The following is a 502,468-nucleotide window of genomic DNA, read 5'->3' as shown; positions in this document are numbered from 1 at the left end:
ATGATAAGACTCTTAATCCTGATGGTACTACTGTAGATTCCTTATTTTACGCAAGAACTTTATTCCACTATTCAACTGATTTGCATCGAATTGTGAGAATATAAAATTGCAAATGCCCAATTTTTATTACAGTTTCATTTAATTTATATCTGTCTGAAAAATAAAAGCGAGATTTTAAATATGCCTCTCACAATTTTACACAGATTTTAATTCCTCACATTTAATAAAGGATCTATACTGCTAACAGTATTGTTTGGATATTGCATATTAATCTGTTTATCAAAGCATTTAAAAATCTTGTTAATTTTGAATCTGCTAAATAATGAATTTCCCAATCAGTATTTTCATAAAATAAATATAAATGTTGTTTCCAGCACCAGTCCCACTAACTCGCTCTGCTGATTGCTGCGTTCTCTCCCTTTAATATCCAAATAAAGATCTTGTACTTCTGTATTCAGGTACCCCTTAGAGCCCAGAGGCATCCCATATACATGTATTCCAGTATAGACAGCAAAATGCTCAAAAAATCCCCAAGAAAACTACAAAAATATTTCTGTACAAAAATATCCAAAGATGAGTAAGACCTAAACCTGGAATATGATAATACATGTAATACAATGCATTAATAACAAACAACTTAAACAGAATATATTTAAATATTGTTTTGGTTTAAGTTTATTAAATTAATAAATTCATATGGCTGACAATACAATTGAAGTATTGTTTTTAATGTTAAATGTACTTATATATTTATATGGGTTAGGAGTGTAAATATTCATGAGGTACAAAATGTATGTACATGCATTTGCATATATGGGGTTAAATGTTCATCTGTGTGTGGCCATACCTGATGCAAATTTGCCTATCTTGATTCATTTAAAATGCATTACAAGGATACATAAACCTAAATTGCCCAAGGCATAAATTCAATGCTTTGGCATAAAAATCTTGTTAGCTTCATGATAATATCTAGTATCAAACTGAAAAATCACAATTTATGAATGAATCTTGTGGGTAATGAATTTTCCGACTCTGTTGGAAAACGAAATAGTTCTATCTCGTATCAAATTAGGTCAGTAAAGATAATAATCCTAAACCTAGAAAAAAAATCTATTATTTTTATGTTTCCTTTCTGCAAAAACATTTTTTTTTTCATTTTTAATGAATAAAAAATCAATCGCAAACATTTTCAATATTAACAATAAATCGGCATCTTCCATGCAGATAAACTTCTCCTAGTATCTGTTTAGGAGTGTCTTGTTGATCCAGACTTCAGATATTATTAGAAATAAGTCTTTGTGGATTATAAGATTCCATTTCATAGCAATGAAAATATTCTTGAGCATATAATCCACAAAAAATCTCAAGGGAGGAAAAATCTATAGAGCATAATCTAAGAATGCTCTTTGAACCTAGCTATACATGCTTTATTTTAAGAGCTTTTGTTATTTTTATAAATCCACCCAACAAGAGGAAAATACTTTAAATGTACATACACAACCATTAAGAAAAACATGCTATATAAAAAGAAGAATTTTCTTTTAAATGTATAAAAATTCATTGACCAGGTTTTGAGTCTAGAACTTTGAGCTTATATTTATGCTAAAAAAAATCTTGTTTAACAAAAAATAAAATAAAAATTCATTGACCAAGTTTTGAGTCTATAACACTGAGTTTATATTTACTCTCACAAAAATTTCTTGTTTAATTAAAAATCTAATCAATTTTTTTTCTAACAAAAGTTTTTCATCAAGGTATAAACATGTACACTGCTTCACAAATTTCAATTAATTAACTGGATCAAACAAAACTTCATAATATCAAAAAGTGCTCGCATAAAATTCTCCGTTATAAATGATTATATTATTGTAATTAGAATTTATGTTACACAATGGATGGACCAAATACACATTCATTACTCAGTTGATGACAATTTGGATATTAAAAATGATGGGTGTTTTTGAGGGGCAAACCCATGGAGTTGCAGAGAGGCAGACATAGGCTTTGTGGCTCCAATTTCCTAAAGGGCCACAAGAAATGATGTCTGGTACCACCATTTTGTAATAGTCACATGGTTGGGACATTGATGAAGATTTGTTGTGGGCACCATAAGGAATCATACTGTGTGATCTTTTTCTTTAAACCTATCAAAAACTTGGTGATGGTTAAGTCGAAACCTAGGAGAGACTACAATAGGGCAATTGTAACTCTTGGTGTACACTGACCAAGGCATAGAACCCTCACAGACCACTGTAGATTCATAATTAAATGTGAGGAATTAATTTCTGTGTAAAATCGCAGGAAGCACTCGTAGCAGATTTTAAAATCTTGCTTTTATTTTTCATACAGTTTTGAACTATAAGAAATAATAACAAAAAATTGTTGATTGCTATTTTATATTCTCACGATTTGATACATAACAGCGAAATCTCAGAATAAGTTCTGGTTTTTTTTAAAAATATTATTAGAATGCAATATATGTAAAAAGGATTTTTTTTAATTTACAAATTCTTAAGGAAGGAGTCTTTTCTGATTTTCGATTTGTCAAACGTAAATTTGATTAATTGTTCATTAAATCAAGATCAAAGGAAATTAAAATAGTATATTTTTCGTTCTTTTTTATTATCATACAACTTGGCATAGAAAAAGTAATCAATGTTTAGAATCTAACAAGGACTATATTTTTGGCGTAATATTGGCGTATGAAAATATCACATGTTTTGCAATTCAGAATTGCTGCAAATTAATGAGACGGTTTTAGCATTTTAAAAACAATAACATTAATTTTGGATTTTTTTTTACTAATGTGAAATAATGATATGATACTTGGGTTTCAGAATACTTTTAAAATATGATTTGCCTATCAAATTACATTTTTATAAGCTTTCTAAAGCACCCATTCTATATATTGAATTTTGTGAAAAAATCACTAAAATCAGTTTTTCTCTCTTATTAAATGGTCAATATATGAGCTTTTCTCTCAATTTATATCTTTATATAAAGTCCTCATTATTCATAAAATCAGAAATATTTTATTATTGGAAGCATAAAAAAAATAATCAAAATTTCTTCAAATTTTAAGAAAATTAGAGGAAATGCGGGCTAAGCAATATCAAATTTTAGTAAAAAATATTTATTCCAATTCAGTAGTATAAGCTGATAGACATTCTTAAATATTCTATCATATCACTCAAGAATAAAATCATCAAATCTTAAACAAATGTCTACAGAACTACAAAGAGCTACACTTATTTTCATCATCCATTACGTTGAAGAAAAAGGTAGTGACCTTGACCTGACCTTTATGTATAAACAAAAAGGTCAAATTTGATTAAACTGATAGAATCATTTGGTAATATGATCTGTTTGACTGTGTCAAAATTTCGTGAATTTCTTATTATAAGAAGTATGTTTGTTAACAAGAAGACTCCTTCCTTAAAACTGTTCATCAATAGCTTTTCTTTTCATGTCATCGATTTAGTGTCCTTTTCCGTCTTTTAAATGTTTTAAGACACATTTCATGTTCATCTATAAATCATAATGAATATAACAAAGACTTTATATCTTTAACAGTTTTATTTTTTTTTCAATATAGTCTTTGTGCTGTACATATATGTAAACAATTAATAACAAAAAATACTCTTGTCAATAAATGATACATGTTATTGTGACATACTTGTTTTTAAAATAAATGAAATAAATATATGCTTAATCTCTTTAAAACTTTTGTAAAATATTTTTTCTGTTCTTTCAAGTCCCCATGACAAGAAAGATAATTCAATCTTCACAAACAGCATTTGCATTCCATTCATGAATATTCAATAGCAGAAAGCAAATTTGAATTTACAAGCATATGGCTTCTTTAAATATTTTCATCTCTATTGAGGTGACCTACACTTTAAATTTACAATTTTTAATACAGTTCTACTCCTAGATCAACATAATGTCCAGAACACAAGGTTAACAGAGATCAATTGCAAATGAACAATTTCATCTATTTTTGTACCACCAAATCACCCATATTTTTCTAAGTAGCCCATTCTGCTATGTCTTAAAGTCTCTCAATCCTGATGCATCATACATACTTTGTATACTGGTACATGTAATAACTAGTGTCCTGGCAAGAAGCACTACCCACAGGGAGCCACTCCCACTTCACACCCACAGTTCCTGCCATTTCTCATCAATTCAATCCAGTAAGACAGAGTTTTTTGACATCATGGAAGCTCTACTACATGTATCTGATTTTCAGATTGTGCCCTTAAGCCATTCCAGGCTCAGTCTTGAGATTCAGGTCAGAAGTTTGAGACTATCATCTTTTAGTCCATACAAAACAATGTAATTGCATCTAAGGAAGAAAAATATTATTTTATATATCAGTTCATTAATAAATAAGATTCTGAAACAATTTTTAGGTGACAAGTACTCACTTTCTATTGAATTTGAGCTCAAATATCTGGTCACATATTTTGTTGATATACTTCTTACTGGTATGTCTCTTCTGCCTGGAGAAAGAATTCAGATTTTAAACTTATTACACTTACAAACAAGACAACTATATCATACACTTATAAGAAATAAAATTAACAAGTCATATTGACTATGTAAGCTTGCAATATTTAGTTGAAAACATTAAAATGAAGGTCGATTAGAAAATATCTTACAAGTCATATTGACTATGTAAACTTGCAATATTTAATTGAAAACATTAAAATGACGTCGATTAGAAAATATCTTACTTTTCAATGACTGCACTAATGCTGTCTTCATATTCCTTTTCAGTTCCATCTAACTGTCAACACAACAAAGTTATTCTTCATTAATTTCGTCAACCAAAAGGATTAAAGGGGCAAAAATAAAACAGGGGATAAACAATGTTTTTCAAAATGGCAGTACATGCTAGTTTACATGTACATGCCAACATCAAATACATTTCTTTTGTTATTTTTAAATACGATGCTTCCAAAAAAAAAGTTTTTCATTTTTGCGACTTTTTACCTCCAGGAATGCTACGACACATTTCAGTACTGGTGCACTTAATTCCACAGCAATGACATCAATTGACTTCTTTGGTAACCATGACAATGTGGAGCTCACTTTGGCTAGTATCTGAAACAGCATACAAGTTGTTTCTCTTAATTGCAAAATACTTCAAAGCATTACACTAACTCTGTACATAACAAAATGCCAATGTACCTGAGATTCATATCGGTATCTGGTTTTGGAGGCCAGCTTCCCGTTCTCTATCACAAAGTTGAAGTTGATGAGGATGTTATTGCTGTGGTTTGTGGAGTAGTTATCTGAGGGAGACACCACCCCCACGGTCTTAGAGGGAACTCCCTGGGCAGAGTCAGACTGCTCCCTGCAGGTAAAAACAACAGGTATGTTAAGTGATCTCACACAGCATCTACCTTTGCTGTGGGATTCTGTTGATTCTTTATTTTACACAGGCACTTAATTCCTGTTTTCCACTGATTTGTATCTAATTGTTAGTATAAAAAAACACTAGCACCTAATTTTTGCTTTGATTTCATGTTGTTCACATGTAATTCACTACTATTTTGAAATCTGCAAGAGTTGCTTCTTGCAAGTTTTTTTTTTTTATATTAATTCCTCACATTTTATAAGGAATCTACAGCAGATAAACTCAGAATTTTTGGTGAGATACTTTTCAATGATTGATACAACCACTCACTGTTTTGAGGAGGCCTGTAGTTTCTGCTGAAGGAAGTCCACCACCTGAGCATTGGTCGGAAGTTTCTTCTCCGTTATCCTGTCCTTCTCAATCATTCTCACCTGTAGAGAGAGATGATACAATTTTAGACACCAATCTTTATTGATTTCATTACAGGGTCATGTTTTTTGGAATCTTTTAAAATCAATAGCTGAACCTTTGCCCCTGTGTCCCCATCCTTCAGGATAACCATATATGGTATTCCATTACAGCGACAGAACTCCTGAATCTCTTCTTGAGTCTAAAAAGAAAACAGAAATAAGTAATGCAGCGAAACATGGTTGTGAATCATCTGCCATTTATTCACAATCAATTCAACTTCATGTCATCTGACTTTGTAAACTTATCAGTTTACCTGCATGGCCTCTAAGTATATATCAGCTCGGAGTCCTGCTACCCAGAGATCACGCAGAATTAACATTCTCTCCTTCAACATGGGCTTGTGTCCAATAGTACACACCAAGATGTCGTATGAACTCAAGGAATTCAGCTGTAAATAATCAGACAATGGTTGTTTAAAACATTTGTTTATAAGTATTTGACAGAGCTTCAGTTCTAATGGTAAAGTTTTTCCAGTTATAATTATTGTGCATCTCTGTATTTTCAACAGAAGCAGTACAAATTTTAAGAACAGAAGAACAATCTGGATATAAAAGATACCTCTTTATGTTCCAACATTGCTAACACAATCTTCTCAAACGCAATGCTGACCCCGACTCCATGTATGGAGGACTCCGTTGAAGGGTGTGCCAATGGAGAACGGAACTTCTCTATCTGTAAACAAAACAAAAATCCAGAAAACCATGTCACTGAACTCTCCTCATTAAATCAAGATTAATATGAAAGCAGTCTGTACCAGCTTGTCGTAGCAGCCCCCTGCTGCCAAGATGTCTGGGCTATGATGCTTTTTCTTGCTGTCCACCATCACCTGGAAGATCATCCCTGAATACTGAAGTGTGTTGAACACGAAGCCTAGGGATACAGTCACCTGAAACAAAAACACAGTAAAACTTATATAAGTTTCCCAGTCCACATAAAATGTACAATCTTTGTATCTTGCTCAAAAGAATAGCCTGCACCTGCAAACTCACTAGCATCATAAAAAATTTTTTGACCATGTTTTACGAAACCATGTGATTTTTGTACTTGGCAAAGTACCCTAATTTATACTTATAAATCTATATACTAGTAAATAGAGAATAATTTCATTTTCCATATAAAACAAGAGATAAAATAAAAGAATTATCCAATAATCTATAAGATAAATACCTTCAATTATGAGGATTGCACATGTACTTACAGGCAGTTTCAAACCTAAGGTGTCCAAATTACTGAGGATGACTTCCAACTCATGCAGACCTTGCTTGGCTTTTGATGCTGCCTAAAAACACAATAGTTGTGCATCAATATCACCCCCCATTGGTAACTCAACCAGCAATTCATGATTACTCCAAAGGCAGACATTTCCCCTACCTCTCCCCTGGTTTTTGTGATGCATCGTAAGTAGCTGGCCACTTTGCCATAGTTTCCCTCCATTTCTAAGATCCCCAGTAGGGAGGAGACAGATTGGTCAGTGAGCCCTAGGGAGGTCAAGGACTTGGAGATGGTCTTGTACTGACTGTCCAGCTTGACCCCCGACAAGATGTGAAGGACATCAGTGACCTTGTCCCCGGCCACACCACAGTGTTGTAGAATGGCATGGAGAATCAACATGTGGTTCATCTTTATGTAATAGTTTCTTTGCTGCAAGTTAAACACAATTTCTGAGATTTGATACACATCTTAAACTATGGTTTCATTTATTACTCAAAATATACAAGTAAAATGCATTGTTATACTACAAATGTATTACATTTGACTGTGTATTGCTTTTAGTGTTTTGAGCGAAAAGTGGCTTCTGCTAAATAAAGTACATTGCTAAAAGCCATGCATACATGTATAATAATGTATAAGAATGGGTGCATCCAGAAATATGTTTATTTAAATCCATGCTAACAGGTTATAAAAATGAATATCCACCAAATATAACATGTCTACAATATATTACCTGTAATACAGGAAATTCTGATATAATTTCTTGTACCAGTAGCACCACTTCAGCATCAGGGAATAAACTAAAAGGAATTCAAAGAGGTATACAATAAATGATTAAAGAATAGTTTTTCTATATTACATGTATTGACAAGAATAAAACATTTTTCTGACATTTTGACAAGGTTCTGACACATCCATAGGCCATTTGCAGTCTTTGTGTGAAGTAGGAATTTTTAGTGATTCTCCATTATAACTTTGCAAGGACAGACCAATGGGTGCTCAGAAGAATTCAGTTTTTTCTTTAAAAACCCAATTTTTTTTACTGGAGGTATTAAAGGAGAGAATTGGTTCAAGTATTGATATAATTAGCATTTATTTTACATACTGGGGTAAATTATATGATGTTGAAAAATAGGTAATATACCACATCGAAGGCGGCCTTGACCTTCGAACTCTGAACTAGTCTTTCATAAATCCTCTTGCTATAAGTACCGTACTCTGTGTATCTAATATGATTTTCCTACCTTAACCAATAAAGTATGTTTCTTGCGTAAAATGTTCCTCTAACAATGGGCATATAATTAGAACAAAATCTCTACAAAATCAAAGAACCAGGGTAGGTTAAAATCACGGTATAACAACCTAACTTTCATTCCTACCTGCCAAGATTGGGAGTAATAATGTCAAAGGCACACTCAGTGAGCTCCCTTGGATGCTGGCCGTACACCTTCTTCTCCCTGAACACTTTGTCAATGCAGAACCTCTTGACACTGCTACAGTTATGGCGGGCCACATAACGAACAAATGGTATCTGCACAAAAAAAAAGGTCAAAGGGCAAAAGCTTAAAATAATTGCAGCAAACAATAGGAACCCTATTAAAAACAAGTAAAAAACCTTAAACACCAAATTATTGGTACATGTACTATTAACAAGTATCAAAATTATATTAATTCCAAGTTCATATTTGTGTAAACTGGAATATGACTGATTTTTTACTTATTACAAAGATCTTTGTGTTGGTTTATATTACCCTGAGATCAAATGGGAGTGAGACTAAGTGACCGCAGTGATCAATGAAGCGAGTGTAGAGGTCAGTTTTGGCGTAGAGGTCACACTTGGGCATCAGAAGGGGTGTGATCAACCTGACCGCACCGTGGTGCTGGAAAATCTTGACCATCATCTCCTGAACCATCTCCTGAACCAGTGGGATCTTGGTGGTGAACTTACTCTGAATGTTACAAAAGCGGAACTGAATGGTCATCTTACAAATTATTTTCTGTCAATGAATCTTCATGGATTATTGGTACATGTATAATAAATATATTATTTCAATTTACAAATTTCTGGAAGTGAAGTTGATCCAAATAATTGACATTTCTTATATATGTCATCAAATATATGATACAACTATTTGATTTTTCATCATACAAGCATATTGGTTCCAAAATTATAATAATATTACTGAACACTGTATTACAAATACAATATTCAATTCAAATACCAGTAACTAAAATGAGATTAATAAGTGAAAACTCTTGATTAGAAATGGCAAGAAAGTTCCCCAAAGCCTCAGCAAAATTTGGCTTAATCTATACAAAGCCACTTTAAAACGAATCTTGTTTACAGATTAACATTTCTGAATATTCGCTTTTTATTCGAAAGAAAAAGCAACCACCTATTTGAATAATAACTTGAGGTATACTGTGAGCCAGCTCACAAATAACATCCCCCACTAAGAAAATATAATAACTCAAGTATTAGTGATGGATGCACCAGTTATCTTAAAGTGACTTGAACTTGCAAATAAGACCAAAGCTAAATATCAGGACATATTTACAGGTGACAAGCAATTTTTGAGTCAAATTTTGGCTTCTAATCATTTTCCATTACAAGATATGGCCTGGGCAGGAAATATGCATTTTTTAAATCAATGACCTTGAACTTGCACAACTGAATCTGGGTCAAGTTCATGACACATCCTACGTCAAAAGCAATCTTCATGTAAAGTACGAGTGGCCAACGTTTCTCCATAAGAAAGGTATATACAAGACACAAATTTCTTCATTTTTACCTTCCAATGACCTTGAACTTGCTCTAATGACCTTGGATCAAAATCATGACACACCCTCAGGTCATAAGCAATCTTTGTGTGAAGTAAGAACTTCTAATGTTTTTTCATGAGAAAGATATAGACTAGACACAAATATTGCACAGACGGACAGATAGACGGACAAGGCGATTCCTATTTCCCCCCCAAAAAAACTTTGTTTACCGGAGTAAAAAATTTTACAATGTATAAATTTTGACATCCCTATATTTTCATAAAAACCTGATTTAATTTTTTTACTTTAATCCTTTTAAATCTTAATTCCAAAGATGTTTCTATTATAATAGTTTGAAATTATCAGCACACACCTTGTATATTTCACTGTCAAACAAGAGGTCATCGGCAGCATTGACATTCTGTGAGAACAGCGCTGAGAGCATGCGTCTGTATGCCTTACTACGCGGGTCAGCGATGGTAGAGCGTAGAATCTCATCCAGTTCCTCCTCCTCCATCTGTGGAGGGGGTAAGTGCTCTGACAGTAACAGCTCTTTTGTAGAAGCTCTCTGAGTGGGGTCATGGTTCAAAAGCCATTTAATAATGTAAGTCTGCAAAAAACAGCCCAAAAACACCAATATTTAAAATAGTTAATTAACTGTCCGCCACTCGGTGGAAAAATAGGGATATTGTAGTAAATAGGATGTTTTTTAAAACTTTTAAAAAATTGGCTGTAAACTACCTGACTTTTGAGCTCATACTGGTCAAAGTCCTCAGGGAACCTGACCTCTGGCAGCCTCAGGTTTCCAAGGATCTTGACCCTCTCCATTCCTGTGGGGAGGGGTTTGTAGCACATCTCAAAGAAGATGATGCCCAGGCTGTACAGGTCCACTTTCTTAAACAAAGTATACAGAAACTCAGAGATTGGACAGAATCATACAGAAACTCAGAGAATGGACAGAATCATACAGAAACTCAGGGAATGGACAGAATCATGCAGAAACTCAGAGAATGGGCAGAATCATACAGAAACTCAGAGAATGGACAGAATCATACAGAAACTCAGAGAATGGACAGAATCTTACAGAAACTCAGAGAATGGACAGAATCATACAGAAACTCAGAGATTGGACAGAATCATACAGAAACTCAGAGAATGGACAGAATCATACAGAAACTCAGAGAATGGTCAGAATCATACAGAAACTCAGAGATTGGTCAGAATCATACAGAAACTCAGAGATTGGACAGAATCATACAGAAACTCAGAGAATGGACAGAATCATACAGAAACTCAGAGAATGGACAGAACCATACATTGAGAAAGATATAATGAAACTTAAAAGACAAATATCATGATTTTAACCTTTACTTTCAACTTAATACAGCTTATTGTCCTAATAAAAAAGTGCAAAACTATTTCTCTATTTAGTTTTTTTAATCATTACCAATATGTGTTCCAGTACACATATATCAAAGACAACATACATGGCTCTCCTATCTCTTCCCCTTTATTCTTATACTGATATGTACACTATTTTAATAGACCCTGTAATCATCTCAGAACTGACATACAATACAATCCTGACCTAACACCCCCCCCCCCTTTATACTGACCTGTGTGTACACTATTTTACTGGCCCCTGTCATCATCTCTGGGCTGACATACAGGGCGGTCCCCACTTTCCCTGTCAGACTCCCATCCCCCGTGTTCTCGGAGAAGGACTCCAGGTTGTCATCTGCTGCACTCAGCGTCAGCATCTTAACATCCAAGATGTTGCTCTGTAGATATTCAAATATGGTATTAAAAACACCCTATGCAACTCTGACACAAGACAAAACTCATTTGCATAGATTCAGAAAGTATATGTTGATTGTCAATCTTAAACAGACATTTCAATATATAATCCATGTTGATTCTTTTGATGTTTTTTTAAAAAATACAAATTAGTACATGTACCTTGCTTATGATGCTTGTGGTAGCCAGACCGAAGTCTCCAATTTTGACTTGGTCATTGGAGTCCAAAAATATGTTCACTGGCTTCAAATCTCTGTGAATCATTCCCTGTTAAAGTAAGAAAGGATTCAATACAAAATCCAAAATACAGTAAAACACGGTTATAGAGAACACGCCTATAATGAATTGACAATTACAGCGAAGTGATTTCCCATGACTTTATTTCATGTTGTTAACTTGACGGATATAATGATTTACGCTTATAACGAAGTAAAATTGGCCATCCCTGGGACTTCGTTATAAGCGTGTTTTACTGTACCTTAAAGATATCAGGGTGATGGCTGTTTAGAGTAATGATGTTAACTTTAACGTTTCTTTTTGTCATTTTAGTTAAATCTTGAAATCTTGAGAAAAAACACCTTCCTTTAGATATTTTTGAAAAATTATATATCCTTTCAAGAGGGTATAGTCCTATCATTTAAATAAACTTGACTTCTCAAGATGTAGAGATGATTTGTGAAAACTTTTGTCGAAATTTTGCTGGTAGCTCATATAAAGAAGTTGAAAATTTTTAAGTTTGTACAGACAGACAAATGGATGGACACCAAAAGAAGTTGATTAAAAAAGCTCACTCAATCATACACCTCTATACAACTTACCTGTTCATGTATGTGAACCAGACCCTCGATGATCTCCCTGAACAGCCTCCAGACACGGTTCATGTCCTGATAAAGACCGGCGTCTATACAGTTCCTGAGGGTGCTCTTCTCGCAGTACTCCATCTGTACACAAAAACAAGAGAATGGATGGATGTATTGATGAACTGACACACTGATGAAGGATTTAATAAGTTACTGACAAAATTTTGAAACCTTTCTTTATGAATTAATCACCATGCTGTTAAACCAATATATATTAAAAATAATAATGTATTAGGCACTTATGTTATTAAGGGACAGACATTACATTCATGCTGCTTCTGCATAAAGATGATGTCATTTCTTAAGTTCTATTACTGTAGATGTACATGTATTACATTTGACTGTGTATTCTTTTTAGCGTTTTTCTTTGATAGCCACTTCTGCCAAGTTAAAATTTGATAATTTTTATCACTGGTTTGACAAGGCACATTAAAAAGTATGCTAATTTATATCCACGATAACTATTTAATATATACAATGTATATAATACATGTATATATAATTTTCCGCTAAATATCGTACAAGCTAAATATAATATGTTTACAGCATGTTAAGTTCAGTTCACATTTTTAACTAATCCATTAATGTTAGAGAACTGACATTGCAAACAAAACTTTGTAATGTTTTTGTGCTGATTCCATTCTGGTCCATGCTATGGCCTACTGACCTGGATGTAGAGGTACTGGAGTTTAGGACTGACAGTGGACTCCTCCCATCTTTTGTCATTCTCTCCATCCACCTAAAGAGCAACAATGTGTTACACATAATCCACTTAAATCTTGGTTCATTTATCCCACAATATCAATGCACTGATGAAACAAAGATAGCTACAATGATAAAGTTAATGACTGAAACCCTGACCTGATCGGTGGAGGCGTCGTCATTGTCCAGACTGTGTACAAACACAACATCCTCAGACATATCTGTCAACCTGTAAAATACATTGTCCACACAGAATAACACAAACACTCTTACTTACAAGAAAAACTTACATGAAGAAAGTAAAAACTTACACGAAGGAAGTAAAAACTTACACGAAGGAAGTAAAAACTTACATGAAGGAAGTAAAAACTTACATGAAGGAAGTTCCGAACACATCGGCCTCGTCCTCCTCCTCGGAGTCCCAGCCTGGGTTGATGATGGCGGAGTAGGATTGGCTCCACTCCACCGAATCCTCCACTGTCTGTGGAGCCAGCCTCTCAATGTTGTCTGTTATATCCAGGGTGTTTGTCATCTTGTCCGGGGTTCTAGGGGTGGACTTTGGGGAGGAGCTGAGAGCACTTGAGCTCTCACTGTGGGCCGGGTCATCACTCAGCTCAATCCAGGAGTTAAAGTATCTAAGTAGACACAGACCAGATAGTAGCTCATAAAATTGACAATCTAACAAAGCATTCAATGATCAGTGAAAATAATATGGGATGCATTTTACATAAGAACATACAAAATATTGTTAATCTCTCCAATCATATTGAATAGTCCTGCTACAAAAGAGATAAAACCACCTTTTACTGTGGTATTTCAATACCTCCCAGTATTATCTAATGAAACATTCATTTAACTTAAACTGTAAAATGTTTCCCTCTGTGAATCTGGTGACCTGTGCCTGTTTTATCAATGGAATTACCTGACGACATTTTCATGGTTGAGCCTGGAGAGAAGCTTGACTTCTCTGGTGATCTTCTTGTTAAACTGTTTGCTCTTTGGATTGAGTGGAATTCTTTTGATGGCATAAAACCTTCTGTCTAGTTTATTTCTGACCTGTTATTAAATTCATTCCATATAAAACATTCATATAATATAATTAAATAAGTTTTTATTGGACGAATTAAACATAGAGCCTCTCTTACCTTTATGACATCCCCAAATCCTCCCTTGCCCAGGGACTTCAGAATCTCAAACTCGTTGGTGAGACGGGATTGTCCACTGGCCTCGTATGGAGTTATCACAGGCTGCTCCTCATCAGACGAATCCTCATCTGAAAGTAAAAGGACAAATGTTGATACACAATAATCTTAAGATTCACAAAGTAATAGAGCAAATAGTAAACACTCAATAGAAAATACAGTATAAAAGTTTGTGATACGACTGCTAGTATGATGAGTGACCTTGAGAGTTGACCTCCTGCTGAGTCTCCTGTTTTGTGATGGGCAGACTCAGAGAGATGCTAGACTTGATGAAGGTGTGATCCAGTAACTGGTGAACTGACCAGCGAGTCTTGTCATCCTTTATCAAGCACCTGTTAAAGGGAGAGGATCTTATACATGTATATCATTCGCCATCTTCATACAAACACAAAACAGAACAGTTGTCCACTTCATACAAAGAGCTGCCCACTTTAAATGCAACACCCAAAAGAACAATTGCCTACTTTATATCCAACACCCAATAGAACAGTTGCCCACATTATATATATCCAACACCCAATAACACTTGCTCACATTATATCCAACACACAATAGAACAGTTGCCCACATTATATATATCCAACACACAATAGAACAGTTGCCCACATTATATATATCTAACACACAATAGAACAGTTGCCCACATTATATATATCCAACACTCAATAGAACAGTTGCTCACATTATATCCAACACACAATAGAACAGTTGCCCACATTATATATATCCAACACCCAATAGAACAGTTGCCCACTTTATATCCAACACCCAATAGAACAATTGCGCACTTCATATAAAACATCTAACAGAACAATTGCCCACTTCATATAAAACACCCAATAGATCAAATGCCCACTTCATATAAAACACCCAATAGAACAATTGCCCACGTTATATATCCAACACCCAATAGAATAGTTGCCCACTTTTATCCAACATGAAATAAGAAGCATCACCAACTTGTGCAAGAAGTCCTGGAAAGATGATGGAAAATGAGTTGGAATTTCCAGATTTGATTCATCAACATCTTCTCCCATAGCAAGAGACAGCAGTACTAATCCCTGTATAAAAATAATTGGTTAAAAATCAAAAAATTATAATCATTCAGTCCTTGGTTAAAGATGAAACCTACAGATTGAGAATACATTTGGCTATGCATCAAAAGGTGGCATTAATGGGTAAAGAGTTAAAAACATACTACATCTATAAGGAGCGCATCTCAACAATTAAATCTGCAACACTATCAGCAAATGTGAATTAAACATGTTAATGTATTAGCTTTGTAAACAATCAAAAAGTATGTTATTTACATATGTATATTTTTTTGTGAGATAAATCTAGGTTGTTTTTTAATTTCTATTTTTTTTTTTTTTTTTTTGGGGGGGGGGGGGGGGGGTTGACATCTTGTCCATACCAGACTGTAGGAGTCGCCTTTCTTGGTGGCCTTGCCTTGGACTGGGCGGTTGTCATCAAAGTGGACCCCTGGTCTAGACTGCTCCAGATAGTAAAACAAATCAGCCAACCTATAGGAAGAGTAGGGACATTGTTAATGTTAAGGAATGGAACATGTACTGTAACATAAAGTGCTTATTCAAAGACTGTTACCTTCTTTCAATACTGTAGTCAGCCACCTTGATTTTGCCGGTGGCATCCAAAAATATACTGGAAGCCTACAAATGATCGATTTCTTACATGATTCTAAATATCAGAATTTGTCTCTCAGATAACAAATAATACTCATTGTTCATGTACATGTAAATATGTTCAAATGTGTTTTAAGTTTCTTTTTTAATCACAGCAACTTAACAAGATCATTGATAAGATATGATTTTAATCCAGTTCTTTCTAGTTCTACATGCCATGTTTTACCCATTACAAGTACCACTGACCCGCAGATTCTTATGCACCACATCTTTGTTGTGTAGATAAGCCAGTGCATTCAGAATTTCCTCTGTGTAGTGCTTGATATGTGCGACATGGACAGGTCTCTTTCTGCGAATATTGACAGACAGGCTGCTACCACTGCAGTACTCCATCAACAGCTGTAAAACAGTAATAAAACTAGATCATACTCGTTGCGAGCAACGAGTGGGTCTTCCGCCCGATTTTTGAGTAAATTAGATAAAATCCTTCATTTTTAAGACAAAATTGTTAATCAACTCAAAAAATTAAGGAAAAAAATTTTGGCACCCGAAGCTTGAACCTGGGTCGCCTGGGCACATGTCCACGACTCTAACGACTGAGCTACTTGGACTCTCGCTTCAGGTCTTTGATGCTTAATATCTTGGGAACACATTAATCGATTATAAAGTAAATTACATATTCTGAATCAGTAAAAGAGTCTCTATCAACCCGTTAGAAAAATATATAAAAAGCAAAAAGTTGAAAAAACCGATTTTTTATCTTTCCTTCCTGTGACGACCGGAAGTGACGGCGGACGTTTTTATGACCATGTTGCAACAGGTAAAATTGATGTCTATCCTCACTGAAAATTTCAGCCCTATATCTTTATTCGTTTTTTTTTTATCTCTAGCCGACAAAATTGACTTTTAAAAAATCGCAAACGGACGATAACTTCCGACCGGAAGTGGTTATCAAAAAATTGAAACGGCGGTACAAACTTCAGATGCCGACACATCAACCCTTAAAATTTGAAGAAAATCGAATGAGCCATCTTCGAGAAATCGCCTGCACAAAATTTGTAAGACAAAAAAAGAATAAAAATAATAATAAGAAAAGTGAAAAAGAAACAATAGAATAATAGTAGGGTCTTCCGCTGAAGACGGAAGACCCTAATAAAAGAGCTGTAAAAAAGCAATTGTCAGAAAGCTGTAGAACAGCAATCAACAGAAAGCTGTAGGGCCATTCTTAAAAATATGTTTGTTTGGAATTGCAGCCTGGAGGTCTCTAGACCCAGGAGGAGGGAGGGAGAGAATTTTTTTTTATCATTTTTCAAACTTGATACCCCCGCTCTGATGTGAATATGCAAAATAAGCAAAGTCGACATTCAACAAAAAGCTGGCAACTGATTGGTACAGATATATATCCCACAATATGGCATGCCTTAACAAACATTGTGTTAAAGTTTCAAGCATCTGCAATAAATAGCTGCTGAGAAATCTTTGAGGAAATTTTGTTTGAAAATTTTGGCTAAAAATAAACAAAGTCGTCATTTAACAGGAAGTTGACGTCTGATTGGTACAAAAATATATCCCACGATATGGCATGCCTATACAAATATTGTGTAAAAATTTCAAGCATCTGCGATAATTAGTTGCTGAGAAATCTTTGACGAAAATTTGTTTGAAAATTTTGGTTAAAATATAAGCAAAGTCATAATTTTAACAGGAAGTTGACGTCCGATTGGTACAAAAATATATCCCACGATATGGCATGCCTTAACAAACACTGTGAAAAAATTTTAAGCTCTCCTTCGGAGCGGGGGTATAATTAGTAAAAAGTAAAATCTCCATATTAAAAAGAGTTCTTTTTTTTTGCTAAAAAAATTTAATCAGCAGGGGTATTTCAATATGGCAGGAGGCAATTCCAAACAAACAATAACTTTATTTTAGCCTAACAAAGCAAACATTAGAAAGCTGTAAAATGCATGTAGCTATCATCAGACAACTGAAAAATAGCAATCACTAGAAAGTTGTTAAGAAGGAATCAGTAAAAGAGCTGCAAATTAACAATATTCAGAAAGCTGAAAATAGCAATCATCAAAAAGGTGGTAACAAATTACATAAAGACTGAAAACTAAACACATCAGCTGTAAAAATTGTTCATAGTACATGTATCAAATCATTGTACCTGGAACTCAAAGATTGATATGCATACCAATGGAAGACGGTAAAGGTCAATATCCACAAAGAGGGTGGGGAATGTCCCAACAGAATGATTGTAAGAAGATAACAATTAAATAATGCATATTTTAATGTAAATTTCCAAGCCAGCTTCTGGGCCTTTTACCTAAATTAACAGCGATTATGCCTGTTATCTACACTTTGACTTACATAGACAGTGATTTTGCCAGGATCTTGCTGGTATTTGATAGCCAGGTAATGGACAAGGTTTGGATGATGTAAGCGGATGAGGGATAACAGCTCTTGTTCAATACTGTTCACCTAGTTCAAAGTAAAATCAAAGAAATCAAACAGGTCAGCATGCATTTAATCACATGTTCATATCTACCAGAATTTTAGGATTCTTAAGGTTTTTCAAAATCCTTTTGTCCTACAAGTTTTATTAATGGCAATAATAAGTCCTACCTGTTTCAGACATGCTGTTCCCTCTTTGTCTTCATCTACATCATCCTTTCTGAGAATTTTCTTTCTGCCATAATGTCTCCACTTCAGGACCCACTCTGATATTGCGACAAGTTCACCGGAAGTTGTGTCGATTCCCACATACACAGTGCTACCAGAGGATCCATGACCTACGACGTCATTATATTTTTAAATGTTTAGACATTTCAACAGATTGTCATGAGTATACATTACATAAACTAAAACCAATCTCATTACCTGGAAACTAGTAGCTTAGTGCTCTATTAAAAAAACATGTACCATCATTTAGGAAAACAAGCAAACATGTCAAGACATCAAATTATGGCATAAAAAGCAGATAAAATTTCATTAAACTAAATCCCCTTTTTTCTTCTGCTAAAACATTAATTCAACCTCTGGTATAAGGCATTATTTCTATGACAAAACAACACCTAGAAATCTTATTTATAAAATCCATCAACTTTTTTCTTTATCTCTGCGTCATACCTAGACAGGTTCCCCTGTGAATGGTTCTCTCCCCACGCGTGTTAAATGCCAGGACGACGATGCCGCCGGTGTGGTTCTGACAGACGTGGTCCTCCAACGCTTCACGGCAAGGCGTACTGGTCCTCCTGAAAAAAATAACACCAAGCAAACATTAACAATTACCATATCAAAATTTGCATTGATAAAAAAAGGATTATTTTCAATCACAGAGGTCTGAAAGTTATTTTGGAAGCCGATATTCTAATTGCTGTGAACCTTTGTCTCCGTGTTTTGATCTCCTTTACTTCTGTGTTTGCGTGGACAATGAGGGGGGAGGGTGATACAGAGGTTCTGGGTCTCCGGACAATTCCTGGGGTTCCCACGGGAGAAATGTTTGGCACATATTCAGAGGACGGAGATGATGGCACAGAGATAGGTTCCTCTTCAACCTAAATATGATAATGAGATTTACATGTGTACTGGCCCTGGGGCCATAAAGCTTAAACCAGCTCGCTTTTGATCTCAGTCTTACTTTTACACAAGGAATATGAAGAGGAAAAGTGAGACTGAGATCAAGAATGAGCTGTTCTTCGTTTTATGGCCCCAGGGCCTAGTCATAAAGTATACAATTAAGCGAAAGGCAATAAATTATTAGGCAAACTATTCTGAAGGGAAAAAAATGGAAACCATATTTCATTGATTATATAGTGTGAGACAATCTAGTTGTCATTGAATAAGACACCTGTTTTGTTTCCTCTTTTCGTTTCTTGTTTTCTTCCTTTAATGCTTCTTTTCTTCTCTGAATTTCAATTTCTAGACTTTGTAGCTAAATTAAAAAAAGAATGTGCATTATTTTTCATTTCTTTGAATGATTTATTTTGGAGATTCTGGAAAGGAAAGTATTTTATTATCTATGCTATCATGTAAAAACTGTTTCCAAAATAGCTACTATTTTCATCACAGTATATTCTGCAATAATCAGTTTGTATGCTTGTATAGTCTTATTGTACAACTCCCTGCCCACACCTCTTTTTCCTCTTTCTTCTTTAGTCTCTCTAGTTCTTTTCTTTGCTCTTCCTCTTTTTGTTCCTCTTGTTTTCTCTTGTTCAACATCATCTCCTCGTAAAACGATTTGGCTGGCGGCTTGTTGTGTGCATGTAAATACTGCTGCACATGCTGGGCTATCTGTAGCAACATTTCCTGAAAAGTTTGAATAAAATGTCATGATTGTGCAAGTTTTTGAGTTACCTCACAAATCAATATCATCAAACCATTTTGATACATGTACTAAGTACAAACATAGTTATAAAGTCAGTGATTGGAGAAATTTTTGAGCCCCATACAAAAGTCACACTGAAGTGAAAACTACCAAGTAAATCAAATCCAGCATCCTCTAAGCCGAAGTGTGCATTCCTTTTGTATGTAATTGTGATAATTTATAGGTAGTTGCAGTTACATTTTGACATAATTATTCAAAAATATTTGAGATGACATGTAGGGACTCTCTACTGAATGTTTCATAATTTCTGTTAAAATTTACAGTCATCTTTTTATAAGTAAATTAATGTCTTCTATATGTTTTGGTGAATAAACAAATTAAAGATATTATATAAAAAAAAATGAATCAAAGGCATTTAGTACACCATGAGAAGAGAGTTCATAGTATGTGCATTTGATCCAACAATTTAACATTTTACTTAATCTACATTAGGTGCCTCTTTGAAATCAAACTAAAAGTTTAAATTGAATATTAAAAAAAATTCTTGATTATCATTAATTTTCAGCATGTCAGTAAAAATGGCTAGATATAGGACACATTACTTCACTTTACGTGTAACATACTTCTCCCTTGTATTCATTGGCGATGGAGTCCACTTCTGATTTAAGGCGGGAGAGCTGGGAGTTAGAAAGGCCTTTTGTATTTATGAAATTAAACTCAGGAATCCTGAAATCAGAGTGAATATTAATCAGTATATGTAAGTATGTCAAATTTTCATTACATGAAAATTTAACATTTTTGAAATTCTAAACTATTTACATAGGTGATTTATGACAATGATAGTAAAATTTGATGCCAAAACCGTAATTTTGAAATTAAATATATTTACATTTTTTAACTTCTTGCTTTGTCGGAAAATGTGATTTATACCTTAAAATTCCTATTTTATTGTAAGGGTAAAGTTCATATAAATGTAAGAGCCACTGTAACAGCCACAAGCGTGAACCTTGATTTTTGTTTGTGACGTTGCATTTCACAGCATTCAACATTTGTGAAGTCATAATAAAACCCGTCATTTTAACCTTTCAGTACCCTGTGTGTGACAGTGTTATAACTGCAGTAGCTTTCCACACACTTTACATGCAAAAAATATGTTGAATGTAAATATATATATTTGGATTTAACTTTCCCATTTTTGAGAATAATAAAAGAAAAATATTTGCAAATATGTTTGAATCTTACATGAATTAAAATAATTTCTAATACATCATCCAGTGATATCACAAGGATAGTATATTAATTCAAAATCAATTAAACAATTGCAAAGACATTCAGTTGAAAATCGGAGATAAATTCAATGTGAGGCATTATAGAATAGTAAGATTTAGGTAATACCACTATTAATCCTCAACAAAGCTTCTATTAAATCAGAAATTTGACAAATGTACGCTGGCCTTCACACATTTTATGTCATCCTCATATGAGGGGTCCTGAGTCCACTCCTGGCCACACATGGACTCAGGACCTCTAACAATGTGGGGATGATTTTTTGTACTTTCATTCGATTAATACTCACTCCAGTGGGTATCTGGCAGGGCACTTTACATGTAGATCCACTTGAACGTGGTTTTCTTCATGGTGTCCTATACTCTCTTGCGGTTTAATAGTAATTTGAATCTCAGGTGGTCGCTGAACCTGGTTTAAAATTTGAAGTTCAGATACCACCAAATCTTTTTTTTTAAGTGGTTATGTCAATATGATTAAAAGACCTTGGATTAATTAACCCCTTCACAGTAACTGCTGTACTGCTCTTTTGCAAGGCAAAATGACATAATTTGGTGAAATATGACGTCACGTTAATTGTTTCGTTTACGTTATCTAATTACCTACCTACTAAAAATTCGGCAAAGTATATCAATTTGCCCTGCAAGAGAGCAGTTCCGCAGTTTTCGTGCAGGGTCTCCTTGGCAATATGTAGGCTTTTTTTTTTAAATAAAATGTTTACAGTAGTTTACTTTTTAATTAAAATTTTTAATTTAAAGAAAGTAATACTTGTATGTAAATCATTCTATACACAAATTCATTGACACAGAACTGATAAAGTTATAATATACAAAACATGCCTTCCATGCATCCTTTTCCCTGAGGTCTACCACATCCCCCGTGTAAATGGCCTCCAGCGCTTGTAGCTCAAACTCCTGCCTCTCGGAGAGAGACTCTTCCGCCATACTGGCATCAATCACAGATGGTCATTTGAACTTTCGTGTCTTTAAACATGATTCAAAATAAAGTATCCGTTGCATCGTTGGCATTGCATTTGATGCTGCTCAGGATTGTTTTGAAAAATATTAAAATCCCGATCCCGATATTAAGTCAGTTCAGGCAATTTTTCGATCCCGATCTTAAATCCGATATCAAAAGCTTGAACATATTATTTTTACGTATTTTGGTTTTTGTAATAGAATGGGAATAGCAATAGTAATATTTAAATTTCATGTTGAATCATGAGTCACTTATATTTGTTACAAGAGGTCCATGGGCATTAACAGTCACCCGAGAATACTCATAGTTTGACAACCCGATATTATTACACATAAAAGAAAAGATATTTATATAGGTCCGGGTGGGAGATCAGACTGATTCAAGGTATTGTGTAGTACAACTTTTTTTAAAAGAAGTGGTTTCTATGGAAGTGGATGATGACCCAGTGGACTCTGTCCAATGTACCTGATATTTTAATCAATCCTTGCTATAGTAATTAAAAGCACTGGAATCACAAGAAACTGGTATATATCCAATATTCAAGGATTTCAGATATATAGAGTGAAAAAAAAACAGAAAGTCAGTTTTTCGGACTTCCACATTTCTTCAATAATGTATTTGAGGTATTGATGTTCTGGAGACTAAAGTCCATTTGTATGTAGTTGATCGTGAAGGATAGATAAAATGACATGTTTATGGGTAAAGGAGTATATGATAAACCACAAACTAAGGAAAACAAGCTAAATAGCAACATTTGATGTCCTTTGTATTTACACAAAACATCAATAAAGTTTTCACCTCTTTATGTCCCCAAATTCTTGCCAAATTCACATCTAATGTGCACCAACTTTCTTAATGTATTACTCAGATGTAAAATTATAACTATTAATATAAAAAAAAAACCAAAACTATAAAGCATGTTTTTTATTAATATATGTACAACAGTTTTAAACAAAAGACTCATTGGCAGTCAGCAGCATTGCATGTACTTGTAGATACATAAAGGCACTGCGTATTCTTGCAGTGTTTACACACAATCAGGATGATAATTCACATGTATGTGTGTACTATTAACCCCACTCCCACAATTAATTCATCTAAACAATAAACCACATATATTCATCCCATTGTGAAATCAGATATCAAAAAGAATAAAATATATTGAACACAAAACTGTTTAAACAAAAACAATGATTTAAATTCTAAATTCTTCTTTATTACTTTACATTTCTCTACATTTTTTCACATTGTGTAAGTCTTAAAACAAAATTCAGCAAAAACTGACAAAAAATAAAAACAAGAAATTATCATGATATAACCCTGATACTTTCAGACCTGAGTCCAAAGAAAATATTTTCATTCATGAGTATCTTCAATCACCCTGGCTTAGCACTATCTGTGATCACCTCCTCTGGTTCCCTCCCTTGAAGTAAAAGTCTATTCCTTTCTGTGGTCTATGAGAAGACCCACCTCTGGCACCTCCACTTCCCTGAACAAAAAAAAATCATCTCTAATTGCAATTTGAGGCATCTTTGCTAGCCAAGGTTTCAATTCAAAATCCTTGACTTACATTACAATACAAAAATAATTTGTCAAAGAATTAGGTTCTTACATCTCAGGCACTTGACCTTAAAACATCTTTTTTTATAGGTACAAATTTATGTAATAGTACAACGAATTATCTACCTATAAAAAATATTTTAAGAAATGTGCGTTACTAGTTACATTTTATTCAACCACACTTACAGAAGCTTTGCTGTAATGGCGGCTCCATTCTGGGGCTACATGGACAGGATTTGGATAAGTCTCCCCTAAGGTCACTCCTGCTTTCTCTAGAATGCCCCGACTAAGTGTCCACACAATATGTACAGAACCCCCATGGACATTCTTCAGCTCTGGGACCCATGTCCTTACATAGTCACCCTGCCATGAAATTGATGCTGTTTAAAAAGCTAAAATGTGATTTTTAGTACATTTGCATGTTTAGATTATGTGATATCAAGAAAACAATTGAAATTAGTCTTTTCAAACTACAGTCAAACTTCGTTATCTCGAACTAGATGGGACTGTTTAAAAAAACTTCGAGATATCTGAGTATTCGAGATATCGAGGGTAAAATACTTAAAAAATAAGTAGTTGGGACTTACAAATCACTTCGACATATCCCATGTATTTGAGACATCAGTGTTCGAGATATTGAACTTCAACTGTAGTTTATCAAATATTCAATGGAATTATCCCATTTAGTTGAAGAAATATACACTTATTGATAATAAAAATCTACATGTCTGGCTTTAGGGTTCCATGAAGGAAATTCTGACCTCACTATCATAATCAAATCCCTGTTTAACAACATTGAACTTCCTGTCTTCTCTAGGATCATTTCCAATTCCTGCACTGTATAGCCAGTTACCATAGTTACTGCACACATCATGATCCAACTGGAAATTATGAACTTTCCATTATATCAAACAGTAAAAAAAATAAATTTTTGAAAATCATCATAAATTTGAATCTTTAAAAGCTTCATTCATTACCAGCATGGATTCAAACCACTCTGCTCCTAAGCGCCAATCTAAGTGCAAGTCTTTTGCTAAGAAACTGGCAACATTCTGAGAAAGGAAGACAAAAGAGAAATTACTGCCATTAATCAAATAAATTCAAATTGTTTTTAAAAACAACTGCCAGTAACTGTACTTTTTCTGACAACTTATGGTATTCTAGAGTACCTACCTGCCTGCCCCTGTTGGACATGAATCCTGTGGCTGCTAGCTCCCTCATGTTGGCATCAACAAATGGCACACCTGTCTTTCCCTCTACAAACCACAAACTTGGAATGAAGTCAGCTTGTTATTTAGAGAAATATTCTGTTTTAAATAGATCATTATTTGTGAACCACTCACCTTTCCAGGCACGGAAAAGCTGTTTATCCTGCTTCCATCTGATATTTTTATTCTGGATACCTAAATATTTAAGTTTTTTGTTTTGGTCAATTCATTTGTAAGAAGTTTAAATGTTTGTAGTAATAACTGACAAAATATACTGTGGTAAAGATCTTGGAGATTCTTACCTCCTTCATAAAAAATCTGATTTCCATACTTCATTGCTACATATCTAAAATAGTCTCTCCAAATGAGTTCAAACAGAACCCAGTATGTGGAATTATTGGAAGTTCTCTCGTTCTCATAACGCTTTACTTCCCAGAAAATGTGACGAGGAGAAAGAGAGCCAAGTGCCAGCCTACAAATACAACAGAATCATTCAGGTGGTAAGAGATACCTCCATATTGTGACATACTTCTGAACGAAATAAACAATAAAATCAAGTATAACTTTACAATTGTTTTCTTTCCCAAAATTGTTACTGTACAGCATAATGCAATGGGTAACAGGGTTTACTATGAATCTGTAAGTTAAATCCTACTGGGGCTTTTATAATTTTTACCTTTCCAAAAAATTTTAAAATATATTTGTTGGTCAAACATTGTAAAATTTTATCATTTTAAAACTGTGATATATTTTGATCATACATGTCATCTACTATCCAAATTAATATCGACAGGTGTCCCATACCACCTTAAACTTTCTTACCTAGATTTTGATGTGAATCATTATATAGCTTAGGAGATAAGAAAATCACATATACTGTCAACTTTTTTATAAATAAAATTGACTTTCACTCCTACCAGACTGAAAACTTGGTAGAGTAGTCTGCCCCTAATAGACCATTCCGGGTTTCTTTATAAGTAGCAATGGCATCGGTTTCCCACAGGTAATGGTGAAGTCTATCTATGGCCACTGACTCCCCACCCAGAAAATCCACCACAGATCTGGGATCTGTCACTGGATCTGAAATCAAAGAAAGGAACATTCTGAAAAAAATTTCCTATTCTGTAAGAGACCTATATCACAGATATGAAAAGCATCATTATTTATATATTTCCCTTAGTTGTATTTATACACATGATTGCAATATACAGTACATGATGAACTACCCAAGTACAGTGTACATAAAAAAATCAATGTAAAAGAGTGTTTACCTTCCACTCCCAGGTCTTTATTTGTGGGGATCTCCCCCTCCTCTACTCCCTCCGGCAGAGGCCTGAAGGACTTGGGCATGTCCAGGCACTTTCTGACAGGTGCTTGCGATTCAACCCGTTTTCTGAACTGTGTGTACACATCAGGTGTTCTTAAAGCATTGAAAGAAAATGTACAACCATTGTGCTTATCAGATTTTAATATACTATTGTTTAAGTAAGAGAGATAGAAATGAATACAGATTGCCACTTACTGGGATGGAGAGAATGGGAGATCTTCACGGTGGTATAACGTGTGACCCCAGAACGTTTTGATGTTAACTCCACAATGTTTTTTGATGGATTTCTCTACATCCAGTTCCTCTTGAGTTACCTGCATATCATACTACTGTTACAGCTTATTTTATTAAGAAAACAAAAAACAAGTGTATGTAACAGAAATATATCACATACAACGTATTCAACCAACCAGCTCATTGTAGTTAAACTCTTTTTCTTTTGTTTTCAAATATTTTTTCTTCTTGTAATAATGCACATATGAAGCAGCATCACCATTTTATTCAGTGTAGTGTACACAGTCTATTTGTAATATCTACTTTCTGCTTCAACCGTTCATTAAAGGTTTGATAATACAGTGGGTTCAACTGAATTAGATAATGGTTTAACAGATATAATTTTGATTTTCTGATAAAATATTAGAACACCTGTTTACTACATAATATCCCTTGCCTATTTTTTTCTATTAGTTTGACAGGAAAAATTGCTTTCTTTTTTAAACTGACAGGATTTTATGTTATGTAGCAAAAATAATTCCCTGTCTCATAAACATATTGCTCTGTAGTGAACAATGATCAGAAAAGTTTGAAGAAGCAGTAAAAATTATTGTAGCAAAGAATCAGGACTGTTTGCATTGAAAATGCCCTTCTCCAAAATGAATTATTTTTAATTTTCAAATTCAAGTACACAAGTATCTACACACACCTCTTCATGGAACACGACTGAGTGAACTGAACTTTGACCTAACATGTCAATCATCTTCTTTAACTCCTCATGGGGTTTACCTTTCCTGACTGCAAGGCCACTGGAAAAAACCCACTGTCACTGGTCACTTATGTTAACAAAACAAAACCAATTGTGTAAAGCATTAGTGCTCATTCTTTTACAAGTATCAATCAGGCTGGAAATTAACAGCTTTAGCCTAACCTGCCCCTTATCTTGAGGTTCTTTCTTAAGTCCTGTATGCTCTCGAGTAGAAATTTTGTTCTGTGGGGTCCTGTCTTAGGAAACCCAAAGTGATAGGTTCCTCCAAAATGTCTGGGGTCAAATATGTACATAGGCAGTACGAAGTCAGCATTTCTGTTAGCCCACTGCAGCACCTGCAAATATAGACATAGAAAAATTAACTTTAATTTTTGAGATGTCAAAAATTACAGAAATGATTACAAAGAGACAATAGGAAGTTGCCCTTATTAAAATTTTGTAGAGATCGACAACGAATGACTTGTGCAACTCAACAGTGACTGTAATTCATGTTGCATGCTTGTCAGCCTTGATAGTACTGAATATGATGTTCGGTTTCTGTCGGTGTTGCTTTGAGCATGCTGAGTTCGACATTTATAGACTGTTTAAAATTAGATATAGTAAGTTGGCAAGTAGAAATTACAAAACAAGACAACAGGAGATACTTCCCTGCATCTGTAATTAAAATACCTCATTGTCATGAATTCGCAGATCATTTCTAAAAAGACAGATGATGGTCTTTCCTTTGGTACCCATTTTATTTGGTTACGCAATCATAATTTATGATCGTGCTCGATGTTCGTTTAAAGAACATCGAACCCGACTAGTATAACCCGAAAAAATCTAACGTCGGCTTTCGCGCGGACTCACGCTGTGTAAACTGTTTCATATACCAAAAGGGTGTGTTCTCCGAACGCCTACTCATCAATTAAAAATAATAATTGGTCAAGGCAATTATGGGGCCCTCTAAGGGAACACAGGTAGACTTTACCTGTATATACTTTAGGACACAGGTAGACTTTACATATACGTATATACTTTGGTTCACAGGTAGACGACATTGTCTTATTTTTAATTTAAAAAAATAAAAAGATGCAATAAATAGTGCTAATGGCTGCATGTACCTGAAATTATATTAAAAATACCATATTTTTTTTAAAAACCTAAATGTTTCAGTGAAATAAAATAATCATTAAATATTATTTAAAAAAATAAAAATAAAATATCTTTCTTCATTTTTAAATTTACATCTTAACAAAATAAAACATTATATCTTAAGGTATAAATTAAAATCAGAGATTTTAAATGATGATTATCTAAATTATGACTGAGATAAAATTATGATAAAAAATCACTTGCTTCAACAAATTTGTCCTAGCTGTGAATAAATGAACGACATAATCTTAAATATTTTTTAATAACAAAGTCATAAAACCATGTAATTGAACATCATTATGGTAAAAAAAATCACTGATATTTTTTACATATTTGTTTTGAAATCAATTACTGTAAAGATGTTGAACTGAACTCATCCAAGCTGTAAATAGATAGATCTTCTGGAGGTGCACTACATCTGGGTGTTCCGCCAGTATCTCAACAGAGAACGACATCCCCACAGGTTTTGGACAACAGCAACACACCCATGCAGCGGACCACACTGAAGTTGTCGCCAAACAAATTATGACAGCCATCTCCATAAGATGTACAGATGAAGTTAGGCCCATCCCCTCCATTTTCAGCGAAGAACCCAACAAACTCCGAGACAACGAATGGGGCGACACCAGCAGAGAGCTCATCGAGAGGCTGCTTTCAACACCGCCAGGTCATCACTCTACAGAGCCCGCAGGAAACAGACACCACCACTTCCAAAGACTACAGCAGACATCAGACTGGAGGGGAAATGGACAGAGACAGAGACGGGACAACCATTCCTTCTACTAGATAACATCTTCCAGAACAACACGATACTTGCGTTTGCGACAACATACAACCTTCAAGACCTTGCTGCCTCCGAGACCTTCTTCTGTGATGGAACCCTCTACACCTGCCCCAGCCTCATCGACCTTATGACCTACGCAGATTCAGCATCGGAACTTCTTCATTGACATAGTGACATTGAACGTGAAAGGACATTAAGACAGACTCAGTGCCCATATTAGTATCTGTGTAAATATTGTTTATATATATTGGTATAAATTATACTTTTTAAAACTTTTTGTCATTTTAAATTGTTATTTATGATTTAGACATCCATGTATTTATGAGTTTGTTATAAAACTGTTCTTTGTGTCAAAATAAAAAGAAAATTGTATATAAAATGTTATGCAATTTTAAAACATTGTTTTATTGAATTACATGTAGTGCTAATAAATTAAATAGATATATTAAAATTGATTCAATGTTTTCTTTTTATTTATGCAACAATTTAAATTATAAAGACATTAAAAATTTAACAAAAATGACAAACTGTTGTATTATTTTTCATTGAAGGAAACACAGGTAAAGTCTACCTGCGCCCCTTTAGAAGGCCCCATAATTGCCCAGTATAATTGAATAATGATAATTGGGCAGTAGGCGTTCGGAGAATCAGCCACCAAAAGATCCCGCTTATATAATAGTGCTATGTCGGGTTGACAGGACCCATCCAGTAGAGTCTTAACATCCTTAATATGTTACAAGTTATATAAGGATATTTTAAAGCAAAGTGTTTTTTTAATTAAGCCTAAGTGATGTGTCTTAAGTAAATATTTTGCGAAAATTGCGTTTAGCTTTTTTAAACGGATTTAATAGTATGCAAAGTATCTTAGAATCATAAAATCCTTCCAAAACTGTGTTTCAGAATAAAATTTTCTCTGCCAAAAAATACACTCGGCAAAGCTAGACGGGGATACAGAATACTTAGATTATACAGATAAAGAATGAATTGGCAATGGAAACATTATTTTATATATATAAACAAAAATTGAATTTTATCTCATGCGCAGTTATTAAAAAAAATTCGCAAGAAGACCTTGCAACACTCTAGCTAGGGCTAGAAAATACATGTATATTATAGAGCGACACGCAAAACGACAAAAGAAGTTTCCGTGAAGTTACTTGATGTTATAAACAGTTAATAAAATATTTCCATTTTTAGAAGGTTTTTGTTAATTTTTAATGATTATCTCATATTATTATATAGAATAGACACTTCAAAATTAGGTTTTAAATTCAACAACATTTTCTTCAAAAAATGCCAGCTGCATGTTTCATTTATTAGATTCCACTTTCGAAAAATGTTGAAAAGTATTTCTGGATGAAAGCGTTATCTCAATTTTAACTCTATCCATATGTATTTTGCAATGAACATTGTTTGTTGTTCATTTATTTAGGATTATTTATTGTGGACGAAATGCATTGTTTGTATTATTATTTTGCAAAGATGACCTTTTGTTCTGTATATTTTTTAAAAGAGTTATTCATTGTGTTTTGATACTTATAATTTATATTTTACTCTATACATGTGTTGTTTTGTTTTTTGTTTGTTTGTTTGTTTTTGGCTTGAGTGGGTTTTTTGTGTGTATTTTTTTTTTTTTTTTTGGTTTGTTTTTTGGCAAAAATGGGTATTATTAACCCTTTTCGCGCTCATATAAGTGTTTTAGTATTTTTCAAATTTTAAATGTACAAGAAGATAATGCATTGCGTAAACTGTTTACATAGACTATGACAAAAGGGGGAGACACTTGCAAATATAAGACAATAAACTATGAAAAAAGGGAAGGAAAAATATAGGACACCATTTACTTCCCTAGCTATTCTCGTTTATATCATTCAAAACACGCAAATAGCAGATTAGCTGGAAAAAATAGATTAACTCGCGGTTTGAATCGCATCCTTAATTAGTTTTATTTTAAAACGTTTATTATAATTATGTATCAAAGGAGGAGGCCATCCCATGGGCAAGCAGTTACCTGGGGCCCTGACCGGTATATATTATGGAAATCAAGACAAGGTCTTAACTCATCAATTCAATTTTTCAATTTATTCTCTCAAACCATTATCATACAATGGTACATGAGGTACAATAACATATTTACATTAAATTGTGATGTCAAGGGTCTAATAAATTATATATAAATTATAATACAACATAGTATTACATGTGTTAGTAAGCATAAGTAAGTAAGAGAAAAAAAAATAGTAATAATACAAAAAGTGGTAGAAAAAAAAAAATAGATCATCATATAAAAATTTAATACAATGTTTCATTGGTGTTCAATACGCGGAGAGTAATAATAATAATAAATGCTAATATAGTTTAGGCTGGACAGCAGAATTGCTCTTGGATATTCAATATAAAAGAGCTTAATTTTTTCAATGTTTTGATGTTCGTTGTCATCAGCAGTTCCCTAAATTTTAATGTACTTGGTTTTTGAAAATACTTGGTACATAGAAATTGCTTACGTAAAGTTAAAAAAAATTTACATTCAAGAATAAAATGGTATTCGTCCGCTAATTTACCACTATTACAGAGTGTGCAGCTTCTGTCATTTACAGGAATTCCATACCATCTACCGGTTTCAATCGGTAAACGGTGATTTGCTGTTCTGAATTTAATAAGTGGTTTCCAAAATTTTTTAGTAAGAATGCCTAAGTATTTTTCAAAACCAAACTTTTGTTTATAAATTTTATATATTTGACCTTTAGATGAATTATCTATATCTTTTGCCCATTTCTGAATGAACTGGTCCTGCAATCTTTGTTTGATGGCGGCAGAAATCCACTTATCATTAACTATTGCAGTACATAGTTCTGTCCAGATATTAGAGAACCCACATGAGTCTAAAATATGTCGTATAAAATCAGTCCATGGATTTACACAGTCATTATTATACATATATTGGTTTGCTAAATATTTGTAAACAGTAAACACAATCTTATTGTCTTGACCTTGGATCATTTTTGTCCAATAAGAAATCATTCGAGAATATACAGTTACGTATAAAGGATAACGACCTGATTCACCATAGACCATATACGATGGAGTACTACTTTTCATACATAGAATATATTTTAAAAATTTCAAATGGATTTTTTCAATAATATCTATATTCTCGTAACCCCAGATTTCACAAGCATAGAGCAAAACCGGCACTACTACTTTATCAAACAAATCAAACTGTTGTTCCATGGGTAGATTAAAAAGTCTTATTTTTCTTATAATACTATACATAGCTTTCTGTGCTTGCTCAACCAAGTGTTTTTTTGCTTTACAAAAAGATCCACTTCTGGAAAATACAGTACCCAAATATTTGAATTCACTCACAATTTCAACAACGTTATTATTATAATAAAAAATGTTTTTTGGCTTAGGGCCTTTTGAAAAAACTAATATCTTTATTTTTTCTACATTGACATTTAGTTTCCATTGGGAACAGTACACATGGAAATCATCTAGTGCTTTCTGGAGATCATCAGCGGTCTCAGACATAATAACCGTATCGTCTGCATAAAATAATAGGCAAAGTTTCAAGTATAACATCAACTCATCTTCAATGGAAGAACTAATACTTTGTAACCCAACAATATTTTTATCTAATAAAAAATCTTCTAAGTCATTAATATACAATGAAAATAAAAAAGGAGATAAATTTTCTCCTTGACGCACACCTATATTACAACAGAAAAAATCAGATGACATACCGTTCATACATATCTTAGATTTTATTCCTTTGTACATATTTCGTATAAAAGCATAACATTTCCCCCCTATTCCATTATCTAATAGTTTATACCATAGACCATTTCTCCAGACGGTAGTGTCGCGGTGTCACCTGTTACAGCTATTTAGCAATTACCCGGTAACTTATAACAAAGGATGAATGACATGCAATCACAAACCGGGTATAGCAAACATGCAGCTTATATAGAACTGTTGTACGTGCAATTAAAATTTTAAAATTAATCGTTGGAAATTTCTTGTACAAGAAATAAAATAGTTATGGTTGTGTGCTATGGCGAACGTCTTGTCCAGCTACCTGTTGAGCTTTTGCAAAAGACCCTATCCGTACATCAATCGTATACATGTGTAGGATTAAAATGCAGGGTATTTTCCCGTTATCATTTTGTCACATCAGCTGTTCTTGCATGTACTATATAGTATGTCTGTTTCACTGTTAATGTTAGCCATAACTCGGTTTGTTAAAAGTACTTACGAGATATTATACTGTACTTGTAAATAGGATATACAATGTACAATTTATCTTGAACTTATAACAATGAACGGTCCTTTTGAGTTATATTGGATTCTTAATGTTCTTAATTCAAAAGTAAACATAAAACTTTAGATTGAAATTTAATCAAACAACACTCTCTCACAGCTAACAAATGGCAATAGAAAACTTGAGATTTGTAATCCACAAAGATATTGATTCATTACGATGAATTATTACATAATCAATTTGTAATATTTCTGTGGTTAAGTTCTCTAATGGAATCGTGTCTTGTTTATTAAATTATTGTGCTTGAATGTTTCACATTTTCAAACCAAGGAAGCAATAAATTAGAAAGTACATTATATTGTATTACTAATCAACGAGAGTTGTTTTATAGCTTGATGACTTTAATTAAACTAGCGCCCGTCAATGTAAAGATTAGGAACAAGATATCTTGTAAGAATTAAAGCCACTCAAGATCTCTTGCAATAAAGACGCCAAAAATGCAGGAATGGTTTTAAGAGACCCTGCTGACAAAATTAGGAATATTTGCACGAAAACCTACTTAAAAAAGTAAGAACTGTTGCAAGAAATAAGAAAACTAAGGTCTGTTGACAGAAACAGGGCTGATAAATCCAAGGCCAGGACTAACAGAGCCACGAACTGTTGCAAGGAACAAGGCTGACAAAAGTAAAACTGCTGACAGAAACAGTGATATGTCATACTAAACAATACTGGAAAAATTAAGAAATTTTGCAAGAAACATGGCTGACAAAACTAAGGAATGTCTACAGCTATAGGATAGGGCTGGAAAAAAACCCCAAGATATGTTGCACAAGCCAAGACTGTCAAAACTAAGAACTGTTGCAAGAAACAAAGTTGAAAAACCAAAAAACTGTTTAAAGAAACAGGGCTGGCAATTCCTAGTGCTGTTGTACAAGACAAGACAGAAAAAATTGAGAACTTTTGAAACAAACAAGGCTGCCAAAATCCAAGAATTGTAGAAAGAGACCCTAGTGCAAGAAACAAAGGTGAATAAACTAGGAACTTTTGACAGAAATATGGCTGCTAAAATCCAACATCTGTTGCAAGAGACAGGGCTGACAAAATGCAAGAGCTATTCCACAAGCTCATTCAGTTTGAGCATTTTGATAACTAATAAGATTTTTTTTTTTACTAAAAACACAAAAGCAATCACATTTAGAAGGATTCTGATAACAACATTCACAGTAAGATTGTATTATCAATTTTTACTAGAGAGGTTCTTCTTAAATAATATACGTACTGATAATCAAAGTTTGGTGTTTTTGTTAAAACCTAAATATTGTAGTTTTCTCCCATCTTAGCAGCAATATTGTTGCCCTTCTTAAATTTTAACATTTTTAATCGAAAAGAATTGTAGTATTGCGACTAAAATACAGGGAAGAAGCTCATACTCTGGTTTTAAGTAAAGTGTTGCTAAATACATGTTTTAAGTAAAGGGGGTACTAACTACAGCTAATTTAGGTGCAATCTGTTTCACAAATTTGGAACTTACATTTACATATCCAGGGGTTTGGATGGCAGCCTGTTCTTGTATTTGACACTTTACTCCTGCTAGCATGGACATATAGTAATATTGTTTTTTGAATAAGGAAAATAAAGTTACCCGCAGATTGTTATACCACTGACAGAATGTACGCATGACTTTATCAACCCATGACTTACAACCAATCAGTCCTAGAGCATGTTGATAATGGCAAGGATGGCAGCCTGTTTTTGACTTGTATTTGACAATTTATTCCTGCTAGTGTGAACTTAAGTTGCACTATAAATTATTGTTTAAACGGTAAATGTAAGTTATTTCGGTTATTACAAAACTATAATTTATACGCAGATTGTTATACCACTGACAGAATGTACGCATGACTTTATCAATCAGTTACCAATCAATCAGTCCTGGAGCATGTTGATAATGGCGATGGCTTAATTCTTCCAAACGCCGGGAACACGCAACTCCGTTTCATCTGTAAATTAAGGTATCAACCGTTTGTTGTTCGAGCTTTGCTTTTATACATGTGGAGGGTATTGACAAAAAAGTCTCTATGGTCCTTGCATACCCAAAGGACAACGGAAGTCTCGTTATCAAAACAACCCCACCAATTATAAAGGCAAATGTGAGACAGGGAAACAAATATACATTTCTGTATGTACATAAGTCTGGATCATTTACCGATTGAGGCGTCCATTAGAGTATCACTTTGTCGTAATTAGAGAGAGTTTCTCCGCCGTCCGTGTACGGCGGGACCGCCGCCATTGATCGGAACCCCCGCGGGTACTGACGGTAACAATCTACATCACAGATCAGTCACTTCAATGTGCACTGGGTAATCAAACAAGACCAAGTTTGACGTTTATTGGACGGATTGCTTAAGTGATTATCTTCTCACGATAATCGTAAGATTCCATAGCTAACTCAGATGTATATAAAGTATATAGTTCCAAATGATTTATTGACTTATACTTATAAAAAGAAGACAATTCTGGCACGAGTCGGGATTACTTATATAGGTATATTAAACTAATAGGATAGAGCCATGTACTCATCTGAATTTTTTTTTAAATCTTATACACCATCTTCGACCTTCCGGTTTTTATTTAAGCTATTTATTTCAAATGTTTTAAACTTGAATCCTCTCCTATTCATTTTACGATTTTTGTTTTTGTATAGCACATAGCTTATTGTTTAAAAACAGCGGTATTAAGATATATTTTACCTCATACAAGCTTTCAAAGCTCTTAAGTTCTACATGAGCAAGTAAAAAAATTAAATATGTTTTACTGTATTTGTAAATGGAAATTGGCGAGTTAATTAAGAACTATGGTGATTTGTAATCTACTGTACACCATGTTGAGGTTTTTGAAAGTTGTAAACAGATTGAACATAAGTTGCTTCAGGGTTTTTAAAAACTTTATTCTAAAGAATCTGTAGGAGTGAATTGCATCGTGTCGTTTCTGAAATGTAACGTGTTATTGGTACATTTTATAAGATGCAAAGTCATGCTTCTTTGTGAAAATTTTTTTGAGGAATGTTGGAGTGATGTGATATAAAACAGTGTACGAAAAAAGCATGCAAATGCTTGATAAGAATGGACTTTTTAATAAGCTAATGATTTGTTTTGATTATTGAAAGGATGAAGAAAGATTTGTTTTATTGACAGATTTAAGAAGTGACTCCTATTAAAGTCTGTTTCAAATGTGATCGGTTAACGAAAAACTGTATTTGTCGGTTGCCCATGAATTATTTATAAATATTTATATATGCTATTGGTAGAGCACTATATTCTACCTCGTTCACCATTAATAGACGCGATTTTCTAATTTAGTTTAACATTAGATAATGGATAAAGGAAACATTTTCAAATCACAACTTCAGAAGCATTTGCGCTTATAACAAACACATTAGTGAATGATTTATGCATGAGGCGCGCCTTGGGTGTGCAAGGAGGACGTTTGCTAGATTAATAAACATATCTATTAATAATACACTCTTTGTTTCTGGAGAGCCGATTATTGAGTAAGTAGTGTTCCTCCCACAAGATGATCCCTTAAGTGTACATCACTGTTATTGTTATAACTACTGTTAGACAACCCTCGGGGTGTAAACATGACGGCCGATAGCTGCAGCATCAGATATCACAAGAAAACAGGGCTGTTTTAGTATTTTTCATCTACAGTTTTGATATCATTCTTATCTGAATCTTGCAATACTCTTTATCACCCAAAACCACTGTAACTTATTGTACCACATTGCCGTAAAATATACGATATATACTTTCTCAAAATATAACTGAGGTGATTTTCCTGTAGGTTAACAAACCACCGTGAAAGCGCCATTTCAATCAAATAATTCGTAGGCAAGTAACCACAGTACATTGATACAAAAGAACGTGAAGTCATTAACTCTTTAAAAATTAGAATTGCAGCGATACTGGATCTCAGGATTGTACGCCTTTTTTGTTGCTTTGAATAGAATCAATGCAAAACGATTTTGTTTCAGAAAGTTCAAGGGGATTACAGTTATTTTACTGCAACCCCTGCACAGGCAAACAACGCAACCTATTAGCAGAATTGCATAAGCCCAATTTTAAACTAAGGAATGTGGTAAATTTTTACAGGATCATTTACGATTCAGAAGTAAACATAAAATAAGAGAATCGTGATTCCTTTCTTCATAAGAAATATTTTTTGCAATAAATCCAGTCTTAATATTAAACTTGCTTAAGATTTATTGCAAGGCCAACTTTCCTTAAACGATATAAAACAGATTACAAACAGCGTATAAACGTCTACACGGATATAGGACCGCTCTCCCCGTCTGATTTATTACAAACTTAACTTCAGTAAAAAAAAAATTGACCTTGTTCCTACCCCAAGGAAACACGGATCCTTTTAACAGAATTTGTATATTATCATTTCCGTTTGTTTCTAAGTGTAAAAACCAACTTATTGCTTCACATTGTCTATTTGTTACAAGGTGTAGTAAAGCTACAATACTCATTGTCTATTTGTTACAAGGAGTAGTAAAACTACTCATTGCAGATTTGTTACTCGGCGTAGTAAACTAACTACACATTGTCTATTTGTTTCTAGGTGTAGTAAATCTACCATTGTCTATTTGTTTCTAGGTGTAGTAAAGCTAACTACATTGTACACATTATCTATTTGTATCTAGGTGTAGTAAAGCTACAAATTGTCTATTTGTATTTCGTTGTAGTAAAGCTACACATTATCTATTTGTTTCTAGGTGTAGTAAAGCTACCATTGTCTATTTGTATCTCGGTGTTGTAAAGCTAGTCATTATCTATTTGTTTCTAGGTGTAGTCATTGTCTATTTGTATCTCGGTGTAGTAAAGTTACACATTATCTATTTGTTTCTAGGTGTAGTAAAGCTACACATTGTCTATTTGTATCTCGTTGTAGTAAAGCTACACATTGTCTATTTGTATCTAGGTGTAATAAAGTTACACATTGTCTATTTGTATATCGGTGTAGTAAAACTACACATTGTCTATTTGTTTCTAGGTGTAGTAAAGCTACACATTGTCTATTTGTATCTCGTTGTAGTAAAGCTACACATTGTCTATTTGTATCTAGGTGTAATAAAGTTACACATTGTCTATTTGTATATCGGTGTAGTAAAACTACACATTGTCTATTTGTTTCTAGGTGTAGTAAAACTACACATTGTCTATTTGTATCTCGTTGTAGTAAAGCTACACATTGTCTATTTGTATCTAGGTGTAATAAAGTTACACATTGTCTATTTGTATATCGGTGTAGTAAATCTACACATTGTCTATTTGTTTCTAGGTGTAGTAAAGCTAACTACATTGTAAACATTGACTATTTGTTTCTAGGTGTAGTAAAGCTACACATTGTCTATTTGTATCTAGGTGTAATAAAGTTACACATTGTCTATTTGTATATCGGTGTAGTAAAACTACACATTGTCTATTTGTATCTCGTTGTAGTAAAGCTACACATTGTCTATTTGTATCTAGGTGTAATAAAGTTACACATTGTCTATTTGTATATCGGTGTAGTAAAACTACACATTGTCTATTTGTATCTCGTTGTAGTAAAGCTACACATTGTCTATTTGTATCTAGGTGTAATAAAGTTACACATTGTCTATTTGTATATCGGTGTAGTAAAACTACACATTGTCTATTTGTTTCTAGGTGTAGTAAAGCTACACATTGTCTATTTGTATCTCGTTGTAGTAAAGCTACACATTGTCTATTTGTATCTCGTTGTAGTAAAACTACACATTGTCTATTTGTATCTCGTTGTAGTAAAGCTACACATTGTCTATTTGTATCTCGTTGTAGTAAAGCTACACATTGTCTATTTGTATCTCGTTGTAGTAAAGCTACACATTGTCTATTTGTATCTCGTTGTAGTAAAACTACACATTGTCTATTTGTATCTAGGTGTAATAAAGTTACACATTGTCTATTTGTATATCGGTGTAGAAAAGCTACACATTATCTATTTGTATCTAGGTGTAGTAAAGCTACACATTGTCTATTTGTTTCTAGGTGTAGTAAATCTACCATTGTCTTTTTGTATCTCGGTGTTGTAAAGCTAGTCATTATCTATTTGTTTCTAGGTGTAGTCATTGTCTATTTGTATCTCGGTGTAGTCATTGTCTATTTGTATCTCAGTGTTGTTAAGCTAGTCATTATCTATTTGTTTCTAGGTGTAGTCATTGTCTATTTGTATCTCAGTGTTGTTAAGCTAGTCATTATCTATTTGTTTCTAGGTGTAGTCATTGTCTATTTGTATCTCGGTGTAGTAAAGTTAAATATTGTCAATTTGTTACTCGTTGGATAAAGCTACACACTGTCTATTTATATCTAAATGTAGTATATCTATATAACGTCTTTTTGTATCTCGGTGCAGTAAAGATACTCATTATCTATTTGTTACTATGTTTAGTAAAGCTACTTATTGACTATCCGCCTTTCGTTGTTGTGAAGCTTCATGTACATGAATACATCGTGCTATTTCGCTATCCGTATATCTACAAAAACTCGCTAAATGTACGTATTCTATTCAGCTGTTGATTTAAAAAAATTTCAGCAAATCGCTTTCATAAAAAGATATTAAGAAGATTACAGAATATCTTCAATATAAATTTCGTTTTACGTCTCAGTTCGAAATTTAATGGAAGGATTTTCTCCCAATACCATGAAAAAAATATAGATAAAACATGCAACCAGGAGAGAGTTAAGTGGAAATTGAATTATCGCCGTGTTTTGCAAGTGCAAAACCTTATCAGGCTGTGTAAATTCGCACACTTCGCAAAATTTTAAAATACGATTCTACTTTATCTGTATGTTTACGAGAAGGAAATGATTAATGCTGCAGTGACATAAGTCATCTACCTTGGCCGAATATCATTACATTCACCTTCTGAACATGCTGGTCAGTGGCACCAGCAGCTGAGGACACCAGACAATAATTGGCTTCACATTACATCGTGGTCATACCGTTTACCTGCTCTCGCCAGTGATTACAAAAATATGGCAATAATCGATATTTTTAATTGTTATTAGCTAAATTGGTGATAACAAACGTCTCAATTTCATTGGCTTAGATGACGAGGATGTCGGCTGCGCGAAGCTAATCGATTGTTTCTTGCAACGAAAATCTTTACTGTGGAATAGTGGATACTATTGGTATATAGTGAGATACAAGAGTGACTGGTGCGGAAACTATTCAAATAATCAGAAACTTCCCCTTTGATACGTTTTTATTTTTCGACAAATCTATCTCTTGTATGAGGATCTGGGAAAGCGCCAGGGAGTGAATAGATACTGCCAACAAGCTGTTAAGTGACGTGTATAATTGAAGAAATTTCTGTATAAAATCTCGTCTGGGCAGCGGGACAGAAAGATGCTTGACTGACGCTAACCTTTCTCCCCCAGAATGACCAACGATACCTGAGCATTGCCCAATGCAAGTAGCAGCAATCCCAGTGTTCTCTTGATGGCGATAGGGGTCCCGTACATGACGAGGTAGGTCCAATGTGTACGTTATAGCATTCGTATTCTTGTTTTAAGGGGGCTGGATGGTCATGGTCAATTTTGGACTATATTTTTCTCCTAAGACGAAGAGTTCTGTATATAGATTTAGCAAAAGTTTTAAATTTCAAACCGAAAATATATGGATTTTGTTTATAATTGATACTTAATAACGAAACAGATCAGATCTGAAATTTTAAGGAAGATCTTATGGTTAATTTTTTGACCACCCAGCCCCCTGAAATTACTACTGTTTATTTTATTTTATAAATCGCCATACTCACTGGTACTGTACTTATATGATGATAGATTTGACTCATTTTATGTCATCTTGACTTTCTGTAAACAACATACAATATACACCTGTATGGTTTGAAGCTTCACATAAGTTAGTGTTTATCCTGTAGAATCTGTAAACAGTTTTCAAAAATTAATATAGGTATTTTCTTCTGATTTTAATAATCAAGTTGAGCTGATTATTTTTGCTTCGATGAGCATACCACTGCACATCAAAAAAAGTTCTTTTTATCAACCATACACCAATAACAGAGCTATATTGCATAATGTTTCAAAGAGAAAGCATATCTCTTAACATGCAAGGTTCTATTTAATTTTATGCTAAATAAAAAATCAAACATCAACACAAACAGACACTGTTTCGTAAGTAGGCTTACATTGCACACATTTCCACAAAACTCGGTTTATTATGACAAACTGTTTACAGTGATGTAAACATATCATTTCTGAGCTTACACAAGATTGTGTATCTATGTAAGTAGGTCTAAGCCGGCCGCGTGTACTCTGCTGGACCTATTACGTTGGAGTGGATGTATGAGAGTTGTCTTGTAACCTTGCTGACCAGTCGATCAGTCGATAACTAACTCGCCCCGCTAATGAGATACACCGATATCACTAATTACAGGAAACACTCATAAACTATTGATCACGACTTTTCCCCATCTATATACTGGTACACACCAAACAGACTCTCTACAGTGGTATACATATCCAAACACCGAAGGATAATTTTTGTTTGCCCGGGGGTGGGGGGGGGGGGGGGGTTCCGAGGCTCATTTTCCTTAATTTTTTAATTCTTTTTAATTTTCTTGAACGTCCGGCCCCTCCGACCCCACCACCAAAATCCGAGCATGAATTAGATTTGAAAGTTTAATTTAGTCGGTGACACTTGACCTTTGACCTGTATGGCTAAATGAATTCCCGGTTTCCATCATTAAAACCTACATCAATCAATCAATCAATCAGTTACTAGAAATCTAACCCAATGTATGATTTGGATTTTATCAATCTAGTGACAAGAAGTGTATTCAATGTGAACTCATTTCATACGGTGTATTTGTGAACGGCTGTTACGTTGACCCTTTATGTAATTGTAAATTTCAGATAGTAAATATTTTAAATCCTTAATTCGACTCTTTTTTCCACCTAACAAAGAGTTAATAAACGTATATGAATTCTTGAATCGTTAAACTAAGACAAACTTGCCAAAGTAATCAAACAGTCTACCATATCTCACGGATAAAAGAGGAGTTTTAATGCCAATAATTAAGGTAATAAACCCCATCTCCCGGTCACTAGGTCGGACTGTCTCGGAAGCTATAGGTTGTAGTACACTTGGTCTGGAATATATCTGAAGATTCTACCAGACTTTGCTTTGATCGTTGAGGCGTTGCACCGCAGAGACCGTGTGAATGTGAATGTTTATCAATAAGATATTAATTTGGGAGATCGACAGACGCTTTCATCACCACATCGTCCTCCAATATCAATGTGATTGCGTGCACTCTGTGTAGAAAGTTATAATCACGGAAGTCCTCCGTCCATTTACCTGATTGCTTCGTACAGTCAAAATATAGATATCTATCGCAGGAAGCCAGCGTAAAAATAACAGATATACAGGTATGGACAACTGTGCGACAGGTGCACCACATGCAGTAAGGATGTACACAAAGAAAGGAAAGGGCGCCCTAAATATTATAATACAGCGGACATGTTTATCAGTTATGATCATCCGGCGTGCATAACTCATTTCTTCCGGGAAATTGTTTGACAATCTAAGAATCTGACCGGTATTTCTTGATTTGTGGTTTCTACATCAGACCCTATTCAGAATTCGGTGTTCGTTGTAAGAATTGTCCAAAGATAAAGCTCTGATATTACAATGTAGACATAGTGAACAGAACGAATGCTGAACCCCCCAGTTGTTAAATCACGATTATCTTCATCACTATCAAACAAAAATGTTCTGACGGAGAAAACCGATTCTTCCAGTTTAACAACCTTTATAAAAACCAGGAGATGTTTCAAGGAATCTGTATCACAATAATACGCGGTATATCCTCTGATCCCATCCAAAAGGCACTCCGCATCTGTTTGACCTAAATCGAAGTATCAATTGTTGTCATTATAAAAAGACGCAGACAGACGGACAAAGCTACTTACAATTGTATAGATACATGACTGCTTCAACGATGGAATTGAAATAGATCTGTACATGCAAGTCTTGCTCCAGTAAAAATGGCATTTAAATGTTATGGCGGACAGTCAAAACATACAAGTCAAGAAGTGAAAAGCTCCTTGAATTATCTAAACCTTGTTATTATCATTCCTAGAATTTGATATTTCCCTACAGATTATAACATGATTTCTCCGCCTCAGCTGTAAGACGCTCTCTGTATAAATAAATGTACAGTGTTTATAGACGGTTGATCGTTATTGTCGTAAACCCGACCCCTTCCCCCAGAGCAGTGGTATATGTTACATTTATACCATTACTGGTTCGCCTCCTGCTAGTGTACAGTTAGCCTGCAGCAATAAAGGTAAGCTAGATTCTTTTGTTAAAATCCCGCGCACCTGTATGCTTCTTAGACTTTGTGATAAGATAAAACAACCGTTTCCCAAGTTTAGAAAATGACGAGGATAATATCTATATTTCGGTCATTTCAGAAATTGTTTGAGCTCGATGGTTTTCATCAATGCACAACAGCAGTGGTCAAATGCCGTATATTAATCATAAAACACAGCTTACCTACGCATTCTTTATGTTAACAATTATTACGAGACGTTGAATTTATGTTACCTGTAATCAAACCATCGTATGTGTGTATAAACACACAATTAATGCAGACAACATAAATAATGCTTCAGGTAACCGAAGAATAAAAGGATATTTCATTAAAAAATTCCCCCCAAAAAATTGTAATACAATGTTGAGGCCAATTTGTTTATAACTTCATTGATTTCACTTGATTTCGTGGACGCTAGTACATATAGGAGCTGGAGATGTAGTATAGGATGTAAAATGGGGATAACTATGTTATTCCAACATTACTATGGAATTTGTTGCTTTTATGGTAGAATAGGAGCGGACTGAACATGTTTTAGATACCATGTACGTAACTTTGGTTTCATATTGCAGAAATTGCAAGCACATGTATTGAATTGTTTTCTGTATGACTTGCAGGGCAATGTAAAGAGCCTTGTAAAAAGACCCTGTAAATTCGATGTCCTCCAACCCTAAGTCCCCTTAGCCGTTCTGGGTTCGATTTCCTCCATGTAGTAATAGGCAGTAAAACTCTTGATTGTTCTCGTTCCCGGAATTTATCAACCGATTTCCTATATAATATGTACAGCGTTTAAGTACAAAACAAAAGGTTCGATTGAGAGTCGAGAAAAATCTACCAATTTTTTAAGACAAAAAAAAAATTCAATGTAGTTTCTTTGCAGGTGTTTTTTTTGTTGTTTTTTTTTTGGGGGGGGGGGGTCCTCACTGCAAACTTTTTATTTATATTTAGCAAATAGACTTCAAATGTACATGGTTTTAACGCTGGTCAATCGATATGGATTTTCAAAGCATGTTTAGATAAATGAATACACTGTGTACACAGTAGACAATGAATGTAGAATTAGTGTCATATTTCACGTATTCGTCAATCAAATCGATTACACAGTAAAATTATGTTAATTCATAAATATCTTTATACACTTAATATGCACAATATTATATCCGATGAAAAAGACTTCAATGTGTCATAATTTCCTAAAAATTATTTTTTAAAAATCCAAAGAGAATGTTCATTAGTCTGGCTACGTCGCTAACCTGAACTATAAAGTCGTTGAAACAGGAAACTAATTTTTGTAATTGTGAAGAAATATCACAACAGTCTAACTTTGAAAACTTTATTTTTACCCAACAAAATCTCTTGAATCCAGGAGCTTCCCGGGGGCTACGCCTCCTGGCCCCCGCCAGGGTTTTGCCCCCTGCCTAGTTCTGGCACCCCCTCTAAAAGCAAATCCTGGATCTGCCCCTGATTTAATTTCACCACGAAGTGAGTAAACCTCATAAACTAACATTGACCAGACTTACTACATTGTACTTTAAATCTTTAAATTTTACAATGCACCATGGCTACACCCCAACCCCCACCCCCCTTCCGAATTAGGGTTTTGACGATTGGCGACACAAATGGATTTTTCTTTTTAACCTTTTTTTTTTGGATTTACCCCCCCCCCCCCAACTTTGTATTTGCTTCCACCGCCATATTGCCTTGTGAATAATATCGTCGTGCCAGTTGAAATATAATACTACAAACATATCACGCTTTTTGTTTGCTAGTGTAAAAAACTTTTTTGTTTCGCATAACATCCGAGATCTCTACGTTTTTCTTCAGTCCCTGAAACGTTTTCGTTTTGAACGAATACGTAGGGAAAGCTGAACGAACGGTCAGCGAATACTGAACGAAAGGTGAGCGAATACTGAACGAATGATGTGTGAACGGCATGTGAACTGTCTGTAAACGGTGAACGCAATTTGGCGAGTAGTTAAACGAGTAGAACGCAAACGAGAGCGAAAAATTAACACTAAGTGATATGGACCAAAAAGAATACTCTTAGTTTAGATGATTTTCAATCGATATGTTTAGATGATTTTCAATCGATATTTGTCTAACCCTTTAGAACCATTGTTGTGACAAACAGCAATATGACGTAAGTCTGTCTATTTGTCTATTTCATCGTTGGCCACTCAGCCATGGCTCATTGAAATCAACAAGATTTGTCTGGCTTTCGATTTGATTTGAACATTTTTTATTGCATTATATATTACAATGGGATTGGGCACAAGTCATAAAAACTTAATTCTCCCTCTTCCTACATGTTGAACAACAAATATAATATTATTGCAAATACACTTCAGTTTGTACTTATACAATAATAAATTACACCAGTACGTAGATATTTGATAAATGTAGTAAGAAAGTTAACGTTATTTAACATTAGTGTTACATGTATGCAAGGATGAACGAGATAAATAGGCTAACTAAAAATAAGCAAAATGTTATCAACAAAAATACTCAGATTTGTGATTATTCAAATCTGCCAGTACCTTGAATATAAATTTGAACAATTGGAAAAAGGTATTCATTTTCATCCGCACTGAGTGAGTTGTCTCCCCAAAGTAAGGAACGAGAGTCCAGAATACGAATTTTGCCAAATCTAGGAAATGTATTAAAGAACTCTTCCCTAACAGTAGTATACTTAGGACAAGAGAAAAAAGAAGTGATCTGCGTCTTCAATATTTCCACATGAACAAAGAGAGCTTGATATAATATTGCATCTATAAATATCTCTGTTTAGCGCACAATTTTGACGGAGTCTTGTGTGTAAAATATTAGTCCGTCGTTTCCCATAACTGAAATAAGGTGGAGCTACTGTTAGAGATTTTGGAAATTTTGTTTTTAAATAAGAATAACGAACTCGAATCTCTGGTATCCAAAGGTAAGGGATTCCATTCATTGACCACAGTTGGAACAAATGATGATTTATAAATTTGCAGTCTATACACGGGTATATTGTAGTTCTGCGAGTTTCTCGTAAAATATGCAGATGCATTACATCGCATATCCTGTACAATATCTGACATATAGTCAGGAACTAAGTTATTGTGGATTTATACATTATATTTAACCTTTGAGTGTGGTTTCAAAATACAAGGATTCTCTAGAAGCAAAAATAGTTAGACCAGTAACCGCAAGAAATAGATAGTCGTCCTACGAAAGGTCCAAGTTTATGTTAAAATGATTCTATAAGAAAATTATTTCAGCACTGTATACTACTTGTTTTAAAGCTATACACGCTATAATTTGCGTCAATTTTGAATGACAGTGAAAACGCATGTGTTTGTCTACTTATAAAAGTTATCCTTAATCTGTAATTTACAAGGGTGAATTCCATCTCGATCGTTACAAAGATATAGATTTTTAATTGTTTATTTTCCTGCCAGGAAAATATACATTTTCATGAATATTGATGAAGGAAGAGCAAACCGACCTGATTGCGCATGTCCGCGGAGAACTAGGTGGTCGTTATTGTTTGCCTAATTAAATATCCAACTTGATTTTTTAATTGCTTAACAGTTGTTAAATTGAAATACATACATGTATAATGAGTAAAATACGCTTGTCATTCACGATACCCTTACTTATAGGATCTATAAATAGCACATAGGGGAAAAACACAGGTCTACGTCATTTTTTTAAAGGAAGTATTCATATCTACTCACAGGCTTGTATTTTTTTCTTTTGTTTGTACTCGTATATGGGACAAATTTATGCTTTACTGAAAATATCCTTTCCTTTGTGAAACTATCACAATTATGAAGATGTTGACCCTTCACCAGTTTTGTTATGATAGGCTAAATTTAGCTGTCGATATCACGTGATAGATTGATATTCACGAGGAGGCATTACTTTCCTGGCAGGAAAATAAATATTTGTTGATATACTTGTTACGTGATCGAATTGAGCATTATAATTAACAGAATAAAGGTAACTTTTATTAGTAATCAAACACATACATTTTCCCCTTTATTCAAAATTGACGCAAATTATAGCGTGTATAGCTTTAAGCACATAATAGGTATTATGTTTCTTAAGATGGAAAGCAATTTGAATATTTAAAATCTTCTCTTACAGGAAATGACTACATATGTCATATTCAGTATGGCTACCCTTTTCCTTGTGGACAGGGCATGCGCCGTGTCGGTTCGCTATAGTGTCATGCTTGATGCCGGGAGTTCTAGTACCAAACTCAGGGTGTATTCATGGCCGGAACGAAAATCCACTTCATCCACGCTACAAATAACAGAGACCTTTTCACAAAGAATAAAACCTTCATTGAGTTCATTTCAGGATAGTTTAGATTTACTTCCGAAGTATCTTCTCAATATAACCTCTATTGCCGAATCACAAGTGCCTTCCAGTAGTCATAACAAAACCCATATCTATCTTCTGGCAACTGCAGGTAAGTTATAATGCACAGATGTTCAAATTATCGTGGTCTTCCTAATATTACACTATAACTTTATCACATGATCAATTAATGAATAAGTTTAATTATCTATGATGACTAGGTCTCCGGTTTTTAAAAGAAGAAAAGGCCACTGCTTTGATGAACATGGTGCGAAATGTACTGTCAGACAAAAGGAACCACGGGTTTGTGTATAGTGAAAGGAGTGTCCGAATTCTCTCTGGCGAGGAGGAGGGTGTGTTCGCTTGGATTACTGCTAACTATCATAATGGATTTTTTTCTTCTCACCAGTAAGTCATCTTTAGTCTATGATGAAAAGCAGTTTGACAAGGGTTATGTGACGTTTTCATTTAAAAATCGGTTAAATGCATTTCATTTCATTTTCAGATCCTTATCAAAAGCAGTTGGCGTCCTAGAAATGGGAGGCGGATCCACGCAGATAACCTTTTTACCCGACGGGCCTCTCCTAGCTCATATGTTTACACTTCGAATCTCTGGAAGAATATATAATCTATATTCTCACAGTTATTTGAATTTTGGAAAAGATTACATGGAAAGGAGAGTAAAAGATTACCTCATACAACAGAACCCACAAGTTTACGACATCCTTAATCCCTGTTCTTTAAAGAGTAAGAGCTCACACTGGTAACATGTTACTAGTATTTGTTAAAGTTGTTGTGTTGTCCAACTGTTAAGAGGGCTCAATGGTTGTAACCATATTAAGTCTATATTTATCTCCTTGAGAAGAAAACTCTGTATAAAGATATAGGAAAATATTCAAATTTTACTTGAACGCTTATTTTTTTTTATTAAATAATAGGTATGGTATTTTAGGTCTTAAACTTATATTAATATGTAGAGCTGATGGGTAATTTTTTGACCATCAGCCTCCTTATCTGTCTCGGGGCTGATCTTTTTATAGTGTTGATTCATTGGAGAATTTTACTCGTATATTCTGTATGTTTCAGATGACAATTACAGTTACGAGTACGGGAACACCACTGTGATATTCCGGGGATCCAGTTCTCCCTCCGAGTGCCTTACGATCATATCAAACTTTCTAAGACTTTCTTACGACACGTGTTATCCCAAGCCATGTGCAATAGGCTCCATTTATCAGCCTTCCGTTGGGTCAGACATATTCTATGCCGTTGCTGTTTTTGCCTTCGTAGCATCTGATTTGAAAGCTACAGATTCTTCAGGGAGGCTTGATATTGACAAGCTGAATAAAACTGCACATATCTATTGCAGTAAGGTAAGGCAACATGGCATCTTTTTAATTTTGTATCAATCGATAACAAAATGAATGAAGATTTTAAACATTTTAATTTGCCATGATATCCTCTAGTACTTTTTACCTCTCTCTTTTCAATGAAGACTATAGATGATGCGGCATCTGTGTATAATGTTCCTCCAGAATTTGGCTCCAATACTTGTATGATGGCGCTGTACATTACAGAGTTGCTTACCTTTTCTTATGGATTTCCGGTGAACACAAAGAGGATTTATTCTTTTAAAGATATCAACGGAAAATCCTTGAGTAAGATTAAGCGGACATTTGTAATAATGAAAAAAAATCTGATTTATAACATAAATTGGTACATTTGTCGATCATTCCATCCTCTTGCTTCAGTTTGTAAAATTGCTCAATTCCCGGAATCGCGATTAAATTGTAACTACATGTTATATATGTATATATCTATGGACTTTCAGACTGGCCGTTTGGTGCGGTGGTGTACGAGGCTGAGCTCCTGGCTAGGGACTATCCGTGTCCTCCGTTTAACCAGATCAACGCTGGGACATCGCAACACCAACTTAGACTAACGTTATTGCAACTGCTCACTGTGTCTGTTCTTGTTTCAGTTTTGTGTTCGACAAAACATGTGTGAGCAATTTCTTCCTGCAGCTGTTTGACCCTGTTATGGGTTTCATTATATCTTTTTGCAACATTAGTTCATGCATATAAGTACATTTGTTTGTCACTATAGCATATATCGTACATATACTGTATTATGAAGTTGAATTTTGGAAATAAAATAACATTGATAAAATGGTTTAGTCCTTTAATATTGTCTCTAATATTGTTAATTTTACTGAAAAAAAATTGGACACAACCCACTTAATATACACACCTTGGAAGGATCGCGTATTGTCGATGAAATTGATAAAGAAGAGGCATTCGTCCCTTTTCTTAAGGATTTAATTATTTACATTATAGTCGGTATATTTCGTATAATTCAAAGGTAAAATTTCATAATTGTACATTTGTAAACATGTAGCTTCGTTTTAATTAATTTACAACATTCAGAGCTACGTGTCAATTTATTTTGACCAGCAATAACGTTATGTATTATTTTATCAACATGTAAACATAATGAATAAAGATAATATTTAATTAAATAATGAAATAAAGTGATTCAGTAAATATATACATGTATATTTGAGCCTTACTGTTCCATAAACAGGGTGATTTTTAAAACATAACTATGCTGAATAAATTATATTAACGAACCCGTAAGTGTCATCATTTATCAAATAGGACCCCTGTTACATAACTTTATAGTATAACTATATTAGTAGATTCATGCAGCTTCATCGGCACAGTTTCAGTTCGTCATATCGGTTTGACTTGAGGTAAACACAAAGTTTACAAAATAAAAGCTTTTTACATCGTTAACTTGTTTTAAAACCCAAACAGTAATTTCAAAATGAACAATATGAAAACGCGAGGTTTTTTTTATTGAGGGAGAACACGGAAGTTTGTTAGGAGTATCGAATGATGTTTCTAGTATTGTGACGTCATTGCCTTGCGAATGGCGTTTCTAACATTGTGACGTCATAAATAACTAAGTCGTCACAAATGCAATAACATGGCAGCATCTTCGAACGTTTTGAAAAATCATATTAATTTTGTTCACAACGACGAGATATGGTAGGTTTTCAAAATATTTTAAAAGTTGATTAATTGTTCATGGATTAGAAAGTCTGCAAAGGATCATTCCAGATACGATGCTTTTTTGATTATCGAACATTTTGTAGATACTAAAGTATATGACAATGATAATACATTGTCATAGAGAAATAACAGTTTTGGCTAGAAGGTTTTGATTCTAAGTTTGTTTTATGAAAAGTATGAAATACCTGGTATTTTAAAAAAGGGGGTTAAACATTCGTGTGGGGAACAAATCAAACTGAAAAGTTGAAGGTAAATATATTTACCCAAAAACATGGTTTAAAAAACACTTAGTGACTGAAAATATAATATCACCGAATGAAATGTAGTTATATTTTCAAAACAATATCCACCATGAACAAGATTTTTAGGGCTTGTTTTAAAACTACCATTGAAGAATCTGCGTGCTACAGCACCAAACCAATATATTTATTGGATTTTGTTTGTTTGCTTGTTGATTATCATTCATTACTGCAGCAGATTTTTAAAAAAGATTTTAATGATCAAAGAAAACCAATGATCAAAGAAAACGAATTACATCAAATCAATTACTTCTTGACATGTACCAATATTTAACCTAAATATGGAATATAGGTGGTTTCAGCATGCATATAAAGTATATTGAAACTCCCTTTGGGTAGACACTTTGATTTTGCAAAACAATTTTATTTTATCATAAATAGATTTTATTGAAAAAACCCTCTAATTTTGAATTTGTATTTTATCATTGAATTTACATTTACATTTGAGCCATTTTATTCCTCCATCTCCTTTACTGCCTGTACTATCCTCCATCATTTTATTCCTCCATCTCCTTTACTGCCTGTACTATCCTCCATCATTTTATTCCTCCATCTCCTTTACTGCCTGTACTATCGCAACCTTTCAGTGGATATTCCCTTTAATATTAAATATCAACTCGCATCGAAACATATTTTGGAGTGTGAAAATTTAATTAACACAAAGAAAAGACATGTTTTATGTGGTAACAAACCCTCAACCTAAAATACTGTAAACGTATTACATTTGGCTGTGTGTTCTATTTAGCGTTTTTGGCGGAATGCGGCTTCCGCTAAGTCAAGTACATCGCTAAATGCAATTCATATATGTATAAAAATAATCAGATTCAGGAATACGCTAATTCAAATTATCGCCAACTTGTTCAAAAATTACTTTACGCTAAATATTGTACTCGCCAAATACTAAACGTTTACAGCAATACATGTAGTTTTATTAGGTTACCTAGTAAGTCTGGTACTCTAACCACTGAGCCATTTCAATCACAACAAATATTGTGGGCATCTCTCCGAGTTTTTGTTGATTGAAAATGGTTCACTTTCCATTAGACCTTAAATATGAAGCAAAGGCCCATTCTATGTACATGTAACAAAAGTGGCGCTATTTGAAGTTTTTGGTACGTATATACCGGTTCAAATCATTTAACATATTTAAGGGTTACAAAATGATGTTACGTTAAATATACATTGTTTGGAGATTTATTTTTTTTTCGAGGGGGGGGGTATCATCTTAATAATAAGGGTCCCTGTTGTATTCGAACTCCAAACCTGTGGGTCATTAGACCAAAGTCTTACAGTACCTATTGCGCTACACCCAGTATTGGCAAAATGAACAATATCACAATTGGCTGAAATCCTCATGCTGTGACGTACTGTTATAAAAAATGTAACAGTCACGGGGTGTCGAGAACCCTTAATCGTAATGATTGATTGATAATATATCTGTTAAATTTACAATGCTGGCGAGCTATATTAGAATATCTACAAGGTATACTTGATTTTCTTACAATCAGATTGAGCTGGACAAACTACATATTGTTTATATATTCAACTGAAGTACGAGTACTCTTGTATATTTAAAGTTGTGAACATTGTTGCTGCAGAATTTGAACTCTGTGAACCAAACACTGATTTTACGGCGTTCTTTCCGCTAAATCCAATCTACCATTGGTTAATAGATTGATCAACCGCTTCGTCTGAAATCGTACATTTTGGTCAATATTTGCCTCGGCCTTTTGAATCACATCGAGACGTTCATTTTATATTACATGTATTGGTTTGTATACTGTTAAATTAATTGTCATAAAAAATTCGTATTGACAAGTCCCATACAACTGATTTCTGCACAACAGTTTTACGTAAGATTTGTTTCATTTTACCAGGAAAGACCACGTAAGGCATGAATCAATATCCCAAAGACGAATATGGCCTAAAAGATGGGGATATTTAGTACAAGAATATAAATTAGTAAGGGTTTTATTCTATACTTTTTATCAATGTAAAACATCAAGTGTATGTACATGTATAATCAACTTGCAACTTTATTTATTCTGCTCTTTATGTATGCACATTTATTATCATTAACAATACAAAAATTGACAATACGAACAGGTTTTAATCAAAACTTTATTCCATTGCAAAGAAGTATAAACAAATAATTCGGTAACTGTTTCAGTTGAGCTGGCAGCTGAAGCATCACCAGTACCAGCCCCCCACACAGAGCGGTTCAGTGACCAGGGGTCTCAAACTTCCCCCCATCCACCCGCCTCGCCCTAGGACTGGCTTCCCAATGACCTCCACCCAGCAGATCGGCTGGAGGTCGTCTAGGAAGGAGTGTCAGTTGGAGAAGTACGGACGCTATGGCCCTGGGCCTAGGTGTCGCGGCCGGTACGGAATTCTGAAGATGCTAAATTGGCCTCAAGAGGGATCCCCATGATTTATATGTTTAAATGTGTATGCAACCATTATACTGAAATGCTGTTTATATTTAATAGAAAATGATATCCCCCAAAAATGTAATCATCATATCTGTGCTCTTTAACAATAAATTTTGAATCAATAGACTTCTTTAATCAATCACAATCTGTTTATATCTTTAGCGTTCTTCTTCATCCTCTTCACTTTCCTCTTCACTCTCCTCATACATTGCAATTTGTCTCCGGTTAGCATTAACAACAGTTAACTCCCCCTCCTCATCTTCATCATCACTAGGGGGTAACATGTCTGCTGGAATTCCCTCATCTGGGTTGCTTTCCTTCACAGCAAACTCTGGTGGCCTACAACACATGAGAGGGATGTAGTGTTCTAGAGAGAATCTTTCAGTACCAATAAATCATCACTATAAGGGGAATCAAATTTGATAGTTGCATTAGATATTCACAAGGAAATATAGGAAATATCTTACCATTTGCCTTCCTCCTGGATATACTTGATTTGATCTTTATACAGTATGCTTATTATTTCTGCCTTCACCTTTTCACCTTCCTCAATAGGCTCAACAAGTACAAAATCACCTATATAATAAAAAATATCACAGCTTTAAGGTAGTCTAAATTGTAAGCAGGAATCAACGTAAACTCAAATATTTGTAAGAGTTATCTGCACGAAATTTATTGTCATCACATCTTTTATGGAAAGCTATCTTAATTGCAGTCGTTATATGAGTCTTTGTATCAAATAAAGATTAAAATATTTTAAAAACCTTAACAGGTTTAAATTTTTCTTACTGTTTAACAACCATACAGGAATAACTATCTTACATGTGGATAGTGATTGAGTACAATGTGCTACAACTACACTGTGTAGAAACGGACTAGGGTAACGCACTTTACACTAGTCCAAGATGGCGATAGGGAAGCATGCTTCAATTATTTTACAGTAAATTTACGCATTTGTCGGGGTAGTATGATGAAATATATAAACTAATTTACATGATTTGAAGTGTATAAACGTGACAATTGTAAAACTTTTGCAGAATCTTTCTTTATTATAGAAAAAAGCAGGGAAAAAAATATAACTATGATTAGGGTAAAGCAAGTTCATGACCAGAGTAAAGATTTTTAAAACTTTAAATTAGGGTTGTTTGGCATCTGTTTTTTTTTTCAAAATTCATTTCAAATATGGTATTCATGAGAATAATTATGTACAAAGACTACAGCTTACCTCTTTTGATCCAGACATTTTTTCTAAACCTTGTGGGCATACTAACAAGGAACCTTTCCTTCTTGGCAGTTTCCACTTCATGAAGGTTGTTTCCCCTGCCAGCAGTCACCTACAGAATAACACCTTCTGTTAGTCCATACAAAATTGATAGGTATTATTTACATTTTGCTTAATTGATACTAAGCCAATACTTACCCTAACAACTTGTTGATTTTCTGTTGGCAAAATGAATTCATCTAGGACTTCTTTGGTGACATGTTTTCTTTTTGTGGCTTTAGACATCTCAGCAGTTCATCTTAAATCATAAAATCATAAATGGAAATATCAAGAACATTGAAAGCGTCAAGCTGAACAAACTGGTGAAGCATTTTCAATTTTCATCAAGCAAGGCTTTATAAGGCAGTTCTGATCCAGATGTTAATGTAATATTAATGTTCAATGTAGGGTGGTGGTGATGGTTGTTGGGAGGGTAATGGGGGAATAAGTTGAATCTCATTCGTACAACTGAGATCTTGTGACAACTTGGGACAGAGTACAGGGGCTCGGTAGCAGAGTATAGTTACAAATGAATTGTTTTGTTAGTGTATGATAAAATTGCACAATTATATGTTTATATTTCACTTTGAATGTCAATCATCATAATTTACATATTTTTAACAGTGAACATTTGATAGCAGTTGTACAAATTGACTAGTTTTGGGTATGAAATTTATGAACAAACAAAATAAGACGTGGTAACTGATAAAGAGAACGTGTATGTAATCGACTAATCATCATGTGTACATTGCCCAAGGAAATTCGGAATAAAAACTGTAAAACACGTGTTATTGAACACTAACTGAGTCTAATATGAAATACAATTTATCCTAATGTGACCTACCTTCAGTAACGAAACTAGTAACTTTTAAATTCCGTTTTATCGTTATTAAATGATGAAATTTTGTTGAAACTTTGCTCTGGTAATACACAAGTGAATACCGAACCCGACTTTATTTAGCACTTACTCTAACCAGGGACCTATATACTATATATACGTCCCTGCTCTAACAATTTCATAATTATAATATAGCGATTTATAGGGAAGATTTTTTCCACTGAATTAAATGGGGTTCGAGCAACAATGGCTGTTATCTACAAAGATGTAAAAATTCACACTGCTTGTGTATCTGAAATTCAGAGCAACTTTTTCTCTATATATAAAGATCTAGATAATCTGTTCCTCCTTTGGAAGAACAGGTGTTTGCAATCTGACCATTCTCAGGCAAGCACTGGATCGTTCTCCAACAGACCATGGGATACAGACAGAACGCACACATAACACTGGACACCTCACAGGCCGGGATGAGACTGTTGATTCTGCTGGGGGCTATCGCAGCCGGAGTTTGGTCACAGGTACCTGCAGGTAAATCGGCTCTAGGGAGAGACCCACCAAACCCAAAGTTTTATGAGGAGAATCATATTTTAAATATTTACAAATCTTAACATATAATTATTGGGTTATTTTTCTTAAATCAAAGTCTCGATCGTAATTCTAGATAGTCTTAATTAAGCCAGATATAAATTTGTTTTTAATTAGATAAAATAAAAAAGAAGATTTAAAAAAGAAGAAAAAATTGAATTAATTCTATTAAATTTAATTCAAAGACAGAAACTCTCAAAATTTCCTGTTGTGTTAATTGGAGGTACGGAACTATAAACCATATGAAGATTGCGCAATAATAATTTCAGGAAGGTGAATACAATGTCAGTGACCCACTTTTATACAAATTACGTACAATGTACTTTAATATATGTTGACTACATTTCAAATTGTCATGTTAAATGATGATTAAAGAATAATTTCCAACGACATAAAACGAAGTTAAGTTATATATGAATATCACATTACTTCAAAAACCGACAAGTATGATATTATATAATCGTAGTTTGAGTGAAAGCCATGCCTAGTTGATTTCCTTGTGAGATTATCCATATGCTTGTATATAGAACCAGATTGGGCTGGTACAAACTTTATCATCGGCCAAAATGTGTCACACTTTGCTAGTTTTGAATTCGAAGATCAAGAATTTAACAGTTCTGTCGAATGTTCTCCGACGAAGGCTTGGCACCGTAATACAAATTCTGCACACACATAATAATACTATACGTTAGTCCCGACACAATAACTTAGAAATCGAACATTCAAGATCGATGACTGGTCTAATCAACGTCAATATACATTTAGTGAATAGGATTAACATGAACATTACTAGTAAAAGCCCCTCCCCTCAACCCATAAGCGTGACTCAACTCATAAAAAAACCAAATAGGTCAATCATATACATGTATGTATTCTAAATACAATTATATATATAGTTCTTTCCTGACGTAAGATTTAACTGAGACATGAAGCATTATTTACAGGATGCAGGTCCAAGCTGGACATCGTGTTCCTGCTGGACGCATCCTACAGCGAAGGGAGCGACAACTTCAAGAAACAGGTCCAATTCGTGGAGAACTTCGTCAACCAATTCAACGTCGGACCGGACGCCGCCCAGTTCAGCGTCATCACGTTTGCAACGTCAGTCCACAACGAGTTTTACCTGAACACCTACTCGACTGTATCAGGCGTGGTAAGCGGCATCCAGAAGATCTCGTACAGACCAGGGGCCACCTACACGGACAAGGCTCTCAGTTATGCGCAGACAGTCTCGTTCCAGCCCCAGCATGGGGGGAGACCGGACGCCGAGAAGATCGTCATTGTGTTGACCGACGGCCAGTCATCAAGCCATGCCAACACCCTGTATGTAAATTACCATTGCTAAAAACGCGGAATGAAAAAGAGGGTTTCGCCTCGATAGAGACACATCGATTATTTCATCATATTATATAAGGATTAATTAAAAAAAATATTAGAATTCATTTCGAATTCATTGTGCGTTTACTCGGTAGCAACTACCCCGGTAGTACATGTAATAGTTAAGAATCCCAATCAAACACCGTAGCAATGAACTTCATTAGTATAAATACCATTTTTTATACATCAGCACCCAGGCCCAGGCTTTGCATGCCTCCGGGGCGGAGGTCATTGCTGTTGGTATTGGTAACTCCGTGTCAAACTCTGAATTGGAGGCCATTGCTAGCGATTCAAACCACGTGTTTCAAGTGCAAGATTTCGATCTCCTAAATACTATCCAAAACCAACTCACTAACGCGGCTTGTCAGCAAGCAGCTTTACGTAAGTATCCCGTTATTAATACCTAACACTCTGCACATGCCTCCTCCTCCTCCTCCTCCTCCTCGTAATAGACTAAGTTAGTTACGACTTCAGTCATTTTGCTTATAAGAAACATGAGGTTTTTTAAATAGTTTTGCACCGGCTTATTATGTTAGTTTCCATGCAATATCAGACTGCCAGTCAGCGGTCGCAGACATCGTCTTTGCCGTGGACTCCTCCTCAAGCATCACATACACAGACTTCTCAAAACAGACCCTCTTCATTAAAAACCTCGTCAGACAGTACAACGTGGGATCAAACGAAACACAATTCAGCGTGGTGTCATTTGCCTCTAGAGTACATCCCGAATTCTCTCTGAACAAATACCCATCTAAAACTCAAGTCGTGGGTGCTCTTTCCAGCATCAGGCACCACCTGGGATCAACCCACACAGAGGACGCTTTGAATTACATCGCCAACAACAGTTTTTCTTCCTCCAACGGCGGACGGCCAGGCGTGGACCAGTGGGTGATCGTGCTGACCGATGGAGAGTCGACAACGCCCACAGAAACAGCCGCCGCCGCCGACAGACTCCACAAGATGGGGATTAAGGTGATATCTATTGGTATCGGGAAGGGAGCTAACCAGGCAGAGCTAGAGGCCATCGCCACGGACCCTCAGCACGTGTACCGTGTGGACGACTTTGACGCTTTACACTCCCTGATGATGAATATTGAGACCACCACATGTGGCTATAATGGTAAAGAAAAATAACGACAAAATATGCGACGGAATATACATATTGCTTTATTTGTGTCCATTAGATTTCAAATCACATACTCCAGGTTTCTAAAAATTCATTGCAGCTTGCCACGGCAACAAGGCGGACATCATGTTTTTGCTGGATTCCTCGGCCAGTGAGGGTGCTACCAATTTCCAACATCAGCTCGAATTTGTTCAGAACTTTACAGATAAATTTGACATTGGACCAGACGCAGTGCAGATCGGTCTAGCTACATTCTCCACCAAACCCCACGGCTATTTCTGGCTCAACACATATCAGAACAAGACGGACCTTGTGAACGCCACGGGTTACGTCCCCTACCTCCCGGGCAGTACCTTCACCGACCTGGGTCTGCAGTTTGCACTGGTAAGAAAGCTGGCTCATTGGTCTGGTTACAATAGATAAGCATAGTTATATCCACTAATATCTATTCAGAGGTATCGTACCTGCAACGCTCCACTCATGAATGAGTCATGTAACGAAGCGCAAAACGCCCTCTGGCGAGAGAAGATTTGATTATCCACTTAAAATACTAGTCTCCTGTTTGTTAATTATATAATTGGAAACTGGTAATCGTTTTTTTTTTATTTTCAGAATGAAAGTTTCACTACTGCACATGGCGCTCGAGACGCCAGTGTACCAAAGATATTGGTGGTGTTAACTGACGGCCAGTCCACGGACCCCCCTGCTACGGCTGTCATGGCTGACCAGTTACATCGCGCGGGCATCAAGGTCATCACCATAGGAATCGGTCAAAACGTGCACAAGTCAGAGCTGACGGTGATCGCCACGGACAGGAACCACGTGTTCACCGCCACCGACTTCAAATCGCTGTCCACCTTACAGACGGACCTACAGCTTGAGACATGTAGAAGTATGAGATTAAAAGTGTTTCATGTAAATTTTCTTTCATAATACATAGAAAGAATGTTGTAAATTAAATTTTTGATATAGTAAAAAAAAAGTTAATTCTTTTGCAGATGAGAAACCAAACACAGGTAAACTACATATATTCCCTGTTCTCGTTTTCTGACTTACTGTCAATTTCACGTATATCCAGTTACATGTGCATGATTTTACATTGAGCTGAAACGGTTACAAATATGATTAATGTTGGTTTCAGAATGTGGGGACAAGCCAGCAGACATTGTGTTCGTTCTGGATGCATCAGGTAGTGAAGGTGTGGAAAATTTTAAAAAAGAACTCAACTTCACCGCCGAATTCATCAAGGGGTTTCAAGTTGGACCACAACACGTTCAATTTGGTTTGGTAACCTTTTCTAATTACGGCCGAAGTGAGTTTTATTTCAACACATACAAAGACCTGCAGTCCATTTTACACAAGCTGGAGACGATCCAGTACTCTGGCGGCTCCACCCACACAGAATCCGGCCTGTCGAGTGCCAAGTTCCACTTCTACTCGCACCACGGCGCTAGACCCAACGCCCAGAAAATCGCTATTGTTCTAACGGACGGCCAATCCTACTCCACCTCAAGAACGATCCAAAAGGCCAACGACCTAAAGGGGATGGGTGTCAAGGTCATTTCAGTGGGCATTGGAAGTAGTGTGAGTCAGACCGAGCTGAATGGAATCGCCACGGACCTGCAACACGTGTTCAACGTCACCGACTTCAACGCCCTGAATTCAATCCAATACGAGATCAAAACAGCGGCCTGCGCTGGTAAGTATGGATGTATTTTACCGTTTTCACGAAATCTGCAATGTATCTTGATCCACTCGTGTGCCTTTGAAATAAATTGGAAATTCTTTCTTTGCAGTTCCTAACCCACCAGTCATTTCTCCAGGTATGTGCAAGTAGTTCGCAAAGTGTTCAGAGGGCATAAGAACGTCTTTTTCATTATATTCTATTTAAGAAGAATATGGAAATTTATACGAGTACATGTATATTAATGGCTTTTTGAAGTCTTTTGTAACACTATAGTCTTATCATAAAAAATACACTTGTAAATACTTGTATATCAATGATTTTAGTAAAGGTTCCTGGTTGCAGTTTCCCGTACAATTTAAAATGGAAATTTGGCTTCCTTTTTTATTGGCTCTAGAATGTGGAAGTGGACTGTCAGACATCGTTTTCCTCCTCGATTCCTCTGGTAGCGAGACCAGACTGAACTTTCAGAAGATGCTTACGTTTGTCCAGGACTTCACTAGACAGTTTGACATCGGACCCAACAACGCACAGATCGGAGTAGCCACGTTTTCTTCTGACGTTCATGAAAGAATTAAACTCAACAAATACAGGCGAGTAAATAATCTAATGCCATCTTATATATTCATTTATCTTGTGTTGACTTATTCTGTAACAATACACACTCTACCGTCGGTAGATTATTCCATCCATTTTTCTCCTCTTTCGTTCAGTGACAAGACCGCTCTGTTGGCAGCCATTTCTGGCATCCCCTACGACGCGGGAGCGACTTACACGGATGAGGGTCTGCAGTACGCCCGCACGTACGCCTTCCTGCCTTCGCACGGTGGACGAGCAAACGCCAGTCGGATCGTAGTAGTGATGACGGACGGACAGTCAATGAAGTACTGTTACACAGATTATCCAATCTCACCTAGCTTATGTGATGTTCAACAGTACATCATGAAAATTATCGTACCCTGATAAGAGTAGACATTTTAGAACATACACTAATTAAGTTCAAATTAAGCGAAAAAAATGGATACAAGGCGATTTGACTGATTGTTTTCAAAATGAAATGATAATTTCTTTAATAGTGACACGACATTATGTTCTCTTGTAATGTTACTGGAAAAGTATGACTGATTCATTTACAGTCACGCCAACACACAACGGGAAGCCACAGCCTTAAAATCACAACCGAACATGAAGGTGATAGCCATCGGGATCGGGTCAGGAGTGAACACCCAGGAGTTGAACAGCATCGCCAGTGATCCCCAGCACGTGTTCACCGTGGCCAACTTTGACGTTCTGAACAAGCTAAACTCGGAACTGACATTCACCTCTTGTCAAAGTAGGTCAAATGTAGTTGCTTTTTTGATACGGGCTAAAAAATACATCAATGTAATGACTACATATATTACTGTCTGCTGATATAGTGATGCTTGCTTTCTTAAATCATTTTGTAGAAATGTTGTCGAAATGCAAAGATGATCATTCTGACATTAATTTCTTTCAGCTTGCGGTTTTATCCAAACTGCCGATATAATATTCGCGGTGGATTCCTCGGGCAGTGAGGGCCCCGTTAATTTCCAGAAACAGCTGGACTTTGTTCAGACCTTCGTCAGGGACCTTCCCGTCGGCCCCAACAACGTTCAGTTCAGCGTGCTGTCCTTCGGTTCCACTGTACAGAACAACTTCTACCTGAACCAGTTCTCTGACAAGCGACCGATATTGGACGCCATTCAGCAGACGGACAACGTCGGGGGGTCCACACAGACAGGAGAGGCGCTACAGTACATCCGGGAACACAACATCCTGTCAGCCAACGGGGCGCGTTCCAATTCCTCTCTGTTCGTCATCGTTCTGACCGACGGAGCGTCCACCGACAAGGCTGCGACCTTGACACAGGCCAATCTGCTGAAGGCCACAGGAGCAACTGTTGTAGCTGTCGGAGTCGGATCTGGTGTGGACAAGGCCGAGCTGAACTCCATCGCCTCGGACCCTAACCATGTGTTCAACGCCCAGAACTTTGATGCTCTGCAGACATTGAAGGAAGATGTGAAGAAAGCGGCTTGTGATGGTAGGATTTTTATGAAGTACATACTTATCTAAATGATGCATTGGGTCTAACTCTTTTGAAATAATAGCTTAATTCAAATGTTAGAATAGTAGGGTCCAAGTTTTTGATAGAGAGACTTAACAAACATGTTTATGTCTCAGTTGTTATATCACTTATTATGCATTGTTGAATATAAAGCCATTTTTTAATTAAAGATTTACTCCTGTCCTGTATTAGAATACACGTGTCATTTCTCCTCTGTGTAGGTATCAACACGACCATGGTGGCTGTTCCCTCTACAACTCCCATTGTTCTAGGTCTGTTGTTCCAAAAACTACATCATCATGATTGTATATTGCTTCATCAGGCTCTCTCTCTCTCTCTCTCTCTCTCTCTCTCTCTCTCTCTCTCTCTCTCTCTCTCTCTCTCTCTCTCTCTCTCTCGTTTTATCGGTCTCTGACTCCTCTGTCTTGTTCTCACAGACACCACCACCACCACTGATGGGGAGATTTATGTCACGGACGCCGCAACCACCACAGAGGAGATCGGTGTTATTGGATAGATTGAGGGTTGTTAAAAAACGATTAACAATCTTTTTCTTCTTACAGAATTCGACCAAAGCAAATGACTTTAACTTCGAACAAATTGTTATCAACCGGCACTCTTCAGTCTATCAATTGTTCTTCGTTAATATTCTTTGAGCTGTTTCATCATTTATTTGTTGCATGATTTATTAAACTGTTCTTTAAATAATAACGATGTAATGCTATACAATATATTTATTTATAATTACTTATATGTATGTGTCAACGTCGCCTAAACAGTGTCTTATCATCAATATGACTACACAGGAATGTTAACACCCCCACCCCAACCAACCAAAAAACACCCCCAACAATCAACAACATCAAAATCCGCGGTCTGATAGTGTGTTAATGTAGAAAGAGCATTTATTTTCATGTATGGTGGTCACTTCTACGTCTTTTAATTGATACAAATTGAATTCTTAATATTCTATCAAAAGCTCTCCATCGACGTGCATGTATGCACGCCAATAGGAAACAATCCATTGATGAGTAGAAATCGTCTAGCAAATTCATATCAAATTAACCAGCTGGATGTATTCTGAGACTTACTTTGTATAAAATATGATAAATGAAGATTTAAATATGGGTTATAATTAGAAAAAAAAATGAGATTTTATTCTGCCAAACATCCACATGTACAAATTGTTAATTCTAAAGTTCATATAGAGTTAAGAAAGACTTAATCCATAATAAAATTTATCTGATAAAATGAAGAAATATATGTATATATGTATGAATATGTAATATGAAGAAAACCCGTGAGTTTAATGGTGTAACGTATGTACAGAAATCCCATTTTAATCACGCAATTGGTTAATATACAGTACTAGTATTTTTAACGACTCTTCTATATAATACAAGCTGTCATGATATCTATTTTGAAACTACATTTACATCGTCCCATTTTTTAAACTGATTAAACTGCAGGTCTTTAATTAACAAACCTTTAAAATTTTGTAATTTTATTGCTTTTTTAATATCACAACAATATTTTACCCTACGCCCCCTGGACCCCCACCAGGGCTGTATCCTGAACCCACTGGGATTCCCTGCCTACAATCTAATTAAAATAAGAATTTCCATCCGCTCCCCGATGTCTTGTTCCACGCAACATATCGAAAAGGGGCCTACGTACACCCTCTAACCATCAAATCCAGGATCCACACCTGAAAACATTTACGTGTTATGAATAAAACGGCGTACGAGTTAACTTGTTTCATTGTTTACATTTTCCTCGACATGTTGGTCAGGCGTCGTTGACAACACATCACTGTGACTATTATTTACCTGACCAGAAAAAGGCCAAAGACGGCATATTTGTACACATTTCAGGTAATCTAACAATGCTCTCAATTTTAAAAAGATCAATAGTCGTGACCGGAATATACATACATGTATATACAAGATGCTTAAATTTCAAGTGCTATTTAAATTTCATTATCTGTTTAGGTATTCTCTTTTGAGAAGTGGACAGGCATAGCCTACATCCAGCTACATAGCCTTTATAGCCTACATGGATGTAGGCTATGCCTGTCCACTTCTCAAAAGAGAATACTGTTTACGGAGTACGGAAAAATTATTAATACATAATAATAACATAATGCATCTGTTGCAAAAACAAATGCCTATGAGTGGATCAAACAATTTCAGAAACGGCTATATTAATTTTAAGACATTTAGTCTTGAATGCCCGCTATGAGGACCTAGTACATGTAGGTCCAGTTAAGACTCTGCACAGTACGGGCTCAGGAGGTGGTGAATTTTGTAAAATTTAGAAGGAATATGTATTGCTGGTGATGATCCAGAGTGCAAAGCTTTTGGAAGTTAATTAATTATAAGGGATGCTTCAAAGCTCTTTGAAGTGAAGGATAGAGCAAAGCCCCTGGAATAGAATGGTGGGGCAAAGCCCCTGTTAGTGAAGAATTGGACAAAGCCCTTGAAAATAAAGGATGGAACAAAGCGGGAATAGAGATACTAATTTTAATGTGTATTAAGATTTTTTAAAAAGTGAAACCTAACACACATGGACTCAGGGTGGAATTTCCTGAATGCTTCTAAACTAATGAGAATTTTATTTTTCACTATTTTTACGACAGAAGGGAAGGGAAAATAAAGAGATCCCAGTCTTCATAATTTTTATACCAATACTTTTACCTGATTAGTGAGGAAAACCAAAATTATCCCGTGATATCTGTAAATGCCTGATATTATGATTGAACAATCCAATTTAGCCGATATTGCAAGAGTAGGAAATCTTATGATTATTTGCTTTAACTACATTACCCACAACACACGAAATATGTTTTTTAAGGAATTATATAAATCAACATAGATTATCTTATTTTAACATGTCAGTTTTTCATTAACATATGTATACACATGTATCATATTGTTTGAAAAGTTAAGGATGCTCGATTTTTACGGATGAAAACAAGTGTAATCGTCTCGAGACCCGTTCAGCAAAGCGGAATCTCGCAAACGCTCGCCAGAACTTTCAATCTGTATGCTTTACTGAGCCTGCATTTGTAACCGTTTACGCTTTACAAATCATTTAATTTAATTAGCAAGGATATTGATTTCATACCATTTTGCAAAATTTCAACAGTGACTAACGTATGAGAATTCCAACACTATCCTGGACTCGAGTACTTGGCAAATTCCGACGATACGTTTACAGGATGAAGGCGCGGGGGGAGGCCATCAGACTCCAAGACTCCATCTCTGTAGTGACGTCATTCGGAGAGCACGTCGTGGAGTTGTGTTACGGGGACATTACCAAACTTCCGGTGGAGGAGAAAATGGACATCATCATGGTCTCGGCCTTCATTGGTAGGTCAATACCATAGATTACATTGGGAAGAGTCTGTCAATTGATTCGTGAAATCTGTACAGTGCTTTGAATAAATGTCAATATATCTTCGCCAAATTCAATGCAAACACAAACAATATTGCCAAGTCTTTGCAAAATGTAATACTTTGACATTATATCACAGAAATGTTGGTAAATGTTTATGTATAATACTACAACACTAACGTCAATCCAAATGGTTCACTGCGTAATGTACAACTACGATAATCCAAATATTACACTATGATACTGTAAAACCAACGTCAACCTAAATTTTAAAGTATAACTAAGACAACATAACACCAACGTCAATCCAAATGTAACACTATGACACTACAACAACATTATCAATCCAAATGTAGCACTATGACACTACAACAACATTATCAATCCAAATGTAACACTATGACACATCAACATTCAACAAATGTTTCACTATTACACTACAACACCAAAACCAATCCAAATGCCGCACTATAATACAACAACAGAGATGATAATCCAAATATTACACTATGATACTGTGAATTTTTCGGAGTAAAAAATAATGATGTGCCAATGAAAATATCTTGGATATTTTTCATATCATCGGTTTCAACTGTACATTGTTCATATTGATAAGTATTTTTATTAAATTAGTTCAAATCTGACGGAAACAATACTGGATACAGATTATAGTAAGACGGAACAACACCATTGTTAATCCAAATGTTACACTATTACAAAATAAAACGGTCAATTATAATGCACACTATGACACTACAGCATTAACATAAATCCAAAAGAAACGATATAAGACTACAATACAAACATCAATTAGGATGTAAAACTATGGCCATATATCAGCAATGTAAAACCAAATGTTACATTATGTCACTATAACACATACGTCAATCCAAATATTACACTATGACAATACAACACCAACACCAATAATAATGTAACATTATGTGACCATATCAACAACGTCAATCTAAAAGAAAATCCAAGTCACAATAACATCAATGTCAATCCAAATGTTACACCATGACACTGTAACACAATCCAAATGTTACTCTATGACACTGTAACACAATCCAAATGTAACACTATGTCACTATAACACCAACGTCGATCCAAATGTTACACTATGACACTGTTACACAATCCAAATGTTACACTATGACGCTGTAACACAATCCAAATGTTACTCTATGACACTGTTACACAATCCAAATGTAACACTATGTTACTATAACACCAACATAGATCCAAATGTTACACTATGACACTGTTACACAATCCAAATGTTACGCCATGACACTGTAACACAATCCAAATGATACTCTATGACACTGTAACACAATCCAAATGTAACACTATGTTACTATAACACCAACATAGATCCAAATGTTACACTATGACACTGTAACACAATCCAAATGTTACACTTTGACGATGTAACACAATCCAAATGTTATTCTATGATCTTTTTACACAATCCGAATGTAACACTATGTCACAATAACACCAACATAGATCCAAATTTTACACTATAACACTGTAACACAATCCAAATGTTACACCATGACACTGTAACACAATCCAAATATTACTCTATGACACTGTAACACAATCCAAATGTAACACTATGGCACTATAACACCAACGTAGATCCAAATGTTACACTATGACACTGTAACACAATCCAAATGTTACACTATGACACTGTAACACAATCCAAATATAACACTAGTAACTATAACACCAACGTCGATCCAAATATTACACTATGACACTGTAACACAATCCAAATGTTACACTATGACACTGTAACACAATCCAAATGTTGCACTATGACACTGTAACACAATCCAAATGTAACACTAGTCATTATAACACCAACGTCAATCGAAATGTTACACTACGGCACTGTAACACGAATGTCAGAGTATTATGACACGTGGATAAGAGACTACGAAAAAAGTATCACTATGATGCCGTTATACATATGCCAGTATTTTCTAACTTCTGTACCATGGTAATACATCATAACGTCAGTCTAAACCAAACGTTCACTAAATTTAACAATGTGATACTGTTACACTAACGTGATAAGAACCAAACAATCAATGTTTTCTGAATACATACTAGACAATTTAACAATAAAATGCTTTCTTTGGTGACTCATGAGGGTATGAAGGTTGTCACATTGCAGAAAAATACATCACGGCGTTAGTAGCTTTATTTTGTTATCGCTACCTTCATAGCCCGCATGAATCATCAAAGTAAGCATTTGCTTTTTGAATGTAAATATATATCGATAATTATGACTTATATGGTAGATTAATGTGCTCATTTATGTAATAATGATTAATTGCCGTTGTATTTGAATTAGAAACAATACAGTTTTCGTTTATATGTATTGTAGGTGATTATTCAAACGCCAGAGGGACTCTGATTGGGGCTCTTTTCGCTAATCTTGGCATCTCCACCCGGGAATTGTCAAAAGACAAGGACATGGACCTACGGACCCATTATTCCTGCTGGCTTTCTAAACCCTTACCACTGGATCTGCCATTTGGACGATTGCTCTGTTTCGAAAAGTTAGATATCATCGAAAAATTGATCTTATTGAAAAAATATATTCAATTTGGTGGTTTTTTTTGCATGCGTCTTTAAAATTCTGAAGAAACTATAATCTGCCCCAAGATATCGTTTCCGTCACTTTTTGACATTTTTTAACGAAAATACACATACCTGTCAAAGAAACTGGTTATATGGGAAACATTAAACGTCTGCATTGTGTGGATTGCTGATATCTTTTTTTTAATTCAATTTAATTTAACATCTGGGTACTTTCGTGTCGTTGGCAATGCAAAATTCCATTTTGAAAGAGGGGCGTTTTTAAAGAATAAATATACATGTATGACGTTTTCTTTTATTGAATAAACATTGTTTTAACTTTGAGGTATTTAAGAGTATCGAATTTTAAAGTGGCGTTATACCATGGGGCAGATAATAAGTACAGATATATCCATGTAAATTATACCTACCTTATTACCAAATGATTGCTATTGGTTTTTAAATAAGATATGTTCAGTCCCAGTTAAACGTAAAAAAATAATATAATGCTGGAATATATTTTAAAGATTCAACTATCTAAACTCATATATTGATATTGTGAGAAAAAAAATCCCTGAAAAATAACTTGAGCATTCTGAGAATTATGGCTCAGAGAGTGTACATTGATATGTTTACTGATGTAGAACAAGAGGTTGCAGCGACAACTCACTGGAACGACAGATCAGAGATATCTTTAAGGTCTTAGTTCCTCTCCTGAAAAACCAGAGTACAACAATTATAACTCCACTGCTGTCTACCGGAAACCAGGTAATCACACGTGATATCATGATAGGTGACTGACACTTATGCATCGTTGTAACTTTTTAGTATTCAGGTATGTTATATCAATGACTGAGGTGACAAAATAGAGGGACAAAATATACTTAGTAACCGATTCAATGCATTTCTAATGATCAATATAGATCACCTTCCTAAAGTAGGTGGTGCGGAAAATATTTGATGTCACATCTTTATTCTGATAGATGTAGTGAATTTTCTATGATGTGTCTATTTGGGGTTTTTTTTTTCATTTAAAGTACTCGGACGAAATCACAGTGCTGCAATCAATAGTTACTGGCGCCATAAGTTGGATCCAGGCAGGGCTTCCCCTGAAAAAGTTAAAGATAGTTCTATACGAAGACAACAACAAGGAGCTAAATAGTAAATTCGCCAAGTTAAAGCAAACACACCTGAAATCTCAGCGTAAGGTCAGTCTTTTTTCTACATCCCGTAAATTCACTACGAAAAATATGCATACGGTAAATATGAAGTAGAAAATTGGAAACTTAGTACTGCATCCTTGAACAGCTAGTGGACGTTTCGTGTAATTCACAAGGTTCGCAAACTCAATGCACAATTATAACTAATTTTCCTTTTAATGATAAAGATTTTTAAACGGCATCTAAATTTGAATAAAAACGCATAAAATTCTGCATTTATTGCGGAACAGCATCCAATTCTCCCAATATGAGTTATCTTTCTTATCAAACGAGCGTTCAACCTTGAATTAATGTTTTCACCCTGTAGAGGCAAGCTGTTAAAGAATATGACATATTTCTGATGCATCAACCAACTGACGCGACGATAGTTTCCTCACTGAAGCAGAATCTCCTTGCCAAGAACGATAAACTGTCCATTTATTACGACCCCTCCAAGTTTGACCAGAAAGGTGTCTGGCAGCAGGAAATATTTGATCTGATGATGGGCAGTAAAAGGTTAATAAAGAATATAGAACAATTTCTCTGATAGAGTCTAGCAATTTCTATGCCTTAATTCATGACTTGTGAATAGCGGATGTTCAGTTTTCTGCAGCGTTTCAGCTAAAATAGAAATTATTCTGATGCGATTAGGGTCAGGTTTATAATTGTATATATTCTAATCTGAATCTGTATTGATTGTGTTAATAAAATTGATTTGAAAATGAATCAGAAATTCATATCTAATCTTAAACTGAATCAGAAATTTACATTATATGATGACGCAATCATCTTTTAAAACGTTGTTTTAGAGAGCTTTAACTTAAACTTTTGGATCCATTATGACAGGATTGTTCCAGTGTTGACCCCTAACTTTGTCAAAAGTGACGAGTGTTTGGAAATGTTTAACATGGCCATTTGCTGCACACGGAGGAAGGGAAAAGATTTCCTGGTGCCCCTGTACTTTGAAACTATCCAGATTATACCGGTCAGCATCAGCTTGGTCCAGTTCCTGGACTGCAGGTTAGAGGTCATTTTCATATCTCGCTACCTACAAATGTATACTGTTGATTCCTAATAAAGACATGAAGAACTAATATCCGCGTAGAATCCTGAGAAGCACATCTCGTGGGTTTTAAAATATCGCTTTTATTTTTCAGACAAATGTAAACTAAATTCAACTATAGTAAAAATTTGGCGTTCGCGATTTTATGTTCTCGAGTCACGATTTGATGCAAAACGGTTAAAGAGCGGAATTAAATACTCGCGTAAAATAAGGCATCTACAGAAATTATCACGTACGGTTCTTGCCTCAGTGATATAGCAAACTAACAACTTACTATTGCATCATAAATCAAATTGGTTTCAGTACTATTGCAATCTTTTAGTTTTAAAGATGGCAGTTTGATGTGTACATACAAGTACGATATGTTATTAAATGAAGAAAACTATTTTAACACTCGGCAATCGAATACGTGATACTATAAATGCGCTACATGATTATTCTGTGGTGACTGTATTCTAGGGTCAGGAAGGAAGGAGACACTCCTGCTCTGAAGATGGAGTCGGTCTGTACTCGGCTGATGCTGACAGAGACAGAGGGTGGGGAAAGTAATGTCTCTCAAGCAGACGACAATGTCAACCATGACGTCTTCATTTCGTATGCTCACAAAGATCCCAAGCAAGCCCAACTTTTGTTGGACGAGTTTGAGAAGCAGTATCCTGATATGGAAGTGTTTTTTGACCGACAAGATTTAAAAGTCGGTATGTCCTGCAACTTCAAAGTTGGAATTTTAAAGATTTTTTTTTAACAATTTGGCACTAATACGCTCCGGTAATAATTTAATTCTTGTTGTAACGTGCTTTCTGATTGGCTAAAAAAAATATTTTATATCGTAAAAAGAATGTTGCCTACGTCATAGTAAGACTAACGTCAAAAACGTATCAATACGCCTGACATTGCGTTTGAATTTTGTACAATTTTTCGTCATTTTAAAGAAAGGTCATTTACGTCATTTTAAAGTCAAATGACTGTTTTTATCAACAATGAAGAGTACAAAAATTGAATTATAAGCAATGAATTCAATATTTATTAGTTTTATACGATATGAAATGGTTTGAAACGGTTTACGCTTTTTTTATAAACCGCCTCGCGGTTTATAAAGCGTTACTGCCCAAAACCATTTTATATCGTATAAAACAAATAAATATTGAGTTCATTCCTTAAATAAGACTAAATCAATATCACAAAAAAAAGATAACGAAAAGATGCATGTCTGCTTGTCTGTTAAGATATAGAAAAATAATCAAATTTTAAATTTAATGTACATGTATTTGGAATTTTTTCTTTGCTTAAAAATAGAAAATTATTTTATTGCAGTAAAAATCATACCAAAATTCTACGTTGGAGCTGGTTGGTAGTTCGTCGTTATATGGTTCATAAACATATATTTGCATATCCATTGTTCTTTCCCACTATAAGCCTATGCAGAGGAACTGCAATTATTTTTCTATAATCGCAATTGCTCTGTCTGTATACTATGACGTCATAAAGGATACATTAAAGTCTGAATGCAATACCTAAATGTCTAGGTCTAGGCTAATACAGGGTATTTGCGAGTGGTAAAATGCAAATATAAGTAATAAACAACGATTATTTAGCAAACATGGCATTATGAATAGGAATTGCTCTGCTGGCATATCTTCCATGATGCGCTAGCGCGCATCATGGAATATGCCAACAGAGCAATTGCTATTCATAACGCCATGTTCGCTAAATAACGTTGTTTATTTCCTAAATATATTTAAGGAATGAATTCAATAGTTATTTGTTTTAAACGATATAAAATGGTTTTGGGCTGTTTACGCTTTATAAACCGCGAGACGGTTTATAAAAAAGCGTAAACTGTTTCAAACCATTTTATATCGTTTAAAACTAATAAATATTGAATTCATTGCTTATAATTTAATTTTATTACTCTTCATTGTTGATAAAAACGGTCAATTGACTTTTAAAATGACGTAAATTTGTACAAAATTCAAACGTAACGTCAGGCGTATTGATACGTTTTTGACGTTAGTCTTACTATGACGTAGGCAACATTCTTTATACGATATAAAATAATTTTTAGCCAATCAGAAAGCGCGTTACAACCAGAATTAAATTATATAGGCCTACATGGTTCGGCGTAAGCGTCAGAAGAGAAGTACTAAATTGCACATTACAGAGATATTTTTTAGGCAGAATTAGTGTAAAATCTATAACGTCATCTTTTGAAATTTCTGTGACATAGGCGGTATGTGGCAGAAAGGCCTGTACTACTCTCTGGACACCGTCAAGTGTGTGGTGGCGCTAGTGTCGCCTAGTTACCTTTCGTCTGTGGTCTGTCAGGAAGAGTTCAACATCGCAATGTATCGCAGTCAAAACAAAGCAAGTATATCACATCAGCCCTGACAAATTAGAATTATATTGCTTACAGAAAATAGTCCAACATTGTTCAAGTTTACCGTGTAATTTGAATAAGTCTGATTGCTGACTGTTTACTGTTTAACGTCCTTTTGAGATTTTTCACTAATAATGAGATATCATTATTTAACGTTGAAGCTGTTTAGGTCAATCTTTGACTTCATTAGCTAAACCGAAAAAATTGTTAACCGTAAGGATTATGATTTGATGACTTTTTTACCCGTTTTAGGCCGATAATTTACTTTTGATTCCTGTGTGTATCGAGGACATTCCTTCTGTTCCATGCCTTTATGGTCAGCACAGGCTTGTAGACTTTAGAGGAAACCAGTATAGTGAATTGATTCCAAGTCTTGTTAAAGATGTTGCATCCTGGGTTAAAGCAAATAAAAGGCCAAAGTACTGCTCTAACACAGCATCAAAGGTGAGACTTTATTTTAAAAGAGTTATTTCTTTCCTTTCTATTTAACATTTCACCATTTCTGTTTACTTTTTGGATTGATTTTCAGGTCGCCCTGTTTGATTTTAAGAGAATGTCTGAAATCAGAAAAAAAGAGGTGTATGATTCATATAATATAAGAACAAACAGCGTGGAGAGGAAATCCTCTTTTTCTGTGCCCCCGCTGAACCAGTCTGAGAATCACGTGGTAGTTAGTGTCAGTCAGAACGACCTTTCCCTGGCCACTAGTTTGTTGTACCAGCTAGAAAAGAAAAGCCCGGATATTCAGACCAGTCTTATAGTTGACAGGACAGGCACTGACTTAAAGTGTTTGCAAACGTCTCAAAAAATTGTAGTGTTTTTATCGAATCAATATCTGGAATCGCCTCACCACTTGGAGGAACTCTTCATATCCATAATCCGCCAGAGAAACGAGCGGGGGAGGAAGGTTCTGTACTTGTGTCAGGCCTCCCAGCTCGCGGATAAACCTTCATTCGCACATTTACTACCCATTGATATCAATCTAGGGGACCCATTTTGGAACGGTATGTTCACAGAATCAACAAAAACTGTGAAACTGTCTTTAAGGGATCTGCAGGGGTCTTTTACATACAGATCACAAGATTTTGCAGCCATGACCAAACTAGCGGACGACATTTTGCTTGAAATTGCTGGGTATGTTTTGTACAATTTACTCATTTCAGTATATTTACATGTTTCTTGTTCTTGCCTGTTACAACACTACAAATCAGATTTGTTACGTTAACTTTGTCAAATACATTTCATAAATGACGAAAATGATGCACTGTGGGACACGAACGGGGTTTGCATAACTATAAAAATGAAAATAATGTAACAATGTCAGTAACTTAAGTGAACAATTGTTGAAATTATATAAATATAGTAATAAGGAATTATTCTGTTAACTTTATATGGTAATCAAATACATTCGGGGTTGATCAAATCTTTGATAATGTCCTTCGGGCTTTGATCACGCCCGATCGTATTTGACCACTTCATAATATTCAAAGAATGATTCGATCCTTATTCTTTATATTGAACTGTAAATATTGTAAATGTATACCATAACCGTATACATGTTTGATATTTGATTTGTCACCTCGGCCGTTCGTTTTATGATACAATGTGTAAAAAAAAGCCATTCCAATCTTTTTTTTCACTTGAAAACAAACATTTTTCCATTTTTTAACCTGATGATTTTTAATGATTGAATAATTTTTTCAAAGATTGTAAAACGTTCGAGATATGCTTCAATTTAGTACATTTTCTTCCAAATTAAAAGTGTGTCCATGATTTATCGACTGACGTTGCTCATCATCTCCTTAATCGATTTTTTTTTTCAAATTGCTCAATTACATAATTTTGATTCATTAATATTTGCGGGTATTACTTTTGATTTCGTAAAATTCACAATTTTAAGGTCACGCAAATTTGTTGTTAAAGTATTTTCTTTTTAAAATTATATCATATTTCCATTAACATTTAATTTTAATATTTATTTCGTGTTATGTTGGTTCGATACTTAAAACTACAAAAGTTTGTACAAAGAATTAACTCAAGTAAGACACAGATGTCGCTTTGTAGAATTAAGCCTGTTATAAATCAAATCCTATATTTCAGTTTTATTCGTTACAGTCTTACCCAAGCTAAACCATCACCAATCATTGTAAATGGAATTCAAGAGAATTCAGCAGTCCCGCTAGAACTAAGCCAGGTAATTATATTCACTTTAGATCAACGTTTACTTACCGGTATTTTAAAATCATATTTAATAAAGTCGGTACATACAGGGTGTCCCAGAGTAGCTGATACCATATATTCTTTAAATAACGTTTGATTAAATTTATTTAACAAAAGGTCAAACGCATTTTCTTAAATGTTTCTGATGTAAATTTTCACTTAGCAAATTTCACAGACATTCATAAGAAGATGGGTGGATAAGTCGTGTAAAATGCCCATACACGGTCGGACAAGCTACTGAAAAATTAAAATATCAATAAATCTGATATTTAAAAAAAAAAATAATCATTGAAACAAAATATATTTAACATATCATTGATTTGTAACCTATAAATATGTTCAATACTTGGAATATGTTGACTCAAACAGGCGTATACGTATCAAAACCTGCAAATAGTGTCATTTTTCAGAGCTTCAAGACAATTTCTTTCCTAGAGTGGGTGTGAGCTCCATATTTTTCTCATAGTCTAAATAAGGTCTAATGGAAAACAAACCGATTTCGGTCAACAAAAATGCGGAGAGATGACCCACTATACATTAAAAATATCATTTTGTATCCCAACAATTGAACGTTTTGAAAAAATAATACAAGTCCGTAAATTCGTGGCCAAAGTCACACTTAACATTTAAACAACATACTTTGTTGTGTCTGAAATGGCTCAGTGGTTAGAGCACCTGTCATAAACTAACCTTGTACATCGAGGGTTTTTATGTTATGGGTTCGATACCACCAAAATTTAAGGCAATATTTTTTTCTTGTCGTTTGTTAATTATATTAAAACCTGAATATAGTTAGAAATTGAGCTTTTGCAAACTTGTATTATAATATATTTGAATGAATTTAAATAGGAAAAAATAAATTCAAAATGGTACATGTATTTCACGACTGAACCAATGGGCATTTGCGCTATCTTATTCCCCCATTTTCTTTTTGACAAACTGAGCATTGTTTATAAAACCACAACAAAAATTAGAGTGTGTCTAGATGACGTCCTTTTTATCAATAACAATGTCAATTGGATGAGTAAAATTCCTCACAACATCCCATTTGTAATGATCTAATTTCCTCAAATCCTCTCACTATTTAAAGAATATGTTCCTTGTTGATTTTTTTTCCCCAGAGTATTTTTTTTTTCATTATTCGTGCAGCTATATCTGGAAACGGTGTTTGAAAATACAGGTTTAAAACGGAAGATGCCTGCTCTCTTGTTCGATCAATCTTGAATACAATTCAATTCAACCAAAGAAATGTGATGCAACTTTGTGACATCATAATTCAATGAAAAGCACGTTTTTCTTTAAACTTTTTTTGGAAAAGAAATTAACTATTTTACTTTTTATTTGAGTTAGAAGTTACAAGATTTGACCAAACATTTAATTTATATGAATTTCCAATGGTATCAGATAAGATAGGACACCCTGTATGTATGTATACTGATCAAGTCGTTAGTATATGTTCTGATTCTAATTTCATTTTAAAGTGTCTGGTAAAGATGACTGATACACCTCAGAGTTTTGATAATTCAAGACTTCCTCGGACGGCTGACGAGTCTAACGACCCAAACAAAGAACAAGCACCGGTTCCACTACAAAGCAGTGCGCGCCAGGAGGATGCAAAGCCAGACAGAGAACACGCGCCTGTTACCTCTCCAAACGATCCGCTCCCGGATGACACGAAATCCAAGGATCCTGACACAGCACCAAAGTTAACTACCTCTCCAAACGATCCGCCCCAGGAGGACACGAAATCCAAGGATCCTGACACGGCACCAGAGTTAACTACCTCTCCAAACGATCCGCCCCAGGAGGACACGAAATCCAAGGATCCTGACACGGCACCAGAGTTAACTACCTCTCCAAACAATCCGCCCCAGGAGTCGGAGTTTATACCCCCAGTGTCTGACCAAAGCCCATCTAAAGATGCTAGAACTCGCTCAGAAAAGAAATCCTCCTCCTGTAACATTCTTTGACGAAAGAATTCTGTCCGTTTTATTTTTCATCTAACTGCACACAATGGACACTTGTAGTTGTAGTTGTACCTGGCAACGGGTAACACAACGAATTGTTACATGCGCGTAAATTATGCACGTACGGTTCGCCGTGGAATTCACGTCATTACAATATAAAAGCTCTATAGTTTTCTTTAAAATTAAGAAATTCAGTATAATAAAATAAATAGTGCCTGTTTTGAAGGATAACAGTTGAATTGACACCCCTCGAAAACTATTGTCAACACCCGCTCCACGTCGGTTGACAATGGTTTTCTCGGGGTGTCAATTTCAACTGTTACCCTCCAAAACAGGCACTATTTATATAATGTTGTCAGGTTGTTTCGTGAAAATAAACATGTACACTTGTGGATAATGTATCTGAATTAAGATTCAAATTCTCAAAATTACTAGTGCAATAAAACGATTGCAATATGAACATATTCATAAATGTATTCATTTGTAGTCAAGTTAATTAAAAAAAGCAACATTATCACCACGTATAACACAACATGCGGGGTGTATGCTATGTTGTAAATTTTCTGTGAATAAAATCAATCGAATACAGAAATATTTGCGAAAACAGTGATGTTATACACATGGTGTATACAACGTGTTGTACAGGGGGTGTATAATCTAGAATGATACAAGACAATATAAAGAGCTACATTATCAATTTTCCATTGATATTACGCACTAGTCTCTGCAAGAAAAACCGATTGTATACACCCCTTGTACAACACGTTGTATACACCCCGTGTACAACATCACTTTTTCGCAAATATTTCTGTATTTGATTGATTTTATTCACAGAAAATTAATGTATAATCAAACACAAGTGGTATGTAATTGTTAGTAACAAAACAGTGATGATAAACGGAACCTTTGTCCAGATATTTGATCATTAACGAACGTCAGGGTCAAACTCACCCTGACTGTCGGAATTGTGTTGAAGTGTTTGAGAAAACTAGAACATGTACAATGGAATAAAACGTGTCTATATATTCCTTAATCCATGCTTTCTTTCGTAAGCATACTCTTTTTGGCAAAATAAGTCCTTTAGTTAATTAACTGGACAAATATCGTACCTTCGACACCGTTTTCTCGCTTCGGAAGCCTACACCCCGTGTACAGTATAGCATACACCCCGCATGTTGTGTTATACGTGGTGATTATGCAATTGTAACTTTTCGTCATATATCGGAGAAAAGGGTTCACTTTCGATCTTAACCTTTGTTTCCTCCTAAATTAAACTGAAATTTAAACAAATTAATCATGGTGAAGTTGGAAGATTTTTTTCTACTTCTACAATAAATTATTTTTAAAATCAACTATTCGTAAAAATTGTGTTTAGTTTTTCATTTAATATTGTATGTACAACTTACGGGCTTCAGCTTTTCTCTTATTATAGTGTTTTTCTGTGTATGGGGGTAAAACGAAAGGTTTCTTGTCCCTTTGAACTTTCAAATGGTGCTGGATTACAGTTTTAAAAAACAAGTTTAAGGAAGTTGAGAGCATTACCGTAAGTAGGATTCACCACGTCTGTTCCTCTCATTATTATGCCCATTTCATAACTTTTCAAAGATCCATCATTAGAGACTCATAATTGGCACATAAATGATGTGTCATGACCCTGACCCGAGTTCATTTGCACAAGGTCAAGATTACATATACTAGTAGTCAAATCATTTATTTTCTAAAACTCTGGCACTTTCACAAAGCTTCCTTGATTTTTTTCAGAGGCAATTTATTGTATACATCATTTTTCTCATCATTTCTCTCAAAACCACTATTCATTTCTATTTGTGAGGAAAAGAGTCCAATTTTGAACCTCAAATCATTAACTTTTTAACATAAGAGATTAAAACAAAAAGGTTGGTGTATACAAAGAGAATTTATTTCAACAAACATGTCTTTTACAAATGTTTATGAGAGAGTTACTTATAAAACTCGTGTTCAGTTTCATCCTTTTTAATATTGTTCTTGTAACCCTTTTCAAAGTCTTTGGCAAGCACTATATATCTGTTTTCTCTCACTGCTTGCATACCAGCCTGTAAAAGAAAGTATATTTCATTGACATTAAGGATATGACACTTTACAATTCTGTTTCTTATTAACAAATTAAAAATTCAAAAGTTTGCAAAGACAAGATATTTATAGAAAAAACAGATAAGTATGTTATAATATGATCTTTCAGGCATTCCTCTGTGCTTAGAGTTCCATATTTACTAAGTCTATGTCCCCACTCCTAATAAGAATAAACCTCTTTATGTCTCACCTCCTGACAAATGGCGTTGATATCGGCCCCACTGATTTTGTCTGGCCTGGCCACATAGTCCTCTAGGTCCACCTCCTCGCTCACGTTCATTTTACTGGTGATGGTGGAGAAGATGAGTCGTTTCTGTCGTCGATCAGGAATCGGAAACTCGATCTTCCTGTCAAGACGGCCCGGTCTCAGAAGAGCAGGATCCAAGGTGTCCGCTCGATTGGTGGCCATTATCACCTGTCGTCACAAAAACACAGTCTTAACTGCTAGGTTATTTCTTAATATGTATTTGCAAATTAAAAATCCTCCTTAAGAAGATGAGAAAAATTCTTACCTTAACATTGACAGTCTGATCAAACCCATCCATCTGGTTGAGTAGTTCTAATAAAATTCTCTGTACCTCTCTGTCAGCTGCATACATTAAATAAAAGGTTTATAGTTTAGTTATTTTGGCAATAAACAAATAATAAAACAAATCACATCTGTACATGTAGAAAGAACAGACTTCTATAAATCTTTCACACAATAGGAATAATATAGTACATGTATATCATTAAGGAAAATTAACAGATATAGGCCAAACATAGGCATTTTATAACCTTCAAATTCATTTAATCAAAACATTTTCAGATTGAATGAAAATTATCCTGCTTTTATTAGAAATGATATTAGCTTGAAACCAAAGGTGAATAGATATACATATCCCTATCATTTAAGGCAGAAACTAGATATCTGTGAACCAAAGCCCCTGCTCTGATGTGAACATACAAAATAAGCAGTTGACATTTTTTTTTAGCATTAGAAAATCAAAGTACTGAAGTACTGACGGGAGTTGATTTTATCAATTGTTATTTATTTTAAATTTAACGATATGTTATTTTGCGTGGCAAGTAAATTCCTATAAGTATTTGAATTACACACATTTTTATAATCTGAATCCTACAGGAATTTTGTGAGAACCCGATATCAATCATGATGTGTAATATTCAAATAATTATTCCATCAAACTACGAATTAGTAATCGAAATAGTTATGAGAAATTGTATGGATCCAAGCAAAATTGAACTCTACTCTCGTTCAACCAGACTCTCAGCTGTATCCGTTAATCTCCGACAAGCAAGAGAGAATCTCTGCTTGTCGGAAATTTACGGAGACAGCCAAGCGTCTGGTTGAACGAGACTATATTGAACTCTGGCGTAGGAATTCATAAAATGTACGACTTCAAAAAATATCTGAATTGTTCGTACGATTTAAAATCTGACTTTTTACAAGGTATCTACAAATGAGTTTTCTTTAAGAACAATACTTAAGAACTCATTACATCGAATTTATTGATTAGAACTAAATGTTGTCAGCGGTGTTGATTTGTGCTTAGGTCCAAACACTGTTTCACTTTCGGTTTGCCTGAGTAACTGCATAGGAGAGTTGATTAAAATCAACTCCCAATTAAGGCTAAATATTAACTAAGTCATCATTTAACAGGAATACGACTTCCTTTGTTTGGTAAAAAAAAGCCCACTATATGGCATACCTGAACAAAGAGTGTGTTAAAATTTCAACCGTTTGTGATGAATAGTTGCTGAGAAAAATGCTACACAGACACAAGTATAACAGTAATCCCCCTCTCCTTAAATATAAAATATCTGTCTCTAATGATATATATTTTTATACATGTTATTTGTTTCAAACTACAACATACAATGTCTATGCACTTACCTCCTGTTTGTGCATCAAATCGTTTAGTTGCTATAGCATCTATTTCATCTATAAATATAATTGCTGGGGCATTTTCTTTAGCCAGTCTGAACACATCTCTCACCATACGAGGTCCTTCGCCCAGGTACTTCTGGACAAATTCGGAACCAACAACTCTTATGAAGGCAGCTACCACAAAGACAAGTTTGAATTAGTTTTTCGATCAACAATAAGCGTTTTATACACTTTTTGCTTTAATAGAAATCACCATTCTACATGATTTTATCATTCATTACTACCATATATTATCACTTGAAATAGGAGTATGCATGCTTTGATGACCATTCAAAACATTTGTAGTTCAATTCTTTTGTTGTTTTGTAAACAATTATCACATTTTCAAAGTGAAACAACACAGATCTAGAAACAAGTCTTTCACTTTTCTATTTACCTGTTGTGTGATGAGCCACAGCTTTGGCTAACATAGTTTTACCACATCCAGGTGGGCCATACATAAGGACACCTCTGGGAGGGTCTATACCAATCTGTTTATATAAATCGAAGTGGGTCAGGGGCAGCTCCACTGCCTCCCTGACTTCTTGCTTCTGGATGTCCATCCCTCCTATGTCTGCGTACTGAACGTCAGGTTTCTCATCTACAAAACAGGAATGACATTGCAATTAGATGTACCCGTAGGTATCTCAGTTTTAGCTCAGTAAAAGTGAATGTAAAAGTAATAGGGATGGGACGATCCACCGATGCACCGGTGCATCGCGGTATTTATTTTGACGATATTTGGATCGATACATTTACCATTAATACAACGATACCATACCGAACTTTTTTTATTTTTCAAAAATATCCGAGCTTCATATATCGGCTATTTTTAGTCCGCGCGCCTAATATGAAAGTACAAAGATGGCGGAAAACCTCGTAAAGTTGTCAAAACTGTTAGGAAGCTAAATATGGAGTGTGGAAAACTTTTGGAGTACTTGTTTATGAAAAACTAGTGTACACGAGACTAAAGTAATTTTTAAATTGTGCAACGCTCATTATGAATATAACAAAATAACTTTGGACATGCGGTAATACATCGGCAGGTTGAATAAATTTTAAACTTTTATTCATGTTTTCATTTAATTGCAATGTATCGTGATATGTATCGTATCGCATCTCATGTATCGTGATATGTACCGAATCGGCTCAGCACAGTATCGTCCCAGCCCTAAAAAGTAAGCAACATAATACATACCAGCCTGCAACATTGTGATGCTGCTATCTGCCTCAGGGGGTAGGACATCCACCAAAGCATTGCTGTGCTTGTGGAGAGCTACACTGGCAGATGGCTTTAACAATTCTCGGTCAATAGTTGACAGAATTCTCACATAATAATTAGACCCTAAAAAACAAAATGTAGAATCAATAAATTCAGACAACAGTGGATTACTGTTGGATATATATACCGGTAAAGTCCAAGAAACAGTGGAAGATTTGTATACTCTGTGTATATCATATCTTGGTGCATACCAGTAGTGGAGCCAACAATTCCTGTGTTTTGGTCGACTGCTTCCAGGAACTGTCCGATGACCAGAGGGACACTCTGAATCCTCTTCACCTCTTCTTGAGCATGCAGGTACTCCTTCTTGAGATTTTTCTGTTCATCTTTAATATACTCCTCCTGAACTTCTAAAAATTCTAGCTGCCTCTGAAGTTTCTGAGGACAAAAAATAAATTAATAATTATTGTATCCAACTGTCATCAAATGAAGGACTTTACTTAAAGGCTGTTTCAATAGAAACAAAGGCCAAAATAAAATAAGTATTTGTTTGGAATTGCCTCCCGTCTCTTTGAAATAACTCCTGCTGATATATTTCATGAGCAAGAAATAAAGAAATTTTTTACATGGAGATTTTTATCTTTTACCAATTATTTATTTATTAAACTTCAGTTTGAAAATGAAAAAAAATTCTCCAAGACAGCAATTAAAAACAAATATTTTTGAAGGATGGCCCAATTTCTTAATTTATATTATCAGTCTAGACGGGACTCCCAAAACGGAGTTAACTCCCAAAACGGAGTCTTTGGCTCCATCATGCATTGCGGTAAAATGGCGTTTCTAATGTAAACAACGTGCGAGTTATGCCCCTTAGTTCTAAATAAATCGCTAAAATTGGCCAAAAAACACAACAAAAATTAATTCTAAACTTTCAAAAACATTTCTGAACGTTTATGTGTCATATTAATGTCATATGTTCATAACCGTTTACTTGTATTACCTAAGATTAATTTTTAAAATGAAAAATTCACCCATAACTTCGATACGCACAACTATAACTGTTTTGAAATAAATGTAACGCTTGGATATATGTTTATTTATCATTGTTTGTTAAAAATATAGTCTCTTTTTAATCTTTTTCATACTAAATCATTCAATGATCTTGAATAATTATGTATTTAACATGGTTTCCTAACACCGCAAATGCTGCGACCGATTATAATTGTTTTGATGATAATTATCAGTTCAATTTAAGGAGTTATTGAGTCTAGAGTGACAATTTGTTTCATTTTCTGGGCTTTCAAACAACCAATCCTATTTTTTAAATACCAAAAAGACGTTTTTTAATCATCGCTAGAGCAACCAGTTTTTGTTAGTAATCGAAGCTTTTTTCGTTTTCGCACTTATCAATTTGTATGTTTGGTGATTTTAAATTGTAACACAATACGAAAGAAGTAAAATTTAATGCAATTTACCTTTTATTAACGATTAAATTCCATGAAAAACACAAAAATATCACTTTTTAAGCATCGTCCAAACGTCCAACTTCGAAGAGAAATAACTTTCTTAAGTGCAAATAAACCCCTATTTCGTGCAAATACGATCGATAGTAAATTTTATCCTGGGTCTTTTAAAACCTGTTAGAAGTCTGCCAACACATGCAGCACTTTGCAAGACGATTTCTTGTTGACCCCATGTTTTCATCGAAAAATCGCCATATTTTGTACCAGTGCGCATGCGTAGACTCCCAAAACGGAGTCCAAAATGCTTGCAGAAATTCACTTCCGTTGACTCCGTTTTGGGAGTCCGTCTAGACTGATTATAGCTGTGTCTTACTTTATATTTGACATACAGATCCTCCATGTCTGAGCCAAGAGGGTCCAGGTGTGTGGCAGTCTGGGAAGTCCCAGGCCGGGACTCCAACACAACAGAATCCTCCTAAAGAAAACGTTCATGATATGTCAATGATAGAGATATGGTGTTGGGTCAACAACTTATATGTCGTCTTTAAATTGTTGAGCAAATTCGGGATAAACATGTCAGGAGGAGACTCCCCAGTCCCCAAACTCACCATCTCCCCAAACTTGTAACAAACATTTCATAACGTAAACATTTATCAGTGATATAATGTCATAACTTTTCACAAATATATCAACATCACATAATCATAGAATGACAAAGCCATTTTGATGTATCATTATACCTAATTTTTAACAACGTTTTGGGATTTTTAAGAAGTTTTAACACATCAGCAATCAATAGATATACAACATCCTTCTATATTAAACATGTTGTTTAGTCAATACTTCGTTTACAGTACAAACCGGCACCTTTTCTTGTGGTTGCAATCCTATCTCCTCCATTTTCTTTTTTCTTCACTTTGAATGCGAAACGGATACAATTGTATTTTTTTTAAATGATAGTTTTCTAAAACATCATATAGGGAATAATTTAAAAATTTTCATTAAACCCCTTAAACTTATCAAAACATATATCTCTGTTGGAAATTGATAAATAATGGATAATGGACATGTTATAATTTTCCAATTATATCCGAAATTATATATTTTACAAAACTGAATTCAAAAAATTACGTCACGTCCTGCCTACCACTTGTTTAAAAATGGTGGTCGTACATCGGGTTGAGCATAATAACTAAAATGGTACGTATGTCCTTTTGCGTTGAATTATCATGTTGCATATTCCATGAGAAACGTTCATTTGTTAAAATAACAATTTTAGGACTTCGAATTCTTTAATCACATTTAAGATCAAAGATTATTTACTGTAGCTGTTGTTTGTAAACAAGGAAAGGTAAGTAATCCGTGTATGTCTACCATAGGCATATATTTGATATTTTATTTAAAGATAAAATATAGCATCAAGCTTGTGTCGATCTTGATGGAGTTGATAAATGTGACAAGGACCCCAAGAAATAAAAAAAAAATCTGAGACTCACTGTCATCCATAAGAAACAAACTTTGAATTTTTATTATAGTATGTCCCAAGCTATTCCTGTTGCGCATTTGGACGATTTTTAATAAAAATACACATATGTGTGAAAAAAGTGAATTCAACAAAAAGGAAATTTTCCTAGATATCTTCATTGACACTGTTCGTTTTTCACCTACAAAAATTCACAGAAACGAAATTAGGAATGTTTACATCTTTTCTCCTTTCGGAAGTCACTCAGAATACCTCGCACAATTTTTCAACATTATCATCCAGGTACCTTCATCTACTTTGCAATGGAAAATTCCCATCGACTTTTTATTTTTAGCCATGTACTAGCTGAAATCTGACAAGCTAGAGTGCACATGGGCATTTCAAATATGAAATCTTAGGATTTTTTTAATAATATTAATTGAACATCGTTTGAACTGAGAAGCATTTGTGAATATGGAACAATTTAAGAAAAAGTGCGACATAAATAATAATCTTGGAACAGACTATAATAAGATTTCTGTGAAATTATCAACAAGGTTATGTTTATTTTTTACAAGAATGGAATTGTAAGTAAAACAATCCTATATGATATATTAAAATTTTTGAATTATATTGCAATATATAGCCCCATTTAAAGGAGTCTAAAACACTCAACTTTGCCTCTCCCCCAAATAATTCACCCAAAGCCTTTCAACCCATGATAGATTAAGCTTGCACTTTTTCCCTTCACTATTCTCAGAATATGATTCTTCTGACATAGAGCTTGTGGTGCTAGCAGACACTCTATGTCAACCACCAGCAGTCACTACAAGTTATCTCGCTCCAATTAAGTTAATGTAATATAATTATATCATTGCACAGGATATAGCAGTCATAATTGATTTTAAGAAGAAATGCAGTTTCTTCTTACATGATTTGCCTGCAAAATCAAATGTTTGGCAGAACTGCTTAAGTAACAAAAAATGTCTTCTATCTATCACACTAAAAGCATATATTACTGCAAACATTGTCCACAGACTAGATACATGTATGTTGTGTACACACACAAACATATGTCATAGAATATGCAATTATTGATGAGAATTTGTAAAAACTAATTTTATTTGAATAGAGTCAAACTTCAAGTCGAGCATCGACACCTGGGGGTTACCCAAAAATCCCTCCAATCATCACCAATGAATCTGATCGAGTCTTCCTTCTTGATCTGAATGATTACATTGAAGATGAAATTAGAAAAGTAAACAGTGAGGAGGCAGAACAGAGATACATTATATACAGGAATGCATTCAACAAGGTAAGAGTAAATGGGCAAAAAGTATTCAATAGTAAGGTAACACTCTAAGATGAAACACGGAGCATTTACCTGTATGCTGTCATTCTTTGTTCTAATGCAGATCAACATAATGGTATATACATTTAGAAATGTAAAACTTTTACAAGGATTTGTTTCCGTAATGCAGAAGACTGTTTCGATAGATCTTAAACAATGATTCCATTTATTCAAAAGTATAAATAACTTTATTATTAAAGAGACTTAGTACCTTTGCAGATAATTGAATATGTGACAGCATACAAACCACTGCTGACCGCCATCAAGAAGGAGTATGAATTCACCATTGATTCAATCAGAAAAGGGCAAAGAGAGGCAGATTATCTAAATGGCAAACTCAAAGCAATGGCATCTGAACCCTCTACCATCAGAAATTACAAAAAGAGGGCAGATGAACTAGAAGAGAGGTATATTTATGTACTATATTAACATTGTGATTTGAAAAAACCTTGTACCAGTAATAAGTTGTATTCAAGAGAAAAGAGCTCAGATATTTTATATTCCTGGAGGTACTTTCTACTTCACTTGGTGTTTTCTTGTCTCTTATTCTAATATGAAATTTGCATGAAGATTAATCTGATGAAAATATTAATTTGTTTATTGGGTGTATCCAGAGACAAAGGTATACAAATCTTTGATTTGATATTGTTTTAGGATTTCCATTATTGAAAAAGACAATGATAAGCTTCAGCAGCAGCTACAGGACCTCCGATCCAAGCGACAGCGAAGGGAGGAACTGGAGAGAGAGGTGGCTGAGCCCCCAAAGAGAGAGCTGAAGAAAGACAGGCGACTCATACCAGGTAGTGTCTTCTACAGAAATTAAGTCTTTTATTCAACCTTTTGGTGTCTGAAGAATATTTTATATTGTAATTGACTCATTGATATTTATTTTGCAGGATTATCATTGGAGGAAGCTACAGATCTGAATTTACTGTACAAAAATTTGGATATCTTAGACAGACAGTTGAAAGATTTAAACATTAGTTTTAGAACTAGATATGTTCCAAAAAGTCAGAAAGTGGATTTTAAAAATAAATTAGATACCAAGGTCAATACCAGAGACCAGTTGTTAAGACAGGGCTTGATCTACAGAGCCAAGCGGTACAGATTAAAGATAGCTGTAGAGGCTGCACAGGCTTACAACCGCTTCAAGCCGCCTCATCAGACAGTTGGAGATGCTGTGACGTTTGCCATTGCTCAGGCCACTGGACTGCAAGTTCAGGAAAAAGGTGTGTGTTCAATAATGAAATAAATATCAATTAATGATTGCTGTTGGTTGGAGACATGATTAAGATCTGTAAAGCTCAAAGGGCTTCTCAGAAGATTTTATCAACTACCAACCAAGTTTATATCTTTGTGAACATTTTTACACTGTTATTTATTTCATAAAAGTCAAAATATTTGGAATTCTAACATATAATTGGTTTTATATTCATAATATTGCAGTAGTCAAACCATAAGCTTGTGCAATAATCATTGTGACATCATATATGACCCCTTGACCAGCTATAAAATAGTCACACAAAAATGAACAATTTTGCTCTTCGGCAGATTCATAAAAGGAAACATGTTTGCAATTCAAAATTCAGCAAATTAATCAGCTTGTATATGCATTAATTTCATTAAAATTTTAATCATTTAACACAGATGCAGCTGGACAAGAACAGAATCAGGGTGAGGGAGAGAAGAGAGATGGCTCCCCTAGTGCGGTCGCTACAACCTCGTTTGAAGATGATGACCCAAATAAGGAGAAGGAGGCGGAGATGATGCTGGAGTACATTGAGAAGTTCAATGAGTTGTTCGAGGACGGGAAGTATGAGGAGGCCGCCATTCATGCCGCCAACAGTCCAAAAGGGATCCTCAGAACCTCGGCCACCCTGGCTAAGTTCAGAGGTCAGTAAAACCACACACAATATCTAGCTATATCTGTAGCAGTTTACAACAACATGCATACATATTATCACATCTCATTGGTTTATGCTTTTTAATGTGTTTTACAATAAAATATTTTAATTCATGTACTGGAAGGTCAAGTTGAAGTACTTACGGGTATACTGGTACCAATACTTGACATCAATGCTTAAATTGCATCTAACTTAAGTAGTGGTAGAGTCCATTTTATCTGAGTATTTGATAAAAGGCAAGTTTCAATAGTTTGTAAAGTTTCATCTCAAAAACCATTTCATATCTCTTCCTTTTAGGAATGAAATGTTCTCTATGCAGTAATAAGACATACATCATACTATGTTCATGTATCCTTATAATTTTACATGAAAAGATTTTTTCTGTATAGAGCATCAGTCAGATAATTACCTATCAACTGCACTAGTCATTTCTTCAAATGGTTCAAGATGACTTCGATTTAGAACTCGGAAAGATACCATGATCGGTATTTGTTGTATTCACAAATTGAATTTGATAAGACTATAAATTCTTTTTTAAATAAATCCTCCCTTCCAAATGAATTCATGAGAATATTTATTTGTTGCATGAACCAATTCAATTATTGCACTTCTAATTGAATTCATGAAAATGACAATTCAATATGTGTTCTCTGGAATTGCATCATTGTGCATATGAATTGTTTTTTTAAATTTAATGAAAGCAACAATAACTCAATGATATTCTAAAGTAAATGAAAATATATTCCATAATGAGTTAAGAAGTTTTATATATTTATTATTTGGAACTTCGTAGCTCTGGGTGCTTGATGAATAGAATCCCTCTATCAACAGTGTCGGTACAAGTCGCTCAGTATCAGGTCTTAAAAAACTCAAAGTTGATATATTTTGATAATATACAGTGTTTTAAATAAAACATTGAATAACACATAAGCTCAGAATCAAGGTATTACATTTTAATATATTTAGATGTATAAGATATTGGGGTTAATTCACAAATTGTCTGCGGAAATAGTTTAGGCAAATACAATTAGAAAAGCATTTTTAAAATCATTGTAATCGATATCTTAAGTTTCACTCTTAGGGAAGAGATTTTTAACAAAGCTTAAAAGCTCAAGTACGGGATTATTTCCTTCTAATATTCAATTATACACATGTATTTTAGTCAGATCATTTAATAACTTACTTTAAATTGGAGCTACACATTTTTTTACTGTTGATTTTTTTATATCAATCTTTTACAGTCTGAGTCAATGTATCTTCCTGATCGTTATCTGCAGGTTTTAAACACTGAGTGCCCTTTAAATGCAAACAATAGAATATTGAAACATGAGATTATGTTATTATGCAAGACCTCAAAACTGTGCTAGGTGACAACTACCCTGCTTGATCAGCCATTTTATTTGATTGCATGGATAAAATGCACCTTCTTGCAGTATTGATTCCTAGCTGCAGACAATAATGGATTATTTATGCGTAAGAGCTACGTCAATGTTCTTCCCGTTTTATTGTTTTCAGCCGAGAATGAAGGTAGGTTTTCACCCACGTTGTTTAATCCTCTCAACTTGTGTCGACCTGTGTTTTAATGCACAAGTTAACCTAGCCACTTTACTTTGTTACGGATTTGTCTTTACTACCTTAAAAAGGTAAGGTTATTTCAATAAAGTAACTCCAATTCAAAATATAGGATGCTTAAATGTATGTCACCATGCCATGGATGGCTTTGAACTATAAAGATATTGAAATGTTACGGTAGTTAGGAAGAGTTATATACATTAGACAGCAATGCCATTGGGGGCCTGAAATGAACCGGGTATAATAAATGCCTGTATAAGAGAATCCAACAATAAGGAACTTGTGAGGCACATTTTATGTCTTACTGTACAGTATTCTGATAACCTTAACATTGTAAACTACTGGGTATACATTGCTGGCTAACAACACAACAGTAAGAATCCCATTAAGCACGTAATATGAATCGAACACCCTACCACTGAGAACCTGTTAGGGGAGGTTATTTGTTTCTAACAACCCTATGAACTGAAACCCATTTTTGAATATTATTTTGAATGGGTTTTTTAAATGCAAGTGATGTTAGAGAGACATACACTGTATTACCGTATCCAACATGCATCAAATTATGTGGTTTTTGTTTACGTATTACAGTACTTTACTGGTTACCAAGTTGTAGCTACACTGCTAGACATGCACCTAATAGGTTAAAAAATGTTGGTTGCAAACACATTCGTTTCTTAATGATTCCCACTTTATGGCTTGTAGGATGCATATTTTTGCACCTAACAAGTTTCTTAGGATAGGGATATGCATCGTCGGATACCCATGGGTGATCGCGTCTTTTACTTATCATGATAAGTAAAAGGCGCGATCACCCGTGGGTATCCGACGATGAGGGATATGTCAAGTAAAGATATCTTAACCTTTCTGGTCCTAATGGTCGGCTTGTTAGATACGGTTCCATATCGTTTCACAATCATGGGGATTTTGAATAAACATAACTGTCTAGGTTCCCCAAAGATGGTTTGTTAAAAACGGATCATGGTGTCTATTTTGTCCCTAATGGTTGGGTTGTTATATGTATCTTTAGACTTCTTAACATGTTACCAAAATCAGGGTTCCGAAAGGTAGGGTTGTTAAATCGTAACTAGTTCCTGTTTGACGGGATGTAAGAAACAGACAGCATTGTAGTAGATGGTCAGTTTCCAAGTGCTAGAACTACATGTATTTATATAAATGAAAATGATTGGTTTAAAACGGTAGAGTTTCTAAATCTATATTGATATTTTTACCGAGATGTCCATGCAGTTCTAGCACTTGGAAACTGACCTACTACATTGCTCTCTGTTTCTTACAGATATCTATGATAACTCCACCTCCTCAAACTATTACGTAAACGTATTCATATCATATGAATATTACAGCCCTTCTATAGGAAACATATTTTACACAGTTATCTGTATCTTACACTCTTACAAATGGGACCTAAAAGTTAAAAACAAGCACAACCCTACCAAATGGTACTGCACTGTACTCGTTTAATATTACCCGTCATGCATCTATAAATACATGACGATACCCAATATTCACAAGTTCCAAACGTAAGGTTTGTTAAACACCGACAACGTGTAAGAGACAGCTAACACGTATTAAAGTTTCCTATTTATAGTAATCTTCCTTTTGGAACCTATTGGACAGTTATATGTTTTTAGAATTCTTACGATTGGGAACCCTTTTAAAATGTATCTAACAAGCCTGCCATTTAGAACCAGATATATCTGTATTCTCCATCCCTCAAAGGGGAAATCCTTACTTATTGTTAAATACGAAAAGGCATTGCTTACCTGTCAATCTTCTACAGTTATTTTCAGAGAAGAAATTCGCCATGATAATTTATATAAATCAAGGAATGATGTTTTTATCTCGATTTATTTGAATACTAAACCTCACCTTATATGTATGCACGATTACGTTGAGTTATGTCCATATTTACGAATTATTCTTCCATTTTGGTTTTTTTTTTCTTTTTCCACAATTACCTTAATATCGTTATCAATTAATATTAGCATTATTTTAAGAACAGAACTATAATTTCAAAAGTATATCAAAAGTACCAAGGTATTGAATTATCAGTAGATGTGCTCATCAGTACATGGATTTACTAAGTCAAAATAAAATGAAAGTTTAAAAATACATTTATTGAATGTATTTTAAATACTCTTGTTTCCTATTAAGGATTATCTGACAACAAATTCGTCTATGCTCATTTTTGTGAAATTCTATTATCAAAGGCAAAATCACTACCTGAATTTCTTCAATATTGGACCGGTAATCAATAGTTTCCCAGAGAAGATTCTTTTTCAGTGAATCAATAGCAATTTTGTTCAAAGAATTGTTGACTTTAATTTGCAAGATACCGTGTAACTGAACTTAACTTTGCGGTTGAGTTAATAAAAAATATATATTTGATAGTACTCGTAAAATCATTGGTTTAGAAATTGCATCAAATAAATAAATCTATTTTTCACCAACAGGAAAAAATTGCACGTTTATTTAGTTTTACGATAAGTAGAGTTTCTTTTTGATCTGTTGATTGTGTCTGTGTTCTTGTAGATGTGAAGGTGAGGCTGAGTCATCGATCCCCTCTGTTGGCGTTCTGTGATGCCATCATGGCCTCTGTAGGCGCCGTTGGGTGTAAGCCGGCCGGCGAGCTGTCCACTGAGTGTGTGGAGTGTGCCTTAAACGAAAACCGACTGGATCTACTGTCTCACTGGATATCTCAGGACAGGTAATCAGAAAATTACTATGACCAAGACAATGTAAAAATAAGTCTATAAAGTGAATACACAGGTAATCAGAAAACACCGAAATCCAAAACACTGTAAAAGAAATGTGTCTGAATATTGTAAACATACTGCCGGTTGTAAAACACGTCCACTACGCTGTTGGCCAAAATTTTTCAATGATAAAAGTATTTTTAAAACATTAAAATGAATTATAGTAAAAGAAGTCAACGTAAAACGGTTAAAGGTGATTTTTACTGCAGTAGTTCTGGGTTTGTTCCCTTCAGCCGTTGAGTGTTGTTTCTGTTTTTTTGACAGACTGATGCTGAGTAGACAGATCGGTGACCTGATCAGCGGACACTGTGGCTGTAAGGTGCCCTGTAAGTGTGGCTGCCAGGCGCTGGCCCAGAACGTCTACACCAAGCTCCACCTCCACCACCAAGCCATCATCTGTCTCCTCAAGCAGGGCAGGGTACACGCTGGAATCGAGTACGCCAAACACAAGTAAGACTGTGTATAACTACTAAGATATACAAACGTTTCTGTCCCTGTTGATGGTACATTTTATACAAAGAACATAAATAAGACGTATTGATCTTCGTATAATAAACTAAAATATTGTAAAACATGGTCTTTGATTCATTGTCATTGTGTTTGGTTGTAGGTCCCCGTTCACAAAGGAGATGTATGTGGAGGTGCTGAGAATGTGTCCCTCTCTACAACTGATGCATGCCCTGGTGGCAGCAGACGACCAAGGATCCAGACCGCTTCCTGTGGGAGTGGTCATACTGACTGTGCTAGAGAACAACAGCTTTGATCTGGTTCTACCGTTCATTCAGGAACTACAAAACAGAACGGCAGACGGTGAGAAAAAGTTTTGTGTGATTGAAGAAAAATGTTTATATTAAAAAAACAACATTTTAAAAGTTAATTTGATATTCACAGATGACCCAAATACGAGTCTGTTCCACGATGCTGTGTTGGATGACATGGAGACGAGTACAGATGAGTGGGACAGCCTGGTGAAGATTCTACAGGACCAGGGCTACGAGGAGACGGCTACCAATGTCCTCTCCACCATCACTGTCATGTCTGCCATGAAAACTGTCCTCTATAAGAGTCTAGCAGACGACAGACCAGACAGTGCTGCCACCCAGGGATGAGTGCATGGTGCTGCCACCTAGTGGTGAATAATACTGGTGCGTTGCTTCCAGAGTGAAGGACGGGATCTTGTGATCAACGGAGATATAAGACTGAAGAGCAATCCGTGTATTTCAATGTTGGCTGTGTATATTTGTTTAGAGAATAAATTTTATATTTGAAACAATGTACTCAAACTTTATTCTATCTATGCTTTGATCAAACTCCACATGTGCTAAAAAACGACAAACTGTTTTTTCCAAGTTGTTTAATGAAGAACAATGCACCCTGAGTGAACATTTTCAGATAGCGAAAATATATTAACACGAAAGTATGAGCAAGATAATAAGCTGTAAACTATGAACAAATCGCAAGTATTTCCTATTACATACTACCATTTTTCATTAACAAGCGTAATTATATACTTTGTTGAGCAGGATAATGCATTTCCCGTTTATGTCCTATTTAGACGGCGTATAATTTTGAGACACATAAAAGGGCATATTTAATGTACATGTACTTAACTTTGGGGATAATTACAAAACAGGTTTCGTAGTTAATGGAGCCTCATCAACACTGATCCTGTATATAATTAGCTTTTTTTGTTTATTGAATCCTCACAATGTGTTATACAAGTCACGTGCCTTTTCCGGAAGTCGATAAAGGATGAGGCGCGGAGGTTATTTGATGTGGAACTCGGGGTCATGTTTAAGTGTTTAGTTGCTCAGTTGATCGTTGTAAGACATAACTAGTGGTTGACTGACCTGACAGCACGTCATCCTGATCCAAAGACCGCCAAAACTACCAACAAGGAAAACGAGACCCATTGACAGTGCCGGGGATCAGTTTACGTGTGAAAAAAGGAAATATTTATTGATGGATAATAGTGTGACGGAGTGAAAGGAAAGTATACATGGGGATAAGTAGGAGGAAGTAACAGGCCAGTTCACATCAAAACATGGCTGAGGATCCCTCCGCCGCGGGGGACGTCGATAGTAGCCCCAAGAAGATTAAGGTGACGGCGGTGGGAGACAGTGGGGTGGGGAAGACCTGTATGCTGATGACGTTCGCCAACGACGAGTTCCCCACGGACGGGCGCATCCCCTCCCTGTACGAGGGTGGCACAATCAAAGGTAAAGTCCATCAGGCAGCGGGTCCAAATTTTAAAATGATTACTTTAGAGTTATGGCTAGTTAACACTAACTCTTTCATTCTATGGTGTAAGACGTTGTGGTGATGCATGCATATAACCGGAGAGATGTCACGTTTTCAATAGGTCACGATGTCCCTCCAGCTAGTCAATCGACGACAGGTGATGAAGTACGAGAATGTGCATTCTTAACAACTTAGTTCTAGTACTTAGCTGACAAAAAAGGTTAACAACGTGATCATGTGTTCATGATGTAAATCAGTCAACGCAAAATAATGGTTCAAGGATCAAAATTGGTTATACTCATTTCATGCACAGTTTTTGAATACACGCATATTTCTACATTCAGATTGTGTTTTGGACTTGCCCACATATCAAATTCATTTACAAGTACTCTGTGCTTGCTTATACTATAATGTTACATCGATATTATAAGATTTTAGAAACTCAACATCCGGACAAGCTGAATTCTAGAAAACACTGATAAACTATCTATGATCAAACTTAAGTGTTTTATATTGGGATTAATGATGGAAAGAGAAGGGGGATATTTTGTTTTACTTCAGTATTAGTGTAGTATGCAATATGTAGTTTTATTCATATAATAAAGGTCACTATTCGGGAAGACATCTGCTTTGTTAAAACTACCCACTCATCACATTAACGCCTCTTGACTTTTTTAACAGCCGGTAGAAACGACGCTTATGAGGTTCCGGTCACTATAGAGGTGTGTAACACCAACTACACTCTAGGACTGACGGACACTATAGGCGAGGTGAGTCAGGGAGGGGGGAAATATCACGTGAGTCAGGGAGGAAAACAACACGGGTTATCTAGACAGTTTGTTTTAGTGTGCAAACGGAAGTGAGTAGTCTCAAGATGGGCTTCCGTGTTGAAAATTGTGATCACTCCAGATAAAAGCCTTACTTTACAAGTTATTAACGTTAAATGCATTTACAGCTGTGTTTATGGTTGGCTGCTTTATGTTAATGGTTGGCTTACCCAAGTTACTGCTAAGTACGATGATAACTATTTAGTCAACGAGTAGAATCTGTGAAATCAAGTGAATAAGTCTGTCTGTGAAATCAAGTGAATAAGTCTGTCGTTGTAAGGTCAGGGCTCACGACAGTCCGGACCGCGTATGATAGGGTTTGTGATTATGTGAACCTCTTGTGAAAAATACTGGTTTTCCCAAACCATAATTTAAATCATAGAATCAACAGCTGCAGGTTTTTTTATCGAGACCTAAAATTGTGATATAGTTGTTTATTTTTAATAAAAAGTTGAAATCATTTTAGCCCATACGCCCACTCAAAGAAATCATAATTTTGAATATGTAAAGTTGGGTTTTTAAAAGTGTTTGTTGATATTTTTACACTCAATTGAATATATAGGGTCTAAAAAAGTACTCCTAATAGGCAAGTGTTGTTTCTACGTTCTAGCATGTAAGGCCAACTTTTTAAAGTTTAGCAAATACAAATGTTGAATTTTTTCTAGCAAGGACATAAATTCTAAAATACTATATGTACTAGTATATAGATCCCTGTTAAAACGGTTATATAATTATAATGTGAGGGTTGGTAATATATATCTTATAGACATATTGTTGAACATGGCTTTTGTCATGTATATCAGTGGGCGTGTTCGTTTAACTTTGTCTAGCGACGAAGGCTGAAACACTATATTTCATTTCCCCATAATTACATCAAGAATAAGTTGTTTACAACACGACTTTAGTTACAACGAAAACGTGGGATTGCTGTCTGCATTTGCGTGTGGAGGGTGTTCTAGTATCTTAAAAGTTATATATTTAGTGGATCGGTGGTTTCGTATTGCTTGCAGTCTTGCATTTGTTTGACCGGTACTGCAGTCCCATATCAAATCTGTACTAAACAGTTTTGTTTACATGTACTGAAATCTTGAACAGGATTGAACATTGCTGTTTTAAATGTCATCTCGTATTATGTTATCAGTATTGTATAGAATACAAAGAATAGTATTGTATAGTACTGTAGTTTTGTTAAAAGTTGTCTTAGCTGAATTCTAGCATTAGGTTGTCTAGTACTGTTGCATTATATTACAAGTAGGTTGTCTGGTACTGTAGTCGTGTATAAGGTTGTCTAGTACTGTTGTCTTATATTACAAGTAGGTTGTCTGGTACTGTTGTCGTGTATTAGGTTGTCTAGTACTGTTGTCTTATATTACAAGTAGGTTGTCTGGTACTGTAGTCGTGTTTTAGGTTGTCTTATACCGTTGTCTTATATTACAAGTAGGTTGTCTGGTACTGTAGTCGTCTATTAGGTTGTCTTGTACTGTTGTATTAGGTTGTCTTGTACTGTTGTCTTATATTACAAGTAGGTTGTCTGGTACTGTAGTCGTGTATTAGGTTGTCTTGTACTGTTGTATTAGGTTGTCTTGTACTGTTGTCTTATATAACAATAAGGTTGTCTGGTACTGTAGTCTTGTATTAGGTTGTCTTGTACTGTTGTATTAGGTTGTCTTGTACTGTTGTCTTATATTACTAGTAGGTTGTCTTGTACTGTAGTCGTGTATTAGGTTGTCTTGTACTGTTGTATTAGGTTGTCTTATACTGTTGTCTTATATTACAAGTAGGTTGTCTGGTACTGTAGTCGTGTATTAGGTTGTCTTGTACTGTTGTATTAGGTTGTCTAGTACTGTTGTCTTATATTACAAGTAGGTTGTATGGTACTATAGTCGTGTATTAGGTTGTCTTATACTGTTGTCTTATATTACAAGTAGGTTGTCAGGTACTGTAGTCGTGTTTTAGGTTGTCTTATACTGTTGTCTTATATTACAAGTAGGTTGTCTGGTACTGTAGTCGTGTATTAGGTTGTCTTTTACTGTTGTCTTATATTACAAGTAAGTTGTCTGGTACTGTTGTCGTGTATTAGGTTGTCTAGTACTGTTGTCTTATATTACTTGTAGGTTGTCTGGTACTGTAGTCGTGTATAAGGTTGTCTTGTACTGTTGTATTAGGTTGTCTTATACTGTTGTCTTATATTACTTGTAGGTTGTCTGGTACTGTAGTCTTGTATTAGGTTGTCTTGTACTGTTGTATTAGGTTGTCTTGTACTGTTGTCTTATATTACTAGTAGGTTGTCTGGTACTGTGGTTGTGTATAAGGTTGTCTTGTACTGTTGTCTTATATTACAAGTAGGTTGTCTGGTACTGTAGTCGTGTATTAGGTTGTCTTTTACTATTGTCTTATATTACAAGTAGGTTATCTGATACTGTAGTCGTGTATTTGGTTGTATGGTACTGTTGTTATGTATTAGGTTGTCTGGTACTATAGTACACGTACTATGTAAGGTTGTTTTGTAGTGTAGTCTTGTATTAGGTTGACAGGTACTGTAGTGTTGTGTCAGGTTGTCTTGTACTGTTGTCTTATATTAAGTTGCCTTGTACTGTAGTACTGTGTTATGTTGTCTAGTTCTGTGTTAGGTTGTCTTGTATTGTAGTGTTGTATTAGGTTGTCTAGTATTGTAGTACTTTGTTAGTTTGTGGGGTACTTAAGTTTTATTGGAGGTTTAAATACGTGTATAACACATTATGTTATTGGATGACTAACCTTTCTTTTGGTGATAATACTACATAACTATGCCGTCCGAGAACTAAGAAACAATATGCAGAACGCACTCGTCTTGGAACGTTTTTTTTAAATCTCAAATAACGTTTTTTAAGTGCAAATATGACTTGGAAAGCTGTATGTGGATGTACGGTGTAACTATTATAATAATTACTGTAGCTGTAAAAGGGTATATAAGCCAGTGTAAGTCTAACACGAATTTTAGTTTGGGGCGTGCCATGATTTTCTAAAGTGAAAAGTTGATAAAGTAAGAAATTGATCCCGATATTGATAAACATCCATGTGCATATTATCAAGCATCCAAACTCTCAAGATAGATTTATACGTAATTACACACTCAAATGTTGTTGTTTTTATTAAACCTTAACTCGTACATGCACTATATAGTTGTCGATGGTATGAAAACACTTAACCGTGTCTGTTATGGAGTTAACTTATCAAATACTTTATAGTGTTTAATTACAGGCACGGCCTTCTCTTCACATAGTCATGTAAACGGATAGCCGTATAAATGACTGTGTGAGAACTTTTCAACTAATTTTATTCTTTTCTCCGTTGAATGTCTTAATGTCCGTTTAAATTCTTCTACTCGTCTTTTTCCTTTTCTGTTTCTTCCATTTATTGGCTCCCTTTCTATCAGCCGTTTTCTTTTCTTCTTTTGTCATATAAAAATCCAGCTCTTCCATGTGTCGCTTCTTTAATACTTTGTAAGAATTTTCTGTCTTCAAGGTGTAATTTATTTTGCTTCTAATTTGCGATAGTATCCTTGTACTTTTTCATCTACATGTACTTTCTCTTTCATCTCTGGTAGCTAAATTGTACAAAAACTACGTATGGTTAACAATACAAGTAACTCCTTCAGTGATCCAGTACTATAGTAACTCCTTCAGTGATCCAGTACTATAGTAACTCCTTCGGTGATTCAGTACTATAGTAACTCCTTCAGTGATCCAGTACTATAGTAACTCCTTCGGTGATCCAGTACTATAGTAACTCCTTCAGTGATCCAGTACTATAGTAACTCCTTCAGTGATTCAGTACTATAGTAACTCCTTCGGTGATCCAGTACTATAGTAACTCCTTCGGTGATCCAGTACTATAGTAACTCCTTCGGTGATCCAGTACTATAGTAACTCCTTCAGTGATCCAGTACTATAGTAACTCCTTCAGTGATCCAGTACTATAGTAACTCCTTCAGTGATTCAGTACTATAGTAACTCCTTCAGTGATCCAGTACTATAGTAACTCCTTCAGTGATCCAGTACTATAGTAACTCCTTCAGTGATCGATGCAAATGTGTAAAATAACTCAACGAGATTGAAAGAAGTCAAGAAACGTTAGCGGGTTATATTATTCTTTTCTGCAATGATCGCTACCATTATAACCCGCATGAATCATCAAAGAAAGCATTTTATTGTTTATAATAACATCTTTCTTTAACAAATTAATAAATTGATTGAAAAAAGTAGGTAAAATTCACTAAAATACTGTTAACATTATAATCTGTCCCAAGTTATTGCTTCCATCGCTTTTTGATGATTTTTAATAAAATTACACATACCTGTGAAAGAAATACAGTTGAAATCGTTAAAAGGGAATATATCCAAGATATCTTCATTGAACAATTATCCCTTTCCACTCAGAAAAATTCACAGGAACGAAAACAGATTCCATATACGGAGATTTATAATGGGGAATGTTTACATATTTTCTCCATTCGGAATACACTCGGAATGCATCGTGCAATTCTTTAACGTTATCATCCGGGCTTATGAATGGCTGTTGCAATGCAAAATCTCCGCAGACTTTCAATTTCGGGATGTGTATTGAAACCTGAACCGGTAGAGGGGGCGTTTCAAAACAGATAATCTGGACATTTTTTATATTAGTGGATGAACTTAGTTTGAGAACAAAGGTATTTACTATTATTGAAATATCAAGCAAAAAGTGGTGGAAGCAAAAACTCGGGACAGAGTATAGTATGTTAGCTAAAAGAAACAGCCAAATCGTCTCCTGTGAAAATTTGAGCCTGACATCATCATGATTATTTCGTGCAGTCCGTGGTTTTTCTGTATTCGCAGTAGGTTTCGTGTAATCGATAAACAGGGCGTGCTGATTTCAGTCCTCTCAGTTTCTACAACTGTTTTAATAGAGCTATGAATACTCTATAGGCCTTCTTTTACGTTTCCGTAAGAAATAGAGAGAATCATATTCGGTAGATGTAAATACATATAATGGAATAAAGTTTATACATAAACAAACTGTCGTTCAGACTGCTCATGTTGAATAAATCAAAAGAATATCTTTAAGGTGGATCACTACACCGTGAAATATTTTCTCAAATCAGCAGAAAATTACTTTATTATGATATATATATCATGATGGATAAGAAGTATTTGTCTCATAGGCAAAAAATGTGCAATTTTGGATGAAAAATTACATTTTCAAAAATTTAATTCAATGAACATGAACAAAAGCCCCAGGTGGATTCAAACTCATGATCTGCGGTTCAGAAGCCCAATACTTTAACCACTGAGCTACGACGATATACAACCGAATTGAACGATATGAACAGTTTAACAATACATTTAAATCGCCATCTTGTGACGTAGTGTCTTAAAAAGTGTAAGTGTAGGTGTAGTGAGGTACCTTTCCTTTTAGAACTGGTTAAAATTGGATAAACGAATCTATTTGAAAAATAAAATTACTGAAATGATGTTATATTTGGTCAAAGGTTATAAAACGTAATGAAGGTCTAGGCTTACTTACCCAATACCCATACAGTTATCATGGATTTTGTGTTTTATATCCTCGGTGACTGTAGTTACGTATATATATTTGTTTGTACACATAAGACCATCTGTTGTTCCTGAAGTGAGACAGGCGCCACTTGATTGTGACTGTGTATTATGTATAGTTTTTCTCTTAAAACATTTAGAAAAGCTGTTTGCCTAAATCAAAATTTTAAAATTTAATGCGAACTATAGGATATCCCTGATCGATATTTGAAAAGTGAAAAACGGATAGGGGGGAGCGGACTGTTTAGTTTCTTTTTGTTGTTGGACTAAGTTACTGTCAGAGAAATAAGGATTGCCAAGAATAATTATTTATACCTTCCAATTAAATAAATGAAATTAATATGCTAGTGGCTATAAAACAAAATTGTTTTCGTCTTTTTATTCCTTTTCAACGGTATGCTGATGATATTTACCATTTTCTAAAATAACGAGTAGGTTTCATTCTTTTATCGTAGTTTGATTTCATCCATATTCGTGGACATCAATTTTTGTTTCATGCACAGGGATATGTGAATTTGTTTAAATTGATTTTTCCCTAAAAAAATCTATTGATTGACTGTTTCTCTCTGGCAATGAACATGCATTTTGTAAATTGACATAACAACGCAATTCACGAATATTCTAGTGTTCAGCGAATTATGATAAGACTCCCATTAATAAAGATAGATTCAGTTTAATTTGAGTATATAATTCCGATTTTTTCTTGATTTCTTAACTTTTCTTTTACAAATTCATTCAGATCAAATGCTCGCATTTACAATAATAACTTTGTCCAATTTCATTAAACTTATGACTTCGCTTATGACGGAAAATGTTCGTCATAAAATTTCAATGTCTTACATTTTACATGACAAGAGTATCTCTTCATCTTTTACAGGACGAGTACCGCAGGCTACGGGAGCTGTTCACCAGTGGCACGGATGTTTTTCTAGTGTGTTTTAGTGTCGCGGATCCGGAAACTCTGGAGAATGTTAAACGGAACTGGCTAACGGAAATACGGATACTCTCTCCCAAGGCCTCTTATATTTTGGTGGGAACCAAAACGGACATGCGAGAAAATACAGAGGTGATAAGCCGACTAAAAGAGACAAACAAGCGACCTATTTCCTCTCAGGACGGTGTTAAATTCGCCAATGCTAACGGTGCAAAGTCTTATGTAGAGTGCTCCGCTATGAATAAAGACGGATTGAAAGACGTGTTCGAACAATGTGTAATGGCAGCAACCAATCAACAACCGGCCAAGGTCAAGGACAAATATAAAGAGAAACACAGTGTTGGGCAGTGTGCTGTGTCCTAACCAATCAATGACCTTGACCTGTGTGTTGAAATACGGCGTGTTTGCAGCAACCAAAATGTTCAGCTGTTTTAGAAGAATATTCTGATCTGAAGAATCTGGCAATTGTTTGATGACGAGAAAATGAACGAAGTGTGAACATATCACCCTACACGATTTTATAAAAATAAGCATTAAGAACGGTATGTTCTTTGTATTGTTGATTTTACAATCGTTGTTTACTTAAATTTATTTTCTCAAAATAAATTATGTACAATATAGTCGTGTACTTAATTTAATTTGAGTTAACAACTCTACATTTTGTATATCATGTCACTTATGTTTGATTCATGTTACTAGTATATTTATCATTGTTTTTCACTGAATTCGTTAGCCATTTTAAACTCAAAGATATTGACCTTTTTAGGTCACATGAGTCACTCAGGTGATCTACAGTATCGCAGTTGGTCTTCTTCCGTCGATGTGTGTTTGTGCGGAATTTAAACTGTAAAATTTATAACCTCACCACGCCCGGGTTTACATGGCGGGACCAAATATGCAAAAAATGCCAATTTTTTAAAAAGACCTTCTCTATTCCCACACATGTGAAGAAAAACTGAATGCATGGTTATAATGTCAATGAAGCACCCCCCCCCCTCCCCCCTATTTTCATGAATAAATGTTTTTAAATATCAAATAATAGAAGTGGAAGTAACTGTCAGAGGATCTCAGATTTGGGTAAGGGTGTAAATTTCGAAATGAAGCTTAAAAGGCAAACATGAAACTCTGTGGTATGTCAATCTAAGGGCTTTGGTACTCAGGTGACCATCAAGGCCCGTGGGCCTCTTGTTCTAGTTTTATGCACTCAAGGTCGAGTATTGATTGTTTCTATATCTGCTTTTATTGTAGCAACATCTGCATAAAATATTGTACCATCCAGTAAATTTGCACAAAATAATATAAATACAATATGCATATTTGCATGAATTCTCATTCAACATGCACCATAATTGCATGGTTCTATAGAAGAATTACTTATGTAATATTGCTTCTACTGAAATAAATAATTTAATGAAATAAAGATATAAAGTGTTCGTTGTGTTTCTGTGCCTGCCAAATTGGTCAACGTCCAGAGTCCCATTATATCAGTCTGTACTCGTAACGTTGTACACTTGATATGTCCTAAACATTCGTTTACAGCGTTCCTATACAGGACTACAAGGCCATTACTGTCAGGCACCCTGTTGTGGTATATTAGATTTGACAAATCCATACAAAAGGCGATAGTTCTCCTGTAATGTATCTGTAAACCGTTCATCTAGAACCAAATGTAAAGAGTTCATAAAGCATTCCTCCAGATCCTGAAATAGACCAATCAAACACAACGTTAGCAATCTCGGCCCGACCCGAACACATGAGATTAGCAGTCATTTAAGCCAACAAAGAACACATTTGTCTTGTTAACAAAATCAATTTGATGTGAGGCGATGGTTAAAAGCAAATGTTGACTCTGGACTTAAGATACCGGTATCATGACTATGAAAAATAAAACGCAAATAAATCTCTATACAGCTAGGGGGGTCCCCTAAATGAACATGGTCGATATAAAACACTGAAACAACTGCAATTTTAGGCAATGTGTACATATCTAGTATTACAGTGCTATCATGTAAACCCCCGTGTCAGAAATTATTTATCTAGATACAATATTCAATGACAAGATTTAAGGTTATTCCAATTAGATGCTTGTATCATAAGCTAGTGTGTCCTTCATGTTCTGATAGTTCGTTTGTCCGGAAATTTTTAGCTAAAAGACTATAATAATGGTTGAATTTCAAATTAAAAATTAACAGTTTTGCATTCTTTTTAACACTTTGAAATAATGCATTATAATTCAGTGAAACATGTTCAATAATACGTGTAATCATATTATTGGATTCAAAAGATAATGTTGACTTTGATATTTATTTACGGTTCATTTTATTTACTTTTATACTGATGCAAACGTTCTGTTCAATGATGTTCGAATACAAACAAAAGGAAGAGTGTGTTTGAAGATAAAACTAAAACCGGTACCGTGATAAGCTGTAACGTGAGTTGTTTTCCGGTGTGTTCGATTTCGTCAAGTGCTGCATCAACGTTTTCCAGATTTTGAATAACCTCATCAAAGAGTCCAAAGATCTGCATGGCGTATGTCTCAAACTCCAAGCTCTCCCTGAGTTCTTCCTCTGTGTTGAGACTAGCTATCATGGGGTACTTCTCTCTGTATTCGGGGTGTTTCTCCAATAGTCTGTAGAATGATACAATATCTAATGACGTTGCTGTTTTTGAAAATATAAGGCTCAAACATCGTTAGTTTATCCATGTTTCTTTATTTTTACTGCCATTTCCAGCTGAGATAGAGTGTAATACATTCCAAACTCTACGAGTTTACGTCGTAAATAAATTGTTACAAAATACAGTGAACTGAAGTGAACGTGTTCTGAATTGACAGCAGAAACCCCATACAAAGCTGTATGAAAAGAAGCTCATTTAGAAAACAGCTTGAAATATGTGTAAGCAATTGATTTAATATTGACAATGTTATCTTTTTCTTTATAAAAAGCCAGCGGAGTTTAATGGGTATGCAATAACAGAAAAGCGGGTCCAGAAAGCAATAGTTATATTTCTTATCTATTCGATCGATTTTTATCTTCGCTTTGTTAAAAATAAATATATCAAAATTGACTAAAACAGTTCATTTTCAACTTTTTTTCACGTAATGACATAATATTGAGGTGAGAAAAGAGCAGAAAAATATAGTTTACAGTACAAATTAACCAATTTGTAGACATCAGGGTACAAACAGTGTTGGTTTTTTTTTCTTATAATTCCTTCTAATGATTTTTTAACAGATGATCCTATTCCAGAAAAATTTACATAAATCTGCAAGAACATTTGCAAAACGTTTATATATTACCAAAAATAACGATTGTTAGATACAGCGTATTTCATTTTATACTTAATCTTCACTCAAGAGCTCAACAACCTCCACCTGCCGAAACACATCCGACGACTAGTGTTATTACATGCACTATATAGTTGTAAAATACGTGCACTGCACGTGCAAAATATCTCTCAAGAATCATCAAATTCTATATTCAAAGCTGGGCCTATCTTCGAAACTTGTTATTCGAAGTTTTGATTAACAAGTATCGATTTGCAAAAAGAGATGTTTAAAAGAACCCGAAAAAGTTATCTCTAGGATAAGAGTACGTACATATATTTAATATAAATTGGTACTTTGTACTAAGAGAAGCAATGACAATCTTTACGACATCCATTTTGTAACAATGTCTCCCGTGGGATTTAAACTCGAGAAGGGTGTCCATATCTTACAAAACACACAATACCTAGTAATTACAATGCGGAATTAGATTTTAATTTACTTTATCCTCCAGGTCAAATGCTTTTGTAGAGGAGAACTTTAACAAACAATTTGTTAATACTAAATACAAGTACTTGAAACCCTGCTATTAATATATACTGGTATACATTCACAGTGTCACATTTACAACAGTCGAACTACAGACTCAAGTATATACATAGTAAAAAAAAATCCCTAGGTGTCTCTCAAAAATCTGTCAAATAAATCTCGATAACATGACACTTGTAACAACTTTATATATTTCTCTAAATCGAAAACCACATTGCAGAAATTGCAATACGTCCAATTACAGGGAAATCGGAATGACCCTTCAAAATATCACGATCATTGAACCCTATGGTCAAAATGTGGTTACATATAAAAATGCAAATTGATAAGCTCAACTGCCTAAAAATAATCGTCGATGAAGTGAAAGCCATTATTGGTACTTAAAATACGTAATTAAACATGTTATCTGAAACGCATAAGAAACTTAAACGTGAGTAAAATGATGAAGGGGGATTTAATTGTGACATGCCGCGGCACTTAGCCAACCCCCCCAAAGGTAGAATGGTTACCTGATAAGAGTTTCTTTGGCTGTGTCCTCCATCACCCGGGCCACCGATTTCCACCCATTACGAATATTAAAGATCTGTCGGTAGTTTGAGAACGGTAGGCGCGGATCCACAGTCTTGTTGGTGGATGAAGAGTCGGGTAACTGAGCCGACTTTTTGGATTTACTTTTCGAACGCTTCAATTTGGATTTCAGGTTCCCCATTGTAAATTGTTTTTTATGTGTATATCATTCCCCAGAACAGGTTCTCCAAGATCCGTGAACCCAAAGAGCAGTGACCTTTCCAAACGTATCAACCTAAAAGAGGCTTTTTCCGAGTACAAGTGCGAGAGAACGACGCCCCTTTAATGCAAGCATTCATTAATCTCAGGCAATAGGCAAATATAGTCGGTGATCCTCTGCCAAGTTCTCCGAATATCATTCAACATCAACTTTACCCTTTTGGAATTTCATCAATTCAGCGGGACATGCTTCTGTCACAAGTAGCCCTTTCCGTTTTCCCTTTTTGTGTCCTTTGCCGACTTCTGCGCCAAACACGATTTCAAATATCACTCATTAATCCGGTAATAAATTCTATTCAGCAAATCTACCTGGTTTAATCCTTTCAATATATATGCATTGTTACGGTTCGCTGTTAGCGGGACCTTTAACGGTGATAAATATCGCCAAACAATTGCAGGTTTACTTATGTTTGGAGATTTAAATTTCTTATATCAGAAGGCTCCGAACTTTTTTTACAACGGAAATACAAACATGAAATTAATGTTTTTGAATATTTCAAAACCAGTAAAATGTTACCGAATTCAAAGCGTTTACATATTTAAGAGGGAGATGGAAAAAAAATAAAAGAAACTTGTTGATCCTTGCCAAGAGGAGGGCAGGTGGGAGATGGAGCGCTTTCCCAGTGACGAATGAGATGTTTGCGTGTGACAGGGCTAACACCGTGCGCTCTTCACAAGGTGAACTATCTGCTTATCACGTGGCGGACTTCAACACTTGTCACTTCCTTATCAATCAACAGCTTAATTACTCGACCAATAGATTAACTCGGGTCATGTATTGATAAAACCAAGAATATTTATTCCAAATCACCGATGTTCTTCCGCACATCAAATAAAGAATGAACAATTGTATTAATCTGGAAACAATGAAGCACAGACTGAAATTTCAATTTTTGGAAAATATAATTTTAAAATAATGAATATTCAATGATTAGTGATAAAGTTATAGGACACCTCACTTTTTTTCCTGAGAAATGCCTTGTACATCGTTAAGAATAATATATACATGTACACCTGTCAAAAATGTCTTTTTTGGATAACACAGAGATACAAAACACAAATCACATTTAAAAAGACAACATAAATCATGTCTCATTATGAGTGTATGGAGACGTGAAACTGAGGACTGTCTATTTCTTCCTGCCTTAGGCTGGTCTCATATGTAAACCTGTGAGGCTGACAAACGGTCGGCGAAGGGCTGGACCAGCAGGCTTGTGGTGAAATTAAAAATCAGTCCAAAAGTTATGGAGATGGGTAGAGCCGGTAACGCCTTCCTGAAGATGGCCAAAAGTAGGAGAGTGAAACACAAACCCTGTAAACAGAATAACCATTGGTCAGTATTATAATTAGTGGTGGTGAAAGATGGTTATTTACAAAGTCCCTGTAAACAAAATACCATTGATAATTATCATAATAAAGTGATGGTGAAGAGGGCTAGTTACACAGTCCTTGTAAACAAAATAACAATAATAGTGACCAATCGCCCAAATGGCTACAACAGCCCATTTGGGATATGATAGCCCAGATGGGATATAAATTTGAAGTGCAAAAAATAGAAAATTTTTATTTTGCTAGAAATATGGTAAATTCGCATTAGAATAGATGAAATGTAACAAGTTTTGGTAAACAACTTTTTCTGTAACCATACTATTACGGAGATTGATCCCTCAATATATCCAAAACTTCTAGGGGATCAATCTTACAAATACAATAATGTATAGGCTTATAGGACAACTTGCTAACCAAAAGTTGTTGCATTTGATAAACATTAATGCAAATTTATATCAAAAATTACCAAATAATTTTTTTTCTTTTTTTGCACTTGAAATTTCTATCCCATTTGGGCTCTTATATCCCAAACGGGCTATTATATCCCATTTGGGCGAATGGTCCCAACCTGTTCAATCTGATTCAAATGCACTTTGATATGCTACATAAACCATATATCCAAGAATATCAGCCGATTTTAATCGGATTGCTTGTAATATTGTATACATTTACATAATGTAATAATTTAACAACAAAATTTGAATGATATACAAGTATCTCAATTGATAGATTTCAAAGGGCACAAGAATAGGAAATTAAAAAGCTGTGACACTGAGTGCCTTCACTTCCAACGCCCTGTAAATCCTTGTACACAATTGAGATGTACATCTGTCATTTTGAACAGCACTGAGAAATACAATGTACAATGTACTTGTAGAAAAGATACTTACTATAAGAATGGCCACGAAGCAGGCAAGTGTGGTGTTCCAGTCCCCATTGGAGGAGGCCTTACCCACGAGCACACCATAGAATATAAAGTCCCCCAGACCAAGCTTCACTCCCCCTGTGGAGAGAAAAATCAAGGTTAATTAGTACATAAACCTAAGTAATAGCTATGTGAAAGGACTGTATGTAAATAGGTGTAGATTTTGCCTCCAAAAGATATCTAAATTATTGGAAATTCCTATTACATTATTGTCTAACTAAATATTTCCTTCAATATCTTGTATCCACTTATCACTCAATTTAACTTTTGTGTCCATGACGTCACAAAAATGAGAGATTTCCTAAAATTCATCAAATGTATGTTAAATGAACTTTAATCACTAGAGCTTTTCAGCAATACACACATGAATTGGCTTTCCAAAAAATTACACTTTAAGGAATTTAAGTTGAACCAAGTCCATTTTCTAGTTCAAAAAAACTATGTAATACATATTCTTTCATATCTCTTATAACATCTCCATGAAATAAAATACCATTCCAATGGAAACACAGAGATGTCCTTTTACTTTCTACTCTATTTCAACCATTGGTTTTCTTGTGAAATATATGCAATATTAGGTCACAATTTAAACAATTGATCAGTGATATAGAAAAGAGAAATGGCGGCCATACTTTCTTCTTCCTCCTCCTCCTCTTCCTCTTCTCTGGTCGGGTTTCTTGGTGAATTTGTTCGCTGCCCATTCTCTGTATCTCCTAAAACTCTAGCCGCCCTCACAGCCTGAAATATCCACATTATTATAATGAAAAAAAATAATGAGCAAGCTCACATACTCCATGCTCCCACAGGTACTGTAACTTCACATAATGAATGGCAGGGTATGCATAAAAAGCACATCTATGCTTTTGTCTTTAACGGCGCTAAATTCTAAATTAAAAATGACCAAAGTTCCAGGAAAATAGGAGTTGGAATTTTCTTGTAATATGCTCATCTAGACATTGTGTTCAAGGTTCTACAGATTTTTACAAAATTCTGTGCAATGCTTTGAGAGTAGTTGTGCTTATTAAAAATGTTCATTACTATACTTAATAAATGGACAAAGTTCAAAAAGGTCAAATTTCTCACAAAAGTCACAGAATCAATAGTTTCCTGGTAATGTGTTCATCTATACATTGTGTCTTTAATAACAACAAAGTTTCATGAAATTCTATGCAGCAGTTCAAAAGAAGTTACGCTGACATAATAGGACTGACTAACAGATCAAAAACATTCTACCCTCGCACTATCGCATGGGGTACGATAACCACCTATATTACATACTTTGTAATAAATACAAAGTTTTTGCATACATGATAAAGCTTACTTTACAACACACATATCAACCTCCAGGGCTGATACGGATCCTGCAGGGCTGATATTGAAGAATTTGGATATGTTTCACACCTCTTACATCCCTATATACATGTACTTTGATACAGGCCCTTGCTATTTCTAAATATTCTGAAATAGACCCTAGCTGTCTTTATATAATTTGATACCAATCTTTGCCATCTCTAAATATTTGATATAGACCCTAACTTTCTTAATAAACTCTGATATAGACCCTAGCTGTCTTTACATATTTGATACAGACCCTAGCTATCTTAATATACTCTGATACAGACCCTAGCTGTTTCTTCGGTGCTCTGGGACAGCTGTCTGGTGGGCCGCTCCTCCAGGAATCCGCCGTCTAACTCCTCCTCCACCCGGTCCGGTTCAGCTGTAGCTGCCTCTGCTGGTTAAACAATGGCCACATTCAGTAAAGAAACAAAAAAATCATTCTTTGAGAATTATGAGGTTATCAAATACGGTTGACAGTGATCAAATCCAATAAAGTCCAAAGGGCTTTTTGATAGACTTGATCACGCCCGACCATATTTGATCACCTTATAATATGCAAAGAATGACTCCTTATTAATTATATTAATATAATTTTCAGCAATCGTACAATTAAATATCTACTCGTACATTATTATTGAACTACACATATAGATTTGTATGGCATAATAGCTTATGATCAGCGGAAAGGGGTGTGTAATAAAATTTATTACACACCCTTAGAGTTGATTACACAGGGGTAGGCAAATTTTTGGTTTATGTTGCACATGGCGGAAAAGGGTATATTTTCTCTAAGAATATAATATATGGTTATACTCTTGCTTGTTTAGTATTTAGCTGTTTTGGTATATTTCAATTCTGTGCAAATGAATTTATACAAAATAATGATCCCAACTAAATGTACATGTATTAGAAAATGGAAGGCTTGTCAGGTCTAGATTTACGTTTCTTTTTGGATTTCTTCTTCTTTTTCTTCTTTTTATCTGATCCATCATCTGCCATTCCAACAACAGACCAAATCATGGTGGCTGTAAAGGACAAAAACAACACAATGTAAAGGACAAATACAACACACTGTTATGGACAAATACAACACACTGTAAAGGACAAATACAACACAATGTAAAGGACAAATACAACACAATGTAAAGGACAAATACAACACAATGTAAAGGACAAAAACAACATACTGTAAAGGACAAATACAACACAATGTAAAGGACAAATACAACACAATGTAAAGGACAAAAACAACATACTGTAAAGGACAAATACAACACAATGTAAAGGACAAATACAACACAATGTAAAGGACAAAAACAACACAATGTAAAGGACAAATACAACACACTGTTATGGACAAATACAACACAATGTAAAGGACAAATACAACACAATGTAAAGGACAAATACAACACAATGTAAAGGACAAATACAACACAATGTAAAGGACAAAAACAACATACTGTAAAGGACAAATACAACACAATGTAAAGGACAAAAACAACATACTGTAAAGGACAAATACAACACACTGTAAAGGACAAATACAACACAATGTAAAGGACAAAAACAACATACTGTAAAGGACAAATACAACACACTGTAAAGGACAAATACAACACAATGTAAAGGACAAATACAACACAATGTAAAGGACAAATACAACACAATGTAAAGGACAAATACAACACACTGTTATGGACAAATACAACACAATGTAAAGGACAAATACAACACAATGTAAAGGACAAATACAACACAATGTAAAGGACAAAAACAACACAATGTAAAGGACAAAAACAACATACTGTAAAGGACAAATACAACACAATGTAAAGGACAAATACAACACACTGTTACAGACAAATACAACACACTGTAAAGGATGAATACAACATACTGTAAAGGACAAATACAAAACACTGTAAGAAGAAATACAACACACTGTTACGGACAAATACAACACACTGTAAAGGATGAATACAACACACTGTAAAGGATGAATACAACACACTGTTAAGGACAAATACAACACACTGTTACGGACAAATACAACACACTGTAAAGGAAGAATACAACACACTGTAAAGGATGAATACAACATGCTGTAAAGGACAAATACAATACACTGTAAAGGATGAATACAACATGCTGTAAAGGACAAATACAATACACTGTAGGAACAAATACAACACACTGTCATGGCTAAATACAACACACTGTAAAGGATGAATACAACACACTGTAAAGGACAAATACAATATACTGTAGGAACAAATACAACACCCTGTAAAGGATGAATACAACACACTGTTAAGGACAAATACAACACACTGTAAAGGACAAATACAACACACTGTTACTGACAAATACATCACACTGTAAAGGACAAATACATTTGTGTTGAATTTCTTATTCTATGAATCTATGGTAATACATGTATACTAAGCAGAATTTTATTCCTCTTTAAGGCTATTAATCTTACTTATATGACCGACATCCCATGCATGAAACAAATGTATTAAGGATGTATGACCCATCTACATATTGTGATGTACTTTCAATTGAAACTAATAATTATTTTTCGTTTCCAATCTGGATGTTAAACACTGTAGTGCAATAGGTGAAAAATTCATTGGTCTTAAAAGTCTTGAAACCTAAATCAGTTCAAATTTTTTTACTTTTATAAGAATTCTTAAACTGCATTTTATGATCAATTTAAGAATGGTTGATTGCGATTAGAAAATGATGTACTTTCATATCTCAAGTGTCTCATACTACCCTAAATTAATAAAAGTCCAAAATATGGCAATTTGAGCACTTACAAGAGTAAATAAGTGCGGGAAATATTGGTTCATTTCTCTCTTGGGCTGTTTCCACTAATATCCTCAGAGGTCCCTTTGGACAGAGCACAGCCACTAGATCTAGAAACAGAAGTTTTTTGGTAAAAGTATACATTCCAATTTTAAATGGCTATGCAATCAAAAGAATTAATCAAAATTTCTGTAGTTTATAAAAATTTGTAACCATGGGTAACAATAAAGAGGGATTTTGTTTTCAATGATCATAATCAAATTCACAATAACGAGTAAAGACTGGTACCATGTACACCTGTACTGGTATCTCTTTCTACTTAATCCATTCAACAATTCAATATTCATTTTATTTTTGATAATACATGTACATGTATTAGAGAGCAATTCCATGTAGCTAAAAAGTTTTCACATGAGACTGTAAGTCACCACATTAATCTTATGAACCTATAGAGTGCTTGCAATATTAAAATAATGATAGTAAATGAGACACATCCAAGACTTCAAGCAAGCAAAATATGGCGCATCTCATTCTCTTGTTTTTGAAACAAGGAGTTACAATCATTGAAATAAAATGGCCAATTATCTGAAATCTTAAAATATAAAGCCAGACAGTCAATTACTTGATCGATATCATTTGATTATGATAAAAGATGTGAATGAGTCCACCTACCCCAGATGACCATGACCCCCAGCACCACCCATGTTGTCCAGTCTGGTAAGTACTTGATGAAGACGAGGGCCATCAGGGCCGATATGACGATCAGGTAAGCCTGCTGAAGAAAGAGTGGTCCCTTCCAGTGAATACAAATCATCCCCACCACCCCAAAGTTCCACATCAGGAGAGCCACGGTTATGTAATCCATGGCCACATTGTAGGCTTGTAGCACCACCCTGGAAAGACAGTCACATCCTTGTTACTGTAGATTCCTAACTAAATGCAAGGAATTAACATCCGCGTAAAATCACAAGAAGTACCCTCGCGGATTTCAAAATCTTGTTTCTATTTTCTAAGAGTTGAAAAATTTAAGAAATATGGATAAAAGTTCCGCGTTCGCAATATTCTCGCAATTTGATACAAAACAGCGGGATTGCAGAATTAAGTACTAGCATAATATAAAGAATTTACAGTATATACAGGTACAGGCTAACAAAATCAATGCAGTTAAATTACTGCTGGAGTTAATATCTATTAAAACATGATATCATTTTAATAGAACTGTTCATGATAGATTTAAAACCTATGTAAAATAAATAATTAACTCAAAATCTTACCCCAAATAGATGTAGGAAAATAAGAACAATAACATTAGTGATGATGCAATCAGCCAGCCATGAATCACCTAAAAAATCAAGAAAACAAAATTTAAAGCTGAAAATAATGAAAATTTTACTTAATCTATGAATTGTACAATCATGGACTTTTATCCAGGTTTTTTGTTTAGGTTAATTCTCAATCCCAGATAAATGTATCAACTCATGCCTTTACTAGTAATGTTATACATTTTATCCTCAAATAGGCGATCAAATTAGAAATACAGTTATCCACCATCCAAAAATTCACCTGCAACAGCAAATTGACTTACGGTATCAAAGACCAAAGCCAATATTATTGTCTAAGGCTAAGATGATTTAGAGTTTGCTTAATTTGATTCATTTAAAAATACTTTCATGGATTTTTTCTTGATTTGAATCAATTTAATTAAAATTTGGACATATTTATCAAATTAAATAGTACCAGAAAAAAATACACATTTATAATGTTTAAAGCTAAATGTAATATATTAAATGCAAAATAGCTGCAGAGCTGATAATAAGTTGCATTTTTTTATTTGTTTATCAATCCTCCTTTCTTTTAATTTGCTGCAATCAAAATTTGAGCACTAAAATCAGCACAGGAATCATGGAACATTAAAATTTTAGGTTTCGGTATTCTGGGAAATGGGCTTTAATGCTGGAAAAATAAAAATTCCGTAGAACATCTCCGAATCCTACAGGTGTTAATTAATATTATGTTTTAATTTTTATGTTTGCCATTTAAATGTGCTTTAATAAGGAGAGTCTAATTAAAAAAGGAAATAAAAAAGGAGAACTCATAATTAAACATGCAACTATGATGTGTTTTAAAGCTCAAAAAATGTGCTGAAAGTGACTTTCAGTCTCTGTTATTGTGAGGGAGAGAGAAGAAGAGAAAGGGAGAGAATGAGAGATTGAGTTACCTTATAACACCTGAATTTATACAGTAACAGAAGGACAATAGTCATTACACAGATGACTCCCAACAGGATCAAAGCATTAGCCACCGACTGCCAGACTTTTGTGCCTGTATCAGCATCTGCTTTGTCTCCATCATGAAAAGGTGTGTACACTCTGTAAACAACAAATGTTTTAAAAATATGTTATCCTTTGATCTAGAAATCCTTTGCACAATTATTAAATAAAAAAATTTCATTTTCTTCTTAAAAATCTGTGACTCATTTTTTATACATGTATGTAATCTCTACCAACTTGACAAACAAGCCTGTCCTTATACATATCACTGAATAGAACACTTACAGATAGCCTCCTTTTTCTGTGTAGAATGTCACAGAGCTGATGGTGGCGACCACGACTGCCATACAGAGAGAGACGGGAACAAATAACATGATGACATGTTTAGCACCGTACAGCAGAGTATCATCCTCCTCCTCTTCCTCTGACCGAGCAGGCCGTCTCTGGGCCGACGTTCTGTTCCCTCTTGACTGTGTACTCACTTCTCTGTCATGGTTTTCTTCAGCCTGCAGTGTATAAAGTAATATAGAGAAATAGGGTAAACTCATTAATATAGATTGGCAATTAGAAGATAGATGATCATTTTCATAATCTATAATAAATCTTAATTCAGACTGAGCACGTGACCTTAAGTGTAATGAATTAACAGATAGGTAGATCCAATTGTGAAAAATTGTTTTAATGGTCTTATTTCTATCTACTAAAGGCATTTTTCTCATAATCAATAATTTATTCTATGTGTTGAAAATGCATGCAGCTATGTCAGTCTAGACTTAGAATATGTGTTAATCCTCTGCATGCAGGTTTATATTTATTTCTTTGATACTCTATTTACAGAGAAATCTTGTTAGAATTATATGTTTTAAATAATCATACCATGTCTCAAAATATCCTTGATTCACATTTTGCTTAATTACTAAATATCTTTAGCTACCTTAGGGTTCAAACAATGTTATTTAAAAAGTATGAAAAATTTCAAAGATTTCTCTGTTGAAGCGCCCCCTTTAGCTTATCATGTATCGATTCACTGCTAAAAAAAATGGGATGTTTAGGAGTTTTTTTGTATTGCAGCAGACCCGGATGACAACGTTGAAAATGACGCAAAGTATTCCGAGTGACTTCCGAATGGAGAAAAGATGTAAACATTCCACACTATAAAACTCCGTAAGAAATCTGTTTTCCTTCCTGTGTATTTTTCAGAGTGAAAAATGATAATGTGTCAATTATGATATCCTTTCATCGATTTCAATTGCACTTTCTTCACATGTATGTGTTTTGTTTTGTTTTTTATCAAAAATCGACAAAATGTGATGCATAAATATCTTGGGACAGATTATTATATATGCCAAAATGTTCTTGACCGAACAATGGCGAATGGACTCTGGTCGAATGGAAATTAAGGCAAAAGCATCAAGGGCAAGCGCATTTTACATACATTCTTTTTCAATTCAAACATACAATGCACAGATTTTTAAAAGAAATATTTTAACTTTTTTTCATTTTTGACGGTAGCCAAGGCTATTCATTTGTATAATTCTATTCATAGTGGCTTAAAATATCGACTTCTTCTGACTTAATGAAGTTAGGGAGGATCTACCATGACAAACGGTCTGTAGATTTTTAATTTTATAATACTCAATCAAATCAAGAATAACTATAACCTGCGCAGACTCTCGTGTTGCTCTGTCATTAGATCTTATATCTTCATACTGCCTCCGGTTGACATCGACATGAGTCTCCATTAGAGGTTTTGTTTCCGAGAGACTATCGGAGTCAGTAGAAGAACTAGCGTTCAAACTCATGCAAGATTCATCGAACTATATCTTGTCGTTGATGTCTTCCTTCTTTCTTTATAATGACTCATTCACGGTTACTTCCCCTTTTCGGCCAAAGTTTTAGACAAGACTTTCATCGACTTAGTCGTGTATCATTTCATGTTCTGATTCAAAATTTACAGTTTCCATTGTTTATGAATTAAGAAATTATAATTATCATACCGACACACGCCTGAAAACGTTACAAGACGGTTAGTAAAAAGACATAAAAATAATAACAAAGAATATTTGATCGGGCTCAACATTCTTATTTTTTTGTACGCATGCGCAAGTAAACAGACGAAAATGACAGAAGATGAGAAATTGGAGAAATTCACTTAAAATATTTTAAATGTCTAGTGTTCTGGACATGTTTAGAACACGCACCAAAGAAGGGGAACTAAAGAAATCCGTACTGAAAGTATCGGATCCAAAGAAAGATGCTTTAACGAGGTTTAAACACCTTCGAATTGTACTAGGTAATGTTGCACAAATTTTATATTGAAGTTAAGGTGTTGTCTATCACTTGCAGCAGGTAGAGGGGTAGATTAAAAACAAACAACCATAAAAGCATATAAACAGATAGTTATTTGAATTTATATTCAACCATAGAGACGAAAATTACATACTTCCCCCCTATGGATTCATTTACAGGTTTTAATTTAGAGATATATTTTATAGGTCATATTGAACCTATGTTTAGTTTTGTTAGTACATTTTATTAGCTCTGTGTAGAAATTTTGTCTGTGAAGCTGGGAACACTTGTCAGTTGCATAAACATTGCTGCTACATTTATTATTGCAACAACTACATCTTTTGAACCTAAAAATTTGAAAGTGAATAGCATTAAATTACATTTTGTCAACTAATAAAGATACATTAGCATTGATCATCATTTGCTGCAGTGGTGGGCACCAAGAGCTTTTAAATTGCTATTTTGAAATACTTGCTACAGTGAATGGACTGAGGATATTAATTGTTGTAACTGGTATGTTGCATTTAAATTTAAAGGGGATACTTAGAATAGGATCCTGCTGTCATTTCTTACTATGTTCATGTCATTTTGTTAGTGTGTATTCCATTTCATACTTATTCTTGAATACAGAATTTGATTGTGCAGGAGTATAATCATTAAAAGAAATCCACACCCTTTGAGGTTGTTTAATTATTAAAGGATCTTTCTATAATTATAATAACTTTATACAATAGTTTCCTTTAATTGTGTGAGTACTGTACATTGATTGAAACACTATTTGACATGGGAAACCAAGTTCACCATACAAATTGACAACATGTTTTAAGTTTTAAAACATTGCTTGCTTTCAAGTTCACATATGACACAGTGACATTTGACACTTCCACCTATTGATTACATGAATATGATGATAAAGTTAAAAAATTTGATACACCAACAAAGTAAAATCTGTGGGGATTTCGGTAGGGGGGGGGGGGTGATTTCTTTACAAATTCCAATGAAATTTTAAGCACTATATATTGAATGAACTGGACATTCAAATGAGACATGTTGATTTTTAAAAAAGAAATATTTATGAAATTTTTTTATCTGACTGAATATTGATAATCTTTTCTCTAAGTTGATGTTATAATATGGTTAAAAGTTTTTTGTTTTTTTCAAAAACTCCATTATCAGAGAGTTGGTAAATGGTCTCAAATATATATTTCTTACTGCTTACATTTATGCTTGTATGGTATGTAGTTCAGTTTAGTTTCTTTCACTTAGAGACCATATAATGGTTACCTTACACAAGGTACATGAACAAAAATAACATATATACAATATTGTTGTGAAGGTCAAATAAGTAAATCGGGTGAACAGACAATTTGATTAATGAAATAAACGCGATTTTTTTAATGTCGTATCGTTATTTGATGTTATAATTTCACATAATTTTTTAGTGTTAGGAGAAGAATGTTCAGTAATATGTAGGTAAAATCTGACTTCGTTAGTTACATAATGCCTTATACTGTGGAATCATTAGATTTCGTGGTGGCTCAATTTTCGTGGAATTCGTGGGTACCGCTCATCCACGAATTAATAGATTAGGCTATAAAGTCATATTCCTCTTACCGGTATATGTATACAAAAATACACGAAATTACGTCCCCACGAACCTGTAAAATTGAAGCAATCCACGAAAATTGGGCCCCACGAATTTTAATGATTCCACAGTATTTTAAAATAAAACAAAATTCATAGTAAATTTTGTCACAAATTACAATAATGTTCAATTATTTAAACACTACTCCATCTTCCTACTGTATAGGTATGTGACATTGTTTTGAAAAGTCCTTTATCAGACAATTATGTAATGACACTGTAAATCCTATTAAATATATATTTCTTATTGCTTACATCTATATATGTATTATGGATATTCTGTTTAAGGTTTGAAATTATTTTCAACAATTTCCCATCAGAAGGGAGACTAATGCATTTAGATGAGAATCAAACTGTAGATTTTATCATGTGTGATTTTTCAATGCTTTTGTTGTGAAAACAAACTTATAAACTAAAGTTTTTTATTTATTAAATGTTATGACTATCGGGGAGAGAATTACGAATGTAAAACTTGTTAGTTAGCTAGAGAATGAAATTATGCAAGCAAGTGATTGATTCATTTCAGTATATAGGTTTAATGCATAGGAATTGATTTCCTGTAAGGAAGGAAACTAATGACCTTGAGTTTGAACATGTACATTGAAGATCTGAGGGTGTTCACATTTATCATGTAATCACTCTTGAAGAAGTATATGTTTTATTTCTGTGGAAATAATTTGACACTTCTAAAGATGGGAATGAGAATACTTAAAGCTTTCTACAGAGCATGAAAGTGAAATTATAATTAAAACAGGTGATAGAGTGATTTTGGAATTATGAGTACATCTTGTCTTCCTATATACTTTTGCTTGTTTTTTATAAGGTTTTATTTTTCAATATACACTGACTTTTCAAAATAATTTTGTTATGTAGATTTGATTGGTTTTATTTTTTTTTTTAAGTGGGAATAAGGAACAAGGAAATCTATAATTAGTTTTGAATATCAAAATGGCTTAATTTAATTTCCACTCAGCTGAATACATATCCAGTTCTTAGGTCTGTGTTTCCTGAGACAGACAATGTTGGAATAAACACTTTGGCCTCCCTCTGAATCATTGAACTTATTTTATGGCTATTGGGATGTAGACTCCCCAGCCTAAGATTGATCTTATCAGGACACATTCACAGAATGTTGTACTTTGATCATGAGGATTACTTGAATACTTCCATTTCCTGTTAGGAAATAAACTCATATGTGGACAGATTTTATTATAGTGGATTTTTTTGTATGTTGAAATGAACAGGAATTATTCAGTATTAACACATTAATAACTCAATTTGTAACACAAAAAATGTGTATACATATGCATCTGAAAAAGTCAAATGTTTATATGCCTCTGAATAAGTCAAATGTTCTTTTAAATTACAATTTCAAACCAACCTCTGTCAAAAAATTTATGCATGATAATGCTTGAACAAAAGTGAGTCTAATACAGGTAAAGTTAAAGTTGTCGGAGGCAGAATTTACATGACATGTTTCAAAATAACCATATTGATTTTTTGTGCAGATATTTGAGTTTTTTAATCCATATATACTTGATTCCTTTTTTTTCTTTCAGATAACTACAGCAAACTTGAAGCCAAAGATTTCTTTGAAGCCAACTACTCACACATCTACTTCATATTTAATGACAACTTCTCGAACGTAGAAGCAGATCTAAAGCAAAGAGGTATAAATCTGTGTGTGTTTTTTTTAGTTTTGATATAGTCCCATGAATATTTGATAAATACATAAGTTAATGAATACAATGTAGCATTAGTTTTAATGACATTGTCAATAGAGTTTGTCTAGCTACAATATCTCTCTTGCTGCCAGCCAACAGATATCAATGGGTTTTGAGTAGATATCTGGTTTATAATTACCAGGATAGATAATCTTTCTAACTTATGTCCATCGGGGATAAGACATACCGGTATTGATTTAACTAGAATTTTTGTTGACATCCAATAGAGATGTGATGTACTGATGGGTAACAGAGCAGTGATATCTGTGGGTTATACATCTCTCCTTAGGATATCCATGGGTATTCAAGTAGATATCTTTTTCACTGATATCCAGAAGAATTGTGATATTTGTTGTTACTGACTAGATATCTTTCTCACTGACAGCTAACAGAGCTCACAGGGAGGACTTGGACGCGATCCTGTTTGTGTTTGAGGTGAGTTTTTATATCCATATTTATACAGTCTATGTAAGTTTATATACACATACACGTAGTATATACACACAGTGGCTGATGGTTTACAGATATTAATCACAGTCCATGGGTTAATTTATCTTGTGGTTACCACCTGCACTACATGTATATAAACGAGTCCATGAAAAAAATTCTGTTTTTAAAAACTTTTTGAAATGATTTGTTTATCAAACCTTACATCTAGTATAATTTATATACATGTATTGGTAAGTGTTGATGGTAGTTTTTTTTTTTTATAGATGTTTTGCATTGATGGATGTATATTTTAAAATGCACATTTTATTTCAGAAAATACTCACCTTATTACCTGAATTAATTCACAAGCGATGGATGTTTCACAGCATTGGTAAGATTCAATAAATAACTTGAGCAAAAAAACATGATATATTTACCGGTTAAATAAAAGAACATTACATGTAGATATACAAGTACATACTACATAGAGCAAGTACATATATATAAATTTAGATAATCATATCTTGAGCTTCTTTTTTTTTTATAGGGAGAATACTTAAAAAGTTGTTGCATCCTGGAAATGGATTAAAGGTGTGTAGCAAAATTAACTTCAACTGAAATGACAATAATCTTCAACTCATATGACAATTTTCATTAATACACCAATAAAATTTTTTATTTGTAACACAGATCAGAAAGGATGGTATTCGGCTGTTTCTACTGTGGTATCAGATACTGAATGAGAATGCCTCAGAGGAATGTCATGAAATCTTCCTTCAGCTGGTGCCCGGCCTGGGAAAGGGGATTCACCAGGAAGTCTTGTACGGAAAATCTCAATCTGGAGCTGAGAGTAAGGAGAGTAAGTAACTGAGTCAAAATAGAGGCATGTAAACACAGAAAAGGGGAAGTAAAATAATTTGTCTGCTTCCCATTATGTTTCTTCTGAAAGAATTATGAATGTATACTATTAATGAACTTCTAAAGTACTTGAGCTGCTTTAATTATTCTGTGAATGTTGTCCATTTCAGGTTGCAGTGGGATTATTATATCAGGGGACATAACTCCAATATTACCTGGGAGTGGAGAAAAACTACCTGACAATATAACGAAGCATTACTTTGATGCCTTGATTTACTATATGGTATCAGAGGTAGGGATCATTGATTTCTAAAAAAGGGACCCACAAACTATTTGTTATAAGATGATACTATTGGAATAAAGCTATACAAGTCTGATTAAAATGTCTGGATATAATTGTAGTTTATGTCTTTAAATCATTGCTGTTAACTAGAATTTGTATGTGAGAGAAGTACATATGTACTGTTTTTGTATTGCAGGTCATTAAAGTAGAATGGAAGAATAAGAGGATGAGAGAGACTTGCTTTGTGTTCCTATTTGATAATTTCAAGTCCTCTTATTTGATGTGGCTTCTGCCAACATTTGATAAGGCTGGCGATATATATAATCCTAGATTAGGTAAGTACATGTAACACAATGTTTTTATAGATTAAAGATTCAGAAAGTTCAGATGAGTATCTTAATTCCGCAGTCACACATTCACGGATCAACTCCACGGTTCTATTATGGAATATTTTCCACGGTTAACACCGGAAAATCTAATGATCGTTAATTGATACGGAGTTAGTATGGATGCACTACGGAATGGATACAAATTAATACATACGAAATACAACGGATTTATACGGAGTTAAAATGGATTTCTACGTTCTAAAATGGTTTAGTGATTTTTACTAAGGAAGTACCACTGTGGTTTCATCCATAGTGAAATTTTGAACATGTTCAAAAATGATCGCAGCTATACATGTATTGCTACATTTGGATACGATAACAGACAGAAAAGCCACGGGTCAATACATATCGCCACGAATGATGCCGTATCGCTTCCGTAGCTAATCCGACATTTAATCCGTTGTGTATGACTGGGTCATAATGAAAAAAACCATCTTGTATTCCTGTACTGTTTCTGGAATCAACCAAATCAATAAAACTTACAATTACATGTATGTATGAGAGTTAAATGAGTTAGAATGTTTTATAGAGCACAAATATTTGCAGTAAAAATATTTTATAGATTTACCTGAGTCTCGTCAAGTGTCTGAGTTGGAGAGCCATGACATGCCAGGGAACGTGTCGGACTGCCGCTACTCCTTCATCAAATGGCTGGCTCACTTTGTCTTCATCTCCAAGCAGCATGACAAAGCCATAGAAAAGTCAGTAACAGCCTCTGGCTGTGTACACATAGTTATACTTGTGTTCAATTTAGTTACAGTTCCTATTGATTGTTTCTAAGCATTAGTTACGGTATCTTTTAATCACCAAACTATTTTTAGCTCACCGAGACGAAGTCAGGGGGAGCTTATGCTATACCCTCGGCGTCGGCGTCGGCGTCGGCGTCCGGACCTGGTTAAAGTTTTTGTTGCATGTCCTGTATCTAAGCTATTACTTGTCCTATCTTCACCAAACTTGCATGGATGATGCATCTGGACCTACTTATGGACTTGAAAGACTAGGATGCTGAATCTGAGTCCTAAATTTCAGATGCTGGAGGAGGTTAAGGTTGTTGGACCAGGTTAAAGTTTTTGTTGCAGGTGCCCTTTGATAGCAATATCTAAGTTACTCAGGTCCGTACTTCACCAAACTTGCATGGATGGTGTGTCTTATGATACTGATGCACCAGACAGGCTTGAATGCTGAATCTGAGCTATAGGTTTCGGATGCTGGAGGAGGTTAAGGTTTTTGGAGCAGGTTAAAGTTTTTGTTGCAGGTGCCCTTTGATAGCAATATCTAAGTTACTGCAGGTCAGTACTTCACCAAACTTGCATGGATGGTGTGTCTTATGATACTGATGCACCAGACAGGCCTAATGCTGAATCTGAGCTATAGGTTTCGGATGCTGGAGGAGGTTAAGGTTTTTGGAGCAGGTTAAAGTTTTTGTTGCAGGTGCCCTTTGATAGCAATATCTAAGTTACTGCTGGTCCGTACTTCACCAAACTTGCATGGATGGTGTGTCTTATGATACTGATGCACCAGGCAGGCTTGGGTGCTGAATCTGAGCTATAGGTTACAGATGCTGAAAGAGGTTAAGGTTTTTAGAGCTGGTTAAAGTTTTTGTTGCAGGTGCCCTCTGATGATGATATCTTAGTTACTGCAGGTCCGTACTTCACCAAACTTGCATGGATGGTGTGTCTTATGATACTGATGCACCAGACAGGCTTGAATGCTGAATCTGAGCTATAGGTTTCGGATGCTGGAGGAGGTTAAGGTTTTTGGAGCAGGTTAAAGTTTTTGTTGCAGGTGCCCTTTGATAGCAATATCTAAGTTACTGCTGGTCCGTACTTCACCAAACTTGCATGGATGGTGCGTCTTATGATACTGATGCACCTGACAGGCTTGAATGCTGAATCTGAGCCATAGGTTTCAGATGCTGGATATGGTTAAGTTTTTTGGAACAGGTCACATGTTTAATAGATGATAGTACTATTTCAAACTTGCATAGTTGACTAAACTGTAATATGAATGAATCACAGAGGAAGCTTCAGATGCAGAGCTTGATCTCATTTATCAAGGATGCTAAAAAATATATCTTAGTTATTACAGGTCCTAACTTCACCAAACTTGAATGGATGGTGTGTCTTATGATACAGATGCACCTGACAGGCATGGATGCTGAATCTGAGCCATAGGTTGTGGATGCTGGAGCAGGTTAAGTTTTAATTGCTTGTGCCCTCTGATGATGATATCTTAGTTATTACTGGTCTGAACTTCACCAAACTTGCATGGAGATGGGTCTTATGTATACTGATGCACCTGACAGGCTTGAATGCTGAATCTGAGCCATAGGTTTCGGATGCTGGATGAAGTTTAGATTTTTTTGAACAGGTCACATGATTTATAGATAATAGCTTGCATAGTTGATTTAACTATATTATAAATGAAACGCAGAGGTTGCTTCAGATGCAGAGCCTGATCTCCATTATCAAGGATGCTAAAGAAATCTCCTACCTCACTTAAACCTGCTTGATAGAAAGATGAGGTTGTTGTTAAATGATATAACACGATTCCTATGATAAAGTATTGTATGATATGAAACACTTTTGTTTAATATGATACAATATAATATCATATGTTATATTGTAAAAAGTTATATGATATGATATTGTATCAATTTTTTGGATATTTTATGATTTGATAGTGTATCATGATATTGTTTTGTATAGTATTGTATATTATGATACAATATTATATTGTATCATATGATATTGTATAATATGATATTGGTTTCTGTAATTTACAATTATATCACGCTGAACTATATTATATGATATTGTAATATTATATATTATCGTATCATACGATATTGTTTAATATGATATTGGTTTATATGATATATTATTGTATCATATGATACAATATGTATGTATAATATTGTATTATATAATATTTTACTTTATCACATAATATTGTATCATTTGATATGATACAATGTTATATCAAATTATATTGTATCATATGATACAATATCATATTATGTATCAAATATTATACAATATCATACAATACAATATATCATACTATATTATACAATATAATATCATATGTTTCAATGTTATGATGTATTATGTAATATGATATTGTATCATTTAATACAATATTGTATTATATATAATAATGTTGTATTATGTGATCAAATACAATAAGGTTTAACACAATACAATGTCATTTCATATTTACAATATCGTCTTTGTTTATTACAGTATTTTATTGTATTATATGATATATATTGTAAGTATGATAGGATGCAATATTTAATTTTATATTATTATATTGATTAATATATGAACATATGATTATCATACAATTTTTTAACAGATGATATATGATTTTGTGTCAAAACAGAATCCATGAATACCCAAGATCAAAAAGTATGATTTTCATATAATATGATAAAGGTGGTCTCATAGGGGTGATGCCTCGTCTCGGTGAGCTTTGTAATCTGTGATTACCTATGTTTTTCCTTGATTTAATGTAACGGTAGATGTTTACTTGAAAAATGTATTAAGCTGAATGGACATTCAATTAAGAAATAAGGAATCATTCTTTGAGTATTATAAGGGGATCAAATACGCTCAGGGTGATCATATTCAATAAAGCCCAGAGGGCTTTATGATAGATTTAATCACGCCAGACTGTATATGATCATCTCATAATATTCAAAGAATGATTCCTTATTGCTTATATTTATATGATTTTCAGCAATTGAATGATTAAATATTAAAAAAGTCATTGATGAAATATATAGGACCATATATAACAGAATCAATTTGTGGTGTTTTTACAGAAAAAGACACCGGAATATGTATTAAATATTAAATCACATGAAATGAGGCATTCCTTTGTGTGTTTCAAACAGTCAAGTTCCGGAGACAGTGGGTTCTGAGGAGGACATAACAGAGACAGACCAGCCAATGGCGGCCGCAGCAGAGAACATGCCGGGGAGTAATGCCAGCACGCTGTCCACGGGCTCCCACCACTCAGAGCTCGACTCCATGACGTCCAGTCTCTGCTACGAGGAGTGGGTGGACGAGAACGACATCGTCCGCTCTGTGTTACTGACCAGTCGCGAGAACATCAACATCATCCATGAGTCCTTCAGACAGGTTGAATTAACTTAATAACATACTGTTACATACATTATCCACTAAATATTCTTTTCATTTAATTTGCTTGTCTGTCTTTCATTGTCTCTTTCTTTCTCTCTTGCACTCTTGCTCTGTGACTGTCTCCTTTTCATATTCAAACACATAAAAAACAACCCAGCATTGTTTGATAAATTAATATGTAATACTGTGTCTCTACTTTCAGGCATTTCTGTTTTCCTTGAATCAGTCCAAGTCCATCAAAACAGTGATCAGTGTTTATAAGGACTGGTTTCAGGTAATTAACTACAGCCATGGTTTGTATGGAGAATTACACAGGTAGAACTGAATGCTAGGGATGCATGTATGGGTAACTCACAGTCAAACATTAATATAGAATCTTGATGATAGTCTAACAACTTATGTTCTGTCCCAGGTTTCTGTTACTGTCACTTGTTCTTGATAATATAATGTTTCTTCTACATGTATTGCTTGATATTTCGACTTAGATAAATACCTTTGTATATAAACTACATTCATTGACTAGAATAAAGAAAGTTAAGGTATTGTATTTGAAACACTACCTCTATCACTTAAGATTCAAAGACACATCTTACATGTACCGGTAATGAATAGTGTATGAATTTTTTAGCGTTAACATGAATAAGACATATCCTACATAAAATGAATAGCGTTTGGAAATTTTGAATTGAAATCGACATGAAAATACCCAGCTGATAATGTGAAAAAATTTGTGCAAGTTATATAGAGCTCTTAAGATTAAAGAAATAAGAAATAAGGAATTTGTGTAATATATGTAGGCCTTATACTAAATACTGTAAAAAAAAAAAGAAAAAAAAGGAGAGGACACTTGTCTTAGAGGAAACCTTGGACTTTATTCCTCACATCTATTTTGAGTGTTCTCTGCTGTATGTAATATATTTATCATTCTATATTTATTTATCTAGAAAATTGATGATAAAAGTTACTAAAATAGAAATCTGGACAGAGCATAGTATTTTTTTGTTAATGAGTACTTTTTTTCAACCCTTAGTTTTCAATAGATAAATATTTCTTTTTATGTTTTATATATTTTACATTTGTATGCAGATTTCTTGTGCATTCATATTTTAATTACCTATTATTTGAAAAAAACTTTTTCCAGATATTTTTGGAAAAACACGTTGAACTTCACAGAATTATTTTGTTCCTGATGGCAAAACAAAGCATTGAGATTTTACTAATGATATTTAAACAGAGAAAAATATAACTAATGTTGGAGCTGAGGAATACGTGCAAACAATTGAGATGGTCATACATGATCCACCCTAGTACTTATATTTAAGTTATAAGCAGAAGACACAGTTATTAACCATTGTCTAGTTGCATGATGTATTGGAATGTATTACTTGGTGCATTGTAACATAGGTATATTGCATGGATGTTGCAAATTTAGAAGTTTGTTGAATGTTTCACAGTGAGATTGTAGGACACTAAGGTTACTAACAGTTTAGCGCCTCCATCCAATTTAATGCTCCTCTTGTGCATAAACTGAATGCTGTTTTTCCTTACATAGCATGCTGACCAAAAACCTATCTTCATGCAAGAACCGTCCGATATAGGCTTAGGTCATGCTCCAGATCACCATAGCAGCTTATCTGATATATTGGAAGAGGATTCGTCAGATGTATGTATAAGCAAGAATGTGTAGTGTCTCATATTCTATTACATATATATGTATTACACTTAAGTTTTAATGTATGTTCTTGTATAATGAGGTTTTACACCAAGTAGGTACATGTACATATATTATATAAGCCAGGTATAGAACTTGAAATCTTTCAATTTTTTCTCTCTTGATGGCATTGGTTTGAATCTTGTGAAATAACATATAGTAGTCATCAGAACCTTTGTACATGTAATACTTTTGATATAGATGTATATAGTAAAAAAAACATTTTGACAATCAGTACAGGGTAATAACTCAAGTTTGGAAAACTTAAAAGTTTCTTTTATGGGCCAATTCTTTGAGAGTTAATCAAAAATATTCATAAAATTAATTCAAGCCTTAAAAAGGTTTTTAAAAAATATTTTCTATTACCCAGTATGTTAATTAAAAAAGAGAGATTTTTAGGGAGTCTGGTTCTGTCAGGAGTTTATTGCTTGTTGTGAAGGAGTATGTATCCTTATCTTTACAAAATAACCTTCAACGCATGTACCGGTATCTATATCTTCACAAAACTAGCTAAGATTGACTGGGTATCCATAGATACATGTATCTGTATTTTTACAAAATAACCTGATAAGAATTTAAAGTATGCATTGCTGTCTATGATGTTACAAAATAACCAAAGATCAACAAGGAGTATGTATCTAAATGTACATCTATCTTACAAAATAGCCAAAGATCAGCTGTGAAAATATATCTACCTGGTATACCGTGGTATATTTACCAAAGAAGTTAAGATAGACTTGGAGTTTGTATCAATATTTTTACAAAATAAGCAAAGTTAAACTTGGAATGGTTATTGGTATACACAACAACAATTAATTTTCTAAAGAACAATTAAATTATCATTAGTTTTAATTTTGTCTTTGACCTCTTTCATTACATGAGAAATATGAATCCACAAGACTATTGTTTCTCCCAGGAATCTGCACCACAGACCAAAGACCTGTCCAAGTCTCTGCCGTCTTTGGATTCTATCAACAATTCTCGCATTAGGAATGCATCTTACCTGGGCGCCATTGGGGATCTAGCGGATGGGGGGAGGTTAAATGATGTCAGAGCAGGCATTCAGAAAGTCCTACAGGTCTTCATTGTAAACTCCGCCAATGTTTTCCTTCTGCAGACAGATGATGAAAGTGCCATGTCAGAGCAGGTACCCCAGATTGATGAGTTAATGAGCAAGTTTCCTGTATTAGGACTGGGTATTCATTGGAGCAAGAATCCATGTTGTAATCTCTCATTGCAGGTGGATTTATGTAAGAAGGTTATTAATATCTACAGATATCTAGTCATGAATATCAACATGGAACAGAAGACTTGGTAATTACTATTTGATGTTTCTGTATTTATGGAACATCAAACACTGTGATGGAATGAGATTAACTGTAGATTCCACAACTACATCTTATGGTTGAAACTTCAACAATCTAACACACATTATTGTTTTGAATATTAGGGAGAAAATGCTCCAGGTTTTGCTGTGTATTACAACAGGGGTACTAGGAGATGTTCCCATTTTCAACCGTAAACCAACGGATCTCCAGAAAAGATTAGCTACTCCAATATTTCAGGTACTTATACAAGTCAGAACAGCTTGCTTACAATTCTGTAGCTTATTGTTTTCTTGTAATGTGTTAGATCATATGTGAATAAATGCCCTACTGGTATTGTGATAATAAATCTTATGTATGTTTAATATACTACAGGTGTCTGATATAAGTTTAATATACTACAGGTATCTGATATAAGTTTGGAGCCAAAACTTAAAAATCAATGATATCTCCCCCCAACCTCAACATCTCTTTCTCCTGAACTTCTAAAATTGGCAAATCTGTTGTGAAATAAGCACTAGAGCTTCAACAGATGGCAAAATTGTCTGTTTATTATTGTAAAAATATAAATGCGACAAAAGGAGGACAGCTTGAATCAAATTTTCAATTTACCTCTCTTATGTACTCAGTGCTATTGATGGTTGATGAACACTGAAAAATAGAAGTTTTGTATACAATGTACAATTTGGTTTTATCAGTTCAAATGTTGTTTAAGGAATGCTTCCTTTGAACTGAGCCGAACCTATACTGACTTGGAGTAGCCTCAGTACTTGGATAAGTAGCACTAAGTACTGGCCGAGAGCCCAGACAATAGTTGAAACTTTATCAGACAGGAGCATATTGATTAATAGTGATTTGTATAAACTTAAAAATACCTAGTCAAGCACCCTGAAGTCTTTCAGTGGATTTTCTGGGAACATGTTGCTAGTCTCAAAAGTTTTAACTTTAACAGTAAATGGATAATCCATGAGTAGCTTTCTTGGTACAATGGAGATACTGGTAAGCCCCTTTACCTCACTAGATCATCATCATTATACATGGATAGAGTGTTTTTCAGTTGTCATTGACTTCTTTCTTATGTCTACAAATTATACTTACTGTATATACTTGTTATGTCCGTGGTGGTCCATGATTGTAAATTCCATGCTATTCTCTATTTCAGACGATCATTGTGACCTGGATCAGGGCCAATCTGTGTGTGTTTGTTAGTGGTCAGCTATGGGACCAGTTCCTTGGGGTGCTTTCCTCCCTGTCAGGCTGGCCAGAACTCATCAGACAGTGGGCCGTAAGTACATGGTCTTGCTATTTTAACAGTGAATGACTGTGTGTGGCAGTGGATGGTATCCTCTTTGTTTTAGCACCATCATCAGGTGGCTTTTGGACAATGAGTGATATGTATTTGTATTAGTACCATTAAGAGGCTCAATGGTCATGGCCATTTTTACAGTATACTTATCTCCTTAAGAGGAAGACCTCTGTATAAGAATATAGGAACATTACCAAATTTAAAAACTAAAATATTGGGAATATTTCTTTACTAAATTTTGGTTTATGGCCAAAAATTTCATGTCAAAGTTTAAGGCAGATATGTTGGTAAATTTGTTGAACACCAGCTTCTTACAGTGAACGTGTTTGTCAGCAAGGGGGAAGTACTCTCTAACAAGTAACGCTTTTATTGTTGTTTTCAGTGAATAATCAAAAATTTGTGATGGTAAAAGTTATTGTGTGATTTCCGATAGATATATTTAAACCAGTTCCTTGAGTAGCCATCTTTTGCAAACTGGGACAGTGAGTGATGAAATACCGCATTTGTCAGATCAACTGACTTCTAACATATTTTTCTTTATTGATTTTCTTAAATAGCTACAGACTAAGGAAGAATATCAATTTTCTTTTTCCTATGATTTTTGGTTCTATACAGATTTTTTGTTGTTCATACTGTATGCTGCATACATGTTTCAGCACTCATCCGTTTGTTTTTAAGTTACATTTGATTTATTCTGTATGTATGCTACATAATGTGATTAAACAAAGAAATGTTATGCGGGTTTTTATTTTGTTATTTGGAAATAATTACTATGTGACTTGGATACAGATGTAAAATATATTTCTTTCAACAGAACACAATGGACACACTGACTCGAGTGCTGGCTAAGCAAGTTTATGGACTGGATCTAACGGACCTACCGTTACAGCGGCTGACAGAGCAGAAAGAGAAGAGGCGCAGGGGAAAGAGTCAAGGTACACAACTCTTACAGGACTTACATGTACATGTGTTGTAGTCAACTCGAAAGAATTGTTTTCAGATGTTCTGATGAAATATCTGAATATAACAAATCCGTAGAATAATTGTTTTTAGAATTATGTCTTGTAAAGTTAGCGTAATAATTTGTTGATTAATTAATTAGAGATCCCTAGGAACAAAAGCAATGACAAGAGTTTTTCCCGGTCATGGAGCAAGAATGAGCCTCCCAATGACAAGGCCTTTACCAGCAATGCTGTTCCTTTTGAGAGGGGGAAATACAAGAGTGATGGTCAGTAAGACTCATACATACATAGATCAATAAACCCATTAATGTCTGTACAGGTGCATGGTTTTTGAATGATATGAACTGTGATTGTGCTGTAGGAGCTGGTGGCAGTAAGTCACGGCCTGACCTCAATAAGCAGCGGTCACTGAGTGGGGAGCCCTCACCTTCCCACTCCCGCCAGCCCTCCAATGCCTCGGACTCTGCCCTCTACATCAGGAGCAACAGTGACGGCAATCTGGCCGACCCTAAGGACCTGGTGGAGAGATTAAAAGGTACAGACCCTGTTCTGTCCATTTAGTCAGACAATTGTAACAATTTAATTTTATAATGCATGTTGAATGAGATGAGTTATGGCTGTTATAAAACAAAGTTTTACTTTTAACAAATTGCATGCAGTGCAATGCTCTTTGAAAATATGATAATCATAATGTATTGTGACATGATCCTGCCACCAGCAGAAGCTTTACAGAGTTATTTTATTCTTTGTTTAACTTATGTATACTTCTATTTGCATAGGCCATAATTTACATGTTCATTACCCATGGTACACTCATGATAAGGTCAAATCTTATGTATGTAAAACTCTATGCTGAATATTCAAGTAAATATGTTTATTAGATCAAATGTAGCTCACAACTCTCCTAGTGCTTTAGATTTACTGTAATACAAAACGAAGAAAAAATTATATCTTGAGTGAAAAAAATTGTTCTACTCCTGAATTTTGTGGAATTAAGATAAAATACAAAACTTTAGGAGAAATTATTTGTTAATGGACTTCGATACTTTTTCTCAGGTGTGACGTCAGAAGAGATGAGAGAGAAGCATGATAGCACGGTTATACCTGCATGTACAGTGTCAATCTCCAGCACTTCCGAAAACATAGGTACGCACTGCTTAAATCAATCTAACTCAGTCTTATATATGTACACAAAACAGGTACACACTGCTTAAATCAATCTAACTCAGTCTTATATATGTACACAAAACATAGGTACGCACTGCTTAAATCAATCTAACTCAGTCTTATACATGTACACAAAACATAGGTACGCACTGCTTAAATCAATCGAACTCAGTCTTATACATGTACACAAACCATAGGTACGCACTGCTTAAATTGATCTAACTCAGTCTTATATATGTACACAAAACATAGGTACGCACTGCTTAAATCAATCTAACTCAGTCTTATACATGTACACAAAACATAGGTACGCACTGCTTAAATCAATCTAACTCAGTCTTATACATGTACACAAAACATAGGTACGCACTGCTTAAATCAATCGAACTCAGTCTTATACATGTACACAAACCATAGGTACACACTGCTTAAATCTAACTTAGCAATAAAAATATGAAAATATACACAAAACATAGGTACGCACTGCTTAAAAAGATCTAACTCAGTCTTATACATGTACACAAAACATAGGCACACACTGCTTAAATTGATCTAACTCAGTCTTATATATGTACACAAAACATAGGTACACACTGCCTAAATCAATCTAACTCAGTCTTATATATGTACACAAAACAGGTACGCACTGCTTAAATAGATCTAACTCAGTCTTATACATGTACACCAAACATAGGTACACACTGCTTAAATCAATCTAACTCAGTCTTATATATGTACACAAAACATAGGTATGCACTGCTTAAATTGATCTAACTCAGTCTTATATATGTACACAAAACATGGGCACACACTGCTTAAATAGATCTAACTCAGTCTTATACATGTACACAAAACATAGGCACACACTGCTTAAATCAATCTAACTCAGTCTTATACATGGACACAAAACATAGGTATGCACTGCTTAAATTGATCTAACTCAGCAATAAAAATGTACAGAAAACATACGCATCATTACACCTGTGTAACTCAGAAATATACATGTACACATAACATAAGTACATAGAGCTACACCTCTTAAACAGAGCCATATACATTTACAAAAACATATGACATTTTATGTACACCTACGCCTCTCTAACTGAGTAATATAATGTTCAGAAAACATAGCTTCGCACATCTCCACCTCTCTAATTGAGCAATACACACATATACAAAACATAGGTACACAGAGCTACACCTCTAACTGTGTCTTATGTTTAGCTAAGCTTTTTGATGCATCTTGTATACTTGTGTACTGATGAAAAACATAAGTACAAACTGTGTACGAATGGCCTTTAATTTAATGCTGCATATTTGAATGTTCTTAACTTAAATACTTGTACCTGTATTTGTACCCAGATGAGAATGGTGTGGCATCATTTAGTTACTCCAGAGTAAATCTGTGTCCACCATGTAGACTTACAGTATTGCTGTTAGTATCAAGGTTTACAAACATCTGCAATAATTTGTGTAGGTTTATGTATTTAAAGTTTGTGGCTTGTATTTCTTTCTCACATTAAAAATTGACATATAATTTTGCTGATTAAACTAAAATCTCTCTTGTTATAAAATACAAATGATTTTGCCTGACCTGTTTGATCACTATAAAAGGTCAAAATTTGTGATTTCAAACTGTCATTTTGATGAAGATGTGAACAATTTGATTGAAATATGTGCATTATAAATGTGACAGGTTTGGGGGCAATTTATTTTAAACTTGTTCTATAATACATGTAATGTCACTGTTTCTCTCATGATTTATTTCTACTAGTCTCTAATGAATTATTCAAAAATAAAATAAAATGTGATACATGTCAAAATCTTGGACAACTCCCATGTAAACAAAAGCAACTTGCACGTTGATTAATTATCGAAACTTTTCAAAGTCCATCAATTTCAAGAGAAACTAATCATAGTAAACATGCAATCTGGCGTTACTTAACTGGGAAAAGCTATTTCAACCCGTATATTGCAGACTTTGTTTTTTTTTTTTGTAGAAATTGATCAAATGTCTTATTACTCTTTCATGATAAAGTACAAAACTCTGCAAAATATTTAAATGTAATTGAAGTGAATCGTTAAGTATAAATCTTGATGTATTATCTGAAATAAAGGGCACCAAGGTTAGGTCGCAATAAAAAAAAAAATGAGTTATCTCCCTGTAGCTGCAAACCTATATATACATGCATTAAATATATTATGCATATATATCTTTATATTTATGAACAGATTACCGCGGCATTAATATTTTGTACATTTACAACACTAACAGAGGATGTAATCATCTTCTGAATCATATCTCTTGTTGAATGATAAATGTTAAAGTTGGTCAGAAATATACAAGAACTTGCAATTGTTTTGTTGTTTGTCATGAGATTACAACAGTTATATTTATCAAAACAAAATGTGATTGTGTTCTACTTCACAGGCATACATGTATATAGTGTTTGATTCTGTTGATAGTGAACTTGATTTTCGTGTAATTAAGAATCGCTTATTATGAGGCCTTAAACTGTGTGCGTCCTTCCTTTGTGTTGTGCATTTCTGCCGTTTATGAGAATGGTATCAATCACAATGTAACCAGGGCTAATACCTACTAGTGTCCTCAGGGTCCATGGTTTTCTGCCAGTTGTCTCCCTTTGGTTCTCTACATCACTCATCTCTAACCATCACAGTTTTGTTAGAACCTCTGGTATTTGTTTGTTGACTTGCATAAATCTGCACTTGAACTACCTAAAGCTGCAGAAAAAAAGGAAAGAATTTTTTTATGAAAGTAGAAAAACAGGTGGGTTTTTTTGGGGGGGGGGGGGGGCATGGACAGGTACATACATGTATTTTATTTTGCATGATCCTGATGATCCTGCCATAGATGAATTTTTTTTATCCCCAGTGAGACAGAAGTCTGTGTGTTTACCAGTTATTATTCAGTAAAAAACAGTAAATCATCTCTCAAAAACATCGGTGTTAGACCAGTGGTGGCAGACTTCTGATCTCTTAGATTCTTTGTTGTTTAATGGTTAAGGAAAATTAGGCGAAGGCATTTGAAATTCACTGTTTTTATCAAATAATCCTTCATGCAAGCATCCTGTCCTGGTGACAGGTTTTCGAGCACATCACAACGACTTTTGCTCTTACATTACTTAGAAATACACAAATAAACCAGCTGTAGAAGGTGACTGCAGATAAAATTTAATGTTTGAATCAATGACATATACATCTACATGTACTAAAATAATCAGTGTATTTGATTCTTTTTCATAACAATTAAAACGTCATAATTGTTTGGTATCATAATTACATTCAAGTAAAGCAGTTGAGTCAATCCAATGATATTTGTCTGTGATGAAAATCCTGAAATTTTGTTGGTGGAGAAGAAAGCTGTATAGGGGATGTACATCATGCATTGTAAATAAAATAATTCCATTACATAAGACTTGCAGAGTTGTCGTTCCTTCAAGTGACGTCACAATGGATTTCTTGCACATTGATCCCACAGAATTTTTCGGCGTCAGTAAATTTCGACCCACAATGCAATTTATCAATGTCGGACGATCTCACTAGACTTGATTCCTTCTCGCGAGAATCAAAGTAAAACTTTTGAGAAACAGATAAATTGTGTAATTTCAAGAATATCATGCTTTTTAAGTAAACAAAACAGTATATTTCACTTAGTTTTTTTTTTTTTAGGTTTTTTTTCAAAAAGACAGACGACACTTGACCGACGTGAACTTTGACGTCACAATAAGGGGAAATTACTCTAAGTAGTTATTGTAAATCTGCTGAAATATAAATACCAAAATCTTCTCAAAATCTTGCAAAGCTAACGAATGGGGACATCTTTTTTTTTTTAAAATAGGAAACAGTTGTAAGTTGCTCTCATTTGGATGAATGCTCACAATATATTTACAGTAATTTATTTCCAGGAACGTTTTTTAAAAGGGGCGCGGCAGCATCATTCAAAGAATATTTACAAGCAAAATATGAAAAGAAATTCTCAAAATCAGGGAAATTCTAATCCGGGTGAGGAATGGTGAGTGCGTAGTATGCATTTAGCTCTTTAATTGCTCAATGGTATCTTTATTTTCACATTTATTACATCCTCCCGGGGGGGGGGGGGGGGGGGGGTCTAAAACCGTTTTTCTTATATGATCAGCTAATTTTTTTTATACGTAAATTATATTTTTTTTAAACGGGGGGGGGGGGGGGGTTGTGGACTCTATGAAAAGTCAATTTTTTATATGCAAGTTTAAGAAAAATGTCTGCTGCAAGAAAAGAGGAAATAAACTGCAATAAACATTATGTTAAAATCTTTATTATTCAACAACATTGTAAAAACTGAGATAAATTCTATTTAAATAAATAAACAATCTTATAAATTATGAATAATGAAAATTTACTAGAAAAAATAGGCATGTTTATATTTTATTTTGCATTCAAATTCATTTACTTTACGTTGATACTTTTATTTTTATTGATTTATCATAATTCATTATTTGATCACATGCTGCGCTCGCCCCAACGGTCATACTGTAAAACATATTACCTACAGACAGATATAGAATTCTTTTTCCCCTCCGTGACGTGACCGCCTCCATGCAGTGTTATTCTTTACAGTATACTTAGCGGTACTCTGCTTTGTCTCTAGAGGAACATAGGGCCTTACAGGCTATCTTATTCTGAGACTCTGGTAGAGACACTTGTTTATAGACTGAATGTTTTCAGTCAGTCAGCCAGTTTTGACTTCTTCCATGTTCAGACCCTTAAAGAAAGCTGTGTCTTAAATAGTTTAGTTTATTGATGTGTTGCCTTTCCTATTCCTGTGTCCTTTGTGTATTGTGGTCCACCATGTATGAGAATAGTATCAGTCTCTATGTACTGAATTGTGAAGGTTTACTGATTTCCTTATGGTCCATGTTTTTTTTCCAAAGATTTGAACTGGTGACCTTTTATCCACAAGTGAATTGTTGTAGACCGCTGTGTTGCTAGAATCATCCCAAGTATAGTAGATGTGTTATGGGGGTCATCTATGACAGACATATCCTGTACAAAGATGGGCTACTATATCACATAGAGATCTGTCTCTGTTATATATACTGAGGTTCTGGGTAGTGTCAATGACCATTAGAAGAGGGGCAGTGTAGTGTTTGACAGTTCATCATTTAGATGGTGGTTATCAAAGGTAACCCTTGCTACAGGTAGATTCTAGAGCAATTCTTTATGTGGTTGTTTATGATTATAAATAGAGACAGATGAATGAGGGTTTTTTATATTTGTTTGGTAGTACATGTGTATGTTAACTAAGACTTGTTTCATTTTGATTGCCAGATTTTCCCTGAGAAATAAAGAACTTTTTTTCAGTTTGATAAGATCTTTTTTTATCAGTCTTTTACAAATAATTTTTAGTGATTTCTCCCCCCTTTTTTTAACATTGAGTGTGTACATGTGTACATTTATTTGTGTGGACTGAGATGACAGGACGTCCTATCTGAAGCACTACAGAGATGTTATCCATGTTTATTTCAAATTCTTATGTAATGAGACAGGATGTAAGGTAATAAATATGATATATAGGTACTGATTTATAACTAATCATGACTGATGGTCAGTTACGTCGGGATCGGAAGGATGTGTACCACAACACTGTGTGTCAATCTATTTCTGATGTCAGTCCTCAATGAGCTCAATCAAGCAAGATCGATGATAAGTTTCTTCTTTTTGTAAATGTGAAGGACTTGAAGTGTGTTGGAATTGTCTTTTTGTGTGTACTTGTGTATTGGGAAATTAATAGCAGCCCACAGGATGTAATCTCTTTTCCCGTACAGTGAGGGGGCTACAGTGTAGAGGAAGTCCTACAGTACCAGCCAAATGACATGTCCAGCTGTCTCACGGCCTGTCACCTCTGTTGTTGGTCATTTTGTAAATGTGGGTCATTCATCTGATTGATTATCTATTGGCAGATAATTTGAATGAATTTCATTCAAGTGTTGGTAGCAATAAAGGGAATAATTTTAACAGTTGTAGATATAAGTAAAGATATTTATGAATTCTACAGTGTCATTTTTTATGGATAAATAAAGAAATTATATCTTACCAAATTTTTTTCAAAAATTACTTTTATTGTTTTGCTAATTAAGATAATTCTATTTAAATATCTTAAATTGGAAACTTAAATAAACAGGTCTGACATTTAAACCTGTTTTTCTTGACTGATTATTGATGTATGTAGGTAATTAAAAAAACCAACTTGTACATGTATCATCTTATCAAAATGCCAAAAAAAATTAGTGTCTCAACCAAACACCTTGGAGATTCGCTACTTCATGTTTTGAATGACTTTGTTTATATGCTGAAAAAACTCTTCTCTGCTGCATGCTTATTTTCACTGAAATAGATTCAAGTCTTAGACCTTGACCTTGAATTCTTCTTCTGTTAGGGCTTTTTGTGACATGCTAGGATTATATAACATTGCCATATATTTACATAAGTAGTAAAATCTGTTTCATGCTTCGGTGGTCTTCGAGATCTAGTAGAGTCGGCTAACACTTGGACTCTGTTCAAATGTATAACATGCCGAAAAAGGGGAGTTTGAATGCATTCATTTATTTCTGAAATTCATGTGCACAAAACCATGGAAAAGAGATAGGGCTTCTTTATCAACCACTGATATAGCATTACAAGATTTTGTATAGGTCCCTTGTATTGCCTCTGTATGTCCTAGACTAGTTATGTTTTAACAGAGACACTTTTATGCCACACTGTATTTAAAACATGTATGTATCACACTGTATATTAGTTATAACTTAGTAAGTAAATATCCTCTGTAGGCAGAATGTGGAAAAGAAAAGTGTTCAAAAGGCTGTATTCATTACGCTGTAGGGAACTTGTCATTTGTTTCTCAGTGGATGACCATTATACACCTGGACTCTCTATCACATGATTATGTTTATTGATTATTGATTTTAGATTCCCCTGCCCCGGAGGATCTGGAGGTGGCCAAGCTGAGCATGCGGGATCTCCAGAGTGATCCGGATGTAGACAGTATCAGTTTCGAGCACTCGGAGCAGGATACCTCCTACAGGTGTACAGGTGAGTCCAGTGTCTGGCCTAACTATACTTCAGAGATCTCCCTATTGTGCTTGGCATAGGTTTCTGTAAAATTGCGTCATTGTGACTTTTTCAGTTTAGTTAGGATAAGTTCTGCTAAAATACTTCTATACTCTGTCTCAAGATATCTTGGATTTACATTTTGCTTAAGGTACTTCACTACACCGAGACTTATACTTTTTAAGACACTACGTCACAAGATGGCGATTTAAATGTTTTGTTAAACTGTTTGTATCAATCGATTCAGATGTATATCGTCATAGCTCAGTGGTTAAAGTATCAGGCTTGTGAACCGCAGGTAATGAGTTCGAATCCACCTGGGGCTTTTGTTCATGTTTACTGAATGACATTTTTGAAAATATCATTTTTTATCTAAAATTGTACATTTTCTCGCCTCTTTGATATATATATAATTCTTATCCATCATTCTTTCTATCATAATCAAGTAAATTTCTGCTGATTTGAGAAACTATTTCAAGGTGTAGTGAGGTACCTTAAGTGCATGATATTTATTAATACCTCAGGATTCAAACGATGTTCATTCAAAAGTATGAAAAATTTCCAAGATTTCTCAGTCGAAACATCCCTGTTAGCTTATCAGGTTTCAATACAATGCTAAAAAATGCGATGCCTACAGGTATTTTGCATTGCAGTAATCCCGGATGATAACGTTGTAAAATTGCGCGATGTATTCTGAATGTATTCCGAATGGAGAAAAGATGTAAACATTCCCCATTATAAATCTCCGTAAGGAAACTTTTTTCGTTTCTGTGAATTTTTCCGAGTGAAAGATGATAATGTGTCGATGAAATTATCTTGGAAATTATCCCTTTCAACTATTTCAATTATGTGTGTTTTTATTAAAAAGCGTCCAAATGTGCTGCATAAATATCTTGGGACAGACTATAACAATTATCATCATAAAAGGTTTTTAAATAAAGAAATCAATTTAGTAAAAAAAATTTGTATAGGGTGATTTCACCATGCATCGGACACCTTTGGATTTTTCCCTTTGTTCACGCATCAAATATCGTCCAAATATAAATAAAACTTGTTTTAAAAGTTGCAGGTTTTCCCCTTGCTTAATTATTGAAGAAAAAATTGTGAAATTGTTAAAAATGTAGAAAATAAAGCAAATTAATGAAGCGTTGAACTATTTCACCATGGATCGGACAATATTTACCAAGCATCGGACAGCTATAGCATACAGTGGAGATTAAAAATAACAACATTTTCTGGTTTTAATGCAAAAATACAAAGGTTCGGAAATATTAATTTATTCAATTGCAATTCATATTTCTTTTAATGTAAGTCCTTAAATCTACATATAGGAATTTAGACTAGTGCTTCTGTTTAAAGGAATATTTATCATAAGGGGTTCTTTATCGTGCCAGCTCCTATAGGAACTTTGGATTAAAAAGGGTTTGTCCGTTAAACTCGATTTTTAAGTGGTTTGAGGAAAATGTTTGTATCAATTATTTTTTAAATTTATATTTTACTTCACATTTAAAGTATATCACAAGGAATGGGCACATAATATCCATATTATTAGAAAAAATCATGCAGTGAAAACTGTCCGATGCATGGTTAACTTTTGTCCGATCCATGGTGAAATGAACATATGGTGCAATAATGACCTTGACATTAATTGTTCAAATTTCTTGGACTTATTTTAATCAAATTTTGTTTCAAAACTTACTTCTTTCTAATTATTTTAGGCAGAGAGTGCATTTTCACTAATTCACAATCAAACGCACAACATTCAAATAATGCTTTAGTGTAAAATCTTCGTAACTAAATTTTCAACAATGGCGTATTTGATGTCATTTTACGATATCTATATTGCTATTTCTTTGACAATGTGACTGTCAAATTCTTAATAATGATAAAGTTCATCTGTTCTAATTCAGGAATATACGAAACAACACATGAGTGCATGCACATTTATTTGTATATTTATAAACAAAGTTGTCCGATCCAAGGTATGTGTCCGATGCATGGTTAAATCACCCTACATGTATTACAATTATGAATTCATTTCCATCTGTAACATTTAAATATGATTTTATCTGTACAAGGTGCTCTAGCTTTACTCAAAATGACATAATTCCAAGGATGATTATCTGTATCAATACAATGAAGTATTTCCTTCTCTGTGAAAAACTGTTGGGATTCTATGAATGATTTAAAGTGAAACACTAAATTTAAACAACACGTTACCTGGTTTTGTTGCCAAATAAATACGGCATTAAATATCCTGGTATCCCAGCAAACAATCTAGCAATAGATATAGCTAATTATGTTTTGAATGACATGGACTGGATAATGTGTGAGGTTTATCTACCCCCACAGATTCCCGCTCCCCCTCCCCCACCTCTATCCACTCTCGGAGCCCCTCCCCCATCAGTGAGCTGACTGTGCACCCCCAACAGAAGGACTGCCCCACCCCCGACAGGGACAGCCTCCACATAGAAATGGCAGCCACCACCACAGATGGTGGTATTGAAACCAAAGGTGAGAGGAAGCAGTCCTCAGGTAGAGCATGTGAATGAAATGACTTGATTTCTTGTGCTTTTCACAATTATCAATTCATTTTGGTTTAGGTTATGTTTAAAATTGTCAGGTTCTATATATAGGTTTCTTAAAGGTTGTAAAGTACTGGGAAATTCCTAGATAAGTTTCACTTCATTTCCTGATGTTAGTGCCATCTGTCTGTAAAGTTTCCATTGCATTAGTTCTGACTCTCTGACAGAGTGTATCAATGACATGAGGAGTGTGTTAGCGGGAGGGTCGGTTCAGGGCTGGCTACCAGACAACGCTGTCGTTCTGTGGAAGAGGATGCTGGGGATTCTGGGAGATGTGAACCAGATTACGGATCCAGAGAATCACGTCATGGTGTATGAAGAACTGAGCAAAATTCTGGATACTTTACACAAGGTAGGTTGCTCTGTGCATAAATCCAAGCTGCTTGCATATAAGTAAATATACTGGCAAGGAAATCAATGCAAGAATTAAATTATTTTTTGGGAGCTGATTTTTTTTTTATCACTCCTCTATGTTAACACTCATACTGCAAGTGGTGTGGACCTGTTCACTCGTTAGATTGATGAATCCACAACATAAGATAGTTCCTTGAAAACACAAGAAGATTGCTTCTGATATTCAATTTAAATATTGGCCAAACAATACTGCTACCCCAAAAAATCAACTTTTTTCAGTAGTTTCACTACTTTGATTGTTTATGGTGTATATTAAAGTACATGAAGATATCAAGATTCAACGTTTTTTAATGACCTGAAATTTTAATATAAATAGCCAGAACCCACTGCTCATTTAGAAGAGAATTTTTCAAAAGGCAGAAAGGTAGTTGAACAAACTGTATCATGCTGTTATTAAATATATTATAATATCTAGATCATCTTTACGTACACATTATTCATAAAACTTGTACATCTTAATCATAATGAAGTTTTACTCTTTCACAAACTTCAAATACAGAACTATATCAAAGACTCCATACCTATATCAAAATTAATGCATGTGTACATAACTTTTCTTAATATGAAGAACTTTGACAAATATGTTTAAATACATCCAGGTTTAAATGGATTTATAAACATTTAGCTTCATAGAATTATTCAATGGAATTTTGTTTTGAAATACAATTTTATTATAAATACAAGTGTTTTTAATAGACATTTTATTTGACAATGATGTGTGTAAGGCTGTAAGCATTTAATATGTTTATGTTTATGCCTCAGAATTTCATGCTTTCCTACACTTGCTGATAATAAGAACACATTTAAGGAAATGAATGGATTAATTTTGACATGTTTTGATTTCAGATTCGGAACAACCTGGGAGTGACTGAGGACAACACATTCTCTCCCCCTCCCCCAGACTTCATCCCCCCAACCACAATCTTCACACCGTGGGAATTTGAGGTAGTCAGAGTTTGTCAGTAGACATTTTTTAAACATCCTACTCATCTAATATGGAAATTTTTTTTATCATAGGGGTCAATTTTTGTTGGTAGTAGGGCTGGGACGATACTGTACTGAGCCGATTCGGTACATATCACGATACATGAGATGCGATACGATACATATCACGATACATTGCAATTGAATGAAAACATGAATAAAAGTTTAAAATTTATTCAACCTGCCGATGTATTACCGCATGTCCAAAGTTTTTTTGTTATATTCATAATGAGCGTTGCACAATTTACAAATTACTTTAGTCTCGTGTACACTAGTTTTTCATAAACAAGTACTCCAAAAGTTTTCCACACTCCAGATTTAGCTTCTTAACAGTTTTGACAACTTTACGAGGTTTTCCAATATATGAAGCTCGGATATTTTTGAAAAATAAAAAAGTTCGGTAAGGTATCGTTGTATTAATGGTAAATGTATCGATCCAAATATCGTCAAAATAAATACCGCGATGCACCGGTGCATCGGTGGATCGTCCCATCCCTAGTTGGTAGCCAAAATTTTCTTGGTTTGTGGGGATGTAATTTCATTGGTAGTGTAATAAGGATAATTTAAATAAATATTAAACAAATGATTGTGTATAGGTTTGTGGGGATGCAAGGGTTACCAACAAAAGCCATATGCATTGGTCCCCCCACCAACATTGATGATTGCACAGTAATATCTATTGAAATATCTATTGCACAGAAGACTTTTTTATTAGACAGTCACTGTATAGACATAACATGTGAATACAATATTGTCATGTTCTGTTTTTCAGTGTCTGAGTTTGCCTGATGACTATAAGAGAGGTAAACTACTGGCCTACCAGCTGCTGTGTCAGACTGTGGTGAAGCGGCACGACATCCTTCTGTCTACGGAACTACTGTCTCAGTTCTACATGTGTCTACACACGGGGATAGGGACCAGGGACCAGGTCAGTCATTGTAGGCTTAAAAGTAAAAACACAGTCAGTTTGATTTACCCTCAGTATATAACTGACAAGAGAGATTTCCTCAAAGCTCAAGTAGTGGGTTAATTACGGTACCTTCAGGTGCAGAGAGTTAGAAACTCTCAGTCATTAAAATGCTTTCAAATTCAGTGTAACAATGCCAGACTTAATGATCTCAATAACCACAGAATGTTATTAATTGCAGATATTTTGAATGGGAACCTTGTTAGTATGATGAAATATTTGGACTTTAAGCTGATTGAAATAAATACTTCCTTTGTCATGCTGCTAACAAGGAATATATTTACAATGAACCCTCAGTTTATTTTATGCTAATTTAACAGGAGATAATTAATGTCCTGGTGAAACACTGTGGTCCTCGATTCTTCTCCACGCCACTGCAGAGCTCAACACTGCTGCTCAAAAACTTCATTCAGGCTGTGGAAATAGTCCTCTCTTCCTCTGATCTCAGACAGGTACCCTTTCAGTCTTTTTATGATTGTAGTATAGTAAACAAGTACTCCTACAACTAGAGTCAGTTTTTTTTATGATTATAGTATATTAGTAATTACCTGCTACACCTGTGACTTTGATGATGTGTCACCTGCGGCTTTGTTTACAGACTCCGCGGTCCGAGGCCCTGTCTCTGATAGGAAGTCTGATGTGTTTCCCCAATCACTACCAGGACCTACAGGTCCTCAATGTGGGACAGTTGTCTGTGGAGTCCCTGTCCAGCAACACATTAAAGGTAGGTACCTACTCCAGTGACCGCGGCACCAGGTGGTACATGTAGTTCAAAGGCTCAAATATGATGACTCTGTGTTGTTTATTTACAGGAATGCATAATAAGCCAGTTGTTGAACAGTGCAAAGAAAGAGTCGGCTGAAACGGCAAGGTACTGATATAATGTATGAAATACTAATAAGATGATGAAGATGAAGATGAGTTATAGAAAGGAGATCCCTTGTTTCACTCTTTTATCCTGCATAACTAACAATATACACGTAATATAGATATGGAGCTCTTTCAATGTTTCAGGTGTATAGCTTTAAGCAGTATTGGTGTCTATTTATATGAGGAGCTGTGTCATCAGACACTCCACTCCAAGCTTCACGAGGCTGTGATTGTATTATTGGGAAATCTAAGGGTAGGTAGCTCTGTACATAGCAGAAGTACATGTGGTACTTTATTTTAAGATTCATTGGTAACATTAAATTATAGTATTCTGTTTTTTACTGACTAATCATTTGATATCATTTCTGTATAGTGCAAGCACAAAGTGGCTGCCAAGACGGCCACGGCGATCCTGTCCATGTTGTGTGATCATACCGATCAGTTGTTGAACTACCACGCAGCTCTCCCCAAGCATATTATAGAGGTTGTGACGGCCACCGTGTCTGTGTTGATCCCCCTCACAGGAATAGAGGTCTCCCAGGAGGAGAGGAAGGTAGGGGGACAGAGTCCTTGTACAATTGTACTAGATTGTGTGTGTGTGTACGTAGTAGAGTATAGGTATAAATGTCACTATGACTTTCAGCTGATTGTGGCCATGTTGTTCTGTGTTGTGGAGTGGTGTATGAAGATGCCTATTTCCCTCCTACTGGAGACCACCGATACAGACAGAAGTTGTGTTTTCAAGGTGTTTCAGGTTAGAATTCTGATTATGACATTATTCACATGTTTACAGTATTTGACATCAGAATGTAAATGAGGTTCTATAAGAAATTCATTATGTGATGGATGAAAGGTAAAAAACAATCATTTTTAAGAAAAGATCAACAAAATATTTCGAAGGAGACATCTATATCAAGGCTATCCACACAACTGATTTCCATGATCAACATACACCATTTATTGTGTAAAGATAATTCATATACATTGTATCAAAATTGAGCAAGCATTAGCTTTGCTGACTGTTTACAGGTGCTTGATGTGGCTGTGAAGGGACACAGCACAGAGTCATTGTCCCAGGCCCGGCAGCTCCTGGCCGGGATGATCCAGGACTTGGACTTTGCCCACTTGAGGGAGCTTCACAGCCCAGTGGGGGACTACAAGTCGGACAGGAAGTCCGGAGAAAGTGACTCCATACAGTGTGCTGCCAAACTGGTCAGTGTTGATAGAGGGGTGTGTCTTTGTGTTTATGGTATATTCTGTGTTTACTGTGTATGAAGGCTCTTTTGTCTACCTTTCAGTTGATCAACCACATGGTGAACCACATGTGTCACTTCCCGATGGGGTCGGGGGCGTCGCGCCTGTCCTCCTCCATACAGGAGCACCACGACATGGAGGAGCTGGAGGTCAATGACCTCAAACAGGAAATCTTCTACTCCTCCAACATCCAGGTTGAGAATATGTACAATGACAAGCAAAATTATATGCTGGTTACAGTATATAAATAGTGCCTGTTTGGGAGGGTAACAGTTGAAATTGACACCCCGAGAAAACCATTGTCAACCGACGCGAAGCGGAGGTTGACAATGGTTTTCGAGGGGTGTCAATTTCAACTGTTATCCTCCCAAACAGGCACTATTTATTTTGTTATACTGAATGTCTTTTTTAAAAATTTTAAGAAAATTTTACTGCTTTTATATAGGAATAACGTGAATTCTACAGCGAACCGTACGCGCATAATTTTCGCGCATGTAACATTTTTTAATGTTTCCCGTTGCCAAGTGCGTTGCTAACGCTGAGGGTAATAGTAAATATTATTAACTGCGTCTTAACCAATCAGATTTCAGTATTTAACATGAAAGTATAACAATATTGAATATTGCATTTATAGCTGATCCTTAAAGTTCAGAATTTACAGATGCTGATTTTTTTTTTATAGTTCTTTGTGCAGAATAAGAGAACTTTAGTTTCCTTCATTGAACTTCCAGCATTGGTAAGTACATTGTGTCTGACCATTATAGTCGGAATCTGAGCATTCTGTAGTTTGGGTTTGTTGATTACACCTGATATTTACCTGTACAGGTGGATTTACCTGGCGGGGGCGTGACTGCCGGCCTGACTACGGCCCGCACTGTGTGCAGGGTCTTACTGAGGGACCTGACTGGGAAGTACGCCTGGGAGTCCTCCATGTTGTATGCACCACCCTGGTGTCAGGAGGGATCCTCCGTCAAAAGTAAGACCCCACTGTAGATTCCAGCCTTTTTTGTTTAAGCAGTGACTACTAACCCCCCAAAAAGAGTAATTAGAAGCATATTGATTTGTTCTGTATTTCTGTCTTCAAATTTTCTTCCAAGTTTAAACAATGAAATGAAAAGAGAGATTTCATATATGATAACCAAGGCCTTTACAAGGTAGAGACTTTATGTTTTGTTACATTAAAGATAAATGTACTCAAAGGTCTCTAGTTAGTAAATCACTTATCAAGATTAAAGATAATATGCCAAGTTGAAGGCTACGTGTATGTTTTTGTTGTAGATGCCAAAGCTTTACTGGACCTGTCCAGTGGCAGTGAACTGGAACCACTCTTGTCTCACGATGAACACGATGCTCCATTAACGGATACAGAGAGGCCCAGTTCTATGATGCCTCTGTATAACTTATCACTGCCTCACCAGGACAACCTCAATGATGTGAGTTAATGGCTATAGATATCACACTACAGACACACACTGAATTAGTGTGGATGCAATCGTCGATAATGTAGTAAGATCAAATTGTCATGTATTACATATTTTATTTTTATGTACCATGTAGATGTTGCGGTATATTGGCCACACTAGCCCGGAGTGTCATTTGATCCCTGGGGAGCCCCTGAACCTGGAGGCGGGGACCCCTGAGGGGTTCAGCACAGAGAGTGAGGAGGCCATCAAGGGGATGGTGATACACCAGAAGGTCAATGAGCTTCAGTACTACAGCAAGCACAAGATGGATCAAGGGTCAGTACATAGCACTCTCACGTCTCCATTTAACAGCTATTGTTCTCTTAGAGAAAGCTTTTATGATAATCCTTTAATTCCAACAATTCAGATTTATTTAGCAGAATGCTTTTAATATAGCATATCTGAGCTTAAATTGATGTGAAATTTTTGACAAGGGCCTTGTTTTACATGTATGTTACATTGATAATTTGATATGAAGCATGTCAGTGTCACAGTTTTTACTAGCCTAATTGTAAAGCCTACCATAGACAGAATGATTAGAACTAGACAGAATTATTCAGTTGTTTTGCATGACTGACCTATTTTTTCCTTTTTGCCTTGGACTGACAGAAGTTTGGGATTCCAGAAGTAAGTGTGTGTTGTGTATTATACTCTGTAGGACCAGAGGTCTGTAGTCTTGTACACTGTCTTCTGTATCAGTCGCCACAGAGCTCATCTCGCCATCATCTCGCCAGCATCTCGTTAGCATCTCATCATCAGCTCAATCAAATTGGACCCCTAATCGCATTTATTATTTACCTTTATCATTCAATCACATACCAGTTTTGGGGGGTTTTGCTCAACAAATATATTCTAAAACTCATAATGTTATCCAAATTTCAAGTTTTCTCACCATATCTAACTTACTTAATATTCATCAACCTACTGGTTTATTTTTCATTCTCATGATTTAATCAAGATTCATTTTTCACCATTTTGCCTAACTCATTTATGGAGTGTTAAATACAGTACTATAGCCTTTTCACAAAGTTTTTCTACAGTTTGTATTGTATATCACTTTCTTTATTTTTTTCTCTACATGAAGTGTGAGTTTTGAAATCCCAGAATGTGAAGATAATGGGTAAAAATTGTGTGATGTTGTGTGTAAAGAGTTGTTCTGAGTGATTGATTTTTTTTGTTTTTGTTTTTTTTTTTTACATAGAAGTACATTAATTGATTAAAAAGACCAACTATTTTGGGGTGAACAAATATTATCATCTGATAATTCACTGCACTAACTTTTTTCACTGTTTATCAAAAGATTACATTAGAGTTCATCTCTTTCAAATTTAAAACCAAGTTTTGTCAATTAAAACTAGATTATTTTTTTTTCTTGATAAGATTGCGTGAACTTTGCTAATTGTATTTTGCTGCATTATGTTGAATTATTAACCTGATGATCAGTCCCTAACTAGTTTGACAATCGTCTACCTCCGCCATCACATGTAGTCAGGAGATCGGGGTGTCAGGGTGGTGGTGATGGGATCAGATCTCTTAATGAGGTCATCAGAATTCATTCTAATATAAACTTACCGATAAATTGGACTGTAATTACAAACAGATCCAGAGAAAGGAAGTCGCTGATCTTGTATATATCTTGTTGCCAGCATGATTTGTAACTTGATGATTGAGTATTTGACAATCTCCGGCAGAGCCTGCTACAAATAGCTATGGATCTAGTACGTGTGCTGTGTTATAATCATTTACAAACGTGTTGAATAAACATCTAGACTTTCAGTAGTTTCTAGATGTAGCTTGCCATAGACAAAACAAAACATATAGTGCATTGCATATTAGTATGAAGGTCCTCTAAAGTGGTAAATCAAGGAAGTTTGCTTCATTTAAAAAAAAATTAAATTCCTGATAGATTTGTATCTAGATAGATACAAAATGGCCTGTACAATATGTTTGCACTTAAGAGTCGTTGTCCCTTACAGAATGCTGGCCAAGCCACAGGTGCCCTGTGAGGGGGAGGAGACCACGCCCCCGTTCCAGATGTGTAGGATGATGCTTGACCAGCTGGGGCTGCTGGCCTGGGAACAAAGGTGTGGATCTAACTTCTCACAATCCTTGTATCATATGATATCTGCATTTAAATTTTAATAACTTTATATTGTGTACTGATTACTATGTACATTAAACTTACAGTAGACTAAATTTTCATTTTCCTGTTGTGATGTTTCCATCAACTTAATTTTTTATGATTTACTTTATATTCTTGTGATAATAAACTGATATCAAATGATATTTTTTCATCATACAGGTATTAATTAATATTTTAAAAAGTACTCACTGCTATGTGAAATTGTGAATCAAGTTGTATCTGTTTATAGGTGCCATTTTGATCTGTTGAGGAAAAGTGATAAGCTTTTGAGAGAACTGAAAAATCTGGACAATCAGAAATGGTATGTATATTCCAAAAAGAAAACGATGTAACACATAAATCTCCATGAGCCAATTTACTGTGTACAAGAGCTACTGTAAACTTTTATGCACCAAAGTATGATATTTAGCACCACAATAAATTTCATTACACATCATGCTATTTTTGAAGTTTATCGCAGTAATTATTTGTACCGTATTTTCCCGACGATAAGTCATAAACATAATAATCGAAATCTTCCTGCATTTAAGATCCCCCATTGTCGTTCGATACGAAACAGGTGTATGCTTCTGACACCGGAAATTGTTAAACAAACATTGACCACGCGCCAAGTCAACAGGTGGCTGGTTACGTAATGGCGAATACACTTGCGATGGTCAGAGTAGATAATCATTTTGATACATGGAAATGTTTCTGAAAAAGTAAGTTTAGTTGACACTCATACAACTTGCATACCACGCGATTAGGGGAATTGTATACAATGCAAGCGAATTTATACATGTACCGATATTTGAAAATACGATGCGTAAGTATAAAGCGTCCGCATCGACGAGTCGTCGGGAAAATACGGTAAATTATTTTCAGGTAAACACATGGAAAATTTGAATGATAAATCAGTAGACATGGCATGACACACCAGTTTGTTGTTATTTATGTAGTATTTATATGGTTTTTAATTTTACAGTCGGGAAACACACAAGATTGCTGTGATATATGTAGCGGAGGGTCAGGAGGACAAGAACTCCATCCTCTCAAACTGTGGTGCTAGCAAGGCGTTCGAGGACTTTGTGGCAGGTCTGGGATGGGAGGTAACCCTTTTTTTATCCTCCTAGCTGGTAGAAACTTCCAATTTTATCAAAGTTTACCAAATTTATGTTGGCATTTATGAATGATCTATTCTGAAGGTGGACTTGGAGACTCACCAGGGCTTTTTAGGAGGACTCCAGCAAAACCGAACAACAGGGAACACAGCTCCGTACTACGCCACCTCACTGACCGAGTGTATATTTCACGTCTCCACCAGAATGCCTTCAGGCACTGATGATGCAATGCATATAAAGGTACTGATCAATCTGTTGACCTGTGTTAGGAACTTTCTCAAAATCTCATTAATAAGATATCAAAATACACAGAGCTGTGGAAGTAAGATGTTCTTACACATGAATATACCGGTACATGTACAGGTATAATTGATTGTTTTGATTTTTGTAGATGAGACACTTAGGCAATGATGAAATCCATATCATATGGTCAGAACACACTCGGGATTATCGGCGAGGAATCATCCCCACAGAGTTTGGGGACGTCCTCATCATCATCTATCCTCTACCCTCAGGGCTCTACAGAATCGAGATTAATAAAAAGGCAGAGGTATCACTGCTTTCACATCTTTCCACACTTTTGATTACAATAATTATCCCCGTTTGTTTAAATTTTGTAATGGAATATGTTTGATTTTTTGTAAAATATGAATGCTTTTTTAACTTGTGAATTGTATATAAATTCTACACTTATTATAGCTTCAAATAAAGTGCTTATAAATCTACCATTCAATCATTTTGTTTGACTGTGTGTGTGTTTGTAGGTGCCTTATTTCGGGCCTCTGTTTGACGGTGCAATATTGGACAGGAAGGTGCTGCCTGGTCTAGTCAGAGCTACTGCAATCAATGCTAGTCGTGTCAAGCGCTCCCTGCTCCCATTCTATCACTCATTGTATCCTTATCAACAACCTGTACTTCTACATATTTATCATCATTTAAATTGATAATCATGCATGAATGAGTGTACTGCAGATTCCTAATTAAATGCTAGGTATTGAAAAATTTGCAATTAATTTTTTGTCAGTTATGAAAATATACAAAATTATTCCAATAGTTTGGTGTTTGCAATTTTAATTCTTGTGATTTCAGCAGAATCACAGAATTAATTACTGGCTTAAAATAAGGAATCTATCGTGCTCAATATCTTTGAATGTTGAAGTTTGTCTCTGTGCTGAGGTGTTAATAGGAACAGTATAAAGTGTTTGTTTCTGATATGAATAAGAGGTGTTGATATGATATGACACATGTACATTATTGTTCACTGAACCTTGCAAGTTATGAGGAACGAGCCAAAAACTTTGAGACAGTAATACAGCAACATGTGGACTTCACCATGTTTGAAGATTTTGCTGCCAATGTATTTGCTCCTGTTCTTCCTCAAAACGCAACAAGTATGTTTTATTTAGCTGAATTAATTTTTTAATTGACTGCAGCAATAAAATTTGATTTGAATTATCACTTTTACCAAACGTTAAATACATTTACATCAGAGTCTTTTAAACTCTTTGTTTACAGTTATGGACCAGTCACAGGACCTTAGTTTTACGGCCAGTATGACGTCGGTTGACCAATCACAGAGCAGCGCTGTTGATCAGGTGTCCCCTGCCATGCCTCGACAAAGCAGAGGTAGGAAAGCCCAGTCTGCTCTCTGGCATAAGGGCAAGGAGAATCTGGTTTTCTACTGAGTTGCCCCCTTTGTTTTGTCACACATACACAGACTGCTATACACTGGCTGTTGATCAGCAACATGGATTGTTACAGACTAATGTTCATTAAACTCAGACTAACAAGCTAGAGTTCTTTAGTCTCTTCGTGAAGGTTAAAATATTCATGTCAAACATTGAAGTTTGAATGTGCACCATGAATGTGTAGGTATCATTTGACTTATTCCAAGTAGATGAGATCTCTGCCCAGGTAGTTGTTTGTGCAGTGCATTGAGACTGTCAGGAACAACACTGAATGAAGAAGCATGAAATGTGCTTGACCAGATTGTTTTGCATTCATTCAATACTGGTTTCTTTGTTATGTTTGTAAATTGCACACTAACAAAATTGAATGAAGATTTGTAAATTGAGAAAAGTTGAAAAAAATAAAAAGATAAAAATGTTTTCCACAAGTGTTCAATGTAAATTATCTTTATCAATTGAAAACAGCAGTGATCCTTTAAAAAAAATGACATTTAAAGCAATATGAGCAGTATTTTTTAGAATTTTATTTTGTTGTAAAAACCTGCTAGTATGCTAAATCTGCATGTGACTTAAACTTTTATGATAAATAAGGTTGAAAAAAATCATTAATTTTTGTCAGAGGAAAGATATTTCTTCTAAGGAACATATAGCAAATCAATTTTTGTACAGGACGACAATAATTCAATTTCGCTCCAATTAATGCTCCTTAACGGCCCTTTTCACAAAAAATTTGGCGAAAAGAAATTTATAAACCATGATATGTCATTTTAGTAGAAAATAACATTTTTGTTAAAAAAAATTTATCATGAAAATTGCAGCTCATATTGCTTTAAAACAATTTAATTTAGGAAAATTTACCTACGCAATTCCGGTAGATGTTTTGAAATTTTTTGGAAAAGTTAATTGTAAATATGAACACTGTTAATTAATTCAAAAATAATTTTGGAATGGATATGCCTTGATGTGCTTTCGATCTGATTGGATGTTTGCTTTTGGTGGGATTTATTCTGTATACTTTCCTGGGATTTGATTGGATGCTCAATGACAAATGGGAGCCCTTTAGTGAGAGAGGTATTGGTTTCTGGTGGTACCGGTAAGTATGAAGCATGATGCTCGCATGAGATGTTGTGGCTGAAAACAAGTTGGGACTAGCTCCCTGTACTAACTGTTGTGTGTGTGTGTGTCTAGCTCAAACGTAGCTTGTCTCAGTTCTTGCTTTCTGTCGTAATTTGTTAGATTGATAAGTGTTGTGTTAATAAGACTTTGGCTGTCGGACTCATTGAATTGTAGATCTATTCATCTGAAGCCTAGATCTTTTCATTTGAAGCATGAACATTGCTTAAGTTGCCAGCATCCCTAAACAATCAAAACAAAGGGCTGTAACTGTGATATTAAAGAGGTCTTGGTCCTTGTCTGTACAGGTACCAGTACATATGTATATCCCTGTTTGAAGGTTGACTTGCCTGTACCTATTCTATGATCTTTTCACTATAGCAATACATCAAGTACAAAATCACAGAATGATCCCCAGTATTTGGTGTACCTAACAAACTGTTAATGTTCGTTGTAACCCCAGTAGCTTTAGATCTGGTCGTCTTTTAAACAGTATAACATTCTCAGTATACTAAAGCATGATGCATTTCTGCTAATGTTTAAACAGCAAACACCGAATCTGGTGATAACAAATCTTAAGCCATTCTGTATACTCTTAAGGTAAGACTCACATCATTCAATGCTAGTTGTATTTCTGTATCCATTTTTAGTGCAGACATATGTATTACATAAAATCTCATACTCTTGTATGTCTCAAGGCATACTTTTTATTTAAGGCTGCAGCAAATTTACTCATTTGAAATGCAAGCTTTATGAATATGAAGTGTTATAATATCTTATAGTTCACATGTTATTCTCCCTTGACTTTCATTATATACTTAACATTTAATATATGTATTGTTAAAATTATGTTTCATTTGATTGATGCCACAAAATGAAGCTGGGATAACTGTGTACACGAGGGATATGAAAATGAGTAGAAACAAAGGGGAAAAAATATTATTGATCATCTTCATTAGCCAAGTGTTTTGGTCTGCCTCTGTGCTCTTTCTAATACAAGTTCTGCATTTTAATAAGGACTAAAAAATTTGTGAGCATGTGTTTAAGACTTGTCACAGTGACCGAAGATTAATGAAAAGGCATATATTTAGACTCACTAAAATTCAATGGCTGAAAAGGCTAATATATCAAGAAATTTAGTTTAAGCAAACGTGTTGAAATTCTATGAAAATTTGTTATAAGGTATTATGAATATTCAAATTTAATCTGAAATAATTTTTACTGAATATAGGACACAGTTGGGGTTTCATGTTGACATTCAATTTATTGTATTTTCAAAAGCAAACCTATCGCCTATATTAATTCATCATTCACTTTGATTACTGCTAGCATTGAATTTTTTCATAAAAATGGGGTCTGACAACATCCTTTGTTGTATGGATCAGTTCTGACTTCAGTTGAAATTTTGTATCAATAGAAGCTGTAAATCCTATTTTAAAGACTTTAAAATTTCTTTTAGTAAGGGAAGTTTTGAGCTGTCTAATAAATGCACATTTAACTGACTGTAAGAGGACTGTAGTAAATGTACCCTCCTTTTATGTCTATAGGACTCCAGATACACAAACGCCAACATCTAGATGTGTTTTGATAAGGTTTGAGAGCACCCAATGTTGTCCACTGTTCATTCCTCTCACTCCAAGTGTTGTGATAGACTTACATGTTGCTAAAAAAACCTGCACAGTTGTAAGCTGCTTACGATGTGAGGGTGTATATATACATGTTCAGTGTTCAATATATATCTATCATGTGTGTGACCTAATTTGCCTGTTTCTTAGCCTGACAGGAAACATCACCCGGTGAGTCATTTCTAATGCATGTCTAGGTTCACTTGTTGTTTCTCCATGTTTTATTTTTGTTTTTGTTCATTTTTTTCTTCACATTTGTTATTTCACTTTTGTTATTCCCTTAAACACTGCAGTTCCTTTCCCTTGATATGCTTGTGAAATAAATTTACTGTAAAATACATGAATTGTATTAAAGCTTGCCTAGGATGAAATGAATTATTTTGTTATGCTCATGGCCCTCCAAATAAATACCAACAGTTATTATAGTCCACCATGAATGATTGTTGACAACTTTTTCTGACGATAACTGGATTTGAACCTTGCAGTCTGTTGTGCCTATGAATTGTGGGTGTGGTAACGTATGTTATAACCGATAACTTTCTGAATTCTGAGTATGCAAGATTTCTATTCAGTGGTGCCTGTTTACATGGATTTATTTGGGAATTGATACCATTTATCAGTGGTTTAACACAATATAACAGTCGGGTATAATACCACTCGGGGATATGCTTGATTTTGTCCTGATATTTGCTTTGAGATATCTTGTTGTTAGAGAGGTGCATGGGATAACAGTTCACTCAGCATGCTTATGTTAATTACATCTCAGTCTTACTTTAGATTGAAACTACTGATACCATAATACTGTGGGTTAATAATGTATTAATTAGATACCATACAAACAACAAAGATTAGCAGATTAGTCCCGACTAGTAATGACAATAGGCAGCACAATATGTAATACATGTAATATGTTCGTTTAATCAGAATTAAAAAACAAACATAGCAGAATAGTGTAATTCCGCGTCTTATTCAAGAATATTTGGATTTATCCACCACATAGTTATCTCAAGATGTAGAAGTTTTTTTTTAAATATGAAAACCATACTATACATGAATAAATTTTTTTATAAATTAAGATAAGAATATAGATTATTGTAAGTTATGATGAAATATTAATAAACATTAATCATTACAGGTGGCACACAAAATGAACCCCAAAATATGGAGGTAGGAGTCCTATTAAGGTTGATTTCATCAAATGTTGTTTTATTGCAGCTGGGTCGAGTGACACAGGAATATTTGAGAGAACAGCTAAAAGGTTGTCTTTGAATCGGCGAAAGGCTTCCAAGACTAGTCAACACCAAACACCCCCAGAGAGCCCCGAGGCCCGCAGTAAAAAGTCATGACACAACAAGGCCCCATTAGCTCTAGACAATGCAGCGCCCTCTGTCAGAAACCACGGACATCAAGTCCCGGAACAACTCTGATACCTGTGATATTCCTGCTTTTACTCGTGACCCATGTGTGCCAAAGACTTAGACTCAGTGCTGACTAAGTTTTGACTCAGTGCTGACTGTGGCTTGTTGCTTTTTCCATTGTCCATCCCTCATCAAGTGTCCAACTCACGTTTTCCATGCTATATGTAATACATGTACATGTGTATATGTCAAGAATTTTGATAGTCTTTCCTTAACTTGTATCCAATACATACATATTATAATTATTAGATTAAGAGGGCTGAATAGTTGAGGCCATTTTTTGACTTTATTTATCTCTTTAAGAAGAAGAGCTCTGTTTAAAGATAGCACAATATTTATCTTCAAAGCTTATTGCTTTACTGATTGATAGTTTAGAGCTAAACAAAATGATATCAAAAAATTTAAGGAAGATCTAATGGTTATTTTTGTTTTACTATCTAGCTTCTTTAAGAGTATAATGGCATACAAATATTTGTTGTTCATATTATTTGTGAATTGTAGACCCTTCATAAATGAATTTAATAGTGCTATTTTGATTTCATGACAGAACTCAGAGAGCTAAATAAAATGTAAATTCGCCATAGCAAAATACATTTTATACATTGTTAAATGAGGGATGGACAGTTATTTTCTTTTTATTATGTTTTACATGTACATGTATGGGATTTTTTGCCAGAGAAAGAGAATGGAATATTATGGTTTCTGTCTTGATTAAGCAATATACATTTATTGAACTGAAATGTCCCATTTTTATTCAGGAATAATTATGAATTTACATGTAGTTTTAGGTGCATATTTTTAGACTACTCAAAAGTCTGGTAAAGCTGATATATGGAAGAATATTGTTTACATGTTTAATTGTTGTCATGGCAGCAAGCATTCATATTGTTCCCCTTCAATTACTAGGAACAAATGATCAAAATTGATGTGCAATAGTATTTATGTAATATATATATATAAAGTTTTGTGTCAGAGAACTGCGTGGTTTTTATTGATTTAGCAAACCATTCTTTAAGGTGACTCTATACACCACTTTTTGATGACGCAGTACGCAAAAAAGTAAATCTGGAAGCATGCAATTCCGGTACTGGCTGATTTAAACTGAGGCGAATTGTATGGGGACCACTCTTTTTAAAAATTTGTTAAATGAATAGTCTTAGATTTCATTTGTTAATTGGAAAAATCATTACTTACAAGTAATGTGACACCTTCACGTTATGTCGTATTATTTATCGAAATAAACAATAAAATCAAGTATAATTTTTTAATAGTTTCACCATTTACAGGGTGCCCTTGAAATCCAACGAGAGCTTATTTTCTTTCAAAGTATTCAACCAAAAAATACGTTTAAGAAAATTTTGGCAAGTTAAAAATTTTATTGTCCTCAACGGGATTCGAACTCATGACTTACAAGTTTCTTTCCGATTTTCGACATCTTACAGCGTAGCGCAGTGGGTTAGTGGGTTCACTACAAACCTGTAGGTCATGAGTTCGAATCCCGTTGAGGACAATAAAATTTTTAACTTTCCAAAATTTTCTAAAACGTATTTTTTGGTTCAATACTGTGAAAGAAAATTCTTAACTGGTGAAACACCCCTGCGAATGTGTTCGGAATGTTTTCTTTATCGTTGCTAATTATGTAATATATCCAGAGGTGCTTGAATAAAAGTTCACGAGACTTCATCGAAATTTATTAAGTTCCTGTGTAATTTCGAGCGAAAGTATAAGTGTTCGGATAATATTCTCAAAATACGTGAGTACTGGTCGTTTTTCATATCATATCCTACTTTGACTTATGTTAAAACATGAAAATCTTTTAAGAAGTATGTCTTATTTCACTATTTAGCGGTTATTTATATTAAACGATAATATTCAGAACAGGGTTATCGTTCGTGTTCAACCACGTGTAGAGTGGATGAAAATATAAACACTGGGTTGCTTAATAAAATTATAGCTATGTTTGATGCTTGTGGTGTACAATACCATGTTTTTAGAAAAATAATGGATGTATGTTTTGCATAAAAACATAGTATATCTACCCATTTTCAAGAAACTTTCAGCATAAAATAGTATAATCTGTTTCACTATTGATGTTATTACTAGGTCAGGCGCGGATCGAAAATTAATCCAATGGGGGATCTCTACTAAAGCATGGGAATTGTTGCAACCGCAGACAAAAAATATTTTTTTTTTGTACTGTCACATTTATTTCTAGAACACATTTTATCCACCAATTAAGGAAGATAAAGTTTAAAATCAATAAGCCTCTAGATTTTATATTTGATTACAAATACCTAGATTCTATGAAATAGACTATAAACACGAGGCGTGATTTTTACTGCGAAACTGAAAGAGTCAAATAAAACCAAGTGGTCTAAAATTTAAATGACAATAACATTAGCAGGGGTGGAAAGTATTTCAATTATAATATACTTTAATCCACATTAATATTGACAGATGTTGCTAACCACCATAAGGAGATAGGAGGGTGGCTTTGAATTTCTCTCAGGTTGGGACACATAAATCCTATTAGTTAAGTTTCCCCTTTATTTATTTGACTTAGTTTTGCATTAAAGCGAATAAATTCACTTATATAGGCCTATAATGAAAAATGTATGTATTTATCATTCCATCATGATATTTAGGAAATTTTCTTCAACTCAGAAATGAAAAGTCCCCAAGATGTTTGGGCCTTGGGACTTAGGAACGATAACTCTTACCTTTCATACCAAATAAAATTTAAAATATTTTGTGTGTTTATTTGATTTTCATTCAAATTTTTTATGTCACAGTTATTAAAATACATTTTCTTATAACATCAAGCAGCTTTTTCAGATGATTTGTCAACAGAGTAAGAAAATATGAAAAATTATGTTTTGGGGAAATTCTAAAAAAAATTGCAATAATAACATTTTTGAATATTAAGAAGTATTATATTCATTTTTAGGTGTCCGAAGGAAATATCCATCATGTGACAAAAAAAATCTCTCTCAATTTGTTAATAGTTAACTTTTAAAAATTATTTTACAAAAACACGAAAAAAAAAAACATTTAAAAATTCTTTAAAAATACCTATAGTACCCCTATCATCATTTTTATGTTTGATAAGTGTATGTTTTGTGGTCTGTTGAAAATTGGAATAAACTGTGGGTGTATAGAGTCACCTTGAGCGTTTGGTCGCCATATTAGATTCGATCGCTCCTCTACTGCCACTGGGGTATATATACCAGCTGAGAAAGTTACGGTCGGTTGTTTTCCGATCGAGGCATTCAGGTTGCACGGACTTCTAAATGCATCTACTACACATTGCAGTAAAATGTTTGCAATAAAGAAAAAATGGAAACAACAATCAATAGAATACAAAATATATTTATTCTTTGAAAGAATTTTCAAGGTACTAGTATCCGTATTATTTTGCACAGATAGTGCTGCCTTACTAAGTTACTTCACATGCCCATCGAACACGTGTGTCGTCCATACAGATGGCACAGCGTCTGCATCTTTTTGAAACCCCGGCGGCACTACATCCAACCCAGTAGCTAATTTATAGTAAATCCAAGAAAGTAACAACGTAACATCGACTCTTTTCCATCGGTTCTATAAAAACGCTCCGTTTCCATGCGATCATTGACATTACTTGATCACCCACAGTGTGTGGTTGCGCATGTGCGATGTTATAAGATTAACAGGAAAAGGGTCTACAAATATCGAGGATTTTTTTTATATGTTTATGTGCCTGGATTTCAGTCTGTCTTGTTTCGTCGTTCATTGGATATATTCCTTGTCAGTGCAGTGGTTGTCATATTATTTTGTTCAAAACGCGTTTCTACACGTCTTTTCGTCCAAGGTAACGTGTTCGGGTGTATGAAATACCTGAATGCGGTGAAGCATGAATAGTGCTCTCGGCCTTATATAGGGGGTATGCAGCGATGAGCAGAACAATAGAAATCGACAACTAATATATGGCGGTAGTCGGAGATAAAAGGGAAATAATGCGTTTATAAATTCATGTCAGCTTAATTAATATACCTTAGTTTTTTTTTATAATAGCAAAACATGATTGAGTTCCATCATATCTCATTTCATCGGAATCAACCTCATTTCTTGGCGCCATGTTTCACTAGTAAATTTGCGACAGCCATTTGTCCGTGCTTTAAGGCGACAGAGAGTGGAGATTTGCCATCAGTGCTGCACCGATTCACGTCAGCACCGTGGTTAATAAGAGCCTCCACAACAGTCATGTGACCAGATCTTGATGCTGCATACAGAGGACTCCTGCCGCCCATGTCGCTCTGATTGCAGTTAGCGCCGTGCTGTATGAGCAAGTCAACGATGGAGTCATTGCCATTCCGTGCTGCCACATAAAGTGGTGACATTTTGTATATATCCGGCTTGTTGCAATCGCCCCCATGTTTTAGAAGAAAGTCTACAACTGATAAATATCCAGTTTGGGATGCGGCAAATAGAGGAGTGATGTCGTCCATATCACATGCATTGACGTCGGCACCAGCTTTAACCAGAGACTCCACAATGGATAAATGACCGGATTCTGCCGCCACATACAAGGCTGTGGTGCCCCACTCGTCTTGCTGATCAATGCTAGCTCCGTGGTGTATTAACTCATCTACCACTTGTTGGTGGCCTCGTGCACAGGCAGCGGTTAGGGGAGTGATGTATCGATGATCGTAGAACATGTGACACGTGTACTGAGATTTGTTATTGATGCACTCTGTGTCGCAATGTTTCAGCAACAGTTTCACGACTTCTAAATTCCCACTGTAACAACTAAGAGTAAGAAGTCTTGTTTGTTCAGTTAAGTTCCGATCATTTTCTTCGTGGTCATTTGGTATATATCCACTTAATACCTGCTGAATTGACTCCTGATTTTTAAGTATTTGTTCGAAAAGGTACTGGAGAAGTTTGCTATGACCATAGTAGATAACCCAGCTAATAATCCGGACATTGGGCGTTGATGCATTCTCCCCCACCATCACTCCTCCCACCAACAGATTTTGTCGGTCTAGTTCACAGTCGGTGGTCTGTCGGATCTCCAGCTCGTCACCAACGTGCTTGCTTCTGGAGACAATTTTGGAAGTGTCCTCTTGTTTAGAAAAGAACAGTTCTTTTATCTTTGGGTACGATATTCTCTTCAGTGCATCAATAAATGCACAAAAAACACCACCATCTTTCAAAGCCTTGTTCATAAAAACATCGTGCAGTTCCAGAGATGTTAAATCTTTGAGGAGTCTCTCGGCAAACACTTTGTAATGTTCCTCTCTAAGTTTGATCAACAGATCATCTGTTTGGTCCCTGCTATCACTAATAATAATCTTCTTGGCGACAAAGCTGCTGCTCATGTACTTCAACATATCCTCTTGGTTTTTGTTCCCATAATGGTATGCCAAGACCTCATACACTGAGTCGTGGATTAACGAGTAGCCATTGCTTGTTGGGGATGTGAAAGTGTTCTCCATATTGAACAAAGCATCTTGGATTTCTGAATTCCTTCCATTCACTCGGCAGCTTTCAAACACAACTTCTCTGATCTCCATGAACCGTGGCTCTTTCTTTTTTAGCATGTGTATTGTCAATCGGTTTTGGCAAAACATGCAAAGTACAAGTGCTGCATATTGAATACGCTTGTGCTTCTGTAAGAGGTTTATCTCACGGAGTATGTGTGATTTAGGGTTTTCAAAGAACTTCATACCCAAGGCTTGATATTTTGAATCGGAACAGAATAGCTTGCAAAGAAGTGGAAACATCATTTTACCTACATTTGATGAGATTGTGGGACTTTCCATCGGAAATATGATATCATTATGCCTACAGTGATTCTCCAGGATGTGTTCCCTGTCTTGGTCAGTCAGTTGATTGTCATTGTCTTCCAGATCAACAATGCACTCCTTACTCAGAACAAAGGACTCCAATTCTTCAGCCTCTTTGTATAGAGATTTTCTACAAGTGAACAGGATTTTTGATTGTGCACCTAGCACATTTAAAATGCTTTCTTTGTAATCTTCCAATTGTATATACTTTCCTCTTTCAATTCCAAATACTCCCATGACGTCATCAAAAGTAAATAACTGTTTACATCCCTCTCCCTCTTGTCCATACTGAATGATGTCAGAAGGACAAGCTATGGGGACGATCTCAAACTCCGTCTGTAAGAGTAGAGCTATGTGTCGAATCATGGCTGTTTTGCCAGATCCTGGTCCCCCAATTATGGTCACGATTGTTTTGGATTGAACTTTTTCCAGAATATCCTGGAAACTATGAACTTCATGGAAAGGCAAGTCTTCTTTCTGCCAGGAGTCAAGAAGTTTCAAGTGTTGCTCTGCAAAACAAGAATCCAACAAAATATTTTGTGGCTTTTTCAATTTTAAAAAGGAATCTTGGAAAAAAGTCTAACGCTTACTTTTTATGTTGAGTGGAATATTTCTGGTTTCAAAAGATAACATTCTGGTTTGGGTGTCTATAAAAATGAGATCAAAATGAATAATAAGGACCACATTGTTCACCTGAACATTTTGAGGCGTAAGTATTGGTCTTTGGGTTATGCTTTTAACAATTTAGAATCTTCACCAACTGAAGATGCATACATCACAAGTTGTAGCATCGTAGTTCTTTGGATGAAGATTTTAAAATATATTCTCTTTATATTTCTATGTTAAAGGGACTTGGACACGATTTGAGCTAAAAATTTCAAATTTTATTTTTCAATTTTTAATGTTTAGAATGGTTAATATGGATATTTTTAATGCTTAATCAAAATTTGAAAGTCAGATATTAAGTTATAAGCAAGATACACAGTTTTTAATTCTTTGCTTTGTAAACAAAGCTCGAGCCTTGTGATAGTTTACATATGTGATTTATAGTTATAATTTTCAATCAAATGTTGCTTACTTCTATTGATAATATATTTTATAAACACTTTAAACAAGTTTGCCTTGGTTTCTCACGAGTCATTTAGCCAAGGAAATGGTAATTCCATACATTACATTATTTGTAAACAAATATAAGAAATCGAGCTTTGTTTACATAGCAATGAATTCCTACCTGTATATCTCTTCTATTACTTAAATCATAACATTTAAATATTGTCAATCATTAAAATGTGCCAGTAAACCATTTTATATCTAAAAAATAAAAAAATTAAATTGATCTAAAATCGTGTCCAAGCCCCTTTAAAATTTGAGCCCCTCTAGAGGTCCCTGTATTGGTCAAAGGGTCATGGTTTTAACAATTTAGAATCGACACTATATAATGACGATTGCATAGAAATGCCCCCGGTATAACAAATTGTAGCATTGGAGTTCTTGAAAAGAGGATTATAAAACCTTTTCTCTTTATATATTTTTTAAACTTTTAAGCCCTCGTATTGGTCCAAGTGGTTATGGTTTTTGACTTGGGACCCCAGTATTAAGATTAACAATTTAAAATTTACACTGTCCGGGAATGCTTGCATAGTAGTACCACAAATTGGTTCATTGTAGCATCGTAGTTCTTGAGAAGAAGATTATAAAACATTTTTTTCTATATTTTTCTTTGATAAACTTTGAACTTCCTCTTGGGGCCCCAGTATTCGGTTGGGGTTCATGGTTTAAACAATTTATAATCTACACTATCTTTTTGTAGCATTGTAGTTATTATGAAGAAGATTTTAAAACATTTTTTTCATAGATATCTATGTTGAACTTTGAGTCCCTCTTGTAGACTGGCAATGCCTGTCTTTTTTAGTTGGGGGTCACAGTTTTAACAATTTAGGATCTTCGCACTGCTAGTATATACAAACTTTGATATAAATACTAGTATTGGCATTTCTTTTGCAGTGGTTCGTGAGGAGATTTTGTAAAACATGCACACTTTTTTCACTGTTATGCGATTATCTCCCTTTCGAAAAAGGTTCGCCCTTTGTTTTAAGAATCCCCTTCCTGTAAGGAAGCTTTGTACCAAGATTAATTAAATTTGTTTCAGTGGTTCTAATGTCAAAAATGTGAAAAGTTTACAGACGGACAGACAAACGACTTTGAAAAGGTGATCAAAATTATAAAAAAAAGCACAAACTCACTGGAACCTTCGGTTCTAGTGAGCTTAAAAGAAGTTATCTTGCTACACAATTTTACGTTGCTACGGGTACCTTGTATACTTGTTTGAATTGATGTGTTTTGTTCACACACGTCTTGCAAAGAACCTATGTAGAAGAATAAGAATTGGTATTGTAAATGGAGAAACGTTTTAGGAAACATTCACGATTAATTCGTGTGAAATATTCAATTTTCGCTTTTTATTTTATTGTCCTTCAATGATAAAGAATAAAATGAAATGATGACAAAGCGTAAATAGGTACGTTTGAGTTGATTGACCTCTTCAATCGTCGCCTGATTCTCTGTCGCCTGCTTTATCAGCTGATCCCTATGGTGCTGGTCTCTCACTGGGTCCATTGTGTCGTGGCGGATAAAGTCAACCTCTTTCTCATACTTGTTTCCGTTCCCCAGTTCCAGATCGAGGTCCACAACGGACGCTCTGACAGACGACCATATTTGATTAAAGTCGGCATTTGAAAGAAGGCCTCCTGTGGAATGGCCGCATTGGTTTCTGGCCAGTCTTATCCGCTCTATGTTTGCCGAGACCGATCGGTCAGAGGCCTGTGGCTTTTCCCCCCAGCCAGCCCGGTGCTCTTTTATCCCACAAATGTTTCTGAGTAAGGTGTACAACAAAGCGATGTCCATGTCGTCGTAGTTTCCTTTGTAAGAACCGGATTTGGGTAGAATCAGCTTGTAGCTTTGTACTGACATATTAGACCGACAACCAATTGATTTTTTCTTCTGGATCACTTCTGAAAATTTGGAGGGTTCAATATAGAAACGAAGTAGATCTCTGAATTGGTCTGTGCAAGGCCCCATCAGAAGACGAGAGATTCGATTGGCATTTGTAATTTCTTCTGTTGCAGAGTACGCTGAAGAAGCCATATTGCATAACACTATCCTTGCTCATTATACCTACTAACTTTTGGTATAAAAAAGGAAACTGATATAGAACGTGATAATGAATTGTGCTTTAGTTCTATATGCAAATGATTTAATCAAATCAATCATTCACCAATGCAGTATTTAATAGATTTGAAATGAAGTTCTATGCATAACTTGCGATTAAAACACCTACCTTCTGAAATGGTAATAATGTTTTATTACCAACCCCGCATCAAGTGAAACATTGGAGTTTGCGGTTGAAATAGTTTGTCAAGGCTAGTAAAATATAAGGGATGGTCTTTGTCCGCCATATTTGTTTACATTTTTAGTCAGCATTGCGCCATTGAAATGCACACAAGTTTCAGAGGCGTAACAAGGGTAAGCAAAATAAGCCTTTGGACCATAGTAGCCTACCTAATTCTGCTTAGTAAGTGTTCTCAATTATATTGCAATTATTTATATGTATATTTCTCGGTCATGTATATACGTTCTGTATTTTTTATATACGTTCTGTATTTTTTTTTTAGCTAGCTATTACTTTTTCCCCATACGGCGCCCTTTGTTTGTAGCGAGCACGATGCAGCCATGCTCCTTACGCTGTTCATGCTATCATATTGCATGCATTACAAGTATGAAAAGAACAAAGAGACATAGAGCACTCAGATTACGATATCGCCTTCAATATGTTAGCATGAGTCATTCAATATTTTTTAATAATAACGTTAATATGTGTCTAAAGAGATGCAAATCACGCAGCTGTCTGGCTAAAAGAGGCTTGGTTGTCTAGCATTATCACCGGTGTGAGATCCGTTTGTTCAGTGTGAGACAGCAGTACTAGTGTGAAATTATTTGCCATTGGTCTTCGTCCGTCGTCGTGCGTAGTCCGTTTACAATTTTACTTTTTTACTTCTTTTTTAAAATACAAAGCCCCTTGGGTCTGGGTTTTAGGCCCTAGGGCGCGGTCAATCTGGCCAAATCGTGAAAATTTATTAAATCTTTTAAAAAATCTTTTTCTCTGCTTCCATATGTCTTAGATAACCATATGCATTATTAAAATGTCCATAAAGCCTTCTTTCTAAATTGTAAAATCGATGGCCCCTAGGTCAGGTGTTCAGGCCCCTGGGCGGTGCCAATATGGCCAAATAGTGAAATGTATTCAATGTTAGAAAAACTTTATGATTATAATCTTCATGAAGCTGAAATTCGTGGTCAGGATAAGGGGCGCTGGCTCTAAGGTGGGATCAAAATGAACATACGGTGAAAATGTATCAAATTTTAGAAATCTTTCTTATTTCTACAGTAAGTGGAGATAAACTGAATGTATGGTTATGATGTTCACGAAGCCCTCTATCTAAATTGTAAAATTCTTTGCCCCTGGGTCAGGGATTCAGACCCTTGGGCGGGGCCAATAAGGATATATAAAAAAATGTATTTAGACTTTAAAATTCTTCTGTACTTCCACAGCAGGGGAGATTAACTGAATGCATGGTCATGATATCCATAAAGCATTGTGTCAAAATTGTGAAATTCATGGCCCCTGGCTCCAGGGTTCAATCCCTTGGGTAGGGGTCAATATAGCAACATAATGAAAATAAATAGAATTTGTAAAATTATTTTTCGTTCTTTCACAGTCGTAAGAAGTAATCTAATTATTAAATTATCTTATTAAATTGCAATTTTGTAGCTTATTGTACACAGTAGCCTATAATAGTAATTTCATTAAATTCCTTGTCTTTTCATGACTTTGATAGCTAAAGAGGATTAGTAAGTGCAACTTCAGTTACAAAAGTGCGCCAAGGCATCACTCTCACAACATTCTCTGGTACAATCTTGATTTTAGAATGTGCTAATCCATGAAATATTTAACAACAAAATCAACAAATCAACCATCAGATCTGCCTTAAACTTTAAAATTTGAACATTTTTCTATCTTTATAGATAGCTCTTCGTTTTATGAACGTGAGTAAAAATGGATGTGACCATTCAGCCCTCTTCGTTGATAACAATGTATCATATTTAAAATTACATTGAAAAATTGTCGTATTCTCTAATTGCACTATACGTAACACGCGGAGTTATCGATTTTCATACCGAAATAAATTTTTGAACACCATACCGTGAATCTTGTCCGCTATGTGGAATTTCACTATCCCAAACTCATATTAATGAATGATTCTATTAATATTCTATTGATATTACAAAACATCGATAAATTCTACGTGTTTTGTGAGATGAGGGACAAAAAGGGAAGTCGATGATAATGCATTGACAAAATACAGTTTTCGGTAATTTAATCACTTTAAGTTTAAAGTTAATCCTTCCCCGTGCTATGAAGGCGCACAAACCACTTTAAACCACAGAAATTTAAAGCTAATTGTTTTTATTAGTTTTATTCTGTACTTAAAAATTTTAAAATTACTAGTAATTTTGGTTTGATGTAGTCTTCATACTGAAAATTAGATTTTTTTATAACTTAGTATTTAAAAAAAATCACCTGTATATAGAGCCATGTATATATTGGGAAAAAAAACAAACAACCCCCACGATATTATCAACTGTAAACTACGTGACCTCGTGGTAACGCATGGGTATTGTTGATTTAGCAGTCACTGGTTCGATTTCCCCAAAATATAAGTATATCATTTTTTTCTTCTTACAAGAAGTAAAATCGCAGAAATTAGAAAGAAAACGCGCACTAGGATTTGTACACCCTCTCAGCCGAGAGGGAACATCTACAATCCTCTGCATATCATACTGAGCTACGATGACACATAACGATCCATGTAAATAACTTTTTTAGTTTAACCATTATAAATAAAAAAGTTAGAAGTTTTTGTGAAAACCACAAATTTTGACCCATAATGTATCTAGACTCCTTTCTAATAAATCAAAAATCAAAAAGAATGAAAATTTATCCTTTTTAAAGTTGCTTGGTCCGATTTTATATCAGATTTTGTGAACACTTTTAAACGATAGTTATGCTATGTATGTGCATAATAAAATATATTCCAGTAGTTTTCCAGTCAATTAAACCATATTTTAATGAAGAAAAAAAATGATGTACACAAGTTGTTAATAAAACAAACGACATAAAGATGTACAGCGGTATTTCGCCTCAATTCAAAATTCACCCCAATGTCGAAGGACTATGATTGTATTACTACTTAGACATCGCTATATATAAAGGTTGTAATGTTTTGGCAAATCTAAAGTAAACTTGTGTACATTTTGTTAACTAATATTTCAAAAATTTGCTTTGATTGCAGTCGATGCATAACATGCGAATAACATACTAGAATAGACCCAATCATTAGGGGGACGAAACCAACCGGTTCCCTTTTCTTAACATTCACACGATTCAGTTTGGTTTGTTTTCTTGTATGCCCATAAAGACGTTATCTTATTTTGAATATTTCTAACATTGAAAGGAGACTGAATCTGTTAGTGTATATAGGCGAAAGTCTATAACTTTCTAAGGTAACCTATTCTTCTTGTATTTACAGAATAAAAGATCATTGTTGACATGCATCGTGTAGTATGAGCAAAGTATACAAGCCCAAATTAAATATTTCAGCAACATCCGAAAATAGTTCTTTTTTATTGTTCTAAGTAGGAGGGGTAGTATAAAACGCCTTGTACGTATTGTCCTTCCGAATAATGATGAGTATAGATTTGGAGAAAACTGAGAGGATAAAAAAGTCGACCACAATTTGCCTCTACGATAATTTATTTTGAAATTATGTACATGTAATCAAATACATGTATTGTAATGATATGGCCGTCTAAACTTTTTCATTTCAGAATAAATTTCACTTCACGAACTGCTATGCTTGAAATTGCACAAAAATGCAAAACTGTACATATATGAATAAGTCTGTTTTTGAAAAAAAAAAATGACCCCAGTGTTTAACAAGATGCTTAGGAGCCACATCACTCACCTGAACAATAGCTCGTATCATTTTCTTGCGAATTTTTTAAATTAAGAAACTTTTTTTAAAATAGTAAAACTCTCATATACTCCAAGATTTGACAATACAATATGTACATGAATATACATGTACATAAAAAGATAATCTGTTTGGACTTCATATCCTTGGATCTAAGATGCATCAACTGACCAATCTCATTATCCTAGGCCTCAACGTATTAAAGATACATGTAAAATAAAAAATTGTAAAATGTACTAAATTAATTATAAGAAGTGAAAGAAGGTCACTGTGAGCTTGAATTAAAATAGACCTTAAAATAGCATTGTAGTTTTTTTGGAGAAAAATATTGTTAAACCTTTTTCCTGTATACTTCTACGTTGAACTTTGAGACCTTCATGGGCCAAGGTATCGGCCCGGGGTCTACAGTTAGAACCATTTATAATTCACACTATCTTAGGATGCTTGCATATCTCAGTATTAAATTCATGTATTGTAGTTCTTGAGAAAAAGATTTTTAAACAATTTCCCTATATACCTCTATTTTGAACGTTGAAACCTTCATGGAGCCAAATATTGGTCTGGGAGTCAGGGTTTTAACAATCTAGAATCTTTACTGTATTTACAAGCTTTGGTGTAAATATTGGCATTTCTGGTATAGTGGTTCTTCGATCAGAAGAATATTGAATATTTTTTAAAGATAAACGCCCTATTTTTCTTTTTTTACTGTGTCATGATTATCTCCCTTTTAAAAAATGGTCTCGCCCTTTATTTTAACAATTTAGAATTTCTTTTTCATAGGGGTTCTTTGTACCAAGTTTAGTTTGCCAGTGGTCAAGAAGTCAGAAAAGAAGTAAAAAAATGTGAAAAAGTTTACAGACAGACAAACGGATGACAGATAACAGGTGATCAGAAAAGTTCACAAGTTCACTTGAACCTTTGGTTCACGTAAGGTATAAATTGCATTAAATGAAAAGATTTTTTAAATCAAAAACATGATGAAACCACAGTTTAATGATTCTGAAATACAACTCATTTTGTTAACAAAGCCAATATATTTTTAACTTCCGTAAAGAAAATCCAACCAGGCAGTTTTTGGTTTTGAGGACTTGTCCAGTTGGCAAGTAAAATTTTAGATGTTTTGCGGGCTGCCAAAGGCGACACATGATTGTGTGGATAATCATCTTACAAGAGAATGTTAGTATAAGTGTTACCACTGAGTGCAAGGATGTTCGGGTGGTAGCATTATTATTCAATATCTAAAGTTAGATTGCTCAGTGGCATATCCATTTACATGTGTATGGAATGAGAAAGGGATAATATAAAACACTTAAAATTTGTCCAGTAAACATCAGATATAAAAAACGGAGAGGGCTACATTATTGCAGCTAGACAGGTTCATGACTTAAATAAAGTGCATATGCACGGTTTTCGCACTGTCGAGAAACTTTCACTAACGAGATAAAAAAAGTTTTAAAAACCAACATTTCTCATTTCTGCTCGTGGCACATGTCAATATTAATATTCCCATCTGTGACTTGCAAACTCAATAGTTACTAATATGTTAAGGATTTGGTTATAATTGATGTAAAGTGATAAAAGTTAAATATATGGAGATACGAGAACCCAAACAAACTATTTATTAGCACTGCCCGAATGAACACCTTGTACATCTGTCAACTACAGAGGTTTGTGTGACCACAGCTTCGGTTCTTAATTACAACCTTTGTCCGCATCCTGAGTTCCACTGGCCACCGAGGAAAACATTCCCTTCTCTTCCATAATCTGATTCCTGACGTCCGTAAGTAAGTACCCCAGCCAATTTTCCCCTCGCCAGGTATTCCGGTTTCTTATTAGAGGGTCACTAAGTCCAAGTCCTATCCCCCACAGGGGACCTCGGGGTGTGGCCTCGGCAAGGATCCGCGGGAACGTGTCTATCAAAGCCTTCTCCAAGTGTGGGTTCTGCTTAAACTGCAATAGACCCAAAAAACATACCTGTATTTGTTTTTTTGAGTTTGTTGTTCGGTTTTCTGTCTTAGTGATAGGGGTCTTAATCTTAGCAGTCACCCCCCCCCCTTTTTGACAATTTATGCACAGTCGTCATTAATGCCCCTTACTTTACAATATAACTGCTTATATAGTTCTGAACTTTCATCATCTCTAGCTTTTTTATTACAAAAACAGGGCTCAAAGCAACACTTAAACTCATTTTATATGCAAGGCCATCTTTTGCATAAGATAAAATTGATCTTAAATTGCTATATAGATAAGTTAAGGTTTTACATCCTCACGGCAACACGGGGCATACTTTTGCCTTTACTCCTTTCTTGACGATTCCAACACAGTATTTATACCATACGTCATTTTCAAAGCCCTTTACTCTTCTTCCACACCTCTTCATCTCAAATGGATCAGTTGCTTTCAATATATTATTGGCTTCTTCCTCGTCATTAAAAAGCTCTAAACATACAGAAGATTTCAAATTACAGACTGTGTTATACAATGTAGATATCTTTTAGCTAGATATCGAACTTCAAACCATAAATTACCTATTGAAACTGGAAGATGGAATGACATAGACAGAAGTAACAGGTTATGTAGTTATATAAAAGAGACATTGGAGATGAATTTCACAATATTTAGTGTTGCACCGTGTTAAAAAACGAAAGAGAAAAGTATATACCAAAATTTTTAGACCAAATATTGTCAAATTTAAGGAGCTTTTTTCCTCAAACAATGTGAGCTTATTAAGCAAGTTATGTAAATTTATCAGTATTGTTTACGAGAAGGCTAAACCTTCTGGTTATTCATTCCTATGTATTTATCTACATAAAAAATGTACATTTATACTTCATATAATATGTACAGAACCATTATAAATGTTTATTTTTTCCTCAACTCACGCATAAAGTGTAAATTGTGTACATGTTTGTACTCTCTTTGTTGTAAACTACAACCAAAGAGAAAAATAAAGTGTTCAACTGTAACACTAGCAGTAGATTGGCTTTAATTTCAGCTTCTTTTATATGGTTAAGGCTTTTAAGCATATCAGTATTAACAGCATGTGCATATTTTATTGTAATTAAAAAAAGTTGCACTATACCGTTACATAACTGTTGCTTACTTGCTTTTTGGTACATCATGTATTGCTCACTACAACTGTATTCCATCCCATCCAAAACAAACTTGGCAGGATGAAAATTACTAAATGGAGAGTTTTTTCCGAAGAAATAACAGAAGTGCTCGGCCCTGTCGTTGACTGGATCCTGGTTTAAGAGAGATAGACTGTCTTCTTTACGGTATGTTTTTGTTTCATCAGACACCCCCTTATTGTTTTCATTGTCTAACTCTTTATCCATATTACCCGAGATTTTTCCTGAGGAAATCCTTCTGAAATTGAACGAAATAATCATATGTATTAATCATATGTATTAATCATATGTATTAATCATATGTATTAATCATTTTCATTATTATATGTTTTCTAAATTACAAGCTCACATACTCGTGTTGGAGATTTGAACTCAGTTGAATTTGCATTATATACATAAAGCAATTATAAAATAGATTGATATTTCTTAAATATGTTAAATATGTTCTATAGTGAACATAAATGTCTTTTTAAATATATCTATATATAGCATATAACGTCTAAGGAAATAAAACAAGAAAGCAATAAGAGCATTTATAAATACTTATTAATAATGCACTGGGATACGAGAATGGTCCAATTTTATATCGTTGATAAATGTATTCAAGAGAAGCTTCTTGGGCAGTTTTGATAATTATGTTATAGTTTCTAGTGTCTTTGTGATAAGCGAATCAAATTATAACGTATCAAATACATTTCATCAATGACGCACTGCAGAAGGTGCAAGCGGGGTTTGCATAGTTATACAAAATGAAAATAACATAAAAATGTCAATGGGTTAATATTAAATCGTGCAGTTGGCTGTAAATATATGTAATAATCATTCTTTGAATATTATAGGGGAGTGATCAAATGTACCATACATCTCTTTGGGCTTTATTAGACTAAATCAAGCACCGAACATCACAAGAACGTCATTATTCTAAAAAAAAAAACCAAAACGATTCCCTATTCCTATCCCTATAAGCTGAACCAGACTCGCACATAAGCACCAGTGCTTGGGTTTATAAACCGAGCTTATAATACGCAATTGCAGACCTGAAACTCATAACCAACGTGAAGTATTTTCTAATTCTTAGAAGATTTTGCGCGTTTATTCCTTGTTTCGTTTACTTTCTGTTTGCATTGGATTGATCTGAACATTTCATGTTAATTTTTTTAAAGATAGCAAAATTGTACAGATTCATGTTAAAACAGTATTGCAATAATGAAAAGCAATGCGGTATCTACTGACAAAGGTTGAAAATAGAAAGTCACCTCTGGGTGTGACACACACACACTTCTGCAAAATTGGATTACTTACTGTTCTATTCATTCAAAATAGGTGTAATAGTTGTTATCATTCCAAGAAAGGTATTTTAAAAAGATTGTTGAGAAATTGGCTTCAGATTTATCTGATTTTATAGTATGTAACTTGTCATAATTAAATCCACAATTAAGTTAAAGAATTGTAAACTTTAATTTCAATGTGATGGAAATCTTGTGATTTATCAAAGTTAACATTAATTAAATGTCATTAAATGATCCACATTTCACCACTCATCTCTTGATTAAACTGGTTTACCAGATGGGTGCAATTAGCACCTACTTTGATTTTTGATTTAAATATGATTTCTTTCGTTTGAGGGACGAATTAGACAGAAATCAATTTCTACTTGGTATAATAATGAATTAATCATCCGGATATATAAGGTTTTCATTCGAATACCTGTTTGTGTCACCTGGTTCTTAAGAACCGGTTTATTAGCAAGGCTATACAAAGAATTGCTCAGGTGTTAAATACCAGTTTAGGACGACACGTACAGCGGAAAGTTTAAATTTTCAGAATTGTTTTATTAAATAGATAAATCATGTGATCCAACTTTATGCCATAATTATGTGTCTGTACATTTAATATGCCAAATATTAAATAGCTGCAGCGTGTCGTTGCTAATTCCACACAATGTGTTGTTATGTACTAGTATCATAGTATTCAGCTTTCATTTGGAAAGTAATGAATGGATTTAAAGGAGAAATGGGTCTTTGGACAAAGGCTGAGTGTACCAGGTGACATATTAAATGTTAGATCATAGATAAATTGTTGCATCATAGACAGGATTTAAAAGCTAGAGTAGATGTTGCCTCATTAAAAGGATTTAAAAGTTTAATTAAGCTAAAGCAGATGTTGCATCATAAAAAGAATTTAAAACTTTAATTAAGAGTTACATCATAGACATCCATACCTTCCCCATGCCCTGGGGGTGGGTTGAAAGTAGCAAAATCATACTACTCTAACTATGATCCCGGTGCCAATAGGAGGGGTACAAAGAACAACACAGAAATATTTAAAAATCTTCTCCTCAAGAACTTCTATGCTATAATTTGTGATATAGGAAACTACTGAAATTCTTAAGTAAAATATCAGAATTTTTTCTATACTTAATAACTGTTTAAGGCTAAAAAAAAGTTATACAGATGTGATATTTTATTTTAATGGCTATCCAGTCTCCTTATGATGCCTGCAGCTGATATCGGGGATGTAGGGATAGCTGCGAACAAAGAGAAACATGGCGGACAATGGCCATTTACAAGTCCTTATCAGCCTTTAAGTTTAAAATCAAAGTTTATACAATTCATCTATATAACAATAAAAACTTATATGAAATAAATTGCTAAGAACCTGTAAAATGGAATTCTTATCCTTAAAACGTACATAATGCACTTCGTAGCTTGTTTTCTTCTTTCATTTTGAGTTTTGGGTTTTCCCATTCACAAGGCTTGGTGTTATATATCTATGCATGACCATTATAAATTATGGGGAAAAATATTAAAAGTATTGTTGAATTTTATTTACATATGTAGTTCTTTATATATATATATATATATATTATGTTTTGCTGCAAATTTTATTTTTACCATCATTGAAATTAATGTGTCGTTTCTATTTTTGGCATTCTTTCTTTGATGAATTTTATGTTAATATGGCTATTTTCAGCTTATCAGTCTAATAGTAAATATAAAACACAAAATAATCACAAAACATGCAAGCGCTGCGTATTGGATGCGCTTGTGCTTCTGTAAAATGTTTATTTCACAGAGAATGTGCGATTTATGGTTTTAAAAATATTCCTTACCCAAGGCCTGGTATTTTGATAAGAAAAGAATAGTTTACACAGCAGCAGAAACTTCATTATTTCTACGTTTGATGATGCTACGGGATTTTCCTGTGAATATAATACGACGCCATTATGCAGTGATTCTCCAGGATTGTTTGGAAGTGTACATTACTGACTCACTGTTCACTCATCAAATCTTTGATTAATATCAAAACACAGTTGGTGAAAGGGGATCGAAACATAGCCAAATATGTGCATGAAATCGACTGTTTCATGTACTGTATATCGATTTCTTGGTTTCCGATCAAGGAAACATTCAACTTGATTCTTAGCACAAGTTCAAAACATTGCTGTATGCATCCCCCTTTTTTCTTCTTTTGAAAACTGCATGAATATATCACTGATAACTGATCACTCCATAAAGGGTATCTATGGAGAAAAAAAATCATCCAATAGAAAATATATGTAAAACTGTACAAGAGCTGTGATCTACTCACTGTTGTCGTGTTTCTTTGGATCTCAAGGTGCGCCAAGAGCTATTTATTGCGATTTATTAGGGAAATCACAAATTATACATACAAGTACTTTCAATTACGGCACATGTTAAAAATGAAAACAACTGGGCAACATTTAGAAATCTTTATTATTTTAAACTGAAGGACTTGATACTTAAGTAGGATGTTTAGTACATATGTAAGTGACTGTAGTGTGAAGCACAGTACAGCAAAGAAGGAAACGGACAAACGTTTCAACAATCTGCACATCGTCCCCTTGAATAGTACACTCGTATAATTATGGTTTGTCCAAAGCATAAACAAATAAATATGTTTGATCTCCGAGTTTAACTTCGTGAATGACAGATATAGAGACATGCTATGTTTTTCACCCATGATATGAGCAAAGGCACGCACCTTCATCACATTCTTGTATCATCAACCTTGTATTAAACCCTTTGTTGCACCTTTTTGGAAGACCTTGCACCATTTATTCGGATTTCGGAATGCTTCGGATCTTTTTTATTTTCCGTTTTCTTTTTCTTATAATCGATGGATATCTGCCGTTTGAACAATGACATTATGACATGATATGATACAATATCTAATATTGTAAACAATTTTTAAACATTTAAAACTAAAGTCAAATTTTGACTTACTGCAGAAGTTGAAGAGGACAAAACATCTACTACTACAAAAAGTTGTTTCTACGTGAATTTTCAAGCTTTAAAAACCGTGAAAAAAACCTAGGTTTCGTCTTATGGCAAGGAAAATGCAAAAAAAATTAGTGGTTTAAATCACTTCTTTTCTTTAGAGATAAAATTTACATATAGTTTTAATAAAAATCAAATCTATTTCTTGCGCACTCTGATTAAAACCATTTCATAAATGTCAAATTATTATCCACTTTTGGGTGATACATGTCCATACTTTAGAATGATATCAAAATCATCTTGTCTCGATGTAAAATTTGGTTAAGGTCTTAACACACTATTATGGGTGATACTTCAGTTTTACCAAAGATTTTCTAAAAAAAAAAAAAAAAGAGGTTTAGCCTGGACAAAAAATTGCACAAACAAAAAGACGGACTGCACAAACAAAAAGACGGACTGTTTGAAAAAAAATGCTCAATTTTTTTTCATTTATTAATTCAGAAGACAAAGTTATGCATATTGGTGCATATCTTGTCAAACTAAATTAAGTTCTATGTACAATGTATTCCCTGATACGTATGCTTAATTTTCAACATTGTCTAAATAAAAATAATAAATCGACAAAACGAAACTCGACCTGTACAGAGGAATGCAAATATATATCAAACCTGTGGATGTACAAACATTGATTTCATTTCTTACCATTAATTAATAATTATTTAATAAAATCTGAATAAAAAAAAACGTAAGGGAGAAACCTTACAATGGGGGGAAAACTACCGTAGATTAGCCTTTTCCACGGGGGAAGGCTACTATACAACAGGATTTCCGGACGGAAAAGCTGCTATGGGAGAAAAACTGCTCTACAACATTGGGTTTACCGGTCTTCGATTTTAATAACCCCTCTCTTCCATGATCTGATTATTGACGTGCGCCAATAAGTACCCAAGCCAGTTCTTCCCTTACAAGGTATTCCAGAGTTTTGTAGTGCCTCTTCCACCTAACCATCTTTCCCCCTCGGAAAAATTGCTGTAGAACAGGTTCTCTCCTCCGAAAAGCTAAGCATAATTAAAGTGAGATTTCTCCCTTTTATAGCCCTCACGGAAAACCAAATCTACAGTAGACACCCCCCCCCCCCCCCGTTTAAAATCCCCGTCATGTTTATGGCGGATCATTCGTGGAAATAATTTGCAATATCTCTGATGTATTCATTACTCATAATAAAGGGCAGTAAGTGCATTTATTAAAACATAATATAAAATTCCTTTTTTTTTCACCCCCTTATATGAGCAAAGGCACGCGCCCTCATCACATTCTTGTATCATCAACCTTGTATTAAACTTTGTTGCACCTTTTTGGAAGACCTCGAACCTTTTTAGTCGGATTTAGGAATTCTTCGGATCTTTTTCTTTTCCGTTTCTTTTTCTTATAATCGATGCATATCTGCAGTTCGGACTATGAACTATGATTATGACATGGATGTTTTTTAAGAAGACGTCACAATACGTGTGAACTTTTTTTTACGCCGGTTTGGAGATTGGAAAACTAGAGTAAAGCTGGATAAAGTTTTTCTCATTAGAATATAAACGAATTATCTATCAAAAATATACGAGAAATATGATATGATACAATATCCAATATTGAAAACAAGTTTTAATCATAAATCATTTTGTCTTACTTCGGTAGCGACTGAAAACAAAACATCTACAAAAATTTGTCTATGTGTTAAATTTCAAGTTTTGAAAACCTTGGATGGAAGTTGGAAAAGTCATATAAAGATAGCTTTGACAGTTTTTAGACAGAACACTGTAAATGTAGTTCACCATGGGGCGGAGACTGATGGCCTCGGACCAGGCCCTAAGTTCTTAATCACAACCATTGCCCGTGTCCCTGGTTTCACTGGTCTCCGATGTAAACACCCCCCTCTCTTCCATGATATGATTCCTGACGTCCGTAAGTAAGTATCCCAGCGAGTTCTTCCCTCGCCAGGTATTCCGGTTGTTAATTAAGGGGTCACTAAGGTCGAGTCCTATCCCCCACAGGGGACTCCTGGGCGTGGCTTCGGCGAGTATCCGGGGAAACGTGCCTATCAGAGCCCTCTCTAAGTGTGGGTTCTGTTTAAACTGCAATAGACCAAACAAACGTATTAGTGTTTGCAAAATTCTTCAGAAGGCATGCGATACCTCCATTTCTTTCATAATAAACGATAACATTAACTATAATCTCATAAACTTTTTTCTTTCACAGAATCAATGTCTAACAGTGTAACGCATTAGGATAAAACGTCAGCTGCTGATCTGCTAGTATTGAGTTTACATTAACTCGCTGGAGCTTAAACCAATTTTTACCTTTCTAAGAATTTTAAAAATGATTTTATCGACGAATATCATACAGTTTGAAATTAAACAGTGATATACCGGTATTTCGATTATGATATACTTTCATTCACATTAAAATCTTAGGTGTACCGTTAAGTTTTCTCTGCCCTTGTGTTTGTGTCTCACCTTGGCAACCACCCCTCTATTGATTTCTAAAACGATGTTCGTTTTCTTCTGTTCCTTAGCTGGGTTTGTACCTGGGCTGTCACCCCTCTATTGATTTCTACAATGACGTTCGATTTTCTTTGTCCCGGTGTTAGAATCTTAGGGCCGGTACACACGATAAGGCTTGCCTTAAAACTCTTAAAACTTTAACTTCTTGCCTTGCCGTGTGTACACCCTTAATACATGTTTTTGGTAGCCTTACAAGTCAAACTTACGAATAGAACACTGCTCTTTTTCCTAATGCAAGACTTAGCTGACCTTTTTATAATAGCCAATGAAAATCATTTACCCTAATGTCAATCTATTTATATCAAACCGTACATGTGGGTAGATTTGAGTGACCATATGCAATGTGAGGAGTTAAAAGACTTAATAACTCTGCAAAGCATTGTGGATTTATCCGTACAATTTTTTTTAAATGGTGATAGGCTCTTCGAGCCACAATTGCAGCAGCGTATTGTGTGCACCGTGCACAGCTCTTCTTTGAATCCAGAGACTTGTCCATACCCGTGCGTTTACCCGTTTTCTCTTTTTATTAGATTAATTGCCGTAGCCAATAAAATAACTGCTGCTACAGTTATGAAATTGTCCTCCATTTTTGTAATGTTTAGAAAAATGCAAAAACGCATGGGGATTATGGAAATGATGTTTATAATCATGTAAGGCTTGCCTTAGCGTTTGAACACTAGAGACGTAAGGCTTGCAAAAACCTAAGATTTAGACTTGTAAGGCAAGCCTTATCGTGTGTACCGGCTCTTACCTTGACTGTCGCCCGTCAATGATCTTAAGTTTTCTCTGACCTTGAGTTTGGGTCTCACCTTGGCCGACCCCCCCCCCCTTCTATAGATTTCTACAATAATGATCAGTTTCTTTATTCCATGTGTTAGGATCGTACCTTGGCCGTTACCTTTCTTTTGATTTCTACAACAATGTTTGGGGTTTTTTTTTTGTCCCTGTGTCGGGATCTTATCTTGGCCGTTATCCTCTATAGATTTCTACAATGGTGTTCGGTTTTCTGTCCCCGTCTTAAGAATTACCTTGGCTGTCACCCCTCTCGTGACGATTTCTACACACTGAGTGGTCCATTACCTTGGCTGTCGCCCCTCTCGTGACGATTTCTACAATGATCTGTCCCCGTGTTAAGACTTACCTTGGCCGTCACCCCTCTCGTGACGATTTCTACACACTGAGTGGTCCATACGTCGTCATCAAAGCCCCTCACTTTTCTGCCTTGTATCTTCATCGTCAGCGGATCTGTTGACGATCGACAAAATTTTGTGGGCCACTTCTTCGTCTTGAAACAGCACTAGACGTTCAAAAAATAAAAACCATCAAATTATTGTAGTTTTTTTTTTATTACCTGTGAAACTATGTTCAGCTTATTATTTTTTGTGACTTCTCTTTATGGAATGTTTTTCAGCATTTAAACACGTTTGTATATTTATGTATTTATTTTGGATTGTGTTAAAGGCGGTATTAGACACCTGTTGATATTAATGTGGATCCAAGTACATTATAATAAAAATAATTTCACAGTTTTGGAATTTTTAAATTTTTCTATATTTGACCCCCCCCCCCCCCCCAAAAAAAAAAATTCTGAAATTTTTGGAAACTTCGGTAAAAATTGTAAAAGCTCGGATGGTTTCGAAATCTTGACTTCGAGATTTGTAGTAAACGCTCTAACAATTTTGGTGGGGGGGGGGGGGGGGGGGGGGGGGGGCGAAAGAAAAGAAATTGTAAAATTACTTGATTTTATTTTTCATTTCATTGTTCATTTCAATATGAAGAACGTAACAATATGTAGGTGCCTCATACCACCTTAATGGTAGTGTGCGGTCAAACATCATATCGATATATCTTGCTTACTTGCTTTTTGGTACATCATATACTGCTCACTACAATTGTATTGCACGCCATCTAGAACAAATTTGGCGGGTTGAAAATTACTGAATGGAGAATCCTTCCCATAGAAATGACAAAAGTGCTCGGCCCTGTCGTTGACTGGGTCCTGTTGTATGAGGGATACGCTGTCATCTTTACGGAACGTCTTCGTCTTTACTGACCCCTCCTTCAAGATTCGAGCATTTAATTCACTGTCCGCATTCCCCGAACCCTTTCCCGATGAAATCTTTTTGGCTTTAGACAAAATTGGACACGCATTCACGGCTGCTCTTTTCATCTGGACACGATAACTGTTAGAACAAATTCCGATTATTTTCATAATAGTAATAGGTTTTGCATTAGATGAATTGTATAAAGAGGATGTGTCGTTAACTTTAAACGTTTCAATACATCCATCCGTCATATTGAAATATTATAATGAACGTTAGGGCAATTTGAATCATAGTTCTTGCTTATTAAAATATGTGATAACACCTATCGGATTAGGTATAATTCATGTATCATCAAATCAAAAGCTGACTAAGCGATACTACCTATTTCAGTACCGGTAGATGATATGAATACCAAAAACGACTCCCCATTCAGGGTGTCATGTTGGGATCTTTAATCCAGGCACCCCCTCCCCCCCCCCCCCCCCCCACTTTTTCTTTCTCCCAGCAACAATTTTTTTAAAATATACATATAAAAAATTGAATTATCATGAAGTTGCCCCCCCCCCTTTTTTTTGGCAGTATGTAAACAATTGGTATGACAATAAGGAAATAAGGAGTGAAATTGAAGAAGATTTTTGAAGATTTGAAAAAATCCAATTTTCCCTTTTTTTTTTCTTTTTTTTTTTTTGCTTGTCAAGATCTTTTGGATGAGTCTGCCCCCCCCCCCCCCCCCCACTTTCAAAAACGATGCTACCTGCCTGTAATCGGACTATCTAGACTTTCTATACAGTAAACTGGTCTTTACTCCAGAAAATACTTGCATTCATCTTACATTAAATTACAATTTTACCTCCCTTGGCTTTCGTAGAATGACAAGAAGAAGCGACATCGACCGTTTTAAACAGTGACACATGTACCACATAAGATGAAATTACAAAGTCTTCCAGAATGTCATAAATTTCACAACGTCGCAAACCACGGCTAATTGTAGTGTATCGAGTCCTTGTCATTCTTCTACTTTCGTTTTCGGGGGTACTTTCCTATTCTCTTTTGAGAAGTGGACAGGCATAGCCTACATCCATGTATGTAGGGTATGCCTGTCCACCTCTCATGTATGTAGGGTTTGTCTGTCCACCTCTCATGTATGTAGGGTATGCCTGTCCACTTCTCATGTATGTAGGGTTTGTCTGTCCACTTCTCATGTATGTAGGGTTTGTCTGTCCACCTCTCATGTATGTAGGGTTTGCCTGTCCACCTCTCATGTATGTAGGGTTTGCCTGTCCACCTCTCATGTATGTAGGGTTTGTCTGTCCACTTCTCATGTATGTAAGGTATGTCTGTCCACTTCTCATGTATGAAGGGTTTGCCTGTCCACCTCTCATGTATGTAGGGTATGTCTGTCCACTTCTCATGTATGTAGGGTATGCCTGTCCACCTCTCATGTATGTAGGGTTTGTCTGTCCACTTCTCATGTATGTAGGGTATGCCTGTCCACTTCTCATGTATGTAGGGTTTGTCTGTCCACTTCTCATGTATGTAGGGTTTGTCTGTCCACCTCTCATGTATGTAGGGTTTGCCTGTCCACCTCTCATGTATGTAGGGTTTGTCTGTCCACTTCTCATGTATGTAAGGTATGTCTGTCCACTTCTCATGTATGTAGGGTTTGTCTGTCCACCTCTCATGTATGTAGGGTATGCCTGTCCACCTCTCATGTATGTAGGGTATGTCTGTCCACTTCTCATGTATGTAGGGTTTGCCTGTCCACCTCTCATGTATGTAGGGTTTGCCTGTCCACTTCTCATGTATGTAGGGTTTGTCTGTCCACCTCTCATGTATGTATGGTATGCCTGTCCACCTCTCATGTATGTAGGGTTTGCCTGTCCACTTCTCATGTATGTAGGGTTTGCCTGTCCACCTCTCATGTATGTAGGGTATGCCTGTCCACCTCTCATGTATGTAGGGTATGCCTGTCCACCTCTCATGTATGTAGGGTATGCCTGTCCACCTCTCATGTATGTAGGGTATGCCTGTCCACTTCTCATGTATGTAGGGTATGCCTGTCCACTTCTCATGTATGTAGGGTATGCCTGTCCACTTCTCATGTATGTAGGGTATGCCTGTCCACTTCTCATGTATGTAGGGTATGCCTGTCCACTTCTCAAAAGAGAATATTGCTTCCCAAGAAATGTAACCAAAGGCAGCACTTATTCCATACACAAAATATCAAGAGTTGGCTTTTTTCATATTTAATACAAGCTTTGGAATAATGCTTTATAAAACCTCATGCATATTCCATTAATGAATCAAACAATGACTGACATACATAATGAATGCATTTTATACAATTACGTGTAGTCAATTAAAGCATAAGTAACAATCAACTTCTACAGCTATCTGCGTGCAATAAGCATAGTATTTGTTCTTATCTAAGAAAAAAGGCCTATATTCTGCATCAGGTCCCGTTTCTGTCCCTTTATGTTTCAATATTCCTTTATTTTTTATTGGTCATCTTTATTTACATATATTTTCATCTACCGATCATGACTCCTTCTATTTCTTACGGGAAATTATAGTTAATTCATAGCTCTATAGCAACAGACAGGACTGAAATCTACACACCCCGTTTACCGATTGGTCGAAACCTACAGTGACCTAAGAAAAATTACGAACTGCACGAATTAATCATGATGTCAGACTCAAATTCCAATAGAAGACGATTTGGGTGTTTCTTTAAGCTAACGTATTGGTGTACATAAAAAGTAATTCCGTGAATTTTCTTACTTTTTACAATCCATTTATTAATTTGTTATAAGAAAGATGGAAATATAAATAATAAAATGTTTTCTTGGATGATTCATGCAAGTTATAAAGGTAGCGATCGTTGCAGAAAAAATACATAACCCGCGGAGTATGTATTTTTTCTGAAATTTCGCAACCTTCTAATTACGTATGAATTACCAAAAAAAGCATTTTATTATTTAAATAACGTAATACACACTCCATACATAAATGTATAAGCAAATAGATTACCAGTATATCATGGTTTAAAAGATAATAACTGTTTATTTTATGAGATACATAACCTAGATTGCTAATCTACATTTATTTACAGTAAAACACTAGGAAAAGTCCCTTCTTTTCTGTCAGGTTGAAACTAAACATGAGACCTACTGGCCTTGATGGTTACCCGAGTATCGTAGCCCTTAGATGGACCTGTCAGAGAGTCTCCCTTTTGCATTATAGGCTTCAATTTGGATTCTAAATCCTAATCTGAATTTGATGTTTGAAAAATACGTATTCAAAAAAAAGTGGGAAAGAGTTGGAATATTATATCCTAAGCTCCCAGTGCAAATAATTATAACTTTTTGGTAACAGAGAGCGGCAGGCCTTTCATGGTCAATCTATAATATTCAGTTTTAATCATAATGCACACAACATGCGTACAGTTTATTTCTACAAGCATTTGTCACTCTATAAACACCCCCCCCCCCCCCAACTGGCCCAAATAAAAGGCATCAACCCTGGCCCAAAGGCAGTGAATTTCACAATTTAAGAACAGTACAACTATGTTTCCACAGTAATTCTGAATTCAAAGAACATGAAAATATCAGAAGATCATGTTGAAAATTAAGGAATGAATATAACTTTCCAGAAAAAAAGAGTGGACGAGTCAAAAAGTAAAAATCTACTTCACATCTCTCTCTGCTGGTAGATATGTGAAATTATTCGGAAAATCAACATAACGTGACAGAAATAGAAAACCTGGGACAAGGTATAGTTTGTTACAACATTGTTCTACACAGCATAATTTGATACCTGTCTTCATTAATACTGAAGACAGTTAGCTATATGTACATGGTCACTCTTTGACCGAGACTTTGGTAGAAAACAAAATTGAATAATTAGCTTCCTGCTTATGTGAACACAAGAGTAAAACAGAAACCTTACACATAATCAACCTTATGGAAATTATGTATTGTAAAAAAATCTTTAAATACCTGGAATCCAATATACAACTGAGTTAAAATGATTATCTTTCATACTGTTGACTTTTCTTGTTTTATCTGTTCAATATAATGTACAGTGTATATCTACTCTAATACACATATTATCACAATTTTTTGACTAAAACAAAATTTAAAATTATGCATCTAAAATAAATTATGCTACCTGCATATACTCATAACTGTAACTTCCAAGTAAATATTACATTGTACATGTTTTGTGAAAATGCACAGATTTCCTCACAACCCTATGTAGATGGGGAAAGTTCAAACTAAAAGCATTGCCTGCTAAAACTTGACAAGAAATAAACATTAAACATGGCTAAGACTTAGTCCAATTCAGCTAGAGTCTTCATCAAGGGGAAGTAACTGTTCTCCTGTTAGGAGCAAGCCTTTCTCATATAGCATACTGGCTACATCAATCTGTGAAGAAAGAGTTAAACGTTAGAAACTTCAGTAAGAATGAATTACATTTATACATACTTCGGCTTTTATTGAACCTTCTAATCAGAATCTACATAATTTACTGTTGAAAATTGTGCACGTAAACATTATTTGGACTTCAAAGTTCCAGATCTTGTGACTGACACATGAAGGATCCTACTTACTCTCTGATCGATAGACGGTAAGGGCAGGCTCTCCACCGTCACATACTTAGGGTAGGAATGGATCAAATATTCAACAGCAGGGGCCACCTGTTCCAAAGAGGAATTAGCATACTAAAGATTTACCTGATAGGTTTCAGTAACAAAACGATAGACTCCGTGTAAACATTTTAAGATCATTAACCAGAGTGTTTCATGTCATTCTCTTCATAAGTCTAATAGTTAAATAAACTTGTACACAAGGACACAAATAAGAAAACTTCAACAAATAAATTTCAGCACCTCAATCTTGTTAGAGATCATGAATCAGAAACAAATGATGTAAAAAAAAGTTTGTGACCAAAACAATAATTTTGCCTTCAGTGAAAGATACCTCTGATGAGATCTGTATGAAGGTGGGCTCTATTTCATGGTACAAGCGTGTGTTCTCCAGGGAGTGGTAGATTCTCACCTCATCCTCCTCTGTCAGAAGTCTGAAGTATAAAATGTGCAGAACTAGTATGGCATAGTTATCTGTATTATATGTTAAAACAAAGATATACATGTACACCATATTATCATTCACCGCTCCAACTATATCATCTGGTGATGCTTTTAACTTTAAAGTATCACACCTGAAGAGATCACCTGTAAGACATAACTCTGAGATATCATACCTGAGGATGCCTTAACAGATGATCTTGATGGTTACATACCTGAGGATGCCTTTATGGATGATCTTGATGCTTACATACTTGAGGATCTGATGCCTTTTATGGAGCATCTTGATTGTTACTTACCTAAGGATGCCTTTATGGAGGGTCTTGATGGTTACATACCTGAAGTTACCTTTACAGATGATCTTGATAGTTACATATCTGAGGATACCTTCACAGATGATCTTGATGATTACATACCTGAGGAATCCTTTACAGATGATCTTGATGGCTGCATAACTGAGGATACTATTACGGATAATTTTGATGGTTACATACCTGAGGATGCCTTTACGGATGATCTTGATGGTTACATACCTGAGGATGCCTTTACGGATGATCTTGATGGTGGTGTCTGGCTCCATCTCAGCCGTGCCCACCACACACATCTTCTCCTTATCCCAGTGTTCACCGCTACCATGAACGCTGAAGGCCTTCTCCGCTACAGAATTACAAACACAAGTTTGAGCATGCTAATAAATTTTCCAATATGTACTTATACAAAAGAAGATACAGGATGCTTCAACAATACTATACACTCTTTTTTCTTTTGTAGAAAAACATAATATCTTATTCAGTCATCAATGTTAATCAAGATGTCACAAATTAGACCTTCTACATGGATATTTTCAGGGATCAAACTACTTTAAACTACATGTAGTGTTATATTCATTCTCTCATCACAGAATTATCATATAATTTGGCCTTAATGTTACAGGACAGTACATTCAGTGGGCGTACCATCTGAGAGAACTGGGGGGAGGCTGTCGTGGATGAATGATTTGGCCATCTGGTCACAGGCAGAGTCTACCGGGAGATGTTGGATCATCCGGACCATCAGCTGTTCTACCTTCTTCAGGAAAAGGTTCCTGGGGGCGCCATCCTGTCAATAGAAATATTAGAACCAATGAACCACCAGGACAACAAACAAAACAGGTTCCTGGGTGCTCCGTCCTGGCGATACATTACAGAGCACCGACAGAACATAATACACAAAAACAGTGAAACTTCATTGATTTATGATTAAACCTGGGACTTCTAGTTCTGTTGGGAAATTGCACTACTGACCATGTCTGAGTTAGCTATCCCCATGTATGAAGAATACTCTCGGGGTAAACCTCTTCGGAACTCGACGTCTTCATCAATAGCAATCTGCAAGGCTCTGGGAACCATCTAAAACAGAGACAATGAATTAATTCTGAAATCTATTTTAGGTAAAAAACTCAATTTAGTTTTTATGTTTTATGTCTTAGATGTACTATAATAATGAAATCCACATTTTTATATTGTAGATGTTTATTTAATTTTAAAATCTATTTTACCATAAAACCAATAGGCATTTACACAATCATATTAAACCAAGATCATTACAAACTGAAGTAACTATATTGCATTGTACATGTAGCATGCAACATAAAGGATGCATTAGGTAAAGACTGAATGTAAAACATGCTCACCTTTTCAAAGAGATCACCCCAGGTGTTTTTCTGGTAACAAGACACAGTGATGTGTAGAGAGTGTGTGTCCTCCATACAGTTACCCTGAGAGACAAACCAAAGTGAATAGAAACAATCACATCAAAGCTGCCTCAATGAAAAATTACATTAGAAAGCTGTCTGGAAGACAATTTATTTAACAGTTACCTATCAAAGAAAGAAGCCTTCAAAATATAAAATGAATCAAATATAAAACGAATTATTTTAAAATTATATATGTATAATATATTGCCTTAAAGATTTCTTTTTCTTTATACATAGAGTAACAAGAGAAAGAGTTTACTTGGTGGATTGTCCCCCTTGGAAAATATAACAAATCCCCCGGATCAAGAACAGTGTCCAGTATTGGCTTTCCGAGGTCCTTCTCTGAGAAATTACCTGGAAGTTCAGAGGAAAAATTGCCAGATTTGATTATTAAATCAACCAATGTATCTGTTCATTTCCACATCGATTGTGCATGCATACAAAACTTTCTCTATTGGTAATACAGTCCATCACTGATAAGCATGACTTCAAATCAGATAACCGAATTATTCTGAGACAAAATATGAGTGAGATGCTCAGCTATCTCCATTATAAAAATAAGGCTGCATAGAAATAAACTTACCACTTGATAATCTAGGAAGAACTTCATTGTCTGTCCTGAAAGTAGATCAAATATTTACAGTATGACATGTTCTGCTATGTTATAAACTGATATTTAACAATATAACCCTACCCTGATCATGACACAAAATGCCACCCATTTTAAGATAAACAGGTCTATCAAAAACAAATTTGTATCAAATTCCATGTTTTCAAGACAAAGTTATGAAAGGTATTAATTCATTTTCAAGTGCACTATCAGACAGAAATAAACAGTAATCAAGATAAAATGAATTTCATTTCCATGGAGAATCTTGTTCCACCAGCATGTTGAATGATTTAAATAAATGTTTGACTTGGTCAATGAGTACCAGTACATAAGTTGATGACATAGTCCATCTCCTGTATATACCACAATCAACGATATGACTGTTTTACCTTGGACTATACAGCCTCCAATGTTTCCTGCCCTCCAGCTGTAATATAAAGGCTTCTATGTCATCATAGTGGGGAGCAAAACCCTGGGTGCCGGGAGGAGTTAAGTACCTGAAATAGTCCACATATCAGATGTGATTAATCTATAAGAAACGTGAATCAAATCAATCACCTAATGTACTTATGATATTGTCTGATGTTAGATAAAAGATCACCAAAATTCAAACGATTTTTATCTTAACAATGATCAATAGTTCTTTTGAAGGAACGATATTAAAACAAATCCTTTTATTCAATTGATTGTCTAAGGGACCCCTGGTAGATGCTTACACATTGGCTCCAACACAACAGTTGAAGTACTCCTGGAGAACAGGTAGATACTTACACATTGGCTCCAATACAACAGTTGAAGTACTCCTGGAGAACAGGTAGATACTTACACATTGGCTCCGACACAACAGTTGAAGTACTCCTGGAGAACAGGTAGATACTTACACATTGGCTCCGACACAACAGTTGAAGTACTCCTGGAGAACAGGTAGATACTTACACATTGGCTCCGACACAACGGTTGAAGTACTCCTGGAGAACAGGTAGATACTTACACATTGGCTCCGACACAACAGTTGAAGTACTCTTGGAGAACAGACAGCAACTTCCACACATTTCTGGAGTAGGTCTGCGGATTCAGTAGTCTTACAGAACAGCCATTCTAAAAAAAAGAAATCAGAAGAAAAAAATTAATTTTTACAAGAAAACAGGTTATGGTGTTCTTAACATTGGTGTTCCTTGGATCTGATATGAAACTTACAAGAGCAAAAACTTTTTCTGGTTTATACAGTATTACTGTATTTACCAGGTTTGCTACTGATTTTATTTGAAAAATTGTTGTTATGACAAAGTAAAAAGAAGTTGTGGACCAAAATCTTTATATATCATTTAATAAACATACACTGTAATGAAATGTCGCCTTTAAAATTTTGCTACTTGTGGATCACAGGAACATAAAGAGCAATCATATGACAATTTTATCCTACAAAAAAGTTTTATTGTAGACAAAATTTAAATAGCCAGACAGATAAACAAGCTAAAATAACACAAATTGACAGCTTCGATTGTACTGTACCTGATAAAAGTCCCACACCACAGAGGGAAAGGCGCGACCCACAGGGTTATGAGTTTCTCGCTGCCCATTGGTAAACGTTGTGACATCCAGGTTAGTCGAGAACTGTATGTTTTCCTGCAGATTAAGAAAAGGGTACAATAGTAAATGGTAATAAGAGAACATCAACACACATCTAAAAGATAACAGTCAGATTATGTTGAAGGTTGTACCTCTCTCAGAATCTTGTCCAGTTCTGCTGTGCTGAACCAGCCATCATTATACTGGGCCATATGTCTCTGGACTAATAATGGCTTCCTCTCCCATAACTCTCTGAAATACATTTATGATAACAAATTGGGAAAGCCAATACATAATGACAACTTACTAGATTGAAAAAAGACTGATCAATCACCAACTATCAGGTATTGAGAGAATCAGGAAGAACCTTCAGATTTCTTGGATATTTTGAATGGTGATTTCTTTCAGCAACCTAATTTCTTTTTCATTCTATCTATTACTAATCCATCAAAAGAGAAAAAAAAATCCTTTTAAAAGTCCAACTTTTTGTACCTGAAGAACTTGTCTGGCTTTACAGGGTGAATAAGGCATTCAAAGATTTTCCTTGCTTCCTCTCCACTATTAAACATGTATGGCAACTGTGAACTAGATGTTGATTCATCCTCAAATGAAACTGCATGCTCCATCTCCTGTTAGAACATAACAGACTCATCTCAGAAAACACCACATTACAACTTGTAAAAAATGAATTTCAGAATATATGCAAAAAAAATTTTGTTAATGAAATCAAGATTCCATGATTAGAATTATACTCTCTCAAATTGAATTGGACCCATGATGCTGTAATCGAACCTTTTTATTGCATGCAAGAAAATTTTGCAAGGTTCACTAGGGATCTTGTCCCTGTGAATAATTTTTGCCCCAAAACGGTCCTTAAATGCCTCCTGTAATTGCTTTAGATTATTTACATGGGCTCAAATATTAAGAACCAGTTTATTGCTTGATAACTACAAGTGAATAAACATTGCCTCACCTCTGTACTACAGTCCTGCATCTGTACCTCGCTGTTGTCCTTCTTTTTCTTCTTTGCTGGTTTGTTATCAACTTCCGCCCCATCCCTCTTGTTTTTCCCAATATGTCTCCCAGCACCATCAGATACCCTAGGACTGGGGGTTTTCTTGTGTTTGCTGGGCTTGGGGGTTGAAAACTGCTTATTGCTGGCCTCGGCTAATGGTGTGGCGGTCTCTATAGATGACCGGTTGGATTGATTTCCTGGGGACTGTTTCTCTGTGGGAGGAGCCGGTGGGGATCGTTTCCCCGAGGGAGGGATGTTCTGATTTCTGGTTGGACGCACTGCTGAGATTTGTTTAGGTATGACAGGTGTGGATAAGGGCCTGCCTCGATCTATGTAGAAGTGTAAAACAAGAAGAATAAACATCTAGGAATAGAAACCACCAACATGACAAAGTCAATAGCAAAATGAATCTGTGTAAATGTGTAAAACAATCAATGACACAGACTTGGAAATCAGCATACAGTACTGTAATAGTAACAGTATATGAATATCTAAAGAAAACAGTGCACATACCTTGTAAGGTGCCCTGATCCTCCTCCAGGTCAGTGGTGGATCTTACACTGGTCAGCTGTACAGGGTGATCACTCTGGGGCTCTGGTAAAATGGTCGGCCTGGATTTTGGTGTGTTTCTTAGGCTGGACCTTAGACTTCCCCCTTTTAAGACTTTCTATTTTTGACAAAAACAGATGAATGAAAACTAACCAATTCATACCCTATGGTTAAATCAACAATAAATACCTTTAAGTGTTAAATTACTTTTAACTGGCAATCTCTCTAAAAAGCTGTAAACTGATTCCACTCCCATAAATTCCATGCAAAACGAAATGGCTTTTTATTGCCCTTACCATTAGTTTTTTGCCCTTCCCATCCAGGGCCTTTTTAACGTCTTCCCTGATGGACTGAGAACTGGAAGCTTTACGGATGCTGGCCCTACTGTCCAAGCTGGAGGCACTGTCCTGCACAAAGGAAAAATTTAACCCTTAAAAATATTTGTTTTATGACCCTTTAGGCGAGTTCAGTAAAACCACTAAAAGCACATACGCTTAAAATAAATTCAAATACAGCAAAGTAAGTTTCATTTCCTGAATCTTAAATATTAATAAGTATTATAAACTTATCAGGTACAATGAATAATGATTACAACAAACCAAATTCCTCCTCCCTGGCCCTTTGCTATATAACCATGTTTTACTGTACATGAATTTGAGGCATCAGTAGGTATATGCATTGGTAAATCAACTAAATAAATTTTATGAAAAATGAACAGTCTGAAAAGGTAGATATCAGAGAGGTAAATTATGTTTTTCATAGTTATATATCATAAAGATTTTTATTGAATCTACCGGTATTTTTCATAGTTATATGATAATAGGTTTCAAAATAAAATGGGATTCCTTTCAACACCTGGAAACATCAGAAACTCTCAAATCGGACATCAAAGGTCTTATAAGTGAGTACCGTATTAGTGCCCATTATTAATGCATGTATCTACACATTTAATCAACTAGTTTGATTTTAATTCACTGGAAAACATGTAGATTCTTTTAAACTTAATTACGTTTTTTTATAGATCAAATGAACAATACAAATACATGTAGTTCTAGAAAATGGCTCATATTAACTTGAAATAAATACTGGTGTCATTCTATTGTATCTTCTAATTTTCATTTGACAAAAAAGGGATGTAGACCCTAATATAAAGGTACGTTACACGTTGTAATTTTTAATCCAATTTTATGTCGACTTGCCCAGATAAAATTACTGCGCTTGATTGTTGAGGTGGTCGCAAGATACAGTTTAACAATCAATTCTATTAAAACAATATACAATTACATGTATTTTATTGAAGGTCATTGTGACATGATTTTTACTATTAATCCATTGAAAATCAGACACAGTTTAAATATTAATGGTCTTTCACATTCTGCTTTTAACTTATGAAGACACATAGTAAGGGTATAGTTGAAATGGGATGAGAAAATAGCATCGTGTTACCGCACCAAAGATCTTAAGGAATGTAACATGGAGACTGAAGCACCATTTTGATTCTTTGAATGCAATACAAATAAGGCAACTGCCTTATACAGGTAGCTTAGCAGTTCAGGTATATTTTAGTAAACTCAAAATATTAAATTATGTACATGAATCTCTATTTCAATTTATAAATTTAAATCCTTGGTTCACCCTAATTGTCAAAATGCCAATACACAATATTAACATTTAAGCATGTAGCTTTTGTATTTTAACGAGGTTCTATGATCAATGCAATCATGATCATGATGATAAATCCAAGTTTTTATGTCTGTCAGGATTCAACATTGTTCAATGACTCGGCATGCTCAACAAGTGACATTACCTTTCTCCCTTTAAACACCGAAAATGCTGATACTTTTTTTGAATGACTCATCATAAAAATAGGGTGAACAATTACGATTAAATGGTAGGCATCATCCTAAGAATACCGTTTTAAATATTCGTATGTTTTTCTGATAACGCGCCATACACATGGACAGGAATAATAGGTTGCGTTGTAGTTCCGAAACCGAAGACGGATTCGAAAATTCCGCGATTATGATTTATTTATTTATTTATTTTTTTATTAGGAAAAATCTTCATTCCCACATTGGTAAAAATTGCGAAAATAATTTAGAAATACATACTGGCATTGTACCAGTTATCGGCTATAATTTTACGTTTTCTTTTCGTGTTTCCTTATTTCTTGATGTATTTGAATAAAACTTGACATATTTTAAATGGTTAACTCCTAATTTATCAGTCAGTTAGATTATATCATCCATTTTGTTTTTGTGCTATTTAGCACGCTCCGAATTTGCCGAGTTTTTACGATTTACTGTACCAGTTATCGGCTTCGTGATAATAACACAGTAAAATCCCTTTACATGTTGATTTTATATTCTGCAAAGTTTAAATTGAATTATGTCCCTTGCAGGGGTCAGCCTGTAGGTCGTAGGGGTTACTATACATAAACAAAACTCATAAAATTATCCGTTTATCATCATACGGTAATACATAAAAACGTATGCTGTTCAATACATAATTGTGCAATCAGGCGTTCAACTGCACCATGAATCTCTCAGAATTTAGTGAATTTCTTTTGTTTAGAAATTTTATATGTATTGATATTATATGTCAAATCAAAGAAGGGATATAATAACGTATCACAAAGAGGTCATATTCTATTTTTAACTTATTATGTCACATTCCCCATAGCTGAAAGTGCAAAGATGTAAATCAGCGATAAACAATGATCGTTAAAGCTCATGTTTAAAACATATTCAAGAAAGTTTTCAAGCAAACTTACTTTTCTTTATTCGAAACAGACGACTGAATTAAAATATCTCGGATAGGCGCATGCTATAAACCCGAACACTCAGTTTAGCCGATAACTGGTCTTAGCCGATAACTGGTACAGTACCAGTACACATAAATGATATAAAAGTAGAGATAATCGAAAAAGGTACTGGAATAATATAATTGGTACATATACGGAAAAATCCTTTTCAGATTATGATACACATACACTGCTAAAATGATAGAATCTACTTTTACTTTTTTGTCGTGTTTTGTTTTTGTTTCAGAATTGAAGTAATCACCTTTATTTTCCGCTGGGATGGAATTGGTTGTGGTTAATTTAAGAATTATCTGTTCACTGAGCCGGCGCGGTAGATCAAAATTAGTCATGCGGTTATCCCTTGGGCGCCCCTCAGGTAAGACAGGGGAAATACACAATAGAAGTGTTTGAATACGGAAGACACAAGCGAAATGCCATGATGGAAAGAAAAAATTACAAAAGGATCTAAAGTTTGGAATATCACTGATTTCCGAGAGTTGGGGGAATATTTCTTGAATCTCTAATACTTATTGGTTTGTGATCGGAATTCAGGTAAGACAATAAGCTACCGTGTACCTGGTCACAGTTCAACGTAAACATGTCAACAACTCGCAAAATGTGACCTCTTATGTGTAAACATGGGCCTTAATTAACACAAGTGTGTAGTACGTGTGAAATTTTAACAATTAATTATGACATTCATTTTGTTAAAAACTTGTTTTGATGAAAAAATAAGGACACAGAAGTCAATCGATCACATTCAAAAATTGTCTGGGGTACAAAATAGGGGTCAGAGAGACTTCATATAATATATTTTTGTTGTTATTTCCTTTCAGGTATGGTGCAGTTCCCATATGATGTCAGACTACGTAATTTGTTGTCTACTTTGATTATATGCACAATGGTGGTGCACCAGGCTCTATGTAAGTTTCAGACTGTAATCCATGGAACAGAATACAATATGATATTGATTTCTAATTTAGAGTCTAAAACTGACAATTATGAGGTGATTATAATATGAAAAATGCAAACGCCCATGGATATTATAACAATTAGTACAATAAATTGCTTTTTTATGACAAATTGCACCCAGTTTTACACTTTTACTTTTTCGATTTATTCTCTGGGTATTTTGTGCTCTAATTTAATGTGTTTCAACACCACCCCTACCCACATGATATATCCGTTGTAAACGAGTCCGCCCTTCTTACAACTTCAGAATCCTGTACATGTTTTTATGTAATGTCAATTTCTTATCATGATAATCATTTTGTATATTAAGTTTGTTTGAAAAACCCAAGGTTGTTGGTTGTTAGTGATACGGCGTTATCTCCTCGATCCTAATACATAAATAGCCCGAAGGTAAATGATGACGATTAACACTCAACACACACTTTTAAAACTTTGATACCCAACGGGTAGTGTATAAGAAGTTTCCATACTAGGTTAGATTTAAATGTATGTATGCCCCAGCTGTGTATGTAGAATTATAAATTACTGGTTGAGACTTTCTTAAACGCCACCTTGAGTAGACGAGAAATTCAACCTTTAGCATATTGGAAAAATAATATGACTAAAATTGGAAATAATTATAAGCGACAACTATAACTTGCTTTTGCATTATTTTATTGCTACTATTATAATACACCCCAACTGTCAAGTTGTAAATTTTGAATTTACTGGATAACAGTAAAGCCAATTCAAAATTTATGACATGAAAATACCACCCATATTTACTTCAGAAGGATTTTCCCTCTTATTTGCTGAATAAAATCGACTCAGTATTTCTGGAGAAGAAGTCGAAAAATATATATTTTTTAAATTACAACGAAATCGACAGACAACTGATAGGACGATTAGAAAGACTCGATAATTAGCGTAAAAGTAGTAAAAATTGAAGATGTGTTTAATTAGAACGGTTTGTCATCAATTAACCCAGCTAGACATCCCTAGAATAGATAAAATATTACTTGACGTGAACATGACTTAAAGATGTCTTTCTCTTGTCATGTAGCCTGGCGGGTGGTGCTGAAGGTGGGGACGGGACAGGACATTTCCCCCGCCACCAGTATAGAGCACCTGTGGCTGTCTGACGTCACAGTCAACGACGACCGCGTCACTTACGTGAACACACGTGACACGGTGGTAGCCAGGTACAGGCCCACCTACAAGTCAAGCTACATCAACATCTGGGAGGGAATCAACCAGGTAAGCATGGTTATGTAAGGAATAAGGAATAATTCTTTGAGTATTATGAGGTGATTATTTCGTTCGGGGCGTGGTCAAAACCAATAAAGCCAGAAGTGCTTTATGATAGATTTGACCACGCTCCGACAGAAATTTTCACATCATAATATTCAAAAAATGATTCCTTATTACTTATATTTATATTACTTCTATTTTGTACGCTTTAAAACAACATATTTTAAAACACTTTTTTTTTCATGTAGCACATGCTATGTATTACTACGCGGTGCAGCTAATACCTTTTTAGCTCACCTGAGCTGAAAGCTCAAGTGAGCTTTTCTGATCACTTTTTGTCTGGCATCCGTCTGTCTGCCTGTCTGTCTGTCCGTCTGTCTCCGTCTATAAACTTTTTACATTTTCGACTTCTTCTCCAGAACCACGGGGCCAATTTCAACCAAATTTGGCACAAAGCATCCTTAGGTAAAGAGGATTCAGGATTGTTAAAATGAAGGGCCATGCCCTCTTTCAAAGGGAGATAATTAAGATTTATTACAAAATTGTTTGTATCTTTAAAAAATCTTCTCCAAAACCAATTGGCCAGAAAAGCTGTAACTTGTGTGGAAGCACCCTCAGGTAGTGTAGATTCAAGTTTGTTCAAGTCATAATCCCCGGGGGTAGGGTGGGCTCACCATGGGGGGGGGGGGGTGCAAATTTTTACTGAAGAATGTAAAGAAAAAAATCTTCTTTTTGAAAATCAGTTAAGCAGAAAAGCTGTTACCTGAATGGAAGCATCTTCTGGTAATGTATATATTTATATAAACAGTTGTTTAAGATCTTTTTGAGAAAGGCGATGGTCAATATGTGATATAACTATGAAATCATTTAGTTACAAAAGGTGACCATCATAAAAACATCTGTAGTAAATTTTGAAAATCTTTTAAAACAGGATCAATTTTATCATTCTTTGTCCCGATATTTTTGATGTGACTTCATAAAGTCGATTTTATGTTTAGTGTTGCTCAGGTTAGCGATGTGGCCCATGAACCTTTTGTTTTTTATGCTATAGGACACGCCTATTTTGTGTCAATCATGTTTTATGAAGTTATTGGTCTATATAGGGTTCAAAATTGATTCGTAATGTTATCACACACAAAGGCAGTTGAAAATGTAAATATTCCCCGATAAAACGCTGCTTTTTTATATAAACTTAAGTTCATGAATGTTACATTATCGTCTTAGCACAGTAAAATATTGTGGAATTTTTGATATTCGCGGCAGCTCAATTTTCGAGGATTTACGATGTATCCTTCGCCTACGAAATAAATTCTCAACGAATTATCATGAACCTACAAAATTACATATACATGTTCATGCAATTGTCAACAAAATAGCTTGATCATCGACGAAAAATTACACCCACGAATTTAAATGATTTAACAGTAATCCCTATTTTGCAGCTCAAGATGAGCATGTATAAGGACGGCAAGGAGGCCGCGTATCTGATGTTTAACACCACTGGGTACACCAGGACTAACTTCTTCAAGTTCTCCAACATCATCAGGAGTTCGTTCACAGACCTGTCTCCCTCAGTCAGCATGGCCATCACTGGGTAAGACTTAGACATAGCATACATTGTAGTACTATTTTCATTTGTGTCATCTCGAATGGGGTACATTTTTGGAGCAGGAGGTGGATTAGTAGTTATTGAAAATAGAATATTTACACCGACTTCACAGACTTTAATATCTAATGTGATTCAAGTAAGTTAACCTGCATGCGCTTACTTTTTTTTAAATTAAAAGTGTTAAATAAGCACGTCAATTTTGATTTGATTGCTGTAAGAATATCCTAAAATAATTTATCATAAATACAATGGTATTCAGTTACATATACATGTATTTAATGGTATCTTTATGCAAAGTATAAAACACAACATGAAAATAATTTTACATCTCCCAAGACTCCCTTACGCATTGTTGCAAAGTATAAAACACAACATGAAAATAATTTTACATCCCCCAAGACTCTATTACGCCTTGCTGTATTGACTCTATTCCTTTTAGGAACCTGAGCCGGAGCTTCGAGCTGCTGTCGTCTGACACCGGCTACTGTGGGGACAGCAGGGGGTGGATGGCGGGCGTCAGTCAGATCGGGATGGGCAGCTGCTACTCCAAGGAACCCGTCCCCTTCTTCATGTTCGCCAACAAAACCAATTCCCTGTTGAACAGTACGCCCATTTATCTTGTACATTCTGTAGTGTATTCAAGCTTTCGAAAATTAATTATTTCTTACAACCGAAATCTATTTAAACTGGAAGATTTTGATATTAATCATATTAATATTTTTTTTCTGTTCTTATAGATATGAATGTGTCCGACTCCTTCGCCATTCTTGCGGGTTAGTTAATAACTTTTTGCATAATAAAGCCACAGAAAGATAAGCTCACTTGTTTTTCTCTTAAGTCAATGGAATCCAATGTAAACAATAATGTGTTACAGGAGACTGTGTGGATCAGCCCTGTCTTAACGGAGGGAGGTGTACAGAACAGCTAGACGATTTTACCTGTCATTGTGATTCCCAGTATTATGGCAAAACATGTACAAGTAAGCATCACTCCATAAACCTTTTACATCAGAGTGACTAAGAGTTACTTTTCTTTCTTTTCATTTCTTCTATATATTAAAACACACACCATTAAACATTTTATAGATTCATTGTTCAATTTTTTTGTAGTTCGATGTCCCTGTGCTTATGGAAAGTGCTTCGAAGTAACGGACTCTGACGTCACAAGTTCTGGTATCGTCATCATCAATGGGACGGTTATAAATAACTCCAGCTTTACGCTGGACGGAGGTCGTGTTCGATTGGCTTGCAAGTGTTCGAAGGGTTATGAAGGTGTCAACTGCAGCAAAAGTAGGTCACAAAGATTCTTTCATGTCCCATAGAGGTGTAGATAAATTGTGCCTATTTTTGCTATAGCATTTTCTGTCTTATTTTTTGTAGATAAAGACGACTGTGTAGGAAATCCATGTCAGAACAGCGGGGTTTGTGTGGACAAACTGAACGGATTCGAATGTGACTGTCCCGTCGGAATCTCAGGACCGCGCTGTGAAAGTAAGTTTCTCTAGATTGTTCGATTCACTGAAGTAAAATAAATTAATGCTTGATTTTGTAATGTTCTTAATTCTAAAATTTACAGATGTAAGTCCAAATGAAGACAGCAATATGAAGACAGGGGGAGTGGTGGCCGCCGCCATTACGGTACCATTGGTGCTGATTCTGATCGGCGCCATGGTGGCCTACGGCATTTACATCTACAAAAACCCAGAGGGATTTGGACGATCCACTACATACAAGCAGTTCAGTGAGTATACTATTAACTTGCCTTTCATTTACAGCCGATGTAAAAAAATATTCGGATGAACGACCTGGGAGCTACGGTTCTGTACCTGTTAAGAAGTTGCAATTTACGGCGCACAAATATTTCGCTAGTTTTGGACTGCTTAATCTTATTTCCACACATAATCTGGTGGGGGAAAAATAGTACCATTAAATTCTTCAGACAATTTACTAGTTATATTGTCACTTTACTTGCCTCAGACTCTCTCTAGCTCCCAGGTCGTCCATCCTAATTTTTTTCAGACCGGGAGCTACAACCCTGCAGCTATTATTTACTCTGTTTGATGCAGTAAGAAAAAACACATATAGGGGTTTATGAAATGTTTTGACTCGCGAGTAATTCCTTTTGAAATCTTTAATGACATATGTTACAATGTAAGTTTTACTTAAAGATTAAGTTGTATATTGGCTGGCTTTAGATATTTGATTACATATAATCATTTTGTGAGGGATCCTGTAATAGTAGCTCCTAAAATAAAAAGTTATTATTCATTAATATCAACTGTAATTCTGAGAACCATTTCCTTGCAGCCATTGCCCGAGACTTCGTGCGCAGAAGTTTCCGTAGAGTGTCCGGACGGAAGCCCCGAGCTACCAAACGTCTACAAGTAGACCAGGTAGAGGCTGATCCGAAGAATGAGAAAGCGGGATTTGACAATCTAGGCTTTAATGAAGCCACCGGAACTGGAGGTTCCGTCCCTGTTTATCGCAGAGAAAATTCGGAAATGTACGAGTTGTCCGCAAACGACCAGTCGGTGGTCACGGGACCGAATACGTCATACGAAAAACTTAACATAAACAGAAATCAACAGTACAATAAAGGGCAAGAACCTGGTGTTCCGGTAGAGCGCCCTCAACGCCAAGTCGGCCGACAGGGGAGGGGAAAACAAGCAGAACAGACCCAAAACTACAACCAACCTACAAGAGAACAACAATCTGGAAACCTTGTTGTTCCACCTGTAAACAAACCAAAATACCAGCCACGGCAAACAGAAGCACCAAAGGCACCACGAAGTCCAAATGACGTCACTACGCCGGGATACCCAACACAGAACATTAACACACAGGGCAGACACCATGACTACGATTCCCGGAGTCTACACGTCAATGACAGGAGCCCCACCTCAGAAAACGTCCCTTACGATAGATACAGAGATGGAGGGTCGCCATCATCACCATATGGACGAACTTATCAAGATTACAGCCCTCGTGATCGAGCGGCCGACTCCGCCCCGTACGACAGATATCGTGACGAGCACTCAGCCCCACATTATCATCAGATCGACCCCAGTCATCAGAACTCGTACGACCCGCGCAGACCACACCCTACAGAAAGTACCTCCTATGATCGGTATCGGGGTGACCGCTCACCATCATCCCCTTATGGACCACGTGACTACCAGAGGAACATTCCTCATGCGGAATCGTCACGTGATAGATACCGCGCTGCCGATTCTCCCTCCTCTCCATACGGAGAGAACCAAAAATCCCCAGGGTGGGGAGAAAGAAACTCACAAGATCGGTACCGTGATGAGCCCTCGCCCAATTACAGGGGGGCTAACCCTGCCGATCGGTACAATACAGGCAGACAGACGGATGTAAGTAGTCCGGAGCAAGTGGTGTTTGTTTCCGCTGACCACACGAGAGAGGTCTCCATTTAAATCTCCGCAAAACTTGTTTCGAGTTAGAATATGCTTGATATATAATCTGAAGTGAGAACGTCCTTGAAATCCTGAATGGACCCGGTATGAACTGTCTCTACACCTGACACAGGTGAGAATTATAGGTGATTTTCGTGGGAGCGCCACGGAAACACGAAATGACGGACAACAGAAAAACACATACTGTGATATATCTAATCAAGAATAATATTCATTTTACCTGTACATATTTGATAACATTATATTCATCACAAATTGATTAATTTCAGTGTATTGTTTTTTAAAACAATGTATGTGCCATATGCCAAGGAAATTACATGTAATTCCCCCGTTTGGTGTTGAAGCAGCCAAGGGTTGTAAATGAGACACTACAACACCAGGTAGCGTCCACACTATCATCTCGGCTAATTTTCTAATTGTCTTTTTGACATTTCAGGTATACTAGTATACCGTATTTTAATTAACACAGTGGTCGACATTTTTTTCAAAAGTTCATGAATGTAAAAACCTGAAAGTATACCTATAACAAACGTATACTTTAGGATGTGCATCATATATAGGCCTACTTCTTTCATCTATTTTTTGGTAAATGTATATTAGTACTATAAATCTCTGTACCCACGTTCGTCTGCAAGACTTTTTGATACGAAAATTTTCACTATATGTACGTTTCTAATAAATACTTGCAATATCAATTTAGGGTATCTTAAGATTATCTTCTAACATGATCAAAAGATCCTATATTAAACTCACGCTAAATGCGGTATCTTTTATCATCAGGGACAGGTTGGTATTAGACGTGAGAGATCCCCTGATTGAAGCAGTGAAGACTAACGAATTCAAATATAGTTAAAAATGGTTCTTTTTGTCTCGTATAGATGTACACTGTTTATAGTGTATTTACATATACCAAGTGTGACTCCCTCTATTTCTTACAAAAACTTACGTAACGTACAAAACAAACAATATACATACAAAATAAAACTGTCAAACAGTTCGCGGTCGCATTTTTAACACAAAACGTTAAAACTCTTGAAATACAAACTATAAAATATTCATACAAAATGAAAATATTAAACAGCTCGAAGTCGCTTTTTTTAAACACAAGAACATCTTGAAACTCTATTGACAATCAGCCGAATTGTACATTATGCTTGGACCATTTTTCATAGTGGCTACTGGATGCTTAACGCCAAAAACGTTTTACAAAAACAGTTATTTGCTAATCAAAAAATATTCATATATTATATATTTATACTACAATCAAAATAAGTGGATAAGACTCCTCAAAGTTCTAGGATAAACACGCAACCTAATGAATAAGACTCAATGAGGCTCAAGTTAAGATTTAAAAGACAAAACTCATTTGTTAAGACATAAATCGATGTTCTTGTTAACTTAGTGCATGGACACAAAACTTCAAGTGATCTTGTCATAAACTATGGATATCTATAAACATTACTCATTCTATGTAGGATCATTGGACAGTTCCCTAATGCTGAATAATTAAAACTACTAGTAAACAGGATTAATTTGAATGCGTAGTATGTCGTTACATATCACAATTCTTTAATCTGTTGTTTTTAATTTTCATTTTAATCAAAGTTCAATTTATGGAGAGGTATCAAGAGATCACATACAACATGAAAGAAAGTCTATTTTTAAAAGTAATACATCTTAATTCAGGTCGTCTTACTGCGCACAAAATTGGAAATATAAATTTAAAAAAATATGCCGTAAGATTTTTAATGGAAGATATATAAATCAGCATGCTTGTGTTGAGTTATGACATTATGACTATGCCCCATATATAAACTGTTCGCTTTCTGCCCTAGTTGGATGGTCGAAGCCATTTTATTTGTAGACTATAAATCACCTTGAAACGAAAAGCTAAGTTAAAAGTTACTTGGATATATGGATAACTGATATGGTGGTGTTCCGTTTGACACAATACAACTCAAGACATTGATTAAGTAATAAGAATGGTCATTTATTAGATAATATAATAACTGACAATATACAACATAAAATGCCACAATGTAAACTACAAAAAAACACAATACAAAGGAACAATTCTGCATACTGTAGATGCCTTATTTTACGCGAGTACTAAATTCCGCGATTCAACGCTTTTCCATCAAATCGCGAGAACATAAAATCGCAAACGCCGAAAGTTTATCATTGTTTCACGTAGTTTACAAACGTCCGAAACTTAAAAGCGAGATTTTAAAATTCTCGCAATTTTACGCGGATATTAATTCCTCGCGTTTAATTAGGAATTTACAGTATATAAAACATAAAGTATTGTGACTAGAATAAACAGAGAACATGAGAGAATAAAACATGGCAATTTCTATAAACAGAAAAGTGCCAAAGATGGGGTAACTTTTTACCTATTTAATATTTTAAGGTAGGTATGGTGGGTGATTTATTGACACCCAGTCTACTGATACCTAAAACCTTGATTCACCAAACAATAATATCCGCTTATCCACCAACAGAATTTTTTTCTTTGTATTTCGATAAGAAGTTGAATTATATTTTTCTGAAACTTCAGTAAATGAATGTTTAATTTTATTTTATCATTCAGTTGAAACTTCTTATGAAAATTTATGAAACTTTTAAGGGGGTTTTTTATGTGAAGTACTTTTGCTGTAAAAGACTGCGAATAAAGAAACCAATAAAGATAAAAGTTAACACCCGGTAGGTCAATTCTCCCCACTATTCAATCTTTACACTGATTTGATCATCGAACACAAAATCTACTGACGTCATTTTTATCATGCCTCGATCGGCGACCTCAATTCGTTGGAAATGTCCAGTCGTCAGACCTTGTATCGATATCCCCATTAATATTTGATGACTCGTTCTAACTTAAACAGGAAGATAAAAGTTTTAATTACCCTGTCATTCTTACGAATGTGTCACAAGAGGCGAATTCGATTAGAGATTGATCCAATTCGTTTCAAAATAGTATGTGTGTGTGTGTGGGGGGGGGGGGGGGGTATTTACCGAAGCGTACGTTGTTGTGTTAAAACTTATTTCCTGTTATTATTATTGTTTTGTCAATATATGAAATATTGTACCCTCTTATTTATGCAAATATATTGAATTGTGTGATGTGATTTTCGAATTATTGAATTTCACCAGTTTTATTGCCAGCGGTATTTTTGATATTACAAAATATGTAGTTTCATTCATATTAAGATAAAACGTTTTGACTACGAACAATACCGGTGAATCACAGGCACTTGTTTTTGAGAAAAAAATATACCCTATAGTATTATTATACTATAGGGTAATTTTTTTTCTCAGAAACGAGTGCCTGTGGTGAATGCATTATTGATATATCGATATCAATATGTTTTCGTTCCGGGAAGCATATTGTATCAATAATGTTGTTGAATTAACTACGCAACAGTTGACAAGTCACTCGTCACCTGCATGTCAACATATTGGAGTATCTTATTGTCATGTAGACATTATGGTGGCATATCTCTGCTCCTTGTTTGCAATTTTATTTTTCCATCAAATATGTAGACATGTAAGATAAATATGATGACGTGCAAGATAGCTATGACAACATGCAACATAACTATACGTTGACATTCCAGAAAAATTGCAATCAAATGAGAATGAAAAAATCCCCCAAAATCTCAAATATTGCCCACATGTGACATCCAAGATGCTAGATGCTACTTATCTACATCGAAATACAACTTATGTTCATGTATGTTAACATGCAAGATGAGACATGGAACTTAGTTATGTTCACATGCTACTTATTTATGTCAACATGCAACTTAGTTATGTTCAAATGCGAGATAAATATATTGACATGCAACTTATAAATTGCATGTCAACATAACTAAGTTGCATGTTAACATAAATAAGTTGCATATCAACATATTTTTCTTGATTGTTAACATAAATAAGTTGCATGTCGACATATATAGATAAGTTGTATGTCAACATAAATAAGTTGCATGTCGACATAAATAAGTTGTATGTCAACCTCAATAGGGTTGCATGTCAAGATAAATGAGTTGTATGTCAACATAAATAAGTTACATGTCAACATTAATAAGTTTCATGTCAACATAAATAAGTAGCATCCAGCATCTTGGATGTCACAAAATGGCGATATTTGAGATTTTTTATAATTCTCTTTTGATTGCAATTTTCTTGCATGTTAACATAGTAATGCTGCATGTTGATATAACTATCTTGCATATCAACATATTCATATTTGATAGAAAAATAACTTGCATACTAGGGGCAGAGATATGCCACCATAAGATATACATGTATTTATCTTGCATGTTAACATATTAGCATGTTAACATATACTTTTCTTGCATGTTGACACAAAACAACCTGCATGTAGGAGGCAGACATATGCCACCATAATTTCCGCCGAGAGCGAAGAATGTTTTTTAGCACAGATTCGGTCAGAGTATTTGATGTGAAATCTTGATGGCACTAAGTAATCGGTTACACACCTGTCCGGCGCGGCTCGTCCTGCTGGGAGATAACGAGATTCTCCATGTTGAGGACTTGTCAACCATTGTAACTCTCTCCTTGATCCAATTACACGGGAGCTATGGATATTTAATTTCTCAGTACTCTATTCGTTTCAACCCAACCGAACTTAACAATATGTAAAATAATAACAACGCGTTTATCTGTACACATATACAGAAAATCTCTCGGATATGCAGTTTATTTTGTACACGTACATGATAAAAATATCTTTTGTCAAGAATTCTTTATACATATAAAGTAAAAAAATGAAAACAAAAAGAACCCTCCAATGTCTTAACTTTAAGCTACAGCTAACAGTTTGTCCTTTACGAGAACACCATCTTCATAACAGACTGTAAGTATACACATGTTCTATCGAGACACGTGCACGTTAATATAAAAAACATAAACAATAGCTGAGGAGATTCTAGAAATTCGAGAGGGTATAACGCCTTTGGCAACAAACGCAAAATTTATTGCATATTCTTTCATTTTTATATTTGTGTTGTTTTTTCCTTGGGTTTGTAATTCTTTTAATCGGATTATCAAATATAATACCGTTATTATTGGCATGTTGTCTGTTGTAGGTACATTGATGTATTGCTTTCCCCATTTTGTGTGTGTTTCTCTTTTCTTTTTTTTCTGCACACTTCTTATGCTTTTATGCATTATGAATCAAAACGTATTTCAAACAAATTAGTCATAACTCATATTAATAACTTTTTGGTTAATTAAAAATTTAGGTTCACTATGGGTACCTGTTATAAAGTGTACCTCAGAGTTAAACTATTCACCGAGTAATATAATTTAGTTTTTTTCTTTCTTTTTTTCTTTATATGAACAAGGCCTGAGGTTTTCACTACCACTGTGCATGGCCGCGGATAGAAACAGCAAATATATGTACACGTGTGTCACACTCAAGTATCAGCAGTTAACTATCTATTTTACTTGTATTACTATTACTGTGGTTTTGACCTGATTCAATAAATATCGTTGTAATTGATCGTCCTGGTTGTCTCAATATGTCGCCTCTAATGTCCTTACTGTTGTTGATATTCCAAAGATAGAACCACGTGACTCAGTCATGTACATAGATATATTCTGAGCGTTTGCGTTTTATGACGATCTGGAAATAGAAATCCTAGAAACGATGTATTTCAGTCTTGTAACACAATATATGTATGTGTTATTTACCGGAAAATTATGTTTATATTTTTAGAAAGTAAAGTACTTGACAAAATGCCACATTAAGAAATGTGCATGTATTTTTAGATATAACACATCAGGCACGTAGCATCGTTTTTGAAAGTGTGTGTGTGTGTGGGGGGGGGGGGGGTCGGACTCATCCAAAAGATCTTGACATGCAATCTTTGTGGTTCGGATTTTGTATATATCAGCATTATTGTAGTGTTGTGCACAATTTTATGAAGTAAAATTTAACAATTTTCATGCAATCGCCACTGATTTCTCCGATCCTCGACCATGTTCGATAACTGAAATACCCGGGGTTTTTTTATTCTTACCCTAAATCTGCCTTTTATATAAACAAAAAATAGTGTTTTAGTGTTAATCTTGCGATTCGTTTTTCAATGAAATGCTCGGCTTAATGGTTCCGCGGATACTTTCTTAATATATAGGCTAAAGGGGTTCAATTGGTAATTTTTTTTTAATTTTGATCTTAGCTTGTGTATTTATTCCATAATATCCATTGTGGGCAAATTTGCAATCACTTTGTATAAAAAAAACATGGATAAAATCAATACATTTCTTTTTATTTCATTCCATTTATAAAGTTTGATTGAAAAATGACATTTTTATGATGAAAAAAAAATATTTGAGGCTAGGGGAGAACCTTAATAGTGAAATACAGAACTTATCAATCTTCTTTAAAATTATAATATGACACAATAACTGCAAATTAAATGCTAAAAACATGTAGCCAAGTGTGATCAACATTGCCATCTATTTAACGTAAAAATGTATAATATCCTAGAAATCTCATAACATTTACGGAAACTCGAGCTTCTTGTTTGGTGACAATTCCCACCACTGTGACAAAGCATCAACTGTTAATGAGGTTTGTCACTGATATTCCTTCAATCTAAATCTCCGTTGGAATATAGAAAACTACATTGCATCAATCAATAAGTTTCCACTGCGCCAATATTTAGACATTTACCTCGCTTTTAATTTCTCATTGACCATTAAATGGCAGTTTGTTTCTTATGGTATTATTGGGAGTCGGCCTCTGCGATTGACTCTCCGCTTTGTGTTCAAGTTGTTTATTTGTTTGTCACATTAATTCAATAAACCGAGGCTAGATATGATATATCATGAAAGTTTTTCACAGGGAAGAACAAATGAATGTTAAAGCACAAAAAGACATTTTTTGGCGTCTGAAGTTTATTATTGCGTTGAGCGAGAAAAGGGAAGTGTTCATTGACATTTTAATCTAGAAATTGGACATCAAACTGTGCACGCAAAAGCTGTGTAGTATGCACAGAAAATTGAAGGACCGAAAAATCATCTATCACTTATTTACAATTTTCAGTTGTTATGAGTGCATGACTAGTTATATGTATCAACTGAAACTTGATTGTAAATCAGTGAAAGACACAATCGTAAAATCTGCTAAATTAAGGACAGATCAAAGATATATAATGCGGACTTTAAAAAAAAAATGATGTAATGCATGTTTTTGATTGAATTTAAGTAATTCAAAGATTATTTAAACGATTCTAAAATTAAGATTATCCATCTATCATTTATTAGCAAGTTTTGTAGAATTCATGGAAAATAAAAAAAATATATTTAAATATTATAGTATAAAATCAATATTCTTAAACGCTTCTTGGTGTGATCAGAAGTTATGGACGGCGATCAATAGATGTTTGTCAACCATATACAGTTCCTGGGACGGTCAAGTTTCTAATATGAAATTTGTTTTATTTAATTTCTATCTTTATATATATTTTTTTACTTCTTTTTATTTTATTTTATCTTTTTTTCGAGGGAAAAAATAGTGAAAAGGGGCAAAAGTGGATATTGCAGGAAAACCAAATCGAACTTAAGTTAATTTCCCTGTTTAACATGAACTATCTTGCATCTTCCGACAATTTTTTTTAAAATAGAAAAGTTTAATTCAAAATAAAATTGGACAGTCACAACCCAATATCATCATTTTATAGCAAAAATTATTTCAAGACGATTAAATTTGAAAAACTTGTGAATTCGTGACAGGCCTAGGATTCTTCTGTTGAAAATTAATCGCATAGGTAAACTCCAATATCCATTCGTTTAATGAGACCAGTGCATTAAACAAGTTTCATCAAAATCAACTACAGAACTGTAGCTCTACTGGAGACTTGGGTTGACGGGCCCTAGTTGCAGAGCTGTAGCTCTACTTGAGACTTGGGTTGATGGGCTCTGGTTGCCGCACTGTAGCTCTACTGGTGACTTGAGTTGACGGGCTCTAGAACACACAAAGATGAATATCCTTGAATTAGTTTGTAAGTCTAAAAACGTGTGTAAGTTTAAGTGCGCATTCAATATACTGCTTTTGTATGGATGGAACTGTAGTTTTTCGGTCCATCAACCCTAATTTCCAGTAGACCTAAAATTTAAATTGAATTATTTTTCACTTAACCACAATGACGAGGCGTAGACCGATGAGAGAGAGAGAGAGAGAGAGAGAGAGAGAGAGAGAGAGAGAGAGAGAGAAAAGAGAGAGAGAAAAGAGAGAGAGAGAGAGATTTTAACTTAACAACTCTATGGGCAATCATTATCTGTAATTAACATACGGTATACCTTACATGCAAAGCTTTCATTTTCATCTACAAGAACAATCAAGAAAATCCCTGAGGAGACCATCATAGCCAGTCATTCAAAAACCTGAAAATAACATGCTTTTTGCATGATGTCTTTTTGTAGTGATCTGTGTTACACGGACAAAGTCTCGAGAGACAAACATTGAAGTGAAAGGGAAGCGGCAAGGATCCAACGTTAAAGCTTTAGTATTTGAAACAAGTTCAGTTTCGACTGGTTACATCACCCCTATGATTTACCTGTTGGTGGACAATTGAAGTCGTAAAGCGCATTCATATTGAAATATCCAATATCAATACCATCTCTGGCGCGGATGTTATCACACTTCCCGAGTTCCCGTGAATATCTGCACTCGTCATCATGGCCAATAGATTTACCTTTGTTCAAAAATTAATTTCTCGCAGTACACCTCTGAAACATATTGTGGGAACCTAGTGAATTCTTTTTTGAACCAATTACCAAGCTCCTGTCATATTGCAGCGGGATCAATAAGGGAGTGACGGTCGTGTAGATATGGTTGATTGGGGAAACTGAAGATGCGACAGACGACGCTCAGAGATGGCGCGAGTTAGATACCTTGAATTTCTTCTCATTATAATGGAATTGTATCCTCCGGTGCACACAGGTAATTTATTTTGAATTCCGTTACTAATAACTCTAATTTCGAATTATCCCCGAATGAAAAAGAATGCCGATATATTTCTGTTACTTGGAATGAGCGTATTTGCAGGCTATCTATGAAATTTTCATACATAATGATTGCGCAAACATCCTTTTTATACGAGCACGGAGATTAAAAAGAGTTTTTGTTGAGATTGTTCATCTTTTACAAATACCCACAGGAGTAATGCACCGTTGTAATGTTTGGTGGGTAAGCAGAAATAACTGATTGCTATAACATTGTCTCAGAGGTAATTTCGCCGACCTGCAGTTCAAGGTAAATGAAAAAAAAGGGAAATCTCTAGTTTGGTTTTGAGTTCCTCAAACAGTTATTGAAGCTTTTCGGTTTACTATAATGATGCGTTAAAACGGAAAGGTTGTAGAAGTAGGAAAAGAGGTGTGTGGCCGAAAAATATTAATCTGGTCCTCGTTACAATGAGTAAATTGTTGAATCTGTTACGTTTGTCCAGGAATATCTATAACTAAAGCTAGCTAGCGTGACTCTGTCACATGCCTGCTATGGTTCTTGTTTTTACACGTTCATTGATTTGTAGGTTAGTTTCCAATTTCAAACTCCATATATAATGTAATTATTCTTTTTGGCGAAAGACAATAGGGAATTAAAAAAAAAATCCATTTAACAAATCTGGTGCATTTAACTATCGTCATATTGAATACATGTATTTTCTAAAGTGTTATGGATTATTGTACAAGAACTCCGTGGGTGTAGTTTTTTGGATAGGAACAGTCAGGGAACAAATCAATTTGCCCTTTGAATGAAAAGTACAAATGTCATCAATGTTGACTTGAAATTGAAAAAAAATTATCTAAAAAGAGTGAAGACCCATTTAATAATTAAGAACTCAATAGTTATTATCAACATTATTTCCATTACATGACGTTTTAGATTGTTTCGCTTTGAGTGGCGTTGACATGTCATGTTATCATTTTTCGATGAACATCAACGAAGTAAATGTAAGTCTTGTAGGTTCCCGCCAGGTAACTAAATTTTTCAAGCTCTGACTCCTATAAAAGGCTATAAAACTACACCCTTCTCAAACTGCAACGATGAAACATAAAATACACGAATATATGCATATGTATGCATATCATAGAGCAAAACAAAACAAAACACCCCACCCCCCACCCCCAATATAAACAACTACAAAACAAAACTTTGAAGGGACTTAGACACGATTTGACTTAAAATTTGATTTTTCCATTTTCGATGTTTATAATGATAAATATAGAAGTTTATAATGCTATGTCAAAATTTGAATGTCAAATATCAAGTTATAAGCAAGATACAGGGTTCATAATTCTTTGTTTTGTAAACAAAGCTCGATTATTGTCAATGTTTACATATGTGTTGTATTGGTGTAAGTTTCAATAAAATATAACTTTCTTTTGCTGATATTAGTATTCATGAAGATATTAAATTTGTTTAAATTGTTTTTACAAGTCATTTTGTCTAAGAAATAGCAATTCTCTACATTACATTTTTTTGTAAACAACCATAAGACTCGAGCTTTGTTTACATTACAATCAATTCTTACCTCTGTATCTCGCTTGTAACTTGACTTTAACATTCGATATTTTGGTCAATCATTTAAAATGCACCAGTAAACCATTTTATGCATAAAAAATGAAAATAAATTTTTGATCTCAAATCGTGTCTAAGTCCCTTTAAAGGAAACAGTGCCTGAAATAGTAAATAATACCATTGCAGATGGCCGCTTCATCTTGTTTTACCACCTCTATTTTTAATTCTAAAGGGCGCATTATGATAACTATTAGGTTATAAAACAAGAATAGTAGTTACCCCATATAATAGTGATGGTTATGTGCAGACGCCCGATGGACTTGACTACGCTCCCTCGTGTCATTATGACCACGCCCATCGGGTATCTACAGATAATCAACGATATGTACTTGTATCATAGTTTACCATAATTATTAATTATATTTTATTATAGTTAGTGGAAGAGAACTTCCCGGTGTACAATGCAGTGCCAAATGTTGGTCTTTACATTGCACTTTGTACTCCATGTAGATCTAAAATGACTTCATATACCTAAAATTAACAAACATTAATTACTCTAATAAATTTTTTAAAAAATCACAGAAATGATTCCACTGTTCTGTTTTATTTTTATTTCATGCTCGTCATTTGCTCTACAGAATTTAACATAAATACAATTTCATGTTTACAAACCCATCGTTGCACAATGCTTCTGTTTCGAAATGTTGAAATTAGATTTATTTAATGATGGTAGTTACTAGTATTCTTTTTAAAAATCCTCTTTGACACTTTATTCAATAATATGTGTTTAAACAAAATTGGTTGAGATTGTGGGGATAGTTAAAAAAGAAGTGGGGGTATGTACAGTTAACCAACAGTGAACGAATTAACAATAGCAATACGCCGAGCTATGGTACAAACACAGGAACAGTATACTGGGAGAAATTCTTGGGCCTCCACGATTTTGGGAGGCAAAACTCTATATCAACAATAAACATAAGGTATTTCTTTATTATGAGGGTTGGTTAATAATTATCCACCAGATCCACTTGGAAGTTTGAAAATAGGATTTTGTTAGCCATAAACCATTAGTGAGCGAGAAAACCCTAAAATAATTTTGAAAGATTTAGAAAATTTCCTTGTATTTCATATTTGGTTCATCTTTTCCGCCACTTGAGAATAGCCTTAAAAAGATCTTAGCCGATGTAAAATCAGAGAGGCGCTCACCGAGAGAATCTAGATGTCAAAGGATTGTTTATAATTTATCAACATTCAATTTTATATGGATGTGGTTTTATATTTTTTTAAGTATTTACCAACAAATTATTATTCAATCCTCACTCTAAAGTAGCTTGTGCGGTAATCTGATTGCTCTTGTCAACATCTACTAAATAGAATGCATTTTAAAATTTAACAACATCGTTGCATTTTAATCATTTATACTTTTGGATATTTTCTGTATAACTTTTCATCGAATTATATAAAATCATTTAAGATTTTTTTATCTTTGACAAATGAATTAAGTTCAAAGGCCTCTGTAAGTAAATAATTCTAAATTTTACTCTCAAATATTATTCCCATATAGCGTTTGCATGAATATTTGGTCACTCGTATATGCTTTATAAGACATTAAAAACTTTTAGAATCCAGTATACATTGTATACTATATTTGTTTGGTGTATTTTAACCCGATGGTGAAATGATATCTATAATTTACGTCTATCAATTCTTTAAATGCTAACCCAGTCCAACAATAAAAAAACATACTGCAAAAAAAATTCATAATTAGCAAAGTGTTGGCTTATAAATGAAATAAAAAAAAAACCCTCTATAACTAATGTGTTATTTTTCTTTACATGGTATTTCTGAGTTTTGAATTGTTTGGAATTTACATAACCTTACCAAACATTTCCTGTGCTCAGAGCATCATTAATTCTAACTGCATCAAAATAAAGAATAGGGAAGTTAGAAAATCTGTGAATTTGATTATTCAGCTGATTACAGATATATTTCATCAAAATGACGAACTTGCGTTTTAAAAAAGAATTTAAATTAAAACGATCCTCTCGAAGACGTAATACGAAGAAGCAATTTACTGTGTCGTAGGTATAGGTAACGACGGAGCTATACCGAGAAAGTAAACAAATGCTGGCAGGCAGTCTTACAGATTTAGGACATGTGGGAATTCTTTAATACTTGTATTATACTCCTTGCCGTTGAGTTGGTGTGGGTAGCTAACTGCTCTGTAAAGGTGTATGATCGCATCAATTGATCATAATTATTTCCTATATCTACCTATATCTACATGTCTGCATTGCTTGGTTATTCTGACTATAAGAAACTGGTTAAAATTTCTCTTGGTATTCCGAACCATTACAGAAAGCTGGGTGCTGGTGGCCAAAGATTTTATTAATCTCCGTGATACAAAGAGCAAAGGTATAAAGATACTGGAAAGTACTCAAATTTTAAATTTAAAATATTTGGATTAAAATCCCAAGGAAGATATGATGGGTAATTTGATGAGCATCCAACATCCTTAAGTCGAAATAATCGATACATTTAAGGTAAAAAATAATAATTCTGGGAATTATAACGGACAAGATCTCCCATGGGGACCCGGTGAGAACATTCATTAACTGTGTTAGCGCGTGTACTAATGACCGGATAATCGGAGACATGACAAAGCATCCAAATGTCGGATCTGGGCTTGTATCTCATTCATTCAACAGGTAATTTAACCAGAATCCCCCCAATCCGACCAATAATCCGTCCTGAATTACATGTCTATATTTATTCTGTTGTTGGATGGCGAATTGAGCGATCGTTCTGAATGACCCGACACTCGCCGCGGTGTTGCTGAAGCAGTCTCTACCTGAAAACAGTTTTATGAACATGGGATCAAAGGGTTTCTATATTAAACAAACTCGGCAAAATCCATAACCAAAACTTATATGGGTATGATTGGTCGATACCAACAGAAAAACATGACAGCTTGTGTGGAAACACAAAATTCTTCTTTTTTTTTCTTCATTTTAGTCATTAATTTAAGAAAAGAGGCTTATCTTATGTTTTGTCATTATGTAGAGAATTTTAAAAAAAACACCTTTTACATGTATATCAGAAAGATGCGATAAATCACAGTGCAAACGAACGAAGACAAAGATCTCCTCAAGTCCTAGTACATTGAACAGACAGATAAAAGCGATGGAATCTAGGTACATGTACCGGTATTCGAATCAATGCTGTTAGTCTTCATAACTGTCCGAACCAATGATGTCGTGTTCCCTAAGGTTTCAACTAACGCTCTCGGTTTAATCAGAAGATCAAAACAATGTTCTCGGTGGTCCAAAAGAGTCTTACCAATGTTCTAGTATTCTTAAAGGTGCAAACCAATACATGTACTCTTGTACTCTAAATGTTCAAACTAATGCTCTTTGGATTATTAAAGCTTCGAACAAATCATCTCAAATATATTCGATGTTCTCACCAATACTCGACCTTAAGCTGTAATTGTTTTTAGAGGTTCGAATCTATGCTATTAGTGTTTTAGGGGTTTAAATCTATGCTATACGTGTTTTTAGATGTTTGAACCAATGCTCTAGATGTTCTCAAAGGTTTGAACCAATGCTTGTGTTCTTAGAGCTTTGACCAATGCTCGCGATCTTAGATATTCGAATCAGTGAGAGGAAGGCAATCAGAAATCTCTCTCTCTCTCTCTCTCTCTCTCTCTCTCTCTCTCTCTCTCTCTCTCTCTCTCTCTCTCTCTCTCTCTCTCTCTCTCTCTCTCTCTCTCTCTCTCTCTCTCTCTCTCTCTCTCTCTCTTTCTCTCTCTTCTTCATTTGTTTTTAACCAAAGAGATTATACTTATCAAAACTGTAAAAGTACAAATATCATTTCAGTCGAATGCACTTTACAATAAAGAAGCGCAAATAATAATACCTGGTTATGTTGCTCCTTCCTTAATCAGTCTCGGACTGTCATTGCACTATTTACTAATTATAGAGTATTCTAACGGATTAATTAAATTTTCCATAAGTTAGACATTAAATGACTACTGTATCCAAGGCCACGAATCACATTGCCTTGGGTCTGCAGTATAATGAATAGTGTAATGACTACTTCAGGCAGTGCTTGTCAAATGAGGCCTGATTGAAACTAAATTCTTTTAGAAGAAATTTCTAAGCTTTTTACTTTATTATCCTTAATTAGAAGTTAAAAGTTTTGTTGCTACCATTATGAGTCACCCGACCAAAACCAAATAATCAATCTGTGTATACCTGTATTTTATCTCTCTTCCACTATTTGTTTTCAATATCTAGATGCCATAATTTTTCCACCTGAATGCGGGTTTTCATCCGAACTTTATGCTATTATATTTAATTGAGTTTGTAACACAAAACCCTACGGTTTACAGACAATGATAAAAAGATAGGTACAAAAAGTTTCACATAAATGCAGACGCACATGTATTTGCAAGAGACATGCAATGAATTTCAAAACACTTCCAGTAGGATGTTATTTGAGGTTAAATACACCCTTTTATAATATTAGAATATTAAATGTGAATATGTTTTATTTTTCTAACGCACATATAATTATAATAAGGAGATCATCAAGTAAACAATTACTTTAAAAATAAAACGTTTTGGTTCCAGAGCAGTCTTGTGCCCTAATGGTTGTTTCCATTTGTTAAAACACGTATTGTACAAATTATTACATGTGGATACATCAAACCAATGAACAGTATGAGTTTTGTCAACAAACAATATACAAGCGATGTATCCTTCGCACATGAATGGCCTTCCATTAAGTATATATGAATTTAAAGCATGTTCCATCATTGGTATGTCTTGATTCCGAGAGGGACAACAACAAAAAACAAAGACAGAACAATTGTTTCTATATATTCTGCCTTGTTCATCCGTATTTCATCTTTTTATGTACTCCAGTACAAATGACTGCCCGGGAGGCCCTGGAATACGTGGCTTACGTGGAGACACACGACTGTAACGGGGGGACGGGGAACTCCCTACAGCTCCAGTTTGACCCTACGACATGGAACTCGTACGCCCTGGCCGCGGTGCGAACTGCCAACTTCCTGTCCAAAATGATCACATACAACAACAACAACGTGTCCACACTTTCCGAACAAGTGTTGTATTCCCTGGTAACAAACAACGTCCACTTAAAGTCTGTCATATTTGGGTCAGCAATAGCCCTGGAGCCTGACCCGTCCCTGCCCTACCCCCTGATGTGTCCCTACGCCTACAAAGAAACCGATAACTCGTCCACAGTATCGGTCCACGCCAAAGACTTGTCCGTGAGTTACAACTACACCGACCCCCAGACGGAGTGGTACCACACCCTCCGCTTCCAGAACTACACCCACCTGTCCATCGTCACTGACCAAATCCAGCTCAGGTAACTGTAATTCATGACTTTGTAAGTAGTTGGATCGTAGAGTTTTTAGTTTGTAGATCACATCATATATAAATGTTTATGATTTTTAATTCATTTCGGTTTATTCACTCATACCATATATCCGAATGGTACACGAGGTTCAATATAACTTATACATGTATATACACTTGGCGGGAGTAACGTTATTTATATCCTTTTATATACCCTTATTTGTTTTAACAAAATGTAAATATTAATCATGGAGAACAGACAGCGTCTTTTTTGTGAATTAATGAACAAATATTATTTCTTATCAATTTATCAATGTGTTTTGGCACTAATTCTAAAAATTTTAAAATATCACTATTTATTTATGATTGTTTTGTAACTTTATTTTAATATTCATTTGTAACCATTAATAATTGTTATTTAATTAACCTTAAAGAAAGAATCACTCCGTACTCTGACGTGAGATGTAAGCGTTAACTTTGTGTTTTAAGAACAGGGAATTCTCTGGATCCGGCCAGTGACGTCACACAGCCGGTGGCTTTTCTGGAGGATGGTCGTTGGACCAACCCTTACTACGACTGTGGGGGAGGGGACATTTGGATGGTCACTTACTCCTCTCCTTTCTTCGGACTAAGTCCAGACCACAAGTCTGTGATATTTAGGTACTATTAAAAACCAGGTTATACGAGTTAGTATAGTAGTCTGTTAAACTAGCATTCAATTTCTGTATTTAATAGGTAGTATTTAACTCTTATTCTTGGATTCTAAAGTTAATAAAGTTCACAATTCTATGACATGTTTTCTAAAACAGAAAAAAACCCATTAATTTACAAAATGAATTAAAACCCGGTGATCTCTTTCACTTAGTAAGTTGGGTGAATCCACATACCAATAAAGTTATATCCCGCCATTCAAATGTGCCGTGGGTCGGAAAAACATTTTTTAACTTGTGCATGTAAATTTTCACTGATGTTTGACCTTCCCTAGCCAAAGAGAACAGGAAAAAATACTGGTAATTAATTAGGGGTATGTTGTAAACAATTAATGTATGCCATCATCTTCTAAATGACTGACTTTACCTCATTGATTTGTCTCAGTAAAAATCACCTGCACCATGATAGATGATTGATTTAATTATACATCAGAGAGATTGAAACAAAATGTAACAGAGCTCTTCTTTGTCGTGGGGGTGGGGTGGTTGGACACTTTGACGGGACCATGACCACTGTAGATTTTTTCACAGAGGGAAATGTTAAAGAAAAAAAATACCCGTTTTTCCCATTTATTTCAATCTAATATCTTTTCTTTATTCAAAACTTCAGTTTGAATGATAAAAACAGAGAACGGGAAATTTTATATATTATTCGTTCATTTATTTATTTTTGCAAACATAGATTTACACAATTGGCAAATTTACAGCAAGCCGTGTAAAACTTTTGAAGCATTGACTATGAGTATACGGTAGAACTATAGCATATAAAAGTGCGATAATCAGAAATTACTCACTTTGTTAGATCAGATGACAAATCGAAGAGTGAAAACCATTAATTAAAATTCGAAATTATCAAGAAAAAGAGAAACAAACAAGTCCTTAAAAACCCGAACAGTATCTAATGGATAGCAAACTAATCGAACACACTCAAACCCTCATAAGCACGTCTCGAGAACGAAACATTATTTTACAGAGATGAAAGAGAATGTTGTAGATGCTAGTTTCATTAACTCGCTACTTTAAAATAGTTTCCTTTTTTATATGTAATTATTCTTTTTATGTGCTCTCAAAACGTATTAAAAACCAAAGATAATCTAAAGAAAAATGATTAAAATAGATGTTATAAAACCCAAACGAGGAATACATTCTAACGTTGCAAAAGCTGAACCACTTTTATTATCGATACAATGGTGATATTGTAGGGGCGTGGCCACTATCGATATAGAACTTACTAACATCGATGTCAATCAGTGTGACCCTGACCTTGGATCATCTGGAGGGGCCCTGGACGTATTCAGGGGGACACACAGCTGCCAGCCCACCACAGTCGTAAGTACATAGGATTTCAATACACATTGAGTAAGTTGGAGAGGTGACAAGATGCAGTATCAGGGCGATGATATTTTAGCTGCTACAGCTAGAGACAATCAATGATTTTACTCATTAGCATGGTGGGCTTTATTAAGCTAACAGTAATTAAAGGTAACGTCACTGATAAGTAAACAACAGAGCGTAAAAATACATTATCTCAGACCTTTGCACGAAGCTTTGTACAGATACATAATATTGATAATTCATAAATCGTTGCAATTGTTCAAAAACTTTGCATGTACCGTCATAATCATTCAAGTTTAACTAATGATGACGTCATTGTTGCAGTGTGTGTTCACACCAGGTAAAGGATTTACCCGCGGGGCCTACTTCTGTGAATGTGCCCCGGGATATTTCTTCCCTGACACTCATGCCAGTAACAAATACTACAATGGTAGCGAAATCGAGGAATATATCACGCGTAATAATCTGACGTATATTACGTCATATAATCGCTACAGATGCAACCAGTGTGCACCTGGTTGTGTAACGTGTACGACCGCTGCGCCATGCCTGTTCACCAGGAACCTGTACATCAAGGCTGTCGTCCTCGTACTGACCATCATCACTATTGTTGTCATCTTCATCGTATCTGTTGTGATATTCCATCTCAGAGAAAGCAAGGTGCGGTATCAAGCAGATTTTCAATTAGTTATATAAGATCACGTAAACAAATCCATATGAGGAAATGTCTCTTAATGGCTAAGGATTTCTGCTGGCAGCCATTGTAAAGAGTGAGATAGTTTCCTATCCTGATGTCTGGAATACAATATTATAAGTAAACATAAATACGAATGTATTCAATCGTTACTGGTAACCAAGGAGTATAATAAAGCTAGCCATTTGTCATTTTGTATGTCCATTTCAGATAATTAAAAGCGGAAGTCCTATTTTCCTGCTGTTAATGTGTGCCGGAAGTGCATTGATGTGTCTTCAGGTAAGATGGATAGAATCCGCCAATGCCCATTTGTTCCTCGTTTGTGAATCACGCTACAGCTCGTGTTTCGATAATCTGATGGATTCATTCCAAGAAAAACACAAGATTTTTCGATACGGCACAATTAGGGTTATATGCTGACAGTGGGATCGAGTAATCAGTTGAAATATTTTATTCTGAACTCGTCAATGACTATTGACTTTTGGTCAAGGGAATAAAAAAAGCGTTTAACTCTACCCCAGTATTGACAATGAAATTTACTGTGTAACTAATATATTTACTCTGAATCAGAGAGTTGTTTTGGATTTTGATCATTATATACTGTCTATTTCAGCTCTTTGTGATGTTTCCTGACGCAGACGACAGACTTTGCATGGTAATGCCATGGCCGTATCATCTGGGCTTCGTTTTACTCTACGGTTCTCTCCTTCTTAAAACTTGGAGGTTGGTACATGTTGATACATTTATGTTTCAAATTCCACACGAGTGGTGCTAAAGTGATCTATTATATTTCAACCAAGAGGCACTGTGGCCAAAGGATGTTATAGTACTTGATAAGTCCGGGGTTGCTAACCTTGGATTCCTGGATAGTTTGAGTTCTTCTGGAGTGTTTGATATAAAAAGATTTCGATTTGTAATCAATTCTTGCTTTATGTTTTATATTTTCAAATTAACATGACCAAAAAAAAACTCCAATAAACTAAAAAAATTGTTTAAATGAATTGCGAACACAGTGCAAAAAAGATATATCAATTAGGTATTAACACAGAACAAATGCTTCCTTAAAAGTACCCTATTTAATTACTGTATGATTTTTTCGACAATACAAGTATTCTATTCCAACTTAGATCATAAAACAGATAAAGAAATAATAAATTCTTTAGAAAGATTCGGAACTAGCGTGTGTTTGCAAATGGCCGGGTTAATATCTTTTTTTTAATTAGTACGCGATAGTTAATACCAATCTATGTTGGAGACAACTACGTGTGAACAATGACTGAGAGCTGCCTACGCTCTGAGAGTATCGTGTACATTGCTCTACTTCTGAGCTCGGTACATCTCAAACTCAAAGGTCTTCGGCGCGACTGCAAAATGTAGCGTATATTTTGCACCCGGATACGGAACTCTAACGGATACGGAAAAACACGGCCATTTAGAAGTGCAAAATTTAGTGACACTGGTATGATATATTCGCTCTTAAACTGTCAATCAGTCGGTCCTTTTCCATTTCATTTCTTAAATATGGGGAATTATCATATAATTCAATATTTTCAACTGATAAGCAGAACATTTCTACTTTTTAAAATATGTTTTATACTCTATTTTTGAAAGATTCATACAAATCTTTCTCTAATCTTTTTAATAATATTCCCACATAATACAGTGGGGTAAACAAGAAGGAAATTTGAGTACAAAAAATATTTTGATTGCATTAAATCTTTTTTTTTTCTCATTTTTTCAAAATAATAATAGCTTATTTTTTGCCAAATCACAGCAAGAGAATATCAGTGATAAATAAAATGTACTGTAGATTCTTTCCGTTAATGTAAATTGGTTTATTACCGTCATAAGCCGAAAAAACCCCCCGAAAACCTGAAAGTTATTACATATTTGAAATGTATTTATATTATTTGTTTAATGGATAGTTTTAGCAAAATAGATTTATCACTTGATTCTGCATGCACGTTCATTTAATGTTGTCAAGACATATACACAACATTTATATTGTGCTGTTAAGTCGCAGAAAGACACCGTAAAATGTACAATTTTATTGAAATTCAATTCAAACTCAATAATATAAATAGCTTTTTAATTTTTCCCAAGAGGCTTTTCGGTTACTAGTATTTGTGCGAATATTACATTCTCGTTAAAAATGTTTTGGGTCGTACAAATAGATAGTGTCTTGCATTTTGCTTTCTGCAATTCTTTTTATGGCTCTCCAATACCTAAGGTTTGTTTAGGATTTTTATTACTACAATACATAATTCGATAATTATCTCTGGTCTTCGATCTTCAACCGTGATTGGCAAAGCAAAGAAATGCGCAACTTGTCAAAAAATTATATATGTGACTGTTTTGTGACATCAACAAACCAAGTAATCAAAATCCGAAAATCTAAGCAATGACAACTGAAAATAATAACTTTTTTTAATTCCTGATAGTGATTGCGGTGTTTTTAAAAAAAAATCGGACGAGATGGAAATGAGTTCGCTTGGACTAGTGGAGATTTGTATTTTTTTTCAACAGAGAAATCGTTTTGACTATTCATTAACACCTGGTTCTAAATACCAAAAAATGACCAATATACACTAGACTAAGGCTAAAATACTCTAAATATTCTGAATTGTGTCACGAAGAACGTGACGCGCATCCTAATTTATTTGTTTTTGTTGCCGAGACGACTAAACTTGACATTTTGCACCAAAAAGCTGAAGAGTTTCTGGTGTTCTTTACGTGTACGTGGAGTTTTTTTCTAAAAAAAAAATTAGCGTAGAGAAATGTCAGATCAAAAGTTAATAAAAAATTAATTAACATAGACCACATACAGCCCTATTCCGGTTTGTAAGAATCAAACGTCTGTCCAAAATTATCTTTATTGGTTGGAATACATGCGTGCGTATCTACAGAAATTAGCTTTAATACAGTGGTTGCTAGCGTATGATGTACATTGTCGGCATACTCTCAAACCTGGCCTGGCCTCAAAGTTGGCATGGTCTCATATTTGGCCTCAAAATTGGTCTGTTTAATGCATTGAAAATAAATCAATAAAAAATCAATACAATCATCAAATATGTAAAGAAAATATGAAAATAAATTTGAGGCCAACAAATTTGGTAGAGGCCAAACTTGAGGCCAGGCAAAAATTTGGGGCCAGGCCAAAATTTAGGGTCAGGCCAATTTTGAGGCCAAAGGTGAGGCCAGGCCAAGTTTGAGGCCAGGCCAGGCCAGACCTGGCCAGGTTTTAGAGCATGCCTACAATGACGCTATATAAGCTTTGGAAAGCTGCTAATTTGGTGACAGGAATGTGATGGAATGCGATTGCCAAAAAAACCCCAATGGGTCCATAAAATTCAAAATTTGTGTTTGCATGATGGTTATCAAACATTGAATGTAATACTCGTTTATTCTATTAAACCAAAAAAACACTGTTTAAATTAAATTAATCAATATGTCAATTTTTACTCTATTCATTTCAAGATTTTAATCATTCAGATTTTTTTTTAATAACTTAATGCAAACCTATGCAACTTTCTGAAGAATGTTTTTAGCTTGTCACTTTTGTACATAATATTAAAAATATAGTTTTTTGTTGTAAAAAATCACCATGATTACCACACTTTAACTCTCATTTTTTCTCATCAATATACATATGTACTTGGAATATGCTTCAGTGTTCTTTTATCAATTGTACTTCTCCATCTCACTATTGAATTACTCGGGAAAATTTAAACAAAATTATTTCTGTCTATGATGTTCCTTTGATGCTTGTACCAGGTCCACAGGTGTAGGAGCAAGGACCTTTCTATAGGACGAGACCTGTACCCAACTGTTTACATAGCGATTAATCTTCGGAAAAACTGCTCCATTGAGTGTACCACGTGGATGCTAGATAATTAATTTACTTTGTTTTACAATCAATATTATATCAATTAATATTCAAAACACTGGCTCCAAACACGCACACTAATATTAAGGTACTTTAGAATGAGTTTAATCAACGGTAAAAAAAAATTAGGTATAAGGACCTTAGAAACCAAGTAAGGCGATTTTCGTGATGATCTATAGCTTGTACTAAATAGCCGTAAGTGGTTGCTGTCTGAACTTGCAACACAGGATGTAGACTACTACGCATATCAAACATAGCAACCGTCATTTTGGGGGTAAATTCAGAATATTTAATCGGGCACTGGCTGGCTTCTTCATTGGTTTTATTTCTACTTTTTAGGATATCTGTGATATTCAGACAGGGTCAAATTAAACGAATTCAGCTGCCAGACAAGACACTGATTCGACGATTTGTTCCAATAATGGCCATCACGGTGGCCTATTTAGTGGCTTGGTCGTCAGCCAATCGAAACACGACGCAGACGCGGGAAACCAATGACGGGTTAAAGTTCACCATGTGCACAGAAAACTGGTGGTCATATTCTGCTTATGGAAGTAAGAAAAAGAATTACTTTCCTGTCAATGAAATCTACTTTTTTCTATGAATTAGGGATCGCTTTTTATTGAACATTTTATTTTCCTTTTCAGTTGAGGTGCTCATGCTTTTATTTGGGGTATACCTGTGTTTCACGGTGAGGAAGGCGCCAGCTTCTTTCAACGAGAGTAAACATATCACGTGGTCCATATACAACGCCATCATCCTGAGTACATTCATCTTAATCATTGTGTGGGTACTAATTTTACATTTTACGATATAAGAATCATTTATCAATTCTTCGTACTTGGTATTCTCCTTTCAAATAAAAATTCGGGGTAGACATGTATCGGAACATTTATCATTATCATATATATTACCAGCTGAAGGTGAAACAAAACATTTAAAATACCATTTTGAATTAAAAGACAATAAGACAACCATATGCGAACGCTTATAACAAACATACGAAATACAGATAATGCATAAGTAATTTGACTTTCATCGAGCATAATCGTTACGTTCGTAAAAAGCATATTAAATTTCCAGCGTGTTTAACTGTGCTTTAATCCAAGTTCAATGTTAATCTACGTCCGTTCATGTTGGAGCGCAGTTTCTGCATTGGCACTGATGACGTAGAATCGTATCATGCTTCATTTAAACCATATATTATCATTCTACTGTGTTTTTCCATTATATCCGGTGATCTCTAAATGCAACAACCTAATCACTGCGTATGAATTTACATGTAATTTATATAAGGCGTTCCCAAACATTGATATCTCTAATACTTTTGAAGTTATCAGTTTTAGAATACATTTCGTAGATGTTGTTAAAACACCCTGTTTTTCTGTTATTCAAAAATTATTCTGATTCTATTCTTTAAAGCAAAATTTCAAGAGGATTATATTTTTAAGGCCCATCTCAACAGCCAATGTGATAACTAGTTTAAACCGGTTTTTATAAAACAACTGTTCTTGCTGTAACTTATTTACTCCCTCCGTGAACTGCAATTTATACCGATTTATTTAACAAAACAATTGATTTCATCAATATGCGAATGTAAATTTTAGCATTAAATGAATTACTTCTGAAGTCATCATTGAATGCACTAGGGACCTAGTAGACGCCGATGAATACGTTAGACCAAGGTTGGATAAAAAACTTTCAATGCGTTCTACACACCGTGTAGATACATACGTCGCCAAATTTTAGACGTACGTTATACCTACGCTATATACGGTATGTCACCTCGGTTGCCGACGTACATGTATTGTAACATACTTGATTCTGTTTCACGTGTTTCGTTGTTTGCGTTCGAAATTTCATGAAAGCACAAAAAAGAACATTGCGCAGGAAAAACTATACCCCAACGCCATGCGTTAGCGTGCTCGTAACCAGATTAATTCTAACGCGTTCTACATTTGCCAGCTTGCTTGTCCTGAGCTCACGCACCTGAATACGTTTGTTTTTACGTCATGGTGCGACAGCCTTTCACAGAGAAATGAAACGAAATGGAAATAATGAAATAATTCATAAGTCGGCTGATTACACCTTTCATGAATTAGTTCTATTCCTTTTCATGTATAAAAAAAGTATACAATGGAATGGTAGCATGAAACAGACTCTGTTATCACAGCTCTGCCATCCCAGATATCTTTTTGACTAAACGTTAATGCACTAAAACAGATTTAATGTATGCATTTCATTTTAAACATCTAAAAACAGACTTACTCTGATGAGTTACTGTCATGTAGAATCTATTGTTATTTCGCTTTGAAATTTTAATTTGCCATTGTTTACCCAAAAAATTATTTCCGCAGGTAACCTTGATTAGAAAAAAGAATCGTGAAAAAAAATCAAACACTGTAATTTACATCGTAATTATCAATGCTTTTTCATCGCACCATCAGTACATTTTTCTCTGTTTACCATTGTTTGAGGTTTCAAATTTGAAACAGGCTCCGTATCATTTTTTTTTGTTATTGCAATATATCGGAAGTTGATAGTTAATAAAACTTTAATTTGAACTGATCCAAAGTTACACAAGTTTCTTATCAGTTTGTTGATTAGAGGACTGTTATGCCTGAGTGAAGTTGACATCCCTCTCTGTAATTAACCCCAATCGTCCCTCTGTGTGTCCCCTTTGATGCCACCTTCATCAATATCTTATTGTTCCTTTATATAGGTCGTGCTGATTACATGAGTCGACGACTTCAATACCTAATTTTGATACGATCTGTTTTCCGAAGTTTGATTTTGGGCTTCACTTTTCTGCGTTCTCTTCCACCTCCTCATCTTGATTTGATTCGGGTTTTCTTTTCTTCGACTTGCTTCCGTTGATGAGATGGTAATCAGTGTTTATATTTTACAGCCAATTTGTCGCTGAGACGTCCGGACCCGACCTAATGTACATCCTGTATTTTCTGAACTGCCAAGTTGTGGTGACGATTACGATGGTTCTAATACTGGCCCCTAAGGTAAACTTGAAGATAATGAGTTCCAGGCTACGGTCGATAATATGTCGTTAAATCAGTAGTTAGAGTTACACAGCATTGCAATTCAATCAAGATTTAATTATTTCCTGTAGATAATACAAAGAAATATAAAAAAAATAAAGGTATGTTATATAACGATAGGGAGGTTATGTAATGTGGGTTTTACATCTCATCCAAGAAGGACAACTTTCACCCCAATGTAATTCAGTGTGACCTCGACCTTTAAAGAAGTATTAGAACAAGGTCATGACGCGGCGTTTTTGAGGAAACAGATGAGAGAATTTTGGAATTTTGGAAAAGAATCCGGCTACATTGTGCTAATTTGATTTTGATAAAGATAGTAACACTCGTTTTACACGCCTACGAAAGAAAGAAAAATGGCCTCATTAGTTTTCATTTATTTGTTCTTTGTTTTACGTTCCATTAAAACACCCGCCGCCCCCGCCCATCTGTAACATCATATGCAGTGTACGATGTATTATATCAGTAGGACCCGTCCCTTCCGGATCGACTTGGAACGGAAGTAGATTAACATCTTCGCTAGCCAAGGGTCCGATTCTTTCACCGAGTTGAGAATATACGACTCGGACTCTTGGCTAGCGAAGATGAAGATGATGCTAGCATTGATTCTGGCGTCCCACTTGCTAGTCAACAAACACAACGCTATACTGCTGGGTACAAAATGTAAAATTGTTGTGTTAAAAGTTACATCGATGATAGACTATAAAAATACCTTTACCAGAACGTGAAACAAGGATATATTGCTCTCAATATAAACTTCTCGGTCTTTGGTGTTGGAGCCAGGGTCCTAAAATCTATAAAACCTTACTTATATTTTAAAATTTTAAATAATAGTCATACATGTAATTTTGATTTTGTGTAATTAATAAGTAAGAAACATCGTGTATGACAGGTGTTGGCAATGAACTAGTATCCAAACGCACGTTTTTTGTATGGGATAAATGCACCCGGGGAAAATCAACACAATCAGTTAATTGAGGAAAAGTGTACCTATGTCGGAAGAAAAAAAATAAACCTCATTGCAAACTCAAGAAGGTACCATCCCCCTTATTAAATTTGTCTGCAATTAATAGAAAATTGATAGTCCTACTGTTTGGGTTCTTTATACAAACAGGTACACGAGATAATTTATCAGAAGTAGATTTCTCATTTAATAGACAATGGGTCCAGAAAATTCAAAATGAACAATATGACATTAATTTAACAAGTGTCACTGCAGTAAGGTAGATAATTCTTAGAACTTTCCACACGATAGAAAACATACTTAAAAAAAGAAGAAGTTAACCCCACTGTAGTCTGCAATTGAAGAAACATCCTTGATTAAAAGACAAAAGTCTTAAAATGATAGTCAGCGATTCTTTGATAAATGACATAAAAGGAAGGAAAATTCATAAGAAACCTATAAACCTCCTTTTGGGAACAGCAGCAAATCCTTTTTAATTACCGGCCGACAGGTATGATGTGAAAGTAATCAAAGTATTGATAGTACTGGAAAGCGGTTAGTAAGCTTGTTTAGAATACATTTAATTGCATTAAAATTTTATGTACTAAAAAATCAACATTTTACGGTATGACTAGCCAATGCATTTCCCTTTTTGTAATACCAATGTATGAGTTTTCCGAAAACTGGACCAAAACTCAGTAAATGCTTGCAACAATAAATGAACAACATCTATACATGTATTAGGATCACAAATGAAAATGTGAATTTGTCACTTTTGTTCCAGAAATGTATACAATTACATCAAATGAATTGTCTTTTTAACGCAGCTTTATCAGAGAGAACGTGTGACTGAATGAGATCAATTTATAAAAATGTTATTTGTAAAAATAATAAAAAAGTAAAATATATAAGTGAAATGTGGGATTGCATTTATTTGAATTTGATTCAGCAAACGCAATTTTCTGATGTACACAACATTTTTTCATATGTGTGTAAATGGATTGTTATTGTACTGCAAAAACTCGATCTATTATAATATCAAATCAAATAGTTTTCTTCAGAACAACAAATAGATTGCGGTTGCTCTTTTTATTCTTGTACAAAGTTGATACAAGCATTTTTCGCAACCTTTATGTTGGATAATTTCAAGCAAATATTTTTCATTTTGAAATGTGTCGGTTTTGGTCAGTTTCAGCTGTTGTATTTTCTTTTTTCCAGTTCTATGCCGTTCACATGAAGTTAGAAGTGCGGCGACGGGATAGTCTGCCCACCATTAGTGGAATGATGACGCAACACATTAAGAGGCCATGCCGCTCCGTGGGGGTCCAGACCACGCCCACTGGGGAGGACAATGATATAGTAAGAACAAACACGTGTAATGGTATACACGTGGTATTTTTCGATTTTAAAGAGAAGAACAATGCTGTACATAAAAAGTTATCACGGTTAACATAGATGTTCAAAATCGTATGCTTTTTTCACTTTATGTTGAAGAATAATCTTACAATTTCTTATAGATATCAAATAATGCAACGTGGCTTCCTTTTCGGAAGCGTTCCAAAGTGAGGCCAATCGAAGCTCCGTCCAGTAACAAGTACGAGGCTACCATGACAATAGACTCAATCAAAAGCACGTGAGGCCAGACAGCGACCAGGACAACCCAATATCTGTACCACCATCACTTCCGTCCTGTTGGGAACGTCAGCAAAACGAACGAATCAAAATAGTTCAAATTGAAGGGGAATGTTGGGGCCTAGGTGGCCCTTAAGGAAGTCCTCAAATTCAATTGGCTATTCTGAAAGTTTATCTAGACCTCGCCAACCTCATGCAGATTTCTGAAACCATTCCACTGGCTATGAAGGAAGTTGAACCCAACGCGCCATTCTTAGTTTTCTGTCCAAGAGAGAGTTTGTTCAGTATCCTCTAAGTAAGTAAGTAAAAGGGGGCGTGCCCCAGGATAATACATCCCGGTTGCAAAGTTCACTCTCTGAGACATATCATCGTCCACAGCTACATGTGATCTGTTCACACAAGCAGCAGGAACAAAATCAAGACAAGGAACTTATTCTTATATATATTAAGATAGTCTTATTATTGCGGTTCAGTTATATTGGACCATTCGCGTAAATATTTGGGGAAAACGTCAATTCTTCAATATACCTTTTATAGTTCAGATTTGTTTTTCATAACATTTCAAAATGAACAGGGGCCTGTTTTCCCAAAGCAATGTGTCAATTTAAAAAAACTGAATACAAAGTGTTTACTGCCATGGGGACAGACATTGCTAAGGTATAGTATCCAGAACCCCACATCTTTCGTCAAAACATTGTCCTCTGTACCCCCTCCTCCCCCCGTGTTGTGCTAGTTGCCCTGTGTATATCTCGGTGAACCAGTCTTTCACTTCACGTCCCAAGAACGCACAAAAATGCAGAATATGCACTGTGTATATTTGCAGACCGTTGTCTTTTACGGTTTTACAGAAAAAGTCCGGATAATAATATCCATTTCTTTTTTACATATCAATCATCACCAGAACTAGAAAACAGTTCTTTTAAAATTCATAAATGTTTTGTAAATTCTATTGTTATTTAATCCCGATTCATGCAACGACTGAAAAAGTGATATTGACGGCCAAATATTGTTTGCCAGACTAAAAATTAAAAATATCTTCGAAATTTTTGACAACTTTCTGACTGGATATGAATTATTTACTATTCTACTACAGTTATTGCCGAGATCAAAGAGATGCCGCGGACATTATTCTCCAATATACCACGAACGTCATCAGTAAATTATCAGATCAGAAATACCTATTTGTCTCGCACTGACTATGAAAGTACAACTTCAAACCGTAAAAAGTTTTAAAACCATGTCAGTTTCACGTGTTAGTTCCAGTCAAAACGATGTGTATTGCCTCAAATGTTTATTTTTAAGAGATCAATGCGGCTGTTCCTAGCACCTCCCTAGCATTTTTTCACTGCATGTTTTTACATAAAATATATATCGTGTAGTAGTAATAATCGTATTAAATTGCCTTTATAATATTAGGAACATGATTCAAAGATATTTTATAAATAAGATAAGAGTATTAAAAATCCAAAGAAATTTCTGTCGTCTGCATGTGATTCCTTTGATCGATACACATGTAAACATTACCAACAAAACCATTGGGGTTACACGGAACAGCCGTCAAAATGACCTAGATCGTCTCTCTATAGGAGAAACGATCCGTAGAAATACTGGGCTGTTAGTAGAATAGAAATAAAGTTCTTGTTATCGTGAATGTTGCAGGATAACCTCCTCGGTCTCGAAATGTTGTTTGAAATATAAAAGCCTCGGCTAACGCCTCGGCTTTTATATTTCAAAACAACATTTCTCGACCTCGGAGGTTATTCTGCAACATTCACGAAAACTCGTACTTTATTTCTTAAGAATATAATAACTGAGTTTGGCGGAGGCAGGAATGTTGGTTTAAAAGAAATAATAAAATTTCTTGAGGCCTGGGGTATTTAGATTTATTAACAGAAAATCCGGTTCCATGATACCCTAACAGAGGGGACGTTATTTAAAAACGCAAACGCGTTTTCCAACTCAATTTTAGTTATTATGTTTAGATGATGACAACTAATTTGGTATAATGTGAATCTTCATTTTAAAATGTATACTGAAGATTGAAAGATTGGAATTTCAGAAAAAGTAGCGGTAACTCGAAACTTTATGAATCACTTTATCGCAAATCAAACAAAAATTTCTTGTTTGTGTCCATAATACTAATGAATCAGCCATTTTGACCCACCTTTTTTGTTTTGTTCATTTTGTATTGAGCAATTAACTATTTCAATATATATATTGAACTGCACGTTTAAAAAATATACCCAGTGTATAGGTCTGAAAAATTGACAATACTAATGTTACATTGTATAGTTTTGGACACCATGCACCTTCACTTTGCCAAATGAATTTTTAAAAATCAATTTTGTTTTAATGTACTTCTAAAATAAACTTACAAATACATGTATTTAACTACAACGAATCAACAAAGTTATGAACTTGCTTAATTCTGTACAGTATATTTCTCTAAAGAATGCACCCACATGATTTTGTATTTTTTTTTTATTGTCCAATGTATGCTTTTAACACATCTTTTCATTTTTTTCAATAAATTTTGAGAAAAGCGGCAGACTTTTGTGTTTGAAATAGCTTTATTAGAGAAGACAAACTAAGTAGCAGTTAGACCATGAATCTTCAACAAATCCATAACGTGATCGGGAATGTTTTGAGGGAGGCTCAATCTGTAAAGAACAACGGCGCGAGCTGCTAAACATTTGAGAGTTGTGTAACGTATCTCACATACAGTATAGCCATTTTCTCTCAAACACTCTATGGCTGACTTCCCGCCATGGTTTACTGCATCCACGTGACCACCTGCGTCAAGTAAGAGTTTTATCACGCGCTTTATGCAGTTTGAGGCCGTAAGAGGGGCGGTGTAGTGGAGTGGGGTGTTTCCCTCGATGTCTCGGCTGTTAACATTAACACCTTGGAGTAACATTTCCATCAGATACACGTACCAATTTCTCCACCCGGCGGCCATCATGAACACAATTTTTCTGTCGATCTTTCTCGACAGCGTTAGATGGAGCAGGCTGCGATGTTGTCCATCGTGTAAGTTAGCACGAACTAGGCGAGCCAAATATAAAGCGTATTTCTCTTCGATTTCTGCATCCAGCTCTGATCCCGAAAAATAGAAAATAACGTCCAGTGTAAGTTGTAATAAAACAGAATACATGGACTGTTTCTCTTTGTCGTCTGTGTTCTCTATCTCTGACTGGCTTTTGATTACAAAGTCCACGACACGTGACAAGATTTCTAGATGAAGCTGATGAAGAGAAGTGAGGGGAGTCGGTGTAGTTATGTCATCGTCGTCATCATCGTCATCATCGTCTCTGTTATCCCTGTACATGTCGTACAGACACCGGACAAGTTGTGACAGCGCGTACTCCGTCATCCTGTGAAGACCCGGATGTTTCTCCCTCAGCAGGTCGAAGGCGTACATGACGGCCCGGGTTGACTCCTCTCCAATCTCGTCGTAAGACATCGCCGTTCCATACATCAGAATCCGGTGGATTGTTTCACCATGAGACCGGCCAAGCATCTCCTCTAGGACATATAGGCTAGTGAGAATCAGTTGTTTTGTGTTGTTTTCCAGATACTCTATATCAGTCAGAGAATTGGGTTCTTTAATACCTTTGTATAAAAGATGTTGCGGATTTTCTCGAACATCCACCGTATTAAGTTTCCCTAAAGCCAAAGCCTTTTTCCAGAACTCTATTCCTATGTCATAATCATCCCTAGCGATAGCGCATGCACCCAGTAATTTGTAAGTTCTAGCAATTTTCTCCTCGCCGACTTTCAAGGCCTCCATTAAGTACTGAACAATATCTGCGTCTCCAACTATAGCAGCGAATTGCAACGCGTCGTTTCCTTCAAAGTCAACAGCATTTGGGTCCGCACCAGCACTAACCAATTCTATCACAGATTCCAGGTTTCTGCTTTTAATTCCCAAATGGAGGATTGGATATTGTCCATTTTCACCTTGATTTACGTTGGATCCCTGTGATATTAAAAATTTACAAAGTTCACTGTTGCCAGCGGCCTTCCTTAAACAGGTGTCGCCAGCAGCCGACACCGAATTGACGTCTGCGCCATGTTCACAGAGGAAGTACACGATGTCGTCACTGTCACTTTGGCAAGCTGCCATCAGTGGAGAAAGTCCGCCTTGTGACAAACCATTGCAGTCTGCTCCATTCTCCACCAAACATCTGACGATATTGAGGGATCCGCGCTCGGCAGCAATCCACAGCGGGGTCACGTGTACATTATACGTGACGTCATCAATTACTCCCTCCTTTTCAACCTCTGCATTGCATTCCTCGATTAGATAGTGGACTATATCGTCTTGTCCCAACTCACAAGCCAGAAACAGGGCTGATTTCCCCTGGACATCTTGGTCCGCAATTCTTTTTCTCAAGTCTTTAGAAATATTTTCTAACAAACTAGTTATCATTTCTCTGTTTTCGTTTGTTATGCATTCCTGAACCTTAAGGGCAAGAATTCTGTGTTGAAGTTCTACGGTGTCCTCCATTCTGTAAAAGTAAAGAACACAGTTTAAACATTTTTAAAGCCATCTAATTCAAAATATTTTAGTTCATGTTAATATGATCTCGTTTCTTGTATTCTACTAAAATCGAAAGTATGATGTGGGACGAAACCATTCGATAAAAAAGTTTTATCAAACGTATAGATATAAACAAGAAATCTGTGAGCCAATGCTCACTAGTATATATAATACACTCGCTCTGATGTGATTAACAAAATAAGCAAAATCAACATTTAATAGGAAGTAGACGTCCGATTGGTTCAAAAATAGATCCCAACGTATGGCATGCCTAAACAAAGAGGGTGTTAAAATTTCAAGCATCTGCAATGAATCGTTACTGAGAAATCTTTGACGAAATTTGATTAAAAATTAAGGCTAAAAATAAAGAAAGTCGTCATTTAAAAGGAAGTTGACATCCGATTGGTACAAAGATATTTATTATACTCTCATGTTTAAAACTTAAATCTGATTGGTTTAGACGCAGTTGATAATCCGTTCTGTTACCCTCGGCGTAAGCAACACACTTGGCAACGGGTAAATAACGAATTGTTACATGCGCGTAAATGATGAGCGTACATTTTGCCTTAAAATTCAAGTCATTCCTATACAAAAGCAGTTGAGTTTTCTTTAAAATTGTGACATTCAGTGTAATAAAATAAATAGTGCGTGTTTGGGAGAATAACAATTACCATCGATACCCCTCGAAAACCATCGCTTCGCGTCGGTTGACAATGGTTTTCTCGGGGTGTCGATTTTAACTCACCTAAACAGGTACGAATTATATATTCCAAACGTATGACAAGCCTAAACAACGAGTGTGTTAAAATTTCAAGCATCTGCAATGAATCGTTACTGAGAAATTTTTGACGAAAAATTGGTTTGAAAATGTTCGTTAAAAATAAACAAAGTATTCATTTAAATGGAAGGTGACGTCCGATTGGTAGAAAAATTGGTCCCAACGTTTGGCCTGCCTTAACAACGAATGTGTTAAAATTTCAAGTACCCGCAATGAATAGTTGCTGAGAAAACTGCGACAGAAAGTTTTGATATGGACAAAGAGAGAGAAGGATGGACAGACACACGGTAAAACAGTATACCCCCTTCTCCTTCGGAGCGGGGGTATAAAAAGTATCATAAATTTTACTTTTAGCTGGATAGACCACGTAACATTTTTATAAGCATATAATAAAATAAATATTGAAATTAATTCATGCATGCTGTCCTGAATCATTCCTCCATCCAAAACCCCTCAACTCCAAAACGAAACAAAACAATGGGGTTTACATTCATGGGTGCTATAATATGTAAACATGCATTAGTATGCAGTTTGAGACTGTCAATAAATGAACTGCCAACATGACTCTTTGGACTCATGAACTTCCTTCTCAACTTTTACCATTAAAGTGAACGGTAAAATGTTTTGAACGGCCAACAAAGTACTCAACCGTTTTTCCTCTATACATGAAAGCACATGTGCATGTTCCCTGCGGAATGCAAGATGTCACGAATCCAACGGCTGAGTCGTTGTTAGCAAATTACATGTATATAATGGTTTCTTCTCTGTAAATTGTTTCGTAAAGTTTAGATTATGAATTTAAGCTTAGATTGTACTGAAAGACTGTGCCACTCGACTTACTTGTTCATTCACCGACGTCTGCTTTGGAAGACATAAACACAGAGTAGAGGAATGCTGTGTTACTATGGGTAACGGCCAGGGAGCCAGCATCTGCTGCAAGGTAAACATGTGCAGGGGTATGCACGTCCCGTACATGTACAAATACCAGTAAACAGCGATTATATAGCATGTCGATAAGAAACAAACCGATTCTGGCTGGTTTTTGGCCATCTACATGTTACCTAGCTACAGCGATCTCAGAATTGAGAACTTTTGAATCTGGAACACAATGGTTATTGTGAGGTGAAATTACCGATAACGATTTATTCTAAGATTTATTCAATTACTGTGGAGACGTTGATATATGTTTTAAATAGTTTACTAAATCATTCAATGTATCCAAGATCCATTAATTAATTAAGGGTTGCAGAAGAGCGTCGGTAAGAGGGCTGGGTAATGCTATATGTTTCAATGAGGTGTTCAATTACCGATATAGCAATTGCCATTAGCAGAAGATCTTTAGCATATCAAGAAAATGCTTGCAAAATAAATTATAAAATTGTCTACATATAGTTAAATTCAATCAAGTCATTGAACATAAACATACGTGTGAACCACAGGGATTTGATTTAATCTAGGCAACAAAACGGGGGGGGGGGTGTTTTGTTATATAGTATCAATGAACTCTCCAATTACTATTTATTGTAATAAACATGTATACCCCCTTTTTATGTGGCCAGATTGAGTCAAATCCTTGTGGCGTAAACGCTGTTCTCCCCATATTGGTTTATATCGATCAATCTGCATGTTTTCTTCTTCTTTCATTATTTTTTAGTACATGTATTTATTTCCGCCACCGCTTCGTACTGAGTGGTTGAGGTGTAGGTGTTGTAATTAGACACTAGCAGCACTTAACAGTCTTGTAAAGCGTCCACTGTCAGCGAGATACTGTAGCCAATACGTACGTGTCTGTGGAGGATTAATGTAACCAGAAAAACGATTAGACTTGTCATACTTTTAATTGAATAAAAAAAGCAGTGTGATGAATATTGTGAAATTCAACACCCAAAGAGGTTCATATTTCTACCAAGTTGGATATGTTTTTAAACAAATATTGAAACAGCATTTGAGAGGTTCGTTAAAATTAAAGAAAAATTAACCAAGTTTTACATTTTACACTCCACATCCCAAAACTGTTGGACAGTGCTACACCAAAATGAATAGCAAAGTGTGTTTATTACATACCACACAAAAATAATTTAAAATTACGGGATAAGTATTTCCTGCGAATATAGTGTGTACTTATTAACTACTAAGTTTCTTGGAATATTGTTTACGGCTTTCATGAAGTTAATTTGACAAACGCCAGTCTAAGTCCCATTTAAAAATTTGTCTTTTCGGCACCTGTTATACTTGGCAAAAAACGTACAAAACAACTGTCATTCCCTAAAAACTTGCTGCAGAGCATTTTCTGAATTCTTGGAATTCAAGGACCAATCTCTAAATACTGCAGGAATATTCCACAGCAGTGTCTCATAAATAGGATTACAGGAATATAACTGTAAATCAATGCATCAGCTCACAATCGCTCAGTCCTAAGACCGCTGGCCCAGTACACCAGAGGCCCGAGTTTGAGTCCAAGTTGATACCGGACTTTTAACCAACTGTTACATCTTTTTAAAATTGGTTTCCTTGTCATTACCCTATAGGTAAAAGAAAAATAAAACTTTGCACCAGATCTCCAATTAAAAATTCCAATCAAACTTGTCTAATATAAAATTTATTAACAGATCAGCTATAATATATACATGTATAATATATATTTCCAAGAAAAGCTGCATAACAAATGTGTGTAAAACATACAACAGAAATAATACTAACACAGCCCAATCAAACCCAAATGCGTGGTCCGATCAACACCGCGTCACGTGGACATCACATGATCTCAATAAGTGTTAAAATATCAAATCTAAAAATATCCTTAATAAAAAAAACTCTAACAAAAAACAAGACCAGAGGACTTATATCCGTGACCAGTATAAGAATAGAACCAAGCAGTCTTACGTCTTGAGCAGAGAGTTGCAAGCAGTGTTATTAAGCCCTTAGTTTTCATTGAAAAGAATACTAGTTATGTATTCAATGATTTTGTTTACTTACTGAAAATTGAGCTGAATTATGTCTTCAATGGCAATAATCTCTATCTAGCATTTTAAACATCTAGTTTAAATCCTTGAATTAAAATATTACAAAAGATTAATAAAAACATTGTAAAAAATTTCTTTGCCTACCTTAAATTATTGTAAGTCATTAACATTTAGTTGAATTCTTTGCATCTTATGTCAATAAATAATTCTTTTTCTAAAAAAAAAGCCAGACATTCATCAGAAAAAATACCAAGTACAAAATATTTTTCAAGAACGTAAAAGACTTATAGAAATAATACCTTATTTTAAACCTTTGATGAATGAATTGTCGATCATTAGAAATCTTATAACAATTAGTAAGAAAAGTGACAATGTATACCATTTAACTGCATCAGTCCAATATAAATATCAAAATCAGAAACCAAAACAAAGTTCTTCAAACAATAAAAAAAACACCAAACCAATTCTGACCTCAATCATCACTCTCACTCATGAAAAGTAAAAAATAATGTGCTCAACAAAGGATTCAGCATTTCTACGAAGACCACTCTGGTGCAATAGTTCTGTTAGAGGTACAGATTACTTGTGTTTCATCTCTTCCTCTTAATTATTATTGTGTTTAATGTATTTACCGTTACCTGCATCACACTTACTTATTCATCTAGAGAGGGGTCCTGGGGGGGGGGGGGGGGGGGGGAGAGACCCCCCCCCCTCAGGCCACCCACAGAAAATAGCCCTTGGACCCTCCTCCCCCCTTTTGGATCACCCCTGGAAAAAAATGTCAGGATATGCACATGTTTATTCTTACAGTTTTTGTGTATACCTGCATTACACTTATCAAGTTGTTCTCAGTTACTCTGTAACACAGTTAATTCACAAAAAAATGCCTGAGTCTTGTACCTATTATATATTCTTACTGTTAAAATTAGTAACAGGTTTCCAATCATCTGATTCAAACTCACAAGTTTAATCAAGCCATAAATAATCATAAATATGTATGTTTACATAGAGAATGCCCTGACTAATGACTCTGATCCTGTAAGTTCATCAAAACTTACACAAGTATTTCATTTTGAACATTGCTTGGTTTTACACATCAAGAGGATTTGAACACTTCCTACCTTTCCACAGCCAGTACAAAAAGGTTAATATTCATATTTCAAACTTCCTGCATTGTCATGGATGTGTCTGACTTAATTTATAAGTTAAATGGTATGTATCACCACACAGTGCATGACAGAACGAGAATCTGGAGAAATATACAAGATGAAATCTAATGAACTAGACAAGAATAGATTACAATATATCATTTGATTAATGGTATTTGTTAAACTTCAATCAAATCTTGTCTATACATACATTGTACACTCTTATAGGTTGAAAAATCATTGATAAATATTTGACTATATTCACAAACCATTAATACAGGTAAATGCCAGTCTGACTTATTTTTTTGAAGAATCATTGCACAAAGTTTGTCCACATTATGGAACAGCTACGGTAACCAAAGTTTAATTATTCTAATACCACAATCAATTTGGCCAGGTTTTAGATCCTAAATGCTGTAGTTTAAAAGGTTTAGTAAATTTTGACTACTGACGCTGATTTGTCACGCTTATCTTTCTATTGGAAGCCACCAGGAATTTTTATTACTAATTTCAGTTATTGCTATTAAATCAATGCAATCAGTATTGAAATACTACTTGGGGTGCGATAACACTGCATATTAGAAAGTTGTTTGGATGGATAAAACTATAAATTTTCATGTATACTTTCAAGAACACCCCATATATAAAAAAAAAATCTTTGTATAAAATAAAAGGTGTTGAAATTGTTCCCTCAGTTGCATGATGGCCATTTTTAGTGTTCTAAAAGACCATTGATTGGTTGTTTCCATGGTAACAACATATCACCTTCATGAGTATCAGGGTTTCTTTCAAAACACACTGCAGGTTGGAGCCCTGAGTTTCCGTTGCTTAACTTCGGTTTCTTAATGTCCCCTGCTTCCGAGCTCTCGGATCGCTTCCTACTCAGTCGCTCATTCTCAGTTTTCACTTTATCATTCTTATCCATCAAAGAATTTAGTAAGTCACACAGAATCTCCATAAAGTTTTCAACACCTTCATAACCTACAATAAAACAAGAACATAACCTGTGTAACTTCATGATCAAAATATGTGCATTTATATACTTAATAAGAGATTTCAAACTTTGTATTATGATTCATTCAACATCTTTTTAATTTCAAACTCTGTATTATGATTCATTCAACATGTTTTAATTTTGCCTCCATTGACTTGTCGTTGCTACCTGGAAATGCGTTTATGTCTATCACAGCGTATTTCTTGGTATCACAATCAATGATGACGTCGATCCCAAACAGCTCCATCTTCAGTTCCCGTCTTACTGCATTCGCAAGATCTCCCAAAATCTCGTCATCGGGAGTGATAGGGGTGCGTAACAGGTCCTCTTTATCAAGCTGAACAGAAAAATGAAGGTTTATCATTCAAAATCTGATGCTCTCAAGTTTTCATGAAGATTAAAGCAAGTTAATTACACAAATTGTTATCGACAGTACCATGTAACTACGCTAATGGTCAGTTGCTACAGTATGAGGAACTATTGGTCAGTGAGCATAATAAAATATTTAACCTCTGTATTGATGCCTTCTGAGCATGGTCTGGTTTAAACCATGATTTATTTCTTTTACTAGTATATCAAGAGTTTATTACTCTGGTTTTTTTTTTTTATCAAATTCATTTTGATTACTATGTTAACAAAACATACCTCTGTCAAAAAATTTGCACAGTTTGGCTTTGACACATCATTTGAATCAAAGTAAATGGTTGATCGGTCTAAAAAAAGAAATATAAAGAATCATATTAAAGGGATTCTATATTCTTTCCACAAAGAGAGCTTTCTGATGCATGTTACAATTCTTTTCCATGGACAAGAAGTTTTTGATTGAGGGTCTTTTATATTGCTTACCCATGGAGGAGAAGTTTTTGATTGAGGGTATTTTAGATTCCTTACCCATGGCAGCAAAGTTTTTGATTGAGGGTCTCTCTACGATGTGATGTTTCTCCCCAATAACAAACACTTTGTATAAGACTGCATTGTGGTTATGAAAGGTCTGGGCTACGCAGGGGGGCTGGATATCCTCCAGTCCCTGCTCATTGAAGATGATCGCCATCTGTAACGTAACAGGACATAATGGTTGTGAGAATTTCCAATCATAGACTAAAGTTTCTAAATACAGCATATTAAGGGTTATTGACTTATCCTTTTTCCTGGACAGTACCTTGTGTGACGCAGAGGAGCCATGTGCCACAATAGGCTTGCACACTAAAACAAAATGTAAACATACATGTACACATGTCAAATGTAACAAGAGAGGAGCTATGGCTTGTCCTGAAGAAGACTTTTAACTTCAAAATTACATGTACAGTGTCAAAAAAAGCATTACCCTTAAAAACTGTAAAAAAAAATAAAAAAATTGTAGCTGGAAATGTTCTAGGTGGCCTTGGCACACACAGAGAGAGAGAGAGAGAGAGAGAGAGAGAGAGAGAGAGAGAGAGAGAGAGATTTGTAGTCTGTTGGTTATATTGTTTACAGGCATATTAGGAGTTACGGTAAGATATTATCTGTTTAATAAGTTCTGCATTTTCTTTGGATACTGTGGTTTTATTAGTATTCAAGGGTATCAATTGTCGTGGATAAAGTGAAAATCACAGTTTCAAGGATACGTTAATTCGTGGCCAATGACCCTATCAATACAAAATATTAGTAGAAATTGCAGTTCAATGACTATTTAATTTAAGGATAAACTTAACAAAGAAATCAACGAAAATTGGTATTCAATGAATATTGATGAAACCACAGTAAAAGATCTTTCCAAAGATGTCAGGCAATTTTATATGAATGTGTGTGTTCTAAATGAGGGAATCACTGTGTGGTTGTGGGCAAGATTGAAAGAAAAAAGAGAGAAGTCTAACACATAGAATTGTCAAACTCTGCATACTTTTTAAGAAACTAAGTCAAACCTTATTCATTTCCAAAGTTATTGGTGAATTATACCTCAGGATATTTGAAAATGTTATATACTATTAGATGGTTTTGTAATGAAAACTTTTAAATGGACAACAGTATATAATAAATTTATCGTTGTATCAGAAACTGGATGCAAAGAGCCTGATAACATCTCATTGCCAGGCGCAGATCATCAGATCAATATCAGTGCTTTGTGTTTCATTTGATCTGATGATCTGGGCCTGGCAATTCAATGTGATCCGACCCTTTGAATCTTGTTACTGTTATAATAGCATATATTTATTTAGAACATAGAACTCAAATTTCATGAAGTTAACTATAGAACAAAATATACAAATGGTTCTTTGTATTGATGTTGTGTAAGGAGAACATATTCTTGTGAGAGTTGATCTGAGCTTACTTTGTTTTCATGCACATAGCATCACTTTCAAAATAATTTTCTATCTTACTGGTACATTCAAATTTCTTTTCATTTGATGTTCTTGGTTTTTTTGGAACAAATGTCTTGTTATCTAAACAGCAGTAAATAGTAGAATACCAAATCTTACGGCATGAATTCAATTTTTACCAACCCATATAATTAATACATATTGTAAACAACATCTCCAGGTAGTGTTAGTTGACCGAGATTTACTCTACATCTCAAGGTTGTGTTAGTTGACCGAGATTTACTCTACATCTCAAGTTTGTATAAGCTGACCAAGGATTTGTTAGTTGACCGAGATTTACTCTATAGGTTGTGTTAGTTAACCGAGATTTACTCTACATCTCAAGGTTGTGTTAGTTAACCGAGGTTGAGATCGTTGACCGAGATGTACTCTACATCTCCAGGTTGTGTTAGTTGGCTGAGGTTGTGTTAGTTGACTGAGGTTGTGTTAGTTGACCGAGATGTACTTTACATCTCCAGGTTGTGTTAGTTGGCTGAGGTTGTGTTAGTTGGTTGAGGTTGTGTTAGTTGACTGAGGTTGTTTTAGTTGACCGAGATGTACTCACCAAAAGGATACTTGACCTCAGCCTCATGCAGCCTCTGTTTATTGGTTTCTCTGTCTTTAGTTGACAACTCAACAAAAGTGGGCGTGTACACAACAGATTCTATAATCCAACAGGTAATATTTGTATAATAACTAAATGAGACTACCATACCGTATGTATTAATGAATCGCATTGAAGCATTTATCATTCAGGGGCAATGATAGAATTTTACCTGACTTAAGGAGATTGCATTGAAGTAAAAGCTTGTATTGTTCATGTCTGTCGATCAGTTTTTCGATGGACTCAAAAGAATCCACAAGAATACAGTCTGGATGACTAGATATATACTCCTACAAAATACAAAGAATATACTTGGAATAACTAGATATATACCATATGAAAAATGAAGAGCAAGGAATGTTAGCCCTGTTAGGAGGAACATATTTCTCTGGAGAGTCAATTCTTTACATACACTGTACCACAACAAAACAACACTGACATGATCAAAATTAGGCTCTCTCCAAAAATAGTGGCTCACAAAGTACTTTTTGGATACCATTTGAACTTGGAAAAGCCGTATTTAAGCATTGATGCAAATGCTAATGCTCATCTTGCATTCAATTAGAGGAATTATAATAGTTCATAAAGTCATTGCATTTATGCAATTAACAAAACTTTTTTCATGGGAGCAATTGCATTCATGAGTTAATGAATACAAATAGGGAAAGATACAAGTTACAATGAACAGAAATCAGGATGCAGTAATTATGTAAAATTCTTAATTTCAACTGATTCATAAAAAATGTTTAAAAACAAAATTAATTGAACATGTAAAAAGGCAGGTTCAAAAGTTCAACATTTGACTTTAAAAAAAAAATTTCAGCTAGTTTTCATCAACATTACCTTTTATTTCATTATTGTACATTCAGTTTTAATTATACCATAAATTTCTTAATACTCCTATGAAAATATTGAATTTTTCTTGTAATTTATTATTAAGCGGAAGACATGCTGAGAACATGTAACATTTTACCGATTATTCTAAATACCGGTACAATGTACAAACAAAGGGTGTCAACTGATATCCACATTATTAATATAAGTCTATAGACGAAAAAACAATTCCTACAGCTTCACTTCAAGTTTTTTGGGATAATCATTTATCATTAAATGGTTAAATATGAAATAATCCTGGTCCCTGCTGTTTTGTGATCTCCATTAAGTTAGATCTCTGTGTTAGATGTGATCAGTTTGTTCCTACATTTATCTCTTTCCTGTCACATCACAAACTGTCCTGTTCCATGGTCTAATTAAGCCAGTGTCCTATTGATCCTTCTATTAAATCAATTACAAGTTCATCATCAGTAGTAAATTACTCAGTACTCGTGGTGCAGGGGAGAACTTCCATATAAAAGCATATTCATTTTTAGCCATATGCATCACTGACCCTGAGCTTACATAAATCAAACAACACACACTGTTACACTCTTGTGGTGACAAAGCATGAATGTGTCTTAAGTAAAAATGTTTTATAAGGCTTTAAATACATAAATCAAACCTTCCATTTTTCATGACATAAAGCAATACTCTGAGGATGTTAAGCATTTTATATCCTGTTTACAGGCTGTTGAGGTTTTGATGTTGTATACTAATGTAGTTTTGTTTATATCATGCATAACTGCTCCAGGTGTAATTATCTGCCGATTACCTTGATATTGTTGAGATGTAATAAACTCTTAATTACCTTGATATTTTTGAGGTGTAATTAACTGCCGATTACCTTGATATTGTTGAGGTTAAATTAACTGCCGATTACCTTGATATTGTTGAGGTGTAATTAACTGCCGATTACCTTGATATTGTTGAAGTGTAATTAACTGTCGATTACTTTGATATTGTTGAGGTGTAATTAACTGTTGATTACCTTGATATTGCTGAGGTGTAATAACTGCAGATTACCTTAATATTGTTGAGGTGTAATTAACTGCAGATTACCTTAATTTTGTTGATGTGTAATAAACTGTCGATTACCTTGATATTGTTGATGGCGTCTAACGACTGTTCGTCACCATCCTCAGCGTCGACCATAAACAGCGTACACTTGTGGAGGATCAGATCAAACGGCCCCTGGAGCTCCAGGCTCTTATCAATGTTCAGCTGGTGATAAAACAGGGTACATGAAGAAAGCAGCCACAGACAAATGCACAGACAGTCAGACATACAGAAACACACATATACAAACACACAGACAAATGCACAGACAGTCAGACATACAGAAACACACATATACAAACACACAGACAGACATACAGAAACACACATATACAAACACACAGACAGACATACAGAAACACACATATACAAACACACATACAGACATACAGAAACACACATATACAAACACACATACAGACATCAATCTCACTGAGACGATCAGCCAAATAAACCACTGAACTCTACATACAATCAACGTACTGATCTCACAATTCAGTCATTAACTAAAATACATTGTACCTGTGGGTTTTATATATAGAGATACATATATTTGTTGGTATTTTTATGGTACATGTAATTCTACCAGTATATCCAGTTATTTCTCAAACCAACATAGTATATATAGGTGTTTGACACCCGATTGATAAAACTAACATCTGCGACAGTGAGACATCAAAATCTTTCAAATCCTTTCTCTTAAAATCATTAATATCAAATACTTTCAATTTGCTGAGACAATGCTTTTAAGTGATTGCATGTTACATGTTACATGAGACAAAAGAGAAAGGTGTAGCACACTTGAGACTCATAAATAAACTTCCTGTATGTGACTGACTACTTACTTTAACAAGCTCTATCCCTGCATCTCTGAAATATTCAGTAAAAAAGAAATGTTAAAAGAATTCACTTGTAAAATAATTCCTATGGAACTTTCTTAAAATCAAGTTTATTTCACAACATACTAAATGATGAATCTCAAAAATACCTTAGACTGAAACAACCTCACAGATAGGAAGAAAATTGATTAAATCAAATTAGCTTTATCAGCCTGCATCTCAGGGGAACCCTGATTCAGTCTTGTAATAACAGAATGGATTCTATGTTTTCACATTTTCAATTCCTATTTTCTCAATTAAGGTAGGATGTTACATCACCGGGATATTTCAATAATGGGAAAATGCCATTACTGATGAAAGTTAAATTACACTAAATGTAGCTAGCCGTTTTATAACAAATTACTGTCTAATGAATTCGGTCATCTACTGCAAGTGTGCATGCTAAAACCTAAATTAATATTTGCTTACATAATTTTCTCCATTAGTTTTATCCTCCCACCATCCCTCCGCCAAAGAAAACCAAAATATTTGGCTTCCACTTTTAAAATATAGTAGGTAATAACTCTTAAAGTTTGGCAAGCAGTCTTTAAGTTTTGATGGGCGTTTAATTGTACCGGCCGGTGCTCAGGTCTAACAGGCTGAGAGTGATCTATAGTTTGGTATATCCATGCAACATCAATACCTTGAATATATGTTGGAGACCTTGTATTGAGATAGAAGTCCCTCGACCACTGCCCCTATAATTTGTCAACCCCACAGCATCAAATCTACAGATATTTTTAAAGCTTTCCTTGACCCCAACACTTTGAGATAACAAGCTTTGCAAATACCAAACTGCTCATGACTGTAAACACTTGATCCCGATTGGCATTTGTCCTTGATAGATGTGGAGCCAACAAATTGTTGTAGCGAACTACACACTTTCTATCATTGCATATACTATCATATGTCCTTGAAATCTTGAAAAATTACTGTTCATGTTACAACTTGGCCACATTTGGGAAGGGGAAGAGGCATTTGTATTCACAAACATATTGTCCAAAAAGTTTCAAGACATTCTTGAACTTCTAAGATAGATATAGATCTGAAACAATTGTCAGATCTCTTAAGCATTGGTGCAAAATATATCTGTCAAATTCATATCACAGGTTTGTTTTTGTAGTGTCAGGTAACATAATCTCAATTAATCTTTAAAGTTTAAGGGGATCCAATTTCCTCCTGAGTCCACATGAATCATAATCTCTGTAACTACAGAAAACAAATGCATAGGGACCAACAGACTCCCACATCACTGTGATAGTAAAGCAGTAGTGGTGATCTGTGTACAGAGACATGTATACTCAATAGTACGTTACAATGGTATGTAAAGTGAAGTTAATCCCAAAATAACATGGATCAGATCAAAGCCAACATGTAAATAATCTAGACCATTGCTGGTTCAGGAAACCAATCAATGAAACACTCCTGGTTCAGAATGTTATTAATCATGTTGCAAGTTGTGTACTGATGCTTCGGCAGGTTGTATAGTACCCAATTTTTTGAAAAATATTTGTATACGTATGCCAAAAATTCCTTCTGGCTAGGTAGATCTTCATTGCACTGGTGTCATATAAACACTCAGTATACATGTAAAGATGAGGAGTGCAACTCTGAAGAAATGATACTGAATTAAGAGATAGCTATACTAATATATGCACAGGTATCAGTTTCCACTGGGCAGATATGGAGCTTAACAAAATTAAGACCCACAACAATTAACTTGTTGTCATTAAAAACTTTACAGGATGGTGAATAAATTAAGCCAGTAGAATGCATATTAGCTGCATGATGTGTACCAAGGAAAACCAGTAGTATCAGGTAAGTGAGAAGGAAATCCAGTGAGAATGTGCGTGGGTGATTAAGGACCAGTGTCGCAGGTCTGACAGGAGTGAACCACTCCAGACAAACAAACCTGGTTTAACTACATTGAATGAGTCAATAACCATTGATTAATGCCACACATGGGTAACAATTGCTCTTAAACTTTTGTTTATAAATATTATCAAGAGAATAAATCCCCTTGCAGTTAGTTGAATAGTACATTCATTGCAACACACAAAATGGATTTCGCAATAAGGAAATTGAAAAGAGAACATAATTATTCAAATAAGTTACCATAATAGTGATTCTAAAAAGGTCTTGAAATTTTGCTGACATCTTGAAAAAGTTAAGAGCAATTTATTTCTTCTGTGCAGAATTAATTATATACCCCCCCCCCCTTTCACTCAGTGAGTCATGCTAATTCAGTATGTACATATTCATCCAACTGTTTACACATCTTCCTATCATTATAAACAATCAGAGCTAAGCCATAGAAATCTTAAAGCCTAGTAATGTACATGTTTTGGAAATTGCTCATATAGTCAGAAAAAAATATATCATCAACTATGTACTAACTGCATAATTCAGACAGTGTATAGACTCAAGGTAGTTCTTTTTATCACAGTAAACTCATCAGCAACTCAATCACAATGGCTTTACCTACAGAGGGTACAACCAAGCATACAAAAGGCATGTTCACTCAAGCAATTGATTCATATGGAGGAAACTATTTGAACCAACTGCTAGTACTGAGAAATTCCTGTTCAACTAATATAAAGCAGTGATACAACAGATGGTTAGTCATTATATTTGATAAGTGTGCCTGCTATCATTCATTGGAACACAAATTAGCTCACTCCTGAACTCCCTTCTATTTATATACCAAAGATACATAAAAATAATCTCATAAAATAACAATCCTCCATGTAATATACTTTATTAATAATAACTACCAGCAACACGAATCAATAATAATAAGAATTTTTGTTAACACTTTTTTGTTGAGTTTGACAGCCTTCTAAATCAGTTTTTCCTATGAGCTTGTAATTGTAAGATAAATGACATAGGGCATAAATATTCAAGATATTTTTATGATACATGAATTTAAACAAAAATCTTAACTAAAGTAGAATCAAGTACATAGTGGTTTAAGATTGTAAATTATGCAGGTACTTCTTTACTTGCTGATACTGTCTCATAGTATATGTAATCATAAAGTATAAACTGAATTCACAACTGATCAATAAATGATAAGTTTGTTATGAAACTCAAAATTAGGGATTGAAGTAGTTACCGCAATATCACACTTTCGAGGTTTTAATTTTCTCAAATAGCCTTGTGTCAGTGTGACCCAGAAACCTTTATAAAACCTAATATTTACTTTGCTCAACAGTTAAAAGGTCAAAAACTCATTGAACCAGCATAATATTTTCACAATGTCACTATAGTCTGTCCCAAGATATTTTTGCCGTATATTTCCTTAAATTATTCGATATTTATAAATACCTATTGGTTCAGACAATGTTCATTCAATAGTATGAAAAAATCCCAAGATTTCCCCTATGAAACGCCTTCTCTAGCTTGTCGGGTATCAATACACGGCTAAAAATAAGAAGTCTACAGGGTTTTTCCATTGCCAAGAAGATGAAAACGCCCGGATGATAACGTTGAAAAATTGCTTGAGGTGTCCCGAGTACTTCCGAATGGAGAAAAGTTGTCAACATTCCCCATTATAAATCTCGATTGGAGATCTGTTTTCGTTCCTGTGAATTTTTACGAGGGAAAAATGATAATGTGTGAATGAAGTTATCTTGGGATTTTTCCCTTTCATCGATTTTAATTGCACTTCTGTCACAGGTATGTGTATTTTTATTAAAAAATCTTTCAGATTTGCAGCATAAATATCTTGGGACAGACTATACATAAATATTGATTGTATATTGCAAGTGAATGATCAGAAATAGCCTTTGCATATTGGTGCAAGATGGTTTACAATTTAGAGTTACAATGACTATATACCAAGGGTTACTTCATATTTACACATCAAGATTTTGACTTAAATCGCATTGACACAGTACTTCTATATTTAAATGCCTTTAAAAATAACACTCACTCTGACCAACTGGTCAGATCCAGAACTAAAATCTTGGAAAATTTCCAATACACATTAGTTTATTTACTGTTTAAAAACAGTCTTAAATACAAGCAAGCAGTTTCAGTTAAAATATCTTTTTTTCTTAAATGAATGAAATTTCCTTTTTAAAAAGCGTTTGTTCTTGTACCTCTACAGTTTAATTCCCGGGTAAATAATGACTCACGGCAACAAATTGAAATTAAAAATTGCATCCTTGCAAAGCATACCTAAAGGTTGGTATTTGGTCCTCAAAATTGAGTCTCTTCTTCTTCTTTTCACTCAGCCAGTATCCGACTCGCCTCATACTGCCTTGGTTAAGTAGTTCCTCAAAAAATGTTAATCACTAACAACAGGACCTTTTCCCATGTCAAAATAGTACTAAACAAACCGGAAGCTGTCTCGTTTCTAGTTTCAAGTTAATGCGTACTAAGTTGATTCTGTTCTCTCACATGATCATTGGTAAATATTTAATTTATTCAAGAATATGCTAGATTTCGCCGAGCGATTTTACGTTTTATGCATAATTAAGTTTTTTATGTTTAATTGATAAATAAGACAATTTTTAAAGCGACTCAGTGCTATTGCAAGTGGAGTAAGGTTTATAAATACGTCATTGGGGAGGTTACTCCATCATAACCTTAGGCCTATACCGTGATGACAAACATTAACTAGCCTACTGTAACAACAATCAAAAGTAGTTTCTTCCTTCTGTTGTCCTATGAATCATCAAAATACAAGTCGAAAACTACCAGTAGGTAATATTTGTCATTACTGGCTATGTTTTAACATATATAACCTATATATGTAACCCAATGTGGCCATCCACCCCTTTCACATGTAGCTGCAATAATGAATCCACCATCTATTTTCTTTATTCCGCGTATTCTGGAGAGAGAGAAAAATAAAAAAGAGAAGAGGGGTTCCTTATAGTAGCTATGTCAAATGGAACTCGATGACTGAGTCGTTTTAAAAAAGAAAAGGGAGAGGAAGTCGATTCAGTCAAACTTCATCAATTACAAACTTTCACTTTACAATCTTAACAAAACAACATTACCTATCTTATACATAAATTTATATACCGGGGTTGCCCTCCACCTCCACCCCCTAAAAAAAAATCACCGCTAACACTGCACCCGGCTCCTCCTCCATTATGGATGCCATTTGAAGGCAAATGACATGTCTATCTCAACAATTATTTTACGGTAGATGGCATGACCAATATTTATACAATTACTTCAACACAAAAAGCGAGAAAATCAAAAGAGATGGGATTATTACACAGAAGGAGAGAAAATCCCAAAGAAAATGCTTACTTTAATTCAATACCCAATTTCAATACTTGGTTATGGCAGAGGGGCTTCTTACCCGTCCTATTTCATATTCTCTGTTATGTGAATCAATATTTTTATTCGGGGCCTTCTTTTTAGGCTCATTACCCGTTTTAGATGAATGTGACTACATATTTTATGTATACATTCCTTCCATTTTCCGATTTAAATCGTATGCCCCTACCCCCTCCCCCGGTCAATTTTGGCAAGTGCTCCCCAACAATGGGCTATGAAAGTTATATTTGCGGATAAGTTCCAAACAAAATGTATAACTGTAGAAGATTTAAAAAGAAAATAGACACTAACATATATAGAAATTTAAATCTTGCAAGAGTGATAGACGTTTAGCATAAAATAATGTAGCCTAAATATAAAGAAAATTTCTGAATTTTTTAAAGCCTAATATTTTGAGAGAATTTTACCTTTGAAGCTATATATCTAAAATTTGACATCACTGACCCCCACGTTTTATTATGTCAAAATGATACTGAATACATATCTAAGCAAACTGGATTAATCATATAAAATTCTTGATTTTCAAATAAGTTTTTTTTAAAAATCAAATTATAACTGTTATAGAAATTGTCTATTTTAAGTGCAAAAAGGTCACAAAAAATCAATACAGCTTTTACAAAATATTTCGTAATGCCTCTATTAAGTGTGAGCATTGTGCATACTTAAAAACAGTATTTGAAGAAATACTGACAACAAATCCTAATCAGGCTGAAATTGCATTTTAGGCGCAAAAAGGTCAAAATAAATTGGCCATAACTCATAGGGATGAACACTGACCCCACATTATCTTTGTATTGTTCAAGTATGTTTTGTCTACAGATTTCAATTATATACTTTTCAAAAAATTCTTGATACAAGAACACATAGAACATAAGGGATACCATCTTGTACATTTGAGGATAAGAATGTAAACATTTCTTGAAGTGGCTTTTTTCTGTCCGTAACTGGCCAAAAATGTTGCCAAAAGATACAAAGCAATAAATATGAAGTCCTACATGTCATTTTGCTCGAAAAGTATGCATACAAGAACAGGACAAAGCCTTTTTTATTACTCAGAACAGCTGTCGGACTGCGCAGCTACAGACTTATTTTGAAGATTTAAAAATCTGAAGGGAGTTCATTGGTGTCCTCTCTACAACCACTTGTGGAGAAAAAGTTTGACTTTTGCTCATTTAAATTGTAACTTTGCCTTAAAATAGGGTACCCTATTTTTATCAGTCGGCATGGGACCTATTTTTAGAACAAGAAAAATCCAGTCTATACTTAGAACTCCTGTGTCTATGGAGAAACATTGACGTTATATTTCCATAGAAAAAAATAAATGTCAATTCAAAACAATCCGTTTTGAATTTGATATACATCTCTACACCTGTCCCATGTTTGTTTTATGGGGATTATTTTAGTTCTATAAGTATGAATTGAAGTAAATTATTTTTAGAAGTGGGATATGTGTCCAAAAAAGTGATTGTCTTGATTTAAAATAGTATACATAATATTTCAATGAAAATATATCTGCAATGCTCCATAGACACCGACAAATATATCTTGTGTTTTTAAGGCCCATTTTAAGAATATGGTACCTTACTTTGAGACAAAGTTACAACTTAAATAAGCAAGTTTAGACATTTTTCTCAACAAATGGTTGTTGAGAGGACACCAATTAACCTCCTTCATATTTTTTCAAAATAAGTCCGTAGCTGCGCAGTTCGACAGTTGTTGAGTGATGAAAAAGACATTCTCCTTTTCTTGTATGCATACTTTTCAAACGAAATGACATGTAAGACTTTGTATTTATTGCTTTTATATCTTTTGGCAACATATTTGGTCAGTTTCGGGCAAAAACAAGCCACTTCAAGAAATGTTTACTTTTTTCCTCAAATGTACAAGATGGCCGCGCACCCCCTTAAAAATGACGCGATTTTATCGATCAGCGAAATATGCATGTATTGCGAAATCTTAGCTCAGAAGTCAGACAAATCTTGTTGATTTCAAAGAGCCGTGGCTGAGTGGTTAGCAATGAAATACACAGACCTACGTCACATTGCTGTGACACAACTACCAAAAGTCCAAGCTTTTGTTAAAATGGTTGTAATAAGGTGCCAGTCCATAAGTATCTGATTGAATAAAATTATGTACCTTTCTTCTGACAGACAATGTTTCCTAACCCAGTTCAAGGTATATAGTTTTTTTTCTCGAAGAATATTCTTCGAACCATTTTAACAAGACCTTGGACGAAGCTATCTATTTCTTGCATTAAAACAAGTCAAAAATGACGCTGGTTTCAAGTGAAATATGCATAGATTGCGTACATGTAGTCTTAACTCAAAAGCCAGACAAATCTAGTTGATTTCAAAGACCATGGCTGAGTGGCCAGCAGTGAAATAGACATGCCTTCGTCACAATGCTGTTTGACACAACTACCCAAAGTCCAAGCTCTTGTCAAAATGGGCTTTATTGGATTTGATCACGCCCTGACCGAAATTATCACCTCATAATACTCAAAGAATGATTCCTTATTCCTTATTTCACTCACAGGTTTCCATTCGGAAAGACTTCTACGAATTTCTTATGTTTTAATTATGGCTATACTCCTCTACTATATAAATGGTCATTAGTTCTTTTCTGTTTGGAAATTCTTCCATTGCTTTTGAGCTATCTGATCACTAACTGGCCCCGGAACTAGGATTGCAAGCACCAGGGTATATCCACATACGTGGACCATGCATGTCGTGCATTTAGGGGCCTAGTTCCAAGACCTCGTGGTTCTGCTTGGGGCCGGAATGTACCAAATTCCCATCTTCTACCCATATCTCGGCCACATACATGTAAACATGTATAACTGTCGGGATGGTAAGACTTACAAAATAAATTTCGCTTATTTTTCGAAGCGAACTAGCTACTAGCTAGGTCTCGGATAGAACTGAAAGTAAGAGTGAGAAGCACAAAAACAAACAACAAACACATGCACTGTTTGTACACAGTCAAAAAATTATACTAAAATACTAATACTTCGACGCAAGTTTTACAGTATATTCAGGATATATTTAATTTTTTTTAATTCGTCATGTACACACACATGCACGCGCGCACACACACAAGTTCGTAGTATGGCGCGTTCTGTCAATTTATCGCGCTTGCGCTCTTTGAAATCGGTAATCCCTCATATGAGGGCCCATTCTATTAATAGCAAGCGGACGTGGATTGGTTATTTATCAATACTGTATACAGAGTCCATTCGGTTGTGCGACTAGAAATGTCGAATGAGGGCGACCTGAAATTTATTAAGTGTGTGGTGGTGGGGGATGGGGCTGTGGGTAAGACGTGTATGCTGATGAGTTACGCCACCAACAAGTTCCCGACGGAGTACGTACCTACAGTGTTCGACAACTATGCAGGTAGGGAGTAGTGTACAGTGAACGTGGGGGTCCGGTCCATGAGGCGGACATAATTGTCAGTACTTGTGTTTATTAATTCATTGAACATAATTATACAGAGGAACAACGTTATGATCAACAATTGAGCAGTGTGTATAAAAAGTGAATCGGAAATCCCGTTTATAAAATCCGACATGACAAAGGGTTGTTGTTTTGATTCGTTACGTGCATGAACGACCTTCGTTCTGGGGTTTAAATGTAAGAAAACACAATGTTACGATCGAGTGTGTTATTCCCCGGGGGTCAGTGTTATGTACACGTGTGTATCTACCACTGGACAGTCCAAAGTACATGTATATCTATATAGCTGTACAGAGCTGATCAGGGACAGCTGAATGAATCAAAGTACCGTACACCGATGACTGTTGAACCGTTCATTTCCTGTCATTAGTAGCTACTTATGTATGTCAAAGTCAGAGACAATTGAGGGAGGCCCAGTGACAAGCCTGATCACCGAGTTCGTCCCAGTATAACCAGTGAACATCTGGGCGTGCACCTGTCTGATGTATGCATGTACACATTTTTCCGCGAGGTAGTACCTTCAATTTGAGTACTCATTTCCTAATTTTCATATCAATTTTTTACTAACTTCCAAAAAAGTGGGGGGGGGCCAACTCCATTATAATTCATTTTTTTATATGTAAATTTTAAAAAATTCGTTGCTGCGAGAAAAAGTGGGGGGGCCAGGCCCCCCCTGGCCCCCCCTGATGCTACGTGCCTGAAACGTGTGGTACAGCTGTAGATTCGGGGGGGGGGGGCTCTTATAGAGAGCAAAGACGTCGCCCTATAGTACTCAAGTACAGCATCACAACAGTAAACGATGGTTGATGATGCCCTTTTATCCTCCCACTAAACAATGAAGTACATTGTATACATCAGTTTCTGTGTGAACCTAATTAAATCCCATCAAGTGGTCATGAATGATGGTACTGACCCCAATACGGCGGTTAACTATCTGAATAGTCCTATATCTACCGACATATATCGTATTATATGTAACTAGTGACCATCATGCACTACATCGGCCCTGATGTATTCTGACACATTCTGGCCTTATACCACTTCGTAACCTTAGAACAAATTGTAAAAGCAATCTTTTTGTTTTTCAGTCAATGTGAAAGTCAAAGAACATGATTACCAGCTGGGATTGTTTGATACAGCAGGCCAGGTAAGGCGGCTAGGGGTGGGGACACAGCCAGGTAAGACTGTGAATGGTGGGGAACCGGACAGGCTATCCAGGATGGGGGTGGGGACTTGTCCCTAGTTTGCAAGGGACGCATCTCTAATGTGATGACACATTACACACGCTGGATACACTGGGCATTTTCATTTTTTAACCAAAATAAACTAAATTATAATGAGATTCAAAAGTGGTTAAAATGACAAAATTCTGCTTTTTAGGAAAACAGGAAAGGGAAGTTGATTGTTCTAGAATAACAGGCTATGGTTTTTATGTAAATATGCTGAAACACGCAAGTAAATGATTTAGTGTTTGTGTGAACCTCAACAAGATCAGTTGTTCCAAAACACTGTTAAATAATTTAGTTACAAAGAAATTATACGATATGAAATTTCCGTTCGTTGTAGCGTTTTTATTTCAGAAATTAATAATAATTCTCCAGTTTAATGTGATGGGTTTTTAAATGGCTGAGTAAATAAAACTGAAATAAAAGGGGGCCACAGGTAAATGAGTCACCATAAACCCTCTAAAGGACGCGACAGCGCCTCTACAGATAAATCATAATGCAGCCATGGCCTTTATTTTTGCAGGTGGATCTATAAAAAACAATGCTTACTTCTAAGAATAATTATTGTAATTAAATATATACATTTCGTCTATTAAACACGTTTGTTTGCTAATTCTATGTGGAAACCCGCAATAAAGTGTATATCTTTGTGTAACATGCTTTCATTTGCTAGTTCAGCTGTCACAGAATATCGATCACATAATCAATCGTTTATTTGTGTTACAGGAGGAGTACCAGGGTTTGCGCCTCCTCTCCTACCCAGGGACTCACGTGTTTCTCATGAGCTTCTCTATTGTGATGCCGGAATCCATGAAAAACTTGGAACTGAAATGGATTCCGGAAGTCCGGCACCAGGTGCCGAACGCCGCCTATATTCTAGTGGGAACTCAAGTTGACTTACGAGACGACGAGAAAATAGGTCAAAAACTTCAAAAAAGGCGGCAAAAACCGGTGACCGCAGAGGAGGGACAGAAGTTAGCGAAAAGGTTAAACTGTGAGTGTTATGTGGAGTGTTCGGCGCTGACAAGACAGGGCCTCAAGGACGTATTCGATGAGGCGCTAATCGCCGTGCTGGACCCCAAGGTCAAGAAGAAAACAGCGACGGGCGGCAGATTTAAGTGTGCAATTCTGTGATAGTCATTTATTTTATATTGTTTTTTAGGTTATCTTTCTTATTTTATAGTCTACGAGGTTCCGAACGGTGCCTCGGTTTTTTATAGCTGGTTTTACAGCGCTAAACTATTGCCTATTTCTACGACCATTCTTTAGTGCCTTTCATCAGCTATAACACAGCCGTGATCGGCCCAACACCAGCCTTCGTACGCTAACAGGCATAATACATGTTGGGATTCTTATTGTCTTCAAAAGATAACACAAGTAATCCCAACATATGAAAAATCTAAGATCTTATTCGTTATTTTTTAATCGCAGCATGCAGAGACCTAAACAATTTTCAAATTGTGCGCTAAAGATTAAGACCCCAATTAATGACAATAGAATCGCTAGGTTTATTGTCTCTAGTTCATTTTTTACTTATACATTATATATAATGACTTGATCAGTATTTTATTTGTCGCTTTTTGTACTTTGTTGGACGTAATCGTCCATTCCTCGCTGCATATTCTCGCCGTCTTCCTCTGTTCTCTGTTTTGTTATGTTTTATCAAAATTTATGAAGTGTTCATTTTACTTTATGATTATCAATGTTAACAATGTATAAATTTTACTTAATATAATTCATTTTAAATTAAAAGACGTAATTAAGATTTACACGACTGCAGAGTTTGTCTTTCAAAGATTTATGGTTTCATTATCGACACAGACGGTTGTATCTATTTTGTAGTTTTGTTGGATAACAGCATACATGTATACAACTATATTTACATTATCCAGTGTCTCTGTCTGTGATTACACTAGGTATCGATTTTGTTCTATATAACCCATAATACAAATGACGCCAAAGTGAGGCGCCAGCGGGGTTTGCTTATTTATACTTAAAGATTTAATCGTACGATGGCCTAAAATTATATAAATATAAGTAATAAGGAATCATTCTTTGAATATTATGAGGTGATAATTTCGGTCGGGGTGTGATCAAATCTATCATAAAGCCCTTCGGGCTTTATTGGATTTGATCACGCCCCGACCAAAATTATCACCTCATAATACTCAAAGAATGATTCCTTATTCCTTATAGAAATCTCCAGAAATTTTTAGATGTCAGACTTTGAGTTATACTTCCGCTTTAAAAAGAATTATGACTGAAAAAAATCTGCAAATTTCAGAATGTCTGTACTATAGCAACACATATTCAGATTTATAGTAAACATAATGCAACTGTCTTACAGATGAGGTAAAATCAAAACGAACCGGTTTATAGAATTCAGTTGTTCTCCCGACGAAGGGGTAGGGTTGGGGGTAATTATACTAGTACTCCAAAAGAAGGGCTGACAGGTATGACGGTGGATGTCGGCGTTTTGAACGAGGCCGATCCCCCGGTAACATGGTGGGGAATGGGCTTGCATGTACTAGCATTCCTCATTTCCTGTCTAAATTTTTGTGTTTGCTTCAGTAACATTATTGAGGTATACAAAAACAGATTTCTTTCAATTTACTAATCATTAAATTTGCGTTTGGTGCCACGCCTATCATTTCTTACAAACATCCCGCTACTGAAGCGACCATTCTTTAGGGAGGGGGAAGGGGGTCCGAAAGAAAGATAGTATCCAGCAATAATATTTCTTCCCAGTCGTCCGAAATGTTTCCTCCCATTTCTAATGGGTTCAGCTGCTTTTGAATAGCTCTGCTATCACCTTTTGGTCATTGCCAGCAGATAAATATCTAAATTGATCAGTATATTTTGACATAGACTAATACAATCAACAGGACATTGTAAAAACAACAGGAAACAGCCGTGTATTGGACTGAGCTTTATTAAATTCATTGTGATGACATGAATGTACACTCACAACATGCATACAATGGACGGTGTGTTGAAATAAAAAAAACCTAAAAAGTATAAAAAATACTTCCTACATGCAAGATAAAAATAATGGATGGACTGTTCAAATTTTTTTATCACAAGTACAACAAGAGGTAAACAAAATGCATACATAATTCAACAGGATTAAAATGTAAACTTAAATACGGTAATAGGATTATTAATGAACTTGCATAACAAATCCTGTTTGTGTCTGCATCATAAATTTCCTTTTAAAATGAGACATTTTTATTTTACTGTAAAACATTGCACAAGGTTAAAAAGAAGATGCAAATGCATCTATTTCTCTTACTATTTTTTGTATAAAAAAGAAAAAGATCCAATTCTTATTGGAGATGACTATGAACCAGACAGTGAAGCATGTTACAATGATAAGCATGTTACAATGGTGACAAAGAAATACATAAGAATTATCACAGACAAAGCCACCCTGTGTCACATTATCTAATATCTTAATACAGTGATGTTAGAGAAATGTACAATAACCTCCTATACCACTACTGCAGCAACACAGAAACACAAAGCTCCCAGACGCTCCGGCTAATTGGTCTAAACTAGTATGCTCTTGGTTTAAAAACCAACAAACATCTAAATTTCTCTTTCAAGTAAAAAGCTATAGATTTTTATCTGTAAAACATTTAAACCCATTTTTTGATGAGAGTTTCATCCCTGTCTTGTATATGTAATATGTACAATTTAAAAGTTCTCCTCATCAGATTCCTCATACTCTCCATCCTCTTCATCTTCATAACCTTGTTGAGTCGACTGATCCTCGGAGGATTCTATAAAATACGCACATAAAATTGTAAAATGACTAGAATGTAATATATATCTACCAGTATAACATCATATCAATCTAAGTATTGTATCTAATATATACTGCCTTAAAAGTTAATCAACTGGGAAAAATAGAGAAGAAGTGATGGTTAAATTCTGTACTTTTTGCAAATAGATTAGATATTGGACTAACCTGCCCCATCCTGGTTGTTCTGAGCGGTAGCCCGGGGTTTGGCGGATGGTTTGAATCCTCCACTCCTCTGACTGGTTTGGGATTTCCCAGACTTTACCGAGAGAGAGTCCTGATGATGAGTGGATGAAGTCACACTGCGATGTCCTGACGACTTCCCCGACTTCACCGACCTGTCATCAGCGACATGGGCACTATGGACAGACTTGGAGGATTTAGCCGACTTGCTGGATTTCACCGATTTGTTGTCTGCTTCAATAACATGGTCAGTCTTCTCCATTTCATTCTCCGACTGAGCGATCTCTCCTGGACTTTCATCACCCTCCTCGTTTTCGACATGTCTAGTGAGATCTAGCTGGTAGCTCTTCAGGGCCTGTGTGGCAGACAGGTCATCACTCTCTTTCTCTGAGTGAATTGTGCTGAACATGTCCCCCGACGAAGTGTCTTTGAAGTTGTAGGTGTTTTGGGAGTCCATGGTGGATCCAAAAGTCTGCTCCCCAGTTCTCCCACGGCTGTACCTGGTGTGAAGGCGTGACCCAAGGGACGAAGTGGTGTCCAGTGGGGAGAAATCAGCACTCTCCGATTCATCTTTGATGTCCAAATCCTGACGAACCTGACTCAGCATGGAGCGCATCTTTTCCTACAATAATACAACACAATTTACTGTATTTCTTCCTTAACACATATGCAAACTAACAGGAACTGTACAGTACATGTACTATGCTAAGTAAAGATACTGTATACAGGGAAATATTTGCCCCCTGTTTTATTTTTGCCATCAGGGCAAATTCCATTGTCTCAAATTATCTGACTTTTAACACAACTTAGTTCGGGCAAATTTGAGACCTGGCAATACCTTTTGCATGTGTAGAAGGGTGAAAATAATGGGGGCAAAAATGACCCTGCAAACAATATATCATAACATGTAGTTCATAGTCAATGCACACCCCAGGGTACCTGGCTCAGTAGTTTAAAGGTTCATGGGTCGATGTCAATGGTTCAGGACAGATATAAAAGCACTAAATTGTTTCAGTCCACATCAGAGTGACTAAGTACAAGATCAGAATGAACTTACATCTCATTAAACCAGTTTACTCTAAAAATACAAACCCTTATACTCAAAGTGAATTTTTACATCTCAAGATCATGTACCATATGGATGCATCAAAGTGGGTTGGGAGTCTTAACCAATGAATGATAACATTGCCTTCTAAAATTGTCACTCAGATTTTTCACAGCCATTGGAGACAGGATTGACTGTAATCATTAAACCATCTGTTATTCAATGTGTTCATTACTAACCTCATTAAGTTTTCCTTTTTTCTTGGTAATGTGAGACTCAAATACTTGTTTCAGTACTCTGCAAAACAATGTGGAAATAAGTTGTATTTTTAAACTGTCTCCATACAAAACATTCTTTGAAAAAATAAAGAGGGATGATTATCATCCGTCAGCCTACGGACTAATTACCTGTCGGTGAACACGCCTCGGTTCAGAACGTCGTCTGTGACCTCCTTAATAAACTCCACATACTGTAACTCTTCCTCCCTGTCAGCAGAAAAAGGTCAAGTTTATACAATATAATAAACAACTTTTAAAAAAATCAAACTGAATATGATATTTTAACCATTGATTTTTCAAGGCTTTTCTTATGCTCTATTTCTGGAATATGAATTAGAAAAAAAAATGTCATATGGACACAGAACTATGATAGTTAATACACAAAAGGTTTGTTCAAACACACACATTTTCCCCAAAATAAATATTCATTCAAAGCATTCCCTTTATATTACCAGTAATTTTGATTGGGAATCAAAATATAAGGAAGCATTATCTTTAAAATAAAGCTGTGTAAGTGTCAAACAGAAGCAGTGAGTTTTCATTCGCAAAAATGAAAAATAAAAATTTACAATTTTGAACACAGGCTTCATAACAAAACTTAACACGTCAAGTAAAAATTATTGAGATATACATGTATGTAACGATAGAAAGAAATGGAGTGCAAACGGTGTGTGTGTTTTCAAGGTGTAATAAATACATGACATATATATACATATCAATCACATCCACTCAATTACCTCTTTCCTTTGACTGGTTTCTTGAGATTGTTAAAGCTGAAAGATTAGAAAGGCAAAATAGTTGGTGCGAAAAAAGGCAAGAAATAGTGAGACAACACGTAGTAGAGGGGGAATGTCTCTTTGTTAGTCAATATCAACAAACTCCAAGTAATGCTGTTATCTGAAACATTGGAACATGGAATAAAGAAATACAACACAAATGAGCTAGTCTGATTTTATTACACCTCTGAAGTTTTACAACACATCTGACAAAGAAGGAACTACTTATATCGGATCCTTCGTTTTAAATGCAAACACATTCTTCTTTGCCAGGTAACTTACACACTTTAACAGAAACACTCTCTTTAGAGAAAATTGACATTTGATCATAAATCTATATAAAATCAACAGAAGCTGTTAGAGGAAATGCATGTTAGTTATATACACAAAATAAACTTTGCTATCTTTAACAAGAAACATTTCTGAGTGGGTCCAGCTCTAACACTAAGCTAGCTATAAAATAACAGTTAACACAATTATGGTGACTGGAGAGAGTCATGGCATGACTAGAGTCTCAAACAAAATCACAGTCTTTCATTAACTTTGTTTTATTTCACAAATGTCAGATGCTCTTACTATAGCATGCCATGTTTCAACAGTCACATGACACGCTCCGAACTCTTCATTGGACAGGTGAGTGTTTCCGACGACGTCGTATACTGGAAAAAAATGTACATCTTTAAGATGCTCAATGACAGGCCAACTATAATGTTGTTTCTGCTTTGTTAATTTATCATCTCTATCGAAACAGCTTAATTCTGAACATGGTCCATTTTCATTTTATAGATATTAGGATATTAAGCAGACTTTTTATTATATATTAAACTGTACACTAAGATTTGGTGTGAGATATATGTATGGAGTACTGAAATGTGTTTAAATTAGTGGTGTGTAAAGCATGCCTGTCAGTTTGTAAGTTCTGTATAAGATGTGGAGAATACACAAGGTAAGTACATCATCGATTTCAGTGGGAGCATCACATGGTCTATTGGTGTCATACATATTTAAATCATTCATTCTTCTCCATGCTAAAGTCATCATCATTCCTGTAGGGGTATTTAATATCTACCGGTATGTCATGCAAGAATGGGGATTTAACTTTAAATTACTTGGTTCTAGTTACATTGTACTTTTCTTGGCTGCAAAAATGAAAATACATCAGGCAAGCACAGGTTGGAGGTTTCATGCGTTGGGAAGCAGTTTACAGATACATGAACTAGTCGACAGTGCAAGGAATGTACAGGGATCAGTGCAATCAACTACCATCACATTAGATAACAGAGGAAGAAATGGTGTTATGTATATATAAATATTTAGAGAGAAATAATGGAACATGTCTACTCACTCTGTACTCAGTCTCTGGCTGTTGTTAAAAGTTTTAGTTCCAAAAGACCTGTCAAAGTATAAAGTCAAACTTATATATATGTAGATGATAATTGATACTCATTACTAAGAAAAAAAGAAATACATGTATCAAAATTCAGCAAGGCTACAAAAAAATCAATATTTAGTTTTTTGGCAAAAAGTTCACAATATATCTACCGGTGTAATATATCTCTCATAGGATCATCATAGGATAATACCTTGTGGTTTTGTTAAGTGAACCTCCTGTCAAGGTCACATTGCCTGTTTGTTCAAGGTCATTGGAATCCAACATCTTGTCCTCATTGATACGCGACATTCCTCCGCTCTTGGCTCGGATCTCTGCCTTCATGGCTTGTTCTTTGATCCAGTTCATATTGTCCTTGTCCAAAGAAATGTCCAGTCTGGGGACAACTTGTTCTCGATCATCACTGTACTTGGAGAAGTCCCTACTCTGTAGTGACTCAAACATCAAGGTGTCTGTCATCTCTCCAGATTTGTCCATCCCAGCATTCATGCGTGGCTTGGCTCTCGGCTTTGGTTTGGGTGATGTGGCCTCCTTGGCATTGGTGCTTTCATCGGTTTCCCTTTTTTGTGGAGGAGCAGTGTAGTATTTGCTCTGTGCAATGCGAGACACACGGTTTGATTTCAGGACACGAGGGGTGAATGGTTTCTCAGGCTGGGTAAAGACATGATTATGTTTCTCAATGACATCTCCATCGTAAGTCTTCTGGGTGACTGTTCTTGTGGGCATGGCGGTTCTATCCATGTTGTACCTGGCTGAGTGAACTGAGCGGGCGGATGACCGGGCAGAGGCTGGGCGGTGGTGAGTAGTCTGACCCATTCTGGCCGAGTAGTACGGGGACTGAGAGGTGCCTCCATGAGCAACATTTGTCCTATGAATCTGATTTGTATTGGTGTTGAGCTTCTTTCGCATTATCTCCCTTACTTGTCTCTCAACCTCATCTTCAGGATCAACATCTCCCTAAAAGATAGATTAAATTGGTCTAAGTGTTTCCATTTATAATCACATTAATGAACAGTGTAACAATGTAATTACAAAAGGTAGACAATAAGTTTGTTGGTAAACTATTAAATTGAGCTACAAGTATATAAGTGGTTCCAGACATGTTACTTACCCACTGATCTTCATCATAGATGTCATCATCATGGCCTGTCATGGCAGAGTACGGACGCACTGGATAGTTGACAGACATGGCCGACACAGGACGCTTTCCCTCTCTTGTGTCTCTGTCTCGTACTGGAATGAAAATTCTATTTGAACACAGATCTGCCCAATCATTGAATAGAAATAAACCCAACTATCTGTTGGTCTTTGATGAAAAATATACATTGAAATTCACAAATTCAATCATTTTAAAGTCAATAACAAAGGAAATTAAACTTTATCAACTAGATATAACTTAATTCTAGAAATTGGTCCTCTCACCTTTCTGACTTGAGGAAATACTTCGAGGGGCTCTGTTGTCGATTGCCGCTGAAAATTGAACAAATATAAGTACACACTAGTATGCCTGTTAATACAGTTTTATTAATTTTATGTCATGCTGATAATGTTGTTCTTACCTAAAATTTAATTAAAGCAAGGAGAATATGTAGCAGCCAAATCTGAGATTAACATGTTATAGTATATAATTTAAGGCTTCAAAGTTAGATTGTTTCTAGATATTTGGTACATGTGTACTTACGCTTTGCATTAGTGATTTTGCTGTAGTGATTTTTCATGTGGTCCATTACCATATACTGGGTGGTCAGTTTACTGGATGTGGGAGCCAGGGCTACAAAAAACAAAAACAATTCTAAATACCAACTCCTTGATATTCTTTCTACCTGGTAAAATAAAAATATACTTTCCTGTGTATATTGTAGTTTTGTTCATAATAAGGGTGGTGGTGGAGGTATTAGGTTTTATGAATATCTTAGATTACGTAAATTATATAAAATGTAAAATGTGTCAAAAAAAGTAGACTCACCGCTGCTCCTTAGCCCCAGCTGTCCTCTCAAACTCTTTGCATTGTTGGCCATATTGGACGGACCTATGTTAAAACATCACATTGTTAACTCTACTCACATTGCAAAAGCAAATAATACATGGATTTATCAAATTAAAATATGAGATGAAAATCAATGCAATGCCATTATATTTTACTTATATCAAATGCAAGAAACACAATTTTTATAATTGATGGTGATTGTAAATATCAGTGTTGGTATTCACATTCTCTCCATCTCAGTTCAATTTTAATGCACTTATCAAGTTGTCGACAGAAGCAGGTGCTGAGTGACTTTATAACAAATCAAAATGAAAATAACTAAGGGCTTAACTTTAACGTAAATATAGTATATCATGCATGATTTTTAAGACAAAGATTTAGGGATGAATAGCGCACTTCAATAATCAGTAAGACTGCACCTATACTTTTTTGTTTTCCTCAAACTTGTTGTCTATATTTCAGTTGTTTATACTGTAACAGACAGCTAGTGATCCGATATAATAACTTGCATCTTTGTTAGCCAAGGGGTGTACCGAAAAACCTTGGCTAGGGAAGATGAATAGTTTAATCGAGACCAACGAGTTTTTTGTTTTAATTTTGTCGTCAGAACCCACAATTTGTACAGTATTTGTTACACTACGTCGAGAGCAGTGTAACAGAGTAAAAACTCATAGGCTCTGATGAAGTTTCCTTCTTTGTTTTGTTTTTTTGTTATTACAAATTTCCAACTTACAAAAATTCTGAAAATGATTTGCAAAATAAGCTGAATTTGACAAAAATAATGATTTTTAAATAGAGCCATTTAAACAAGACTTTGGACATTCAGTAGGACGTAGCTATCTATTTCTTGCATTAAAACAAGTCAAAAATGACACTGGTTTCGAGTGAAATATGCATGTATTGCGTAGTCTTAGCTCAAAAGCCAGACAAATCTTGTTGATTTCAAAGAGACAAAGCTGAGTGCAAGCTCAAGTCAAAATGGTTCTACAAGTAGTACATTTTATATTATATGCATGTACTTTTTAAATTCATCTCAATTAACATCTCAGAGTTGGCTTGTTTACTGAAGTAAAGTTTCACTGGAAATCATTAGAATTAGCAAAATAAGCCAATGTAGCATTTTTTTTGTTTTATTAGTTTGTTCTATAATACTACTGGCGTGCGACTGGTTCTCGCCGAGTACCATTTTTCGCCAGTACATTGTGACGTCATTTTTCGATTATAATTTTATGTGTTGATAAAATGACGTCACAATGTACTGGCGAGAAATGGTATTCCGTGAGAACTGGTTGCACGCCAGTACTTAAGTTAACTTGTTTTGTATTTGAGTGCTATCCATGGAGCCCTGATAATGCAGCAGGCCCTCATACCGGAGTCTGATGCCCCAACAGGTGCCCCAATGCCCTAAGGTGTAGCAGACTCTAATATCAGAGCCTGCTGTCCTAACTAGTATCCTGATGCTCTAATAGTGTTAGATTTCTGGGCACGATATAAAAGGGAGAAAGTGTACATGTGAGGGGGGTTACGAACAGATGAGTCTTTGGGAGAGAGAGAGAGAAAAGCTTAATTTGGATGTACTTTTACCACAGAATATACTTGTTATAAATGAAACTCTGGAGTTTGTCTTCATTGGATTTATCAAGATTAGCAGTTCTTGAAAACAACACAGAATTAACAATATTTTGTGACGCAGGGATAGAGAGATAACTGAGAATCGACTCAAGGGCCCACTCGAATAGAGAGAAAAATGTCGTACGTACTTATTGAATTACAGTATAGTCTCATATATTAATTGTATTTGAATGAGGTCAACATTCTCAAGCATGTTGGCCTCTTACAGAGTCTAAATGTTGAATACAATAACATAAGCTGACTCCGATAAATTACTGTCATATTGAAATTACAAGCAACAATAACATGACAGAGAAAATTAGAGTTGAGCAGGTTGAAACCTGTCTTTTGGTTGCTTTTCATCGGTTTTCATAAATTTGCTAGCAAATCTCTCAAAATATGCAGCAAATATTTCTAAAATATCGTCATATTTCACTTACCTGTCGGATCACTATGGACGCCCATTTCACAAAGAACACTAACGCTATCAAATATCTGCGACCGCCATTGTCGTTTCCAACTCTGCCAAGGGACGTAATCCTTCCGGAAAGTCGCTTTGGCGCCAAATTCAAAATTTCATTTTAGGATTACTAAATATCTGAATTATATTATTCAAATATATTGTTAATAAAACCAATTAGATAACTAGCCATAACAACGTACAAGAATGAATTAAAGCCTACAACACAATATAATAAGTTTAGAATCATAGTAAGCTAAATCTATTTATCAGAAAAATGAATGGATATAATTATCAATCAAAGTACTGATGTACTGACGGGAGTTGATTTTATCGAATATTATTTATTTTAAAATCAACGATATGCTAGTTTGCTTGGCAAGTAGTTTATAATCTGCATTTGAATTATGCACATTTTTATAATATGAATTCTCTGACTTTTCCGACAAGAATTTCGAGAAAACCTCTAATGAACCATGCTGTGTAATATTTTAAAATAGAATTGATTTCATCAAACTATGTTTTGGTATTCCAAATATTTCAAAAATTGTATGGATCCAACCAATAATGAACTCTAGTCTCGTTCAACCAGATGCTCGGCTGTCTCCGTTAATCTCCGACAAGTAAGAGATACCAGGTCACGTGATAGCTTGATGATGCGACCTCTAAATATAGACTGACTCTCTACTTGCCGGAGATGTAAGGAGACAGCCGATGGTTGAACGAGACTATATATTGAACTCTGGCGTAGGAATACACACGACTACGAAAAACTTCCAATTGTTCGTACCATTTAAAATCTGACTATTTCCAAGGTATTTATAAATAAGTTTCCTTTAAAAAAATGCTTCAGCGTACATAACATCGAATTTATCGATTATTTTCAAGAACTAAGTCTTGTCAGTGGTGATGATTTGTGCTTAGGTGCAAACAGTTTCAGTTTCGGTTTGCTAGAGTAACTGCATAGGAGAGTTGATTAAAATCAACTCCCAATAAAACATCTATTTCATAATTATTTAAAATGAATAAAAGAAAAAATAAGCAATCTCATGTACCCCATGCTCCGCCATTACTTGACAATGCTACACCTAATGAATGGCAGGGTATGCACTAAATGTACAAAATAATTTCAATAAAGGCACAACTCGCAGAAAATCCTCAGATCAAAACTTTCTGCAAATCTGTTAATCTATTGCTATGTCTTTTCTGCAAATATGCACATCTATTCCTATGTCTTTAATAACAACAATATTCTTAATTAAAAAGGGCCAACATTTTCCAGAAAAATATTGGAATTGGATTTCCCTGGTTTGGTAATACATTGTATCCACATTTACATATAGTGTCTTAAAAATCTACAAAGTTTCCTAGCCATATTTTTGGTAAAATTTAATATGTGCATCCAATAAGTTTAAATTTTCCAGACCCCCCCCCCCCCCAAAAAAAAAAACAAACAAAAACAAAAACCAACTCGATCACACCTCTCTAGATAAGCACATGGATAATTTAGTCATCAAAGGTCAAGGTCCTCTGTAAAACTGAACCTCCTCCAGCATGCAAAACCTATGGCTAAGATTCGATCAGCAATCAAGCCTGCCAATTACATAAGATGAACCATCCTTGCAAGTTTGATGAGGACCTGTAGTAGAACCGTTAAACAAGAGCTTGTACTTGGGGCAGTTCATGACAAACTCTGACTGGATGAGGGCGGGGTCTACTCATCAGTAGCTGTATAGTCATTGGCTAATAGATATGAATATAATTATTAATAAGGCAATGACATGTCCAACTTCATACAGGGCTGTATATATCTCAGTTGAAACGGCTTCAATTTCACACAACAGTAAAAGATCTTGAAAAAAAACCCCAATGATTTGATAAGGATGAATATTAATGAACCTTTCTTAGCTAGAGTATCAGAAAAAATAGGGTCAATATTAGGGAGTACTGAGAGCATCGGTATAGCTTATATATGGCTCCCCCTACTCTGTTCTAATGTTTTAATTACAAACAATAAATTGACACTGAATATAACACTACCAGTTCTCTGTAATAATTTTATTGCACTGTATTTCTAATGACCATTAAACAAAAGTAATCTGCTTCAGTAACTTTTCATACCGCCTGGTTGCATAATATGCAAACCTATGGGGCATCGTTTTAATATTTTTGAGATATTTTCTGATTTTAGAAAATGATTTTGATATCAGAAATTCGAATTCTTGATATCAGAAAATACAATCCATTGTTAGATATCAAAAATTCAATTCTGTGATATCAAAAAATCATTTTCTGGTATCAGAAATAGAATTTTAATATCAGAAAGTGTTTTTTTTTATATCAGAAATTCAAACTGATTTTTTGATATCAAGAATTATATTTTCTGATATCAGGAATTTTAATAAAATGGTGAATAAATTTTGCACATTTAATGAATACTCCCTTGACCCAAAATTACGGTAAATTGCTGAACTACAGAGTCCGATTTGCATTTTAATATTTGTTGTTTTTTATTTGAATATTTATTTTAATAATGTAAAAATTTATTCAGTGTTCTTGACATTTCTGGTCTAATGTATTGAAAGCGCTAACAGTATGCCGGTATAATTCCTTTATATTATGCGACGCCATCATTTTAAGAAATTCCATTCAATATTCACAGCGAATCGCAAAGAAAGCAGTGCTAATCATTGTATATGTGGACAAACTTGCCAAAATGAAATCAGGTTTAAAATTTGGCATACTTTATTATTCTTAACAGGCATCTACAGGTTTGAAACACAATTTCTTACAAATTACAAAAGTTGCATCAAAGGAAGCATTCATTTAGTTGATAGTAATTTTATGTACCCGGTAGGTCTTATTTTCTGATCAAAAAAACGATTTTTTGATATCAGAAAATACAAATGATTTGTTGATATCAAAAAATGATTCTCTGATATCAAAAATTCAGTTTTTTGATATCAACAAATCAAACATCAGAAAATCATTTTTTGATATCAAGAATTCCAATTTGTGATACCAAAAAAAATGATTTTCTGATATCACAAAATACATTTTTTGATATCAAGAATTATTTTTTGACATCCTGCAATAAATTTTAATATTTTTGAAATTTGAAATATTTTGAAATATTTATAAAAATAAATATTTGATATCAATAATTCACAGAATTATTGATATCAAATATTTATTTTTTTATATCAGAAAATACCTTAAATATATTAAAACGGCACCTCATACAAATCATGAGCATAGTTCTGATCTTTTTAAAATTATTAATAAATTCAAGTTATTCAATAAACATGTACATACACCCATTTAGACTTATTAATTAATAACATACATTTATTTAATCAAAACAATTTACATAAAAACCAAAGCTATATAGATCACAAAACATCACAGATGAAGTATATAACATTATCAATATATGTATCAAGAAATACAATATTGATTATACATAAATAAATCACAGATCAAACAGTTTAGATATCACAATGGTAGTTTCACATTTAAGCAACAGGAAAATGTTTCTGGGTGGTGATCCATGTAGAAATAAATATATGCTGTATATAAACAAAAAAAACATGATATTGTAGCACTGGATGAAGGAGTGTTTTATATAAACACTCAACAAGAAAAGGCAGATGATAAACACCATTTTAAAACAAGAGGCCAATTGGCCTTAACGGTCACCTGAGTAGCATATATCCCATACACAAACTTGTCATGGAGTCTCATATATGCATCTAATTAATTAGGTTTCATACTGGAGTAGAAAAATTATAAATTTGTAATGACAACCACATTTAATTAAAAAAGAACTGTGAAACCTGTAATTTTGGTGAAAAACTAAAAGATACGTGCTGCGTTTTACAAAAGAACTTACGACTTACGACCAAATTAATGAATGTTTATTAATCACAAACTAATCAATATTTTATTGTAATAGTTGTAAAATATAATTATGAAAATCAAAATAGGTGTAAATAAATGGTTTGATATAAAGGACTAAGTGCGGTTTTATGCAATTTTTGCCCCCCAAAATCAAAGTTTTAGAAAGAGCTTTAAAATAAGGTGAAAGATAGTTAAAATCATATTGAAAATAAAGGTGTAAAAGGTTATCACCACAGTGATGTCATAATGTAGAAATGACGTCATGAATATTGCATTATTTTGATAAATTGATGTTTTGTAGCAAAATATGGGTGTTTTCCGATGGTTTTTCGACTGGGAAACATCGAGCGCAGGCTTGCTCAAGTACCATTTTTTAGTATAATATGTATAACTACCTGAAGAAAAACAAATGTTAAAATCGCACTTGAGCAGACCTGCACTCTATACTTCCGAATGCAAAATATAGAGCAAAAATGAGCATATCTTCATTTGTTTGCAAATTTGTGGGAATTAGGTCATTTAAGTGACGTCATAGATAAACAGCGAGTGAGCAATGATGACTAAAATCAAGATTAAAGTTATAGGCATCCTCTTTACAATGATTTGTGAAGATTTCATTTTCATATGATACTATTTAAAAATTGGTTGAAATCGGGGGCAGATATTTGACCATACCGCACATAGTCCTTTTGTTCATCAAAGACCGTTCCATAAGACTGAAAATATTTACAACTCTGTCGTAAGTTCTTTTGTAAAACGCAGCCCTGGTCTATTGCACCCCCCCCCCCTCATGTCCTGAACCCCTGACCCAGAGGCCATGAATTTCACAATTTAGGTAAAGGAGATAGTGGATATCATAACCATGTATTCAGTTTTTTGCCCACATGTGTTGGAGTAAAGAAGAAGATTTTTTAAGATTTAAAACATTTTACTGTATGGCCATATTGGCCCCACCCTAGAGCCTGAACACCTAACAAAGGGGTCATGAATTTCACAATTTTAGTAGAGGGCCTCATGGACATCATAATCATGCATTTAGTGTTTAACAAATATATATGGTAGTAGAGAAGAAGATTTAATACATTTTTACTATTTGGCCATATTGGCCCCACCCTAGAGCCTGAACCCCTGACTGAGGGGTCGTGAATTTCACAATTAAGGTAGAGGGCTTCATGGACATCATAACCATGCATTTAGTTTTTAACAAATATAAATGGTAGTAGAGAGGAAGATTTTCTAAGATTTAATACATTTTTACTATTTGGCCATATTGGCCCCACCCTAGAGCCCGAACCCCTGACCGAGGGGTCATGAATTTCACAATTTTAGTAGAGGGCCTCATGGACATCATAATCATACATTTAGTGTTTAACAAATATAAATGGTAGTAGAGAGGAAGATTTTCTAAGATTTAATACATTTTTACTATTTGGCCATATTGGCCCCACCCTAGAGCCCGAACCCCTGACCGAGGGGTCATGAATTTCACAATTTAGGTAGAGGGCTTCATGGACATCATAATCATGCATTTAGTATTTAACAAATATATATGAGAGTAGAGAAGAAGATTTTCTAAGATTTAATACATTTTTACTATATGGCCATATTGGCCCCACCCTAGAGCCCGAACCCCTGACCGAGGGGTCATGAATTTCACAATTTTAGTAGAGGGCCTCATGGACATCATAATCATACATTTAGTGTTTAACAAATATAAATGGTAGTAGAGAGGAAGATTTTCTAAGATTTAATACATTTTTACTATTTGGCCATATTGGCCCCACCCTAGAGCCACAACCCCTGACCGAGGGGTCATGAATTTCACAATTTAGGTAGAGGGCTTCATGGACATCATAATCATGCATTTAGTATTTAACAAATATATATGAGAGTAGAGAAGAAGATTTTCTAAGATTTAATACATTTTTACTATATGGCCATATTGGCCCCACCCTAGAGCCAGAACCCCTGACCCAGGGGCCATAAATTTCACAATTTTGGTAGAGGGCCTCATGGACATCATAACCATGCATTCAGTTTTTTCCTCACATGCGTGGGAGTAGAGAAGAAGATTTTTGAAAATTTGGCTTTTTTTGCATATTTGGCCCCGCCCGTGGCACCCCAGGGGTGGTAGAGCCATAAATTTCATAATTTAGACTCTTCTTACCATAGAGATGCTTCACACCAACAAGAGGCCAATTGGCCTTAACGGTCACCTGAGTAGCATATATCCAATACACAAACTTGTCATGGAGTCTCATATATGCATCTAATTAATTAGGTTTCATACTGGAGTAGAAAAATTATAAATTTGTAATGACAACCACATTTAATTCAAAAAGAACTGTGAAACCTATAATTTTGGTGAAAAACTAAAAGATCTGGTCTACAAAATAATGAATTTAGTTTTCCTTTCAGGTGTGTGGGAGTAAAGAAGATAATTTTTTAATGTTATATGCATTAACATCTATACATCCATTTTGGCCCTGCCCTAGAGTCAAAACCCATACCCCAGGGGACATGAAAATTAAAATTTCAGTAGAGGACTTCCTGGTAAACATAATTATTAGTCGTTTTTTTTATACAGATGTGTGAGAATAGAGAAGAAGATTTTTAAACATTATATGCATTTACACTTTATTGCCATATTGCCCCCCCCCCATGTCCTGAACCCCTGACCCAGGGGCCATGAATTTCACAATTTAGGTAAAGGAGATTGTGGATATCATAACCATGTATTCAGTTTTTTGCCCACATGTGTGGGAGTAGAGAAGAAGATTTTCTTAGATTTAATACATTTTTACTATTTGGCCATATTGGCCCCACCCTAGAGCATGAACACCTAACAAAGGGGTCATGAATTTCACAATTTTAGTAGAGAGCCTCATGGACATCATAATCATGCATTTGGTTTTTAACAAATATATATAGGAGTAGAGAAGAAGATTTTCTAAGATTTAATACATTTTTACTATTTGGCCATATCGGCCCCACCCTAGAGCCTGAACCCCTGACCGAGGGGTCGTGAATTTCACAATTAAGGTAGAGGGCTTCATGGACATCATAACCATGCATTTAGTTTTTAACAAATATATATGGGAGTAGAGAAGAAGATTTTCTAAGATTTTATATATTTTTACTATTTGGCCATATTGGCCCCACCCTAGAGCCTGAACCCCTGACCCAGGGGTCATGAATTTCACAATTTAGGTAGAGGGCTTCATGGACATCATAATCATGCATTTAGTATTTAACAAATATATATGAGAGTAGAGAAGAAGATTTTCTAAGATTTAATACATTTTTACTATATGGCCATTTTGGCCCCACCCTAGAGCATGAACACCTAACAAAGGGGTCATGAATTTCACAATTTAGGTTGAGGGCTTCATGGACATCATTATCATGCATTTAGTTTTTAACAAATATATATGATAGTAGAGAAGAAGATTTTCTAAGATTTAATACATTTTTACTATTTGGCCATATTGGCCCCACCCTAGAGCCTGAACCCCTGACCCAGGGGTCATGAATTTCACAATTAAGGTAGAGGGCTTCATGGACATCATAACCATGCATGTAGTTTTTAACAAATATATATGGGAGTAGAGAAGAAGATTTTCTAAGATTTTAATACATTTTTACTATATGGCCATATTGGCCCCACCCTAGAGCCACAACCCCTGACCCAGGGACCATAAATTTCACAATTTTGGTAGAGGGCCTCATGGACATCATAACCATGCATTCAGTTTTTTCCTCACATGTGTGGAAGTAGAGAAGAAGATTTTTGAAAATTTGGCTTTTTTTGCATATTTGGCCCCACCCGTGGCACCCCAGGGGTGGTAGAGCCATAAATTTCACAATTTAGATTCTTCTTACCATAGAGATGCTTCACACCAAAAATGGTAACGATTGGCCTGGTAGTTTCCAAGAAGAAGTTAAAAATGTAAAATTGTTAACGCACGACGCACGGCGCACGACGCACAACGCACGACGACGGACGAAGACCAATTGCAGTAGGTCACCTGAGTGACTCAGGTGACCTAAAAATGGTAACAATTGGCCTAGTAGTTTTCAAGAAGAAGTTAAAAATGTAAAATTGTTAACGCACGACGCACAACGCACAACGACGGACGAAGACCAATTGCAATAGGTCACCTGAGTGACTCAGGTGACCTAAAAAAGCAATTATGTTCACATATAACACACTGGAGAAAGGCGTTCACCTTTCCAAAACTCAGTACAACAATCAAAATAATGGAACAATTCAATGTTAAGTAGTGGTTGAAGTGGACTGCTTAAAAACTCTGAATTGAAGGTTTGCACATGGGGATGTCACTCTTAGAAAATTCTTCAGGATGTCATCTGAAAATTAAAGCCAAACTCAGTGCAAAAAGTGCAAAAATACATCAATAAACTTACTGACTTTTAAAATGAAAAATCAAATGAAGTCATTCACTTGTCATAAACACAGCAACCATCATCCATCCAACTCTTAATCAACCAAGCAACATTTAAAAAGCCACCTTTTCACTTTATGGAATGGAGCATAGCAATTCCATATCAAAGCTGACATATAGAGATTATTTCAAAATGTACCTGAGAATCTCTTTCACATAAAACATATATTAAAAGTAAATCTCCTGTGACATAATAAGGTACCTACCAACTGGTGCGTTGGAAGCATCCATGATCAATTTAGGGTAAACATGTTCCTTGACTACTGCTCTCTTTTTTAAGATGTGTTTCCATGAACAAAGGTCATCTTCTGCAATAGACTTCTTCACACTATCCCAATGTCTCAGAGGTGCCCGGGCATGTGATGAGCTGATTTCTTTGGAGGTTGAAGAATGTCTGAACTGTCCATCAGATTTATTCAATCCTCTGTTTCTTTTCATGCTCTCACTTTCCTCAGTTTGCTTTACTTTATGAGAAGAACTTAAACTCTGGTTTCTTTTTAGTCTCTGACTATAGTCATCTTTTCCAACTGACACCTTGCTTTTCATTTGATTTGTAGTTATACCATCCACATCTTTATTTTTTGACTGCAGATTATCCAAAACTTCATTTTCTGATGGTAGATCATCCACTTCATCTTTATTTTCTGATTGTAGCTCACATTCTTTATGAATACTTAAATCTTTGAATGATAATCTCTGCTTACTTGAACTTGAATTGTGGGATGATTCATTAATTGATTTAATTTCAGAGATATCCATTGCTCTTTTCTCCAAATTATCCTTCATGTTTCTCTCTAAAACTGGTACTTTGGCCATTATTTTACGTTTCCTGTTTTCACTGCTTTGCTCTGTACATTGTGGTTCATCTGGAGTCTGTAAATCCTCATCTCTACTATCTACATCAACATCTTTCTCCTTCACAATGCCAATATCCTTAGCTTTGTGTAAAATTTCTGAGACCTTGGACTTGAACTGAAAGAGTTCCCCATGTTTTGTAAGAACATTTGCAACTTTTCTTTTCACACCTTCTTTAGATGTCTTTACAAAACTTTGCTTCTTTTCTCTAGTTTTCTGAAATTGATACACTTACAATTATTTTTTAAGTAACTTCTTTAACTAAAAAAAAGAAACATTAAAAGATTGTTCTTTATTGATTGCAGTAAACATTTTAAGGTTTATGGCCTATCTCAAACAACTTACAGTATTTAGAAGAAAAAAATCAAATATCAATTGCATCAAAACTAAAACTTTTCAGAGCTTTAATTTTTAAATGGATATATCTACTAACACTGGCTCATTTTAATCAACTAAAAACTCAAGAGTTTTCAATTATTAAACACTTGACTGACAGTGTGGCTGCTATCACTTAGAGAAATAACCTGATTAAACTGTAGAATCTGCTGGGTATCTATGGGAGGGGGCATCTCTATACTGTCATCCAGGGGAACAATCTCCAGGGAGTTGACCAGAGTAGAGGAATGAATCTCGAGCTCATCCTCCTGTACAGGGAGCTGAATGGCTGACAGGTCCATCTAAAAACCAATGGAAAGATTGAGAAAATGCCCAGGAAAGCATAGTATAAACATCTTAAACAGTACCAGATACTCAACATATTTAGCTCTTTAGAAACTTTTTACTTTCATGATAAAATTTGAACTTAGAAAACTCTTATATCAAAAGCCTCCCTGAATAAGCCTAAAATTGGTGTAAGTTTAATAGCTGGAGGGCAATTTAGCTGCAGCAAAGTTTAATATGAAATTTACCATACATTGAATTATGTAGGCATTGACTCCAGAAAAGTTTAAATGTAACATTTTAACTGACCTTTGTTTAATCAGATTGTAGTAGGCAGAGTTAAGACATTTATACTGCTCCTAACTTGAATGAGAGAGAGAGAATAAGAAAGAAATAGACAGAGTTAAATAATTACAGTGGAATCATTAAAGTTCCTGGTGGCTCAATTTTTGTGGTATTCGTGGGTAGCCCTCCCCACGAATTTAAATTCTCAACAGAAACAAATTTATAAAGAGTTATCTTTGTTACTGCAACTTTAACTGACGCATCCACGAAATTACATCCCCGCGAATGAACAAAATAGTCAAAGTCCACGAAAATTGGCCCCCACGAATTTAACTGATTCCACAGTTGTTATAAACTGACAATTAAATACTATATCATATCCTACATGTATTGATGCATCTATAAATTGTTCTCAAGTAAGATTGACTTTGGTCTTTGACAACAATGTCCCCATATATAATGTAAAACTTGAAATATATAAAAAAAAACTTGAAAGTATACTATGTGCCAAGTTTGGTTGAAATTGCCACAGTGGTTCTGGAGAAGAAAATAAAAATGTGAAAAGTTTACAATGACAAAGACTAAAACGACAGACAACAAACTAATTTTGATCGTTTGGCTCAGGTGAGCTAAAAAATTGAAATTAACTTCTTCTTTTTTTAAAAACTCTGACCTTAAGCTGCTCCTTTCTAGAACAGTTTGGGGTGCTTGTAAGTTGTCTTAACAGTTGTCCTGGCCTTGAACCCTAAAAAATATAATAACATAGGTATTATTCTTAATATAAGTATATATTTTTGTTTTTGACAAGAATATTCATTTTTTCACAATCTAATTAGTCTGTATAATCATAGTAATTAAAAGTCTTACTGTTATTGGGAATGGTGAACTCAACATGTGATCTTTCTTCTGTTTTGCTCCTGATGACTCTGTGTAAATTATAATACAACCCACACATTATTGGCCAGCCACATTGCTTACCCATGGAACAGTATTTAAGCGAGATCTTGTATCCCTTTCTGAACATTTCATATCAATCTTGGCAAAAGGAAGGACAGCACAGGGAAGGAAGAAGGTGGTACACAGTGTGATAAAAATGAACACCCACTAATTAATATATGCATATTGAGATACCAGTACTTGCATAGTAATATCACAAATCTTGAGAAATAGCTAAGATCTTTGAAGATGTTTTTTATTTGATTCTATGCTGATTTTAGTGTTCCTCCTTGACCCTATTGTAAGTCCTGGGAAATACATGAATATACACTACATAAAGAGCCCCACAATTGGTTCTGTGGTTGTGGTTTGAAGAATTTAAAATCTACACTGTACATATAAGAGCTTTGTTGTAAATACATGTATTTTCATTTCTGTTGCATTAGTGTTTTGAAAAAGAGATTTTTAACACACACACACACACCCATGTCAAAGTGGAAGGCAGTTTTTAAGCAGTTCCTTAGCAGTACCAGTTTTGTTATCTAAGCAGTTTTTAGCAGTTCCTTAGCCTTCCATACTTTCCTTAGCAATTGGATTCCCCTATATGTCTCATAATGAACATAAGCAGTTCCAGGCAGTAATTTTAAGCCTTCCAGTTATCTTGCAGTTTTAATTAAGGCAGTTATTTTGGCCTAAAAATTTCAACGAGTTGATGTAAACTGGTAAAAATGGTTTGAAACTGCCAGAAACTGCTTGCTCATTTCCTAATATGGTTTTCATAAATGAATATGCATGAAATATATTCAAGATGAAAACTGCTAGGAACTGCTGATATCATCTATAGGTTTTATGAATAAGTTTTTAACATTTTCAAGAAGACATACATGTACAATATTGTACCATTTAAGCCAACTTGAATCTACACTGCATGTGGATACTGCATTTAGCTAGCTTTTAGCATAAGTAAATATAAATATATATTGTAAAACTTCAAATTACAATCATGACCTTATAAGCTGCACACACACTTTCTTCCTATATTTCATTATCTACCCTTTGAAAACTAGGGTTTGACCTTTGTCAATTAAGATCATTTTTACATATAAAGGATATTTTAATTTGTGTTCATGCAGTTTTGTTGAAATTGGCCCAGTGGTCCTATAGAGTAAGCTGCAATAACTATGAGAGATGTTTGGAAAAAATGATATACATGCAAGGGGGGGGGGGGTATGAAGATTAAGTGTCGGAGCTAAAAATTATAGAATGTGCAACAAAATAACTGTGACAAATCTCTAGTTCTGTGTCAGTGACCTACTTGGAATGAGGGAGACATCAGGGGTTTTCTCCACAAGGTCTGTCTGGGTGAGGTACAGAGCTGTAGAAGTTAAGGGCAGGTTTTCTTTATCTTTTTTCTTCACAGGTGCACTGAGAGAAGTTCATGGCAATTAAACAAAATACATGATATACTTTTTTCTTACTATTTGACAACTTCATTAGTACATAGCAGGAGCAAAATTAATTTGAAATGATATATTGATACATAATACGATGTGCAGACAAATTTCTTTAAATGAGGCAATTTTGAAAGATACAAACCTATTCTTCTTTGATGTCTTCTTAGGAGGAGTAATTTCTGTCTTTCTTTGCATTTCTGTCCAAATGTAATCTCAAGTCATGAAAGTTCAGAAACATTTTATTTATGCTGCTATTCAGTTTTTAGTAGATGATATTGTTTCACTACAGTACTTGCATATGCTTGATATGCTAGCAGTTTATGTAACTGTCATAAATTATTATAAAGAAAATGAAGTTAAAGAATAAACAAGCATATAATCTAATTGTTTTAGTTAGCTTTCTGGAATAAAAATCTCAACCACATCACTTTTCTAAAACAGAAACTTGTTTCAACATTTTCAATAATGTTGACCAAATAATCTTAAATAATGGTTACAATTTGCATCACATATTGATCATAAATGAAAGCTTATACCTTCCCGTTGTAACATTGTCTTTTTTTCATTTTCTTTGTCTTCATCTTCAATTACTAGAAACAACAAAATAATACATGTATGAGGCAACTGATGTACAAGATTTTACAGCTGCTCATGATTTTTGTGTAAAAAGAGGCTTATTGTGTCTGAAATAAAAATAATATCTACTATCAATACCTTCAAAATAATCCTTCTGACTTCCAATGTTCATCTTTGGCATCAAAAAATCCATTCTTTCTTCCCCTAAAAGAAAATAAATATATGACAAGAATAAACAATCAATTAAAGTTGGAAAACAAAGCCATAATGCACCGAGATAAAGCCATAATGCACCGAGATCTTTCAAATGAAAATAAATAAAATCACATACATGTCATTTGTCTATCTTTCCTCAGTGTTTCTATGTTCAAATAACATTTTTTCACATTTAGCTTCTCCATTTGAGTCTTCTTTACTGTTGAACTGTTTTTGATGTTGCATGTTTGCATCTGCAACAAAGATAAATTCTATGAAGGCAGTGATACATGAAGAAAACAGATATTTACAATGATTTCCATTTGCAAGAAAAAATAAACATATCAAATTTTTATGGATAAATTGTTCAAACTTCCCCTCAAATGTCATGTTAAACAACAATAAATTAGGCTTACCTTTTTCCCTTTTTGTTTCTTAAGTGAATTCATTTTCATTTCTTTTTTCCGAATTTCAAAATGTAAAAAAAAAATGTCCTTCAGGTTGACTTTAATTTACACATGCATCTAATAGCACTGAACTGTGTTGCAATTATTCTACTTGCTACAGTCTACAAGCATACAGTAATGAAAACATCACTAGCAAGCAAGGCTATCGTAATCGTGTGTCCTGCCATTCCTGGCAATGAATCTCGTCTGATTCTGGAATTTAGACGTAGCCTTTCCGGTGAATGAAACGATGTATTTTATTGGTCAAAATGAAACTACGTCAGAATACAATCTGTAAAACTTGTTTTGGCGGGTTGGATTTGTAAACAATGCTACAGAAAGTAATTCAGTATAGTATTGTTTTTTCATCAGCGTTTATCGTTCTTTACTGTATATATACATTTTCGTTTGAAGAAATAACCGCCCTTTTCCTTCCAATTGGCGTATTCTACGCGTTTGTTTTGTCTGGGTTATTTTTGATCATCTTATTACTTGGGGAATTCTGATTCATTAAAAAGAGGTGAGCAAATAAGAATATTTTTTTCAAAAGAAGAATGACGTCTAGAAATTTATTGAAAGTTAAAACCACATAGATTTACTGATGCTGTAGTTTAACACCGACGGCCCTACCATATATATGTTGACTCGTAATAATAATCATTATAGAGAATATTTTTTTTTATATGTTTGATTTTTCAATTATTTGGACTTTATTATAGATAAATAAATTTTGTAGAATGAATTCAAACTCTCCAGCACAGTTTGTTCCAAGTACACCGAGGTTTAGATGTACTACGGACGCTCGACACACCTATTCAACGCCCGTAGCTGTTGTTCCAAACATGCGACTGTCTTTAGAAAGGACAATAGGTGAGGTAACCGAGGTTGTTCCGATGATCACAGAACATTAATGTTATCCGATCCAGTTATCGTTTTGTTTTTATTTACTACCAGACTCCGGCGATGCCGCGGTTCCAAGAACCCCTGTTGCCGATCCAGCACCCACAAGAACTCCTCATTCATTTAGATTCAGCGCAGTCCTCCACACACCTGTCTCTCACTATAATACGGACAAATGTACGTTACGTTACGGTATTAACTTCAATATGTTTTGCTTGATTGAACTTCAATAGAAAATTGAACAAGGATTTTAAATTGTAGATGATAACTTGCCTGAACAGGAAGTTCCTTCTACTCCTAAGAGAAGCCAGACCCCAGTTTTCTCCACCCCATCCTTGCCCCATACAACCATTTCCAACGTAAGGAGAGCAGCGCGTCTCCACACCCAAAGACGCCAACCCAGGCGCTTACTGCCTCCTACACAGGATCAAGACCAACACACCCTCAATTTGTTTAGCGGAGACAAGATTTTCTTCTAATTATTGACAGATTATAGAGATCGAATAAGCCTTGTTTTGTCATTCAGAAAGATCTATCATATTATAGAATGAACTGGTTTTGAATAAATCTGGACTAAATGTTATCAGATGTTTCATGTATTGATAAAATCTTCATCTTTTTGTTGTCAAATTGACTATGATCTTTAAGAGTGAGTCTGATTCCGGTATGGTTCCATTATTTACGTGTATGTAAGCATATATCGGCTACTTGTTATTTTGTTATGTTTTTTTAAGTTTTGTATATATAGACAAAGTGTCATTAACACGAGCTGACATGCTTTTGTACTTGGGGATAATTTTCTTTAGACCCAACAGCTGTCCTGATTTCAATAAAAATTAAGTTGAATTAATGATGATTTTCCGAGAATTTTTTTTTAAATGTTATTAGTGCACATACATGTATCAACGATAATTATTCATGAATCACCTGCATTCATTTTTTTAATTTCCGCTTTTCCCCGTATTTGGTTTATCTTTTCCTCTTACATCTTAACTCTCTCCATACCAGGAGACACATAAAGCTTGGACATTGTCTTTCCATTGATGTCGGTCTGAGGCTGCACGGCATGTCGCTTTCCAGAAGCTCCAGCCTGCATTGTTCCGATTTACATCCACCATCTGTCATAATGTTGTTTTTGGTCGGCCCCTCTTCCTTCTCCTCTCAGGCGTCTCCTGAGTACGTTTTCTCTTGGGTACGTTTTCTCCAACATTCCACCCGAGTGCCACAGCACAGTCAACTGTTGGATCCTTTCTTAGAACGTGACCGATCCAGTTCTATTTCCTTTGTCTCACCTCTTAACGGATGTTTTCTGCCATCTCTAAAACTGTCTTGTTCGGGGTATGTTGCTGCCATCTGATGTGTTATTCCACCTAAAGGTTCAAATGAACACTATATATGTGTTCGGTTACCCTAGTTTTGAACATGCAATAACTCGGTTCCCAAATTAAATGACAGGATTATTATTAATTTAAAAAAAAGGGAAAGAATGAAAATGCATTTTATGGTGGTTCATGAAGGTATTAGGTAACACGCCGAGTCGGCATTTTTTCTACAGTCATTGCTACCTTCAGAACTCGTCTAAATCACAGAAAAAAGGCATTTAACTGGTTATATTTGTATATAGCTTCTCAAAATTTCTCGTCAATTTACCATTAAAGTACATGTAAGTAACTTTTGTATCGTTACTGTTGACCCGTTATTTATTTATATATCATAAATCTCGATACAGAAAAATGAAAGAATTAATGAATGAATAAATTAAATGGATAGTCAGTGTCAGGTTGACTTACTAACTTTTCGAGTTTCAATCCGATATTACAAAGGTGGATAAATTTGGGGGTGCATCGGCTTTTCTTCAAAATGCCCCATCTCCCACCTCATCCCCTCCCCCCAAAAAAAGGAGAAATTCAATTCTCAAAATTTGAAATTGTCATTTCATAAACTTTATTTTTAAAAAAAATGATGTTTCGTAAAAATAATCAAATGCCGGGAAAATGTATTCTCTCCGGGACACCTTCACCAATTTATCTTCAAGTTTTCCCGCAATTTTCATTCGAAGTAGGACTTGCACGTTGGAGAAGTTGTACGAAACCTATCCTTTGCTGCTGAAAAATTAGTTTTTGAAGTGATGTCTGGTAACATTATTATCGATAGCGAGTTGTCCACGAGACGGTGCAACAAATGCCGAAATCATGGCCGTTTGGTGACGCTGAAAGGCCATAAACCTTTCTGTCAGTTCAAGAATTGCTCCTGTAAAGCGTGCACTCAGTTGGAGATGAAGAAACTTTCTACTGCACTTCGTAGAAAAGAGAAAATAGCCAGGGACAGTAAAATTGGTTATATTTAAATAGCAGTTTTTATCTGATATTTGAATCATTTTTTAAAATCCTATAACACTCTTTTGCCCATTTTTTAACAATTAATTTATTCAATTTTCAAACTGTAATGATTCACCAAACATATTTGTACACAACCATGTTATATGTTATAAAAGCAATGTTTCGTCAAATATTAATAAATTCATAGATTTAAATAAGATTTGTTTGCTTTAATGCATGGCAAAGGATTAAATCCTTTTCATCACATCTAATAGGTTTGACATTGCTGTATAGTTTCCCTTGCATGATTTTAGATCCACTGTTTGACACTCTCTGCCAGCCACCTGTGGGTCCTTGCCTTGTCAGATACCAGCCCTACAAAGCCATGAGAATTCCGTGCAACAACCCATCGTCAGGTTCCATGGTAGAGTCATGCATGGTCAGATACCAGCCCCATAGAGCACCAATCAAGAGCCAGTGTTACAGCCCGCCTGATACTCTGGTAGAGCCCTCAATTACCCTGAGTCTTCCTAGTCTCCATGCAGCTTCCAATTCTAAGACATCCAGCACCTCATGTAAGAGGGTTGTTTTATGAATACATATTAATAAAGTGCCAAACAAATAAATGTAGAAAAGGGTATTTTAATTGCTGTAAATTCAGGTCAATTTTCAACATAAAAATTGCATCAGGAATTTTTTGAGTTAGGCAAGTTAGCTCAACAATTAAGTGTTTTGGGTGCACAGCATTTGCCATAAGTGAAACACTCACCAAAAAACATAGTTCTCTGAAGTGTTGAATTTCAGAAGATTCAAAAGAATTGTCAACTCAATATATGACACCTCTTGTATGAGAAGGAATATCTTTATATTACAGATAAGACTGAAATGAGGAGGTACAGCAATATCACAAAGAGCATAATGCCCACATCAAAAACAACCATGGACACCAGTGCTGCAGAACCAAGCATTGAGGTGTTAAAACAGAATCTACTGGTATCAACAAACAATGTGATCCAACAAGTACCCAGAACATATTGGATCACCCAGTCTACCAACACTCGCCATGCTATACAGCCACCTAGAGGAAGTCAGGCAGCTGGAATATCTCATCCCTGTTTCTCACTTTCTTCGAGCTTCCATCATGCACCTGCTTGTTCTGTCCAATCCATGCCATGGCTCTGTGAGCCCACGTACACGACCCTGAAGCCAGTATCACACGTAGGTCTGAGTTATTCAGCAGATGGAGCCTTTTGGATGCAACAGGAGCAAGGATCACAGTCTAGGGAGGCGGGGGCTATGTATCGCGACACAAATTAAAGATGAACACAGTTAATGAAATCTGAAGGAATTACATTTAGTTTGTTATGTAATATGGTTTTCACTTTTGTTGTAAACATATATTTCTGCTTATTTGGATCTCTCTATTGAGCAATTATATAATTGAAACCTTTAAATGTACTTTATCATGCATGCTAACCAAACATTCCTTGTAATGAACAAAGAGAAGTTAGGGGACCTAGCAGCTACTGAGGCTAAACAGAGGGATCATGCCAAAGTTAGGCCTGAAGACTGCAATGGGTCATTGTACTATGTGCTCCGAACTTTATACCGGTCATATCTTTTAAAGTTGAAGATATACCAGATATAAGGCCTTTTCTTGGCTCATAAAATATGAAATTAAATTGAATTTGTGTATCTTGATCATTTCATTATTTCAAATAAAATGAATGTTTTAACAGGAACGTGTTAACAAGTACTTTCTATTTAATTGGAGTAATTCTATGAACAAATGCTACTGTGTTTCCACTCAGTGTGGTTCACTTTTGTGGATTTTTGTGCAATAGAAGGATTACAGGTGTTTTAGTCCTAAAAGAATTAAAACAAATGTCAATCAGTATTACTTGCACAGTTGTATTCTGCTTCTGGAGTATCGTCTCAAACTAAGATTTTTCATCATTAACCATGACACCAAAGTGGAAGTAAAGTTATTATTACATGAAGAAAGCAAACAATGCTTTTGATCAATTTCATTCATGGCAAAGATTAAATCACATCTCTGAATTATTTGTATTTTAATGAAGAAAACATTTCATCAAAATAAAGTGTTCAATAAATACAACCATAAAGAGGACGGAGTCAACATGTTCCAAGTTGCTAATATTACAGTACAGAATAAAACCTTCAGGTTGACTGGATCATATTTTTGTCCATCCTGGCCCTCTGGGTCAGGTTACTGGGCTTGTCCCCACTGGGTGGGCGGGGTGTGGATGCCACACTCTCACTGCCTATAGACATGATCTCTATGCTGTCGCTGACATTGGCAGCATTGAAACTGTTTTTTATGGTCAGCACAGAACTGTTGCGACTGCTGCTACTTGATGGTCGCTCATTATTCCATTGAGCTATTAGACTCCCAGATCGGTTTATTTCTGGTAACACAGGTATTTGAGAGTTCCTTGAGTTACTTCGCTCTGTGTCTGTAACACTAGTAAACACCTCACTATTATGAACATTTCTATCCCTTTCATTTTGATCACTGATTTCAGTTTTTTCTTGGGAAATCAACTTCCATGTTTCAGCTGAGATAGAAGTAGGTCTTGACTCGATATCTGAAGAAAAAAAACAATCACAAATATTTTCAATTTTCTTTTCGCATTATAAAATCTAGGGATAATGTCCCTCAAAAAAGAATTCCATTTAGAATTGATATTCTAAACTTCTAATATCTACCCACCCCCCTTCCCTTTTTATTCGACCCCACCCTTCCTTTTCCTGAACACTCACCACTTTCTTCCTCCTCCTCCTTCTCCTCCTCCTCCCTCAGGGTGGACAGTCGGCTCCGGAGGGGGAAATGGGCGTCGGCCAGCAGTTTCTGGAGTTCCTCTTCAGACAGCTTGGGGGGATTCTCCATCAGAATTTCTCGTGCAGACCTGTGACTTCTGAAATACAGTTACACATAGGAGTCATGAAATTTTTAAAACTTTATTTATCAAGTTTTGTTCTTCTTGCATATATCTTTAATGATAATTTACAGTTATTCTTGTCTTGACTGGCTAAGCAATTTATTATCATGAACTTAATTGCCAGGTAGGTCACAATGTCAATCTTACACTTGATGTTTTTGTATCTTTTGTGATATTTTTTTATTTAGAAGCAGAATTTGTCTATGTGGTTAAGAAAGCATAAACTGTATGCTTGATATAAATTTGGTACATGTAGATCTCAAATTCATTCCTTAAAGAATTTTGAAAATTTTGTCTGTTGCGTATTGAGTATATGTTGGATTTTTGTTAATACCTAGATATTTCTGTGTAAACTAGCTATTACCTTGGAGTTATGTCCTCTGATGGCAGATACATGGAATCTGCATCAGACTCGGGCATGGATGCTTGAGATGAAGCAGCTGATCTTTGTGTATCTCGTGATTCCATATCTCGTTGAGATACTCTTGAATCCATTCCCATGATAGTTGAACGAGACAGAGATCTGGCACAATGATCTAACAGATCATTCAGCTGATCCTCTGATAAAGTATCCGGAGTCTCTATCTGTCAGAGGAGAATTATTTGATAAAGTATCTGTAGTGTCTATTTTTCAGAAGAGAATTTGAATAATTTGATTTGGTATCTGGAGCCTATCTGTCAGTTGAAAAGTATCTAGTAAGGTACAGAGATTCTGTTTCTGTCAAGAGAATATGAATACCGAATAATTTATATGTCTGGGGTCTCTGAGAGTAGAAAGTGGTATATAATAGAGAATCAACTTAAAGTTTTTATCTCATAATCTGTAAGTAGAGAATAAATTAGAGGCTTATTAGTAAACACAGTGATCGTACCAAAGATTTCTAATTTGGGGGGGGGGGGGGAAAGAAAAAGATGTGCCCCCTCCCTTGGAAACATCTGCGTAGAAAATGAACGGAAACTACAAATAATTGGAATTTTTCTATGTCCAGGGGGCATAACTCTGTCGAAAATTGCTCGATTGTACCCAAAACTTAACTTGACCTAAATATTATAAGATAAACCTGTATATTAAATTTCATTTCAAAAATCAGCCTCTGCGAAGAAAATGAACGGAAACTGCAAATAATTCGAATTTTTCGAACTTGACCTAGATACTATTATGATTAACCTGTATACTAAATTTCATTTCAATATGTTCAGCCTCTGCAAAAAAAATGAATGGAAACTGTTGGTGGACCGACCGACCGACAGCAGCAAAGCAATAAGCCCTCCCTTCTTTGAAGGGGGGCATAAAATATGATTTATGAATTAAAAATACATTGTATAAAAATATTCCACATTTGGCTTCTACAAACTAAACTCAAAGAGTACACTTAGACATGTGATAGTTGAATTAAAGTGAAACTGGTGAGCATGCACAACTATTTACCTCGATCTCCTCGGGGTTGTGGAGTTTGGCGAGTTCATCCTCTATTCTCTGAAGACGAGATTTTATCTCCCTTTGTTCCTTGTTCTCCAGTAAAGCTCGCTCCCCAAAGTGTTCAAAACTGGAGTTCTTAAACCCCACTGGTGTGAAAAGTTTTTTATGGTGCTAGTGTGTGAACAAAACAGAACCTTATATAATGAAAATCAAGTAATTGTAACCATGTTTATAAATAAAATTGCATGCAAATAACAATACATGTGTATAAATGTGCTATAGATTTCCATCAAATCTATCATATTAGATTTGTTTATATAGATGTAAAAGTAAATTTGATGTACATATTGACCGTATACAGTGGCAATATAAAATATACATTGAAGACAACATGAAGTAAAGCAATTATCATTTTATCTCTGACTCTGTCCATGCTTTCTTGTGCATACAACATGCTATTTTGTATGAAATGTAAACTGACCATTTGTGAAGGACGAGCTGACACTTCCTCAAATTCCTCAGGAGGCAACAGTTCCTTCAGTCGACTGTCAATTCCATCCAGCACCCTCATTTCATCTGGGTCCGGACAGAATCCCTCCCCAGGGCGAAGAGCCACCTGGTAACAACTTTCAGCACCATCCTGTAATACCAGATTGATATGCACTAGTATACATCTCAAAGAAAATATTATTCACTTTAATTGCTGTATGCTTTATCATCAAACCTAAGGTATTTCTCTTCGTACCTCATCTTCTAATACATCTGGAAGCTCATCCAGATCCTTTAACAAGCCTTCCACCCTAACTTTCTCTTCATCTGTCATTGCTATCTCACTACCAGCATCTTTTGCTAACTAAAAAATTTAAAACAAAGAAGAGATGTATTTAACAGTAATTAGTTAATGTAACTGAAATCTTGCAATTTAACATACGGTACTTGTTGAAACTCAGATTCATAACACTAAAATCATAGTTGAAATAGCTGTTAATTTGCATACTTCTTTGTTCCGCTTAATGAAATTTTTCCTTCGACGTTTTCTTTTCCTAGAATCAGCTGACATCTCACTACCAAACTCAGAGTTTGTGTCTTGCTGACTCTGACTATTCTGACTGGTTTGTCCATCTAAAATCACAAACGCTCAGAATTAAATAGAAGACAATACTACAAAGTTTGATAAACTGAACAATGAAGATAAAAATTTCCCTTATTAGGTTTATCATATCTTTATTTTAATGTGTTTTGATTTGAAACCTGATCTCTGGGTGGTATTCTTTTGTTGCTGGTCTTTACGAAGTCCTGGATAATCGGCTTCATTTATTTCAGTAGTGAACACATCTGGTCCTGGACTCTCACTAATCCTTACTCCTACAAAAAAGTTTAAACATTGGTACATGTTCTTTTGAAAACTGAAATGGGGGAATGTCTCTTCATAGGATATCTCTGTTTTGCAGGGTTGTCTCTAAGACCCGGGAGGCGGGGAATTCCCCCGCCTATAACGCCTTAATTACCCGGCTATTATTGTATTTCAAATACAATGTAGATATAAGGAAGACCCCCAAACCACCTGCTACTTTTTCATTTCCTCCTTCTACTTCAATTTTAAGAGACAACCCTGGTTTTGGTTCATTCATTAGCATACCTTCATTGTGTCTTGCAGGTAATGTCAATGCCAGATATTTGTCGGTGTTGTTCTTTTCTTCTCTATTCTCTTCCTTTCCATCTGTTTTCATGCCTTCTATTTCCTCTTTAATCCTGATGGTAAATAAAATATTGAATGCTTCTGAATATATAACTTACAGCTTTTACACTCCAAATGGTCAATGAATGGCATGCTGTCCAATAAGATTTCCATATAAATCAAATTTCCTTTACCTGCGTTCTAACAGCAGTCTATCTCTCTTAACTTCCTTTTCTTTCTTGATCTTTTTGGCCAAGATTCTATCTAGTTTACGCATCTTTAAGAAGGCCTCTTTTAACTTGGGTTCCATGTTTTCTAGCCCCTCCTCGTCTTTACTTGTGTCCCTTGCCCGGGCCCCAGGAATCTGTCCCTGCTCTAGGGCCTCCATTCCCTCCCTGTACACCTCTAGTTCAGACTTCATTTCACTTCTCATCTGTTTGCTGATCTCGGCTTTGATCTCCTTCATAATTTCATTCTCTTCTTCACTATCAACATCAATTCCATCCTCTGCAAAGGGAGGATCAAGCAAATCAGAATTAATATTCAATTTAACTGTAGAATATTTATATCATTTAACTGAATATAAGCTTCATAAGTTTTAAATGAAGATTGATCCAATTCAATTGATGTGTACATGTATAGGTGACTTTATTCACTTACAAAGTAACAAAAGCCATTTCCCTACTTCCACATTAACAAAAGCTATTTCCCTTTGTTGGGTTAATCTGAATCAATCAAAAAGTACTATACCATATTCCCTGTATAGCATATACCGGTACCTCTGTCAACTATACAGTTTAGTGAGTTTATAGCAAGTTTTAGACAGGGTGAAACCGTTTGCAAGTATAAATGGGTTGAAAAAATATAAGGCCAAAATAATAATGTGTACATTAAGTATGCCACAAAACTGTTAAAAATATTTACAGATATACCTGTAAGTTACTAAGGATATTGTGTGGGAAAATCATGGTAACACTGACAAAGGAGAGACTTTCAATAATAAGAAAGTCTTTATACCAGTAATTGATCAGATCATCAAACAATATATCATAACACCATTTGTGGTTTTTTTTCAAAGTTAATATTTTTCAAAATTTCATCTTTGTATTCATTTTTTTTATTGTGAGAATCTTAGTCTTCATTTAATTCAAAGCCTCTTACATATGATCTAAGAGCATTTCATAGGAAATCCAACCAAAGAGCCATCTATTTATGAATTAACACAAACTTTTCAGTGCCAACACTATACAAACTGACCATAAGGCAGCAGAGCCCCACTGATCTCTGGTGGTTTTTGTGGTGGGGGTTGGCGTATAAATTTGGTCACTACAGGTTTCTTTTCATTGGAGGCCTGCATGTCATGCGTCAGCTTCATGAGCTCTTCCTCTTCTTCGTTGGCACTTGGCCATTCCTCCTCTGAAAACTGGTTCTCATCAGAAGAATCCGAATCACTCATGTCTGCAAGGTCCTCCAAATCCAAATGCAAATCCAGATTCTAAAAAGCAAAACAACTTACAAATTGAATTGAGCCCTATTATACTACATGTATATACCATACATACTTTATATACAATACAATGGCGTATATATGTGAAATATTGGTATTTGATTTGAACATTTATCAATTTATTTTGTTTATATTAATTCCATATAGGTGATTCAAAGGAATATGTAGATAGAAATGGGTCTTCTGTGTACTGTACAGGCTATGAAAGAATGAGATCAATTAAGGCAAAAAAATTTTTATTAAATTATTTATTTAATGTTTGCTACTTTCATTAACTACCATTTAAATCATTATTTAAGTAACTAGTAAATAAAAGTAAATTGCAGAATATCTATTGAATAATAAAAAAAAAAACTTACTCCAAAACTCTCCCTGCCTGCAAGGATCCCATTGTTCTCTTGGATTTTCCTTGGATCCATGATACCAGGTAATTAAAACATATCACTTTCTCAGGACATAGGACATGTTCTGTTAAAAAAAAAAACCATCAAAACTTTGTCAATAAGTAAACAATAAATTTATGATAAAGAATTAAGTTTCTCAAAATCAAGCATTATAATGAAATACATCTTCTTCATAGATTTCAATAGCACTTCTTTCACAGGTATGTTTTGTCTAAATGTGCTGCATAAATATCTTGAGTCAGACTATAGAGATTATGGAATTGAATCCCGGTCTGGTCCATCATTTATATCATTCCCATCAGATGATCCTGTTATATTTCTGATAAAAATGTGCAAGATATATGCAAACATTTGTAAACTTTAAGATAATTGACCTTATCAAATAAAGTCTATAAACTAATGAGAAAAGTCTCATGAAAACTTAACAGCACTTATAATTTTACAAATCCGTTTAATAATTCTAAAACAACCCGAATTTCCTTAAACATGACTCGTGAAGTATCTATTGCTTAAAAGATTGAAAAACTCGTTACACACACCGCCGAATGCCTAATAAAGAAAGTGTTTGATTTATCATCTCATATTTATTAATATACACTTTACCTTAACATTTTGGCGATTAGTTGATATAATTTCCATGGAGATCAGATGCTTTCTTCAGTATGAACCATAGTATTGTCTCAGCGACTTTAAATACGACTGTGTTTCATTGTACATTACATATTGTATTACTTCTTAAAAAGAAGCGCTCAATGGGACGATTTAACTTGTGTAAAAGAACACAATCCGTTAAAAATTCAAGTACCAACAAAAACTGGTCATCAGGAATTTTTCTATATCCGGTTCATTGAATATCGAGCCCGACTAGAATTGATACCTTACTCATCAGCTGATCAGATTTATGGCTTAAATATACTAGTAGTCTTTCAAATTCCTTTAATACACGTAAATGTAAAAAGTTTGGATGCAGATATACGATATCGATCAATCAATATAAAACCCATTTCTCACAGCTGTAAGCATGGTAAGATGACCCAGACAATCTTCCATACATAATGCTGTTCCTTTTTTTTCCGGTGTCATAACGTATGGCGGTAAGTTGCAGTTTCCATTTTTATCTACACTCAGCTGTCAGTGATTTCATCATGAAAGTTCAGAGATGTGAGTCAATATTTAAGTATAGCATGAGGGTATGTCAATCATTTTCAGACTCAGTATATCACCAGCGATTATGCCTTTTTAATTTCATATTGTAGTCCTGACTAGAGGTGGAGGGGTCCCGGGTTCGATTCTAGCCATATGATGTTTGCATTCCATTTATATGCTCATTCCTCCTTTCCTATTACATTTGCTGTCGTGACTTGTCCCTGGAACTGACAGGTTAACAATTGCCAGGGGAAGAACCTGGGGTAATCTTTCAGGGCGAAACTCATTGAAGAAGGGAGGAATGTATAGTAGTTTGGGCAATATGGACCATGGATATTAGCCTGGGTAGCTCAGTGGTAGAGCTCCTGACTAGAGTTGCAGAGTAACGGCTCCGGGTTTCATTTATGGTTTGCATATTATTTATATACTCATACGCGTACCTCCTTTCCTATATTACAATATGTTAACAGGTAGAGATACAATATTTGTAATAATATCGGGACTTTCTTTTTCAGTCCAGCAGACCAGATATCATAGACTTAAATCCACATACATGTATTTTTTTTACTCTAGTTTAATTTCATTGTAAAGACATTTTGCTGTCTGTCAATCCATTTATAAATACCTTTGTAAGTAACTTCTTGTGGACCCAGTGCCACTGTACAAAACATTTTTGTTAAATTTTACAAATACGCTGCATAAGAGCATTAAGTTACTTTCAACTGGAAAAATGTTTTTTTCATAAACTATCCACATATAGACTGGGCACAAGCTAAAACAACACTCTCTCTCTCTCTCTCTCTCTCTCTCTGAATCTTCGAACACTTATTAATAATTAATATTACCGGTAGGTAGCAGCAGGTCTATAGCTCCCGGTCTGAAAAAATTCGGATGGATGACCTGGGAGCTACAGTGCCTCCCATAGTAAAAAACTGCAATTTACGGCGCACAAAAAAATGCGCTAGTTTTGGACTGATTAACCTTATTCTCACACAAAATCTGGGAAAACAGTACCATTAAAACTTTCAGGCAATTTACTACTGATATCGTCACTTAACTTGCCTCAGACTATCTCTTAAACATGCTATCGGACCTCGGAAAATGAAGAATATTAATTCACGTCGAGATCGAGAGTCACCATTTTTAAATGTAAACAAACTGCACCACTTCACTTTACGGGGCTGATGATGGTGTTTAAAAGAATATCAGAGGCAAGTGAAGGGACGATATCTGTAGTAAAATGTCCAAAGAAATTTTTGGAGTCAAACATTTGTACAGAATGTGTTTTGAAATGAGATTAATCAGTCCAAAACTAGCGGAATTTTTTGTGCACTGTAAATGGAGTGATATATCAGTGTTGTATGGTGAATGATATTTATAGTAATAATATTATATCAGTGATGCAATAGTTTTACTTCCAATTACTTTCACTGATACATTATTATAAAATAAAAATGAAGACGTATGTTATTCACCAAATTAGTGGTTCCAAAAATATAAAGTTCAAAAGTTAAATATTCGACAAGCAGTGACATGGGCTAGCTTCAAAGTACCAAATATTATCCAGACCATGTATATCATTATGTAGATCAAGGCCTCTTGATGGATGTGAGAGAGACCCAGGGACACCTATTGTACACACCAGTAAATATACGCATGTATCTAGATATAGCCAAATCTACAAACTGAATAAGGGGCTAAACATACAGCTATATTGTTATGTTAATTAATAGGCAGTGAGAAAAGCAGCAAATTTTGTTTGTTATCTTTGGTGAATAATTCTGTAATAAAACAAGCTTACATAACAAAATTAAGTTATTACAACATTAAATACCCTATATAATTTTTAATTAATTAATGGGGAATACATGTATTTAAAATTAATACATGTTAAGAAAATGTTAAGAAAATTTCCCTACCGACTATGATCTACATGTAGAGTATAGCAAGACACAGTGAACAATGCATGGCCCAGTTTCAAACATTCAAATTCAATCATTTCGACTATTAATTCTGAATGCTCTGATAATTAATAATATGATTATTAATTCTGCTGAGTTTATTTTAATCCTTGTAGGAATAGGCGACACCAGCTGATAATGGAACCAGAGTCACTGGCCACCTGTTTGTCACAATGAGCTCACATCACACGGTCCTGCACCATGAGCATTCTCTACCCCCCAAAGTCGAGGGAACACCCACCCCGCTGTGGGTCAAGGTTGTGAGTGCCGGGGCAGGGGCTTGTATTGCAGAGATCTTCACCTTTCCCCTGGACACCACTAAAGTTAGACTACAGGTAAGCTGGACCATTCTGAAAACATGTATTCTATTTATTCTATTCTGCAGGTAACACAGTTCAATGGAAAATGTTGCTATCAATCTAAAGATTTCATTTAGAAATAAATAGGGATAGGGATGAACAGGTATATCAATCTTCAGTAGAATAATGTGGATGATATTTTCCCCCAAACAGTTATTTATGCATTATTAAATGAAAGAATACATGGCTCTGTGCTTGTAAACATTAGACCAGAAACTGAAAGACCCCTGCTTCAGCACATTGAAGATGTGTCTTTATACAAAGCTGTTTTATTGAAAATGACTAATGTAATTAGGAGCTGAGATAGCATAACTGGAGATGGACTGAAGATTCCTCCGGGGGGGGGGGGGGGGGGGGGGGGGGGGGCAATGACTAGTAACCTCTTAGCACCACAGAAGTAAACTAGCCCTCTGAGTGGTTTGACCGGGATCTGATATAACTTTGACCTTTCTTCATTAGGTCCAAAACAATGAGGAGGGTCGCCCCAAATACAGGGGAGTGTTTAGGACCCTTAGGATAATGTTTCAGGAGGAGGGGGTGAGAGGTTTATACACTGGTCTGACCCCAGCCATTCATCGACAGCTTGGATTTGCCACTGTCAAGCTCGGATGTTATGACAGCACAAAACGTTTCTACACAGAGATTAGGTACAGAGGTGAGACATTATTCTCAGTAGTATATTGTATAGTCAAATATTAGCTCATCAATTTCACAATTATAAAATATCGGGTTTGTTGACAGGTGAAGAGGAACCAACCTACTGTCCTGTGTGTATACGGATATTCGCAGGAGTTACAACAGGAGCTCTGTCCGTCAGTCTGGCACAGCCAACGGATGTTGTCAAAGTCCGCATGCAGGCTCAGTTTGGGGCAAACAAGGGGAGATACTCTGGCACTATGGACGCATACCGAACCATCTATAAAACTGAGGGAATGAAAGGACTATGGCGAGGTAATTTAAACTAAAGAATTACTTTAATATGTTTGATTGTTGATATGAAATAAAAAAATCTGCTCTGCGCAATATAGCAACTAGGAATATATGACTACTCTCTATTTAGGTTGTATACCCAATATGGCAAGGAATGGTATTGTAAATGTTTCGGAGGTCGTGACCTATGACATCATTAAAGAAATGATCATCAGGAAAAGGCTTCTAGAGGATGGTGTGCTTTGTCACCTTGCGTCGGCCATTGTCGCGGGATTCTGTGGAACGATTGTATCATCGCCTGTGGATGTGGTTAAAACTCGCTACATGAATTCCTCTAATTCTCAGTATGGAAACATTCTACAGTGCACTGTTTCATTGTGGAAAAAGCATGGCTTTCTTGGGTTTTACAAAGGGTAGGTATAAGTACTCATAAAGGTCTCAGAAAGAAGTTGATGTAAACATATTACGTTTGGCTGTGTATTCTATTCAATGTTTGTGGTTGAATACAGCTTCTACTAAATCGAGTACATCACTGAATGCCATGCATAACTTTATGTATAAGAATAGGAACATTCAGGAATGCGCAAAATCAAATCCAGGCCAACTTGTTAAAAAACTCTATTCTGCAAAGTATCGTACACAAATATAGTTGAACTTCGATATCTCGAACACCAATATCTCGAATACAATGGATATGTCAAAGTGATTTTTAAGTCCCAGCCACTTATTATCTGAGTATTTTACCCTTGATATCTCGAATATTCGGATATCTTGAAGTTTTAAAACAGTCCAACAGTTCGAGATAACGAAGTTCGAAGGTATAGGTACATTTACAGTAAATTGCACATTAATGACATTTTAATGAGAACTCTGCTTCCATTGTTTAATATGTTGTTAGTAGATCTAGACTTACACTGATACACTGATGCCTTTGTCTGTATAGGTTCTTCCCCTCCCTGATGAGGCTTGGGTCCTGGAATATCCTGACTTTCATGAGCTACGAGCAAATTAAACTCCTAGTGCACCCTGATGCTCCCAAGTACCATGTAAGATAGAGCAAACAATCTCAGTCTACAGATATTAACTGTAATTTTATGAGCACATGATGTCTCAGGTCTTGGATGCCAGGCAAATGGTAACATGGAGTTGTAGAGTGAAGTGGAAATTAGTTACCATGTCTACAAACGGAAGGAACTGTTCTGAGTTCTAGTCCACAAGATTATTCATATTTGTATTTAAGGTTGCTATGCCAAAGTCATATTCTATTAAGCTTGTGTGATTTTGATGACTGCATATTATAACAATGTGATATATCAGTTTAATGAAACTAACATGAAGATGTTCTGAATCTGCTACCACTTGCACATTCAGAACAGTTATTTATTTAGATATTTTGATAACATTTATAATGAGCTCAGTTATAACAAATTTAAGGATATAGGGAATTGATTTTGAGTCCTGAAGAGGTGAAAATTGACATCTTCTACATTGTAAATCCATTGGTTTCTAGGACTAATCGAGTTTTATTAAATTTTCTAGTACCTCATTTTCACATTACAGTGTAAATTAATATCAGATATGTATTTGATATATAAATTTAATTTTAACAGCCTGTTTTCTTTGTTAAGATTGTAGATAAATTACAAGGGGCCCTTGGGCCTTAACATTATCCTGTGTTTCATGTAAAAGCCAATTTTTTCTCTCCAGAACAAGGGGTCAATCTTTTTACATTATTAAAGTATAGTTCAAGATTGATTTGTTGATATTTTTTTAAAATGTTATTTAATTTTAGACTGTTAAGAACAGAAAGAAGGATTAACATGACAATAGAAGGTATAACCTGAAACAATTAAACAGCTTAGAATGATATGTCATAAATGACATAATGGTACAATTTTTGTACCGATCATATGTTTGCCCCTAGGTCAAAGAGAACTTCATCTTGAAGTTTTGTTAAATTCTTTTTTGGTGGATGTTTTAATTTTTTAACAACATTTTATTTTGTTATTGTTGTTTCTAATTAAATTCTTTTCTGTAAATCCAACTCAAACTTTTATTTTATACTGTATGTCTGTACATCTTATAATTATATGTATAATGTAATTTGGATATTAGAAGGATTGCTATGTGCTAGAAATCTCTAAAAATATGAATGGTGCTATTGTAAAAATTAAATGTATTATCTATTAAAACATTTTCGTTATGCAATCCTTTGTTATTTTAAGGTATTAGATAGCATAAAGTACTTGTAAATTTGAAAACAAATCCAATAAATTACCTGTAAGTGTCCAATAAGTTTTAAAAAACTGTCCATTATTTTAAAGAATGGACAGTGAAAACTGCCCAGTAAAAAATAATGGATAGTAATTGTAAACTTATTGGACAGGTGACGTGTAATAAAACAAATACCATGCAAAGCCATACATCTGAAAACAAAATGAAATTTATTTAGGCATGCTCTGAAATATGATAATCCAAATGAACTGATACATCTCTGAAAAATAAATCAAATCCACTTATACGCGAGTGGAAAATAATCCAAATGCAGTTGTATATACGGTATCTGTGGAATCAGGAAAATAGTATTCAAATCCAGATTTCACCGGTTATCCAGATATGTTTTAAGGATTTCAAAACTTAAATTTGAAATAAATATTTCCCTGCTCAATGTGAATTTCACGGGGTCCACATTCTCTTTTTGAATCCTCTTCAGTGCGTAGTTTCTTGACGTTTTCTATGTTTTCATCTTCTTTTGGAGGATTTTTTTTTCCGTGAATTATTTCGCTCACTTTCACTAACTGCGCATCTTGAGTTCTTTTGTACGAGCGAACCGCAGATGACCTGTGCCCAGTTTTTTCGGCAATTAGCTGTTCGTCCACTCCAGCATCATACAATCGTGTTGCTGCCGTTGCACGTAGAGAGTGGTTCGTAAAATGGCCTGAAAACCCCGCTCGTTCACACAACTTGCCGACCGTTTTTTGCAAAACGTGAACCCCAACTGGTGCGTCCGCATACCTTGTTCAAAACGTACTGTTATCTGGCTATTGGGACCAAATCATAGAGTACGATGTTCCTGGCCAGCCCGGAGAGCGAAATGTAGGCCTAACTGGAAGAGCACTGTATCCAAAAGTTTTGCAGGGCTATCTCTCCCTAAAATTCCCTTCCTCCACATGATGTCTTCCTGCTCAGCTGTGATAATTTCTGCTTTCTTTTTATCCAGTCCTAAGCCACGACTGGAAAGTTCCTTCATTTTTGAGTCTAATACAGTTCTTAATCCTTGAAACTTTTTGTCATCCAGAAAGCTAACAAAACAAACGCCCCGCCTTTCTCATAAAATGCTGAATTGCACAAATAATTTCATACAAAGTATTCGGCTTATAGTCCAGTCCAGATTTATTTCTCACTTCAGCGACAAAGTAGCTTAAACACTTGTCAATTTCATCATCTTACATGTTCATGATGTTCTTATAGACACAGTTCTGAATTAAATCAAAATCTGGCCCAGCCTCCATATCTAGAATGTCACTTAGAACACCATCCGTGTTTGGATGATTTTCATTATCATCCTTGAATTTTGACTGAGTTAGGAAAATGCTTTCTCCATCAGAGGAAGACATCTCAGTACTAAGACACAAGTAGTGTGAATGAATAAAAAATCATGCAGTTCAAGTTATACCTAAAAAGTCACCTGTACCTGTCCACTAAGTAGACAATAGAAAGAGAATTCTACTCAGGGCTGCTTTTTTGTTAGGGGTGGTTAAAAATAGCTCTCTTTATTTTCATTGTCTACTGGTGTACCTGTTGCAGTCTATTCTTAAAACAAAAGAGGAGAATGTTTTAAGTTGGATATAAGCCTCAAATTGTCCATTCTGTGAGAGAAAGAACTGATCTCGGCCCTTCGGGCCTCGATCAGTTCTTTCTCTCACAGAATGGACAGTTTTTGGCTTATATCCTTTACATAAAAAGTGTTAATACCTAATGAAACAGATTTTGATGTTTTAATTTGTAATGAATATTCAGTTGTCTGGAATTACCTGTGAAATAAGTTTTGGAAAATATTTTCTCAAATACACACTGCATAATTCTTTGTGAAAGTTATTTTTAAACAATCATATCATTTTTTTCCCTAAAGGCAGAAAAATTCGAGGTTCATCATAATTTGATCATTTTTAAACCTACATCTGAAGGGTGTTCATGTTATCTATGTGCAATTTCGCCTTCCATTATTTAACAAGACACCCATGGACCACATCACTCACCTGAGCAACAACAGGCATGATAAAATCAGCATAATGGAGTCATAATATAAACTATCTGGACAATGTGGTATAGTACACGTAGATCCTGTGTAAATAAAAACCCATTCCCATCCCCCCCCCCCCCCCTTGGATATTCTTGTGTTTATAATCAAGTCCCTTTTCAAACAGGATGATTTTATTGTCATATCACATGTTGAGCATTGCAGTTCTTAAAAAAAGATCCTTTACAATTGTTTACATCAAACTCTGAACTCCTTGTGAGGCCCAAGAATCGTCCAAGAGCTAGAGTCTAAAAAATTTTTTAAAAATCGGTAACATGTCAAAATTCTTGCATATAGGTAAAACCATATATGATAACAATTCAGTTTTGTGAATTATTAAAATGTACAATCGGATCCTCAATGTGGCCCCACCCTACTCCTGAGGACTTTGATTTTAACGAATTAGAATATACACCATCTGATTTGCTTTCGATAAAGTAACAGCTTCTCTAAGCAAAAGGTTTTTCAGAAGATTTTTAAAAGATTTAAAGATTTTTCTCAATATGTTCCTATGTAAAAATGTGCCCCCCCCCTCCATTGTGACCCCATCCTAACCCCGGGGATCATGACTTGAATTAACCCTACCTGAGGATGCTTCCACATAAGTTTCATCTTTGCTGGCTGACTGGTTTCTGAGAGGAAGATTTTTAAAGATTTACTTTATATATTCCTATGTAAAAATTTGACACCCCCAATGGTGGCATCACCCTACCCCCCCCCCCCCCCCCCCCTTGTCAAAAATTAAGTAATGGTAGGTGCTATAGAAATCGACTTCATTACATTTTGAATGGCAAGTTTCAGTCTAAAAACTTGAGGAAATGTGTCAGGCTAGCTAAGTCCATTTTTTCCAACATTACCATTTATCAATTCCAACCGATACAACATTGTTACTGTAAAACCCTACAAGCTGATTTAAGCCTGTATTAAGTACTTACCTCTAATTGCTGAATGCAATACAAATGATTTAAAATGATATTACAATTCACTATCAAACCTGGTGTAGTTGATTTTTTGATTACTACAGCGTTGTGTTTTGTCATCGTCTCTACGGTCTCCATGGTTACCACAGGTTTGGTTTCACTAAAATGAATTTATAACAACATCTGTGGTATGTGCTTCTTAATTCTATACTGTGATCTAACTTCAACCGTTACAGCATTGTCTTTTATTCCGATCATGAATCGTTCCGTTACAACAAACCTCTGTAATGATGCGGGACTACAACATTGTCTCTCAGTGACATGAGATCTCCATTGAAATCACAACCATAAACAGTACCTGCAAAGATGGGTAGGTGATGAATTAATTACTGATCATGAACTTAGTTCGGTTTGTGCGTTTTGTCACGTCATCATAAAGTTTATTACAAAAGTGAATTCATTAGCTTAATTGTATTTATGTATGTTGGTCACAGGATGACTATTTGGCAATCATGTACGATTGTGCTAAACTCTACAAGATTTACAGCATGTATTTTGTAGCATACTTTCTTAGATGGCCGTCTGTGGGATTTTAACGATGTCTTACCAAAAGCAGGCAGGGCAGAAAAGAGAGACAGAATTCTTATTACGGTCGTATTAATCTTCATCTTTCACCCCACAAAATCAAAATGGGATAAACATATAACAAAATCGTATTTAGCTAATCGAACACGTCTTATTCCTTTTCACATTAAAATATTTTTTAATATTAAATAATTATTGTGCTGTGTATCTGACTCTTACAGGTTTTTTTTTAAGTAACGAACAATCGACATTCTGCACGCGAATCAATTTATTAGAAAAGATTTATAAAATAATAGGAAATGATAAAAAAAAAACAACACCAAAAACTTATTAATCAGCTTGACGTTACGTTTGAATTTGAACAGATTATCATCATTTTTGAAAGTAAAACGCACCCAATTTGTACAGTAAATTACAGAAAATTAAATCATAAGGAATAAACTCAATATCTACCCAAGTTCTACTCGTATAACCTGGGTTGGAGCAATTTACACTTTTTTTATAATCTGTTTCGCGGATTATTAAGCGTAAATTGCCCTAACCCAGGTTATACTTGTATGACTTAGGTAAATATTCATTGCCCTAGTTATTAATGATAATGTACTTCAATTTTGTGTGTTAATTCTGATTTACTTTATAAGGGATTCCAATGAAAAATAACGAGATCAACAATAAATACATACCTGGACATTAATACTATCTTGTCTATATTTCCTGTAAATTGGAGCATAGTGTACCAGTTCCAAACTGTACAAAGCAATGAAATTATCTGTTATCACATACATGTATCTGTTTTCTGACACATACAGTTTTATCTGTTCTTGAACATTAAAGTCTATTGTTAAGTCGTTTGCTGAAAGATTCTAGTTTCTGTAAAAAAATAAATAGAATTAGACAATTAAGAAATAAATTTCTTACTTTTTATTAAAGTATTGACAGGTTCATAGTTATGAAATGTATTGAATTTTGATATGTATACAGTGTTTTTATTGTGATTGTATTTATTTTTACAAAAGCAAAGCTTTTTTACCTGCTCGTCCTCGGTATATCAGTAATCGGAAAAATATAATGGTCATGGAATTCAAAATTCTTTCTCTTAAAAAAAAAGAAGAATTTCTATTCAAAGAGTCACATCTCTTTTATTGAGGTAATAATTTAAACAAAACACATGAAAATGGGATCGCTGTCTGAAATTTTATTTTTCTAAGGATCCATTCAACCAAAATAGCTAATATTTTTAGGAAATAACTATATTTTATAGGGTCAAATATATATTTAAATAATTTTCAGCAATTGTTCGATTAAATAATGAAATAGTCATCGATGCATTATACATTATAAAATCGATTCGTAGTTTTATTTCAAAGACACTGGAAAATGTAAATATGTGTTCTTATATAGAATGAGCTCTCAACAAGCTTTGTACTTTATCATTGGGAACTACATGTAATTGTTTTATTTTCACTTTATAGATCACATCAAGTCAATTGCATTACTAGAAATTTCATATAGATTATTATCGGAACGATTTTGGTCATCAATTAAAACATTCCTTATCAAATTCAAAATTCCTTTTCTTCCCTAAAAAGGATTTCCTATTCATTAATAATAAGGAGGCAAATCTCCTTCAGCAAGGAAATAATTCAAATCTATTGGATAGCTCTAACACTAAAAACATTAATTTGATTATATTGACTATATCCTGGTTGCTAGCAACGACAAAAATCGTTTAAATATACAGATAAATACTCTTAGGAACAAGACCGTCTTGTTAATGTCTTCAAACCGTATCGTTGCTGCTTGGTTTCATTGGTTGACCATTAGAAATGTGGGACACCTTCAATTTGTGCCGTATTTTCTTTCAAAATAAACAAAAGATTTTAAAATATAATTTTATTTATTCATCTGTTATAAAATTGACGCCTAACAGGAAAGTGGAATGTGATAAAGAGTCAGCTACATGTACTTATCTGCAAGACACTCAATTGATTTATCAGTTATTTCAAAAGAGGTTAAAAAAAACACTGCACAATTAGTAAAAGAAATATTTGTGATATTATGATTGTTTTTGTATTGTAAAGTTCTTTCTTGCTAAATAAGATCTGAAGTTATCCCAAACATCTTAAATCAGCTAAAAAATCATAATAGCTATTTCTCCTAGAATCCATCCATATCTTTTTCACTATAGAAATACCCAAAGTAATCAAAGAATTTTGAAAGTTTACATATATTAATGTATATAAATCTTAAAATTATGTATATATTGCTTGGGTGACTCATCCCGAATTAGTAAGCATCGTTTAAACATTCAAACTATAAAGATATTTAAAACTTTTTTTATGTGTGCTTTTTTGATAAGATAGAACCATTTTAACAGGAGCTTGGACTTTGGTTAGTTTATGTCAAACAGCAATGTGACGTAGGCCTGTCTATTTCTTTGCTGGCCACTCAGCTATGGCTCTGTGAAATCAACAAGATTTGTCTAGCTCTTGGCAAAGACTACGCAATCTGTGTATATTTCACTTGAAACCAGCGTCATTTTTAACTCGTTTTGATGCAAGAAAAAGATAGTTACATCCTACCGAAAGTCCAAGGTCTTGTTAAAACGGTTCTACAACAATTGTGAAATCTTTACGTTATTATGCATTAAAGTTAATTTAAATACGAACCTTTCAACATGGCAAAATAACCATTTTTTTCCCCATGAAGTAATAAAATACTATCGAATCAAGCAAGGAATTTGAAAGATGAGAATGACGAATACAATTGTATAATTTAAAATTCAGTTAATCGTTAAAATTAGTATAGAAATTTTTTACCGTAATTCTGCTTTAAACACATGGTTTCCGGCATAGAAACTTTTCCATCTGAACGATAAATATCATAGTCGTGTAAAACAGTCGAAAACGGTTAAATTTTTTTATGCTTCTGCCAATGTCAAAGTAATAAGGACTCTTCCTATCAGATTCCAGAACGCAAAAGCAAATTTAAAATCCTGAGGTTATATCAATGACTAATGCTTCGCAGATTATTTATATTTTATAAAATAAAAAAAATATGACACACGTGAATTGACTTTATGCTTTTTCACGCCAAATAATTAATGTTAGCTAAATTTAACCAGGAGTATTTTGTTCAACATACTTGATACATGTAAATATAGAAAGGCATGCATCCGCCTCACCTCTCAATTGATGTGTTTGTTTGAGAAAAGCAGTGCTCTATATATATATATATATATATATATATATATATATATATATATATATATATATATATATATATATATATATATAACTTCCTTCTTTTCTTTCTTTATTCCATTGTTTTTCCGATTGCCATTTGATTTGTAATAATATAAATTCACTCACACCTGGGCTAAGTCATGTTCATGTGCATCAGCTGGTCGGTAAGAACAATAAGCGCGAGAACAGTAATTCCTGATTTTGCTCTTTGTTATGTGCGTATTTATGCATACGATCTTTTTGGTCAAAAATTGGTTTAAATTTCTTTTAAAATATTGTGTAAATACTATAAACCTATGTATGGATGGTTAAATTAGTTTTTATTTTGGTCATTATTGATTGGTACCCTTCCCATGGTTGAATATTAGCCCCAAACATTCTCGGATGTTTCATTCGTAATTATGTCAATCGAGAAAGACGGTTAAAAAGATTTAATTAGGAGACAATCTTCAAAATAGCCCGTACATATCCTTTATTTAGCACTTATCACTAGACCTCTATTTTCTGCAAACAACATAGATGATATCAAATCCAAATATCGTTAAAATTATAAACTTCTTAATTATTAAACCTGGTGTAGTAGATTTCTAGATTACCGGTATTGTAACGTTGTGTTCTGTCATCGTCTCCATGGTTACCACAGGTTTGGTTTAGAGGTATAGTTCTATCTCCTGAAAAAGTTATATTAATAGCTGAAAAATTTTGTAGCCCATTGTTAATTTTACATTTAAGCTCTATTTTGTTGATGGAATACACGAAGGGAGGGAGTGGGATGAAAAGGTCGCATGCGTTTATCAATGTTGCTTTAAAAAAATGAATAGCCTTATATATATACAAGTATTTAAAGTTTGTTTTAAATTTTCTATTTAATTAGAGTTTTACAGATATCTAAATAATGCAATAAAGCACACTTAATCATAAGTCATAAGCTTATAAGTGGTATATATAGAGGATATCTATATTGTGTGGTTTTATATTTGCTTTATCCAACGAGTTGAAATGGTGTATATATTCGCGAGGCTTGCCGAGCGAATATAACCATTTCAACGAGTTGGCTAGAGCAAATGGATATAAAATCACACAATTATTGATGTTCCATTTATCTCGTACAATTTGATTTATATTATGAAGCTTTTGAGACAGTCCCTTATTTAATTTAATTTAAACAATATTTTATTATGTAAAAATATTACATAATAGGATTGGGCAGCAGGCAATCTGCCTATTTGAGCCCTCTCCTTTAACAGTCAATTTGACAAACATTGATGGTACAATGTAACAATAGAATATAGTTGAGAAAAACAAAAGAAAAATAAGTGGAATTAAGATGCTTGGTACCGGGTATTATTTATTTACAAAATGAAAAATAGTTGTAGAAGGCTAGCAGTTCAGCTGTTTGAATGACACTGTGAATAATGCATTAAAATTTAAATCTTTTGGTAGCTAATACATAATCGTGTACAATCTTAAATATAGCAACATTTTTGTTATAAGGCAAACTACTGTCCCCACATAACAATAAGTCCAGAGAGATGGGGATATCTAAATGTAAATGTATAAAAATTTGCCTCTGTACATCATAATGTGGACAGACAAAAAAATAATGATAAGCATTTTCAGATACATAACCACACATATCACAAATAGAATTTTCATACAAAAAATAATTGAATAGGTCGGCATTTAAATTGCTTGCATTATTTCTTATCTGACAGTGTATAATATTTGCTTTTCTGTTTCCAAAGTCATAAAGTTTGTTTGGCTTTCTAAAGAATATGTTTTTTGTGGCTTTTTTGAATGAAGACGCAGTTGGTAAAATTCTAATGTGAAGAGGTTCCATAATTTTATGGATGAAGGTAGAAAACTGTTCATAAAGGCAGTTGTTTTTATCTCGGGTATAACAAATTTAAAATCATCTTGGTGTCTTAGTGAGTAATTATTTTGCGGTGTACATGGCATAAGTAAATCCTGTAGATATTTGGGGGCAAGTCCATGGACCATTTTATAAAATAATGTGAGTTTATGAACCTTTCTTCTATCTGATTGTAGATCAATACCCAATTCATCATATAGAGCTGACCTGGATGAGTTACTTCTAAGACCTGATATAATCCTTGCAGCAGTTACTTGAATATCTTCTAGAAGTTTAATTTCTCTATCTGAACAATTATCCCAAACTATATCAGCATATTCTAAAACTGGTCTTATAAATGAAAAATATATTTTTTTTTAGAGAACATCTACATAGCTTATATTTAACAAGTTTCAATAGGTTTAACCTTCTACAAGCTTTTTTATGAATAGTTATAATTTATTTGGTTTCCAGCCTCCATCATATTGGAGATTTACACCAAGATGGATGTGACTATCAACTTTAAAATTTTGTATAAATGGACCATGGACACCAAACTGCACCGGGGGATGAGATATATTTTTTTCTACTAAAATCAAGGTCTTTGGTTTTACTGGGATTAAAATCAACTGCCCATATGTCAGACCATTTACATATTTTGTCAAGATCAGAAACAAGTGAATTCGTTACAGTCTGTGTGTCATTGTCAACAATAACATATATAGAAGTGTCATCAGCAAAAAGACGAAGATTGTTTGATATATCATAAGACATGTCATAGATATATAATTAAAATAAAAATGGACCAAGAACAGATCCTTGTGGAACACCTGAGGTAGTATGTCTGAGTGATGAGGAAAAACCATCCAAGAAGACTTTTTGCTTCCTTTCTACTAAATAGTTCTCAACCCAGTCATTGATTTGATTGCAAATGCCATATAGTTGTGGATATGTTTAAAGATAATTTTTTCAAGGATCTTGCACAGTATTGAAGTAATAGATATGGGTCTGTAATTATAAACTTCTTGCGCACAACCCTTATTTTTGTATACCGGTGTTATATGGGAAAATTTCCACATGCTATGGAGTTTACTCAAGCATAGGGAAAGATTAAATAGTTTTGTAAGGGGTTTAACAATAGATAAAGATATATTTTTTATGATAAGGGGTGATAAACCATCTGGACCCGAGGGTTTGTTTACATTTAAAATATGAATTTGATCCAATACCTCTTGGTCAGAGATTATAAGATTGTTCATATGGTTCGGTGGCCCAGGTCCATGTAACAGAAGGTCAGGGAACTGAGGCTCTACAGGCAAGGATGAGATTTCAGCAAAATACTTGTTAAATGCATAAGCTTTGTCAACTGGATGAATCAGAGTTTGACCAGATGCTTTAAGAGGGGGTAGTGGTTTATGGCTATTATTTAGTTTAGTTAAAGATTTAATAATCCTCCACCCTTTGCCAGGGGGTATTGTTTTATCAATCTGTGCTGTAAGTTTTTTATTGTAATTATCTCTAGAACGCCTAATTTCATCTATGACTCTATTTCTTAGGTATCTATAATTTCCCCAGTGAACAGGATTTTGAGTTTTAACTGCTTTGTGATGCATACGATTTCTTTTCCTCATCAATTTGCGAATTGTATTATTCATAAATGCTTTATCTCTAGGACGAACTGTAATAATTTTTGATGGTATGTGCTTATTAATGCATTCATTGGTTTTATCTAGAATATATTTGTATATGTCATCAATGTTTTCCCCTTGAAAGACATCTTCCACCCAATTAACCTGTCTAATGTCTTTTTTAATTGCATTGTAATTAGCATATTTATAATCCCTCACTGTGCGCTTGTATGCATATTGCTTGAATGATTAAAATTTGATCTCAGTGCCTATTGTCGAATGAGTACTGCAAAATGGTGGAAGAATAAATGAATCTATAAATAGACTAGAGTTGTTAGTAAGGATAAGGTCAATACAGGTACGAGTACTAACTGTAAAATTTGTGACATCATGAATTAAATTATCAAAACAAAGTCTTTGCACCATTTGTCGAAAATTAGTACCCTGATCACTCAAGACATTGACATTGAAATCTCCTAATAAAACACTGGTAATTCACATCGTGCTACTTTTTCAAGATTTGAACAAAAAAGGTTCCAATAATCTGCCAGAGCACTTGGTGGCCGGTACAAAACACCAACAAGAATTTTTTTTACAATTAACATTAATTTCAGCCTATAGAATTTCTAAACCAGGGGTTGATAAATCAGTTCGTTCAATAAAAGATAAATAACTTGAAATGTATATTGCAACACCTGCTCTTCGTCAATTTCTGTCTTTCCTAAGCGGAGGGTGAAAACCATCAATTACAATTGAGTCACTATGAATAGAGTTGTCAAGATGTGTTTCACTTATACATATAACATCAAAATTAGACATTTCAGCAGTAACAATGTCCACTTTTGGATATAAACTACATACATTGTTGTGTGCAATACGAATAGAACTACAGTGTAAGTGTAACGTTGGGCAAATTTGAGCCAGGCCCAGGGTTTTTTTCAACACCTCCAAGAATTAACAATAATTCTACAATAACGCCGTTGCTTGCGTCGTATTTAGGACATATTAAGAAAAGCTGAACATACCTTATAAACAGTCCCTTGTATGACCCGAATTATTTTTTTTCAAAGAATAAAAACGATGTTGCAACGTTATGTTATGCGGTTTTTGTGACCTTTTCACGCTGCAAAGACGGGTCTATCGATATGCAGACATTTACTTATAAACATGTATTTGTCCCTGATTAACCATAAAAGAAGAAGATTTTAGTTCCGATTTGATAATCTTTATTTATACAATGTTAATTATATTTGAATAAAAAGACTGCACCGAAATCCTAGAAAATACATAATGAATAGTAGTGAACGTCATATCTCATAGGCGTCGGAACCGGGGGGGGGGGGCTAGGGGGAGCTTAGGCCCCCCCACTTGTTTGGCAAATTTAGACCTAGCTATAAGGCACATAGCATCATAGAGGGTTCAGCCCCCCCACTTTTTATCGCCTGAACCCCTCCCCCCCCCCCCCCCCCCCCCCCCCCACGGATTAGGAATTTTATGTTTAGGGAATAAAATTGTGGTAGGTAAAATAACTTTCAATTTGCTTCCGACGCCAGTGTATCTGAGATAAATCTACCTGTTTAAATGTAAAGTTTCACTAAGATAAACCTTGAAAAAAGTTTTTAGCTCTACATAATTTTTTTTAGAGCTTATTAACTTGATTAAATGGAAATACTGGTTATAAAACTTGAATAATCAAGTTTGTTGACATACTCAAAGTTGCGAATTCTCGTTAGTTTGAATTGACTCGAACGAAGAACAGTTGTTGATGTTTTATAAAACAAACACTAGCCGAATGATTCGAAATTCAAAAAATATCGTTGGCCATTCAAGTTTTGGTAATTCTCAAGATGGCCGCCCCTTATTTCATAATGGTGTCTTTTTTCATAATGTTTTCATGATATTTTAAATATTTCTGGGTACTGTTTTTATTTTCTGTGAAATTATGAAGAAAAATATTTGTTGTATGATATAATTGGATGTTCATTTCATATATGAACACTCTGCGCATGCGTTTAAAAACATATGCTGCAGCTCATTTTGGAATGTACATGATCTAATCGTCTAATATATATAAGCAGTTGCACTGCAAAGAGCAATGCAAAATAATTCAGACTTGAAACATTTGAATTATTGGCAAATAATAATTTTTGATCAAGTAATGTTCAAGGAATTTTCATGCAAAATTTGGTGCTTGTCTCCACAAGTTAACTATTTCATCCACTATCCGCTACACTATTATCCCTATGAATCTTTGGAATTATTCATTGAATTAAACGACGTTCTCAAAGACTACGTATTAACAAATCACAAAAGATTTGTACAAATATTTGGTTCGTGTGTAGAACCTTTTCAGTGGCATTGTTTCTAAAATATTTTCTGTTTCATTACTTGTTCAAGGCCATTTCAGATCATTAATTTTGTTACTGTTGCAAATATACAGGGCATAAAACTAAACTGTCCGTGTTATTCCTTTCCGCGCATGTTAGATAGCATAAATCCTAATAATTTAGCAATCACTGCTATCTTTTCTCGACACTATAAATTACATTTTGTATCTAATGCTTCCCTCATAACATAAACATCAAAATGGTGGTACATATGTAGGACTTGAGCTACATGTATAAGTATACTTCTTGTTTCTTGCATGTACTTATTACTTACTTGTTGTTATTTAATACTTACTTGTTATTTATTAATTTTTAATACTTACCTCCTATTACTTCATACTTGCTTGTTAATTGTTAATTTTTATTTCTTAACTGTTAATACTTATTTTTAACTGGTTATTTATTAATTCTTAATACTTATTTGTTCATTTTGTTATTTTCTAGTTATTTCTAATTTTATTTTAATTTTTCATCTCTACGACAATCAGCTCCAGTCTTAGGATTAGAAACCCCAACATTTAAGACTTTCTCTGCCAAATTATCATATAAGCATGTGTTTCAACATGAACCTAGATATCCCTGGTAAAGAAGGTATTTACACTTAAAAGTTAAAAATATTTTTAAATTTTCCAAAAGGGAAGGGAGCTTATAATTTTGAAATGTTTTCTGGACCTTCAACCCTCTAAATACATGCACTCAAAGTTGAGAAATAATGGGGAAAAAGATTTATATATGATAATTCCTTTTCTTGGGTATAATTTTTTTTTAATCCTTTGCCTTTCCAATGTTTTTCATCCTTGTTTAAGTGCATTCCAAAATATTCAAATGAATAACTGTTAGTCAGTGTAAATTACTATTCCAGATTTTGTAAAATACATACATGTACAGGTAAATGAAATTATCATAATATAGCACAACAGTAACTGGTTTTTTTATCCCGAGAAAGTCAGCAAACCTAGATTTTTAAAAATTTGAAAAATAATAAGATGAAGTTGTATTTAACACAATGCATTATCATATGTCTTGGAATACCAATCTCGAGGTTAAAGTATGATAAAAGTTTTTTAATCTTTCCCATTAAAATTCATGCAGAGAATATTTTTTTTGCCCTCAAAATGGGCAAAAATAAAAACTAGTGTAAAAATATTTCAGTTCTCATACAAAATTTTACTGTATACTGTGGAATCATTAGATTTCGTGGTGGCTCAATTTCTCTTGCAAACAAATTATCATAACGCGCTAGCGCGCGTTATTCAATCTGTATTCACACACCGTTCCAGTCATGAGACCACATCTTTAAAAAAATAATGATTCAATACTTATATATCGTTGTACTAGTATGTAGTCGCAGCACTTACTGCAGCATTGATATGTCGAGAAGTTGTAAGACCTGGCTCCACAACAACCCTTGGTGGCATCAATTGTGTCCGACCCACAACATCTCGAGCCATCTCCTTTTGTATTGATAATGTTATTGCAGCAAAGTTGTGTTGACTCATTAAAATAAACTAAAAAAATGTAATTTAATCTCAGTACTGTGATATCCAACTCTCAGAAAAACTTAAAAATTCACATTTATGATCGATATACCAAAAAAATATTATTTGCCTTCTCCACAGCACTCCAGATTGATGGGAATAATCGTTTTCCCCTTTCTGCAACATTTTGATTTGTTGACATCAAACAAGTGTGATCCACAACAATCTGGCAAAAATTGAGGCATGTCATGCAACTTCCGGTCACAGCATTTCTTTTCATAAATGTTGTATTTCTTCATACCACATAGGTCTTCTTGAAAACTAAGGATGTGACCTTTCTCACAAAAATGGCTTCGTACATCGTAAATCTTGTCTAGACAGCATTTTTTGTTCTTCGTAGCGGCTACACTATATAAGCCATAGTTTTCACAACAGATCTGTGACGATTTGTTATACAGTACTTGTCCCCCACAACAACCTGCGTGAGAACATTGTGTGACGTAGTAAGAATCAAGTCATAAAAGTAACGTCATTTTTTACACTTTGAAGAATGATTATTTCAGTTAAATGATTACAAAGAGTCTAATATTACTGAAACGCTCCTTTGTTGTTGTTTTTTAAATAATCAGACCCCCCCCCCCCCCAAAGAGCTTACTGCAGCATTGGTCGTATCCACTGTAACCAATGCATTGTGTGTAAAATCAGATATTAAGTTTGTTCAAACCATATTTTTTCTAGTAAATCCCCATCACATAGGACATAAATTTTAAATCCAGGTCCAGTCGAAGGTGGTTGAGGGTTACCTCATGTTGTTTTCCGTAAACTCGGATTATATTTTGGTCTCTGTACAATCCTTCAAAATTGGTATTATCAATATCTTATCTTTGGAACGTGATTCAACAATTGCACAGTAAAATTAGTGTTTTTCCGGTAGAACCAAACTTTAAAAGAAATTTAGTTTATTCAATTTTAGCTCACCTGAGCTGAAAGCTCAAGTGAGCTATTCTGATCACATTTTGTCGCTCATCTGTCTGTTCGTCTATCTGTCTGTCCGTCTGTAAACTTTTCACATTTTCAACATCTTCTCAAGAACCATAGGGCTAATTTCAACCAAACTTAGCACAAAGAATCCTTAGACTAAGGGGATTAAAAGTTGTGAAAATTACTTTTACAAGGGGAGATAATTAGGAATTATTGAATTAAAAAAATCTTTTTCTCGAGAGCCATTTGGCAAGGAAAGCTGAAACTTGTGTGGAAGCATCCTCAGGTAGTGTAGATTCAGAGTTGTGAAATGCATGACCCCCGGGGGAAGGGTGGGGCCACAATGGGTGGTCGAATTTATAGATAGGAATATGCATGTATAGAGTAAATCTTTAAAAGTCTTGTTCTCATATGGAAGCATCCTCAGGTAGTGAAGATTTAAAGTTGTGAAAATTATGACCCTCGGGGGTATGGTAGGGTACAATGGGGGTCGGATTTTAACAGACGAGTATATTGTGTAAATCTTTAAAATTCTTCTTCATAAGAACCATTTGGCCAGAAAAGCTTCACCTTTACGTGAAAGCATTCTCAGGTAGTGAAGATTCAAAGTTGTGAAAATCATGACCCTTGGGGGTAGGGTGGGCCACAATGGGGGCCGAATTTTTTGTACATAGGAATAGATAAAGTATATCTTTTAAATCTTCTTCCCAAGAACCATTTGGCCAGGAAAGCTGACACTTGTGTAGAAGCATCCTCAGGTAGTGTAGATTCAAAGTTGAGAAAATCATGACCCAATGGGTTAGGGTGGGGCCACAATGGGGGGAGGGTTGAATTTTTACATTGTGATATATAGAGTAAATCTTTAAAAATCTTCTTCTCAGAAAATGTTCGGCCAGGAAAACTGAAACTGATGTGGAAGCATCCTCAGGTAGTGTAAATTCAAAGTTGTGAAAAGCATGACCCCCGAGTGAAGGGTGTAATTGGGGTCGACTTTTTACATTAGAATATATGGAGTAAATCTTTAAAATCCTTTAATTTTGAAAAAAAAACATTTGCGTAGGAAACTGTAACTTTAGTGAAAGCAACTTCAGATAGTGTAGATTTAAATTTGTTCAAAACAAAATCTTAAGGAGTAGGGTGGGGCCACATTGGGGATCCAGTTGTACAAAAGAAACCATTTTAATTATTTACAAAAACTGAAATGCCTTTACTTATATGAAAGCATTTTTACATATTGCTGATTCTTTAAAATTGTTTTAACTTTGGCCCCTGGACGATTTTTGGGCCTCACAAAGGGTTCAGAGTTCGATGTAGGTTTATATCCTGTATATAAACAATTGTTTAGGGTCTTTTGAGAACTGCAATGCTGAATGTGATATGACTATAAAATCTTCAGGTTAGAAAATAGACTTGATTATAATTATAAGAATATTCAGGGGAAACTGATTTTTTTAATACTGGATCTACATGTATTATACATGTATTATACCACATTGTCCAGATATTTTGTATCATCATAATATGACTCCATGAAGCTTATTTTATCCTACCTATTGTTGCTCAGGTGAGCAATATGGCCCATGGGCCTCTTGTTTCTGTCATGAAATGTAAAATTTAAATTTTTAAACGGAGGCTCTCTGAGCCTCCTCTTTTGCAACCGGCCAGCTTGCATGTGACGTCGATAATGAACTTGGTGGATTCGACGGACACCATTTAGCGGCATAATTGGCAATAATCGTTTAAGATCAATATTTCAATACTATTATTGAAATAAATATCTTATTTGAAATTACAAAATATACAATAAATAGAACTTTACGTATGGCAATAAATAAACTTTATTTCTTTTGTAAATTTTGGTCCTTATAAGTCAAAGTCCCAGTCAGTATGAATATACATGAGTTTAAGAATATTGGAGCCTCCTGTACGTGATGTCAGATAATGAGGATTCCTCACGAACCATCTTGTGTTGACCAAAATATTGAATAATTATGAGATTCAATTAATAAACATGGCGTGGTTCTTTGTCTGTATCGTGTATTACTTGCGCATTATCAATTAATCTCATGCAGAGACGTATCTTTCTATGTTTAGCTACCCCCCCCCCCCCCCCCGGGCATCGATCGAATTTACATAATTATGCCTATTCAACAAGTTGAGCCTCTGCTCTGTGAAGCTCGAATATTCTCCCAATTTTATGTACTGACTTTTCCAGGAAAACGTCAGATATTTCGGACTACTGCATGTCGACCGTGATCGTAGTATGGCATATTTTCGTTTATTTTACCTTACTTAGTTTTTCCCCAATTACTTTCGTTAATTTTGACTTTAATCAGTAAAGCGTTTGGCATGCATACTAAACCTACTATAACGGTAATGAAAAATAAATTAAACATTTAGCTTTCACCCTTTTATAACGCTAAAAAAATACATCCACAGTCAGTGGGTGCATAGGTTTAGCGGAAGCCGCATTCCGCCAAATGTGCTAAATAGAATACACAGCCAAATGTACTACGTTTACAGCATTTTAAAATTCATGCACTGAAGTTATGGGAAAACTGTCATTTAATGGTATTTGCGCAAAATGAGCTGTAGCGTCTCTTTAATATAAATATTTTATCTCCATAGTTTTTGTAAACACTTAGAAAGATATTTTATCACTCTCTACAACCGAACCATACATGTACATTCTGACTGAGATTGAGATCAAACATATATAACCCAACATTAGCGGTTTACAAATAGGAACGAATTTTTATATGAAAAATTGTTTTCCCTTGGACTGAAATGTAACATTTTCATTGGTTTAAACATAGCACGTGATTGCCTCATATATCTCTATATTTGTTCTGTGAGAAATGATATTAGGCAATATGGCCGTCATTGGTCGACGCTTCGCTTACTCATTTCAACATTTCATAGTATTTTATACATAAACTGCATCCCGTAAGTTATTAAAGTATTTGGAGTAGTTGCCCTTTGAAATTCTTTTAAAATTAGAGTAGTTGCCCTTAGAATATTGACGTCACATTGTTTTGTCTGGAGCAGAACAAAATGGCAGCGTCGAAATTTGCTCAAATCTCTGCAGAGGAAAGGGTAAAAACATTTAAAATTGAATAGCAACAAAACATTGTAAGTAACATGGGTGAAGCAAAGATTTTGAAAGAGTATTTGAAAGGTGGGATTGAAAATTTTGAAGAGTTTAAATGAGTTAAATTGGACGATATGTAAGGCATCTTGTACATGGCTTTGCGTAGATCATCGCTATTTGTGAATAGATATCATGTCGCTTGAAAGTCCTCGAGAAAACAAAACACTTATTAGGTTAGTTACTGACTCACTACGGAAATATATTGGGTTGATCAATCTCATAGAAGGCTCGGCTTCGCCTCGCCATCTATGAGATTGATCAACCCAATATATTTCCGTAGTGAGTCAGTAACTAACCTAATAAGTAATAATAGTTCGCTGTTTAAGCGTTTTTATTGATAATTTACCGTATCATTAATTTTAGTATATATTGTGAATCATTAATTATAATCGTAATCAACAACATATTTTTCTGTTTTGTAAAATATTTATTCTTGTTTATTCCATAAAAAAGACGAATATGTAAGCAGAATAAGAAACTACTTGTCATGCGAAATTATATATCGTTGATTTTAAGATGAATAATAATCGATAAAAACAACTCCTGTCAGTACTTCAATACTTTGATTATTAGTTTAATCTCCTTTTGAAGTGATGCCTTCGTCTATCAGTACTTTCAGTACTTTGATTTTATTTGCTCTTGAAAACATTATGATGGCAAATTCAATAGAAAGCATTGGAAATAGAAAAACAAATTACCCATGCATTGTTATTCCCAAAATTATAATCGGCGATTTGGGTACAGCAGTAAAATCGCTACTTTTGTATTGTAACCCGGATGATATTATTATTAGTTTCAGGAATAATTATATTGCTTACTGCAGCATTGGTGTGTGGAAAAGTCATAAGGCTTGGCTCCACAACAGCCCTCGGTGACATCGATTGTTTCCGACCCACAGCATCTCAAACCATTTCCTCTTGACTTGATAACGGCATTGCAGCAGAGATGGGTAGTCTCATTAAAAAAATCTGAAATAATATTTGCAATCTATCCTTTTTACTCAGATACAAAATACAAAAAGAGTGAGTCAAAACCATTACAAATGTACATCAATCCTAGCGATAGATAAGATATTTATTTGCCTTCTCCACAGCACTCTCTATTGTTAGGAATGACCGTTTTTGTCCCTCTGCAACACTGTGATGTATAAACGTCATACAGCTGTGATCCACAGCAATCCGCCAGATACTGAGGCATGTCGTACAACGTCTGGTCACAGCATTTCTTTTCCAAAATGTTGTATTTCTCTGTACCACACAGGTTTTCGTTATAACTAAGGACTTGTTTGTAAACACAGTACTGGCTTCTTATATCGAAAGCCTTGTCTTGACAGCAGAAGTTGTTCTCTTTGGTTGCGATGCTGAATGAACCATTGAATTCACAGCAGATTTGTGACGATAAGTTATACAATGATTGCCCTCCACAACAACCTATAACAATAAAAGGTTAAAGGTCATGCAACAACGCACCTGCAACTGACGGAATGATTCTTAAACATCACAAAAACGGTGAATATGAAAAATGTTTCAATTTATATTTAAAGAGGACACCTATATGAAAAAAATATTATTTGCACAAATAATATGGAAAGGTATATTTATTTGTATGTTGTCAACAATGTCAAGAAGTAAATGTTCCTGACCTTGAGAGTTGTTATGTAATTCCCCGCCACAACACATGACTTGGTCAGTGGTGACCGTATGTAAATTGGACCCACAGCAAGCTTTGTTCTCTTTTTCATGAAGAGCATCACTACAGCAAATTGTTTGTGTCGGGTCATAGAGCCCCCCTGTAAAACATTAAACATGCACTGTACACGGATGTGTACTTTTATCATTGTTACACTTTTTAGAACAGCACATGCATTAACTTAAAATTTCAATTCTCGTTGATTATATGTAATAGTTTAATTCTGGTGGATTTATTGGTTTTGTTTTCGTTTACCTTTATTTTTTGGGATACGCTAATTATATATTTTAACCTGGTATGTGATTTAACGTGTGTTATGATTCAACTATGTACCATTGCAGCACATCTTCCCTTTCCGATCCTGAACCGTTCCATTGCAGCAAATATGTGTCCTGGGAAAGTAAGATTCGACGCTATCACTCGAGGCGCAACAAACCTCTGTCTTGCCAAAAATGTATTTATTTGGATGTTCATTAAAAACGCAATCATTTGTTGCACCTGTTAAGTTAGAAAGGTAATTTCGAAATAAAAAAAAAGTTGCATCAAACATAAGCTTTTTAAAGCATCGGATACTCACCAAGATGGACACAATTTTCTAAAATCATCTATACCTCTTTGTGAAAAAAGACCCATACTCTTTACCATTTTCACTTTTGAAAGTTATAGAATTAGGTACAGGTAAAAAGACCGTGTTGTGTCAATTACATAGTGTCTATGTTCTTATTTGATCTGTCTTTTCAATTTCGATATGCAAAAGATTTTGAATTTTTTTTAATACCACATTATAGTTTTGTAATTCATAATATTCTGAAACTTTTTGATTTTGTCAATTTATGAATTTCATTAATGCAAAATATTTCACTCCACTAAATACGCGTCTAAATTTTTCAGATAAGGAGCGCAGGCACTTTAAGCATAGATACCCCCCCCCCCCATTCTTTATTGAAAGAAAATAGCCGAGGTCAACTCACACATATATTGTCTTTTTTATGTATAATGCTTTATTGATATTGTAACTTATTCGTCTTTTTTTAAAGCTTGTTCAAATTAGCATTACAGTATCAAGACAAAATATCTTGACAACTAAATACAGTAGATCTTGTTAAAAAAAAATTAAAGTAAGAAATCTGCTTATTTTTATCCACATATTTTTATGGTAAATATCAAGCCCCTTTTGTTGTTATTCCTGTAAGAAGATTTTTCTCTATTCCTATATAAACCACCCCCCCCCCCCTTTGAGGCCCCACTTTTCTCAAGGGAATCATGGTTTGATCAAATTTTAATCTGCACAACACGTGCTTTCACACAAGTTAATTTCCCAGAATATTTTTAAAGATTGTTTCTTTATGTTCCTATGTAAAAAGTCACCCCCGCCCTTACCCAAGGGACCATGAAATAAACAAAACTTGAATCTACACTCTCTCAGGATGCTTCCACTTAAATTTGAGCTTTCCTGTTCAATAGTTTTTAAGAAGAAGATATTTACAGATTTTCTCTATATACTCCTATGTAAAATTTATTTCCCTAATTGTGGCCCTGTCCTACCCCTGGGGACCATGATTTAAAAAATTTTGAATCTACACTGTCTGAGGATGCTTCCTCAAGTTTAAGCTTTTCTGGCCAAATAGTATTTGAGAAGATTTTTAAAGATTTTCTCGATTTCCATGTAAAACTTGGACCCCCCCCCCCTTTATGGCCCCACCCTATCCCGGGGACTATGATTTTAACAAACTTGAATCTACACCACCTGAAGATGCCTCCACACCATGTTAAGCTTTTCTGGCCTAAGAGTTTTTAGAAGAAGATTTTAACAGATTTTCTCTATACATTCTTATGTAAAAATCCATCCCCCCCATTGTGGCCCCATCCTACCCCCGGGGACCATGGTTTGAACAAACTTGAATCATCACTACCTGAGGATGCTTCCATACAAGATACAATTTTTCTGGCCTAATAATTTTTTAGAAGAAGATTTTTTTTTTAAAATACCAACAAATTTTCAATAATTCTAAATTATGTTCCCTTTAAAGAGGGCGTGGCCCTTCATTTGAACAAAGTTGAATCCCCTTCACTCTGTCATGCTTTGTGAAATCTGCCCAGTGGTTCTGGAGAAGAAGCTAACAACAACGGCAACGCCAATGCCAACGACAACGCCAACTACGACAGACAACGGACAAATTTTGATCAGAAAAGCTCACATGAGCTTTTAGCTCAGGTGAGCTAAAAAGGGTTATGTCAGTCGAAAAATGCGATTTTAATAAAAAGCTCAGAGACTCGAAAAATTTTCTTTTTCTATTAAATAGTGTGCAAATTAGAATGTTTATAATAAAAAAAGTGAGTGTCGATCTGCTTTTTTTTTTTAATTTGAAATGGAGGGAAAGGTGTCAAAGCCTCAAGTGCATGTGATAAATAGATAGATAAATTTATCTATTGCATCGCGCACCTGCATGACGAATAAGTCTTCGTCTCATTGAGATTAATATAATATAAAATGGTCACGACCATCTTGCAATGGACAACTTAACAATTTACCATGAACCGACTAACAATTAAGCAAATCTTTTCGTCCTGTTTCATGTAATAAACATCTACCGTGAAACTGTTGTTTAGTACTCACAAAGCCAATCCCAAGATTCAAATCTTGGCGTCTGCATAGCTTTCATGAATTTTTGGAGGATGAAAATCAATGCACACACTGCCAACCTATGAACCTATATTGCTGTACTTACATTTTACATTTTATTAATAGTCATTTTAATATACACAGTTAATCATCGATTAGATTAAAACTTTCAGTTTTGAATACATGTTTATAGAAAATAGCATGTAACAAACTATATTCAATTCAATCAAATGTCGTAGTTATGTACATACCCAAAAGTAGGCACTTCAAGAGAGAGAGAGACACCAAAATTTTCATTGTGACCATTTTCATATTTCTTCCTACAAAGTTAAAGAATAAAGGCATAAGTAAATAATTCAAAGCATAATCCATAACCAACATTTATCTAATATATGCTACTAAGTAAATGGTGTCAAATATTGTAATTCAAGTTTACGAAAAGATAATACTCTCGTGTATAAAGCCTTCATGTATTTAAGTTGCACTAAGTACTACATCTTATCAAATTAAATGGTCAAGAAAGTTTATCCGTCTCAAAGATTCACATTGATTTTATTAATTGGATTGGATTCACATTTTGAAATGCATGCATAAGTATGGAACCATCTGCACATAAAAAAGCACCATCCCACAAAAAGCACCATCACATAAAAAAGCACCATCACATAAAAAAGCACCATCCCACAAAAAGCACCATCACATAAAAAAGCACCATCCCACTAAAAGCACCATCACATTAAAAAGCACCATCACATAAAAAGCACCATCACGTAAAAAAGCGCATTTTCATATAATAAAGCACCATCTTCATATAATAAAGCACCATCTTCATAGAATAAAGCACCATCTTCACATGAAATAACCACAGCATAATAAAGCACCATATTCTTATGAAATAGCCACATAAGGCAGCTATGGCGTTCCATTCATAAGCTTTGGATTGGAGGAAGGGGTGGGGGATGTTTTGTCATAACAACATGGAACGAAAATGTTTTTTATAGCTAAATATGATTGATCTAAAACCCAATGGTAAGAACATCCGTGGGAGAGGGGATAAAGACCATCCCACCCAGGGAAGGGGACATGCGCATTATCTTCTATGATCTTCCCCGCTTATTAAGTCCAATGAAAAATCCTTGGATAGAAATAGGGATGAAAAGGGCATGGTTTCGACAATACTTTAATTCCTTTTCTTCAAATTCTGTTCATCTTAATCGATCTACACAGGTTGAAGTCTAGTTGCAAAATAAAATAAGCGTCATATGTGCGACATAAATGGGTTGGAATAAAGATGTGCAGAATTCTGAAAGTTTACCACAGAGAAAAGTTTATTTCAATTACAGGCTCTTAGCATGGGGGGGGGGGGGGGGTTGCAGCAACAAATTTTTTAAAATTTACATATAAGAAATTGAATTATCATGGAGTTGCCCCCCCCCCCATTTTTTTGAGAGTATGTCAAATATTGATATGAAAATAAGGAAATGAGGAGTGAAATTGAAGTGATATACTACGACGCCCCCCCCCCCCCCCCGGATTAGGAATTTGAAGATTTAGGGAAACTTTAAGTATTTTTTTTTATTTTTTAATTTTGGTATGTATTTATTAAACACAGTACATTTGGATGCGAGATAATACCTCCGCAGATGCTCTCTAGATATACATCACCTGGGGTGCCAGGGGCCCCCTGGATCAGTAATGCTATTCAGCGATGTATATATAAATGAATCATACATCTATATATAACGTACAAATTATCTGTTTTCTTCAGTATTTATAATTGTATTTTTTTTAAGCGTAAATAGACTTAGATATGAAATAACACAATGTAATACAAGTAATATTAAAGTAAAATAAGAGTACTATTCTGGGAGGTATCATTCAGTCAATTGATATAATATTCGTATCAATATTGTATATATATTTGCAGAGCATTTATATATATTGTACAAGGTATTTGTTTTCTTCAATAAAATTTATAATTGTATTTTTTTAAAGCGTAATTAGACGTAAATATGAAATAACACATTTTAATACAAGTAATAGTAAAGTAAAATAAGAGTACTATTCGGGAGGTATCATTCAGTCAATTGACATAACATTCGTATCAATATTGCCTGTTCAATAAAATCTTTTTAACCAATAAATATACAATCGGAACATAAAGCAAATATGCGGCAGGACTAACAACATCACAGTCCAAAATTGCCTACCGCATATATGTGAAGAGGGGCAGGTCTCCCTCTTGTACATTACAATAGTACATTAATAAAGTTTATAATATTTCATTTATCATACAGTATACTATTTGATAATTTTTCAAGAATGCTGAAGTTTAAATTTACACATTTTGATTTTTTTACAGTAAGATACAATTGCATTAGCGCATTTTTTAAAAACAGTGCATATCTTCAGATGACACATGTTCGTTTTAGATTCTACGTTTCATTTTATATTTGTAAATTTTGCATGCAATGAATGACAAAGTGTTGTCTAAGATAAGAGTATATTTGTTGCTCGTGAAAATAAAACCAATGACAATCAATGTCCATGTAACATCAATATTTAGTATCAGCCAAAGTGGCATTATCAAGTCACACTCGTAGATTAAATGTTTTATATTTTCTGGCGTATTGCAATTATTATAGTTCCCATTAATGTTTTTATCCCATTTACTAACCGATAGATTCGTGGTCAACAAGTTGTGAAGTAATTTATAATTAAACTCTGATACAGATTTATCAAATAATGATCGAATCTTGTTCTTGTAGATTACATTAAAGTAGTACTGTCTATTTGGAATTCCTTACACCATATATTTTCCAAAATAGGTTTTTGGATTTCTTGTTTATAAGAATATCATAGAAAAATTTAGACTTTTTATTTTGAAGTATCTTCTAGCTTTCCTTCAAAATAGAAATGTGACTTAGTGAGCGAATTCGTGAAATTTATGGTTTGTAAATCTATTCTTGAAAGGTGCAACTTTATTGCATTTTTAACTATAAGGTACTCAGATAAAAAATTGCTTGTTGATGCCAAGCATTCTTTTATGTCGTTTATTGTTTTGAAGCCATTCTCATTAAAGAGGTCTTTTACTAGTTATAAACCACCTTTTGTCCAACTTGAAAAAAATAGAGACTTACCCTTAAAACATAAGTTTTTATTGAACCAGATATTTTGATTAGCAAAATTGGTTAATGAAATATCTTTGCATTCGTTAAATGCCACAAGGACCTCTTTATAGAACACAGGAAGGGAGTTTAATTTAAGTTCTTCGTATTTTGTAATGCTTGAATTGATCAAAAATGGAATAGATATATTATGTTTAACTACACAAGTGTTTAAGAGTGAAGATAGACTACTTCTATTTTGAATAATTTTCGAAACCCATGAAGCTTTTATAGCTTTGAGTTTTGATTCAAAGTCTGTAATACCAATGCCACCTTCATTTATGTTTCTAATTAAGGTGTTAAAAGAGAATTTATAAGCTGGCATTTTCCAAATATAGTTAATTTTCTAATTCGCCAAGAGTCAAGTATTTTTAATTTTCTACTTCGCCAAGAGTCAAGTATTTTTTCAAATTCCTTAAGTTTACATAACCAGTTTCTTTCATTATTTTCGGTTTTATTATGCCCCATATATATACCCAGACATTTAATTGTTTCAAAATTAATTTTTATACCTTTAAGAGTTGTTTCGCCTTCCATAGTATGTTTAAGCGCCTCCAAAGGAATACATTCCGTCTTTGATAAATTCAACTTTGTTCCTGATACAGATCCAAAGTTTTTAATAATTTTGACAACATGTTCAAGGGATTCTATGTCCTTAACAGGGAAAATACTATCACCTGCATGTTGTATGCATTTAATTTTATTTTGTGTGTTGCTTATTTTAAATCCTTTAACACTATCAGAATTATTAATTCTTGTTAATAAAATTTCCATTGCAAATAGAAATAAAATACAAATGTAGCTGAGACAGGCCATCCTTGTCTAATACCTCTATACATATGACATTTTCTAGAGATCCAACCATTGTTTTTTTATATAGAAATAAGGATTTGTATACAAAATTTTGATCCATTTAACAAAATTGTCGCCGAAATTAAATTTCATCATTGACTGCAACAGAAACTCCCATTCAACAGAATCGAATGCCTTCTGAAAGTCAGCAGATAATAAGTCTAGCATTTGTTCCTATATAACGTCCTTTAATATATCCAGACTGATCGGGGTTTATTAATTTGTCTATATTTTTTTTAAACGTCGAGAAAAAACACAAGCAATAATTTTGTAATCACAATTTGTTAAACTTATTGGACGATAGTTTTGAAGTTCATCTAGTTTTCCTTTCTTAAATATTTCAGTTCTCATACAAAATTTTACTGTATTTATTCTAAAATAAAGGTAAAGTTTGTTGGCACATGACAGTGACAGAATTATAGATTGAATTATCACAACCATATATGTCCCCTATAAAATTACTTCGATCTCGGGTGCATTTATAAAAAAAAATTTTTTCTTTATATCAATAAAAAGCAATCTTCTTAGCTGGAACTAGTGTTGGTATCAGTGTCCATGTTGAGCGGTACACCACCGCCACGTGTTATTCATTGCTAGAAATTCAAAATATTTTTATCAAATAATAGTTACATGTTTGTCATAAAAAATAAGTCATAACAATTAAGAAATAAGTCAATATGTCCTTCCTGGGCTCATAACAATTAAGAAGTAAGTCAATGTCCTCCCAGGGCTTCCGTACAAAACAGAGGATTTTTGTGTATTTGTTAGTTCCTTATCCTCAAAAGATTTTATTAGCGCATCGAACATGTATTGCTTTAGGTGTTTCCAAAACATTTTATAGAACTCAACAGGCAAGCCGTCAAGTCCGGGAGATTTATTGTTCTTCATTTCAAGTACGGCCTCGGTGCATTCCTGTATTGTTGGAGCTTTATCAAAGAACTCTTTGTCTTCGTCACTTAACTTAGTGTCTATTTCTTTATCCCGTAAGTAATCGCCAATCTTTTCATCTGAAATGCCCTGTGATGAATATAAGTTCTCATAAAATTTACATAGCTGATTTAGTATATCTCCGGTTTTGCTAAATATTTCGTCGTTGATTCGTACTCTGTTTATAACATTGTGTGACTGGTGTTTATTTTCAAGCCTTAAAAAGTATGCTGTATTTTTTTCACCTTCATCCAACCATCTAGCTCTCGATCGAATTTGCGCTCCTTTAGCCTTAATTTCATAAAGATTATCAAGTTGATTTTCAAGATCTTTTTTTCGTATCATATTTATCTCGGTAAAATGCTGATTTTCCATTTGCTCTATTTCGTTTTCTATTTCGTGTATACGTTTCTTAAAATTCTTGGACCTGTTTTTACAATACTTTATACTTTTTGTTTTTATTTTAAATTTTATGAGCTCCCACTTCGTTTTATGATTTGAAGTTTGCATTATATCGTCAGGTAATTTGTCAAAAAAATTGTTTATTAAGTTACAGTATGATGATTCTTTTAAGATCGACGTATTTAATTTCCAGAAACCTTTTCCGCGCTTGTTACTGGAAATTTTACATTTAAAAATAAGAGCAAGATGATCAGTTAATCTGACCTTGGAAACGTTTGGGGGTTTGCGTATAAACATTTTTACGGGTTTATAACAAAAGTTGTCCGTGAAAAATACATAGTCAATTCTACTTTTAGCTATATTTTGCCCATCACACCAAGTAAAACCTTTTTTCTGGGGATTTAATTCTGACCAGAGATCGATAAAAGAAAATTTAGTAATTATATCTTGCATTAATTTTGAACTCTTGTCTTTCTTGCTAGCTGTATCACAATTTAAATCACCAGCAAGAATGACATTTTCGTCGTTCGAGCTATATTGAGATATCCATTTAGAAACCTTTTTAAAGAAGTCAGACCTTAGTTTTTCGGCGTTTGGTGCATATATATTAGTAAGTGTTATAATTTTGTTGTCATGTAAAATATTCAATAAAAGTATACGGCCACCATCAGATCTGTGTTGGTTAAGGATCTTAAAGGAGAATTCTTTTCTAAACAATATTGTGACACCTCTGGAATACGGAGAGTGAGAAAAACAGTGATATGAAGAACCTAACGATCTAGCATTATAGTTAGCCTCCTTATCTGATACAAAATGTGTTTCTTGCAAAAAGGCAATGTCGCAATCTGTGTCTCTCAGCCAATCATACAATATTAATCTTTTGTTAGAATCGTTTAACCCTCTACAGTTCAGTGATAGACATTTTATGCTAGACATTGTAGACAAATAAGAAATGAGCAATTATCAAGTGAAAAATAAAGATTTAAAAAAAAAAATAAGCAAAGAATATGTTGGATAGGATAGCCAATAAATTTGATAACATTTACCAGTATTAGTAAACATAAAATAGCAGATAGGTGGGAAGAAGATGTTTAAATTGTCCAGAAGCAGCCAAGCCCAGCAATTCCTGTTTACACGGTATTCAAGGAAAATGGGGAAGGAAGGAAAAGGACACTCCACCGAAATCTACTTCTTCCCATTGGTCATTTGGATGGATTTCGGCAAAGACAGTCGATATATACTACCACAGAAATACCACCTGCTATAACACCACAAAATGACCAGTATCAAATCAGAGAGGATGAATCGGAACACAGTGATGAATCCAGTGAAAGTGAATCAGAAATAGATGTACCGGTACAATACGCAGTAACAGAGGAGTACACACCATATGATGTACATGTACAAGATGTTACTGGAGAAGATCAGCAAAGGGAGAACGTTGGGGACGCCCAACAAGCTGATGACACAGACAACAGTTTTGCTGAACATGAGCAACCTTTAGCTGAGGAAAGAGAAGAAACGGATGCAGTTTATGCTCTATCTGATGAGGAATTGGAAGCACTGGAATATGAAAATGAAGAGAATCAAGAAAGAGATGTAAGAAGAAGCACAAGAACAAGAAAACAACCAGCATGGTTAAGAAGCGGTGAGTACGTCAACACAATTCAACAAAAGCAAACCAAAGATCTGGAGTGGAAACAAGGTGAAAAGTTGAAATACCTCCAAAGTATGCTTTTAACAGGTACCTGTAAAGGGTTTGAGAATAAGATAATCGAAACGATGCTCGATATTGTTAAACATTGATTTTATTTTTAGCTGTTTTTATGCCGATGATAATATACCGTTTGCGAAAATCAATTGCGTTTACTGTAAATAGTGAAAATTATGCGTATGGTTTCATATGATAACCTCGTAACTATAATCTTATAAAACGTGTTCGATATAATATGTGTAGTTAAATGACGAGGACGTCCTTTTCCAGTCGTCGGGAGTATGTGGTAGTGTTGATTTTGCATGTGTTTGTTTATTAAATAAAAAGATCAATATGTGTGTTTAAATAAAATGAAATATGTGTTCATGTTCATGTTGTTTTCATCAAATCATCATTTCATTCTATATTCATCTTATTCTATTGCATGTTACTATTAATAACTAAACGACCTGACCGACGAGACAGTTGTATGAATATCAACGTATTTGATTGGCCTAGCCACTTTGGCCGGTGTCGTATAATTTAACTGTTTTAACTTCCGGGAGTTCAAACAGGTAGCACGTAGCAGAGGTGTACGTCGCAATTTTCCTCAAATTCAGCAATATATAGAACGCAGATCGGTTTACAACTTTGCAGATAGGTACAAGTGTTTACCTAGTTCATAATGGGTGGTAGTGATAAACAGTCAAAAAAGCGGAAAAAGAAAAATAGTGAAGACACTACAGATAATGAACAGTTATTAGACAAGTCAGCGAGTGATTCGTTACCAATAAGTGAAGTTATAGGGCAAGCCGAAAGAGTACTATATGGGGACAGCGACATCGTCAAAACATCTACCCCAGTAACTACCCCAACAGCTGATCAAGTCTTCAGAGAATCAAATGTTGAAAAACAAATAAAAGACACAAATAAAAAACTAGACATAGTGATTAGAAAATTAGGGAAGCTTGACACAATAGAACAAAAGTTACTTTCCATTGACTCAAGACTTTCCAGTGTCGAAAAGTTGGTAAATACCCACGAAAGTAAGAAACAGAGACTAAACTTAAAGAGACGGACACTAGATTAACAGCTGTCAAAGAGAAAACGATAGAACTAGAAAAAAGTGCTGGATTTGTATCAAATAAAGTGCATGATTTTGAAAAAAATATCCAAGAAATGAAAATCAGCATGAATAGAAAGGAACGATCACAGAAAGAGCTATTAGACGAAATGAAGAGAGACATTAAATCTCTGCAAACAGAAAAAGAAGACATTGGGCAACTAAAGGATTCAATCGTCGATCTGCAATGCCGCTCCATGAAATACAATCTTGTGTTTACGGGGCTAGGTGGGGAAACAAAGGAAGAGGACACGGAGGGCAAATTGCGGGACTTCATATATTTTGAATTAGGAGTTGACTGGAAAGTGGAGTTCTGTAACGTACATCGGTTCGGTCGAACAGAACAGGAGCAGACCTATTGTTGCGAAATTCCTTTATGAAAATGACCGAGTAAGTGTTCTAGAAAGAGCCTATGAATTAAAAGGAAGTGGATTCGGCATAAATGAACAATTCCCGCACGCTATTGAGGAAAGACGAAACAACTCTATCCTATCATGAGGGAACTCAGAAGCCAAGGAAACAGAACCAAACTAGTGAAAGATCGTCTGTATGTGAACGGAAAGTTATATAAAGGTCCAGAAAGCAGAGACGAACACCACACAGGAACACCAGATAATAGACAACAACGCCACGCAGCCACACACGCGCAACACATAACTCGATCGACAGGAGCCCAAGGACGACCCAACGAAACAGCAGGACAGCATGAAAGACAGACTACACATCCGACGACCGCGTACAGTACAGTCGCCTCCAACGCGTACACTGGACATTCTACCGGTCACTAGGACAGGCTCGGGAGTAGGAGTGCGGATTTATCTATCATCGCATGGAATGTTAATAAAGGCCTAAAAACTAAACTAGATAATCTAGACTTTGTAGAACTTATAATAAAATATGATATAATTATTTTATTAGAATGTTGGATAAATCAAGATGATTGTTTCGATCTACATGGATATAATAATTATAGTTTTCATAGAACAAATGGAAAAGGAGGTGGCATTGTTATCTTTATTAAAAACATGTTAGACATGAACATATCAATTGTAGACCAATTTTGTAGTACTGTTGTCTGGATACGTTTTGAACATAGAAGTAAACAAGGTACACCCATTTTTGTAGCCGCATGTTATATACCCCCAGAAAGTAGTGTGTTTTATAAAAAAGATAAAGTTGATATTTTTGATTATTTAGAAGAATCTTATTGTAGTTTTCACCGTAAAGGTCATATATATGTGGTAGGGGACTTTAATGCCCGGTGTGGAACTTTGGATGATTTTATTTCTGATGACAAGCTTGAAAAGTCAGTAGAAAAGAATTTACAGTCATTTGTAGACTATGACAATAATGCCAATGTATACTGTAGACATAATGCAGACAGAGGAGTTAACAACTTTGGTAAAAAGTTGATTAATTTGTGTAGAACTACAGGATTGAAAATTGTTAATGGAAGAAATGAAAATGACTATAATGGTAATATCACTTTTTATAACGCCAATGGAACTAGTACGATAGATTATTTACTTACAGATGTGTACAATTTTGACAATATTGCTTAGTTTTCAACAGGTATATTTAACTGCTTCTCCGATCATGCACCTGTTTCTTTTTGTATTAAAACTAACTACATACAGACATAGATGGGGGATCAAAAGCCTTGTGCTGTGCAAACACTTCACAAGGGAACGGGAGTATAAATCAATGTACTTCAGTTAGATGGAAAGAAGGTGCTGATTTAGAAGCTACGTGGTCAATAAGTGAACACTATGATTTATTTTTGTCATATGTAGAAAACCAGTTATATACACAAGAAGATGTTGTGTAGCGAATTTTAGTAAGACACTCTGTAAAATAATGAAGCCCTATTGTATTATCACTGGTGGACTGGCAAATACAGTTATAGATGCAGAACGTTGTATTGATAAACCCTGGTTTAATGATATCTGTAAATCAAAATACCGTAATTATAGAGGTGCTCTGCATAATTTTAATGTATGCAAGTGGGATGTAAATAGAATTGTACTTTGTGCAAAGAAAAAGGTTTATAAAAAAACAGTCCAGAAGTTTAAGCATAACTACGAACGATATCAGGGAGACAAAATGGAATACCTAAGAAAATGTAACCCAAAGCAGTTTTTTCGTTTATTTAAGAATAATAAAAAAATCAGTTGTGATGTAAGTGCCAAAGAGTTTTTTGAGCATTTTAAGAACCTTTTTGAAAATGTAAAAACTACTACTTATGACAACACTAGTGATGATTATGAAATATTACCATGTTATGAAGAGTTAGATGTGTGTATTTCAGAATTAGAGGTTGAGAAAGCTATTTTGAAACTGAAAAGTAACAAGAGTAATGCTGAAGATGGTGTAATTAATGAATTTTTTTCGAAATGTAAAGAGGTTATGATACCTATTTTGTGTAGACTTTTTAATAATATATTAATAGGTTTTTACCCAGACAATTGGTCAAAAGGTTGTATTGTACCAATTTTTAAAAAAGGTGAAATGCAAGATTTAAACAATTATAGAGGTATCACATTAGTTAGTTGCTTGGCAAAACTATTTACAAGTATTATAAATACTAGATTGTTAGAATGGGACCAGAGATATAATATCATTACTGATGCTCAGTTTGGTTTTAAACCAGGGGTAGGTACAATTGATGCCATATTTGTACTACAGAATCTCATAAGTAGAACTTTAAAAAACAAAAAAAGATTGTACTGTTGTTTTGTGGATTATACAAAGGCCTTTGACTTAATTGATAGATCAAAACTATGGTATAAATTGCAAATGGAGGGTTTTGGAGGAAAATTGTTACGTATTATTAAGTCTCTATATAAGAATGTAAGAGCATGTATTAAACATAAAGGTACATCTACAGAAACATTTAGAATCTCAGCTGGAGTTCTACAAGGTGAAATATTGTCTCCATTATTATTTTCAATGTACCTTAATGATTTTGAAAGATATTTTATAAATAGTAATTGTACATCAATTGAATTACAAATGATTAATATGTTTTTAATTATGTATGCTGATGATACTGTCCTTTTGGCAGAATCGCCCGAGGGTTTACAGGATCTGCTGAACACATTGCACAGATATACTGATGAATGGAACTTATCTGTTAATGTACAAAAAACCAAAATTGTAATTTTTAGAAACGGAAAATGTGTTAAAGATAATGAAAAATGGAAATACAATAGCAAATACGTAGAAATAGTGAATCAATTTAACTATCTTGGTATGTTGTTTAACTACAATGGTAAATTTTTATCTACACAAAAGCACTGTGCAGCACAGGGAAATAAAGCAATGTTCAGCATATCTAGTAAAATGAAAGATTTGAGTTTTAATGTTGAAACTCAATTGAATGTTTTTGATACTTATGTAAAAAGTGTACTTAGTTATGGTGCTGAAATTTGGGGATTCCATAAAGGTCAAGATGTAGAAAAAGTCTATATAAATTTTTGTAAGAAGGTTTTGGGTGTCAGAAAAAATACTTGCAACAGTGCAGTTTATTATGAAGTAGGTAGATTTCCATTAGAGATTTTCAGAAAACAAAAAATTTTAAATACTGGTTTAAATTAAGAAACAGTAAAAACTGTATTTTAAAAGCATGCTACGAAGACATGGGGAAAAATAATGACATATGGATTTCAAATATTAGGAAAGAATTGTCCATCTTAGGCTTAGCCGATTTATATCAAAGGACTATGAAAGAGTCTGTTATTTTAGATATTATATTTGATAGAATGTGTGATGTCTTTAAACAAAAAGTTGTTAACGATATAAGCAATGCATCAAAATGTATATTATATAAACATGTTGTTGATCATTTTTGTTTACAAGTTTACCTAAAGAAACCAATTCATGTAAAATATCGTAAATTAATTACACGCTTACGGTTGTCCTCACATGACTTAAAGATTGAAACAGGGAGGTATGATAATTTAACACGTGATTGTCGAAAATGTGAATCTTGCAACTTAAATATAATTGAAGATGAGTTCCATTTTTTACTTATTTGTCCATCACTTTGTAGTTTAAGAGATAAGTATATTAAAAAATACTACTCCCGAAAACCAAGTGTCTATAAAGTTATACAGTTATTATCTACCTCTAATACGAAAGAACTGTGTAATTTAGGTAAATATTTATATTATGCAAACAAGCAACGAACTCTCCATGTGAATTATCCAAATTGATTATGTACACTATGTTTTTCTTACTGTTTATTTAATATGTATATGTTCATATGTATAACCTATGAGACATTTGTCTCTTGGAATAAAGAACTTGAAAACTTGAACTTGAACTAAGGTCCGTCCCGTTAAATGGTCCGGCCGGACCTTTAATGTTAACAGTTAAGGTCCGGCTTTCCCTTATAAGAAAAAGTCCCACCCGTAGTTAAAGTTTCTCTAAAATTAATTATTCTCTTTTGCTAATGCACTTATATCTTCAAGATGCCTTTTGTTTACATAATCTCTTCCCGTGTATTTGTATTAGCAGAGGGTTTCACAACAGGTGAACACGGGTAAAAGAAGCCCTGCAGGCATTCACGCCTGTGCTATTCAGAATACATACACCCCATAGCGGAGAAGAAACAAAAATGTCTCCGCTGTATAGTGTTCTTCGCAACTAAGATTGTCTTTTTAGCTTGTGCTTTGTTTAATTTTCAGTAGATCAGAAACTTATGATAATATACTAATAATTTATACGTCTCTATGTAAATTTATCACTAGTTTAAGATAAATGATAAAAGGTCGCTTATGTGGATTACCGTAACAGAGGGTATACGTTGACAATATAGTGTACATACGTAGCTGTGGTAGATATAAGGGTGTGAAAAGAAAAATGAAAATTAGATGATACGTGTACCTATAATTAAAAATCATGTTTTAATTGACTACCGGTAAAGTGTTTAAAAAAGTAATGAAAGTGATAATGTTGTAATAATCTCTCTCTCTCTCTCTCTCTCTCTCTCTCTCTCTCTCTCTCTGATTAGGATTTCATGACTTTGGAATTAGGTAATTTTTGTGCTGAAATTTCTGATAATTAGCCTGCCCCCCCCCCCCCCCACTTCCAATTTGCTTCCGATGCCACTGCATGACTGCATGGATGCAGTGAGTTTGTTATAGATTCTTGTTGTGATATTTTTCAGTTGATCTTCTTAATGTTGGAGTGGACATGAAATTGACTTCAGCGTAGGTTTATTTTAAAAATGTATTTAGAGTAGTGACACATTATCTATAACAATAAATGATTTTCATCGTTAAAATATTTATATTAAAGGAGGGAGACCCAGTATATGTACATGCATTGTGTCCTTAAAAAAGACCATAAAATTAGAGTAATATAAAGCAAGAGAAGTAACAAAACATATTTAAATTGATTTTTATCCGACGACTTTTTAAAAATGTGACAAATGCATGAAATCCATTGCAGCAAACGATTGTTCGTTTCGTTGATAGACTTGTTCTCTATGTTTTACAGTTACTGTATCGATTTTTATCTAATGACATTAAGAAAATTAATGCTTGTCATGATACTGACACGATATTTGTGAAAAAAATAATTAATGATATTTGTGGGGGTACCAGGCAGGCAGAAATCTAGAATAATTTTACCGGGATGTGAACATTTGCATTTTTCACACAAAATATTTATTATTTTCCACAGGTGCTTGAGGACAAGACCCATCCCCCCCCAATCTAAATCCTCGGTATAGTTGACTTTTTGATAGAGATTTCTTTGAAGTCATGTACACAACATGTTCGAAAAATTAACTGAAAATAAACGATAAATGTAAAACACCCCAATGCATTTGAAATTTTATATGCAGGTTGGAGTTGTTTTAAATAAATTATTAATTTGTTATAACAGATTATCAATTTGTTATAACAAATTAGTAATTTGTTAAAACAGATTAATAATTTTTTATAACAGATTATCAATTAGTTATAACAAAGTAATTTATTGTAACAAATTATTAATTTGTTTTAACAGATTATCAATTAGTTTTAACAAATTAGTAATTTGATATAAAAAATGACTAATTTGTTATAACAAGTTATCAATTTGTTATAACAAATTAATAATAGTCTTTTGTAAGAAATTAATAAAAAATACTGCTGCGTCCTTAATACGTTTCCGTACATATACCATCATACTTCGAAGACAAACAACAAATATTCTCGGAAAAGATATAAATATTATATGAGCTAACTTACATAAGGAATGGTTTGTATAGACAAACCCAGCAAACGACAGTCAAGCCAAATTTAAATTATTCAATTGCACAACCAGAAAGTTTATGTATAATAATAAGTACCAATTTCCGGCCAGAGATTAAACATTTTTTATCATAAAAATCAAAATGTTTTCCTTCCTTGATTAAAAAATTTCCAGATACTCTTTTTTGTAAACAAAACATTAATGAAGGTTAGATCTTAATCTCCTTCAACGGTATTTATAATAAATAAAACTAGATCACAGCAAAGCAATGAATGAATGAATGTTTGATTTCTCTCCAACCATACCAATGGTACATAAGGCACAAAACAATAACATTTACACATGTACAAATGCAAGAGGTCCTCCGTTATGTGTACAGCTGCAGGTAAAAAAGTGTTTTATAAAGGATTGACATTTTACTGCCGTCGCAGCCCCTAATTGAAAAAGAGGCATGTGATAGAAAGTTTGTGAATCAAATCGTGTTTGTGAAAGATTTTCTTTAAATCGTAAAAAGAGCTTCATGCGATATTTTACCCATGCAATCAAGTCTGTTATTAAGTGAAGAACATTAAGTTGAGAAAGCTGATCAATAATAAGTATGTAGTACGGTGCCAATCAGTGACAAGTGTATTCACGGGCAAAAAACTGGTCGTTTTTTAATTTCATAAGACAGAGAAAGACATGCCAATTAAAAACACTGAAGACCCATTTTATAAAAAGTTCTTTTGTTCTTTGCAGTTCACAACTATATCATTGTAATGATGACCATCTTAAAGATGCGCTGTATTTGACCTTAATCTCTACCGAACTGGATTGGGCCAAGGGAAGAGACAAAATCTGGGTAGTTCAGACATAGGTTTGTAGCAACGCGAAATGTAATAACAACCCAATACTCCCATTATTGTGTAGTTACATTTTGCGTCGAGATCAACGAAAAATGCAATAACGCAAAATGAAATAAGATTTGTTTTTTTTTTTATTTGTGGAAACTGTGTTATTGGATATGCATAATGAAACGAAATAAAGAAAACCTTCTTGACAATATTGTTTTTCAATTCCTGATTATGAAGCTACACATAGTAATTATGAATGCATTTTGAAATATATAACTTTGAAATGGTCAATTCCAATATTAATTTTATGAACATAGCAAGGAATAAATGTAATAACATCTGAAACATTCAACACATTTTCTGCTTGTAGTGTATGTTATATTCAAAATGAGTAATTTACATGTACAATATCAATATTGACTCAATTCAGGTCAAATTACATATGCATATATATTTCATCAAGCTAAAGAATGATTTATTGTCGATATGTTCTTGTATCTGTCTTCAACATTAGCTATTATGGGTCATTCTGTTCTAGCCAGTTAACATTTCTATGTTATTACAACGAAGAAGGGTAATAACGCAAAATGCAATAATTAAGGTTTATTACATTTCGCGTTGCTACAGAGAGGTGTGTTACAGTTTGTGTAAAATATGATCTAGATATAGAAATTTAGAGAGAGCATTAAAGTCGAGACAAAGATTTTACAATACAAAGAGATCGTTATAGCCTTGACTCTCAACAAAATATTTTGTTCAAAGTCGCTGGTTAGCCTTATATCAGAAATATCAAAGTAGATGGAGCATACAGTATGATATTGTGGTTATAAGGACAACAATTTTACAAAAATACTGCTATGACCTTAACCTAGAAAACTGGCTAAAAGTCACTCCCCAATCATATTATATAAAAAATTGTGTAATAACATTTCAGATGAGCTTATTACATTGAAGCTTTTCATACTAGTAAATAATATCACCATAAAAATATTTGAAATTGACTGAGCATTTTTCTCCATTTTATGGCATTTGAAAATAAGGTTTAAGCAAAGATAAGACAATATAGGTCACAAGTTCAGTGGCTGATTTATTTCAAAAGGAATAGAAAATAACTGCAGTATAAAATATAAACATTAGTAAAGAATTCATGTGCTCTTGATGAATAAATTATAAAGCTGGTTGTTGTCTCTGAGCTGTCTGATGGATGTCTTTGTCCAACAGATGATGAGGACACAGTTGAAATGTTTTCTTTGTCCAAGCAGATTATGTCTCTTTTGGCTGGACATAAAACAACACCTGTAAGATTTTCTACCTGTAAAAAAGTCACAATATTATTGGAACAATTGTGTTTATTTCATGATGATTAAAAGTTGCCTCAAACACAAAATGCACATTTTTTCCTCTTACCTGGATGAATTCTCTGTAAGGGCATTCCATCCACCCTGTGTTCCTTAGTTTGACGTACAGTGTGCCATCCTGACACTGGTGAGAGAAGCACTGACCTGCCGGTCTCTGTGAAGTGTTCTATCAGGCAACAACAAGTGTTTCAGTATCAATCATACTACATGTAAACCAACACCAATAAACACTGGCATATATTCAAGGAATAAGGAGTCATTCTTTGAGTATTATGAAGCTATAATTTTGGTCGGGGGTAGTCAAATCCAATAAAGCCCAAAAGGCTTTGTGATAGATTCGATCATGCCACAACCGAAATTATCACCTCATAGTATTCAAAGAATGTCTTCTTATTACTTATATCTATGTAATTTTCAGCAATTGTACAATTAAATATTAGAGTACATGTATTGACATATGAAAGTGATTTTCATGTCTTTAAATTGCGCCCAAACAGTACATGATTTGAATTTATTGGACTACATTACAAAACTGATTCGTAGTATTATTTCAGACAAAGACACCAAAAATGTAAATATGAATGTATCAAATGAATCTTGAAGTGTTAAATGACTGTTAGGAAATAATTTTTTTCTTGCACATCGAAGGAGCTTCCATGGAAACAATGGAAATCAAACGGGGAGATTTCTCTGTCAATATATAAAACTCACATAACAGTATGTGATTTAAGATTATCAAAAGATTTACCCTTTGTCATACCATGTAAACATCATTCCATTCATTCAGGGGATGAAATGATGCCGAGATTTACCTGAGCTGTAAGGTTGGACATAAAACACAGACTCTGTCTGGAAAATATTTCTAGACTTGATGCAGCCATAGAGTTGTCTCCCTTAGAACACTCCATCTGAAATTTAAAACAATTCATAAGAGAATGCAATATATCTCTTCAAAGTTTTTCTTTATTCTTATATGTATTCTCATATATCCGCTAAGATGTCAATTGTAGACTTTTTGGGAGATATAAAAAATCCTTACCCCTGGTTCTGAGACAAAAACAGAGTGCTCTCCCTCAACAGAAAGCTGCTTACAAACTGCCCTATCTCTGTGAAGGAAATGACAGCCATGCTCTCTGTTTTATGAAATTAACAAAACTCTTCGTCAATTTGGTGTGATTTCATTAATTAATTATATTAGGACATCAGTTTTCAAGTATTAAATTCAATGGTTTTGAGGATTTATAAATTTGTGGACAATGATTGACTATGCAGAACCAAGTAATTAATGAAATGTAATATATGTTCATGAACTGCAAAGTTTATTTTCATACAAATTTAAGACATCTTTAATTCAAAGTCAAATACAATGTGTAATGTAAAATCTGTCAAAATATTTAACATTTTACCCCTCTCAAGAGAAGCTTAAAATGAAATGAAAATAATACATGTACATAAGAAAGAAATGACAAATTATGTACCCAAGAATGCAGGTGTGCCCTGGTGATGTGGTTAAATCAAATTTACATCCTTCATCTGAAATTTAAAATTTGACTTGAAATGTTTAGACTATATGGGACAAAATACATCATCATATATCTCCTTAGGTATTAACTGTAAAACAGCAATATACAATAGCATAAAACTTAGATAATTTTTTTATACTGGCAAACACATTAGATTTTTTTAGGAGCAATAATTTTTTATATAAAAAGTTGTAACTTCCACTTGAACTTACAACTTTCTAATTGTTAATACGATAACATTTTTTTCAAAGTATAGCAATCATAAACATCATCACTGAAATAATTCTATGTTCACATTCACTTGGACACTCTGAGGGCTTTCATGCTTCATAATGATTCACACTCTATCAGAGTCATGCACATTTCTAGAAAAAGAATGGATTAAGCAGGTGGACTTTAGTATTTTGGGAAACTACTACAACCTTAGCTTACAAGTATAACAGTGAGAATTTCGTACCTGTTAGTAACTGCATGCAACACACTAACGAGATTTGAACCTTTGCCCCACAGGAAGTCCTCCGCTTGGCTGTAATCCACGGTGTACCACCCACTGTCCTCAAAAACAGCCAAGGTCATCCGGTCAAGGAAGGTCAAATGAGGCTATCAAAGAAGAGTGTTCCATTTGTTTCAAAATGAACAGAACTCACTGTTATAAAGAGCATATAATGAGTGATTAAAAATCAAATACTCACTGGGCCAGGGTTGGGTGTCATAATGGATCCATACATCTGGTATCTGTTCCAATGAGATAGAATACCTCCCTACAAAGAAAACAAACACTATAAAATAGAGAGGAATGCAGCTGGTATCCATTTCAAAAAGATAGTATGCCTCTCTACAAAGAGAAATGACACAATCAAACAGACAGCAATACATCAATAGCCCGTTCAGCTGAAAACTGGGATGTGAATTTATCTGCCTTAAGCAAAATTAATTTAAAATCCCTGTACCCACCTCCTTTTGCAAGGCTGGTCCAAATTTAACATCTTGACAGTTAAAATGTTGCTTTGCCTCTCGTTGTACCGCTGGAGTTAGGAGGCGTGGAAGTCCATTCACAATCTGGACCGGGCTTCTTCTGACATCAGAGTCATTACACATGCTAGACAATTCATCTACAAAATAGTGCAAAATTCTTTTATTTAACCTCCATGTTTTGAAATACGTAAAACAACTTTTGACTAACTTGAAGATTTACAATCTTACATTAAAACAACATTTTTTGACTCAGAAGGTTATTCTGCAACATTCACACTAACAAGAACTTGTCTCTATTCTACCAACAGCTCAGTACTTCCATTGATCGTTTCCCCTATTGAGAGATGATCTAGGTCATTTAGATGGCTGTTCCATGTAACCCCATCAGATTTGTTAGTAGTAGTTTACATGTGTAGTGACTATAAGCTACGAATTTGAATGACACGCAGACGACAGATTCTCTCGTAGGATTTTTAATACTTTTTACTTACATGTTTATAAAATATTTTTGAATCATATTCCTTTCAATTTTAGGGGTAATTTAATATCATTATTAATGCTACACATTATTTAGTTAATATACACATGTACCTGTTAAAGAGCATTGTCTGAAATCCTCAAATAGATGTCGTGTGAATCCCATTACATGTAGTACTTCATGAAGTAATATCTACAATGCAAATCAATTTAGTTTAATATATAAAACAAGAAAAAATCATCTACATGTACTCTCAATCTTCACTTTACAATGGAAAAACTGGTAGGAGACACTGGCAGTACAGTATTACCGTTTGTTATCTAGTTATCATTAATTATTGATACATAGACAAATGGGACAGAACATCTGGAATAACGTTATAACATTAATTTTCCTCAAATAGAAATGAATATTTAATGCTCCATCTTATTAAGACTTGCAATGGTTACCATTCCAAGCCTGTCTGGGCTGTAACTGGGAATTTAAAGGTAATGCAATGATATTAATTTTCCTTAGACAGAGGGGAACATTTAATGGTCCATCTTATTAAGGTGTGCCTCGGTTACCATTCTGAGCCTGTCTGTGCTGTAACTGGACATGTTCTGGGGGCAGACATTGATGTACCCCGCCATGGGTCGTCCCCTCTCATCCTGGTAGCAGTATGTAGCATATGCCAATGGGGAAAGCTCCTAGAAAGTACAAACCTTATACTTGTAGGCTATTTCTATTTATTGAATGACAATAACTTAAACTGCCAGAAACTTTTTCTCAAATTCATTGCAAAAAGAATTTCTGTACCTAGAAAATAACATATATTTTCACTATATAGTTCTTTTGACTGGTCTTACTATGGTAAATATAATTTTGCTTTACACAATGTGTATGATTTTTCATTTTGAAAATACAGCTTTAGAAAAATAATGATGCAAAATACTCACCTGGGTACAAGCAAATGAGCTAACTGCTCTGACATAAAGCACAAAATCTGTGTCCCTCACACCCTCTCCCTGGGGGTACCTGACATCCAGGGGCTCTTCTTCTGTCTCAGCCCACACTGAAAGCTCAGATAGGTGAGAACTTGGAACCTGTCAAGTAAATTCACAGTAGCTTTTGTTATACCTAAAAAAATTATCTCATATTATATGTATATGTAAAATATACATTATAAAAAGCATTGAATAAAATCAACAACACTAGGCATCTTAAAAGTGTCAGATCTAATATATATTAATATATATAGATACTAAGCCAGTAAAGTGAATATATAAAGCACTAAAAATGTCTAACGATAAAATGTATACTAATACTAGTATTTAAAAATATAATATTGATGCCTATAATTTACAGTTTTATCCTGCTTAAATATTTTGTACAAAACAGCAACCAAGATGATGCTGGAAGGGCCTTTACTGGTACCAATACTTATATCAATAAATAACTTGTTGTCTTACTGTAAGTACCTTAAACTCCTTGTTACATTCTTCTCCAATGGCAGGATATTTTCTGTCATAGAATCGGCATCTGTACATTACAAAAATGCTGCATGATTTAAAAGTGAAGTGGCAAATAAAACAACAGAATTAGGTAATTTATTATAATACAAATACATAATACAATACATAATCATGCATAAATGAACATTTTTTAACCTTCTTATTATTGATTCAAACAATCACTTTTACATACCTATTCTTGTTTCTACCTGTAGTCCACTGTTTAAAACATCCTCCTTTTCTTTTCAATACCAAAGGACTTTTGACAGGAATAACTATACATGAATATCAGTTTCAAAAGAATATATTAATCAAAAAGAAAAATTCTACTAATCTTAGATCTAAACCTTTTATCCTTTTATCTTTGAAAGATAAATTTGTACATAATTAGAATGGACATGATATGACTTATCTTTTTAATAATTCACTGAATAAGCATGTTTGTATCATTAAAACAACTTGCATTTCATCTTTCTTTTTTTCACGGTTATGCATGGGAATTATCGTTATATAATTAATATGAATTCCGAGTTATGCACTAAAATCTTAAGAATCAAATGTGCACATGTAAAATTCTTTGTGTTGTTAAAATTACCTTTAAAGATGGACGACACCCTGTTAATCACACTCCCTAAGGCATCTTCTAGCCTTCCCGTCTCTACTGAATTCAGTTCTATCTCCATGTACTGAGCATGGATTCTTATCGTTTGCGGTTTTGTTTGAAGTTCTCGGTTTCCTCGGTTGAATGTGTCATTACCGCCACATACTGCTGTATTACACAGGAAAAAGACAATACTGAAAACTAAATGGCGATCTTTTGGATGAAAACGTGTAAATAGCATCATTTGCATCAATTCAAGGATCAAATAACAAGTTGTCTGCACTTTCAGTTTCGCTTTATTAGCTATGCGTTTCACAAATGAACTCGACTTTCACGAACAATGCTATGTACGACTTACTTGTTAAGCATTTGAAACTGAAAGTAAAAGTAGCAATGAGCCAAACGGCATTGGAGCTAACAGTTCAGTTAAAAACTGGCGATTCTAAACAATTTACCAAATCATGTGATACAAATAACACATCTGTTACTCTCAACAGTTTACGTCAAAACTGCGTTACATTGCAAAAGGAGGTTAACGATTTTCTGACCACTCTGGTCGAGGAAGAACGAAGTGTTTCAAATGTAAACAACGAATCGAAAACAAACGGTGGGCTTAATATATACTGTTATAAAAAGTAAATTCTATGTGTATTACAATCATTTTTATGTACGTAGATGGAATAATTTCAAACATTTATTTTTTAGATTCGATGGAAGATGATGATCTCAGTGATGATGATGATGACGACGATGATGAGGGGGACGACGAAGAAGACGGCGTTAATTCTAGTGGTCCCAAGTGTAAAAGACTGAAACAATAACATATATTCATTATCATTTTGTTTTACGCATTAATCCTGTCATCGTTCTGAAATTTTATGTGATAAATCATTTCAAATTTATGAACGTTGTCATGTTTTCAAAATATAAAGTTATTGCTCAAGTTTTAGGTGTAGTAGGTCCAGTACTTATTTTTATTTACCATGTACCACATACTGAAGATCGCGACAAAAAGTAGGACACTAGACCCCCCTCCCCGCCCCTACATGAAAAATAACATTATTTGAATTTGATAGATACTGTATCATCAGACTCTTATACTCTTCTTTTAATCTTTGTGACCGTTTGACCTAACTAAAAATGTGTTGCATGCGCGGATCTAAAGGGGGAGGGGGGGTGAAGCATATTCTTTTATATTCCATAGCTAATTTAATACCATTATCAATATTACACATTGTTTATCTTAAGTAAGATTTGGGGTCCAGACCCCCCATCAAGGAACATTTCTTAAATTTACATAGTAAATTTACCTAAAATATGCCTCGGACCCCAGGAACACTTCAATATACCTCAGACCCCCCCCCCCCCCCGGTTGAAATATTTTTTATCCACGCTTGTGTTAATGGTTAATGTGATCACAGAATTGGCTAAATTATCTTGATTTATATATCTTAGCTTTTGTAACAATGTAACTTTATAATAATTCAAGCATAAGATAATCAAACTTTGTTAGTGTATGATTACCTATATTTTAAACTTTTGGTTCATTTTGATTATTCATACCAATTGGCAATGTACGTAATACAATTTCTAAAATTACGAAGCGAGCGTCTTAAGAAAATGCTTGCAGCCTGCAGAAAAGCGGAGAGAGTTTAACTGCATGAATCTTCAATTGAACCATCTTCCAAAGTCAAGGGTTTCTGATCGGCTCCACTTCTTGCAAAGATTAGGGCTTGCTTTTTCTGTTACACAGGGAATTAAAATACCTTGGCCTAATTCTACTGACCTAATTTTTCAAATAGCAGTAAGGTATACGATATGTACATGGTGCCATGTATGTATGGAGTTGAATTGATACCATATAACGCTGCATTGACCATATTCTTATCACGCCGTAACCTGTGCTGTTTCTGTGGTTACCTTTTCCAAATCAACACCTGATCCAGGGACTGAATCAGAATGTCCGACCTATCAATGGAACCGGTCGTGGTCATCCATGGCGGGGCGTGGGCGATCCCGGACAAACTGTCGTCTGCTAGTGTAGAAGGCGTCTGTTTCGCGGCGCGTGCTGGGTATGACGTGTTGATTCGGGGTGGGAGCGCGATGGATGCCGTGGAGGCGGCGGTGAGGGTGATGGAGGACTGTCCGGCCTTTGATGCAGGTATACTACAGAGACAAGGTGTGGGGCCAACTTTGTAAAAGAATGTGCTTGTTCTGATCCAATTGGCATCCGGTTCAGATTTTAAAAAAAATGAATTTTAAACTTCTTCCTTTTTAAAAAAAAAGACGTTTGCCGAAAGATTTTGTTTAATTCAAGTTTTAAAATTTAAAAAATATCTCACGCCATACCCTAAACACGAAATTGAGAGGACAAAGAATTTTTTTAAAGGGGGGGGGGGGGGGGTACTATGGAGTACAATATCTGCGAGTGCTATGACAGAAGCAAACTATAGGTATTTGACACTATGACACAATTCCGTTCTATTATTGTTTTTAGGCACTGGGTCGGTTCTGAATACGAAGGGCGAGGTAGAAATGGACTCTGTTATAATGGACGGCCGAGAGCTACAGTGCGGGTCCGTGGCATGTGTACAAAACATCAAGAACCCGGTGTCTCTCGCCAGGGCCGTCTTAGAAAAAGTGAGACGTCAACATTCTACACCAAGCCTGAATATATCTGATTTGATTTATACTTATTTAAGTTGAGAATTAAAAAAAAAGATCTTGTTTGGTTTTTGAAAAAAATAAAGCACCTGTCTCCATATTACTAATACCCCCCTCCCCTCAAAAAAAAAAGAAAGAAAAAAGAAAGAGAATCTGGGCTGTACGACTTGGAGTAAAATTAAGCACGAACTCCATGAAGAATAACGTTTTTTTTTTTAATTCAGACAGATCACACACTCCTGGTTGGGAAAGGCGCAAATGAGTTTGCAGAGGAAATCGGGATCCATACGGTACCGACGGACAGCCTGGTAACGGAGGACGCGCGGGAGGAATGGCGCCATTTCATGCAATTCAAAACCACAGTAAACGTGCTCTTTAGAAATAGGTAATCATCAAACCCAATTGTATCAGAAAAAGAACTTATTAATAATCGAATACATTTTAACGATATTTTTACAGATATTTGTTTAAAAGGGGAAAAAGTTAGTCGCAGAGACAAATTTTCAATTGAGACTTAAAGATTATTATAACGTGCACGCAAGTTTGACTACAGTGGTTTATATAATCCTTCTCATCTTCAGAACGTCAAGGTTTTGTGATGATAACAGAAGTTCTGGAGTTCCGTGATCACAAACCTTGACGCTGTGAAGATGAATCTTCCCAAGTTTTGTGTTTTCTGATCCAGAATAGCAGAGCGCATCAGAAATCAATGACTTGGGAAGTTATCTTTCTTAAACTTTCAACTTCTTTTTCACTTTGTAGAGAAGCGACCCCGTCCACATCCGCGGTGTGCGACACACTGGGTCACGACACGGTGGGAGCGGTGGCGCTAGACAGGAGTGGTACCACGGCGGCGGCGACCTCTACCGGCGGAATCACCGCTAAACGGCCCGGCCGGGTCGGCGACAGCCCCATCGTAGGCAAGAACCATCACAAGTCAAGCCAGGCTAATCCCACATCTATACTCTTTTATTCTTCAATTTTAACCTTCAGGGCAACACTGGTTTTGTTGACATGTTTTCAGGTTTTATCAATAATTGTACACTCGCATATATATATTTTAATTTTTGTGCTTTTTCAACAAAAATATTTACGATAAAATATAGATCAAATGCATGCAACTCAGTACATATATTAGGGAGAATTCGTCTTTTTTAAAGTTGACAATTTATTTAAGAATTGTCATCCATTCCAGAGATGGGGTAATTGTGTATTTTTAATTACAAAACCTTATTTTCCTTTTGGCGGAAATTATCATAAAGTTTCATAATTAGTTGTATATCTAAAACTATTAGACTAGTCTCTGAAGAATTTGGTTCATATAATTTATCTTGTTCTACTTACAAAAGACAATAATAAAAAAATCAGATAATCTACGAGACAGGCTGTGGTTTTCACGTAATGCAGACCATTTAAATATTCAACCATTGAAGATGGCTTTACCTATATAAATAATTAATTTTTGGACATCCTTTAATAAACCTGTAGGTGCTGGAGCATACGCCGACAATGAATCTGGGGCTGTGTCCACCACGGGGCACGGGGAATCCATCACCAAGGTCTGTCTGGCCAGACAGGTCACCCACCTCATGGAGTCAGGTACCGTGTGTCTTCTATCTAACTACAGTTGAGCTTTGTCTAGTATTATCGTTACATGTTAACTCTGGTTACATTTCATGCTAACTTGTGTACAACTGCGTTGATATCAAGACATATTGCACCACCAAGACATTGTAACTATGTACAAATTTATGGCATTCTATATGTACACGCGTATATAAAATATTTGTACAGGGATGTCAGCTCAAAAAGCTTCAGAAGTAGCCTTACAAAAGATGGCTGACAGGGTTAAAGGTCACGGGGGCGTGGTGACCGTCAGTAAGGATGGAGACATTGGGAAACACTTCACTACAGAGAGGATGGCGTGGGCGTGGATCAAGGCTGGAAAACTCCACTACGGACTAAATTGTGGCGAGGATTTCATAGCTGCTGAGTAAAGACAGGAGGGATAAGATGTACCATGACCAAAAAAGGGGAAAAAGACACAATTGTTTTAATAGATGCATGTAAATTTAATTAACTGCAAATCTTGCATGCAAATTTAATAAAAATATGGAAAGTAGTGACAATACAATACATGAGCTGCAGTTAAATGAACAAACACAGAGTTGATAAAAATTTGATAGGTTGTTCCATATGACATTTGTAACTGATAAGAAAAATGATTCATTAACACAGCTTACATTGCAGTCATGCACAGACTGACACTGAGAGACAGACTGCAATCTCAAGAGGTCAAGTCCTACAGAGGTTTTAAACCCTTGAGGACTCGCCCCTCTAACAACATTTGCTGTGTGTTCCTGATTTGCATTCTAGGCCCTATTATGACTATGAGTAAATTATGCCCTGACCAAATATAAAACATGTACATTGTACATAGCACTAGCACCTCTCTAAAATTCTCAAATAGTTGAAGGTATTCCTCAACTCTTGTTCAGTTACATGGTAAATCTGGTACTTGATGAATTTAAAGACATCCACATCTTTTCATTGAACATTTCACATCCATGGATTTTGAGTTCTTGGTGATTTATCAGGAACGGTGTTTTTGAACTGAAGACTAAGTTGTTTAATGAAATATTAAGAGTCTTTGTCTTCAAACTGCATTATTTTGGAATTATACACCTTGATCCTGGTATTAGGGAGAGCTTTGGTGAGATTGGATGTGAACTGGAGAACAGATATATACTCCACTGTGGTAGTGCCCCCCGGACTGCTCTCCTGAGTTTTTGGAAGGATGGGGATCCATTTAGTGCTTGAAGTCTCGTTCTCCAGGATAATGGAGGTACTGGTATTGTTCATGATCCCCCACTCTAACCTCTCTAAGGACTGGAGTCCTGTCACCAGCTTTAACATGTTGAAATTCACCCTTGCTGGTATCTACAATACACATGTCATCTCTGATTATCCTGCTTAACAAGATGCAAAAGAAGTTTACTGTCGAGCTGGTTTACAGTGAGAAGGCTAATGTTTACTATTACTTTTTATTATGGCACCAATTTCTTGTTTTCAAAACCCTCCACTTACCGGCGTACTTTCTTGAGTGTTGGGCCAGACCACCAGTGTCTTGATGTGGTCCAATCCTTTCACTGACTCTGGCACCACATACATGATCAACTCCAACTTTTGAAGACTGCAAACAACGACAAACAGTTTTAAAGAAAAAAAAATTTGAATCTGATTCCTCCTGAAAATTAGTTGCTATTTTTAATAAGATTGCATGAACACTATCAAACACAAAGTTACAAGTAAACAAAACTGAACTATATCATACTTCCTGCCTTTTGACCCTGCTATACATGCAACAGTTAAATAAAACGATATTTTATCTTCTAACTAAATTATAATGTACTATATTGCCTGCCTTTTGATTGATTTAGAGATTACACTACAACTTTATATTATGTTCCCTGCCTTTTGATCTGACTGAGAGCTTCTCCGAGTCCTTGATCACTGTCAATGTTGCCACCATTCTCCAACCGAAGGGTCCTCAGATTCTTCAGATTGGCCAGTAAGGAATACGTCTGCAATGAAAAAGTAAGAAATGAGTTTCATTTTCGCAAAGGCATTCCTGCTTTAGATAAATATCAGTCACATCAGGTATTAATTATGGTCGGTATTTATCAAGTTTTAGAAGAATATCTAAATATTTGTTCTGTGAAGGACTTTATATTTATAATGGATTTCTATTCTTGGAAAATAAACATCAGGCTTGATCAGGCATCGTAGTTTGCTCTCTATGAACATGGCTTAACATCAGTTAAGTTTATGCACCTTTGACGTCCAGTGTAGACATAGGACACATACCTTGGACGTCCATTTAGACATAAGACACATACCTTAGACGTCCATGTAGACATAAGACACATACCTTGGACGTCCAGTGTAGACATAAGACACATACCTTGGACGTCCGTGTTGATATAAGACACATACCTTGGACATCCAGTGTAGACATAAGACACATACCTTGGATGTCCAGTGTAGACATAAGACACATACCTTGGACGTCCATGTAGACATAAGACACATACCTTGGACGTCCAGTGTAGACATAAGACACATACCTTGGATGTCCAGTGTAGACATAAGACACATACCTTGGACATCCGTGTTGATATAAAACACATACCTTGGACATCCAGTGTAGACATAAGACACATACCTTGGATGTCCAAGTGTAGACATAAGACACATACCTTGGACGTCCATGTAGACATAAGACACATACCTTGGACGTCCAGTGTAGACATAAGACACATACCTTGGATGTCCGGTGTAGACATAAGACACATACCTTGGACGTCCAGTGTAGACAATCTCCAAGTTCCAGACACTCCAGTTGTTCCATCTTCTCCAGGAAAGAGAAATCTGTCTCCTCCACTTTGGCTAGGGTTGTCAAGGACTGTAATACAAATCCATACCACATGTAATATGGACCACAATAACAGTGACTAATAAACAGTGAAATACATGTATTGTTATTTAACGAAGCCAAGGACAGTTTGAGTGTGCTTGACTGCACAACTTTTTACTTTCATTAAGTACTAGGTGCAAAGTTGTAATTTTCTCTTGTATTGTGTTTTTAAAACAAAATTAACATTATCTGTAACATTTACAAGTTGAAAATTGTAATTTTATAACCTTAATTGGATTGAAATTGATTACTGGAAACAACCCCTTAGATAATTGGGGCAATAAATAAATCATCTTTTGTGATATAGAATTTAAACTCTGAATAAGAAATTTCATGAAAATATCAAGGGTAGAAATAATTAGTGTGATTAGTGTATATTTGGCCTCGTTAATAATGGTTATATACATTACAAACTGATGCACACTTAATGATTCTTAAAATGGATTTTAGGCCATACAAATGAGGTAAACCATATGTCAAGGAAGGTAGAACTGTCTGTAAACCTTACACAAAATAACCTTTGGCAACTGTACACATTACTGTTGCTAATTTTTTCCCCACACATTTGCAATTTCATTCCATATTAACAGTTTATCTGTTATGAGAACTAGCCAATATAGTCTACTCACCAGCTTTTTGAGTTGGGTGAGGGATGACAGATCATCCAACCCCCCGCTCAGTGTATATGAGGGCATGGCCAACCCGGCTACACCACGCAGCTTCAGCTCCGTAAGTTGGGGCAAAGAGCTGAACTTTCCGATGTTTAACTTGGTGACATGGTCCCTGTTCATAATTAACAAAAGCTTTCATATATGAAAATCTAGAAATTCAGATTAACAAATATTGATAATCTGCAGAGGAAAAGTCTATGTTCATGATAAATTCATTTGAAATAGGTAACATCAAAACAGGGGTAGACATTTGTAATACCGTAATTATTTCACAAAATAACAGACATATAATCTTATGCAGCTGGAAGTTAATTTCAAAGTAAACTTTTCTCAAGTCCCATTTTACCATTTCTGCTCATTGTCATAATCACTGATCCACTCGGCAGTGAAGACTTCTAGATGAGGCATCTTCTCACACACATGCTGGAGAATGGAGCCGGGAACCAGGCCAAAATGGATGTTCTGTACACAGGTCAGCTGGGGCACCACCGACAAAAACTGGTGCCATGTGTGGTTCCGATTCTCATAGTGCTCAAGTCCGCGCAGGTTCTACAACCAAACCAGACAACATGCAGATAAATACTGTGGAATCATTAGAATTCATGGTGGTTCAATTTTCGTGGTATTTGTGGCTAGCCCTCCCAAACGAATTTACATCCTTGACAAAAACAAACTTTGAAAGAGTTAGTTTCAGCATTGAAACTGAAAACTGACACATCCACGAATTTACATCCCTACCAATGACCCCAAAAAACGAACAATTCACAAAAATTGGCCCCCATGTATTTAAATGATTCCACAGTAGATAACAATCAACCCAAACAGTGTATATAATGTGTGTTCATACATGTACCGGTACATTCCTATACACTGTATTACCACTACTAACTGAAAAAAAATTATGAAGAACAGTGGTGTGAATTAAAGCAATATGAGCTGCAATTTTCATGTCAGAAAGTTTAATTGTTACAGTGGAATCTTAGTTAACTACTTAAATGACAAACAAAATGAAGATTTACAAACTTCTGTCATATTTTTGTGAAAAAAAGCTATTTGGAGGCTCAGATTGCAGCATACCTGGTATTTATATCATTGTTGTCCTGTACAAAGAACTGGTTTTCCATGTATTCCACTGTACATTCATCTTTATTATGATAAAATTCTAATGATTTGTTTTCAACTAATTCATCATAAAGATTTAAAAGTTACATAAAGAATTATCTTAACATGTTTTGGAAGAAAAATAAAATTATCAAAAATACAAGTCATATTGCTTTTAATGGGCTGCATATGAAAGATGATCTTTTCACAGAGCATATACTATAGCAGTCATTTAGAGCACAAGCACATATAAGTATGGATTTGAAGATGGAAGAACATATGGTTAATAAATCATGCATGACTAAATAATAATTTGTGAAATAAACTGAACAAAAGTCATTTAACGAATAGATGTAACTACCCGGTAAACAACTGGGTGATCATCTACTTACCAGGGAATGAACAGCCCTCCTCAGGAGAAACTTGACAGCCTTTTTCCAATCCATCACTTTGACATTTCTAAGTTTTACATCACGCCACTATTTGTAAGAAGGAGTGAGGTAAATCAATAAATATTAAACTATTAAATACCTGCACTTAACCTTTGTACACATATTTAATAGCTTAAAAATCAAGAATTTCAAGAATTACAGCTAATCATTATTGTAATCAGGTATAAAAAGATGAAATACTGTACATCTACAGAAATATTATAAAGTATTCAACTAACAAAATTGCAGATAATTATCAAAAACAAACAAGAAATTTGACTTACAAGTATTGGATTCTGTGCCAAGTTCCTCCAAGTTCGACAAACCAAACTGACTCTGTGATACAGGAAACAAAATAATACACAAAATTAATACAGTATACTGTCAATTCCTTACATTACGCGAGTACTTAATTTCGCGATCCCGCTGGTTTGTATCAAATCGCGAGAATATAGAATTGCGAACGCTGAACTTTTCTCCTTATTTCTTTTAGTTTTCAACTCTCAGAATATAATGGTGAGATTTTAAAATCCGCGAAGGATGCTTCTCGCGATTTTACGCAGATATTAATTCCTCGCGTTTAATTAGGAATTTACAGTAATTATATGTACAACACATTCTTTTTACATGTACATGTTCATTTATGTACACATGTATTTCGTTAATATTTACCTTGCCAAGTCGTGCATGTTGAGGTACTCAAATATACAGAGCATGCAGTCGAATCCTCCGTACAACTTCTTGATGTGGCAGTTGCCCGGGTTGATGCCAGACTTCCAGTGTCGTGTAGATCGACTGCTCTTTGATTCCGGAGTATCGTTCTTGGGAGAACTAACATCACCAATATTAACACTAATCTTTGTACTGGACGGCGATGACTTGTCATTTGTCACCGTAACACTAAGCTTAGCTGTCTCTCCCAGTTGTACGGGAAATGTTTTGGGTGGCAGAAACACTTTTAGTCCATCCCCCGTCAAAAGAAGGCACGAGGGAGGGACAGTGATTTGCATGTTGTTGATCTTCAGAGCTAGCGGCTGCTTGAGATTCAGTCTTTTTGACACAGCACTAGGCAAGGTCAGAAGCTGTCCATTTTTTGTAGTTTGCGTTAGTTCCCCACCGTTAGTACTTGGGCTGGACTTGGGGGTGGGTGCTGCCGTGAGTTTGGGGGGTGGTTGTGAAATTGGAGAAACACTTGGAAAAGAACTTGTATTCGTGGATGGAAAAGCTGTCGGAGGCCGGATTACAGAAGATGGATTCAAATGACTAATTATCGCTGCCCCTTGTAATGGATTTAAGATTGAAAGGTTTGGAATAGCTGTGAATGCTGCTGGTCTGGAGTTAATCACTGTGGTGTGGGCGGGGGAACTGATCGTTGGACTGTGTCCATTGAAGGCAAAGCTGGCCTGGGATCCACTGAAGGTGTTCAGCAGCACTGGCATGGGAGTGGTAGTGAGATTAACCGACCTTTTGTCAAGGACCGACTTCAGAGAGCCTAGGGTTGTCTCACTTACATCATTCTTCCCCTTAGCTTGGCTGTATTCTTCTACATCCATGGGCTCCTGCTTCACTGTCACTTTAGGGGTGGTAACCACATTAGTGGACACTGAGAGTGGAGAAACCCCTGTAGAGACACTTAGAGGAACCCCTGAAGAGACAATCGCTGGCTTCTTGACCTGCTGAGACACCACAGTGGCCTTGATGGTTTTACCATTGGAATTAAGCACGGAAATAGGATACATCTTCATTGTGCTTGCTGGCTTTGGTTGTTTTATCGCTGTAGACCCTGTAACGCATCTCTGTGAAAAATGTCAACAAGAATCTATGTTTAAATATATATCATATATATATTTATATATATACATAGAGAGAGAGAGAGAAATATATATATAAAACTAGAGAACTGACCAGTCAGGAAGGGCCCCGCTATGACAATCAATATAGAGAAGTGAAAAAAACTTTGAATTCCATCCTCTTTATATTAACAATGATGAAAAATAAATGCCCAGCATAAGATGTAAAGAACTGCAATATATAGGATCTCATGATTTGTAGTTGGATATTATTTTCATCCAACAATTAAAGTGTTTTTTTCTTGAGCCTTAGTGAGGGGATAAAACACACAAGTTGGATAAAAATCATATTATACTACAAATCATATGAGATTCTATTTATCCCATGTTTTATACACCACAATCAATGTTTACACTGTTTATAAAACTCCACATTATTTTACTTCATTATGCCTACGTAATCCCGATGTAAAGTCACAACTGTGGGATATCAAAAAAATTTCCAGTGAGTCATATCCATGGGATAAAGGAGGTTAACATGGGATAAAATAAAATTTGTTAAAAAAACAAAGAATTGATACCAATGCAATGATACCTAGGCTTTGCCTCAACTTCAAACAAACATCACTTGCAGACACATGTGTACGGTAATACATATAACAGATAAAGACAGACCTTAGATTTTCTGAAACAGTCAAGATAATTAATCTCAGGGGATTAGTTATCCTGCTCTCATCCATTTATTTAATTTAATCAGGGCTTACAGAAGGAACAATTTCAGGTACTATTCTTAAGTTTCCTTTAATATAAACATAGCAACCAAAAACAAGTATTTGGACTAGAATGAAATATATTCTTTATCAAATACCATCCTTTAAACTGAGGGGTAAAAATATTAGGGTGCAGCTAAAACAAACATCAGTGCAGACAAAGGTGTTCATTAATCTTCATATGACAGATAGAGATAAGCCTCTAAATTTTCTGCAGCAGGCAAGATAATTAATCCCAGGGGATTAATTGTTCTGCTCTCTTATCCTTTTCTTCTAAATTTACAATAAGAATTTTTTTTCAGAAATGACAGAATGGGGTTATTATCTGATTACCTGTTAAAATTAACAGCATTAAGGCAGAAAAAAATAAAATAAATAATTAAAAAATAAAATAGTGTGAAAGGTTAATTAATCCCAAAGGACAAATATTGCACAGCCTTCCATGTATACAATGGTAACATTCTCAGCAGTTATCTCTCTTTGCCCATTCATTCTCAGCAGTTATCTCTCTTTGCCCATTCATTCTTATGCATAGTTAGGAATCTACCCCACCACCCCAGCTCTAAACCAGAAGACATAGAGAACCAAACTTAGCATCAAAATATGTATTTCTGCCTACTGAACTACCATACCAAATTTGAACTTGATTGGGCAACCATAAAAAAATTTATTAGAAAAAAACATGAAATTTGTGGACGGAAGAGTGACAGACGGACGGACAGAAGGACGGACGGACGGACAGAGTGATTACTATAGGGCACCCGCAAATCCTTGCGGGGCCCTAATAATTATTTATTATAACAGTACATACATATATATATATCAAGAATTATTGCTGCAATGAAAAACGATACAACAAGATATCTGTGAGCAAATGCTCACTAGTGATACCCCCGCTCTGATGTGAATATGCAAAATAAGCAAAGTCGACATTTAACAGAAAGCTGGCATCCGATTGGTACAGAAATATATCCCACAATATGGCATGCCTAAACAAATAGTGTGTTAAAATTTAAAGCATCTGCAATAAATAGCTGCTGAGAAATCTTTGACGAAAATTTGTTTGAAAATTTTGGCAAAAAATAAACAAAGTCATTATTTAACAGGAAGTTGACGTCTGATTGATACAAAAACATTTCCCACAATATGGCATGCCTAAACAAATAGTGTGTTAAAATTTCAAGCATCTGCGATAAATAGCTGCTGAGAAATCTTTGACGAAAATTTGTTTGAAAATTTTGGTTAAAAAATAAGCAAAGTCGTCATTTAACAATAAGTTGACGTCCGATTGGTACAAAAATATATCCCACGATATGGCATGCCTTAACAAACACTGTGTTAAAATTTTAAGCATCTGTGATAAATAGTTGCTGAGAAATCTTTGACGAAAATTTGTTTGAAAATTTGGTTAAAAAATAAGCAAAGTTGTCATTTAACAGGAAGTTGACGTCCGATTGATACAAAAATATATCCCACGATATGGCATGCCTAAACAAATAGTGTTTTAAAATTTCAAGCATCTGCGATAAATACTTGCTGAGAATTCTTTGACGGAAATTTGTTTGAAAATTTTGGCAAAAAATAAACAAAGTCATCATTTAACAGGAAGTTGACGTCTGATTGGTACAAAAATATATCACACGATATGGCATGCCTAAACAAATAGTGTGTAAAAATTTCAAGCATCTGCGATAAACAGTTGCTGAGAAATCTTTGACGAAAATTTGTTTGAAAATTTTGGTTAAAAAATAAGCAAAGTCGTCATTTAACAGGAAGTTGACGTCCAATTGGTACAAAAATATATCCCACGATATGGCATGCCTTAACAAACACTGTGTTAAAATTTCAAGCATCTGCGATAAATAGTTGCTGAGATAAATGCGACAGAAATTTTTGTTACGGACGGACAGACAGACGGACGGACAGACAGACACACAAGGGTAAAACAGTATACCCCCTCTCCTTCGGAGCGGGGGTATAAAAATCTACACTTTCAAACATATTCGTCAATAAACACAAATGGTAGTAATGTGAAAGGAAACATGTCTTGTAAAACCCTACAATGAATGTGAAACTTTGACCTGACCTTATATTGTGAACTTGATTTTATTATTATAATAAATTCATTATAAGGATGTAGAAAATTATGAACATAGTGAAGTAAATTTAGTGGCCCTATGAAGTTGCTAAAACCTAGTTTTCCTGTATGGACAAATCAATAAATCATTCTTTATCTACAAACAGTCAGACAGACAAAGCAGCAGAGAGTACTGACCAGGCACACAAAGTCTTCGATGTCATTGTTGGTGTTGACACACTCGGGGTGGAACAGACAGAGACAGATGATGCACTGCAGGGATGGGGGGACCATGTTCCTCCCCGGACAATGCAGGTTACACAGCTCCTCTAACGACTGGGAGCTGAAAGACAGATCATCACTCAAAATAGTTTACAGTAAAATAAGATTCAAACAAAATAGACACGTATACCTATACATGTAGTTTAAATCTGCAAGCGTTTCTTTTTTCATTCATAATTATGCAAAAAAGTAACATTGTACATGTAAATGAAGGATTAAACATTACATAACCAACATGTTTATGACATGTAAACATTCTGATTAAAACTAGTACCTTGACACTCCTTATTAATGGTTTGTACCTTCAAATGTTGACTTGTTAAGAGCATCAATGATCTAATTTTAATCCTAAAGAATTCTTTAATATGTAATAACCCCAATGTAAGAAAACCCTACATTTACCAGTGCATATCTAATTAGTTTATAACTAGTAATTAGTTATAACACATTGAGCTACCCAGGCAGATGCTGAATATTATATAATACTGTGGAATCACTTCAATTCATTGGGGGAGGGGCAATTTTTGTGAATTGTCATCTTTAAAGAGTTCATTGCCGATCATTAGGATGTAATTTAGTGGAACTTTTGGTATAATGTATTATAAATATACACTTTATTTCATAATTTGGTGGGTTTGAAAATTCGTCAATCACAGGTCCCTGAGAAATCCATAAAAATTCAACCTCTGTGAATTATATTGATTCAAAAAATTTAAATAATCCTTTTCCTTTAATTTGAGACTCACAAACATTAAATAAGTTCTTGTTAGACAATAACTACAGCATATCAACATCGTCTATATTGTGGAAGAAAAGATAAAATAAATATGTGACTGAACAATGAATCCAACCAAGGACATTGGCATCCCTCCTGTTCAACCACTGAACTACCCATGTCGACACTCCAGTTCATCAACCTCCATGTCAGCCAAACAACATGTACTATACATGGACTACAACCCTAGAACTTGGTCAAATTTCTCTCACCTGTCAGGTGGCTTGGCTACTTTGAATATTTTGGGGGCCCCCGGCGTTGTACTTTTTCTGGCGGTGGGTTTATATCGTTTTGGGGATGGCTCACTTGTAAAGGAAGAGTCATTTGATTCTACTTTCGGAGTCGTAGAGTTCTCACGTTGCATGATTTCTTTTACTGACTTGGGGGGTCTGCCCCTTTTACGGACAATATGGCTACGAGGAGTTAAGCTTTTGTTTATTCCACTGGAAGGCCTCCCTCGCTTTCTCCTGATAAATCCTACCTATTGACAACAGAAATATGAATAAAAATATACAGAAATTATACTTCTAAATCACCATGAGGTGTTGATCAGGTGTTGATTCTTAAAGCTCTAATAAAAGATTGCAAATGAATGAAAGGCATTGGAAATGTTAGGATATGCTATGATAAAATCATATCAAAATGAAACACAGAAGGGGAAGCAAAGTCCTGACCTGACTTCCACTGATTCTTCCCCCCTCTGAAAGCACCTTTTCTTCTCCATCTCGCTCAATCACCACTTGAGGTTTAGATTCCAGGCCTTGCCTTGGTGTTTTCGGAGATCCAAAACCGCCACGACCTACTGATCCGGATGATCGAACGACCTCAAAAGGAGGCTCCAGGATTGGTTTGCGTATGAATGAAAAGTTGTCAAGTGTCAGCTCTGAATTGGTCATCACCACTATAAACAAAGAAGATTTTGTTGCAAAATTTTTTGGTCAATGAATGAGGACATTGCTAAATTAAATGCCATGTACCGGTATTTATATATGTAAATAGATACATTCAGCAAAACGCTTTTTCAAATTGATTTTAATTTGTTGGAAATTTAATTTCCACTAAATGTCAAACATCCTAATTATAACATGTCTACAATATATATATGTTTATAATGATAGATAGTCTAATTTCTTATTATTTTCCTACCTCCAAATTTTAAAGTCATATTTTAAATCTAAAATAAGATGGCTGAAAATAGTGATTTGACTGTGCCAAGGTTTTACCATGATTATATTTCAATAAATTTTGTCTTACTGTAGATGATCATATTGGCCATATTTTAACTATGTAGCCTTTGTGAATACTAAAACTTACAGTGTTTGGTAATGTCAACCATTGATCTCTGTAAAATATAAAACAACAATCAATAAGAATAAATATATCAATTATTATTCTACTGCAATTAATAGGATATAAGGAAATTTAGGAAAAATCTTTAAAAAAAAAAATTCTGAAAAAGAAAAGAGAATCGACAGTATTGGTGTTCTATTAGCTAGCTCACCAGTTTTCTTCCCTCTGGAGGGTGGTAGTAAACGTCGGCAGGAACTGACTTCATCGTCCCTTGCTTCGTTACTGGAGAGTATGTACTCCTGAACACAACCTCTCTCTTCCACCCTAAGTAATTCAAAACCATGCCTCCTCATGACATACGTATATGTAGTATGTATCAAAGAATATAGTACAAAAGATGTATTAAATATGTACAAAAGCACATTACATATATTTTGATATCTGATGAAATTTCCAATCTATAAATATAAAATGTACTCGTGCCTTTTTAAAAAAAAACAAGTATTACTTGAATACATTAATTTGAACTAAGGTTAAAAAATAATTTAACCTACTAACCTTCATTAAAGGGTTTGAGTAAAAGTTCTCTTTGTTCTTCAGATATCACCATACTTTTCCTGTTGGCTGTAAAATATTTAGGTTTCACTTTGTTATTAAATATATGCTTGAAAAATAAACAGAATGATTGTAACATATACGAGAGCAGAGTACGGACAAACATGATTATTAACATATCAATCAAGTTGATTATGAAAAAAATATATACAATATCTATGAGGCGTTGATTCGCTGGTCTCATAATCATCTGTAAAATCTCCATCCATTTTTTTCACACGCGGGCGTTTTCCCTTCCCAAAGACATCAGTAGCCTTCATGATATCACTGTCATTGATTTCAAACCCTTCCTCATCCCCCTCTGTCTGTGTTTCAGTTCCTGTAACTTCTTCATTACTGTGGGTTTCTTCTTCATCAATCAAAGATTCTTCTGCATCTACATTATCATCTTTTTCTTGCACAGGTGTCCCTTCTTTACTATTGACAATTTGCTCATTCTCTGTTTGTAAATTGTTTGTTTTTTCTAGTTTTGCTTTGTTCACATCCCCATCTGTTTCATCATCACCGATGTCATTTTGAGTTGCCTCATCTGTTTTTGAGGTGAGGTCCTTCGAGTTTGAGTTAGTGTCTGTGCTCTGACCAACATCAATGTCCTGTTTTTCTGCTGAATTTCCTTCACTGGGTACAGAGCTTCCTGCCTGGCTCACGGAGTCTGGCAAAGGTGTTACTTCTGCCATAACTTTCTACCATTAGAAAATGAATGCCATCTTTGAACTAGAAAAAAAAAATCAATCAAAAAATAACTTTCAGAAAACAGTCAGTCTCTTAAAAGAACATTTCAATATTTTCTAAATGTTATTGATTAATCATCATTTATATCTGCCTAAATAAAATTGTCGGTGTCATTTTTTGGCCACATTAAATGGGATGCTCCTGATGGGTATTGACAATAGCCAAGAATAGGTGGTTATAACTTTTATGAAATTTAGCTTGGTGGGAATCGTTAACATATCTGCTGACAGGTTGCCATAGATGTGATCTGGAAATTCGACCCAAATTTGGTCACCTCTAAGGACAAAATTTGAGATACTATAAATGGTTTCACATTTCTGCAGCTTGTACATGTTTCCATTTCAATTTTGATTGTAGCTAGCCCTGTGACTGCTTGTTTTTTTTTTTCAAATGTGCTTCAAACTCTGTTGTAACATACACTTTAATAAAAAAAAAAAAAAAAAAACTCTGACCAGATATCAAACATGTTAAATGTGACATGTTCCAAGAAACAATTTTTGATCATGTGCAGTTGGAATGCTTTATTTATTTGCACAAAGCATGATTTTTTAAAGACAAAATCCTTGGCTTTTGCAGCAATTTAAAATAACACACACATTTTCACCTCTCTTTTGTTAAAATGTTGCTATTTCATTTAAATCATATGCAATTTTTTTCCACGAAGTATTAATTTCAAAACAGTAAAGAGAGCAAAATTAGAATCAACCATCAGAGAGAGATACATGTATCTCATTCTGTGTGTCAGTAATATGAATCTTGTTGAGCCCTCTTCCAAGATTTGCATCACTGCTCACTAGGATTTTTACCCTTCACGTGGAACAAATTCATGTTCCAAACTGACATTATTCTTAGCACAATTTTAAGGATTTCACCATCCTCTGCAGTGAAATGATTTACCTCATTTGTCGGATGATAAAGGTTAGAAGCATAAGAAAGTTGAAACTTTGAAATGAGTGAAACAACCGGAAGTAATGCAACTTTGAAAAATTAGTCAATTCGAACATTAAAGAATTCGTTCTCAATACACGATCTTTATAAAACACTGGAGACATGTATGGGATCATATCAGTGCTAACTGTTATCTTTTCGTTACATTAAGTTAATCATAAAGTTTTTGAGACTACGGGTGTTATTTAGAAAGAAAAGAACAACTTCACGAACACCGTAAAACAGATTTTATTAAAGTGGGGGTGTTGAAGTAGGGTGTTGTGGTGTTACATTTCCAAAAAAAAAAAAAAATTATAATCATATTTTTCAACAGTTCAATATCTTTTTTACTGTTCCAAAAAATGGGGGAACCGAAAGTCTGTAATTAATTCATGCATGATATATAAATTACGAAGGATGTTGACGGTTGATAAAAAATGTTGATTAGAAAATTCAATAAAATGACAATTAATTGGGGTGGGGTGAGCTCTCCATGCACCTGATACAAGGTGTCCGAAGGAACGCTAAATTAATGTTCTCTCTCTCTCTCTCTCTCTCTCTCTCTCTCTCTCTCTCTCTCTCTCTCTCTCTCTCTCTCTCTCTCCTCTCTCTCTCTGAAATAGAAAAAAAAACAAGATGTCTGAAGGAACGCTAAATTAATATTCTCTCTCTCTCTCTCTCTCTCTCTCTCTCTCTCTCTCTCTCTCTCTCTCTCTCTCAAAATAGAAAAAATAAACTTAGTCTTATTGACGCCGGATTCATTTATCCCGGTGGTAAAAATGATACGTAGATATTGTTACACTGCGTAATGTCTGGTTTTTCTGTTTATATGAATTTCTTATGACTTTGAAAAATTAAAGACAAAACAACAGCAACCATTGGCGTAAAAATCCATGTTTGTCTTAGGGTTTTTGCATTTTACAAGGAAAAGTTACATGTATAAGGAAAAGAAATGACAATTGGAAATAAAATTTCCTTAAAATGCAGAGTACCTAACTCTGGCCTATATATCTTGCCTGGTTAGGGAAAACAATACACCTCAAAACAGAATTATACAATGGAATTTACGCTATCGATTGTCACGGTGTACATTATTAATAGAACTAGCCATGCATTTCAAAGTTTAATTACTTCCCCTCTCCGGACATTTGATTTCAAAAATAAAATCATGAAATTGCATACTAGTAACTTGAATACTTAGTTTTTGATATTCCAATAGGGGAAATTGAAGCAAAAATCTAAAATTGATTCTGTTTGGTTTTTTAAAATGTTAAATATTTTGCATTTTACAGTTGCTGAACTCTCGTTCGTAATTAAGAATTATTATAGATGCAAAAAATCTTTGAAATCTCATTCCAACTATTTAGAAATGACGATGTTGAAATGCAAACACAGAGAGAGAGAGAGAGAGAGAGAGAGAGAGAGAGAGAGAGAGAGAGAGAGAGAGAGAGAGAGAGCGAGAGAGAGAGTATTGTAGATTTTCTTATTCCATGTCCCAGGGCCCAGTGTCTACTTTCTGACCCCAGCAAGGGCTTTGTTCCCACATTTGTAGATCTTTTATAGGTGACAGGGATTTAACTTAGCCAGTTACATGTATAATGATAATTATAGGTAGTACAGAATATTTGTATATGAAGATTTAATTTTAGGACAAAATATGCGTGATATTTTAATCTATGATGTAGGCCATAGGAAAGGCTTAAAAACCTCTCATTAATAAAAGTTAAAAACTTCCGCAACATTTATCTATAATACAAGTGTCGGGTTTAAAGGTCAAGTATATCTTGTTATGCTCGATTTAAAAAACCGAAACAGGACAATTAATTGTAGTAACAGCAGAGAAATCCCATTTAGAGAAAGAGGTGATTTACACAGGTCAACAATCAATATAATCCCTGAATAATACTATAACAGGGAAAACCTTTCGTTCAAATCTTTTCAGAATTAGGACAAAATGAAAATTTTGCTACTTCTATAGTATTTTTATGACATCTTAATTATGGGAATAAAAAGTTTTCAAACAATATTCAAAAAATCAATTAAAAGTAGATATTGATCTTGATAGTTTTATTTGATCTGTAGCGGTGGTGCGAACAACTCCTACAGGTAAAGTATATAAAGTAGTTATCTACCACGTTATAAGGATCATGGCAGGTAGATATCCTGTAGTTAAATATTTACAGCGGTTTAATCTAAGTACTATTCATGTAAGCGCTACCTTTTCAAATCACAAACACGTGACAGAAAATGCATAGAAATCGTGTTTTCCTCTCTTCCTTTCTACCCCTTTATAAGAATTACCAAAATACACGTATCTTTTGAAATTGAATTTATTATCATCAATTATAGTGTATGGAAACAGAAAAATATAAATCATCTCATTAAAACGTTATCATTTTGTATCTTAATTATTAAAACATACCGAAGATGGGGACTATTACACAATGTATAAATTGTAAACATTGATAAGTACGTGTTCATAGAAATATAGAATAGGACGGGTATTATATCGTATCATTAGAAATATATATACCATTCACCGGGTATAGTCGTTTCTTTGGGCACCATATGTTGTTTCATGCATTATCCCCACAATTTCTAAATCGATAGTAAATTCCATTTCCTGATTGTGCCACGGATTTTTCATGACATAGATCTATTCTAATTATGATCTAAAAAGCATTGAGGCATGAAAAAAATACCTTTTGTCGAGCTGTATAAATTTACATAAATAAAGTCCCCCCGCCCCCAAAAAGCGATATTCACTTTATATTGAAGTGACCATTTAATCTTTAAATTTAGTCATTTTATTTTGTCATTGAAATTCCAAAATTTAAACTTTAAATAAATGAAGAAGTTACAGAAAATGAATTTGAATTTCAAAAAATGCAGTTCATAGTTGTAGCTATACATAGATAATCCGTATTCATATACTAGTAATCACAATCTTAAATTTGACTGTGGGATACCAATGTTTATAATAACAATGAAAAATGAAAATCAAATCATTGTAATAGCAAACATGATGATATAGAGGATAATCTAAAAAAAAAAAAACCAAAAACTTCTTTCTTAATTTTGAACACTTTTAAATGTATTTGCCTAATTACATAACTCATGGACATTTTTTGTTGACAATGAAAATAGCAAACTATTAAGAATAACAGGCTTTATAGAGTTATCTTTCTTTCACCAAATTACGGTTTCCGTTCAAAATTTATGTAAATTATCAGTAGTGTTCAAGTCTAGTATATATATATATATATATATATATATATATATATATATATATATATATATATATATATATATATATATATATATATAATTGCTAGATTCTAACAATTTTTCATTTAATGAAATCAGCTTCTAAAAAAACAGAGTGAAGTCCATTTTCTTTAAAAAGACCTTTACTTGCATATTAGTATTTTCCCGGGAATTTCATATTCCAACATTTCTATTTCCAACGCATTTCGGCATCTGTACATGTCATTATCAATTGACATAATCCAAAGACTATTTAAATCCCTATTTTTCCCCAAAGATTTAAATTCCAACAATTGTACAAGTTTCTATACATTAGCCATTATTTAAATTCACGGTTTTCATTATCAAGCAGGTATATTGTATGCTTTTTTTTAAAATTTAAAAATGCAGTATGCATTCTTTTACAATAAAATTCATATAATCTCGTATTGTTGGAAACATTTTTAAATTAACTTTTGTTGTATCATTGATTTATTCATTTTATTTTTTTCAAGGCAATTTATATTTGGGGAAATATTCATTTATATTCAAATTAAATGTGACGTTAATTTTATTTAAAGTTTAATAACTAAAGACAAATTTACTTTCTTAACCATTTAATTTTTACTCCCCTTGATAAAATGAAGGCACATAAAGTGAAACTTGAATGCCTGTAGACTTCACAAAGGAGGGTATTTTCTTTTCCTACATTTGAACTACAATTTCTGACACCATTTCTACTAAAAAATAAACAGGGACCATTTCCTGTAAATTAAACCGGACCTTTTCAACATTCACGCAAATGTTCTACGTTTATTTGTATGTGTGTGGTAGATCTACTTCTATCAATTGTTGGCCATAATAAAGACAAGCTAGTCGAGATTTATGCTTATTGATTTTATTAAGACTTTATTTCTTTGATTATGTAGAAAAGAATATGAAGATGAAGACGATCACAATGGGAGCTTGTTGTCTCCCCTTTCTTCAATGCCTACTGCTGGGTAAGACATCCCATTAGTTACACAGCTATACATGCACAGTATCTAAAAGCATTGATTAGTATGTTAAATTCGATTTTACACGAATTATTTACATGTATTTAAAACTTTAACGTTTTAATTTACAAGTGGGCGGTGAAAGGGGCAAAAATAACTTAAAATCAAACAAACAATTATTTTAATTCCATTCACCATAAAAAAAAGTAGTTTATGAGATTAAATGCCCGATCAAAAGCGGTTTTTGCAAAACAAATATACATAAAAGCAAAATTAACAACATATATATTGTTTATAAGTCATGACAATTTTATATTGAATTGTAAAATAAGATATACAAGTAACACAAATCCTAATTTAGGTTACTTAAACTATTAAATTTAGCACGGTAATATGGATCGTACAGCGGTTTTAAAGTTATTTATAATCCTCCGGAGGCTCATGAAATGTTTTCAGACGCCAGTAATAATGTTATTTTCATAAAATAAGGATTGTCATGTCATTTGAACCTGGGCATGAATGAACCCTTTGGCTTTTTATACTGAATGAAACGAAAGAAAGAAAGTTTAGAATATTTTGAATTACAAAACAATAATGTATTGTTCAAATAAGTTACAAATTCGTTCGGGCTCAGATCAACTGACAATATTTTATTGACACAACATGTTCTACCAACTTTACACCATTGCTCTCCAAAATGGTGGCAGGAAGGGTAAAAATCTAGGTTTTATCTTACACGAAGCGGTAAAGATAACTAGAATTCTGGGCCCATTCTATCAGTGACGTATAAACGGCCCTCATTCTTCTGAGTATCTGATGCTCCAAAGCCCAAACTCAAGTTTGATGTATCTTTTTGTTTATTTAAACAGGTTACCTTTTCAACTTAACAGGTGCTACAAATGGCTGCATTTTTAATGAACATTCAAATACAGCCATTCCTAGCAAGACAGATCTTTGTTGTGGACCGAATAAAAAACCCGAATCTTACTTCCCCAGGACACAGATTTGCTGCAATGGAATGGTTCACGATCGGAAAGGGAGGATGTGCTGCAATGGTGAATAGTTGAATAATCCTAACACATATGCGTTAAATAATTTATCTAGTGATAATGTATAATTAGAATATCCTAAAACTAAAGATAAATGAAAACAAAGCCATCAAAATTGAAATATTATATATGATCAACGAGGATTGAGATTTCAAGTTTATACATGTGCAGACACAAAAAGTGTAACAATGATAAAAATACCCCTCTGTACAGTGCATGTTTTAAAATAAAGAGCGCCAACTTTTACAGGGGAGCTCTATGACCCGACACAACGAATTTGCTGTGATGATGCTCTTCATGAAAAAGAGAACAAAGTTTGCTGTGGATCCAATTTATATAGAGTCACCACCGACCAAGTCACGTGTTGTGGCGGGGATTTACATAACAACTCTCAAGGTCAGGGACGTTTACTTCTTGACATTGTAGACAACATACAAATAAATATATACCTTACCATATTATTTGTGCAAATAATATCTTTTTCATATAGGCGTCTTTTTAAAAAAATAATTTGAAACATTTTTCATACCCACCGTTTATTTGATACTTGTATTCAAAAATCATTCCGTCAGTTGCAGGAGCGTTGTTGCGTGACCTTTAACCTTTTATTGTTTTAGGTTGTTGTGGAGGGCAATCATTGTATAACAAGTCGTCACAAATCTGCTGTGAATTCAATGGTTTATTCACCATCGCAACCAATGAGAACAACTTCTGTTGTTATGACAAGGCTTTCGATGTAAGAAGCCAGTACTGTGTTAACGAACAAGTCCTTAGTTTTAACGAAAACCTGTGCGGTAATGAGATATACAACATCTCTGAAAAGAAATGCTGTGGTGACCAGAAATTGTACGACATGCCTCGATTTCTGGCGGATTGCTGTGGATCACAGTTGTTTGACGTTAATCAATCAGAGTGTTGCAGAGGGACACAAACGGTCATTGCTAACAATAAAGAATGCTGTGGAGAAGGCAAGTAAATATCTTATCTATCGCTAGGATTGATGTACATTTGTGATAGTTTTGACTCACTCTTTTTGTATTTTGTATCTGAGTAATTAGGGTAGATTACAAATTTAATTTTAGATTCTTTTAATGAGACTACTCATCTCTGCTGCAATGCCGTTATCAAGTCAAAAGAAGATGGCTCAACATGTTGTGGGTCGGAAACAATTGTTGCCACCGAGGGTTGTTGTGGAGCCATGGCTTACAATCTTTCCACACACCAATGTTGCAGTAAGCCTTGTGCTTATTCCTAACACTAATAATATTTCTTATGTTTACAATGACGAAAGAAGCTTCTTTGATACTGTACCTGTATCGCCGACCAAATGTAACTGATTCTATTTGTGAACATTAAAGTACACTGGTATTTTTTCTCTCCTATTTCAATTGCTTTATATTGAAGACCGTGAGTAACCATGTCATATTGTATATGTTTGTGTACTAGGATGATAACTGATCAACTTACATGTAGTTATTCAGTTGTCAACAAAATGAATTTATGTACAATAAATTGAATATTGTTTTCATGAACAAGTAAAAAAATGAAAACTGTAATTAACATAAACATAAGGAAGAAAAACTAAGTTGATTTTAAAGTCTGATACTAATGAAAGAACAACACACATCTTATAGTATGAACAGGTATGCCAGATTTTATACACATTGCATTACGGCGTCACTTTACTTCAAGCTGTTCATTGTTTTTTCAGAAGACAGTACAATAATACCCGAACATCAGAGTTGTTGTGGTTACCTTGGATACGACAACCGTACTCAGCTTTGTACAGACAATTACACAATAATCAACAGAACCAATATTAAAGACTGCACAAATACATCAAAATCTTGTAACAACGAATTCTCAGCCAAACGACGGAGAGTGTCACGCAGTATTTGTAATACCTGCTTTTGGAGGCCCAGGCGCATCTACAGAGAAATCAGTTCAGGAAAACAGAATGTCTGCAAGAGACACAGTACGTAGTACATGTACTTCGTCTCATATAAAAGTTATACTAGTATACAATGTATTTGATCTTTTAACTATTCAACATTATAACAGCTTCTTGACTTAATAACGTCATTTCATGAAGTTTTTAAAGAAATATTCTAACAAATATAATTTTTGTTATTCACAGCTTACAATATAACCATTGACAATACAACTGACCGAGATATAGTTTGGATCCTGGATGCTAAATACGAGAACAAAGACAAAATGGAGTCATACGTAAAGATAATCATTCCTTGCAAATCTGAAAAGTTGAACAAGACGGGGAATTATTTGTTGGTCACAGATAGCACCATTGACGGGGAAACGCTGAGGCTTGGGGATAGTGATCTTCTCATTAAAGGGCATCCCAAACTTGTGAAACTCGTTAAAAAGAAACAAAGAAGATGTCGGCAGGTGTCTGTGGTTCTCGGCGAGATTCACCGGGCGGTAAGAAGGTTAATCCAGAAGTTTTTAGGAATAAAATGACAAAATATTTTAAGCATTCATGCTGTGGCAACAAATGACCATTCCGAATGTTCAGAAAATATCTGCATAATAAGTGTTCTCTTTGATTATTAATTGAATTACTTTGTTCCATTTGGAATGCGATCGAGAAATTTTGCATTTGGAAGGTGATAAAGAATTTTGGAATGAAAGTTTGTTCATCGATTGCGCTAAGCAATTCGAAAAGTTTCCTTGTTTGTCTTTCAACAATCAGTCACACATGTATTTTTTTATGTGCAGCGAGTTGAATTGTTAAAGTGCGTTCTCTATTCATGTGATTTTTCGTTATTTGATTTAATTTCCAGCAAAGATTTTATTTTGAAACTGTATTTATCATATATTTTTTATTGATTTATAATGTTTTTAATTTTTTTTAATCAAACTATGATTATTTTTATGTGGAGCACAAATCTTTTGTGAATTTATTGTGTAAGGACCGTATATATTGTATCTATGACGAAATCCATGAATTTTTTTTTATATTTATTTTATATTTATATCAAACCATGTATACATAATTTTTTCAAACAATCGAATTGGTTTTGTTTGACGTCCTATCTATAAATTTTATCAATCATTTTATTATGAACTTGTAGTATAAATTTTATTTCAATTTACAAAGAACATATTTTTAATGAAATAATAATTGAAAAGCTTGGTATTTTTCCTTACAAGAAAGTTAATTGCACAATTAATAAATGTTTTACAAAAAAGAAAACCGAAAGAAAATTGGTTTGTCTTAGCATATAAGCTAAATAAAAATGTTTACAAGACTGTTGTGACCACATTAAATTTTTTTTTTATTATTTTTGAAACCAATTGTATATTTTTATGTCTCCAATGCTTTACGTTGTTTTATTTTTGTATTTTTAGAATAAATTTTGTAAAAAAAATTATTTTTAGCTTTACTTCACTTGTTCACTGATTAATAATCGTTTATTGATAAACAGTTCAAAGTAAATTACGATATTTCTATCAAAGAGCAACTTTTAATGACATTGAGAGTATGGACTATGGGGAAAAATCCCACATTCTAAATAACAATTTCAATGTTACGTTTGGCGTCATGTTAACATTCATTTTCAACCGATTTTCTGCCAATTAAAAGTTTAATTCATAGATATGTATGGACCGTACAATATCCCTTTCTTCAGTAAAGAAGGGTTACTTCATACCTTTGTTCATAACAGATATTCATTTGTGTCTATGAAAGCTCATCATCCTCGGGAACCTTAATGATAATACATAGGGATGCACATTGATTTTTACCCTTCTTCTTCTTCTTGCTTTGTTACTTACAATATATAGTCGTTCCATATTCCAATCAACCATGCTTGTTTCTTTAAAAAATTAATTCAAAAATGACAGCTTGCATTGGGTGAAAAATTGTTAAAATAACCCTACACATAAGTTAAGGAAAATAGTGGCCGTAAAATGGTAGCAGTTAATAAAAAAGGATGTTTAAGCAACAAAATTGATGTTGTTAAGAAACATGAATGTTCTGATTTTAAACTTTGAAAGTGACCGACGTTGGATCATAATTTACGGACATTTTAATGTTTTGTGTCGGGATTCAGTGAAGGCAACTGTCAAAAATATCAAAAATATCTAGCTGCATTTCAGTCGATGTATTGGAAAACTAAAAAGTTGCTTATTGGTTAATGGTTGAGGACGAACTCTGAGACGACTGGGAATACACATAACTAAGACCGGTCAATCCTAAGAGATTAAAGACTACAAATCCTTGATTTTATGGTAAAATGTGACATTAAACTGGATTATGCACCATATTGATAAAACATAGAATGAGGATACATATAACTTTTGGGGATAGTATTGTTCAAACACAGGAAGAGGATACATATACAACTTCTAATTCAATTTCAAATTTCCTTTTTGAATCGTAGTTTTTAAAATGTGGCTACAATGTTTATTTACTTAAACTTCAATGCAATTTGATATTCATGGGGGAGGGGGGAACCTAAAAGACAGTATATTTTTAATTTACTGCTTCTGTTAATATTTAAATATTCAAAATATCCACAAAGCAGTCAAACGGTATTAATAATGGTTTTAAAAATGTTAAAATTATTATATCACAGAAACAAAAATCATAGAGAGTTTAAAATGTTCTGATTTTAACTGCCGTTCGGAAATTTAGACGTGATGTCCTTTTTATATTTCATTTGAACAGTGAGAACGTTATAGCAACAAAATAGGAAAAATGTTCTAACGTCAAGGATTCAGTCAAATGAGCTGCCATATATGTATTCATAACACGTAACATATGTTGATTGTATGAAGCACCTTGTTTATAAGAGAATCTATTCAAAACGGCAATTAAATCACAGACCCTATGAATAATCAAACACTGTATTTCATGATTTTAAACAAGGTAACCGGCTGTCACGCTGCAGATCATCGTAAAGAAAAATATATACACTTTGTCAATTCCTCCCTATCATATTACAGTATTTGTATAACTCTAAAGGCACTTAACAGTGATTTCAATTAATATTTATTCAGAATATAAATTAATTCTATTTAAACTTTTCATGTTCATATTCATATATTACGTTTATTATTACAAACATAACTATGCTAATACGGACGAGCTTTATTTCATTGCTTTATATACCATATTTAGGACAAATTTTAATTCTGAAAGTTCCACACTTTCAGTGTACACAACACCTTAGGAAAAATACAATGAAGGACAAAAAAGACATTATAAAGAGTACTAAAGGGGTGATAAACTCTATACAAAGATTGTTTGATATTTATATTCATTGATTTTACAGATGCAGATTTATTCTACTATTCGGGGGACTTAAATTCATTTTTTTAACTGTCATGATAAATTAAGAATTGATACTCTTATGAAGATGAAATATCAATTTTGATAGTGGAAGATTGGAGACGAAATACAGAAAATCCTCAACGATCATTGGGGTAAATACATATTTGTTAAAGGGTTTTACAATTTACAAGGAAACACTAGAAGGAAAGAAATGAAGAATGAGTAAAATCCCTTTGAAAAGTAAACAATTCTTGTCATAATCTTGCCTTAGCAAAAATAACAATACTCTCCCAAAACAGGTAATTACCATGGAATTAACGATTAGGTCGTCAGGCTTTACACTATTTTTAGAACTATCCATGCAAAATCAAACTTGATTATTTTCCCCTCTCCGGAAAATTTAAAACCAATAAGGAAATTTTAATTGTGTTTTTGTTAATAGCACAAATTCTTAATTTTACCCAAAAATGTTTGAAAAATATATATGCATTACAATCGCTTTATCATTTGTGGATGGTATCTAATATTTCATGAAAAAAATTTACATGTAGCGTTGTGAGAATTGACATATACAGTATTATCATTTTTCCTTCAGAAAAAAATTGTTTATATAAACCAATTTAAACACTGTGAACTTCCTTGTGGTCCCCTCCTTATAATTAATTAAACTTTAAACTGTTACATAAAGCTTGTTTGCATATGAATTTGACAAAATTTTGTATCTACATTGCTGAAAATATCTCATTTGGGAAAATTTTAAGTACTTTTAAGTAGATATAAATGACTATTTAATTACATACAAATATTTCATTAAAGTTTGATAATTCAAACAGACCATACGGATTGTCAAAGATATTTCGTATAAACTATTGCGGCAGTGGGACTTCGTTTTTTGTTTATCAAACCATCAGGTTATCTGTTAATCTGGACAAAACAAAATTCGCGACAGGGGCCATTGGAGTGTTTTTCATGATAAAGGGCTGGTACACAAAAACTATTTCGTTTTTTGTTAGCCTACTTCTAGCTTTTGTTTATATAACATTTAAAGGGTCATGGTTACGAATTTGGTTAAAAATCATTGTTCCGATTTTAACGTTATTTAATTCAGTAATTCATTTTTAATAGGCAACCAATATTTGAGTGTCAATCGTTGAGTTATAAGCGAGTTACGGATCCTTCAATTCTTTGCTATGTAAACAAAGCTTTTGTTTACATTTTAAATTTTGAAGTGATAACTCCAGTTTTAGACCTAAAACGAATGTGCTTAACGTTAGAAACTGTTTATTTATGCTTTAAATGAATAAGAGCATAGTCGAATCAGCTTAAAAAAGATTTTTATAGGTATATTGAACCTATGAATACAAAAACAGGGCAGGAGCCTTGTTCACATTACAAAGAATTGTGAGCGCTTTATCTTGCTTATAACCCAACGACTGACTCTCAAATTTCATTTGATCATTTCTTAAGCATTGTAAATAATAAAAACAGAAAAATAGAATTTGATCAAAATCGTGACCATGCCCCTTTAAGAGATCACGTTAGATTTCTCATCTGACAAACGAATCTTTACGACATCGACGCCGGAGTATAATTTGATTGGAGCTGATATTTTTATTCATTTTTAAAAAAATGTGAAATGAAATGAACAATTCAGATTTTGAAAAGAATATTTGATGTTTACTTTGTGGTAGATAAAATAATACAAATTGTATATTTTTATTTTAGAAGCTGCATCTTATGATGTGTTGATTTCGGACTAAAAAGGTTTAAATAAATCTATACTCAAGTATTGACTGTGGACTTTTAGAATTCAGGTCTTTTCTGAGTTGTATCTTTGACAAGACTTCTTGAAAACTGTACAATTTAAAACTTAAAAAAAACAAAAGCACTCTGCTTATTTATACTAAAAATTTATTAATCAGTCTGTCCTCTTTGAACATTTGTTTATTTTTCTCACTTTTTTTATAATTCATTCTGTATCTCTGACAGTGTATCTAGTCTAATAAATATTTATTTATATTACCTGTACCTGTAACGTCACGTTGACGGTTTGTGTGAAATGAACTGAGTTATATTCTTGCTCCCTCAATCAGTAATCAAGCGCCCCTTGTCAGCAAATGTGAACTGTACGGCATCCGTTCAAGTGAAAGTAACTTTGATACTTGTTTAGTAACAACAAGGAATATCACTTATAAAGTTTTAAACAAAATATTATAAGTGTATATAACAAAATGATTGCAATTGACAACACCCAAGTGTTAAATATTTCCGCCTGACTTATCTGTCTATTCTCTATGTGGGGGTAAAGTTCAAGCAAATTGTTTTCATTTATATAAAAAATGCATCATGAAGTAAAAAAAACCTAATCTGCATTTTAGTGTAAAATTTTACAAATTTTACACAATAGTCATGTCAATTTTGTTATTAATATTTTGGCGGGGAAAACCTTTCTTGAATACATTTTGGCAATGGCATAAACATGAAATGAAAATTTTGCTACTGTGGTTCTTAGATTACAGTATTTGCCATCCATCTTGGAACGAAAAAGTTTCAAAACAAAAGAGTATATCATTCAATTACATTATTAAAATTTATTATTCATATTCACTGTAGAAGCGGTGGTGTTAACAACTTGTACAGGTAAAGTATATGGACCTAGTTTATTGAGCTGTTTTAAATAGCATCATAACAAACTAACATTGAAAAAAGATGGCGCTAGTTTTCCCTTTTGCCTTTACAAGTTTATCGAACAAAACGTACCTAGAAATTTAGTTTCTGTTTACAGGATAAATAATGAAAAAATTGATTTCAAATCTTACCGAATCGTTACAAATCATGACAAAATACATAAAAAATTTACATTTTTGCGTTGCATTTAAAAAATGCACGTAAAATAGCCAAGAATTATTTTGAGAGTTGATTTAAAAATATTATAAACTTGAACAATTATAATGCCTTTTTAAAATACAGTTAACTGAAAGATGTTTTGTAACATTCGACAGAAACACTCTTCGTTTTAATTTTTTGTGTTGGTAATATTTCATAATTTTTCCGTCTTTTAATTGGATTATAGATATGAATTTCCCTATTTTTGTCACGATATCTTTTTATATGTATACTTGTCATGAATAAATAAGATTTATCATATCGCTTCCGTTATTTTAAAGCACCAACAATCTAACATGGAGAGACAGATACATTTAAAATGTTTTTAATCTTTGCCTTGGATAGTCTAATTCAAATATAACAGGCGTTGTATCTGTTAGATTTAAAATCCTCCTCTCTCTTTTCCAAAGCGTACTTATTCTTAAGGTATACGTTTACTCAGAATGGAATAAAATTCCACTGATGTTAAAATAAACCTTTTGTGTCTTATAGACCCTTCATGGTATTGTTATTTTTCACTTTCAAAAAAGTACATTTAGGTCAATGACCTACTTTTTGAGTTAATGGCCATTTACGATTTTTTTTAAATTTAAGAAAAATCCCTAAAAATTTTACTTTATGATTGAGATTTTCGTAATTGTGAAAATAATACAAATTGCTAAATTCTTTTAAAAATGAAATACAGTTTATGAATGGAAGTGACACTAAATAGATACAAAGCATTAAGTTTTCGTTCACAATTTTTATAAATATTCCAGTCCGAATTTCCTCTATCAGTTTTCAAATCCCTACCAATTTTTGATTCAACTAAAAAAAAAACTGAATGATGAATAGAATTTAAACATTTATAGTATCAAACTAAGTATATTGACCTTACTCTGCTGGCATAAAATTTAAATGAGGTCAATGATCAAATTTTTGAGATAAGGTATCCTTAAATGAAAGAATAACGACTGTATAACTCTGACTCGTATATTGATAAATCATTTAGTTTATTTAACCATTTAGACAACACAAATACATTTTTTATTTATCCAATTTAATCATGTTATAAGCCATACATACTACAAATATTTATAATTTTAATACATTCATTCAATTTTTTAACATACAAAATATAAATTTGAAGAGCACAAAAATAGCTCTACAATTAGTTTTGAATACATACATGTACTATGCATCTTTAGAAAAAGAAAAGATTTTTTTTATTAATTTGTCTTCTACCTTCCATGTTTAAGAGTTGTCTTTCGTTCACTTGCATTTTTTTTTATCGGTAAATTACCTTTGCTGCATTCATCAACAATTTAGCATATTTTATTTCTTAATAAATGGAATACAGACACCATTAAAATTATAAGAATCTGCTGTTAAAGCGAAATATTAAATGTAAATTTGGTATATCTCATTTAAATCTTGAATATCACACCTTTTGGGTAAAGAATTTTTAATAACTTATGTAAGCTCTACTTCTGGGCGTCAGGAAAACAAACCAAATATATAGTAATGATAGTCAGAAGGCACAGAGCGGACGAGTTAGGGAGTCCATCATATTAAAGTTGTTGCAAATGTAGCCTCTAATCTATTCAAATTTTGTTTTTTCATTTTAAAATAGATCTAATAATGTGTAAGTCATGTTAAACGGGGCTACAGAACATAACGGTGATTTTTGCACACAAATCTTGCTTTCTGTGTTTGTGCTTATCATATATGTTTATGTCTATGCAATGTGTATCGTCCCGATCCTCTCAAATTGTCGTTTAACTGTATTCCCCCTGTATCTCACACGGCCGTGTAATGAGCAACTAGCGTTCTAGGGTCCGTTCGTCATCGAAGGCAAGAATTTTGTCTTGCCTAGATGGTCGAGCGGTTAGAGCGGTGGCCGCTAACTGCTAGGAGAGTGTGTTCCAAAGGTCGTGAGTGTTATATATATATATATATATAGATATAGATATAGATATATATATATATATATATATATATATTATAAAAGAAAAAAAGCAACACTAACTGCAATATATATATATATATATATATATATAACAAGCACAAACATTGCAATAACTCTCAAATTGACATATATCTGCCCATAGCGAATGATATAGATATATATAAAGCACAGAGAAATTCACTTTTGTTGGAGCTGTATTTTGTTGGAACTGTATTCCACCTGTATCTCAAGCGACTGTGTAGTGCGCAGCCAGCGCGCTAGGTTCCGTTCGTCATCGAAAGCAAGATTTTTTGTCTTGTCTAGATGGCCGAGTTGGGAGCGCGGTGGCCGCTCACTGCTAAGAATGGGTTCCAGAGGTCATGAGTTCAAGCCTCGGTCGGGGCGGACGGTGGAGCTCCAACAAAAGTGAATTTCTCTGTGCTTTATATAAATATATATATATATATATATATATATATATATATATATATATATATATATATGAACACACACACACACACACACACAGACCATCGAACGCACTACTACACCTAAAAAGCGTATCAGAAGCGTGCGACTTTCGTATCGTATAAGAAGCGTATCGTATCTTGCGAGAAACGTACCGTACCGTATTAGAAGGGTACAGTTCCGTGCGAGAAACGTATCGTATCGTATGAAAAACGTACCGTACCGTATGAGAAACGTATCGTATCGTACAAAGCGTATAAGAAACTAAGTGCTCTTTATGAGAACTTTACTTCCCGGTACGTAACGAATAACAAAAATTCCGGCGGGATGGGGCAAAATTGCCAGATTTCTGCATTTGCTTTGGAAAAATATCAAAATGATAAATTTCATGTAATTTGACCATAAAATATACATGTAAATATATTCGTTACAGAAATATATTTCAAACTTGGACAGGCATAAAAGACCGGTGCCGATCAATGAGCTGAAATTTCCATTCTTACCATTAAAAAATGCAAACATGAAAATAATTCTGGATTTTCTTTCATTTCATGTGATTTTTTTTCTTTGTAAAGATACCAACTTTTCAGGTTAAAATAATATACACAAGTTCCCGGTTTTCACACCTGGCCGCGGTCACCTGTTCACCTTACAAGCCCGGCGGCGCGTGTGTATACTGCTGTGTAGCAGCGTGTGTATTCTGCTGTGATCATGTTGCGTAATTTCTGCTGATCCAGACCAATTTAAGGAACATACCTTTTTTAAAAATATTCACTGAGAATTAGTAAATGCGCTGCAGATTACCAATTAACGGGGAAGTATTATCCCATACAGTGATGGAATAGGTACATGTATTTGTATGCATGGAATTAAAAAGAAAAATGTAAAAACACACAATTAATACTCTACGGATATTTAAAATAATAATTTTGAAATAATCATTGAGAATTTTTGAAAATAAAATGCTTACTTTGGTGATTAATGCGGGTACCGAGGTAGCGACAATGCAGAAAAAATACATGCGAGAAATAGACAAAGTGGGAAAATTGCCCGGTAGATGAAAATGTACAGCGTTAAATCGCACTAAATTGTGTTACAATTTCTTTCTGTTCTTATTTTAGTTTAAGGGGTTAAACATGTAGTAAGAAGGTTTCTTAGTAGAAAAGAATTTCAGAGAGAGAGAGAGAGAGAGAGAGAGAGAGAGAGAGAGAGAGAGAGAGATCAATGCGCGTCAATCTGAATACGTATCTCTGAAATAAATCTCTCTCTTTCTCTCCCCTCTCTCTCTCTCTCTCTCTCTCATTCACAATGCGAAAAAAGTAATTTCAACGGGTAAAATTAATATACAAATTATTTTAGAAAAAAAGTGAATGAGAAAACATGGTACGTAGCTTTTGATCATTAGCAAAATTTTTTGGCTCAGGTGACTTAACAGAAATTGTTTTTAAACAGACAGTACATAGCACATTACTTTTTATTCCTCTTTCAGAATTCTTATCTTGTAATATTTGCGTGATTTTTAATTCTAAGAAAAATATAGAGGCGTTTGTAAGACAACACCCTGCAAGAGTTTTTAGTGATACATAGATTTTAAAAGTAGTTTTTTAATTGTCTATCATTTCATCCGAAGAAAAGAATGAAAAAAGTCCTGATATATAAAATTGATAAGTATTTGAAATCAAAATGCATTTTTCGAGAAAATCAGCATTAAAATTATCCATTTGAAAATTTAATCATTTTAAATGTAGCATTATCATGTGTAGTATGTTTTTTATATTTTGGATTGGGACATTTCCTGTGTATATTCACGGCCGTTACAGGAAAATGCATTTGGTGTAATTAGCCCGTTCCCGCAAGTTTTACAGTTGCGTTATCCGTCGATTATTTGTCTTTTAGGCCGTATTTAAGATTGTTATTTACGATATAAATTATTTATTTACATTTGTGATAATCCAAAATACTTTGAAATTAATGTGAATAAGATGTTTTTGTTTTTTTTAAAATTATAATCATCGATTGTTAGAAATTAAATTCATATCGTACAAAAACCGTAGAAACCGTATGGAAAGCGTATAAAAAACGTATCGTATCGTACAAGAAACGTATCGTATCGTATGAAAAACATACCGTACCGTGCGAGAAACGTATCGCATCATACAAACCGTACAGCGTGTGAGAAGCGTGCGAGAAACTACACCTGGTGTAGTAGTGCGTTTCAGGGTCTATATATATATACCAGTGTATATATATACCAGTGTATATATATATATATATATATATATATATAATGAGCAATTGTTTAAGATCTTCTTGTGAACTGCGATGTTTAATATGTGATATGGCTATGAAATCAGCCTGTTACTTTAGGGGTTCGGGTGTTAAACATGAAAATATCGGAGGAAAATTCTGTTTATACAGGATCTATTCTACTACCTTGCATAGATATTTTTTATATTACTCCATTAAGCTGATTTTATTTGGGCTATTGTTGCTCAATTGTGAAATGTGCCAATGGTACTGTTGTTTTCCTTTCCCCTTTTGTAGGAATGTTGCGTCTCTTTCAAATTGATAAACCCACGTTTTATCGCAGTGATAATTTTATCAAAAAATTAATGTTTAATGACTTATGCAGCGTAGCTCCATGCAATTGAACTTTGTTATCCCATTTATTTGTGACCGTGATATTATATTCGGATCAATGGAACGTTGCAATCTCCGTCTCTTATACACGTAGGTTTCGCGAGTCTATTTTTCCCATTATCTTGGTTTATATCAGTATTTTTCTATTCCCACTTAAATCAAATTTTAATAAGGATTAAATGTTATTAGCTATGACATTAAATAATGAAAAATTAGACCAGTCCAAATATTTTTTTCACTAGTGTCCAATGACTAAAACATGGCTGGATATAAAACATTTAGATTTAAAAACACTCTTCGCTTTTTCTTTTTTTTACCAAGTTCTGTTACATACTGGACACGATTTTCATTCATTCAAACCCCAACAATCTCCAATGATCCTATTTGAAATCTTTTCCGCAGTCTTTAGTAAACAATTATTGAAAATATATATATCTTAGAATTTTTCGAGAAAACTAGATAACAATTGTTTATTTTGATTTAAAATAGAGACATTTAAAGTCAATGAAATTTAAGATCTGTGCGCAAATGCATCAATATTTATTGAACAGTCTTTGATTTAGCATTTTATAACTACTCCATTATTTATCTATTGATCAAGTTGACACCCGATTATAACTCTAAAGCTTAAAATATTTCTCTTTAAATGGTTCAGTGGGTGTTATTGTAATAATTTAATCCACCACATATATGATATGATAATGCTAGTTTATATAACTTACTGATTTTAATTGAATTTTGTAAAGGTGTTTAAAGCTATATATATATACCTTTACACCTTGATTTTGTATGACAAAGGATGATGATGAAGACGACCACAAAGGGAGCTTGTCTCCTCTTTCTGCAATGCCTACTGTTGGGTAAGATATTTTCTATGCAAGATTAAACCAAATGGTATGTTACCTAATGTGTGAGTTCATATATATATATATATATATATATATATATATATATATATATATATATATATATATATATATATATATATATATATATATATAAAACACTGTAATTCAAAATTTAAGACAATAGAATAAAAGTTTAAAAAGTGCAAGAAACATTCCACCCCAAATAATCCAGTTTAGTTTTGAAATGGGCTCGCAAATATACGCACACATAGTGAAACATTATCAAATAGTTTGTTGTGCTTAGGTCATACATTCAGTTAAAAAGAAAAGATTTATAAGTTCTTTCAGGATTGTTAAATTGTCTGTCGTTAGCAATTTTTCCGTTAAAAAAAGTTCAACATTTTCTTTACAAACCCGAAACGGACGAACGCACATTTGGGATATCACACAAAATTGTAAAAATTAGGTGTATATATTGTGTTTAAGTATGTTAATTAGATATGGTGAATTCTTTATTGAATACCAAATCTTTTAACGGGAACATGATATCACAAAAATATGGGTGCAATGCTATGTATTTGTATAACCAGAGTGATATACATATATTTGAGCCTGTATCTATTAAAATAACGGATGATTAGAAAATCACCTATTCCAGTATATTTGGTTGATTAAAACACGCTTTTATATACAGTACCGTCTTACAGATAGTTGAGATTTAAGACTTTTTAGATATGGAACCTCTGCGCTAAGGATTCGCCGGATCTAATTTGAAAGCAATAAAGGTTCTGATACTTTATCATGATAATTGTAATAATTAATAATTATTTTACAATAGCCATCCTGAAATATTGCTCTGTAATGAGTATCAGTTTTGATGATTTTTTCTTTTTTGTAAAGAACTAGTAGAAGCAATTTTAAATGTGTTTAAAAATACCGAATCTATTTTTTTTTAAAAATATTAGAAATAAGATAATAAGATAAAAGACCTGCGAACGCTAACGCCCGTTTCCCGCCTACATTTTACATCCAAATATTTCGGAATTTCTGTCAGATATTCAAAAACTAAGTTTTCTACTAAAAAGTATAATCAAACCCTAATCAATTTATATCAAAATCAAATTTGTAATCAAATTAATTATCTTTAAACAAAAGTTTTGCTAACGCGGGGTCTTAAAAATTGTTCGTTGAAATCGGTCTCTATGAGTGAGGAAAATATTTTTTAGCGGCCAGTATGTACATAAAAACTTAATAATAACATATTTACGATATATATTAAAGTAAAATTTCATTTTAATTCATATCTGTTAATTATTTTTCGAAAATTTACAAAGCAAAATTCTTTTTTTGGAATGCATTTCGGTCTGTAGACATATGCCCCCCCCCCCCCCGAAACAACAAACCCTTATGTAAAAATATGCTAAATAACAATAATTAAATCCCCTCAAAAGTAATTTTTGTTTCACGGGGGGGGGGGGGGTATTTTAAAAAAACTTTACGTTTTCCGTTATTTTCTATTATGAAATGAGCTATTTTAACCCAAATACAAAGTTATCTCTCTTTGTTTGACCAAACCATTTATATTTAATGAAAATATACATAAATGTTTACATTATAATAAAAATAAATAACTTTCATTAGACAACTTTCAAAAAATGACTTTTAGTTAGGCGGCTAGACAATGTTATCGTTCGCAGTCCTTTGAGAATTTTAATATGAGACCGAATTACGCTCTTTAAGTCGTAGGAAAATAAAAGAACCGAAAACGTGTTTTAAAGTCAAACATGCATATTTATACATAAATGGCAAACACAATTAGTTATCCTAATGAATACCCCATCCTCATAAACTGACCAAAGTTTAACTGGGTTTATTCCGATTATTCGAATCTCATCCCCTATCATTCCCTACCAATATTTACAGGTGCTATTCAAGCGTGTGTTTTCAACGAAGATTCGAATCAAGCCCATCCTCATGGTAAAACAGCGTGTTGTGGTAAATCCGCAGATCCCGAATTTTATTTCACAAAGACACAGATTTGTTGTAATGGAACTGTTCACAATCGGCATGGAAAACAATGCTGCGACGGTGAATATTTTTTATTATATATATATTTGAATTGTTATTTTTTTAAACTAAAAGAGAATATTGAAATGTCCCTCACATGGAAACAAACAATTCATTTATATAGATATCGTACTCTTATGTAATGGAAAATTATACCATCATAACAAAACCATTAAAGATTTATCACTTTTACAGGGGAGCTGTATGATCCAGAAATAAGTATATGCTGTAATAATACCGTGCATGATAAAGAGAACAGAGTTTGCTGTGGCTCTAAGCTATTCACATCTGACACCCATCCAGTTGTATGTTGTGGCGGAAAATTACATAACAGCCATCAAAGTAAGGGTTAATAATTTTGCAAGTTATCAAAAATGAAAATATTTCATAAATATAATCATTATAAATAGCTTTAATTATTTCTTTGTATATTACCTAAATAATTGAAATAAGAGAATTCAGTTTTGTATTCGCATATATCTACATATATTTGATAGAATGGTTATATGAAATGGAAATTGATGTCTACTTTTTGTAAGCGAAAGATCGAAAAAAAATCGATTATTGATCATAAAAATGTGGGAGTGGTCGTAATTGCGTAGACCCTGAGGTCCACGCAGAAAATATATAAGCGAGGTTAAACCGGATGCTATGGGGAAAATTCAGCCTACGCATGAGCTAGCCTGGTTCCTGTGCGTAATGGGTAACTCAGGGAACCAGGCTAGCACATGTTTATCCTAATCGGGATCGGGATTCCGTGCCATATGCACACATAGGTTCAAAGGCGCTATAATATTGTAAAGTTGTCGGTAAATAGTACAGAAACAAAGTATTCCTTGTAAAGAAATGATTGGCATGTGATATGAACTATCAGTTTTATGAAATAAGTTAATGTTATGCCGAAACTACACCATGCATCAAATAGCATAATTTGCAATGTTTTGTTGTTTTCCGAATACACATGTAACTTAACTTTACTTTTATAGTAGGCGAGGCTAGATAACTTCCCGATTAAATTTTTTTAAGCATTTAAGTATGATTGAATAATCATGTCACAGTATAAAAGTTTAAATCTCAAGAAAAATGCATCAAAATATGAAATTTTTAATTTACACAACGCTGTCACTGCATAGTTAACAAAGTAGTGCGAATCGTAATGTGTGCGCAAATAGTAGAATTCACCGAATGCCTGATACTATACATGCAAACTTCATTCATAGATAGATCATAATTATTTAAGAAGTATGAATCCTTTAAATTCTGAGATAAAAAGTCAGGGCTATACATACATGTATACGTAATACAACGTACATTTAGTGGTTAAAAGCAGAGGACTGGAGTCGGTGGAATCTCTGATAATCTTAAGGCTTTCACGTTTTCGTTGGAAACACATGCAAATGGTCCACGTATTGTAGTCCTTTTTTTAAGGACAGCAACTTGTTAGTAGCCTTTAACACCGTAGGTTGTTGTGGCGTACAAGAATTGTACGACGAGTCGTCACAGATCTGTTGTGAATACAAGGACTCCTTCAGCATCGCCGAAAACAAAAACAGGGACTGCTGTCGTAACAGATCATATGACATAGAACACCAACATTGTATCAACGGGCAAGTCCTTGGCTTTAAAGAGGAGTTATGTGGTATAAACAAATACAACACTTCAGAAAAGAAATGCTGTGACAGGACACTGTACAACATGCCTCAATTTCTGCCGGACTGTTGTGGATCAAATTTGTATGATATCAGTCAATCACAGTGTTGCCTTGGATCGAAAAAGGTCGTACCTCTTAATCTGCAATGTTGTGGAGAAGGCAAGTAAAGAATGTATAGCTATCATCTTTATCCAAACCAATTTATGTTCTAAACATTGTACATTCGAATAGCATGATTAAATATTTTTACATTTTTTTTACCCATTTTAGGTTCCTTTAACGATTCTACTCAACTGTGCTGCAATAATGTTATCCATATAAAAGAATATGGCTCGAGATGCTGTGGGTCGGAAACAATCGATACCACCGAGGGTTGTTGTGGAACCAAGGTTTATAATCTTTCCACACACCAATGCTGCAGTAAGCACTGTGACTTTTGAAAATATTATCATGTTAACCACGACAATAATAAAGTAAAGTGTTTTGCCAGTATAACGACCATATGTAAAGGATAACATTTTTAAAACTACAATGCACTTAGGATTTCTTTTTTTCCCCATTGATTTTTTATTAAAGTTGAGGTCATGTTGTTTGCCATGACAAGTCAAAAATGAGAACTGTACATTTCTTAACATAAACAGGGAGGAAAACGTAGTTGCTTTTAAAGTCTGATACTACGATTTTATAGTTTTATACATATTGCATTACGGTGTCACTTTACTTAAAGCTACTCATTGTTTTTTTCAGAAGACAGTACAATAATACCCAAACATCACAGTTGTTACCGTGGATACGACAACCGTACTCAGCTATGTACAGACAATTATAAAGTAATCAACAGAACCTCTCGTAACAACGGATCCTTATCCAAAAGGCAGAAAGTATCACGCAGTATTTGTAAGACTTGCCATTGGAGCCACAGGCGCATCTACAGGGAAATCAAGTCAGGAAACCAATATGTCTGCAAGAGACACAGTAGGTGTTACGTTTTAAGTATAAACTTTAACATATACTTGGAATTTTAACTAGTCAAAATTTTAAAAACATTTGTACTCAACTACATAATTATGCATTTCATGACGTTTTATAATCAGAAATATTCTTACAAATCTGACCATTGACATTTTTTGTTACGCACAGCTTACAATATAACCATTAACAAGACAACTCGCCGAGATATACTTTGGATCCTGGATGCTAAATACGAAAACAAAGACAAAATAAAATCAAATGTGACGATAATCGTGCCCTGCAAATCTGGAAAGCTGAACAAGACGGGAAGGTTTTTGTTAGTGACAGATAGCACCATTGACGAGAAAACACTGAGGCTTGGGGATAGTGACCTTCTTTTGCAATATCATCGTAAACTTGATGTTCTCGTGAAGAGGAAACAACGAACATGTCGGCAGGTGTCTGTGGTTCTCATCGAGATTCAAAAGGCGGTAAAAAGATTCATCTGGAAGCTGATAAGGCCAAAATGACCAATTACCCTGACGCCTTCATATTGTGGAGACAAATGATCATTTCGATTGTTCAGTATGTCTGGATCGGAACTGTTATCTATGATGTTTAATCAAATCCCTTTGTCCCATTTGGAATGCGATTGAGAATTTTGGAATTTGGAACGTGATGGAGAATTTGGAATAAAGGTTTGTCAATCAATTATCCTTAGCGATTCCAAAACGTTTTCTTGTTTGTCTTTCAACAATCGGTCATGCTTGTATTTTAAGGCAGCGAATTGAATGTGAACGCACATTCTCTATTCATGTGATTTTGCTTATTTGATTTTAATTTCTAGTAATGATTTTATTTTGATACTGTATTTATTATTTTTGCTGTATTGATTTATAATCTTAATAATTTTTGAATCAGAATATGAGATTTTCTTTGGAGTAAAAATCTTAAGTGAATTTATTGTGTAAAACTCTATATATTGTATTAATGATGATATTGATGCATTTTTGAAATTTGTTTCAAATCATGCATACAGATTGCTATCAATGTTTTATACAACTGTATTTTATATAATAGTTTTGACTATCTATAAATTTTAACAGTCATTTAATTATGTTCTTGTAGGATAAATTTTATTTTAGTTTACAATCAACATCTTTTAAATGAAATAATGATAAAAAAGCTTGGTAATTGTTATCTTACAAGAAAGTTAATGGCAAAACTAACTCATTTTTCACCAAAAAAAAGAATTTTAAAAAAGAAAAAGAAAAAATTGGTGTATCTTTGCTTTTAAGTTTCACCAACTATGTTTACAAGGATGTTGTGACCACAATATGTTTTAAATTATAACATTTGAAACGAATTGATTTTTGTATTGTTTGTCCAATGCTTTATATTGTATATATATTTTTTGTATTTTTAGAATAAATTTTGTAGAATAAAACGTAAATATTTGCTGTTTCAGTTATTCACTGTTTAATAATAGTTTATTGATAAAAAGATCAAAATGAATTAGGATTATTAAGATCAAAGAACACCTAGCTTTTAATTGCATTGACAGTATGCTCTATGGGAAAAATATCCCATATTCTAATTTACAATTTTAAAGTTTAAAGTTTAATCCAGATAGATATCCGGAGCGTACAATTCCTTTTTTTAATTAAAGAAAGAACATTCAATGCTTTATATTATATATTATATTATTTTAATGATTATGATATAATATACATATAATGATTTATTCCTTAAAAAAAATCATATTTCCCGAGAGCATCACCGGAGGAAAATTCATTAATTCAAACGATAGATAGTCGAATTGCTTTTCTGATTTAAAAAATAAATAAATTAAATTATTAGATTCTATTTTTAATCATATTTGTTTACATTGATGCTCATCTAGGTTTTTTTTCATAATATGGGAATGAAAAATCTCGATGTTTTCGAAGAGATAGATACTTATTTCCTAGGAGATACAACGTTTTGTTCGCCTTGTCACTCTACGTTCTAGACCAATTAGATGACGCGCTAGAAAGAATAATAGTCTGAAAGAATTTATTTTCAAATAATTTTTTGACTAACAATCCGATTATTTAAAGTATCAAGTAACGTTTTTTTATTCTAAGCCTCAATTAGCAAAAAATATATTCTAGTGAAAGAAAACATGTATATATTACAATCGCTTTATAATAAGTCATTAAAAAAGCTGAATTGACATGTTTTGTAATGCCCTACACGTAGAAAGTATCTTTTCTGTTAACTTCTCAATACACGATTTGAATACCTTGTTGGTGATATCTAAACTTATGAAAATAAATTACATGTAACGTTTTGAGAATTGACATGTACAGTAATATCGTTTTAGAAAATATTTCTTATATAAACCCATTTAAACATTGTGAACTCCCTATTGTGGCACCTTTCTTATCTTTAATTAAACTGTAAACTGTTATTTAAACCTTGTTTGCAAATAAATTTGACAAATTATTTCATCCACAGTGCTGAGAATATGTCTCAAAAGGTTTTGGGAATTTTTAGTACCTTTAAGTAGATACAAATTACCATTAAATTACATACAAATATATCATCTATAAGGAGATAACATGTTTTATTTTCATTAAATTGTTATAATTCAAACAGATCATACAGCTTGTCTAAGATACTTGTATTTCGTATGAATTATTGCGACAGTGGGACTCTGTTTTTTGTTCATCAAACCATCAGCCTTATCTGTTGTTCTTGACAAAACACTTAACAGCATTCGCGACAGGGGTCATTGGAGCGGGGTTTTTTTATGATAAAGAGCTAGTACATAAAAGACTTTTTTGTTTTGTTACCCCACGTCTAGCTTTTGTTTATATAGTATTTAAGAGATCATTTCAGATTTCTCATCTGACAAACGAATCTTTATGACTTTGACGCCGGAGTACAATTTGATTGCAGCTGTTATTTTTATTAAGATTTAAAAACATTTGACATGAAATGAACGATTCAAATTTTGAAAAGAATATTTGATGTTTACTTTGTGGTAAATAAAATAATAAAAATTGTATATTTTATATTGAGAAGCTGCATCTTATGATGTATTGATTTCAGCTAGGAAAGTTTCAGAAATTCTATATTCAAGAATTGACTGTGAACTTATAGAATTCTTGTCTTTCCTGGGTTGCATCTTTGACAAGACTACTTTAAAACTTTACACTTTAAAACTTAAAAAACCAAAAGCACTCTGCTTATTTATACTTAAAATTCATTAATCAGTCTGTCCTCTTTGAACATTTCTTTATTTTGCTCACGTTTTCTATTTTTACTGTATCTTTGACAGTGTATCTAGTTAGTAAATATTTATTTATGTTTGTACTCCATGTACCGTCATGTTGAGGGTTTGAGTGAAATGAACTGAATTAGATAGATTCTTGCTCCTTCAATCAATAATTAAGCACCCCTTATCAGCAAATGTGAACTGTACAACATGCGTTCAAGTAAAAATAACTTTGATACGTGTTAAGTAACAACAAGGAATATCACTTATAAAGTTTTAAACAAAAAAGTTCAAGTGTAAATAACCAAAAAAACCTTTCTTATATATATTTTGACAATGGCATAAACAAAAATGAAAATTTTGCTACTGCAGTTTTTAGATTTTTTTTTTTTTTTGCATCTTGAAACGAAAAAGTTTCAAAAGTTTCAAAACAAAAGAGTATGTCAAGATTCAATTACATTTTTACTTTTAATATTATTCATATTAACTGCAGAAGCGGCGGTGTTAACAATTAATACAGATAGAGTATATGGACCTAGTTAATTGAACTATTTTAAATAAAATCATGACAAACTGACATTGAGAAAAGATGGCGCCAGTTTTCACTTTTCTCTTCATATGTTTATAGTTAAAATCTATACTATTGCACAGTTGTTATAAGAAACATAACGTACCTAGGAATTTAGTATCTGTTAAGATAAATGATGATAAAATGGATCTAAACTTTATTTAACCGTAACAATTGAACATTACATATAAAAATGTTAATTCATTTTGCGTTTGATTTAGAAAATGCCAAGGAAGAGGGCCGTTTTAAATGTATCATAAACATAAAATAAGTATAGTCCACTTTTAAAATACAGGTATTAATATTTTTTGTAACATTCGGCAGAAAAACTCTTTGGGGTTTTTTGTGTTTGTAATATTGAATAATTTTCCCGTTTTCTAATTCGATTATACATATGAATTTCCAAATTTTTGTAACGATATTTTGTGATATATTAATATATATAATTATCTTAAATAAATAAGTAAGATTTTTGAAATCGCTTCCGTCATTTTAAACCAACAACAATCAAACATGTAGAAACAGAAGAACTTAAAGTGTTTTCAATCTTTGCCCTGGTTAGTCTCATTCAAATATAATATATACAATCATTGTCTTTTTTGGGTTAAAAATTCTCCCTATCTCTTCCAGTTATGAAGACTCGTTAAAACCCAGTAGAGATGACAAATAAAAAGGAGACATTTATAGTTTTATAGAATATATAAATACACATGACTTGAATCCTCTTCTATAAGAGTAACGACTATATAACTTATAACTCTAACTCTCGTACATTAATAAATCATTTAGTATATCTAACCATTTAAAAAACATAAATATATATCTTTTATTTTTCCAATTAAATCATGTTATTAGCCATACATACTGTGAATATTAATTTTTGTTATACATTTCGTCAATTCTTATGCATGCCAAATATAAATTTGAAGTGAACAAAAAAAATATCGCTACACCTATTTCTGAATACACACACACATATATATATATAATTTTTTGCAAATTATTATCAAATTTAATATCAGAGATTTTTTTCTCCTATCCAAAATACCTTAAGACAGTCTGATATCAAAAATACATTCAGTTGAAAACTTATTCATTTGATGTTGATATTTTATTATAGCTAATCTGAGCTGATAGCTCAGTAAACTTTTCTGATCAATCTTGTGCGGCGTCCGCCCGTCCCTTCGTCTTTAAACTTTTGACATTTTCGACTTCTTCTCCAGAACCACTTTGCCAATTGCAACCAAACTCAGCTCAGAGTATTATCGGGTGTAGGGGATTCATGTTTGTTATTTTGAAGGGATACGCCCTTTTTTGAATTTATAATTTTAAAAAAAAGAAAAGAAATATATATATATATATATATATATATATATATATATATATATATATATATATATATATATATATATATATATATATATATATATATATATATATATATATATATATATAATATATATGTGATATGGCTTTGAAATCATCCTCTAACTAAAAGGGCCCATGTGTTTAACATGAGTATATATGGAGAAAAAATGTTAAATCTTTTTATACAGGATCTATTATACTACATCGCACAGATATCTTGCATATAACTCCATAAAGCTGATTTTATTATGGCTATTGTTGCTCAGATTTTCTGCCTTGTAGCAGTGTTGCATCGATCTTTTTCAAATTGATAAACCCTAAACTTTGATAAACTTTAAATTGAGGTCATCATTTATCAGACAATTAATGTTTAATGACTTAGGCGGCGTAGCGCCATGCAATAGAACTTTGTTAATCTATATTTATATACCATTTATCTGTGACAGTGATATTATATTCGGATCAAGGGGAACCGGAATGCTCACCCTCTCATACACGTAGGCGTCACGAGTCTATTTTTCCCACTTATCTTGGTTTACAATCAATATTTGCTATTCCCACTTAAATCAAATTTTAATTATAATTAAATGTTAAAAGTATTGGCAGTAAAGAAAATAAAAGACTAGACCGTTCGTAATATTTTTTGAAGGGGGTCACGTGACCCCGTCTATTAGCTTACTGTCAGCCGAAGTCTCAAACCGGAAGGCACGCATAGAACACATAAATTGCGTCTGCGCGTAAGAAAATAGTGCAGAAAGTTTTCATGCATTTCAGTAAATATATATTATAAAAACACTCATTAAATCTTTTTAAGTCCTCTGTGTATAAACCAAATTTTATTTAGAAAATAAACAAATAGTTTTATTGATCAAAATATTCTTGCTCGGGTTCAAATGTGGAATGAGTTACGTAACTGAATGCACAACGCCGTTGACAATCCAGTTGGTGTACAAGCTCATTAATCAATGGAAGAGGTTGAAGGTTGAATCAAAAGTTCCCAAACGCAATGTGCCATTTTTGAAAAGTCGTGAATTTTATTTCGACAATCTTTCACCTGAATACTACCGAACTTCATGCGCAAGCCGAAGTTAAAATCAGGACGGATTATACAAAGATGTCTTACATATTAAATAGGTGTTTCATTGGCCTCCAGTCTACTTGCGGTATGACTGCTGTTCGTCTCTGAAGGAATTTTATACATAGAAAATAAAAACAAGTCTGAATTTGCCTTCTCGTTCGTTGGCTCTTTAATTAATTAAACTGGATTTAAATTTTGAACAATGGACTGTAAGCAAAATCTATATACATGTAGATTATACATTTTGGGTGACCAATACATCAAATAATACAAATAATATATACAATCTTATCGATTGATGAACCAAGTTAAATGTTTATGTTCATGTCTGGTTTAGTTGAAATCAGGCTTGGGGTGAATTACATTGTAAAGTAATGCATTACATTACCATTTTTCATGAATTACCATTACTTCATTTTCTTGAAATAATGTATTACATTACCATTACATGAGTAAAGTAATGCATTACCATTACCATTACTTTGTGAAAAATCAATAAGTTTTAAAAAATAATTTAAAAGCTAAATAAAGAGTTTTTGTAGATGTTTCATAAATAAAACATGCTTAAACATATTGACTGGTTCATGTTCAATATCAGGTTCAAATTTAATGACTTATACAAGATTCCTGTTGCACTTGTAGTGCTCAAAGTAATGTTGGTCCCGTTGGTCACATTTACACGCTAATTGCGGAGTTGCAAATCTCTGTTAATTGTGTCTCTGATTTTCGGAGAATGATTTTTAATGAACGGAGCGGTTGAATCGTAATTCGTGTAGGTGATGTTCGAGTTTACACAAAAAAGTAGTAAGTGGCGAACGGATTTATTTTTATCTATTTATTTTGCATGAATCGCTGCAAGAAAATCGTGTCAGATAAGTCGGTCTAAAAATCAAAATGGCGATCGTGACAAACCATTTAATTGTTAAAGTACTTGGAATCTTATTGTAAAAAGAAATATTTCTAACGTCAGGTGCCTGTGTTTGTTATCTGTATACAAATATTAACTGTGTTTGTTAATTCAGCAGTTTGAGAGTTTTCGAGGTTTTCATAAACTTTGTATATCGGATATCGTCCGAATTGTGGATATTCTCTTGGATCACAAAATTGAATAAATCTAATGATTTAAATTTTCTTCCTTGATAAAGTTGTTTTGATTTTCCCGGTTAGTAGTAATTTTTAAAATTTTTCCTTGGGGTCTTATTTTACATTAACTACCGTTGTGTCAATTTTCTACAATTATGAAGGCCGGGATTGAGTAAAATTTAGACAAAGTACAAATTATCAGACAATTGCAAAAAAGCCGAATTAACATAGATTGAAGTAACTAATTCAAACTCATTATATTTGGAAGCATATTCGAGGAAATCAAGTACAATTACAAATACAAACTTTCAAGACCCCGTCTCTCAGTACTCTCAGTACTTTGATTGTTTACCAGAGTCCAGTGACAAAGACATAACTGAATGGAAAAACATCAGAATTTAAAACTTTTTTGTTTTAAATCATGTAATTTTACACACTGAACACGACCCTCCCCCTCCCCTTTTTTATTTTTTTATTTTACAAAAATGAACAATATCATTAATCCTACTTAATAAACGTTCATTAAAGAAAATATATCTTGGAATTTTTCAAGATTTTCAGAAGAAAACAATGGTTTATTTTAATTTTAAATAGAAGTATTTAAATCCAGCGAAATATAAGATTTGTGCGCAAATGCATTAATATATAATGAACAGCCCTTGATTTAGAATTGTATAACTACTCCATTATTTATTTTTTGATTCACTTGACACCCGATTATAACTCCAAAGCTTAAAATATTTGTCTTAATATTGTTCAGTGGGTGTTATTGCAACAATTTAATCTAGCCCATTATGTTATGATTATGCTAGTTTTTATTACCTATTGATTGTGATTCGATTTTGTAAAGGTGTTTAAAGTAATGTATAAAGTTAAATTTTTGACATTGTATGACGAAGGATGAAGATGAAAACGATCACAAGGGAGCTTGTTGGCTCCACCCCAAATAATCCAGTTTAGTTTTGCTCTTACATAAACACGTACACATCGTGAAACATTATCAATTTTTTTAGCTTTGGTTGTACATTCATTTAAAAAAAAAGGTTTAAAAAATCCTCTTTCAGGATTGTTAAATTGTCTGTTGTTAGCAATTCTTCCGTTAAAAAAGTTTAACGTTTCCTTTACACAGCAAAATGTGCCACGTATGTGTCACATACGTTAAACATGTGTGATACGTATGTGATCTCACGTACGTTTAACGTGATTTAAGTACCACGTGTGTTTAACGTACGTTTTAAACCGTACGTGGTACATACGTTACACGTACGTTTAACACACGTTGTAGATACCTTACGTTTAACGTACGTGGTAAATACCATACGTTTCATATACGTGGATTATAACATGCGTTTAACATATGTATATCTTTTATATGTATTTAATGTGACTCGAATCTCATGTGTTTCTCATAACATGCAACATGTATGTATATATTCTACAAATAAAAATATTCGAGTCCCATCTGTATACGTAACAGACACATGATCCAGGTCTTTGATTAAATGTCTTCAAATGTTTCTTTTGTCTTTCAGTTCAAGTTGTTAAAATCCCTGAACTCCCTGCTTTAGGCTCTTCAAATAACTATCTTACTTCCCCATCAATGGAACTACATGTAATCATGTGTCAAACCATCTGCTAATCTAAAATTACAATAAAAAGGAAAAACAAATTTTCACAATTTAAATTCTGATTTATTCTTCTTTACTGACACTAAACAGTCACTCCTCAGTGTTTCTGAAAATAAAAAAAAAACATGACTGCAAGATAATTTTTTTTTTATCATAATGTGTTAACACAATGCTATCTTTTTTTTATAGTCCTAAGTATATGTATTGAGCATTCAAAAATGAGGCCACAAATCCTTATTTTTGGTCATGAACAGTATTTGGCTACTTTACACAAGGTATTTCTCAAAACGAGGCTATTGTGACCTACTTATGACTGTTACATCCCTTTCTATATGATGAACCAGCTGACCAAGTTTGAAAGTCCTACACCATCCAGTTTAAAAGACATAGCACAGACAGTATTTGGTAACGCTATGCCAGGTATTTTTCAAAACGAGGCTATTGTGACCTACTTTTGATTGTTACATCGCTTTCCATATGATGAACCAGCTGACCAAGTTTGAAAGTCCTACTTGATCCAGTTTAAAAGATGTGGCACAGACAAGTTTGAGCGGGACAAGAAAATATAATATATTTTAGGCTCAAACCATATATAGTCCTTTTGCAAAAATATAAATTTTTAACACTTAATTTATATATCCAACAATATGGGCCAGGGTATAAATTGCCTGTTATATTTTCAATCCAAACGGATTTTTTTCTTGATTTAAAGAAAATCAACAGATCAATAGATTGACTTATGAGATTAAAATTGCCTCAATGTGTTAAAATTTGGTCTTTGAATTTTTTGGCCAATGTGATCAAGCTGAATTAATTTATATAAATGCTCACTGTATGTTATAAATGTGCATATGTATGAATATTCTGCCTTTTTTAGTAAATTATAAAGGAGTTGTTTCAATTGTCCAAATGAAAAAAATAATAATAATTTGACACATTTCTGAAAAGCTGGTTCTACTTTAATATAAGATGTAAAATTAAAAACTATGTTATTCTAGGACTTGATACATGCATGCAGCTAATGCATTGCTTAGTAAGGCTTTGGCAGCCAATTGTATGAAAACTTTGTTTTCCAAGGTATTTAGGGAGCATTGCAATTTTTACATCGCATCTGTTATTAAACATTTTTGTTTGTTAAATATAATCAGATTATGATCATGCAGCTTGAACTTTTTTTTACAATCAGCTGGATAATATTATAAAGGTATTATTTATGATAGGCTAATACTCACATAATAAAAAGGCACATGGCTTTTGTACAATGCAAAGTGCATGTTGAGCTCTGGGTGTAAAGTGAAAATGAAATAGGGGTACTTTGTCATTGCATATGAAGAGCTTTTCTTTTTCCGATAACGTTTAACATGTATCTATTATTATATATTGTAAGCATTGTGGTATTTTTTCTCACAATTTAAGTATTTATATATATGTATATAATTATCATCGACACCTATTGCGTGAAAATTAAAAAAAAAAAGTCGGAACTTTTAGGTTTGTGGTCTCCTCTTCTTATTTCTATGTCTTGAGGAATTTCCGGTATACGAAAGACTGCTAACATGGCTAAGCTCGGTTATATTTTACAATATGCATAGGTAACTCTATTTTTATCAAACAAATGGCCCAAAAATAAGCATGCATAGAAACGAATGAATTCAATCGAGGACTGACTGAGAATGCCACTTGTGTGTACATAAACAATATTCACCACGTCAAATGGCCTATGTACACCAAATGCATACTTCACTTGTATAGAAAATAGAATATGCAAAATGATTTTGTAAACATTACCATATGAAACATGGTTTATTAGTCAAATTTCTAAACATTTTATGGAATGAAGATTGAAATTAACTATGATTAATATAGGAGTTGCACAGAGAAATTTCAGATGAAAATTTTAGGAAATGCATGTAACTCTATTTGTGGTTTTGCAAATCAATTAACCTTATGTACAATGATATAAAGTGTCATACAATGTTTAGACATGTATGATGTAGGTATTTTCATTTCCAAGGAGGGGGAAGGGGTCCGGACCCCCCCCCCCCCCCCCCCATTAAGATCTGGCATGCAGATAATTTTAATGTTATTCATATGCATGCCTTCACACATATGTAAAACATATATTATTAACGCACGTGTAACATATGGTTGTTAGAACTCATGTTAGCCATGTGTTTATTAACATATGTGTAACATGTGGTTGAGATCTACATATGTAAAACATATGGTTCACATACGTTTAACATATGTAAAATCTAACGTATGTTAAACGTATGTGATGTTGAACGTATGTTATCACACGTATGTTAACCATGCGTTTCTCAACGTATGTGTAACGTACGGTTTGACTTCACGTGTGTGTCACGTATGTTTAACGTATGTTGCACATGTGTTAACTTTAAACGTATGTGAAACGTACGTGGCACAATTAGCTGTGTACAATGGAGAACGTCAACATTGTGCAAAGGGTCGAGTCCTTAATTTTAATGAAGACGTTTGTGGTATAAACAAATACAACGTTTCGGCAAAAATATGCTGGGGCGGGACATTGCACGACAGGCCTCTATTTCTGCCGAAATGTTGTGGATCAAATTTGTATGATTTCAGTCAATCACAGTGTTGCCTCAAAACGAAAAAGGTCGTAGCTCTTAATCTGCATTGTTGTGGAGAAGGCAAGTGAAGAATGTATAAATCACCTTTATCTCAACCAGTTTATGTTCTTAACATTATAAATTCAAACAATGTGATTTTATATTTTTTACATCTTTTTACATCTTTTTTTTTTACCTTTTTTAGGTTCTTTCAATATTTCTTCTCATTGCTGCAATAATGTTATCCAGTCAAAAGAAGGCTCGAGATGCTGTGGGTCGGAAACAATCGATGCCACCGAGGGTTGTTGGAGCCAAAGTCTATAACCTGTCGACACAAAAATGCTGCAGTAGGTTAAAAGACTATTGATATAACACGATATGCTGAAAGTAGCTATATTTTACTAAGTATTTGAATAAGTATAAAAACTTTTTATATAAAGGTTATAAGCACCAATGGAGCATAAATAGAGTAAATCGGTAAATATTTTATGAAAGGATATATTTTTATCTTTCCTACAAAGTGTATTGTTTTATCTTATTTTTTTTTCTCGTAACGTTGCCAATAGTTAGTCGCAAATAGTACGTTTATTTACATACTAATCAAGCCCTAATATGTTATCAATTGTCTTCACGTAACAGGGATTCTTCAGCAAGTACAACTGGTATTTGCAGTACATGTTTTTGGAATACCAGGTACATCTATAGGAAAATTAAGACAGGAAAGCAGTCAGTATGCAAGGCTTACAGTAGGTTTTCCGTTATCTCATTCGAGTTCTTCTACCCTGTTTACATTCAGCAAGTGGCTACACCCAATCCTAGTGACACTTTTTATTGTCTTTTTTAAGCTCACCAAATATGCATTAATAAGTTAGTTTGTTCGGGATTATTTTGGACCATGCACGGTAAACTCTTTATGGGTAACAAAGATGCAAAAACTTTAAGACTCATCGTGCCGTGCAAATCTCGAAAGTTGAAAAAAAAACGGGAGATTACGTATTTGCTACTCACAGATAGCACAATTGACATGGAAACACTAAGACTTGGGGATAGCGATCTTCTTCTACAAAATAATGTTAGGCTGAGGAAAATCATTCCAAAGAAACAACGAACCTGTAGAAAATTACCTTTATTTGTACGGCAGTTTCAGACAGCCAAGAAAGAGATAAATGAAATTATCAGCAAGATGATACGAACATACCGATACAGCTTTATACAACTCTAAAACGGCGTTGGTTGATGTTTATAAAGTAGACTTTCCATCGCAACTGTAAGACTGAATTGCATTTGGTGCTTTTTGCCATGAGGAGGAAATTCGACCTTAAGTTTGCCATCAAATATCGTTTGTATACCTCTTAAAACTTGTCGCACATGCTTTTTCTAGAGCAGTCACATGTATGTATATTCATAAATTAATCTTATTTAAAGTCCCTTTTAACTAATGTGATTTTCATATTTTAACATTGTTTGATACTTTAAACTTTTATTTGTTTTGTAATTTGAATATAGTAAATTATATACGGGTTTTATTGATCTCGAATTCCACATTCGAAATTAAAACAATTTTGGTCATAATATATATAGCTATTGCTCTTACGTGTGAGAAAGTATTATATATTGTAATAAATAGTGTTTCTTGGTATTAACGTCTTTAAAAATATTTGAATATCTGAATTCATTTTCATCTTATTTAAAGAATAAGGATTTTTTTAGCATTATGAGGTGATCATTATGGTTGGGAATTCGTTAAATTCAATAAAACCCGAAGAAATGAATCCTTATTACTGATATTTATTAAAAAATATTATAAATTTTTCAGCAAATGTGGAATAAGATAATAAATCATTGACATTTTTACGTTATTTTCATTTCGAATATTTATGTAACTCACGCTCGCGCCTCAACAGGACATCATTGGCGTTATTGAGAAAATTATTTAAAAATACTTACCATATTCGTTAAGGTTCAAAATCTGCCCCTCCCCCCTTTAATAAATTTTAAAAACATTATATCATAGTGATATATCATAGTGTATAAAACATGTAAGTTACAGAAATCATAGAAACCTAGTAGTTTTACAGCACGGGCTAATCCTCGTGCCTCTATGACGTCACGTAAATAGGCCATTTCCCGTTCATCCCCAAAACATAAAAAATCATCACGTTTTCTTTAGATTCAACAATAGGAAGTATAGAGCGCATTGTTGCTCCAAAACAATTTTCATATATATTATTGTTCAAAACAGTTTGCATATCATGTTAAAAAGTTATGTTGGAACAAGCATGTCCTTGATGTTTCCTACTAAAAAAAAACTGATAAGAATTACCATTTTTGTTGTTGCTTAAATACGTACTTTTTGTAAAAGTAAACATTATCAGTATCTCAAATCTCTATTAAGACACAGATCAGACAATTTATCTTGTTAAACCTGAATTATATATGTTTTAATCTTTCTATATGTAAATTTCTAAAGCTCTATTCATAAATTGTGGGATATTTAATACTCTATCCCGCACAAAGTCCTTTGATTCAAAATGTTATTAAAAGACACTGAAAAAGTAAATTTTATAAAACAGATGTACATATTATAATCATTAGATTATGTTTTTATTGATCTTTTAAAGGTATTATCTCATGTTGTGCTTTTAATAAAACACTTACCTTTGATTTTTTTCTGGACCATAGGTTTTTAAAAAGAGACTTTTTGAAAAATACCAATAAATCTTTATTAGTTCTTAATAATCTCCATTTTAAACAGGCCCCAGTCCTTCATTTTAACAACTTAAAGGCTATTTCCCCAAAGATGCTTTGTGCTAAGTTTGGTTGAAAATGGCTAATTGGTTCTGACGAAGAAGATAAAAATGTAAAAAGTTTGCGTAGACGACGCCGACGTGGTCGGCAGGCAACGGATAAAGCTCACGTGGTCTTTCGGCTCAGGTAAGCTAAACTGAGAACTAGCACGTTCTAAACGATTTTAGTTCACTCTGGCAACAGCAATGCACGAGAATGCTCATTAAGAGTTATCGTTCTTCCTTTATGCATATATAGCTTTTACAGTTTAGTGTAGTTGAAAAAACAAAAACAAAAAGTACATTCCATCTTGTAAGGAATTAATATCGATAAATTATGACTGATATTCAGGATTTACTTTTAAAAAAAATGTTTGTAGTTAATAATTCACTATGTGGTTCTTCGGGTTGTCAAGCTTCAGTGATTGCGTCTTTTGTAAACAATAACAAATCATTTTTTGAAAAATATTCATGTGCTGTTAAATAGAAACAAAAAACTTAAATATGAAATTAGAAGACATGAAATATCATTTTAAAATGATATAATGCACCGCACCCATATTAATAATAAATTTTGACAGGTGAAAATATTATTTAAAAAACAGTGCATAGCATCAACAATTATAATATAAAATTAATGAAAAGGTTTTTAATGTAAATTCACAAACATGTTGAAAACAATCTTAAACAACGGGAAACAAAGTTGATGCCTCAAACAAAATATGGGATTAAAAATTCCAAAATTATCAGGAAATTTTAAATATTGCAAACTTGTTTTAGATTTATGAATCGTTAAACGCCTACACTATACTTCAACAGTGGATCAAGGTCATTTTCAAGTTATACCCAACGACATAGAACAAATCAGACATATAATTCCTTGTTTCTCTCATGATGCGGAAAAATAAGGGTAAATTCCAAGTCTATATTCGTATTTCCTGATTGTTAAAGCTTAATTGAAGCTTAATATGGCCACATGTTTACAGACTAATTACGGAAACAAATGTTTCAGAACTCAAGACGATACGCATCATTAATATTTACATTCTTGAAAAATGCACTTGCTTTGTTCCGCCTTTTTCCATAACTGTGAATTACAATTTCTTTTATTTGAGTATTTATTCAGTTAAACATTCCAATGAAAGTTACTTTAAGATCCTTTGATAAGGCATGTTAATATTGCATAGAAGTCTATAAAAGCAAATTGTTACAGAATGCGGGATTTACCTTTCTTTATCAAAACTCCATAATTCGATGAAACAACAGGAAAGTAAAACAGTAAATATTAAATAGCTGAGAAAGAAAATCATTCCATTTTTATGCGTATTGTTTTTAAATAACACATGGTCAAGACTATTTTCAAAATTTACTTTTCGAATCTTATATTTGCACTGTCACACTTTTAGGTATTTACAATGGTCAGCAAACATTTTAAGGCCAGTTGTCAAGTTATTAACTAGATACACATCTTAAAATTCTTTGTTGAGTATACAATACTCGTGTCATGATATGTTTTCATCTAGGTTACAGAATAAAAAAATCACTATGAAAAACTGAATGTTAACCATAGAAATTGTGAATTACATTTGCAGATAGCAAATACTAAGAAAAACGAAGTTTTTACCAGTATATACAACCTACGTAAAATGACTGTTGCTTAAATTAATTGTAACTAAAACTGGTACTGTAAAGAAGAACAGAATATTCAAAAATGCTTTTGCATTAGTTTACCTCTATTATGCAAGTGAAAAGAGCATCGGGAAAACATCAAGTACATGTGAACATTGAAGTTACTAGTAGTCGAGAAGAGAGAAGGTAGAGAAAAATAAGTTATTTTAATTTCAATTTTAATTTCTAACGAGAAATCATCATTTGTTCGAAATTGAATGCATTAAAATATCTGTATCACAGCCATGACGTTCTTTGCTCTTACATGCTAAACATTAAATCTTACAGTAAATGAATGCATAATAATGAATAATAACAATTTAGTGACTTCAAACATTTTGCATTATTTACGTAAATTCATATGATTTTCCCCTGTTTTAAACTGTAATATGAAATGGGTTGATTTGGTATATATCACGCAGTCAGCAGTATAAAAATGATATTTATTATAAAGATTGCAATTACTCTAATTAATAATTATCTTATAGAGAAATTGTGATATCTATGTGAGTTCTTCCTTGTTGAACGCTCACTAGATCTCCCTATATTTCAATAATAAAACTGTTCTAATCTCAAAATTACAGAATTGAATGTATTATTTCAACACATTTCGTTCGTTTTGCAATCGCACATCTTACTTGATTAAACACATAAAAAATAAGATCATTTAATTATTTTTTAAGTTTTATTCATAAAACATGGAGGATATAAGGCAGAAAAATGCCGGCTTTGTGAATAGTTTTATTGCCAATATTAACTAATGAAGCGTTATTGTGTTAATACAGGTATGATATTTGTTTTGTAATATTAATCCAGTATCGGTTTTTTATGACATTATGTCGTTTTATTAGCAATATTACAAAGTCAACGAATTTACATAAAAATTTCAGTCTTTTTTCGAATAATTTATAAAAGGGAAGTAATAAAAAGGTTTTCCAAAACACCCACTGGATTTTTATCTTGATCAATAAGGTCAGAAATGAGATTGGCATTATATTTTTAACGGTGGATATTGCTATTTAAGTGTATGTCCGGCCTATTCTTCCTTATTCATAAAACTCCCCAAATTTATAAAAAGTTAACAGATATTGGCTAAAATACAAGAATTAGTCTAAAATTTATGTTAATAAGCTACAAAGATTAAATAAATCAAAAATGAAAGATTAATATACTTTTTGTTTAAACGACGAAACCTGTGCTATGAATATTAAAATGTCAGTATGATTTTAAGACGCGAGTATCAAGTCAAGGATAATTATTCAAAGGTATTGTTATCAATGCATGCTGAGGGGATACGCAACATTAAAAAAGCAAATATAAAAAATGATAAATATATCTATCTTAAGGAGGCTGGGTGGTCAATCAGCTGATCTACCTTAAATTTTCAGATTTTTTTTATATATTTGTCAAGCTATAATCTATTATTTAGTCAAGAATAAATACATAAATTTTAGCTTTTAAATTTTAGTATTTTTCTATATCTTTGTATAGAGCTCTTCTTTCAAAAGAGATCGAGGCAGTCTAAAAATGGCCACATCCACCAAACCCTAATAATCAAAACATTGATATTCATTTGATTTTTCATATGGTGTGATGAGGTTATTTAAAAAAAAAAAAAAAAGGCATTTACGTTGAAAGATAGGGCGTAAAAGGTATGTTGTTAACGAAAGCGAAACTTGGAAAATATTTCAGGTGTGGCAGTTCATAGTAAAACTCTTTCCATGTAAGATATTACAAGCATTTAAACATAAAACAATCCCATTCATCTCATGGATTTTAATGATATATTACTTCAAAGGATAAAATCTTTTTGTGTGAAATAAATAAAATAAATATCCGAATGAAAGAATAACGTGTCAAAATTTCCTCTCTTTTGTCATAAGACCTGCGAAGATACTAAGTTATTTTTAACCTCCATGTATTTTATTACATTAAAAGGATTAAAAGGATTAGAAAAAAAACCTATCAACTCTCTAAGTAAATACAAAACTAAACTATTTGCTTAGTTCAGGTTTAATACCAAGAATATGCACATGTACTTCATGTCGTAACATCATTTACTCTACTTTCGGTCCTCATGCACTTTAGATATTCATTTAAATTGCGTACTTTTTTCGTCAAAACATACGTACATAAAACATACATAATAAATATACACTTCGTTCAAAACAAATCTTGTTTATCTTCCAAACCTTTACAGGAAAAACAAGATTTCACCTCCTTTAATTTACATCAATCTAAAAACAAGTCAACATTATTTAGAAAAAACAAGAAATTCTTAAAATTACACATTGTAACTGAAACTAGTACTGTTGTACCTTGCCTGGATAATCTTAATTAACATGGTTGACCTATGATGCAAGCAAATCCAACACGAAACAGCGTGCAGATCTTCGTTTTTTTTCAATTACTTAGGAATTACTAATGAAGACACTTATTTGTTGAGCTTAATATATAGAATAAACAGTACAATTATTGTTGTTTTGCCTCAGACTAGAATGTCTCGACGTCATTGGATGAATAGTGTCACGTGATTGCCTTATAAATTTCTTTACACGGCGAACGTCAAAATTTATACGGCAACATGGCGGACGTAACGTTATTTGAGCTGACTTTTTACACAAACGTTCAACTATACCTTTAATTTTTAAGCCCCAAAATATTTAGAGTTACCCCCCCCCCCCCCCCACGTTGACGGTAACATAATATTATGATCCTACAATACGGCATCCAGGTTTGCACAGACGACTGACGAGGAAGGTAAAAAATTAGAGAATTAAGCTTGAATTTTAATGTTATGTATTTTCTGTTGTTTGTTTACACCACAATCTTTAGGTCCTCGACAAAACAAAACGCTTATTAGGTTTGTTACTGACTGTGTACAGAAATTTGCTCCGCCTCGCCTTCTTTAGACTTTACAGACCCCACAAATTTCGCCGAGTCTTCTGTGGACTTTACCGATCCCACAAATATCTGTACATAGTCAGTAACAAACCTAATAAGTAATATTGATTTGTTTTGTTTGTTTTGTTTCGTATTTGTGTGGTTGTTGTTGTTGTTGTTGAATTTAAACAGTTGTTCTATTTAATCTTCAATTAGTCAAATTTAAACAAAATTTATCATGCAAAAACAAAATAATTTTTAAACGGTGTTAAATGGACCGAACGCTGATTTTTATGGTTTGAGACACAGACAGTAGGATCCACCGGCCTATTCAAATCATAAGCCAAACTAAACGTCATGTGCTTAGTGTACATCATGACGTCATGTTTCATACGTAAAACATAGACGTTGTTTCTTCGGTTTTCGGAAATAGTCAAAGAAAAAAGCAAATTGAATTCCGAGAATTTTTTATTTCTTCATATAATGCTTATCCATATCGTTAGTTAATAAATTTTCTATTTATTATAGCATTGAATGATTAATTTTTGACGTCGTCGTGTCAATTACTGCTGTCAGATGAGCCGACAAATTGAATAACGCGCGTTCTATTTTATTTATACGTGTTACCATGAAGCCTCGCTTCGCGTGCCGGGCGAAGTCTTCCTTACGCTGCGCTCGATATAAATTATCAGGCATATATAAATACACATAAATAGAGGCATTCAATGATTCCCTATAAAATAACATGTCAAGGGGTAGCTGATATAGATTTTCTGAGCTACATTTGGGAACAAGAACTCCAAGGCCTTTTTGTGGATTGACATTCATTATTTTCCAGTAAAGGAGTCTTTAAAGAATGCTTTCTTTGGTTGACAAGGCATGTTGGCAGAAGCGTTTAATAAACAGTTTCTTTTTCCTTTCAATATAAAGGGTAGTAGTATTAATTTTTTCAACTGAAATTCCAATAAGTTTTTTAAATGAAACACATTGTTTGCCTATACATGACGGTTTCTGTATCCTTCTTGCATATAGACAGCGGCATGAGTTACTGCGCTTTATAGATCCGAGTTGTCTTCTCATATTTCTTATTATTTTAAAACGACCAGTTTTACCTGAAATGTAACAATCTGATTAATTGCAACGTGTTTTGCTGTCTCTAACTATTGTCATTAGTTTTAATATACGCAAGAGCTTTAAACATTTCTTTCAGGCAATCATTTTACATTCTTAGATTTTTAATATATCTGTTCCTTTTGCGTTGATTCTATATAACCTTAAACTATACAACAAACCTTAAAACGGCAATAACGAATCATTCTAATCGTGGATATATCAAAGCACAAATATATTTAATAATTCTGGTAAATTCTCTTAACTTTTGTAAATGCTTACTAAGATATCCTCTGCAATATCTCTTTAAATTCATTTTCTTGAGCTTGCATCTACGGGGACATCTTAAACGATACCTTGGCATCTTGCAACTGTTAATCATAAGACAAAATTGTTATTTAAGGTACCAAGTAAACGCACAATTAGGTACAATTCAGTAATAAAATTAAATTGTATCAGCTATTTTCAAAACTCTCATTAATAAATACATGTATGTTGGAAAAAATTTTTAGGAGTCCTGGCATTCACTTTAAATGAAAAACATGTTCTTTCTAATTTCAACAACAAATTGATTTGTCTTTGCGTTCTTCACTGTAATGATGAAATTAATTTTACACGGGTTCTTATTAGATAAAATCTAAAGAAGAAGTATTTAAATCATTCCATCAAAGTTTATATCATACATATTGTCAAAATAAAGTGATCACACAAAATCACTTTCAGATACACATTTACAGACAATTGGTCAACATTACCTCTTGCCCTTTTGACGTTTACCAAAACAGCACACATCCGTTTTGGGATTGTAGATAGAAGCACTTGGATGGCAGCATGACATCCCGTCTTTCAACGCATGTTTAAACAGTTTGTAGTTGCAACAAAGATCTTTCATAGGATCATATTTCTGTCTCCCACATCTAGGATCTAGCATTGACTTGTTTACTACCCTGTACTCATAAGAACACACGAAGTTCACAGAGTCGTAAGACACCCCACCTCCACGAGTCGGACAACACTTGTCGTGATAAGGAGCACTCTTTTGTACTATTTCTTCTCTTCTTAGAAAGGTTTTAACACAGCAAACTTGTGTAGTTTTATCTAACTTCTGATTGGAACAGCACGTGTCTTCCATTTTTATGATTCTGCCTACAAGGTAAGTAAACGGCCATTTAATGATATAATATTGGTTTAAGGTTTCTCATTCCTTAATGTGGTTGTTTAAAGAATATAATGTTAATATAATTGGGTTTTTTTCCTTGTTAAATTACATTTCTTAAAAGATTTATTATTCAAATTTCTGTACATTTTTACAAAGATGTAATAAAAGGGACCCTCCCTCTGAGTAATTGCGCATTTAGTTTGACCCTTTTGTACCTGATATACCCTACGTTAATCGATCTTTTTAATTACGCAAAATAATCCCAACAAATAGTGTTTTAAATTTTGCATATGATCGGACCAAATTTAGAGACAAAAATAAATGTTCATCTGCGTAAAAGCAAATGTCTTATGAATTTTCTAGATTTTCCTTTAAAATTTACAAAGTAAAATCAAATGGATAATTAAATTTTAAAAAAAACAACATTCTAAATTTTTATCTTTTTTCTCTTAAAGATCCTTCGCAAAAATAGTTCGTCATTGAACTTACTTCCACAACATTTGTTGATTCTTTTGTTAAAGTTCATTCCTGCACAGCAAGATTCCATGTCGTAGTCAATCGTTTTATTTCCACAGCAGCGCCAAAATGGTCCGGTTTTTTTCAACAGATGACCTTCACAACAATTATGTGTCGTGACATCATACGCACCATCTACAAAGTAAAATAAGTATATTCTTATAAGAAAATAAGTGTTTAAATTTAAGTGCATTTTTTCCAAATATGATCTTCATTAAGCTTGTTTAATGAACATACGGTTTGGACACCACTGATGCCCTTTCTGGACCACTTGATTTCCAGCACAGTCATTATTGGATGGGTCATACGACAAAGAACCACAACATCTATGACTGTATTTGTGAGGAATTAAGGTTTTATTACAACACATGTGCTCGCTTGTGTTGTAAATTTTATCTCCACACTTACTTTCCCATAAACTTATGATCAACATATTTTGAAAGCAATATTTTTCTCTGACATCGTACGTTTCATTGCCACAGCACGAACTTGTATGGTGGAATTTGTGGAGCTTTGAACTACAACACATCTCCTCTGTGAATATGTATGCAGAGGTGCTACAGCAACCGTAATGATCTACAAAATCAAGACGAAAAATGTATATGTTAACTCTTAATCCTTAAGTTAATAAACATTTGTTTGTATTAAGTTTGCCTTATCACCTGGACTTTTGTCTGGATAATATACGCCATTGCAGCAGATACTTTTTCTTCCGTTGTAAACTTTGTCTCTACAACACTTATGGATGGAACCATCGACATATCTTGGATGAAGCCTTCCGCCACAACATATGTGAGTGTTCGATTTGTTCAGCTCAGTTATCCCTGTAAAATATTTATATTTCATTCTCTAACGAAGTCATTACATTTCATTTTTATTGCAGCTGGTTATTTACTGATACCAAAATGGAAACCGTTAATGTAAATAAATGTTTTCATAAAACCTGCACAACATCCAAGGGAAATGTCATTCATGTTATTTTGACACACACTAAAAATGTCCTGACTGCTCCCGGGGTTGTCATCACCTGATGCATCTAAAATTTAATTATTCGTAACTGAAAACCACAAAATTTTTTAGAAAGAGGAATATCTTACATGTGAATAAATGTTAGTTGGTTCATATCAAATATATTTCTGCGATACAATAACATGCAGATAAAAAACTGATAAGGCATTAATGTTTTTGTTTGTATAAATATGTTACCATTTGAATTCCTTAATATCAATTATTTTTATTATCATTGTTTTTATCATTAAATTTTCTTTAGTTCTTTAGAGTTAAAGCGGTTCATATTTTGTGTTCTTTGATCCCGTTTGACCCGATTCTAAATTGGACAACTGCTAAAAGAAGTGGATTAACCAACTCTAAAGTGATCGATATGTAATTTTTTTGAGGCTCAAAACTTTTTATTCCGGACAAACTCGATTAAGAGATCAAATGCCTAAGTTTCACCTCACCGGATTGTGAAACAAAAGAGAAATGCGACAAAACGCAACATCGAATAACGTTATCGGCTGTTCAACGGATATGTTCACTGTCCTATATGGGAACGGCGACAACAACATCTTTAACCTTGTCGTTTTTGGAATGTGTTTTAATGTCTCTTTATTCGTACGAGTCTCCTACCTTTTGTTTTATAATACAAGAACGAAAAGATATATATGTTTTAAAACTGTTCGTTTCATTTTTAAAGAGGTAATTCTATTTTGTTAGACTATTTTCAGTCGTATGTTATTCATCACTGTGCCACGCTTTTGATTTAAGGACGAGATGCACTCTTTAAATTAATGTTTTGTACTTTCGCACAAGCTTGATGTATATGCAGAGCGAAAATGGATATGTCATTTGAGTGTATTTGAAATATTTTTTTATGTGAATGAAAGCAATTAAAGATGAAATTCACGTTAGTTAAAAATCTTCTTTGAAGGTTGTGAGTTTTTTATGTATATTAAAATATGACAATTTTTTCTTGAATATTTAAAGATCTCTAAATTACTTTTTACCTAGTAAAAAAAATCAACCAAAAGTACATCCTAAAATAGTTTTATCGCTTACGTTCCAATAATAAATTGGTTTTTAAATGTACTACATTTTAGAATAAAGAGAAATTAAGTATAAAAATTGAAAGATTTCCTAAATTTTATATTTCAATAAATAGTACATGTAAATAAAATGGAAAAAAATAATACATTACATGGGAAAAGATAAAAGAAAAAAACCCTCCACGCAGCTCTAAGTTCCATGACAAAATAACTCCCATGGATTGAAAAATACCATATTAGTTAGGTATGATATGAATATTCATGAACGATGACTGATGATTTTTTCCTTAAATAGGGTATGAAAAGGAAATACAAATAAGAGCGAATTCTGAAGACAATCCTATACATTTAAACTTGAGAGCGGTAAGTATTACTTAGAGGACACTTCTGAAGTTACCTAGAAATGGTGATGGCGCGTTGTTGAACACGATCACAGAAAAAAAGTATCCCAACAAGAAGAAAATTTACTTGAGTTGTAGTTTAATAATAAACATACACCATGAAATATAGTTATAGTTAAAGTTTCACTGAAATTTAGAAATAAAGATCAAGTTCAATTTTAAAAAACATTGTTTATCCTAAATTTTAAGGAGTGAAACAGGTAAGTTATTATCATTAGTTTTCTGGAAAGATAAATAAGGATAAGTTATTCTATAGTTCTAAGAATTGTTATTTTAAACGACATCGGATATAAACTTTATAAGTAAGTCCTTATGATCTTTGTCCTCTTTAAGAGTGATGCTACATTAAATTATAATCTAGTAAATACTTTAGCATTTGAAAACAGGAGACCTTCCTCATGCAGCTTCTTAAACTTAGGAATTTCTTCTTATGACTTAACTAAATGTCAACAGCGTATTTAAATAGACCGGTGATTCAATACTAATACAATAAATTTATTGACGATGCAGTTTTTACTGATATCAATCATTCACACAGATTTGATTACCATTAAAACAATTCTTTGATTAAATTAAAATTAACAGTAACAGAGGCACTATATTTTTTGATATTTAAATAATTGTAACCCGCTGTAATATTAATTAACAGCGTGTTTACAAGTGTTTTAAAACAATAATACGATTGTTTGACTTTTTTCTCAAACTTAAAAAAAATTAAAGATTAATATTTCTCGATTTTATCTCACTTTCAAGACTGACAAAGTTGTCGTCCCTTTATAATTGTATGTCACATACATGTAAAGTCACAGACGGGCGTTTGCTCCGCTATTGCAGAAATGTTTAATAAGGATCGATATTCAAACATTTACACAAGTGTGACAAGCTTCTGATTTATAAATAAGGATAAGTAAAAATAGTCAGAAGTAAATATATGAATTGATAATTTGTTCTAGCAGCATTTATTATAATTTTAAGCAAAGAACGATTATCTAGATGCAAGAAATGAAAGAATGACTATGAAATGGTAATGCACCTGATGTACTGAAAGCAATCAAAGATCGGTTTTAACATTGTTAGGATGTGTGTTCATACTTATACACCATTTCTTTCATGTAAGAAAATAAAAAAGAAAAGAAACATTTAACAAAACAAAGCACAGAGGTAAACTGCAAAGTTAACATAAATAAATTAACAAAAAAGAAATGAACAATATAAAATTAAAAAATGAAATGCTTTAGTCTTTGGTTTGCAGCCCTATTCTATAACATGTTATGTATTCGTGCACTTCATGCTCCGACGGATGTGAAATGTATATTTGGTATACATTTACCGAACAGAACAGTTTATAATTTCAGCAGTGCTGTACAGAAGAATGGATTTTTTTTTCGTGCATTTGGTATCAGTGGTGGAGCTCCTGGATGCCAGAGTTTGGGAATTTCTTTTCACATCAAGCAATAACTTTTAACAATACACAGAGGAATTAATTAAATAAATATCATAAAAAGGTAAACAATTTCAAAAGGAGGATGTGCGCCATCTTGCAAATTTGAGGATAAGAATTGAAACATTTCTTGAACTGGCTTGTTTCTGACCGAAACTCAGGCCAAAACTGTTGCCAACAGATATAAAAGCAATAAATATGAAGTCCTATGTGTCATTTTGTTTGAAATGTATGCATACAAGAACAAGACAATGCTTTTTAATCAGTCAGAACAGCTGTCGAACTCCGCAGCTACATAATTATTTTGAAGATTTCAAAATCTGGAAAGATATTAAGGGGGTTCATTGGTGTCCTCTCTACCACAATTTGTCGAGAAAAAATTTCCCCCTTAATATCTGCATTGATTAAAACTGACAATGTTCAAGGTTAAGAATCAACGGAGTATCATTTATAACAAAACTGGTTTCAGGGCCTGCCACATTTCACTCACATACTATAGAATAGCGGTCTCTAAAATTATGGAAATGGTCGCACTAATGGCTGAATAGGATATCCGGTAATAATTTTAGCACCTGAAAGCCTCTTTTTCAAGACAACTATTGACTTTCTCTAGACAGTCTTTAAATAGCAAAACCAAGGGAAAATACCATATGTAATATAAAAATAAAATCTTCTGGCCGAAATTGTTTAATGATAATACCTTTTATGTGACATGCAATTATTACATATAATGCATGTCCAATAAGTGCCATATTTTGCCAAGACGCCTTTTGGTGGGGATCCAATTTGCAATTGGATTCTGGAGTTTATCTTATTAAATCCAACTTTTTATGTTTGGCATATCATTGCCTTGTTTATTGATATATTTTACTATTGGGTGTCAGCATATTGCATGATATACTTTCAAAGACATTACACAGTAGTCATGTATTTTCTAGCCTAAGTAGACCCTCTTAATGGTGTATATATTTTATTTTTCATCATTTTCTTCAATAACTGACATTTGTTCATTTCTATAGCTGTCTTGTTTTCTCTATGTCTAACATAAAAAAAACTAAGTGCAGTTGTCTTGACTTGAAATAAAATTAACATAAACATAAAGAGGTTTTTTAATACTCAATTGTTTTGTAAAGATGCGTCACTAGTGTTAATAGAAGGGCTAACGTCTTTCCGCTGCTATTTTCCCGGGTACTACACTATCTTTATTTTCCCCTTTCTATTTAAGGTGTAAACGAGGGGTTTCCTACTTCCAAGGATGTTATGTAACCAAGCGTGATGAACCAATGGTATTCAAAACAAGGGGCTCCCGTAGAGATTATGATATAATATACCTAGGGGTAAACCAAGGGTATTAAGTAAGCAACAAAGCTTAGAATTTCAGTTTGTGTTATATATTTCATAGATCATATTTCGTAATAAGTAGTTAAACAAGCCCGAACCCCTGTAAATATTTCTATTCTTATTATCTTATAACTAAGCCGTTACTTTGGCATTTAGGTTTAAATCGATTAAAAATATATGTCTATCTAAGGAGGTATAAGACATATCACTATTGTAGAATACTTTCTTTTAACATACACAACAAAACTGACCATCTTGGTAAATCGCCAACGACAATATCTGAGTTCGAAAACCCCTTGATGGAAGTTATACTTTTGTAAGAATATCATAATCAAATATCTATACTACTATACTAAAATAATAGACTCGAGCTTTTGGGCTTTAATACCGAGAAATCGGAAGAGTACTGTCTTTTGTTTTATATATTTTAAACATCATTGGTACTTGAAGATTACCAATTTGTTTTTATTTTTTCTCAATCAAGCTTCGCTTAAAATTTCTTTGAAAAATCCGGAAATCATCTTGATTTTTTGGATTTTAAAATCTTGTGCATGCGCATTACATTCACGCTAAATTACGGGAGCTCTTTCGTTTATGTTAACTTTCCCCAATTTCACATTTGCATGGATAAACTCAGAAATGATTTTACAAAAACATGTAAATTTTCATTGAAAATTTGTCATATTCTCACCAAAGGAAATACGGGAGATAACTCTAACTCAGTGCTTTTAATATGGAAATCCCGAGAGTTCCTAATGTCAACATGGTGTGTAAAGAGAGTAAAAAAAGTTGGTGAAAAAGTGTTGAATTCCTCATTAATTTAGATGAAAGGTAAATACAGCCTCAAAATGGTTTGTTATGAATAATTTGACTTATTTTCAACGCAGCTTCATTAATTTTCACCAAAATCGTTTCGGAGCGATTCTTCAATTTTTTGCTACATTACGAGTATATGGGAGGCATTTTAACTGTGGTGAAGGCCTGTCCCGAGACACAGCTAGATTATTCTAACTAAGCAGAATGTAGTGAAATTAATAGCATTATTGTAGGCTTAAATCTTGTTTATGTAAATGTCAACAATACGGTGTGTCGGTGTATCTATTTCGTATATATGTCCGATATCATATGCAATGTCAACCCGTGCACGCACGGGTCAAAGCCTAGTTTATATAAAAAAAAAATATTAAAAATATTCATATTAAAAAATATATAAAAAATATATTAAATATATTTACATTAGTTACATATATATATATTTAGAATATGATGATCTTTTATCCCGATTAATTTCAATTGTTACATACTTTAAATATAGTCATAAAACACAATCGAAACATGGGATACCGCGGTGTTTAAAATAATAAACAAGAGTCTTAATAATATGAAGCGATGAAACTTGATATAATTTATCAAACTGGTTTTTAATGAACTTCTGCTAAATTTAACTGATGAAAAGAATTAATTTACAATGTTTAAAATGTCTCTCTTTACAATATTTAAAATTCTGATTAAAAAAACCAAACAAAAGTAATCTTTACACAAACATTACTTTTGATTACTTTTAACCAAGTGATTTGCATCTATAACAATATATAACAATATATCTAATAGTATTTCAGAAAACTGTCAATGCATTTCACTGATTGAAAAGTCTGACACCATACGAATTGTTGAGTTTCAAATATTGAAAGAATTAATATTTCTTTTGATCAAAGTGTTTTGGTTGGTCCCACTTGCTCGAACCATATGGACCGAGATGTCCTACACTTGTCTCGAAATGTCATCGTTTAAACCATACCACTTCATAACTATTTGTGTAAGTTTGAAATTATGAATTGTCATGATAAAAACAACATCGTAGCTATAAAGCTGGTTAAAGCCAAAATAATGGCTATCTTGAGTATATAACTAGGTGCTGATAAGTACGTCGCATACATTGAGCATTGAATGGGAAATAGCGATATTGTGTATTCGCTAGATTAAACAGTCAATATACAAGTAATGTCAACGTTTACGATTTTACTTAATTAAATGACTCGTTGTCATCAAGGTTTTAGAGTAGATTACAAATCAGTATTGACAAAAATATTCTAGATGTAATTTATTTGTCTTTGAAATATGCTTACCTCAGCGACTATTTCCATCCGGCGTTGCAGTGTTGGCCTGTATTTTATTTTCATCGAAGGTTTATATAATGCATGGTTCTTTTTAGGCAATTGCATGTAGTTTAAATCACATATAATGTATTTTTTATCTCTCAGAAATACATGTATTGTATGTTCTATCAGTTTCTGTATAAAGTTGCTCTCTGTAAATACGTTTTCAGGACCACAATGTGAACTAGTTTTGTAAACTAATTGTTCTATTCTGTGTAAATAGAGGACAATATTATTATTTATTATTTGTATTTTCAATTAGTATCGTTATACCTAAATAGTACACTCGACGTATAGTGCAAATAATGTTGAGGATACAAAAATGATTTTAGTTTTACAAGAAAAATAAATGTATTTGAGAATTTAACTATTGAAGTTTAAATACAGTTTCTGCTTTATTAATTTTCTCTTTGTAATTAATCCCACGCTAAAAAAATAGAAGATTTTTGTCTTTTAAGTTATTCATGAAGAACAACATGTATTTGTTAACGGTGTATAAAGACATAAACGGTACAGATAACAATTTACTTGCAAGGTTGTTTTTGTGTTGTTAATCATACAGATATGACACTTTTTTCTTTTCAATTTTTAATTAGTCACATTTAGAACATCATTTTCATAAAAAAACAAAACAAAAGAAATATCTCAATGTTAATAAAAACCATAAGAAAATAGGTGACAAATGCTTTGATAATGAGATTACATGACATCAATTAAATAAATAAATATTACAAACAATGTCAAAATAAAAATAAACTTGACAGTTATTCAAACATCTTTAAATTTACTTCTTGTCAAAACACCTTTCCCTTTCATCCACCACAAGCACACAAACAATAACACACACACAATAATGTATAACAAAATTATAAATTGAACAATATTAATTATTGAACGTTACATTTTTTTTAAAAAGTGCTGTCCAACCTCTACAAAAAAGTTATGTTTCTAACTTTTGTCTTGGGCCATTACTTTTAAATGTTTTTATAATCACATTTTTGATTTTATAAAGTGGTCATTGGACTATTATGAAAAAGCAATACTTTGGCCTACCAGCAAACGGATTTTAACACTTCTATTAATATCTTACACAATGAAAAATCCGTTAAATTATTAGGTATTGATATTGATTCTATGCTTAAATGCTATGTTCATATTGCAATATTTGCAAAAAAGCTGCCTGACAATTAAAATCAATGTTTTAAAACGTATTGGTTCAGTACTAACTCGGGCAAACACAACCATCCTATTTTATAGTTTTATTCCGTCAAATTTTAACTTCTGTCCTCTCGTGTGGCAATTTCGCTAAAAGAAAAAATCCCAAAAAATATTTGTAAAAGAGCCTTTCATTTTATTCCTAATAATTTCTAAAGCCCCTTTATATTTTTAATCATAATTACACAAAGCAAAACTGCCATCCATGGAGGTCAGAAAAAGGTTCTCAAATTATACATGACCTTTCTTCAGATATATCGTTTAAATATGACTGTGCCACCATCTGACACGTGTCTTGCAGGTACCTGTATATGCTGTCTTATTCATGTAATTTTATGCTGCAATATTGTGATGTCATTTTATGTTTATAGTGCTGCATGCTTATATACTGTTAATTACATTGTTTGTTAATAATTTCAGTCAAAAGCTCAATAGAGCTTGTGGGTTTTTTTTATCTACGTGCTGACTTTAAATAAAGTGTATCATATCTAACATATAAAAAAACCCTTACTAAATGCAACGACACAGAATTAAAATATTGCATTGCAATACTCTAGCTTGAAAGATATTTTAAAGAGTTCTGCTTTTGTTGTTGACTACACCTGTTTGCAAGTACGTCTAACGAAATTTTCCTTTTTCCTTTTGATATAAAGGGTAGTAGTATTTTCTTCTTCCACTGAAATTCCAATGACTTTTTTAAATGAAACACATTGTTTGCCTTTACATGTTTTTTTCTGTCTCTTAGCGTACACACAGCGGCATGACTTACTGCGCTTTATCAGTCTTCTTATATTTCGTTTTACTTCAAAACGACCTGTCTTACCTGAAATGTAACAATTTAAGAAATTACATTAGTTACATGCTCAAATTTCCCTAGCAATTAGAATTTAGAACAAGATTAGGATTAATTTATTTTTTTGGCGATCATTTAAAATCTTTTTTTTTTATTTAGCAGCTCCTTTCTAATGCTTCTATATAACCCATACAACACAGAGCAATTAAACAGGGTTAAAGACGAATACATAATTGATGAACTAAAGCAAAATTGAATTTAAAAACTCTTTTTAATTCCTACATCTAACTGCAACTTTAATATATGCTTACTTAGAAATTTTCGGCAATATCTCTTCAAATTCATTTTCTTGAGCTTGCATCTACGAGGACATCGTAGACGATACCTTGGCTTCCTGCAACTGTAAACCATTGTTATTTAAAGTACCAATTAATTAAACTTAATATTCAAAATGTTTCCAAGTCAATCACATAATAATATTATATAAGCCATATTCAATTTTTGAGTACTTTAATGATACTTTTTTTTAACATCTCTGTACTAAAATAGGTATCATTGCATTTACTTTTGCTCTTAAAATTATTAAAATTAAGCAAAAAATTGCTTTGTCTTTGCGTTCCTTGCTGAAAAATTTAATGTTACGCAAGTTCACATCAGGGAAAAATTGTTCAGAGTTTTCCCTGAATATTGTGCATTTTAAACCATTTAGTCAATGCTGTCTTTATTGGGTTTTTTACAATTTCAATAATAGTCTAAATTAATTTTCTGAGTAAAAATATTCAGGTCACAGTGTCATTTGCCTAGCTATATTAATTACTAAAAAAAATTCATTCATTAAGATATACGTTTGCAGACACAATTTTTATATTACCTCTTGCCCTTTTTTCGAACACCTAAACAACACACATGTTTTTTGGGATTGTAAATAGAAGCATTTGTATGGCAGCATGGCAATCCGTCTTTTAACGCATTTTTAAACAGTGTTGAGTTGCAACAAAGATCTTTCATAGGATCATAATTCTCTATTCCACATTTAGGACCCAGCATTGACTTCTTTACCACACCATAAGAACACACTTCCGTTTTGGGGTTGTAAATAGAAGCACTTGGATGGCAGCATGACATTCCATCTTTTAACTCACCCTTAAACAGTTGGGAATTGCAACAGAGATCTTTTTTAGGGTCATATTTCTCTGTTCCACATTTATGATCCAGCATTGACAACTTGTTTTCTACTTTGTATTCAATAGTACAAACAAAGTTCACAGAGTCGTAGGTGACCCCACCTTCATGTGTTGGACAGCATCCGTCATGATATGGCTTACTCTTCTGAACTCTTTCCTCTTCTCTGAAGAAGGTTTTATCACAGCATAAATGTGTAGCTTGATTTAATTGCAGTCCCGAACAGCATTTGTCTTCAAATTTTATAATTTTGTCTACAACAAATAATTGATTATCATCTTGTTTTGACCTTACATGAACTTCAAATATAGAGGAAAACTGAAAATATTCAATCTTTTTTATTTTTATTTGAATTTGCAAACAACACGATAACTTTGATCTAAAATGTATCAATTTGCATAATATTTTTTGCATCATTTTATGATGAATAAACATGCTTTTAAGTGTTAATTTTGTATACTCCTTTGTAATGTTAAGTGTTAATTTTGTATACTAGTACTCCTTTGGAATGTTGAAACACAATTTATCCTAAATTGCATTGATTTAGAATGAATGAAGTTAAGAACATTTATGCGAATATCAGTTCGAATTTAAGATTAGCGCTTTTATATAAAACCACGATGTTTATTCTGCAAAGATGACAGAGAGTCAGCAGTCTTCTCAAACTGATAGATGATTACAATAATGCTATTTTGAAAACCGAAATAATCACCTTTGCAACATTGTTGATTTTTTATGTTGAATCTCTTTCCTGAACAGCAGTTTTCCAAACTATAGTCTATGATTTCCTTTCCACAGCAATGCCATGACGCTCCGTTTATTACTTTAAGATGACCTTTACAACAAGCATGTGTCGTGGCATTATATTCCCCCTCTACAAAATAGCCATGTGATCAACAGCGATGACTTATGCATACCATTATTTTTTTTAAATAAAATATGTATCTTTTATAGTTGGAACAAAACAATAGAATGAACGGTATCATTTAGAATATACATGTACACGATTAACATAGCTTAATATTTTAAAAAGCTTTGATCTACTGTTTGCTTTATTTTTGTCTGTAAACGTCATTGTTATTGTTTATAAACCTGTAGAACGACATACCGGGTTCACACCATGAGTTGTATTTTGTCACTATGTGGCCATATACACAGTAATGCGACCTTTTATCGAATATCATAGAACCACAACATCGCTGAGTTTTGTTGTTTGGATGTAAGGTGGTGCTCCCACAGCATACACTCTCTCTGGTGTCATATTTTACTCCATTACATTTACTCTCGTGTAAGTCCAAAATCTCTTGCTTGTTAAAACAATACTGTAAATCTCTATTGAATGTACGATTTCCACAGCAGAGAGATTTATTGGACCATTCGTAGACTTCGGATTCGCAGCACATGTCTTTATCTAATGTGTACGGCTTCGATCCACAACAGCTGTATTTGTCTAAAATTAATTTTATTAAATTGATGAATTAATTTTATATTCAGGAATTATTTTAAAAAGATGGTTAGTTAGTTACATTGGTATTGTATTCTAATGTGCACCATTTTCTTTTAAATCATTAGACAAAGCAAGGAGGTTTTTTTAACTCTCTTATGAAATGGTTGAGACTTAATTATCAATTAATTGCCATTGTAACTAAGATAATAAATTTCATTTCTGCCCGCATAGTATACAAAATATTATTATATAAAATTTAGGTAGATATTAGCATTGAGATTTTTCTGTTCTTTCATGCTAGAGGGGCATTCTAAGAAAAGTTTTGATATTCCTTTTAAAAAATATGTTATATGTAATACTTGGATATTTGTATTCGTAGAGACGGCCTTTGCAGCACAAACTTTCTTTACTATTGTATGGACTAGTACCACAACACTCCACTGATTCATTAAGCACAGATCTAGGTCTTAGTTGTCCTCCACAGCATAACTGGGTTTTTTTATTGTAGACAGCGTCTAAAATACAAATATGGATTTATTTTAACTATATAAAATATTTCTATACTAATTAACGTTTCATCTAAGTATTTCTTGTTTGATTAAAACATAACCATCATTCATGAATCATTTGATTTCTCAAAGTATTTCGAGATGTATTTTCCACTTACTGTCGCAACATGAAATGTCAACATTAAATGGATACAAGGTTCCGTTGCAGCACATGTTTTGTTTAGGGTCATATTTGTTTGCAACACCGCATACTCTCAGAAACCCTACATTTTCAAAAAATGTTTGATCTATCAATCATCTGTCCAACAAAATCTCACACGCAATTTTCTAGGTTTATAAGCGATTTGATATTCAGAATTTGAGATATAATGTCAAAAGTTTGTAAAAATTCTTGGAGAAATATCGAGAGTAATCGTATAACACTCACGTTTTGCTTTGGTGTCATCTGAAACTGTTGTCCTGTCCAGATGACTGTTGGTAAATAAGTCACCATTCTCCTTTTTTAGACGGTACACATTCGTCCCACTGCAGTTATATGTGTCTGCAATTTTTTTTCCAGAGATGTAATAATTTAGGCATTTTATATTAAATAGAAATAAATTAAAATTAACTTCTTTTTTTTTAATTATGTACTTACTTTTAAAAAATAAAAAGTTTAAAAGAAATGACAAAACAGATACGTGTATATCCTTACCGCGACTTTTGTCAGTGTGGAGGACACCATCACAGCAAAGCTCCCATCTCGTGTCATAAGTCTGATCTAAGTTTTGTAGAAATATGTCTGCTTTTTAACCACGTAAATTTTATAGTATAAAAGTAACATATAATGATTACGTATTTCAAATTAAGCATACTAAACATTGTGAAAAAAACAACAATTAAACTTTAAACCTTTGAACTGCCATTAATATTTTTCACTTCTTAGGTAGCAAGGGACAGTTTCGGATAAATTTTCAATATTTTTGTAAAATTGAGAGTTGCTGTACTTGAAGGCTTATGAGTGTTGCTAAAATTCATGAAATGATTTTGAATGATTATCATTAGGTAGAGGGGTGTCTCTGTTTGAAATTGATATGCAATATGTAGGCCCCATATGTTAGATACATGAGAATCAGAAGTAAAATGCGAAACCTGCGGTTATGACTGTTGTGTTGACTTTACACAGTGAAATTGCAAATTACAGACTGGAGGTAAAATAACACAAAAAGTAGGTGGATGGGACATTGTAAACTATACACCGGTAAGTTTATGACATGTGATAGTGCAACTTGACGCGGTACGGAAGGTCAACCCTTTGCAGGGAATTAGCTGGGATAGGTCTCAAAAGCTGAAAAATCATGAAAAATTAGCAATATATGAAAGGGTCAAAATCTCATAAAAATCCAGTATGTAGAGAATTTTACAGGTTTGACTAGTAATTTTTTTCAGAAATTGGTGATTGGCTTTATAAAGAGTAAATTAAAGGTATTTGTGCTGAATGGGAACTGAGGAAATTCTAGTTACAGAGTTCCGAAGACATGCATCCCTTGGCTACAATGAACTGTCCCGTGCCACCTTATTAATTTCTTGCCCGTTATGGTATCCATTTGTGAATTCTTACCTTTACAACACTCAATAGAATATAAGCTATCTAAATTGAGTTTTGACGTCACAGTTCCGTTACAACACGTTTCTGTTGAACTGTCGTATTCTTTATTTCCACAGATTAAGGCAAAGGCTATGAATAAAATAATGAAAAAATTAAAAATATAGCAGGCACTGATAAATTCATACAAACCTAATATAAACATATTGCATGGTTTATTATTCCACTGTCTACATTCGCCACTGTGTGTGTTTACTTGAATCGTTTTAAGGTCAACTAACGCTTACGTTATTTGTGAAAAAAAATTTATCTCTATTTCTTTTAGAAATTATTAACTGCTTCATGTAAAGTTCGTTTTAACATTGAAAAATAACTGTTAAGCTCATGAAAATAACAGCTTAGAAGTTTTGACAAGTGGCAGTTTAGTCAGCGGAATAGAGGCAAAATAAGATGAAATTGTCTATCTGTGATAATATTTACATTTTCAACTGTCTTTGTATGTGATAACAATTCGAATCAGTTTTGAAGCCTTTAACCCAATAATTTCATTAAAGATGAGTGACACGAAATGGACGTGTCTTATAGCATAACCGATAAACGGTATTGGCTGCGCAGCGTAGTAATACATAGCACGTGCTTCATAAACAATAGTGGTTTTAAAATGTTGTTTTAAACTGTAAATGTTGGAAATGATATAAATATAAGTAATAAGGAATCATTCGTTGAATATTATAAGGTGATAATTTTGGTCGGAGCATGGTCAAATCTATCAAAAGGCCCTTCGGGCTTTATTGGATTTGACCACATCCCGACGGAAATTATTGCCTCATAATACTCAAAGAATGATTCCTTAATTCTTAATTCTTATCCACTGGACTCAACACAACAGTGCTACTTTGTCTTTTAAATCATGTGAAAAAAGAAGTATGGCAATGAAAATGTATGATGTTTTTTATTTGAGATAAGACATGACTTTTTATGTCCTAATTATAACACCTGTAACATTTGATTTATCAATTTGAACGATCCCTGCTGTAATATACATGTACCATTAATATATAATGAACTAATAGTCTAATAATAGACATGGGATTTTTATTCCTATTAATACCGGTAAAACCCTACAGTTCATGAAAAAAAGTTAAAAGGTACATTCATCAACGTGACGCTGAAAAAATGTTTACTTGACCATTATTTATTATTATAAATTTGTTTAAACTTCTATGGAACAAAAGACAAAGAAATATTTGTAATGTTTTGAATTAATAGAAAATGAAATCATCAATTGTTCTTAAATCCCTTGTCGTGATATCATAGTTTTGATTTGTAAATTTTTTTTTAATTGATTTATCGGTCATGAAAATGGCTTTAAGCATTGAAACAAATGTAATTCTCGCCATCTGCTGTTTGCCGTTGTTTTGATTAATTTCGTTCAACCTAAACGTACACAATTCTCTCGGTTTACAATATATACATCGACCATTTACTTATTTATTTCCATTTTCCTAGACAAAATCCATCCCTATATCTTTAATATATCTATAATTACTTGATTCAGTCTCTTTTTGGGGAAACCGATTTGTGATATGATATTTAAAAAACGAAATATCATAATTGCACTAAAATTGATACAAAAATCTTGATTTTGTTATTTTAATGTATTCATGATTAAATGCGATGTTGAGGTAACAGTTTTAATATCATTTATCAATTTTAAAAGTACAACTTAAACTGATAAACCTATTTGTACGAATTTGAAACCTTTATAAAATTGTAAATATATGACTTACCTGTATATACTTGTAAGTATATAATCCATACTAAAGCCATTTTAAAATTATCTTATTCAATGTGTGTCACCAACTCCATCGAATACAGAAAGTCATAGTAAATAAATACTTATCTTAATTTAGGGACACGTATTCTGGCTATTTTAAAATATCTGCGAGGTGTCATCAATATAACCTGTATAATTTAAAGCATGTGTTTTTCTGAAAATTTTGGATGCATGCCCTGCTTTTTTAATTGCAACAGCTTGAGACAGTACCTCGATATATCATTCATTGTTTTCGTTTGTATTGATCATGGTTTTGTTACCTTGCTCATCGCGCATATATTCAATACAGTGGCGTCGGAACCAAATTGAAAGTGGGGGGGGGGGGGGGGGGGGGGTAAGACTAATCCTCAGATATCTTAACAAGCCAAAAAAAAAAATTCCCAAATTTTTCCCCCCGAAATCTTGAAATTCCTAATCCGGGGGGGGGGGGGGGGGGGTGTACTATACCTATGACTGCAACATCTCAATATTTCAACTATCGATGGATTGTAACGGCGTTATGATATACCCAAACTCAAACAAGGACAATGAATGTAGTATGAAACCAACTTTTCCCCTATCAGAAATATACACATGAAAAACTAGGATATCAATTAACAACATAAAACCGTGAAAGCATATGCACAGATTAAAATTCCAAAGGTATTGTATTTATCTTAAAGAAATCTGACATCCGTTAATACAGGGTTTTTTTTAAAGTACTTTCAATAAATTTTGTATGAATAGATACTATTCCTTAATTATTTAGCAGTGTTAAGTTGATTAAAATTGACAATATAAGTTTCATTAAGAGTACGGGCTGCACTGATTGACATCGGATGTTTAAAATTTATTTTAAAGAAATTTGACATCCGTTAATACAGGGTTTTTTTTAAAGTACTTTCAATAAATTTTGTATGAATAGATACTATTCCTTAATTATTTAGCAGTGTTAAGTTGATTAAAATTGACAATATAAGTTTCATTAAGAGTACGGGCTGCACTGATTGACATCGGATGTTTAAAATTTTCTAGCAACATTTCATCTACATGTATATAAAGGAAAAAATGACTGATCTGATATACATGTATATGTTACCGATCGACAACAATGATAATTTACGTACTTGATGAAAATAATTACGGTGCTTTGACACATGAAAACAATTTTTATGTATCAATAAAAAATCTTCTTTTTAAATATGTTTCACAAAACAGACTAAGACTCTTGGTATTAAAGATTACAACTTTTATCTATAAAGTACGATAATCATTTCTTTGGGAATTTCAAGATTTATTCAACATTTTAAGTAATTAACTTTTCACGTGTTAGCTTTTTTATGCAGTTCTTTTGTTTGCAATATGGTTTGTGTAGTTTTTTATAGGTCTATGTGTATCATTTTAAAATCATCCTTACTGGATATTATCCTCTTTTGTTTGATTGGTTGCTTGTACTTATATAATTTTCTTCTCTTCTGAACTTTACAGGATTTCATTACAACACTTTTTTCTGTGTTGTTGGAATATCGAAACAAACAAGCTACATTATAGCTTTAGAATAATCAGAGTTTTTTAAAGAGTCTTTAAGCGAACAAGCTAGATTAGATCAATACAATCTTATACCTCGAGAAAATGATTGATCTTATTTATACTCCAAAATTGATAAGTAGGTTAATAATCTAACAACAATAGGAAGCATTGTGATTCAAATAAGATCAATAATTATATCGAAACAAAAGATTTAACTTACACTTAGTCAGATTACTTTTTTTAAACTTTGGGCAATTGTAAAATATAAAAAAAAATTAAACTACTATAACACTGAATAACTAATATGTAAAACATCAATTAAATTTTAACATATAAAAGAGATCGGAAAAACCACTGTCAGATAAGATAAAAAGTTAAGAGAGAAAAGTTTACAGCTGCGAATGGAATAAAATTTGTTAAACATTCTTTAAAGGCCACACAATATGCCAATTCCACAAAGTCCGATTAACATTCTTCATAAAGTAATACCAACTAATCACTATCTGTCAAGTTTTGACCATTTTTGCAGAAGTCATAAAATTTAAAATTTATGTTCCCCTTACCCCAAAGATGATGCATATTTAATTGAAAGAGAATTGGCCATGTAGGAACAAAAACCACCTTTACTGGGTCACCTGAATGACTCAGGTGGCCCAAAAAAGGTTTTTTTCATGACTGAATGTATACTATCTAAAAGACAAAATAAAAGATTATTTTCAAATAATTTCCTTCATATGATTTCCAAAAATCAACTTCCACTGTCTGCGTACAAAATGTATATGTTGGGTCGTTTATGTATATCTTCCCTTCTATGATTTTATAGTTTTAACGATGGGTATATGTATTTTGTTGTTGTCCGATGTTAGTTTTAAATGAAATCGTGATATTTTTGAGTATTTTTTCATCAATATTTTTTAATTAGACTGCAATTGAACACTTTTCGATTTAAGAATAATTTGGTTTGATTTCATATATTGAATAAATGTCTTTATCATTTCAAGTACAAGCAGTAGAGGGTTTAAGTCAGGAATTGAAATGAAAGATCTTTTTTAGTCTAAAAATAACATTTGTAGATATATAATGTAGTTTGTATAAGAAATAAACAAGACAATCACATTTTAGTATAAAAACAACAAAATAATAAAACAAAAAATAATTCAAAAATTTTAACTTATTTTAAAAAGAACAAACAAGACAATTTAGAGATAACAAATATTCTTTTTTAATTTCAAAAAATTTACATATAAACAGATAAATGTCGAGTTTCAAATTATTGAATGAAAACTTGATTTTATATTATCACATAGAATATTGCATTCTAAAACAAATCGTGACTTTATCATAAAGAATTTCAGTGATTATTTCCTGCTGCAAATCTAGTTTAAGTTGATCTTTCCCTAGCGTAGGATAATTTTTCATATTTAATTGGGTCGGATGAAAATATCTAAACTTGGCAATCGGTAACAATAACAGCGTTTTAAATTTTCACATTTGATCACCACTCATTTTGTTCCAAGGGAAATCCGAATATGCAATAATTATTGTGCAGTAAGAAGGAACTGATAGCCTATTGTCTCTTGTATGATATGTATTATTTGGAATCAAAACGTGCTGATGTTATCTTAAGTTATGTTGTTTGTTTGTAACGTAACATAAAATGGCACACAAGGGCAGTGTCTGTTCTGATTTTTTCCTCATGAAAAATACTATAGAGTTCATTTTTAATAATCATTTAAATGCATAAATGCTGTTTTACAAACATACTAATGAAATACCTCTTACACTATATTTTGGATTCATTTTTATTTCAAATAAAATCACTCCAAATTGTGATAGCAATAGTTAAACTTATTGAAGTATAAATGAAAACAAATATCAACATTTTATTTTTCAATTTCTTTTAACAGTTATTAATATTACCTTTATGGGTCCTGTGTAATTAAAGACCTTGTGTTTGCGACTAAATTGGAAAAATACTCATAATTTTAAGTTCATTTCAGTAAAATGTCATTACAGAAATTGATACAGATGTGAAATAATCGTTTTTATTTATATTAAATGTAATTTGTTCTTAGTTATTCCATGTATATCTGTAAATTTATGTTCTTACGACTTTTCGCAAGCTTTTTGTAAAACACAGCCGTGAAACTGATCAATATTCTTGATTTTTAATCGAGATTCAACACTCCTTCGTTTTCTCTCTCTCTCGTTACATTTATTATCTTTTTTCACTTAAAAAAAGATATAATGAACATATTAGAGAGAATATTCTATTTGAAAAACATTAAAACAAGTAGGTAATAAAGTGGATTAACTTAGAGTTATACCGATAAATGGAGAGCGGCTATGATTCTTTGACCCTGCCCTTTTTTAATTGGATTGTATTACAATCAAATTAATCTAGCAAAAGTAACATCTACACATCATTTAAACTTCTTCCTTCCTCTCTTTAGTGTCATTCTGTGATAAATAATTTGTTAGACAAATAAGTTTATTTTCACAAATACCATCTGTAACGGAAAATATTTCAAAGGATATACATGTTTATCCTTTATGTTTGTCCTACCTCAAAATCTATATTCTAACAATTTTAAAGTCAGCCATTGAAATATTTTTGGCGATTTCTTGTGTGTTTTCATTATGCTTGAAAAAAAGTCTTAACTTCACATCAAATGTTATGAACATTATCTTTTAAATTTTGACTTTAAAACAGAAGATTATTGACAGATTACTAAATATGAAAATTATATTAAGAAAGCTGGGTTGTCAACAAAGAAGATGGGTGGATAAGGCGTGTAAAATGCCCATACGCGGTCGGACAGGCTACTGAAAAATTAAAGTATCAATAAATCTGATGGGTTTTTTAAAAATCATTTAAAACAATATAATATTTAACGAATCATTGAGTTTCAACCTGTAGGTATGTTCAATACTTGGAATTTGTTGACTCAAACAGGCGTTTACGTATCAAAACCTGCAAATACTGTCATTTTTTAGAACTTCAAGGCATTTTCTTTTATAGAGTGGGTCTGTGCTCCATATTTTTCTCATAATCTAATTAAGGTCTACTGGAAAACAAACCGATTTCAATCAACAAAAACGTTTAGAGATGAACCACTATACATTAAAAATATCATTTTGTATCCCAACAATTGAACGTTTTGAAAAAATAATACAAGTCCGGTAGTTCGTGGCCTTAGTCACACATACTATTTAAAAAGCCCACTTTGTTGTGTCTGAAATGGCTCAGTGGTTAGAGTACCTGGCATATGCTAACCTTATATATCTAGGGTTTTTATGTTACGGGTTCGATACCACCAAAATTTCCTTTTTTCTTATTTTTTGTTAAATATATTAAAAACTGACTATAGATAGAAATTTTGCATTTGCAAAGTTGTATTATAATATATTTGAATAGATTTATTTGGGGAAAAATAAATTCTAAATTGTATTTCACCACTAAACAGAATGGGCTTTTGCGCCATCTTATTCCCCCATCTTCTTTTCCATCAGACCTACCTTAATATTTCAGAGATGATTTTTTGGCAATAAACTGTTCTTTAGAAAAGAAATATTTCAAATACTTTAGCTTTAAAATTGAAGATTTACAATTCTCAGTGTCTTTTTGTAATGTACAGTCCAATAAATTCAAATGACGTATTGTTGGGGCGCAAGCAGGGTAAGCAAAATTAAAATCTAAGAAAATCACATAAATTGTCAATATTCTCTTATTTAATCGTGCAATGATTTTAATTAGAAGGAATCATTCTTTGAAAATTGTGAGGAGATAATTTCGGCTTTGTTGGACCACGCCTTGACCGAAATTATCACATCATAAAACTCAAAGAATGATTGCTTATTACTTAAATATTATCTCTATCTTTTTGCAAAACTCTTTTTCTGAAGACGATTGTTATAGTCTTGAAATGGCCACATCCTCTTTAGTTATTTTGTATGTATTCTGTATGTCTACAAAATTGGCAAGATACTTTTCAGCGTTTATTCGTTTATCAACCCAGTATTCTGTCTTCATTCTCTACCCTTTTTATTAAATAAATATCATGTACAATATTTGAAGTATTTGATCGATCCAATTATAATAAACCTAACATGAATCACTATAGTTTCATGGTAAATCTTAGAACTTTAACGAGAGTGACAAATCAATCTGCTTGACCAAAACCTGGCATACGTTAAACGAATGGCTTTCAACTATGTGTCTTTAATTTTTCCATAACTCCAAAGTACAAGAGCACATTTGAAATTGGAAAATAATATCAGCCCGTTAGCTTACTAACATGAAGCGAGTGATTGAGAGTATATTCATCACTGACTTAAATAATGAGTACGTATACTGTACATATAAATATCACATCATTTTGTCTCATTTCATTTTGAGATAAATATAGATTTGTTATCATTTGTTATTTTCAATATAATAAGGAAAGACAATTTGAAAATGAAATAAAATATTACATGACACAGTTTGTATAACATATGAATATTTACAAATGTGTACAATCTTTCATTCACAGTAAGTCCTCCATTATCAAATGAATGATTAATCTCTATGAATGATGTTTATCGCGGAAAAATCATAACCAAACAAACAGAAACTAACTAAGGAACAACTTACCTAAATCAAACATCACCAGTAATGCCAGAACAAAAATACTCAAAAGTCTCATAGTCGGATTCAACATCGGTTAAGTGGATTAATAGATTCTACATTAGCATGGCGCTGTATCTTTTATATATATATATAAGCTTTTGGAATACCAACTTGATATATATAGATAACCCCGTAATTTTGGACGCGGGTGTCATTTAAACGTAATATATTCTGTTTTTATTCCAACCGAGGTAAGACGTTACCGGAAAAAAGACACCCATTCCGCCCCATAATCAAATGTGTTGATTATGTCAGAAGTTTAAGGAAGTACATCCCACAATTAAACATATTTTGTTAAAATTCATCTATTGAAATATGCATTTGTTTTTAATTAAATAACCATCTATACAACTAGAGTGATATTTGATAAGTTTGAGCATTGTTCACTTTGTGTCTAATTTGACAACTAGTTTTATTTATTGAAATATATAGATACGAGGGTTGTTCGGAAATTATTGAAACAACATGGATATTTCCCTTTCTAAGTGACGAATTAGGGTATAATTTGGCATGAACATTGAAGAAACCATAACAAATAATTAAACAAAGTAATATTTAGAAAATGCTTAATATTTTGTTTATAACGGTAGATAACAAATCGGTGGTCGGGTACCTGGCGCAAGCATAAACTCGAAGAATAAGAAAACTAAACCATTGTCTATCTAAGTGTCTGAAAACTTACAGTTTATAATAAAAGAAATCAGATTATATATGTTCATATTGCTTTTTATTGTGATTAAGTTTCACTATTGTTCGAGTTGAAATATGGATATGGTACAGATATATTTACTAAGCAATAGAAATCTGACAACGACGGTATATTGAATTTTGACGCGCCGCAGCGAATATACATCAAATTGGTGTAAATTTCGGAAAAGAACTTTTTCAGGCCATCTAATTGCTTTAACAAAAAATATACGATGGCAAGAAATAAAGAGCTTCAGTTTATTGGGTTTTTTTTTCATATATTTCTTTGCTAGAATTCAGACACTCAGTGACTAAATATCACGTACTTTTTACACACTAACTGGTGTCAACAATTTTAAAATATGTACACAGAATTACTGTTAGAGATATTTCACAGTAATCTGACTTTTGGTTAGAATTAACTCGATTTTTTTCTTCATAAAACCAAGAATGGAGATAATATGCAAATGTTGACATCTTAAAATGTAAACAAATGATGAGACATGAAGAATTAATTCTTATTTCCCTCTGTTTGTTAAGTGTTTAAAACATAGGATCAACGAGAAGCGTTAAAATGACGTTGCAGTTAGTTTGTGGTTGCGCCGGTTCACTGGGCGAAGGCAAGTTGGTCAGTTAACCAGGAATGATCTAATCATGCCATGGACATGGTGTAAGTTTTTTGCAATTTCAAGGGTTTATCTTTTTCCTCAAGGAAATAAGAGTAAATGTCTCAATAATTTCCGAACAACCTACGTACATTTAAAAGTGATTAATAGCAGAAAATATTCCTGTATGTGTCCTTTCCTATTACAGATGTGCATTTAGCATTGAAAAATGAACATTCTATTGTCATGCGTAATTCTAATTTGTTACACAAAATTATTATAATGTTTGATGTAGTATTTTCTTATATGTATATTTACAAATTAAGACTAGAGTAACAGGATAAAATAAGGAGAAGGAAGGAAAAATTGGATTAGGCAAGAATAAGGACAAATGAAAGTTTAGTGAGAAAATTGGTGTAAAGATTACGCAATTAGTAGACACTTTCTGTACTTAAATTAAAAGATCTATAACAAAGAACAATAAATCAAAAGTATCTTGTAATGTTAAGATTTTTCTTTCATATATCCATATAGCAGATTATAAATGTATAAATGTGACCGGTATATTCATGTTACTCCAGTTATAAAGTGTCATCTTTACCATTGTTATACCCCTGTAAAACAGTTACTATATAACTCTATACGAAAAAAAGTCCAGCATTTTGACTGTTGGACTGGAACTGTTAGATTGGAACTGTTAAAATCGACTGTTAAAAAAGACTGTTGACCGGTGACGTCACATTCCGCGAAAACGTGTTATTGATCAGAAGGGGTATAACAAAACAGTTGTTGACTGTGTCTCGGTCAACAGTTGATCTGTCGGACCGGCTCGCAAACTGTTGCCCGCGGCCTTCGGCCTTGGGCAACAGTTTGCGAGCCGGTCCGACAGATCAACTGTTGCCCTCGACCCCAGTCAACAACTGTATAATGTTACCCGGTGATCTTAATTTAGATCAGCATCTAAATTACAACAAATATTTCGCAGCTCAAAATATCATTTTAATTGTTTATGGTTTCAGAATTTGTGGCAAAATAAGATTTTCTAGCAATTTCTGTATAGTTTATCATGAAAAGTAATATGTCTATTTTTATGAATCACTTATTTAAGATGCCATTTTATATAGTGAAAGACCAGGAATGAAAAGTCTTGAGTCAATAACAAGAATATTTTGGTAAACTTTTATCAAGTTTTCTGAAATATGATGCCGAGCGAAGCAAGGGTAAGGTAAAGTTTAACACCATACTTAGTACGTGTTTCACACAAAAATATGAACTTTTTGTGCGTCTATGTGTAATTTTGCATCTACTTTGGGTTAATTATCATAAGATCAAGATTATCTTTAAAAAAAAAATTATCTTATCAAATTCAAAAGAAGGGCAACTTTATCCACAGCTTCAGTGGTGATTGGTAAAATTATTCCCTCTGGCAAATTTACCTGTATCCAACACAACTGTCTCAAGTGAGTAGTTTTCAAATCCAAATTTGAATACCATTTTTAAGATTTGGTTATTTAAGTTAATATGTCTCTCTGGGAATAGATGATAAGAAAAACACTTGTTCAATATTTTTTTGTCGATGAAATGTGTGAGGAAAGGATGGAACAAGCTTTTCATCTCAAAATGAGTTATCATATATAAAAGACAGTTCATGTTTGATAGTTTAGTGATACATGTATATAAAGGCAAGATTTATTTGGTCTGCTTTTGCAATGAATGTATTAGTCTCTGTAAAGTATTGTCATTATAAGAAGTGGGTTGACGGTTGTGATCAGTTTCAATAGTTTTCCCAAAACATTCCACCAAAGAATAATGTATATTTGGTTAGCAATTTATCAATCAGCATTATTACAAGGATCTTATTGTCATTTCAACCTCATTGCTGGCTTGTACAGTTATATGTTTATAGCCTTCATTCGTTCAAAAAGGCATTTGTTGGTTATATTCTTCACCAGGATGAAACAATGATGGCTAATTAACAAAAAAATTGCCAAAGCACTGCTTATGGTTACAATATATCAACTGAGCCCTGAAGTATGGCCTTGGTGTGTACGAAGTCGATTGATATTAACAAAAATCCTTATTTTGAGGTGTGTACTAACAATTCTTACGTATATGGTGTCGTTTTTATACTGATATGTCTGTCTTATAAAGCGTTGTAGTTTACAATTATTTACGCAAAAATTTATAATCTATTAAAATAAGTAAATGTTTATACATTTTCATGAATAGTATTAAACATTTTATATATATTTTGTTTATATACAATTTTAATTTTAAAGAAAAATGTTTATTTTAAAGAAAATGAAAATTTTTTCAGATTTTTTTTATTGGCAATTGTTTGTGCAATTAGGTTCATATTACTTGAAAGACATTTACCAGAAACACTTATGTATTTCTACGTTTGCTTAAATAAGCAACAATTATCTCAATCATTGATGAATTGCCGATTGTAAGAATAACTTTAACTAAAAATATGTTGTTCCTTTTTGTTTGTTTGGGTTTTTTGTTTTGTTTTGTTTTGGGTTTGTTTTTTGTTTTTTGGTGGGTTTTTTTTTTTGGGGGGGGGGGGGGAGTCTTTCAGAAATGATAAAGATATTAAAAAGAAATATTAAACTATCAAATTTGTAAAAAAAAAAAACCAAAAAAAACCATACAACATATCATATTTCCAAAGGATATGTTAAAAGATAATATGATAAAGTTTATCTTTCCATAGGGTACTAAATAAATTCACTGATGCTATACATGTAATCAATAAAATTTGGTTAGTTCTAAAAAGTTGAATGCAGTTGAATTTGGATAAAAGTTACAATTATTTTACTTTTATCGCCCATTTCATAAAATGTCGAATTTTACATTAAAATCAATGGAAAAGATGTGGTTTTATGATATCTTATCATTTATTCGATATAAGTCTACGTGTTTCATAATTTTAAAAAAATGGTAATGCAATGAGCCGCTATTTTTATGTCAGTTTTTAATATAAAATTGTTATTAAATTCCTAAATGACGAATAAAATAATGGTTTGTGCAAGGAGTATCTTATGGGGAAAAGCTATTTGGAAGCTCTGATTGAAGCAAACTATTGATGGAATTTCTGAAGAAAATAAGTTTTATATATATTATTAGAACTAATTCGTACTCACCCGAGTGTTGACTCTCCAAGAGTACCTTGCTACATCTACGTCTAAAGGCTCTCTGGTTCTACTTACCACTGTTGTATCCTTTAGCACTACTTTATTATCAGATCTTTTAAATTACTTCCTATTCATTTTCTTTGAAACAAATCTTCCTTGTATGGTAGCGTCATTATTCTACGAACATCTAGGTGGTTCCTGGTACTAATGATAGAACTTGACAAAATCAATTATGAATTTGTACTAAGTACAAGTAATTAGGCATTTTATCATAATGTTAAGATATTTGAAATAGCTTTGTATTAAATGATGGTGTTTGAAATTTCTTTATTTTCTCATTTAATTCCTATCTTTTTCTGTTTTATAAAAAAAAATCGTAAATATATCTCTCAATCAGGTTCATGAACACCCAAATAATATTCTGTAGGAGTAAAATAGCACTTTTGTTATATGTATTATGATTGGAGTAATTAAAAGATGATTCTTGAAGTGAAGGTATTTGAATGCATGTCCTTAGAACATTTAGTGTCTGGCCCGATGGACAGTTTACAAAATGTCTATAACTAAAACTTTTCGAATTAAAGCGTGTTTCATCATTACTTAAAACAAATAACCTCAAACTTTCCTGAATAGGGCTGTGTGGTCGACAAATTACTCTCAGATAGACATGTACCTCCATTTTCAGATGATTTTTATGCCTTGAGATATTAATTAGTAATAATTAACTCAAAATATTTAGGCATAAAATCAAATATTTTCTACATCGTTATCTATGGTTATCTTTACAACTTTTGGAGAAAATCTTCAGCTAATTTGTAATGTAAAATTATGAATAATCTATATTGGCCCATTTCAGCTTTGAATAATATTATTTTCACGGATTTTTTTTATGCTGGGTTGCTTTCATATTTTGTTCACAGTTACAGCTTTGGATTTTTTTTAATACTATACCCTATAATTATTGCTTCTTCCTATGGCCAGATTCAGATCTGGAAACTGGGATTTGATTTCACAATACATATACACATTATAAGTGCGTGTAAATGTAAAGAAAATATTACGTAAACGTTTATTTAGGAACAGGTTTTTTTTTTAAATATCGATCCCGGTTACCAATATCAATATATATTTTACATATGTAAAAATATGAATTAACACAAACTTGATAGATATTTATATTTATAAGGGAGAGATTTCCCGAGTACATTCCAAAGTTCTATTTTAAAATGGCCACATCGTTCATGGGATGTAAATATAAAATGCTATTGACGAATACGAGACCGAACGTATTTGACCAAAAAAACATTGGCACAGATAAGATATTTCCAATTTTAGGTCCAGTATTTGTTCAAACCTCTGTGACCCGATCTGGCGAACTTGTTTAGTTATGTGGCGTTATAATTGGGTTTTGGAAATGCCTTTACTCTAATATTAGCGATGTTAAAAATAAAACAAAAAATCTGAATAAATGAAATTTCAACACTCTTGTGAATTGGGACTGACTTCAAAAGATTTTGAGTAAAATTGATCATTTTGAATAATAAAATGCAAATTCGAACAAATTTAGGTATCCTTTATCTACGAGAATCTTATATTAAAACTTAAAAACCATTCCGGTGGTGTTTCGTTCTTCTCTTTCAGTCATTTCTCTATTGTGACCAAATATATATTGTTCGTATTCCAACGGCAATCTTGACAAAAATATCATGAACATAAGAAAGATATAAATGCAGCAATAAAAATAGAACATGAAGAGAAAGTTTACTGTAAATTAACCTTCAAAGGTCCTTAGCAATAAAGTTATACTTCAAAAATTTAAAACCCAAACATTTTTTACTTTTGAGAAAGCGTTTTTTCACATTTCTTAAAATGATTCTTAAATAATTATTGTGTTTTCATTTTCTAAATATACCGTGTCATGGTGTGTTAAACATTTGATTTGTATATACATGTTCAATAACACCTTTTGGAATTCTGCCATTTTAGTCGGATCATACATTCCACGGATGCTGTTACTTAGTGAAAAATGTCAGAATAGTACGTATATCTATATCTAGACCAAATTCTAAATTCTTTAAATGAACTCGTCATTCGAGATTATAGATAGTCTCGATGTCATCATAAAGGTATTTCGGTTTGCGTTCTTTCGGCGTTCCGTTGATGTTTTCCGTATTACACAAACAAAGCGATAACAATCTCAGTACAAGTGTCTTAGTTATACATGTATGCACTTGCATTTTAAAAATAACTACAGCAAAGTGGTTGTTTCGATAATAAATGGTAGAGTATTACTCTGCTTACCTCAATATGTAATCAACTCAAAATGCACAACTCTTCTTAATGGGTAGCAGCATACATATTAGTTTACAAAAGTGTATACCTTAAAACCCTATGTAGGTCACCATGTTTTAATAAATCAAAATATAGGTCACCAGGATCTTACTTTAAATGTGTTCCTGCATATGTAGGTCACCTGATTCCCTTGCAATTACTGCTGATCATTGCTCAAAAATAATAAATGCTGTAAAAATTCTGTTTGAAATCTAAATTAAAATTTGGAAATGTGAAGATAATAGGCCGTATATGGATCATGTAATTATTCGGGTAATATATAGGGTATTGATTGTACTAAAAAGTTTCGCTAATGTCAAGGTCATCTGACTATCATATTTCTGTTTACAGAAGATGTTAGTAATACGCTAAAATTTGGTGCGGTCCAATGGACGAGTACCTGTTGGAGCAATATAAAACATACATTTACATATATGTAGTGCTATTTATACATTGTACTCTTAAACTCCAAACGTTTACTTGTGTGATGAAACGAAACACGTTGGCCTCTTGTTTAATTCATTACTTTTGATCTGAGGATCACATGATCTAGAATCATGACAGATTTTAGACTTAAGGTCAAGATCTAGTAAATGAAAGGTGCCTACAGGTTTATGATAATCAAGATATAAATTCTTTTAATGATACTTCATAACAATATCTTTGTTTCATAGGGTGTACCGGGGCTTAAATATTTGGTAGACACAACAAAAACTCATGTTTTAAACAACAATTTTCTATGAAATATGAAGGATAAAAGTGGCAAATCTCGGAGTTTTGTCCATTTTTGACTGATGAAATATATCTGGATTGCCTACAGTCTCTCCAAAAACGGCATTAAACAAGCTCTTGACCTCCTCTTTAAAATGATGTCACATAGAATATAGGTACCAGGATTACTTTTCCGTGATTAAATATAGAATGTCAAAATTTTGTTTTATTTTCTACAATATTCCATAAAGTCGTAAAATACGGGAAAAGATTCATCAAATCAATTATGACGTCATAATGGTAAGTCAAAATTTCAGTCATTCATCAAATACTTATAGTAGCCTAAGATTGACACTCAAAATGTGTAGCATTCAAGACAGAGAAACAATTCTAAATTGCATTGTGTGAGTAAGTAAATGTAAGGAAATGATTTATTATAGTGACATGTGTTTTATAAACAAATATACAGACATGTATATTACATGTATATAATAACGATGAATGAACACCCGGCCCATCGGACCTATATGTCACTTTATGAACATGAATATACAAATGATAATAATAAGTTTACGCATTGTCATTTTTATATAGGATAGATTGTCTGCATATAAAAGCTGAATATACGAATGTTGCAGTTTTTGTAGAAAAAATGAGAGAAAATAGATATGACATAATAAATGATGTGATTAAAAAAAAATGACTTAGTAAGAATAAAACTGCTTCAAGATCCTGAGGCCAGGCTAAGTAAAGTACAAACTTTGTGAAGGTTGAGTTCGAATTTCTGTTGTTTATTTACTAAAGGTGTCAGACCTGGTATACATGTAGGTTATTTGAATTTCAAATTCATCCTTCTACCTGTACTCTTTGTTTAGACCTAAAATAGTGCAATGATGAAATATTAATATTTGGATACATTTAGAATTATTGATTTCAAATGATCGAGGGCGGCATATCAATTAGTCAAATGCAAAGACCCACGGACCTTGATATTGCACGTTGCTAAAAACCCCAAATGCCATTCGTCACATCCTGTGATGTATATGGTGTCTCCATGTACAAGCTAGTAACATAGATATCATCTATTGTTATGTCAAATGTTATATTTTATTAATGTACCGGGAAGGAAATACCAGTTGGAAAGAACGATTCCAAATTAGATTATTTCCTACATGCGAAATTTAGCAAATGATTAATACAATTATACCGATAAAGATGATTAGATTTGTCGAGAAAGACTTCGTAATATTAACAATGATAGTCATGCTTTAAACCTTGTATTATTATATAAAAACTTTGCTATTAATTGGACATTTTAAGAAAAAATTGAGTACATTAATATTCAATACTTTTATGTTTAATAATACATATAGCATATATACTAGTATTTGTAAACACAACTTTTGAGCATGTTCAAATGCATGCAATATACATTGTACCTTGTCATGCAAGCAATAACCTTAATTTTTTCAATGTGTTGGGATATTATAACTTGTAAAAAAAAACATAATGTATTTCCTGATTAATCAATTCTGTCAAACAAAACAGGATTGATTTAAAAGTTGTTGTTTTTTTTTTTTCAAATAAAAAGTACATAAAAAACAAAGTTTCATACAAAGAAATTTTAATATTATTTCAGAAAGGGTGTTTAAGTTCGGATTTCTTCTTGGTTTACAAACTAATCCTTTGAGATCGATCCGGGGTCTGACACATCGCTATTTGAATCTGGGGGGACATTTGTTATTGCTCCCCGTCAGAGGTGGGGTTTCCCGGCCACATCTGTCCCAGAGATACCGCTATCGAGCGCGCGACCGTCTCCATGCCGACATTGTCACCAATATAATTCTGATGAAGCAATTCGACATTGTTTAACGCGAACATTTTATTAATGAATAGCGCTATGGCATTGTGAAGCGACAGTCCGGTGATTAGTCGCAGCGTGCATGTATTTGATGAGAAATTAAGGAAAGCGTCATCCTTTGGTTACATAATCGACACGTGACGAATGATTCACTACTAATGACTCATTTCAATTTATTATTATTAAATTTCATGGAAAAATAAAAAAGACTAAACGATATGTTTATTCAAGTTATTGTTCTTTATCCAGGTAAAGTATTAATTCAGAAATGAAAGGCGAAAATAATGTTCACATTGGCATATTTTGATCCAACGGCAAATGTTTACAATTAAATAAATAAAATTGTACATTCTTCTGGTGAATACTAGTAGTAGAGGATGGTGAAATATTCTGGGTGACATTTTGGATATCTGGGCAGAAAGATTTAAAAAGTACCATAATAATTGATGTATACACAAGATTTTTCTTTCTTGGATTTACATTAGTTGAATTTTATCAATCCCTAAATTGGAAGTCCATCCTACATAGACCTTATTGCTGTTTCTACTTTAACCTGTAGAAAATTTTTGTTTCCTCGGATATTCCCTTGGTAGAAATTATCTAATGTCAATAATCATTAAAGTTCATAGAGAATCAACAACAAGGTTCTCAGCGTGTAAAGTTAGTAAATTATCATTTCATTCCACGATTTTGTGTTACTTTTTTACATCTGGTGAGATATGAATTTCAACACATATGATTTCTTATGCTACTATTATGACCACGTTAATGTATGTATTTTCTCTTATTTTGTTTTCTTGATATTAAAAGATCATTAACTTTCTGTGTGATTTAAGAACAGGTATACAATTTTTAGATGTTTTAACACATATTTACCGGCTAATAACCAATAACATGTCATTTGCCACAAACCATTTTTAGTTACTCGTAAATAATTATTATTATTATAGTACAAATCCACAAAATTACTCCTAAACAAAATGGAAAGTTTGGTTGTTGAAACAGCCACAATAATTTACATAAATATATAACTTTCTGGTAAAAAAAAAAAAGGGGGGGGGGGGTCGGATGAAACTTTTTTAATGAACATGATTCAAGTTATTACAATAAGATGTACATGAAATCTATAAAGAATAAGAAATGTTTCTTCCTTATCTTGCCATCATGTTTGGATACAAAGAATACCTCGTAATGCTTTTAACAAATTGAAGATTGGTCAGAATCTAACACCGTTGCAGAGGTGAGCTATGCGACCCATGGGTCTCTATATCTTAAGGTTTTTTCTGATGCTTACGTACGATGTCATTGGTCCAGAGTTATTTGAAATTCGCAATCCTGGATTGACTTGGAATTTTAATACCGGTGTTTCTTGATATCATATATTAATACTTTTTCATACAAAATGCAACGGACAAGAATACTAAGAATCTAATCTCGTTTATGATAACAAGTCTTTGTCTCCTTATTCAGTTATAATTATCTCTTGTGTACCAGACACCCTTCCCAGAAAATATGTTCTCACATCGAGTACATGCAGTCGCCAATTAACAACTTTATACGAAAGTTGGGAGTTGAAGTGCTTGTCTGTTCAAGAATGGCCGTGTAGTCCTGGTGATATCCGGGCCGATTACAGGTCGATAGTAGTATGATACCACGGAAATTACGGCATTATCCGCTAAAATTGATTGTTTATTAAGCCATAAACCGAGTCATCGCCTCTTGTTGTCATCAAGATCCAGCGACCAGTCACTCGGCCATCGGAGTTGATGGTGACTTGAAGAGGCACCGTCTGTTATCTAATAAAGGCCCGGATAATAATGCGGGGAGGAATGTAGGAAGAGTGATGAGTCTATAACGTAATTCATTTTCGTTCTGTGTAACTTTGTGAAATGTTATAATTTGAATATCACCAATAAAAATATTCATAGTAATATTTACATCACGTGTTGGTTTTTTTTTTCTAAACAAAAAAAGAAGCATCTTTTCTCATTCAGATTTTATGATGGAAAGATAGAGGCAGTTTGAGGGTAGTATCAAACATTAAAATCTAGAGAATTAAGCAATTTAATGCAATCATGGTTATAATGAATATGCATGACTAATAATGATTCACATCTTTGATAAAACGAACACCAAAAAAAATTTGAGTTCCTTTGGGAGGAACAATGGGGTGAACGAGTAGGCTGACGCCTAATCGGATGCGAGGAGATAACTGTTTCATAGAGCTGAAAGAGGAGATTATGCGATGATTTCTCCACCAAACAGAGCAATAAAGATGTGACATGGTCTCCATTTTTATTGAAGTTTTGTCTCTTAGACATTCAATAAAAGACTAACTATCTTTATAATGTGTGCTCTCTGCAATCTGATACCTCAGTGATACCCCAGCTCTGATGTGAATATACGAAATAAGCAAAAAGTTGTCATTTTACAGGAAGTTGACATCAAATTTGTTAAAAAATTGATCCCTCAAAAAGACATACCTAAACATAAAGTGTGTTAAATTTCGTTCGAAAATTTAGGCTAAGAATAAATAGTCGTCATTAAACACGAAGTTGACGTCTGATTGGTACAAAAATGAATCCTAAAATATGGAATACCTAAACAAAGAGTGTGTTAAAATATCAATCATCTGCGATGAATAGTTGCTGAAAATTTTTTGACAAATGCAAGCAGTCTGCGAGGAATATACAATGTTCACATCTGTCGGGGACGTAACTCTGCTCAACTAACCATCTACCAATCAATCAATTGGTGTTGTTCTGCTGTCTGCTCCTCAGGAACACTGTTAATTGTTTCGTACACGATGTCCTTTGCGATGTATTAGAACGACCTTGTACGTCTGAAGGCAAGCTGCTACCCCTTGGGTGAGACTGCATGGTCCTGTTGTTTGTCGAGACTGATAAAGATCCGTACCATTATTGCTATTTATTTATACGTTTATTTTTTTCTTCTGTGCCCGCTGATGATGATAATAATCAAAGAAACAATCTATCCATGTATATGTTGCAATTTTTACAATGAATAAATTAATTGTTTCACAAAATTCAACACAGTGTCAACTAAATGTTAACATAACCAGCCTTGGGCAAGTGTTCCATTCCGAGTCCGTACTTAAGTTTTGTCCAGTGCATAAAAAAAACGTGGCGTTCATCAACACTGTACGTTACTGTCCTTTCTACAATCGCTGCAAAGTTTCGAAATTTTAAAGTTCGTTCATCGCCGAAGAGGTTATTCAAAAGTTGACTTTTGCATTTAAAAGAGTTCCCGTACGTGTCATTACCTGCCGCCATGTTTAATATCAGACTTACCTTCCAACCAAGGTAGAAGCCAACTTCTTATACGTTGTTGTTGAACAACATGTACTGTGTTTAAAAGAATAATCCACTAAGATGTTGAAAAACTGTTAAGTACCGGAAACCTTTCATAATAGTATTTAAATGTTATAAGCGTTCTTTTAAAAACTGTTAAGTACCGGAAACCTTTCATAATAGTATTTAAATGTTATAAGCGTTCTTTTTAAATAAGCCACTTAACCCCTTGCAGATAACAAGTTCATGTTAGAAATGTGCCATATTTGAAAGTAAGCCCTATCACAGCTAAATATAATATTTTCTGTTGAATCATAAAACCTCTGAACAGATCAAAACAAGATGCAATGTGAAAATATTTAAATTTTTTTTCTTTATCTTCCTAAAAGCGTGCATATTTTAATAAAACAACCATGAAATATTTGAAAGAATCTGTTCATAATTCAAAATACTTCTAACAGACTTTTGAAACTTTTCCAAGAATAATTCAGTTGAGTCGAAAGCGTGCCAAACATTTAAATATTTATCTTGTCCATGTTTATTTTCATGCTTTGTTTCTTTCTTTTTTTTCTTTTTTTTTTTTTTTACATTTCTATATAAATTCGAGTCAGCGCTGTTTACATAGGGTTGTCGGAAGTGACGACGTGGTCGGTCCTAGGCTAGCACTAGTATGTTCCTCCGTAACCTGGACATTGAGTCTGGAACAATACCGTGTCCGGTAACTTGAAGGAAACGAGTCTGTAATTACAAATACATATAAACATGTTTCTTGCATTCAGATATTTTGTTGACTTGGGTAATAGAGTGTTGTTTCTAGTCTTTGGGTGATTTCTCTGTGGTTTGCTTTGGTTTTCTTCCTGAAAAATGCAGTAAATTATATAACATTCTAACATCATTTAAATTGCGTTTTTTGTTCTTTCGTAAACATAATCAATCGTTTTACTATGTTACATTGCCATAGTTGAATAAATCAATCTACAAAAGATTTATGCGTTAAATGATGTATTCTGGTTGACGTAGTATGCGCACATATACTTTATGATTTCAATGTTTTAATATTACATTAGAATCACATCCCGTCATTTATCAGAAAGAAGTACAATGCTGCATTCTGTCTGTTTCTTTATGTATAAGTTTTTTTTATGATATCGCGTTTTTACGTTTCCAGGGACGCGTGTTTTGGAATGCTCATTGTCACCATCTCCGCCATGAATGACTCAGACAATGATTGGGTAAAAAGTGAGGGCCAATTCTTCATTTGTCCTCAGATTTCTAAAATTATCCTTGTTTAATTCATATTTTGCGATATCAGAAAAGACTATAACAATGGCCTCAGGAGTCTAAATCTGCATCACAATATATAACCGTTTCTGACTAAAATTAGCAAGCTATTATAGAATAATACCAGTCACCCCGGGACATCGCATGGATTCTCAGATGACAAGATTTTTTAAGCGAGAAGTTTGTCATTTTTCCAGCATCATTGTCTGCGATAAGGACCAGCAGCGTCGATTTCTGATTACAACTGCGATTGACATCGGCCCGTCAAAGCCCGCCAAGACGAGCGACGCCTCGCGCAGGAAATATCCGACATCGTTCCCCGCGCTTTTTTCTCAGCTTGCGTGATGATGAGCATTATGAAGTTTACATAAACCTTATCTGACTGAAATGAATTTTCACGCCATCTCGGACCGACCGCTGCATCAGGACTAAATCATATGAATTAAAATAATGGCCTGCAGGTATTCATTACAGCAGCGTTCCTAGCCTTGGAATGCAGGCGAAATCCAATACTATTTTTCTTTTACTTCGTTAATAATAATTTATAGATTTTTGTTAGAATGCTTTATGGAAAATAGTCATACAGATGTTGACATTTATTCCCAAACAATAAAGTGCAGAAGTCGGCCAACACAGGGAGAGTTACTACAGGGTCCCGCGGGGATGGAACACCCGTCAACAAATCAGAGGGCCGCTTACATCCCCAATTAACGGCGCGCTCTCTGCCAGCGAGATTTAGCGCTAAATATTTTATTTATTATAATTTCTTTACACGACTTTCTGCGTCAATTTACAATGATAGGTAGTTTATTCAAGTACAAATATTTACAAATATGCATTTATCAGAGAAGTTTGTATTCGCCTCACGAATTCCTTAAGTCTTTGAACATTTTCCCCTTTGTTTATGATTCTTGTTTACCGTGTAACCATATACAGAGAAGGTAGATTCATTTATTAGATTATCGTTTGCTGTTCCCTCTTCCTGGACCTTACTGCGTCGTCAGTACATATCACTTATCCTCTATAAACAAAGAAAAATATGTGTAGTCTTGATATTTAATATTAAAATTGCGTATGCTCCGTTCATTTCTACGAGTCTGAATTATCTGAATTACGTACGTTGATCTGTTGATACATGATGGATAGTTGATGTCGCCATTTTACTCTTACTTGAGGAGACCAGTCTTCCAATGTTTTTTATCTTTTTTTTTTTACACGAATGCTTTAATAAGGTTATTAAAAAAGTGCCATTAAAATATGATTGCCGTATGGTCGTACGATAGAGTGTAAATAGCACTTCACAGTAGAGACCAGGAGATCAGGTTTTTATTTCTTTTGACTATTTTACGCTCATTAAAGACAGATGACAGATATGCCTATCTCAACACACAACTTAAAAATCACAAAGAAGAAAAGATTTTGAACGCGGTTTAAATTTTTTTTTGCATAATTATACAAATGGACTTTTTTCTCCGCAGTTTGTTTTAGTGGGGTTTTTTTGTGTTGGATTTCTTTTGTTTGGTTTAGGGATTTTTCGGGTTGATTTTTTTTTTTTGGAGGACCTGGCTTAGGGGGTGATGATGTTCTTGTTTGTTGATTGTTAAGGATATTGTTGTGTTTGGTTGAGGACGTTGATGTTAAGTTGTTATCATCAAAGGTTGCTCTTAATCTTCGGATGGACAATTATACATCTGCAATAAACAGAGACCTGTCGTGACTGGTTTAATTAACGACAACAGTCTGTTTACGATTTCATTTGAGCTTCGAGAATCTAACGATAATCTGTATTAGTATGGTTTTCTCGCCTAGTATGACACTTGTATGCACTTTTGCATGTTCTATTAATAACCACATGCTAATAAGACAATTGTTTTGCTTTTTAATTTTGTTTTTTATCAAATGTTTATGTCTTTGTGACTTCTTTATACGTCTAAGTCAACAGACTATCATGAAAGTGGATAGGGACTGGATTTAAAGTGATAAGAATATCAATACAGCCGTAATTACAGTGGAAATGATCAACACCTGAGAGAAAGTCGAACAGCAACAAAATATAAAGACATTGGTTTTAATTCCTTTTCAGGTATGAACAATGCAGACATACAAAAATAGAAACGTAGTTCTTCTATAGGAAATTCAAAGCACCGAAAAGATGCAAATGACCTGCCTGTTAGACAGATTTATCAGTAAATAGGACATGACATTCTCTTATTTGCTGGCAAGCTTTCTGTGGTATAATCCTGGCGGTATACTTTTCATTAAAGGATTTTTTAAATGAAAAATAATATTGGAACATCCTAGATCCGGAGTCTTTCTGTTAGCTTATTGCGTCCATAGGTAATGTAGTTGGGAGTTGATATCTTAATAATTCAAAAGTTTCTCTTCCCGATGTATATCTTTTGTTTTGCCTTCCAATGAAGTACCTATAAGATTGGATTTTTCATCCCCTTCAGCTCTTATCTTTTAAGAATTAATCTCTAAATATAAATTTTTATATCTCTTGAATTAATACCAAATACCTAATATGATAAAGGAAATAAATTCATTTTGTTTAATTGAAAAATATTTTTTGCATATCTTGGGAAAATGCTATAATATTTTTGTAATAAGTTTATATGTTTTATATGTAACATGTTGCAAATTTTTTTTTTCAGAAAAAACCCTTTTACAACCCTTCAAATATAAGCAAAATCTAACCAAATGATCTATGGGTTTATTAATCATGTAAGGCACAGAAGTTTTAATGACTACATCTCTTCCAGCCTCTCTGACGTCCGCGGAGAACAAGAGCAATTTCATGAGAGGACCTCGGGGCCCGGCAAACATCAGCTGTGATTGCTGTAAGGAACAACCATCGTTAAATACCAAAACATGCCCGTCAACATTTGGTTTTATGATCCGTAGCGCGGACAAATTGATTAAAACAATAACAGCTCTGTAGGAACAGATGGACGACGGGACAACGAAATCCGGCAGTCAAGTTTGATCTGAATGTTAGTTTTTCCGGTTTTTTGTGATCACCTTCTTTCCGTCTTTGCAACAAAACAGAGAATTTTTTAGCATAGATAAACGATTACATTTTAGAAGCCGACCTGAACATACAGTTAATTATTGCATTTCGGAATTTAACATCATGATAATTCAATCTCGTCAAGATTTTAGTTACTACTAATACTCAATGGTTTTTTATTAATCATACGAAAAATGATATCATTCTTTCTAGTTATAAATATAAAACGTGCTAGAATATAATATTAACTTCGATCCTGAGGTTTTGTCATTAACTCAGGACGAGCTTGAGTTTCTTGTGTATATTAACTTTTATATAATCAATATAATTTATGTCGGACTTAGACTAAACAGTTCACTGTCATTCTCTTCTTCAATCCGTACTTTAGTAACATTAAATGTCTTGAATTTTTAAATTCAGTCAAATATTCAATGCAGATATTTTGATCTCCTTACGTTCTGGAATCCCGCACCCGAACCTGTTCTCTGTAAGCTGATCTTATTTATAGATTTTCATTAAATTCGGGGAAACATTTATTGACATACTAACAGCTGATGAGTTGCGCTCTGTTATCTATTACGAGGCTCGATATGCAATTTTAATCAAAAAAGTCAATTTACAAATAAAACTGATTCGAAATAAACATTGAATATCGGACTCCGATACAAAAGGCTTGCAAAGTGTCCGATCGCTGGAAATTTTAGAAACGTTCGATGTGACACGAGTCCGCTTATGTCACTCATCATTCATGACAAAACGGGCAGTTTTATCTGAATAAACAATTCATTATTAATTACATGATAGCATGGTTAAACTCTAAAACTTTTGTTAGCGTTTGATTACCCTGGAAAGTTAAGGTTATTGCTACAATAAATAAGTTAGAATTCCATCCTTTGTACTTACAAGGGAGACAGCTGCTTCTTCTTGTTGTAGGCTTATTTCCGGAAAGTGTAGATATATTGTGATTAAATTCACTATCCGTCTATCTGAAATAAATTTCTGACATTATATTAAACGATTTACGGCGACTTTAGAAATAGATTATTACCTTCTTGTTTAAGCAAATTATTCTCCTAGGTAAAAACAAAGTACGGTTCACCTTAAGTTCAGTCATTTGTTCATCATGTTTGGTTTTTCCTTAAATTTTTACATTTTTCTTTTTAAATAATTCAAATTGTTTGAAAATAAGAATTGTTTGCTGATTTTTTTACAAGACACGTTGAAAGCAATTAATATTAAAGGGTAAATGATATTTAGGGGAAAAATAAATGCTAATAGCTGTCGTATGTTAAGGTATTAAAGAAAAGAATCAATACGTGTTTATTTATAGATTTGATTCTTAACAACCATGTTGTTGTTCGTGGTAATGACGATCTAACGATGATTTTAATGATGATGACGATGATGATGATAATGATGATGATGACGATAATGACGATTATGAGTCTTGCAATTAGTGATATCTTAGATCTGACCAACATTTACCTTTTTTCAAAAATACGAGAAGAGCTGTGGCGTAACACCCCGAGGAATACATGCCGGGATAACGGGCGCCGATGGGACGGGCATCGTGTCGCAGGAAAAGCAAGCTCTGTGATCTTCAACAAATAATCTTTTGATTGTATTTTCTGGTCATTAAATGTATGACCATTTTGATTCCTAAAATCATTTACCACTCAGCTCGGCTGTAATAAAAATGGGTCCTTCTGGGAAAATAATTCCAAGCAGAAATTGATCCTTCGGGCTGTTTGCTAAAAAACTTCTTGAAGCATAGTGATTTTACTATCGTACCAAAAAATGTATTAGCAATTGGGTTGTAATGCTACTAATCAAACCCATTAGGGCAATTATCAAACAATGCCTCGGCAGGGCTGATGACAGACTCGCGACGAATTCGAGCCGCTCAAAGTAGGAAGTGTCGTTTAATGGGTTGCAATGTTCTTAATTCATCACAGTCAAATGATCGGAGTTTGACTGCAAAAATACCGTTTAAATAGCTTTTGTTGACTGAGGTAGATCGATTTATAAGATTTTATTCAGTTAATTAGTCTTGATATTGCTTGATAAGCGCCAAAAACTGGCCGCCGGAAACACGTGCCGCGTGATAACATTCGAGTCCGATATTCAGTATTTTTCTAATCCTGAAATCCGAAACGATCGACATTCCTTCGGATTTATACTTGGTGTTTACCTTTGAGTTTGATTAATATTCTGTCCCTTATCAATCTTCTGCCCCCACTTTTATACTTTGCCCGTAAACATCTCCCCGGCTGCCTCAGCATCAGTATCTACCGGTGTGGGCGTTGCCAGATTTGGTTGATATCGGCTGGTTTTATGCCGGGTCTCTATAAGGACCTCAATAGCGCTTGAGAGTCATTTATCATCTGTGACAGATTATGATAATGCTAAAGTCATGTTTGATACTTTCGTAATTTTGGTTACAGGATTTCGGATCGATAGCGTTTGATTTGAGAACTTTTCTGGGTCGGAAGGTTTTAATAAGCAAATTTTGTAATAAAAGACTGGCTGTTAGCTATTTACAGTGTAAATTTATAAACAATCCTGTTTTCCCGCGAAGCATCATTGTCTTGGGGGAAGTGGTCATGGAAACAAAATTGGGACGTGTTTTCATCGAGTTTTCTTCCGAAAAGATACACAATTTTCTCTACTCATTTTTCCGTTTAAAGAAGGGGGATAGTATTCAACGACGAACAATAAAAGCTCAGTGTATGACGACACATTTACATTTGATTGCAAACTCGCTGAGGGCGGGGTCCTGTCAAAGGCGACACATGGTCCAGGTGGAAATTAAACTCCATCATCGACGGTACGTCACATTGATATCTAGGGGTAAGATCAGTGAAAGGGGCCTACGGTTTTTACTGTTGTTAATGGCCCCCGAACAAAGAAACTAGGAAAGGGAACAAAAGTACCGTACATTGTCGCCCCACTTGAATAGCCTGCAGTGTTCCAGAACAACCGGCTGCCTTAAATCAAATTTAACAGTACTTGGTTGCAAACATTTATAGAAATTGAGTGTAAATAATCCTGAGCTGTGGATCAGGTGTGTCGTCTCACCTGGCGCGCGACTCAGGTAAACCTTAATCTGGCACGCGCCATGAACCACAAAGTGACGATGGGTCGTTTTAATTCTAAAGCCGTAACTTTCGTCAGTATCAATCTTTATTAAGTAACAACGCATCATTGACAAGGTACAAAGGTCACAATGGATGATTATGAAAAGCAATCAATCTTTCTCTCTCTCTCTCTCTCTCTCTCTCTCTCTCTCTCTCTCTCTCTCTCTCTCTCAAAATCATTTTTTTTAAATTATAAACAAAAAAACTCACAAAATAACAAAGCTAAACATAAACTGTAATCTTAGGTATGGCAAGAAAATAAATAATATGAACTCAATATAACAGAAAATAATGTATAATCTTGAACTGTTATCACATGCCAAAATGGTTGCTTTGTAAATAAATAAAAATGACTATAAAATTATAAAAGCAAATAAAAAGTAAATCACAACACAAAAAGCCGATAATCTCAACAACAAAAAAATAGTCCGAACTCCGTCTGAAGTCAGAAATTATTTTTGTCTAGAAAAAACAGCATTAAAATGATAAATAAAACTAAACCTAAACACGACAGAAATAAATAAATAAGTTATATTGCACTTGCCCGGCCAAGCCAGATAAATCTATCACAATTCATTACAACATTCAATATGTAATAAAATAGGTATCTCTGTAATATTGCACTTGTAGGGTTATTGCACTTATAAGACATGAAAATAAGATATTGCACTTATATATTGCACTTCTTATATAACATTGCACAAATCAAAACACCTTTGTGTAAAAATAAAATATCTGAAATAAAATGGATAAAATTAAAAACTCGCATAATAAAGGAAAATATTACTATAATGTATAATATAAGTACATCTAAATGCTTTAAAATGGCAGAATTGTCAAGAAATTCATATACCTGTAAATAAAAAAAATCTCTCTTTAAAAAAATAATGTTTTAACCAGCACTCACACATTTAACGTTTGAGAAGGCACATCTGCACATAAACGTTCAATTCAAAAGATCATCATCAAAAATATATACGTTTTCTAGCGGTCAGGCACGGACGGTGAGTCAAGGCACCGCGTGGTCCTAGTCTACATGTGGCGGGGGAGGGTGGAGGGCATTTGGAGTAGGATGACCTGGCGGTTCTCGGAGGGGTGGCATTTGTTGATGTGACGGGTCAGCCCGGGGGAACTGCTGAACGAACTCTCGCAGTACTTACACACGTACATGTCGGCAACTCTCGTCTGCAAACTCTCAAAGGCGTTCTGTGGCGAGACGACATCGCGACGCAGCGACTCCTTGTTGGACAACTCGTTCATGTTGCTAATGTGCAGGATTTCGGGTCGTGTAGAATTGTCGTTGCGTGCGATCTGTCCGGAATCGTTGTGAACTTGTCTGTGTTTCCTCAGGTAAGCCTGGCGGCGGAACTTTTTGCCGCACGTTTCACACTTGAACTGTCCCTCAGCGTTGGAGACACTGAGATCCGTCGGGACCAAGAACATGGAGTTGTCGTTCTTGGGTTCCATCGTGTTTGCGTTGTTTTCATTCTGGTTTGAGGGAAGAATTTTGGCAGGAGCGCTCGGCCTGGAACTTGCCGGGCTTGGTCTCGGTTTGTGCCATCTTCGGTGGGACGCAAGATTTGCCGGGCAGTTGAACACCTTGCCACACTCTGGACACCGGTACTCCACGTGCACTATGCGGGAACACCGATGCTGGGCCAGCTGAAACGCGTCCTCGTAAAATTCTTTGCACAACTGGCAGATGTAGTCGCCAATCTTGTTCTCGATTCTTTCCAGCTCGGCTCGCGCCTCTGGAGTTGCTTCTACGAAGTTGTACGTGCTGTCTATGTCCCCGTGGTAAATAACCGTACCCTCGTCCTCGGGAGAAACGTGCTTAATGATACAGCCCGAGACAGGGGACGTCGTGTCCTCATCAAAGTTGATTTTTCGGGCCGCCTTTGGTTTTTTCATAGGTTTGTTCTTGTTTTCGTTTCTTCTCTTGTTTGGACTGCTTTGGTCTACAGGTTTGGGTGCCGAATTCTCGTTATTTGGAGAATTAACACTCAGTTGCTCAAAACTTGAAAAATAAAGTTGCTGAGTACTCACAGAGAGGGGAGAGGACCGCGGCTTCTCGTAATTATTGTTTTCTATATCCTTGGAGAAGTTTATAGGACTTGCGCAATATCCGGAGTCCGGAGATCCGAACCTTGTCATGTCCGCCTCCAGGTCCAATCGGTCCTCCTCGGACGTTCTCCTCTCCCGGTACGATGCTGCTCCTCCATGGCTAGTCCTTTTGACGAGAAATCCCCGGGGCATGATGAGAAACTGAGAAGGAGGCTTATTTCTTCACAGTCCTCAAAATTCCAAAGTTACCATCAAAGTTTGATTGCGAAAAAAAGTTATCGAAAGGGGGATTTGGCCAATTTAACTTTGTTGTATCAAAAAGTTAAAAATATTGTTTGCTTTGTTCTCAAGTTCTGTAATGTAAATCACTACAGTTCATCTCAGTCTGTATAGTTATTGACCAAACCCGCAGAAATAGCATCACATTGCCTTTTATAGGCACGCTAAGACCAAGAGAATTTCTCTGAATATTCATACACCAGACACGCCCCCCAACGAAACCCAGCCATTGAGCGGTACCCTCTTTGTTTTGAAGCGCTCTCTTTTCACAAATTCTGATACCAATTTTCTTTGTTAATTGTGCGCTGCTTTTCCTCTCACGGCGCTACAGACGACTCTTGCGATTGTTCCATAGCGTGTGCGTTTTACTTGCACAGGTGAAGCGGCGATGATTAAAGTTATAGAAGAATCAATAAAAAGGAATCTCTCTAATCAAAACAGTTATGAACGGTAAACTTTTTCTGTTTGTAGAACTCGGTAAAATTCTTCTACAGAACAAGGGCAATCAATAGAGACTAGATTGACTAACTGTCCTTTAATGATATCAACTACACGCAATTTGATTATGTCGATATTATTACTCATTCATTGAAAAAAAAAGCCATTTTGTGCTTTTTTAAAGAATTTTTCTCTACAACAAATTCCTTTTACTTTCATTAATTTTTGAAAGCTGCATATCTTACTAATTAAACTAACTGAAAGAATGTACTTTTTTTAGCATAGACATATGTGCAATCATTAACGAAAGAATTATTAGCCAATTTTCCATAACTTCTTTTACACCAAAAATATCAAAAATTACAAGAAAATTTGGAAATAAAATCGCGCGCGCTCATTTGCATACAGCTGAGCTGGGAGGGAGCTCGCACGCGACACTGTGTACCGGCTGTTCAATATTAATTCTTTAACTTTAATTTATTGTAAAAAAAGAAATTTTATAAATCGATTTTCTTTTCAAACCAATTCTCTATAAGTTATAATTAAAAAATATTAAATTCATTACTTTTAATTCAATAATCAAATGTTTGAAAGTTCTTAAACTGGAGTTATGAACAAAATAAAACATCTGTCTTTTAAGAGAATTATTATGTTTCTTTTAAATAAAATTATATGCATGCGACTGTTTTCTATCCTTAAATTTTTCTTCTTCTCATGACAGGAAATACATGTAACTCGTTAACTAGTTCATTTTTTTTTCATCTCGAAAGAAAACTAAATAATAAATATCAAATTATCGCAAAAATTGATGTGCAAACAAGCCATGCAAGTATTTTACTACACGGATGCCTTGAGTTGTCCATTTTGCACTTTTTCTTTCAGACAAGGAATTGTCATCAATATTTGATTAGTGTCGCCCGCAGAAGAGGCTCGCTCTGCCACCTGTTGTCGAGGGGCGCTATCCGGAGATCGATCATTGAAGGCCGAGATGTAAAGTTGACAATCCGCCATAATACCCCTAGTACTGTACCGACCGCCAGATCATCTTTAATGAATTTCTGATAAATATTAAACGATCAAATTCAATTATTTATTATGTTCATAAATGAGTGTAATGTTTTCATTGTTATCAGTTCAATTTGCGCTTCATAATTCATTTGCTAACTTTTTTTGAAATTAATATTGCTGAACATGTATTGGCCTTGGTTACTTAGAATCCCAAGTTTATGTTGACAATAATTTCTCAATTATTGTCTTCTAAAACTGGAAAATGAGAATAATTGTTAAATACTATTTAGAGTATTTTTATAGGACTCTTGTAAAGATATTGGACTGAGCCTGTGTCGTTGGAATCCCTCCATTATATGAGATTCCAATTCGTTAACCCCGCGCTCATCCGAGAGACAATAAAAGAGAAAAAAGTGAATACAAGATAAAGGAAGATTTCTCCTGATGAGGATAGTAACCCCAAATCGGGAGATCGCCGGCAGACGATACAACTCCAAAAGCACGCGACAGATGTCGAGAGCACGTGCCGCCCCGAAACTTTCTCCCAGCTACAAACAAAAAGTTCAGGGGGGTACATACAGACGGCTTGTTACCCCTCATTCACACCGCGATTTTTGAAAATAAAGCGATACCGTTCCCCAAAACCAGTAAAGTACATAAGACTTTGAATAAAGGTGGCCATTGTGACAGAGTTAGCGGTTGCGATGTCGCCATTCCCAACACTTGTGGAATTTTCGTCTGGGAACAAAGCTATATAATACACCGAATTTGTTTAATCTCAACACCAAAGATCATACATTAACAATATTGACACGAATAGCGGTACAAATTCATTAAAAAGTGAAAATAAACACAAATCGACAGCTGTTGACTTTTTGTTGATCAAAACTCCTAGAGTTAAAAACGTTAGTTGTGGAATTCAAATCTAAATATTCTGTAGTTCCAAAATTACACCCGTCTGAGCCGACATTTGTTTTCTGTGACTTGTACACAAATACATTATTATAGTCATTATCCTTTACTTTTTCATTATGTTTTCACATTGTAATTCAATGATAAGAAATCGATCGTTCGTTATTACGGTTTCGTATTTATTTACATGTACATGGATATGCATTACGACTTTCAACTCAATTCTCGTTATAACTATTACCTAACTAAAAGTTAAGTCAATTTTATAAAATAATACTATTTCATTATTGCTCTTATTTGTAATAATTCAAAAAACCCTTTACTTCTTTTTAACTTTTATGCAAACAGCATTTGTTAGAATCTTGACAACTAATTTTTGAAATGACTTAGTCTTAGCAAAAAAAAAAAACAACAACAAACAAACCTTTACTACCATCTGTATCTTTCCTACTTAATTAACTAATTACAATAATTCCTTTTTAACGACTTTGCACTTTTTGCAACAAATCAGAACTGTAATTACATAATACGACTATTTATCACAACGCTTATTCTTAATGTATGAAATATTATTTAATATTTTCGATTTTTCAATTTTATCATAACATTATACAGCGGACGGCATTGGGCAAGATTTCTGGAAACAAAACGAGAACAAGAAAAAATAAATAAAACAAACTTCATCCAAAAGATCCAACTCCCGGAAATAAAGACCAAGCCTCCAAAACCAACAAATATGTGACTGCATGTAAATTATGATCATAATATTGACATGTCGTGTAATAACGGGCAACGCTAAGATTGAATAAAAACGCCTTGATAATGGGTGATGTTTGTAAAGGTAGCTATCGACATAATTTTACTTTTTCCTGATCAAAAGGTTTGCAATTGTCCTTGAAGTTCCGGGGTAGCAGTTGTTGAGCGTAGCTCTGTAACATCTGGGCTCCAAAGGACAGGAAACAGGGCCGATAAAAGAGCTAAGGAACACCGGCAGAAAAAAATCTCTATCAGCGGAAAACCCGCGTTATCCGCGGCGTTCTTGTAGAGCTCTCGGTGATTTATCAAAGAGGAGGGATGTCTGATTGTGCAGGGACTAATCGAATACTAACACTAGTAAAGCACTGTCACTGGTTCTTTGTCATTTCCCGGCAATCAGTAACAGTTCTCGGGTCTTCGTCTCAACCAACAAGTACCGCGACATGATTAGTAGCAAAATTCCGCCGCGAGTGTCAAAAATGGGCAAATATTTGTAGCAATTCTCGCAGTGCGAGATTTCATTTTCTGCCGCCGTTTCCTGGCAGACTTCTAAGTGCGGCCTGTCGCGATTGCAACAGCGGCTTTATCCACTGGAAGCCGATGAAGAAGAGGGTGCGCGCCAAGAATTATCACCGAGGTTTCTGACAAGAGTATCGGTTTAAAGGATATTATTTCTGTAAATAAAATAAAAATGACAATATACCAAAATATCATTGACTAATTGTTCTAAGGAATACTAGATTTAATAAAGATATATATTGATACAATATTGTTAACAAAATATTATAGAACGCAAATGAAAAAAAAAATTAATTTAATGTTAAAAAAATATTTAAATATAACCAGATTAGATTTGTCTTATTCTAGTTTCTTAATTAGATTTTTTTAACATTTTAAAATCTCAACAAAAATGCAAATATTTGGAAGTTTATAGGTTTTTGCTGTAGTTTGATATTTCAAATATATTAATAATTGCATGTGAAAAATCCAAAATTGAAATCGCTTTCCAACATTTTAGCAGTAAAAGTCTGCAGCAGGAATCGGATAGAAACGAGACATCAGTGGATCTATTCAAAATCCAGACACTTATGGGTTTAATTTAGGACTAGTGGGGTGAAATGGGCTACGGTTATATAAAATCCCGATTGAATAAGATTTTCAGACAAACAGTATTGTGCTTAATTTGGCATCACCTGCCCCGTCATTATGCGCGCGTGCAGGAGGCGGTTAGTTCTTTACTGGAGATGAAATTCGGGGGCAGGTGTTCGCCGGCGGAGGGATACGGTGTTTGGCGCGCGTGCCCGCGCTCCGCTATTAGAATACAAGAGCTTATTGGGATTTAATGAAGCGAACAACCAACAAAAAAGATCATATAATATTATTAAATAAGGAAAAATACAAATCTACGCCATTTTATTCCGCTTCAAACTCTTCAAAATCTGTAATAAAATTTGAAGCATACTAATGCTCGATATATTTTGCTCAAACGAGAATTAACATATGTAATTAGATTAAAGCGGTCGCGCGACCGACACGCTTTCGCATGAAAGAATAAAAGTTCAATCTCTCTGGTTTGAAATTTTCCCACAGGAGAAATAATTCTGAATAAATACACAATGAATCCACAAAACTGTTTTTCATTATATTTTTGTTCAAATATAAAGACGCGTGCGTCGGCTCGCACTTTTCATATATGGAGAGAGAAAAAAATCAATTAAAAATGTCGGTAATTTTGACTTTCATCCTGCAGAGCGTGCGCTGGTGTTTGGAGAGACTCTACAGAGTCTCCAGACACGAACAGGGACTTTCCCAGGAGAAGAAGCCTTTGTCAGAGAATTTCACAGAGTTGGGTGTTATACATTTAATTAAGACCCTCGTTACTGATGCGATCTCTCTCCCTCCTAAACGTTACATCTCCAGATTACTCAGGAAACCAAACACCATTTTTAACACTTTGTAAATGGTTTCCCAACACGACACGAACATTCTTTCTGTCTCTTTGTTTTCAAGCTCTCGCCGTAATTTTTGCTGTCTTAATTTTGAAGTATCTTTTTGAAATTACCAAATAATGGACAAACTATATGGTTAATTGGTACATATGAAATACAGCATTCACTAAAAAACATTATTTACTTTTTTTTATTTACTTTGTCGTAATAATCTAAATTTTAAATTTACTGGGCGAGTATAAATATTATATTAATGACAAAATTACATCTTACAAATTTACAAAAACCATGTAAATTCAAAAAAATTAATTAGAATTTTAAAATCCAAGAGTTCTTAACTTATTACACTATAAGCTGAAATCGATTTTCAACTTTTATTGTAACAAAATGACACAGTGAAAAAAAACACGAAAGCAGATTTTTTAAAGAAAAACAAAGTCGCTATTCTTGAAACCTTTCGTCTCAATCGAACAAACTGATATAGACTTCAGTCATTTTATTTTTCAACAAACATCAAATCTTTAAGATTTAATTTTTTGTTTGAATGTGATAAAAATTCTGACAAATCTGAAACTGATCAATATTTGATTTTTATTTGATATTTTTTTTTTATTTGAGTGATTGTGGTGATTTATCTGAAATACAAACAGAAGATAGCGGTAGACCCACAGTAAGAGTGAAAGAGATCACCCCATCTAATCAGACATCTGTCCTATCAAACGAAATGGCGCGAGCTTTCAAACCCTACCCCGATCGATCGGCCGTGCAGGTGGGAACGCGTGCAATATGAATCGCGTGTGCCCATTGTCTGCTCGACTCTCTTTTGTTTAGAAGAACTTGGTTTTGAGGCAGATGTTGGAGAAAAACAAAAGATCCCTTCCAGTAAATTATCAGACTTCGAAGGAATTCTTTGATTCAACGAAGAATTTTCTATTTTTCGCCATGAGTCGATCGATTTCTTTTTCTAAATTTGGACTTATTCCACAGCAAGATACCCGAAAAAAATTCAATATTAATGGAACACAAATTTCTGTAGAGACTGATTCACGCGGCCAAAGAAATCTTTCAATTCCTCTGTGTAATATATGTTGTACAACCAAAGATAATTTTAAACAACAACAAAAATTAAAATTGTATCGCAACTACTATAGGATAACGCAGTAATTATCATATAAAATACAAGCTGATGTTCTATCTATCAATTAAATTGTAAAAATATAATTGCACTGAAACGCTCAAAACAATTAGTTATAATTCCTAAACTTTAGTTTGAAAAAAAAAAAAACCAGAAAAGAGAATTAGAGATCATTTTATTCCTTTTGTGCTAATGATCTAGATCTTCTAAAGTACAGCAACTGAAAAAAAATTTAATAAATGAAAAATAAAATGAACGAACATATATCTATCATATTCACGTATTTAATGAAAAGGGCTTCGGAGATGATTTTATTCTCTTGAATTTAACGCCTAAACGCACAAAATACAAATAAAACTTTGCATTAGCAGAATTTTATTCTCTTGAAATAAACTTACAACTATAATATCAAAACACAAAAATTACAAATATTTTAATTACCTAAAATCTTAATTACTAAAAGAAACAAAAAGTTACCTAAAATATTATTTTTTATCATCAAAAAACCTCAAAGTTTCTGAGGAAGATTAACATGTCATTTGTTCCAGTTTAATTAAAGTACATTTCGTGTAACAGAAGCTGCCTCCCGCCGACATCTCATTCCTGACTTTGATCAATACGACAGTGCCACACCTGCATCTATTGTATACAGGTAATGTCATATAGTTCTGTCCCAGGCATCTGTCCAAACAACCCCTTGAAATACTGGTTTCCCTGGCATCGTAGCTTGCATGTAATGGCGCAATTTATTACTATACAACACAACTCTTGTGAAGGCACTTTAAAGATCATCAAAATGATACAAAGCATCATGTTAGGAATTGTGCATTAAATATCTCGAAATTTATTTGTTAAGCTTTTTCGTTAATTTTCACTTTAATTGATCTTCTATATTAAAGACTCATGATACCAATACGAGCAATTCTTTATGTTTTTTATTATTCATTTAAAAAAAAAAGCCAATTAAGGAAATCAGGACTAAGTGGCAAATAACATCATGAAAGTTGCATCTGTATTTTTTTAATCCGCGCTGGATAGATTGCTGGTGTCTGAGAGTATCTGGGATGTTGGTCGTATAACGTGTAACGAGAAGCTCCGGGTCCATTAGGCGCTAATGCCCCACAGATGGTGCAAGATGTCGGGAAGCCAAGCGCTCCGGGACAGATAAGGAATGAATCCGCCAAACAGGGAAAACATTTCATCCCCTCTCCAGCGATAAAGTGCAGGGCCAAGTGGAAAATTTGACTGGTCCCGAGTAACGACACGAAACTTGAATGAAACTTGAATGGAACTTGAATGGAACTTCGAATTGGAAAGTATAAAAACAAGACTTCCGTCAATGGACAACTTGGATACTTTCTGCATTTCTTAATATCGCGCAGATTTTCATATCACTTGTTTTTTTTTCTTGATTTGGGTTTTTGAAAAAAAAATTAAAATTGAAATTGAAAACTCAACATCAGACGCTCAAAGTATTCAATCGTTGAGTTTATTACTAGTACATGTATATTGAATTTTACAAAATTTAAGGAATTTGAAAACGTTTTAATAAGAGACAACTTCTTTAAAAAAGTAGTAGATTTCAAGGCTTAGTTTAGCATAGCTAACAAGTTTAGTGAATAAATTAGCGAGTCTTTTATAAATTGTCAATTTCCAACAAACATTCTCTTTTCCTAACCCCATCCCCCACCCCCGTCAACAAAATAAGCCAATAATAAAAAGAAAAAGAAATTGAGTTATATTATATAAATAGTGCCTGTTTGGGAGGGTAACAGTTGAAATTGACACCCCGAGAAAACCATTGTCAACCGACGCGAAGCGGAGGTTGACAATGGTTTTCGAGGGGTGTCAATTTCAACTGTTATCCTCCCAAACAGGCACTATTTATTTTGTTATACTGAATGTCTTTTTTTTAATTTTTAAGAAAATTTTACTGCTTTTATATAGGAATAACGTGAATTCTACAGCGAACCGTACGCGCATAATTTTCGCGCATGTAATATTTTTTAATGTTACCCGTTGCCAAGTGCGTTGCTAACGCTGAGGGTAATAGTAAATATTATTAACTGCGTCTTAACCAATCAGATTTCAGTATTTAACATGAAAGTATAACAAAATAAATTAAATGTTAAATAATCAATAAACTGCTCCCAAACTGAGTGCACTCATGCAGTTACCTGGCCTCGACTGCATGTGTTTGCATAATTAAAATAATCTTCAAGGCGATCTTTTAAAGAGATGGTGAGACAATTAAAAAACGGCCATTCAGGCAGATGTTTGTCAAATTTTCATCCACATCGAAATGAAGCGCAAAAAGTAAAGTAAACGTTATATCTTATCTCTCCGCTGTCTTCTCCGTCGAACGGTTTTTAAAGCGTATACGTTTGAACCTCGATTTCTTCGACATATGTGGCTTTCATTCTACAAGAGGACATCGCACTCTGAAAGATCTAAGGGTTAATCCCTTATTACATGCATTGCGATTCCTGTGTGTCCATAATATTGAAATTTTCGTTTTCTATTAACCGAATCGTCAATCCATCTCGTTATGTGGAGTGCGTTATGTGAAGAGAATAGGTGATCTCTCTTCGGAACACCTCTCTCAGTATGCAGATGTTCGTCGTTTCAATAAATTGGACAATATTATAAGAAATAATTGCAATGTCCAATTGAAAATGGTTATAATTTCGTCTCTTCTCAAACAAAAAATGTTATAAAAACCCAACCCATGACGGCTGTTTTTTAAGTAAACGTATTTTAAGCGAAACAAATAGTTGTAATCATATTTCTAGCAAAATAGCTTTGGGTAAAACTTAAAATACAATCCTTGTCTTTAAAAGGAAAATTGTAGCACAGCAAAACTGTTTTCCAATATTTTGTCGATATTTGACCAAGACATTTAACGGTTCTACGCGTTATCATGCCAAGTTAAAAGTACATTTAAATCCTATTTTTCCAGTTTGTAGTTGCATTGACAACATCCTAATTCCAATCACCCAAAACCTCTAATCCCCTGTATTACTGCCGTAATCAAGGACTAGCGATGACGTCATATGCACCGACCAATAACTATCCTCGTTTCCAGTGCTGTATATAATGAGTCAGAGTATACAGAAAATCCAAAAGTGCAGATTTTGCAATGAGAAACACATATGCAGTGAGAAAAATCTTGCCTCTGGGCACATAGCTCGCCTTTTGAAGCATATCTCGTAAGAATTACTCTAAAGCCTATAGGACGTTAAAATGACGATTCAGTATAAACTACAAAACAGCAAATACCACTAATTTTGCATCACATGATTTTTGTACGTCCATGCGCATTAAGGTGGTATGGGACACCTACATATTTGTACTATCGAAATAAGCAATAAAATCAAATATAATCTTAAATAATTTTTCTTTCTAAAGTCAGTTATTAGTTTAAGTTTTACCAATAAACAATAAAATCAATTATAATCTTAAATACTTTTTCTTTCTCAAGTCAGGTATTAGTTTAAGCGGCACCTACGAATCTGTAAGTCATAAGTTCGAATCCCATTGGGAATTTTATAATTTTTACCTTTCCGAAAAGTTTTAAAATTAAATTTTTGATCAAATTTTGTAAAATTTGAAAATTCTAAACTGGTGAAAGTATTTCGATTGTAATGTACTTTTATCCACATTAATATCGACAGCTGTTCCATACCACTTTTAAATGATTTTCGCTTGAAAAAAATTAAGTTAAATTCACTTCAAATAAATTTAAATTATATTATAAGCACTAAAGATAGATGTCTCCTAACTTAAAATCCATGAAAGTGTTCTTTTTACTTTTGGAATGGAGGTTTTATTAAAAGACACTATATCACGTTATTTCCAAGTTCAATGTTGAGTAGAAAATCGTAAGTCGATGGTTTTAATAAAGTATAAAACATAATTCAACATTATTGACAAACTTTTATTTTTATTTATTTTTGGGGGGGTCATTGCAAAACCTGAAATTTGAATGCACTAAATCTGAAGTGCCGTAACTCTATCTTTAAAACCACAAGGTCGCTTCCTGGACGTGGCTTAACAAGTCTGCCATGAACATTCTTATCTTACAATATAAGGCAAAAAATAACAATTTTATGCAAATATTTACGGCTGTTTTGTTAATCTTGTGAATACATCAATATTCCTCATTAAATTGAATCATCGGACCTTTTTGGTCCAGCGTCAAGATGATTCCACCACCGCAGCGAAGACAAAATAGCAGCACCCTGCCGTACAGAGCCAACATCGATCATTATACACGACACAGGCTCGACAGAAGGAGCCTTCACCCCCAAGCTTTCGATGACTTTTATTTTTTTGGTAGAAACCTGTCTCTAGAACTTGTATGACATGCATTTCATATTTCAGGGCAGCATATGTGCACTTCCTATTTCTGAAGGCTAAACATCAATAAGAACACGGAAAAAGCAATTTTCCTCACACTTTTAAAAGAGACTATAAATACTGTTTGTTTAATTAGATTTGTTTCGGCCCGACTTTGCCGGTGGCGTTACGAGCAATGCTTGTATTGTGTATACGGTACCATTCCGGGATGGCTCGTCTTACAGCATTGGAACCTAACCTATTACTCACTACCTGTAAAGTACAGGATCTCGGAACAGAGAAGAAAAAAATCCAATAAAATTCTCCCCTGATCATCGGAGCGCTTCGTCACTAATTAACTGATGTCTATTATAAGTGCCTCAATTTCGGATCAATCTTGAAATCCAGGCATCCGTCCGATTTGGTGAACCAGGCCGGCTCTTCTGAAGGTATGCCGCGGTCCCAATCGATCCCTCGCATTCGGGCCGTGTTCGCGCTGTCGATTACTTCCGGAAAATTCCGATCGAACGTTAAATGTACATATTTGCAGTATCATAACTACGTGATGATTTCCGGTGGCAATCAGGGGGAATGCATTGTTATACAGCGCCGTATTCTTTTAGCATCGGAAATCGCCAAAACGATCAGATCTGTCATTTCACGCAACAAAAAGTCCACATTTATATGACATCATATTTGGCTCGTGGATATAGAATTCAAAGACTATCAAAACAAAACTCGCACTCATTAGGAGGGGAAAACTCAATACGTCAGTGTCACGGCGTAAATAGAATATCGATACACTCAGCAGCCGAATATTTGTCTTAAAATTGGCCCACTTAAAATACCACAGATCAAAAAGTCAGAGATAGGTTACCGGCTCTCATCTGTTGAGTAGATTACAATAGACTTCCATTTTCACAGCTATTGTCTTGACGTATTTACTCGCTAAGTGGTTGGATACCGTCATTTTTCTTCGATTTAACGCTCTGATTTTGGCACCGTGCTGGGCCTGTCTTCTGTGTTTGGTGTGAAAGCATTTGAAGAATAGCAGGACCCATCAAATGCACGGATGTCACCGACAGGTGATGGTAGAACGAGGACCTTTGGCCAACAAGAATTAGAGAGTCACAAAACGGAGATGTTGTTGCATCATACCAAATACATTCACCTTAGAATTTCCTATCATTTTCAATGTTCTTTTGAAAACATATCCAAAAGGCATTGTTTCTGTCACAGACACACATCAAACATGACTTTTTCCGAGTAACAGAGGGTGGGAGTGTGGTCCTAACCATTAGTCCTCTACCCCCCTCAGCTTTCTCTTGATGTTGGCGTTCACGTTGTGGAAAGGTTGGCGTTTTCTTACGGCGGTCTGTAACGGAAGTCATAGAACAGACCTGTAATGACCGGGGTACATGTGCTAGTAATTGCTGTATTAGTCACAAGTTTTCAAAACAACAATTGACTCCCTATTATAAATGTGCATATACAATATACAAAAATTCTTTATTGGATAACTACAAATCTCTCATAGCCTGTAGAACACACAATAACTTGTGAAGGCACCAAAACTTTGAAAGTTGTCTGACCAAAATAAAATAATCAAGGAATACGTAATTGTAATGGTTTTAAATTCTATCATGGGTTTTTATCATATTTTTCCCCCGTAATTTTTGGATCGAAGATTGAGTTTATTCTCTGTTTTCCCCGATGTAGATATTGTGATAAGAGTATGCTAGATCAACTACAATTAACCACGCATTGTCGCAATTTTCCTCTCTAATGTGTTTACTTTCGGGGATTCCAGTAACTTGGGAAAACACCCCTGGATAACTATCCTTATATAATAAAATCCGACTGATAGTAACTGGTTAAAACCACACTGGTTCTGAGTTTATCTCCCCGCTGAATCTAAAGTAACAAGGAAATATGATAAATGACGAATGGAGTGTCCAAGATTTTACACAATATGTACATTTAGATTTAATGAATTAAAAACAACATTGTAATCGATCATTGATTGATTACATCTTATAAAGTAATAATTACAAACGATTACAAACTAAAAATTACTGTAATCAATTATTAATCAAATCAACAAAATTTCTCCAAATAATCTATTATAAATCGACATTTTTTAAAGTAATTGTACCTACGCCTGCTCTCATTGGGTATTAAAATCATGCTGTAATACGCCCGAGGTTCTGATGATATGTACAAGGTCTGCAATTTCATCAGTGGGATGTATAAAGGTATACCAAAATTTTCAAAGTGCGTAATTTTTCAAAGTGCGTTGTAACAAAGCTATAAAAAAGTTATGTTCCTCAAAAATACAACATACCGGTACATGTACCTTGATACACATATATTTACATTTTTCAGCGTCTTTGCCTTTGATAACACTACGAATCGATTTTGTACTATACTGTCCAATAAATTCAAATGACGTATAAATGGGGCGCAAACGGGGTTTGCGAATTTATTTTCAAATATTTAATCGTACAATTACTGAAAATTATATAAATATAAGTTACAAGGAATCATTTTTTGTATATTATGAGGTGATAATTTCTGTCGGGGTATGATCAAATCTATCATAAAGCCCTTTGGGCTTTATTGGATTTGATCCTGTCCCGACCAAAATTATTACCTCATATTTAAAAAAATGATTCCTTATTACTTAAAAAGAAGTTTTATACATAAACTATTATCATTTTTGGTATGTCCGAATGTTAAACACATTTCAGTAGCTAAAAAGGAAACTTGTATAATTTTATAATAGTATTCTTTGTATTTCATCATCAGTTAATACCAGTGCTTGAATTTTAGTAAGCATATGCGAGACTGGCTGTGACTTTCATATGATGAGTTGGTTTAAAAAAATGAGCAATTAGTGACAATGTATTTAATCTCGACAACTGATACTTGGAATAGGTGTTCAGGAAAAATAATAAATGACAAAAAAATGTGGTAAAGAAACACAGCTTCATTCTAAATTAAAGTTTATTTTTAAGTGAGAAATAAAAACATAATTAAAAAAAATGCAGAATTGATATGACACCAATTCTTACAGTCCCAGTATTAAGGAGACTGGATGGTCAACAAACTAACCATCAGATCTACCTAAAATCTTAAGATCTAATTTGTTTAGTTATAAATTATGATTTAGGAAAGGAAATAATTCCTATATTTTACATTTTGGGTATTCCCTACACTTTTAACAGAGCTCTTCTTTTAAAAAAGATTAATACAGTCTTAAAATGGCTTCAACCATCCAGCCCTCTTAAAAATAGTTGGTTCTTAGTAATGACTGGGATGACACAGATTAAGGAGGTTTACTGTCAAACTTCAGTGAAAAGATTTCAATAGGCTTTTAGCAAAGGAACAAGAAAATCATCTTATTTGAATTATTTTAAGAGTTTTATGACTCAACAGAAACTATTAGAAGGCTCATTTTCAAATACAGTTCATTTTGAAATATGGCTTATTTTCAAATACATGTACGTCCTATTTTCAGGTCTGACAAGAAAGTGTGATTTCAGTAAAGCAGCTTATTTCCAAAAGGTAAGGGTTTTAGGTATAGGTTAGCTCTGCTCTATGAATTTAATCATAAAATATTAGAAATGAACATCCCACTGCTAAACAAACCTACAACTAAAAAAAAAATGCTGGGGTTAAATGAGGCCTTAGAGACCACAAAATGTATGCTTTAGGTATGACTTATTATATAAGTATAAAGATTTTGAATTCATCATATTTCCCTCAAAAGTAAACTACTCTGTTACATCATTATTAGGATGCCATACTTAATATGAACCTCTAATAATGAATATTAATGGTGAAATTGGGTTCCATGGCACAAATATTTTGCACAATATGTGATACATATTGTACTTCAACTTTGATTTTGGGGGTTCATATAAATGGCCCACATATTGTAGAATAAACTTTAACCATTGACCATTTTTGCCTGTGGACTTTGTTTATGAGAGACAAACAATGTAACTATATTTATTTACTAAAGTATCTCTTTATCATCTTCATTTTTGTCAGTTAGTAAGTGATGATGAACATACCCATATTTGTGTACTAGCAAGCAGGTGTATTAAGATACAGGCACAACCTTTTTTTGACCTATGGGTCAGTGATAACATTCACCTACTGTACCTCTATTTATATTCTTATGTAAAACTATTTCATTTTAATGTGCACATACCTATATTATTCTTATGTATAACCTTTTTTCATCATAATGTGCACATACCTCTCTTTGTAGTCTAATGTATAAACTTTTTATCATAATGTGCACTTACCTCTATTTGCCAGAGTAGCTCCACTTCCCAGTTTTCGGAGATAAAGCTGGTTACTGTACCATGACCATGTGACCCGATACGACCAACGCGTCCACAACGGTGAATGTAGTCGGACACAAAGTCAGGGAAATCGTAGTTCACTATATGGCGGGCCTACAAAAAATCATAATAATAAACCCACTTATTTACAATGTAAATTGTGTACCAATTCATTTGTTCAAGTCTTTTTCGAACCTGTAAGAGAAAATGCCTCATGCCATAGTGTTCATGCCATTCTACTGTTCAGTTCATAAAAGATAACTTGTTAAATCTTTACAATATACAGCTGTGTCGTCTTTTTTACTCTCACACATAAAAAAAATCAACATAACTTAAAAAGTCTTAGTCAGATAACATAAACTTAGGTGATTTTACTGATATGGAGTTCACACCACACAAAGTTTACTATTTCACCTGGCACAAGTACTAATCGTTATAAAAGTTGTTTGTTACAAAATTGATAGATAACTAATACACATATTTCTGAAGATGTTTGGTTGTACCACTTACTACCACTTACTCTGATGGTGTCCAGACCTCTCGAGGCGATATCTGTACACACAATGACATCTGACTTCTCTGTTTGAAAGTCATTAAACTTCCCTTCTCTGAACTAAGGGAGAGAAACTGGGTTATATAATGTATGAATGTTCCGGCATTAATACACTAATTTACAACTAAACAACTACACACATTTCAGTAATCAATTGCAATGAAAGGCAGTTTTATCAAATAAAGTGCAAGCATTCTCTTTTTACATATGTTGTATTTATCTGTATGTTTATCACGGCACTATGACAATGATGTATGACAGTACAGTGTACCTGTGGCCGGATCTGGGCGTTAAATATTGTGCTGGGTATATTGTTCTCCTCCAGGAATTTCATCACAAAGTAGCTGGTGGCTGCCTGGTTACAGAACACCATGGTGGGGACACTGCTCTCAACATTCTTTCTCACAATCTTCAAAAGTTCAGCTGAAACAAAAGAAAGAGAGCGATGAGAGGATGAGTGGGTCAAAATAACGAAAAAGGTAAGATTTATATTTTACCTGGTCATGTCAGGTTAAAAAACAAACTAAATGATGCAGGTTAGGGAGTTTTGATAATTTGTCTGCTCATCTGATGGCAGTTTTCATAGCAAGGATGTCAAAAAGAAATAATTTCATTTTAAAATATATTTAATTATCTATTTAACAATGAAAGATTGTTGCAAATAGTGAAGAGATTAAAACAGAAACAGCAAGATAAGGCGGATCTAAAACCAGCTTAATCCAGAATTGCAGCCGAACCTTCATTTTTTGAGAAGCAAAGAGCAATGAAAGGATTTTTCACAGTAACGCATCACTGTGAAAATAATTTTATTGATACATGTATATGAATATTAATTGTACTGTTCTTACACATTCACCTTATGAAACAACTCTTGAAAAACATTTTACATTCTGCAGTAGATGAAGTGGATGCATAAAGAATCTCCCAGAATTTTAGTTCAGTAAGTTATGTGTGTTTTCTCTCCTCTTGCAAGGGATGTAAATCAAACAATGAGTTTGATTTTTTTTAACATGTTTTTGCCTAATTTCATTTTTATTTTTTTTTAGTTGCATTTAGATACACAAATTTTATCTTTATGTCATTAATTTGTTGCAGTGTAAGGTTAATGAGAAGCTTTACCTGGTTTGTTGGATTTCTTGACTCGGATAAACATCTGAGTGATGTGAGGCAAGACTGAATGTAGGCACCTGGAGGTTATCTTTGTAATGCTCTCCATCTACATGTGTACAATGGGTTCTCTCATAAGGAGATGTTGGAATACACATAGAACAAGCAAATATAATTTGTACAGACAAAAATGTATAAATCATATTTCTAATCCATTTATGAGAAATCAATGTAAATTACATGAAAGTTTAATGTATAATGCTGAAAAGACAAATGATTTTATTATAAGTTGAATTTGTTGTCTCCTTTCATTATGAATAAATGAAGCAGACTCAAAATGTCAACAATAAGTTTGAAGAGACGGTGATGAAGCTATCTCACTGATATCAAGGATCCGATGTTTTTCTGGAGGTCCCTGGGCATGGTGGCGCTGACCAGACTGAGCTGTACTCCTGTAGACCCCTGTCCCTGGACACCCACTCCTCCATGTATCTAAACAAAACATTTATACCCTTGTCATTTATATTATCGAGAATTAATAATGATTCATATAAACTATCCATACCATAACATTTACAGTGAATTTATAAAGCTGTACACTATTGAAGTTAGAACCTTTTTCCTGCTCACTCACACCAACATGTACCGTGTCTAAACCACTGCCATTTAGCATTAACAGAATTAACCTTGATATAAAGTCCTGAATGATGACCAAGATCCATATCCATACCACCACGGTTTACAGAGAATTTACAAATATGGAATAAAGAGAATTCATAAATACAATGTAGGTCACATTTACCAGGGGTATGTACCTATCCTACCTACATTTACAAGGAATTGAAAAATGAAAACATCCAACAGTTTATCTAGCTAAACCATTTAGTATCAATATATACATACCAATAGCAAAATGTACACAGAATTAACAAAAATTTATTAAGGTATTTGATGTATAAAGACCACATTTTGTACCTAATAAATGAATGGTCCGATATTCTTAATCATGATGTCATTTTGTAGGTAATATCAAATAAAAATACTCCACCAAAGGAATTTTCAAAATTTTTATTATGGTCCAACTTATTACAGCTTGAATTTTGCATTGAAGTCTGTTTTATTGAGATATTGTAAAAAGTAACTTAAGATTTGTAAAACTCTCTTGGTTAATACATGCATAAACGTGTTCCTTATTAAAATATGAAATAAAATGAATCATTTACCACAGATATTTTGATATAATTAAAATTTTCCTTTTTTTTCATCAAGGGGAGATAACTCTTTAAAAAATTATAAGGTGCAAAATGAACGGCTCCTTATACATGTATGTTGTCTGTTGTGTGAATTTGGTTCATTCCACTTTAATAGTTATCTAGCAATACATATTTAACTAGTTTAAAATGATTCAAAATTGCTCAATATCCCTTCATTATACATTGAATACCTTAAGTAAAGTTCAATATATTTTCAGGTTACACAGCGTACCCATCCCTACAATATTTACATTGAAAACAAGTCTGACATATTATCAGCATGTAATGCACTTTTTATCATGGAACTCCTTTATTAAAACAAGGACAAAATTAAGTACAAATGTACTCACAAGCATGTTTGTGAGAATAGATCGGACTTCATGGAAGAAACTGTCATCCAATAAGGTATCCGCCTCATCCAACACAAAGTGCTGTAACTGGGAATGTTTGATCCTACCTGAAACCATTCAAGATTGTCAGTCTATCTGTAGCAATCTGTCATTTTGACCTACATAAATATGCTGTAAATGTATTATATTTGGCATGAACCATATTTGGCGGAAATCAGTTTTTGAACAAGTTGACATGAATTTGAATTAGCGTATTCCTGAATGGACTATTCTTATACATATATGCATGGCATTTAGCGATGTACTTGATATAGTGGAAGCTGCATTCGGTCAAAAGCACTAAATAGAATACACAGCCAAATGAAGTACTTTTACAGCAACTATGGCATATTTCAAGATGATAGCCTTTCTTATTCTTGGGGAAAAAGTTTTTTTTTTCCTTTTTTTTACCTTTTATTTTGAAAAATTTTCATTCATTTATATATTCACAATCTATTGTTATACATGGCTGTCATTTAAATATGATTTATAGATTGTTTTTATAAGTTGAGCACAGTTTATGTGTTTGTAAAATGAATCCCATTTATTGCTGATAATTAAGTTAATCATTAGGAAATATTAAACAAATTAATTCATCTTATCAAAATGTATAATACCGGTAGATGTCCTACCATAAGTAAGAAATTTTTTTAAGGCTCCAGGCGTTGCTATGAACACATCGATTGGCTCGCTTTTCATGTATGTTACCTTAGCCTGCAAAGTAAGTGATTTTGAATAATAGTAATTTTTTAAAATAAATTTTCAATGAAAATTCAAATACCAAGAAAAAATGAAACATAATTTATTTCAAAGGATACCAAAATAATTTGAACTTAAAAAGGTGACTTACCATACCTACAAAATAGGGTTAAACAGATGGATAAATTCTATCCATCTTTGGCATTAAGTGAAATTAATGCAAAAATATAGTGTTTCCTTAAAAAGAGTCATAAAATGCAAGTAGCAAATCCAGCATGGGGTCAGAAGAGGTAGGAGGGGGACCAGAATGTCTGCCCCTTACTCCAACTGAATCGTTCTCATATATAAAATACTTTTAGTTACAAAAAGGAGAGAGATTATATAAAAAGTTAAACTCCCAACATACCCTTCCCCTATTCTTGGAAAAATGAACTGGACTCCATAGGAAATATAATTTGGATTTGTTTGAGAATTTGAATCCCTTCTTGGTTTAACAATTACATCAAGTCCCTTGGGCCACAAAAGTTGGTTGTAAAACAGACCTAGCCTTGTCCCTCGAAAGACACCATGGCAGATAGGATTTAATTACTGTAGAAAGGGAAATATTCACCCCGTTTTATTTTTGCCCCTTTTGCTCTCGTAAGCACGCGAATTTTAGACTGGGCAATTTCCAATATCTCAAATCATCTTATAGCAAACATAAACGTGTCTGCTCCAATTCAAGATGGGGCGAAACTGTTTGCAACTGTAGTATGGTGAAAATTACATGGGGCGAAAATAACTCAGTATACAGTATTTCTTGAGTATACAGTATTTCTTGAGTACATACGCTGATATGTTGTCCTCCAGCCAACGCTCTGAACACCAGCAGATCCTCAAACATTGTACATACTTCCTGTTAATGATAAAGAATTTACTAAATGTTTCACAGAGTATAATCTCCTGGTGTTGTCCTCCATACAACACGGAATGTATATTACATGTACAACCCCATAGTTACTCACATTCTGGAGACTTACCATCAGCTGGTGAACCAGTTCTTTGGCAGGAACCAGTATAACAGCCCGCGGGGCATTGTCTGTCTCGTTAGGGTTGTGTGTCTTCTGTCGTACCAGGTTCTCTATGATTGGCAGCAAATAAGCCAAAGTTTTCCCACTACCTATCAATCCCATCAAAAATCAAAACCAATCAATCAAAAATAAATGCAACATTTTGTCTAAATACAGTGCTATAATACAATAATTCAAAACTTAACAACACAATCCAAAATTTTTAGCACCATAATTCATATCATAGTTCATCCCTTTGATATCTTTTCAAGAAAACTTTTCTATCAGTATTTCTTTTTTTCAAGTAAGTCTCAAATAAGAAACAAATTTGAATAATTTACAATATATTTCAGAAAATGATAATATGTGTGTTTCATATTACATGTATATTTAGAAGTCCCAAAAACTAATCCTAAATATATGATTACCTATGAAATATAAATGAGACAATACAATATTCACCTGTTTGGGCTGCACACAACACATTGTCTCCAGAAAGCACAGCTGGTATTGTCTGTTTCTGTACAAAAAAAATTAATGACTGAGAGGATTATGTGCCAAATTGCTCACCTGTAGTAATACCTAACTGTTACCTAAGAGAGTAAGAATCTACAGTAATTGGTTCTAGAGATGAAAATGTGAAAGTACACAACCCTGAAGTAAACTAAAAGGAACGAAACACAGCAGTCACCGAACAAATCTTCATAACAGCTGACTTAAACCTTGTCTCAAGTAAGGTAAAAATGATATATAATTTGTTTAATGTAAGGAGTATATAATAACTGAACATAAATTCATATTTGTGCGTAATTATCAGCATTCATTCTTATTTCAGCAAAGTTACTGACCTGTATATCAGTAGGCACCTCAATCCCAGCAGTAGACAGCCTCTGACATAACTCTTCGCTAATATCCAGGTCAGCAAATCCACATTGCTCTGTACTTCGCAACAGGGCTGGATTCTATTCATATGTAACAAAGAGTTAGGCAGATAAAATAACATGCAAAATTCAGTTGTTTTTTTTTTTAGCATTTTAAATAGTTCATCAGTTTTTTTATCCTTGGCAAAGAATTTTAAACAATAGACACTTACAGTTGACACAGCATTGATGGTGAAGAAGTCTCTTGCTATATAAGATTTACGGTGCTTCCAACCATGGGATGCTAGCGCTTTAGGATCATTCTCATCAAATTTTCCACTGGAATAAAAGTTGTATTCCTTATTTTTGCAACTGATCACCAAAGCACCTTTTCGCTGTTGTTTTAAACTTTCTTCTTGAATAATTTTCCTCAGTTTCACTTTCTCAATGTTTCTAGCCATCTTCTTTGGAACAGTCAGGGTTGGAATCTCTTTGGTTGATACCTGGAGAAGTTTCAAACTAAATACATTTATGTAGCTGTTCAAAACATAACAACTGACCGAGCAGTCTTGTTTATTGAGTTACTGTAAAGAACAAAACTAGATATGACATACCTGTCGCCTCAGATTTTTCACTCCATAAATAAGGCATCTTTGAACAAACATTTTCCTTATCATCTTTTCTATAAAAAAAAAAAAACAAATTCAAAATGTATGCAATATGTATATTAGCAAGAAAATGCAGAAAGTAAGAAAACTGTTTACACATATAAACTCTGAATATAATTACCAGTGAGATCGAGTCATATGAAGAGTTTATTTTGAACAAAAAAATATCTACATATTTTAATGCAACACCTAATTCAGATAAGACCGAGCGCAGCGAGAGGCGGGCGAAGCCCGTCTCGCAAAGCGAGGATTAATGGTAACACGTATATATAAGAAAATCATTGAAAAATGAAAGTTGAATCAGGGGTACTAAGGCCAAAAAAAATTTCTTCCAGCCATGGGCGCCGCCATATTGGCAGCCATTTTGTTTTTAAAAAGTTAATTCGATCATTATTTGACCGGTACTTATCGATGTTTGTTGCCCCTAAACTCGATTAAAATGTTCCAGTATTTAAATAGAAGGTAATTTGAATCAAAAGAATAAAAGAGGACACCGAATAAGTTTCAATAGTGCTTCAGCCAAGAAACACGACTAGTTCTGTGTATGTCCTATCAAATTATCAGATGGAAAATAAAAACATTAATATCAAGGAACTGATCTTTTAGATACTGAATAAAGTATTCGATTTTATAACTGTGGCATTTATATGAATTAAATTGATAAACAATGAAAGAAGAAATAAAAAAAAGTTAGGAATAACGTAACTCTCTTCGGCTATTTCCGAAGATAAAACGTGTATTACGTTTGAAACATGACGTCATAATGTAGACTGAGCACGCGACGTTTCGTTAAACTTTGGCTAATGCTTTGAGTAGTCAACCAGGCGGATCCTACTGTATGCATTTCAAATAAATTTTATTCTACAAAAATCAAACTGCACTGAGTTAAATCTGCGCTCGGTCCAACGGTCACACCGTTTACATATTATAAATATTATGTTTTATTGTGCGACCATTGGGGTGAGTGCAGCATAAATTTGAATTAATTACAGAAAGAAAAGTATGGCTGCTATTTCGAAGTGGCGAATAATTATGTCCCTTGACTGTACACTTTGTGGTGATGTTTTCAAACCAGTTTCAAATTTTTTGGCCTAATGGTTATGGAGAATTATTTTTTTTTTGAAAATGACAACAGAAGAACAAAATGACTCTAAGGTAGGTCAATACAGTACTATTGGGAAAAGGAACTTTGTTAATTCAAGAATTTTATCCATAACTTACATTTCTTCAAGTTTTTAACATCATAGACACAACAAATTGGGCAATAAACATGAACAACGTGAAACTGAAATCACTGGAAGTTAATCAAGTAATATAATTTTAAAGTAAGTGCAAAGAAAATAAAAATCCGGGATTTAAAATTAGGCAAACATTGTTGTGCATTTGATTTAGAATTTAATGATACGGATTTTACTATACTGCAGTAAAGAAAGGACAAATAAAAAAAATCACCCATGAAAAAAAATTGTGAAACTTTTGTCCCATATTCTCTATTCTAAAAAAACCCGGGAATTTGAATTCCGTCTATGTTTTTTTAATCTAGAAAATCAAAGAAGAAACTGACTCACCAGAAGGATGCAGATATCACCCCATTTTAACAAAATTGTGGAGTCGTTGATGGTTGAAGGGAAATTTGGTGTTTGCAATGGGATTACTCGAGTCAATGACGTTAAATCTGGGTGGGTAACTTTAGGCCTAATGTCATCGATATCTGTTTTTACAAGATAATAAGATGACGTTATGTTTTTAGTTTTGTATCAAATGATAAACTACTGTAATACATTGTTGATTCAGGTTGGTGAATAAACATATATCATATATAAAACAAAGTTTGTTTGGTTTCAGGAGTAGCACATTGCGGAAAAGTCCAAGTGGAGACAGATTTAAAATCTACATTCCTTATGCAGGTCAAACCATAACATGTAAGTCAAATACAAACATTCCGTTACAGTACTGTACATTCCTATAGACCAAGAGAGGGAAGACTACGAGTGTTGTTGTTAAAAATTGGGATGTATACCTGAAAAACTTTAAAGATTGCTTATAAGTGAGCGCATTGAGCTTCATAGACAAAGTATGTGCCTGTGTGTATTCAAATTTAAGCTGCGCTCGCCCCAACAGTCGCACTGTTTAACATATTAAATCATGCATTTTTAATGAATTTTATTTCCTACAGATCTGTAGCTCAATGGAGAAATATGGGTTGATAGACTGTAGAGCTATTATTACTTATTAGGTTAGTTACTGACTCACAACGGAAATATATTGGGTTGATCAATCTCATAGATGGCGAGGCGAAGCCGAGCCGTCTATGAGATTGATTAACCCAATATATTTCCTTAGTGAGACAGTAACTAACCTTATAAGTGTCTTGTTTTCCTGAGGAGTATCAAGCGACATATTTATTCACAAATAGCGATGACCTACGCAAGATGCCTAACATCTCGTCCAATTTAACTAATTTAAACTCTTCAACATTTTCAATCTCACCTTTCAAATACTCTTTAAAAATCTTTGCTTCACCCATGTTTACTTACAATGTTTTGTTGCTATTCAATTTTAAATGTTTTCTCCCTTTCCTCTGCAGAGATTTGAGCAAATTTCGACGCTGCCATTTTGTTCTGCTCCAGACAAAACAATGTGACGTCAATATTCTAACTAAGGGCAACTACTCTAATTTTAAAGGATTTCAAAGGGCAACTACTCCAAATACTTTAAGAACTTATGGCATGCGGTTTATGTATTAAATACTATGAAATGTCAAAAAAAGTAAGCGTAGCGTCGGCCAATGATGGCCATATTACCTAATATTATTTCTCACCGACCAAATATAGAGATATATGAGGCAATCACGTGCTATGTTTAAACCAATGAAAGTGTGACATTTCTGTTCAAGGGAAAACAAATAGTAATATACAGTTCCTCCCATACAAAAACTTGCAATTTATGGCACACAAGAAATTGCACTAGTTTTAGATTTGTTTATTTAAACAATATTTTATTATGTAAAAAAATATTACATAATAGGATTGGACAGCAGGCAATCTGCCTATTTGAGCCCTCTCCTTTTTTAGTTTTAGTTTTAGATTTGTTAACTAATATCTCTCCAAAACCAGCACAAGTTTTTGTGAGCTGTGAATTGCAAGTTTTTTGTATGGAAGGAACAGTAGTTCTAAATCATGTCAACAGAATTTTCCTGTACAGCTTCAGATCAGAATTTAGCACTATATGAGGTTAAGTTATAATCTGATAGTTTTTTAAAACATGTTGTAGGGGAGGTAATTTTGGATAATTCCTGCCCAGAAGAGCCTCCAGACTTCATATTTGAAGACTCAGACTTTTGTCCAAATGTAGCAGACATCAAGGTGCAGGCAAAAGAATTCAAAGTCCATTATATGTATTAGGATTATCAATGCATATATGCAAATGAATAAATAGAAACAAAATTAACAAGCATTAAAAAAAAAAAACCCAGGATTTTATTAATGTAACCAACTTAAAAATTGATGAAAATTCACTTCATTTTATTTAAAAAAAAAAATTTGGAATTTGAATAAACATTTCTGTTTAAGATAAAACAAGATTTGTATTGTAGAGCTTGGTGAACTGGGATATTGGTGACCCCCATTGTTTGACAAAGGTCATCAGAGAGCTTCTGGTGCATTACAAAACCTTCCATGAGAGATTACTAGAGGCTCACTCCAGACTGCAGTTCGAGTATTCTTCACTTCTTGATCAGACTGAGCTATCTCGAGATCTCATTGAAGTTTACTCAGAAAGGACAGAGGTAACCTGCCCAAACTCAATTTAAATTTTTTGGAGCAGTGCAGATTTAGACTTTGTTTTATCTTAAAAACTGCTATTGCATATTAATTATTTTTAGAAATAGAATTATTTTATTTTGCAGAAGAAAATTGGGCCAATAAATTTTCTGATCAAACTACCGGTAGACTTTTCAGATATACCCCCATACCTCACAAAAGTAAGTACACTGTACATGTTAGTACAGTACCGATCAGACCAGGGATGGGGTAATGGTAATTTGTAATGGTAATTGAGCGTAATTAATTACAAATGTTGATGTAATTGGAAGTAATGTGTAATTGGCCACATTTTCAATTACATGTAATGGTAATTTAATTAATTACTTTCAAAAAAGGCATGTAATTCCAATTACTTTTCAATTACTTTCAATTACACACTGATGGACATATAAATATCAAGCTGTCCACTACCAATTTTTCCCCCACTATGGTACATTAGGTCAAGTTCGAAGAGTAGTTAAAAAGCATTAAACTATTATTATATATATCATTATAATACTAATATTTTTCAAAATGGATTTTTTCATTGATTCAATATTTAATGATAAGTTTCCCAAATTTAATTAAGTACATGTATTTGATGATTTGTTTGATCTATTTTTTCTTAAAAAATACTTATTTCCCTTCTTATTAGAATAATTAGTGTGTCAATTATCATTTGATTAGTTTAAAACATCACTGTTTAATTTACAAACAAAATTAGTGTTATCGAAATTATATAAACTATCAAGTCATGCTTTGTAATTGATAGCCTAAAATACACAGAGCTAAAATGCATGGCTTCAAATGGGTTTAAGTTTTTGATGCCTAACATGTCCACAGGGTACGTGTGTTCCCTTATTGCTAACATTTTGATAATTAGGTAGAGAACAACAGGTGTGAATTGTGTTTTGATAACAATTAAAATCTGCCCTCTACCCAAGATTAACCTGTACTTTGGCATTGTATTTACAAAGAAAAATCAAAGGCCTGAAGGGCCATAATGGCTTACGGGTTTGATATGACTATATTTACATGGATCGAGTATGATTCCCTCTATTTCTTACGGAAACTTTAGTTTATTTATAGCTCTATAGAAAGTAACTAGCTACGCGTAATTCATAGATCTATAGAAACTAACAGGACCGATATCAACATGCCCCATTTGTTGATTGGTCGAACCTTAGTGACCGAAACAGACAGGATTGAAATCTAGATGCCTCTTTTATCAATTGGTTGAAACCACCATTGCTTTTAGGAAAATCATAGACTGCTTAAAATAATAATGATGATATCAGACTCAAACTCCACTTTGAGACAATTTGTTTCTTTCTTTTATCCAACGACTGAAGTACATTAACTGTAAATTAATTCAACTTTATATAGGACACAAAAACACTTAAAACCAACATGCTCTCAAATATCAGTATACCTTGTATTCCTACGCACTATGAATTTGCGCGAGAGTTGGTGCACGGTGCGACGAAACAGCGCCACAGCCAGCGCGAAATCACTGCGCGTAAAAATAATATAACCAAATGATGAAATGTACTGCATGTTATGTACTATAATTAATGAATTCTCATGAAATCTACACCAACAAGTATTATTCCATTTTATTTGTATTTCATAAATGTATAATTGTTCATATTTTTCTAGATTTTTCTCTACTTTTTTAAGAGGCTGACCTTCACAAGCTTTTATAAGAAATATAGATTCACAAGGCAGTTCTAACACCTTCTGTTTTATTTTTTTCCCTTTGTACAGAGATAAACTCTTTGGAGGGGGGGGGGGGGAGAAACAGGCAGAAATATGCAATTACAGCAAACTTGTTTTGACACCAAATTTAATTAAAATTAATTACTGCACTATAACTAAAATTTGCAGTCAGTCTCTCTTCACATGACATGTATACACAGTCATTTTCAGAGGCATACTATACAATGCCTCTATGTTATAGTAATGTGACATCGCTTCCGTATATGACTTGCAATCAAGCTTAACTGTATATTGTTTTCTTATTTGAGTACATTTGGTCTCAAGTTTCCAATATTTTTACGACAAATAAACACTTCAATCATAGCACAACCAAGGTAACACCATTGAGGGAACATTGTGCTATTTTTAGATCTTGGAAAATCCCCAACATTCGATAATGGCGGAGGTGTCGAAGAAGGCACATTATAGACCAATCCACACTTTACAAAAGTTATGTCCCTTGGCGGCCATCTTTGGGGAAAAACCCATATATTTCTCACAGTAGCCTTTGTAGTTTAAAGGGTTGTAACTTTGTCATTTGACATTAGAAATCAGGTTCCTCTGTAAATTTTGATTGCCCCAAGTTGGGACAACCCACACATCGAAGGAATAAATTAAATTCCAAGAGATTTCTTCACAGGACGCCCAAATATTTGGTTGCATAAAGAAGGAAAAAGTTGTTTTTTCCCTTTTGACCTTTCGGTTGACCCCGCAAAGGGGAATAACTTTTGCAAAGTGTGGATTGGACTATATTAAAACAAGTAGTAATTGCCCCTCTATTTATGCATTTATTACCGATTTATACTCCCAGTTTCAATATACCTCAATCATAAGTTCAGTTCTTTAACCGTTAAACACTTTCCCCCTTGCTGAGATCGATGTCGATCGAAGTTAGCGACGCTCTCTGCGGGTGCAAACGTTTTTATGAAGATTGAACGAAATAACGACAACTTTACATTTACTTATCACTGTTAGGATCTGAAATAATTGGGAAAAAAATTGTTTGCTTATAATACATGTAAGTATGCATAGCGGAAAGCATGGCGACACTGTGTGATGCATGGCGGGGGCCTATACCTCTATGCAAAAACGGCATAGGGAAAACACTGCAGTTAATATTCATTCGCGTTAGATTTCGAGTTTATTTAAATAAAGTCAATATTGGTTACAATAAAATAAGTGATAATAACATATGGTAAGTATAATCTTGCTTAAAGATATTTATTATGAACAACAAACAGTTAACTTTGCAACATTCGAATAGAACTATTTTTTGTCGCGCATGTTCAGATAACTGAACTCTTTGCCGTAAAGATTATCCGGCAACTAGATGGCCGTAAGCCATAAAAAATAGTGTATAAAAATGCAAAGGAGAAAGTTTTCATATAATAGTTTTGCATGCAAGAAATACTTTAGGTGTAGGTTAAGGGATATGACTTTTAAATGTTTATTGAAGATCAGGGTGTATGGGACACCTCCATATTGTGACTACCAGTATCCGATTTTAAAATAAACAATGAAAACCAAATTATATTTTTTCTTTCCAAAAATTGTAACTAATTAATAGAATAGTTAGCAAATTCTCAAACAGTGAAATTATTTTAATTATGAGGAAATTTTATTCATATTATAGATATACCTCCGTAAATGTTTATGTGTTGTATATAAATCATGGTTTTAGTAAATTTTGATGAAAATGTAATTTGTAATTTAATTAATTACATCTGCAAAGTAATTGTAATTTAATTACATTTGAAAACTCTTGTAATGGTAATGGTAATTTAATTGAAGAATTTAAGCAAGTAATTGTAATTTAATTAATTACTTTCCATTGTAATTGACCCCATCCCTGGATCAGACCCAACCTAACAGAAAGTAAACCCCAACTAAACCCTGGGTTTACTTCCTGGGTTTACTTCGGGTTTACTAGAGTGGACCCAGAGTAAACCCAGAGTGGACACAGAGAGTAAACCCAGTCAGAAGTACATATGTATACCCCTGAAAGCAGGCGCTAACTGTGTATTCGGAATATAAAAAGGGTAGCAATTACAGGCAATAGGATGGTAAGATAAAATACTAGTCTGCTTCACACTTCCGTGCATGCAGTTGACCTCAAAAGTAATTTCAAAGTAAACCCAAAGTAAACCCCGAGTGGACCCAAATTTTCAAAAAGTAAACCCCAAGTAAACCCCAAAAGTAAACCCAGGGTTTAGTTGGGGTTTACTTTGGTGTTAAGTTGGGTTTGATCGGTACTGTATATGATTAAAATACACAGAATGTTATACATGTTATTGCTATTGTATTGACGGGAAATATATTATGCTATTAATTACTATGGTAATGTTTTTCATTTTCAGGATAACCCTGGTGAGAATTCGGCTGTTCTGTTGATATTGTTTCCCTCCCCAGACAGTTCCAGGGTGACGCCCCAGTTATACCTGTCCCCACGGGTGGAACAGTGAGTGTTTAACTATCATTGTCTCAATTTACCTATATAATATTCCTGTTGAAACTAGTGCTATTTCAACAATATCTATCATTCATTGTATGGAACAATAATAGAGAATAAGAATGTTGTAAAAAAAAGAATCTCTTAAATAGCAATACATATCTCAGCTTTGATACAACCTTAAGTGTTAAAACAATCTATATGAACAGATTAACATTATTGTCATTCATGTCATTGTATAAATAGATCAAGACAGTTATATGTATGGTTTGTCTCCTTCAGTGCCTTTGGAGGCAGTGGTAACCTGAGGATCCCAGCCTTTCCCAGTGGGGGTTGTCTCTTAGACTATGTGCCTGACGTCTACAAGCTCCTACAGAACAAGGTAGGCATGTTTTTAGTCTGGGAATTAAGTGTCGATCTAGCTGAGATGTAGAACATCTTAATTTGTTTAGTCAGTGTCAATCTACACCCCGAATGTCAGGAGATTTGCTCTTTTCCTAATTGATCATATTCTTCTCAAGTTGAATTGTCTTTATTGATTTTGAATAGGTAGTAAATGTACATCTGCTTTTCGTTAATGAAAATAAATGAATACTATAGAGACTTTCCTCTTTGAAGGTTGAGAAGACGGTGCAAATATACGAGAGGAGGAAAGAATTAATGGCTGCCTTCTTGAGTCACTTTGGCAGGTACCAGTTATACTCGTATATCACAACATATCTTTAACACTCTATCGAGATTTTGGATTCATTTTAAAGATTTTGATTGTATTTTTTAAACATTCTTTTATCAGGTCGGTGCTGGAATTTGATGCTGATGGATTCTTTGATATTTCATTTCTGTTTGAGTGGAATGATTTTTTCTTCATTTTATACAGTAAGTCTAAAATCATAAAACCAGAGGTAAAATCAAGTAGACATGTAGAACCTTAAGCTCTGACTCAGTTTTAATCTCCTATTAATGCTAATTTACTTTAGTATTGGATACTTCTGTGATTGTAGTTGAACTTGCCCCATCTTTTCCCCAAGAGGCTCCCGTGCTGACCTTTCAGTCTATTTATCACGAATCAAAGGAGAAGCCGTACTCCGAGGTACACGATAAATACCCCTACAGCCCACGGTGGAGCGGACCAGAGATGGCCACCAGAATCAAGTGAGTCTCATTATTCTAGGTGAAATTAACAGTCATTACATTTTGCAGTTCACCTGATATTGATTTGTGACTTATTAAAAACACAATGAAGGAAGATAAATTAAGTACATAGCCTTAGACTGTTAGTGCACCTCCTGATGTTAAATTTTAAGGACAGAGTGGATGTTCTCTTCATATTACAGGACCTACATTCTGGACAATATCCAAGCCTTTCAAAAACAGTCAGTGATAAGTGGATCCCTCTAACAGTGGCTGAGACCAAATATACAGGATAACTGGCCAAATATGCAAGATCGTGGCAGAATCTTTCAACAGTTTGTGGCAATATTAAAGCAGTGCCAGAGTCCAAATTGACATAGATTGTTCACATTTTAGTTACTTTGTTATTATATTATGTTTATATATGTGAATAAAACATTTCAATTTTTATGATTCTTTTTCTCAATCTCAGTGAAATCATAACCAGTCATTGCTGGGTAAACAACCGTACTGCATGTATTACGCAACTGTCAACAACTGATGAAGGATTTTCCATCATACCACCTATGTTGATCTTTTCTTTTAATGCAAAGTCATTTTATTTAATCCTCAAGCCCCGAGATTACCAGTATCTAACAAAGAATTGAGAGTTCTGCACATAATTTGACGATTAACTCGTAAATTATGGCTAACCATTTGAAATAATAATAACACATGTAATTTGGAACTTTGTAAGCATCAAATGGAAAATAAAATTTTTAAATTATTCATCTTAAACCATGACCATGCCCTTTTTAAGGTCAATTCCTCAATTATGGTTTCAAACTGTTTGGCAACAAAGCAATTTTCTATACTTAGTTTACATCAGTCATCAAAAGACTGAAAAGGTGCAGTAATGAAAAAATCCAATCAAAGTGAAAACACTGATGATTGAATGAGCCCAGGATTGTAAACCATATTATATATTAAATTGACTTTTTAAATGAAAAAAAAAACCAATGCATTGAATTAATTAAAATGTTTTTTATCAATACATATATAAATGTACTTCAGCAAAAATTTGTTATAAAATGGAAAAAATGAAATTTACGATGTATATAAAATAAATAACATTTATGCAAAGAAAAGTACAATTACCATAGTACAGTAAATTATTGGGTTTTTTTTTTGTTCAGCAACATGAAAAAAATTGGATTTCTAAAGCACATATTTTAATACAAATTGTTCCCAAAAAGATGGTAATAAAACGATGATTAAGATCTCTGGAAAGACAGATGGACATATTATTAGTTTTATTTCAGCTCAAAGACAAAATCTATAATCTGTGACCTTGTAATACTTGAGGGGCTATCTTGGTTAAAATTGTCATGCATGTATATTGTATTCCAGATTAAAAGGAGAGTGTTCATACTCGACCTTTATATCAGTAAATAACTTGAACCCAGTAACAGTAACAGCATCCAGTAACAGTTACGTAAATTTGGTCATGTTAAAATAATAATGACATTGACCTTAGACTGTTAAAAATAAAAGCCTGGGAATAAGGTCAAGGTCAACAAAGAATTACATTATTTACAATATATGTCTTTTTAAAAATATTGAAGACAATAAATTATTATGCTATCAAATATGGATATGATATGTAAAGCTTACTCCTAAATAAAAACAGAAATGACCTAATTATATAGCTAACATCAACTGAACAGTCTGGTCACATTCTGTTTGATTGACAGGTACTCCTGGTCCCCTAGACAAGCTGACCTAATGGTTTCCTCTATTGATTCCTCTGTAAGACTTCCGTACAGTTCCTCAACTACAACACAGTCGTAAATCTAATGAAGGCTACTGATTCCTAAACATGTCAATGATCAATGTACATGTATTATATATCTTTATAATAAGTGTTTTAATAAACTCTTCCAAAGGGAGCTTACCCTTGATTGGCAAGTGTCCTCCTAATTCAACAACCGCTACATTAAAAGCAGCCTCTTCTTTAATACCTAGATAGAAACAAAATCATTGACAATCATCATATAATTATATCTTCTTACATAGCAATGATTTACAGTTTTGCACCTTTGATTCAACATACAGAATGTTTTTTTTTACTATCATTAACATATGGGACATGACTTGCGAAAAAACAAATCCAAGTGTTTAAGAACATTATGTATCCAATAAGGGCTAGTGATGACAATAAATTTGACAGAAGGAGAAACATAACAACCTATTTATTCTTGATGTTATAGTTTGTCTTTCACTTACCTATGAACTTTTTGCGAGGCCACAGAAAAACCCGTATTGTGGGTTCCGTTGACTGCGAGTCAAAGCTTTTACCGTATGTCAGAAACATGTTGTGGGCCACCTCATGCTCCGATAGGTAGTCTGCCACTTTGTGTATATCTCTGGGGGGAAATGATACAAAAATTTTCAATAGATCAAGTTAATGTGAAATTTTTTTTATCAAAGGTCAAGGGCTTGTGCAGTGCAATAGAGGGAACTCTTTTTTAATTGTCAATGATATACCTGGATAAGTCTTCTGTGTTTCGGTTCTGAAGCTGGAAAGCAAATCCAGGGCAGGGCATGGCAGTGAGCTCGTATAGAGATCCTTTTAGATGAGTCACTGGCTAAAACATGAATATTCTATTCAATACAATATACCGGCAGTTCATTTCAATGCTGGTTTACACATGACATAAAGTGACACTTGCAAAATCATTAGATACACTACTCCAAATTCTGGATTGGAATACATAAAGCAAAGACATTGTCTATATGTCAATCCACTTACAGTACACATGTATTCTTCTCTGGTTAACACAAAATATGAAATGACTTTTGAAAGATTATAAGATATACTACTCCAAATTCTTAATTGAAATACCCAAAGTAATAAAGACATTGTCAGCCCACTTACACAAGTGTCCACAAACAGATCATGTTCCAGGTAGTAGGCATGGAGGTGCAAATGATTGACAGATGCAAAAGCACACAGGCTGTTAAACCCAACCTTAAAGCCCCTGAAACCAGAAAACTAATATAAGTACAGTCAAAGTATGAATGGATTTATCCAATATTTGTATGTACCAGTAGTACACGTATGATATTCATACAAACAAATATCTCAATGTCTCCTTGCACAATTATACAGAAAAACTCGTTCAGTACGTACACGGATATTGCGAATTCACGGATATAGCGAAGTCATCTTGGATCCCCAGCTAGGTAAATTTAATGAATTTCTGATATGGCTATAACGAATTACGGATATAACGAAGTAATTTCTTAGGTCCCAGTGACTTCGTTATAACCGAGTTTTGCTGTAGAAAGTTTTGAACACTTCTGACTTTTGCATTGTCAATCGTACCTGTGACTGCTGAGTAGCATACACTCCAGTGCTGTTTTGATAGCAAACTGGGTGAGTATTTGAGGAAAGAAGGCATCAATATCAGGAACTATAAGAATGTGGCCATACTCCAACGGACTGACATTGACTATCACCAAGGTCCGTCTCTATAGGAATCGAAAAAGATAGAAAGTTTTAAAAGATGTTGAACTTTAGATTTTGAATAATTGTACCAAGTTTGGGTTGATAAAAATTCTTGAGATATCCACATATCCTCAAATATTGGGTCACCACTAACAACAATTAATCCAGTGTGTGCAATCAACATGCATCTCTATTCTATAATTTGCAAAACAGCTAGAACTTTACCTTTAGGTTCTCTCCATTGCATAAGGAATTTGATGCAACTTTCTCAAGCTCAAACAGTATCTCCTCTGACTTAATTTTGGTGAAGTTAAACTGTTTGGCATCAAACTGCTGTTTGACAATTGTAATTTCCTGAGGCTTTCTTCTCTCGGTTGCCCTTTTTACATTCAACTGCAATGAAGGTAAATTAATATGGTATATTATTTACATTCCATTTTGTTATCTTCTTAAAATTATTTTAAAGTTTATTCATGTCAAGGACATGAGTTTACATTTCACAACAAAGCATTTAAGTACAATAAAAATATGCCTGTGTGTTTATGGGGGGGGGGGGGGGGGGGGAGGGGGGGGGGAGGCGGGACTTACATTCCATCTAATAAAACAAATTGAAATTCTTTATAATACATTAGAAAATGCAAACAATTATAATAGGGGAATTTTTAATTAATTACAAGTTCAACTCATAACTTTACATTTATAATACCCCTTCAAAAGCTTGAACATGAGACTTAAACAAAGTACCATTTCAATGAATTTGATGGATCATAGTTACCTGTGCAACATATTTTTTCTTCCCTGGAATTATTTTTGTCTCTACTTTATCCAGCTGATAGCGGAAATGCCCATCTCTCATTGCTTGGTCCCATTTTTGTCGTAAAAGAAGGTCAAACTATAAAATAAAATAAACTCTTTTTAAATGTTTATTTTTATTATTATTTTTATTATTATCATTATTTTTATTAATTTATTTATTTTACCCGTTGCCTACGTCACAATAGGACGCGCGTGCGAAATGTATTAATTCACTTGAAGTTACGTTTAAATTTTGTACAAATTAACATATTTTAACTAATTAATGGGCCATATTATCTGATTTAAATACCGGTAATATAAAATTAAATCTTTCTTGGATTTACTTTACCATTATATAAATAGTGCCTGTTTGGGAGGGTAGGAGTTGAAATTGACACCCCGAGGAAGCCATTGTCAACCGACGCGAAGCGGAGGTTGACAATGGTTTTCGAGGGGTGTCAATTTCAGCTCTTATCCTCCCAAACAGGCACTATTTGTTTTATTATACTGAATGTCTTAATTGTAAAGAAAATATGTCGGAATAGCGTGAATTCTATGGCGAACCATACGCGCATAATTTACGCGCATGTAACAATTCGTTGTGTTACCCATTGCCAAGTGTGTTGCTAACGCTGAGGGTAATAGAACAGATTATCAACTGCGTCTTAACCAATCAGATTTCAGTATTTAACATGAAAGTATAATAATAAGAGTTACTAATGATTGTTTTCAATTTTTCTGATGTACTTTGCACTGTATATAAACCACAAAAAATCAATTTATACAGGTACTTATAATATTTTCCCACCTGGTGGTTTGAGTTTTCAAATCAGATTGAACAACATATCAGTCTGATTCCATCACCATATTATATTGATATAAAGTAAAACACGCTTATATAACAAAGTGCCAGGGACAAATGTTTTATTTCAGTATAAGCGTATTTCGTTATATCCGTCAACTTATATAATATATATTATATAATAATTTATTTCTGATTGTAATGCCTCATTTGATTGGCTGAACAAATTTATATTCCGGTATATTGTATAACATAACTTGCCTACGTCACAATACGACGCACGTGCGAAATGTATTAATTCACTTGAAGTTACGTTTAAATTTTGTACAAATTAACATATTTTTACTAATTAATGGGCCATATTATCTGATTTAAATACTGGTAATATAAAATTAAATTATAAGAAATAAATTTAATTTCTACCTATGTTATACTTGGTACAGTTTACACGTTTTTTATAAACCGGTTTATAAAGCGTAAACAGCCCAAAGTTTCGTTATATTGTATAACATAGGTAGAAATTAAATTCATTCCTTAAATTAAAGTATCTAGGAATAAAAATCTCACTTCACTGTAAGCCTCAATTCATTATAAGCGAGTACGCTGTAACCGTGTTTTACTGTATGCTAAAAACTTCTATATGTATCTATAAACAAAGTAAATTTAAAAAAAAATATTTTTTTTCGCCTATCTGTTCCATATGCGACAGACTGCAAAGTGTATGTAAACCCTTTTTCATCTAATTTTGAATTTCTCAAAACATGAATAAAACCAAAATCAGGCCGTTGATTACCTTACTGTTCTGGTATCCATCTATCTCTGTTGATGAGACACCTTTCAAATCTTCATCACTGTATGGAAAACTCTCAGCCATTCTGAAGATATTCTGAAAAGAGAGGTACAATGTGCAATATAAGTTCATTTAATTTCAAAGACCAGCTTCTTGGGAAATAGATCTGGTTGAGATCGAATAATAGTCTGTCCCAGGTTCTCATTTGAGTCATTTACATCCCTTTTTGCTGATTTTCTTGATAAATAAATCATATTATAATATTTATATCTACCAAGTATGATTCCCTCTTTTCTTTTGGAAACGTTTGTTAATTCATAGCTCTATAGAAATAGCCGGACTGAAATCTACACACCCGTTTATCGATTGGTCGAAATCTACAGCGACCTAAGAAAAATCACAGACTGCTTGAAATAATCATGATGTTAGACTCAAATCCACATAGGTGACAATTTGGCTGTTTCTTTTATCTAACATACTGATGTACATGAACAGTAATTTGGTGAATTTTACTTATTTTTCCAACAACTTATTAATTTGTTAAAAGAAAGATATAAATATAAACAATAAAATGCTTTCTTTGATGATTCATGAAGGTTATGTATTTTTTCTGCAATGTTGCCACCTTCATATCCCACATGACTCGCTAAAGAAAGCATTTTTTTGTTTAAATAATATCATCCAATCCTTTTAAATTATCAATAAAATATATTTAAATTATAAATTATAATATCATCTAGGTACTTCATGTCATTTATAATGCAAAATCCTTGTACCGGTTTACTTTTTTTAAACAGTGTATTAAATCCTGAAGCAAAATAGGGGCATTCAAAACAGAATTATTTTCATTCTAACATGTCTAATGTAGTTTGAAAACAAAGGAATATAATTCATGTTTATCAAGCAAAATTTATTAGTGATAGAAATGGAAACTTATTGAGTGTGGGCATAATTTTTAGATGCCTAATTTTAAGCTTTTTATATACATTGTATTTGGATTCCAACGAGCTGTATGTCAAGATACTTAGTTAAGATGTGTACTTTTGAAATTCCTGTGTAATATATACTTGCAAATTGTATATGGTCTGTTTGGAATATTCTTATATATAGCTCATTCAGAACATGATAACCTGCTTGGGATATTATCAACAAATCCTAATTTTGGAGACCTGTCCCAACCTGTTAAAAATGAATTTTGTTTCCTCATATAATCTATCATCTGTTTGAAGTTCTTATTTCTGTCACATTTGGATGATTTTTAATAAAAATACACATACCAGTAAAAGAAGTACTGTAACAATTGAAATCAACGAAAGTGAAAAAATCCAAGATTTCCTCATCGACCATTATCATTTTTTACTTGGAAAATCCAGAGGAACAGATTTCTTACGGAGATTTACAATGGGAAAATTTGATATCATTTACCATTCAGAAGTCACTCTGAATACCTTGCCCAATTTTTCAAAATTACTATCCTTGTACCTTTAATTCTGTTGTGATGCAAAATTCCTGTTGACTTTTTTTGGCGGTGTATTGAATTAGAAAGATACATACATCCCTGTGTAATGGGATGGGAGAAATATTGATGAATCAGACCACTTTTGTTTACCAGCACCATAAAGCTCAATTGGTAGAGCACCTGTAGGAGATTCAGATGCCCTGGGTTTGAATCCCGGTCTTGTCCATCATTATTTCCCCCATTCCGTTACATTTGGTGCCATGCCAACCCCTGGAACTGAGAGGTTAACTCCTGCCAGGGGACACAGATAATTTAAGGGGGAAGGAATGTGATGATAAGACTGTTTTGTTTACCAGCACCATATAACTCAGTTGGTAGAGCACCTGACTATAGATATTCAGGGGGCCCAGGTTTGAATCCAAGTGTGGCCTGTCATTATTTCTCTTATCATATTACATTTAGTGCTGTGCCACCCCCTGGAACTAACAGGTAACTCCTGCCAGGATAAAAGCCTAAAAATATGGATATTTGAGGGCAAAGATCATTTGACGGGAATGGGAAAATATGACGGTCATACCGGTTTATTTATCTGCACTAAAAAGCTCAGTTGGTAAAGCACCTGACAAAAGATTCAGAGAGCTGTGGTTTGAATTCTGGACTGGTCTATCCTTATTTCTCTTATCCTTTACATTTGATTCATGCCAACCCTTGAACTGACAGGCTAACTCCTGCCAGAGGAAGGATCCTGATAAAATCCATCTTCGCTGGCAATATCATATAGAAATGTGATGGTCAGACTGGAGGCGCGTTCAGCAGAGAGAGCGTTTGTGATCGCTTGCCAAAATTTGTGTTGCAGGTATAGGAAATTTTGGCGAGCGCTCACTCTGTTGAACAAGCCTCGGTTTGCTTGCCGTCACCATTTAGCTCAGTTCGTACATAAGAGCACCTGACTATACAGACTCCATGGTGCCCGGGTTTCAATCTCAGTCTAGTCCGCCATTGTTTCTCGCATCCTGTTAAACCGTATACACTTTCCAAAAGTATCAAAGAAAACGATTCTTAACTTTATGTGCCGATCCATAATGTCGACAGCCCCAGCATCAGAATACAAGATAAAATGTTTAGCGAGATGTTTTCTACTTCCCCCCTCACAATAAGCTATAGCTTATCACCAACGTGTACATGGTCAAATGGTTAATCTCTCAATCATCCCTTCTTAGGGAATTCAATAGTTCTTTACCTTCTCAACAATGAGCGTGTCCGGCTCCACGCACTTGCCTACGAAACGAACGAATCAAAATATTCCATGTCAAAATAAAGTTTCCAACTCCCTTAAATTTTTTGCTATTGGTAAAACGTATAGGAGATTCAATCTAGATCATGTTTATAAAATTAAACCCAATCCGTGGAGAATCCGGAAAATGTCATACCGTCTATCCGTCGTAACAATATGAGAAAAATGTAGACTTCATGAAATATGAACACCTAATAACGTGAAGAAGTTATCAAAATATATTTTTCTATTAGTATTCAACAAGGTGCTTTATCTTACGGTTGCGGTTAACTACATAAGTGTTTCTATAATTTATTGTTGATTTTTCTGGTTCACTTTATAGATTTAGAGAACCAGTTTCTTGCAATCTGTTAGCTTATCAACAACAGCACAGGGCAGATGAAATCACACACCTACCTGCTTTTTTGGAAAGTTACCTGTTCGCATCGTGTGAATATGATGAAGAGGAAAGAGACTATTTCACTCTTGTGAGCCCTTGTTCCACAAACCGCCAACATGTCAGTTTTCAAAGGAGTCCTGTTTAGTTTTCTGATGCTGTTCAGTAGTACTTTTGGGGCCATCTTCTTACTCATACCCCTCATTCCGCTGATTTTCTTTCAACCAAAAGTAGGGCGACAGATGATGGATCAGATGATATGGATTTGGCAAATTTATGCAGTGGTGAGAATATTTTCCTTGCTATCCTTAATTAGATGAACTTGCACTATAAGTCCTTTATTGTACATTTCATTATTTTTGAAGTTTTTTGTAAATGAGCAATCGAATTAAGTTAGTTTAATAAATCAATAATTACCTTTGTAACTTTTGATTTATTGTCATGGATATTGATGCGGAGACGTGCACATATTAATGAGTGAAACAGTCGGGTAAAACTTTGAACAAATGCATAATCTTCACTTAAAAAAGCACAGATTGTATAAAATGATTTAAAGTCAAGGAAAGGGAATTTCGCTGAAATAATTATTTCAGTTGCTCAACGTAGTGAAGATTTCATTTTTGTATTATTTTATATATTATTACCCAGCTTGAGTATTTGAGACATTACCATTGCGAAATAACCTTTATTAATTGACACTCGTGGTCATTGAGCAGCAACTATTTTATTTGCTATTAGCAATGCCTGTTTTGGTATAGGCCCTCATTTTAAGACCAGAGACATGTGACATGGGATGCTCCTTTGTTCACTTTGAGTGTAAAAGACCTCGCACACATCAAAAAAATATAAAAGAGCAGCCTGCCCCCTTAAACTTTTAGTAGGTATATGCATTCCCCCCTACCCCCCCCCCCCCTTCCACTTTATCTTTTAGCAAAATTTTTCTACATGCCTGGTTTTTCCCCTTTATTATAAGAGCCACTGTTTTATGTTATTTATCTTTTTAATCAGACAAGGTGATGAAAAGACAAAGTAACATCCTTTACTTTAATTGACACTTATTTATAACAACAGAAGCACTTGACTAGCCTTTTCTTCCTCCTTGTAACCTCTCTTAAGAGTGGTGAATGGTGCAGATTGTAAAAAATGTACTTATATAACAAAACCTCATAGAGTACATCAAAAATGGAATTTGATCCTTTTCATTAAAGTTTGGGAAGAGTGTTACAATTTTTAATTCAATATTCTATAAAAAACTAGTTAATGTTTCCATTTTCATTTATTCCATTGTATCAACTGATGAAATAGGAAAAAAAATATGTAACTCAAATTACCATTACATTAAAAAGTCATCATTGAGTACAATTGGTTGTACGGTATTTAAACACCATTACTTTAAACAGTTACAGGAGTTATCTCAAAAGTTAAACTGCCAATATTTTTTCTATTTTTAAGCATAACCTTGAATGAAGCAGGGTTTTTTTTTCTTTATAAACTGTGAAATGGTTTATAAGAAACTTATTTGGTTCAAATTAGAAAATAATTTAGTTTTTTTTAAAGTAACATATGAATGTATTATTTGTACATGGACAAACTGGTTTGGTAATCTGGGCTGGGGGGGGGGGGGGGGGCAGAAGGGGCATAAAACTTGGATGAGCTCACTAACATAAAAAATACCGAAATTAAGAAACAGATTTCATGAGATATAGAATAATTATAAAAGAAAATAATACTTCATATACTTTGTCAAATATAAAATTCACAAGTCTAACATTAAGGTCAGACGACACGTTCCTCAATTTTATATAACATTTTCCAGGAATTTGTTAATGGTTTACTACTACTTCGACAAGCTTTCTTGCAAAAGATTAGGATACCTTACCAGGCATTTCTGCAAAATACTAGAGAATGTAATTTCCTATATAATCTTCTTGAAAATACACTTGAATTGCTGATATAAAAATAAATAAATAATACAGCGCAGCAAAATTCACTATATATATATTGGGCCATGCTTTGAACTCACAACATCTAGAACCTACGCTCCAGGCAAAGAGCGGCCACAGCTCTAACCACTTGGCCATCTAGGCATATATCCATATACAAGTAAATCTTAATCATTTTAAAAATCATTATAAAAATAATAATTTTAATTGGAACTCTTTATTACGAGGAGACACAAAAAAGATGCTCAAGGAACGTGTTGTCTGACCTTAAAGACTCATTCTCATAAATGATAACAATAGTAAAAAATTTGCATATCACTTCATGAGAATTTCTATGGGTTTTTTTTTTGACACGAGTCATATTCTGATGTAGTATATTTTATATATACTTAATAGTTTTTAAATAACATTTGAAGAGTTGAATTGTTCAGAGTTGTCGTTATTTATCTTTGTGTGCCATTAAATTCTTTGAGAAAATAGCATCTGTTAATGGGAATGATGCATCTGGTAAAGTCTTGTACCATGGACAAACTACTGTAGTTTGTTCAAATACAGGATTAATTTTTGAAATTAGATAAGTTATTGGCTTGTCTTAACACACTGTTTTTCAAGATGTAAAGATGATATGATTGATTTCATATCACATATTTTTTTTTTGTAAATTAAAAATTCCCAAAATTTTTAGACACATTTCAAAAATCTGTGATTTCAGTTTTTGGTGGAGAAGCTGTGTGGTGTGAAGGTGGTGATTACAGGCGAGCCGGTGGGAAGCGAGGACAGCACCATCATCCTGATGAACCACCGAACTCGATTTGATTGGCTCTTCATCTTCTCCTACATCCTCAGACACGGGCCTCTCCGACGATTCAAAATCAGCATGAAAGACATCCTGAAATACGTCCCAGGGCCTGGTATGTTATGTAAACAATAAATTCTTTCATTCGTGATTCATGCTGTATTTGAAGGTGGCAATATTGCAGAAAAAATACATAACCTGCATTAGCGTCTGACAAAATCATGATTATTCCATGCAGTCCGTGATTTTTCTTACGTCGCTGTAGGTTTCATCGCATCGATAAACGAGGCGTGTAGATTTCAGTCTGGCTGTTTCTCTAGAGCTATGAATTAACAATAAGTTTCCTTAGAAATAGAAAGAATCATACTCGGTGGATGTAAATATATTAGCATGATTATTTGTGTGAAAGTTGGTGAAGCTCACCATTTTCTCTAGCTAAGTGCAGTTAATTACCCATGAACTGAAGTACATGTTTACATTTAAACATCAATAGTAAAAAAACAAGATTTTTTAAGAGAACACTTTGATTTTTATCATTGTTAACTGTTTATCTATTAGCTAGAGCTTTCACTTGACACCATTAATACATAAAGTACAGTACATGTATTTATTGAAGCTTACTTGTCCATAATAGTCTTTCAGATTTCAAAAAGATTTTATGTAAGATTTTAATGCTACATAAAGAGTAGCTGTTGACTGATTGCTAGGTAAGATGTTCTTACTGTGATGGTCTGTTTGAAGGCTGGGCTATGCAGTGTGCTGGTTACCTATTTTTACAAAGAAAATGGGAGGCAGACAAAAAGATAATCTTGAGATGTCTCACTTACTTCAGAAAACTGGGGTACAAACCACAGGTAAAGAATGAATTCTTCATTTATTCATATAATATAATCATACGTACATTAATATGCATACTCTCTGGGGTAGACAGACTATTATCTATTAGTCACTCTCTGTTTTAGTTACCCATTACCCGTGGGGTTTCTCACTGCCAGCACAAACAATGTTAAACACTAGAGTAATAGTGATCCCCACAGTAATGTATAACCTTTGTTAATGAAGCTGTCTATTGATCTTATGGTGCATTATATAGATCTGTAGCAAAGTCTTCATCAGTACGATGAAAGGGTCATTATGGTTTTGGTCAGTCTCTAAAGACTTTGTTTCTATGTTTTTCATATAAGTATTAAGGTTGATACCATATTAGAGTCAAGGACAATGATAGTTTGGTAGATGTTATGGACTAAATTAATTTTTATGGAACTTCTTCATCACCCAGGTACAGAAACACTTTTCATTTCTCAACCTTTTAGATAATACACATTTTTAAGCCCACGCCATAAAATGGCAGGGGGCATATGTTATTATCCCATTCTGTCCTTCCATCATTAATAACTTTCCATTTATTATCTCGACAACAGTTGCACACATTCAACTCAAATTACATATATGGATATGTCATAGAAATATGCAGGTCAAGTTTGAATTTCGTCCAGGTTTGATGATTTTTGACAGAATTATGCCCCTTGAACTTTGAAAAAAAAAAAAGAATTTTTTAGTTTCTGGGCTCCAACTTTTAAAGGGATGTTTAATTCTATACAGTTGAAATTCAATATACCTTACAAATATTTTACTACACAATACAGGTCAAGTTTGAATTTGGTCAAGGTTTCATGATTTTTGCCCTGTAAAATTTGAAAAAAGAAGAATTTTATGGTTTCTGCTTTCTAACTTATGAAGGGATGGGTATATAAGGATAAAATTTTATATATAAATATTTTACCAGACAATAAAAGTTGAAATGGTCCAGTTTTGATGATTTTTGACAGAATTATTACCCTTGAACTATTTTTTACAGATTCTGTTTTTCCCAGAGGGCACTGACTTTACAGCCAACACAAAAGCTCGCAGTGACAAGTTCGCTGCAAAGAACAGCCTAGAGCCTTATGAATATGTCCTCCATCCAAGGACAGCAGGCTTCTCATTCCTAGTGGAGAAAATGAGAGAAAGTATGGGCATCTTCTTATTTATAAAGCATCGACTTCTTCAGAGCCTATTTGTCAAATTGCTTAAGTATTTTGAGTGGCTAAAGATTACTCTATGATGTTGTGGGGAAAGTACATACAGTAGATTGAATAAAGTTTATTTTTCTTCTTTCAGTTATCTCTCTAGACTCAATCCTTGATGTCTCCATTGGATACCCAGAAAACATTCCTCAGAACGAGAGAGACATTTTAGAGGGCAGGTTTCCTCAACAAGTTCACTTCCACGTACAGGCACACAGTGCCTCGGAGTTACCGCCAGACAGGGAGGGGGTGGAGAAATGGTGCCAGGAATGCTGGGAGAGAAAGGAAAGGCAGCTACGGGAATACTACACGGGGTCCAAGGTGTTCAGTCAAAAACCGATCCAAACCTACGTCAGGAACGAGCAGGAGGTGGAACATCTGTTCAAGTTCGCTTGCTTGTTTTGGACGGTGTTCCAGATTTGTGTTGTGGTGTTCCTCATATACGCCCCAATTCTACGATGGTTTTCTTTGTTCTCAATTATCACTTACGTGTTAATTAGTAGGTATGGAGGAATTGATGCGTTGTTAGACAGCGAAGCATCAGATTTGTGTAAATAATCACATTTTAGATTTTATTTATATGCTCCCTCCAAAAATTCATCTTGTAGTTAACCTCTCATAAGTAAGATACTGGTATGTTAACTTACATTAAGCATAAGTTAAAAGATATTTGGTTGGTTTAATGTAGAGGGTATGGACTATTATCATGGGTAGATTTTACCTTAACGAGATATTTTATAAAAAATCTTTGCTGTTTTACAAACTCGCAGATCTCAGTATAATAATCCCTCAGAGGAGGAGAATTTTAAATTATGTTATTATTTTATGTGGAGGTAGTTTTAAGATAGAGAATAGTATCTATTTATATACCTTTAAGTCTATACAAATTCATGTGTCAATACTCTACTTGGCTCCTATTTGACATTTTAATACATTGGAACACCAATACCCAAATATTTCAATACATTTATTACTTTTATATTACCTAGAATTTAGGTTATATTACAGGATTTCCATAGTTTGTAATTGTTTAAATCTATCCCAGCTTGGTATACTTAGATTTGAATGATATTACATGTAAAAATATGGCTCATGTACCTGTAATAGAACATACTTCTCTGTCAAGTATACAGCTATTAAATAAGTATCGATTCTTCATTAGCTATGACAATTTAAAATGGTATAATGTTGATTGCTTTTTATAAAGGGTAAAAAAAAGGAGGATAAAGTATATTTCATGAAGACACAAATGTAACAGGGAAGATTCAATGCCCTTCATCGATCATTATCAATTGATTTGTTTTTCTATCATGAATGAATGCTAATTTCATTTTTTTTTTCATGCCACCCAAAAATTTTACAAAGGTTTATATTTTTTATTTTTTGTCCTCATTTGCACCAAAGCATCTTTGAATAGAATATATCTGTACTTGTGATGGTAAGAAAACCAGAGATTTCTGACAATGAACCTAGATAGGTACAATCTTACATTTAGACAGCTACTGCTTCTGACAATGAAGACTCTGCAGTGTTATTGCTCACCAAAGTATTCTTTAGCTTTAAAATTGTTGGGAATTTGGTTTCGTGATATTCTTCATGAATACTTGCATTTTTTTAAACATTTTCTTTAATTTAATTACTTCTTTGTGCTTTGTGTTTAGAATCCCCCCCCCCCCCCCCCAAAAAAAACAACAACTTTATAATATATCTAGAATAACGTTTTTAACCAATACCTGTAATATGAGATTTTGAAGGAGTTCCCAATCATCAATATGCATTATCACAATGAAATTTTTTCTTTTTTAAAAGCATGTTCTTGTGCATTAGGTTTATCTTTATCCAATGGTGCTCTGTTTAGGTAGATTCTGAACCTCTTTTGTCTTTGACATATATCAGAAAGTTAAACACATTGAACTGGATGTTTTTTTAGTACAAAGAAATGTGTTCATCTAACATCAGAAAAAAGGTAAGCTCAGCAGGTCATTAAAATGTGTTCATCAAATAAATTATAAATGTAGGTAAATAGTTGAATAAAAAGAAATTATTTGGGTAATCGCTTTCTTGTGTATATGTTTTTCAAGTCAAATGACATGGTATGCAATAAGCAA

The 502,468-nt window shown here is 34.1% G+C and overlaps 39 protein-coding genes, 3 long non-coding RNA genes and 2 other non-coding genes across 75 annotated transcripts; 20 read left to right on the top strand and 24 right to left on the bottom strand.

Annotated features, from left to right (window-relative positions):
- Positions 1 to 4,036: 4,036 nt before the first annotated feature.
- LOC105337869 (eIF-2-alpha kinase GCN2-like) lies at positions 4,037 to 22,693 on the bottom strand. Its single transcript, XM_034469387.2, has 39 exons — positions 22,466 to 22,693; positions 21,919 to 22,037; positions 20,966 to 21,068; positions 20,150 to 20,323; positions 19,866 to 19,949; positions 19,400 to 19,572; positions 19,145 to 19,269; positions 18,641 to 18,807; positions 18,386 to 18,496; positions 16,262 to 16,414; positions 15,978 to 16,042; positions 15,787 to 15,895; positions 15,333 to 15,433; positions 14,574 to 14,704; positions 14,316 to 14,443; positions 14,093 to 14,226; positions 13,545 to 13,805; positions 13,330 to 13,399; positions 13,136 to 13,207; positions 12,427 to 12,549; positions 11,771 to 11,875; positions 11,428 to 11,592; positions 10,553 to 10,705; positions 10,185 to 10,421; positions 8,800 to 8,997; positions 8,428 to 8,579; positions 7,782 to 7,848; positions 7,208 to 7,477; positions 7,035 to 7,115; positions 6,591 to 6,722; positions 6,395 to 6,508; positions 6,090 to 6,224; positions 5,892 to 5,975; positions 5,696 to 5,796; positions 5,197 to 5,362; positions 4,999 to 5,109; positions 4,740 to 4,792; positions 4,431 to 4,505; positions 4,037 to 4,348 (listed from the first exon to the last, which is right to left on the bottom strand). The coding sequence occupies exons 1-39, from the start codon at positions 22,568 to 22,570 to the stop codon at positions 4,291 to 4,293; spliced, it is 4,965 nt and encodes a 1,654-aa protein (XP_034325278.2). The 5' UTR covers positions 22,571 to 22,693; the 3' UTR covers positions 4,037 to 4,290.
- Positions 22,694 to 23,528: 835 nt separating this feature from the next.
- Positions 23,529 to 28,481, bottom strand: LOC105337868 (cryptochrome DASH). The gene is made up of 13 exons (XM_011442792.4): positions 28,351 to 28,481; positions 27,844 to 28,016; positions 27,622 to 27,721; positions 26,895 to 27,013; positions 26,644 to 26,792; positions 26,290 to 26,452; positions 25,675 to 25,844; positions 25,508 to 25,567; positions 25,338 to 25,420; positions 25,142 to 25,216; positions 24,926 to 25,045; positions 24,351 to 24,527; positions 23,529 to 24,093 (listed from the first exon to the last, which is right to left on the bottom strand). Exons 1-13 carry the CDS (start codon positions 28,414 to 28,416, stop codon positions 24,007 to 24,009), a joined length of 1,542 nt encoding a protein of 513 aa, XP_011441094.3. The 5' UTR covers positions 28,417 to 28,481; the 3' UTR covers positions 23,529 to 24,006.
- A 12,245-nt stretch (positions 28,482 to 40,726) lies between these two features.
- Positions 40,727 to 50,801, top strand: LOC105337867 (ectonucleoside triphosphate diphosphohydrolase 3). 3 transcript variants are annotated; one of them, XM_011442789.4, is made up of 7 exons: positions 40,727 to 41,419; positions 48,415 to 48,742; positions 48,852 to 49,038; positions 49,136 to 49,377; positions 49,717 to 50,003; positions 50,126 to 50,288; positions 50,462 to 50,801. In XM_011442789.4, exons 2-7 carry the CDS (start codon positions 48,418 to 48,420, stop codon positions 50,635 to 50,637), a joined length of 1,380 nt encoding a protein of 459 aa, XP_011441091.3. In that variant the 5' UTR covers positions 40,727 to 41,419; positions 48,415 to 48,417; the 3' UTR covers positions 50,638 to 50,801. The 3 variants fall into 3 exon arrangements, with proteins under 3 accessions (XP_011441091.3, XP_011441093.3, XP_034325281.2); XM_011442791.4 differs by lacking the exon at positions 40,727 to 41,419 and adding an exon at positions 44,125 to 44,262; XM_034469390.2 differs by lacking the exon at positions 40,727 to 41,419 and adding an exon at positions 47,095 to 47,218.
- A 755-nt stretch (positions 50,802 to 51,556) lies between these two features.
- On the top strand, positions 51,557 to 54,559 carry LOC105337865 (ciliary microtubule inner protein 1-like). Its single transcript, XM_034469415.2, has 3 exons — positions 51,557 to 51,680; positions 53,881 to 53,965; positions 54,174 to 54,559. Exons 1-3 carry the CDS (start codon positions 51,619 to 51,621, stop codon positions 54,432 to 54,434), a joined length of 408 nt encoding a protein of 135 aa, XP_034325306.1. The 5' UTR covers positions 51,557 to 51,618; the 3' UTR covers positions 54,435 to 54,559.
- On the bottom strand, positions 54,107 to 56,696 carry LOC105337866 (probable RNA-binding protein EIF1AD). The gene is made up of 5 exons (XM_011442788.4): positions 56,541 to 56,696; positions 55,856 to 55,955; positions 55,661 to 55,769; positions 54,903 to 55,011; positions 54,107 to 54,774 (listed from the first exon to the last, which is right to left on the bottom strand). The coding sequence occupies exons 2-5, from the start codon at positions 55,940 to 55,942 to the stop codon at positions 54,594 to 54,596; spliced, it is 486 nt and encodes a 161-aa protein (XP_011441090.1). The 5' UTR covers positions 55,943 to 55,955; positions 56,541 to 56,696; the 3' UTR covers positions 54,107 to 54,593.
- Positions 56,697 to 56,902: 206 nt separating this feature from the next.
- LOC105337864 (collagen alpha-6(VI) chain) lies at positions 56,903 to 64,103 on the top strand. Its single transcript, XM_011442786.4, has 15 exons — positions 56,903 to 57,062; positions 58,064 to 58,442; positions 58,687 to 58,877; positions 59,050 to 59,616; positions 59,723 to 60,006; positions 60,235 to 60,514; positions 60,621 to 60,638; positions 60,764 to 61,321; positions 61,419 to 61,445; positions 61,704 to 61,899; positions 62,020 to 62,190; positions 62,443 to 62,639; positions 62,805 to 63,368; positions 63,614 to 63,664; positions 63,830 to 64,103. Exons 1-15 carry the CDS (start codon positions 56,951 to 56,953, stop codon positions 63,907 to 63,909), a joined length of 3,675 nt encoding a protein of 1,224 aa, XP_011441088.3. The 5' UTR covers positions 56,903 to 56,950; the 3' UTR covers positions 63,910 to 64,103.
- Positions 64,104 to 65,148: 1,045 nt separating this feature from the next.
- LOC105337863 (uncharacterized) lies at positions 65,149 to 80,282 on the top strand. The gene is made up of 13 exons (XM_066088988.1): positions 65,149 to 65,266; positions 66,540 to 66,763; positions 69,193 to 69,367; positions 70,031 to 70,154; positions 70,424 to 70,594; positions 70,914 to 71,101; positions 71,432 to 71,605; positions 72,108 to 72,346; positions 73,876 to 74,012; positions 74,278 to 74,469; positions 74,555 to 75,159; positions 76,141 to 76,219; positions 77,727 to 80,282. The coding sequence occupies exons 2-13, from the start codon at positions 66,550 to 66,552 to the stop codon at positions 78,213 to 78,215; spliced, it is 2,787 nt and encodes a 928-aa protein (XP_065945060.1). The 5' UTR covers positions 65,149 to 65,266; positions 66,540 to 66,549; the 3' UTR covers positions 78,216 to 80,282.
- LOC105337862 (26S proteasome regulatory subunit 6B) lies at positions 80,109 to 85,958 on the bottom strand. 2 transcript variants are annotated; one of them, XM_011442784.4, is made up of 9 exons: positions 85,801 to 85,958; positions 85,307 to 85,408; positions 83,722 to 83,908; positions 83,447 to 83,593; positions 82,646 to 82,849; positions 82,216 to 82,383; positions 80,834 to 80,910; positions 80,512 to 80,736; positions 80,109 to 80,284 (listed from the first exon to the last, which is right to left on the bottom strand). In XM_011442784.4, the coding sequence occupies exons 1-9, from the start codon at positions 85,831 to 85,833 to the stop codon at positions 80,171 to 80,173; spliced, it is 1,257 nt and encodes a 418-aa protein (XP_011441086.1). In that variant the 5' UTR covers positions 85,834 to 85,958; the 3' UTR covers positions 80,109 to 80,170. The 2 variants fall into 2 exon arrangements, with proteins under 2 accessions (XP_011441086.1, XP_011441085.1); XM_011442783.4 differs by having other exon boundaries at positions 85,795 to 85,848.
- Positions 85,959 to 86,057: 99 nt separating this feature from the next.
- Positions 86,058 to 95,276, top strand: LOC105337861 (clathrin heavy chain linker domain-containing protein 1). Of its 2 annotated transcripts, XM_011442780.4 has the most exons (11): positions 86,058 to 86,133; positions 87,528 to 87,710; positions 87,966 to 88,153; positions 88,401 to 88,546; positions 88,643 to 88,975; positions 89,394 to 89,639; positions 91,166 to 91,177; positions 93,776 to 93,950; positions 94,264 to 94,449; positions 94,610 to 94,809; positions 94,891 to 95,276. In XM_011442780.4, exons 1-11 carry the CDS (start codon positions 86,131 to 86,133, stop codon positions 95,106 to 95,108), a joined length of 1,890 nt encoding a protein of 629 aa, XP_011441082.3. In that variant the 5' UTR covers positions 86,058 to 86,130; the 3' UTR covers positions 95,109 to 95,276. The 2 variants fall into 2 exon arrangements, with proteins under 2 accessions (XP_011441082.3, XP_011441083.3); XM_011442781.4 differs by lacking the exon at positions 91,166 to 91,177.
- Positions 95,277 to 95,800: 524 nt separating this feature from the next.
- On the top strand, positions 95,801 to 105,007 carry LOC105337859 (uncharacterized). The gene is made up of 3 exons (XM_011442778.4): positions 95,801 to 96,218; positions 96,922 to 97,010; positions 103,518 to 105,007. The coding sequence occupies exons 1-3, from the start codon at positions 96,044 to 96,046 to the stop codon at positions 103,935 to 103,937; spliced, it is 684 nt and encodes a 227-aa protein (XP_011441080.1). The 5' UTR covers positions 95,801 to 96,043; the 3' UTR covers positions 103,938 to 105,007.
- LOC105337860 (hypothetical protein) lies at positions 104,792 to 108,809 on the bottom strand. Its single transcript, XM_011442779.4, has 3 exons — positions 107,898 to 108,809; positions 105,990 to 106,203; positions 104,792 to 105,274 (listed from the first exon to the last, which is right to left on the bottom strand). Exons 1-3 carry the CDS (start codon positions 108,095 to 108,097, stop codon positions 105,146 to 105,148), a joined length of 543 nt encoding a protein of 180 aa, XP_011441081.1. The 5' UTR covers positions 108,098 to 108,809; the 3' UTR covers positions 104,792 to 105,145.
- Positions 108,810 to 108,952: 143 nt separating this feature from the next.
- Positions 108,953 to 118,817, bottom strand: LOC105337858 (presenilin-1). The gene is made up of 11 exons (XM_011442777.4): positions 118,512 to 118,817; positions 117,136 to 117,356; positions 116,799 to 116,949; positions 115,855 to 115,922; positions 115,253 to 115,473; positions 114,592 to 114,690; positions 112,708 to 112,791; positions 112,051 to 112,160; positions 111,061 to 111,166; positions 110,394 to 110,506; positions 108,953 to 109,486 (listed from the first exon to the last, which is right to left on the bottom strand). Exons 1-11 carry the CDS (start codon positions 118,650 to 118,652, stop codon positions 109,331 to 109,333), a joined length of 1,470 nt encoding a protein of 489 aa, XP_011441079.2. The 5' UTR covers positions 118,653 to 118,817; the 3' UTR covers positions 108,953 to 109,330.
- Positions 118,818 to 118,939: 122 nt separating this feature from the next.
- LOC105337857 (ral GTPase-activating protein subunit alpha-1) lies at positions 118,940 to 160,796 on the top strand. Of its 9 annotated transcripts, XM_034469399.2 has the most exons (50): positions 118,940 to 119,143; positions 122,343 to 122,453; positions 122,893 to 122,942; positions 123,270 to 123,327; positions 123,484 to 123,527; positions 123,627 to 123,795; positions 123,965 to 124,086; positions 124,274 to 124,412; positions 125,029 to 125,167; positions 128,368 to 128,614; positions 128,820 to 128,891; positions 130,170 to 130,280; positions 131,245 to 131,475; positions 131,569 to 131,642; positions 131,779 to 131,893; positions 132,816 to 132,938; positions 133,774 to 133,894; positions 134,062 to 134,187; positions 134,283 to 134,456; positions 134,978 to 135,067; positions 142,055 to 142,177; positions 144,548 to 144,709; positions 144,948 to 145,132; positions 146,041 to 146,139; positions 146,951 to 147,106; positions 147,466 to 147,597; positions 147,744 to 147,869; positions 147,958 to 148,016; positions 148,160 to 148,268; positions 148,389 to 148,568; positions 148,659 to 148,769; positions 149,045 to 149,227; positions 149,314 to 149,463; positions 149,952 to 150,005; positions 150,095 to 150,245; positions 150,548 to 150,702; positions 150,827 to 151,008; positions 151,342 to 151,359; positions 151,817 to 151,852; positions 152,709 to 152,816; positions 153,105 to 153,176; positions 153,840 to 153,963; positions 154,060 to 154,215; positions 154,367 to 154,525; positions 154,740 to 154,867; positions 155,251 to 155,366; positions 155,491 to 155,601; positions 158,552 to 158,572; positions 158,887 to 158,919; positions 159,617 to 159,759. In XM_034469399.2, the coding sequence occupies exons 1-48, from the start codon at positions 119,017 to 119,019 to the stop codon at positions 158,554 to 158,556; spliced, it is 5,793 nt and encodes a 1,930-aa protein (XP_034325290.2). In that variant the 5' UTR covers positions 118,940 to 119,016; the 3' UTR covers positions 158,557 to 158,572; positions 158,887 to 158,919; positions 159,617 to 159,759. The 9 variants fall into 9 exon arrangements, with proteins under 9 accessions (XP_034325290.2, XP_034325289.2, XP_034325288.2 ...); XM_034469398.2 differs by having other exon boundaries at positions 158,887 to 160,796; XM_034469397.2 differs by lacking the exon at positions 158,887 to 158,919 and having other exon boundaries at positions 159,617 to 159,758.
- Positions 152,549 to 153,119, bottom strand: LOC136276596 (uncharacterized). The gene is made up of 2 exons (XR_010715115.1): positions 153,065 to 153,119; positions 152,549 to 152,857 (listed from the first exon to the last, which is right to left on the bottom strand). It is a non-coding gene; the product is annotated as an uncharacterized lncRNA (long non-coding RNA).
- Positions 160,797 to 163,642: 2,846 nt separating the features above from the next.
- Positions 163,643 to 171,076, bottom strand: LOC105337856 (uncharacterized). The gene is made up of 5 exons (XM_066087457.1): positions 168,982 to 171,076; positions 168,167 to 168,825; positions 167,957 to 168,010; positions 166,235 to 166,291; positions 163,643 to 166,153 (listed from the first exon to the last, which is right to left on the bottom strand). Exons 2-5 carry the CDS (start codon positions 168,786 to 168,788, stop codon positions 163,917 to 163,919), a joined length of 2,970 nt encoding a protein of 989 aa, XP_065943529.1. The 5' UTR covers positions 168,789 to 168,825; positions 168,982 to 171,076; the 3' UTR covers positions 163,643 to 163,916.
- A 135-nt stretch (positions 171,077 to 171,211) lies between these two features.
- Positions 171,212 to 179,606, bottom strand: LOC136276188 (N-glycosidase YbiA-like). 4 transcript variants are annotated; one of them, XM_066087460.1, is made up of 4 exons: positions 179,458 to 179,606; positions 175,839 to 176,104; positions 175,023 to 175,174; positions 171,212 to 174,685 (listed from the first exon to the last, which is right to left on the bottom strand). In XM_066087460.1, the coding sequence occupies exons 2-4, from the start codon at positions 176,071 to 176,073 to the stop codon at positions 174,428 to 174,430; spliced, it is 645 nt and encodes a 214-aa protein (XP_065943532.1). In that variant the 5' UTR covers positions 176,074 to 176,104; positions 179,458 to 179,606; the 3' UTR covers positions 171,212 to 174,427. The 4 variants fall into 4 exon arrangements, with proteins under 4 accessions (XP_065943532.1, XP_065943533.1, XP_065943530.1 ...); XM_066087461.1 differs by lacking the exon at positions 179,458 to 179,606 and adding an exon at positions 178,979 to 179,304; XM_066087458.1 differs by lacking the exon at positions 179,458 to 179,606 and adding an exon at positions 178,525 to 178,632.
- Positions 179,607 to 181,747: 2,141 nt separating this feature from the next.
- LOC109619953 (N-glycosidase YbiA) lies at positions 181,748 to 185,759 on the bottom strand. 3 transcript variants are annotated; one of them, XR_010714617.1, is made up of 5 exons: positions 185,555 to 185,759; positions 184,517 to 184,842; positions 183,801 to 183,956; positions 182,576 to 182,708; positions 181,748 to 182,230 (listed from the first exon to the last, which is right to left on the bottom strand). XR_010714617.1 is itself a non-coding variant. In XM_034469411.2 (4 exons), the coding sequence occupies exons 3-4, from the start codon at positions 183,891 to 183,893 to the stop codon at positions 181,973 to 181,975; spliced, it is 351 nt and encodes a 116-aa protein (XP_034325302.2). In that variant the 5' UTR covers positions 183,894 to 183,956; positions 184,517 to 184,842; positions 185,555 to 185,749; the 3' UTR covers positions 181,748 to 181,972. The 3 variants fall into 3 exon arrangements, 1 of the variants encoding a protein (XP_034325302.2); XR_010714616.1 differs by having other exon boundaries at positions 182,612 to 182,708; positions 185,555 to 185,756; XM_034469411.2 differs by lacking the exon at positions 182,576 to 182,708 and having other exon boundaries at positions 185,555 to 185,749.
- Positions 185,760 to 187,741: 1,982 nt separating this feature from the next.
- LOC105337855 (ribosomal oxygenase 1) lies at positions 187,742 to 197,258 on the bottom strand. Of its 2 annotated transcripts, none has more exons than XM_066086645.1 (18): positions 197,079 to 197,258; positions 195,568 to 195,678; positions 195,236 to 195,389; positions 194,681 to 195,051; positions 194,200 to 194,336; positions 193,860 to 193,959; positions 193,651 to 193,764; positions 193,130 to 193,236; positions 192,528 to 192,635; positions 192,112 to 192,146; positions 191,788 to 191,882; positions 191,466 to 191,549; positions 191,077 to 191,181; positions 190,750 to 190,891; positions 190,288 to 190,450; positions 189,687 to 189,786; positions 189,317 to 189,403; positions 187,742 to 189,131 (listed from the first exon to the last, which is right to left on the bottom strand). In XM_066086645.1, exons 1-18 carry the CDS (start codon positions 197,130 to 197,132, stop codon positions 189,048 to 189,050), a joined length of 2,151 nt encoding a protein of 716 aa, XP_065942717.1. In that variant the 5' UTR covers positions 197,133 to 197,258; the 3' UTR covers positions 187,742 to 189,047. The 2 variants fall into 2 exon arrangements, with proteins under 2 accessions (XP_065942717.1, XP_065942718.1); XM_066086646.1 differs by having other exon boundaries at positions 190,327 to 190,450.
- A 1,161-nt stretch (positions 197,259 to 198,419) lies between these two features.
- On the top strand, positions 198,420 to 206,016 carry LOC105337853 (uncharacterized). Its single transcript, XM_011442762.4, has 11 exons — positions 198,420 to 198,626; positions 198,911 to 198,997; positions 200,089 to 200,282; positions 201,719 to 201,870; positions 202,325 to 202,488; positions 202,623 to 202,658; positions 202,760 to 202,864; positions 202,995 to 203,174; positions 203,265 to 203,375; positions 203,461 to 203,625; positions 204,192 to 206,016. The coding sequence occupies exons 2-11, from the start codon at positions 198,913 to 198,915 to the stop codon at positions 205,319 to 205,321; spliced, it is 2,322 nt and encodes a 773-aa protein (XP_011441064.3). The 5' UTR covers positions 198,420 to 198,626; positions 198,911 to 198,912; the 3' UTR covers positions 205,322 to 206,016.
- A 7,713-nt stretch (positions 206,017 to 213,729) lies between these two features.
- Positions 213,730 to 235,310, top strand: LOC105337852 (probable G-protein coupled receptor CG31760). Its single transcript, XM_011442761.4, has 12 exons — positions 213,730 to 214,295; positions 220,802 to 221,273; positions 221,753 to 221,923; positions 223,176 to 223,302; positions 223,633 to 223,968; positions 224,213 to 224,281; positions 224,616 to 224,725; positions 228,228 to 228,442; positions 228,536 to 228,674; positions 230,797 to 230,902; positions 233,103 to 233,243; positions 233,402 to 235,310. The coding sequence occupies exons 1-12, from the start codon at positions 214,229 to 214,231 to the stop codon at positions 233,519 to 233,521; spliced, it is 2,073 nt and encodes a 690-aa protein (XP_011441063.3). The 5' UTR covers positions 213,730 to 214,228; the 3' UTR covers positions 233,522 to 235,310.
- A 757-nt stretch (positions 235,311 to 236,067) lies between these two features.
- On the bottom strand, positions 236,068 to 239,937 carry LOC105337851 (protein fem-1 homolog A). The gene is made up of 2 exons (XM_011442760.4): positions 239,678 to 239,937; positions 236,068 to 238,027 (listed from the first exon to the last, which is right to left on the bottom strand). Exons 1-2 carry the CDS (start codon positions 239,683 to 239,685, stop codon positions 236,104 to 236,106), a joined length of 1,932 nt encoding a protein of 643 aa, XP_011441062.3. The 5' UTR covers positions 239,686 to 239,937; the 3' UTR covers positions 236,068 to 236,103.
- A 1,480-nt stretch (positions 239,938 to 241,417) lies between these two features.
- On the bottom strand, positions 241,418 to 254,061 carry LOC105337850 (inositol-tetrakisphosphate 1-kinase). The gene is made up of 10 exons (XM_011442759.4): positions 253,875 to 254,061; positions 249,660 to 249,684; positions 248,854 to 248,979; positions 247,055 to 247,172; positions 246,844 to 246,942; positions 245,102 to 245,145; positions 244,834 to 244,993; positions 244,588 to 244,655; positions 244,111 to 244,279; positions 241,418 to 243,929 (listed from the first exon to the last, which is right to left on the bottom strand). Exons 1-10 carry the CDS (start codon positions 253,949 to 253,951, stop codon positions 243,661 to 243,663), a joined length of 1,155 nt encoding a protein of 384 aa, XP_011441061.2. The 5' UTR covers positions 253,952 to 254,061; the 3' UTR covers positions 241,418 to 243,660.
- A 4,123-nt stretch (positions 254,062 to 258,184) lies between these two features.
- LOC105337849 (uncharacterized) lies at positions 258,185 to 261,438 on the top strand. Its single transcript, XM_011442757.4, has 3 exons — positions 258,185 to 258,385; positions 259,534 to 259,592; positions 260,398 to 261,438. The coding sequence occupies exons 1-3, from the start codon at positions 258,244 to 258,246 to the stop codon at positions 260,803 to 260,805; spliced, it is 609 nt and encodes a 202-aa protein (XP_011441059.1). The 5' UTR covers positions 258,185 to 258,243; the 3' UTR covers positions 260,806 to 261,438.
- Positions 261,439 to 262,587: 1,149 nt separating this feature from the next.
- On the bottom strand, positions 262,588 to 271,316 carry LOC105337848 (spermatogenesis-associated protein 7 homolog). Of its 2 annotated transcripts, XM_011442753.4 has the most exons (12): positions 271,184 to 271,316; positions 269,112 to 269,174; positions 268,827 to 268,916; positions 268,568 to 268,615; positions 268,257 to 268,378; positions 267,339 to 268,102; positions 267,101 to 267,148; positions 265,717 to 265,752; positions 265,109 to 265,186; positions 264,941 to 264,998; positions 263,642 to 264,278; positions 262,588 to 263,453 (listed from the first exon to the last, which is right to left on the bottom strand). In XM_011442753.4, exons 1-12 carry the CDS (start codon positions 271,206 to 271,208, stop codon positions 263,368 to 263,370), a joined length of 2,055 nt encoding a protein of 684 aa, XP_011441055.3. In that variant the 5' UTR covers positions 271,209 to 271,316; the 3' UTR covers positions 262,588 to 263,367. The 2 variants fall into 2 exon arrangements, with proteins under 2 accessions (XP_011441055.3, XP_011441058.3); XM_011442756.4 differs by lacking the exon at positions 265,717 to 265,752.
- Positions 270,865 to 286,452, top strand: LOC105337845 (uncharacterized). Of its 5 annotated transcripts, none has more exons than XM_034469414.2 (4): positions 270,865 to 270,884; positions 285,710 to 285,843; positions 285,928 to 286,050; positions 286,135 to 286,452. In XM_034469414.2, the coding sequence occupies exons 1-4, from the start codon at positions 270,880 to 270,882 to the stop codon at positions 286,350 to 286,352; spliced, it is 480 nt and encodes a 159-aa protein (XP_034325305.2). In that variant the 5' UTR covers positions 270,865 to 270,879; the 3' UTR covers positions 286,353 to 286,452. The 5 variants fall into 5 exon arrangements, 2 of the variants coding, with proteins under 2 accessions (XP_034325305.2, XP_034325304.2); XR_010714862.1 differs by lacking the exon at positions 270,865 to 270,884 and adding an exon at positions 272,000 to 272,018; XR_010714861.1 differs by lacking the exon at positions 270,865 to 270,884 and adding an exon at positions 285,212 to 285,314.
- LOC105337847 (eukaryotic translation initiation factor 5B) lies at positions 279,291 to 285,150 on the bottom strand. 2 transcript variants are annotated; one of them, XM_011442752.4, is made up of 11 exons: positions 284,944 to 285,150; positions 284,664 to 284,781; positions 284,471 to 284,536; positions 284,293 to 284,346; positions 283,899 to 283,953; positions 283,618 to 283,727; positions 282,234 to 282,292; positions 282,040 to 282,111; positions 280,946 to 281,098; positions 279,773 to 280,637; positions 279,291 to 279,471 (listed from the first exon to the last, which is right to left on the bottom strand). In XM_011442752.4, exons 1-11 carry the CDS (start codon positions 284,980 to 284,982, stop codon positions 279,380 to 279,382), a joined length of 1,683 nt encoding a protein of 560 aa, XP_011441054.3. In that variant the 5' UTR covers positions 284,983 to 285,150; the 3' UTR covers positions 279,291 to 279,379. The 2 variants fall into 2 exon arrangements, with proteins under 2 accessions (XP_011441054.3, XP_065944430.1); XM_066088358.1 differs by having other exon boundaries at positions 283,899 to 283,955; positions 284,301 to 284,346.
- A 1,433-nt stretch (positions 286,453 to 287,885) lies between the features above and the next one.
- LOC105337844 (doublesex- and mab-3-related transcription factor 1) lies at positions 287,886 to 289,929 on the top strand. 2 transcript variants are annotated; one of them, XM_011442748.4, is made up of 3 exons: positions 287,886 to 288,200; positions 288,506 to 288,766; positions 289,066 to 289,929. In XM_011442748.4, the coding sequence occupies exons 1-3, from the start codon at positions 288,002 to 288,004 to the stop codon at positions 289,506 to 289,508; spliced, it is 903 nt and encodes a 300-aa protein (XP_011441050.2). In that variant the 5' UTR covers positions 287,886 to 288,001; the 3' UTR covers positions 289,509 to 289,929. The 2 variants fall into 2 exon arrangements, with proteins under 2 accessions (XP_011441050.2, XP_011441049.2); XM_011442747.4 differs by having other exon boundaries at positions 287,911 to 288,209.
- A 319-nt stretch (positions 289,930 to 290,248) lies between these two features.
- On the bottom strand, positions 290,249 to 301,613 carry LOC105337842 (fibrous sheath-interacting protein 1). Of its 2 annotated transcripts, none has more exons than XM_011442744.4 (13): positions 301,473 to 301,613; positions 296,119 to 296,227; positions 295,510 to 295,747; positions 294,447 to 294,759; positions 294,214 to 294,326; positions 293,826 to 293,939; positions 293,572 to 293,696; positions 293,320 to 293,427; positions 293,056 to 293,214; positions 292,584 to 292,745; positions 291,519 to 291,739; positions 290,976 to 291,130; positions 290,249 to 290,800 (listed from the first exon to the last, which is right to left on the bottom strand). In XM_011442744.4, the coding sequence occupies exons 2-13, from the start codon at positions 296,176 to 296,178 to the stop codon at positions 290,373 to 290,375; spliced, it is 2,196 nt and encodes a 731-aa protein (XP_011441046.3). In that variant the 5' UTR covers positions 296,179 to 296,227; positions 301,473 to 301,613; the 3' UTR covers positions 290,249 to 290,372. The 2 variants fall into 2 exon arrangements, with proteins under 2 accessions (XP_011441046.3, XP_011441045.3); XM_011442743.4 differs by lacking the exon at positions 301,473 to 301,613 and adding an exon at positions 296,767 to 297,042.
- LOC105337843 (mitochondrial uncoupling protein 2) lies at positions 297,125 to 301,641 on the top strand. 2 transcript variants are annotated; one of them, XM_011442746.4, is made up of 6 exons: positions 297,125 to 297,257; positions 299,387 to 299,605; positions 300,089 to 300,284; positions 300,371 to 300,580; positions 300,690 to 300,972; positions 301,503 to 301,641. In XM_011442746.4, exons 2-6 carry the CDS (start codon positions 299,444 to 299,446, stop codon positions 301,612 to 301,614), a joined length of 963 nt encoding a protein of 320 aa, XP_011441048.3. In that variant the 5' UTR covers positions 297,125 to 297,257; positions 299,387 to 299,443; the 3' UTR covers positions 301,615 to 301,641. The 2 variants fall into 2 exon arrangements, with proteins under 2 accessions (XP_011441048.3, XP_011441047.3); XM_011442745.4 differs by having other exon boundaries at positions 297,220 to 297,324.
- Positions 301,538 to 304,176, bottom strand: LOC117692491 (uncharacterized). The gene is made up of 2 exons (XR_010714566.1): positions 304,010 to 304,176; positions 301,538 to 303,882 (listed from the first exon to the last, which is right to left on the bottom strand). It is a non-coding gene; the product is annotated as an uncharacterized protein (transcript).
- A 37,525-nt stretch (positions 304,177 to 341,701) lies between these two features.
- On the bottom strand, positions 341,702 to 347,398 carry LOC105337841 (ciliated left-right organizer metallopeptidase). Its single transcript, XM_011442742.4, has 14 exons — positions 347,061 to 347,398; positions 346,659 to 346,740; positions 346,433 to 346,493; positions 345,911 to 346,057; positions 345,539 to 345,661; positions 345,086 to 345,164; positions 344,474 to 344,631; positions 344,212 to 344,280; positions 344,017 to 344,119; positions 343,475 to 343,529; positions 343,036 to 343,129; positions 342,809 to 342,904; positions 342,046 to 342,162; positions 341,702 to 341,950 (listed from the first exon to the last, which is right to left on the bottom strand). The coding sequence occupies exons 1-14, from the start codon at positions 347,314 to 347,316 to the stop codon at positions 341,726 to 341,728; spliced, it is 1,665 nt and encodes a 554-aa protein (XP_011441044.3). The 5' UTR covers positions 347,317 to 347,398; the 3' UTR covers positions 341,702 to 341,725.
- Positions 347,399 to 347,446: 48 nt separating this feature from the next.
- On the top strand, positions 347,447 to 347,968 carry LOC105337840 (uncharacterized). Its single transcript, XR_010714828.1, has 2 exons — positions 347,447 to 347,673; positions 347,772 to 347,968. It is a non-coding gene; the product is annotated as an uncharacterized protein (transcript).
- Positions 347,969 to 348,777: 809 nt separating this feature from the next.
- On the top strand, positions 348,778 to 351,727 carry LOC105337839 (isoaspartyl peptidase/L-asparaginase). Its single transcript, XM_011442739.4, has 6 exons — positions 348,778 to 349,227; positions 349,564 to 349,706; positions 349,955 to 350,115; positions 350,493 to 350,650; positions 351,219 to 351,329; positions 351,525 to 351,727. The coding sequence occupies exons 1-6, from the start codon at positions 349,026 to 349,028 to the stop codon at positions 351,725 to 351,727; spliced, it is 978 nt and encodes a 325-aa protein (XP_011441041.3). The 5' UTR covers positions 348,778 to 349,025.
- Positions 351,728 to 351,817: 90 nt separating this feature from the next.
- On the bottom strand, positions 351,818 to 365,754 carry LOC105337838 (uncharacterized). The gene is made up of 17 exons (XM_011442738.4): positions 365,639 to 365,754; positions 364,161 to 364,723; positions 363,953 to 364,018; positions 363,606 to 363,718; positions 363,419 to 363,446; positions 362,779 to 363,005; positions 362,317 to 362,585; positions 361,246 to 361,390; positions 357,083 to 358,206; positions 356,695 to 356,746; positions 356,372 to 356,458; positions 355,225 to 355,427; positions 354,837 to 354,990; positions 354,088 to 354,195; positions 353,205 to 353,314; positions 352,818 to 352,923; positions 351,818 to 352,670 (listed from the first exon to the last, which is right to left on the bottom strand). Exons 2-17 carry the CDS (start codon positions 364,684 to 364,686, stop codon positions 352,371 to 352,373), a joined length of 3,618 nt encoding a protein of 1,205 aa, XP_011441040.3. The 5' UTR covers positions 364,687 to 364,723; positions 365,639 to 365,754; the 3' UTR covers positions 351,818 to 352,370.
- Positions 365,755 to 369,837: 4,083 nt separating this feature from the next.
- Positions 369,838 to 371,934, top strand: LOC117689211 (galaxin-like). The gene is made up of 4 exons (XM_066087110.1): positions 369,838 to 369,915; positions 370,779 to 370,964; positions 371,208 to 371,354; positions 371,576 to 371,934. The coding sequence occupies exons 1-4, from the start codon at positions 369,852 to 369,854 to the stop codon at positions 371,932 to 371,934; spliced, it is 756 nt and encodes a 251-aa protein (XP_065943182.1). The 5' UTR covers positions 369,838 to 369,851.
- Positions 371,935 to 371,978: 44 nt separating this feature from the next.
- Positions 371,979 to 374,024, top strand: LOC117689212 (uncharacterized). Its single transcript, XR_010714548.1, has 3 exons — positions 371,979 to 372,190; positions 372,670 to 372,933; positions 373,096 to 374,024. It is a non-coding gene; the product is annotated as an uncharacterized lncRNA (long non-coding RNA).
- Positions 374,025 to 386,758: 12,734 nt separating this feature from the next.
- Positions 386,759 to 388,895, top strand: LOC109620062 (uncharacterized). The gene is made up of 3 exons (XR_010714494.1): positions 386,759 to 387,111; positions 387,286 to 387,432; positions 388,553 to 388,895. It is a non-coding gene; the product is annotated as an uncharacterized lncRNA (long non-coding RNA).
- Positions 388,896 to 398,484: 9,589 nt separating this feature from the next.
- Positions 398,485 to 413,681, bottom strand: LOC105342859 (uncharacterized). 4 transcript variants are annotated; one of them, XM_066088473.1, is made up of 10 exons: positions 413,590 to 413,681; positions 412,336 to 412,428; positions 412,055 to 412,216; positions 411,630 to 411,968; positions 411,366 to 411,527; positions 410,473 to 410,863; positions 410,000 to 410,088; positions 409,609 to 409,719; positions 401,467 to 401,595; positions 400,739 to 401,332 (listed from the first exon to the last, which is right to left on the bottom strand). In XM_066088473.1, the coding sequence occupies exons 1-9, from the start codon at positions 413,636 to 413,638 to the stop codon at positions 401,495 to 401,497; spliced, it is 1,497 nt and encodes a 498-aa protein (XP_065944545.1). In that variant the 5' UTR covers positions 413,639 to 413,681; the 3' UTR covers positions 400,739 to 401,332; positions 401,467 to 401,494. The 4 variants fall into 4 exon arrangements, with proteins under 4 accessions (XP_034325311.2, XP_065944545.1, XP_011448222.3 ...); XM_034469420.2 differs by lacking the exons at positions 400,739 to 401,332; positions 409,609 to 409,719 and adding an exon at positions 398,485 to 398,785 and having other exon boundaries at positions 413,590 to 413,680; XM_011449920.4 differs by lacking the exons at positions 400,739 to 401,332; positions 401,467 to 401,595 and having other exon boundaries at positions 408,403 to 409,719; positions 413,590 to 413,680.
- A 5,649-nt stretch (positions 413,682 to 419,330) lies between these two features.
- LOC105342860 (uncharacterized) lies at positions 419,331 to 434,071 on the bottom strand. Of its 2 annotated transcripts, none has more exons than XM_066088547.1 (11): positions 433,490 to 434,071; positions 425,523 to 425,639; positions 424,617 to 424,682; positions 424,350 to 424,463; positions 424,081 to 424,185; positions 423,773 to 423,928; positions 423,075 to 423,416; positions 422,679 to 422,840; positions 421,656 to 422,220; positions 421,096 to 421,184; positions 419,331 to 420,814 (listed from the first exon to the last, which is right to left on the bottom strand). In XM_066088547.1, the coding sequence occupies exons 1-11, from the start codon at positions 433,554 to 433,556 to the stop codon at positions 420,588 to 420,590; spliced, it is 2,010 nt and encodes a 669-aa protein (XP_065944619.1). In that variant the 5' UTR covers positions 433,557 to 434,071; the 3' UTR covers positions 419,331 to 420,587. The 2 variants fall into 2 exon arrangements, with proteins under 2 accessions (XP_065944619.1, XP_065944620.1); XM_066088548.1 differs by lacking the exon at positions 433,490 to 434,071 and adding an exon at positions 427,298 to 427,613.
- Positions 434,072 to 453,624: 19,553 nt separating this feature from the next.
- Positions 453,625 to 456,276, bottom strand: LOC105331439 (insulinoma-associated protein 1a). Its single transcript, XM_011433622.4, has one exon. The coding sequence runs from the start codon at positions 455,850 to 455,852 to the stop codon at positions 454,629 to 454,631; it is 1,224 nt and encodes a 407-aa protein (XP_011431924.1). The 5' UTR covers positions 455,853 to 456,276; the 3' UTR covers positions 453,625 to 454,628.
- A 9,932-nt stretch (positions 456,277 to 466,208) lies between these two features.
- On the bottom strand, positions 466,209 to 478,728 carry LOC105331438 (probable ATP-dependent RNA helicase DDX28). Its single transcript, XM_066087525.1, has 15 exons — positions 478,630 to 478,728; positions 477,355 to 477,422; positions 476,974 to 477,243; positions 476,729 to 476,842; positions 476,343 to 476,400; positions 475,851 to 475,990; positions 475,661 to 475,726; positions 474,765 to 474,846; positions 474,094 to 474,200; positions 472,872 to 472,982; positions 472,503 to 472,599; positions 471,655 to 471,806; positions 471,351 to 471,443; positions 470,792 to 470,944; positions 466,209 to 467,850 (listed from the first exon to the last, which is right to left on the bottom strand). The coding sequence occupies exons 2-15, from the start codon at positions 477,415 to 477,417 to the stop codon at positions 467,773 to 467,775; spliced, it is 1,584 nt and encodes a 527-aa protein (XP_065943597.1). The 5' UTR covers positions 477,418 to 477,422; positions 478,630 to 478,728; the 3' UTR covers positions 466,209 to 467,772.
- Positions 478,729 to 478,929: 201 nt separating this feature from the next.
- On the top strand, positions 478,930 to 486,997 carry LOC105331437 (BRISC and BRCA1-A complex member 2). Its single transcript, XM_011433620.4, has 11 exons — positions 478,930 to 479,087; positions 479,254 to 479,330; positions 480,682 to 480,773; positions 481,004 to 481,195; positions 481,316 to 481,390; positions 485,327 to 485,427; positions 485,701 to 485,800; positions 486,037 to 486,107; positions 486,212 to 486,294; positions 486,420 to 486,570; positions 486,753 to 486,997. The coding sequence occupies exons 1-11, from the start codon at positions 478,984 to 478,986 to the stop codon at positions 486,814 to 486,816; spliced, it is 1,110 nt and encodes a 369-aa protein (XP_011431922.3). The 5' UTR covers positions 478,930 to 478,983; the 3' UTR covers positions 486,817 to 486,997.
- Positions 486,998 to 487,734: 737 nt separating this feature from the next.
- Positions 487,735 to 495,278, bottom strand: LOC105331436 (GDP-D-glucose phosphorylase 1). Its single transcript, XM_034469432.2, has 10 exons — positions 495,126 to 495,278; positions 492,430 to 492,522; positions 490,815 to 490,931; positions 490,265 to 490,432; positions 489,917 to 490,062; positions 489,467 to 489,569; positions 489,076 to 489,176; positions 488,815 to 488,954; positions 488,484 to 488,549; positions 487,735 to 488,362 (listed from the first exon to the last, which is right to left on the bottom strand). Exons 2-10 carry the CDS (start codon positions 492,508 to 492,510, stop codon positions 488,244 to 488,246), a joined length of 1,041 nt encoding a protein of 346 aa, XP_034325323.2. The 5' UTR covers positions 492,511 to 492,522; positions 495,126 to 495,278; the 3' UTR covers positions 487,735 to 488,243.
- A 41-nt stretch (positions 495,279 to 495,319) lies between these two features.
- Positions 495,320 to 502,036, top strand: LOC105343019 (lysocardiolipin acyltransferase 1). The gene is made up of 5 exons (XM_011450177.4): positions 495,320 to 495,839; positions 498,211 to 498,409; positions 499,036 to 499,148; positions 500,153 to 500,303; positions 500,455 to 502,036. The coding sequence occupies exons 1-5, from the start codon at positions 495,675 to 495,677 to the stop codon at positions 500,916 to 500,918; spliced, it is 1,092 nt and encodes a 363-aa protein (XP_011448479.3). The 5' UTR covers positions 495,320 to 495,674; the 3' UTR covers positions 500,919 to 502,036.
- The last annotated feature ends 432 nt before the right edge of the window (positions 502,037 to 502,468 follow it).

Source organism: Magallana gigas, chromosome 6, assembly GCF_963853765.1.
Source record: "Magallana gigas chromosome 6, xbMagGiga1.1, whole genome shotgun sequence".
Lineage (NCBI taxonomy): Eukaryota > Metazoa > Mollusca > Bivalvia > Ostreida > Ostreidae > Magallana > Magallana gigas.
This window is presented reverse-complemented; position numbering and strand designations above follow the sequence as displayed.

Coding starts and splice junctions, on each gene's coding strand:
- LOC105337841 (XM_011442742.4), bottom strand. CDS start 347,316: ATGCAAATGATGCTATTTACACGTTTTCATCCAAAAGATCGCCATTTA. Junction 345,165..345,538: donor GCACAGACAGGCTCAGAATG/GTAACCGAGGCA, acceptor TTTGCATTGTAG/ATATTACTTCATGAAGTACT. Junction 342,905..343,035: donor TTTTTGTCTCAGAACCAGGG/GTAAGGATTTTT, acceptor TTTAAATTTCAG/ATGGAGTGTTCTAAGGGAGA.
- LOC105337850 (XM_011442759.4), bottom strand. CDS start 253,951: ATGAGGCGAGTCGGATACTGGCTGAGTGAAAAGAAGAAGAAGAGACTC. Junction 248,980..249,659: donor CAGGGATAGAGCTTGTTAAA/GTAAGTAGTCAG, acceptor TTTTATCACCAG/CTGAACATTGATAAGAGCCT. Junction 244,656..244,833: donor CAAAAACTTTGCTGCCATGG/GTAAGGAATCTA, acceptor TTCTTTTTTTAG/ACCGATCAACCATTTACTTT.
- LOC109619953 (XM_034469411.2), bottom strand. CDS start 183,893: ATGAAGATACAAGGCAGAAAAGTGAGGGGCTTTGATGACGACGTATGG. Junction 182,231..183,800: donor CGAGAGGGGTGACGGCCAAG/GTAAGTCTTAAC, acceptor GGTCTATTGCAG/TTTAAACAGAACCCACACTT.
- LOC105337863 (XM_066088988.1), top strand. CDS start 66,550: ATGAGAATTCCAACACTATCCTGGACTCGAGTACTTGGCAAATTCCGA. Junction 69,368..70,030: donor CGATTGCTCTGTTTCGAAAA/GTTAGATATCAT, acceptor TTACTGATGTAG/AACAAGAGGTTGCAGCGACA. Junction 74,013..74,277: donor TGTATCGCAGTCAAAACAAA/GCAAGTATATCA, acceptor TACCCGTTTTAG/GCCGATAATTTACTTTTGAT.
- LOC105331437 (XM_011433620.4), top strand. CDS start 478,984: ATGCAGATATCACCCCATTTTAACAAAATTGTGGAGTCGTTGATGGTT. Junction 485,801..486,036: donor ACAAGCTCCTACAGAACAAG/GTAGGCATGTTT, acceptor TCCTCTTTGAAG/GTTGAGAAGACGGTGCAAAT. Junction 486,295..486,419: donor TTTTTTCTTCATTTTATACA/GTAAGTCTAAAA, acceptor CTGTGATTGTAG/TTGAACTTGCCCCATCTTTT.
- LOC105337865 (XM_034469415.2), top strand. CDS start 51,619: ATGGCAGCATCTTCGAACGTTTTGAAAAATCATATTAATTTTGTTCAC. Junction 51,681..53,880: donor GTTCACAACGACGAGATATG/GTAGGTTTTCAA, acceptor TCATTTTACCAG/GAAAGACCACGTAAGGCATG. Junction 53,966..54,173: donor TAGTACAAGAATATAAATTA/GTAAGGGTTTTA, acceptor TAACTGTTTCAG/TTGAGCTGGCAGCTGAAGCA.
- LOC105337858 (XM_011442777.4), bottom strand. CDS start 118,652: ATGAGTTTGAACGCTAGTTCTTCTACTGACTCCGATAGTCTCTCGGAA. Junction 117,357..118,511: donor CAACACGAGAGTCTGCGCAG/GTTATAGTTATT, acceptor TATACACTGCAG/GCTGAAGAAAACCATGACAG. Junction 114,691..115,252: donor GGGGGTCATGGTCATCTGGG/GTAGGTGGACTC, acceptor TTCTGTTTCTAG/ATCTAGTGGCTGTGCTCTGT.
- LOC105337838 (XM_011442738.4), bottom strand. CDS start 364,686: ATGGCAGAAGTAACACCTTTGCCAGACTCCGTGAGCCAGGCAGGAAGC. Junction 363,006..363,418: donor GGTTGACATTACCAAACACT/GTAAGTTTTAGT, acceptor CTTTGTTTATAG/TGGTGATGACCAATTCAGAG. Junction 354,196..354,836: donor TCACCCAACTCAAAAAGCTG/GTGAGTAGACTA, acceptor TTTGTATTACAG/TCCTTGACAACCCTAGCCAA.
- LOC105343019 (XM_011450177.4), top strand. CDS start 495,675: ATGTCAGTTTTCAAAGGAGTCCTGTTTAGTTTTCTGATGCTGTTCAGT. Junction 495,840..498,210: donor TTTGGCAAATTTATGCAGTG/GTGAGAATATTT, acceptor CTGTGATTTCAG/TTTTTGGTGGAGAAGCTGTG. Junction 498,410..499,035: donor GAAATACGTCCCAGGGCCTG/GTATGTTATGTA, acceptor GTCTGTTTGAAG/GCTGGGCTATGCAGTGTGCT.
- LOC105337856 (XM_066087457.1), bottom strand. CDS start 168,788: ATGGCTTCTTCAGCGTACTCTGCAACAGAAGAAATTACAAATGCCAAT. Junction 168,011..168,166: donor AGAGGTCAATCAACTCAAAC/GTACCTATTTAC, acceptor TCTTCTACATAG/GTTCTTTGCAAGACGTGTGT. Junction 166,154..166,234: donor TATTCCACTCAACATAAAAA/GTAAGCGTTAGA, acceptor CTTGTTTTGCAG/AGCAACACTTGAAACTTCTT.
- LOC105337855 (XM_066086645.1), bottom strand. CDS start 197,132: ATGATGAGTCATTCAAAAAAAGTATCAGCATTTTCGGTGTTTAAAGGG. Junction 195,679..197,078: donor CGGTGTTTAAAGGGAGAAAG/GTAATGTCACTT, acceptor TCCTTTGTGCAG/GACAGTGCCTCCAGCTTGGA. Junction 195,052..195,235: donor GGATCAGGGCACCTTACAAG/GTATGTGCACTG, acceptor ACTTCTACATAG/ATCGAGGCAGGCCCTTATCC.
- LOC105342860 (XM_066088547.1), bottom strand. CDS start 433,556: ATGTTGAATCCGACTATGAGACTTTTGAGTATTTTTGTTCTGGCATTA. Junction 424,683..425,522: donor TTCTATTGAGTGTTGTAAAG/GTAAGAATTCAC, acceptor TACAAAACTTAG/ATCAGACTTATGACACGAGA. Junction 423,417..423,772: donor CTACGAATACAAATATCCAA/GTATTACATATA, acceptor AATTAATTTTAG/ACAAATACAGCTGTTGTGGA.
- LOC105337868 (XM_011442792.4), bottom strand. CDS start 28,416: ATGGGTACCAAAGGAAAGACCATCATCTGTCTTTTTAGAAATGATCTG. Junction 27,722..27,843: donor AACCTCAAGATAAGGGGCAG/GTTAGGCTAAAG, acceptor GGTTTTTTCCAG/TGGCCTTGCAGTCAGGAAAG. Junction 26,793..26,894: donor CTCCCATTCTCTCCATCCCA/GTAAGTGGCAAT, acceptor CAATGCTTTAAG/AACACCTGATGTGTACACAC.
- LOC105337849 (XM_011442757.4), top strand. CDS start 258,244: ATGTCGAATGAGGGCGACCTGAAATTTATTAAGTGTGTGGTGGTGGGG. Junction 258,386..259,533: donor AGTGTTCGACAACTATGCAG/GTAGGGAGTAGT, acceptor TTTGTTTTTCAG/TCAATGTGAAAGTCAAAGAA. Junction 259,593..260,397: donor TGTTTGATACAGCAGGCCAG/GTAAGGCGGCTA, acceptor TTTGTGTTACAG/GAGGAGTACCAGGGTTTGCG.
- LOC105331438 (XM_066087525.1), bottom strand. CDS start 477,417: ATGATAAGGAAAATGTTTGTTCAAAGATGCCTTATTTATGGAGTGAAA. Junction 471,444..471,654: donor ACGCCCAGATCCGGCCACAG/GTACACTGTACT, acceptor TCTCTCCCTTAG/TTCAGAGAAGGGAAGTTTAA. Junction 467,851..470,791: donor AGCTACTCTGGCAAATAGAG/GTAAGTGCACAT, acceptor CTTCCGTTACAG/ACCGCCGTAAGAAAACGCCA.
- LOC105331439 (XM_011433622.4), bottom strand. CDS start 455,852: ATGCCCCGGGGATTTCTCGTCAAAAGGACTAGCCATGGAGGAGCAGCA.
- LOC105337839 (XM_011442739.4), top strand. CDS start 349,026: ATGTCCGACCTATCAATGGAACCGGTCGTGGTCATCCATGGCGGGGCG. Junction 349,228..349,563: donor CTGTCCGGCCTTTGATGCAG/GTATACTACAGA, acceptor TATTGTTTTTAG/GCACTGGGTCGGTTCTGAAT. Junction 350,651..351,218: donor CGGCGACAGCCCCATCGTAG/GCAAGAACCATC, acceptor ATAAACCTGTAG/GTGCTGGAGCATACGCCGAC.
- LOC105337859 (XM_011442778.4), top strand. CDS start 96,044: ATGGCTGAGGATCCCTCCGCCGCGGGGGACGTCGATAGTAGCCCCAAG. Junction 96,219..96,921: donor CGAGGGTGGCACAATCAAAG/GTAAAGTCCATC, acceptor CTTTTTTAACAG/CCGGTAGAAACGACGCTTAT. Junction 97,011..103,517: donor TGACGGACACTATAGGCGAG/GTGAGTCAGGGA, acceptor CATCTTTTACAG/GACGAGTACCGCAGGCTACG.
- LOC105337853 (XM_011442762.4), top strand. CDS start 198,913: ATGGTGCAGTTCCCATATGATGTCAGACTACGTAATTTGTTGTCTACT. Junction 201,871..202,324: donor GTCAGCATGGCCATCACTGG/GTAAGACTTAGA, acceptor TATTCCTTTTAG/GAACCTGAGCCGGAGCTTCG. Junction 202,865..202,994: donor TTATGGCAAAACATGTACAA/GTAAGCATCACT, acceptor ATTTTTTTGTAG/TTCGATGTCCCTGTGCTTAT.
- LOC105337861 (XM_011442780.4), top strand. Junction 88,154..88,400: donor GCAGATGAACTAGAAGAGAG/GTATATTTATGT, acceptor ATATTGTTTTAG/GATTTCCATTATTGAAAAAG. Junction 94,450..94,609: donor ATCGAGTACGCCAAACACAA/GTAAGACTGTGT, acceptor GTTTGGTTGTAG/GTCCCCGTTCACAAAGGAGA.
- LOC136276188 (XM_066087458.1), bottom strand. CDS start 178,613: ATGGGAAAACCCAAAACTCAAAATGAAAGAAGAAAACAAGCTACGAAG. Junction 176,105..178,524: donor ATAAGAATTCCATTTTACAG/GTTCTTAGCAAT, acceptor GTTCAATTTCAG/AAGGATTTCCTCAGGAAAAA. Junction 174,686..175,022: donor AGAAAGGAGTAAAGGCAAAA/GTATGCCCCGTG, acceptor GGTCTATTGCAG/TTTAAGCAGAACCCACACTT.
- LOC105331436 (XM_034469432.2), bottom strand. CDS start 492,510: ATGGCTGAGAGTTTTCCATACAGTGATGAAGATTTGAAAGGTGTCTCA. Junction 490,932..492,429: donor ATGGATACCAGAACAGTAAG/GTAATCAACGGC, acceptor TTTATTTTATAG/TTTGACCTTCTTTTACGACA. Junction 490,063..490,264: donor GCAATGGAGAGAACCTAAAG/GTAAAGTTCTAG, acceptor CGATTCCTATAG/AGACGGACCTTGGTGATAGT.
- LOC117689211 (XM_066087110.1), top strand. CDS start 369,852: ATGAAGATGAAGACGATCACAATGGGAGCTTGTTGTCTCCCCTTTCTT. Junction 369,916..370,778: donor TCTTCAATGCCTACTGCTGG/GTAAGACATCCC, acceptor TTATTTAAACAG/GTTACCTTTTCAACTTAACA. Junction 370,965..371,207: donor AGGGAGGATGTGCTGCAATG/GTGAATAGTTGA, acceptor CAACTTTTACAG/GGGAGCTCTATGACCCGACA.
- LOC105337862 (XM_011442783.4), bottom strand. CDS start 85,833: ATGGAGGAGATAGGATTGCAACCACAAGAAAAGGTGCCG. Junction 82,850..83,446: donor CATCACAATGTTGCAGGCTG/GTATGTATTATG, acceptor CCTGTTTTGTAG/ATGAGAAACCTGACGTTCAG. Junction 80,737..80,833: donor ATCAGACTGTCAATGTTAAG/GTAAGAATTTTT, acceptor TTGTGACGACAG/GTGATAATGGCCACCAATCG.
- LOC105337860 (XM_011442779.4), bottom strand. CDS start 108,097: ATGGGGAACCTGAAATCCAAATTGAAGCGTTCGAAAAGTAAATCCAAA. Junction 106,204..107,897: donor GCCAAAGAAACTCTTATCAG/GTAACCATTCTA, acceptor ATCATTCTACAG/ACTATTGGAGAAACACCCCG. Junction 105,275..105,989: donor TCACGTTACAGCTTATCACG/GTACCGGTTTTA, acceptor GGTCTATTTCAG/GATCTGGAGGAATGCTTTAT.
- LOC105337842 (XM_011442744.4), bottom strand. CDS start 296,178: ATGGATCCAAGGAAAATCCAAGAGAACAATGGGATCCTTGCAGGCAGG. Junction 293,940..294,213: donor ACCTGCAAGACACAATGAAG/GTATGCTAATGA, acceptor ACTTTTTTGTAG/GAGTAAGGATTAGTGAGAGT. Junction 293,428..293,571: donor TCATTAAGCGGAACAAAGAA/GTATGCAAATTA, acceptor TAAATTTTTTAG/TTAGCAAAAGATGCTGGTAG.
- LOC105337845 (XM_034469413.2), top strand. CDS start 285,303: ATGCTACAGAAAGTAATTCA. Junction 285,323..285,709: donor ATGCTACAGAAAGTAATTCA/GTATAGTATTGT, acceptor TAAATTTTGTAG/AATGAATTCAAACTCTCCAG. Junction 285,844..285,927: donor GTCTTTAGAAAGGACAATAG/GTGAGGTAACCG, acceptor ATTTACTACCAG/ACTCCGGCGATGCCGCGGTT.
- LOC105337857 (XM_034469391.2), top strand. CDS start 119,017: ATGTCTAGTGTTCTGGACATGTTTAGAACACGCACCAAAGAAGGGGAA. Junction 128,892..130,169: donor TTTATAAGGACTGGTTTCAG/GTAATTAACTAC, acceptor TTCCTTACATAG/CATGCTGACCAAAAACCTAT. Junction 134,457..134,977: donor CCTGGTGGAGAGATTAAAAG/GTACAGACCCTG, acceptor ACTTTTTCTCAG/GTGTGACGTCAGAAGAGATG.
- LOC105337864 (XM_011442786.4), top strand. CDS start 56,951: ATGGGATACAGACAGAACGCACACATAACACTGGACACCTCACAGGCC. Junction 61,446..61,703: donor CCCACCAGTCATTTCTCCAG/GTATGTGCAAGT, acceptor TATTGGCTCTAG/AATGTGGAAGTGGACTGTCA. Junction 62,191..62,442: donor ACGGACGGACAGTCAATGAA/GTACTGTTACAC, acceptor ATTCATTTACAG/TCACGCCAACACACAACGGG.
- LOC105337843 (XM_011442746.4), top strand. CDS start 299,444: ATGAGCTCACATCACACGGTCCTGCACCATGAGCATTCTCTACCCCCC. Junction 299,606..300,088: donor CCACTAAAGTTAGACTACAG/GTAAGCTGGACC, acceptor TTTCTTCATTAG/GTCCAAAACAATGAGGAGGG. Junction 300,973..301,502: donor TTTCTTGGGTTTTACAAAGG/GTAGGTATAAGT, acceptor TTGTCTGTATAG/GTTCTTCCCCTCCCTGATGA.
- LOC105337848 (XM_011442753.4), bottom strand. CDS start 271,208: ATGGGCGTCCATAGTGATCCGACAG. Junction 264,279..264,940: donor AAAAAGGAAAACTTAATGAG/GTTAGTAATGAA, acceptor GTATTATTGTAG/GAAAAGATGCGCTCCATGCT. Junction 263,454..263,641: donor GAACAACCAGGATGGGGCAG/GTTAGTCCAATA, acceptor CGTATTTTATAG/AATCCTCCGAGGATCAGTCG.
- LOC105337866 (XM_011442788.4), bottom strand. CDS start 55,942: ATGTCTAAAGCCACAAAAAGAAAACATGTCACCAAAGAAGTCCTAGAT. Junction 55,770..55,855: donor AAAATCAACAAGTTGTTAGG/GTAAGTATTGGC, acceptor GTTATTCTGTAG/GTGACTGCTGGCAGGGGAAA. Junction 54,775..54,902: donor ATCCAGGAGGAAGGCAAATG/GTAAGATATTTC, acceptor CATGTGTTGTAG/GCCACCAGAGTTTGCTGTGA.
- LOC105337867 (XM_011442789.4), top strand. CDS start 48,418: ATGACTACATATGTCATATTCAGTATGGCTACCCTTTTCCTTGTGGAC. Junction 48,743..48,851: donor CTATCTTCTGGCAACTGCAG/GTAAGTTATAAT, acceptor TATGATGACTAG/GTCTCCGGTTTTTAAAAGAA. Junction 50,004..50,125: donor CACATATCTATTGCAGTAAG/GTAAGGCAACAT, acceptor TTTTCAATGAAG/ACTATAGATGATGCGGCATC.
- LOC105337847 (XM_011442752.4), bottom strand. CDS start 284,982: ATGAAAATGAATTCACTTAAGAAACAAAAAGGGAAAAAG. Junction 282,293..283,617: donor TGATGTCTCCCTCATTCCAA/GTAGGTCACTGA, acceptor TAATTTACACAG/AGTCATCAGGAGCAAAACAG. Junction 280,638..280,945: donor AGATTCTACAGTTTAATCAG/GTTATTTCTCTA, acceptor TATCAATTTCAG/AAAACTAGAGAAAAGAAGCA.
- LOC105337869 (XM_034469387.2), bottom strand. CDS start 22,570: ATGGCGGAAGAGTCTCTCTCCGAGAGGCAGGAGTTTGAGCTACAAGCG. Junction 19,573..19,865: donor GAAAAGAGGAAACAAAACAG/GTGTCTTATTCA, acceptor TATCATATTTAG/GTTGAAGAGGAACCTATCTC. Junction 5,797..5,891: donor ATGGGGACACAGGGGCAAAG/GTTCAGCTATTG, acceptor CTCTCTCTACAG/GTGAGAATGATTGAGAAGGA.
- LOC105337852 (XM_011442761.4), top strand. CDS start 214,229: ATGGCGCGAGTTAGATACCTTGAATTTCTTCTCATTATAATGGAATTG. Junction 224,726..228,227: donor CTCCTTCTTAAAACTTGGAG/GTTGGTACATGT, acceptor TCTACTTTTTAG/GATATCTGTGATATTCAGAC. Junction 233,244..233,401: donor CTGGGGAGGACAATGATATA/GTAAGAACAAAC, acceptor AATTTCTTATAG/ATATCAAATAATGCAACGTG.
- LOC105342859 (XM_011449920.4), bottom strand. CDS start 413,638: ATGGAACTTAGAGCTGCGTGGAGGGTTTTTTTCTTTTATCTTTTCCCA. Junction 411,969..412,054: donor TTATCCAGACAAAAGTCCAG/GTGATAAGGCAA, acceptor TTGATTTTGTAG/ATCATTACGGTTGCTGTAGC. Junction 411,528..411,629: donor GCATCAGTGGTGTCCAAACC/GTATGTTCATTA, acceptor TTTACTTTGTAG/ATGGTGCGTATGATGTCACG.
- LOC105337844 (XM_011442747.4), top strand. CDS start 288,002: ATGTCTGGTAACATTATTATCGATAGCGAGTTGTCCACGAGACGGTGC. Junction 288,210..288,505: donor AGCCAGGGACAGTAAAATTG/GTTATATTTAAA, acceptor GCATGATTTTAG/ATCCACTGTTTGACACTCTC. Junction 288,767..289,065: donor TAAGACATCCAGCACCTCAT/GTAAGAGGGTTG, acceptor TTTATATTACAG/ATAAGACTGAAATGAGGAGG.